The following is a 576,716-nucleotide window of genomic DNA, read 5'->3' as shown; positions in this document are numbered from 1 at the left end:
CTAAACTGGCTAGCTTCCTGACCCCAAGTTATGTAACATACCCATCGTATTACCCACTCTATAGCATTCTAACCAATCACCCAATGCCACCCTTCAGGCGGGAGTTTTGTCTTAAAACTATAAAGATTGGCTACTAGCCCACAAAAGCAGTGGCTCTCCCTTGAGCTGGCCCACTGTTGTAACAACTCTGATAAACTCTATTCTCCATTCATTCTGCTTCTGGAAATTCTTTTCCAACCCACACACAGACCACGACATCCCTGAGTAGCTGAGAGGGGATGGGAGCTGTGCAAAAGTGGAAATGCTCTTCATAGACGGAGCACAGACAGCTCATCCAGGGAGGAAGGCAGGTGGAGTGTGTGGACACAGATGCAATTAGCTGGGTAGATATGGTGATGGAAACATGTAGAAATCCTCTTCTAATTGCTTCTATTAGTGAGACAGGCAGCAAGCTGAGAGTAAGGATTACAGTAGAGGCTTGAGATGAGAGAAATAGATATGAAATAGCTCACTCAGGGAGCAGGAGCATAAATGAACTAGGAAAATGTAATGAGATTGCCAAGCAGCAAGAGAGGCCCACCTGAGGTTAGTGGCCATAAATTGGAAGGGGCTCCAGTCTGCAGGATCACAAACTTAACCAGCCATGCTCAGCTGAACAGACACAGAATCAGGAGACACTTGGATTTAAACAGGGTTTTGTCAAGAGAATATGATGAAGGGAGAAAAAGAAAGGAAATTAAGAGTATATATTGTTGTTCAGTCACTCAGTCATGTCCAACTCTGTGACCCGCCCTGACTGCAGCATGCCAGGCTTCCCTGTCCTTCACCATCTCCTGGAGCTTGCTCAAACTCATGTCCATTGAGTCAGTGATGCCATCCAACCGTCTCGTCCTCTGCTGTCCCCTTCTCCTGCCTTCAATCTTCTCCAGCATCAGGATCAAGAGTATATATCAAGAGTATACATAAGGGAGTTGATAAAATTTTGACCATGGAGTCCAAAGTATGGTAAGGTGGCAGGTGAGGACATGAAGAGGCTATGAGAGAGGGTGAGAAGTGGGATGATTGATGGACTGTTGATGCTAGTGATGCTGGAGAAGTCATGTGTCTGGGATACTTAGAGGTAAACTACAGAGAGAGAACTTCAGAGTGGTTTGCTTAAAACTGGCATGTAGATGCAGCAGAGTCATTGGTAATGGTGAGGTCTAGGCATGGCCGGGAAGTGGAGGCTGAAACAGGGTGTAGGGCAAGATCATTGGAGGAGGGGATTCCCTGGTGGGGTTAGGACTCCACACTCTCACTGTCGAGGGCCTGGGTTCAATCCCTGGTGGGGAACAAAGATCCCACAAGGCACAAGGTGCAACCAAAAACAAACTCACTGGAGGAGAAGAAGCCAATGAACTGAGAGGTCAGAGTACTAGAATAGTTATTTCTGCAGATATTGAAAACCTCCAAGATTACAGTGAGTGGTTCTAGTCCTCTTAACAAGCATGATATTGAACATGGGAGGCTGGGTTAGAAGATGTCTGTCACAGGAGAAATACAGGTTACAATCTGAATGAAATTCAAATCCAGGGTTTTCAGGAAGAAGATAAGGAGAATGACCTGGCCATGGCAAGAAGAATCAGGAGGAGATGGAATCCATCTCCAAGCTCCATGGTATGAATGGTAAGACAAAGAAAGCAACCTCCTAGTGAGAGGGAGGCAGAGAGGCCAGTTATGAGAGCAGGTTGATAAAGGGAAACACCAGAGAAGAGGCTGGAGAGACAAGGTTGATGACTACCCTTGAGTTCCAGAGGGCTGAGTAAAGCAGATGATTTGTGTCCTTTCTGTTCATTTGGTTCTACCAGAAAAGCATATCCCATTTGGGATAAGAACATGTTTTCTAATCCCAGAGCCCTCCAATTCTTTCAGCTACTGTGTGACTTGAAAATTTGAGGAGCTGGGTCAGGGAGATGAGGTCAGAGAAAGGCGTGCACAGAGCCTTACAGGCATCAGAGTCCTGGGGACAGAGGGGTGAGCAGGGAGACTGAGATAGCTAACTCCAGGGTGATTCATTCCGCTGGTCACCAGGCAGTGAGAGGCTAATGCTGTGACAGTTGTGGGGCAGGGAGTGGAAGGGAGTCTGCAGGGCTCTGGGGATCCTATTTCCCTTTTGCCTACAGAGGTGGAGACCACCAGGAGGGGAGGTCTCACCTGCCGTGTGTGGATCTCATCACTCATTGGGTAGGGAAGTTACAGATGATTTAAGTGTCCTTCTTTTTGTTCATTTGATTCTACCATAGAAGCATATCCCATTTGTGATTAGAACATTTTTTTCTAATCCCAGAACCCTCTAATTCTTTGAATTGGTCATTTTCTAAAAACATAGATCATCTCCACTTATTCACAATATTGTGAATCAACTATACTTCCATTTAAAACCTGAGAACAGAAGATTAAAGTATTTCCTACACATACCATTAGAGGTACATGTTCTACAATTCACATAGCAGAGGCTCTCCCACACATATATAAATCTACATTCCAGAATCATTACCAATTGGCCTAGAATCTAGACTTCCCCTGCTGTCACTAAAATATTTAACCCTTAGGAATGATACTGCTCTAACTCACTTCTAGTGTTCTGTTTCTCTGCATTAACTCGTCAAAATCAAGACAATCCTGAAGAGAATCAGAGCAAACAACCAAGAGGAAGCAACTGTTTTAATTAAATCAACCTTAGGAAGGAGACTGTGCCAAGTCTCCCAGGTACCTATTTCAGGATGCTGGAACGAATTCATTTGTGAGAAACCAACAAAAGTCGATCCAAATTATTTTTAAAGCATTATGAGGTAGATTATTATGAATACCAGGAGAAGCTACTCACACAGACCCAGCCCCTGATAAAGTCTAAGACAGAACATTTCCTTCTCCGCTAACGACAGGAAGGTACACTGCGTTGTCCTGTCCTCTTGTGAATTCCTTCCCAACAAGAGAGCCCCATCAACACTCCCATAAAATCTGTTCCTGTATAACCAACAGACTATTCGACTCTCCAAATTGCAAAAAGGACTTCTAAATGGGTCCTTTAAGAATAATATGTGTTTCCTGAAAAAAGAAATTGGAATGGCCGTTTGGAGTGTTGAAAGCCTGTATTTATTCAGGGAACAGGAACTTCTTTTGGAATTACTTTCCCCTGAAGTGTTCAATCTTGTTGCTATATTTTAAAAAGAGAGGGGGAGAGAGAGAGAACCGCCCCCTCCCCGCTCCCCCCCACCCCCGGCCAGTATTAACTGGCCTGTCCCAGCCCTGCACCATGACAGCAGCAAGGCCTCCCTTGGCCTGGACTGGGGAGCATTTCCAGCCATAGTCCCAGGCTGTGTGCCAGCTTTTACAAGACCAACTTTAGTCCAATTCCTTTCTGACCCAAAGTCCATTAACCTGGACCCCTTGTCAGGTCTGTTTGTGCCTTACATCTAGCTTTAAAGGAGAATGTTCTGGGTCAAGAGATGATTTCTAATATTTCCTTTTTTAAGTTGTCTAAAATTCACAGATGGATGTAATTAGACAGCAGGAAGATCACTGGGGACAGGATAACTGCCCATCTGTCTAATGAGACTTGGATGCTCAGCTTTACTGAACTGCAAATTCTAGTCCCCATCCAGTTGGCCAGAGGTTATTTCCACAATATGTTTCTATTTTCTTCTTCAGTTACATTTAAAACTGTGAAAGCAAGGGGGCCCCTAATCCTTCCTCAGGAGCAAAAGTGATGGGGATCTTACCAGGAAGACTTTTTTCTGGGCCCAGCTTAAGTTTTTGTTGGCTCAGCATTGACACATTTTTTCCTAAGTGTTTCCTCTTGGAGCTCTGTGGACTGTTGAGTTCAGCCCTGCTATTTGTGCTTCAGATGCTTGAAGAGAGTGTATATACCTACTCCTATCCCTATCTGGCTGCATTGTAACATACCTAACCATTTCATTGCTCTTTTTTGTATAGTATTTATTTGTTTGGCCGCTCCAGGTCTTAGTTTTGGGAGGTGGGATCCTCTATCTTCCTTGTGGCACGTGGAATCTTTAGTAGTAGCATGTGAACTCTTAGCTGCAACATGTGGAATTCAGTTCACTGACCAGGGATCGAACCTGGACCCCCTGCATTGGGAGCACGGAATTTTAGCCACTGGACCACAGAGGAAACCCCTGTTCAATTACTTAATCTCCCTGACCCCTACTCTGTCCCTGTATATAACAGGATAAATCTATCCTCAACTAATTGTGGCTTCTGAATTTCCTGTTATTTTTCAACAGTTCCCTAGCATTTGGTGAAGAGCAGTTGTATTGGCTTTCTATTGCTGTGCAAAAAATGACCATAGTATCTTAGTGTTTACCATTAACCATTTATTTCACTTACACATCTGTGAGTTGTCTGGACTCAGCAAGGCTGTGTAACTGGGATGGTTCATCTGGGTTGGCCCTGTTCCACGTCTTGTGTCTTCCTCTATGGCCAGAGGGCTAATTGAGCCATACAGCCTTGCTGGGTCCAGCTACCCACTCCAGTATTCTGGCCTGGAGAATGCCATGGACAGTATAGTTCATGGGGTCACAAAGAGTTGGACACGACTGAACAACTTTCACTTAATGGCCAGGGGGCTAACTGAGATGTGTTCTCCTCACAGCAATGACAGAATACAAAAAAGAGAATGGAAATACACAAGGCCTCCTTAAAAGAAGTTACACACCATCACTTTTACCCTTTTTTATTGATGAAATCAAATCATATGACCAAACACATAGTCAAGTGAGAGGGAAATATACTCCATCCCTTTAGCAGGGCAACTGCTGAGGGGATAGAGCGAATTAGCCCAGATGGCGTGTTCAGGCTCTCTCACCCCACGTTTTGTGAATAATGACTGTGTAACAGCTGAGATCTCTCGTAGTACTGTGCATGCACATCGTGGGACACTCGCTTGATCACAGGCTTCTTTGTGCTGGAGGGACATGTGAACTCCACCTAAAAAGTGGTAGTATTACTACTGCCTCACAGCTGTGTCCATTGGTTCAGCCACAAGAGGAGAGAAAACAGCACGAACACTGTGATGTCTGGGGCGTCAGCCAGGAGAGCATAAACATGTCTGCAGTTCCTATGGCTCCTCGAGTCTCCTTCCAGCTTCTTGTGCCTTGCCTACCCTGGGTTCAACGAACCACGTGGACAGCATCAACAGCGAGGTAACTGGCGCTGTGAAAAAGATCAGCAACACAACTGCAGAGCCACAAGTCTAATGGCATGGATACAGGAAAAGGAAAAAAAAGTCACAATGGCCAGTTCAGTCGCATCTGAGCCATAATACAAGCTTCAGTTTAAGATCTGGTATCTTTCATTGTTCCCTTTGAGTACTGCCAATTACCTGCACAGCATCGTTAATGCTCATCAGAGATCTTGAAGCCTCCAAGGACTTATAGAACCTCATTTACAAAGTGCCTGACAGAATGGACATGGAACTTGTTTAGGAGACAATCATTAAACCTCTCCAGAAAACTAAGATCATGGCATCCAGTCCCATCACTTCATGGCAAATAGATGGGGAGACAGAGCAAACAGTGGCTGACTTTATTTTTCCGGGCTCCAAAATCACTGCAGATGATGATTGCAGCCATGAAATTAAAAGACGCTTACTCCTTGGAAGGAAAGCTATGACCAACCTAGACAGTATATTGAAAAGCAGAGACATTACTTTGTCAACAAAGGTCCATCTAGTCAAGGCTATGGTTTTTCCAGTAGTCATGTATGGATGTGAGAGTTGGACTATAACGAAAGCTGAGCGCAGAAGAATTGATGCTTTTGAACTGTGGTGTTGGAGAAGACTCTTGAGAGTCCCTTGGACTGCAAGGAGATCCAACCAGGCCATCCTAAAGGACATCAGTCCTGGGTGTTCATTGGAAGGACTGATGTTGAAGTTGAAACTCCAATACTTTGGCCACCTCATGCAAAGCGCTGACTCATTTGAAAAGACTCTAATGCTGGGAAAGATTGAAGGCAGGAGGAGAAGGGGATGAGAGAGGATGAGATGGTTAGATGGCATCCCCGACTCAATGGACATGGGTCTGGGTGAACTCCGGGAGTTGGTGATGGACAGGGAGGCCTGGTTCACGGGCTTCGCAAAGATTCAGACATGACTGAGTGACTGAACTGAACTGATTAAACCTCTCCAGAGCCAGATCATGGTTCTGGATCCCATCACTGGGGCACTGAAGAGCAATAAGAGTCATTCCAAACTCAGGTGATGAAACAATAACAATAATGATAGAGCTTACCTACAAGGAAGTGGAATGGGGCAAGAACGGGAGGGAGAATTTCATGGCAAATCAATTGATACTTTCAGGTTCTTTGAATAAAGTGAATGTTAAAGCTACTCATAAAATTAATTTAAAGAGAAATAAATAAATAGAGGGCCATCTAGGGTGGAAGTTGGGATGGTTTTTGTTGATCATCTACTATGTTCTAAGCCATTTATATACAGCCTTTCATTGATAGCATCACCACAAGGTTGCCAGGTATTATTGTTACCACTTTCAAAGGAGGAAACTGGTTCTAAAAGATCAAGGAACTTGCCACTGAATTTTTAGTCTGAATCAAAAATATTTTTAAACTGAAAACATTAGTTTCAAACCCATATTGGTCCTAATCCCAATCATCTATATTCTATTCAGTGAAAGAAAATGAAAGTGTTAGTCACTTAGTCAAGTCCAACTCTTTGCGATCCCATGGACTGTAGCCTGCCAGGCTCCTCTGTCCATAAGATCTGGACAGGCAAGAACACGGGAGTGGGTTGCCATGCCCTCCTCCAAGGGATCTTCCCGACCCAGGGGTTGAACCTACAGAACAGCCTGGTGGGCTACAGTCCACAGGGTCGCAAAGAGTCGGACACGACTGAGCGATTTCATTCACTCACTCTGGCATTGCAGGCAGATTCTTTACCGTTTGAGCCATGAGGGAACCCCATGGTTTAAGAATTTTCTTATTGCTTTTAATATCTATAGTCAGACAAAGAGACAAACTCACCATATAATTATCTGAGGAGAAAAAAAATCTGCAAGAGAGGTAGTTATATGAAAAAACCAAAGTGCAGAACAGGTTATATACTATACTATCTTTTGGTGTTTAAAAAAGGCAGTGGGGCAAGGTTAAGTATGGAAGAAAATAAAAGTCTGTATTTGTCAATGTATTTGCTAGTTTATGCATGAGAAAACTCTAGAACAACACCTAAGAGACCAAAGATAGAGGTTACTTACAAGGAAATGAAATAGGGGCAAGAATGGGAGGGAGAGTTTCAAGGCAAATACTTTCTGATTCTTTGAATAAGGCAAATGTTAAAACTACTCATAAAATTACTTTAAAGATAAATAAATAAATAATGTGCCAAGCTAGGGTGAAAGTTGGGACAGAAAGATGAAATAAGGCTTTGAGAAGTTTTCATTACAATCCTCCATCAAAAGGGCACAGAGGCTTCCCAGGTGGCACAGTGGTCAAGAATCCGCCTGCCAATGCAGGACAAGCAAGAGATGCAGTTTCTGGGTTGGGAAGATCCCTTGGAGAAGGAAAGAGCAACTCCAAGGACAGAGAAGACTGGCAGGCTACATCCATGGGGTTGCAGAGAGTCAGACATGATTCAGCACAAGAGAAAAAATGTTTTTTTGTTTTTTTTTTAGAAAAGTGCAGCAGATTAGAAGGGCATTTAGAAATTCAAATGGCCCTCCATTCACTGTCAGACCATCATTTCAACAGGAAAATGTATGGCATAGACAATCCCATCTAGAACAGGCCTATGAAGATAGTGACCTAGAGTTTTTAAAAGGAGATTCTGTATCATCCCTCTGTACTCCATGTTGACCAGTCCTGGCTGTAGCTATCCCCAAATTGAAAAGCCATTTAACCCAAAGCCTTGAATCCCCCTGAGTTGTACTGTGGCAGTCTCAGTTCTCTTTCTTCCTCCTGTAGAATTCTTTTTCCTGATCTTCTTGTTTGAATTTTCTTTTTATCATTTATCAGTTTCTTATAGCTCTTTGTTACAAATTCATTCGAATTACATCTCTTGAAAAAGTGACTCTTAGCATTTACAGATTGTTGTTAAACATATATTTAGTGTGAAGTTGGCTACAAAGTGGACATTTCTCATGCAGTATAACTTGTGTATGTAAATGAGTGTTTTTGTTTCAAAGCAGTGACTTCAAGACCTGCCTCTTGAGAAACCTGTATGCAGGTCAGGAAGCAACAGTTAGAACTGGACATGGAACAACAGACTGGTTCCAAATAGGAAAAGGAGTACATCAAGGCTGCATATTGTCACCCTGCTTATTTAACTTATATGCAGAGTACATCATGAGAAACGCTGGGCTGGAAGAAGCACAAGCTTGAATCAAGATTGCCAGGAGAAATATCAATAACCTCAGATATGCAGATGACACCACCCTTATGGCAGAAAGTGAAGAAGAACTAAAGAACCTCTTGATGAAAGTGAAAAAGGAGAGTGAAAAAGTTGGCTTATAGCTCAACATTCAGAAAACTAAGATCTTGGTATCCGGTCCCATCACCTCATGGCAAATAGATGGGGAAACAGTGGAAACAGTGTCAGACTTTATTTTTTTGGGCTCCAAAGTCACTGCAGATGGTGACTGCAGTCATGAAATTAAAAGACGCTTACTCCTTGGAAGGAAAGCTATGACCAATCTAGACAGCATATTAAAAGGCAGAGACATTACTTTGTCAACAAAGGTCCACCTAATCAAGGCTATGGTTTTTCCAGTAGTCATGTATGGATGTGAGAGTTGGACTACAAAGAAAGCTGAGTGCAGAAGAATTGATGATGCTTTTGAACTGTGGTGTTGGAGAAGACTCTTGAGAGTCCCTTGGACTGCAAGGAGATCCAACTAGGCCATCCTAAAGGAGATCAGTCCTGGGTGTTCATTGGAAGGACTGATGTTGAAGTTGAAACCCCAATACTTTGGCCACCTCATGTGAAGAGCTGACTCATTTTGAAAAGACCCTGATGTTGGGAAAGATTGAAGGCAGGAGGAGAAGGGGATGAGAGAGGATGAGATGGTTAGATGGCATTACCAATTCAATGGACATGAGTTTGGGTAAACTCCGGGAGTTGGTGATGGACAGGGAAGCCTGGCGTGCTGCGGTTCATGGGGTCACAAAGAGTCAGACACAACTGAGCGACTGAACTAACTGAGTCACTTCAGGAGGATATGCCCACAAGAATTTAAGAGGTTACACTCATATAACTCTGTTTTCCTTTGCCATCAAGTAAGGAACAGGATGATACTTACTCTCACCAAGTCCACCCCTTAAAACTTAGACCTGTGACAACCTTTCTGGAATCCTCAGGTGTTCATTCTTTATAATTCCATACTTCCCAATCATAGCAGAGTATATTTTCCAAAAATGGCTGTAACAGCAACTTCCATCCACATATTCTTCTTCAATAACATTGACTTTTTTTCCATCAAGAAAGGGTCTATATTCCTTCTCCCTCAATTTGAGAAGGCTTGTGACTAGAGTAGAAGAAACATTATGTGACTCACAGAGCTAAATCTTTAAAATGTTACAGTTACTTCCTGGTTCCCTTTAGAACTCACTCTTGGAGCACAAGAGTGAATTCATAGGAAGCCCAAGCAGACACAGGGAAAGGCCATGTATAGGTGGTCTGGCTGACAATCCCAGCTAAGATCCCAGGCAACATCCAGATCAAGTACCAGACACATGGGTGAATGAGTCTTCTGATGATTCTAGTCCTCAGCCATCAATTCACCCTCAGTCTTCAAGATGTTCCAATTGACATTTACTGTCCCAGTTCCAAATTTTCATGAAACTGACGTGAGAGATCTATGCCTGCTCAGAATTCTTAACCCATATAACAACATGTTTGCTGTTTTACACCACTCAGTTTAGGATGGTACATAGTGTGGCAATAGTATCCAAAATAGATTTTGATACCTGGAAGTAGGGCACACAAAATAAAACCTAAAACATATAGCACTGACTTTGAGACTGGTTGGTTGGTGAAAAGCTGTAAGGTTTAAAGGAGGTTATTTGTGAGGGATTAAAGGAAACTTTTTAAAAATGCTATCGGAAACTGGAAGATAGGGGACCCTTCTTATTTAGAGACAGAAAGTTTAGCAACATTGTCACTGTAGTAAGTGGAAAATGGGATATATATCTAACAAACTCAGTGAACTAGGTTAGGAGAATTCTATGCAGAATATTCTTTTAATTTTTCTTTTCTATTGGAGTATAGTTGATTAACAATGTTGCCAGTTTCAGGTATACAGCAAAGTGATTAAGTTACACATTACACATATTTATTCTTTTTCAAATTATTTTCCCCTTTAGATTATTACAGAGTATTAAGCAGAGTTCCCTGTGTTATACAGTAGGTCTTCGTTAGTTATCTATTTTAAATATAGCTACATGTATGAACCCAAATTCCCAATCTATCCCTACCCTGCACCCTTCCCTCTGATAACCAAAAGTTCATTCTCTAACTCTGTGAGTCTATTTCTGTTTTGTAAATAAGTTCATTTGTATCATTTCTTTAGATTCTGCATATAAGCAGTATCACATGATATATTTTTCTCTCTCTGAACTGCTTCATTTAGTATGATAATCTCCAGATCCATCTATGTTGCTGCGAATGGCATTACTTCATCCTTTTTAATGGCTGAACACCTGGAGTAACAGGCAAATTTGGTCTTGGAGGACGGAATGAAGCAGGGCAAAGGTTAATAGAGTTTTGCCAAGAGAACGCACTGGTCATAGCAAACACCCCCTTCCAAAAACACAAGAGAAGACTCTACACATGGACATCACCAGATGGTCAACACTGAAATCAGATTGATTATATTCTTTGCAGTCAAAGATGGAGACGCTCTATACAGTCAGCAAAAACAAGACCAGGAGCTGACTGTGGCTCAGATCATGAACTCCTTATTGCCAAATTCAGACTTAAATTGAAGAAAGTAGGTAAAACCACTAGACTATTCAGGTATGACCTAAATCAAATCCCTTATGACTATACAGTGGAAGTGAGAAATGGATTTAAGGGACTAGATCTGATAGACAGAGTGCCTGGTGAACTATGGACGGAAGTTCGTGACATTGTACAGGAGACAGGGATCAAGACCATCCCCATGGAAAAGAAATGCAAAAAGGCAAAATGGTTGTCTGAGGAGGTCTTACAAATAGCTGTGAAAAGAAGAGAAGCGAAAAGCAAAGGAGAAAGGGAAAAATACTCCCATTTGAATGCAGAGTTCCAAAGCATAGCAAGGAGAGATAAGAAAGACTTCCTCAGTGATCAATGCAAAGAAATAGAGGAAAACAACAGAATGGGAAAGACTAGAGGTCTCTTAAAGAAAATTAGAGATACCAAGAGAACATTTCATGCAAAGATGGGTTCGATAAAGGGCAGAAATGGTATGGACCTAACAGAAGCAGAAGATATTAAGAAGAGGTGGCAAGAATACACAGAAGAACTGTACAAAAAAGATCATGACCCAGATAATCACGATGGTGTGATCACTCACCTAGAGCCAGACATCCTGGAATGTGAAGTCAAGCGGGCCTTAGAAAGCATCACTATGAACAAGCTAGTGGAGGTGATGGAATTCCAGTTGAGCTATTTCAAATCCAAAAAGATGACGCTGTGAAAGTGCTGCACTCAATATGCCAGCAAATTTGGAAAACTCAGCAGTGGCCACAAGACTGGAAAAGGTCAGTTTTCATTTCAATCCCAAAGAAAGGCAATGCCAAAGAATGCTCAAACTACCACACAATTGCACTCATCTCACACGCTAGTAAAGTAATGCTCAAAATTCTCCAAGCCAGGCTTCAGCAATACATGAACCATGAACTTCCAGATGTTCAAGCTGGTTTTAGAAAAGGCAGTGGAACCAGAGATCAAACTGCCAACATCCGCTGGATCATCAAAAAGCAACAGAGTTCCAGAAAAACGCCAATTTCTGCTTTATTGACTACACCAAAGCCTTTGACTATGTGGATCACAATAAACTGTGGAAAATTCTGAAAGAGATGGGAATACCAGACCACCTGACCTGCCTCTTGAGAAACCTGTATGCAGGTCAGGAAGCAACAGTTACAACTGGACATGGAACAACAGACTGGTTCCAAATAGGAAAAGGAGTACGTCAAGGCTGTATATTGTCACCCTGCTTATTTAACTTATATGCAGAGTACATCATGAGAAACGCTGGGCTGGAAGAAGCAAAAGCTGGAATCAAGATTGCTGGGAGAAATATCAATAACCTCAGATATGCAGATGACACCACCCTTATGCAGAAAGTGAAGAGGAACTAAAGAGCCTCTTGAAGAAACTGAAAGAGGAGAGTGAAAAAGTTGGCTTAAAGCTCTACATTCAGAAAACTAAGATCATGGCATCTGGTCCCATCACCTCATGGGAAATAGATGGGGAGACAGTGGAAACAGTGTCAGACTTTATTTTTGTGGGCTCCAAAATCACTGCAGATGGTGATTGCAGCCATGAAATTAAAAGACGCTTACTCCTTGGAAGGAAAGTTATGACCAACCTAGATAGCATATTAAAAAAGCAGAGACATTACTTTGCCAACAAAGGTCCATCTGGTCAAGGCTATGGTTTTTCCAGTGGTCATGTATGGATGTGAGAGTTGGACTGTGAAGAAAGCTGACCACCGAAAAATTGATGCTTTTGAACTATGGTGTTGGAGAAGACTCTTGAGGGTCCCTTGGACTGCAAGGAGATCCAACCAGTCCATCCTAAAGGAGATCAGTCCTGGGTGTTCACTGGAAGGACTGATGCTGAAGCTGAAACTCCAATACTTTGGTCACCTCATGCGAAGAGTTGACTCATTGGAAGAGACCCTGATGCTGAGAGGGATTGGGTGCAGGAGGAGAATGGGACAACAGATGAGATGACTGGATGGCATCACCAACTTGATGGACCTGAGTTTGAGTAAACTCCAGGAGTTTGTGATGGACAGGGAGGCCTGGCGTGCTGCGATTCATGGGGTTGCAAAGAGTCAGACACTACTAAGCGACTGAACTGAAATGAATATTCCATTGTACATATGTACCACATCTTCTTTATCCATTCATCTGTCAATGAACATTTAGGTTGCCTCATGTCTTGGCTATTGTTAACAGTGCTGCAATGAACATTGGGGTGCATGTATCCTTTTGAACCATGGTTTTCTCTGGATATGTGCTCCAAAAGTGGGACTGCTAGATCATGTGATAACTCTATTTTAGTTTATTTAGGAACTTCCATTCTGTTCTTCATAGTGGCTATACCAATTTTCATTCTCACCAACAGTGTAGGAGGGTTCCGTTTTCTCCACACCCTCTCCAGATTTTATTATTTGTAGAGTTTTTGGTGATGGCCATGCCAACTGGTGTGAGGTGATATATCATTGTAGTTTTGATCTGTATTTCTCTGATAATTAGCAATATTAGCATCTTATCATGTCCCTGTTGGCCAACATTGTATGTCTTCTTTGGAAAAATGTGTATTTAGGGCTTCTGCCCATTTTTCTGATTGGATTGGTCATTTTTTTAATATCAATCTGCAGAAGCTGTTTGTAAATTTTGGAGATTAATCCCTTGTCAGTTGCATCATTTGCAAATATTTTCTCCCACTCTGTGGGTTTCCTTTTCATTTGGTTTATGGTTTCCTTTGTTGTGCAAAAGCTTTTGAGTTTAATTAGCTCCCATTTATTTTCATTTTTATTTCCATTACTTTAGGAAACCAATCCAAAAAGATATTTCTGCAATTTCTGTTATCTAGGCAGAATAATGAAAATGACATTTGGATTCTTCTGGCTTTCAATAACAAAATGTGAGAAAATAAGAATGAAATGCTAAATATAAAGGACCAAGGATTTACTAGGTTCAAACAGAAACCATTTCTCATTCCCAGCCTCTCCAACAGCAACCAGTTCTTAAATTAAGAAAAGATCTCAGGCCAAAGATCAAATCTGGGGTGGAGTTCAATTTAAAAGACTCTAAGATCCTTTACTCAAACTTCATAGAACATTTCAAATAGGTAACAGGCCTTTAAAGGATCTTAAAGACATACTTCACAGATTCTCCCTGTTAAACAATATGGTTCCCAAGAACCATAAGAACATGGTCCCACAGTAGTGCCGAGGGAGCCTGAGAGAGGAGGGTGCTTATCTCAAAGAGTTTTATAAGTATGGTTTTTGTTTAATGGAAATAATAGAGACACAGGAAACTCGCAAAATCATTTAATGAATTATATCAGATTTTATGTAAAAGGACAGAAACAAGAGGCCTTTGATTCTTTGACCTACTAATTGTGTTAAATTAGAAAAACTACTCAGTGATAAGCACCAGCAATTTCTTATAGAAAAGGAAGGATAACACAGAGGGTGGAACCAAGAGAACAATTTCCAAGCAGTAGGACTAAGCCCTGACCAAGGAACTGACAGTATATACTAGGTTAATTTCAAAGTAGCTAAGGACCAGTAACTGCTGTGTGCCACTCATTTTCCCCTTCTCAAATAAGAGTGGTATAATAGCTACATAATACCTTGTCCCACCAATGTATACTGGTTGGGAGGAGGAGGGTGGATAACTTGTCTCTGGCCTTCAGAGAAATCCACCAGAGGTGCTGCATGAAAAGAGCTTCATCCACACTGGATCTGATTTAAATAATGAGATCCTGGACTTCAAGCTGATGCCACACTGGGATGAGACTTGGGATTCTTGGAGAAGGGGATGCGTAGATTTTACAAGGGGGAGAACTGTGAACTGCTGTGGCCAGAGAGAGGGTGGATGGTGGCAGATATATTTCCCAATCCCACATATTCTTACCATTCAACTTTGACACGCCTCCCATTGAGAATGGTGGTTAGGTTCACGCTCCTTAACTATGAGGTGGGAGTGGAGCTTATAAATGACACCGTGTGACTTCCAAAGCTAGGTTGTTAAAGGCTGTGCAGCTGCAGCCTGGTTCCCTTTGGGACGGTTCCTCTTGAAATCAAGACACCATGCTGTGAGGAAATTCAAGCAGCCACTTGAAGAGGCCACATGTGGGTGTTTTGGCTGACAGCTCCAGCTGAGGTCCCAGTGGAACAGCCAACGTCAACCATGGGACATGTGAGTAAGTTGGCTTCCAGCCCCGAGCTGTTGAGTTTTCCCAACCTTTCCATCTGCCCACTTGAGGCCCAGACACCATGGAGCAGAGGCGAGCTACTACTGCTGTGCCCTTTTACGGACTCATGACTCACAGAAATCCATAAGCATTAATAAAATGGTTGTTGTTTTGTCACTCAGATTGAAACAGTATGTTACACAGTAATAAAACCAGAGTATCTATGAAGTCACTGCCAAGTGCAGTATCAAACCTTAAACTCGGGGAGGTACGCTTATTTCAGAACCAGGATCATCCTTTGCCAGCTGTGTAACTGTGGGCAAGTCCCCGAGATAATTATTACTGCCTCATGGGTTGACTGTAAGAGTTTAATGGGATAACACACATAAAGGACAAGGTAAAGTATGTGACACCTACTAACACTCACTGTCTGTCTGTCACCTGTGATAACTCTTCACCCATGCCTTTATCACTGCACTTACTGTTGAAATTATCTACTCTTTTTCTTTCTTTCCGAGTAGGCCACAAGCTCCATGACACTAGAAACTATTTTTTTCTTCAAAAGAGTTTAGTGCCTAACTCAGGTTGCTTAGTAGACTACTTTAAATCTCAAACAATAGAATGTGTCCAAAAGTGGTATTTGTAAGTGGTATTACCAAAGTGTACCATTTAATTATATCTGATTAAATTCTGTTTCAATTCATAGCCACAGAGCACTTAATGTGCAGTCAAGTGTTTTCACACGTATTGTCCTAAATCGTCTTCTTAACATTATCAAGTCTTATTTTCATTTTATAAGAGAAGAAACTGAAATCGAGTTAAGGGCTCGCTCGGCCTGACCACTGGGAGTCTGGGCTCAGCCATGATGACTTCACCCCCCTCGCCGGCGTTACCTCAGGCTCGTCAGCGGACACAGCTGACCCCTCAGGATCCCACCCTTCCAGTTTCCCCTTCATGGACAAATTTCCATCTCTGGAGATGGTCAAAAATCAGAAAAAAAAGATTACACAAATAAATTAAGAGGATATCTACTTTTTTTTCCCTCCAAAACCAGACATGACAACATAGTAATGACAGGTTTTCTTGCAAGTTCTAGAAACTCTTCCAAAATAAAAGAACAATGTTTTTAGAAATTTTGGATTAAATACCCAAAGGTGAAGAGACACTTTTTTCAATGTACTCCTTTATGGTTTAACCTCATATTTTCATTCTTCTAAGTGTTCCCTGTAACTATTATACATGGTCTAAAGGGAATAGGAAGGTTTAGAAAGATACTTTATAATCTTTCACAGAGGAAGGTGGAAGGCCCTGAGGAAAAGACAAGGAAAAGAGTTTCAACTTGTTGACTCATTTCATATTCAATGAATGGCCTTGTTACTCCCTTAAGTGGTAGATCCATCAAGAAGAGGATATTCAAAATATATTCTAAATGGTACTTTATGGAGGAGAGAGGAGAGGAAGACTTCAAACAATTTCAGCAAGATTTTTTTCACATTGCTCCCATCTTGAAAACTATTTATATAAAAGAAAGCCTAAATACTTTTCAGTACTTTGAAAAAATATTATGACTAAGTATGAAAAGGGTAAGTTTCAAACTTCAAAAAAAGCAATCCCTTCTCTCAGATAAAGTGAACTTCACAAGAAAATTTCTACTCTTAAAGTCTTAGCCTGCTGATGATTTTGAAAGGTCAGAAATGAAATTAAATAGAATTTATTCATTATTCTTTGGCTTGGTAAACAAATATTTAGAGCACGGCTGCTAATGGTAGTTGCTTGGAATGCAAAGTTGAGTCCTGGAAATATCATCCCTGCCCTCAGAGCTCTTACAGTCTAAGAGAAAAGGTAAACATTGCAGTAACTGCCAACTGGGATAAGTGCTATGAAGGAAAACTGGAGGTGCTAACGGACCATAAAGGAGGAGAATACTCTGAGCCATGGAAGGATCCGGAAGGCTTCTAGAAAGGGTGACATTTGAACTCAGACCAGGATGGTGTATTAGTTTCCAGTGGCTGCTATAACAAAACTCCACAAACCAGGTGCCTTAAAATGACAGAAGTTGTGGAAACATCACAGTTACAGAAACTAAAACTCTGAAATGAAGGTGTCAGCAGAGCCCGATGCCTCTGAGACTCTTCCTGGCTCCTGGCGGTGGCCATCAGTCTTTGGCGTACCTTGACTTGAAGCTGCATCACTCTAGTAGATGCCTTTATTGTCACATGGTTTTCTCCCTGTGTGTCTCTCAAGACCTTCTTTTATGGACACCTGCATATTGGACCAAGGGCCCACCCTACTGTGGTAAGACCCCATCTTAACTAGTTCATCTACAATGACCCTATTGCCAAATAAGATCACATTCTGAGGGACTGGAGACCAGAACTTCAACATACCTATTTTGGGGACACAATTCAACGCATCACAGATGGTTAGGAGCTAACCAGAAGATGATAAGTGAGCCAGAGGGAAGGGCCTATTAAATGTCCTATGGCAGGAAGGAGGGTGATATTGCCGAAACAGAAAGAAGGCAAGATGACATTACCCCACAGTTACACTTCTTTTTGACTTATCCATGTGTGATGATCTTTTCTCCTGACGGCTCATCAAAACTGTAATGATGGTTACCTTGATCAGAATCCAAAGTGTAAGATATAAACCTGACATTTCTCTATGTTTCTGAGATCCTCATGAGAAAAAAATCCCTAAGGATGGAGCACAGAGGTTTTCTGGATAATATTTCTCTCAGCAGCATTGACTGAAACATAATTTAAAATAGTTTTCCTTTTATAACATCAGGTCCTGGGGGATTTCATGTGTAGCTTGAAGTCTCCGAATAAATGACTAAACCAAGTCTCATTAAACACAAAATTAAGATAAAAAAAAAACCACCTTGATGGTGTCTTTCATGGTACAAAATAAGCTAGTTCCCAGAAGGCTGTATCTAAATGAACAGCCACCCTTATTTTTAAGACCAACCCACATCCTGATTCTGTGGTCATTCACTTCTTTGAATCCAGATCAACTCCAAAACCAAGTGTAAGACCACAAATCAAGATGCAATGCCTAGTTAGGCGATTCCTGTAAACCCATCATCTGCTTACAGCATTTGAAGTTGCAACAGATCCCCAAGGATGGAGAAATTAGATAGTTTATGCTGGACTAATGAAGAGGGCTGGAGTATCAAAGAAGTAGTGGGCCACAGAGTACCTAAGAGCTGGATCCAATTCTGGACTATTGTCCCGGAGGGAGTGGGTGGATACATATGTGTGTAAGCATCTATTCTCCAGATCACAGTTGACTTTGGAACAGGTTCTTCTAAGAAGTTACACTGGACACTGAGAACATCATGTATTCTCAGGTCGGCTTTTCCTGGAATATTCAACACAAGTAGTTTGAACTCCATCCTGTAACATATTTGTCTCCCATTCACAAACTTGATTCAACTTCCAGGAGCTCAGGCACAAAAGGAGCCTTAAGGCTTGTTATTGACATGAAATCTAAAACTGATTTCCTCCCGACTGTGCCAGGTATTGTTTGACTGAGATCACAGGACCTGACTCTTTGTAACTCAACCCCCCTTTCTTTAACTGGGCATAATCTGTGCCCTGTGTAGTAGTGTTAGTCACTCAGTCATGTCCGACTCTTTGTGATCCCACGGACTGTAGCCTGCCAGGCTCCTCTGTCCATGGGATTCTCCAGGCAAGAATACTGGAGTGGACTGCGGTTACTTTCTCCAGAGGATCTTCCTGACCCCAGGGATCGAATCTGGGTCTCCTGTATTGCAGGCAGATTCTTTACTGTTTGAGCTATAGGGAAGACCCTCCTGTGTACTTCAGGGTTATTGAAAGGACGGAACAGGGTTATTCAAAGTTACTTATGGGAAAGCGTTTTGAAAACGCCATGCACACGTTAAGGTCTGGTGATCGGTTCCATTCCCTTCAAGCATCTCTCTGAAATCAGTTCCTCCCTTCCTCCCGGTCAGCCTTGGCCTCCTTTGGTTGCCTCCCCCACCCCCCGCCCACACACACACACACACACACACACACACGCACACACACACTGGGTCAGAAGAGGACGAGCATCCCCGTGGGTCCCCATGGCCTTCTTCCTGCTCCCACATCTGTTCTCTTCCACCATCAGGTGTCTCACCCACAGCTGCACGTCTTAGCCCAGTGGCTGTCAACATTACAATTACTAAGATAATTTTTTGAATTACCAGTGCCTGGACCCCGGCCCAAAAGCTTGGATTTAATTGGTCTGGGCTATCGGTAATTTACTAGAGCACTCCTAGTGATTCTAATGGACAGTCCTGATATTTTTTTTTAAATTACTGATTTAGAGGCTCGCAAACAAAAATCACAATAAATATTTATTGGGCAAGTCCCACGTGCCAGGTACTGTGATAGTGCATCATCTCATTCAGTCCTCACAACTGCCCTCTGAAATAGGTGCTTTTCCTCTCCTCTTCCCAGAGAGAAACGAGCTCGCACAGCTTACCTGCCTCACTCTCTGACACGCAGCTACTCCATGGGGGACTGCATTCAGACTCCATTCTGACTACACCAGAACCCAGGCAAGGTTGATCACCAGGGCACCAAAGAAGCCACAGAGTTAGTAAATGAGCTCGGAGGAACCCTGAAAAATCTGACCTTAATTAGGGAAAGAGAGGAGGTGAAGAAATTTGTCATACCAAATGAACTTAAAACGCAAAGGCTTTCTGACACAACATTGTTAGAGCATTCTCCTTTCTCACATTTCAAATGTACAGTTGACCCTGGAATATATTAAAGCTGGGGGTTTCATTTAATTTTCTATTGCATTCCATAAAGCGGTATCTCACTCTCAGATTTCATAGTCCAAAGGAAAGCATAAATGATGAGGTTTGTGGGAAGGAAAGGGCCTGGGGACCACCAGATCTTCCTCAGTTAAGGGAGATATCCCTTTCCTTCTCTCTCCCCTACCTCCCCACAAGCTACAGTAATCCGTAATAAGCTTAGACCATCCATAAGCTGTAGAATCTCCTTTTTCTGTTATGGTTGGAACAAAGCCCATTCTCATTAAAAAATAGTGAGGTTCTGTGGCTTTCCAACTGTCCTCACAGAGCACTGAAGAGTGCTGAGGACCCTCCCAGGTGGGGGTATGGGGGAGAGGCAGTAACTTAGAGGAGAAGAAGTAAGACTGACCTGGAGATGGGGGAGGCTCTCCATCACTGCTTTACCAGAGCAACTCAACTTCTTTTTCTTTAACCTAGTAAACTTCACATAAGCTTGGGCTTGAAGAACCGACTGTCACTCTGTTGAAAAGAAAGTTTGGAAACCACTACACTAGTTAAGTTCCATGACCCAGACCCTACCTGAATTACCAATGTTGGAAATAATTGCTTTACAACGAAGCGTGTGAGTGTACTAAGTCGCTTCAGTCATGTCTGACTCTGCGACCCCATGGACTGTCGCCCACCAGGCTCCTCTGTCCATGGGATTCTCCAGGCAAGAATACTGGAGTGGGTTGCCATGCCCTCCTCCAGGGGGTCTTCCCAACCCAGGGATCGAACCCAAGTCTCTTACATCTTCTGCATTGGCAGGTGGGTTCTCTACCACCAGCATCACCTGGGAAGCCCACAACAATGTTGCCATTTCCTTCTCCAGGGGATCTTCCCAACCCAGTGACCAAACCATGCATTGCAGGCAGATTCTTCATAGTCTGAGCCACCAGAGAAGCCGAAGGAAGAACTGATGCTAAAGCTGAAACTCCAATACTCTGGCCACCTGATGTGAAGAGCCAATTCATTGGAAAAGACCCTGATGCTCAGAAGGATTGAGGGCAGGAGGAGAAGGGGGCGACAGAGGATGAGATGGTTGGATGGCACCACCGACTCAATGGATCTGAGCTTGAGCAAACTCCGGGGAGATGATGAAGGACAGGGAAGCCTGGCGTACTGCAGTCCATGGGGTCACAAAGAGTCAGACACAACTTGAGCAACTGAAAAACAACAATATATGTATTCTTTTTTATTCTTTTCCATGATAGTTTATCACAAGATCAAAGTCACTCTTGATAGAAGTTGAGAGGACCTCCATGGTGAGAGGATGGGGAAGCTTCATCCTTTCTCTGGGTTCAGGAGCCTCAGGCAACCTTCCTGTCCTCTGAAAACGTAGCAGCAGCAAATGCCCACTCAGGGGCAGCGGCTGAGGCAGCTACTTTGGAGCAGGCTGTGCACACCATTTTGCCAAATGGCATTGCGTAATTTTTTCCCCAATGTTCAAAGTGGAACTGTTAGTAGTAGTTTTTAAATAACACTTATACCATTTTCTGATTATGAAAGTAATATTTTCAAAGGTAATTGACTTCAGACTGTTTCTGCTTACTGCTCACATCTCCGAGGCCAAGAATGACAAAATCTGCCTTCTTATTAAAAATGGGGAGTGGGGGTAGGAAAAATTATAGGGAGAAAAACAAAGTACTATTTCAAAGAACTAACCTGAAGCCATAAAACAAATTTCTTTGTGTACATGGATGAAATTAAGCTGTGCGGATGCCACAGATATTTTCACTTCAGTAAAAACTTCCAAAAAACGTTCTTTTTATGGCTGCATGCTGCAGCATACCATATAGGCACACTGGCCTTTGTTCGATCATTCTCTTATTGCTGACCTTTAAGACGATTTCCACTTTGAGCTGTGATAGATAACATTGTGATGAACATCTTTGAGCATAATAAATTGGGGCCTGCACAGAAGGCTGTCCCCCCGCGTAAGTCACAGGAAGTAGAAACAGGAGAGTTTTTACACTGTGTTTTAACGAGATGCCCCTTCCTCGTCTCCTCCTTCACCAGTCCATGTTCTTTTATTCTTTGTGATCTTTCTTTACTTGGTGCCTTTAGCAATTTCTAGATATGCCTCTGGGCTTCTGTCCTATTTTCTTTTCAAAGATTCTTCGGGGGATTCTATTTTCATTCAGCTGCTTCAGGTATCCTGGTCATGAGATTTGAGCTCTTAATCAGGGACAGTGCCCTCAGAGCTGATGCAATCTCTTACCATCTTACATCCTATTATACCTTGGAAGCTATTCCCCAGGATCTTTCAGTACATAACTCAGATCTTACTTACATTCTCCTCTGCTTCTAATACTCCTGCGTTTTCCAAGCATATATTAAAATGGGTTGGAAACAGGCTTAATAACACAAAGCTGCACTTTCTGAACTCTCTTTCCCTGGGAAATCCCTTATGCTTGGAAAGTATGGCTTTGTATAATTCTTTAAAATCAGTGTTTCACTGGGGAACGTGGCAAAGTTGTTGAAATTTGCACTCATTTGCCTCCAAGTTGTAGTTCAACACCTTTCTATATTCCGCTCTTGAGCAAAACAGGCCCAGCGATTATACCAGCCATCTCCCTATGGCTAAATTAAATGAAGCCAAATTTTAAAGTCTTTGGAAACACAAAGAGGTTTCAAATATATCCAAGTGTCTTCATTTCTTGATGATTTCACACTTTATTTTGGCACTTTCAGGCTCTGAAAGAAATCAGTTTGGGGGTTGTCTGTCTGTTTCAAAACTCTGATTTGAAGGTTGGCATCCTTTGGAAAACTCCGGGGAGCATGGCATCCCCCAATACCGCCCAACTGCCAACATTCCCACCACCGGCTTTCCCAAACCATTACACCTTCTGACAAAGCATGGGGCTTACTAACACCCACGTCAGGGACGGTGGTCGGCGTGGACCCCAGTGAAGCACCACGGCCTGGCATTCTCGTGGAGACAGTTCTGGACAAAATCGATGCTTCTCTGCTTTGCCATGGAAACCGAATAGAGTCCTCCCTATGCATAAACATATCTGATAAGATTACACAGAGCATCCCACTAGGGGAAACCACAGTGATTTAAAATGCAGCGTTTCTCCTCCTGCTAAAAACTCTATAGCATCCATTTTAATGAGAAAAGGAACCTGACCTGGGCTGAATGTTACCCAAATGCACTTGGATGACCATGACAGTTGTTAAAATATTAAAATGCTTCAGTATCAAATGGTAGATAGACATCTTTCCATCATGCCCCACCCCCTCCCAACATCAGGCTCCTCCCTGGGGGACTCCCCACCTCCTCAGGATCCAGCACTTAAAAGGTTAACATCCTCTGGCACAGATTAAGGGACTCCAGCACCTTAATCCAGCCCCACTGAGCCAGGGTCTATTCCAACTGATAACCTACTTCAGTAGTAATAAATATTCTGAATATTATTCTCGAACTATAATATGTCAGTCAACCTCAAAGATCATGGAATATACATTCACTATCATTTTAAGAAAATGTTATTTCATTCTCACCTTCAATTATTCAACAAATGTCTATTAGGCACCTGCTCTGTCATGAGCAGAGCACAATCCTGCCTCCAGAAAACTCACAATCTAGTGACAAAAACATCTAACAATAAATAACTTCAAAAAATAACTTCAATACTGTGTAATAAATGCTACACATTTATAATAATACAGCATTATTACACAGTATTCTTTATTACCTTATACATTTATTATACAGTATTCTTCTACAGATGAAGAAGATGAAACTTCATGGGGGCAGAGGCAATTGTTTTCCTGGGAAGAGCATCAAGCAAACTAAACAGCCCACAGGAGCGCCTAGAAGCCAGAGGAGCAAGCCTGGTCAGGGAGCTACGACTAGTTCACTGGGGATAGATGGAGGGAAGTGATGAGGCCAGGAGCTGTACAGTTAACCCAAAAATGATTTGCTTCTACATCTGACAACTGCATTTCAGTTCAGTTCAGTTCAGTCGCTCAGTCCTGTCAGACTCTTTGCGACCGCATGAATTGCAGCACGCCAGGCCTCCCTGTCCATCACAAACTCCCAGAATTTACTCAAACCCATGTCCATTGAGTCGGTGATGCCATTCAGCCATCTCATCCTCTGTCATCCCCTTCTCCTCCTGCCCCCAATCCCTCCCAGCATCAGGGTCTTTTCCAATGAGTCAACTCTTTGCATGAGGTGACCAAAGTATTGGAGTTTCAGCTTCAGCATCAGTCCTTCCAATGAACACCCAGGACTTATCTCCTTTAGGATGGACTGGTTGGATCTCCTTGCAGTCCAAGGGACTCTCAAGAGTCTTCTCCAACACCACAGTTCAAAAGCATCAATTTTTCAGCGCTCAGCTTTCTTCACAGTCCAACTCTCACATCCATACATAACCACTGAAAAAACCATAGCCTTGACTAGACGGACCTTTGTTGGCAAAGTAATGTCTCTGCTTTTTAATATGCTATCTAGCTTGGTCATAACTTTCCTTCCAAGGAGTAAGCGTCTTTTAATTTCATGGCTGCAGTCACCATCTGCAGTGATTTTGGAGCCCAAAAAAATAAAGTCTGACACTGTTTCCACTGTCTCCTCATCTATTTGCCATGAAGTGATGGGACCAGATGCCATGATGTTGGTTTTCTGAATGTTGAGCTTTAAGCTGAGAATAAACTGTAGTTGAGTCCTAAGTCATGTCTGACTCTTGTGACCCCATGGACTGTAGCCCGCCTGACTCCTCTGCCTATGGGAATTTTCAGGCAAGAATATTGGAATGGGTTTCTATTTCCTTCGGGGGATCTTCCTGACCCAGGGATCAAACCCATGTGGATTCAATCACAAGTGGATTCTTTACCACTGAGCCACCAGGCAATCTCCGTAGTTGGAGATGCTCTTTCCTGGGCATCTCAGAGAACTTGGGTCTCAAGTTATAGTCAAACTTGCCAAGGTTCTACTATTTCATTCTCAAGATGGCTCTGGAAGTCCACCAAGATCCCCCTGCATAGAAAAGCCATCAACTACAAACAAGAAGAGGCATAGGAAAGAGTTACAAGTTGGCTCCTGGTGGAGACAGGGCCGTCGTCATGCCTCTTCCAGACTGATGATGGCCCCCACAAGGTGCCTGACACTCAGCAAATGACTGTTGAAGGGATAAATAAATGAATGAGTGGGGAATAACTTACAAGGGCAGTTTGGGAGATTGAGCTCTCACTAAGTGCCCCATAAGTGCCTGACCAATACTTTGGCCACCTGATGTGACGAGCTGACTCATTTGAAAAGACCCTGATGCTGGGAAAGATTAAGGGTAGAAGGAGAAGGGGACGACAGAGGATGAGATGGTTGGACGGCATCACCGACTCAATGGACATGGGTTTGGGTAGACTCCGGGAGTTGGTGATGGACATGGAGGCCTGGCGTGATGCGGTTCATGGAGTCACAAAGAGTCAGACACAACTGAATGACTGAACTGAACTGAACTGAAGTGATCATGGCAATTCAATAGTACTGCTTCCTGGTAAGACTGATGCTTTTAATACACTTTTTAACAGGAAAAAATCAACATCTTGTTAATTGTCTCCATCTCAAAACTGTTTTCACTCAGTTTTTCAAAGCCTGAACCTCATGATGAATTTTGAAGTCTGAGGGAGAGGGATTCACGAGAGCTTGGTTACCATTTCACCCTCTCCCTCGCCTACTACTTCTTGCCTCCCAGCCCACCTTGCCTCTCTTTCCTCCTTACACCTAAGTGGCTGATCTTCTAGGGTTACCAACTTGTACCAGTTTTCCCTGGACTTTTGTGGGTCTGGCACTGAAAATCCCACATCCCCAGACACTCTTTCCCCCCAACTCAGGCCCATGAAACAGTGTGTCATCCTTTTGATGAAGAGCTTCTTTTTAGACTGGAGACATTCTGAAGACAATAGAACGCTTTAGTCACTTGGGTGGCAGAGAATTGTGAGCCAGAGAGCACTTCCAAAGCCTTGATCCAAATCCAGAAAGAGGAGCATGAATTTGCCAGGTGAACAAGGTAGGGAAGGTCATTCTGGGAAGGACCAGCAGAGGCCTGGGGGTGATTCCATCTGAGTGAAACAGAGGTGCAAAGAGCAGCAGGAGGACAGAAGGGAGGAAGTGGAGAGATTGCTAATTCTGGAGCCAGATTTTTTAGTAACAAAACAGCAGGTAACACACATATTCAGATGCAAGTCATAGTTGCCAAAAAGAAACCCTCTTGACTGCCAGTTTAGATTAGCTGTACTCTTGCTTTCATCCATTGCTGTGAATAATCAAGAATTTGCAGAACTTCCCACTACTCCCAAAGGAGAGTGTGGTACGGATCCAGTCCCACATGTTATACTCATCCCGTTAGTTCCTACTGTTAATGTGAATAAATAAGAAATCTGATATGACTAAACACCACCCCAGGCTGCGTGATGTAGCAAAAGGCTAATTTATTTTTGACCTACTACTTATGTGTGAACATCTGACTCAGAGCCTCTTGCCTTCTCTCCAGAGACTCAAGCAGCTAAGTTGATGAAACACCTGAATACTATGCAGCAGAACTTGGATTCATTTCTTCTCTCTTCTAGCTCTTTGCTCTAAACATCTGTTTTCCCCTGCAGAGGCCTGGATTCATCAGCAGAACAATAACACAGCAATCCTATGTATAACTGTATTCTTGACAATGAAACTTCAATGCCTGCAGACTGTTCTCCTACTCTCTACTCTCTATGACTTCTTAATTACCCTGAAAATCTAGTCACTGACACTAATGTTTCTGTATGTTACCACAGTCCACCAAAATAACCACCAGTCATCTGTACCATATTGATTTGTGCTGACTTTGCTGGAGTGGGTACCTTTGTTGCCAACCAAACATCCATTCTCTTTTCTTCCTTCCTAACAGAGCCATAATTTTGCTCAGGTGTAACACAGCCAAGTGCCTCAGAGGAAGGTGATTCCCACCAAAGTCAATCCCACCAAGGATAATGCCACTGTTTTTGGAGTGACTGGATCAGGTACAGGCTAATAACCCAGGGACGGCCAGTGAGATCCAAGAAAAAGCCTGCTAAGACTCCTCCCTCGTTCTCCATAAAGAGCCACTGGAGGGCTCTGTGGGTTGTCTTTTTTTAATGGCTGCCTGAAATTGTTGCAGCTGTCTTGCTAATTAGCCTAAAGATGCAGCCAGCACTGAGGATGGCAGAACAGAGACCCAAAGAATCACACTCCAGATCGTGAGCTTCAGGCCAGTGCTCTTATCTTAAAATACTCTACTCCTAGACTCTTTCTGTGCGGCGGGGCGGGGCGGGTGGGGGGGGGGGTTGTCTTGGAGATATGAGGTAAAGGTCCTAGACTTATTTCTTGGAACTAATTCAAACTAAAACATGTGAAAGGAAATACTATCATTAATAAAGACAAAAAGAAAATAGGAGCTTAAAGAGAAAAAGTAAAGACCTCTGAGAGCTCTTCTTTCCTGTTTACAGAAGCATTCTGTCGCCTGAGATGTAATATATGAAAAACCCCTGAGATGAAAGCAGAAGTCAACTGTACAGGAAAGATGGGTAACACACAGGACAGAGAGTGACAAGATCACCAAGATCCAGAGAGTGACATCTGACCGAATGGTAGAATTGTAGAAACAAGGATTCTGGACCAAAATTAACTATACATTGATGATGGATATTAAATGCCATGAGATTGTAAATCAACTAGACTTTAATTTCTTAATGTAAGAAAAAATAAAAATAATCAAGGAAAAAAGCGAAAAGTGAAAGCAATGAAATATCCTTTGTGTGTGATATTGTTAGTTCATGGTCAATAAGACAAGTCTTTCAGCTACTTTTTCATTTTGGTGAAGGATTAGCATTGAGCCAGCCACACCAAATTATCCAATGCTTCTTTGAAGACAGGTGGCCAAGGTGAAATGTGAAAATTCCTGAATATCTGGAAGCTTCAGCTTCCTTACTTGTAATTAGAGATAATACATAATCCGAAGGTTTGTGGAGAGGATAAAGTAAGATGGTACATATGAAGCCCAGAGCAAGTGTTCTGTATACTGTAAAATCCCAATTTTTAAGTTCCTTTTCTCTTCTCCTCCCACCCCTAACTTGACTGAAACGATCATTGTTCCCTTGGAGTACTAGTGAGTAATTAGAGCCATAATTGTAGAGAACTATTTGATTTGGGGCAGCCATTCCCCACAGATGGCTGCAGGCAGAACTGAAAGTCAGCTCAAGCTTCCCCAGCTCCTCAGAATCAAATGCTCCCCAAAGGACTCCCCATGGATAGCCTAAGAAAGAGCTTATCTCGTACAATTATACTAGAGCATAATCATTTGTCTCTACGAATTTCTTCACCACTCAATTAGAAGTTGTTAGGAAGAACCCAGAGCCTAGAACAGAACCTGAGCATAAAAGATGCTCAGTAAGGAAGGGAGGCATGGAAAGAAGGGAGGAGGCAGGAAAGGGAAGAAGGCGGGTGGAGGCAACAACCAATCGAATGATGACGTTTGCCTTCTAGACCAGGGCTGTCTGCTGTGAGTGCAATGCCAGCCCTGAAAGTGAGCTACATTTGTAACTTGATATTTTCTGGTAGCCACATGAAAAATGTAAGAAGAAACTGATGAGATAAATTTTAATAAGACATTTTACTTAGTGCAATATATCTAATACACTACCATGTCAGCATGTAATCAATATAAAAAATAATCATGGGATTCTCAACTTTTTGTATTGTCTTTAAGGTCTAGTGTGTATTTTTTTTTTTTTTTTTGAGATTCAAAATTGAATGATGTCTATTTTATTGAGCTTAGGGTCAGGCAGATTCATGACAAACCTTCATATATGTATAAGGACATTCTCATTTTAACAATGTTTTTAAGTAGAAAAACTCTATAAACAAACATTCTTCAAAAGGGGCATCCATATAATGAAATCTTGGAGCTCCAAAGAGATAATGAATTAGAGCTGGATGTGTAATATGGAAAAATAACCAAGTTAAAGAAAATCAAATTATAAAACCATAATTTAAAATAACAGAGGACAGCAAGAGGCATATATATAGAAAGAAAGAAGTATATAAAATAAATGATAACATTTCTGAAAGACTATACAAAAACACAAGTAACTGTATTTCCCTGGGATGTGGGAGTAGAGTCACAGGAAGGAGACACATTTTTCCACTTTACACCCCTTTGTATATTGCATAATTTTTAAACATCATAAACATGTATATTTTGGTAACATATAAAAAACCCTTAAAGTCTTTAAAAAACCTGATTGTACCCACAGCATTCTATGAAACACTGGGTAACATTAATTCACAATCCTTTCCTGCCTTTTACTTAATGGTTATTTAGTCAAAATTAGAAGGCTTCTGGGTTGTTTGCTTTCTCTGTTCCTCAAGATTGAGGGAAAAAGGTGAGAATTCAAGTTTTAAATCTCACTGGTTAAACCGCAATTTGGATAATATCTATTGAAGATTCCAGAGAACCAATTAAGAAATTAACCAATGAACATCTGAATCACCAATTAAAATATTTTATCTAGGATCACTTTTCCTGGTTACAAAAGCCTGAATCTTTAAACTCCATAGTCCTGTGAGTTCAACAACCGTAGATTTCAAAAATATAGTTAAGTATGTTGAATTTTCCTCCATTGGCATAAAATAAGCAAAATACATAGAGGCTATCAAGTTTGAAAGGAAATACATTTTTGGCAAGAGTCTTCACCAGAAAATAGCATCATAAATTCAAATCCTACAGAACTGACTCCAAAATCAGAACAGTTAAGAGCTGGCATAAGAGCCCTTTTATGTCTACTCAGGATTTGCCAATTCAAAGGCCTTAAAACGTTTTTGAATGTTTGAGGCTCAGAAAATTGAGAGTAGTAGGCTAGTGGCCACCTTGAGAGTACGAACACCCTTCAAACTACACAAAATTCAAGTTTTTAAAACACTGTGGTGGTCAAACAAAACACAACTGCAGAGAGAATTCAGAGTATATGCCATAAATCTGCAACCTCTACATTAGAACAATAATTGGACTTTTTAAACCAGGGTTTTCACAACACTTGGGTCTTTCCAGATTAAATACTTCAGTGCCCACTACACTTCTACAAGTAATTACTATGTTTAGTTGTTCAGTCGTGTCCAACTCTTTGTGACCCCATGGACTGTAGATGGCCAGGATCCTCTATCCACGGGATTCTCTAGGCAAGAATGCTGGAGTGGGTTGCCACACCCTTCTCCAAGGGATCTTCCCAACCCAGGGATCAAACCCAGGTCTCCCAAGTTGTGGGCAGATTGCAGATTCTTTACCGTCTGAGCCACCAGGGAAGCCCTAAGTAAACTAGTGTTCAAATGCTTACTGAATTAACAACACAAAAGGCTCTTCAAATACTACATACAGTCACCTAATAACCAATAAATTTAATGAACTGGGTTGTGAAATTACCCATCAAGTGCCCTGCTGGAGCTGGCCTGCAAAGTGAGACCGGTGTGTCTAACTCCAAGTTTAATTCAATTAACATCAGACTGGTAACTGAAATCAGCCATGGTGAGAGTATTAATATCACATATATCAGTAAACACTACAGAAAGTGAAAGTGAAAGTGAAGTCGCTCAGTCATGTCCGACTCTTTGCGACCCCATGGACTGTAGCCCACCAGGCTCCTCTGTCCATGGGATTCTCCAGGCAAGAATACTGGAGTGGGCTGTCATTTCCTTCTCCAGGGTAGTGTGTATTTTACACTTACTGAACATCTCAATTCAGACTAGACACATTTCAAGTGTTCGCTAGACACGTGTGGCTAGAGGCCTCCATATTGAAAGTGCAGCTCCAGACTCTACTCACCTTCTCTGCATGCTTTTCCCATTTCAGAAGCCCTGCCTCCGCTGCAGTTCAGTCCCACCCACTCCCCTTCAATATATCACTCCAGTCGATAACATCCCTAATTCACTCTGACTTATGACATGTATTCACCCCAAATCCCAGATTCCTGACCTAAAATTTGTATTTAATCTGGTACTCTTGGATATTAAAGTGGCCAACAGTGCCAAGTGACAGCCTGAGTGTTAATAGATTGTGGGACAGAAGACTTTTTCTTCCCACAAAGGATCTATATACATCCTATATTGGGAAAAGAAATGGGAACACGAGTTTTTGCTAGCCCACTCTATGAAGGTACCTAATCAGGTCCCAGGGTACACCCGAAGATGTGGGTAAAATAGAGCACAGACACTCATTTGCCTTCATATCCCCAGTTCCAAGCATGGTGTCTGGCATATAAAGAGGGCAATAAATATTGGCATTAAATGTGATTGATATTAGTTGAGAATAATAAGTGAGAGTTCAATCAGAGCTACTTTGGGAATTCATGGAGTGTGACTAACAGATTTCTTAGGATTTAAGTGAAAGAGTCAGTCTTTTATTAGAAAGCAGGAAATACAAAAATGACATAGTGGGAAAGAAATAAGATGGCAGAAATCCCTTAAAGTCCATGAATCAGAAAGCAAAGGGCATATGTTTAACACTCAGGGATTGTGGAAATGGACATTTATGTATTCATTCAACAAATATTTCTTAAGCCAGCCTCTGTGCTAGGCATGGCCACACAAATGTGAACAAAACATTAGCCCTGCCCTAAGGGAGTTCTAGACTAGAGAAGAGACAGATATGGAAATAAATCTGATGTTCCTACCTTCCTACCCTGTGATGTGATGAAAGGTATGCTAGAAAGGAAATATTTACAAAAATGGAATGGGGTCAAAGAGGAAGGAGTGACTATTTAGGGAGTTCTAGGATAGCTTTATAAAGGAAGAGAAAATAGACCTTGAAGGATGAGTAGTTGACTGCCGAGCAAATTTAACATATACAAAGGCACAGAGGCAGGAAAGTACATGCAACGTCCTACAACTGAGAGTAATTCAGTGTAACTGGAGCAGAGTATTGGGTACAAAGTAGAGAGAGGTTAAAGTTGATGTTGAAAATGCAGACTGAGCCCAAATCACAAAGGATCTTACATCCTCTGCAAAGGGATTTGGACTTTAGTCTAAAAGCAGTGTGGACTCACAGACACAGATAACAGACATGTAGCTGCCAAGGGCAGTGGGAGGAGGGAAGGATTGAGAGTTTAGGATTAGGGGATATAAACTAGTATACATAGGGAATAAACAAGGTCCTACTATATAGCACTTGCTCCTTGGAAGGAAAGCTATGACAAAACTAGACAACACATTAAAAAGCAAAGACATCACTTTGCTGATAAAGGTCTGTATAATCAAAGCTATGGTTTTTCCAGTAGTCATGTATGGATGTGAAAGCTGGACCATAAAGAAGACTGAGCACTGAAGAACTGGTGCTTTTGAATTGTGGTGCTGGAGCAGACTCTTGAGAGTTCCTTGGACTGCAAGGAGATCAATCCAGTCAATCCTAAAAGAAATCAACCCTGAGTACTCATTGAAAGGACTGTTGCTGAGGCCAAAGCCCCAACAGTTTGGCCATCCGATGTGAAGAGCCAACTCACTGGAAAAGACCCCAATGCTGAGAAAGACTGAAAGCAAAAGGAGAAGTGGGTGACAGAGGATGAGATGGTTAGATAGCATCACTGACTCAATGGACATGAATTTGAGCAAACTCCAGGAGATAGTCAAGGACAGCAGAGCCTGGCATGTTTCAGTTCATGAGGTCACAAAGAGTCAGACACATCTTAAGAGACTAAACAACAATGATTGGCTAGAACAGGGAACTATATTCAATATCCTGTGATTAAACCTAATGGAAAAGAATATGAAAAAAGAATATATGTATAACTGAGTCATCACTTTGCTATACAGCAGAAATTAACACAACATTGTAAATCAACTATACTTCAACAACATTCAAAAAATAAATAAAAGCAATGTGGAACCAGTCAAAGTTTTAATATGGCACATGATGGATAGAATTTCCCTGCCCACCTGAAGTTAGAAATGCCCACCATTTCTAACAAATGATCATATGACTTGTTTTGGCCAGTGAAACGCAAATAGGAGTGCTGGGTGTCACTTTTGCATGGATGTTTAAGAGTCAGTGCATGCTTTACCGCATTCTCTTTTATCTCCAGCCAGTGACCAGCAATCTTAAGATACTGGCTTTTCTGTCAGACTCAGTTCCTGAGTGATTACAATGAATGACAGTGGACTTATAGCAAGAGTAAGAAATAAACCTTTGTTGTCTTAGCCACTTCGATTTACAGGTTGTTTATTACTGCAGCAAAACTTCAGGAAGCAAAACTTCCTGACTGATAAGGCAATGGAATAACATGATCAGATAGATATTTTTAAAAGGCAATTGATGGCAACATGGAGAATGAAGTAGAGGTAGGAGAGGAGGTTAATTAAAGGCAAGGAAACCAACAGGGAAATACTGCAATAATCTAGTAAAGAAATGATAATGGCCTAAAAGTAGAACAATAATAGTGCCAATAAAGAAGATGAGCTATACTTAGGAAATATTTAAAGAGCAAAATCAACAAGAATTCAGTGATTAATAAAATGTGGTTTATAAATATTTTAGTCATTTGTTTCTTTACAACAAATTCCTCCAAAGTGTATCAGCTTAAAATAATGATAAATATATCACCTCACAGTTTTCTGTGGGTCAGGAGGCTCAAGAAGAGCTTAGCTGATGGTTCTGGCTCAAGATCTCTCAGGTTGCACTCAAGATGTTGTCTAGGGCTGCATCATCTCAAGGTCTGATTGGGGTTAGAGGATCCATGACCAAGATGGTTCACTCATAAGACTGACAACCTGATGCTCACTGTTGACAGGAGGCTCCAGTTCTTTCCTATAAGGACCTCCCCATAGAGCTGCTTGGGTATCTTTCTGACATGGCCACTGGCTTCCTCCAGAGCAAGTGGCCTAAAAGACAATGAAATGAGGCAGCACTTTCACTGATAACATAACCTGGGAAGTCACACACCATCACTTCTAATGTATTCTTTGGTCAGACAAACCAACCATGACACATTGTTGAAGGGGACCATAAAAAGATTCAAATAGCAGAAGGTGAGGATAATTGGAGGCCATCTTGGAGCCTGACTACTACAATGAACAAGAGGGAAGTTAACAAAAAGAGCTGACTCTGAGAATTCTGGCTTGAATGATTCAACAATGGAAGTAAGCATGAGACAGAACACAAGAGAAAAAAATTAGTTTCTAAGAGGAGGGAGGAGATATAGTTCGTTTTTAGATCTGCCATGTGGAAGACATACAGAGATGACTAATCATCATTTGAAAATAGGAAGTTCCTAAGAGAGGTCAGAGTTGAGGATTTAGGAATCAATATTATCTAAGTGGTGAAGGAAGCCAAGGCAGAAAATAATATGATCCAGGAAGGATGTGCAGAAAGAAAAGGGAAAAAATAAAACCAGGAAAAGAAACATATGGAGAGAGACCTTCATTCAAGGAAGAGAGGGGAAGAGGAAAAGCCAGCAATAACAATGACACGGGAAAGAATCAAGGAAGGAGACAGAGAATGAGGGCTATCTGGACATGAAAGACAATAAAGGAGGCAGTTCAGTGAAAGTTTCAGCAGCAATGCCAAGTGGCGTGCATAAAGCAGTCAGTAATATGAGCAAGCCCACTGGACCTCACAGTTAAGTAGACTGGCCATGTAGTAAACAGTCTTAGTAGAGGTGGGTTTGGGGGCTTGCCTAAATGCATTTTTTCACCCTTGAGATTAAACATTTCCTCTTGTGCAATGGAGGTAGCTTCCCTCATAACAGGTCCACAGTGTAATATCATGAGTGCAGAACAACCACAACTCACCCATTATATAACTAGAAGGTACATTCATGAAAAACTCTCTTTATCATGGATGCATCATGCTCCATCCATGGGTAATGGAGAACGAATGAATGGGTCAAAGCACTGTCTCTTTTGCCCAGATAACCATGCCTTCAGGAAAAGCTTAGGACATTGATAATCTTAGGGCAACCAGGAAGCTGTCTAGAGTTAAAGGATAGAAATACCAGAAATCAGAATCACAGGATGAAAATGATACAAGAGATCATCTTAATGAATTTTTCATTTTAAAGATAAAATAAGACCCAAGAAGATTAAGTTACATGCTTACAGTCACATGTTTTTTTCTTTCTTTTTCCTACAGCTAGGTCCAGGCATCCAGACATTCTGTCCAGTGCCCTTTTAATTCAATCCCATTTCTTCACATTCATGTGCACACACTCACACACACATCTACAACTCTGACATCAGGAGAAAATGATGTTCAGAAGTCTAACAGGCATCTCCAATTTAACACAGCTAAAACAAATTTTGACTTTGTTCCTCCAAATGTGTCTCTCCCTGCCTCCCCGATAACTGTACAATGTACACCCACCCACACCCTGGAAATCTCCCTAGATGTCTCTCTCACACCCTCACAACCCACACCTCATTTGTTAGCAAGTCCCACTGGCTCTACCTTCAGAAAATTCCCAGAAAAAGACCAGCTCCCACCACCCTGGTCTGAGCACCTTGATTTCTCTCCTGAGCTGCTGCAGTGGCCACCTGGCCGTGCTCCATGCTTTGAATCTTCTCTGTCATGGTCGCAGCAGCCTGAGAAATTCTTATTCTTCAAACTATAAGCCATGTCAAGTCATGCCTCTTCTCAAAACCCTCCAAGGGCTTCCCATCTCACTCAGAATAGAATCCAAACGCTTTCCCATGCTCTGTAGGCCCCCACATAGGCTGCAACCTCATTTCCTAGAACTCTCAGACGCATTCATTTCACTCTAGCCACACTGGCCTTTTGGCTGCTCTTCAAACACCTTGAATTCACTCCTAGCTTAGAGTCTTCACAAGCACCCTTCCCTCTGCCTGAATGTCCTTCCCAGAGATTTTCCCACAATTAACTCCCTCACTTCATTTAAGTCTCTGCTAAAATACTACCTCTTCAGAGAAGCCTTCCCTGGCCACTTTATCGATATGAAATAGAGAACCCTGCACAGACACAGAAAGCAAACTTAAGGTTATCCGAGGAGAAAGAGGGTGGGGGAGGAATAAATTAAGAGTTTGGGATTCACAGATATAAACTACTATACACAAAAGAGATAAATAACAAGGTCCTACTGTATAGCACAAGGAAAACTATATTCAACATCCTATAGCAAACCATAATGGAAAAGAATATGAAAAAATATATATATATATATACAACTGAAATTAGAAACTAGACAGAAATTAACACAACATTGTAAATCAACTATACTTCAATCAAAAATAAAGTAAAATAGAGATTCCTGCCTCCCCAACATTCTCCATCCTTTTATTATGTTGCTCTGCTTCATAGCATGACCAACACCTGACACTGTTTTACACTTTTATTTATTACTGCTCTTTTCCTGGTGGAATTTAAGCTCTATGGAGGCATTTTATTTACTAAAAAGTCCTCAATACCTTAAAAACATCTGGCCCATGGTTGTTGTCCAGTTGCTAAGTTGTGTCCGACTCTTTGCAACTCCATGAACCAGGCTTCCCTGTCCTTCACTATCTCCCTGAGTCTGCTCAAACTCATGTCCACTGAGTCGATGATGCCATCCAATTATCTCATTTTCTAATCACCCCCTTCTCCTCCTGCCTTCAATCTTTCCCAACATCAGGGTCTTTTCCAATGAGCTGGCTGTTTGTGTCAGGTGGCCAAAATATTGGAACTTCATAGTAGGTACCCCCAAAATATTTGTTGAGTAAATCAATTAGGATTGAATCCTAAGATCTAGAAATACTCAAATAGCAATATTATTTTTAGCCAATAGAAACTTAATCCAGGGAGGGACTTAGCAGAAAGTGGAAGCAGATATGTCATGGGCATTGCTACATTCGACACAGTTGCCTTGGGTTTTGAAGACAATGCATCACAGCAGCCCTGAAATCTTTGTCTAGGATCAAATTCCAGCCCACTAATATGCTCAGGAGCCAGTGACCCTGAAAAGACAGGAGGTGATATAGAAAAACCAAAACTCATTAACAGCTTGAAATTAATAGCTCTGGGCCTGTATTTTCAGTATTTACTGAGCCTCCATCACTCCTAGACATCCTGATGGGAAATTACAGAAATAAACTCAGTCACAAAGCAATAAAGGGCACTGCTATAAGGGATTCAAATCCTCTCACTCATTTATTCATCTTTTCCATCCACCCAGCACTTTCTTTGAGTAGATACTATGTGCCAGATACTGCTAAGCTAAAATCTTTTCTGAAATAAATAATGTTTGCTACTGTTTTTGTTCCAGTGATCATGCTTATTTCATCCCTGTCACCATCATCTTCATCATTATTTCTGCCATGCTGGAAGCATGTGAAGGTCACCATTGGAACCCAAGGAAAGTTATCTAGATGTCTGCTGACTCATGGTTCCTACGAGGGGGGAGAAATGATGACATAGATCAAGCAGTCTCACCTATACCTCCCAGAAAGTCATTTTATTCTGAGAATTGATCTTTCTATCTTGGATCATAAAACCTAAGTTACCTGAGTTATAGGGGTGAAGGGGAATAATTGGGCTAATTTCAGAGAGGAAACTCCATTCCCCTGTTGCTGTTGCTGTTCAGTCACTCAGTCGTGTCCACCTCATTGCAATCCCATGGACTGCATGCCTCGCTTCCCTGTCCTTCACCATCTTCTGGAGCCTTCTTTGTGGTCCAACTCTCACATCCATACATGACTCCTGGAAAAACGATAGCTTTGACTAGATGGACCTTTGTAGGCAAAATAATGTCTCTGCTTTTTAATAGACTGTCTAGGTTTGTCATAGCTTTTCTTCCAAGGAGCAAGCATCTTTTATTTCATGGCTGCAGTTACCATCCACAGTGATTCTGGAGCCCAGGAAAATAGTCTTTCACTGTTTCCACTGTTTCCCCATCTATTTGCCATGAAGTGATGGGACCAGATGCCATGATATTAATTTTTTGAATGTTGGGTTTTAAGTCAGCTTTTTCACTCTCCTCTTTCCCTTTCATCAAGAGTTTCTTTAGTTCCTCTTCACTTTCTGCCATAAGGGTGGTATCATCTGCATATCTGAAGTTATTTCTATTTCTCCCAGCAATCTTGATTCCAGCTCGTGCTTTATCAAGCCCAGCATTTCACATGATGTACACTTCATATAAGTTAAATAAGCAGGGTGACAATATACAGCCTTGACATACTCCTTTCCCAATTTGGAACCAGTCCACTGTTCCATGTCTGGTTCTAACTGTGGTTTCTTGATCTGCACACAGGTTTCCCAGGAGGCAGGAAAGGTGGTCTAGTATTCCCATCTCTTTAAGAATTTTCCACAGTTTGTTGTAATCCACACAGTCAAAGGCTTTAGTGTAGTCAATGAAGTAGAAGTAGATATTTTTCTGGAATTCTCTTGTTTTTTCTATGATTCAATGAATGTTGGCAATTTGATCTCTGATTCCTCTGCCTTTTCTAAATCCAGCTTGTACATCTGGAAGTTCTCAGTTCACAAACTGTTGAAGCCTAGCTTGGAGAATTTTGAGCATGACCTAGCTAGCATGTGAAGTGAGTGCAAGTGTGAGGTACACTGAACATTCTCTGGCGTTGCCCTTCGTTGGAATTGGAATGAAAACTGCCCCTACTTTGGCAATACTTTCCCAGTTTTAATTTAATCCTCAGAATCAATAATAATCTTTGTTAGGATGACAATAGATAAATGAATGGCTGCAGTACCTGAAATTTTTGTTTTCCTTCTGAGAGTTTGAGCTGGGTGGGTACCATAATCTTAGCTTTTCACATCATATTTTCAAATATATCACGATACAATAGAAACTATTTAAGAAATAAAAAGATGCCAGCCAACTGTTGACATTTAGAAATAGTCCATGATGACACTGGAGAAATGAAATGTTTCAATTCTGCAACATTTTTCAAAGACCTTCAGTCAGGCCTAATGCCTTCAGAAATAAATGAAGGGGAAAGATGAATTGCTGTGCTAAAATTCTGGCAAAGAAACAACTGAAAGCTAACTTTGAACCCATCAAACACATCTGCCTCTGTCTGATCCTCACCAAGAACTCTGTAAATTTCCTTCAAATTCTATTCTGACTTCCTTCCAAATATCCATAGGACTTCCCTTCACTCCCAGGGGGATTTGTTGTCAGTAAGCACTCCAAACATGATGCATTTATTTCCTTGGGCTGCTGTCACAAAATACCATTACCACAAACCAGGTGGCTTAAACAAATGGAAATTTATTCTCTCACAGTTCTAAAGACCAGAAGTCTGGGATGAGGGTGTTAACAGGGCCATGATCTCTTTGAAGACTCCAAGGAAAAATTTTTTCTTGCCTCTCCCAGCTTCTGGTGGTAGCAAGCATCCCTGGCTTGTATATGCATCACTCCAAGTTCTGCCTGGTCATCACAGGGTCTTCCCCCTTCTGTGGGTCTCTGTGACCAAATTTCCTTTTTCTTACAAGTCTTTGGGTCTAGGGGCTCATTCTAATCCAGTGTGGTCTCATTTTGACTTGATTACATCTGCAAAGACACTATTTCCAAATAAGATCATATTCACATCCAAAGCATTAGAACCTCAAAATATCATTTCGAAGGACACAATTCAGCCCACCAAAATGCCCAAACTTTGGGTCTTCTACTCTGAGAAAATCCCACCATTGGCCTTCCCTCTTTCCTTCCTTTCAAAAGATGAAGTCAGAGTCCTACATTCAAAAGATTTAGACCTACCTAGTAGGAAGATTCAGTGTACACATAAATCACAAAACAAGGCAGAAGGTGGTAATTGCCATGAGAGTCATAAACACAGTGACACAAAAATACAGAGAAAAGAAATCAATTCCTGCTGGGGAGAATCAAGCAAGACATTTGAGCTTGACCTTGAAGACTATATTACATTTGGATTTTCAGAGATTAGTAAAAAAATCTCCAGTTGAGCTGGTTGAGCAAAGGTACAGAGGCAAGAAAGCATGGCATGTTGATATGTTTCTCAGTGTCAAGAATCCCTCCTGTGTCATTGCTACAAATACATTTCATAAGTGTTCAAAGAAAAGAGATTAAAAGGAAAAGCACCAAAAAGCAAACTAACAGGAATCGTCTCCAGGAGGTGAAATTTTCCTTTGTGGTTTTATATTTTTTCTAATTTTCTTCAATGCTTTATGCCTTTTTCTCTTTTTTTGCCACACTTTGTGGCATGCCAGGATCCTAGTTCCCTGACCAAGGATCCATTCAAACCTGTGCCCCCGGCAATGGAAGTATGGAATCCCAACCACTGGACCCTCAGGGAATTCCCTGCATTTTTTAAAATATCATGTATATTTTTATTTTTTTAAATTTATTTGATTGGGCTGGGTCTTTGCTGGCGCATGCAAGATCTTTAGTTGTGGCATGTGGGATCTAATTCCCTGATCAGGGATCTGAACCCAGGCGCCCTGCACTGGGAGAGTGGCATCTCTCTCTCCTGCATTATTTTTAATTAGCAAAACAATACTTTTCTTTTTTTTTCATGAAAGATTTTCAAATAACCTCACACAATCGTCTCCAAAACGGAGAACAAATTCAATCTTTCCTGATACAGAATTACTACTGCGTGACTTTGATCGTGTCACTTGTGACAGGGAGGAAGAAAACCACCAGAAGATGAGATTTGATGGATCAGCCGGCCGCTGCAGACACCGGCATTTCATCCCGTTACTGACCAACTAGGTGGGGGAAACGCGGGTTTTCCTTTAGATGAGCAGTGCCTGCCCTCTGCTGGTGATTCAAAAGTTAGTCACCAAGAGCGAGAGTTTTTCTTCCCAATTTCCTAAAGTGAAGAGACAAGAAATATAAAGTTATCCATCCTGACTGGAAGGGGCTTCCCTGATAGCTCAGGTGGTAAAGAATCGGCCCGCAATGCAGGAGACCTGGGTTCGATCCTGCGTTGGGAAGATCCCCTGGAGACGAGAAAAGCTACCCACTCCAGTATTCTGACCTGAAGAATTCCATGGGGTCCCAAAACAGTAGGCCATGACTGAGGGACTTTCACTTTCTGATTGGATTCCTCTGTCTGGGTTCTGAATTACTTAAGCGGAGGACAGAAAAGCCTGTTGGTTACCAATTTCCTTCTTGGGCCAGTAGCACTGCCTGTCTTCGGGGCTGGGACTTCAAAACGTCGCTTCCCCAAGGGAGAGGCGTTTGTTCAGTTGGCGGCAAGGCGGGTGCTTCTGTTTGCAGGCGGCTAGGAAAGTAGGGGTGGGCGGCGGCTGCCGCGAGCTCAGTGAGGCCTGGCCCGGCGTGGAGGCCCCGGAGGGCCGGGAGCCTGAGGCCGGGGCCTCGCGTGCAGGCGCTGCCCGGCTGGGCCGTGAGCCGGCAGCCCTGCACAGAGAGGCCTCCCTGATGCCAGCTGGGGCCCTGCGGGGCCGAGCGGAGGCCGCGCCAGGGCCGCGCGGAGGCCTCCCGGAGGCCTCGCGGAGGCGACGGCGGCAGCGCCGGACGCCCCGGAGGAAGAGCGCTACGCACCATCCTCCTACGCCTCTGACGCAGAATTTGATGCTGCGGTTGGATATCCGGCCGATATTATCATGGACGATGATTTCCAGAGATTACAGAGGCATTTCATGGACAAGTACTACCAGGATTAGAAGACATGGAAGACCCTAACAAATGTTTCTGTGGTAGAAAAGGATATAGAAGAACGGGTGTGGTGCGGGTTCCCGGATTTAACATGGCGGCTTCAAAGCGCCATGGAGGATGAAGTGATATTTTCCACAAGGTGCTCACCATGATGGACTCTCTGGCTTTTAAAGAGATATTTCTGGACTGTCGAGCCGGAAAAAAGAAGATCAGGGACTGGACTTCAGCTGCAGTTTTGCGGTGACTTCATTGTGTAAATCATCTTCTATGCACCTTCCCAGAACAATCTGCCACCCTAGGTCCCACCTCCAGGTAATGGGACATCACCAGCCCAATAGACTCGAGAGGCTTTGGATAATGATGTCAGAAAAATGCATCTCGGAAAGACTGACTCTGTTGTGCAACTCTTCATTAATGTTAAGTATTGATGGGTCAGAAGAAAATTACCTGGCGTTCTTGGGACGTGCGCATATCTTCAGTAACCCTTGTACTCCTCCCCAAGTGGACACCTCTCAGGGGCTTCTGAGTCTGACTTCTGCAGCAAGCCCAAGTCCAGCATTCCACTTGGGAGCCCTTCCCCAGCCTACATGTTGGTTTGTCCTTGGGCCTTGTGGAACAAAGAAGGGTCAGCTAATGAGCACACACAGACCAGCTGCACACCTTTATAAATGAAGGTTTGCTGAAACAGACACATCCACAACACTGAAACTTCTAGGTGGCATGGGGGTGGGGTAGGTGTGGTGGTGGTGCTCCAAGGAGCTCCAGTCCTTTATGTATCAGCACAGAAAGAATTCAGCAAGAGGAAAAGTGATAGATAAAAAGTGATTTATTAGAATAGGATCCTTGTGAGGTTTACAAGCAGGTGGGCAAGAGGGTGCCAGGCCAAGAACTTAGTGGGGCAGTTTTATAATCAAAGAAAAAGTAAGGAGGACAGGAAAGACCACCTTCGTCCTCATTCTTGAGTAGACGTCACATTTCTATCATCAGCTCCTTCTCCAGGTTGGACAGGGCAAAGTTTTTGTCCCTACATGGTCAAGCCAGGACTGTCATGGCTCTATGGAAAAATTATTTCAGATCTCAGGACAATGAGGATCTTTCATGTTGAAATAGCACCTTTCCATAAATTATTGTTTTTTATATGTGCAGACCATGTTTCAGGGGTCATTAACTTACTGTGTTCACTGGGCAGGATGTGGGTCTCATGCCACCATTGTTTTACTGTTAGAGGGTATGTCCACGCTTCTGCTGCCTAGGTTTTGTTGCTAAGCAAGCCTGCTTAATTTTGTAGTTAAGAAAATTTGCTTTCTTTTGGGGGAGTGGATTTTTTTAATTATTTATTTTTAATTGAAGGATAATTGCTAAACAGTATTGTGCTGGTTTCTACCAAACATCAGCATGAATCAGCCATAGGTCTACCTATGTCCCCTCCCACTTGAACATCCCTCCCACCACCCCCTTCATCCCACTCCCCCTAGGTTGTCACGGAGGCCCAGCTTGAGGTCCCAGAGTGATACAGCAAATGCCCATTGGCTCTCTATTTTACACACGGTGATATATATTTCCGTGTTACTGTCTCCATACATCCCACCCTCTCTTTCCTCCCCTTCCCTCACCCCAGCTGTGTCCATAAGTCTGTTCTCAATGTCTGTGTCTCCATTGCTGCTCTACAAATAGGTTCATCAGTACCATCTTTCTAGATTCCATACATAGGCGTTAGTGTACAATATTTGTTTTTCTCTGACTTACTTCACTTTGTATTATAGGCTTTCGGTTCATCTACCTCATTAGGACTGACTCAAAATCCTTTCCTTTTTATGGCTGAGTAATATTCCATTGTATATATGTACCACAGCTTATTTAATCCATTCATCTGTTGATGGACATCTAGGTTGCTTCCATGTCCTAGCTATTGTAGAGCTGAAATGAGCATGGGGTACATGTGTCTTTTTCAATTTTGCAAACCTGCTTTCTTGAGGAATCATTAACTTTCAGGGTTCTCTCATACGTCTTTCTTTACTTACAGTCCCCTAATTGGATTAACTATTTATGTCCCTCTGCTCTGTCCCTATCAACATCATTTGTGTGATGTCGGCAGCTTTCGTACTGCACAAGCAGAGTTTGGTCTGCTCTAAGTATGTGACACAGGCTATATGACTCTCAAAGCCTAAAATATCTCCTAAAATGCCTGTAAAGAAAGCTCCCCAATCCATGGGTGTAAGGATAGCTGGAGGGGTTATGGTAGGGAAATGTGTGAAGGGAGATAAATAAAATTCAGCAGGAAATTGCTGAATCAGACACCTGAAAAGAATAGCAAAATGGCAGTGTGTAAGTTAGCACTTGGCTCAGCTGCATATAACAGAAAACCCAATCTTAGACTCTACCAAAATAAAGGTGTCATTGCTCTTACGTAAAAGTAAGCAAGAGGTTGACAGTCCAAGGTTAGTTTGGCAGCTCTATGATCATCAAGGACCTAGGTTCCTGTTGTCTTTCTGTTTCCATCATCTTTAGCAAGAGGTTTTCTTCCTCCAGGTTGTCTCATGGCCCAACATGGCTCCTAGAGCTCCAGTAATTCTATCTGTGTTCCCAACAAAGAAAGGATAGGGCAAAAGAATCTACCTACCTTCTACCTAAGTCAACTCTCTTTAAGAAAATGACGGGGCTTTCCCACTCTGCATTTCATTTCCAACTCACTGGCCACGTCACGCTATAAGAAAAAGGGACATGTGATCTCCCACAACACCATGTTCATGAATCCTTCATATTTTTTCCCACTGAATCCTAGAAGGGAGTATTAGATATTAACAGGTACACTAAGATGCTCACATAAGAAATAGATACATATCCTTGCTTATCTTACTATATTAATATTTGTTCATCTCTCAAATATTTGTTGAGACTCTAGTGTGTACCAGACACTGTGCTTGCCCCTGAAATGTTTTCTTTTTCTTTCTTTTGTTTTTTGAATATGTCAGTATTCTTTTTTGTTATTTCAGAAAATGGAAGGATAGAAGGAAATTTTCAGGAATCATCTGAACCAATATATTATTCCATGATTAACACATGTGAGTTCTTTTTTCTTTATGTGTAATTGTTACCAAGTGGTACATGTCTTTAGACAGTATGTCCAAATTCTATGGGTTAAAGTGGTTTTGTGTTATGGTTAATGTAAAGGAAACTTGTCTTATAAAAGCACTTGTTCACTGTAACTATTTTTCTGATGTTTCTCTCTCCCCACTAGACTATCTACTATTTAAGAACTTCTTTGCGTTTGCTAACTGCAGGTGCTTAACTAAGGTTTGATGAGGGAATGAAAGAATGATCGTCCAGCCTTCGGGCTGAGGATCTTCTGCCTATATAATTGAACTTGGTGACTATTTCCTATTCTCCTGAGACAGACGACAGAGATGCAGATAAGACTTACATATGTGCAAAACTTTACAGTTTTCCAAGTACTCTCACATACATTAAAAATCATTTTAAGTTTGCCTGCTATGTTGTTTCAATCATGTCCTACTCTTTGCAACCCCATGGACTGTAGCCCGCCAGGCTCCTCTGCCCATAGGATTCTCCAGGCAAGAGTACTGGAGTGGGTTGCCATGCCCTTCTCGAGGGAACCTTCCCGACCCAAGGATCAAACCCTCATCTCTTAAGTCTCCTGCAAACAGGAGGCAAGCAGGTTCTTTACCACTAGTTCCACCTGGGAAGTCATTTTAAATTTAAATGAATCCAAAAACTACAACTTGACCACAGGAATGGTAGCAGGTTTTCCTTTTACACTAACTGTCATTAGGAGAAGTTGTTTCCTTCCTTCCAGTTGGTCTACTAAATTGATCTTTACATGCAGAATTTGAAGGTGTCCATTTCAAGTGCTAGAAGAAGCATCACTACCTTCTTCAACTGAAGAAAAATCAAGTAGCAAATTTAAACAGCATCAAAGCCAATCCAGGTTTAGACTTAGTAAAAAAGTTTCTAACATAAAATATGTGAAGCAATGGAATGCTTTCCTAAAAGAGGTACAGAGTCACCATAAAAACCGTGGTTCCAAAATTACTCTCATCCCGTAGTTTTGCTATGGAGAAACCCGAAGCAAAATATTTGACCACTAGAGGGTGCTCTACCAAAACTCAGAGAACTCCCTGTGAAAGACCTACGAGGGGCTAGGCGCAAAGCTTTCATGGTTGTTTTCCCAACCAATTGTTGGTAAACTGTCCTCCGTGGAAAAGCACTGTATCTTCGGGTCTCGATTCCCAGATCAGGACACCATTTCTTAGCGGCAGAGAGTCACGTGGGATCAACGTTATCCCAAACTGGAGTTCTGTACCAGCTATAACCCTTTTGTTCTAGTGACACCGGCCTTATTGTTGCATCTGCTCATGAATATAGAAATTTACATACGGTTAATTTATGTTTTCCACTCCTCTTAAGTACATTGATCATGAATAAATCAGAACAATATGAGAACAGATGAGGCTGTTACATTTAATTTAGCAATTACTATTTAAGATTAAAGGAACTGTTTATCATTTAGAAACACCAGGATTAATCCTTTTAATTACCATCTGGATTTCTTGCAAATTATTTGATTTGTTTAATCCTTGTTTACTTCCATTCAAAAGCCCTCCGATTTCACTAATTTGGCACACCAGATTTTCAGCTAATCGCCTTTAGCGGAAAACAAAACAAAATATAAGGAACTTAGCACTGGAACCATTCTGGTGGTTGAGAAAGGATGGGGGATAGGAGAGACCTACCTTCCAATCTCCATAAGCCACCTGTGGGATACTGGGCAAATCACTTCCTGCCTCTAAACCTCATTCTTTTCCCTCATAAAATGAGAGAGGGCTGAACTAGAACGGAGGACTTTTCTTTTTAAGTGAACTCTTTTCGTCTGTAATGGAAGGGGAGTATTCTATCAATGTCCTGACTCTAGGGAGATGGGAAATGGGTTCCATTTGGACTCACCAAAGTACAGGGGCTTCTCCCTTCCACACCGCACCACCTCTCCAGGCCTCCAGAAGCATATCCCCCACCACGTATGTGGCACAGGTGTTTCAACTTGAGTTGTCCACACTAAGTCAAAGTCATGGGGCCCAAGGGTGCTCAGTTAGATGTTTCCAAAGATAAATAGTGGCTTAAGGGAAGCATTTATTTCTCTCCTGCAGAAAGGAAACTGAGTAGCAAGTACCCAGCTCTAAAGTAGTTGCCCCCTCTACATCTCTGCTCTGTCATCCAGCAAAGTATCACAACATATCTGTAGCATCTCTGAGTATCATGTCTCCATGTCAGGCAGAAAAAGAAGGGAAAGGAGAGGGCACATAGCCCATGCCAGCTGAGTCTGTCCATTTTTATTAGGAAAGCAATAGCGTTCCTGGAAGCCTCATCCAGCTGAAGATGGAAGACTTTCATTCACATCTCATTGTCCAGAACTATCTGCATGACCTTGAAGGAAGCCTGGGAATTTTTTGATGGGCGCATTGCCCCCCTTAACCAAACTGGAGATAGATCAGCAAGGAAAAAGAGGTGAATGGAAACTGAAAAAGCTGCTAGCTGCATATGCCACAGGGATGAGAAGGTATTGGGACGCAGATGGAGGTCCTCATGCTAGTTATTAGATGACATGTACATGTCTGTCTAAAAGGAAGTTCTTGGGAATTCCCTGGTGGTCCAGTGGTTGGGACTCCATGTTTTCACTGCCAAAGGCCTGGGTTCAATCCCTGGTTGGGGAACTAGGGTCTCTCGAGCTACGCAGCACAGCCTTTTTTAATTAAAAGGGAGTCCTCACCAGACACCAAGAAATCCATTATCAAAACTCCTCCTTGTGGGGGATGTAGCACTCACTCCAGTGGAGACTTGACTTCTTTGGGACCCAACACAGGGAGCCATTCATCAATGGCTCATAAGCCAGGGGAGCCTGGCAGTCACTAGAAGCTGACTGACTCTGCATCTGTCAGAGTCTAGTACCTCACTCAGGCCCCACAGACCTCCCCACTATTCACAACCCTGCTTACTCCCCTTCCAGTTCTGAGTCCTTCCTCAGGCAGGAGTCTTTGCCTTTCCTCATTTCCCAAATTTCTATTCTATGCACAGGAACCTGCCCTTTTAGAAGCCCAGGCCTTTGAAATTTACAACCAAAGAATGCTTTCTTTTCTTTGTCCCTCTGTTTTCTCCGAATCATCTTCTCCTAAGGCAATGAACACAGAAAGTACGCTCACCAAATGGGTCAAGGAGCCAGAAACAAAAAAATACAACTTAGATTTTAAAATATTGTCCCTCGTTCATGTGAAATCTCACCCAGAAAGCCAAAATATAAGAAAGATAAAAACTAGCCCACGAATGGGAGAAGGCAAGGGTGGGATGATCTGAGAGAACAGCATCAAAACATGTATACTATCAAGGATGAAACAGATCGCCAGTCCAGGTTGGATGCATGAGACAAGTGCTCGGGGCTGGTGCACTGGGATGACCCAGAGGGATGGGATGGGGAGGGACGTGGGAGGGGGGTTCAGGATGGGGAACACATGTGGATCCATGGCTCATTCATGTCAATGTATGGCAAAAACCACTACAATATTGTAAAGTAATTAGCCTCCAACTAATAAAAATAATTGGGAAAAAAATAAATAAAATTCAGGTTGTGTCATAAAAAAAAAAAACTAACCCACGTGGTTAAGGGGTGGATGGGAGATGGGAGGGCCCCAGGGCCCTCCCCATGAGACCTAAGAGAAGTCAGCCAAGGAAAGTTTGAAAATTCACCAAACTGAAAAATCTCTATGATCTCCTCCAGCCTGAAAGTTCTATGATTCAAAGTTAAAGAGCAAACATATAGTCTATTTTCCCAAAACTTGAAAATAGTCCCACATAATGAGTGTGACAAATGAAATAAAGGATGATTAATGCAGGCATGTTCCCAGTCTTTCCTTAATCCTGACCCTACTCTTTGGCTTCTTGTGGGATTTACAGCTGAAGGACAGGGTGATGGTGAAGGACAGGGAAGCCTGGTGCGCTGCAGTCCATGGTGTCACAAAGAGTCGGACACGACTGAACAACTGAACAACAATAACAGCAAAGGGTTTTGTGCTGAGGAATCAGCATGGAAAAATGAGAAACAAGAAGAGACACTCCATCAAAAAGTTAAACACAGAAGTAATACATGTTGTTGATGTTTAACAGAAAACAACAAAATTCTGTAAAGCAATTACCCTTCAACTAAAAAATAGATTTTTTTTAAAAGCCAAAAAAAAAAAGAGTATGTCACCCAACAATTGTACTCCTAGATATAGACACAAAACAATTGAAAACAGATACTCAAACAAACCTTGTACATTCATGTTCATAGCACCACCCTTCACAATAGCTGAAGGTTAAAAACAACCTAAATGCCCATCAACAGATGAATGGATAAATAGATTGCAGTACACAGATACATACCATGGGATGTTATTCAGCCATCAAAAAGATACAATGCAGATACATGCTGGGTGAATCACAAAAACATGATGCCAGCAGAAAGGTAAACGAGACACAAGAGGTCACGTATTGTAAGATTTCACTTGTGTGAAATATCCAGAATAGGTGACTCCATAGAGACAGAAAGCAAGTTGGGGAATGCCAGGGGGCTGGGGCAGGGGAGAGTGGGGAGTGGCTGCCTCATGGTACCCGGTTTGGGAGGATGAAATATTTCAGAGGTAGAAGTGCCATAATGAGTCCCACACTCATGATGTGAGTCCCTGGGTTGGGTCTCAAAGGAGTCAAGTCTCCCACAGACTTTCAGAGGTAGTGGTTGCACAATATTATAAATGTATTTATTAAATACCACTTAATTCACCTTAAAATGGTTAATTTTATGTTTTGTGAATTTCATCTCTTTTATTTTTTTTTTTTTAAAGTCAGTTGAAGAAAAATCATAAGACAGAGTATCAGGGAACAATGGCAGGAAGAGGGTTTGAGAGCAGCTGCTGAGGAAGGAACAACCATGAGTGTGGGGGTGGCGGACAGTGGAAAGTTGCTGGCCGTTTTATGTCCCTTCCTCATCCCTGAAGTCCAGGTGAAGGACTCTAGTACTGTTACAGTCAAGAGCACAGTTCTGGAACCAGACTGCTCGGCTTTAAATCCCAGTCCTGTCATAGACCAGCTGTGACCTTGGGCAACGTCCTTAGCCTCTCCATACCTCAGTTTCCTCATCTGTAACTTGGAAATAATGATAACACTTAGTTCATAGGATAAATGAATTAATCTCTACAAAGCATTTAGAAGAGTGTGCAGGTTTCCCTACTGAAACCTTCTTCCTTGGCTTCCAAGACCATGGAAACTCCTAGTTTCCTCCTTAAGTCTTGGGAGGTCCTTCTACTTCTTTCTTAAAGATTGCTCTTTCCTGCTTGTACTTGGAATGTGAACCTTCTCCTAAGTCTCACCTTGGCTGTTTTCTCATTTGCTCACTTGGGAGTGCTCTCTCTCCTTCTTACACCTGGGGAATCTCCTGGCTATTAATTACATGCAAGCTAAAATATCCATCTGTATATATATTATTTCCAAACTCCAACTGCCAACTGGACATTCTCTATTTTAATGTGCAAGAGACCCAAAACAGCACATCCCAGTCTGAAATTCTCTGTTCGATATCCTTCTTTATATTTTTTATCAAGGTTTTAGAACATCACCACTGACAAAGAATCTCTTTTAGACTAAACTCCTCAGGACTTTCAGAACTCTCTTCTCCATGGCTGACTTTTGGGCTTTCAAATTTGTCTCTCTATTATTCAATTTTAAGTAAGAATCCTGTTAAGTCACTTTAACCAGAATCTCCCATCCTGAATATCTGATCAGGTTTCTCATCCTCTACCAGGCCCCACGTGATGGCTAATCACATTGGTCTGCCTTCAGCAAGAAACCTGTTAGGTTGTTTACCCAGAATCCTCCCTTACCCTGGTATTTCTTCTCAGTATTTTTCCATCCACTGGTCCCCACTCTGCTCTTTGACTATAAATTCCCACTTTTCTTTGTATTATTGGGAATGAGTCAGTCTTTCTCACCTACTACAAAACCCCACTGTAATAGCCCCCCTTGAATAAAGTCTAACTTACCACTACTTTAAAAAAAAAAAAAAGAAGAGTGTGGGCCATCACAAAACTACAGTGAAGTTACCTTGTATTCTTTGTTATTTTGGTCTCATAGATCTTCCTCTCCGACCAACCCATTCAAGAAATGAGTGTATCAGTTGTGCTCTATAAATCTTATATCAATGTGGACCTAGTCTATGATTTTTTAATGCAGATGAAGAGACAATTGTAAATAACACTACCTCCCAAAAAAAAGTGCTTAGTTTCCTAGGGCTGGTGTAACAGGGTACCACAATATAGGTGGCTTAGAACAGCAGAAATGTATTCTATCACAGTTCTGAAGGCTAGAAGTCAGATAACATGGTGTCAGCAAGGCCTTGTTCCCTCCAAAACCTCTAAAGATGGATCCTTCCTGGCTTCTTCCAGCTTCTGGTAGCCCTAGGCATTCCTTGGCGTGTGGCTGTAAAACTCCAGTCTCTGCCTCCATCATCACAGGTCATCTTCCTGGGTGTTTTCATATCATCTTCCCTCTATGCATGTCTGGGTCCAAATTTTTCTCTTCTTATAAGGACACCAGTCATATTAGATTGGGGACCCACCCCACTGCAGTATGAGTTCATCTTAATTTAACCAATTACATCTATAAAGTGCTATGCTGTGCTTAGTCGCTTAGTCATGTCTGATTCTTTGCAACCCCATGGATTGTAGCCTGCCAGGCTCCTCTGTCCATGGGAATTCTCCAGGCAAGAATACTGGAGTGGGTTGCCATGCCCTCCTCCAGGGGAATCTTCCCAACCCAGAGATCAAACCCAGGTATCCTGCATTTCAGGCAGATTCTTTACCATCTGAGCCACCAGGGAAGCCCCACATCTGTAAAGAACCTATTCCAAATAAGGTCATTCTGAGGTTCTGGGGTTGGAACTTCAACATACATCTTAGGGGTACACAACTGAACCCATAATACCCCCTCAGTTGCTACAGTTCTCTTAATGTGTTCATCAACTCCACTGCCGCCGGTCTGTGGTCCATTCCAGGCAGCCAGCTGCTGGAATAGTCCTGAGGGAGCAACAGGCCTTCCTTCTGCGGACACATCTCTCATGGGATGCAGGCGTACTGCACTGTAACAATTGGTTACAACAGGTACATGCACTGTAACCATTGTTCACACTTGGCTCCTCATCCACTGTGAACTCCCTAAGGGTAGGGGCCATATCATATTTGACTCTGAAGAGTGAGAAATACTGGGAGAGAACCTAGTACTCAGTGCAGCACTCAGTGGATCCTTCAACAGGAAGAAGGTGAAGGAGGAAAGTAAAACTCGGATGTCTGCCAGCGCAGTGGCCCCCACCTGTGAGTAACACCAGGCCCTCAGCGCTCCTCTTCTGTCTGTTCCACCTCTTGTTTCTCTCCCATGGGCCCTGTCTTTGCTTTCATCAAGGTTTTGCTCTGGATTGCCAATAGCCATGCTGACCACAGGCTGGAGTAGCTCCCTGCAGCTCCCGCATGAAATGAACTCCTCTTATCACTACAGCCAAGTCTTTGATGGCCTTAGAGTCACAGCTCTCTTCCTTACAAGACCAGGACTAGAGGACACAAGCCCTGATTACCTGTAGCTCAGCCCAATACCTACATAAATAACAGTAGCTTCACCTTATTGAGAACTTACTATATGCAATTCTATTCTGTTCTGTTCTCACATGGATCAGCTCATTGACACCTCACAATAAAACAATGTGGTGGAAACTGTTGTTACCTCAACTTTATAGATGAGGAAACTGAGACTTAGGGAAGCTAATAACTTGGCCAGGGTCACAGCTCATGAGAATGGGAACCAGGATTTGAATCCAGACAACCTAACTAATGTTAAGACAAAAATATCCAAAACTTGGAAAAGACGGCTGCCCATCTTTTCAGAGTCATGCTAGAACATTACAGAGCCACTCCAAAATTATCCTAGTGTCTAGGGGGTTGGTTTACCCTAATCACTGATTCTCTACTCTTGATTAAGATATTCTGCAACTTCATAAAAGCAAATGTTAACTGGGGGTGATTCAACTGATTCTTGACCTATACCAGTACAAGTGAGTTTTTCTCTAGTGGAAAAGATAACTCCAGCTGTTACAGTTGTATTGTTCTCTAGGAGATTAGCCTGTTTTGTACCTAATTTAGCAGTCTCAGTCCAGCATTCTTTCTTTCAGGGACTATAAATACTTCTGTTTCAACTACAACAGGTAGTTGAAACCAGGTCCACCATCCTTCTAGTTCCCTCATTAATGAGTTAATTAAATGTGTGGCACATTCACTCTATATTTGTATGAGAATTATATTTTTAACATTTTACTTGGCACACCAAAGCCCACATGCTTAACTACTATACTAGAATGAATGAATGATTGAATGAGTGATTGAAATTAAATATATGTTAATTATGTTTAAGAAGGGAATACAGGGGAGTTAGAGAGAGATGATTTCGAATTTGGGATTCACAAATGCAAACTATTATATAGAGGATGGATAAACAATAAGGTTCTACTGTATAGCATAGGATATTCAATATCCTGTGATAAACCATAACAGAAAAAACTATGAAAAAGAATGTGTATATTTATGTATAACAATCACTTTGCTGTATAGTAGAAATTAACAGAATACTACAAATCAACTCTATTTCAATAAAGTAAATTTTAAAAGAAGGGAGTGCAAACCACAATTGGAACCCATCAGTCCCTGAAAGGGCAGTGAGTAAAGTGGTGAAAAAGAGAATTACATATAATCTATTAGAATACATTATATATTTAAAATATATATGCCACAAAATATCTAGTACATCCCCACAAAAGACTGAGTATAAATGCAGAACAACAGAAACTGCTTCAGGGAAATCCGGTTGGTTTATTTGGGAATTTGGCGGAAGCAAGACAGACCTTTCCCCCTGGAGAATGAACTGTGTGTCTCTCAAAGGGTGTATTAGAAAACGAAATTCAGCTGAGTAAATTTTAAAGATCTTATTGACTTTATTCAACAATTAATGAATCAGACAGCATTGCACCTAGCAGATAGAGAGGAGCTCCAAGGAGCTGTACAAAATGAAGGACTTTTATAACCAGAAGGGAGCAGGAATAAGAAAGTTATGCCAGGCAAAAAAGCAGGTGGATTATTGGAAGGTCACTTTCCTTTAGGGGATGGTAGAGAGCATCAGGAGGATTACCTAACTAATGCTGATCAAGCCATTCCTGATTGACTAGTTTAAGATTCCATTTCTGGGAAAGCCGAAACTGTAATTAAGTCAAATTTCAGTTTGATAATGTGGGGCTTAGCATAAGCAACTCCCTGTGGGGCCCTGCAGCTTGTTTTTAACCAGTATAACCTCCTGGGGATTCTTAAAAAGGAAAATAATTAACACCTTTACCAACGACCTGGTTCAGCAGAAACCAAACATCCTAATTCAAGATGGCTAATAGAAGTTAACAAATGAAATAACAATGATATTGTAAGCATGATATTGTTGCTTGGAATACAGAAGCTGCTTAATAAATATTAAATGAGTTCAAAAATTGACCCCAATGCCGAAAAATCACTTCTGCAGAAAACAGAGCCAAGTTGAACCAATTCAGTCAAAGACATCTTTCAGAGCTATTAAAGTTGCTTCCTTTATTTGGGGAAAGATTATGACACACCTACTTACTTCCAACTCACTGCTAATAACTCGCTAATGGTGCTAACGGAGTTCTTAATGATACGGGAAAGACTGTGAATGACCTATTTACCAAGTGTTCAGAAACACAGGCATACGTTAAAAACCCATTGTGTTTCTGTTTCTTCTGCATCTCATTTCTGGGGTGGTTGCAGACATTTGTGGTTTCTATTTATAAAGAGAAGGATACCAGCGGCACAGCACAGAAGGGAAACTGCAGGCAGAATTAAGAAATGACCTTGTAAAATGTTAGCAGGCTTCCTGAAACATGTCCCCTCGTTAGGCAACATACTTACTGATTCATTCAAGGCGCTGTTAAGCCGAAGGAATATAACAATAAGCAAAATACACAAATTGCTTTGTCATCTTGGAGTTTATATGCTGGTGGGGGGAAACAGACATGAAAAAAATAAAAAAAGAAATGCCCATGATGATAGATGGTGACAAGTGTTGTGGAGAAAAGGAATAGAGGGACAGCACAGAGGGATTTCCAAGTGAGGGTTGGGGGGCTTGCTACTTAAGAATAGAATGGAAGCTATAAGCAAGGTGAAAAGCCAGCTTTCAGAATGGAGGAAATAATAGCAAACAAAACAACTGACAAAGACTTAATCTCCAATATACAACAGCAGCTCATGCAACTCAGTACCAGAAAAACAAACAACCCAGTCAAAAGGTGGGCCAAAGAACTAAACAGACATTTCTCCAAAGAAGTCATGCAGATGGCTAATAAACACGTGAAAAGATGCTCAACATCACTCATTATGAAAGAAATGCACATCAAAACCACAATGAGGTATCATCTCATGCTGGTCAGAATGGCCGTCATTCAAAAAGTCTACAAACAATAAATGCTGGATAAGATGTGGAAAAAAGGGAACCTTCTTACACTGTTGGTAGGAATGCAAACTGGTACAGTTTGGAGACTGTACCAGTTTACAGAATGAAGCTGGAACAGTGTAGAGATTCCTTAAAAAACTGGGAATAGAACTGCCATACCACCCAGCAACCCCACTGCTGGGTATATACACTGAGGAAACCAGAATTGAAAGAGACACATGCATCCCATGTTCATCACAGCACTATTTACAATAGCTAGAATATGGAAGAAACCTAGATGTCCATCATCAGACAAATGGATAAGGAAGCTGTGGTATATATACACAATGGAATACTACTCAGCTATAAAAAAGGAACACATTTGAGTCCGTTCTAACCAGGTGGATGAGGCTGGAGCCTATGATACAGAGTGAAGTAAGTCAGAAAGAGAAACACAAATACTGTATATTAAGGCATACACATGGAATTTAGAAAGATAATACTGACAATCCTACACGCAAGGCAGCAAAAGAGACACAGATGTAAAGAACAGACTTTTGGGAGAAGGTGAGGGTGGGATGATTCCAGAGAATAGCATTGAAACATGTATATTACCATATGTGAAGTAGATGACCAGTGCAGGTTATATGCATAAAGCAGAGCACCCAAAGCCGGTGCCCTGGGACCACCCAGAGGGATGGGGTGGGGAAGGATATGGGAGTGGGGGTTCGGGAAGGGGGGTCAACATGAGTACCTGTGGCTGATTCATGTCAGTGTATGGCAAAAACCATGACACTATTGCAAAGTAATTACCCTTGAATTAAAATAAATTAACTAATTAAAGAAAAAAATAGAATGGTCAAGGATAGCCTCAGTGAGTAAAGACTTTTAAAGAGATGTGAGAACGCAAACAATAGGATTCAATTACACATACACATGCGTCTATTCTTTTTCACATTCAATGCTCCGATATACATTAAAAAAATACATTTTTCAAAAAGAAAACTTCACATTCCTAGCGAAAGATAAAACAATATAGATATTTGAGGAAAGGGCATTCCAGCAAGAGGGAGCAGCAAGGGCAAGGTCCTGAGGCAGGAGCGTGCCTCTTTTGTTTGAGAGATAGACATTTCATGGGAGACAATACAAAAGAACTCTTTTGATTTGGGGGAAAAAAAAATTCCACAGGGGAAGTGGAGTGAGGGAGGGAACAGAGCAGAAAAAGGAGGGGGGTGGGAGGACAGTTGGGGTGGGGGGAGGACTCTTATGAGTGATTGATGTCTCACCAGGATCGCCCTGGCAGCTGGATTGAGAGCAGGCTGGAGAGGCGTCAGGGCCGGAGCAGGAAGAGGAGTGGAGAGCCGTTGCCCCACAGAATGGAAGCCACTCTTCCCGACAGCCTTCCCCTGCAGATGTGCCCAGCCTGCTGTCATAATGTCAGCTGGTAATCCCTGCTCGGTGAGAAAATCAAAAAAAGAGAGAAAACGGGCTGGACATGAGGGCTCTCATTTCCGAGGAAATGAGAAATAAATAAATAAAATTGCAATTTGTGTCTTTGACGGGGAAATTGAGTGGACTCAAGTCTCCTTAGGAAGAAAAAAAAAAAAGCTTATGTTAGTAAGTTAAAAATAACAGTGTGATACGGAGTGTGCTGGAATAATTAGCTTGGAAAAGGGGTTGCCCCAGTGATCTCATTACATTTCCCCAGATGACTTTTCCAAGCAGGGGCAGGTGAGTAATAGGAAACCACTGGATGGTCAGGCCCAATGGTCTAGTTTTAAAAAGCTATAATTTAAGGTGGAAGTAAATGGCAGAGTCCCCAAACATCAAGAGTAGATGATAGTTAAAGAAAACGACATGCACTCGGGCCCTATGAATGGCTCTCTTGGGATGTGCTATCATGCTGTCCTTTGCTGCAAGTCAAGCCCATGAGGCGCTGGTATCCTTGGATGCCTGAGGAATGCACATGGGTGAAGGTTCCTGCCTGTTTAAATCGTCCAGCGCCCATTCAGCTTAGATGCAGAAGGTTTGTAGAGCTTTTTCCTACACACTGCACTTATGGAAACAAGAGCCACTGCTTGAAGGTTAATGTTTTGCTGCAGGTCAGTGCTTTTTTCACCCTGCCTGCTGACTTGCGTGAACTGAAACAAAAACCAATTACTCTTCAAGATCAAAATCTTCAGTTGCCTCAGGAGCAGTTTTAATTTAGTTTTAGAATTTCCGACCAGCTTTCTCCCTCGCCTCCTGGTGTCAGATGCAGCCAAATTAAAAACATTGCCAAGTAATGGAAAGTTACTTAAATCTTTCTCTTCTGACTGTTTTCTCTTTACAACCACTATGATCATTTTCCGGCTGGCCACAGACACATTTCTTTTAAAATGGAATGCCGCTTGGCTCATTTTGAGCTTTTTTTTTCTCACCCCCTTTATATTGACCTCTATTCCTTTATCTCATTCCCTTGGAAGCCTGAACCTCAGTTCTATAAATACATTAAAAATAAAAACTGATCCCATTTGGAGCAAGGTCATATCATTGAATTTATTCTCAGATCACATCATGACAAACAATTCCGGTTTGCTCTATAATATGCTTAGAATGCAAGTGTGACCAGGCTTCAACCTCTTGACATCTGTACTGGTCAAAGGGGAGCCCTCACATTATACTGTTCCCTCCCCAACCCAGCTGACCACCCCCCATGCTGGCCCTGCCTGTGCTCCAGGATTGACTGTCTTGCCATCTCTCAGCTGGTGGACTGGGTGCCACCCACTCAGCAGCAACAAGCAGTTGTTGTTCAGCTGCTAAGTTGTGTCCAACTCTTTGCAACCCCATGGACCGCAGCACACCAGGCTTCCCTGTCCTTCATTATCACCCGGAGTTTGCTCAAACTCGTGTCCACTGAGTCAATGATGCCAGTCAACCCTCTCATCCTCTGTCACCCGTTTCTCCTCCTGCCCCCAATCTTTCCCAATATCAGGGTCTTTCCCAATGAGTCCTCTCTTCACATCAGGCGGCCAAAATATTGGAGCTTCAGCTTCAGCATCAGTCCTTCCGATGAATATTCAGGGTTGATTTCCTTTAGGATTGACTGGTTTGATCTCCTTGCTGTCCAAGGGATTCTCAAGAGCCTTCTCCAGCACCACAGCTCAAAAGCATCAGTTCTTCAGCACTCAGCCTTCTTTATGGTCCAACTCTCACGTCCATACATGACTACCGGAAAAACCATGGCTTTGACTAGATGAACCTTTGTTGGCAAAGTGATGTCTCTACTTTTTAATACAAGCAGTTACTAAACAGGAAGCTGTTCCCTGCCTGTAACTCCATCTAACTCAGCATCTCAGAAACTACCCCCTGCAGAAACGTGGTCTCCAACCTCAACCAACATCTCAGTATATTTCCCAAGGATTCCTCTACATGTGTCTACTCATTAAGTCATTTAATGTCACCTACTATGTGCAAGGCATTGAACCAAACATAGGACAGTTCCATCTTCTGTTCCTTCCTTGGCTATTTCTAACCTACATAGTTCTCCTGGAAGCCCCAGCCCCAACAACCTTCCTCATTCCTCTTGGAAGTGACCTAGCTGATTCCAGAGAAGGGCTCCCTTAATTTCCTATCCCATCTTGACATCTACATGCATCTCAGCACCTCACCTATCTTTCCCTCCTTGCTTCCCACCTCAATGGAAAAGGTATGATCTGGCTTCCATTAGTTTCCATTTCCTTAGTGGTCTGACTGCACCAACTTTTCTCTCTCTTTTCTACTTTCAATCTCATCCCGCTAGTGGTTCTTTTCCAACAATATTTTTACATCTTCAGGTCTATCTCAAATTAAAAATTCACCAAAAAAGTGGATTTTGCCTCTACATCCTTCTCTAGCATTCAACCTATCTCTGTCTCTCTGTAGCCAAGCTTTCAGAGGAATCTACACATTCAGTCCCTACTTCTTAATCTCAGTGACAGCATTAACATAACTGGTTCCCAAATGTGAATCTATGTCCTGGGTTCCTCCATATGTGATCAAGGACTTGCTGGATATACCACCATTTAGATGGCCCAAGGCACCTCAAACCACAGAAGCCTGAAAACAACCTCATCAACTAGCCTGGACTACAAGGGTTTAGATCCACCTCCACCATTTACTGGCAGAGTGACTTTGGCTAAGTTATTGAACCATTTGTCTTTCAATTTCCCCCTGCGTGAGCATCAAGACCTATGAAGAATCTGAGATGGTACCCCACTTGCAAACTAGCAAGTTAGCCTGCCATGCTTTCATAGATGCTGGTAGAATATATGAAACTCCTGGGTCAGAAATAAATGACAGTTTATTACTAACAACAACTGTAGTAGCCAGAGTATCAGCATGGTTTATACTGGTTCTTTGAGCCCCAGTTCTGGCAGGGAGAGGCAAAAATCTGCACGTGCCATGTGCTTACAGGAGAGGAACCTTGAATTTAGGGAAATTGCTCTTTGCTCCAAAAGAAGACAGTATGTCTCCCAAGGCTGCTTGTTACATTTTCAGTAAAATGTGGGTAATGTTACAGTAGCTACACTGACAGGTTGTTGTAATAAATGTGTTTTTTTAAAATGCCTTTAAAATAGAGCTAAGTACATATAAAACCCCATAAGTTTTTTATGTAACCTAGGGGTTCTCCTGGTAGCTCAGATGGTAAAGAATCTGCCTGCAATGTGAGAGACCTGGGTTCAATCCCTGGGTTGGGAAGATCCCCTGGAGAAGGGAATGGTTACCCACTTCATTATTCTTGCCTGGTGGATTCCATGAACAGAAGAGCTGAGCAGGCTGCCGTCCATGGGTCACGAAGAGTAGAACACAACTGAACGACTAAGCGCACATGCACACATTATTCCATAACCCTATTTCCCAGCAGCTCCCTGGTCGAAGGTGTATGTTACTTATCTCTATGTACCAAGTCAATGTCCAGCACAATTTGTTGTATGTGTATACAACAGTGGCATGTCTGCTAAATAATTGGTTGTCAAATTTCTAAAGATTTTGAAATACCCACGTGCACTATTTTACATTCCAGGCTATGCTCAATGCTGTAATGGTAGAAATCTTAAATACTGACTCATCTTGGGCTTCACAAATAAATTACAATGCTGATTATGAGAGCTGTCAAGTTGACATGAGTTGTGTGGGGGAAAAAAATCACTTAATACCCTGCTTTTCAGAAGATTTCATAATGTCTAAAAGCATGTTTTAAATATCTGTTCCATGAAAAGGATTATTATCCCTTTAAACAAGTTACAGGTTAATAGGGGCAGTTTCAGACAAAAACGTCGCCTTTGCCCTTACAGTTCATTTGACCGATAGCACAGTATGTCTCTGATGACCCACAACCAAAAGTCAGTGACTCCGTACTTTAACATGAAACTTATCTAGTAAATAAAGATTAGGGAGTACATTCTTTGTGCCAAGCACTCTCCCAAGCAGTAGGGTTATCTCAGGCAGAGGAAAGGGCCAGTACCCTTCCTGCCCTGGAGGATTCACATTCAGAAGGGAGGTTAAGCATCAAAAGCTCAAATACAAAACCATCGGGGGAGTTGAATGGAACACCAACAAATAGCATCTCCTTTTCCTGCCCAGGTTCTGAACCAACCAAGAAACTGAAGGATCCACATGTGGAGATAAAAACATCACACTTAAAACTGACAGGGCTAAACGGAGAACCCAGCTTTAGATGAAGGCGCCTCGGTGTCCCTGGAGAGTCATCCACTCAAGTCACAGAAGATGCTGGACCACCAAAGGCAGCTGGGGATCACGTGTTCCCTGCAGGCAGGCAGGTCCCAAAAGGGAAGGTGGCAGAAGGGCCGTCTCTGCTGCTCACGGTGCACGTCCCCCTCAAGCTCACGCCTCAGTCAACCCACTTCCCTTGCTAGGGATTGTTACAACACACCCCCAAGAGCACTTCCTGCCTCCCTTCCCTACTTCTATTTTTTACCAACATTCGTCATCGCCATCTGCTATAGAATGCACTTTTTAAATTTTGGTTATTATCCATCCCTTCCTTATTCCCTACTAGAATGTAAGCTCCAGAAGCTGTGGTACGCATATACAATGGAATATTACTCAGCCATAAAAAGGAATAAAATTGGGTCATTTGCAGAGATGTGGATGAACCTAAAGAGTATCATAGGAAATGAAGTAAAGTCAGAAAGGAAAAAATGAATATTGTATATTAACACATATATGTGGAATCTAGAAAAATGGTATAGATGATCTTGATTGAAAAGCAGAAAGAGAGACACAGACATAAAGAGCCAATGTATGGACACCAAGGGGGGCGGGTGGATGAATTGGGAGATTAGAACTGGCATATATACACTATTGATACTATCTATAAGACAGATAACTAATGAGAACCTCCTGTATAGCTCAGGGATCTCTAGTAAATGCTCTGTGGTGAGCTAAATGGGAAGGAAATCCAAAAAAGAAGGGATATATGTAAACGTACAGCTGATTCACTCTGCCGTACAGCAGGAATTAACACAATATTATAAAGTAACTGTACTCAAATAAAAGTTGACTTAAAAAAAAAAAAGAGCAAAACCTTTGACCTTTTTTTTTCACTGAAGTCTCCTGGCACATACATAAGCACTCAGTAAAATTCTATTAAATGACTGAATAAATGATTGAACAAAGGAATGAACTGAAGAAATGGGTATCTTACCAACTATAGCAGTTGAGGGGGATTCACACTCACCAGCGAACGGGGTCCATCCTGAGAATGGCCCAGGGGAAGCAGATGCCTACTGGTCTGACTCTGGCACAGAAGTGCAGCGGGGGCCCCTTCCGAGAGCCACATTCTCTGGAGGCTTTCAGAGGGAGGGCTCCAGCCTGTTCACAAGTGACCCCAAGTCCTGAGCCTCAAGAGTCTTCACATGCAGAAGACTGTACACGAACACCAGTGGTTTGCTGAGGGCAAGGCCCAGGGCCTGCCGGCCCGCCCGCTGGGTATCCGACAACACGGACAAAAGGCTCGTTGAGTGGCAATCCCCAAAAGTAGATTGTTTTGCCAAAAATTTTACTTTCATTTTACATTTGAGGGATTTGCTAACAAAAGAAACCACTCGTTACACAAAACAATTTCAATTTTTTTATAGATTACTTGACTTAATTTCAACATACAGAGTCATTAAGAGAAAAGAAACAATAGAGAAAAGTAACAGCACATGTATCACCAAATTGGAAATCACCAAATTTCCCAGTTGGGAAAGGGTCCCAAGCGGTGTACCCATCCCACCAGTGAGACTTCAAATTGCAGTTTGGGGGGTTCCCCACTTAAAATCCCAGGTTGAAAACTGATAGCATCATCAGTTTGTGTGCAAAAATGCAACTCTGGTTTTACTTAAACCTTTTTACAGTGCTGTTTGTTTCTCCTTGTGAGTCATAGGATTTCATTAGACCCCAGGGAGTTGGCCAGGCCCTCAGGGCTCAAAAATTCCAAGACCCACTGCCTTTCTCCTCTAATGCGTCGCCTGAGTTGTTGTGCTTGTGGGCAGGCACGGAATCCAGGCAGCGTCCAGGTAGATCAGAAGCAGGTCAGAGTCCTGCTCTCCTGCCTCTGAATCCTAAGCAAGACTTCCTCCATTTTAATTTCCCTAACATAGATGGAGCCGAGAAATGTTACAATTCTCATTTATGGAGAGAAAACTTAACTGGTTTAGAATCATATAGTCATAGGATGTTAAAAAAGTGGGAAGAGCTTATAGATTGGGGGATTTTACCATTTTGGGGTTCCAGAGCTCTATGTCTGGTAAACCATATTAACCCTTTCTGAGGCAAATGCTTTCAAGTGTGTATTTAAAAAAAAAAAAAAAACAGAATTACAAGGAAACCTATTACATTAAAATATAGCTACCAAAATATTTTTAAACCCTGGTGATAATTGTACAACTGTGTGGATGTAATTAATGCCACTGAATTATACATTTTAAAAATGGTTAAAGTGGGAGATTATGTATTTTTACAATAATAAAATATTTACAGCTTGTAATAGAATAATATATATTAAAAACCAAGACCTAGTCACAAGTCTCATAACTACTGTCAGTCTAAAACGGAAGAGAATAGATATTTGGAGACACCTCCCAGGTGGCGCTAGTGATAAAGAACCCGCCTGCCAATGCATGAGACATAAGAGACATGGGTTAGATCCCTGGAGAAGGATATGGCAACCCACTCCAGTATTCACGCCTGGAGAATCCCCATGGACAGAGGACCACGTGGGTTACAGTCCATAGTGTTGCAAAGAGTCAGACACCACTGAAGCTACTTTGCCCACACAACTACCACCAGAATGAAATGAAAATATATGATTTCTATACTCAATATTACATAGGAACCTATAAGGGAAAAGCATCTGAAAAAGAATTTTATATAACTGAATCACTGTGTGGTAAACCTGAAACTTGTACAATATTGTAAATCAACTGTATTTCAATAAAAAATTTTAGAAAAAAAAATCTGTGGTTTCTATTGATAAGACAGTCTCAAATACTGCTAAGAAAACTGTGATTTGTGGTCTGTATTTGTAATTTAAGGAAATACTGAATTTCAATTAGTAGCCAGTGAAGAAAGAGAGGTAATTATGATCTCCCATTACAGAACATCTCGCTCTGCCTGTTCCTTTTGGAGATGGGAGGTCTCAGATAGGTGGATATCTGAGAAGTCTGAGATGAGAGGTCTAAGAAAGTCTCACCCCCAGGCCCCTGACTCCCACACAGAGCACACAAGGTCAGAGGAAACTCAGAGCCAGATAAGGATCTCAAGTACTCGAATGTGTCATTTTACTTGTCTAGGAATGAGTCAAGTAAATGGGAATTCAGCTAGCTCCATCTCCTCTAAGGACCATCTGCCCTCAACAAATGCTCTGCATATTGATTCTACTATTGAGACCTAGTACATATTTTTAGGGGTTACACTGCTGACTCAGATGGGAAAGAATCTGCTTGCAATTCGGGAGACCAGGGTTCTATCCCTAAGTGGAGAAGATCCCCTGGAAAAGAGAATGACTACCCACTCCAGTATTCTTGCCTGGAGAATCCCATGGACAGAGGAGCCTGGCGGACTACAGTCTGCCAAGGGTCACAAAAGAGTGACAAAAGGGGGTTCACAAAAGAGTCAGACATGACTCAGTGACTCACATACACACGTTTTTAATATCTGCATTTGAGATTAAAATCTGTAAAATGAGACCAGTAACTACTTAACACACTGGGTTGTTAGGATCATGTGAAATAATACATTTAAACCTCGGTCACAGCACTTGGCAAGTTGTTTAAGATAAATAAATAATGCTTATTAAAATATCTCATGGTTCCTTAACCCCCAGTTCTTTTTTAATGTCCACAGGTAATCTGTCAATGCAGTGCGAGAGTTAAATGTCTTGGGATTCTGTAAAAAATGACTGGTTAAATTTAGAGATCACGTTTTCTGTCTTTCCAGACCTACTTTAACATCCAGACTGCTGTCACCAGCCTCCACAGCCTCGCTCCTCTGCAGAGCGAGCTGCCACAAACTCTTAAAAGCCCACCTTTGGAGTCTCTCCAGGCCTTCCGTGTCTGGGGAGACAAAGAACACCTGTGCAGGTAGGCGACCTGTGCAGGTAGGCGTGGCCTCTCTGCCCCCAGCCAAGGAGGACACGCTTCAAAGACATTTTCTAACTTCCTGATTCTTCAGGCCTGAGCATAAGTGTCGGGCAAAGTAAACATAAGTCTATCCTTCAAAATATTTGGTGTGAATATTTAGTGAATTAAGCTGAAAATTCTGCTGAATTCACAGGGGGGAAAAAAAACACGACTACTCTAAATGAAGGCTCTCTGATAATTTTCTGTGAAGGGGAGAAACAGTAGATCCTGGAAAGCATGGCTGGGTGGGGGCTATGGGAAACACGAGGAGGCGGAAAGGGACCCCAGGATTCAGGCAATGGGTGGAGTCTTTGTGGGAACTTGGGGTCTCGACGTCTTTGTGGCAGCCACTAGGCAGGGGGTCCCATGCCCAGTTCTTTTCACACTCTGCTCTTTCCCCCTCAATGCGACCTCTCGTGTTCTGTCCCTCCTCCTCTATTCTGTTCCCTCCCCAGGATCACCTACACAAGCTGCAGGGCCCAGTACAAAATGAAAATGTGAGGTCCCTTGTTCAAAAATCATTAAAAAAATAGTTTAGGATGGCCAAAGGAAAACTTAAAGTAAACCTTCTGTGTGCGCTGGGGGCCTGTGCCACAAGGGGGGTCACACACCCACACAGCCAGCCCTGTCCCCACTTCTCTGCTGGGGTCTCATTCTCCCAGCTTCCTCTCCACGGTGACCCCCCCGGCCCCACCCCACTCAGATGTTAGGACCATAGACTCCCACACCCTTCAGGCTGCAAAAGACCCCAGAGGCCAGCCCCTTCACTTACAGCCCAGGAGACCAAGGGGTTGGCCAAGGGGCAACCACGAGGACATGCCGGGCAGACCACGGCCCCGGCTCTCCCCACTCACTCACCTGGCTGCCCGCTTCTCCCACCACCCGTCTTCTAACTACACTCCTCCAGGGGTTCCCTTTGTCTCTCAGGCCCCTGACTACTGAAAGCAGTAAAGGGAAAAGAAGAGAGAGAACAAAGCTCAGAACAGCCCCAAATAATCAGCAAATCAAAATACTGAAACTATTTCCCCTTAAGGTGGGATCAAGTGATGCATAGCCTAGGAGACACAACCTGGTAAAAATGGGGAGGGAAAAAAAGAGAAAAAAAAAAAAACCAATCTGATTTCAGCTCTTACAAAACTTGCTTGGTCAACCAGTATTTGCCAAGAATTATTGCAGGTGTTAAAAGTAAAGAAGGCAAAGTTCCTGATCTCAAGAGCCCCGGGAGGCAGTCAGATCACTAAGCTATAACCCCTCCTCAATAAAGAACTTGAAAAAAAAGCAGGTTATTAAGCTCTGTACATCTATTACACTAATTTTGTTTTTTAAAATATTAAAATTTACTTAAATGGTCCCTTAGGAGTGATTTTGTTGACTGATGAAGTTATTCATCTTATATTTCTTATAATTCAATGTAGTTTTCATGCTTTATTATATTTAGAATATATATTATACATTTATAAGACAAAAAAAAACTAATGCTTTTACCTTTGACAGTGTATAGAATTTCTAATACTCTATTCCCAAATGAAGTGATTTTAAATATGAATAAACATAATCATCACAACAGTATTTATCATAATGAAAAATTGAGGATGTTTTACTCAACATCTGCCCCCGGAGAGCTCTTGAACGACCTCCGAATGTTGCTACTACAATTTAGAGATGGTGCCACGAGGTGGCAACAGTGAGTCTCTGACGTGTGAGTCTGGCTTCAAGGCTAGCTTGCAAAGCCTTCAAAGCCCAATGTTGGTGGAACGCTCATTGAAATTCTTTCTCAAAATGAAATCACAGTGTTACTCCCCAAAAGCAATTAACCTAGAAATCCCACTTGTAGGAATACATTATTAAAATAATGGAATAAATGAATACAGATGCATGTATACAATAGCAAAAGTGAAACTGCCTAAATTGTCCACTTGTGGAAGATTGAGTACATACATTGTGACACTTATTAATGATGAAGTTCTGTACTGACAGAGGAGGTCTATTAAATGTAGTTTTTAATTGAAAAGAAAGCAGACTATCCAATGCTGATAAGAAAGATAATTTGCTATAAGGATCAAAAGCCTCTAGCGTCAGAGGCTCGACGATCAAATACCAACTATTAGCTGTGTGTCTGAGCACATTTCTTAACCTGTCTGAGCATCATTTACAAAATAGGAATGATATTACTACCTCACCAGGTTGTTGTGAGGATTAAATGCAGTGTTACAAGGAAAACCCAACAAGAGCATCTAGCAAATACTAAGCTCTCAGCAGGTCTTAACGACCACTGTGATAGCAACTGTCAGTGTGGTACTATTGTTCTTTTTTTTTAAATTATTATTTTGTTTCTGGCTGTGCTGGATCTTCCTTGCGACACACAGGCTTCTCTTGTTGTGGCACTCGGGCTTAGTTGCTCCACGGTATGTGTGATCTTAATTCCCTGACCAGGTATCTAACCTATTTCCCCTGCATCAAAAGGTGGATTCTTAACCACTGGACCACCAGGAAAGTCCCACCATTGTTTTTTTAAATATCAAAAATATCTATAGATGGACACATGCCTTTTCCAGGAGGATACATATCAAAATTTTACATTGATCATATTGACAATATTGGGGTGGTGAGATTACAGGTGATATTTTAATTAAAGCGCCTAGTAATTTGGAGGAAAAATCCCGATGATGGCTCTATATGCTAAAATATATGGAGATCTAGAACTATATCTTCCACTCTGGTTTCCAGGAAAAAAAAAAAATTCAATTTCTTATTTAATAACAACAAAAAAAATCACAGTTTTAAAAACAAAGTCTACAAATAATTTTCCCTTTTACTTTCTTTTTAAATTTGATTCCACCTCTCACCATGCCAGAGCTTGCTTTGAATGTTTCTCTATATCCACCCTTAATTCCAACTTATGATCTTCCCCAGCCCAGGTTAGTCCACAGCCGGGGTCAGCTCTGTTTTCTCTCCGGCCTGGCTTGGCTGGTTTTCCCCCACCCCCGCTACAGCCCACCAGTCCTCCAGGTGCACTAAAAAGGGTTCCTTCCGTTCTATTCCTACTTCCTCTTCCTCCCACTGGCCCCAGATCATTTCTGGTTAGAGAAAACTGCATTCTGCTCTTAGGTTCCCTCCAGTCACACTGTTTCTCGGGGGCTTTTTTTTTTTTTTTTCTGTTTTTTGTTTGTTTTAAACACCATTTCCTATTTCGTTCCTTTGAGCGACGGAGGGTGAGATGGTTGGATGGCATCACTAACTCAACGGACATGAGTTTGTGCAAACTCAGAGAGATAGTAAAGGACAGGGAAGCTTGGCGTGCTGCAGTTTACGGGGTCGCAAAGAGTTGGACATGACTGAGCGATCGAACAACAAGATAAAAAGAAGAGCTCCTCTCCTCTTCCACCGGCCACCCTTCCCTCAAAACCCCTTCTTCCTTTTTGTCTGTTTGTCTGTATTCTTCGTTCCAGTGAAGAAACATTCCTCAGCTCCCTCCCCTCGGGTTTTCTCTTTACAATCTTGCCAGCTCCTCCAGAAACAAAGATTAAGGTGTCAAAATCCTGGCATGCATAGGGAATGTTTTGCTTAGAGAATTAACAGCCAATTAAACTGTTTTTCATTACTGTAATTCATGGCATTAGCTTTAACTGCACCTGACTCAATTGCCAACATAAACTTGCTACTGGTTATGAGTTATCTCAATTAGCTTTTCTACCTATGCTCTCATTCTCAATACTAAGAACAAATGAATGGCCTTCAAATAGTAACCTCTACATTTGCACCTTCGGAAGTAGAAGTCAGTGAATTCTCAGCAAAACTGAAGTTGGCTCCCTCTGCTGATGTTGAGAATATGATATAGATACTGGTTCTGGCATAAGGCAATTTTTTGCATTGCCTTAGTGATTAGAGTCCCATGGACGGAGGAACCTGATGGGCTACAGTCCATGGGGTTGCAAAGAGTCGGACACAACTGAGCGACTTCACTTTCACTTCTCACTTTCATGCACTGGAGAAGGAAATGACAACCCACTCCAGTGTTCTTGCCTGGAGAATCCCAGGGTCGGGGGAGCCTGGTGGGCTGCCGTCTATGGGATCACACAGAGTTGGACACGACTGAAGTGACTTAGCAGCAGCAGCAGCAGTGACTAAAATGATGGAAGTAACTATTTGTACAATTTTTTTAAGTGAAGCCACCAAATTTAATTCATATAAGTGTATATTGCAGGTAAGATAATGGTACAATTTTGTAAGGATAAAATACAGTAAATGAAAATAACTTCTACTCACACAAAGAACTCAAAACTTGACACAACTTTTATGTTTAATAAGAGTTGTTCATATAACTTCATTGATAAAAATCCTAGAATGTAAACCATTAATAATAATAACTTCTGATTTTATTCTAAATCAACCTTAGCAATTTAGATTTTAAAGTAATTTAGTTTTTATAGTATTTCATGTTTAACTCAAAAATTTCTTTTTAATCAAAACAAAGATCACTCTGAGGATTTATTCATTTATCAAACATTAACTTGGAACTTACGGCTAGCATAGTGTGTGGAGCAAAGTCGGGGAGGGGTGGACTACAAACACCAGAGACGGTTTCCACTTGCAAGGAGTTTGTCATCTAATTGGCAAAACACACACATAAAGTAACTCATGGGAAATTTTTGAGAGCAACAAAATAATAAAGTGTAACAATATTTGTAGTTTACTTGTTTTTTAAGACTTTGAGGTGCCAGATAAAGTTCAAGACCCCCAGTTAAAATTTTAATTTTATAAATAACAAAGAATTCTTAGTGTAAACATGTCCCATGTTAAAAGGAAGGGGGAAAAAGTATTCATCATTTATCAGAAATTCAAGTTAACTGGGCATCCTGTTTTATTATTTTCTAAATCTGACAACTCTGCATTTGAGGTTATGTGGGGAACAGAAAGGATCCTAACAGAGTGGAGTAGGTCAGACAAGCTTCCTGGAGAATGTGAGCTTTAAGCCAACTGCTGATGAAAGCAGCGGATGGAAACAGAAGACATTCCAAGTGTGGAGAGCAAGAGTCCATGGCATTGAAATTGAGATGAGCAAGTAATTCCTGCTTAGGATGACAACCAGATTAGCTTAGCAGGAGGAAGATTTTCAGGAGGACAAGAGAGTTGAAAACTGCTGATGTAAGTTCAGTTCAGTTCAGTCACTCAGTCGTGTCTGACTCTTTGCAACCCCATGAATCACAGCACACCAGGCCTCCCTGTCCATCACCAACTCCCAGAGCTCTCTCAAACGCATGTCCATTGAGTCAGTGATGCCATCCAACCATCTCATCCTCTGCCGTCCCCTTCTCCTCCTGCCTTCAATCTTTCCCAGCATCAGGGTCTTTTTCAAGGAGTCAGTTCTTCTCATCAGGAGGCCAAAGTATTGAAGCTTCAGCTTCAGCATCAGTTCTTCCAATGAATATTCTGTACTGATTTACTTTACGATGGACTGGTCCATCTCCTTGGTCCAAGGGACTCTCAAGAGTCTTCTCCATCACCACAGTTCAAAAGTGTCAATTATTTGGCACTCAGCTTTCTTTATGGTCCAACTGTCACATCCATACATGACTGTGGAAAAACCATAACTTTGACTAGATGGACCTTTATTGGCAAAATAATGTCTCTGCTTTTTAATATGCTGTCTAGGTTTGTCATAGCTTTTCTTCCAAGGAGCAAGCGTCTTTTAATTTCATGGCTGCAGTCACCATCTGCAGTGATTTTGGAGCCCAAGAAAATAAAGTCTGTCACTGTTTCCATTGTTTCCCAGTCTATTTTCCATGAAGTGATGGGACTGGATACCATGATCTTAGTTTTTTTTTAGCTGATGTAAGTAATCACACTTAACTTGATTTCTTTCTATGGAGTTTGTTTAAAGGACAATATTCCTACTTTCCAATCAATTAGACTTTTTTAAAAAATGATTTTTGTCTATAAGCCAAAGCCACAGATTTCAATGGCTTAGATGCAGAAGATTTAAATTGTATAGGTATTTATCGCCACTGGTTATTTACGTGGGCATTGCAACCTGAGTTTTGTTGTTACACATCTTAAAGATCAAAAATGTGTTTGAAATGTACAATATGTCCAGTCAAAATATATATTTGTTTGTTTTCTTACTTATTGATTTATTTTCCCAGTGGCTCTAATGACAGGGTCCTGATAGCTGAGTCTTTGCTGGTTGGGGAGAGGGATCAAGTGTGTTAGAGGGAGGAGGGAGTGAGCTTTGCATAGTAAAAAGAGCGGGGAGCTTGGATCCTGCAGAGTGCTCCTATTGGGGTATAGAAAGTACCAAGGAGAAGAGGATACTGAAGGGAACAATGAAACAAACCCTCTTTTTCTTCTGCCTTCAAATCTGCATTTCCTATATCTAGCAGCGCTGTTTCTAGACGGCTATCACAAGCTCTGGGATACACTGTTAAGTGAAAAATAGTATGCTAGACCTATAGGAGAACACAGTATAAAAATATACGTGCTTCTATTTTTAAAATATAAATGATTACATTTAAAAGCAACAAAAAGATAATCATAAAATAAAAATAATAATACCTACTATGAGAAAAGTAGGAAATGAGGTAGAAAAGAAAAAAATGCAACCTAGACTTCTTTATATGTATCTTGTTTCGAAGTGTGAACTGTCAGTGTCTGAGCTGTTGTGTCTATAACTTGGGAATAAGCAAATGAGTAATTATGTGATGTTCAAATTCTCTCATACCCAGCGTTATTGAAAACTGGGATTCTTGGCATAGACAGAAAAAAAGAAAATAAAAGAATTAGAATAGATTAAGTAAAAATCCTACAGTCATGATTTGAATATAAAGTATCAGTATGAACAAATAACACATTTTTTCTTTAAAACAAAAACTATATTTCCTAGCTCTGTCTGATGAAAGTTCTGGAAACAAGGACTCAAAAAGGTAGAAATAAGCACCCTAGTGCTCCAGTTGTGAACTTGAAATACTATTTCCACTAAAAGAAATAAGGGCTCATTAGAAAGGACTGGTTCTTCCCAGGTGGCTCAGTGATAAAGAATCCACCTGCAATGCAGAAGTCACAGGAGATGCAGGTTCGGTCCCTGTGCTGGGAACATCCCCTGGAGAAGGGAATGGCAATCCACTCTAGTATTCTTGCCTGGAGAATCCCACAGACAGAGGAGTCTGGCAGACTACAGTCCATGAGGTCTCAAACAGTCGGACATGACTGAAGCCACTTAGCATGCATGCAAGCACGCAAAAAGGACTAATTCTAAGGACAGAGAAATAAAAGGTGAGCTTGGAACATCTCATCAGACAATGGAGAAGTTGTCAATGACTACAGAGTCATGTCAATGGGCTCAGGCATCAATTTGACCAAAGATGGAACCATTGAGCATTAATATGAATAATAATGGGAAAGAACTTAAATATATCAAATATGTTGATTTCATGAGTTTGTAAAGATAGTAGTGCAAAATAAAATGTATTGGTCACTGTTGAAGGATACTAGTGAACTGGCTTATCATTCTGAACACTGATAAAGAGAATCAAATGTTTATCCTGACTTTCCTATGTAAACTCTACTACTTTGTAGCCAAATAGTATTCCAACTAAGAAAGGAAGAATGAATGACATTGGTGGTTAGATATCATTGGTGGTTAGAATATATTTAAACCAGACGTCAGGTACCTCCAGATAGAGGGACCATGTGGTCTATGAAGGGGTCCCGCCGAAAACTCCAACCTGAATCTAATAAAGCTTCAAAAATCTAATTACCACTGAGCCTCCCAGGCTGCACAGGTAGCAATGCAATGAATCAGCCCCTCTCTCTAGCAGACTGGCACCAGCCCAAAGCCCTCTGAGCCCTGCAGAAAGCCATGCAGGGACCCAGGACTGCCTCCAGCAAGCTAGGAGCAGTCCTGTGTACCCCTCAACTGGAACTGGGCCTACACTGCCAACCTTGCAGGGATACTACCCTTCCCTCCAGTGGGCCCACAGCTACTGGACAAGGTGCAACCCTGCAGCCAATTGGGGGCCAGCCTTACCAGTGCACCCATGGTAGTTGGTCCCACCACAGTAGAAAGGTGCATACAACTCACATAGAGGGCACCCCCAGAACATATAAGCTCTGATGATTAGAGAGGAACGTGCTCCTGGGCCCACAAGACTTCTACTACATAAGGCCACATCTCCAAGATTGGGACATGTAACTAAATGTAACACATAGAAATAACACAGGAAGTTGGGGGAAATGAGGCAGAGGAATATGTTCCAAACAAAGAAAAAGTGAAAGTGAAAGTCGCTCAGTCATGTCTGACTCTTTGTGACCACAAGCACTATAGTCCACGGAATTCTCCAGGCCAGAATACTGGCATGGGTAGCCATTCCCTTCTCCAGGGGATCTTCCCAGCCCAGGGATTGAACCAAGATCTCCCATATTCCAGCTGAGCCACCAAACATAGAAACATATGGAAGCCCTCCAAACATAGAAACAAGACAAAACCTCAGAAGAAGTGTAGTGGAGATATGCAACTTATCCAATAAAGATTTCAAGGTAATGATCATAAAGATGCTCACTGAACTTAGGAGAAGAATGGATGAATACAATAAGACTTTCAACAAAGAGTTAGAAAATAAAAAGAAGAAACAAACAGAGCTAAAGAATACAATAACTGAAATTAAAACTACTCTACAAGCAATCAATAGTAGATTATATAATACAGAGGAAAGGAGCAGCAATCTGGAAGATAGAGTAGTGGAAATCACCCAAGCTGAACAAAAAAAAAAAAAAAAAAGAAAGAAAGAAAGAAAAAACAATTTTTAAAACACAAAGATAGCTTGAGACCTCTAAGAGAAGAAAAACACAAAGATAGCTTGAGACCTCTAAGAGAATATCAAATGTACTAACTTTCATATTATAGTAGGCCTAGAAGGAAACAAGAAAAAGACAGAGAACATATCTGAAGAAATAATAGCTGAAAATTCCCTGACCTGGGAAAGAAAATTGACATTTAAATTCAGGAAGCACAGGTAGTCAGAAACAAGATGAACCCAACAAGATCCACATCAAGACACACTGTAATTAAAATGTCACAACTTAAATATAAAAAGAGAATTTTAAAAGTAGCAACAGAAAAGCAGATAGTTCTGTACAAGGGAACACCCATAAGATTCTTAGCTGACTTTTCAGTAGAAAATTTGCAGGCCAAAAGGGAGTAGAATAAAACTGAAAGGAATAAAACCTACAACCCAGAATACTCTATCTGGAAAACTTACCATTCAGATTTGAAGAAGAGATACAGGGTTTTGCAGAAAAGCAAAAGCTAAAAGAGTTCACCACCACTAAGCCAAGTTTATAAGAAATGTTAAAGAGATTTCTCTAAGCAGAAAAGCCCAGAACCAGAAATATGAAAATCATGAAAAGTCACTAGTGGGACATCCCTGGTGGGACTTCCCTTGTGGTCCAGTGGTTAAAACTCTACACTCCCAATGCAGGGGGCCCAGGTTCAATTCCTGGTCAGGGAACTAGATTCCACATGACTCAACTAAGAGTCTGCATGCCGCAACTGAGACCCCCCAGCAGAGCCAGTTAAATAAATACATAAATAAATAATTTTCTAAAAGTCACTGGTAAAGACAAACATACAGTAAAGGTAGAGGATCAACCACCTAAAAGCTAGAAGGAAGCTTAAAGACAAAGTAGTAAACTCATCCATGGTAAGTAGTTAATGGATACACAAAATGATACAAAATATGATGTCACAAAGAGTAAACATGTGTTGGTGGGAGTAAAAAGGTATGGTGGTTAGAATGTATTTAAACTTAATTATCAACTTAAAATAATGATGTGTTTACCTCATGGGAATCACAAACCAAAAACTTATAAACACATTCAGACAGAAAATCAGTAGAAAAGTACTAACATTAAACAACACATTAGATCAGATGGACTTAACAGATATATAAAGAATATCCAATGCCAAAACAGCAGACTGCACTCTTCAAGTATACATGAAGCATTCTCCAGGATAGATTACATGCTAGGCCACAAAAAAGTCTCAATAAATTTAATAAGACTAAAATCATATCAACCATCTTTTCCAACTTCTGGTATGAAACTAGAAGTCAACTGTAAGAAAAAAAAAACTGCGAAAAAACAAATACATGAGTCTAAATAATATGTTATAAACAACCCATGGGTCACTGAAGAAATCAAAGAGAAAATCCAAAAGTACCTGGAGACAAAAGAACATGGAAACACAATGATCAATAATCTATGACATGCAGCAAAAGCAGTTCTAAGAAGGAAGTTTATAGCAATACAATTCTACCTCAGGAAATAAGAAAAATCTCAAATAAATAGTTTAACCTTATACCTAAAGGAGCTAGAAAAAGAAGAACACAGAAAACCCAGTTACAAGGAAAGAAATCATAAAAATAAGAGTAGAAATTGATTAAATAAGTACTAAAATAAACACAGAAAAGATGAATAAAACTAACAGCTGGTTGTTTGAAAAGATAAAGTTGATAAATCTTTAGCCATTCTCATCAAGAAGAAAAGATAGAGGGCCCATATAAATAAGATCAGAAATAAAAGAGAGGGCTTTCATGGTGGCTCAGTGTTAAAGAATCTGCCTGCCAATTCAGGAGACATGAGTTCAATTCCTGATCTGGAAAGATCCCACATGCCATGAAGCAGCTAACATCCCACATGCCATGAAGCAGCTAACATCCCACATGCCAGGAAGCAGCTAACATCCCACACGCCAGGAAGCAGCTAAGACCCCACATGCCATGAAGCAGTTAAGACCCCACAGGCCATGAAACAGCTAAGACCCCACAGGCCATGAAGCAGCTAAGACCCCACAGGCCATGAAGCAGCTAAGACCCCACAGGCCATGAAGCAGCTAAGACCCCTCAGGCCATGAAGCAGCTAAGACCCCACAGGCCATGAAGCAGCTAAGATCCCACAGGCCATGAAGCAGCTAAGCAATGTGCTTAGTTGCACCACAACTATAGAGCCTGTGCTCTAGAGCCCAGGAGCTGCAACTGTTGAGCCTATGAGCCACAACCATTGAAGCCTGTGTGCCCTAGAGACTGTGCTCCACAATAAGACAAGCCACTGCAGTAAGAAGCCCACGCACCTCAACTGGGGAGTAGCCCCATCCAATGCAATGAGAGAAAAGCCCGCACAGCAGCAAAGACCCAGCATGGCCAAAAATAAATAAATAAATAAATTTTAAAACCAGAATTGAAACAGGTTACAGCTGACACCACAGAAATACAAAGAATCATGAGAGATTACTACAAACAATTATACACCAATAAAAATGGACAACCCAAAAGAAATGGGTAAATTCCTAGAAACATACGATCTTCTAAGAATGAATCAGGAATAAATAGAAAATATGAATAGACCAATTACCAATAATTAAACTGAATCAGTAATTTTTTAAAAGTCTAACAAAAAATCTAGGACCAGATAGTTTCACAGCTGGATTATACAAAACATATAAGAAGAGTTAACATTTACCCTTCTGAAGATACTCCAAAAAAATTAAAGAAGGAAAAAAAAAATTAAAGAAGGAACCATTCTGAACTCATTAGCCAAGGCCAGCATTACTCTGATACCAAAACCAGACAAAGATACCATATACAAGATACCATACATATATACCATAGAAATTATAGGTCAATACTGCAGATAAACATAAATGCAAAAATCCTCAGCTAAATATTAGCAAATCAAATTCAACAATACATTAAAAGGGTCATACACCATGATCAAGTGGGATTTATCCCAGAAATGCAAAGTTGATTGAATACACATAAGCCAATCAACAGTATACACCACATTAACAAAATGAAGAATAAAATTCATATGATCATCTGAACAGATGCAAAAACTATAAAACTCCTAGAAGGAAACATAGGTAGTTCACCTTTTAATGTCTTAGCAATGCTTTTTTCGATATGTCTTCTCAGGCAGAGGAAACAACAAAAAATAATCAAACCACACTACATCAAACTTTTTCACTGTGAAGAAAACTGTCAACAAAGCAAAAACACAGCTGGAGAAGATATTGCATATTACATATCCAATAAGGGGTTATTATCCAAAATAGACAACGAACTCATACAACTCAACATCAAAAAAACAAACAACCTGATTTAAAAATGGGTAGAAGACTTGACTAGACATTTTTCCAAAGAGGACATGCAGATTGCCAACGGGCACACAAAAAGATGTTTAACATCACTCATCAAGAGAGAAATGCAAAAATGAAAAACCACAATGAAATATCATCTCTCACCTGTCACAACGTGTATGTGCTAAGTCGCTTCAGTTGTGTCCAACTCTGTGCGACCCTATGAACTGTAACCCACCAGGTTCCTCTGTCCAAAGGATTCTCCAGGCAAGTTACTGGAGTAGGTTGCCATGCCATCCCCTCACCCAGGGACCGAACCCATGTCTCTTACATCTTCTGCATTGGCAGATGGGTTCTTTACCACTAGTGCCACCTGTCAGAATGGCTATTATCAAAAAGACAACTAATAACAAGCGTTGTCAAAGATATGGAGAAAAGGGTGTCTTTGCACACTGTTACTGCTGCTGCTGCTAAGTCGCTTCAGTCGTGTCCAACTCTGTTAATGGGACAGTAAATCAGCACAGTCACTATGTAAACCAATATGGAGTTTCCTCAAAAATTAAAAATAAAACTGCCACATGATCCAGCAAATTAAATTCTGGATATTTACTCAAAGCAAACCAAAACATATTCAAAAATATTTATGCACTCTGTTTATTGTAACATTGTTTATAATAGCCACAATATGGAAGCAACCTAAGTATTTGTTAATAGAAAAACAGATAAAGAATATTATTATTACTTTACAGAAAGTTATTTTAAATAAAGATTATTACTTTATATATTTGTATATAATAATAATATGCAATATTATTATTCAGTCATTTAAAAATGAAATCTTGCTATTTGTGACAACGTGAAAAGATTAGAGGGTATTGTGCTAAAAGTGAAATAAGTCAGACAGAGAATGACAAATACCATATGATCTCACTTATATGTGAAATCTAACAAACAAAGATTTGCAGCAATGTGGATGAACCTAGAGATTATCATACTAGCAAAATAAGTCAAAAAGAGGAAGACAAACATATGATATCACTTATATATGAAATCTAAAATATAATACAAATGAACTTGTTTACAAAGTGGAAACAGACTCACAGACTTAGAAAACAAATTTATGGTTACCAAAATGGAAAGAGGAGGAGAGATAAATTAGGAGTTTTGGATTAGCAGATACAGATTACTATATAAAAACTAGATAAACAACAAGATCCCAATGTATAGCACAGGGAACTATATCCAATAACCTGCAAAAACCATAATGGAAAAGAAAATGAATATATATTCATATATTATATACATATATAATTGCCATACAGAAACTAACACAAATTGTAAATCAACCATGTGTTTTTATTGTTTAGTTGCTAAGTTGTGTCCAACTCCTGCCACCCCATGGACTGTAGCCCACCAGCCTCCTCTGGCCATGGATGTCCCAAGACAGAATACTGGAGTGGGTTGCCATTTCCTTCTCCAGGGGATATTCCCAACCCAGTAAATGAACCCACATCTCCTGCATTGGCTGGTGGATTCTTTACCACTAAGCCACCCAGGAAGCCCTTCAATTAAAATTTTTTAAATTAAAAAACTATTATTATACAAAAAATAAAATAAATTTTAATTAAAAACAGAGAAAATAAATACAGAGAACAAACAGGTGGTTTCCACAGGGGAGGAGGTGGGAGTGGGGAGCAATAGGTAAAAGGGATTACAAGGCACAAGCTCTCAGTTATAAAATAAATAAGCCATGGGGACATAATATACAGCATAAGGAATATGGCCAATAATATTGTAATAACATTGTTTGTATGAGGACAGATGGCTACCAGACCTATTGTGGTGATCATTTCATAATGTACGCCAGTGTCAAATCACTACACTTGAAACTAACATAATATGGAATATCAGCTATATTTCAATTCAGAAAAAAAGAAAAAAAATGGTCTAACAACCAGTTAACAAGAACCATAGGAGAAAAAGGAACAGGCTACACACTATGGGTGAGCAATTAGCAAAGTTCAGATGACCAGTTTCTTCAGCAATTAAACTGCAAGGAGAAAAGCAAAGAGGAGATAAGGAAATCTGTGGGTTAAAAAGACTTAGGAGACATATTAACAATAACAGTGTGCAGACCTTAACAGGATCCAGATTCAAGCAAGTAAACTGGTTTTTTTTTTTAATTATGACTTCAGATTAGAAATTTGAGCAGCGGATTGACAGCTGATGACATTAAAATTCTTAGTAATCTTATTAATTTAATGGAGTCAATCCTAAAGGAAATCAGTCCTGAATATTCATTGGAAGGATTGATGCTGAAGCTGAAGCTCCAATACTTTGGCCACCTGATGTGATAATTGACTCATTGGAAAAGACCCTGTTGCTGGGAAAGATCGAAGGCAGGAGGAGAAGGGGACGACAGAGGATGAGTTCGTTGGATGGCATCACCAACTCGATGGAGTTTGAGCTAGCACTGGGAGTTGGTGATGAACAGGGAAGCCTGGTGTGCTGCAGTCCATGGGGTCACAAAGAGTCGGACATCACTGAGTGACTGAACTGATTAAAAGTTTATAGTTAATTAATTTAATCAATATTAATATTATTATGACTTTATTTTACACAGAAAATAGATTTTCTATTTTATCAATTTTTCCACTGAACAGAATGTGTCACTATTTTATATGCTATAGAATAATAAATGTTGAATTGCTAAAAGAAAAAACTGTAGCTGCAAATCAAGCCCATCATCACTTTATGAGATTACTGATGACATTTAAAAACATGAGGCTTCTCTTTATCCTTGAGAAACATATATTAAAATATTTAGGAGTAAAAAAACATGAAATCTGAAATCTGCTTCAAATGAAAGCTGAGGAAAGGAATGGGAAATAAGAAGAAATCATATTGGCCACGAAATAATCATCATTGAAACTCGGAAATGAGTACATGGGGGTACGTCATACTTTTCTCTCTACTTTTACACTTTTATGTTTCAAATTTTATTTAATGAAACATTTGTAAACTTTATACTACCCACTAATAAACAGCTACAATCTATTGAACACTTAACATGAATTTTTTCACTTGATGTTGACAACAACTTTGTGAGTTAGGTACTATTACCATCATCTTTATTTTAGCGATAAGGAAACTGAGGCTTAGAGAGGGTCATTAACATTTTGAAGGTCCCACAGCCAGAACAAAGATTCAGTTCACCCTATTAACCACCCTCCTATAGTGGATTTTCTAAAGACTGCATAATGCTGCTAAGTCGTGTGTCTAGTTTTGCATGAAATGAGAACACAAGTAGTCCTTGGGGAAAGCAGGCATCTGGGTTTCAGTCATTTAAAAAAATTTTAAATCTCCAAAATACATAACAAAAATAATCGGGTAAACAATAGCGTGTCCAACCCGTGCCAAAGAGAATGTATCACTACCGCTATTCACAATAAAAAGCCTATTTAAGCCAACACATTATCCCTCCCAAAAGTATTACTGAGCCTTTCAGGGAAGGAAAAAGCAGGCATAATACTCGTAGACAGGCAAAAGGACATATGGTCCTTAAGGGAATATGAATTTGAATAGAAAAATTTAAACAATGGAGAACGGTCTGCTTCTTAGATCCCCTGATGTATGAAGTTTGGTTCATTTCCAATAGCAATCAGAAGATGCTGGCAGAGGCCCAGCTGGCCCGCTTGCGAGACCATCTGGAAGAAAGAGGAGTGTCGGCCACACACTGGTCAGGCTGTCAAGAGCACTGATTGTTTGTCCATTTTTACACTACCTGTGGAACTACTATTAAGGTTAAAGAGGAGTGACATCAACTTCAAATCATCCACCACTTCAAAATAATTAAAGAGTCTCGTCGAGATATTAAGGGAGGCTTTTCAGAAACAGAAGGAATCGAGCTTAGAATGATTTATTACCAAGTTTTTAAAAATTAGTCTGGAGTTTATCCCTGGTCTAATTTAGGGCCAATATTATCTTCTTCCCTGAATGTAACTCAAGAAAGCTATCTTTATGATTCTGTTCATATCTAACCACCCAGACATTATGCCCCTGACTTGAATATATAGCTTTGAGGTTGAAAACTGTTATCTGTCCTCAACATTCTGTTCTGGGAGGAAATAACTTTTTACACTGCAAGAAACCAGCCTAATTCTTTATTCTAAGAAACAAAGATACAATTTTCACAAGGATTTCTCAGACACCAGAGATAAAATACTTAATCATAAAAAGGTGATTTGTAAATCCTGTTAGATTCATGGAGAGAGCATGTGAGATATAGATTTCCAATTGTCCTTTCCCCATTGCGAAAGATATACAACCAGGGTTGCTTTATCACAGTTTTACTGAATTTCAAGTCTGTCACATTGTAATAAAAGGTAAAAAATTAAGACAGTAAATTCAGAATCAATCAGTGTCTAATTCAAATTCAAATAGTCTTTGTAAAAACCTTAATGAATTCCCTGGCGGGCCAGTGACTAGGACTCCACACCTTCACTGCCTAGGGTGTGCATTCAAACCCTGGTTGGGGAACTAAGATCCCGTAAGCTGTGTGGCATGGCCAGAAACAATAATAATAATAATTTTTAAATAATAAAATTAAATTAAAAAACCCACATAGATTCTCTAATAGTTCCCAAAGGGGTTAAAAAAGAAAGAACAATAAAAACTGAGAAAATATACAGTCGCATAAATGTAGGTAAATTAGGATACCTAAAATTATCGTAGTATATTTTCTACTTTATCAGTGTTTTCCACCAAAGAGAGTATGTCAATATTTTATATGCAACTGGAGGAATAATAGACATTGAATCGTTATTGTTAAAAGAAAAGAACTATAACAGCAAATCAAGTTCACCATCACTCTATGAGATTACTGATAATGTAGGTGCTGTCTTCTTTATTTTCAATTTTTAAAAGCACTTATTTATCACTCACATAACTCTCTTTCATACCATAAGAAATGCAGATTACGTACATTTCATATAGCAATGCAGGTTACATATTTATTCATTCACTTAAAAAATATAGCAATAAACTTGACAAGCCACCATATTATATGCCAAGCGCTGTGCTAGACCCAGGGAATACAACTATGAATAAGGTGGTCCCTGTCTACCTGAAGCTCTAGGAGAGAGAAACTACTCAATAGACAATTAGACAGTAATAGACATTAGGAACTAATGTAATTACAATTCTGACGACCCCCAGAAAGGAAAGTATAGGGTGCTTTGAGAGAGTGTAAAAGTGGAACCTAAATGTGAACATTTATTTTACCAGAAAACTCACCAAGATACTTAGTATTGAGAGAATATCCTTGTTGCCTCCCAAATTTTCCAACCCACCCTGCAAGCCTGCAATTAGACAGAGTCATGAGATTGGCTCTGACCAGTGGCCTGGGAGGAGAAATATGTCACTTCCAGGAGGAAGTATATGAGACAGCGTCCCCTTCCAGCTCTTCCCCGCCCCACCCCACCCCGGCATGAAGGTCATGGAGGTCACATGTTGAGATAAAGTTTCACAAGATATGAGCAGCCTGGAGTTGCAGATCACGGCAGAGGACAAGGTACCCTGGAAAGTCACCAATTTTATCAAACTTCCTTTGTAAAGTCATTGTGCAAAGCTGCTGAGATTTTGAGGTTCATTCATTACTACGATAAAACTATTCTTCCTTGGCCATATCCTGATAGAAATTATGCTTAAAAAAATCAACAAAACAATAAATCAAGCCCTGATTTGTAGCATTTGCAGATTTTGTGGTCTAAATTTCCAAGAAAGAGCCATCCCCAATTTCAAGCTACCAATGTGACGTCCAGGTACATGGAAAACAGACTTGAGTTGAAAAGAGATGCCCTAGTAGTGCACTGTTATCTAATTCTTCACCACAGGGACATAACACACATAAATAAGCTTGAGAGTATAAATAATGGCATACTGTAGTATAATAAGTAGGACGCAAGGAACTTTGAATATTTATTATTTTTGTTTTAATACAATTTAGTTATACATAAGTTTTTAATAATTAACTGTGTTTAACAACTCAAAAAATTCTTAAAATATACATTATTTTTCATATTCTTTTCCATTATGGGTTATTACAGTTTGTTGAAGTCCCTTTACCAGCAGAAAAATCCTTTTATTCAAAAGTTGAAGTTAAATGACTAAAAGTGTCCTTAAAAAACACAGTGATGGAAATGGTACATAGTAGGGATAGGCATACAGTCTGTCAACAAACAGTAAGAATAACATAGGAGATCCTTTCTTAACTGACAACCTGAAGAGAACATGAAGGCTTCTGAAAGGGAGAAGAAAGTCTTCCACAAAAAGCTAAAGTTGGAAACCTTCACCAACTTACCTGGACAAACAGATGTTAATGGGGTACCTAGGTCTCTAGAGCCGTGCACCTTTACATTATGACTTGAGAACACAACATCTGTATGACTTGGGCCTTTATTTTTTTTTTTTAACATAATCCATCATAATAAAGGAATCTCAGAGATCCATGAAACACTAAAATAACTTACTTGCAGAAATTTTGACAAATTCCCATCCCACTAAGAATTGAGGTGCAGAGCTTTTTATTATTTTTTTCCTCACATTACATTGCAATTATCTGTGTTTATTTTTGCTTCACAGGAGAATGGATTCTATTTTATTTATGTTTCTATATGACCAGTATCAGCACAGGGCTTCCCTGGTGGTCCAGTGATTATGAATCCACCTGTTAGGGGATACAGGTTCGATCCCTGGCCCAGGAAGATTCCACATGCCGCGCAGTAACCAAGCCAGTGCACCACAACTACTGAATCCACTTGCCTAGAGTCTGTGCCCTACAACAAGAGAAGCCACTGCAATGAGAAGCCCACGCACCACAACAAAGAGCAGCCCTTGCTCACCACAACCAGAGAAAGCCCGCACACAGCAACAAAAACCCAGTACAGTCTAACTTAATAAATGACTATTAAAAGGAAAAAAAGGATCAGCACAGAAAAGGGACTGAAAAAGAGGATCAAGGAGTAAGTGGGGAAAAGTACATCACATGCTTTTTGTTTGAGATCTTCAGACCCTCACTCTAGCTTCACTCCCTTTCTGTAGCCCCAGGGATCATTCATTCTCCTACTGTTCTATTTGCAGGAATCTATCTCACTGGTAAACAACTCAGGACAAATGTTCCAAGAGGCCCCTCTGCCCCCACTTCCTCCATGCTTTAACACCTGCCCTTCACTAGACTCACTGTTTCCCAGTCACAGTTTTTTTTTAAAACAGCAGCTGTATCCTATTCAGCCATGTGCTGGGAAGTGTATAACAATCAGCTCTCAGGGCCGGGAAGTCAAAGAGAGCCCTGATTTGTAGCATTTACCAATTTCTGGTGTAAATTGGTGTAAATACATTCACCATGACTGATTTCTAGCTACAAGTGTGACTTCACTGAACACAGATTTGAGAAGAGATGTACATATAGTCACATATGGATGTGTGTTGGACTATAAGGAAAGCTTAGTGCCAAAGAATTGATGCTTTTGAACTGTGGTGTTGGAGAAGACTCTTGAGAGTCCCTTGGACTGCAAGGAGAGCCAATCAATCCATCCTAAAGGAAACCAGTCCTGAATATTCATTGGAAGGACTGATGCTGAAGCTGAAATTCCAATACTTTGGCCACCTCATGCAAAGAGTCAACTCATTGGAAAAGACCCTGATGCTGGGAGGGGTTGGGGGCAGAAGAAGGGGATGATGGAGGATAAGATGGTTGGATGGCATCACCGACTCAATGGACATGAGTTTGAGCAAGCACTGGGAGTTGGTGATAGACAGGGAGGCCTGGCGTGCTGCAGTCCATGGGGTCGCAGAGAGTCCGACTCAACTGAGTGGCTGAACTGAACTGTACATACAGTAATATGATCTCACAACCAACTTCAGCTCCCCGCTGATTTATGTCTCATCAACCAGTTGTACTTACCAATATGACCTTGGAGTTGAACAGAGCTGGAGTCTAGACCCAACGCTACCACTGGGTGACTTTGGATGCCTTATTTAACCTCTCTAAGCGTCCATTTCTTTATCCATAAACTAGAAATAAAAGCAGCTACTTTATAGTTCTTGAGTGTTAAAAATGAGATAAAACATGTGGTAAAGCACTGACCACAGTGACTAGCACTTCGTAGGTGCTTAAGAGATATCAGCTGCTATCATTATTTTTATTAATGTCCTACCCTTGAAGGGTCACCATTCAGTGTTTCCACGGATCATCGGGACACCACCTTTGCCGTCTGCACAGCCTGCCAGTTGTCACAGGCAACACCACCCTATCTGACCTACTGTACAAATATTTGCCTAAGCATTAGTATACTAAAATCCAGCTCTATTTTAGTATACCAAAATTTTTATTTTCAAACTGGTAGGAGATAGGTCTGAAATATCAAGAATGGAACTAATTTACTTCCATAACAGGAAGAAAGAGATGGAGCTTGCATTTTTCAAGTACCTACTTTGGCTCACAAGGCACTGTGCTAGGGATTTTGTTTGTTCCCTCGTTTAATCCTCACAAAACCCAGGGGATATTAAATCTTAGTCTCATTTCAATGGATGAGAAGACTTGGACTCAAAGGGATTAAGTAACTTGCCCGAGGTCACACAGTCAGTGGTACAGAGCCAGGATTCTTCTGGCAGATGCTGAAGCCACTCTTTGCCCTGTACCATAGTATTAACCTCTTCCAGGACACTCAAGTGGTGAGATGACAGGCTAAAGCCCTATGAGACTGCATCAGCTGCCACAGCTAACAAGTAGTAAATGGATTAGACATGTAAGAGTGCATTTAGCCTGCATGTAACAGAAACTCAATTACAGTGTCTTAAAGAAAGGCTCTTTCTCTCATGAAATGAGAAGTCCAAAAGGATGTAGCCTAGGCCTCATGCATTTATTCAAGGAGATCATCAAGACCTCTGCCTCCTTTAGCTTTCGGCTCAGTTTTCAGCATGTGGCTTTTCTCTTCGTGGTCATGTGAGGGCTACCGCATCTCCAGGTAGTACATCTACCTCCCAGAAAGGAAAAAGTAAGAAGACACAAATTTTCCAAGTGTGTTCTTTTTTTCATAGGGAAAATACTTTCCCAGAACCCTCACCTGTGGCCTGCTGTTTACATTTCATTGGCCAGAATTAGATCACGAGGCCACCCCTAGTTAGTTGCAAAGGATCCAGGGAATTTTGTCTTTTTAACTGGACACAGTAAGGATCTAACACAGCTGGGTTTCTGTTACAAAGGGAAAAGAAGAGAATGGATATCAGGAAAGAGAACAGACAGCTTGATCTCCAGTGATCCCTAGAGCAATCTTCAGTTTTTCAGGGTTGAAAGGAGAAAGAACAGCAGCATAATCTTTGAGATCATTAGTCTAGTCCAACTTCTTGCCTAATGAAGGAGTTACTTCTATAGCTTCTCTAATATATGGTCATCCAGCTTCACGATGTAGTAGACACAATGTAGTGGTGTTTGGATGCTTGACTATTACACAAGAGAGAATAGGACTTTAGGCCCTAGCAGTAAGCTGATAACAGAATTATGGTCAACAGTCCAACTAGACAGCAAAGGGGAGTATTAGAGTCAAGATGAGAAAGTGCAGGGGTCAGTGAGTTCCAATCATGCAGTAAAAGGATTTCCATCTTCCTAAATCAGCTGATGAAAAGTTGAAACAAATTCAAAAAGACTGAAAACTAAAAGATGCCTGAGGGACACATGATGAAAGGCATAGACTGGCCCCCACTGACACAGCAGACAAATCTACTGCGAGAGGAAGCTCAGCATGTGAACCTGTGGCTTGGGTAGAATTATCTTGGTTATGTAGCACCCAGATCCTGGCCTGATTATTTAACTCATTGTTATATCTAACTCTGTGGTTCTCAAAGCGTGGTCTGGGGCTGCATTCAGGAGGATTTAAGGTCAAAACTACCTTCATAATAAAACTAATAAGTTCTCGCCTTTCCTCTCTCATTCTCTTGTTAGTATACAGTGAAGCATTCCAGAAGATACATGACCTGGGATATCACTGCAGAAACAGATACGAGAATCCAACTTTCCTTAATTAAGGCAGACACTTAAAAGATTTACAAAAATGTAAAACAATGCCTTCTCACTATATTTCTTCTTCTCACTCTTCTCACTATATTTCTTTGGCATATCCCCATGTAGCACGTGGGACTGAACGCATGTCTCTTGAATTCCAAGTGCGGAGTCTTAGCCACTGGACCTCCAAAGAAGTCCCTCGAATTTTTTAAAGAATTTTTTGGACTTCCCTGGTGGTCCAGCAGTTAAGAATTCGCCTGCCAAGGTAGAGGACACAGGTTGGATCTCTGGTCCAAGAAGATTCCACAAGTAATGCAGCCTGTACACCCTCGAACCCATGATCTGCAACAAGAGAAGCCAATGAGAAACCTGTGCACCACAACCAGGGAGTAGCCCCCCTCACCACAACTAGAGAAAGCCCCTGTGCAGCAGCAAAGACTCAGCACAGCCAAAAATAAATATTTTTTAAAATCTGTTTTATGCTTTGGAAAAAATATTTTTCCCATAAAAACTGTGTTATTTACATTAACATGTAATGGGTTTATCATTGTTGCTTTTAAGTGAATCTATAACTTTTTAAAATTTCTCACATTTAATTTATATTATGGTGAATATTGATAGCAATAACCACATAAACAAAATCCCTTTGGGGTTCTCAATAAATTTTAAGAGTATAAGAAGGTCCTGACACCAAAAATTTGAGAACCACTGATATAATTTATAATACAGTGTGGGTGTTTGAGAACCAGAACCACAGCCCAAAGGAGGGGTTAAATATGCTCACTGGGTAAGTGATTTGAAAATACTAAGAAGGCATTGAATTTGAATGCCTTGAAATGAATGAATTGAAAAAAAAAATGTGAAGTAAACAAACCCATCGTTAATTCTTTTGTGTTAAGTTTAGGAATAAGTTTTATAAACATCAAGCAAATCTTGCTGTATTTGCATTTAAGGTCTTTGAAATGTTTAAGAGAATCTGACATATTACAGAAACTGACATATTAGCAGTATGAGTTACTGAAATTTTCCATCTGTCTTTTTTTACTTATTTTAGAAAGTGTAACAATTTGTTTACTTTTATAAACAGTATTTAAACACTTGAGATATACTACATTTAGAAGTCTGTATTTAATCTATTCAAGTTACTATAACAAAAATAGCATAAACTGGGTAGCTTATAAACAACGGACACTTATTTCTCAAAGATCTGTAGATCAGGAAGCTCAAGATCAAGGTGCCAGCAAATTAGGTGGTCCGGTGAGAGACCACTTCCTGGTTTGTAAATAGCCAACCTTTTGCTGAGTCCTTCCAGATAGAAGGGGCAAGGGGAGACTCTTGGCCCCCCCCCCCCCCATTTACAAGGGCACTAATCTCATTCATGAGGGTTCTGCTTTCATAACCTAATCACCCCTAAAAGCCAACCTCCAAATACCTTCACCTTGGGGGTGAGGATTTCAACATATGAATTACTTGGTGGGGGGAGAGGGGTAACAAATATTCAAGCCATATCATGCATATTAATTTAATGTGTATAGATTTACAAGAGTTGCTTAAATGCTTAGAAAGATTTTTGCTTGAAACCTAACAAGTAAATTGCCCTGCATTTGTACTATTTGAGATATTCAGATATGCAATAATCAATACCAGGACCACACTTCTTTTTTTCTCATTTTAACAAATCTGCAACCTGAGTGTGACTTAAAAGCAATGTGATAAGATAGTATTGGCAGTATTTTTCCTTTCATGAAACTACGTGAAATAATGGTGCTTCTCACAATCGATGGCATCTTAGATTTGATGCTATGAAATTAAACTTGTAATAGTACTTTGAAATGTCTCAGGAAACTCAGTAAACTAGTTTTATTTAGGAGAATTTAATCTGTTGAACTTGTAAATTAATGGAACATTGACTTAAAAAGCAAGAGAAAGCAATTTTTCTTGACTTTTACAAAAATTCACAAGATTTATTAATAACAAGTGGCTTCAGAAGCTTAAGAAAATCAAATTTTCCCAATTTACATTATTTAAATACAAGCAACTGTGGATAGTACTTTCCTGCATGATAGCAGCCTTAGGTATAAACTGAAAGGATGTCACAGAATGGCACACAGAATGAGGGGAAATTTTCCATTGAGATTTCTTCTCAGTATCCAGTTTAAAATATATTTTTCCATATATATACCTAAACCATTGCAAGCAATTTATCAACACCTTTCTCAGTGCTGAACTTTGAAGTTAATCTATAGGTTAATAGTGATCAGCTTTACACAAATTCATGAACTTTTTTCCATAACAAAAACGTTAAGTACAAGAGGCCCATCTGCACTGGACAGTCTACCGTGGTGCTTTCAGAGATAGCATTTTTCTCCTAAAAGACTTGTCATTGTAAGCACTGCTGAGACAGAGGAAGTTCATCTTATTAGAGGAAATACTCTGACTCTAATGGTATTACCTGAAAAAGCAATAAGTGTGCAAGTGAGAAAACATTGTGTTTAAAGCCCTCAACTTGCCCAGGGTGAATGTTATCCACCATTCAAGTGATCAAGCTTGAATCCTTCTCTGTTCCCATATCTAATCCGGAACCACAGTTTGGGTCTTCCTTCGATATAGAATGGAGCCTTTCACATGGTATGAAACTTTGAATCTTCTTTTCACATGTTACGACTGTATAATGATGGCATTGAGAATGGGGTGGGGCTCATATCTAACCCCTCCCACCTCACCCCCCACCCCCACCCCCTCCCATGCCAATTCTCACTGCCACAATTATACAGTCCAGCCTTTCTTCTTTCCCATGAAATGTGTCTAAATATGGAAACCTTTAGAACTTCAAAACCTAAATGTGAAAGGCAGGACTCTCTCTCTTGATTACTGCAGGATTTAATTTAAATAAAAAGCTAGTTTAGGACTTCCTTGGTGGTCCAGTGGTTGAGAATCCACCTGCCAATGCAGAGGACACAGGTTTGATCTCTGGTCCGGGAAGATTCCACACGCCAAGGGGCAACTAAGCCTGTGTGCCACAACTACTGAGCCCAAGCTCTAGAGACCTCAAGTCACAATTACTGAAGCCTGTGCACCTAGAGTCCACACTCCGCAACATGAGAAGCCACCACAATGAGAAGCCCATACGCCACAACTAGAGAGTAGCCTGCACTTGCTGCGACTAGAGAAAGCCTGCACACAGCATCAAAGATCCAGAGAAGCCAAAAATAAAAATTAAATTAAAAAAAAAAAAGCTATTTTTGCTTTTTTGAAGGTAGTATCTTTTGTCTTCAACAGATTGTTGAAGAACTGTTGCAGGAAGGGGGACCCTTTCCAGGGCTCTTGTCTAACACTCAGAAATGAATTCTCTGAGGAGACACACAAGCTGACCAAGCAAAAGACTTTATTGAGAAGGGGAACCTGGGAGGAGAACAAGAGGGTAAGAGAACCCAGGAGAACTGCTCGGCCACGTGGCTCGCAGTCTGGGGTTTTATGGAGATGGAATGAATTTCCAGGTTGTCTCTGGCCAATCACTCTGACTCAGCGTCCCTCCTGGTGGTGCACACATTGCTCAGCCAAGATGGACGCCAGAGAGAGGGATTGTGGGAGGTGGTAGGACACGTGGTGTCTCCTTTTGACCTTTCCAGGACTCTTCTGGTTGGTGGTGGCTTATTAGTTCTGTGTTCCCTACCAGGACCTCCTGTTGTAAAATAACTCACACAAATGGTTACCATGGTGCCTGGCCAGGGACTGCGGTTTCAGTCAATGTTTCCCCTAACAGAACTACTACAGAATATGCATGTGGAAATTCTAACTTAAGAATTCTGCAATTGTTTTTCAGTGCCTAATCTCTGGTCTCCTGCTTGAGTACCAGTCCTTCCAGTGTCCATCAGATGCCCCTCCTGAGGCCATCAGAGTAGACCCTGGGACTGCCCACACAGTTTTTCTTAGAATGACCAGCTCAGCCTCTAAGGCCAGCACCAGAAACTCCCAAGGCGGCCTTCACAGCCAATCAGCTGTTCCTTCTGGCTCTGTTTCAGTCTCAAACTGTGCTCTATTTAAAGGGCTGAAAGTTAAAACCGAGCCAAAGAAATAGCTAGGAGGTGACAACAGCTAAGCCCACAAGGCTTTAAATAGAATGAGACGCGGCATAAGGAGACGTCTCCCTGGAGTGTTCCTTCACAGTAAAAGGGACCTTTCATGAAAGTCGCTCCCTGTATACCACTCATGACTGCACTGGAGCCAAAGGCTGGGTTGCAGTCCAGTGAAGAAAAAGGTGGGTTAGTAGCGTTTCCATTTGACAGGAGACATCTCCGTCATTATAAACTAGGTAAAATACCATTTGGTATGAAGAAAAAAAGACATTTCACCAAACAAATGGGAGGCATGTATCTATTGGTCAATTATGATTTCATTTTACTCTAGGAATTGTTGAACTTCAGATAAGTGATTCTTCACCACAGGAAACTTGATTAATAGCTCCCAAAGAGTCCTTCAACGGCAGGGCTAGGCAGCTCCTAAATGTGTGAAATAAAGTGGAAAATAAGAGTTCACTGGCAAGTTTGGCCCCACCTAAAGATCTTAAAACTTTAAAATATGTAAAAACACTGAACCGTCCTTGACAAAACTAAAATACAGCTGTAAGCAATTCTGGCACATATACGCAGGCTTGTCTCACTGGCTCTCAGGTTAAGTAAAGCGATTATAAAAAGTCATCAAAGGTTTGGAAACACCCTTTTAAATACGAGGTTAAATTTTAGATAGCATGACTCCCTGATGTGAAAGATAAGGTGATACACCCCTGCTATTTCTACTGCCTACACTTTCCCTCATTCCACGTTTCAGTGCTTATAATATATTTTACTTTGCCGGTTATTAACCATCACATTGTGTTCTGTAATAGTGGTCCTTCTAGTTATTCAACCTTTGTTCTTTTTAAAAACAGATCCAGTGCCCATTTCTGGTTTTTGTTTTTTTTTTTACCAATTTTTAATTCTTGAGCTTCATTTGCTTCTTAGGCTGAATTTCAATGTCAAGTGGCTTTTCCTTTGTCTCTTTGTTCGAGGACTCCCAGGTTTTATATTTCTTACACACTAGATTCTAAACACTATTTTCCCCATGTTTTTCATGCTTGAGAAAACCTACCTGCTAACTTTATACCCAGTTGTTCAGCTAGGTCACACTCTCTTTTCCTCAGAAGTTTATAAATATTGTGGCATTGCAACATGCCCTTGGATATTGCTGAGAAGTCTAATGCAAGCTTAATTTTCATTATAGGTGACTTATTTTTTCTTCCTAAACAGCTAAAAATTTCTTTTCTTATCCTTGAATGTCGGGCTTCCCTGATAGCTCGTTGGTAAAGAATCTGCCTGCGATGCAGGAGACCTGGGTTCAATCCCTGGGTTGGGAATATCCCCTGGAGAAGGGATAGGCTACCCACTCCAGTGTTCTGGCCTGGAGAATTCCATGGACAGTTCATGAGCTGGACACGACTGAGCGACTTTCACTTTCATCTTTGAAAGTCAGTAAATAGCTTAACATATGTCCTGATGTTCTGAATGCTGTATCACTTTTTTCTAGCATACAATGTGCCCTCATACCTAAGAATTCAGTTTGTTCATTTCAGAGAAAGTTTATTTCTTAAGTATGTAGCTCCTTTTACTATTCCATCTGGTGTCTGTGTTGGATGGCCTCTGACCTCCATATTGCTTGTCTTTTACATATTTCAATCTTTGTCCTTTATTCTCTGCATTCGCAGATTATTGCAAGCATTTCCTCCACATCACTAATTTTATTTTCACTCACTGTCCATCCTGTTCTTTGCTCTTCCTAAATTATTTATTAACTGTATTATGGTGCTCTGCGGGGCCTGTTCCTTTAGTGCAGAAATTTCTGTGTTCATTTTGTTCAGTTCTTTTATTACCACATTTGAGGGCCTTAGTCTTATAAAACAATAGTATTATAAAGTTCCTCTATACCTTAAAGCACTCCCGGTAAGTCTTTTTGTTTGTTTAGAGAGGGTATATTTTTATTTAAAAACCCATTCTCCCCCTTAAGACTTCTGTCTTTTTATACCAGGTTCTGTTCTTTTTCTTCTCTTCATCTTTTCTTCCTTCTTTTTGCCTAATGAGTTTGCTTACTGGTCATTGCATTCCTTTTCATTTTGCACAGGACAGCTGTGTACTAAAGTCCTGTCTAGTCTGTTCTACTGTTTCCACCTTATTTAGGGCCAATCAGTCTGCCCCGTTTGGAGCTCATTTAATATGTGGAGTTGCTTTCAATCCAAGTGTCTCTAGCCTGAGGGCACAGTGGGAGATGAGTGAGCATCCGGGTCAGGAGAAGCCTTCTCCTGTGAAGTCCAGTTAAATATCTTGCACCAGTGTCCACCCCACACAGCTGTGGGTATATTTCTCTCATTCATTCAGCTCCCCACAGAAACCTGAAAATTCAGATGACATGAAGGCCTTTCTGAGGAGTAAGTAGGGTTGGCTACCCTTGAGGCATTTTCCTTTCCTTTTCTCGGGGCTACCTACAAACTCTCTAAGACTGCTTTTGTCCAGTCAGAAGGCATTAATAAAAATTACCAGGCTTCTCAATACTATTCCTGTAGGTGTGAAAAAAAGACCTACCCAAAACCTCTCACACTCTCCTTAGCCATCTTTTTTTGAAGCTTATTATGTAAAATTGTTCTCCTTCATTTGGATGCCATTCATTCATAAATTGTTGCCTTTTTTTTTTTTTTTTTTACTATTTCTGTTCATTAGATTTGGAGGAAGATTTTTTAATCTGGATTTATCTTACCATTGTATTCAGATGTCAGTTTACCCTATTTTCGGATCTTAAAAGCTTATGATAATGTATGAACAGAAAATATCCAGGGAAATATTGCTGATACTTAATTGTTAAAAAATAAAAACTTTCGATCAGTCTACTTATCGCTCTTGGTCAGACTATTTATATGCTCTAAACATTCTAAGACTGCAACTGTATGAGAGCAAAGAAGCACAGACTTCAGTTTCCAAGCCCTGGAGTCCCACAGGCCTGTGTTTAGAATCTCGACTCAGCCACTCACTGGCTGTGGAATGGTGAGAAAGTTATGTAAAGCCTGTTTATCATCCTAGTCTGGTGATAAAAAGGGGATGATAATAAGAACACCTACTTCATCAATTGCAAGGATTAAATAATTCACATTAAGTGCTTATCACAGTGCCTGGCACTGAACCATCTACTTTGTAAGTTCTATGTGAGCCTTCTCCTTTCCAGAGAAGAAAGGAGATGTAAACATATCATGTAGCCTATACAATAGGAATTTTTAAAATTGAAAGGAACCTTAAAGTTTATCTAAACCTCTGTTATAAAAAATGAATTAAGATCATGAGAAATTACATCAGAAATAATATTATATACCTATTCCCAAATACCCTGATTCATCTCTTGATCAATAGATATGAATGTTCTGAAGGTGCATTTCTCATTGTAAATTATTAACTAGATATCTCGCACACTAAAAACACAACAAAATCATTTTGGCAAGAACCGTGACAACAACCAAGGAACTCTGAATTTAGGTCCAGTGAGCTTTCTACTGATTGACAGCTTATCTTACATTATTAAAGGAACTACCTCTAATTCATAAAGGTTTATAAAAATATTTGCACATAAATAAATGTAGTTTTTTACTTATTTAGTTTGGGTAAAGAGACATATCATTAAAGTTCTACACTATTCACAAGATACAGGTCTGTCATAGAGACACACTAAGCTCATCCAAAGCTTGATCTTGGCCACACCCACTACAAAAGTTTTACCGAAATTCATAATTATCAAAATATACCTTTTTAAAGATTATGGTGTCAAAAATGCAGTGACATAACTAGCTAAAAGAAACTATGAATCCTTGGAGGAAAAATATTTAATATAGTAAACCACTACCATCATAATGTATGGTGTTTCCAGCCCAGACACTCTAAGCCTAAAAGAGGTCAGAGTGGGATAAGCCCTGGAGAAAGTTTCACTGGATGAAACTTGTGTGCCATTCCTACTTTGCTGAGGCATAGTCACCAGTAGTTGTCTTTATACAATGCAGTTCCCAGACCCTGCCCTCTTTAGCTTTGTTGTTATTGTTTAGTTACTAAGTCGTGTCCAACTCTATGCAATCCCGTGGACTGCAGCACGCCAGGCTCCTCTGTTTTCCACTATCTCCTGGAGTTTGCTCAAATTTATGTCCACTGAGTGAGTGATACTATCCGACCATCTCATCCTCTGCCACCCCATTCTCCTTTTGCCTTCCGTCTTTCCCAGCATCAGGGTCTTTTCCAATGAGTCCGCTCTTCACATCAGGCGGCCTAAGTACTGGAGCTTCAGCATCAGTCCTTTCAATGAACATTCAGGGTTGATTTCCTTTAGGACTGACTGGTTTGATCCCCTTGAAGTCCAAAAGACTCTCGAGAGTCTTCTCCAGCACCACAGTTTAAAAGCATCAACTCTTTGGTGTTCAGCCTTCTTTACAGTCTAATTCTCACATTCATACATGACTACTGGAAAAAATCACAGCTTGGACTATATGAACCTTTATCAATGAAGTGATGGCTCTGCTTTTTAATATGCCGTCTAGGTTTGTCATCGTTTTCCTTCCAAGGAGAATGTCTTTTAATTTGATGGCTGCAGTCAATGAACTGCACTCATTTCACATGCTAGTAAAGTAATGCTCAAAATCCTTCAAGCTAGGCTTCAACAGTATGTGAACCAAGAACTTACAGATGTACAAGCTGGTTTTAGAAAAGGCAGAGGAACCAGAGATCAAATTGTCAACATTTGTTGGATCACAGAAAAAGCAAGAGAACTCCAGAAAAACATCTACTTTTGCTTCATTGACTATGCTAAAGCCTTTGACTGTGTAGATCACAAGAAACTGTGGAAAACTCTTAAAGAGACGGGAATACCAGACCACCTTACCTGCCTCTGTGAAACCTGTATGCAGGTCTGAAGCAACAATGGAACAATGGACTGGTTCAAAATTGGGAAAGGAGTAGGTCAAGGCTGTATATTGTCACCCTGCTTATTTAACTTCTAGGCAGAGTACATCATGCGAAATGCTGGGCTGAATGAAGCACAAGCTGGAATCAAGATAGGCAGAAATATAAATAACTTCAGATATGCATATGACACCACCCTTATGGCAGAAATCAAAGAGTAACTAAAGGGTCTCTTGATGAAGGTGAAAGAGGAGAGTGCAAAGGCTGCTTAAAACTCAACATTCGAAAAAACAAATATCATGGCATCCAGTCCCATAATTTAATGGCAAATAGATGAAGAAACAATGGAAACAGTGACAGACTTTATTTTCTTGGACTTCAAAATCAGCGTGGATGGTGATTGTAGCTATGAAATTAAAAGATGCTTGCTCCTTGGAAGAAAAGCAATGACAAACATAGACAGGGTATTAAAAAGTAGAGACATTACTTTGCCTACAAAGGTCCATAGAGTCAAAGCTATGGTTTTTCCAGTAGTCATGTATGGATGTGAGAGCTGAACAATAAAAAAAAGCTGAGTGCTCAAGAAGTGATGTTTTCGAACTGTGGTGCTGGAGAATCTCTTGAGAGTCCCTTGGACTGCAAGATGAAAACAGTCAATCCTAAAGGAAACCAGTGCTGAATAGTCACTGGAAGGACTGATGCTGAACCTGAAGTTCCAATACTTTGGCCACCTGATTCAAAGAACTGACTCATTTGGAAAGACCTGATGCTGGGAAAGATTGAAGGCAGGAGGAGAAGGGGATGACAGAGAGTGAGATGGTTGGATGGCATCACCGACTCAATGGACGTGAGTTTGAGCGAGCTCTGGGAGTTAGTGATGGACAGGGAGGCCTGGCGTGGTGCAGCTCATGGGGTGTCAGAGAGTCAGACACAACTTAGCAACTGAACAAGTCACCACCTGCAGTGATTTTGGAGCCCAAGAAAATAAAATCTGTCACTGCTTCCACTTTTTCCCCTTCCATTTGCCATGAAGTGATAGGACCATCGAATGCCATGATCTTAGTTTTTAGAATGCTAAGTTGTTTTTTTTTTTAGAATGCTGAGTTTTAAGCCTGTTTTTTCACTTTCCTTTTTCACCCTCATCAAGAGGCTCTTTAGTTCCTCTTCGCTTTCTTCCATTAGAGTGGTATCATCTGCATATCTGAGGTTGTTGGTATTCCTCCCAGCAATCTTTATTTCAGTTTGTGATTCATCCAGCCCAGCATTTGCATGATATACTCTGCATAATTTAGCTTATCACCCTCAAAACAGCCAATGGTCATTCAGACTGTATTGTTGCCAAAATACTTATTCAAGCTTCTCTTACCCTCTGAGTGCCAACCAGGTAATGGGATAAACAGGTCAGTTATATAACTGGTTATGAGCTCAAGGATTAGACCAGTGGTACAATATCCCTTCCCCTCCCAGAAAACATATTCACAGACAATATCTTCACTGCTATGGCTTAACCTAAAGGAATGCCTTCAGTGGAAAAAAAAAAAAATTCATGCCACAGAAGCCAGAAGGAAGTTATGGCATCTCACAGCTGTCAGAGGTCCCTAAGGGCTGTCCTAGACTACTAAATGAAACGTGTTCTATGACTTGGAGGACTCCTCACAGAAGCCCAAGCATACAGCTACTTAGTCCTGGTCTGGTATCAAACATCTCAAGCCATCGTGACTCTGGGGCTTCAGGAGATAGCCAACACAGGTCACTCGCGGCATGTGGGATCCAGTTCCCTGGCCAGAGGTTGAACCCCAACTGCATTGGAACTATGGAGTCTTAGCCACTGGACCACCAGGGAAGACCCAGAAGATGTGTCTTTTTACCCTACTCCTTCTTCTCCCTTCTTAGTGCCTAGAGGTTAGGAATGGTGACATGCCATCTAGGACCAAGCAGATGAGGCTAATATTTTAGGGCCACAGGTTGAATTGCAGGATAGAAGGAGCCTACATAACAATATAATATGAGAAATTAATTAGACTATTAAATTCTGTATGATTCTATGTTGTTTAAACACCTGTCTTTGTTACAGCAGCTTATTCTGTACCCTAACTGAAACACTTTACAATTTCACTTGTTTAACATTTAGAATTTATGCTTTTACTTACTAATTGCTATTTCATTTTCTCTAGCTGTTGCAGAGCATTTCCATCAAGGAACAATAAAATACTCAAAGAAATACACACATTTCTGTACAAAGAGAGATGGCAACTTTGCTAAAATGGGTGGGTGTTAAAATCATGTGATAGCTCAGAATGATCATTTTTATCAGCTAATTATAAAAACTCAAGTTTGGGTTAAAACAAACCCTATTCTCAAGGTTACACACAGTGCTATCTACTTGTATAGAATATTAACATTTTCTGTTAAGAGAAAGTGCACCTGAATACTGAACTTGGTTCTTTTTGGAGCAATTAGGGCACAAGCTAGACGAAAACATTCCAGTCATTCAAGATAAATGATTTCCTGTTGCTAAATCCTCTTAGCAAATATAAACAAATTACTCTAAACCTGTATTTAACAATCTTTTAAGTTTGTTTTAAAGTTAGCTAAGGTAAGTTTGTTCAGAAGAGATAATGGACATGTTCAAAAAGTTTCTGATATGAAGAGAGTTTTATATAAATTTCAGAAAGTATATTGCTATGAGATGCAAATTTATCTCATAGGTAACTCAGGTAGAGAACTAAGTAAGAAAGAAAATTTTGAGAATTATAAAGACAAGGAAGCAGTCAGAAAAAAAAAAAGAGAAATAATTTTAAAATAAAGAGCACTAGTGCTAAAAGTTTTGTTTCACTGTGATGCCAATTAGACCATAATTTGTTTCTATTACTCTACCACAAATAAAACACAGTAAAAATAGAAGTAGTATTATTAGAAGAGGAGAAGAAATGTGTGTCTCTAGTCTTTCTAATTCTCTTTGGGCTACCAAAACTGGGTGGGAGAGGTAAGTCAGGTAAGTTAAATGTTGATGGATGAGAAAGAAATCACATAGCCTTCAGAGAAGTCATACAGAGCATTTGGAAGAAGCTACAAGGACTTTCAGTTTCACAAAATATAAATAAGTCTTAAGCAGGATCTCATCACAAAATGAGGATTCATGGTAATAAATTAACCTCTCTCAACTTCTCTTTTGCCACTAAAGGAATCATGATCACCATGTCACTCAAAAACAGAAAGTCAGTCATCCATGATCCTTCCCTCCCCTTTATCTCACATTCTGTCACATGTCACACTTCATCTCTTTCCACCACCACTGGATGTAGGCACTGGGTACCTCACATTCCAGATCACTGACAACAGCCTCCACCCCATCTTACTCTTCAGTCACCACATTTGCTAACTCATTAGTTAAACAAACATTTATACTAATAGTGCCTAGTGCAGTAAGTTGGAGAAGGAACTGGCAACCCACTCCAGTATCCTTGCCTGGAGAATCCCAGGGACGGCGGAGCCTGGTGGGCTGCCGTCTGTGGGGTCACACAGAGTCGGACACGACTGAAGCGACTTAGCAGCAGCAGCAGCAGCAGCGCAGTAAGTGCTAGGGATGCCACAGTACACAAGTCAGCCCCCTTGGTGCTTATGTTCTGGAAAGAGACACCAGCAAATCGATTTTATGGTGTTCTTGCCTTTAAAGACCCACAGAACAATCCCAGATCTTATCCTGTGTTATGGACTGAATTGTGTCCCCTTTAAAATTTCTACAGTGGAACCTAACCCCCAGTGTGACTGCATTTGGAGACACTGCCTTTAAGGAGGTAACTAGGGTTAAGTGAAGTTATAAGGGTGGAGTCTTGATCAGACAGAACTAGGGTCTTTATCAGAAGAGGAAGAAGGAATTCCCTGGCGGAACAGTGTTTAGGCCTCAATGTTCTCACTGCTGGGAGCCCCGGCTTTGATCTCTGGTTGGGGAACTAAGATCCTGCAAGCTGTGCAGTACAGCCAAAAAACAAACAAACAAAACAAAGAAGAGGAAGACTCACCAGAGATTTCTCTCTCCCCACACACACGCAGACAAAAGGCCATGTGAAGGGACAGCAAGAAGGCAGCTGTCTGCAGCCAAGGAGAGAGGCCTCAACAGAGACAGCCCTGAGGGCACATTAATGTTACACTTTCAGTCTCAAGATCTATGAGAAAATAAATTTCTGTTGTTTAGGCCATCCAGTTTCTGGTCCTCTGTTACAAGGCAGCCCAAGCTGACTAAGTCATTACTCTCATTCTCACCAAACAGGCCCTATTCTCTAACTACCAGGCTTCAGCTTCTGGGAAGTAAAATTCTCCACAGGTACTCACAAAATAACTCATCAGGAATAAGAGTCACAGCACAGACAAAACTTGTACCATACCCTGAGCAAAAACAAAACAACAAACAAACAAAAACTCATTGAGTCCAAGTGATTCATCAAACTTAGGACTTATTAGATATAGCTTACTAACTGCCAAGTTTACCTTTCCAATTACAGTATTAATTCTTTGGTCAGTTTTTGAGTATCTGAGGTTACTAATTTACATAAAAATTTTGGTCTTTGCCAGAGGGGACACCTGTGTCTTTCCTTTCTGCTCAGCCACCAAAATAGCTACTCATTTTTACAAACATTAGGTCTCAAATGAGGTTTGAGGAATTTTTTTTTCTCTCATCCAGCAGAGGTGACTCACCACATTTTAAAGAAGTTTTTCCTTTTAGTAATAAAGTTTTCACAAGTTCAAAAATACCTCTGAAAACTTAACAGAAACCTTCGCAGCCACTGGTTATGACATGAATCAGCATATCTTATAGTTTAGTGGTGGCATTATTCAGCAAAATAGGCCTAAATGAAACAGAACATTAAAGTAAATATTATAACTCTTAGGAAGCATTTCCCAGGGAGGCATTTTAAATTTATACTAAATTATATAATATATATATATATATACATGAAAATGATTATCCTCTTGTGAGAAATTTTTCTATTGGTCAATAGTAAGTTTTTTCCAGTTTTTGAAAGATGAATAAAACCTTTTAGGAAGAAGGAAGGAAAGAATACTCCAGAAGACAGAAGCTGGGTTCTCTGGGCAGATTCCTGCTATAACCCTGCCATGGGTGAAACCCAAATGTATACCATATAAAATAGTTTCCACTGCTTAAGATTTGGGCTTCCCAGTTGGTACACAGGTAAAGAATCCACCTGCCAAAGCAGGAGACACAGGTTTGATCCCCGGGTTAGGGAGATGCCCAGAGCAGGAAATGGCAACCCACTCCAGTATTCTTGCCTGGAAAAGTCCGTGGACAGAGGAGCCTGACAGGCTATGGGGTTGCAAAGAGTTGGACATGACTTAGCATACACACACTCTTCGGGTTTACCTGGTACAGAGACAATTAACAATCTTGTATGCTTCATAGTTTACATCTCACTTGCATCATTAGTCATTGTTCAGATTAAAATGTACCCGAAACTCAATGATTTCTCTGGGTACAAAGGCACAGATGTACCATTCTGTTTTGATTTTTGAAGTTGTTTATATGACGTGCTACACACTCCCCGTGAAGGTAAAGTTTCAAAAAAGCAAACAAAACAAAACCTTTATCTTATTTTGATTAAAACGATAGGGTATATTCACATGGGCTTCCCTAGTGGTTCAGATGATAAAGAATCCGCCTACAGGGTGGGAGATCTGGGTTTGATCCCTGAGTTGGGAAGATCCCCTGGAGGAGGACATGGCAACCCACTCCAGTATTCTTGCTTAGAGAATCCCCATGGACAGAGGAGCCTGGCACACTACAGTCCATGGGGTCACAAAGAGTCAGACACAACTGAGTGACTAAGCACATATAGTCACATAAAATATTCAAACAATTTAGAAGAGTATAAAGAAAATTTTTTTAAAAACCTCCAAAAACATCCTACTGCTGTATACTGCTGTACAGATTTGAGGGATTGTCTTTCCAGATGCCTCTCAATCCATGTATATACATACACATATTCTAAAATTGTAATGATCTGATACCCATGTTATTCTGTAACCTGATGTTTTCACTTAAGAGGTAGGCTTTTCATGTCAGTGAATAGTTGATATACATAGATATATGACATATTCTTTAATGGCTGAATAATATTCCTATCCTTATATATGTCACAACACATTCAAACAATCGCTTCCTTTGGTTGCTTCCAATTTTTTGAGGTTGTAAACTACAGTGTAACGACTAAGTGATTCCACTTTTGTGTATTTGTCTGATTATTTCTTGTGGACAATTTCTTAGCAATGGATTCTGCTGGATCAAAAAATCACTTGCCTTTTGAGTTTCGGATCTTTTAAATGTCTGTGTTACTAAACTGCCTTCAGAAAGCTGTGTGCCTATTTACTCTCACCAACACTGTATGAGAATGTATGTTCCCCCATAGCCCTGTAAACACTGACTTTTGCCCATCTTTTCCAACTTTAACACTATCGTAGCTATATTAGTTCTACTGCTGTGTAACAAATTACCACAAACTTAGCAACTTAAAATGCATGCACTAGCTCAGTTTCCAGATCCTCTAATGTCTCTTCAAGGCAGCAACCAAGGCATAAGCCAGGGCTGGGGTCTCATCTGCAGATCACTTGAGGAAAGACTTGCTTGCAAGCTCACTTACATGGTTGTTGGCAGGACTCAGTTCCTTTTTGATGGCTGGACTGAGGGCCACAGTTTGCAGCTGGCTGTTGCCCTCAGTTGCTTGCCATTTGTGCCTCTTCAACGCGGCAACCTGCCTCATCAGAGCCATGAAGGGAGAAGGTCGGCTTGCCAGATGGAAATCAGAATCTTTTGTAACTGAATCACAGAAATGACATTCGCTCAATGTTAAGGTAGCTTATTGGTTCTCAGAAGGAAATTACTTAAGGGGATGAGATTACCCAAATTCATAAATACCAGAAGGCAGAGATCATTGGGGACATCTTGGAAAATGCCAACCACAGTCCACCCTCTGGCCCCCAGTGACTCACGTCACTTTTACACGCAAAACACATTCATCCTCTTTTAAGGCCCTCAGTGTATTCATCCCATTAGAGCATCTGCTCGAATCCAGGATTTCATCATCTACATCAGGTCCAGGTACAGATGAAGCTCCTTAGGTGTAGTTTTGTTCATGATATCTCCTGGAGCACAATCTCTTTCAATTTGAGGGAACTGTGAAACTAAACACAAGTTTTCTTCTCCTCAGACATCCACCACACAACGGAGCTACCAGCAAAGGAAAAGAGCTATAGACATTTAGACATTCCCATTCAAACCAGGGGGAAATTAGAGGTACAAAGGCATCAGTTGTCCATAGCAATCCTGAAATACAGCTCAGAAATGTTGGAAGTCCCTGGATTAGTTTTCAAAGTTTAGAATAATTCTCCATGAGTCTTAACTCCACCCTCTGGACCCCTGATTTTATGCTCTGAGTCTCCATTTCTTTCTCAAGAAAAGTAGCGCAGTTTGCAATCGAGTAATTTTCTCAGCCTGCCTCTTGCCAGTAAAGTTTTGGAAGTTCCATGTGTTCTTTACGTTTTCTACTCTCTTTGTCCCTTTCAGTCCAAAATGGCAGGATTTGTGGTATATCATGTTCTCAAAAACTTTTTGAGTCTTCTGCAAATGTCACATGAATAAGTGTGAAAATAATTTCAATGAGTACTATGAAATTTCATGGTGCCATAAATATACGCAACATGAGGAGTGACCTGGTCAAGTGCTGGGCACAGCATCTAGGAGAAAATGATGTTTCACTTGAGATAGGAAGAGTAAGTGGAAATTAACTAGGAAAAGCAATCAATGAATTTCATGCACAGTGCAAAGGGTTTTTAAGAGTAGAAAGCATCAGTGATTAAGAAATGAGTGTGAACAAAGCAAGAAAACTAAGGGGTATCCCCAGCTCTCATCTCTCCCCTGGAGTCCACATCCATGTGTACCTACCTATTTGATAACTTATCTGGATAATTTGTACTCTCAAAATCAATGTGTATAAAACAAAGCTACTAATCTCGAATTGCCAAACTTAGCTCTTTCCCAATATTCCCCATTTCAATGAACGGCACCACCATCTATCCAATTGGAAGTGAGAAACCTAAGAGTCATTGTTAAGAATTTCTTCTTCTTCAAATCCCTCCACATAATCTTAAGGACTCTATCACTAGTTATAGAATAGTGGTCACCATAATCCAAGCATCCCATGCTCTCTCATGTCCCAAAGCCTTCACTTTTGCTGGTCCTCATGCTTGGAACTTCCTCTCCACTCTCTTCCTTCTCTTCATAGCAACAGCCTACTCAGACTCCTAGACTGAACCTAAATATATAGTATTTGAAAGTGTTCCACTGCTTCAAATACAGAAATAACCTTTCCCTTGTTGGTGATATCACTTTGTAAATCTTCATCAAACTGTTACAGACTAAGTTCTCCGTGAAGTAGACTTTTAGATGAACATATAAGGAAGCGCTCTTGGAACCAACACCAGGGGAAGAAGAAGGAAACGGGACTGAGAAGGGCAAGAACTGGGCTGAGACACAGTATCAACAATCCTCAGCCAAGCTCAAGGAGTACTGTGGGGCTGGGATGGTCTTTCAAAACTGACCCAGGGTGGGACAAGGCCAGGACTGTGCAGCCCCAGGCTGATGAGTCACTGGATGTAGGTTGTCCCTGAATGGGGACATGGCCTTTGCTGAGGAAGTTTTCCTCAGTCATTTCCCCAAAATCTGACACCTAAGAGATGGCCCCTGGTAATACTCCTGTTAGAGTAGGCAAGTGGCTAGGTATGAGCAGAGAAATGAGGGCAGGGGCCAGGTGGCAAGAAACTTTATTGCTTAAATAAACTTTCACTTTACTTTCTTAACCTTTCTTCTTCATCTTCAAATTCTCAATGAAGAAAGAACCTCAAATTCACTGGCAACATTCCCAGAGTTGTGGGAAAACTCTTTCATCACCAAAGCAGGACCTGGGAGGTACATCACAGCATCCAGTACAATCTTTGTGCTTAAATCAGTTTACTGTAGTGATACTCTCCTGCATTTAAGCCATTTAAGAAAGGATCCATCGTCCTCATTAGGCTCTGAGATTTTTGAGGACAGATAGCATGCATTTAAACCAAAGAGCTGGGATTCAATAAATGTCCAGTGAAGAAATGATTGAATAGGGGCTTCCCTGGGGACTCAGTGGTGAAGAGTCTCTCTGCCAATGTAGGAGACACGGGGTTCAATCTCTAGTATGGGAAGATCCCACACACCATGGAGCAACTGAGCCTGTGGGCTACAACTATTGAGGCTGTGCTCTGGAGCCTGGGAGCAGCAACTACTGAAGCCTGCAAGCCTAGAGCCCATGCCCCGCAACAAGAGAAGCTACCACAAAGAGAAGACTGCATACTGCAAATGGAGAGTAGCCCTCCCTCCCCAAAACTAGGGAAAAGCCTGAGCAGCAATGAAGACCTGGCACAGGCAAATAAATATTAAATTTTAAAAAAAAGATTGAATTAATGATCCTCGGAAACTGATTAACTAAAACCACAGGTGTCTAACTGATGAAACAGAGTGCCAATTTCTTCCTTTGCAGCAGTATTTTTCATTCATTCTTTCATTATCACCCTTCTAAGGTGATATCACCCTTCTAAAGGATATTCTTTCCTATGAAGTTTTAATGTCACATATATATTGCATATCTGTACCTGTAGTGTATTATATCTGTACACTAAAAAAATTTTTTTTTTGTCCCCAAAACCAATACTGAAAAATCCCTGTGTGAGCAATATTGCTCCATGGAAAATGTATGGTTTACACTAGTAAATATAATGTCAAAGCCGATCAGATTACTTAAGTCAGTGCATCTTATAGTAAAGATGCCTCATTACAAAATAAGTGGCATGCTGAACATGAAATCAGAGCAAAAGGGGTTAAAAGGCCTAAAGGGATACCTATAGATACGGTCCAGTATATCACTCCCCATTGTAAAATTACAGCAACTCCACAACTGTATAGTCACAGAAGCCTCCATTATTTTGCCTAGCTTCTATGCAAACTATAGCTTTTGTCATTTAATTTTTATCAGTTAAATTTAATTACAAAGTATCTCAGGTATACGAAAAGTAGAGATTAAAGAGCACTCTTACACCCATAACCTAATTTAAGAGATAAAAACACTACATATTCATTTGCAACCCTCTACACATAACTTGTTTATGTGTCCAACTCCTTGTGACCCCATGTGCTGTAGCCACCCGGCTTCTCTATGGAATTTTCCAGACAAGAATATTGGATTGGGTTGCCATTTCCTCCTCCAGGGGATCTTCTGGACCCAGGGACCAAACCTGAGTCTCTGGAATCTCCTGCATTGGCAAGTGGATTTCTTACCAACTGCGGGACCTGGGAAGCTTTACTGAAATGCAAAAGTTTGTCCCCACTCCAAATTCACATGTTGGAGCCCTAAGCCCAACATGACTGTTACTTGGAGATAAGGTTTTTAGGGAAGCAATTAAGGTTAAATGAAGTCATAAGGGTGGGGCCCTAATCTGACAGGATTAGTATCTTTATAAGAAGAGATGTCAGAGAGTTCACTGGCTCTCTCTCCACCATGTGAGGACACAGCAAGGAAGTGGCCATCTGGAAGCCAGGAAGAAAACCAGTCCCCTGATCTTGGACTTCCAGTCTCCAGAACTGTGAGAAAAGAAATCTCAGTTGTCTAAGCTACCTAGTTTACGGAATTTTGTTTTGGCAGTCTGAGCAAACAAAAACACACTAATCCCAAGAATTAATCACAGAGTATACAGAAAAAGAGGATCAAGAATAGGAATCAAGAACAGTTAAGGCTGGCTTCTACCAGGAACTCAGCCACTCTCTGTGATACACCCTTAACCCTCTGAAGCACTTTTCTTCTCTTCTGTGAAATGAGAGGCTCTAGGTAGAACTTCTTCAGGTCTCTTAAAGTTTCCAAACTAAGCTCTTTCCAGTGATAAGAGTCTGGAGAAGATGTGCAGAAATGGCACCTTGCAGGGGGAAAGAAAAGAAGGAAGAACAGGTCATCGGCCTTGGCCCTCAGATGGCTAAAGAAGAAAATGTATTTGGTGTGTGCCACACCTTTGCATCCTTCATCGACACTTTTGTCCATGTCACCAATCTTTCAGGCAAGGAAACCATCTGCCGTGTAACTGGTTGGATGAATGTGAAGGCTGACTGAGATGAGTCCTCTCCATATGCTGCCATGTTGGCTGCCTAGGATGTAGCCCAGAGATGTAAGGCACTGGGCATCACTGCCCTCCACATCAAACTCTGGGCCACAGGAGGAAATAGGAGCAAGACTCCTGGACCAGGAGCCCAGTCAGTGCTCAGAGCCCTTGCCCGCTCAGGGATGAAGATTGGGTGGATTGAGAATGTAACCCCCATCCCCTCTGACAGCACCCGCAAGAAGAGCGGTCTCCACCGTCACCATCTGTGAACAGGACTCCTCAAATTGTTGTTTTGTTAATAAATTGCCTTGATGTAAAAACAAAAACACTTTCAAACTAAAAGTGTTACATACTGTGGGCTATGGCTCAGGCAATGACAATGCCAGGATTCTATCCTCACAAAGCAGGAAGTTCTTATGGGTATTCACAAAGCTATTTAGTTACAAGCGTATTCATGACAGAATTGCATTTAATGGCAAAAAACAAGAACAGCAACAAAAAAACTTGTAAATAACCTATCCAACAATAAACGATGTTAAATAAACTATATAGTAGAGACAGATCATAGAATAAGTGAATATTTATTGTGCAAACCTGTTTAAAAAAATTAACATCAAGTATATACTGCTAACAAACCTTAAAATTATAGATTGGTAAAAACTTTGTTAAAAATACGAACAGTGAACATGGAGCCCGCCACTCCTGTATGCAGCTATTCCTTCCACGTGGGTCACTTCAAAAAACTGTAAACTGTTTTATTGAGGTATACTTGATATAAACTACAATATCTAAAGTACACATTTGGTAAGTTTTGACATATATAAACCCATAAAACCCATAGGCCCATAAAACCAGAATAATAAAGATAACATATCCATCACTCCCCAAAGTTTCCTGGTGCACCTTTGTAATCGCTCCCTCCCAACACTCCGTGCTCTCACAGTTTGCATTTTCTAGTTTTATATAAATGAAATCATACATTACATACTCTTTTTTGCCTGGCTTCTTTCACTCGGCATATTTGTGTTGAGATTCAGCTATGCCGCTTCATGTATTTATTTCTTCGTGGTATTTCATTGTGTGGGTCATTTTGACTCTGAATTAGCAGTCTTCATTTCCAATCCAGTTGCTTCAAGAAAAGAGGTTTCAGGAACGACATCTAATATTTCTTTTAACTTCACTATTTTCAAGGAATTAGGATGTTCCAGGCCAGGCTTGATATTTTCTCTTTTAGACACCGCTTGCTTTGCTTTGACTCTTTCAAAGCACTGCCTCATTTACATTTTACCTAAATTTCATTCTGCAGCAAGTTAATAAACCCAACATTGTGGGGCTGCTGGTATGTTCCTGGTGAGTTTTATCAGCTGGGTTCTATCAAGTGACATGAATGCTGATGTCACTAAAATGTCACTTTGCATTTGTCATTAAATGCAAAACAGTAAATAGTGTATGAATCCATTTTTGTTCTTAAAATACTTTAAAAGATGACACAAAGCTAAATGTGAAAAATTATTATTAATCTGTATTACCAAATACAGTAAACATTTTTTTTTTAAGGTCAAAGGGGAGTCACACACACAAAAAAAGAAAGCTGATAGGATTTTACATAATCGATATTTGCCAGACTGCCAAAGAACAGGGATATCCAACTACCATTATTGTATAATAGCTTAATTCATAAGCCCTCACATGTTCACCTAGAATGGGCCTCTTAGGAAAGATATCCCTCATGTCGCTGGAATCAAAACATAAATGTAAAATTGTAAACTTACTTTCATAAATATAAATGGAATTTGGAACCTTTTAGATAAAGCAGTTCCAATGACAGCTTCCAAGTTTTTGGCCTTGTAATTTACACTGTCTTTAATTACAGTCTTTAATTATAAGTCTGTATAAAGCTTGGCTAGAGTAACAGTTTATTATTTACCAAACTCCCTTTCACTCATTAATCACAATATGCATTACAACACAGTTGCAAAATAGGTCAAAATACTCCTGAATACATTTTTGGCATTCGGTACTTATTAATATTACTCCCCTTTCTATTCTTTGAGAAAGCCTGTATTTAGTTAAGACACTTGCTAAAAATGCTAATTATCATTTAACGATAACACATCAAGTTTTCTCATAGGGAAGTATAATGTCAAAACCCTAAGGCAGCCGTGAATATCATCTTTGTACTTTTAAGATCTGAAAATTCACTTCTTCCTAATGTTACCCAGATATGGTCAACGCAGCATACAAAAAAGAATTTTTGGAAATTCTCTGTGATCTTGCACAAAAGCTTAAAATAGAACGCAACGAGGGAACTACTTCATCTACATGTGAAACACAATCCAATACGCCTCACATTGTTAAAGTTAAAGTAAAAAGTCGCTCAGTCGTGTCAGACTCTTTACGACCCCATGGACTGTAGCCCACCTGGCTCCTCCATCCATGGAATTTTCTAGGCAAGAGTACGGGAGTGGGTTGCCATTTCCTTCTCCAGGGGATCTTCCCTACCCGGGGATCGAACGCGGTTCTCCAGGATTGCGGGCAGACGCTTTACCGTCTGAGCCTACTTCTTATTAAACTGCAATAGGAAAATAATACTGCCCACGTGCCTTCCAACCTTTTTGAGTTTTGGCGAATGACAGGAACGAAAGCCAAAAGCGAAGGAGCGAAAACTACGCCAAAGCGCCCTAGGTCAGGCAGGCAAACTGTAGCCACGCAACGTGGTAAGTTGAGACAAACCTAATTTGTGAACGAAACCTAGGCCCCGAAAGAAGAGTGCCCGGCTTCGGACTCAACTGAGCTCAACTCTGAAAGAGTCTAGCTGGACCCGTGATACAGTGAGTAGAAGCTGCTTCCACCCCAACACTACTCCCAGAAAAAGAACGGAGAAAAGCAGACAGCTACTAGGGCGACTTGGACCTACACCCCTTGACCTGGTTCCTCAGTCAGTTCAGTCGCTCAGTCGTGTCCGACTCTTTGCGACCCCATGAATCGCAGCACGCCAGGCCTCCCTGTCCATCACCAACTCCCGGAGTTTACTCAAATTTATGTCCATCCAGTCGGTGATGCCATCCAACCATCTCATCCTCTGTCGTCCCCTTCTCCTCCCGCCTTCAATCTTTCCCAGCATCAAGGTCTTTTCAAATGAGTCAGCTCTTCGCATTAGGTGGCCAAAGTACAGGAGTTTCAACTTCAACATCAGTCCTTCCAATGAACACCCAGGACTGATCTCCTTTAGGATGGAGTGGTTGGATCTCCTTGCAGTCCAAGGGACTCTCAAGAGTCTTCTCCAACACCACAGTTTAAAAGCATCAATTCTTCGGCGCTCAGTTTTCTTTATAGTCCAACTTTCACATCCTAGCTCTTCACCCTCTTGCACGCCCCGCCCCCCACCTCCCCGGCCCCGCCGCAGCCCCCAGGCTTCCCCAGGCTTCCTCAAGAGCCCCTCCCCTAGAACCCATTCAAAGCGCCACGTCTCCTAGCTCCTGGCCACCAGCCATCCCTCAGAGGCTTCCTTCAGTAAACCCCTCCCAACCTCCCGCCCAGAGTCACCGGTCCCCAGTGCTCGGCGCGCCTCCGGCACACGCCGAAAAACGTCCCCGCCGACCGCCTCAGCCACACGCTCCCTCCAACGGCTTCCGCCCCGCCTGGCCGCGCCCGCGCCCACGTGACACCCACGCCCCGCCCACCGCCGCCCACGTGACCCGCGGCCCCGCTCCGCCCCGCCCCCCCCCCCGTCGCCTCCCGCTGCGTGGATCGCGGCCGGAGCCGCCATTGTTCCGCCGAGGGAGGACAGCTGGGGCCCGGCACTGGCGCGGAGACGCCGCTTAGCGGCCGCCACTGGAGACACTCCCTCCCGCCGTCCCCCTCCTCTGGCGGCGGCGGAGTGAGGCTCTGACGAGGGGGGAACCAGGGGAGCGGCCCCCTGTCCTCCTGGCAGCGGCAGAGGCCGATACCCGGCTCCGGCGCGAGGGGCGGCCGCAATGCGCTCGGCCTGAGGCAGTCCGGCCTCGGCGCGTCCTCGCTTCCCTCGACTGTTCCACGGCGTCTCAGCGGCCCGGCGTCATCCTGTGAGTCCCCCCGGTCCCCCTGACGGGGAGGGAAGATGGCTACACGGAGCTGGCTGGACGAGCTGGCCCAGCAGGCCGAGGACGGCTCGGCCCGGCTGCAGGAAATGCTCTCGGTCGGCCTGGGTTTTCTGCGCACCGAACTGGGCCTCGACCTGGGGCTGGAGCCGAAGCGGTACCCGGGCTGGGTGATCCTGGTGGGCACGGGCGCGCTGGGGCTGCTGCTGCTCTTCCTGCTCGGATACGGCTGGGCCGCGGCTTGCGCCGGCGCCCGCAAGAAGCGGAGGAGCCCGCCCCGCAAGAGGGAGGAGGCGGCGGCCGCCGCGCCGGCCCCGGCCGCTGACGACCAAGGCGTGCTGAAGAATCTCAGGAGCGAGGAGCAAAAGAAAAAGAACCGGAAGAAATTGCAAGAGAAGCCCAAAGTGAGTAGGGGAGGAGCGGCGGGGGGGTGGGGAGCCCCCCGCCCCCGTCGAGCAATCGGGAGGCCAAACCCCAGCCGCCCCCGCCGGAATCCGGCAAAGGGGACCGAGGGAACATAGTCGAGAGCCGGGATGCAGCCTCCCAGGTGGAGGCGGCGATCGGTGGACACGTTTCTTGGGGAATGGTGGAAACTCAGGAAGTATAGGACCCCGCGGGGCAGATCGGTTTTGAGGAAGGAAGTTAGACTGTTTTGGGGGTACTTTTAAATAAAAGCTCCCCCGGAGGGCGAGGCAGTTTGGGGACCCTTGACCGCCCGAATGACATGCCAAGCCGCTGCACCTCCCCCCCCCCACCCCCCCCGGAGGCCTACTTGGGTTAGGCTGCCTGTGTTTGCGGAGGCCGGCGGGACCTTATGGTGGCGTTGGGAAGTTGTGGCAAGACTGCGCCTGGAATCCAAGAGCCTGCGTGCTTCAGGTCCCGCCGAGGTGGGAGGCAGTGGAGGAGATAACGGTGAATTAAAAACTCCGGGGCTTACTCGAGGATTAAAGGTACCCAGGTCTGGACGCGCTTCCATTTTAGTTAGGGCTCTAGAAGGGAAATGGTTGCCCACTCTGCTTCTGGTGCATGTGGCCCCTGGAGGCCGGAACAGGAGCCCGGCAAGAGGGAGTCTGTCTTCTAACGTCCCTTGGGGTACACGGCTTTCTGAGAGGGCGCCAAGGCAAGTTGAGCGGAGCGGTGTGGGAGGTTTTGAAATAGGGTAAAAAGGATGACAGAGCAGATTGGTGCCGGGCTGAGAAAAGTGATCAGGCGCCCATTTACCGGACCACGTGTGGAAAGGCAGAGCGCATCACGACCGTCTTATCCTGCTTTCGCCTTTTATTTCTGTAGCCTTGATTGCCATGTCCCCCATGAGTCTCTCATTAGAACTTTCATGGTTTTATTTTACTTCTTTAAAAATTGCGTATAGTTGACCAGAGTATGGAGGGTGTGCAAAATTGGAAACGACTCCTAACCTATTTTTATAGCCGCTGGTTTTAGCGCCTCACCTTTTCAGCACAGTAAGGTTCTGTGTGAGATGCCCTCTGGTTTTTGCTGGACAGTGACTGGTATGTACGTGAAAGTTAGTCGTGGAAACTAATATAGGAGACAGATTCAAAAATAATTCTAATATCTTGTGGACTGACAGGTGCTGTAGAGGTGTGAACAGTGTAAATGAGGTTTAGAGAGGGGGAGGGATTTGGAAGAATTTAGCAAAGTTATGGAGGCAGTCAGATGTGAATTCAAGCTAAAGTCATGAGAGTATGGTTGGTGACAGTACAAAGGATGACACTGTATTAGAGCTGTGACAAGCCACAATTACTGCATTATTAGGTCTAGATTAGACCTGCTGGTGAAGAGGATACAAGATATGTACGAGAACTAGAAAAGGATACAACTTTTGTTAGTATGACTACTGCCTTAGGTTAGGAGAAGAGAAAATAGAAGTGATTTGGAAACTATGTAATTATATTTAAAATTGTAGGGAGTATCAAAGTTTACTGGAAAGTAATGTTATGGTGGGAACCTGGCTCCAAGATAGGAAAGAAGGTGATCTTTTAAAAAATTACATTCATTCATAAGCCTAAGACCAGTGTGGATGAAACAGGTTGTGAAAATTTCAAAGCCCTGTTTGCGCCTCTCTAATTTCAGACAGACTTGGGTTAACAGACCGGTGCTGACAAGAGCCCATTCGAAGCGCATCACAATACTTAGATGACCCATCTGAAGAAGGAACACAGACAGGCTCCTGTGGAACTTGTGCTGTGAAAAATACTCATCAAACTTAGTGTTTGTGCTAGGGGGAATGAATAAATAAATACAGTATTAGCTTTGGAGAATAGAGAATGGGAAGGCTGAGAGTGACTGACTGTTAATTGCGTAAGAAAATATGTTTGCCTACCTAACAGTAAGGATGTGTTGGAGAAGTTTATCAACATTTACAAAACTGTGGCTTTCAAAAGTTTTTGACCACAACCTAGAGAAAACATTTTACAATACCCCCCTCCTTCACACTATTCTATTTTTCTTTAATGATATTTGTGACTTACTAAATTAGTTTCACATTTGATTTTAGGGGTGACCCACAGAAAAACGCTGCTTTACAGGGTTAAGAAATCCAAGCTTCCATTTAGTTAGTTATTAGTTGGTTAGTATTCATATGCTTCATCACTTTGCTAAGTTTCTGTTTGGGGAAAAGCAGGATGCGGCTTGCAAATTGAAGGCAGTAAAAAAGGAACACCATATTCATGTGTCTTATAGTGAAAGGGATACAAAAGCAAAAGCTCAGTTTTCCCCAGGGAACTTCTTATTCCAGCTGTGGAAAAAAGATATCAGAAACTTAACAGTGCAACCTTACTGAGACCCAGGTAGCCAGGAAAAACCTTTTGTGGAATTTGACTTTGAAAGTGGGGAGGAACTGGATATTGGGAAAGGCTGAAGAAATAGCAAAGGCTTGGGGGTGGAAGACTTAACTCTGTTGGCCTGGCAGGAATTGGAACTCTAAACTTGAGTGAGGCATTTAACCTTGTTTCCGTTAGCTTATCTTGTTTATAAATTGAAGATCTTACTTGAGGTAAAACACTGCAGCATTCCTCAGAGTGCTCACCCTGACTACTTGCAGTAGTTACTTTGAATGCTTGTTAAATTGTGTAGATTCTTGAGTCCAACTACAGATGTAAATTCAGAGTCTGTGGAGCTGGGTCCAGGGAATCTGCTTTTTTTAACAAGCTCCCTTGCCTATCTGGAAATCATTGACTGCAGTAGTGCCGTAAGATTCAAAGTGTAAGAGAGATTTCTAGGTCCAGTCATGTTAATCTTATAATTCATCTTTTATTACTACGTCATTCTGATAAACATTTTGAATATACTTCTGATTCAAGTGGATTCAGGGGTGTCAACTACAGTTTTTTTGAAAAAACATTCTGAATTTATTTTGGTCCCTTTTAAGTTTTCTCTTAAATCATTCCAGATTTCACAACTCAAATTTTCAGTTGTTTCTAGTTGCCTGTTTTTATGTATAGAGTAGATGTCATTTAGCTTTTTTAAATCTCTTCATAAGCTTTTTTTTTTTTTTAATTCTTGTATTGGTTTGCTTTTTATCCCCTAATACCTTGCCATAGGTTTTTGTGTTCATTCCCCTGTTAAAGGTGAAGGGGGTGACACTTTTCACTGGGCTTATCACTGTTTTCTTACATGTGTTTTTCTTGACACCTCGTTCATCGTGTGTATTAAGTAGACACTCAGTAAATATTTTTTTCTTGACTTAACCTGTATGGTGATTTAGATGGATGTAAATGGCAACCCACTCCAGTATTCTTGCCTGGGAAATCCCATGGACAGAGGAGTCTAGTGGGCTACAGTCCATGGGATCCCAAAGAGTCAGGACATGACTTAGCAACTAAACAACATCTCAGATAGCTGGTCTTTAGCAGTTATTGCTTTGTGTTTCACCTGGAAGCAGGTAACCAAGATCATCATCAAAGAAAATTCATTTTTCATAAAGATTTTCCATAGTACAAGTGTTAATATCTATAAGCTCAATAAATAGTGTTTTGTCTTGTTTGCTACTGTATGACCTTGCATAGTGGTTGGCACCTAACAAGTAGTTATTGAATGTATAATACAGTAAAATGTCCCGCCAAAGTATTTATGCAGCTTGATTCTGTTTTTTATGCCTAGAAACATCCATGTGAGCCACCTTTTTATTTTTACAGTGAAAAATGGCTGTGTTTGCCTCATCTGGCGTAAATTTTGTAAGGTCCATCTTTCTACAGCCAGTAAATCATTCTAAATAGTAAGCTGTCTTTTGTAGTAGTTACTTCTTTTCTAGTTTCACTTCCACTGCCCTACTTTCGGACTTTATTACCTTTTGCTTAGGCTGTCCTAACAGCATCCTAACTGGTTTTCCTGCTTTCAGTCCCTTTGTTGCCAATCCTTTCTACCCACTCATGCCAGTTAAATCTTTTAAAGTGTTGGGCACTCAGACATGTCTGACTCTTAGTGATCCTGTGGACTGTAGCCCACCAGGCTCTTTAGTCCATAGAATTCTCCAGGCAAGAATACTGGAGTGGGTAGCCATTCCCTTCTCCAGGGATTCTTTCCAACCCAAGGATCAAACCTGCATCACTTATGTCTCTTGCACTGGCAGGTGAATTCTTCACCACTAGCATCACCTAGGAAGCCCAACTCTAATCATGTGACTTTCAAGTTCACATCCTTTCAGTAATTCCCCAACACCTGTTGAATAAAATTCAGTGGCATGGCTCTCAAGCCTTTTCATGATCTAATCCCATCTTAGATTTTATCTGTTACCATTACCCATATGTGGAGAAGGAAATGGCAACCCACTCCAGTATTCTTGCCTGGAAAATTCCATGGACAGTGGAACTTGGCGGATTACAGTCCATGGGGTCACAAAGAGTTGGCCACAACTCAGCACATCAGCACATTACCCATGAGACATTCCCATTGGCCAGATGTCAGCATGTCTCTGTTCATACTGCCTTCTTCTGTTCATACGATTTCTTCTAAGAAGCCCCCTTCTTCTGTATCTCTGCCAATTTCTACCTATCCTTAAATGGCCCAGCTACATTGCTACCTCTACTATAAAGCTTTTGTCTAGCTCCCCAGCTAGAGTTAGTCTCTCTTTTATGTGTTTATATTTTTTATGAGAGCTAAAACAGAGCATTGCCTGGGAATGTGCTTGTAGAATGACTCAGACTTTTTTCATAACTCTCTGCATGTCCAAGAATGACAAGTATTGATTTGGGGGTTAGAAATACTTTTAGCTAGTAGGCGAATTTGTGGATATTGAATCTCCAAATAATGGCAATCAATTGTTCGTTTGTATCTATAACTGAACTAATGGGTTTCCCTGGGGTGGCTCACTGGTAAAGAATCCAACTACCAATGCAGGAGATGAAGGTTCAATCCTTGGGTTGGGAAGATCCCCTGGAGAAGGAAATGGCAACCTGCTCCAGTGCTCTTGCCTGGAAAACCCCATGGATAGAGGAGCCTGGTGGGTTGCGAAAGAGTTGCACGTGACTGACCGACTAAACAACAACGACTGGACTGTTTCTCCTACCTCCAGAACCTCATGTCTAGATGTATACTTGATTTCTTCAATAGGAAACCTGATGTTTATCTCAAAAACTTTAACATCTCCAAAACAGCACTCAATTCCCTGCCTTCTCCCAGTTGTCCCCATTTCTGTAAATGGTAAATGACTCTGCCTTTGCTTCAGTTATTCAGGCGAAAAATCTAAGAATCATTCTTGATTCTCCCCTTTTCCTTATATCTTCATCATCTTCACCTCATATCTAATCCTTCAGCAGGTACCATCACTTTTATCTCCAAAACAGATATCTAGTCCAGCCGCTCTCATTCTGTTTCCACCTTAGCTCACTTGTACAGCAACAGCTTCTGTCGACTGCCTGCAGTCATTTCTCAACACCCTAGTAAGGAGCCTTTTTAAAAGCAAATCGCCATCTTATCTAAAACCAACATTTTAGTAGTTTTTGCATTTAAAATCTAAACTTTTTTCCTGTATGGCTCAGCAGCTGCTTTTCTTTCTGAGCAAACCTGAGTTAGCTTCCTCTCATTTGCTACCTTCACTTACAGTAATTTCTTTGCACTTCTTCACGCTCTTTTGCAACCCAATGCTGCAAACTTGACCCACTGTTCTGATCAGCCTTTAGATCTAACTTTGAAACTCACCCTCCTACAAAATACTTTCCTAATCACTCTATTTGAAATAGGCATCCCTTTCTATTTTCTGTCTCAATCTTTTGTATGTGTTTCCTTTATTATAGTTTGTAAATTGTTTATTAACTTCTTCATTTACTTTTGCTCAGGGTTTTTTTTTTTCTCTCTTCTAGATGATAAGCCATGCTGTCAGATGGCAAACAGTGACTGGCATATTAGAGCCTTTGGTAACTATTTGTTAAATTAAATGCTGAATGATCTAAAATGATACCTTCCTGTTTAGCTGGATGGTCTAATCTGTTATTGAGCTAAATAGATTTGTATTTTAAGATACTCTCAATAGGATTATGTCTTTTATTCATAGGTAGTGGTTTTGCCATATTATCTCAGGTATTACTAAAGTTACATGTCATCTATAGGGTTTTCTTTTTCCCTTTAAGTTGCTAATGTTTTAAGCCTTGAATACTCATTTAATTTAAAAATCTTGAGTGATAGTAAAACAAATATCCCTGATTATACCCAAAAAAAAAAAAAAGAATCTTGAGATTCAGAGAGATGGACTTATTCAAGGTTATAAAGCAATGGCGTTTCAAAGGCAAAACAATATCCTGATTTCTAGCTTAAGAACTCACTGTTATTTCCATTATACTGCTCTGGTTTTGATAGCATGTTCCAGGATATTACACTGCATTCAGAGAACAAATCTAATTTTCTCAGTGAGTTACAACTTTATTGCTTTTAAATTTTACCTTTAAAAATCAGAAGTTTCTGCTGGAAATTATAATGACCTTTACAGCAGCTCCAGAGTTTTGGCTTCATTTGTTTGGTCATAGGACAGGACTTTTTCATCCTGTCATTTTCTTCTGCCAGAGGCGCTGTAGAGAATGCCTTTAATAGTTCTGACAGAAAAGACCTTTAACAGTTGTGTTCATCTCAGATACCAAGAGCAGCAGTAAACTCTCTGAGCACTTGCTTTTGTTGCAATTCCGCATTATTGGGTAATGTGCTATTTTTTGAGGTTGTGAAAGTCTTGAAAGCATTTTAAAGTTATTAGTATTATTCAAACAAAATCCAGAGATCTGTGTGAGGAGTGGGTGTTGCTTGACCACTTTTTTTGTTGTTTGGGTGGAGGGGAGTTGGTAGTTAATTTGTATTTGTTTGGTTTGGTTTGGTGTTTTTGGCTGCACCATGCAGCTTGTGGGATCTTAGTTCCCCAACCAGGGATTGAACCTGGGTCCTTGGCAGTGAAAGCACGGAGTCCTAACCCCTGGCTTGCTGGAGATTTCCCGACTAGTTTTTTGCTCTAGTTTCTCTCCAACTATGCTAGTAGTTTGGAGAGAAACTACTCTTAGATCCATCTCAGAAACTACTTTCTCAGATCCATCTCAGAAAGAACTACATGGATATGTGTCCACTGTGTCACCTGTAATCCTTATCTCAGTACCCATCTGATATAAAACCTTAAAAACCAATGCTGTATTTAGTGTTTCAAAAATTAGCATAACTTGGCCATGTGATTGGTATTGAGTATCATCTATAAAAGTAGCCCTGAGCATCCTTGATGTTTTAGAGTCAACAAAGAGATGTTTTAGAATCCCTGAGGAGGGTTTAGTTTTGGCTAGCTTTTCAGAAGGCACACGGATCTTTGTGTGCTCCTGTATTCAACTCTTTGCGACCCCATGGACTGTAGCCCGGCAGGCTCCTCTGTCCATGGGATTCTCCAGGCAAAAATACTGGAGTGGGTTGCCATTCTCTTCCAGGGGATCTTCCTGACGTAGGGACAGAACCACATCTCTTGCGTTTCCTGCATTGGTAGGCACATTCTTTACTTCTGTAACACCTGGGAAGCCCGTGCAAGGATCTTTATCCTAAAGGAAATATCTCAGGATATATAGCAAGATTTTTGCAAATTTGATTTATAGGCCACATTTATAAGATTATTCTCTTAGCTTTTAAGAGTTTAAAATTGAGGTTAAATTTAAAAGCAAGTTGATAAATTACTGTGAGTAAAGCTGTGTACTGTAATGTTTAGTTTATGTAGTTGATACGTGCACAGCATTTGACAGAAGCACACAGTTTGTGTTTTTAAGTAAATGACAAGAAATTGTTCTACCTTGAATAGAACTCTTCCTATTAGAACTGTTCCTAATAGAACAGCACTCTTCCTAACTAAAACTAAGAAACTGACCAAGACTAAATCTTCTCCACTAAATGAGATAATGCATGTGATTGGCACATGGCAAATGTTGTTGTTCAGTCGCTCAGTCATGTCCGACTCTTTGCGATCCCATGGACTGCAGCAGGCCAGGCTTCCCTGTCCATCACCATCTCCCGGAATTTGCTCAAAGTCATATCCATTGAATCGGTGATGCCATCCAGCCGTCTCATCCTCTGTCGTCCCCTTCTCCTCCTGCCTTCAATCTTTCCCAGCCTCAGGGTCTTTTCCAAGGAGTCAGTTCTTCACATCACGTGGCCAAAGAATTGGAGCTTTAGCTTCAGCATCAGTCCTTCCAATGAATATTCAGGATTTATTTCCTTTAGGATTGATTGGTTTGATCTCCTTGCAGTCCAGGGGACTCTCGAGAGTCTTCTCCAACACCACAGTTCAAAAGTATCAGTTCTTCTGCCCTTGACCTTCTTTATGGTTCAACTCTCACATCCATACATGACTACTGGAAAAACCATATCTTTGACTATACAGACCTTTGTCGGCAAAGTAATGTCTCTGCTTTTTAATATGCTGTCTAGGTTTGTCATAGCTTTTCTTCCAAGGAGCAAGCATCTTTTAATTTCATGGCTGCAGTCACCATCTGCAGTGATTTTGGAGCCCAAGAAAATAAAGTCTCTCACTATTTCCATTGTTTCCCCATCTATTTGCCATGAAGTGACGGGACATGGCAAATACTTGGAAGTTTCTAGGTCTGTCAGCTAAAGATGTTATCTGTTGAATTTCCATGATGTCTTGCTTTTTTTTTTTTTTTTTAATCATGGACATACTATGTAGACTTGTGCTTCCCAGTATGCAAAGTATAATTTCTTGCTAATCAAGTTGAGACTGCAGCGACGTAGTAACTTGTCCAGGGTGATAGACATTGGAGATTCAACCATGATTTCAGCTAGCCTTCAAAACACACACTGTTCTCCTTTTAGAGGCCAGGGATGGGGAGGTGGGGAGCCAGGGCAGAGTATACCTTTTGTCTGGTGTTTTTTCTGAGCTATACCTGTCTTCCTTTGGAGTCTAAGCTTTGTGAGGACAGGGATTGTGCCTCACTTGTCTTGTTTCAAGACTTTAAGAGCCCTGCTTATTACTCTACTGGGTTCATTTAATGGATATTGAGTGAATGAACATGAGTGAATATTGTGTAATCTTTTTTAGAATACAGACTATAAGCAGCTTTTTAAGAAAAAAGATAGTACGGCATGTCTCTTGAGCAAGCCGGGACTATTTCTAGCCTGTGAGAGGCTATATTTACTCATCATTTGTATTCTGTTAACTTCCCAAAAGAATTTGTGTCTGCAGCATTGGGCCCATTGGATACATGTACTGTTTCGTAAGGTTCTTGACCACCAGGACTTAACATTCATTTTGAGCTTGCTAATATGAAAAATGACTTGAATGCTGGAACATAGGATGAGGATATGGGCCTTCTTCATAGCTTTGGAGAGGAAAGGATACTGAAGGAAAGAAACTTTCTTGAACATGTAAAGAATGCTTTCACATGTTTTCTCATTTACTTTAACAAGAAACCTGTACAAGACAAGGTACATTTTTTCTTCATATTTGCAGATTTGCATATTTGCAGTTGAGGATTTGTTTAAAATCACGGTGATTAAATATAGAAGTTGGACCTTAATCCCAGGTTGTCCAGTCCAAACCCCATAGTCTTTCATATTTCACTTTTTTTTTTTTTTTGGTAGTTAGTAGACTACCCTTTTTGGAGAAGGCAGTGGCACCCCACTCCAGTACTCTTGCCTGGAAAATCCCATGGATGGAGGAGCCTAGTAGACTGCGGTCCATGGGGTCGCTAAGAGTCGGACATGAATGAGCGACTTCAGTTTCACACGTTGGAGAAGGAAATGGCAACCCACTCCAGTGTTCTTGCCTGGAGAATCCCAGGGACGGGGGAGCCTGGTGGGCTGCCATCTATGGGATCACACAGAGTCGGACACGACTGAAGTGAGTTAGCAGCAAGCGGCAGCAGGCTACCCTTTTAGTTTTGAAACTTAAGAAGTTTCCAAGTAATTTGAAGTCATGGTTTTTACATTTTATGACTAAAAATAAAAATTTACATATTTAAGTGAAAATAGTGTCAAATGTTAAACCTTATATATGCTTACTGTAGCTTTAGATTCTTTTTAAAAAATATTTATGAATGTATTTAGCTGCATCAGATCTTTGTTGGGTCATGTGGGATCTTTTGTTGCTGAGCATGGACTGTCTAGTTGTGGCCCAGGGGTTTGGTAGTTGTGGCACGCAGGCTCTCTAGTTACAGCACAAGGACTCAGTTGTTGAGTGGCACATTGGAGCTTACTTTCCTGACCAGGGGTTGATACCGAGTCCCCTGCATTATAAGACGGATTCTTAACCATTGGACCACCAGGGAAGTCCCAGCTATAGGTTCTTTTGAAATTTAGAATTGGTTTAACAAATATGTAAAGGTCACTCAAATGGAGTAGAAGTCTATTATTAAGCATATCTTCTTATTCTGACTCCCAGAGGGCAGATTTCTATCATATGTACATGTCCCTGAGGCCCTAGCCCAGTGCCTTGTACTGAAATACTTAGTATGTAAAGAATTGTATGAAATTAATAAATTGGAAACGAACGTGAAGAATTTTATTTCCTTGAAATCACAGTTATTAAATATAAAATCCTTCTCCCATGCTGTGTGGCCCCCTCCTCCCTTTTATTTTCCGGATTGTCAGCTGAGTGTTTTAATTCTGCATTATCACCCTCCCAAGACACACACATGTGCGCATGTGTGCACTTGCTCTTTTACGAATGTATTTTTAAGAAGGATCTGGGCTGGGAGTTGAGGAAATGTATTAATATTAAAGTTGACATGGCATTGTCTATAAGTTTATCCACATAAGAAATTTTATTTTTCTGTTACTGGTTGATTTTCAGCAAATTTGAAGGATATTTTGGACTGGTCTAATTTAAAGTATAGATTGCATGCTACATACAAAATTAACTTTGATTGGCCCTAGAGGGGAACACCTCAAAATTTTCCAGAGAATTTTAAACTGGGGCACAGAGAGAAGCTCATGTAATTCTAATCTGTAGAAGCGAAACTGCATATATTACGGCTCCATGACCAGAGAAAATACTTTCATGTAAAACTGAGCGTGGAAGTAACACTGGATTTGAAGTGTTAGTTTGTGATTAGTTCTTTTCATGTGAGCAAATCTACCTAATACATTTTCTTTTCTTTTTTTTTCCTAATACATTTTTATTTGTTGTTGTTTACTCGCTAAGTCGTGTCCGTCTCTTTTGTGACCCCATGAACTATAGCCCACCAGGCTCCTCTGTCCATGGAATTTCCCAGGCAAGAAGACTGGAGTGGATTGCCATTTCCTTCTCCAGGGAATCTTCCTGACACAGGATCAGACCTGTCTTCTGCATTGGCAGGTGGATTCTTTATCACTGAGCCACTAGGGAAACCTTGATGCTTCCATTTAGGGATTTACTAATTTAAATGTGGTTGATGCTTTTCTGGATTACTATAATGGTGTGGTCAGTCACCCAGAGCCAGACATTCTGGAGAGATAAGTAAAATGGGCATTAAGCACTACTGTTAATAAAGCTAGTGGATGTGACAGAATTCCAGCAGAACCCTAAAGGATGATGCCATCAAGGTGTTGCCTTCATTATGTCAACAAATCTGGAAGACCCAGCAGTGGCCGCAGGACCAGAAAAGGTCAATCCTCATCCCAATTCCAAAGAAGAGTAGTACTAAAGAATGTGCTAGCCATCAGACAATTAACACTCATCTCCCATGCTAGTAAGGTCAAGCTTAAAATCTTGCATACTAGGCTCAGCATTATGCCATCCAAGAACTTCCAGATGTCCAAGCTCGGTTTAGAAAAGGAAGACGAACCAGAGATCCAGTTGCCAACATTTGCTGGATCATAGAGAAAACAAAAGGGAATGCCAGAAAAACATCTACCTCTTCCAGAAAAACATTGACTACACTAAAACCTTTGACTGTGTTGATCATAATAAACTGTGAAAAGCTCTTAAAGAGATGGGAATACCAGACCATTTTACTTGTCTCCTGAGAAACCTTTATGTGGGTCAAGAAGCAACAGTTAGAACCCTGTATGGAACAACTGATTGGTTTAAGATTGAGAAAGGAGTATGACAGGGCTGTCTGCTGTCACCCTGTTTGTTTAACGTGTACGCTGAGCACATCATGAGAAATGCCGGGCTGGATGAGTTACAAGCTGGAATCAAGACAGGCGGGAGAAACATCAACAATCTCAGATATGCAGATGATACCACTCTAATGGCAGAAAGCAAAGAGGGACTAAAGAGCCTCTTGATGACGTTGAATGAGGAGAGTGAAAGAGCCGGTTTAAAACTAATTATTAAAAAAAAACTAAGAGCATGGCATCTGACCCCATTACTTCATGGCAGATAGAAGGGGAAAAGGTAGAAGTAGTGACAGAGTTCCTCTTCTTGGGCTCTAAAATCACTGTGAATGGTGACTGCGGCCATGAAATCAGAAGATGTTTGCTTCTTGGCAGGAAAGCTATGGCAAACCTAGACAGTGTGTTGAAAAGCAGAGACATTACTCTGCTGACAAAGGTCAGTCTAGTCAAGGCTGTAGTCTTCCCAGTGGTCACATACAGTTGTGATAGCTAGACCATAAAGAAAGCAGAGCACCAAAGAATTGATGTCCTGTGGTGCTGGCAGAGACTCCTGAGAGTCTCTTGGACAGCAGGAATATCAAACCAGTCAGTCTTAGGGGAAATCAACCCTGAATACTCATTGGAAGGACTGATGCTGAATTTGAAATTCCAGTATTTTGGTCATCTGATGTGAATAGCTAATTCATTGGAAAAGTCCCTGATGCTAGCAAAGATTGAGGGCAGAAGGAGAATAGGGTGTCCGAGAATGAGATCGCTGGATGGCATCATTGATACATTGGACATAAACTTGGGCAAACTTTGGGAGATGGTGAGGACAGAGAGGCCTGGCATGCTGCAGTCCATGGGGTCGCAGAGTCAAACACGACTGGGCAGCTGAACAACAACGCTCTTCCAGCCAGGACAAGGCCTTCTTGACCAGTGGTAGCAGAATAGGAGACCAGATTAGTGCTATTGGTGGTGGGTAGGAGAGGCCCAACCATGATGTGTATCCTTTCTTCCTGCTGTTGACTTTTTCTTTAGGATAGGAGGATTTTTATCAATATTTCATGATACCTGGCATTTGCAGGAAGTTGTTGATGACTTATGGAGTCCCAATAATTATGAGACCTATATAAAGCCCAAGAGATAGTGGGAAATTGGGAAATCTGCATAGACCAGAGGGAACAGCTGCAGTTCTAGCCACTACACAAGTCGATGTTGCAGAGAAGTATGGAAAATCAGCAGGGGTTGGAGCGTGGGACCACCTTTGGCTTGCTGATCATTGAAAGCATATGAAATGGAAACTGAGTGTTCCTGGTCAATGATTGAGGACTTCTGACTGTTCAAAAGGAAAGATGGTTTCATCTTTGATTTGGGAGGCTCTGTCAACATGTTTGCAGTTATCTCAAATGAATTTCTTTCAACTTTTCAATTTTTTTTTTGTTTGTTTTCACGCATTTATTGGGGCCATCAGCTCGGGGGCCGCTCCCTGTCAATGGAGGCGCTCACAGTCTCTTCAGCCACTCCAGGCTCGGGCCCTGGGGGTCCTGAGGGTGGCTGGGCACGTCGGGCATGTTCCTGTCGTCTCGGAGGAGCATTGGGTAGTTGTACAGTGTGGCCCAGTTGATCATGAGCGAGTACTTGGTGTAGGGGCTGAGTGTGGGCAGGATTACAGCGAGGCCTGCAATGGCGAAGGATGCCACTAGCACAGGTTCCTTGGCCCAGACATTCTTGAGGAAGGCTGCGACTCTCTCAGCCATCTTGGTCGCGGCGGCTCGGTGGTTTTTTAACATAGTTTTTAACCACTTAATTTCACTTTTTTACAGTTAGTATATAAATTGTTGTTATTGCTTAGTCCCTAAGTCATGTCCAGCTCTTCTTGCAACCCCATGGACTTGTAGCCTGCCAGGCTCCTCTGTCCATGGGATTTCTCCCAGGCAAGAATACTGGAGTGGGTTGCTATTTCCTTCTTCAGGAGATCTTCCCAACCCAGTGATTGGACCTGTCTCTTGCATTGGCAGGTGGGTTCTTTACCACTGAGTCACCAAGAAGGCCCAGTATATAAAATGACTCAATTTAGTCATTTACATGAGTAAAATGGAAGTATTTGTAAGTGACTATGATAGTTTCCTGAAAGGATTAGTTAAATGAAGCTTCATGGATATGAGGCTTGTGAGCTGCCAAGTAAAGAGATGGGGAACAGTGTGGACTGGAAGCTTACATAGAAAGGTGAGGATGACCCCAGAAGACCTGAAAAAGTAAGTTTGGCTAGAGAGAGGATAGTCTGAAACAAATGACATGTGAGAATTGACAGGTAAGGTGGTGATACTGGAAAGTATTGATAGAATTAAATAAGTTTTGTATTCTTGATGTGGATATGGCTGTAAGTCCAAATGCCTCTCTAGGGTTTCTGACCATTCTCTGTGCACTGTCTCCTCCACCCCACCTCATTCCTGCCACCCAATATACATAAACAGAAATGAGAAGGGATAGCATTAAAGTAGCAGAACAGCACAACAGAAAGAAAACCAAACCAAGGGTGAGGACACCTGGTTTCAGCATTAGCCGTCTGACTTTAGCAAGTTGCTCAAAACTCAGCAGATTAAATTTGGATTAACTAGGAATTTAATCAAGTAAAAGACAGCTTTTGTTTTGATTTTTCTGCTATAAATCTTGTCTCTTTTTCCAACTGCATATCCCTGATAATTTAGCACAAATGTAGGTAATGTCACATTAGAAAAACTTTGCATGTTCATATTGTTTTCTTGACTATAGCTCTGCTATAATAAGTAATTCATGGAAGTTTGTTCTGCAAGAACTGGAAATAAAGCAATTGAAACTAGTATATTGATTATTAACTTATTGTGTTGAATATGAGAAGAATGGGCAAGGGAAAAGACGTAATAAGATCCAGAAAGAAGAGATTAGAATACATGCTTTTCTTCAGGGTCCTGAATCTAAGTACATTTCTGGCGATGGGGCTCAGAAATGCTTAATTAAAAAAAAAAAAAAAACACTAGTGATTCTGATTAAAAGCTAGAATTGGTGTTCACAGACTTCATTCTACTCATGAAAATCTCTTGAGTGCTATCATTTTGTTTTAGAGATGTTGGGAAAGCTAAGATAGCCTTTTTAAACTGTGGCATTGGGTTAGTAAAGCTTCTAAATCCTAGAATAGTACAGCCATTAGATTGTAGGATTACAGGGGACATTAGAGATTATCTAATACAAAGAACAATGAACTATGGTCCATGGACCAAATATGGCCCTCCACCTATGTTTATAAAATTCTTCAGAACACAGGCACACTCATTCATTTATGTATCATCTCTGGCTGTTTTTGTGCTAGCAGAGTTTTGTGTTGTAACAGAGACTACACGGCTCATAAAGCCTAAAATATTTTGTTTGGCCGTTTACCAAAAACGTTCATGGACTTTTGAATAGATCAGACCTATCATTTTTACAGATGTAGAAATAATACTCAAAGATAATGAAATACTCCGAGTACACAGCCAGTTGGTGGTCAGAGTGCAAGTACAATTTAGTTCTTGCTTCCATTCCATTGTTTTTTGTTGGAGGTACTGATGTCTAGGTGAAATCAGTATAAATTTGTGGTACAAATTTTGCTTGTAAGTTCATTCTTTTTTACACTGCAAGTTCCTAGAAATGGTAGTCTGACAAGTCTTAGATGATACAGCTGTACAAAAGTCTTTCTAATTTGGGTTAGGGGGTGGAATTTGATCATTGATTCTATTCCTGAGTATAGATCTTCGGTTTGATCTGCCAGGCAGTTTGATAACAGAATCCATTTTTGTTGCTATGTAGCCAAATGGACGGACCATTGAAGTGGCTGAGGAAGAAGTTGTCCGAACTCCTCGAAGTGTAACAGCAAAGCAGCCAATAGAGACAGACAAGAAAAATGAAAAGGTAAGTTTGGGAGCCTATGAAATTATATGCAAGACTCTTAATAAAGACAGTGACATACAAAATGTTACATACAACCCCCCCCCCCCCCCATTTAAGGAAAGTGAAAAATGTGAGTTTATCGTAGTGGATGGATAGATAGTGAAGGTTTAAGTAAGTTGTGTTTTTGTTTTGTTTTGTTTTGTTTTAATTTTTTTTATTAAGTTGTGTATTTTTTAAGGAAGGATGTATCACTTTGTGTTTCTAAACATTGCTGTGGCATTTTTTTTTTTTTGCTGTGGCATTATTAAGTATTCATTCTGCTAAAGACAATTTATTCATGACTTGAACATCTTTTATATGAATAAGGTTCCAGATATGTTACATATTTCTTATGAGAAGACAAGATTGTGTTATCTTTGCTAACAGTAGACATCTGACATGAAAAGCTTGACAAAATTGTCCTGTTGTAATGTTAAAGTAGATTTCTTTTGTGATAGCAGCATAATCATTTGTTTACTAGATACAATTTGACTTTGTTTAACAAAGGAAAATGTTCTATACTCAGGTCATTATTAAAAGGTTTGGGTGTACACTGTTAAATTTTCAAATAAGACAGTGTATACCCCATAAATGGTACATTCCTGGGATTTTATTCATTTCCTAGTTGCCAGTGTTAGAACTGACCCATTTTTATTTGACTTAATTTAGCTTGTAAGTAGGCAAAATGTACAAGAAAGTTAACAGTGGTACCTGCTGCTGTGGGCAAGAGACTTCTTATTTAATTCCTTTTGGTATATTAAAAACTGCGTACATGACCAGTGGCACAACAACAACAGAGATAAACTTGTGTGCCAGCTTTTGCAAACTTCTTATAATATGAGGGCTACCATATTAGAAGCTGCTGTCTCCTCTAGGCACTCCCTTATTATTACCAAACTTCTTGAAAATTAAAAAAAAAAAAAAAAGAAACTGCACACACATGCACACCCCTTTTTTTTTTTTTAACCCTGTGCATACATAACTCCTTTTCAGGGGAAGCAAACAAAAAAACAGCCACAGGTAGATAAGTAGTTTCTAGAAACCAAGGTACTGCAGCTCCTGTCCCATAGAATCGTGGTATGAAGTAGTTGATAAAGTTTCTTAATGCTTGTAATTTCAAAGTAACACTGAAGAACTGGTGAGACCAATTCTGTCCCTGTAATCTGGTGAAATTGGTCTAGAGCCAAGATAACTGAAAGTAGGATAGCTTAAAATGGAGGATGGTTGTGGGAAAGAATTAAATATATGCCTGACTTGTCCTTTGGCAGTAAAATAAATAGAAAATTACTTGTATTAAATAAGCATACAGTTTAGGAATTGTGAATTTATACTGTGAATAGTTTGTATGTTTAATATAGGTATATAGGTTTATACTTCTTGCATCTAATGTTTCCTTATTCCTGGGCTTTCTCTCTACTAGTGAGCATTTCATATTTAACTCCAGCTTCTACTCCCTGAATTATCCTGAAAAATCTGTAGTTGGAATAATTTATCAGCTACCATCATATATAGATTTTATGTATCAGGATGTAAAACCACAGGATGATTTAAATCATTCTGAAATCTCTCATGTTAGAAAGTAATTGTAATAGTTGAGATCTATTAAGTATCTTAATGTGGCAGGCATTGTGCAAGATGAGGTAAATGTATTTACTCATATAGTAGGAACAACTTATTGAGCACTCACTGAGTGTACTTTTAAGACTTTCTAGAATATTTATACATGTTACTTTAATTATCCTTATAAGAACACTGAGGAGGTGGTATTATACCTATCTTAAAAATAAGAAACCTGAGGCTTAAGTTACCTAAGCTATTACAAGTATAGTTCACTTCTAACCCAGACCCATCTGACTCCAAAGTCTGTGCTTTTTACTGCTTTGTATTATTTCTAATCCTTTCAAACACTTCCAGGCAAATAGTATTAGCCCCATTTACAGATAAGGGCTCTGAAGTATAGAGGAGGTTTGTGACTTCTCTTAATTTCATGTATATTAATAGTTTCTGCACTAGGAATTGAACCCAGCTCATTCTGAAGCAAAAGCCCATGCACTTTGTGATCACTTGACAGAACCACCTCCTTTTAGTCACTGTTGCCTTTTCAGTATAAGGCTTCTACCTTTGGTTAGTTGCCTATTTGATTTGACTTTTTGCTGAATAATAAATGCTACAACCCATGGCTGGTGTTTCTTTTTTCCATCTTGCATGTTAAATTTATCCTTTTTAATTTGGTTCAGTCCAGCTCTCTTTTCAGTTAATTTTTTGTGCTGCGTGCTTTTATGTGTTTTAAATATGAGGTGTTTTTTTCAGACTTCTTATTGTCTTTTTTTATAAATAAACATTTTAGATCTATTATGTACCTTAATATATTTGTTTTTGTCTCAGACCCACAATTTGCCCATAAAGCAATTGGACTCTATGCAGTGATACCGAATACCTTGTCTTGTCACTTGTTTGTTGTTGTTGCTTAGTCACTGAGTCATGTCCAACTCTTTTGTAAACCCATGGACTGTAGCCTGCCCGGCGCCTCTGTCCATGGGACTTCCCAGCCAAGAATACTGGAGTGGGTTGACATTTTCTTCTCCAGGGGATCTTTCTGACCCAGGGTTCAAAGCTGCATCTCCTGCATTGGCAGGTGTCTTCTTTACCACTGAGCCACCAGGGAAGTCCATCACTTGAGTAAGCCTTATAGATAAAACTTTGTCTAAAAAGCAGTTAAGACGAGCTATAAATCTTGAGTGTATAAAGCAAGTTAAGCCACCGGGTTTTCATTTGGGTCGGTGCTTGACCCAAAAGTGCTGGGAGGTCAGTGCTTCATTGATGCTGGTCTCTAGTAGAATATACATTGGACCATTAGCCAGGCTGAATGTATTGTGCTACTAGATGCTGAAAGGGAATAAAGAAAAATGGAAGATGCACTTACCCTCAGAGAGATTACAGCCTTGTTAAGGAAAGGCAAACATAAGAGAAGGTATCAGTTAAGGCCTTGAATGCCAGGTATTCAGAGAAGAAAGATTATCCTATTTGGGTAGCCAGAAAAGATTGACTTAATTGGACTGTTGAGGATGGGGATGGTATTTCAGTAAGTAGAAGTGGGGGGCCAGTTTTTGCAGAGGAGAGAAACAAGTGAACACAGTCATTGTTCATTTGAAACGAAAGAATATATTTAGACATACTCAAGGGAAAGGCCAATCAAGTTTGACGGGTCAGGGTGGGGTGGGGTGTGATAAAAACTTAGATATGTTCAGCAGTATTTATAATGAACGAATCAGCATTGTATTTATGATTTTAAAGGTCTGAATTAAGATAGAAGTGTAAAGATGGTTAGTAAGAAAAACAACAAACGCAAAAATGTATATAACATTTGGTCACCATCAGGTTGTTGAGGACGAAGTCAGTGATTGTCCTACTGAAATACTCATTTTAAGTATTAACGGCTTCTTACATTTTGTGATGTACACAATGTACAAAGTATTTCCACATCTCTTAATCCTAATATACAACTCTGGGGAGGAGGGTATTATCGTTTTTGTTTTTTTTTTTAATACAGCTTATTGAAAAGAGTTTAATGAATTTCCCAGGATCACATAGTAGTAAGGAATTGTCTCTCAGTTTCTCTGAGATATCAGTTCTCAAAGTGTGGTCCCTAGACCCCTGGGCAGAGGTTTCAAGGACCTTTTTTGGGTCCTAGAAGACAAAACTGTTTTCCTAATAATTGAAACATTGTCTTTTTTACTCTAATACTTTCATTAATGGTCCGAAAGCAACAGGGAGCAAAACTATTGACTCTGTAGTACAAAAAAAGGCAGTGACACCAAACTAATAGTAGTTGAATTCTTTACTGTAGTCTGCTTACAGTTAAAAAAAACCTGTTCCGCTTAAAAAGTGTCCTTGATGACTCTATAAAAATGATTATTAATTTTATTAAATCTTGGCTTCTGAATACATGCCTTTTAATTATTCTGTATGATGAAATGGAAAGTATGCATAAAGTATGCTGTGTACTGAAAAACAGTGGTTGTCTTGAGGAAAAACACCAGTGCAACTGAGTTGCAGGCTGGACTAGCCACTTAGTTCTTGATACTCCATTTTTACCTGAGAGAACAAGCAGTAGACAGACCATGGCTATTTATTTATTTTATTTTTTTAGGCCATGGTCATTTAGACTTGGGTATTTGTAGACTTTTCTCAAAAATAGTCAGGATACTTCAAGGAAAACAACTGACAGTATTGTTGAAAAGTGCTTTGTTTCCAAGTGAAAATTAGAAATATGGAAAATGTCTACCACCATGAGCTTGACAACATCCTAGTAGTTAATGAGTTTATGATGAACTTGTTTGTTGTTGTTGTCAGTGGTGACATTAACAATTTTCCTTTTTTAAATATTGTGTATAATGCAATGCTTCTTAACCTTTTGAGAGATGTATGTGCTCTGCTTAGTGTAACTCAGCAAATCAGTATTTTCCAAATGCTCAAGGATTGCATGTTCTAAAATTAGGCAAGTATAAAAGATTCATTTAAGGTGCAAGATCAGTGGATTTAAATGTAGTATAGAAAGCTCATTGACAAAGTTCCAACTTCAACATTGCAACAGTTTTTAAGAAACTACATTTGACAAGTTTTGGTCAAATTTAATATTTTTTCCTTCTATCTGAACTGCTTTATGACTTCTCATTGTTCTTGTTCTACAATCTTGAACATCATCAAAGGCACTGTAGCTCAAGTCTTTTCCTGCTTCTTATCTTCTCTAAGCTCCAGACACATTGGTTTTCATTCTTTTTTGTTAAACAGCTTTATTTTGAGATATAACTTACCTCTTTCATGTGTACAATTTTAGTGTATTTACAGAGTTATACAGCTGTGACCACAATCTAATCTTTAAAACATTTTCCTTTTCCCAAGAAGAAAACGTGTGTCTGTTCAACAGTTGCTTCCTGTTTTCCCTGTCCTCCACTTGCAACTACTAATCTTTGGTGTACTCTCAAGAATATCACAATTACACAACATTGTAAAGCAATTATACTTAATTGCTTTACAAATATATTTTTTTTAATGCAAAAAAGTAACACTATTATCTGGAAAACTGCTCCTTCCAGTTTCATATCTGCATGTACATAGCTGTATTTTTTATATGCTTCAATCAGACAGTGTATCAAAGTAAATTAACACAAAAACATATATGCAAATCAGGGTTTTTTTTTAATGGAGCCAGATGCAAAAGATATTTGTACAATATGAAACATGACATTCTTCTCACTAAAATGTTTGTTTTGGAAAATAAGTTGTTTATATGGGTACAATTATATAGTACGTAGTTTATTATACTTTGAAATAAGTTAATACATATCTAAACAAATTCTTAGTTTAAATTTATAATGGTAGATATCAATAGATACAACCCACACGAAGGCTCTTCGATATTCTCAGCACATTTTAAGAGTATAAAAGATTATCCTATGACCAAGATGTGTGGTCTTCGGTTTAGAAGACCGAAGACAAAGTTATTCTGAGGCAGCATAGATTTTATACAGGCATAAACTGTAGCAGCTCTTAGCAAAATAGAGCAAAACCTGCATGCCCAGGGAACTTACATACATTTATTTTGTCTTCCATAATGCATCTTAGAAACTGTAGTTTCAAACCAGGGATTGTCAAACCAAGACCAACTGGTCGTATCAGGCTCTCTGCCTATTGTTGAAAGTTTTACTGGAACACAGACAGACTGACACATTTCTGTATTGTCTGTGGCTGCTTTTGCAATACAGCAGCAAAGGTGAGTGAGTGCAAAGAGGTCTTATAGTTTGCAAAGCCTAGAATATTTACTATCTGGTCTCTCTTTTTTTTTTTTTTAATTCCCTAAACCTCTGTTTTAAACTCTTAATATAGTCTTTTGGGTTCATTAAAATGTCTCCTTATCTGGAGTGCTTTAATATCATCTGATTCTCTAGGTCTTGGACTCTTTGATCTTCCAGGCTCCCTTGTACCACAGTCAATAGCTTTGTGATTTGGGTTCCACCCAAGGAATTAATTTTTAAGGCCTTCTTTAAGGTTAACCAAGAGAACCCTCATTTCTGCCTTTAGACTTTTCAGTCTGAATGCCTAACAAATAGTGGAACTGAGACTAGAACCAGGACTGCTGCCATAGCACATTGTTTTTCCATAATGCTATGGTTCTATCTGGCAGGAAATGGTAAGGGGTTCAAGAGTGAAACAGTGAATTTGTTTTTTAAAGTGCTTAGATTGAAGCGAGAATGGATCACCCAAGTGGAATTAGTTTAGGCTATTGTGCAGGATGAATCACAAGCTGGAATCAAGATTGCCAGGAGAAAATATCAGTAACCTGAGATATGCAGATGACACCACCCTTATGGCAGAAAGTGAAGAGGAACTAAAGAGCCTCTTAATAAAGGTGAAACCGGAGAGTGAAAAAGCTGCCTTAAAACTCAACATTCAGAAAACTAAGATCATGGCATCCGGTCCCATCACTTCATGGCAAATAGATGGGGAAACAATGGAAACAGTGACAGACTTTATTTTCTTGGGCTCCAAGATCACTGCAGACAGTGACTGAAGCCATGAAATTAAAAGACGCTTGCTCCTTGGAAGAAAAGCAATGACAAACCTAGACAGCATATTAAAAAGCAGAGACATTACTTTGCCAACAAAGGTCTGTATAGTCAGAGCTGTGGTTTTTCCAGTAGTCATGTAGGGATGTGAGAGCTGCACAATAAAAAAGCTGGTTGCTGAAGAATTGATGCTTTCAAACTGTGGTGCTGGAGAAGACTCCTGAGGGTCCCTTGGACTGCAGGAAGATCAAACCAGTCAATCCTAAAGGAAATCAGTCCTGAATATTCATTGGAAGGACTGATGCTGAAGCTCCAAAACTTTGGCCACCTGATGCAAAGAGCCAAGTCATTGGAAAAGACTCTGATGCTGGGGAAGATGGAAGTGTCAGGAGGAGAAAGGGGTGACAGAGGACTAGATGGGTGGATGGCATCATTTACTCAATGGACATGAGATTGAGCAAACTCCAGGATATAGTGAAGGACATGGAAGCCTGGTGTGCTACTGTCCATGGCGTCACAAAGAGTTGGACGCAACTGAAAGACTGAACAACAACAAAAAATTGGAAATGTGAGAACCAAATCTGGGAAAAGAGTTAAAGCCTCCATAAAAGAAGTTCTTAAGAAAGGTTTCTTATAAATTTTTAAGATTATAAGTTGATAACCATGCTGCTTATGCAATGTACCATAACTTATGAGCTAACACCAAATATATTTAAATAATTTAATGGCTTGGTTGGTGAATCAAGTATACAAATATAATAGCTCATATTTTATTTGAAGGGGCAGTGAAAGTTGGGTAAATAGGGCTATATGTAATTCAGTCTAGTTTTAGGCCCTTTCATTAATTAACCGAACATTAATGAAATACTTCTGTGTGCAAAATACAGTATTGTAGTCTCTAGCAATATAATGGTTGGTAAAACAGGATAAAGGGGTTAATAAAGAGTCACTGTTCTCATGAAGTTTAGTGGGGAAAAACAACTAGAAACAAGCAAGTATAAATGCTGTGAAAGAAAATAACCAGAAAGAGAAGAGTTAAAGTGCAAGTTGTGTGCACTTCCTGACACCTGCAACTCTACTCTTCCATTCAAAAAAATGTATCAGGATAGTAGTGAGTGGGGTGATCCTGAGTCTAGTTTAAATCACATCCACTCCCCAAAATGGGGGAAATCAGTTCCAAGCCTCTCTACTTTTAAAAAGATTTGTGACATTTTTCATAATCTCATCTTGATTTTGTGTCATCAAGTTACTAAGTTAAATTGAGAACTGCTAGTTTAGATAGAGAAATGGAATTTCATATGCCTTTTGGGCCTTTCATCCTTTGCTATTTAACCAGGCGCAGCTCGCCTGTATGTTTGAGACAAGTGAGGAAAATAGTGCCAAAATGTTGAGCAGTATAAAATTAGGGACTTGCCATATTTGTTTAGGCAGAATCCTGAAGCAGTGGTTTTCAGACTTTTCAAGTGGCAGTTGCTAAAACTTCCAAAATAAATTTCACTAACAACTTTTAATTTTGTCAAGCACTTTTTTTTTTCCCTTTTACTTTATTTTTGGCCTCGCCTTGTGGCATGCAGGATCTTAGTTCCCTGACCAAGGATTAAATGTGCACCCCCTGCACATGGAAGCATGGAGTCCTGACCATTGGACCACCAGGAAAGTCCCATCAAGTACTTTTTTTCTTCCTGATTTTTTAAAATTAATTTTTATTGGAGTATAGTTGCTTTACAGTGTTGCATTAGTCTCTTGCTGTATAGCAGAGTGAATCAGTTACATGTATACATGCATCCCCTCTTTTTTCATTTCCTTCCCATTTAGGTCACCATGAATAGTTGAGTAGGGTTCTCTGTGCTGAACAGTAGGTTCTCATTAGTTAATAGTAGTGCATATGTGTCAATCCCAGTTTCCCAATTTGTCCACTCCCCCACTTTGGTAACCATGTTTGTTCTCTACATCTGTGACTGTTTCTGTTCTGCCAATAAGTTCATCTCTGCCATTTTTCTAGATTCCACATGTAAATGATATTATACAAGTACAGTTTTAAAACCACTGTCACCATTGCAAAAAAGAAAGAAAATTTGATACAATAGAAGAAGAACAAAAATCTCAGAAAAAAGTTTTTGCCATGAGTTAATGAAAAACCTCATGTACCAGCCATTAGTCGGCAGACCAAAACACACTAGTATCCATTTCTAGCCTTTAGAAAATACTCAGAATTCCTCTTTTTTGTGCTGTATTAACTTTATCACTCCTAACGTTGCCAGCAGAGACTTCAGACAATTATAAAGTTGTAAATATTAAGTCAGTTTTCCCAAATTTTCAGGACCAGTTACTTTCCAAGTTAGAGAATAAATTGAATAAGGGTTACATTCAGAACCTGGCTACTTACCTTGTGTGTTAATAGCTAATTGCAAAATAAAATATCATTTCACTTAAAATTTGTTCAGTATTCTTATGATAGTTTTGATGCAATACAAATACCAGATTATACTCCCTAAGGTAATCTTTTTAGCATTAACTGGGCACTGTTCTGCCTTTCTTTACTCTTTGCAGTTCTTTAAAATACAATGTCTGTTAAGAGAGCAGTTAGCCATTGAAGTAGATTTGCTTTTGCTATCAGGGTATACTTTTTGCCCCTCTGATAAACAATAGCATTTATTTGGGTATTGTCTAATATTAGGAATGTCTATGTTAAGATGGAAAGATGAGCTTAGTTATGGAAGTATTTCTGTGTGTTTTATTTGATTCCCAGCTCATATTTAAGTTCTGTGAATTTAAGAGCAGATATGCGTCTTAGAACTACTTTAGCATGTGCTTTTAAAGACTGTGCTCTCCAAAAGTAGCTACTGGGATGAAGGAAGAAGATATTAGGCTCTCTATTTATACTTTTTTTTTTTTTTTTAATTAAGCTTTACTACATGTTTTATATATGGCTAGTCATTGGCACCTTTATTCGGATGTTAAAAGGTAGTAATTAATTAGGGGACAGGACAGTGGCAGGGATAAAGCAGATGAGGTGGAACTTGAGCCAAGTTAAGAAGAAATAGTGAACATTGTTTTAGGATTTGGCCATCGGCGGGGAGGAGGGTGCATGGTAAAGGGCACAGAGAAAGTCACCCTAAAGCACCCAGGCTGCTGCATTGTATTTAGAAAGAAATACATGATCAGTAGAGTTTGGGCAAAAGAGAGGAGTATTAGAGATGACAGTCCTGTTGGAACCAAATGATTACATGTATGTAAATAAAAGAGTATAAAGTTGAGATTAATTTGTGGAAGGCCTTATATGTCATATAAGGAAGGTAGACTTTATAGATGGTAGAAAATGGTAGGAATTTTGTAATGGGAATATAAATTAATTGGACTGGTATAAATAATGTTGGGAAGTGAGCAATGGCAGGGAAGCCCTTGAAGATAAGAATTTCTCATAATGTCTCATTTACATGTCTGTTTTTCCTATTAGATTATTATAGTACAGTTTCCACTAGTAGAAAGTTTTATTTAGCTATATATATTGAGCTCCTGATATAGTGTCTGACACATGGTAGGTATTTAATAAATCTTGATTTGCGTGAATACCATTCAAGAGAATCTAGTTTAATAATTCACCCAGCTCGATGGTGAAGCTTACAACAATGTTGGGGGGAGGGGGAACTATGGGTAACAGGCAGAATTTATGTTCTCAGTTTTCCTTCAACTGTTAGCTGTAGCGGAGCTGATCAGAAGTAAAAGATTGACCTTACCAGGATGGCTGAGTCAATTAGTGTGTGAACCTATGACTCTAAAGAGCATTTTATATGTTATTAAGTCTCATCTGAGTGAGAGGTTACTTTTAAAGTTAGTTTTAAAGATAATAGTGAAATCAAACAAGATGGAAGCCAAAGTCAAGATAATTTTCCTTGCTTTTCTACAGACCTTGTTTTAACAACAAATCATAGTATATTTCAATGTGAGTACAATTTCTGTCCTTTTTGTATAACTTCCCTCTTTTAGGGGTTCCCTGGTGGCTCAGCTGGTAAAGAATCCACCTGCAATGCAGGAGACCTGGGTTCCATCCCTGGGTTGGGAAGATCAAAGTTTATGTATAGTGCTTTGTAGTTAGTCTGCTTTCACATCTTATTTAATCCTTAAAAGAACCTTATGTGAAGTTAGTAGTAGATTTTGTCCCATATGACCATTGGGGAAAGGGGTTTAGAGTGATTCAGCCTCAAATCACATAGCTAATACTTGATTGAATTTATATTTGGCATTAAATGTAGAGAGGCAGAGAGGAAAGATTTGTGAGGGCAGGCTCTGGAGTCAGAACTGGATTTTAGTCTCAGTTTCAAAACTTAATAACCCTATATCTTAGGCAATTTATATATATCTCTTTATGGCCTCAGTTTCTTTATCCATAGGTTGGGGTTCTTACCTAGTTTTTGTAGGTATACACTGTCCAGTATGGTAGCCATTTGCCACATATGGCTATTTAACATTCATTATTTTCATACTGTCTTATTAACTTGTTGTCAGTTGCTAAGTCATATCTGACTCTTGTGGCCCCATGGACTGTAGCCCGCCAGGCTCCTCTGTCCATGGGATCCCCCAGGCAAGAATGCTGGCGTGGGTTGCCACTTCTCCAGGGGATCTTCCCAACCGGGGACCTAACCTGCATCGCTTACATTGGCAGGTGGATTCTATTCTGCTAAACCACCAGGGAAGCCCATCTTAATAGTTTTTAATATTGATTACATTTTGAAATGATACTGTTTTGGATAGTGTGTTGGGTGAAATATAAAAATTAGTGTTAAATATTTTTACTTTTTAATATATGCTAAAAATTTTTAATTATGTTTGTGGTTTGTATTATACTTCTGTTGGACAGTACTCCTATAAACCAAGAGGTAGCAAACTCTGGGCCACCACCCCCCCACAATTCAGCCAGATAAGCCTATTTTTATAAATAGAACTTCCTAGAACACAGCCACACCCATTTCATTCTGTGTGGTATGTGACTGCTTTTCATGCTACAGCAACAGGATTATTTTGTTGCTGCATATATAATAACCATACGGCCTGCAAAGCCTAAAATATTTACAGTGTGATCCTTTATAGAAAATGTTTGCTGGAAATTTCCTGTCAGTCCAGTGATTCAGACTCTGCACTTTCACTGCTGAGGGCGCAGGTTCAATTCCTGGCTGGAGAACTAAGATCCCACAAGCCATGCAGCCAGAGCAAAAAGAAAACTGCTGCTGACCTTTGCACTAGATTGTAATTGATAAATGCTTCATGTATTTTATCTTTGCTTAAGAGTGAATGTGAAAGACAGAAAGTAGATCAGTGGTGGGTCAGTGGACCAGAGGGGAAAAGATAGTGGAGAGTGTTAATGGATGCCAGGTTTCTTTTTGGGGAACAGTGAAAATGTTCTGGAGTTAGAGAACACTGATAGTTGTGCAACTTAGAAGATACCAGAAACCACCGAGTTGTGCACTTGAAAAGATGGTATCTCAAATTTTTTTCTTTAAGTGGATATGAGCCTGGTTTGGTAGATGTAATAAAGCAATACATTAAAAACATGTTCATGATGATGGGAACGTGTAAAGAAACATGCAAATCAACTGTGGAGAATATAAGAAAAAAATGTAATCGATTTTTATATATTCTGATGTCACTTGAAATTATTTGTCAATAGTTTCTTAGTAAGAAAAGCAATCAGCTATCATTTATTGCTTACGCAAACTGTCATTTACTGCTTACCCTATTCTTTTGCATTGTAAACTTGATAGTGTACAATAATACATACATAGCCAATCTCAGTAAATAAACAAGTGTAAATTAACAAGTATAAATAAAATCTGTATTTTATGAATAGTAATTCTCTTCTGGAAACACTTATCATGGCTTTGTGAAATTTTTAGCAGGCTTTTGAAAGGAGAAAATATTAGCAGAAGGGAATTGGAAGGCCATTCTAAAAATGTCCATATCTTGTATGCATGTAGGTGTTTTTCTTGAATGAATTACTATACATGAACCATATTCAAATCTTAGATATTTTCACACTGGTTTGAAACTGACAAAATATTAGCTGCTTTGTGTAATTGACTCATTAATTTGTTATACATAGAATATGCCAACAGTCTGTTTTTTGAAATCAAAAAACCAATAATCAGTACATCATTTTCTTTCTGACCACTCGCAGTAGTCTTTTGTTTTATTGTGCTGAACACCATGGTATAGTAGCTTATTTATGATTTAGGGTAGGATAGCATGATGTCTAAGAGCACAGATTTTGGAGCCAGATAGACCTATTTCCTAATCTGTTAACTTCATGTGACCCAGAACAGCCTTTTTAACATTGAACATCTCTAAATCTTTGTTTTCTCGTCTCTAAAATGGGAATAATACCGTCTCCAGTGATTTTTTTTTTTTTTTTTTTAAGGAATAAAGTGTAAAGTACTTAGCATATAGTAACCACTGAATAAATGATAACCTCGTACTGTTATTGCCATTAAATATGTTAAGTTTTTTAATCAAACATTTTTTTGGTTGTCAGCATCATACATTTCATTATGTATTTTACTGACTTCCTTTTCAAAAACATAATGAAATATTAAGTAACATTCTATTTTATTTTCAGTCAAAGAAAAATAAGAAGAAATCAAAGTCAGATGCTAAAGCAGTGCAAAACAGTTCACGCCATGATGGAAAGGAAGTTGATGAAGGTACTTGAGCAAGTGAAAGGACTGTAGGAAAATTTTTAATCTTTTTTTTTTTTCTAACCAAGGTGCATTATATAAAAGCTGCATTTGTTTTGCTTAATCTTGTATCTAGCTCTTCTGTTTAATAACTCTAGATTTTAATGTACACATCAGTGACATTGTTAGGAGACACTTTTTCCCCTAAATTATTTAAGGATCTAATAGTTCTCTCCTTAAAGGGAACTGCCTTGAAATTTAACGTCTAGCTCAATATCTTGAGCAATTTAAAAACCATTTATTTTGTCTTTGTTTCCTAGAAGTGTGGCTTGGGGTTTTCCCATTGTTCTTTTTTTTTTTTTTTTTTTTTTTTTTTTTTTTTTTTTTTTTTTTTTTTTTTTTCTTAAATATACAATCCCTAGAAGACCCTGTACAAAATTTTTAAGTAAACGATTTATTGTCCTCACCTAATAAACCCATTTTGTTAATAAGTATATATAACACTCTCCTACTAGTTCTCCCCAGCAAGATAAAAAAAGATATAACTTCTATCCATTTTTTTCTAAACCATAGATGACAGATCTGATCAAAATTGCCAGAATAAATAATGGCAATTAGCTGCCTGAAACAGCACAATTAGAATAAATTCACAGGATAAATGAATATAATCAGCACTCTTGGTTTTTAGTTTAATATCTAAATTTATCATGATGTTTCAGGTGCCCCACCCTATTTTCCCCCGAAAATGAGAACCTTTTTGTCTTCGCCCTACTGAATAACACTTTTCTTTCTGGGGCTACGTCAGGAGCCTGGGAAACTAAGATTAGTCACAGAGAGAAGCGGCAGCAGCGTAAGCGTGATAAGGTGCAGTCTGACTCTGGCTCATTGGATTCAACTGTCCCTGGGATAGAGAGTACCGCCACAGTCACCACCGAGCAACTTACAGCTGCATCATTTCCTGTTGGTTCCAAGAAGAATAAAGGTATATTAGTGGAACGTAAGAGTGATACATCAAATCCAATTCCTTTAATCAGATGTACAAAATATCATTACATCAAAATCTGGCTATTTTGAGCTGCTTACCTCATTGTGCTGATATACCCTTCTTCATGAGAGCATTGTGGACCACGTACTTGTTTACCTGATACCAGCAGTGTTACTTGTCACATACTGCCTAATGAATGACCGATTCAAGTTGCCTTTCTGCCTTGAGTCACATGAGAAAATGATTGTTGCTTTTTTCTCACGTGTATTGCTTTGACCCAACTCTCTTAACATCTCCATTTCTTATAGTGGACATTCATTAAATGAAATGAGTTGTCCCCATTCTACATGTTGGGTGCTTTCATTCCAAGATGAAACAAGCATGTTCTGGATAGTGTGGGTTCTATCTGAATTTCTTATCACCCCAACTCTTTGAGAATGCTATAGGTGTTTGATAAAGCTAAACTGGAACTGCAAAATTATTGAGCTACTGCTCTTCCCAAGTTTTCAGATGTTCAAACTATCCAATACTGATGGCCTCTTGGTAATTCTTACATTACTATCATTTTTACCCTGGAGACATCAGACTGCAGAGTGATGCTGTTCATCTTGCTTCAAAGCATTGACTTTTCTCCCTCTACCTTTTCATTAATTGCCAGCACTTCCCACTTGTTTTCAGACCTATGTCTTAGCCTTGATAGCTTTTACCTTTTTTTTTTTTATAGCTTTTACTTTTTTGCTTCATGGTTTGGTGGAATTTATTGCATTGATTTCTGCTTATCCATTTTCACTGTCACCTGTTAGCCATGCTAAGTGTGTGTGTTGGTGACCCTTTTTCACTGTTTTCCTGCATGCCTTCCTTGCTAGCACAGTCCTGTGTCATGCTGATTTTTTGATACATTGTGATCATTATGCTTTTTTGTGTCAGAGAAATAGCAGTAGCGTCTATGTTATGACGTTACGGTCTCACCTCTTGCCATATTTCCTAAATCCTGGTCCAGATATTGGCAAAATTGTTCTTAAGTTGATGTGTTTGCTTCCAGGATTCTTGAAAAGGCAGCTAGCTGCTATTGTTGGGAGGTGGCAAAGTTGAATCCAATTACAGAGCCCAGTTCTCCAATTCCTCCTTTAAAGAATCTTGATAACCATTGTAGAACAGGAGACTCTATATCTACTCGGGCAATTTTCCAGGTCCTTTATTGGCATTTTAGTTGACTAAGAATATGGTAACTAGAGAACTCAGTTCCTAAGAACATGTGAAATATGTTGTGAGTAAAACTCTTTTCCATTATAAGACTTTAGTACTTCAAGGAACAATTTATTGTAATTAGTAAAAAATTAATTTGTATGTTACTCCTAATTTTAATGTGCATAATAGCCTATTTAGTAGTAAATAAATTTTATTTTTATTTCAACCAGGTGATTCTCATCTAAATGTTCAAGTTAGCAACTTTAAGTCTGGAAAAGGAGATTCTACACTTCAGGGTGAGAGAAATTACGTGTAACTTAAACTGAAGGCCCATCTAAGTACTAATAGAAACATATATATGTCTCTTTCCTCACATGAATGACACCAAAAGAAAAAAAAAGGCTTAGAAATTATTTTAATTACTAAAGTAATTAAATTACTTTACTAAAGTAATTACTAAAGTTCAGAGATTTTGGACAATAGATCAACAGAAAAGTCACTCCCACTTGTAATAGTCTTTGGTATATTCTCGTTGTTCATCCCTCTCCCTTGTATGGAAAAACATTCTTTTAGTAATAGTTTATATGCAATTTTGATTCTTGCTTGCATTGTTTAAGCCAATAGAATCCCATGGACTTGGGTTTTATATAGGCATATATGGGATAAAAGACTTTATTCCTGTTTATTAAATGAGAAACCTTATACTTACCTGGCAGGGGAGATACCATGATCACGAAGGTGGTTTTCCCAGGGCGAGGCTTATCCATTGCACTCCGGATGTGCTGACCCCTGCGATTTCCCCAAATGTGGGAAACTCGACTGCATAATTTGTGGTAGTGGGGGACTGCGTTCGCGCTTTCCCCTGAAAAAAATAAATAAATAAATAAATGAGAAACCTTAATACCTTTAATCTTCTGAACTGCTTCCTGAACAATATCAAATCTCTCATAATAAATGGACTGTAGTCTAAAATTATACAGTACTTCACAAATAGAAAATATATTTTATTTACTAAGTTATGATAAAGATTGAATTAAGTAGAGAGTGGTATCTGTTACCTAAAAACTGAAGTGTTCGTAGTGAAACAAAAATTCAGAAATGAAGAAGCAACTTATTTCAGACTTGTTCTTAACACTTTCAGCCTCCTTTGTTCTCAGTCCTGGCTATTAGAAAACCACACATGTAAATAAAAAGAAACATGTACTTATATATACACACCTATGTATATTTGTGTGTGTGTGTGTATACACAGATCCATGCATTACACATATGTATGGATACCTGCATATAAATGTGTACACACAAACATACTGATGCCTGGACTTTACCCCTAGTAATTTCGATTTTGATTGATTTGGGCTGAGGTTTTAATGTCTTCAGTTCAGTCGCTCAGCAGTATCAGACTCTTTGTGACCCCGTGCACTGCAGCTTGCCAGGCTTCCCTGTCCATCACCAACTCACAGAGGTTACTGAAATTCAAACTCCAGTGTCTACATCTAAGAAATTTTTCATTTGATTTTAATGTGTAGCCAGGTTTTAGAATCACTGCCTTAGACATGATATATATGGATGAACATTTAAGGAAAGAGCATGTAACTAAGGAGAAGCCTTTGTGTTTTCAGTGGGTGAGTGTTCTGAGTATACCAGAATGTTTGTTTTCCTGTTTGCTCTGTTGTACTTTTGAGCAAGTCAGTCTGCTTTTAAAAACGTTATTACTGTGTGAATATACATATATAAGCTCAAATCTACTTGTATTTTTTTAAAGTCATTGATGGTGGTCATGTCACTTTTCAGATCCTTCATTTTATCTTTAAAGCTCGAACTGTTTAGAGGACAGTAGGGGGTGAATGAGTGATAAATGTAAGCCAAGCAATTATGGAAATTTGAAAATATCCAGTTTTAACAAGGAGTCATGTATCCATTTTTAATCTTTGTTTTCTCTTCTTTAAGTTTCTCCAGGATTGAATGAAAACCTCACTGTAAATGGAGGAGGCTGGAATGAAAAGTCTATGAAACTCTCCTCACAGATCAGTGCAGGTGAGGAGAAGTGGAACTCTGTTTCACCTGCTTCTGCAGGCAAGAGGAAAACCGAGCCATCTGCTTGGGGTCAAGACACTGGAGATGCTAATGCAAATGGAAAAGACTGGGGAAGGAGTTGGAATGACCGATCAATATTTTCTGGCATTGGTAAGAGCTGTTAGAAAATTTTAAGCTAGTTTAAAATGCTTATCTGGTACATTTAAAATTTTCCAAGAATGAAAAACAGATCCATTGGTAGAAAAATTAGTCAAACTATACAGAAAGAAAATGACTAACTCATCTCAGATCCTTCACATGGAGCAAACTGGAAACTAAATAAGTGAATAATAGCATTTATTATTTACTCTTAATGCTTTTATCACATTTGATTATCAGTGTAGCTAACTGGTATAATTGTGTATTTTTAGTTTTATAATTAGTGTAATGTGTGAGCAGAGTTCTTGATTAATTTCAACAGTATGCCTATTGAGTTTAAATAAAAGTAATAAATGGAGGTACAGTTTCTAGCATCAATTTTATATACTGTTTTACAGTCTACAAAATGACTGTTGGTAATTAATTTTTCCCCTGGATTCTAAAGATAAAGTCTATTAGTGAGAGCCTTATTTCTGCTGAGAGCCTTCAAGTTAAAAGCAACTTAATTTCAGGTTGTGTGTGTGATAGAAGAGATGCATATTTAATATGGAAAACTGCAAAAAGAAGGAAGAACCTACTCTTAATCACATCACCCAGTGACAACCTTTCCTTATGGTCTTTTTTTTCCCCTGTGTACAGTTTCAGTATTTTCTTTTTTTTCCCCCCATAATCCAAATCATGTATGCATTTTTGTTTTCCCCCTCCCTCACTTAATGTTGTACCTCAAACATTTTCTTTACTTTCTGTATTTCATTTAATGATCCTACAATGTTGTGTAAGCATAGCGTAGACTATCACTGTTCCCACATTATGACAGAAATAACTTTTCTTTTTTAAAAGAAATATAAATGATGTTGTACTGAATATATTTGTTGGGGGTTACTTCTTTAGGATGGATTCTTGAAAGTGATATTATTGGATTAAAGGAAATGTGGATGTTTACAATGCTCTACGACATGTTGTCAAAGTATTTTCTAGGAAAGTTCTAATTTATACTGTCAGCATCAGTATGAGTGTCATTTATCATATGTATATTACCAAGGTTGAGTATTCTTTTTTTAATCTTTTCTAATTTAATAAGAAAAAATACATAAATTATTTCTATTAACTTTTTTAAACCACTAATGAGGGTTGGATATTTTTCACAACTTTCTTGATCATTTCTATTTCTTTCATAAATTGTTTATTCATGTTCTTTGCCCATTTGTGTAATGGCCTCTTGTTTTTTGTGCTTTAATTTGTAATTCCTTGTGCATTAAACATATCTTTTCTGTTAAGCTTATAGCAGGTTTATTTTAGTTTAGGGGATTGATAATTACAGAATTTTTAGTGTTTAAATAGAAAAAACTATTTCTTCCTATATTATTTGCTTTTCCCATCACTTCCAACCTTAGAAAAACTTATGTTGAGAAACATCCCCAAGAAACAGACCTCAGATCATTTGCTAATATTGTTCTTAAGCTTGTTCTCTCTTCCCCTGCAATGTCCAAAAATTGTGTAGAAATATCAAAATTTGTTTTGTAAAAGACAGTCCCTAAATTCCTAGCCTCATTTCAGCAGTGATAAAAAAATAACTTTCTATGGTATAAAGCATCCTTTCTCACTTAATAAAAGAAATGGTCAATGTTTAATCAAGTAATCTGAAGAAGAACTATGACCTTTTGAGATATTTGTAATTTACTTATAAAAGCTATGTAGTATGAATCATAATTAGGACATAAATTAGATGGTAGTACTTGCTTAATGTTGCTGTAGATAAAATTAAACATCAGATTAGAGTTCCTGCCTAGATGGATTAGGACCTTTATTGAAATTGAAAGGAACTGTATTAAATGAGGGTTGCAGTTAGTTTCTGAGAAGAGGCAGATGTGACTGCCCTCATAGATGTATATGTTCCTTAAAATACTCATATGAAGTAGGAAATTGCTTTAAAAATGTTGAGAAGATATCATGGTATAATGGAATGAGCATGTTCCTAGTTCAGACAGACCTGTTTGGTACGAATCCCTATTTTTCCACATACTAGTTAGTTGTTAGGGAGATTAGGCTAATTATTGAAGCTCTGTGAACCTCCTATTTAAGCAGTTTAAAGGATTGTCTAGAATGAATATCAAGCACTCAGTTTCAGTGCCTGATCCAAGCTAGCAGTAGCTTCATGTGGCGCACGATCGGCGTGTCGCCATAGTAAAGAAAACATGGGCTTGGAAAGCTGGCTCAGGTTCCAGGCTGGCTCAGGTGTTTTCTGTCAGCAAGTCACTTAACTGCGCTGAAACTTTGCCTAGCAGCGTTGCCCTAAGGATTAGAGGTAGTTGGTGTCAAGAGCCCAGTACATAACAGACATTCAATAAACAGTCACTATTGTTGTACTAGGTGGTTCAGATTTCTCAGGGTATCTTTTAATATTATTATCATAGTTTTAAATCTGTACATGTCTTTCAAGTTTCATTGCAAATTGAAGGTTCCAAGTGACGTTCTTTATTTTAACAGCTGCTTGGTCTAGTGTGGATAGGGGAATGAATACCTCTGAACAGAATTCTGCTTCTTTTGCATCTCTCACACTTAACTCTGCTGTTTCTGGTATGTGAAAACAGTCTTTCATTTAGTTAACAAAGAATTTTCTGTTTAATTGTAGCACTTGTTCTTTGAAAAAATAATCAGAGTCAAGTACTGCTAGCCACATAAATTATAGATGAAACAATATAAAGTAGCAAAGGCCTTGAAACAGAGAGCGAAAGACCTAAACTCTTACCTGCTGGTGGCTTAGTTCCTTTTGTTGTATAGATAGGAAGATTGTGTGGCCTAACATAACTGAAAACTTGTTGACACACATGCAGACAAATGCAAATATTAATAGAAGGCCTTCCTTCAAAGCCGTGACACTTCTGTTACTAGTTTATTCCATTATTACTACCAAACTACCATCAATCCAGCCTCACTTACATAGATATGCCATTTATTAATAATAGTTCATGGACCCAGTGTGCTAACCATGTAGTTCCATAGCGTCTGGAGCCACTAGTCTAGAAGAGAGGTCAGCAAACTTTATCTGTAAAGGGCCCAATAATAAATATTTTAGGCTATGTGGGCCATTCTGCCTTTGTAGCAGGGAAGAAGCCAGAGGCAATGCATAAACCAGATGAGTGTGTTTGGGTGAAATTTTGTTCTCTTGACTTTCTTTCAACCATTTAAAAATATAAAAACTGTTCTTGGCTCCTGGGCCCGTACAAAAAGGGGGTAGCTAGATTTGGTTTATGAGTTGTGATTTGCCAACCCCTGGTCTTACAGGCTACATTGTAGTTCCAGAGGTACAAGTTAATTTTTTCCTTCATTTGGTGACTTTGTACAACACAGATGCTGTTCTCTCCATATATTCAGAGAAAGCTGCTAAAGAAATAGCAACAGTGTTACTATAGTCTTTCTAAACAACTAATGTGCTAATTATATATGAATTTTATAGAGTTGCTCTACTTGTTAAAGTTTATTTTTAAAATATGTAACCATTTTGAGTTTATGTCAAGCATGTTAGTGGTAAGCTAATAAGCTAATCTACAACCAGCTGAAAATCTGTGAGGATTTTTATGAGAGGAAGTGATTATGGCTAAATCTCTTATACAAACATATTCTTCTTAACCCTTTCTTTATATCTGTGGCTCTGAATCCAAAGTGAGTATCAGAGTCACCTAAGAAGGACTCCAAAACACATGCAAATTCTGATGCAGAAGGTCCATGGTATATAAATCCCTGATGGAGAACCACTCTTCACATTTCCATGCTAAAATGAGTTTATGGCAGTAGAGCCAAGGATTTTGACCTGGCATCTTTGAATGTGTATGCCCTGAAAACTGTATGCAGGATTTCGTGTAAGTCCTGGACAGTAGTCTAACCATAGCTTTCATCATACTGCTTAAGGGCTGTGTGACCCCCACTCACCACACTTATTTCCCACCTCCCAAAGAAATAAAGACAAAAAATTTAAAAGATAATTTTCTCTTCTCTTTAAGTGCACTTGAACTTAAGTTGGTCTCTAAACCGCCGGCACAGCTCTCTAAATTCTCTTCGGCTTCTTTCTGCCTCACTTCTCTAAGTATCATCTATTTCTTTTGTCTTTTTCCTTAGAAAGTTCTAGGAAACTCAGACATTTTGTAATTCTCTCCTTCAGGGTTCTAAGGATATAGGGATATTCTGAAACATCTAGGTTTTTTTTAACGCTTTATTACTTTTCATTAAGAAAAATAAAACTTTTTTGACTTGAAATTTGGAGATAGCCAATTTGAAGTATGTATTAATAAAAGATAAAATCTAATGGATTGGTACTAGGGAAAAAATAGATTTCTGATCAGTGAATTCAATCTAGTGATTATCATACTTAATCTAAAATTACCATCAATTCTACTTTTCTTTATCTTAACTCTTTTTCTAATGTCTGAATTTTTCCTTTTAGGAGAAATGAAAAATAATTAAATCTTCGTGTGCAAAGTATAGAACTATTGTTATGAAACATCATTAGAAATTTCCATTTTTAATTTTATTGCATTCGTTTTCATTTAAGGGTCTACTGCTGAGCCAGTTTCTCAGTCTACCACTTCTGATTATCAGTGGGATGTTAGCCGTAATCAACCCTATATCGATGATGAATGGTCTGGGTTAAGTATGTCCTTTTATCAGTTTGCTTTTGTTTTTGTTTTCAGAATTTTCTTTCTAGCACCCTGAATTCATGTTTATGTTTTTTAATTTTAATTCTAATTTTCCACCTTTTAGGTCATAGCGATATAACTTAATACCAAATGTATCCTACTTATAAACCGATTATTAAATACCTGTAGAATTTTAAAAAAGAAAATTAAATTCGGTTTTCATGATTGAGGCAATATTTAAACATGAAGTTTTCTTATAGTTGCACTGTAGTTTTTATAGTTTTTAAAATTGTTTGTTTTAAATAAATATTCTATTTATTTCCCTAGTTTTAATATACTAGAGTGAATAAAATATATAAGAATGGCTTTGAATTTGTGAGGTATGCAGGTTTTTATGTTGGTAGAAAACCGTTTTCTTAGTCTAATTTCCAGTAGAAGCATAAGAAAGTTAAAGGCAAGAATCACAAAAAAGAGGAAGGGGGGAAGAATATGATTTTTATGTTCAGAAAGCTCATACCATCTTCATTTAAAAAAAATGTTTTTTTTCCCCCCACAACCTCAAATCTTAGAATTTACAACCCTCTGAAGACAGGAGCTCTCTTTGACTTTTCTTTCCATCAGTACTTAGTGCAGCGCTTTATACAGGTGTTCAGTAGTGATGTTATAATAAAGGCAGACACCTGACCGTGCCAGGCGCTGATCTCAGTGGTTTAAGTCTTATGTATATTATTAGTTTGTTTAGTACAGTTCTATGAGGTGTAGGTATTATTTTTTCCCCACACTTTGCAGATGAAAAGACTGAAACACAGAAAAGTTATCTAATTTTCCCCAGCCACACAGTTAAGTTGGAGGAATGGCTATCAAACTTTGGTAGTCTGGCTCCAGAGTTCATGCTCTTAACCACTACATGTACAGCCTTGGTGATGATAGTAATCATAAAGGTAAGTTTGAAACACAGTCTGAAAATCAGTCTTAGACTGCTCTCTTAGATTAGTTGAAGCGTAATTCTTAGAGGTTGAGGGAGATGAGGTTGGAAAGGTAAATTACGAAGGACCATACTGTAAAAAGCCTTGAGTATTAGTCGCTCAGTCGTATCTAACCCGACTCTTTGTGACCCCCATGGACTGTCGCCTGCCAGCTCTTCTGTCCATAGAATTCTCCAGGCAAGAATACTGGAGTGGGCTCCCATTTCCTCCTCCAGGGAATCTTCCCCACCCAGGGATCGAACACAGATCTCCTGCATTGTAGGCAGATTCTTTACCATCTGCTGACTAAATATTAGGGAGGTAAGGGTGAGGATACTAGTTTAGAAGGTAAATCCTAGTTCTAATCCTGACTTTAAAAAGTAGCAATTCATATGTCTTGAATTTGGTCACTTATCTTGGAATCTAGATTAACTGACCTGTGAAATAGAGCAAATAGTCTCTCATACCTATTTCCATAGAGTGTTATGAGGTTTTAATGAGATACTGAATGAACATGAAAATTCTTTGAAAATTATAAAGTATCAGATAAATACAAAGTGTTATAAAGATGTGAAAGCAATTTTTAGAGGGGGAAAAAAGCCTTACCTGTACTTTGGGAAGAATGAACAGCTATGTGCAAAATAGACTTGAGGAATGATTATAGGACTAACAGGTAGTGATTGTAAGAAAATAGCACTGAGGTGTCTTGGGCAGCTGTGGGTTAAAGCTGAGAAAAACTGAGCAAGCAGGGCTCTAGGCTTCACTGCTTGGACACAACAGCTCTACTTTTTATCCTTGTATAAAAAAAATGGCTAATAAATATACTGAAATAAACATTCTTAAAGTAATAAGCGTTAAGAACACTTTCTTTGTTCGTTATGCTGTATTGGCAGTCTTTTAAGTCCTCAGTTACTCTTTAACCACATTTTCTCTGAATTTTATTTTTTGTGTTACCTTCTTTAATGTCCCTAATTTTGGTACTCAGTGAGTTTAGTCATTCCTTCTAAATTTATAGAATGCATGACGTATTTGAGATTACTAATCCCACAAAGTATATATATTATTTAACAGTGTGATTTGAGTAATATATTGACCCTCTGGTTTGAGGCATAGACATCATTATCTGGCAGAAAAGCACTTAATTTACCGAAGCACTTGAATATACAGTTAAGATGCTGGGACTTCCATGGTGGTCCAGTGGTTAAGACTCCACGTTCCCACTGCATGGGGCACAGGTTCGCTCCCTGGTCAGGGAACTAAGTTCCTGCCTTGCAGCCAAAATAGTTTAAAAAGTAAAATTAAGATGCTAAAGTACAGAAGGTAGCATTTTTTAAAGGCAGATGTTAATCTGTCAATTATCTTGACCATAAAGGAACAATGTCATAACCCCTATAAAAAGTCAGATTTTGAATAGAATTTTGTTTTTGTTGACACAGAGTGAAAGAAGTAATGGCCCCATAGTGAAGAGGTTAAGAGCATGAGCTTTGAGGACAGACTGCCTGAGTTTGAATCTTGGCCACCTTGTTTTTCTCTGCTTCAGTTTCATCATCTGTAAATAATATTTCTTCCCTCACAGACTTGTTGAGAGGATTAAATGACATAATACATATAAAGCCCTTAGAACACTGCCTGCTACATGGTAAATATTCAGTAAGTGTTGTGGTACTATTAATTGTCTTTTAGGAGCATAGTCGACTCAGTGAGGTTAACTTGTATTGTCTGTTTCAACACTGGAGAATGTCTTTCTAACATAGTTGTTTTGTTTTATTAAAGTTAATGCTGAATTAAGTTTTGACCAGAAACAACTGACAGCCACTTTATTACTGAAATAGAAAGGAAAACAGCTATGAGATGCTTAAACCTAAAACATGGTTTCACAAGCAAATTAAATAGAGAGCTATTTTGAAAAGACCATTTTGAAAAGACAGCTAATGTAGTTCTTTGGAAAGTTTAGCAAACTAATGGAAGAATTTTAAGAAATGAGAAATTATAATTAGAGAGAACTATGGCTTGAATGAAACTATACTACACAATTTCAAGGAAACTGTCTAGAAGTTTATTAGGCCCATGAACTGTAAGAATTATGCATTGAGAAGTTGCCTGGTGACAATTTTTAGGCTTAGGGGATTGACCTGTTGTTTTAGAGTAGTTTTATTTGGGGAATTCCCTGGTTAGGATTCTGTGTTTTTCTGCCGAGAGCCCAGGTTCAATCCCTGGTCGGGGAACTAAAATCCTACAAATGGGGCAGGGGTAGGAAGCAGTTTTATTTGATCTCCAGTTAATTTTAAAGGGTGGTCCAGTAGTTTCCACTGCAGGGGCCGCAGGTTCAGTACTTGGTTGGGGAACTAAGATCCCACATGCCACACAATGTAGCCACAAAAAACAGATAGGTATACCAACCTGAAATCAATAGACATGGAAAAATCACCATAAAGCTTTAATAAAGCCTGTAGAGATTTATGTTTCTGTTAATGTTCTGATAGAAGTTGAAGCATGGGCTACAGTTATTCCTCAAGCTTTATGGTTGTCTAAACCTTTAAAAAAAATAATAATTTTACCAAGTACTTTATTAGATTTTTACCCCTCACCACACCTGCACCACTGCTGTATTTATTAAGAGTTTATGTTGTTCTTATTTAGTCGTTAAGTTGTGTCTGACTCTTGCAACCCCATGGACCTGCCAGGCCCGTCTGTCCGTGGGATTTCCCAAGCAAGAATACTGGAATGGATTGCCATTTCCTTCTCCAGGGGGTCTCCCTGACCCAAAGATTGAACCCGTCTCCTACATTGGCAGGCGGATTCTTTATCACTGAGCCACCAAGGAAGTCCCATTTGCTTAAACTTTTTTTTTTTTCCCCCTTGACAAAGGGTTTTTTTCCTGATAAGAGGTCTTAAGAGACTTGGTTTATGAACACCAGTTTTCCAAATCTTACTTGTGAGGGTTAAGCAAAATCATTGACAACTTTGGCATTCAAATCTCCTAAAAATATTGTTAATGAATGCTTGGTGTAAGGTGAGCAGTTGGTTCCAGACATCTACTAGATCCATCTTTACTTATAAAAATGACACATACATTAAGACATAACCAAGTGTATCTTATTGGGAGATTTACAGGATTGTGAGAAATAAATTAATTGTATATGCCTAATAACTTTTAAACTGGCTTTCTATTATTAATGTCATCAATAATGTATAAAAGCAATAGATAGCATTTATTAAGCACTTACTGCATTGTCCTGAACTGCTTTACATGTATCTTATATAATCCTTTCAACAATCCTATGAAGTTGGTACATAGCCCGTTACGGTTAAGAAATTTGACCCAAATTACATGGTTATTAAGTAGTAGAGCAGTATTCAAATATAGGTCTGTTTGACTCTAAGACACCTTAGAGTCTTAACCTCTATGCTGTTACTGTGTGATTCCGGCTCTGCATACCTGCTTGTAGTAGGAAATACAGAAATATAGAAAGGAACTTCCTGGTTTGTAATATATTTCACACTTGTAGTCACTTGTCCATGCTTCTCCTATACTGGACCATAGATTCTTATGCTTTCAGTCTCTCCCCATCCTCTACTGGTTTAGTCCCTCTTCTCCCTTTTTGCGCTTCTCATGACAGAATCTCACTCTGTACTTAACTGTCTGTTGTACTGTGAGCTCCATGTGGGAAGGCCTTTTGTCATACTCATTTTTGTATCTCTGTTACCTGTCTAGCTCAAGTTCTAGTACTTAATAAGATGAAATTCCTGTAACTCCATTGTTGAGATGTATCTATTATTAATGTATTCCTTAATCTCTTCCTTATATAAATTTGGGATCATGGTGCACAGACAGTTTTGTCTGCCTTTTTTTTCCCTATGAGCATTTTCCCAGATCATTACATATTTTTCTAAAAGATAGACTTTTTAAAAGTCTTGATGAAGATGTATCATAGTTCCTCCCCTCTAAACAAAAATAATAGAATTCATGTGGAAAAATAAGAATAGTGAAGAAAATAAGAGAAATGCAGGCAGATTTGTTTTTGTAGATGTTAAAATGCATACAGAGTTACATTTTGTATTCCACTATCCCAGGAATAGATGAATGGAACAGAAATTCCAGAAACAGACTGAAGTATATAAGAATTTATTATTTGGGAAAAGTAGCATTTGGCATTATTTGGGCAGAAGTCAGGGTTTGTTTTTTGGTTTTGGGGTTTTTTTCCCCCAGTTAAGAATAATGTTAGGATGACTTGCTAACCATTTAGAAATAAAGTCTAACTTCTGTTATCTTGACAGTAAGTAGTCATGGGTGTATACATGGATGTGTATGAAAGTCTAGGTTAAAAATTTTTTCTTAAATTCTATCACCCTATCCTCGAAAAGATTGTTCTTGAGGATAGGGTGATAGAAACCCTAAAAACGACTCACATATTTGGAAAGATGTAAGTAGCATTGAATAATCTGAAAAAAGTGTAAGGTACAGGTTAAGTATTTTTAAAAATAGGAGAAGAGGAAGAGGTTAAATATTCTGCATGATTTGGTGAACTTGAAGAACCTAATCTTGAAAAGTTCGTAAGGAGGGGAAGAGCATGATTTTGGCACTTCTGTTAAAGACTCATTTTGTACCCTGGGGGGAAGAATCAGAAAACAAAAAAAAATGACCAAGTCCTTCTTATAGTTAGATATACACAATGAAAAGAAAGCAAATTCAGGAGACAGAGTTCCTTTGATAATAAAGGAAGTAGGAAGAATGGAATAAATGGTTAATTAATAAGTTTTCTGGAGTTTCTTAGTCATTCCATCTAGTCATGTAATGTGCCCAGCAGAAGTTGGGGAAAGGCTTTTACCATCATGTTACTGGGTTTTTTCCTAGCTCTTAAAATGTGGTTGGGAGGAAGAAGAGTAATAGTTTAAAATTACAGCTTAGTTCAACATAAAGAATTTGGGGTTTTGCATTTGGTTTTTGGCAGAAGTGACAGATAACCTGATTCACACTGTTAAATTTTAGATGGTCTGTCTTCTGCTGATCCCAGTTCTGATTGGAATGCACCAGCAGAAGAGTGGGGGAACTGGGTAGATGAAGAAAGAGCCTCACTTCTGAAGTCCCAGGAACCAATTCCTGATGATCAAAAAGTGAGTAAAAGGATTGGTGGGTATGTTTATTTCTCTGTGCATCCAACTGTATTGGAATTATTAAGGGTTACATTCTGTATTATAAATGTATCCAGGGGTAGAACTGCTTCAGAGAGGCATTCTAATCACACTAGCTTCAATCATCTTAGGGTCGCATGCCTTCTCTCTATTACTATTTCTTCTTTCCACAGATTACTGACGATTCTATGTGGAAAGCATTACTATATATTGATAAGAAAACAAACGCACAATTTCTGTCCTCTTACTAGAATTATTTACCAGCCTACCAACTCTTGGTGTGTTTAGATACAAGCAGATTGGATCTCAGTAAAAAATTAAGGAAAGTTTCATAGCAAGATAAGACTGAGAACATTATGAAAAAGGAGCCAAGGAAAGTAGCATGTTTGATGGGGAGGAATAATACACCTGTGGAATCGACTGGTGGTAGGATCAGTGGTTTACATGTCCGTCTTCCCCTTCTAGGCTTCATTCCTTAAGGAAGGGACTGTGAAGTCTCTGTTTTTGTAGCTCTAGCAACATGTTTGGCATTTGGTAAATAGATGAAACGAATGATGTAGATTGCCACAGTTTTATGGAATTCTGTAAGTAATGAGAACCTATGGACAGTCTTTAAACCAGGGATAAAAAATAAAATAAAATAAACCAGGGATAACCTGGTCATTGCTGGGGTTAGAAAAATTAGGCTAGATATTGCAGAAAATTGAGAAGACTGATTTTGGAGCCTATTTTGTACTATTTGGATTACATAAATCAGGGCAGGAGATAATGAACTAAGTTGATAGCTTTGAAAAAGAATGGAAGTGATATTTACAAGAGACACTAAGCTACTGATTGAACTTTTCTGCTGGTTAGTTTTTCTATTAAAAAAAAAGTCAAAGAGAAGATAATAGGGCCATTATTATTCAACAATGATTAAAATTACATCTGCTGTGGCTCAGATATTGTGCTAGTAGAGAAACAAAGTACAATTACTGCTTTCAAGGAGCACTACACTCCAGGTAGGGAGGAGAGGAAAGAGACCAGCACTCTGGAAGATAAAGGTCATGTTATAATGTATTAGGAATTATGAAAGCACTTTGGAGTTTTAGCAAAGGCATCCCAGCGGTAAGAGCATAATGGGGTCAGAGCAAAGAGGGGTCAGAAATGAGGCTGGAAAGGAAAGAAGAGGGAAGATTCTACAAGCCCTTGAATATCATGCAAAAAACCTTGGATTTTGTCCTATAAATAATGGGAGAGTCTTAAAGTGGTTTGTTTTGTTTTTGTGAGATTTGTTTGTTTGTTTTTGTGGGGGTGTTTTTGTTTTGGGGGGGGTGGTTGCTACTTTGGTAATCCCTGTAGATAAAGGAATGGAGGCGTATAAGAATAAAGGCAGGAATACCAGTTTAAACGTTGCTTTAGTAGACCTGTGCAGCAGTGGTAAGAATAGTATACAGAGTAGGGGAGAGGTTTGAAAAATAAATTGAAGCAAAATCAACAGAACATATGGTTAGAATTGATTGGAGAAAGAATCATCAAAAATGACTTCCAGAACACTTAGGTAACTGGGATGGTGAAAGTGGTATTCCCAACAGAGAAAACAAAAGCTGGTTAACTGAGGGGAAAGGTGGTTGGTTCAGTTTGGGAATGTGTTAGATGCGGGGTGTTTTGTAGATAGGCCTAAGAAAAGTTGTGGTACACGGGCTTAGTTGTTCAGTGCCATGTGGGATCATCCCAGACCAAGGATCAAACCCATGTTCCCTGCATTATGAGGTGGATTCTTAACCAGTGGACCACCAGGGAGGCCGATAATGTCAATTTTTTCATGAGTTAAAAGATGTTAATTTCAGCCTTTTTCCCATGAGCAAAAATAATGTTCTACCATGAGGAATCACATTTCTCTTATGGATGGATTATAAATTGGCTGAAAAGCAGACGGACTGGAGTCCTTGTGACCTGAATATCCTTCAGAGGATGCATCTTTTCATATGATATTTTCATCATTATGAGCCTGTGGTTAAAACCTCTGTGGAAGTTTCTCCACAGCTAGGAACCGACTTGGACTGAATGTCTCTGAACCAAGATTCTAATTTGCTATTTTTGTCATGCACAGTATTATTTTTAATGACATTCCTTCTCACATTTTTTTTAATTAAGGCTTTTGTTTTGAGGTAATTTTAGAGTCACATGTACTTAGAAGAAATAATACAGAGAAAAAACACCTGTACCCTTTACCCAGGGGCCCCCAATGATAACATCTTGCAGAACTTTAGGACAATATCACAACCAGGACCTTGACACTAATACAGTCAAGACAAAGAACATTTCTAGGGCTTCCCTGGTGGCTCAGTGGTGCGGAATCCGCCTGCCAATGCAGGAGACGGGTTGCATCCCTGGTCTGGGAGGATCCCACATGCTGCGGAGCAAGAGAGCCTGAGAACTGCAGCAACTGAAGCCTACATGCTGCGACTCAAGAGTAGCCCCCGCCCGTCACAACTAGAGAGAAGCCCACACAGCAAAGAAGACCCAGCAGAGCCCCCAAAATAAATACAAATAAAAATTTTTTAAAGATGCAGAACCTTTCCAGTCACTTTGTGAAATACCTGTTTATATCTTTTGCATGTTTTTCATCTGGATTGTTTACTGTTGAATTTTGAGTGTTCTTCATATATTCTGGATACAAGTCCTTTGTTGGATATATGATTTACAGATACTTTCTCTTCCTCTGTACCTTGTCGTTGTCTTAACAGAGTCAAATTCAACTTTAATGCAAATAGCTCTGTGTTTAAATAAAATGAATGACCTATGAAATGAACTTTTAAAAACCAATGTTTGCACAGCTCTAATTGATCATGTAGTGAATAATGAAAGATGTAAGAAAAAGGGGTTTATCATAAACAAATAGAAGAGTGAAGAAGAGTTTTGTTATTTTTTGTGTGACTTAAGATCAGTTTTATTATTACTAATTGTAGAATTTGGGAGAAAAAGACTAAACCTAATAAATTATTTCCTAAATTATGAATAAAGAAAACTTCATTGATTCATTTCAGTACTTTTCCTTTAACATCAGGTTTCAGATGATGATAAAGAAAAGGGAGAGGGAGCTCTTCCAACAGGAAAATCTAAAAAGAAAAAAAAGAAAAAGAAGAAGCAAGGTGAAGATAATGCTCTTGCACAGGTAAAATATCAAAACAACAGACATCCTTCATTAAGCACCTACTACTGACTTATGAAAGGATCATTTGCAGATGCTAAGAAAATGTAGAGATATAAATACAGGATGTGAGACATCAGATTTACTTAGTGTTTGAAAAGTCATAGAATGTTTTAAAGGTTTTATATATCATACTGTAATAAAAAGATTATTGCTCTAAAGAAAATCATATCAAAGATGTAAACCAAAAGCAACTAACTAAAATTCTAAATTAGTGCACTTGGGTTTATATTATGGTGAAATGAAACAGAGGTTACGGTATTTCATACTCAGAAATTCTTTGAGCAGTGGAATTTAGCAGATTAGAAATTTTTTTCCCCCATTTTTATTTTATTTTATTTTTTTTTTACTTTACAACATTGTATTGGTTTTGCCATACATTGACTTGAATCCACCATGGGTGTACATGTGTAAAAATATGGAATGCTTCACGAATTTGCATGTCATCCTTGCACAGGGGCCATGCTAATCTTCTCTGTATCGTTCTAATTTTAGTATATGTGCTGCCGAAGCGAGCACCAGATTAGAATTTTAATACAGTTATAAAAACCATGTGCACAACAAGGGATATCTTGCACTTAACTCTGAGTTTGCTGGCTGTTGCACTTGGTATCCTTTCCTGCTATTTTTGGCTTTTAACAGAAACTTTTCCTTTTCTTTTGTCTTTTCCTATCTGGGAAAATATTTCTAGATTTTAATATAGATGAAAACAAAGATTAATTTCAGGTGTACTAGATGACTAGAAATATGCATGACTTTGTTTTTGAAAGCATTATCACTGTTACATTGCAGCTTATGAAAATCTTGTTTCTCACCTGTAACTTTGTGGCTAATTGTTTTCATTCCTTTAAATGTAGGAGATAGCCAAAATATTTAGAGAACAGGCTACATAATAATTTTCCTACTTAATTAAATTGTGAAAGTTCCTTTGGTGGTGCTCTTTTTCTTATTATTATTACTGCACTGGGTCTTGGTTGCTTCGCACAGACTAATGGGGCAGTTGGGGGCGGCTCTTCATCATGGTACGCAGCTTCTCACTGTGGCGGCTTGTAGGGCACATGCTCTGGGTGCACTGGCTCAGTAGTTGTGGCACATGGGCTTAGTTGCTCCGTGGTGTGTGGAAACTGCCCGGACCAGGGATTGAACCCATGTCCCCTTTATTGGCAGATGGATTCTTATCCACTGTACCACCAGGGAAGTACAGTTTTTTTCAATACAGTGAATAAGTACATAATCACTTAAATTCACTTAAATATATTTAAGTGTATTTAATTCACTTATATACAGTGAATAAGTCGATCTGTATTCATATCTCAGTTCTGCCATTTACTATTCTTTTGTTGTTGTATTTTGCACAAGTTGCTTAACTGCATAGGTTGCTTTTGAGAATTAAATGAGATCTGTGAAGTTCTGTAAAATACATAGCACATGGTAGCCTATGCATAAGTGATTACATTTTGGATTTTTTTTCTTTCTTACCGTTTACAATGATGTCATATTTAACATATTCTTATTCATAACTTCTTTCACATACCTAAGCATGTTATGTATTTTTGAAAGTCTATAAAGGCCTAAGAATGGAAATGTTTAAACTTAAACTTGGAAAGGACCTTAGAATCTACACAAATTTTATTTTTCAGTTGAGAAAACTAGTTTGAGGAAATCAAAAATTTGTCCTTGATATTTTATGACATGCCTATTTTATGGCAAGCTTATTTTATCTAGAAAATGCACTTGTGTATATATATTTCATGCCTTGAAGAAGTCATTAAGTGAAATACTATTTCTAAAGTCTCAAAGTATCAACTAATTCACCGTGTAATTTTTTCTAAAAGGAAAAAGTACTAGTTTTTTTGTTTGGTTTAGTAAATTAAATGATTCCCATTTGAGGTTGTGAGTGTGTTGTTTTTTAGTTTACAGAAGCTTTAAATCCCTGAAGAAAACAGGAATGATGAACATACCAGAGATTTCTAAATAATAATAAATAATTTTTGAATAATAATTATTTGAATAATCTTTGAATAATTATTTTTATGCTCTTTTAAGCTATTTGGGCAGTTTCTGAAATAAAATTATCTTCTTGAGAAATATCTTTTGGACATTGGCATTCTACACCAAGTATGTTTTAATTCATAGAATTCTTTATACCATCTGATGCACTGCTTTTCTCTGCAGGACACAGAGGAATTAGAAACAGACGTTAGAGAAGAGCTCCCAGTGAACGCCTCTAAAGTCCGTCCAAAGCAGGACAAAGCTTTTTCTCTGAAGACCATGAGCACTAGTGATCCAGCTGATGCACTAATCAAAAATAGCCAGGTAACGTTTTGCTATCCAAGAAATAAAATTTTGATGACTGGAGAATTGTATTAATACTAATATTTTATTGAAACACCGTGCTAAACATTTTTAATATACCAGATTGCCCTCATAGCAACCCCAAAAGAAAAGGTATGAATGACGTTAGAGAAGTTGAATAAGTTGGCCCAAGTCCCACAACTGTCAGAAGCAAAACGAGAGAAAGCCACTAGACTGTTTCTTTTTCTTGTTAAATATCTAGGTATACAAGGGACATAGACAGATGGCTTACAGAAAATGTGAGTAGTTGCACTTTTCCAAAAGCATGCACATAATATATTATGACTATGGTCCAATCTCTAAAATATAGCATTTTTTTTTATGTAGTGACAATATCTTGAAATGTGTGCCATCTGTGGAAAATTTTGATATGTCAGAAGGGACCATTTTATAAAAGGTCTAGACCAGTGACACAAAGCCCATAGCGCTTTAAAAGTCTGATTTCTAATTTGGTAAGTTGTATCGTTTAGAAATATATTAAATATTAATAACTATGAAATTGTGCATGGTTCTCATTCAAAACATGTATTGAGAATCTCCCACACTATTTAAAGTTCTGGAGATATATCAGAGAACAAAGCAGGGGAAAAAAATCCCCTGCTTTTATGGCACTTACATATTTAATGAAACAGCTTTAATATTAAGACTGCAAAGGGTCATGTGACATTTTGATAAGTCATTTTCAGAAGTCACCTTGTAAAGGATATTTGAGTCCTTCTGTGATTTAATATAGAGAAGTGAGAGGATGGAGGGTGGGAAGAGATTTAAAAATGGGTACTAAAATTTTGGAATAAACACAAGGAGCATTAATAAAACTGAAGCAAGCGTTGTAAATACAGCTTCAGATACCTGAAATGGAAGGAGCCCTAGTAGTTATCTAAGCACGCACATCTTCCTCTTTGTTTCCTTTCTCCTTTTGCTTTTTTGCATTCATGGAGCCTGGAAGAACAAGGGGCAAGAGAAGTATGACTTACCCTTGTTTCTGTATTCAAAGTCATCATCACAGGTAGAGCTTAGGGTGAGATGATCTCTGCCTCACCTCTTCCAGCCTCACTCCACAAGTCCTTTACCTGTCCCGAACATGCATTAGCAGTTCAGCCTCATTCCAGCAGATCAGTTAGTTGACCGCTCTGCTCCCAGGTTGGAGAGGAGAAGCAAGACTCAAGTTTGGCCCTAAGCTTTATAATTTCACTACCAGACTCAATGAAACTCTGAAGATTTGGACCTGAGTTTTACTAGTTGCTTTAATAGATTAGGACTAGTAGCTATAGTCTGCTTTATCTGAGGCCATGTTTTTCCTTGGGGAGAAAACTGAAGCTGCTGCTGCTGCTGCTTGAGATATCCCTACCTCATGAAAAGGAGGAAAGGAGATGTCACTTCTGGTAGTTCAGAAATTTGCTATTTTTGCCTTTACAAGAAAAGGTTTTGAAGAGGTGAGAGTTTGTGGGAAATGGACGGAACCATTGAATACCAGTACATGAAAAAGTCCTGTTATTTGTAATGAAAAAGACAAATGTAAAAGTTAATGAAAATTGAATTATTCGCTCCTCTTTGAGATGCAGTAGACATCTTGTAATTTTACACATTTAATCATTTTTATCTCAACCTGTATTTGTGGATACTGTAGTTAAAGATTTATTTGGTTATATGTCACTAGAGGGCAGGCATGAGTTATAGTGCTTCTGCTGGTAAATGATTTATTCACCATCTTTATATTCCAGCTGAGCAGCCTCTTGTTATTACTATGACATTTGATTTTTTTTTATTAAAACCTAAGATAATTTTATTTCAAAATAGCCTATCAAGACTCTTCCACCTGCTATTTCTACCGAGCCATCTGTTATTTTATCAAAAAATGATTCTGACAAAAGCTCTTCCCAAGTGCCACCGATGCTACAAGAAACAGATAAATCCAAGTCAAATGCTAAGCAAAACAGCGTGCCTCCTTCACAGAGTGAGTCATCCTCATTTTGGTTCTTTTGGGGTTCTCTGTACTGTTCATAGGTGTCACTGTCTCAGAAGTCTAAAGGATCACTCAGTTCAGTCCAGTCACTCAGTCCTGTGACTCTGTGCGACCCCATGAGAGGATTACTGGAGCAGACCTTTGCTCCTTTGCAAAGCCTAGATTCCGTGGAACCTTGCAGAGCTCAGTGGTGAGGACCAGGCAGCTAAAGTCACTTCAGGCCAGAGTCGGTGGCTAAGGACATACACGGGGAGCCCTGGGTACCTGCCCCTGCTCTGCGGGCCCCTCGCTTTTTCTGTGCACAAGTTCTTAAAACTGTGCCCCCTTCCGCCCCACCCCTTTTTCTGCCTTCAGCTACCTTTAGTTTCCAGTTTATCCACTTTCACTCTTATTACTTAGATTGAGTCTTGTAAGTGATGGTTCTTCTAGGTCAAAATGATGAACATCCTTATGGTTAAACCAAATAATACATTGGAATTGAGGAAAAGAGGAAGGCAACCAGAGAATAACCTAAAAACCTTTAACTAGAACTTGAAAATGTGCACATAAAATCTGAGGCATTATTAGTGGATTTCAAAGCATGGTTTTAGTGATATTGCTTTTATACTTTTGAAACAGAACAGTATTTACTATCCTCCTGACGTCTCTTTCTCTCTCCCTTTCTCTCTCTCTTTTTTTCCCTTTTTTTTTCCCTTTTAGCCAAGTCTGAAACTAGTTGGGAATCTCCCAAACAAATAAAAAAGAAGAAAAAAGCCAGACGGGAAACGTGAATTTTTTTCTTCCTGAATTGGACATGTGTTTGCAAACACTGTCTTGAAGATTATGCTGTTTATGCAATAATTTGTGAACATGTACAGAGTTTTATATAAATTTAAACCAGTTTTTAAAACAAAACTGTGAACACAACCACCGTAAAAATGGAATCAAAGGAAAGTTAATTTATGAAATTAAGAGGTCAGCAGAACATACTACAGTGCTGGAAGACACTTGGGGAAGGTCAATCTAACAAGAACGATCTTAAGATTCTCATCCTGGTTTTACAGCAGTGCCCTGTTTACAACAGATTGTGCCCTATCTCATCTGCAGCTAAAGAATAAAGGATTCTGATTAGAGAGAAGGCTGCCTACAAATTAGTAGGCAGCTTCTTGGATCTTATGCACGGAACTTAAACCATTTGAATCTGTTTTATGCTTAAAGTGCTTTGATCAAATGCATAATCTGCCATATCTTTACATATTTGTTGGTAGCAATTTGTATTAAAGAAATCACAAGTGCAAATAAAAAGTCATTTATTATTTAACTAAACTGTCATGGTTTAGTTTACAATTTTTAAAATATTCTTAAAACATTCAAAATGCTGTTGACACTTGTATGGCTTATGAAGTTATTTTTGATAGTCTTACTTTACTTGAACTGTTCAAACTACAGTATATTTTAAGTTAAGAAAGGTAAACTCTATGTATTTGTTTTATACTTTAAAGGTTGAGACTCACAAATAATGCTCTTGTGTATGATTTGAAAACTTTCAGGCAAAATCCAACTTATATTTTTTTCCTTTCCCTAGCAATTACTTTTTTCCAGCATCAATTCTTCTTCGTTACTAATACTTTTTTGACTTTACAAGTGAAATCTTTCACAAACTAGTTACACAGACAGAACTTTGAGTATATGATGGAGAATGAAAAACTAGAGTCAGACAGCTTTAATTGACATTGTCAAGACCTCCAGTTATCAGGAATACATTTTTTTACTGCCTTAACCTGTAGTGCGTAGAATATGCATCAATTTCTTGAAGGGGATTCGTGTTTTTATAAGAATTTTCATGTAATTATTGCAATCGTGATCAAATAAGGAACGTTTCCTGCTTGAAACTGTATTGATTTAAATGATGTGTGAGACGTTTCACCATTTTCAGGCACTGTGTAATTCTATTGTAATAAACTGGCAGGTATCTTTGTAACTATAAATAGTGCATGCTCAGCCATGTACACTGTAAATAGCCTTTACCAAACGTGTTTGACAAGGACCATAATTAACATCACTTAGTGAATTGTGATAAAGAAAAAAAGCCATGACTTATTTGATGTGATTGGCTTAATTGTTTTTCTGTGGCGCCAAGAATGAAACTGTTTAACAGCTGTAACCAATGGTACTGATCTATCCATCCAATTTTGTCTCTTCTATTTGATTGTGGTTTGATAGTATTGCATTGTTACACCGGAAAGCTAAAGAAACAAAATGGTTTTAGTTTTGCTGAAGACTGGCCTTATTAATGGACAGCTTTCCCAACAAGCGATTATTAACTTTTATCAGGTGTTAACATCTGTTTCAGGAACACGGCAGTATGTTTACATGTCAGAAGTTTTGTTTAATTCTATGATATTTCTAAATTGATTTGTTTAAATAAATTCAGCAAATGGATAGCATTGTTTTTATTTGCTTCAGTATCGGGGTAAATAAGCTAAAGTGCCAGGAGTGAATTTCTTGAAATGACTGTATTAGCTTTGTATAGCTGCTTCCTAAAGAGATCCAAGGATTCAATTCCTGCGTTGCAGCACTTTGTAAAGGTATCAGCAAAGGATAATTGAATAGGAAGTCTGTAATTTTAGAATGTGCCAAAAGATCTATGCTCAAAAAATTTAATTGAACTCTCTCAACTCTACCTCACCATTTCTTTATCTTAGAATTATTTTGGCTATGTCGAATGTCAGACGTTATATTTCTCCAGCTTAGTATCTCTCATTGAACCACCGATGCTGGGTGTTACAAACACCTTCTTTTGAGGGGAGATGGGTGCAGAGACAGAGAAGTGCCCTTCTAAATTTGGGTGGATCCGAGATGGAAATGCCCATCCCTTCTCTCTGGCTCAAGAACTAGGGCATGGCTTTTATATTTCAAGAGATGGCAGCTATGAGTGTTAAAATTACTATCAGTTCATTCTCTTACACATGCATGAGGTGCAGACTGTTGCACAGTTAAAATATCATTCATTGTTCATCGCTCTTCACTTGTTCCATAAATGTTTATGACATGAAAGCAGTTTCTGGCATCTGAACCAGAGGAATTGTTTTCCAGCATCAACTCAAAAGACTAAAATCTAGGGAGGGGGGAAGAGAGGAGAATTGTCCTTTGGAGGCTTGGATTAAACGCTCCCCCAGCCACTAGTAGGGAGATAAATGACCCCATTAAAACTTTCATCAGGCCTGAAGGGGATCCTTGTTCTGATTAACAAACAAAGCCTCCTAAATAAAACTTGGCCTTCATCCTGACCTTTCTCCGCAGACTTAGTGAAAACCCTTCCCGTCCTGGAGCAGGGAGTAATGGGTTAGGACTTCCCCAGACTGGAATCCTACCTCTCTGTACCCTACATTGAGCAAAACAAAAGTTGAGAGAGTCCAAAAAACAAGTACTGAAATAAAATGTCATTAATGTAATTGACCGTGTTTCCTTTGTGCATGCATTTTATTGGATGGGGAGTGGGAATAAGTCATCTGAATCTAATGGTATTATTTCATAGACTAATCCAGTTTGTACTTGGGTTAAAGATACTGAAGGGCAATATTTAACTACAGAGTTTAGTTTTTCTTAAAAACAATCCTCTATTAATATAGTGTGAAATGTCTTTCAAATTTTAGAATTTAGGCTTAAGATGTCTAATAGATGTCTTAAGACTTTCCTATAAACTCATTGCACAAACTGGAATTACCTTCCAACAGACTTAGGGAATGCAAATATGTTATTTGTAAAATGCATTGAGTATTGTAAATAAAACAAGCCATTTTTGTTTTGTTTAAATTGCTCGTTACAGTTCTCTTACTGGAGGGGACTTCGCATCCTAAGCTAGTCTAAAAGGCTTCTTGATGTTAATGTTTCTAAACTCTAGGTTCTATATGTTTCAAATGTTCCTGATGCTCTGAAACCACAGGTGCACTTGGAGGTTTTAACCACTGGAAAAGGCAGAAGTGTTTAGAGTGAAGCATCTCTTGAGCTGTCCCTGTTTGTGACGCAGCATTGTCTGTGGGAAACAGCTTCCATCATCTTAGCAGTAGATGTAACTCACCAGGGGCAGTGTATCACTCGTATCAACCCTTTTAAGGAAATTAGACTCAAATTTGGCATCATTATTTTAGAAGTTTGTTTCTCTTTCATGTCCGTCTGAGAAAGCAGTCCAGAGCTGCCCTGACCCTCGGCGGGGCCAGGCGCCCAGGGTCCGTCCTCCCGTGCTGCTCTCCCGCCTTCTCAGCATGCAGCATCCTTGTCACAACTGCAGACAGCTGCACCAGTTAGAAACCCCCTCTCAGCCTTTCTGCCCCCTTCTCTGAAGAGCTCTTCTTAGCAAGTTATTCACACCACACAGGCTTATCCACGCAGTCACCTGATCCTGCTAGCTTCAAAGGGGTGTGGGAAATATTAAGTCTCTATCCTGGGCTCTCACGGGCCAAATTAACATTCAGGTTTCATGACAGAGGAAGCAGCGGAGAGCGGGCTATCAGGAACAGGGTTGACATACATCGTGTATATTATGCAGCCAAGCATCACTTTCAAGGTCAGGTTAGCTTTTCCCATTGAGCAGAAATTTAAAATCTCTTGGATGCTAACTTAAATGTAATAGATTCTGAAAAATTTCTGCCACTCAATGCTTTAAATTCTAGAGACCTAGAGGCTTGAAGAAACTTACTAGCCTGCTATCACATGTTGACTGCAAGTATAGATTATAACAATTTTCAGGGAAGTTACCCTGGTGTATAATCTTTTAAAAATTAAAAGGCATTATTACTACTCAAAATACTTTAATAAAAGATTTCTAATCCTAGCATCAAGACAGGTATATGAGGTGCTTGTAAAATGTTTGCTACCTACCTAATAATAATTAACAATACTGAGGTTCATGAACAGGCTAATCTGAAGAAAAATTTAAGCAGATTCAAGGTCATCCCCATGATAATGGCATTCTTATTTGTATGTGTGCTTTCCTTTTTTATTTATTGTATCAAAGCCTTCAAAATGAATATATGTAACATGTACATAAATTATAAAGCATAATAAAAAGAACACCTCTGAAACCACCATTCTGCTTAAGATATAGAACGTTACCAGTAGGGGGTGTTGGGGGTGAGCTGGATCTTTGGTAACAGGATCAAGCAGCGGGGGTGGGGGGTGTTGGAGGGGGACTGCAGAGGCATGGACGAAAATAGCTGCTCTCATATACCCAGGGTTGGCACAGGTCCTTTTCGGTGCCAGAACTGACTAGGGGTCCCAGGTAACACACATCACCAGGTCTCGGAAGGCTGCCTTGACAGCCTCACTGGTGCATGGACATCTGGTGGGAAATTGTTGGGATGAATATGCAAAGGTACACAGTGAATCAACGTGGGCAGAGAGTGCCCTCGGAGTTGTGCGATGCACACTTTACATGGCAGCCTTTCCACACGGAAGGATAGCGAGGCTCTGCTAGAAGGTGCTCCCCCAGGATCATAAGAGCCGTGTGTGTCCTGCTTAGGGCAAGGGCATCTTGTGAAGTGTGCCAGGGGCTACAGACTTGCTGACAAACACCACAGGGCTTTGTGGGCAGATCAACCAGAGCTCTGAGCTCCTTAAGACACTAGAATTATGAATAATTTCTTTTCTAAACTGTCTTCCATAATTTTAAAATATATTGCTGGGAATAGTTGGAGCTATTCCCACTTCTCATCAAAACTGAAGTGACCACGATAATGAACAATGGCGGAAAACCTGTCTTAGCACTGAAACTAGGAAAGGGGCATCTGATGCCAGAAACTGGGAGGCATCTGTGTTATTAGCAGTCAAACTCCAGAAAATTTTCAAAAGAATTAAACAGATGCAATAGCAGGAAATCTAACCATTTAATCCCAAAGCAGAAAAAGTGCATGATCATGACAGTTAAGCTGAAAAAGTGTTAAATCTAACAGCTATTCCAAAATTAAATTTCAAAAACTTAAAGTAGGTGAAATACTTATGTCAGATTCATTAAAGTCAAACCAAGGCAGGTTTACTCACTTGCTAGTCAACATTGTCTTACGTATTAGCAGTTAACAAAAATTTAAAATTGGTACAACATCAAAGAAGAAAGAAATCATTTTTTCCTGATTGCATACCTAGAAAACCCCAGAGGTGGTAATAAAAAGCTTATGAGCACTAGAAAGAGGATACATTAAAGTGGCTGATAAGCAAAAACAGAATATTCTATACTAGAGTAAGTACCTGCAAAAGGAAATGGAAAACAAAAAAATTACATAACCACTAAAGCTACCAAATATTTAAATGTGGACAATCTTTTGTCCACAATTTGTTTTAAGTTTTTAGTGAATTTGTTAGCGATGTTGCTTCTGTTTCATGTTTTGTTTTTGGCCATAAGGCACATGAGAACTTAGCTTCCTGACCAGGGATTGAACCTGCTGCACCCCCTCCATTTGAAGGCAGGAGTCTTAACCACTAGACTCCCTTTTATTTATTTTTTGGCTTCACCCTGCGCTTGCAGGACCTTAGTTCTCTGAGCATACTCAGGCCCTGGCAATGAAAGTACTAAGTCCTAACCACTGGACTGCCAGGGAATTTCCGTAACTACCATATCTAAAATTAAATGTTTCAAAAAAGATACAAGGTCAAATGAAAACTGCAGTCTTTTCGAAGGTCAGAATAACAATCTAACAAATGAAAAACTGTCCTTCTTTATCTGGAAAGCAAAAATATAAATATTTAAGTTAAATTCAACTCCAGTTAGACTGCAACAGATTCTTAAGTACTTCAAAGACTATGAAAACAATGTGAAAAAAAAGGAAGTGAGAAAAAGTAGTGGGCGGCCACAGGAGAGGGCCAGGGGACCCTGCTCATGAATACCAGTTATGAGAATAAACTTTAAAATGCCTTGCATCCATCAGGGTTCTTAGCCGTAAAACCCAGAGCCGCCTCTGGCTAGTTTATGCTGAAAAAGAATCTGGAAGCACAAGAGATGTAGATTCCCTTACCACCAGGAATAACACCTCGCCTCTTCCAAGGGCTGCTCGAACAAAAATAGCCCACCCACCAGCTCCTCCGAGGATGCTCAGGACTGACTCTGGACTCCACAGGGGCTGCTCCTACGCTGCTGGAGGCCACGCCACGTGTGTCCGCAACTGGGTTCTGCCCAGGCCTTCTCTTCCCTCCCTCCTCTCGTAGAGCTGGGCAGAGGCAAGTTCCCATCCGTGTGTGTCAATCAGCAAGGGATACTGGAGAATGAACTTGGGCAATGTGAGGAACTCCAGACATACGAATGTTCAAAATTTATTGAGCACTACACCAATGCAATTCAGTAAGTTGTCAGTAAGAGGATAGGTCGGAAGAACAGGATGGGGAATCCAGAAATACATTCCTATTATTCATGGGAATTTTGTTTACAGTTTAGGTGGTGGTTTCGTTTCAGTGGTAAAATGTTGATTTCTTTAATAGGTAGCACAGCAAAACAAAGAAAATAATACTGGATCGCATCATGCCTTATACATGAAGATAAACCCCAGTTGGATATAAGACCGAAAAAAAATTTTTTTAACCTTAAATGACAATATAGGAAACTAACTACATGTATAACTCAGGAGTGGAGGAGATACTCTTTTTTTTTTTTTTCTTATAAAGGAAATTTTTTTTCCAGTTTCGTTAAGATAAATAATTAACATTTATTGCTTTATATGAGAAGATGTTCTTAACCAAGAACTAGAAACCTAAAAACTATGAAAGAAAAGATACACATATTCAACTGCACACAATTTTTTTAAAACCTTCAAATGCTTTATTTTGAAGTAATTACAGACTCACAGGAAGTTGCAAAAATAGTCCAGAGCAGTCCTGTGTCCCCTCACCCAATTCCCCCCCAGTTGCAATCTCTTACAAAAATATGGAACTAGGGAAAAAAAAGAACTATGGAGCAGAGAAATGCAAACAGGGACCAGGTGGCAGGAAATCAAGAATCTCTGTAAACAGCAGGAGGACTTGGGCAAACAAAGAAAAGCAGGAACCCCCAGACTGACAGGAAATCACACAGTTTGGGTGATAAGGTTCCCAGAAGCAGACAAAGAAAGGTGGGGAAAGGCAGAATCTCCTGCAGCCCAAGGTAACCGCTTGCTCATTATGCTCTCATTACAATAAAATTAGCCTTGCAGATAAGAAGTATCCATCTTGCACTGATTCCATGACACTTCTGATCTAAGCTAAATAAGGGCAAAAATCCGTCAGGAGAAACCAAGCGAGGCCCCGTGGGGCTCTCAGGCACAGAGGCTGTTTTTTTTCCCCCATTTCTGGTAGGCAAGACTCCAGCCCCCATGACCTTCCCTGAATTCCAAAGGGCAGATTCCAACAGTTGTTAATTATGGGAGGGGCAGCCAAGAAACCACCAGAAGCAAGAGTAAAAGAGTAAAAGAAGCTCAGCAAGACTTCCCTGGTGGTTCAGATGGTCAAGAATCTGCCTGCAATGCGGGAGACCTGGGTTCGATCCCTGGGTCGGGAAGATCCCCTGGAGAAGGGAATGGCAACCCACTCCAGTATTCTGGCCTGGAGAGTCCCACGGACAGAGAAGCCTGGCAGGCTACAGTCCATGGGGTCACCAACAGTTGGGCACGACTGCGCGACTAACACACAGAAGTTCATTGAGATTAGGAGACGGGGACTCCCCTGGTGGGCCAGTGGTTCGGGAGGACTCTGCCCTCCCAACACAGGGGCATGGGTTCGTTCTTTGGGAAGTTCTGTATGCTGCTGCTTCTCGTTGACTCACTAAGTCGTGTCTGACTCTTCTGTGACCCCAAGGACTGTAGCCCACCCGACTACTTTCTCCACGTATGGTGCTTAGCACAGCAACCCACCCCCACCCCCACCTCAAAAAAAATATTAGGAGACCAACCACTTGAGATTAAGGGAGTGCAATCCTGCACCCTTGAACCATTGTGATAAAACCTGTCACCAAACTTCCCTGGGAAGTTTGGGACACATCATTTTTTTGAGGCAGGAGTCTATGGTGTCTGCCTTTGCCTGGCAACGTAAATAGAGCTATCCTTTCCTACTTCACCCAAAACTCTGTCTCTAAGATTTGACTTGGCACCAGTGTACAGAGAGGCTGAGCTTTCCACATCACTCCCCTTGGGAAGATGGAGCCGGGATGAAAATCAGGGAATACTGCCCTCAAACCCCTCGTTTCCCAGTGAATATTCCACTTCTTCATTCGTATGCTCCTCATCACCGGTTTTCCAAAGAAACCCAGGGCAGCAGCTCCTCACCTCTCTGCCTGCGCTCCCTCCGATAGACTATTCTTGCTTTCATAGATTCTCACTTTACTTTCTTAACCTCCCTGCTTCATCTCCGAATTCTTTCCAAGACAAGGCAAGAATCTTAAATTCACCAAGAACCATACGACACCCAAAACAGGAAATAGATCCTGTTGGTGCGATCAACAGATTTTGTTCAGATTTTACCCGCTTTTCCTTCAGTATGTATATTTGTGCAGTTTATGCAATTTTAATGCATGTGGATTCATGTAATCACCACCATGATCCCAATACAGAACAGTTCCTGACCACAAAGGAACTCCCTTGTGCTTCCTATTGTCAGGGGAAACACACTCACTGAAACCGCCCTCCCTGGCCAGGCACCATGGTAACCATTTGTGTGAGTTATTTTACAACAGGAGGCCCTGGTAAGGAACACAGAACTAATAAGCCACCACCAACCCAAATCACTGCAGATGGTGACTGCAGCCATGAAATTAAAAGATGCTTACTTCTTAGAAGGAAAGTTATGACCAACCTAGACAGCATATTAAAAAGCAGAGACATTACTTTGCCAACAAATGTCCGTCTGGTCAAGACTATGGTTTTTCCAGTGATCATGTAGGGATGTGAGAGTTGGACTGTGAAGAAAGCTGAGTGCCAAAAAACTGATGCTTTTGAACTATGGTGTTGGAGAAGACTCTTGAGAGTCCCTTGGACTGCAAGGAGATCCAGCCAGTCCATCCTAAAGGAGATCAGTCCTGGGTGTTCATTGGAAGGACTGATGCTGAAGCTGAAACTCCAATCCTTTGGCCACCTCATGCAAAGAGTTGACTCATTGGAAAAGACCCTGATGCTGGGAGGGATTGGGGGCAGGAGCAGAAGGGGACAACAGAGGATGAGATGGCTGGATGGCATCACCAACTCGATGGGCATGGGTTTAGGTAAACTCGGGGAGTTGGTGATGGACAGGGAGGCCTGGCATGCTGTGATTCATGGGGTCACAAAGAGTCGGACACGACTGAGCAACTAAACTGAACTGAACTGAACTGAACCAGAAGAGTCCGGGAAAGGTAAAAAGGAGACACCACGTGTCCTACCACCTCCCACAATCCCTCTCGCTGTCGTCCATCTTGGCTGAGCAACGTGTGCGCCACCAGGAGGGACCCTGAGTCAGAATGATTGGCCAGAGACAACCTGGAAACTCATTCCATCTCCATAAAACCCAAGTCTTCGAGCCATGTGGCTAATGAGTCCTCCTGGATTCCCTTACCTTTCTGCTCTCTGCCCAGGTGCCCCTCCCCAATAAAGTCTTTTGCTTTATCAGCTCATGTATCTCCTCAGACAATTCATTTCCAAGTGTTAGACAAGAGCCCACTCTCAGGCCCTGAGAGGGGTCCCCCTTCCTGCAACATTATTTATAGTCAAACACTCCCACTCCCACCCTCATCCCTATCCCCTCACAATCACTAACACGTCCTTGTTATCCTGAGAATGTCATACAATTGGAATCATTCAGCATGCCACCCGTTGGGGATTGGCCTTTTCATTCAGTATAATGCCCTTGGACCCATCAAGTCCTGAGGTACCAGGGCGGTCCTCCAGGAATCTTGCTCTCAGCCTGAAGTTACCACCCTCCATCTGGGTGGGGCCTTAGTCCCTGCAGAAAAATTCAAAGGCGTTGTTTTGTATAGTCTTTGGAGGGAAAACCAGGACCCTGCCCCGAGGCTGCGCTGTTGTTTATCGACAGCTCCTCCTTTCCCTCTGCATCTCCTCCCTTCCCGGATGAGCAACTGTCCATCTGCCCTTTGGAACTCAAGGAAGGTCAGGGAGGCTAAATAAATGGCCCAGGTTAGTCCAAAAGGGAAAAATCCCAACCAAGGCTGTGCCACAGGCAAAGCCCCAGGCAACAGGGAAGGATCTCCAGTGTCATCAGTCCTGAGCCTGTTACCTCACCACCAGCCAATCAAGAAAACCACACACCCTGCAGTTCTCACCCCAGATTTTGCCTACAAAAGCTTTCCCCCCAAAATCACTGGGGAGTTCAGGGGTTTTGAACCTGAGCCATCCACTTTCCTTGCTTGGCCCGATAATAAACCTTTCTCTGCTCCAAACTCTGACATTTTTGTTTGGCCTCACTATGTGTCAGGCACACGAACCTATGTTCTATAACAGATTCAAAATGTTTACTCCCCAAAATAGTAAAGGCTTTCATTGTACAGGTGGGCATAGTGAAGTTTGAGATGACAAAGGGCCCTTATAACAGATTTTCCTGAAAGCTGCAGAGCCAGACAAAAATTGCTCAGAATCCTGGTCTACTCAACGGGCTGCCAGATGTACTGTGTGTGTGTACCTTCCAGATGGCAAAGACTATACTCTCAAAAAACACAAAACACGAAGACCAGGTGGGACAATTACATCTCAGAGGCACAGGGTGAGGGGGAGGGATAAATTAGGAGTTTGGGATTAGCAGATATCCATTTCTAGATACAAAATAGGTAAACAAGGACCTACTGTTAAAGCACAGGAAACTATACTTGATACCTTGTAAGAATCTATAATGAAGAAGAATCTGGAAAAGAATATACACATTTATAACTGAATCACTTTGCCATATACCTGAAAGTAACACAACATTGTAAAGGAGCTACAATTTTTTTTTTAATTTTCATTCAAAAAATATTGTAGGGTTTCCCTGGTGGCTTAGTGGTAAAGAGTCCACCCGCCAATGCAGGAGACATGGGTTTGATCCCTGGTCTGGGAAGATCCCACATGCCATGGAGCAACTGAACCCGTATACCGCAACTACGGAATATGTGCTCTGGAGCCCAGGAGCTGCGACTGCTGATTCCACCTGCAACAAGTACTGAAGCCCAAGAGCCTGAGAGCCTGTGCTCTGCAACCGCGGAAGCCCAAGCTCCACAACTAGAGAAGAGCCCGCACAGCAACTGCGACGAAAACCCAGCACCGCCAAAGTTAAGTAATCGATTAATTAAAAAAATAGTTTTAAAGGCCCAGAGGGAGAACTGCAAATTCCTCCTAGAAGGATTTTTGTTCCTTTAAGGTCAGAATTTTGCAAAGTTGTTTTATCAACCAGCTTTCCCTAATGAGATACTAAAAAACCAGTTTGGAAATGTCAAAAAGAGCCCCATCTTGGCCATTTTTAGGGTACAATTTCCCTAGTTTCCTACTGTGTGTGTGAAACTCACCCAGTCGTGTCCAACTTTTTGCGATCCCATGGACTATATAGTCCATGGAGTTCTCCAGGCCAGAATACTGGAGTGGGTAGCCTTTCCCTTCTCCAGAGAATCTTCCCAACCCAGGGATCAAACCCAGGTCTCCCGCATTGCAGGTGGATTCTTTACCAGCTGAGCCACAAGGGAAGTACCATATTAAATACTCACAAGTATAAATTATATACCTGGCTATGGTATCAGTTGGAGGTTGGCTTTCTGATGCCCCTTGCTCAGGAAAGACGTTTGGCTGGCTTCCTACCTAATCACCCAGTCCAAAACCATCTGTCTTTCAGCTAAGCAAATCCCAGTGTCTTTCCACTGGGGGCACTTTTCCCTGGTGTCCTTTAATTCAGGTATCTCCAGTATCTTTCAACCAAATAAACCCTCCTCAGTGTCTCTCAAGGGAGGAATCAGGTATCTTTTAATCCATCACTGAATAAAACTTAAGACTGTCTGCCTGTAATTGGGAGAGCCAAGACCCGGAAGTGACTCACCCAGGTTTGTCTAGACCCAGCGAGGAGGTGGGAGGACATACATGACCCTGGCAGGTGTTAAGGCAGTGTTGTAGCCACGCTTTCTGGGAAACAAACTCACTCAGAAGGACAGTGCAGATAGTTGAGTGCAGTTTATTACACCGGCAGGCCCAAGGCAGAGTCTCCTCTTAGCCAAAGACCCCGACCAGCATTTGTGAAAATCCCTTATACCCAATGTGTACGTGTCCGAACCCACCACCCCAAATTCCTTGAGACTTACATAAACTAAGGAAGGGTAAATACAATCCCAATAACCCCATCACTCATGTGCCATGTGCTCAGTTAAACAATTAGCCAATAATCAATAAGCACAAGGTTATACTCTGACAGGTACAGAAAAATTTATGGCCTGTCTGGAGGAAGGAGTGATTAGTGTATGTGTTCTCTTAGGTGATGAGTAACCTGGATATGATCTTCAAGTTTCCCCTGTCCGGAGGGGGTCTTATCCTTCTGTTGTCGTTTCCATAGACAATAAGCACAGAGTTCAGAGTCCATTGGAGAGGTGGCCGAGCACGATCAGCATGAACAGGCCTAAAGTGGAGTCCAGGCCCTATGAATTCCTTCTTCAGCAGGAGATAGATGGGCTCCAGGCTAGACATCTACAGCCAGTCATTGATAGTTTACACGTCCAGATAGAAATAAAAACAGGCACAGGACAAATTGCTGGACTTTGCCTCTGATGGAGACTTTAAGATAATAGTAATGGCAAGGGCAGAGAGGAGCTGAGCTCTGCCCAGATAAGAGATAAAGAAACCACATATTACTCACGCTTGAGGTCAAGAAGACCTTCCCGACTATGCATTTGCAGAAAGCCTCCTCGGAGGTCAGAAAGGGAGGAGGCCCCACCCTATAATATGTGATGTCAACCTACCGATAGGCCTCTTCGCTGGAAATCCATCTTGGCTAAGAAGAGATGTGCACGCACAGAGGGCTGTGTGCTCACACAGGGAAGGATCTGAGATAAACCAAACGCAGAATCAAAGCCAGACAGAGCAAGATGATTGGCCAAGAGGGAACCCAAAAGCAATGCCCTGTAAAACTGATATAAACTACCACAAGGATTTGGCTCTCTGAGTCCACCCATGTCTGTATCCACACATACTCCTAATAAACACTTTACTTGTTTCACTCCTTCCTGCCTCCCTGCTTTTTGTTTTGTTTATTTCATTTATTTTTTGGTTTCACTGGGCCTTCGCTGCCACAAGCAAGCTTTCTCTAACTGGGGTGAGCAGGGTCTGCTCTTCGTTGCAGTGCGTGGCCCTCTCATTGCGGTGGCTTCTCTAGTTGCGGAGCACAGGCTCCGGGCGCGCGGGCCGTGGCCGCAGCACGCGGGCGCGGTGATTGTGCATGCAGGCTCTGGTAGCTATGGCACAGTGGTCGCAGTTGCTCCCAGTGTGTGGAATCTTCCCAGACCAGGGTTCAAACCTGTGTCCCCCACATTTGGCAGGTGGATTCGTATCCACTGTGCCACCAGGGAAGTCTCTTTCCATCTCTTTGTGGAAATTTACTTCTATGAAGCTGACCGGCCAGGACCTTGTCACTAACCACTGGCCCTTGTGGTCTAGGGGCTAGGATTCAGCCTTCTCACTGCTCTGGCCTGACTTCAGTCTCTGGCTGGGAACCAAAATCCTGCTTCAAGCTGCTTCAGGCCAAGGAGACCTGAGATCAGCACTAAGGCTCCAGATCCTCATAACGTTCAGGTAGAGGAGAGATGTCTCCTCTGGGTTCCTTCATGATCGCCAAAACCTTTGGCTGAGAGGAAATCCACACAAGGTAAAAGTTGTGAGTTAAGTGTTATTCTAGGAACTTCCTGAGTGCCTGGAAGACAGCCACTCAGGTAGCTCTGAAGAACTGCTCCCAAGAAGTAAAGGAGAAGTCACAATACACATGAACTTTGTTGCAAAAACATGTAGTCAAAAATGTAAAGATTAACTGCTGATTACAAAGACCAGGCATCTCATTGATTTTGGAGCTTTTCTAGGGGGGGGAAGATGCAAGAATCTGGGGTTGTTGAAATTTTTCCCTAGATAGGCATCTTCACTGTGTAGGAGCCGATATATGATATATACAAAGCACAGAATGCTTCCTGTTTTTCTCCTTCCTGCTTTCCCCTCAGGGTGCACTGGTGGTGGGCAACTGCGGTGGCTAATGTCTCCATCCTTACAGAAATGGAATGGCATGCAACATCCCCCCTCCCCCACTATCCAAATACTAAAGAGAATATGGATGAATTCCTGTATAATGTGGGTGAATAAAAAGGCTTGTTTGGGACTTCCCTGGTGGTCCAGTGGCTAAGACTCCATGCTCCCAGTGCAGGGGACCTGGGTTCAATCCCTGGTCAGGGAACTAGATCCCACATGCCACAACTAAAGAGTTTGTATGCCGCAAGTAAAGACCTGGTGCAAATAAATAAATAAATAAATAAATAAACAAAAAAACAACAACAACAAAAAAAAAAGGCTTGTTTGACTCAAAAAAGTCAGGTGTAATGGAAAACCATTGATAAAAACTCAACTGTTACAAAAATAACACTCATGGCAAAAACAAGAGCCTCAATAAGCAATGTAGAAGGGCAAATGACACATTCAGTGCTGATCAAAGATATAGAAAATGGAAGTATTTCTGGTAAATTTCTCTGGAGCAGGATCTTTCTGATATGATGCTAGCTGATTATCACTGTAATTAGAGTAACCAGCTTCCCCTGGAGTAGCTTAAACTAACACACGTATTTATATCACACTGTCCATGCTGAGGCATTTTAAATAAATTACAAATAGCACCACATGAGCAAATCCATAAACTCATGATACTTATAAGCAAGATGTTTAAGATATGAAGTATAAAAAGTCATTTTGAGAAATTGCAGAATGGGACCAAGACAAAGGTACCTAGCCTTGTCATAAAGGAGGCATGTTGTGTGTCCTCTGAGGCAGGACACAGAGAGAATGGCTGAAGATGCACCTGATAGGGACTCGAAACTCAAAAACAGGGCAACCCTACTGCTTTGCAGGGCTGTAGTGCAAACTCAGAGCATCGGGAAGTCTCTTTCAGACCCTAAGGGGCAGCCGAGACATTACAGAGGAGCAGGTGGAGAAGACAACGGTGCTGAGGAGGTACTGAGAGCATCTCTGACTCCAAGCAAATAACTTGGCTGCTGAGTGCCACGACCGACCCCCCGCCCTCTGGCCCCATGTGCCTACCATTGCCTCCCACAGGCCAGCTTTAACGTCTGAAGGAGGAATCTGAAACCACCACAGATGGCGATTATTAGCAGAACACAGGGCCTTCTCAAACCCCACCCTGTCCGCTTGAAACCGTGCAACTCGGACGGGACGTGAACCCTTAGGCCAGAACATGAACCTGGCCAGAACCCGGAATGGGGCTCGAACCCGCTTTTAACTGAGGTCAAACACCTGGTCTCAGGACTTAATGAAACTCAGGTTCTTGATGTCTCATCACAGAAAGAATTCAGCAAGAGACAAACAGATAGATAAAAGGTGGATTCACTTAGAGAGAACCAGACCCTGCAGGCAGGGTGGGCCAAGTCAGAAGGTGGACGGTTCCCAAAATACAGTATGGTTAGTTTATAGTTCAGTCACGTCTGACTCTTTGCGACCCCATGGACTGCAGGACACCAGGCTTCCCTTTCCATCACCAACTCCCAGAGCTTGCTCAAACTCATGTCCATTGAGTCGGTGATGCCATTCAACCAACTTATCCTCTGTTGTCCCTTTCTCCTCCTGCTTTCAATCTTTCCCAGCCTCAGGGTCTTTTCCAGTGAGTCAGTTCTTTGCATCAGGTAGTCAAAGTACTGGCGCTTCAGTTTCAGCATCAGTCCTTCCAATGAATATTCAGGACTGATTTCCCTTAGGATGGACTGGTTGGATCTCCTTGCAGTCCAAGGGACTCTCAAGAGTCTTCTCCAACTCCACAGTTCAAAATCACCAATTCTTCTGCGCTCAGCAGTTTTTTGTTTTTGTTTTTTTTTTTTCGCTCAGCAGTTTTTATGGTCCAACACTTACATCCATACGTGACTACTGGAAAAACGATAGCTTTGACTAGACGGACCTTTGTCGGCAAAGTCATGTCTCTGCTTTTTAATATGCTGTCTAGGTTGGTCATAGCTTTTTTCCCCAAGGAGCAAACATCTTTTCATTTCATTTCAGTCATCATCTGCAGTGATTTTGGAGCCCAGGAAAATAAAGTCTGTCACTGTTTCCATTGTTTCCCCATCTATTTGCCATGAAGACCAGATGCCATGATCTTAGTTTTTTGAATGTTGAGTTTTAAGCCAGCTTTTTCATGCTCCTCTTTCACTTTCATCAAGAGGCTCTTCAGTTCCTCTTCGCTTTCTTCCATAAAGATGGTGTCATCTGCATATCTGAGGTTATTGATACTACTTCTGTGGTTAATTTCAGATGTTCAAGCTGGATTTAGAAAAGGCAGAGGAGCCAGAGATCAAATTGCCAACATCCGCTGGATCATCGAAAAAGCAAGAGAGTTCCAAAAAAACATCTACTTCTGCTTTATTGACCATGCCAAAGCCTTTGACTGTGTGGATCACAACAAACTGTGGAAAATTCTGAAAGAGATGGGAATACAGATCACCTTACCTGCCTCCTGAGAAATCTGTATGCAGGTCAAGAAACAACAGGTAGAACTGGACATGGAACAACAGACTGGTTCAAAACCGGGAAAGAAGTACATCAAGGCTGTATATTGTCACCTGCTTCTTTAACTTCTATGCGGAGTACATCATGAGAAATGCTGGACTGGATGAAGCACAAACTGGAATCAAGATTGCCAAGAGAAATATCAATAACTTCAGATATGCAGATGACACCACCATTATGACAGAAAGCTAAGAACTAAACAGCCTCCTGATGAAAGTGAAAGATCCCAGGTGCCACAGCTAAGACCCAGGGCAGTCACATACTTGCATACATGCATATATACATTTTAATAAATCTGTAAGTAAATAAAAAATAGAGTACCTTTCCCCAGCTACCTATAGTTGAATTCCAACCAAGCAGAGCCCTATAGAGACTTCTCAATGGAAGAAATATCCTATATTCATACTACCAAATACGGAAGCCTCTAGCTATGTGGTTCATTGAAAGCCCTTAAAATATGGCAAGTGCAACTGAAGGGCCAAATGTATAATTCAATTTGTTATAGTGTATTTCATTCTCAAGAGCCATATAGGCAATCACTTCAAGATCAGTTTAAGTCTCTTGGAATCCTCCCCTGATCTCCTCAGTCCTTACTCATTCATAACTTTTACACACAAACACACACACACAGAGGTTGCCTCCTCCTTCCCACATGGCCCTGGCCCGCATCTGTACTTGGATCCATTACACTCGGTGTCACTGCTGACCCATCTTCCTCTGCAGATGCCTACACTTTTTGAGACCTTTTCTGTCCATCACGTTTCTGGGCCCCCACGGTACCAGGCACACAGTTAGGAATTGGAGAGCCATTTGCTAGACGATTTTGAAGTGTGACAAGAATAACTGTTAACGTCTCAACATAGAAATTGCTTATGTGCACATCTGTAGTCTGGACCTGCAGCAGTATAGAGCCCAGTTCTGAGCTTAAGGAATACGAAAGGAGATTAAATGATCATTTTTAGAATTTATTGAGAATTTATCTAGGCTACTTTCACTTTATGTGCTGCTCCTACCCTCGTATTGACTTACAGAAGTTACTGACACCAAATTGCTTCCTCAGTAACACAAGTGATTTATAACTTTCCTTAGGCCTACGGTTCTATTTTGCAATGTATGGCATTCCTTAGTAGAAACTGATGGAAACGTTTTGTGCTATGTGATAGTCTTTTGAATTGAAAGAATTGCTTGCTCTGCAATATTTTAAATTTTATAAGCAAAGCATTTAATTCAATTAAGCTTTTCTTTTTTTTTTAGATAATGGTAGATTCATGTGCAGTTGTAAGAAATAATATAGACCCCTTCACCAGTTTCCCTCAAAGGCAATATCTTGCAAAACTCTAGTACAATGTGGCAAACAGGAAATTGGTATCATCTACCACTTTATTCAGATTTCCTCAGTTTTAGGTGTCCTTCTGTGTGTGTATTTAACATTATGCAATTTAACCACTCAGAGATTCCTGTGAAAGTGAAAGTCACTCAGTCCTGTACAACTGTTTGTGACCCCACGGACTGTGGCCTGCCAGGCTCCTCTGTCCATGGAATTCATCAGGCCAGAATACTGGAGTGGGTAGCCTATCCCTTCTCCAGCAGATCTTCCTGACCCAGGAATAAAACTGGGGTCTCCTGCATTGCAGGGGGATTCTTTACCACCTGAGCTATAAGGGAAGCCCTGGAGATTTGTGTAATCAGCCCAGATTAAGCTACACAACAGTCCCATCTCACAAGTTTCCTCTTCTACCGTCACACACACTTTCTCCAGCCCCACCCCTGTCCCTAATCCATGGCAACACATACTCTGACCCTTATCTCTACGATTTTGTCATCTCAAGAATGTAACATAAATGGAATCATACTGCATATACCTTTGGGACTGGCTTTTTCACTCAGCATAATTCCCTTCTGAGACACCAAAACTATTGTATCAATAGTTTCCTCCTGTTGTTGTTGTATAGCATCATATGGCATGTATGTACACAATTTATTTAACCATCCATCCGTTGAGGACATTTGGATTGTTTCTAGATTTGCATTATTATGAACAAAGCTGCAGTAAGCATTAGTATACATATTTTAGTGTGTACACAAGTTTCCGTCCATCTATGATAAATGCTCAGGAGTGAAATTATTGTTTTGTCTGATGACTGTTTGCTTTATTTTGTTAGAAACTGCTGAACTGTTTTCCAGAGTGGCCATATAACATTCCCTGAAAACAAACCTTTTAAAATAAGAGTCATTTTGAAAATAAGTTCAAATCCTGTTGAACATCAGGTACTTTGGTAAAATAAATTTGCTTTAGACCCAGGTAAGTTCTGGTCTCTGAAATAGATCCTGCTGCTGCATAATAGACCAGAAAATGCACTTGGGGATCGTTGATTTGGTTTGTTATCAATCACCTAAAGCTTGATCATGTCAGAAATAACTGAACTGAATAGAAAGTTCTGAATAGTCATCTCCTCTGCACCTGAGTGCTGAAGAATCGATGCTTTTGAACTGTGGTGTTACAGAAGACTCTTGAGAGTCCCTTGGACTGCAAGGAGATCCAACCACTCCATCCTAAAGGAAATCAGTCCTGAATGTTCATTGGAAGGACTGATGCTGAAGCTGAAACTCCAACATTTTGGCCACCTGATGTGAAGAACCGATTTATTTGAAAAGACCTTGATGCTGGGAAAGATTGAAGGCAGGAGGAGAAGGGGACGACAGAGGATGAGATGGTTGGATGGCATCACCAACTCGATGGACATGAGTTTGAGTGAGCTCCAGGAGATGGCGATGGACAGGGAATCCTGGCATGCTGTAGTCCATGGGGTCGCAAAGAGTTGCAAACGACTGAGCAACTAAACTGCCTGACTGAGGCACTCATTTTACAACATGTTTTCTGCTAGTCACAAGGATCTGATGTTACCATGAAGGGATTTAGTGCTTTCCTAGATATGAAGAGATGCAAGGATTGGTCTTATGAAATTTGTTCCTGTAAGTGTCCAACTATCTAAAGACCTGTCCCACGGACTCCCTGGGGCACAGAGGGCCTCACGCCACCCTGAGCTCTCTCACGGGGTGCTGAGGTTCCACGGCTGCGGCAGCACAGGGCTCAGTCTCCACAGAGGCAGATGGCAAATGCCCTTGTTGTTCAGTCCCTGGCAATGCTCTTGAAAGTCACTCAGTTGCGTCTGACTCTCTGTGACCCCACGGATTATACAGTACATGGAATTGTCTAGACCAGAATACTGGGGTGGGTACCCTTTCCCTTCTCCAGGGGATCTTCCCAATCCAGGAATCGAACCCAAGTCTCCCACATTGTAGGCGGATTCTTTACCAGCAGAGTCACAAGGGAAGCCCGATTGGCAAGTGCCAATTTACAGTTGACAGGACAAAGGGCTGGAGAATATTACAACTCAGATACCTTGAAGTCATCAACAGTATAAACAGTGATCAGTTCAGGGTAAAAAGCCCTCTTGGAAAGTGTATACATACTCTGTCTTTTATCATCATAAATTTTATTTTCCATAAGTTTTCTCTCTGAGAGCTTGAACTCTAATGATTAAACATTATATAGTTTTTGACATAGATGCTGTGTAAGGCAGTAAACAGCCAGCCATAATGTAGATATGGAGTCCAAAAGGTTTCATCACATAAATCACATTCAAAAAACTAAGATCATGGCATCTGGCTCCATCACTTCACAGCAAATAAATGGGGAAAAAAAGGAAACAGTGGCAGATTTTATTTTGGGGGGCTCCAAAATCACTGTGGATGGTAGACTGCACCATGAAATTAAAAGACACTTGCTCCTTAGAAGAAAAGCTAGTGTATTAAAAAGCAGAGACATCACTTTGCTGACAAAGGTCCATACAGTCAAAACTAGGGTTTTTCTGGTAGTCATGTATAGATGTAAGAGTTGGACCATAAAGAAGCCTGAGCACGGAGAAAATAATGCTTTCGAACTGTGGTGCTGAGTTTTGAGAGTCCCTTGGACAGTAAGGAGATCAAACTAGTCAATCCTATAGGAAATCAACCTGAATATTCATTGGAAGGACTGATGCTGAAGCTGAAACTCTAATACTTTGGCTACCTGATGGAAAGAACTGACTCATTGGAAAAGACCCTGATGCTGGGAAAGATTGAAGGCAGGAGGATAAGGGGATGACAGAAGAGGAGATGGTTGGATGGCATTACTGACTCGATGGACATGAGCTTGAAAAAATTGGGGAGATAGTGGAGGACAGATAGCTGCAGTCCACGGGGTCACAAAGGATTAGAGATAACTTAGCGACTGAACAACAAATCACATAAAATATAAAGTATTTTTGTAAAATAATGAAAAATACTATTTTTTTTTTCCAGCCAGTCTATATTGTCTCACAAGGCATAAAAGGAAAGACAAAGGAACTGTATCATATCTGGGCAAACCTTGGTCTGTGTAGGTTTTGGATTAGCATCACTGCGGTTCTTTTCCAGCCTTCCCCACAAGAAGGAAATAATCCCCCTTCACTGTTCCCTCTCTCCACGTGAGAGAGGGGCTGGGCAGAGGACGGAAGCAATCTAACTAGATCTCAGTTCCTTTTATCTCAGGGTTTCTCAGGTCTGGGCTTTCCTTGTTTGTTTGTTGTAGGAAATTGTGTTTACTCATTGCATGTTTGTAAAAGGAAATTGAATTTTCTACCCTTTAACCCACTCTGTGTGCCTTCACCAATCTCTTTAAAATTGACTTGACTGGTAGAAAAACTATACAGATCTTTTTGGAATTAGGAAATATGCATCAGATTTCCTCCACGTATCAATTTTGAAACATGGAAAAATTAAGAGTGATTTTAACAGAAAGGTGTGTAAAACAGTTTAGAATTTGAACTTAACAACACATCACGCATTTGATTATCACCTCAACAAAGAACCATCAGCAAAATACACTTGCTGATGGTAGGATGGATTATGAATTGATTCCATGTGCATGAGTCTCATATCTTGTACCCAATCATAGCTATCACATATGGAACATCTTTTCTGTAGTAGGTGCTTTATGCTTCTAATCTCGTGAATGTGTGCTAAGTCACTTCAGTCATGTCTGACTCTTTGCAACCCAGTAGACTATAGCCCACCGGGATCCTCTGTCCGTGGGATTTTCCAGGCAAGAATCCTGGAGTGGGTTGCAATGCCCTCCTCCAGGGGATCTTCCCAACCCAGGTATCGAACACGCATCTCTTACGTCTCCTGCGTTGGTAAGCATGTTCTTTACCATTAGCACCACCTGGAAGCCCTGTTTGTTATCTCAGATGCTCACTAAAGCTAACTTAAGGAACTTTAAGGGTGTGTGTGCTCAGTCACTCAGCTGTGTCTGACTCTTTGCGACCTCGTGGACTGTAACCCGCCAGGCTCCTCTGTGCATGGAATTTCCCAAGCAAGAATCCTAGACTGGTTGCCATTTCCTTCTCCAGGGGATCTTCCCGACCCAGGAATCGAACCTGCAACTCCTGCATTGGCAGGCGGATTCTTTACCACTGTGCCACCCAGGAAGCCCAAAAGAAACTTTAAGTAACAGTCCCAAATTCCAGAGATGTTGTGCAGTTAGGATGGTTCAAGGAAGAGAACCAGTATCTCAATCATCTTGCTAAATCAGTATTTCCCAAGCCACTGTTGTGTGAACACTGTCTGGGAGTTACTAGTTGAGTTTCAAAATTTGTCTCAGAGTCAAAGTTGAGGAATTCCTGTATACTGTCTCCTCACTTAGGAGTCTGTCTTTCATATCAGCATATTCAAGTTTCAGAAAAACCCTACATTTAAACAAGTGTTTGGGACTTCCCTGGTGGACCAGTGGCTAAGACTCTATGTTCCCAATACAGGGGGATCTGGGCTTGATCCGTGGTCGGGAAACTAGGTCCTACATGCCGCAATTAAGAGTTCAGACTGCAACCCAGTGAAGTCAAACAAATTAATTTTTTTAAAGTGTGTAATTCTGTTTCACTGAGTAGCTCACAAATATGTTTGAACTTGAAATTCTTGTTTTTTTTTTTTTTTTAAGGAATGCTTGTCACATCTTGGAAACTTACTGTGATTGATGTTGAGTTGACTTTTACTGAAGAAGAGACTACTGAGGCCTACAGCTGAGGACCAAGGGGCATTAAGCACCATGTGTTCAAAAAGGACTGCCGTCACCATGGCCCCATCCTGGTCCCCACCCTTTCATGGTGTCAGTCACCACGCCCCCCCAAGAAGACTATGGAGGGGAGTTAGGAAGGGTCACAAGGCAGAACGCTGCTGTTCCAGAGCCGGCTTTCCCTGCCGCCTCTGTGAGGTGGACGGGACAGGGCCCTCACCACCACTCTGACCAAATGAAGAGGGGTTCCCAGAGAAATTCTGAAGATTCGACTCCCTGTGCTGCACATGGATGTCGTTGGCACAGACCAGTCAGTCACGGCAGAGAAGACTGCTCATCAGAGCGCTCCAGAGAAACGGAACCAGCAAAGTGTGTGTGTGTGTGTGTGTCTGTGTGTGTCTGTGTGTGTGTGTAATAGTGTGGGTGGGCTTCATCCCATCAGTTGACAGCCTTAGGGAGCATCATATATGTATGTGCATATATGTGTCTATATATATATGTATTTATAATTTTTATAAAAAATTAAGACTTCTTTATATATATATATATATATATATATATATATATATTTTAAGACTTCATTTTTAGAGATGTTTTAGGTTTACAGCAAAATTGAACAGAAAATACAGAGATTTCCCATACACTCCCTGCCTCCCCGCTCCGCGGGCTTCTCTGGTGGCTCAGCTGATAAAGAATTTGCCTGCAATTCGGGGGACCTGGGTTCGATCCCTGGGTTGGGAAGATCCCCTGGAGAAGGGAATGGCTACCCATTCCAGTATTCTGGCCCGAGGAATCCCATGGACTGTATAGTCTATGGGGTTGCAAAGAATCAGACACAACTGAGCAACTTTCACTTTCCCCACTCCACATGCACAGACTCCTCCATTATCAACATCTCCCATTAGAGCAACACATTTGCTGGGGGGAGGACAAGGGATGCCTCTTTATTACCCAAAGTCCACAGTTTCCCTTGGGGTTCACTCTGATATTACACATTATATGGGTTTGGAGACATGGCAAACCATTATGGCATTATACAGAGTATTCTCACTGCCCAAAAAATCCTCTGTGCTCTGCCTAGTCATCCCTCAGCTGCAAACTCTGGCAACTACTGATCTTTTTTTACTGTCCCCGTAGTTTTGCCTTTTCCAGACATCATAGAGTTAAAATCATATGTAGGTAGCCTTTTCCAAATGTCTTCTTTCGATTAATAATATACAGAAGTTCCTCCATATCTCTTCATGGCTCCACACCTCATTTCTGAGAAAGAGATTTATTTTATTTTATTTTTTTTATTTTGTATATTTTATTGCTAACCTGTAACCAAACCCTTCTCCCAGCTGTGTAACCTTCTCTCGGTATTCAAGCACATTGTTGCTGCTGCTGCTGCTGCTGCTAAGTCGCTTCAGTCGTGTCCGACTCTGTGCGACCCCATAGATGGCAGCCCACCAGACTCCGTCATCCCTGGGATTCTCCAGGCAAGAACACTGGAGTGGGTTGCCATTTCCTTCTCCAATGCATGAAAGTGAAAAGTGAAAGTGAAGTCACTCAGTCATGTCCGACTCTTAGCGACCCCGTGGACTCCAGCCTACCAGGCTCCTCCGCCCATGGGATTTTCCAGGCAAGAGTACTGGAGTGAAGAGATTTATTTTAAAGAATTGGCTCATGCAATTGTGGAAAGTGGCAAGTCTGAAACTGGCAGGGCAGGCTGACAATCGTGCAGAAGTCAATGTTGCAGTCTTGACAAAGACAGAGTACAAGCAGTCTACAAGCAGAGTTCTTCTAGTGGAGACCTCAGTCTTAGCTCTTAGGACCTTCAAATAATTGCATGAAGCCCATCCACATTATGGAAGGTAATTTGCTTTACTCACACTGGACTGATTTTGGAGGGCAGCTGGGTAGCATATGGGACTTTAGTTCCCAGGGCTCAAACTTTAGCCCCCTGTATCGGAAGCACGAAGTCTTAATCACTGGACCACCGGCGAAGTCCCAAAGTGCAGTGATTTCAATGTTAATCACATCTAAAAGTTGCCTTCACAGCAACATTTAGACTTGTGTTTGACCAAATAACTGGCATCATGACCTAGGTGACTCTTAAAATTAACCATCACGACCCCTAGGAGAGGATAAGCAATCAGGAAAAAAACTCAGAACCTGTCTCTCCCATCTAGCTACCCTAACACATTGGAGAAACTGGAACAGAGAAGAGGAGGGAATCCCCGAGATAGAGCACAAGCTCCTTCCTCCACTGCAGCTGGCAAAAAAAAGACGACAGCGCAGAGCAGTTCCATCTACCTCCACATCCCTAAGCCATAAACCTGGTGAGTACCTGGAGGTAGGGAGAGGAAGTGGGGGGAACAAACGGTAAAGTTTAACAGGAGCTATAAACAGGACTGGACTATTGTTACTAGAAGTGACTGGAAAGTGATGAAATCTTCTAGAAATGTTTCTATGGGACAGGAAAGAAAGATTCAACAGAAAATGGATGAAGGAAGGCATGAATGGAACAAAAGAAATCATTTTGTGTTTAGACCCTACTGCTCTGACACTCGTTAATAAAAAGGATGGTATCCGACTTCCCCGGTGGCCCAGTGGTTAAGAATCTGTCTGCTAATGCAGGGGACATGGGTTTGATCCCTGGTCGAGGAAGATTCCACATGCAGAGGAGCAACGAAGCCCGTGTGCCACAGCTACTGAGCCCTCACACTCCGGAGTGTGCTCCACAACAAGAGATGCCACCACAGTGAGAAGCCCGCCCACTGCAGCTAGAGAGTAAGCCCCACACACTGCAACTAGAAAGCCCACATAGCAACAAAGACCCAGCACAGCCAAAAACAGATAAATAATATATATTTTTTAAATGGTGGCATCTTATTTTAGAGACTCAGTTTCATGTTTGTACCCCATTTGCACTGACACCACTAGACTAGTAATACATTGGCTAATAGACTCCCAAGTTAAGACACATGCTTTAATTCACTTTTGTTACCATTACCATTGTCACGCAAGTGTATGTTCCTCGTGGGTTCTTTGTCTCATCACAACAAAAATTTGGAGTGACCGACATTAAAGCCCCTTGGCGGGTCACAGCTCTCGGAGGACAGACCGTGTTATAGCTCTCAGGTCTCGAACGGACCGTGTTATAGCTCTTAAATAAATCAGTGTTACAGCTCAGTGTTACAGCTCTATTTATTTAGTTAATAGCAGGAAAATCCATCTTTGAGGCGTGAGGGCACGTTGATCCAGAGACTCGAAGAGAAGATCGCCCCATCGCGTGGGGGAGAGGGAGCAAAAGGAGAGAAGAGGGCTTTGGCTCCTCTTTTTATATGTTTCTCTGTCCCTGGACCTGTCTTATGTAAATTGGCTTAGGCAGGAGCGTTGTTTGTTTTACCTGAGGTTCTCACTCCGGTCCTCGGACCTTCCTTTGTTCTATTTTCGCGGGCTTTCCCTTCCAGGTCTTTTAGCCACCGCCATTTTGGACTCTTTTTCCCTATTCTAACTACCTAACACCATAATAAAGGCAAGTGAGCAGAAAAAAAAAAAACATTTTTAATATATATATGATTAAAAATTTTAAAAATATTCTTTTTTATGGCTGAGTACTATTCCATTGTATGTATGTACCACGACTTCTTTATCCATTCGTCTAGGACATGTAGGTTGCTTTTGTGTCCTAGCTATTGTAAATAATGCTGCAATGAACATTGGGATACATGTGTCTTTTTCAGTTATGGTTTTCTCCAGGTATATGCCCAGTAGTGGGATCGTTGGGTCATAGGGAGGTTCAGGAGGGAGGGGACATATGTGTATCTATGGCTGATTCATGTTGATGTATGACAGAAACCAACACAATATTCTAAAGCAATTATCCTCCAATTAAAAATAAACAGATTTTTTTTAATAGAAAAATGTTATTTTTATTTCAATAACTAGTGGGAGGTAAATTTATTTTCTCAGACATCAGGCTTAGGAAAAATGTCTTTGAAGAATCTGTACAGAGAGGTGATGGTGGCTGGGGGTTTCATGCACACGAGACCTTAGACTTGAGGCCCTGGAACCAGGAGAGAAAATACTGTGGGATGTTGTGGGGCTCCACTCTAAAATCCTATTCTGTATAAATTTCTACAATATCCAAAGTCCAAAGGAAAACAGTACAGGGTGTTACAAAGATACATTCCAGGAAAGAGAATTAGAATTTATAATCCAGCCCTTATTATCCATCCAATTGCTCATTTCTTTAGGGCTATAAAACTTAAAAGGGAAGAATGACCGAGTAACATTTTAAAGAGGAAATTGGGATGATAATGAGGACATTTAAAATATCCCACTTTGTCCTTCTTGTTTCAATCAGCAGCTCGGTTGAGATTTATTGAATACTTACTGTAAAAAGCATAGAATTAAAGTCTGAAGGAAAGAGGAAGGTGAGCCCAGCAACGCTTAGATCTGCTGCCAGGAATTTATTCTAAACATAGTACTGAATAAACAGCCATGTCTGTTTAGCTCACTGCTGTATCTCTGGCATCTAGAACTAGTAATTAGCTTGATTTAGGTGCTCGAATTTTTTTTCAGTGACTAGATAAATAAATGGATCCATGGCAAAAGAGTTGCCCATTTTATACAGAAGGTGTGCCGAAGCTGATGATGCAGACAGGAGTTGCCTCTGTTTCTAACTCAATAGTCAACTGCTCCACTTGCCTTTTGCAGTGCTAAGCACCTCAGTGTTCTAGGCACTGTGTTAGGCGTAGGGATACTTCAGTCAACAAGGAGCTCTCTCAAATCAATCCCTCACTTTACAACTTGCTCTTAAAGAGGCAACATGCAAGTAAGCAGGTAACAGAGGGACAAGTGGATAAAAGCCAGCAAAAGAGGACTGTACAGGGCCAGGAGAGCACACCTCACCACAAGGGAACCTGATTTATTGGGGACAGTGCCGCACCCTCCTCGCCTCCTCTGGAGATGGTTGTGGGGAGCAAACTACTTTGTGCCCTGCAGTGTTATGTAGGCCAAGGAAGCCTACCTGAAGGGATTTGACTTACTCTGTGGTTTTGTTAGGAGAAACACTGACGGAATCTACCCACCATGGCCAGGGACCATAGTAACTGTTTGCATGAATTATTTTACGACAGGAGGTCCTGGTAAGGAACATGGAACTAACAAGCCACCACCTGGAGAAGGAAATGGCAACCCACTCCAGTACTCTTGCCTGGAAAAGACCATGGACGGAGGAGCCTGGCGGGCTGCAGTCCACGGGGTTACGTGGCTGGGCATGTGTGCACGAGGGTGGAGGGAGACGGGTTGGTAGCAATAAACTGGTAGAACTAAAAAAAAAAAATTTAACGAGCCACCACCACGTGGAAAAATTGGGGGAGGTTAAAAGGAGATGGTGTTGGGGCTAGTGTGAGGAAAGTAGGAGAGACTCCATCTTGAAGCCTGTCATCCATCTTAAAGACAGGATGTGAACTGGGCCGGAACCCTGCCCAAGAGTGAGGAAACCGTTGCTAGGGGAAACCAGGTCTCCTGGAGACTCCCCTCCCTACAGATGACAAACGGAGATTGTGGTTGAGGTCAGGCTGCCCCTGTTAGATTAACCATGGAGACATACCCCCTTGATGTATAATCATTATTCCCCACCTTTTAACCTTAATTGTTTGTTCTCCTAGAACCTATTTGTTGTAAAACTCAATCATATACACGAAAGAGGTTGCTAACATGTAACCAGTCATGTAGTGGGGGTATAAAACTCAGCCTCTCAGAAACATCAGGGTCCTTGTTGGGAACTGATTCCCCTTGGACCCGCTGGTGTAATAAACTGTACTCCACTGTCTTGAGTGTCCTCTCAGATGTGTTCTGTGACTCTGGATTCCACAACAATGGCAGTCCATATGTCCTACCAACCTCCCAGACTCCTCCTCGCTGGCATCCATCTTGGCTGAGAGAAAAAAACTAAGGTCATGGCATCCGGTCCCATCACTTTATTGCAAATAGATGGGGAAACAATGGAAACAGTGACAGACTTTATTTTCTTGGGCTCCAAAATCATTGTAGATGGTGGCTGCAGCCATGAAATTAAAAGACACTTGCTCCTTGGAAGAAAAGCTATGACAAACCTAGACAGTGTATTAAAAAGCAGAGATATTACTTTGCCAACAAAGGCTCATCTGGTCAAGTTATGTTTTTTTCAGTAGTCATGTATGGATGGGAAAGTTGGACCATAAAAAAGGCTGAGGGCAGAAGAATTGATGTTTTTGAACTGTGGTGTTGGAGAAGACTGTTGAGAGTCCTTTGGACTGCACGGAGATCCAACCAGTCCATCCTAAAGGAAATCAGTCCTGAAAACTCATTGGAAAAGACCCTGATTCTGGGAAAGATTGAAGGCAGGAGAAGGGGATGACAGAGGATGAGATGGTTGAATGGCATCACCAACTCAATGGACAGGAGTTTGAGTAAACTCCAGGAGTTGGTGATGGGCAGGGAGACCTGGCATGCTGCAGTCCATGGGGTCGCAAAGACTTGGACACGACTGAGCGACTGAACTGAACTGAACTGAACTGAACTGACCTGGGGCTCAGTCACAAGACAGCAAGGTGGCTCCGTTGTAGAAAGACATAAGGAACGGAGCTCATACTTGCAAGTACCTAACTAAAATAAATAAATAAAGAGAAAATAAATCTCACCCTAAATATAGAAGAGACTCTTCAATGGGTATGCAGATTCTTTACTGACTGAGCTATGAGGGAAGCCCACTTTAGGTAGTATAGTAATATTAAATCTTGTTTTAATCACATACATGTCTATTTTACTTGTTCCATTCTAAATAACCATCCAAAAATTTTTTTTAATTCATTGTGGTAACTCCTTTTTTAAAAAGAAAAAAAAAGGTTTACCTGATTAAAATAATAGCTATTCATTGTGAACAATTGTTTTGTTGGTACCTATAAAGCAAAGGAGAAGGAAATGGCAACCCACTCCAGTTTTCTTGCCTGGAGAATCCCATGGACATAGGAGCCTGGTGGGCTGCAGTCCGGGGGGTCGTGGAGAGTTGGACATGACTGAAGTAACTTTAGCATAGCATAAAGCAAAAGTCAAATTAACCTAAGAGCTTATTTGAATGAGAAAAACTGGTTTGGGAAGCTTCACTGAAGCCTTCTCAATGGGCCTTACAGATGCTAAAAAGAGCAATTAAGAATACCAACAAAAAATTGGAAAAAAAGAAAAAAGGTCTATTATTTCCCACCAGATTCCCTGGAGCACAGATTGCCTCACTCCAGCCTGAACCCCCTCAGGGCTTGTTGAAGGTCAGCAACGCAGGGTCTCCAGAGGTACAGGGCAGATGCCTTTGTTGCTGTCGCTGTCGATGCTCTGGGTAAGTGCCAATTTGTTGCTGACAAGTTATCTGGGGCCAGTCGGGCTAAGGGCCTGACTTCCTCGTCTCTACCCAACTCGGGATCCCAGAACCTTTTATATAAAAGTAGGTAAAATAGACATGGAACAAAAAGCAAAGGCCTTCTAAACTCTCCCCTAAGACCAAAGCTTGTTGATTGGATCATTATGAAAGCTAACGATACAAAATTTGCTGGAATCTAGATTAAGGTATATAAATTGATACATTTAAATGGGCTTTATGTTAGGTGGTGACAGTTCTTATTTACTTACATTTTGGGATAAACACCCCTGGTGGCTTAGCTGGTAAAGAATCCCCCAGCAATGCGGGAGACCTGGGTTCGATCCCTGGTTTGGAAAGATCCCCTGGAGAAGGGAAAAGCTATCCATTCCAGTATTCTGGCCTGGAGAATTCAGTCCATGGGGTAACAAAGAGTCGGACACAACTAAGCAACTTTCACTTTCACTGGGATAAACAAGGCATATAGATTACCACTATGGAAATATTAACTAAATGTATCCAGGAAACCAACAGTCATCTGATTCATACAAAATAAGTAAACTGGAAACTTAACATGTAAGAGCTAATAAATACAAAAAATTATGATTTTTGCCTTGGCTTAATTTATAAACTCAGAAAATTTGTACGTGATAAATGCCTCGTACAAACCTTTGAATATGTGACAAATTAAAACTCTAAAGTTAGAAAACAGAACTTTGTAAACGCATTTCAGTTTGATAAAAATCTTGCCACTGGTTTTAGTTACTTTAGGTGATAAAACCATTCTTTGAAAAACTCAACTGAAAAAAAAAAGAGAAAAACTAAACTGCCTTTGTCTTGCAAATGTATAAAGCAGAATGTGAATACAGACCACTAGGACCTAGACTAAGCCCAATTAAGAAGGCTAGACCTGAAAAACCAAGAAAAAAAAAACAGTGGCTGTTTTAAAGCAACTGCTTAAAAGGTTCCCACGGGCAAACTTTATAGATAGTAAGCCTTAATCATCTGAGCTAGCAACTTTAAGGTATTCCAACTGTTTGTCAGCTAGTAAGTTTATATTAATATTGTAATACCTAGTTCATATCTAAGCTTTTAATAAAGACATGAGATCTCTAGCTTGTTTATGTCTGTGTACACATTATATATATGAGATATCTCTACTTCTAAAAGGTATTTTTAGCACTGGAGTTACAAAGAGCTCTATATAATTTTAATAAAAAGCGATTACATTTAAAGAAAACTGGCCAAGATGACTTTCAGGGTCTCATGAACTGGGAAATATTCAATATTAAGTTGATCAATTCAGTTCAGTTCAGTTCAATTCAGTCGCTCAGCCGTGTCCAACTCTGCGACCCCATGGACTAAAACCTACCAGGCTCCTCTGTCCATAGGATTCTCCAGGCAAGAATACTGGAGTGGGTTGCCATTTCCTTCTCCAGGGGATCTTCCCGACCCAGGGATCAAAACAGGGTCTCCCGCATTGCAGGCAGAAGGGAAAGATTTAAGTTTACTTACCTCTTAAATGAACTCACCAGACTTCCCTGGTGGCTCAGATGGTTAAGTGTCTGCCTACAATGCAGAGTAGAGTTATATGCAGAGTAGATGATGAGAAACGCTCGGCTGGATGAAGCACAAACTGGAATCAAGATTAACGGGAGAAATATCAATAACCTTCAAGGAGGAAACAGAACAGGCTCCATTGAAAGCAGGACTCCATCTTGGGCCGGACTGTGGACTTTCAGCTCTATGCCCAGTATCTATGGAAACAACGTGCCGACTGGAAAACCAGACCCCCAGGATGGAAGAGCCCCAGTGCTCATACCTAGACTCTCTGCCACCTAAAAGAATACCCTAATTATCTGTATAACCGAAAAGAATCATAAATTCTATTATGCTTATTGCGGTATGACCACAGGCCTATTGATAATTGTCCGCTGTTAACTACCTAGGCTTAAGGCAGATGAATCACGGGTGAACTTTGATTGTATCTTTCCTTTGGTCAGACTAGTTTCAGAGAATTTGGGGAGGTGGGTTTAAGCACATACACTTAGAGTATATAAGGTTTTCACAAAAACTGGTCAGGGTCCTTGGCTAAGAGGAGACTCTGCCTTGGGCCTGCCAGTGTAATAAACTGCACTCCACTATCTGCACTGTCCTTCTGAGTGAGTTTGTTTCCCGGAAGGCGTGGCTACAACACTATCAGTTCTTCCTGTTGGGAAGTGGTGTGAGGTGGCAGAGGTGAAGCTTCAATTGTCTGGGCCCCATGACTGTGACAAAGGTCCCCCTGGATGATGGCATATCCTGCCACGAAGGGTGGGGATTTTTGAGAACTGCCATCAATGAACCAGTGTGGGGTGTCTGGGTCTAGGATGGGCTGATCTGTTAAACGTTGGAAGGGGTTTTGGATAAGACCTACTGTTAGGCTGCAGCTATGTAGGAGGGGGTCTGTTGTAGAGGACGTGGGTAATAAACTGGTGGGGTTAAGAGAAGAGCAGGGGGAGAATGAGAGCTAAGGGTTGAGGAGAAAGGCATGTAGGACCTGTACCCTGGAAGGGAGAAGGGAGAGGAATGACTGATGTGATAATAAGTTTCGGAAGGTGTGTGGAGAACAGACTGTTAAAGGGGCATGCCTAGAGAGTTTATTTCTTTCGGGTACAAGGGCTTCGATAGCCATGGCCTGAATGCAGGGAGGCCACCCCTTGGTCACCACATCCAGCTGTTTTGATAGATAGGCTATGGGAGCCCAGGTGTCTCCAGCCCGCTGACATAGAAGTCCCAGGGCCTGTCCTTGGTTGGAATGTGCAAAGAGAAAGAATGGTCTGGTGTGATCTGGCAGGTGGAGAGTTGGCACTCGGGGGAGGCTCTGGGTGAGCTGGCGAATAGGATTGGCCAGCGAGGAGGGGTTAAAGAGGGGCTCATCCAGACATCCTTTAGTTGCCTCATAGAGTGACTTTGCAATGAGGGAGAAGTTAGGGATCCAGATATGGAAAAAGATTAGGAGGCCAAGGATAGACAGGACTTCCCTTTTTGTTTTTGGAAGTTAATTAAGGCCTGGATTCTATCTGGGGGAATAATTCTTTGTTGGTGGGATATGGAGAGCCCCAGGTAGGTGATGTTTATCTGTACTACTTGGGCCTCAGATTGGGACACTCGATAACCCCAGGGTCCCAGGGCCCCAAGGAGTTTGTCAGTATGTTGGAGGCAGAGTTTTCGGGTTGGGCTACAAAGGAGGAGGTCATCTACATGTTGGAGGAGATGACTAGGGGCTAGGTCGAGTGTCTGTGGGTCCTTTTGTACTGTTAAGTCACTTCAGTCGTGTCCGACTGTGCGACTCCATCCCTGGGATTCTCCAGGCAAGAACACTGGAGTGGGTTGCCATTTCCTTCTCCAATGCATAAAAGTGAAAAGTGAAAGTGAAGTCGCTCAGTCATGTCCGACTCTTCGCGACCCCATGGACTGCAGCCTACCAGGCTCCTCCACCCATGGGATTTTCCAGGCAAGAGTACTGGAGTGGGGTGCCATTGCCTTCTCCAAGGTCCTTTTGTAAAGCCTGTCCAAAAAAGTGGGGGCTGTCTCTGAATCCCTGGGGGAGAACTGTCCATGCTAGTTGTTGGGAAACATGAGTCTCGGGGTCTTGCCAGGTGAAGGTGAAAAGGGATTGGGAGAGGGGCTGGAGGGGGATGGTGAAAAAGGCATCTTTGAGATCTAATACCATGAAGTGGGTTGCAGTCGGGGGTATGGTAGACAACAGGGTGTAAGGGTTAGGGACTACTGGGAATGTCGGCGTGACGGCCTTGTTGATTTTTTGCAGATCCTGGACCAGGCTCCAAGAGTTTGGTCCCTTCCTTACTGCCAGAATACGGGTGTTGTGTGGTGAATGGGTAGGAATTAAGATGGAGGCTTGAAGGAGATGGTCTATGATAGGCTTAAGTCCCTTGTGGGCCTCCGGGGTGAGAGAGTACTGTTGTTGGATGATTATAGTCCAGGGGTCTTTTAGGGTAATGTGGACTGGGAGATGATGCTTGGCTATGGATGGGTGATCAGTGTCCCAGACTTGGGAGTCTAAGGCGGGTAGATCCAAGGGAAGGTCAGGGGTGAGGGATAGGGACTGTCCAGGTGCCATCTGCATGCAGAATATAGAGACTGTATGGAGGAGGGGTATGGTAATAAAGACCCCCAAATTGGATAACAAATCTCTCCCTAGGAGTGTCATCGGGTACTGAGGCATTATGAGGAATGAGGGTATGAGGGTCAATTTTCCAAATTGAGTGAGTAATGGAGGGCTGATTTTTGTCCTTAAGGGAACTCCAGAGACCCCCTTGATTGTGAGTTCTGAGTCTTGAGTTGGGCCAGAGTAGGAAGTTAAGAGAGAGAAAGCGGCTCCAGTGTCTACTATCAGTTCAGTTCAGTTCAGTTCAGTTGCTCAGTCGTGTCCAACTGTTTGCGACCCCATGAACCGCAGCACACCAGGCCTCCCTGTCCATCACCAACTCCCGGAGTTTACTCAAATTCATGTCCATTGTGTCGGTGATGCCATCCAACCATCTCATCCTCTGTCGTCCCCTTCTCCTCCTGCACTCAATCTTTCCCAGCATCAGGGTCTTTTCAAATGAGTCAGCTCTCCGCATCAGGTGTCCAAAGTACTGGAGTTTCAGCTTCAACATCAGTCCCTCCAATGAACACCCAGGACTGATCTCCTTTAGGATGGACTGGTTGGATCTCCTTGCAGTCCAAGGGACTCTCAAGAGTCTTCTCCAACACCACAGTTCAAAAGCATCAATTCTTCTGCGCTCAGCTTTCTTTATAGCCCAACTCTCACATCCATACATGTCTACTATAAAGGAGGTCTTTTCCCCAGCCACTACCCCGTATACCCTAAGTTCCGAACTCATGTCCGGGATATGGGCCGGGGGCCTGGAACCCAGGGCCTGTCATTGGAACAACTCTCATAGGGTTGGGCTGGGGTTCTGGGGAGAAGTGGGGATCTCCCCAGGGGCACCAGGGCATCCCTGTGGACATTCCACTCTCCAGGTCTGGGAGGTGGGGACCTCCCCACGGGTGCCAGGGCGTCCCTACGGACAGTCCATCTTCCAGTGTCCCCACTGACCACAGGTTGGGCACGCTTTTGTGGGGGCCCGTGGGTTCAGGCATGCCTTTGCCCAGTGTCCTGACTGGTTGCATTGGAAGCAGGATCAAGGGGGCTTCTTAAGCCCCAGTCTGGCATGACTTGGGCCAGGCTGATCTCTTCCCTTAATTGCTGTCACCAAAAAGGCATATTTAGCTTTTCTTTCATGATCTTTTTCTCTCTTAGCTTCCTCCTCTCAATTATTGAACACCTTGAAGGTTATTTCTAGGTCTCTTTGTGGCGGGGTGGGGGTGGGGGGGCGGTCTCAGGGCCCTTCTCTAGTTGTCGAAGCTTTCGTCAGAGGTGGACTGGCTGATGAATTGAACATGGAGGTGGAGTAACCCAGCAAGGATGGTGATATCTAGGTTGGTATACTTCTGGACTAACTCTGTGAGGCATGCCAAGAATAAGGCTGGACTTTCTTCCACCTCTTGGGTGATTTCTCTGACTTTATCATAATTGACATGGATATGAGTATTTTTCTGCATTCCTTCTAGAAGGCAGATAATCACATGAATGAGTCTCCTGATACCTGGGTCACCAGGTTGGGATGTCCAGTGGGGATCTAACTGAGGCACCGCCTCATCTGCAACTGGGCTATCCCAGTCTTGGTTATGTAAGGGATCGGCATGGGCTTTCGCTGCTTGCCAGATATGGTCTTTTCATCTGGGGTGAGAGTGGCATTTAGGATATAATATACGTCACTCCACGTGAGGTTATAGGCCTGGGAGAGTCTCAGGAATTCTTTTCTGTATATGGTAGGATTTTCAGAAAGTGATCCTAACTTTTCTTCTCTCTGGCTCATGTCTGACAATGAAAATGGCACGTGGACTCGGGTGGGGCCCTCTGGTCCTGCCACCTCTCTCAGGGGAAACCTGTGTTGGGGACATGACCATGTGGCAGGGGGAGAGAAGGAGGGGATGGGGAGTCGGGGAGATGGGGTAGCGGGGTAGGGGGAGAGGGGGAGTCAGGAGAGGTTTCGGAGCCTGTAGGTGAGTTGGATGAGGGGGGAAGGAGAGGCTTGGCAGGGTGGCAGGTAGGGAGGGGGCTCGTCCTTGGGGTCGAACTCCAAGGGTGCAGAAGGTCGTGATCAGAGGTTAGTTGAAGAAGAAGAGTCCCTTGGCTTGAGAGGCAAGGTGCTTAGAAGCACCTCGTGGGTGGAGCAGGCCTGGCATAGGGAGGGCCTGCTCCGAAGGGCCCAAAAGGCTTAGGCATATGGGACCTCCGACCGCTTGCCATTCCATTTAAGGAAGTCGGTGAGACTTTGAAGAATCGTAGTGTGAAATGTGCTGAATTCAGGCCAGTGGTCTTGATTGTCCAGTTGGTATTGAGGCCAGATCTGTATACAGAGTTGTTTTAAGCAGTTAGCTTTGACTTCAGTGAGTAAGAGCGGTTTGAGATTTTTGAGAACACAGGCCAGAGGGGAATCTTTTGGGACAGATTGGCCAGATCCCATAATTGAAAGGCAAGCAGAGGCTCCTGTTGGGAGTTCAAGTCACTTGTAGTCACAATAGGAGTTATGAGAAGAGAGCTCTGTGTCAAGGTGGAGCATCCCCCACCATCGCTTACAGAGTGGCCTTAGGTCGGGGGTCCCAGAGACCCGGAGAGGACTGGGTTCTAGAGCGCCTCTAGAACACGGTTCATATCTTACTTTAATCTAGGGGCTGGCTTGAGTGGAGTGTTGCATGTAGAGCTGTCGAATGGCAAGTTCTCTGTTCCGGAGGTCGTCAAAGAGAGAGAGAGAGAGAAAGGGAATAGAGCCAGAGGCCTGGGGGCACATAAAGCGACAATAAAGTCTTAGGACAAGGCTTGCACTGCTCATAAACGCACTAGGCATCCCCGAAGGGAACTTATGAGCCCTGGCAAAAAGTGAGTTCGGTGGGTGCTCCATTCCCAGATTCCGGGAAAAGGGAAAACAATGAGAGGGAGAGAGAGAGACCAGTGCCTCGCCTTCTCCTGGGTTTCGGCACCAAGAATGTAAGGTATACTTCAGGCTGAGGCAGAAAAGTAGGAGAGATGACCTCAAGGGAGGTAGGTTACCTTTATTCAGGCAAGGAGGGGTGACGGTCGGCCTAACGACCAGGCTGAGGGCAAGAGGGATCCAGGAGGCTTCATATTTAAAGGGAGGTTTGTGGAAGCGATAAGGGAAACGTTAGTCAGGCGGGATGTTTTGGGTAATCTTTAGTTGAGATGGCATTTGTAGTTGAACAGGTGGGTGGTTTTGGGCAGGAGATGATAAGTCCCCTGGGCAGGGGTGATAAGTCCCAGGTAGATGCATTGTTTTCTTTTCTAGGCCCAAGGACTTCTTCAGCAACCAGGATATTAGTCTACTAAATTCTGAGGTCTTGCTGATGAGAAAAGCCATCTTACAATATTGTATGGCCCATGTTATGTGTATATCCTTAGAGCATCTCAAGGGGGTACCTGTGTTATAATTCAATATTTTGAATATTGTGAATATTGTGTTTATGTACCAGATGAATCCTCTAATGGGTAATGTTTTAGGAAAATGGTTTGGTTCTGAAAGCTCATGGATTAAATCCCTATTTGTAACTTTAATCACGTTATTAGCTGTATTACTTACAATCTGTTTATTTTATAAGAATGTTGTCTTTTGTATTACATAATGTATAACCAGGCCTCCAGCCAAATTAATGATAAGTAAACATCTTAAGGAAATAGATCACATTTATAATGTAGAATAATTGTAATAGCATGGTTTTAAGTACAGGAAGAGGCAACAAGGGAAATATCTCCTGGATCCTATTAGGTTAGAAGATAGAGGATCCAGAGAATCTTTTATTATTTATCAATGGGCCTAATCCAGAAATTAAGACCTGGAGCAATTTATCAATAAAGACCATCACCTGATCTGGGATGAGTCTCTCAGAGCCATGGGACCAAAAAAAAAAAGTGGTCATGAACTGTCTCCCAAATATGGTCGAATTTATTACCAAGGGGAGGGACGGTGAAATGAAAAGTATCTCCTGCCATGTTAAACAAGAAGTCACAGCCGTCAGTGATTTCTGATGTGAATGAGGGTTGCCACCCAGCAGATGCTGCCGCACCCAACAGTGGCCCGCAGAGGAGCTGGAGGAATGCAAGAAGCAAGTCGAACAATGAAACAGGATTGGCCCCAGATAGCTTAGGTGCATATGAAAGGAAAGAATTTAGTGAGCCCAGAGGCTTGCCTCTTCCCAGACCTAGAATGCTAAATTATTTAACTCGATACCTGATCTTTCCTGTTTAGACTGCCTGTTCCCTTTGTTGCAAACTTGTGTATAGCCTGAATTCCACCCCCCGCACCCCCTACCCCTGCCTCCTTGGAGCAGTTTCTTAGAGCTATTGAGATGCTGTCTCCCAGGCTCAGAGTCCTAAATATTCCCGCTAAATAAAATAACTCTCTACTTTCAGTTCAGTTCAGTTCAGTCACTCTGAACTCTGAACAGTTCAGTTCAGTCATGTCCACCTCTTTGCAGCCCCATAGATTGCAGCACGCCAGGCTTCCCTGTCCTTCGCCTACTCCCAGAGCTTATTCAAACTCCTGTCCATTGTCTTGGTGATGCCATTCAACCATCTCATCCTCTGTCATTCCCTTCTCCTCCTGACTTCAGTCTTTCCCAACATCAGGGTCTTTTCCAATGAGTCAGTTCTTCGCACCAGGTGGGCAAAGTATTGGAGTTTCAGCTTCTGCATCAGTCCTCCCAATGAACATTCAGGTCTGGTTTCCTTTTAAGATTGACTGGTTTGATCTCCTCGGAATCCAAGGGACTCTCAAGAGTCTTCTCCAACACCACAGTTAAAAAACTTCAATTTTTGAGCACTCAGCTTTCTTTATAGTCCAACTCTCCCATCCGTGCGTGACTGCTGGAAAAACCATAGCTTTGACTAGACAGACTTTTGTTGGCAAAGTAATATCTCTGCTTTTTTTTTTTATGTCTCTGCTTTTTAATATGCTATTGCCTAGATTGGTCATGGCTTTTCTTCCAAGGAACACGCGTCTTTTAATTTCATGGCTACAGCCACCATCTGCAGTGATTTCGGAGCCCCCCAAAATAAAGTATCTCACTGTTTCCATTGTTTCCCTATCTGTTTGCCGTGAAGTGATGGGACTGGATGTCATGATCTTAGTTTTTTCCAGGCTGTGACTATAATTTTTAGTTGACACCTGTTAAGTCACAGTAGACAGGCCTCTGTAATGAGTAGCCAAAAATCCTCCTAAGGATAAAGTCACTGAACTCACATAGGGTAAATCAAAGAAGACCGGACTGAGGAGGTAACATCAAAAGCAAGACATTGGCAGACAAATCAAAAAGGTGGGGAAGAGGGTTCAGTTAGGGGTCCAGTGTGAGTGAAGGCCTGGGGAGGAGAGGTGGGCCTTGTGCGGGGAGTACGGAAGCCAGTGTGTGGCTGAGCCCACAATGCAGCTCACTGGAGCCAGGAGAGTGGGGCGGGGGTGAGGGTAACAATGAGCGAGGAAGCCAGGGAGACAGCAGGGGCAGAACCATTAGGACCTTGGATGCCTGGTTAAGGGGCTTCGCTTTAATGATTCTAGGAGGTCATCAAGGGTTTCCAGCATGGAAGTGACAGGGCCAGATTTGCTGATCTTTCTAGTTGTTTTATGGAAAACAGGTCAAGGGGGAAACTAGCGGAATGCAAGGAAACCAGATAGGAGGCTGCTCAGGGGAACCAAATTATCCCTGCTTGCCCAGAACTTTCCCAATTTTTTTTGTTTTTTAATTATTTTATTTTTGACTGCATCACATCGTAGTTGTGAGCACACGGACTCTTCACTGCAGTTTGTGGGGTTCTCTCTAGTTGTGGTGCTCAGTAGGTCCGTGGCATGTGGGATCTTAGTTCCCCACCAGGGATCAAACCTGCATCCTCTGCATTGGGAGGTGGATTCTTAAGCCATGGACCACTGGGGAAGTCCCATGAAATTTTCCAGTTTTAACATTGGGAGTTCGGCATTCCAGAAACCTCCCTCTCCGCCCGTACATGGGGTCAACAGGGATAGCTGGTCACACCAAGGCTGCTGCATGACCCCAGAAGAGAACTATGGTGGTAGGGATGAGCATGAAGGGAAGGCTTCAGGTTACTGCAGAATGAGATGAACGCCACCTGTCTGCTCTTGGTGAGACAGAACTCCTGCACTCAGAAATCACACCTCACTCAGCCATCAAAAAGCAAAAAATAATGCCATGTGCAACAGCCTGGATGGATTTAGAGATTATCATACTAAGTGAAGTAAGTCAGACAGAGAAAGACAAATACCATATGATATCATTTACGTGTGGAATCTAAAAATGAAACGAATTTGTTTACCAAACAGACTCACATAGAAAACAAACTTATGGTTACTAAAGGGGAGGTGGGGGATAAATTAGCTTAGGAATAATAGATACACACTACTATATATAAGGGGCTTCCCTGGTGGCTCAGAGGTTAAAGCATCTGTCTACAATGCGGGAGACCTGGGTTCGATCTCTGGGTCAGGAAGATCCCCTGGAGAAGGAAATGGCAATCCACTCCAGTATTCTGCCTGGAGAATCCCATGGACAGAGGAGCCTGGTGGGCTACAGTCCATGGGGCCGCAAAGAGTCGGACACGACTGAGCGACTTCATTTCACTTCACTATATATAAAATGGATAAACAAAAAAGTTCTACTGTAAAACACAGGTGACCATATTCGACATCTTGCAATAACCTATAATGGAAAATAACTAAATCACTTTGTTGTACACCTGAACTTAATACAACATTGTAAATCATCTATACTTCAATTTAGAAAAACACACACGCACTAGAGAACCCTTTGTGAGCAGAAGACTGGGTATGGCTTCTACAAGGCCACCAAGGTCCAAGAGGCGAGCAAATCACAATGGTCAAGGTGTGAAGCAATTCCTTTTCTCAAAGAATAACATTTTGCTCTAGATGCAAGCAATCTTATTCTGAGTCTCTTACTCTTGCCTTCTTGTTACAGTTATCCTCATTTGATGGTTATCCTCATTCAACCTGTTCACAGCCAGGACATTGAGAGCTGAATGATGCACAGAGGAATTCTGACCTTTGGTCTCACACCACAATAAGGGAACATGTTATAAATAAGATCAATGTGGATACCCAGGCTTCCAAACACTTAGGAATTCTGTATGACTTCAGCTGTCATCTCTCCAGCTCTCATTTCACTTTGTAACCCCCCCCCCTTTTTTTTTCTGTAACCCTCCCCTTGACATGTCTGGACTTCTTGAGGAAAGTCATATCAAGATAACAGTGTTTAATTACTATTTATATCACAAGCTTTATGCATTCTCTGAAATCCAAAAGAAAAGTAACTGCAATAATCGACCTGAGAATTATAGCATAAGGGGAAAAATGGCATAAGGTCACAGAATCAAGAAGGTTTTGCTGTGTCGCAAAATGTTTTATGGGGAGAACAATGCTCTGCTGTCACGTAACCAAGTCTATTACTCGTAGCGCAGAAGAAATGTTTGAAATAAGATAGAGTAAAAAAAAAAAAAAAGAGTAAGACTTCATGATAAACTGTTTTGGAACTGTATTGATAGAAATGGAATGTTATTTATTTAATATTTATTTATTTTGACTGTGCTGGGTCTTCATTGCTTCATGGGTTTTATTCTAGTTGCAGGGAGCAAGGGCTCCTCTCTAGTTGCTCAGCCTTCTCATGACAGTGGTTTCTCTTGTGGAGTACGGGCTCCAGGATGTGTGGGCTCAGTAGTTGGAGTTCCCAGGCCCTAGAGCACTGGCTCAATAGTTGTAACGTTGGGGGTTAGTTTCTCCTCTGTAAGGTGGGATCGTCCCGAACTAGGGATCGAACCCATGTGTCCATCATTGGCAAGTGAATTCTTTAGCACTGAGCTACCTGGGAAGCCCCTGATAATTCCCTGTTAATTGTCTCAGCAACACCTAACCAACAGAGCTCTTCCAAGTGTTAGCATTTGAAATCACAAAGCGAAATGCATGAATCACCAAGTATTTATCTAAAATCTACTATGATCCACTGGCAGGCATTTCTAACTTAAAATTGTGAGGGGAGGGGTGGTCACAGAAGAGAAAAAGTGGAGGCTTGTATGGGGGGTGTTTATGGGCAGGGCCTAGGAAAAACTATACATCACTTCCACCCACATTCCATGGCCCAAACTCAGGCATAAAACCTTACTTAACCACAATTTTACTATGAGGAAACCTGGAAAATACTGTCTACACACGTGTGCAGAGGGCAAGGACTGGGTTTGGTGAATTCCACTCCATCTCATCCAGGACAGCACATGGTACACACTCAATAACTGTTAAATGTGTCTGGTCTGAGGTTTCAGAACCAAGTCCAACAGCTGGAATTTCAGCTTCTACTCTCTTCCCCAGCTCTCTCCTACACGCCCTACCCAGCCCGCTCTGCTTCCCATCTACCTGTCTGTATGTATACTGCTCATGTGTTTAAACAATTAGAGGAAAGAGCCCAGTGACAAAGTTCTCTTTTTTAAATTTATTTTTAATTTACTTATTTTGGGCCGCTCTCAGTCTTTGCTGCTACACTCAGGCTTTTTCTAGCTACTGTCTAGTTCTGGTGCACAGGCTTCTCATTGCAGGGGCTTCTCTTATTGTGGAGTACCAGCTTTAGGGGAAGGGCTCAGGAGTTGTGGCGCACAGGCTTAGTTGCCCTGAGACAACTAAGTGGAATCTTCTTTTTTTTTTAAGTAGAATCTTCTATGTGGAGTTTTCCCGGACCAGAAGTGAAACCTGTGTCCCCTGCATTAGCGGTCAGATTCTTAACCACTAGACCACCAGGGAAGTCCTCAATGAGAAACTTCTACATCAGGAAAACCAATTAGACAAAACTACAGGCTGTGTGTGTGTGTCTGTGTGTGTGTGTGTGCTCTGTCATGTCTGATTCTTTGCAACCCCATGGACAGTAGCCCGCCAAGCTTCTGCATCCATGGAAATTTCCAGACAACAATACTGGAGTGGGTTGCCATTTCTCCCCTATCCAAAGATGGAACCTGCGTCTCTTGTGTTTCCCACATTGGCAGGCAGTTTCTTTAATACTGTGCCACCTGGGAAGTCCTGTAGAGTTGGGTGCTAATCCTGTAATGAAGGCAAGATACAGAAGGTAGAGTAGGTTGCAGTCTGAGCTCTGCAAAGGGCTTGTGTGAGGAGGCAGGGAGGAAGCAAAGGCCCGAGCGAGCAAAGCTGGAAGGTGAGAAAAACACACTCAACTGAGGTCTTCTCTGTCTCGAAAGAAATAAAGTCTAGCTTGGGACTCCTATTTTCATTGTCAAACTAGAGTAGATTTAAGCTAGGATGAACATTTGTCAATCTGGAGGATATAAAACTAGCTTAGTGAGTGATTTTGGGAGGAAAGCAATCCTTATGTGTTAGTTTCATGGGTAGGGGAGTGAAGTCTAGGGTCAAGACAGTGGAGGCTAGACTCTCACCTCTGACACGGCCCACACTGTGTCTATGGAGCGTGTCTCTCCCTTGGCCGCTCACACCATCTGAGACTGCGTTCTGTCTATGCAATGTCTATTTCTTCTAAATAAATCGACTTCTTAAATGATCAAAAAAAGACAGTTAGGGGTTAATTCCTGGGATTCCCTCCTGGCTCAGAGGGTAAAGAGTCTGCCTGCAATGTGGAAGACATGAGTTAGATCCCTGGGTTGGGAAGATCCCCTGAAGAAGAAAATGGCAACCCACTCCAGTATTCTTGTCTGGAAAATCCCATGGACAGAGGACCCTGGTGGGCTACAGGGCTACAGTCCATAGGGTCAGAAAGAGTCGGACACGACTGACTGACTTCACTTTCACTTTGAGCTGGAGCAAGTAACCCAGTCTCTGCCTTGGTTTCTTCAGTGAGAAATTGAGCTAATCACATCAGGTTGTTGTGAGGATTAACTGAGGTATATTCACAGAAAGTAGCTAGCACTGTACCTGGAATACAGTAAGTTCTGGATGTACTGGCCATTATTATCATTATTTTTTTTTTTTAACAACAGGAAAAAAATAAAATTCACAGGGAACAGGTAGGTGGTTGCCAGAGTTGGGGGAGAGGGTAAGGGTGAAATGGGTGAAGGGGGTCAAAGGTACAATCTTCTAGTTATAAAGTCACTGGGATGTAATATACAACATGGTGACTATAGTTAACACTGTATTGCATACTTGAAAGTTGCTAAGAGGGTTGATTTTTTTTTTTTTTTCCTGTTTGCACTGTAGATATTCCCAGCAAAGTGAAAGTGAAGTCGCTCAGTCGTGTCTGACCCTTTGTGACTCCATGGACTGTAGCCCGCCAGGCTTCTCCATCCATGGGATTCTCCAGGCAAGAATACTGGAGTGGGTTGCCATTTCCTTCTCCATATCATTATCATTATTAACCAGAAGAATCTTGTGTCATAGGGCCAGAAAACCAGTGGCCTCCTTCTCCTCCCTCCTTACGCCACTCCACACTATTTCCCCTCTGCCTTCTTGTAAAAAGCCCCTATTCCTTGAGGTCCATGCCATCCACTAAGCCCTTGACCCAGCCTCACCACAGTCATGTACCCAGGGCTGTGCTGGGGTGCCCTCGGTCAGGCTGAACACAGCCCCACGCCAGGGCGCCTGGCTCTTCCAGTGGACAGCGGGCTGGATTTCAGCCCCAGGTGGGCAGAGCACGCCCACCCAGGTACAGGGCATCCTGCCTCTACCAAGCTCCAGGTCTCTGGCCCCGGCTCACAGTGTCTCCCTCTAGCCCGTTTGCCATCACAGTAGGTGAACTCCCACCCCTGGGGACCACTCGGCCAAGTCCCTGCCTCTCAGTCCCTTGGGCCCCTTAGGGCCCTTCCGCCCCACACCTCTGCGACCATCATCAAAGCTGCTTCTCCGTGAGTGATCTCTCACCCGCGTCTCCCCACCCCCAGCTGCCCACAGACCCTCAGACCTTCCACCTTCCCGCAGTCTCCAGTCATCCTCCTGGACGCTTTTTCCTTCTGGTTGATGGCTGAAGCGCGTCCCTGAGCCCCTGTCCTTCCACAGCTTCCCGGCCCAGCACCACCCTCTAGGTGTCACGTCCCTCCCCCTCCCACGTGCGCCGATGAGCAGACCGGCCACCCGCAGAGACCCGACCGGCCATCTTGGGGGGCGCCTCAGTCCCACCTGAGAGAAGACACATCTACATACGGATGCCTTGCTTCTGGAGATCTCGGGGGTTTTAGTGGAATTTTAGTGGTTTTCTTCCAGAGGAAGAGGGAGCTATTCTTCTCAGATCCCTGCGATCCTCTAGTCAAGGAAACTCTCCTGCTGGGGACGAGGGCCACAAGGCAGCCCAGTTAGGAGGGAAGAGCCCCCTGACTCCGGAGAGAGTCCAGTCCTGCTTTGTTCCCTCTGGACAAATGGGGTTTGGAAGCGCTGGCAGCCCCGCCCTGGGGCTGCCGCAAGTGAGGCTTATCTGAGCCGCTTGGTGACCTGTGGGCGTCACTGGAGCAAGAGGAGGAATGTGGGAATGGAGGGATGTGAGAAGCCTGAAGCGGACAGGCCAGCGGTCAACACTGAGAGGCTCCTCCTTCCCTCAGGTCGATGGGCGGGGACTTGAGGTGGGAGGTCCCAGTAGAAGCAAAGGCAGGAGCCTGGACGAGGGCTACCAATGTGAGTCAGGGCCTGGCGACTTTCAGAGTTGGGTACGACTTTCCCTGACGTCCCCTGACTGGTTCCCACGCTCAAGGAAGGGGGAGCGCCTGTGTCTTAATCCACTTAGGTCCCAGGGATATGGTGCCAAGCGGTTGCCAATAAATGCTGTGGAAATGGACTGCAAGTCCTCCAAAGGGCCCCCACACCATTCACATGAGGAGAAAGTCCTAGGGGCCCAATCTCAGCCCAACCTAAGCGTCATATTGGAATTTTTGATGCTAGAGTTGAGGGTTTCTCCCATGTTTCCTGAGTTCATCTGATGTCTGTGCAGAACATTAGGGAACTCTCCTCCTGTTCTTCTCACCTCTGTCCCCAAACCTAAAAGAAACAGGATCGGGATGGGGAATACGTGTAAATCCATGGCTGATTCATATCAATGTATGACAAAACCCACTGAAATGTTGTGAAGTAATTAGCCTCCAACTAAAAAAATAAATAAATAAAATAAAAAAATAAAAAAAAATAAAAGAAACAGGAAATGTTCTTAACTACTCATCCAAATAACAACGTGGACTGCTAACTAGGTATTTGAAAGTGGAGGTGTTTTTCTTCTCAAACACTGTAAAACAAATATTTGCTGAAATTCTCAATTTCTGAAATATTTAGGGATAACCTCCAATCTTGTACATGAAGTATCAAATCTTCAGAGATCACAAGGAAGAATGTATTGATGTTACTTTTTCTTTCTTTTTTTTTCAAAAGGAGGGAAGTGGCAAGGGAAATGTTACCAAAAACAATTCCAAGAAAAATGTAAAGTTAAGTGAACTGTAAAATAAAAACTGTCTCACAGTGAGCATTTTTATTAGAATAATAAAGACTTAATGAAAAGACAGAAAAAAGCTGAGTTAAATGAGAAAGATATTTGAAGTAAAAAATGGCATATTTCTTTTCTTTAAATCCTTTGGTCAATTTAAAAAAGTATATAAATTGACAGGGATTCAAAGGGGGCATTTGCAGCAGATAAACATAAGACATTTTGAGGAGTACCATGAACTCATTTAATTCATTAAAATGTGTATTTATCATATTTTCATTAACTCACAAAACATCCTTTTCTCTCTGTAAAGAAGATGATGTTAAACTAATTGGAATAGGTGATATCAAAGTAAGAGTCCTTCAGAAAGTTTTGCTTTAATGATTATCTAAGCAGTAACAAATCTGTCTAATATTGTTTTAAAATAATTTCCTATCTCCTAATTACAGCATGGTTCACTTGTTGTTGTTTTTTTTTCTAATTTTTAGTCACACTTCGAAGCTTGCAGGATCTTAGTTCCCCAACCAAGGATCAAACCCATGCTCTTGTCTGTGAGAGTCCTGACCACTGGATTGCCAGGGAATTCCCTCTTTGGTTGCTGTTTTTTAAAATGAACTTTGCTTCTTAGAACAATTTAGATGTACAGAAAAACTATGACTATAATACAGAGGGTTTCTGGATACTCCACACTGTTTCCCCTGTTACTAACATCTTACATTAATCTGGTATATTTGTCACAATTAATGAACCAACACTGGTACATTATCATTAACAAAAGTACACATTTTATTCAGATGTTTCCTTAGTTTTCCTCTTCCAAGATCTCATCCAAGAACTGCGTTGTATTTAATGTAATCTCCTTAGGCTTCTCTTAGTTGTGACAGTTTCTCCTTTTCCTTGTTTTTGATGACCTTGACAATTTTGAGGAGTACTGGTGACGTATTTTGTAGAAAGTTTCTCAATTGGGATTTGTTGACGATTTTCTCATTATCAGACCAGGGTTATGGGTTAAGGGGATAAAGACCATAGAGGTAAAGTGTTCCTTCTCAAAATATCATATCAAGGGTAGATACAGACCAAAGGTAGGTACAGAGAAGACTTATTACTGTTGACCTTGACCTTGACCTTGATCATCTGGCTGGGATAGTGTTGGTCAGGTTTCTCCAGGTCACTTTCTATACTGTGCTCTTTGGAAGGCAGTCACTTTGTGCAGCCCACATGTATGTTCAATGTCAATCTCCTTGTGAGTGAAGCAGGCACATAAATTATTTGAAATTTTCTGTACCAGGGGACTTATCTCTTCTCCCTCATTTATTTACTTATTCAGTCATTTATTTACATCTGTATGGACTCACAGATATTAATGCAGTTCATTTTTAAGGTGTAATTTTTTTCCCCATGGGGAAAATAAGACAGGCTGCCAAACATTTCCATAAACAAAGCACCCTCAGCCTTTTCTCAAGCACATCTCGAGAATGTGTTAAACCCTCTGCATAGCAAAGGACTTGGCATAGGTAAGGAGGAGTTGCTTGATGTAATCTAAAATGGCTGACTCACTAAATGAAAATATCCTTGTGAAAATTTCCCTGGTATGTGCTTAATCTAAATCCCTCATTTCAAGAAAATGAAATGTAAATGCATTCTTTGTTTCTAAGTATTATACAAGTCACAGCAAAATAGAAACAAATCAATGTAAAAATGAAGACCTGATTATCTCCTTAGTGTATAAAAACAAAAATAAAAGACATCCATAAAGGCAAAATGGCGTGTGATAAAATTCCTAGCAAGATAAATAGATGATAAGTAGAAAAAAGAAAGAAACCCACATCACCACCACCAATGCCCAGGAATGATTTGGTCAGAGAGACAGGGAGGAGAAGCAAAGCAATGAGCTGCCTATCCCACAACCTTCCTGGGCCCCCAGAATCCTGAGACCCTAGAAACTCATTTTCACTGCAAGTCTTTCCAAGTTCTAATGTTTCCGAAAGAGCGTGTGTGTGTGTGTGTGTGTGTGTGTGTCGCGGGAAGGGGGGTAGGGTGGGGAAGCTGGCTGCTCGCCCCTCAGAAGCCAATAAACAGGCCAGATGGGTAGAAAGGAAGGTTTGCTTTATTTCACATGCAGGGAACTTGAGCTGTAGGGTGGCAGGTATCTAGTCAAAGGCCACCTACCCCCGCCTCTGCCCGCCCCGCCCACCCTTCCCCAATAAGCAGGGGGCAAGAGTTTTTATAGACAGAGTTGTGGGGAGGGATTACATGCAGAAATAGCACAGTGATCTCTGATATTATCTTCAGATTGGCCATCAGTGATCTGACCAGCATCATCTTGGTTGTTTTAGGTACAGTTAATCTTCAGTTCCAGGGTCATTTGTTCCTATTTCTTTGAGGTCCATTCTCGGAATTGCAGCAGCTCATATCTTGCGTACAGTCCGGTCATCGTGTAGTTAACTTCTCCACCTGGTGTTTTAGTATCTATAACACAGCTCACAGGATATGGCTCAGAATATTATCTAGAGCCCTTGAGAAAGAACTAAAGGTCCTTGACTATGCTTAATGACTACATTATTATTATTTAGTCTCCTTTGACTGTTTTTCTTTGTTTCATCATTTCTCACTTCTCTGGTTAAACTTATTCTTTGACTAAAGTTTCCCACAGGCAAAAGGCAGCAGAGGACAAGGTGGAGGTGGGGGACCACACAAGGACCACCCAGTCCTGTTCTGTTTCACTAAGACCACTCAGCCTTCCAGTGAAGCTCCTGGTTGTCAAGTGACCCCAGCAGGTAACACTGTCTTCGTGCAATTACCACTGACCATGGGCCTGGGCACAGTCATTGCACCTCTCCTGACTTACCACAGTCTTCAGGCTCCTCTGGAAGACCAGTTTTTCTTCAGCTTTTACATATTTATTTGGTTGTGCTGGGTCTTAATTGCAGCATGTGGGACCTTTTTTTAGTTGACATATGTGAACTCTTAGTTGCGGCATGTAAGATTTAGTTCCCTGACCAGGGTTCAAACCTGGGCCCCCCTGCACTGGGAACTTGGAGTCTTAGCCACTGGACCATCAGGGAAGCTCCCAAGACCAGCTCTTTCCACATGACTGCCCACTCCATTTTTCACTCCACTGCCTCTGACACCTCAGGATTGCTCGTCAAAGTCAAAGTGTTAGCCTCTCAGTCGTGTCCAACTCCTTGTGATCCTAAGTACTATAGTCAGCAAGGCCCCTCTGTCCATGAGGTTTCCTAGGCAAGAATACTGGAGTGGGTTGCCATTCCCTTCTCCAGGAGATCATCCTGACCCAGGGATCCAACCTGGGTCTCCCACATTGCAGGCAGATTTTTTACTGCCTAAACCACCAGGGCCCTCCTAAAGCTGCTCTGTATATTCTGCACTGACAGCCAGTCCTCCCAGTCTCTCTTCCTTACTATTCTTGGAAGGTAATGTTATGCGGAGACAAAGTTCTGGCATGGACACAGATATCTGTGTGACTCTGGGCAAGTTGCTTCACCTCTCAGTTTCTCAAGCAAAACATGAAGACACTGGGCCAAGTCAGTCCCAAATTCTTTCACTCTGAAATGTCATGATCCTGTTAAATCCTTAAAAGCCAGGATAACTGGATAACTTATTTCCCCCTCCGTTCCCTCTCTGATGAGGGCATTTTTAATGATTATCTGATATTATCAGATATAATAAGTTGTGTTTTATTTTTTTAAAGTATGCTTCTCAATTTTGCCATCAAAAAAGGATATTTTCTTCAAAGTGGGATTTTCATTTTGATGGTCTCTAGCTTTTTAAAATAACTAATTTACTGAGTTGGAGGTTTTTTAAAGGAGGGAAATAGGATCAGGGAGGGAGGGGTGTACAGGAAGCTTGAATCTATATCCATAATATCATATTTCTTTAGGAAAAACAGGAGGCACAGACAGCAAAATCTTAGAATGTGATGAAGCCTGAGATACAAAAATTGTTCATTATATGCTTGTGAATAGCTCTCACTTTCCTCTAATCGTTTTCTTAAGTATAGAAACTTGACTTCTCGTATCCTTTTTTCTTTTGTTGGCCTTTCGATTATTGGTATTTGAAAATCGATAGCCAGTCAATTAAGGTAGGACCAAGAGAGATCTAGATTCTTCTTTTCCTTTGCAGCTCTTATTCGGTTCCAATTCTTCTAGGAAGCCTTTCAGTTTGCCTCAGTCTCCTGTTAACTTTCAGCCAATTGCCTGGTGACTTTGCTGGAAGGTGCCATTCTGGGCTCTTAATTCACTTGTGCAACACCCACATTTTCATCCATGGCACGCTGATAACCTGTATTATCACAACGGGCGAGGTCACTGTGCTCACAAACAGCCCCACAAGTCAGTTCTTGCCCACACTGCATGTCTACGGTGGATTGCCTGTGGCTGTAATCCATGTCATCTTCACCCTGGGACTGCTGGTGGAGCAGTCTTAACCTGTCACGTTGCCTGTTTCCTGGTTATTGTTTGGTTGCTCAGTTGTGTCCAACTCATTTTACGACCCTGTAGACTGTAGCCCACCAGTGTCCTCTGTCCGTGGGATTTCTTAGGCAAGAATACTGAAGTGGGTTGCCATTTCTTCTTCCAGGGGGATCAAGTCAGGGGGACCCTGACTTGGCAGGCAGATTCTTTACCACTGAGCCAACCAGGGAAGCCCCTGTTTCCAGGTTAAGGGGGAATAACCTGGTAACCATCATCTAAGTCTGAAAACTCCCACCAACCTGACTTCTAACCATAGTTTATTGGCCAAAGCAAGTCACATGGGGACTCCTGAGTTTAGAGGGCAGGGGTATCTAAGTTTCCTGGTGGGAGGGGCACCATGGCAAGGGAACCAGACTGTTGGGTGTACAGGTCAGTAACACAATCCACCATCCCTTAGCAAACATTTCTTCTACTGAATTTGAACTTTCATCTCTCAGTTGGCACACTTCCTGTGATCTCACCTGCTGATGCTGCCAGTTTTAGCAGTGTTGCCCTCTTAAGGAACTCTTTGTACAAGCATTTAAATATTTCATTGCATTTTAGCCCTTATTAATTTATAACCATGGATGGAAAATGGAAAATTAAAGTGCTGATATGAGTCATAAGGAACACAGGTCTCATAACTTTAAACACTGGAGAGGAATCCTTGGGTATGCCAGAGCTGTGGATCTCTCAATCAGGGACCAGAGGGTCCCTGGTCAACGTGGGCTAGTTGGCTCTTCTCATTTGTGAAGGAAACTAATTAAGAAACTTATAAAGAGCTAGGACAATATCATCAAAGCTCACGTTGTAATTAGAAAGATTCTTAACTCTCTGGTAAGAGAAACTACCACATCAGCTTTTGAACATGCTAGTTTCATATGTGTATTTTCAGGAACAACTGCCTGTGTCGGCTGGTGGTTTTATTTAGTGCTTTACACATGTGCTGTGTTTCCTCAGGTTGTGAATCCCTGAGGATGGGATCTCAGGGGCAGCATGGAGAGCTGAACGTACTCAAGTTCTGCAGTGAGACCACCCTGGGTCCAGATCCTGGCACTGAACATCTGGCAGTAAGACACAGGACAAGCGGCTTAAAGCTTTGGACCCTCCATTGTCTCATCTGAAAAAATGGGGGTTTTAATACTTAACTCATAGTTTGTTGTGAACTTTCCTAATACATGTAAAATACTAGCAGCTGCTACATAATGTTAATGCTGTCTAAATCTACCATTTACTATGCTTACTGAGTGCCAGGCATGGGACATGCTTTACTCTGTAATAACCTCTCAACAACCATAAAGATAGGATTATCATTCACATTTTGTAAAAATCAGAAAGATTAAGTGATTCTTCCAAAGACACAATCGTTGGCAAATTATGTCTTGAACTCATGCCCTTTTATTACAGAATTCTATAAACTGAATAATGCGAGATTAACTGATCTTCCTACTTCAGAACCTAAGGCATTGCCAGATCCTGCTTCTCTAGATCATGAAAGAAGATAAATTACTTGATAACAATTCAGGGTTAGATGTCTCATTGCTCTCAATTTGTTCGGTTCCCCTCTGCTGCTCTTTTGTGTGTGTAGTAAAATATACATAAACATAAGATTTAGCCTTTTAACCCTTTTTCTGGTACAGTTCAGTGGGATTAAATACATTCACAGTGTTGTTGTAGAACTGTTATGACTGTTTGCAGAATTTTTTGTCATTCCAAAAAGACATTCTGTACCCGTGAAACACAAGCTCTCCCCCTCCTTCTAACCTCTGGTAACCTCTATTTTACTCTCCATCTCTAAGAATGTGTGCCTACTCTTGATACCTCATCGAAGTGGAATCACACCGTATTTGTCCTCTTAAGACTGGTTTATTTCACTTAGCCTAACATTTTTCCAGGTACCTCCTTGCTGTAGCAGGTATCAGAGTATCATTCCTTAAAAAAAAAAAAAGTCTATTATGGGAAAAATCACACAACAACATCTACTATCTTAACCTTTTTTTAAAAAAAATTCTGTTTATTTATTTGGCTGCGTCCAGTCTTGATTGCAGCATGCAGACTCTGGGGCCAGTGGGCTTAGTTGCTCTGCCACATGTGGGCTCTTAGTTCCCCAACCAGGGATTGAACCCGTGTTCCCTGCATTGGAAGGTGGATTCTTAACCTCTGGACCACGGGGAAGTCCCTATCTTCGCCATTTTTAAAATTTTTATTTACTTATTTATTTTTGGCTGCACTAGGTCTTTGTTGATGCGTGTGGGCTTACTCTAGCTGTGATGAGCAGGGGCTACTCTTATCTGCGGTGCGTGGGCTCCTCCTTGCAGTGGCTTCTCTCGTGGAGCTCGGGCCCTAGGGCTCGTGGACTTCAGTAGTTGTGGTTCACAGGCTTAACTGCCACAGCATGTGGGGTCTTCTCAGACCAGGGATCGAACCCGTGTTCCCCGCATTGGCAGATGGATTCTTAATCTCTGGACCACCAGGCAAGTCCTGCCATAACCATTTTTAAATGTAGAGTTTAGCAGTGTTAAGTATAGTCACATTATTATGAAACAGAACTTTTTCATCTTGCAAAGCATGAACTTGTACCCATGAAAAACATCCCCTCCTTATCCTTCTCCCCTCAACCACCGTTCTATGTTACGTTTCTATGAATTTGACCACGTTGGATTCCTCGAGTCAGTGGAAGCAGACAGGATCTGTCTTTTTGCGATTGGCCTGTTTTGCTCGGTGTAAGGTTTTCAAGGTCCGCCTGTACTGTAGCGTGTGACACGGTTTCCTGACTTTTTAAGGCTGAATAATATTCCCTTATGTATCTATGTATCTCATATTGTGTTTATCCATTCATATGGACACTTGGGTTGCTTCCCCATTTTTTGTGAATAATGCTGCAGTGAACACAGACCAAACACCTGCTGTTTTGGTAAGCAGGAAAGTATGTCTCCCAGACTCCTTGTCAGCTGGTTTCTGGGAGTTCAGCCAATGGAAAGCTCTGGCAGGAGCCTGGAGGAGGGGAGGAGGGGAGAGGCCAAGGCAGTCCTGCTCGCTCTCTGCTTCAGGAGGCGTTTCCACCAGCAGCAGCCTTGTCTACAGAGATCTGCGCCACCCATGCAGCTCCGCCCTTCCCACCACGGTCACTGGTCTAGCCGGGTGGAGATGGGAGTGCCTTTCCTATTTTTGCCAACTTCTGGGTTGCCTCAGTGTCCCCTGTCTGCCTTCTCATCCGGGTGCAACCATGGTGTAAGATTTAAGTTTTCTTTCACTGGTGGGACATAACACAGTGACACGCAGACAGAAGGAAGGCAGAACTCTGTGACTGAAGGCTCCACAGTAGAGAAGACATCTAGACAGGACCAGCCGGGGACAGGGTGACGGCAGGTTGGACAGTAGCTTCTGTATGGCAAGCGGGGCGGGGTTCGCAAGGTTTTGAGGGCTTCCTGGGGACTGGGTATTTTGAATAACTGCCCACCCAAGGGAAAAAGCACCACGCTGGGTGTTGGGTATCTGGGGCCTCTGGCCTTGGGTAAGTGCATATTGTAACACAGGCATGTTAGAACCTGATAAGGCAAGCAGTTTGGGTGGGGGCTTAACAAACTGCCTGCAAAGTGGAACTGAGCGTTTGCAGCCATGTCTTCAAAAGTGGGTCAAGATGGCACTGGCGAAGTATGTTATGATAGGAACCAGTTCCCTGCAGTACATTCCCTTTGTGTAGAATGTCTAGTTTGGCTTCCCTTTTCCTGACTGAACTCTGATGGGTACAACTATATTTGGTGGCATTCCAAATCTTTAAACGTTGATGAACTGAAGAGTATGCCATGCTAACACCACTACTCATCAAAGTTGTTGTTGTGTTGTTGTGTTGTTAGCCGCAGTATCTACCACTGATGACTCCCTCTGCCCCTCTTGTCTCTTTCTTTACTCTATGAGGTTCTCGGAGGCGGAGGTTGGGTCTTAGGCTGTCTCTCTTACAACCCCCAGTCCAGAACCTGAGCAAACCCCGAATGTGTGCTTTAATAAATACATGATTCATTACATGGATCTCAGAGCGTATCAGTCACGCTTTTTGACTTCCGCCTTGGCTGCAGTTCAGGGCTGGAGCCAGCTCCACGCTCTGACCTTCACAGTCCTGACCCCCGACTGGGACAAGATCCAGATTCTTTAATGAATCATCTGGCATCCTACTTATTTGCTTCCACACACTCCTATAAAATTGGCATTGATCACAGCCTCCATGAAGCAATTCTTTGTTATTTGACAGAAACAAGAGACAGCTTTCACTTTTTTTTTTTTTAACTGTTGTTTAGTTTGTGTTTAATTTCTGAGAGAAATATGGGGCCTGTCCCTAGGGCCAGCTTCACGGGCCTGCAACCTGGGCAGTACTACAGGGTCCCACCACTTCAAAGGGCCATGCTTGGGTTAATGTTCCACTGTTGTCATCTTCAAATTCCTAACAACCTTTAAACCAGAGGCCTCACAGTTTCAGTCTGCACCTGACCCACAAGTCAAGGTAGTAGTTCCTGCTTATCTCATTTGTATGTCCCTTAGGCTCAGGCATCAATTTTCCAAGTAAAACAGGTTTAATATTTACAAAAACCTCAGTGGTTCAGAAGCTCCCTCAGGAAAAATAATCTGAGGAGCATGGCATGAGAAGCTTTTCATCTTCTGTTACGTCCCCTAGCTACACTGACACCCATAGAACTTCCTTAGCCCCGTCACTCTCTCATCTGCCCCTTTTCCTTCCAAATGTTAAGTCCCAGCTTTTGTACTACTTCCTATTTCTAACCTTGGGGCTCACCAGCCCCTAGACCCTTGGGTATCCTGCTCCCATCCTGCCCCCATCCTGCCCAAGTTGTCCTCTGTCTCTCTCCTTGGTCAACCCCAACTTATCCTACAATTTGGAATTTAGCTGACACCAGCTCTGGGAAGTCCTCCCTGACCTTTCCAAGCTGAGATCTGAGGTTCTCATAGCACCCTGTGCTAAAGATATCTAAGCACTTATCTTGCTGTTTTGTTTTCTATTTACTTCACTGTCTCCCTCATTAAATGATGAGCTCCTTATAGAGACCATTTCTTGTTCTGAGATGGTGGCCCGGCTCAGTTCCAAGGAGATACTTAATAAGTTCTCGCTCATCAAATGAGTGAATGGGTGAATGGTGTTACACCTAGGAAAGAAGTACTTTCAAGATTGAAGAAGACATTCCAGAGTGCCCTCTGGCATAGGCATATGGACCCCCTTTCCAACGCATCTAGGGAAGGCGCTGAGCCCCCTTTTACATTTCCAGGAGTTAGGTGGTAGCTCTTGGAATTTCTCAGCTTTTTTATTCTTAAATTTTATTTGTTTATTTTTGTCTCCTCTGGGTCTTAGTTGCGGCAAGCAGCGGCTACTCTCCCGTTGTGCTGTGCGGGCTTCTCATCGCAGTGGCTTCTCTTGTTGCAGAGCATGGGCTCTAGGGCTCTCGGGCTTCAGTAGTTGCGGCACGTGGGCTCACTGGTTGCAACTCCCAGGCTTTGGAGGACAGGCTCAGTAGTTGTGGCCCATGGGCTTAATTGCTATAAGATGTGGGATTTTCCCACACCAGGGATCAGACCCGTGTCTCCTGTATTGGCAGGTGGATTCTTTACCACTGAGCCACCAGGGAAGCCTTGAATTTCTCAGCTTTGAGAGGGCTCCTGAGGTCGCTCCTGGGACAGCTGCTTGCTGAGGTCATGGAGGTAGTACAAGTGAGACCTTCCCTCCCCCAGAGGACTGTCTGGCTCTATACAACTCCCAGATCAAGTGTCTCTTGCAAACTATTACAGAGGATGGATAAACAAGGTCCTGACGCATAGCACAGGGAATTACATTCAGTATCCTGTGATGAATCATAATGGAAAAGAATAAGAAAAAGAGGGAATCCCTGGAGGTCCAAGGATTAGGACTCAGAGAGTCCACTGCCGTGGGTCTGGGTTCAATCTCTGGTTGGAGAACTAAGATCCCACAGGCTACACCACACAGTCAAAACAGTAATAACAATATGAAAAATATAAATATATATATATATATGTGTGTGTGTGTGTGTGTGTGTAACTGACTCACTTTTCTGTACAGCAGAAACTAACCCAATACTGTAAATCAACTATGCTTCAACAAAATTAATTTTTTTTTTAAATGTCTCTTGCTTCACCTTTTCTGGTCTGCATTCTATTCACCCTTTACAAGGCCTGACTGTCCCTCTGCTTTCCCAATGCATTTTGTTTGCGCCTGTAAGGATACTTGGCACACATTCTGAATAGCATCACAGTGACTTGTGCACCAGGCTAAACAATAAACTTTGGGAGCAGGAGCAGAATGTTCTGTTTGTAACCTTTATGTCTTACGCAGTCACCACTCAGAGTAACGCTAGGTAATTTGGATCTCAAATAGATAGATTGAGATGTAGTTTGTCCTAGAAAAGAAGAAATTTGACAAAAGAAAGAGAGTGGCATTATCTGACAGAAAGAAAAAACTCCCCCTTCTCATTGGAAAATACCTGAACTTGGAAGAAGTGGGGCAGGGAAGGATCTAGGGAGAGAAAAACTGGAGATGACAAGGGAAAGGACCTGGTGACGAAGAGGTTGCAAGTTCTGATGTCCAAGAGGTAAGAAGGGCTTAAAATCTGGAAATGAAGGCAGGTGGCTCACTGGTAAAGAATCTGCCTGCCAATGCAGGAGAGGCAGGAGACCTGGGTTCGATCCCTGGGTGGGGAAGATTCCCTGGAGGAAGAAAAGGCAACCCACTCCAGTATGCTGGCCTGGAGAATTCCACGGACAGAGGAGTCTGGCAGGCTACAGTCTGTGGGACCGCAGAGCTGGACACGACTGAGCAAACACAGTGAAGGCACCACGGGGACAGTGAGGGATGGAGAGGAGGGATGACGGGTGAATGGCAGGTCAACCTGACCAAGGCCGTGGAGGCTGCTGTCCTTCACCCTCGCAGAAAAGAAGCAAGCATGTCTCCGGAAGCTGAGGCTTCTGGTAAAACAGAGCAGGGTCCTGTGGCTCCCCACCCTCTACTCCCATGTCCTCAGCCTACCATTTGTCTGTGGAAAAACTTTAGTCAAAAAATAAGTTTAATCAGAGAAGTGAGAAAATGCAGAAAAAAAGGAAAACAGTCAAACTAGACAAAACAATAATAGTTTAGTCGCTAAGCAAAGTCAAGGACCTTTTGGTTCCTCCTCAAGGGCTACAGATAATACTCTGAGCCATATCCGGGGAGCTGTCTTATAGAGACTGAAACCCCCACCAGGCAGACGAAGTTAACTACGTGATGACCAGGCTGTAGCCATGACATAAGCTGTCACAATTCCGAGAACTGGCCTCAACGAAACGGGAACAAACCGACCCTGGGACTGAAGACTAACGGTACTTAAAACAACAAGATAACTCTGGGCAGATCTCTGCGTAACCAATCCCCCCTCACGTCCACGCTGCCACCCCCATTGCAGGCATCCGAAATAAAGCAAGCTTTCGTTTCTACTCACCTTGCCTCTTTATTGGCTTTTGAGCAGAGCACTTTTGGTTACACTAGGGATGAAATCAAGGTGACTTGTCTAAATAGCCCTGTATGACTGCAATCAGTGTTCCAGTTACATCTGCTACTGTTTGAAAAACAAGTGACCGAGCTGTGACCAATTACCTTGGGAAACCACTGTTCCTCTTTTTGTGGCCAATTCCATATTCTCTTGCATCCAAATAAATACAATTCCAAAGGCACTGACATAAAGCATTTGTTTCTTTGTTTTAATTTTATTTGCATTTATTTTTTGCTGCATTCCATAAATTTTTGATTCTTCGGTTTCTTCTGGGATACCTTTTTCTTCTGTGCAACCTCCTCTTCTGGTTTAGGAACAAGGTGATCTTCCTCAGTACGGATCACCTCAATGGGGTAGGGAGAGCTCATGGATGGGTTGATCTGACCATGAGCTCTGTAGGTCCTATGCCACATCTTCGGGGCTTTGTTCACCTGGAAGTGCTCAATGACCAGAGAATCTACATCTCATCCTTAAGTTCAACATTACCCTCTGCATTTTTGAGCAAGGGCAGGAGAAATCTCAGCACTCTTTTTGGGCCACCAACCCTGCGTCCAGCACCACTCTTTGGCCTGTGCACATCTACCAGCTCCACCATACCAACAGAATGGACACATTGCTTCTTTAAAGTGACATCCTTCAGATTATTGGTGGCTTTTCAGATATGCATACCCTTAATAGCAGGGGTGGGGGGGTGGGGGGTGGTTCACAAGTGTTCTTAAAGTGGACGTGAAGATTTGCATGATTTTGTGGGGTTTCAGGATCAATTTTTAGAGGTCACTTCAGGCTGCTTACCGGAAAAGCTTAAGTGTTCTACTGTTGTTGTTTTTAATTTTTGATGGTGCAGCTCGGCTTGCAGGATTTTAGGCCCCCTACAAGAGATGGAAAATTTGAACTTGATGGTGAAAGTGCAGAGTCCTAATCACTGGACCACCAAGGAATTCCTTGACATCAAGTTTTATTTAATAAACTTCATTTGCAGATGTATGGTTTCTCTCTCCCTGGCTCATTTCTCCAGCTAAGAGTCCTCTACTCTCTCTCCTCTTATCAAAAGCAATTTGGCTAGGGTCTGTAAATTTGAATATTTGAAGATTAAGCTCTCAGAAGTACAAAATTCCTTTGAATCAATGAGTCGCTTGCTTAATGAACATGAAATTCCGGTGGGGAGGGCAAAGCAGGAGATAACTATGGGAATGTGCTGGGAGTCAATTTGGAATGCAGCACTCCCCATTCTTATTCTTTATTTCTGTTTCTTCTCAGAGCACTAATGCTTGTCCTAGCGCTGGTTAAAAGTGGCTTTGAGCATCATTAAATATTAATGGAAGATTGCAGAGAGAAAAGTATCTCTAATGTGAAAGAAAACAGGAATTTGAAGTGAAAAACAAAGCCCCAACTGAAATCTCTTGTTTGGTACCTCTGATTAAATCCCACAATTACCTTCTTGTTGTTCAGTAGCCTTGTCCTGTCTGACTCTTGGTGACCCCATGGACACTTGCTCCCCTGTCCTTCACAATCTCCCAGAGTATGCTCAAACTCATGTTCTTGGAGTTGGTGATGCCATCCAACCATCTCATCCTCTGTTGCCCCCTTCTCCTCCTGCCCTCAATCTTTCCCAGCATCAGGGTCTTTTCCAATGAGTCCGCTGGTCGCATCAGGTGGCCAAAGCATTGGAGCTTCAGCTTCAGCATCAGTCCTTCCAATGAATATTCAGGGTTGATTTCCATTATGATTGACTGGGTTAATCTCCTTGCTCTCCAAGGGACTCTTAAGAGTCTTGTCCAGTACCACAATTCGAAAGCATCAATTACTGCCGTATCAATAAACAAGGATGTCACAGTCATCAGCTATTGCAGCCCTCCAAAGTGAGCTGGTGAGCCCTGAGGGAACTCAGGATGAATGCCTGCCATCTAGTAGCCATCAGACTACAGCTACTCCCTACAGTGAGTCCAGAGGAACTCAGGATGTGAAAAAATACAAGAAATTGGCCCCAGATATCTGAGGTACATATCAAAAGAATAATTTCAGTGAGCTCAGACTCTCCCATCTTCCCATATATATAGAAATGTACCTTAACTTGGGATATCTAATTTTCTTTAATTTACAAAAAATTTTTGATGTTCAGACTACCTGCCTTTTGTTGCAAAATTACTATGTAGCCTGGCTCGTCCTCTTTGCCTCCTAGCAGCAAGTCACTCAAGGTTACTTGAGATGGTGTTTTCCAGGCTTGAAGTCCTAAAAATTCCCATTGAGTGAAATATAACTCTCAACTTTTAGGTTGTATTTTTTAAGTCAACATAACTAAAAATAAATAAATAAATAACCCTTCCCTGAAAGCCACAGGGGAGTTGAGGCCTTTTGAACATGAGCTGCTTATACTCTTTCCTTACTGCCTGCAATAAATCCTGTTAAAGCACCCTCACCACAACCCACTATCAGTATATTGGCTTTACTGTGCAGCAAGTGAGCTGACCCAAAATTTGGTCCAATAACATCATTGCCAACATTTATTAGATCATCGAAAAAGCAGGAGAGGGACTTCCCTGGTGGTCAAGTGGCTAAGACTCTTTGCTCCCAGTGCAGGGGGCCTGGGTTCAATCCCTAGTAAGGGAACTAGATCCCACATGACACAACTAAGATCCCATATGCCAAAACTAAGACCCAGCTGAGCCAAAAAAAAAAAAGCTTTAAAAACGAAAGAAAAAGCAAGGGAATTCCCCAAAAACATCTACTTCTGTTTCATTGATTATGCTAAAGCCTTTGTGTGGATCACAACAAACTGGAAAATTCTTAAAGACATGGGAATACCAGACACCTTACCTGACTGCTGAGAAACCTGTATGCAGGTCAGGAAGCAATAGTTGGAACTGGACACGAAACAATGGACTGGCTCCAAATTGGGAAAGGAGTGCCTCAAGGCTGTATATTGTCATCCTGCTTATTTAACTTATACGCAGAGTACATCATGTAAAATGCCTGGCTGGATGAATCACAAGCTAGAATCAAGATTGGGGAATTATCAACAACCTCGCATATACAGATGATACCACACTACTGGCAGAAAGCAAAGAAGAACTAAAGAGCCTCTTGATGAAAGTGAAAGACAAGCGTGAAAAAGCGAGCTTTAAACTCAGCATTCAAAAAATGAAGATCATGGCATTCCATTCCATCATTTCATGGTAAATAGAAGGGAAAAAAGTAGAAACAGTGACAGATTTTATTTTCTTGGACTCCAGTATCATTGCGGACAGTGACTGCAGCCATGAAATTCAAAGACACTTGCTCCTTGGAAGGAAAGCTATGACAAAGCTAAACAGCATATTAAAAAGCAGAGACATCACTTTGCTGACAAAGGTTCATATAGTCAAAACTATGGTTTTTCCAGTAGTCATGTACAGATGAGAGAGTTGGACCATAAAGAAGGCTGAGTACGGAAGAATTGATGCTCTTGCATTGTGGTGCTGGAGAAGCCTCTAGAGAGTCCCTTGGACTGCAAGGAGATCAAACAAGTCAATCCTAAAGGAGATCAGTCCTGAATATTCATTGGAAGGACTGATGTTGAAGCTTCAATACTGTGGCCTCCTGATGTGAAGAACCAACTCATTGGAAAAGACCCTGATCCTGGGAAAGATTGAGGGCAGGAGGAGAAGGGGAGGACAGAGGATGAGATGGTTGGATGGTGTCACTGGCTCGATGGACATGAGTTTGAGCGAGCTCTGGGAGATAGTGAAGGATGGGAAGCCTGGCGTGCTGCAGTCCGTGGGGTCAAAAAGAGTGAGACACAACCGAGCGACTGAGCAACAAACAACCTGCATTTACAGTTTTTGCCTCTGTGAGAAATTCAATTTTCACTTGGGGGCAAATATCCAGGGAAAAATAGCTTCTAGCCTCTATCAACCCCCCCCCCTCCCCCCGGCCACCGATCTGATGGCTAAGATTCCTGGTTTCCATTCAAGCTACCCAGGTTCAACTTCTTGTTAGGTGATTAAGATCTCACTTCAAGCCACCACTCATTGCTGCCTTGCCAAGATTACTACTATAACCATATATCTTTTATTTTTAACTTTTTATTTTTTATTGGAATATAGCCAATTAACAATGTTATGATAGTTTCAGGTGCATATCAGATGGACCCAGCCCTATATATATATATATATACATCTCCATTCTCCCCCAAACACCGCTCCTGTTCAGTCTGCCCTATATCATTGAGCAGAGTTCTTTCTGTTATACAGTAGGTCCTTGTTGGTTATCTATTTTATATACACCAGCGTGTACATGTTGGTCTCATGGAAGCATTTTTAAAGGTGACATTTGGGGTAAGAACCGCAGTGGGTGTGACCTTCTTCTGATTGGTTGGTGGTGAGGTTAGAGGGTGATGTTTCTTTTTTTGTGTGTGTGTGATAAAGTTTTATTAAAGTATAAAGGAGATTTCTGACATAGGCATCAGAAGGGGGCAAAAGAGTACCCCTTTGCTAGTGTTAACAATGGAGTTATATACTCTACAATGAATCCAAAGAATGTCTGGAGGTTGTAAAGACCTCACCAGACCTACTCCCATAATTTACATTTTAAGATAACAGAGTTGGCTAGAAGGTTTAATCCAAAGATTGTCCTCAGGCAGGATACATCCTTGTAAAGACCAGACCTACTCCCATAATTTATGTTTTAAGATAACAGAATTAGCCAGAGGGTTTAATCCAAAGACTGTCCTCAGGCAGGATACATTATTGTTATATAATCCTAAGGAATGTAGAGGAAAAAAAGTAAAAAAGTTTGTCCTTTCTTCCTCCTTGAATATCCCAGACCTCTCTCTCCTTGGGGACCCCTAGACTTCTTATCAACCTGCCTAGGAAATGACTCTCATTTCCCCCTTTTCTTTTAGGAGAATTATGTTGCCTAGGGAAAAGGGGCGTCGTTCTCATTCCATAACTGCTTCCGAGCTGACAAGGGGCAGTTGTCCCTAAATTGGTGAGGCAACATATTCTCCTAATCCTCATAGTGAGGATGTCTGATCCAGGGGCTCCAAGTAATAGTTGGAGGAGGCTGTGGCACTCATAGGAGCTCGGACAACTATTTGTAAACTAAAAGCTTTTAGACGGTTAGAAAACCCCATTATACAGTTACAGACGTAAGGCAAAATAGTCATTAAACCAAGTTAAAATCAAAATGAAAAGTCACATTATGTCCATAGTTACATCAGTCCATCTTAAGGTTGTTAGATGTCATCAGTTTAAGAAGAGGCATCACATACGATTGTTGAAGGTATTTGCAGACTTGGAGAAAGTCCTTTCCTTGAAGTGGAGATGTCCACCATGGGACGCCTTTCACTGATGAAGAGGGGAGTGCTCCGCAGACCCAGCAGTTAGACCGATTATGGAATGCAGCATAGGAGTGAGCCCAGGACAGGAAGGCATTGTCTTGAGGATCAAACGGCAGACTCAGGATTTCTGGAGTCAGCAGAAGTAGGCTCACATAGATTGTCAGGCCCATCTTGTCCAGAAGTATCCCGGAAGAGCCCCCAAGATGAAAGGTTGTTGCTGAACGATAAGACGCGGGATTCTTGGACTCCAGAGAAGATGAATTCAATCCGGGGCCAGAGACAAGGCTGGATCGCTCAGAGCTTGTGTAATAAAGTTTTATTAAAGTATAAAGGAGATAGAGAAAGCTTCCAACATAGGCATCAGAAGGGGGCAAAAGAGTACCCCCGAGGGTGATGTTTCAAGAGTGTTAATCATCTGGGGTCTTCATCATTGTTCACCAGAGGCAGGGCGGTGTGTCTTAGTTTCTGCATAACAACTCAAAGGTATGTGTCAGATTGTTGTGTTCCTAGAGGAGGAAGTGGGATTCTGCCTGAACACTGGACTATTATGACTTTTCTTGCTGAGCTGCTTTTCCTTTGTTTCTGCATTCCCTCACTTCTCTAGTCGGCAAGCACTCCTGCCTGCTCTTTGAAGCTCAGGGAAGGCTTAGGAGACTAAAACTCTTTTCTACAAACAAGAAACAGGAGCGGTGGAGAGGCTTTTGTATCCAGGGGGCCTCGCAGGGTCCTCCTCGGCTTTGGTGTTCATTATTATTTCTTACTAGGGCTCGTGGTTGACATCTCTGGGGGTGACTCTAGAGTTCCTTGAGATCCAGGTTTACACTACACAATAAGAATGTGACAACTTTACAGCCTCGTAAAACTATTCTTGCACTTAAGCAGCCTTATCTCATATTCCTCCTCCTTTCTATATAATCTTTCTTCAAGAAATATAGATCCAACCAGTCTTTCTCTTTTTCCAAATCCAAAATGAAACATTGACACGTGCTCTATAATAATCTTAACTTGTCTGAGATGATTGGCTTACACAGCGATTAGCGGCTAACGTAGAACAAGGATTCTTCTGAGGTAAGAGATAGATGGGTTGGACACCTGGTGTTTGTCAAGTGGAGTAAAATTCAAGTTTTTTTCTCACCCAGACACTCCATGAACAAGTGTTAGTCGCTTAGTCAGGTCTGACTCTTTGCAACCCCGTGGACCCCATAGCCTGCCAGGTTCTTCCATCCTTATGATTTTCCAGATAAGAATACTGCAGTGGGTTGCCATTTCCTTCTCTGAGAACAAAGCTAGAGGCAAAATCTGAGCTCTTCTAAAGTAAAGAGATAAGGTGCCCAATCCTGAGGTCAAGGAAGACTTCCCTGTCTGCACAAGGGCAGGAAATCTTGAGGGTCAAAATGGGAAAGAGTCCAACCTCATAGTAAGTGTGGGCATGTACCCACAGGCCTCTACGGTCGGATCCATCTTAGCATGTGCATGCCTCTTGGGAATGGTCCAAGGAGCAGTCAGATGTGAAAAAAGAAACAAGATAATTGACCAAAGGTAAACAATGACCCAGACTTCCCAGGTGGTTCAGTGGTCAAGAATCCACCTGCCAATGCAGGAAACAGAAGAGGCGCCGATTTGATCCCTGGGTTGGGAAGATCTCAGGAGAAGGAAATGGCAACCCACTCTACTATTCTTGCCTGGGAATTCCCATGGACAGAGGAGCCGGGCAGGGTACAGTCATTGGGGTCACCAAAGAGTTGGACATGATTTAATGACTAAACAACAACAAAACAAAGACCCAGAAGCACTGTCCTATATGTGATTTAAATCACCTCTTTATTGGCCCCTCCTCACTCAGGACATCCACATTCCTCTCCAGGTGTGTGTCTCTGCCTAGTCTGACGTAGCGTGGTCCTTGTCATTCAGGATGGCCACACTCAAACTCTTTGAGTATGTATTTCTCTCTTGCTTTGGACTTGCTTTCCTCCTCCTTAGAAAGGATGCCATACCCTTTCTCCCTGGTGTGTATCTCTGCTCTGCCTCCGACTTAAATAGATAAACTTTTTCTACTATGTGTTCTCCCATAAGTTGTGCTGCGTCTGTAATAATAAACTTTGTAACTGTTTTTAGTTTTGGCCTCCTGGAAACTTTCTTGCTTTCAAACTTGGAAAGGAGTGAGGGCCACTTTGCTTCTAGCCTCTAGTCCCTGGTGGTCTGGTGGCTAGGTTTCCTGGTTTTCATTCAGGCTGCCCAGATTCAGTTCCTGGAGAGGAAACTAAGATCTCTCTTCAGGATCACTCTCTCTCCGAGATCACTTCCAGACCAAACACTAGATGGGAAGAAATAACCGCAAAATGGAGTCCTAAAAGTATCTCTTAACTCTCTGTGTTGAGTCTCACAGATGCGACCCAAAAAACTGGGTTCACCTCTTGGTGGGTGTGGAGCCAAAACAAGAACAGTGAGAAGAAAGGATTTATTACTTGCACCAAGTAAGGAGAACACTGGGGATCTTCCCCAAAGCAGTGCCTAAGAGCAAAGCTGGGGAAGTCTTAAGCTAAGGCTACAGGCATATTCATGAAGGGGCTTGGGTGATCACAGAGTCCAAACTTGAGTTGACTGAAGTCATGAGGGCCTAAAAAGGTCGACAACATCGTCCCTTAGAGCAGTGGTCCCCAACATTTTTGGCACCAAGGACCAGTTTCAAGGAAGGCAACTGCTCACCTCCTGCTGTGTGGTCCCGTTTCTAACGAGGGGTGGGGGCGTTGGGGACTCCTGCCTTAGAGGATGGTTGCACACTGGAAGGGGTTTAAATTCTGCAAAACAGTTCAAGAAAGTGCGCCAGGTTAATGGTTACCACTGAAACACACCTGGGAGTCTTCACACCTGATTTGTTATCTTTGCTATTGTTACTTCTCTTGCCCCTTAACAGTTTTTTCTTACGTTCCCTTAAGACCTTTCTTGCTGAGGCCTGTTCAAGGACAAGCACTGGGGTCAGTCTTAGATCACAAAATGGCTTAGGCCAAAAAAGGCTTCTCTTATGCCAAGAAAGCCATGCCTGGTTCTCTTTTTTTTCCCAGGACTCCTTACCTTACCTTCTCACACCTTGCGGCAGTACTTGGTTTGATGACTGTTTCTTTAGAGCTGCAGTCACGATTTAAAAACGCTACCTGAAGCACAGAAGGTACACATCCTATTTTCTGGGAAAAGATTAGTAGCACAGTGATTGAGCTGGGAAGCAGAGACAGACTGCTCTGGGAGGCTTCAGCAGCGGTTCAAAGGACTGCAGTTGGCCGGAATCACCCCTACCGTTTCCCTCCTCCAGCCAGTCTGCAAGATAACTACCGGGATGGCACCGAACCTACAGAATATCTGCAAGATACAAGTGGAAGGAGAAAAAAAAAAAAACCCCACCACCAACTAGACTGTAAAAGAATCTCGAACTGGTGGTGGAGTTACACGGATGACCAATCGAAAGAGGGGAAGGCCCGGAACTCCACCGGGGCCGACTCGGGGACGACCCGGGGTGAGGGTTGATTGATTTCCGTCCCCCGGGGCGGGCGGCGCCTGCCGCCGGCCGGAGCCCGCGGTGACGTCACAGGGCCCCCGGCGCCCGTCACGTGGTCCGCGGCCGCCCAGCCCCGCCCCTGCCCCTCTCCCCGGTCCCGCCCCCTTTCCCCGCAGCCCTCGGAGCGCAGGGTCCGGCCGAGGTTCCAGCTGCGAGCTCTTCGCGGGGAGAGGCGCCGGGCCCGGGGCCGGTGGGCGGCGGACGCGGGCCGGGAAGAGGGAGCGAGGGTAGCCGGGGAGGGGGGCCGGAGACAGCCGCGCGGGGAGCAGGACCGACGGCCGAAGCTCCTGCGAACTTGGGCGCAGAGTTGCGCCACTGCGCCCGCGGCCCGAGCAATGAAGATGGTGGCCCCTTGGACGCGGTTCTACTCCAACAGCTGCTGCCTGTGCTGCCATGTCCGCACCGGCACCATCCTTCTCGGCGTCTGGTACCTGGTGAGCGCGACCCGCCTGGGCGAACCCCCTCCCCGGGGTGGGGGGCGCGCACCTGCCCGGGAGGAGCGCGGGCGCCCCGGGAGCCCGCCTCACTTTTCACACCCCCTCGTGGGTACCGGCTGCGGCCCTCGGGGTTGGGCGAAGCCGGCGTTAATCCGCCTAAAGTTATATTATTAGAAACTTAATTCTCTGGGCCGGCGGCTCGACGATGCAACCCCCTCCCGCCCCCCCCACCCCCGGCTCAGCCAACCTGTGGCGGGGGCTGCGGTCAGGGCCCGGTGTTCGGGGTGTGGAGGGTTTCGGGGGACGGTTCGCGCGGGCTGGGGTCGCGCTGAACAAGGGGGCGCCCGAAACCCTCCGCCGGGAGCCGGCTAGGGCTCCGGAGCTGCGCGGTTTCCGGCGAAAGTGCGCTTTGGTGGTCTGCGAACTCCCTCCCGGCACCCCGATCCTTGCCTGCGGAGCACGTGTCCGCCTTTCCTTTCTTCTCCGCGTTCACTGGGCTTTGTGCTTTCGACGGGTCGCAAGAGCCGTCGAGGCGGTGAGCCGACACCTCTTGCTGCGCACCCACCCCCCCGCGTGCCCGCTCTCCCTGCCCGCAGGTGCCCGCGGTTTTGCTGCCCCGTCTCCCGCGCGCTTTCGCATCCCGAGTGGGAATGGCTGGGGGTGGGGGTGCCCTACGCACACGTCTGTTGTAAAGCCCTTACCCTAGGAGGGGCTTACCTTGTGCTTCACTGCGTTTCATTCGGCCCTGGACAGCCATTTTGCACCCACTTACCTCCTCCACAAACCCCCGATTTGCAGGTGATCCCTACCTTCTTAGCCGACCCCGAAGACCCATCTGGTCTGTTAGTTTGTTTCTAGGTTGGAGCTTTTTATTTGTCTGGGGAGCAGTGATTATCAGGCGCTAGTGAGGCAACCTGATGGAGTGGTGCCCTGTACCAGCTCCAGGTTGATTGGTGCCCCCCCCCCCCCCCGCCCCGCCAAGACTGCACCAGCACCCGAGTCGGGCTCCGCTGCATCGTCGTTTCTGTTCCATCATGATGGAAAGTTAAGCCCGAGCCTCTTGGCGCTGAATGCCTCTGCACCAAGAAGAAACACCTTAGACGTGGTAGAAAGATGGCATATAGAACTTTCTAGTGGTGGTACATTCTGATCTTAGTCATCAGTGTTTTGGTGGGTTCATAATTCAGTGTTTGGGTATAACACGGACGTAAGTTGAATTGTGAACTCGTCTGTGGTGCCATTGTAAGCAAAACACCCCTGTCCCCCCATATGGTGTTCTCTGTGCTATTTATAGTTGCAAGTTTCCTTTAGTCAGTGCCTATCACAGGCCACACAATAGAAATCTTTGGCCTTAAAAGCTTTCAGACAGATCTTTAGTATATGTGGGTTCTTACTGTGCGGCTTGAATGCAGAGAGAACATCTGGGTATTGGCTCTACCCTGGTTTTACTGAAAGAGAAAAAAAAAAACAACGGAAATTTAAATTTACAGGAAAGAATAGTGGGTGGTCTTGAAATAGTGCTTTTATTGATGATCAAGACAATTTTATCCACATGTCTTGTGTCCTCCTTGAAGATGTTGAAATCTGCAGGCTTGCAAGTACATCTATGAATGTAATTTGCAAAATCTAGGGCACTGCATTAGGCAAATGGACTATGTGATCTACAGGAAAGATAAATCTACTTGAGCCCTGTTGTTGGCGGTAATCCAGTAGGACACATTGGTGTGATAAAAGGAGAGGACTCTGCAGGCTTTGTCCACGGCTTGAGCGTGCTCTTTGGGGAAAGGAGTTATTGATATGCAGGTTTTAGCATTTGGAAAGATGGCTTTCTGAAAAATAATTAGAAAGCTTTTCAGCAGATGTGAATAAGCAAGCCACTTTGGGGCTTCCCAGGTGGCGCTAGTGGTAAAGGACCCGCCTTCCAATGCAGGAGAGGAGAGAAACAGGTTCGGTCCCTGGATGGGAAAGATCCCCTGGCGGCAGAAAGGGCAAATCACTCCAGTAATTCTTGCCTGGGAAATACCCTGGCCGAGAAGCTTGGTGGGCTACAGTCCACCAGGGTCGCCGATTGTTGGATACGACTGAAACGACTTAGCGCACACACAATGTATGGGAAATCTGCTACTGGTCATCTTTATAATTGCTTTCCTCAAAACAATTTAAATTTTTCTTAAACTAGTGAGTTTCCCTCATCCTTTTACATATAATTTGGTTATCCAAAACTGATTTACACGTACATTTTTAAGATGAAGGAGCTAAAGAACAAGACATCTCTTTCTCTTACCACCAGTCATCTGGATGGAATGAGGTCACTATCAAAAAAAGGTAGAGTTTTCAGGAGAAAAAAGGGTAGGAGTATACATAGATATTCAAAAAAGAGTCAGCTGGAAAGGAAAGGTAAAGTGAACCTTTTTTATGCATTTTCTAGCTGTTTTCTACTGTGACCATTTACTAGGCTCCTGTGTGCTAGGTACTATACTATTTGTGCTCAGCCGCTTCAGTCTTGCCCAGCTCTTTGCGACCCCATGGACCATAGCCTGCCAGGCTCCTTTGTCCATGGAATTCTCCAGGCAGGATTACTGGAGTGGATTGCCATTTCCCCCTCTCCAGGGGTTCTTTCCGACCCGGGGATGGAACCTGGGTCTCCCGCATTGCCTGCGGATTCTTTTACCACTGAGCCCCCCGGGAAGCCCACTATACTATTGATAGCAATCCTTTTTTTGGCCATACACCGGCACTTCCCTGACAAGGGGTCAAACTCCGCTCTCCACAGTGAAATCGTGGAGTCCTCATCACTGGGTCTCCAGGGAATTCCCTAGAGTCCTTGATTAAAGAAACCAGCGTGAACTACGTAAGGACTATGAGTTGAGTTTATTCAGTGTCTTACTCTATATAAAATAGCCCAGGGGAACAACTTCTCAGACGGCTCTGAGAAACTGTTGTGAAGATGTGAGGGAGGAGCCAGGATATATGAATTTTTTGCTGTGAGAAAATCTGTAGTCGAAGTCCTAAGATGAGTGTTAATCATAGAACAGGCAAATCAGGTTAATGATTTTATGTATCATTTTGTAAGTATGGGAAGATGCAAGAATCTGGGAAAGCCGAAATTTCTCAGTTATAGATCTGCATTATCTTGGGGCAGGTGTCCAAGGCACAGACCACTTCCTGTCTGTCTCTAGCCTGAATTCCCCTCAGTCCTAGAGTCCTGGGTGACTGCAGTGGCTAACGGCTTGTTCCTGGTAGAACTGGAATGACAGGCAACATTTTTCTCTACAATGCTTTGCATAAGCTTAGTTTTTACATATTCCTGGTTGATTTTTTTTTTTTAATTCCCATTTTATAGAGGAAAAACCAAAGCGAAGAGGTTAAGTGATTTGCAGCTTGTGGTCTGAGTGATGTTTTGGTTTGTGCTGTTTCCACAGTTTTACCTTTTAAAAGTTGTTTTTGCCTTGAAATGATAAAGGTTTCCTTCAATCTAGTTTTAAAAAAGAAAGCATATTGATTTCAGGTATTTGATATTTGTATTAGCGATGGCTTTTCATTTACTTTCTTTTATTTTTTTCCCTTTAAAAATTGAGGCATACTTTACATATGGTGAAAATCACAGGTATTAAGTGTACAGTTCATTGACATGACCAATGTTTGCACCTTTGTAACCCACACCCTTAGAGAACATTCCCAGAAAGTTCCCTCATGCCGCTTCCCTCGTGTCTATCCCCTCCATAGACACCCCACCTCATAGGTGTTTTGCCTATTCATATAAATGGAATTATACTGTAGGTGTTTTTTTGTGTTGGGTTTCTTTAATTTAGCATAATGAATTTTACATTCATTCATGGTCTTGGAGTGCGTCAATATTTGTGCCTTATTATTGCTGAATATTGCTTTGTTGTAAGAATATACCACAATCTGTTTATCCATTTGCCAGATGATGGACATTTTGGGGCTCTTACGGATAAATCTGCTCTGAACAGTCTTTAAAAAAAAGACTATGTGGACATCTGTTTTTATTTCTCTTGAATAAATACCTCGCAGTGGGGTTTCTGGTCATTGTGTGTTTTAACTTGATAAGACACTGACAGGCATTTTCCAAACTGCCATTTTTACACCCCAGTCAACAGGGTATAAAGTTCACTGGGTGCGTAGTGGTAGCTATTGGTGACTTGAGTTTGAATTCCCCTGTGTGATTGATGACCTGAAACAGTTTATCTTTGCTTCTTGGCTAGCTATGTATCCTCCTTTGTGTTGATTGCACATTTTTTTAAAAACTGAGTTTTATCTTTTTTTTTTAAATTCTACAGATTTGTGAGAACTCTATATTTTGGATACCAGTCCTTTATTAAATAAATTCTTTGTGAATATTTTCTTTCAGCGTGGCTTGCCCACTGATTTTCTTAATAGTCTATTTTGATGAACTGGAGTTTTTAATTTCAGTTAAGTTCCATTCACCTTTTTTCTTTTATGGTTAGTACTTTCTGTTAGTACTTTCTTTGCCTACCCTGAAATTGTAAAGATACTCTCTTACATTTTCTTTGGAAGCTTTATGGCCTCAGCTTTTATGTTTACATCTGGTTTAGTTCTGAGTTTTGTGTAGAGCTTTTGTGTTTTGTGTACTGCGATGTGAGGTGGAGGCTTATGTTTACTTAGAAAGGCAGTTTAATCATTAAACCTAAGAAAATAGTTGATTTCTCCCATAACCGTTAATAGCTACAAACGTTTTTTAGAAAAACAAGTAAGGTGCATTATCTATCCTCACCGAATGAGGACTGATTTGTCTTGGTTTCCGGAGGGATCACGATTTGAAAGGAGTACTCCACGCAGAATGCTTGCTCTGTGGGCTTCTAGGATTTCCTCTCTTCAACAAAACCTAATAATCTAAGCCTGAATCCGTTAACTTCCCTAAATTTGCCCACACTCAGATTTGCCCACACTAGTCTCCTTCGACTCCTGTCTCAGATTCCTCAGGTAGCTGCCTCTGTCCCCCCTTGCCATCTGGATTTCTTCCTTTATTCCATCTCCATGTTATATTGATTTTTTTTTCCAACCTCCTGAGTGCCTTATTCTGTCCTGTTCTAATTCTTGCTACCACTTCTCTCGTTTAGGCTCTCATTAGCTCTCACTTAACTGTTATAGTCGAATCATAACTGGTCTCTCTGCTTCTAGCCTTGCCATCAGTAATCCATTTTTTTTTTCAGTCTATTGCATATGCAATTTCCAGAGGTATTTTTCTCAAACACAAATACGAGCTTGTCATCCTACTCCTAAAAAATGTGGGCTCACTGTCTCTGGGAGATGTGTGTTTCTTGACACGTGTGTTTCTCATCTGCTGAAGTCGGCTTACACAGTTAAACAATGCGGTGGATTTCACCGAATCCCTTTCCCTCCTCTTTCCCAGGCCTCAGGTTACCTTCTTTTAGGATACAAATGGTTGCTATATATGCCAGCTAGTAATTAAGCTGTGAGTCCTGAGATTCATACAGATTTGATAAATTTATCTGTACAGTCCTGAATCAAACAGGCCACGGTTATGTGACTAGAATATACTGATGAATTTAGGTCTGGGATATGCTTCCCTTGAGCTATTGGTTAGGAGGGATGTGGGGGGGGCGGTGGGATTAATTTAAAATATCAGTGTGAGGACAGAGGGTTGAGACATCCGGAGGCTGTTACTGGGAGGAGGAAGAAAGAATGTTTGGAGAGCAGTAATAAACAAAAATAAATCCCTGCTGTATTCCTTATGCTAAAGGCCACATTTTTTTAATACTTTTTATTTTGTAGCGGGGTATAGCTGATAAGCAAAAAATGGGACAGTTCAGGTGGACAGCCAAGGGACTCAGCCATACAGATACATGTATCCATTCTCCCCCAAGCTCCCCTGCCATTCAAGCTGACACATAACATTGAGCAGATTTCCCTGTGCCCTACAGTAAATCCTTGTTGGCTATCCATTTTAAATATAGCCGTGTGTGCGTGCCCGTCCCAAACTCCCTAACTCTTCCTTCCCCCAGTCCTTCCCCCCAGCAACCATAAGTTCCTTCTCTAAGTTTCTTTCTGTTTGGTAAGTAAGTTACAAAACCTTTCTTTCTAGATTCCACATAAAAGGAATGTTATGATATTTCTCCTTTTCTGTCTTAGCTTCACCCAGTGTGACAATCTCTGGGGCCATCCGTGTTGCTGCAAATGGCATTATTTCATTCTTTTTACTGTAAAACCTGCATTTCTTACGGTTTATATTTTGCCATCAGGACTTGCGTTGCGCCTAACACCCTCAAGCATACTTTTTCCGTTGTAATTTCTTGCATTTTATCAGATGATTTTCTTAGTATGTTTTATTTTTTTTATTTTTATTTTTTAATTAATTAATTAATTTATTTTTTCGGTGGGTTTTGTCATACATTGACACGAACCAGCAATAGATTTACATGTATTCCCCATCCCGATCCCCCCTCCCACCTCCCTCTCCACCCGATTCCTCTGGGTCTTCCCAGTGCACCAGGCCCAAGCACTTGTCTCATGCATCCCACCTGGGCTGGTGATCTGTTTCACCATAGATAATATACATGCTGTTCTTTCGCAACATCCCACCCTCATCTTCTCCCACAGAGTTCAAAAGTCTGTTCTGTACTTCTGTGTTCTTAGTATGTTTTGAAAAGTGGTGCTGACAGTTGGAAGAATCTGTCATTGACACCTCGGATGGGTCCCTGTTTGTGCATACCATCCGTTTTACCATTCTCTAAGTGTATTTTAGGTTAGTCTTCAGCAAATACATACTGAATGCCTCTTTGTGCCAGACACTATTCTTTGGGGAGTTGGCCATATATCAGATTATAAAGGATGAAAGAGCTCAGAGTAGCTGGTCTCATTGGCTTTATGACCTGGCCTGTCAAATAACCAACTAGTTCACTTTGAAAGTCACAGCTTGCTTGTGTACCCAAGCCTGGTGGGTTCTTTTTGTATCCTTAGAAGTCCTGGTGCAATAACTATTGATTTCTGTCTGGATAGTAATACTGGACAGTAAAGCTGACATCTTGCATTTGTAGAGTGATTGATACTTGGTTTTCAGTGGACTTTCACATTTGTTCCTGTTTACACCTCAAAGCAACCCTGGGGTCAGGCTTGAAAGGTGATGATATGCTCCTTTTAGATGAATAGTTTCTTTCCAGCTGTCAGATTCTGTAACTTGGTCCATAAGTTCAGGGCAAAATAGGGACTAACTTGTAATATGTCGGTAATTCTTATTACCTAGTGTTTTCCTGACTATATTAGATTGTAAAAGACTGAAATTCTAAAGTAAGATTTATGGATTTTATTCTGTAGATAGTGAGAGGCACTGAAGAATTATGAACAGGGGTGAGGGGGTGAAAGCAGTTTTTAAGGAGGATGGAAAGGGCTAGCTGTTTTAGATGGCCAGGTGACAAGGCAGGGTGCGGACAGCCTTCCAGATGGGAGATGCTGCTACGTCAGGTCTTCCCACCAGAAGTTTCTCATTTGCTGATGATGCGAATTATATGAATGGGAACTCTCATTGGCTAGTTAATGATACAAGACTGTCTTGCCATCCTGCCTCTCTTCATCTGAATACTGGCATCGAACAGATTTGGGACAGAAATGGATACTGGGTTTTCGAGAGATGTCTAATGAGTCCCTTAAAAAAAAATACAGGCCTCCCCACCCACAAATAAAAAGGATCGAGGGAAGTTTTATGAAATATTGTCTGGTGAAGATATCAGTGGTGTTTACTACCTTTTTAAAAAAGCTTCAAAAAATTACTGCTATTTATTATTTATGGCTGGACTGGGTCTCTGCTGCTGCCCGTGGGCTTTCTCTAGCTGTGGTCCGTGGCTTCTCGCTGCAGTGGCTTCTGTAGTCGTGGAGCCCAGGTTCCAGGGTGCGCCGGCTTCAGTAGCCGCAATGCGCTGGCTCAGGAGCTGTGGCTCAGAGCCGTAGATGTCCGTCAGCCCGTGGGTTCTTCCCCGGACCAGGGATCGAACCTGTGTCCCATGATGGATGTTCATCCTGAACATTTTAGAGGCAAGCCGACCAAGAAATAAAGTGTTTGTTAATATCACTTTCTCTGGGTCCCACTATAGATACATTTAACGTAACGTTAAAAAGTCCTGAATATTTATTGGAAGGACCGATGCTGAAGCTGAAACTCCATACTTTGGCCACCCGATGCAAAGAACCAACTCTTTTGAAAAGAGCCTGCTGCTGGGAAAGAGTGAAGGCAGGAGGAGAAGGGGACGACAGAGGATGAGATGGTTGGATGGCATCACTGACTCAATGGACATGGGTTTGGGTGGACTCCGGGAGTTGGTGATGGACAGGGAGGCCTGGCGTGCTGCGGTTCATGGGTCGCAGAGTTGGACATGACTGAGCGACTGAATGAACGTAACAAAGTGGTTAGCATGAGTTTGGCACCAAGATGTGGATTCTGTGAAACACTCATATCCCAGTAGCCCAAAACGAGACAAAGGACTTAGCTGCATGGTAGGCAGGGAGATGGTATCTTCAGCTGGGAATTTACATATCCAGTACCCCTGTTACTGTGAAGGAAGAGGAAAATAGATTCCAGGGGCATCTACCAATCTGACATGACACCAAACAATAGCCTTATTGCTGCAATCCTGTTGCCTGTTGGGCAGCTGGTACTAATTATTGGAGGCTTTAATTCCAGTATACAAACCAGTACTTCCTGGGCTTTCCTGGTGGCTCAGATGGTCAAGAATCTGCCTGCAGTGTTGGAGACCTGGGTTCGATTAGTAGATTGGGAAGTTCCCTTGAAGATGGAAATGGCAATCTGCTCTAGTATTCTTGCCTGGAGAATTCCATGGACAGAGGAGTCAGGTGGGCTACAGTCCAGTTAATAATTCTAACAATAAATAATTGCAAATAATCGTTAAAAAGTATCACAGAGCAATTTAAGCAAATCATAAAATGGTTGCAACTACCGATAAAACCAAGTAGTATGCAAATGCAAATATATCTTTCCTAAGGTCTGCTGCATCAGTGGAGTTTTTAATTGCTTGTTAAAAATTTGTTTAAAGATAAAATGAGGGCACATGATAGCATTTTCAATATGAAAGCACCTGTAGTCATCTGATGCAGCTAGCTAGTGGGTCAGGAAACCATTACTGTGCTTAAGGATAAGGGTTTCCCACCTCAAAGAAAGTGAAAGTGAAGTCGCTCAGCCGTGTCTGACTCTTTGTGACCCCATGAACTGTAGCCCTCCAGTCTCTTCCGTTCCTGGAATTTTCCAGGCAAGAGTACTGGAGTGGGTTGCCATTTCCTTTTTCTCATCTCAAAATAATTGTAGAAAATATAAGCCTAGAAGGAGTGTTGATGTGTATTTGGTTATTTTCTTCCCTTCATTCCATGTGTTAGGAACTGTGTGAGCTGCTGGCAATACAATATGATTCAAAATAGGCCCCGTCCTTGCCAACATGGAATCTAGGGTCTAGCAAGAGGAAATTGCCGATAATGAATGTGTATTAATTAGTAATCACAAACATTGGAACATTATTGTGTTAAGCAGTTTTTGCCTATCTGCTGTTTTTTTATTTCTATGGCTGTAGTGGTTCATTCAAGAAGTTTAATATATGTACTTACCAAAAGTCTAGACTTAATATCTTTGCCTTTCTTTTGAACAGTATACATCCTTTAATCATTTCTTGTATTTTAGTGTCTTTTCTTTTTAAAGCTTCACCAAGACACTGACCTGTACAATCAGTCTTTGCTTAGAGTTAGCCACATATTTACACATCTATCATTTTCTCTTTTTGCAGTTACTATAATTTTTATTCAAAAAATGGACATTCTAAACCCCAAATGTGGAAAGTACATGACCCATCATTTTCTTGACCAGCTGTTCAGGATCACTATCCTTCTGTCTGATGTACATATTTAAACATTTTCTTTAGTGAGGATCTGTTTTATTTATTTATTTTGCTGTGCCAAGTCTTAGTTGTGGCTTGTGAGTCCTCAGTTGAGGCATGTGGGACCTAGTTCCCTGAGCAAGGGATTGAACCCAGGCCCCCTGCATTGGGAGTACGGAGTCTTAGCCACTGGACTGCCAGGGAGGTCCCAGTGAGGACATGTTGATGGCAAACTTATTCTTTGAAAATATCTTTATTTGGCTCAAATTTGAAAGAGATCTCAGTCCTCGTGTCTGTGCTTAGTCGTTCAGTTGTGTCCGACTCTTTGTGACCCTTGGGACTGTAGCCCGCCAGGCTCCTCTGTCCATGGGATTTTTCAGGCAAGAATACTGGAGTGGGGTCGCCCTTTCCTGCTCCAGGGGAATCTTCTCGACCCAGGGGTCAAAACGCAGTCTCCTGGGTCTCCTGCTTTGCAGACTTGATTCTTTACCCTCTGAGCCATCGGGGAAGCAATCCTTGGTTGACGGTTGCTGTCTCTTAGCACGTTTGAGCTCTCCACCACTGTCTCTGTGGAGTTATGCTCTGCTGCTAAGAGGTCAGCTGTCAGTCTTGTTGACATTTACTTTTTTTTTTCTTCCTTTATACAAAATTACTTATTTCGCTATGTAGGGTCTCAGTTGTGGTGTGTGGGATCTTCATTGCTGCTCGCAGGGTTTGTTGCAGAGTGAGGACTTTTCTCTAGTTGTGCGGGCTCTATAGTTGCAGCACGCTTGGGCTTAGTGGTCCCACCACACAGGGGGAATCTTAGTTCCCTGACTAGGGGTTGAACCTGTGTTCCCTGCGTTGGTAGGCAGATTCTTAACCACTGGACCACCAGGGAAGTCCCTTGCTTGACCTTTACTTCTGATTCTCTAGGTCTGGGGTTGGTCCTGTGGTTATACATTAGTAACACATGTGGGATGATGCTGAAACTTCATTTTGCTGACAACACTTTTTTTTCCTCTCTCTTTTTTTTTTTTTTTTTTTACTGTAGTATAGTTGATTTATAACATTGTATTCATTTCTGCTGTATAGCAAAGTGACTCAGTGATACAGACCACATTTTTGATGGCAGTGGTTTGTGGACTCATACATTTCTGATGCTAATTTTCTTTTCTTGGAATCATGCATCTGTAGTCAAAACTTGACTGTTTTTATTCCTTCAAACAAGTTTTATTTTATTTTTTTTACTCCCCACTCCCTCAAACAAGTTTTAATAGCAGAAAGATCATAGCGCCTCTATGAAAATGTTCAAAAGATTGGGGGTGGGCAGAGATAAGTGGGAGATTGGGATTGACATATACATACTACTATTTATAAAATAAGATAATAAGGACCTACTGTAGAGCATAGGGAACTCTACTCGGTACTCTGTAATGACCTGTATGGGAAAACAATTTTGAAAGAATGGGTAGATACACACACATGTATAACACTCACTTTGCTGCCTGTATAGCAGAAAGTAACATAACATTATAGATCGGCTATACTCCAGTAAAAATTTCTTAAAAAGTTTTAGTAAGATTTCAGTAGGTGCTTTCTTTGATTCTTTTGTTATTTACCTGTGAATATTTCTTTGCCTTATTTTTTTTTCTCCTTCACAGCTCTTTAGAAACTAAAAGGGTTTCTTAGATAATCTGTTTGCTCTAAAATAAGTATGTAAACAGGAATAGAATCTTAAAAGATACTTATTTATATTAGTGACAGTTAATAATTTACTGGATAATCTTTTCGTTAGTTTACTTTGAGAAATAGCTTAGAATGGTGATCTTGAGAAGCTGTTTTGAAGTAATCTAACTAGTATTCACTTTGCTGTGTATGTAACAGTTATAGATCGGCTATACTCCAGCAAAAATTTCTTAAAAAGTTTTAGTAAGATTTCAGTAGGTGCTTTCTTTGATTCTTTTGTTATTTACCTGTGAATATTTCTTTGCCTTATTTTTTTTTCTCCTTCACAGCTCTTTAGAAACTAAAAGGGTTTCTTAGATAATCTGTTTGCTCTAAAATAAGTATGTAAACAGGAATAGAATCTTAAAAGATACTTATTTATATTAGTGACAGTTAATAACTTACTGGATAATCTTTTCGTTAGTTTACTTTGAGAAATAGCTTAGAATGGTGATCTTGAGAAGCTGTTTTGAAGTAATCTAACACTGTTTTCTTTTAACTAAAAGTAACAGTGTTAGATATTAATATCACCTTCAAGAATGTTTCATTACCTAGATTCATAGTAATGAATATTTATGGTATGCATATGCATGTTATGTACAGAAAGGAGAAAAGCATTATTTAACAGTTCAGCATTATGATTACAAAGCATTTCTTTGTCTATGAGTAGTTAGACTGTATCACTGGATTTTATTTTAATTTGACAATTAATTTTTTAAGAACTTAGCTATCAAGTTATACATTAGCAGCTTTTTATTCTAAATTTCAAACTATGTGTACAAACTAGAAGTGTTTTTTGGTCTTTAATTTCAAGTTTTGGATTTCTTTTTTTTTTTTTAAGTTTTGGATTTCTTTTTAGGTGATTTAAATGTATTGCTATTTTGTAAGAAAAAGTTTAACTCTAAAGTACAAATAGCAACACTGTTCTTGAATGGAATGCAAAATTTTTATTCCAGTGGTTATCTGTTATTGCCTCTTCCTTTCACTAGTGAAGACGTTCTGTTTTATGAGTTTCAGCTTTGTCTTTGGTAAATAGCTGTGGGAATAAAGTATTTTATGTATTGAAGCTAAGCAGGGAATAATAATCACTTTAAATAGTCTTTCAAAGTATGTTTCTTTTTTTCTTTTTAATGATAATCCAAGTTGTTGGAATAGGATGGTTGCAAATAGGGACTGACAGATCTAATATATTGAGCATCTCAGAACACAAAGAGAACCAGGTTTGCTGCCCTAAAAAAAAAAAATTAAATTAGCCATTTTTGCACTTTATGTTTTCTCCTCTTTTCCAGATGCTGGCCTTCTAAACCTTCTGGTGCTTGATCCTTCTTTATGCACATTATAAAGTAGGCTCTGGCTTGGCTTATCTCTTTATATTCAGAGATCCAGAAAGTTCTTTAGGGCACAAAGGGGAACACACTTCTTCCTGTCCGCACCTGCCTCCCAGGTCTCCAAGTAGCTCTTTGGACAGCCTTCTTTCTGGCTTCTGCATGAGGGCTAGCCTTTGCCTTCTGTCCACTGTCCAGACATCTTTCTTATCATTCCGAGAGAACATAGTGGTGACAGAATCCGACCAAGTCCATTCGGCGAAATGGGAGTTGCAAGTCTGTCTCCCTCTGCTTGCCAGCCTCAGCTCACAGGAGAGCGGCAGTCTGGAACACTCCCTTGAAAAGAATTCCGAGCCTGCTGCCAGTGGATTGGTTAACAGAGTCGCCAGGGCTTGTGAACCGGGTGTGGTGGCTTCTTGGGTGGATCCTGGGTTACTGGAAAGAGCATGTATGGCATTTGCAATCAAAGGACCCTTGACTGAGTCTCAGCTGAAAAGGTCACAACTCCCTGCAGGTTTCCCATGAATCCTGAGAGTCCTCGTGTGCGGAGTGGTTGTAGCAATGATCACACCACTTAAGGCAGGCAAAACTGCTTCCGTGATAGGTAGAACGTGTAGTGGTGGTGGTTTCTTGATTTAACTCATCACCCATGAGGAAGGTATATGGAAAGGATGGCACTAGGCTGCAAAGTGAATCAGAAGGACCACATTGAATCTGGGGGGCGGTGGTGGGGAGGAGGGAGAATCTGTTTAATACAATTTTAAAATTCACCTATTGAAATGAGGCCCTAAGGAAAGATACAATGTCAACTTGACTGCTTAAACTTTCTCCTGCGCACACACTGTATAAACCAGAGGATTTATAGCTTCTGTATGAAAACACTGGCTTTACTTACAATCCAACTCAAAGGACTACCAAAGGCTGCTCATTTTTACATTTTTGTTTCCTTGAATTTTCTCTTAACATTTAGTTCTCAGTCACCTAGCCTGATTGCCTGAAATTATTTATTTGTGCTGTAATGGTTGTCTCTCGAGATCAAGTCTCTTACTTTCTGGTGTTTAGAAGGTCCTCTTCCTACTGAGGCTTTTAGTTGCCTCCCTCCTCTCCCCAGCCACAAGTGTAGCAGAATCCCTTTTTACTCTAACTGGAACAGCCAGTTTATTTGTCCTCCCCACTAGACAGCAGACTAGCTTGAGGGGGGATTAATATGTATTGATGTTAGCTTAGGGCTTGGCATATATTTGTTGCCTAATAGCTAATTTTTGAACGGTTCAGTAGATGAGTTAATGGTACAAATGAGTTTATTCTACATTTTATTTGGTTGCTGAGGTTTGTTTATCACCTGGACTACTAGGATTTTATGGTGAATTAAATTTACCCCAGCATGTATTTACCACAGTTGTTTGAGTTGAAATAGTTAAGTATCAGAAATTTATTTCACTATCAGAACAGGACCATGTAGACAGGGTCTTAGTTGAATAAAAAGCACATTTGTATCAGAATTCTAAAATTTAAGTAAATTTCAATTAAAAGGTCCAAACTTGGGACTTTCTGGTGGTCCAGTGGATAAGAATCCACCTGCCAATGCAGGAGACATGGGTTCGATCCCTGGTCTGGGAGGATTCTACATGCCTCAGAGCAACTAAGCCCATGAGCCACAATTACTCTTTTTTTTCCCCACAATTACTTTTTTTAAGTCAAACTTAATTTCAGTTTTCCTATCGAAATTGCACTCAAGTGAAAGGCACATCTGCCATTGATAGTTTTTAGAAAAATATTTCCAAATATTGCTGCAAAAAAATTAGGCAGCTGTCCAAAAACAGTACTATCAGATTATAATTCATATTTTTAAAATTTTAGCCATTTTACTGTGGACATTGCACACATAGAAAAAGTGCACAGAATATAAACACCTTGGTTATCAACTGAGCAAACATTTGGTGTATCTACCACCCAACTGTAACTTCTTTAAAAGGTTACCCTAGAGGTGACAACATATGTCCTTGACTTTTTTTTTTTGTCCTTGACTTTTAAAGATTCTCACATTAATTGGTACAGTTCTCTCCCTGGACAATACGAGGACCTACGGTCAGTTCAGTTCCAATTATTCCCTCTTGATCTATATGCTGTTGTTATGTACTGTTTATATTTTGTACTCAGTCATTATTGTTATTATTTGTTATTAGTATTCACAATTGGCAACATAAGTATGAGTTTTACTCTTAATTTTTTGGTCCGTCTTCAGCCTTCCATCTGGTTTCATTCTTCCTTTGTCCAAAGAATACCATTTAATGCTTTCTTTACTGCTCAGCTGCTGCTGATGGGTTCCTTTGGTTTTGTCTGACGGTATCTTAGTTTTGTTTTCATCCTTGAAAGATTGTTGTTGTTTTTAAGCTCATAAGGTGGTCCTTTCCTCCCTAACATTTTGGAGATGTAACTCCATTGTCTTCTAGATGCTTTTGTTTTTATTACAGCCAGCTCTCTGAATATGTTCTTCTATTTTATCCAGCTCATTTTTTTTTTTTTGGTAACCCTCTTAATGGGTTAAACCTATCCACTAAGTTCTTTATTTGGCTACTGTATTTTTCATTCTAGAGTTTCTATTCTTTAAAAAAAAATCTCTCATATCTCCCCTTTATTGTGATTCAAGTTCCCTGACAAAATTCTCACTTTTAAAAAATTTTTGATCTCTTTGAATATTATAAGTGTAGACACTTCACATGGGGAGCCCATTAACTTCAGTATCTAGAGCAGCACCTATGGTCTGTTTCTGTTGTCTGTTGTTTCTGCTCATCCTTATTGTTAGCATTCTTGTCTTCTCCTGTCTCTTATATTTTGAACATTGTATTTCAAAAACTGAAGAAGTTATTCGAAGTGTGGGATGGCATTTTTTCTCCTCTAAGGATTTTGATAGATTCTTACAGGCAACTGGCAGTCCTCTCCATCCAGTCTCAGATTCCAGTGAGTCAAAGCTGGGCGCTGTCCCTGCCCTGTCCCCATGAATGAAGACTTGTCTCTCAGGTGCATCTTCCTGCAGCCCCTTCCCCATCTGAAGCCCGGGGGTTTCTGCCTTCCAGCCCCCGCAGCACCACCTCTATTCCAGGTTTTAACTCTCTGGCCCACCAAGGCTGTCAAGGTGCCCTCAGGGTCTTTGCTCTCCTCTCTCTTTTCTGGAATCAACAAATTGCCCTCAGGAGTATTTCTGCCTTCTCCTGAATCTTGGCTTCAGATCAAGTTAGTTCCTCACTGCCTTGCTAGCTAATACCTTCTCACAGATGGTTGTTTTTGTTTAAATTTTCTAGTTGTCATCAGTGAGGAGATTACATAGTTCACCATTGCTTTCCTCATAGCTCAGTTTGTAAAGAATCTGCCAGCAGTGCAGGAGACCCAGTTTCATTTCGATCCCTGGGTCAGGAAGATCCCCTGGAGAAGGAAATGGCAGCCCGCTCCAGTATTCTTGCCTGGAGAATCCCATGTGTCCTTGGGGTCACAAGAGTCAGACACCATTACTGAAAGTGGCAGATCTCTTAATTGTTCTTGTTTTTTTTTTAACTCTTTTTTCTCCTCTGATATACCTGTTTCCAGGTGGGGTTTTTTTTTTGTTGTTGTTGTGCTCCATGACTTTGTGGGATGTTAGTTCCCCCACCACCTATTGAACTTAGGCTCCCAGCAGTGAAAGCCCAGAATCCTAACTCCTGGGCTGCCAGGGAATCCCCTCTTTTCAGGTTTTAACTTGAATGCCTGGCCGGATTTGCTTGTTATTGGCCATCTTCTTACCAGTAGTAGTTTCTTTTTAGAGAATGAGATGTAATACTAATATTTTAAAATATGTTTTCTATTAAGAACATTTTTGAAGCTTGAAATATTTTTTCCCAATCATAAAAGCAACTATGCTCTTGTTAGATACTCTGAAGGATACAAAAAAACGTACAATCATAATGAAAGGTAAAAGGCAACAGCAAAACTACCACATAGTTTATAACATTGTGTGTTTTTAGTCTGTGATTTTTGCCTGTGAACATAAATAATAAATTGGAATAAATTTTGCACTATGGTTATCGATTAACATAGTGTGAACATTTTCTTGTCATTAATATTTTTTAATACAACTTTTAATGCTTATGTAGCAGTCTCTTATTTGGTTGTAATCTTATTTAGTCATTCTAATTCTGTTTAAAATTTTCATCACTGTAAGTCTGCAGTGATCATTTTTGGACACAATATTCTGTGCAGAGTTCTGATTGTTGTGTAATGATCATTCAGTGAGTTTGAATGTTCTTAAGTCTCTTTTATTGAGGCTTTTGAAAAGTGATAATTGCATTCTACATTTTCAGTTGTTTAGATTCAAGCTACAAGTCTCACTGTTCATTTAGGATCTGGTATGATTTAAGGGTGAAGAGCACTCTGGATCCCCAGAGAACATACAAGGGTCTGACACCACTTAAGTAATTGGACAGACGTTGAATTTATTTGCATGTGGAAGTAATCATTGTCAAGAACAAGGGAAAAAAATATGTGACACCACAGGAACACTTGGTAGATAGAACAGGAACAGTTTGTACATGACCTCCCAAAACAGACAGAGAAAGCTCAAAGGTTGGTGAACATGAACCCAACAGGAACGTAGATAATCCCTCTCTTTCTTTTACATTTTGATTAGCTACGGTCATTACATAATGTGCTCCTGGCAAATCCTAAAGTCCTTACTGTCTTCTTGGTTCTCATTTGGTGGTGACATTTCATTCTTGGTCAGAATGGATGACGGGGTGATTTCTGTGTTCTCTTTTTTGGGAAGTGCTTCTTTCTGATGTTCTTGGGGGCTTTGACTTGTATTTGACCTTTTCCATCTGACCACCAATATCTGCCGTGGCTAGTTCTGCACACACACCCCTGTCTCCCCTTCACACGGACCTAGGTCCTCATGGGTCACCCTGTCAGCCTCCTGTGTTCACATCCTACGTGGTGTCTCAGATTCCCATCCAACACCTGAGGTTTCATATAATAACCCAGTAAACGTGTGGCAACACACAGACCTTCTATTACGAAGGTTTCACCCGGGGATTAAAAGGGCGCAGTGGTGAGTCTTTGGTGATGTGTAATGACCTTGCCATTACTTCTTAGTATTATCTGTCTCCTGGACCTGGGACCCGCTCGGGAGCAAGAACACACCTGAGCAGGAGCCAGAACTCAGACATCGGGTACTCATTCAGAGACTGACCAGGGAGAGGGCAGCAGCACTCAGGACTGCAAGTCAGGCCGTCAAGAAGTGGGTCAGGCAGATACACCCAGAGGTGGGGCCTGAGGACCAAAGACTGAATAAAAAGGCTTCCAGGCCATGTGGCTGAGCTACCACGATAAGTTGGACAGCCTACAAGTACTGTGGGCTTCCCAGGTGGCGCAGTGGCAAAGAATCCGCCTGCCAATGCAGGAGACGTGGGCTTAATCCCAGGGCTGGGAAGATCCCCTGGAGGAGGAAATGGCAACCCCCTCCAGTATTCTTGCCTGGAGAATCCCATGGACAGAGGAGCCTGGCGGGCTACCGTCCGTGGGGTCACGAGAGTTGGACACGACTGAGCCATGCACATATATGCAAGTGCTTTTCCCACCTAAAATCAACTTTCTCATAGTCCTTATTTCTGATAATGACTAGATTTTGTCACCCAGGCTTGGAATTTCAGGGTCTCTCTTTTTGCTTCTTTTTTATCTTTGCAGCTTGTCAATTCCTATGTCTCTAGTAATTTCCCCTCCACATGGAAAGGCCTTGGCTCTTCCACACACAGGACCTAGGACAGAAGTCACTTAACCTCCCAAACCGACGCCTAAGATGACAGACGTGACAGGGCTGTCATGAGAACCGGGGTGACGTGGATCAGACCCTCACCACTGCTCAGCCAGACTGTTGAGGGCCTTCCTGGTTGCTTTCCGGCCACCAGTTTAGCCCCCGCATCCGCTCCCAGCTCCATCTTGCTCACAGCAGCTCAGATCACGTCATATCCCGCCTCAAAAACCTTTAAAGTTGCCTCATGAACTGTTTGGACAGAGCCCCACATTCTTCGCTTGGTTTGAGGACCCGCCAACCCCCTGCCTGCCTTTCTGGTCTCAGCCCCTCGCGCTTCCTTTGTCTACTGTGTTCTAACCAAATCCAGCTGCTTGCTGGTCTCAGCACAAGCCCCTGTTCCAGCGGCCTCACTCACACTTTAAATTGTTCTCTCTTTTCTTTTTTTGGCCTCACCACATGGCTTGCAGGGTCTTAGTTCCCTAACCAGGGATTGAACCCAGGCCCTAGCAGTGAAAGCACCGAGTCCTAACCACTGGGACTGCCGGAGAATTTCCAAAATTGTTCTCTTGGGTCCCAGAACCTTCTCGCTTTTCCAGCCCCTGTCCTGATGCTCCCGTGTCCGCTGTACCTCCCCGTGACCCCGGTCTCAGCCGCAAGCTTCTGCAGTAACTTGCTCTGATTTTCCATTATTCTTTCTCTGAAGTCTTGTCGTGCTTCCTCTTTTTTGCTTTGTGTTATTCGGGTGCATGATTTATTTACCCTCCTGAATCCTGGAAGGTTCTTCCTGAGTGAGCACTTAGCAAAGCGTCTGCTCAATTTTACTAATTGTTGGAGGCAATTAGTGAAAGTATTATGATCAGTAAACCACGTCAAGGGGATAATAACAAGCTGATCAAGAGTTGACAGGCAAAAAAAAAAAAGAGTTGACAGGCCCACTGGAACCGAAAGGACAGGGATGCAGCTGCATAGCCCTGTCTGGAAGATTGGAACCAGATAATTTTCTGATGCCAGCCAAGAGCCTTTATGTGGTTCTTGTTGAGGTCTGTAGATGTAAGGCAACTAATTTTAAGTCACTGTTATATGCCAGCCACTCTTCTAGGTGTTTTTCCTAGTATACTCCTTTGAACCTCAGATTATTCTCCATTGGCTTTTGTTTTTTTTCTGACTGCTCCTCGAGGCATGAGGCATGTGGGATCTGGGATCTTAGTTTACGGAACAGGGATCAAACCCAAGCCCCCTCATTAAAAGTGTGGAGTCTTAACGTCTAGACCACCAGGGAAGTCCCTCCACTGGCTTCTTGTTATACTTAGAATAAAACCCAGACTCTGAAACTAGACCTACATGATCCCTAAATCTGGCCTGTATTTTCTGACCAGACTCACTGCACCGCCTCCTCACCTTTCCATTTTTTTCCCCTCCTTACTCCACTCCTTCCTACATTAAAGCTTCACCCATGAATCCCAGATTTATGTGTGTTTTTTCAGACCCAGTGTGGTAGCAGAAGTAAGTGCGTTGCCTTTTATGTTTTACTTTTTGAAACACATTCTGATCTTATTTCAGTCCGTAATCTTATCCAAAGATAATAATGAAGAGAGGATAAAATTTCAAGAAAACTTGATGATTTCGCAGAGCTCTTTGCTAAATCATCTGCCAGTTGTGGGACTAAATCTAAATCATACTTTCCTTTAAGCTTTAGATATGTTCTGAAAGGCTTTCTTCAACTAGAGTTTCGCTAATCATACTCTCTTTAAAATCTGCTGTGAAATTTCTTGGTTCTTTGGAGAGAAACAAGAAACTGGCAGTTCTAATAGCCACTGTGGGGAGGCTGACTGTAGGAATAGGAGAGAGACTTAATGTTCGCTGTATACCTTTTTGTACGTAAATTTTAACCACATGCTTGTGGTATATGTTTAAATGAGTATTATATATATGTTCCTGAAAATTACCACTCATTATTATAACTCCTTGAAAAAGCAATCTGACCACGTTAGACAGTTTGGAAAATAAAGGAAGAAAAAAGGTTATTCCAAATTCTACAACAATCCTAAGACAACCACTTGGGGTTGCCATTTCAAATTGGATTCTAGAATGGGTATTTTGTAAAATGAATAACCTAATTCTGCATTTAAACCTCTTCTGTATCTTGGTATTTCCAAATATGATTTTTAATAGTGAATGTGTGTGTAGTGTATGTTTGTGCGTGTGCTGAGTCATGTCTGTCTCTTTGCAACCCCATGGACTGTAGCCTGCCAGACTCCTCTGTCCGTGAAATTTCTCCAGGCAAGAATACCGGAGTGGGTTGCCATTTCTTTCTCCAGGGGATCTTCCCGACCCAGGGATTGAACCCTCATCTCTTGCATCTCCTGCGTTGGCAGTCAGATTCTTTACCAACTTTTAGTGCTGCTTAGGAAACCCAATTTTTACAGGAGGAAATGCCTTTAGTTATTGTTGTTAGTAGAAGAATTTTCTTTATGCATGAAGGTTATTCCTCTTTTTCTCTGTTTTGACCAGTGTGAAACACAGAGCTCTATCACAAGTTTCTCAGTTTAGAAAAAAGGAGAAATGACCCATCCCTGCTGGAGCCTCAACCTAAGCTCTAAAACCTGCCCCACGTCCAGCCCCATCAGTGTTGGTCCGGTGTATGCAGCGGGGCAGTTGGGAAGAGAAGGCTAGAAATGCTGCAGTGAAATGGGCAAAATCTCACAGTTGGTGGGATGTAAGGAATAAGGAGGATGGGAAGCCCAAAGATAATCAAGGTTTGAGTAAAAAGAAGAGAATTTAAGATGCTAGGTTTTCAAATTGAAATTCTTGGATCTCAGTCCCAGTGTATTTGCCTGATCTTCAGCAGCATTCTTTTAACCCCTAAGCATCAGTTTTCTCATTTACAAAACAGATAATTTAGCACCTACTTCAATTAGGTTACTGGAGGACTAAGGAGAGAAACTCCACATAAAGCACCTAGCATAGTGCCTGAATGTTTTCCACTTCCAATTACTAATGGCAGTTCTGCATTTTAATATTATATATTTTTATTTTTTTTCTGTCTGTGCTGGATCTTCATTGCTGCACGCGGGCTCTCTAGTTGCGGCGAGCATGGGCTACTGTCTTATTTGTGAATCGTAGGCTCTAGGGCACAGAGTCTTGGTTGCTCTGAGGCATACGAGATCTTCCCGGACTAGGGGTCGAACCCTTGTCTCCTGCGTTGGCAGGTGGATTCTTAACCTTGGACCACCAGGGAAGTCCATGATTCTGTTTTTAAAGATAGAGAATGGAAAAGGAGGATGAGAGGTGAGCAATGTTAAGGAAGCTGATTTCTGCTTAAGACAGGTTGGGTTTGAAGTACCCGAGGGAAATGTATTCAGCAGTTTCTGGAAAACAGAAATAGGGGCCTGGGATAGACTGGCCTGTGCCACTGCGGGAGTTAAGGATCTTCCACGAAATAGCTTTGCATTCATTCTTTGCCACCCTTCCCTGGATGGGCTCATAACTCTTGTTGTCTGAACCCGTGGGCAATGTTTGGTCACTTGAACAAACTTGAGGTTGCTTGAAAAAAGTGCGTGACTAGCTGGAGAGTTTTTTCCAGCCACTGGCTTCAGGGCTTCTGTGTGTTTCTGCAATGCTCCAGGGTTCCCGGCCAAGGGGACAGTGAGCTGAAACCAGCTGTCGCCTGCACACCAGGCCACGTGCCCTTGGCTGCATGAATGGACTGGCCATGTCTCTGCCTTGGGAATGTTTTTCTGTTCCCTCTGAGGTTGGGGCTTTGTGTTGAAAGTCCAGCAGCTGTTGACGTTCAACTCCACGTGGTCCCTCTAATTTTCTGTTGTAAGGGCCATATACTGGGGTTCGTTAAGGTTTTTTTCTTTTCTTCTTGCAGATCCTCAATGCCGTGGTACTGCTGATTCTGTTGAGCGCCCTGGCTGATCCAGATCATTACCACTTTTCAAGTTCTGAACTCGGGGGTGACTTTGAGTTCATGGATGATGCCAGTAAGTACATCAGACAATTGTAGATATTTTGGTATCTTCAAGGGCAGGGAATCCGGCTGCCAGTTCTTCCTGTTAAATTATAAATATTGATTCATGGGTCCATTTGAACTGATGCTTCACTCTTCCTGTCGTTACAAATCAGGACGACAAATATTTATGTGCTGGGTGTGTTCTGTCTGCCTCTAAGGGCAGGAGTCTCAATCAGGTCTCTTGTCTTTCTTTTTTTCCCTTCTTACGTTAACTTTCCTGTTTTTTAAAATTTTGCTTTGTGTGAATCTTTTTACACCCTGGGCCTTCTGGCTCTTTGAGGGGGAGAGGGAGTCAGGAAGGAAGTTTCATATCTTATTGTGTCTTTATCTCAGTATTTACCTTTCCTTCAGAAAGTGATCTTTCTCCATTCTAGAAAGGCTTCTGATGGTTATTTTGTTGCTTTTTCCAGATAAATAGAAATGCACACAGGGATGTGGATGTGGGGTGTGCAGACAGGAGGCTAGGTACCCCCTCGCACCCCCACCTCCCCACACACATCCCAAGATCAGGGAAGCCCGAATGTTTTATAACCACAGTCATGCTGTGTCCATGCTGACTGAGAGGAAGAGTGCTGTGCATAGTCCCGGACAAAAGGTCATGCAAGTTTATTTTCCCTGGCCTTGCAGAACTTTAAATGCATTAAAAAAATGTGTCTGGAACAAAGTGAGTAAGGTGGAGAATGGCTGAAGGTGCAGTTAAGAGATGGACTGACTAAGAGCCTTCAGCAGACATGGTGAGACTTGTGAAATTTATTCTCAGTGAGAAAGTCGTTTTAGTATTTCGTGGTTATGAACTGATGTGTGTTTTCAGAAGATCCTTTTGTTGCTGAGTAGAGGTGCATTAGGGGGCTGGGTGTGTGAGTACAGGGGCCCGGACACTGGTTTGGGGGTGTTTCTCTGCAATCCAGGCTACCCTGGGGATGGGGAAAGAAGGTCGGTTTGAAGATGGGATTGACAACTTACTGCTATGGGCAGTGAGAGAAAGGGAGGAATCAAAAATGACTCCTACTTTCCATCTTGAGTATGTGACCTGCATCTTTTCAGGAGTGGGAGAGTTTGGAAATGGGAACACACCTTGCAGGAAACTTGACTGATTAAATAAATCATTATTTATTTATTTTGACTTATTTAACACATCTATTGTAAGCATTCCAAAATGAGCAAGTTTGTCCATCTCAAGCACTGGCCTAACTTCATTTCCTTCCTAGATGACTTTTAGAAGCCTAGTAAACCAGTTCATTACCTTGGATTAGACCTACTGATTTCATGAAAGCATTGGCCAAGAAAACTCAACTGATTTTATTGGCTTAGCACAGTTGTTTGGAGTGTGGCTCTGAAGCCAGACCATACTTTGAAACCTGACCCTGCTGTGTGTGAAATGGGCTAACATTGGGCTAGTTACTGACGTTTGTGTGACTTAGTTTCCCCCTCTGAATATAGGGATGATTGTAGTATCTGCCTCCTCAGATTGTTCTGGTTGCTGAGTTAGTGTATGAAAAATGCCTCAAATGGGATCTGGGCCATAATAAGCGCTCAATATATTTCACTGGTTTATAGGCTGTTCTTTACTTAGATATAGCAAAGTGGAGAGATTAAAAGGGTAGTTGGGTATGTGAATCTATTACCCAGATGTCTGGGAAGGGGTAAATTTGAGGACGTAAGTTTCAAAAAGACATTTATGTTAGGGAGATAGTAAAGAGAAAAAAGTGCAGGATTGGGTCATGTAGGAGCCCTGATATTAGAAATCAGGGGGAGCAGCCTGAGAAGGGCTGGAAGTGAAGTAAAGGGGAAACCAGGAGATACTTTATAGCCATCCTCTCCCACCTCCGAGCTTCAGAGTAGAGACCAAGGAGTCAGGGCGTTAAATTATCCTGGGGGCGGGACCTGTCAGACAGACGTGACTTCTGCTGTAGCAATTGCTCATTCTCTCTATTCTGGACAATCCTGTTACTCTGGTGAATTCCCCCAGAAAGGATAATGAGTTCCATTAATATTAAATTAATATCTCTCTGCCTTCCTTCCCTTGAGTTAAAAGGCCATGCAAGCTATAAATGTAATATTTGATTGACATTTAGAAGTAATTTATCTTTCACTATTTCCAGTAGTAGGATTCCTTTTCTAGTATATGTGCTGCCGAAGCAAGCACTAGGATTCCTTTTCTAAGTAATTGAGGTTAGAAGAAGAAACTTTAAATGATACTGCTACGGTTGTATCTGAATCAAGTAGTAACACTGCCTGCCTTGTTCTAATTGCCCAAGATTAAGCTGAGTAGTGACTGCCTAACAGTATTGGCTTAATTTAGCTGACTTCAAAGGCTTGCTGGTACTCAAAGCTTTATAACAGTAATTACTTTGTAATAACCTGGATACTAGTTCCAGTGCATTTGCAGTTTCATATCTTTGAAAGAAATGGTTTATAATTACTTCTAGGACAATCTAGTGATCTTTTACATCACATGGTTGAAAAGATACAGAAGGATAAATGTTCGTTCACTTGAGTGACTCTTTTTCTTAACTGCTTTCCTCTTATATTTCCTTTTTCATATGTTTTGATCTCTTTTTAAAAAGAAGTTTGTTGGGGACTTCCTGGCGGCTCAGTGATAAGGAACCCACCTGCCAATGCAGGAGACGTGGGTTCGATCCCTGAACTGGCAAGATCTCATATGCTGTGGATCAACTTAGCCTGTGCGCCGGAGCTGCTGAGCCTTGCTCTGCAACGAGAGAGGCCGTGGCAGTGGGACGCACACACTGCCGCCGGAGGGTAGCCGCTGGCCCACCTCCGCTAGCGCAGAGCCCGAGCCGCAGCAGAGACTCGGCACAGCCACAAGTAGAGGAATAAGTAAAGTTATTTTAAAAAAATGTTTGTAGGTCCAAGGTCATCGTGGCTGACAACCCTTTCTATATTTAACATACACGAGTATAGAACTAAATAGTCCTTGAAATGGGTACGGTCAATTGCTCTGAATTGTGCTTGAAAATTATGGTATGCAGAATAGCAATTTAACATTGTTGCCTTTTGGAATGGCGGTAGCCATCTCAAGATTTTATCCAGGACAGAACAGGAGTGTATCTCACAAGATGGTGAGATCCCCATGATTTACGTTGAAATGGAGGATATAGGAGAATCCACTGTGATAAAGGAAAGAAAATCAAGATTTCTCTTTTTAAAAACAGCTAGCTCTTGAACATCTGTATTTTTACATGGTTTACATACAAAAACTTGTAATACATTTACAACTTATAAACATTTATATGGTTAAAAAAAGTCTTTCTAGGAAAGACTTTCTTCTAGGAAAGACTAGAAAACTGTCATAGATTTAAAGAAACAGGAGATCCAGCTACGTGCAGTATCAGACCCTGGATTAGATTCTGGAACAGAAAAAGGACATTAGGGAGGAAGCAGAAGCAGGTAAAATTCAGATAAACAGATTTCATGGTTTTATTTGTGAAATATTAGTGGACTGGCAAGAAACTGTAACAGGAGGTTTCAGAGCCAAACATAATGCCAAGTAGCAGATTATCCCAGTCAATTTCTGATTCATTTTGCAGCAAAGTTATCTTTCAAGCCAAACTTAACTTGAGTGTGTGTGTTAATTGCTCAGTCATGTCCGACTTTTTGTGACCCCACAAGCCCTCCAGGCTTCTCTGTCTCTGGGAGTCTCCCAGGCAAGAATACTGGTGTGGATGGCCATTCCCTTCTCCAGAGGATCTTCCCAACCCAGGGATCAAACATGGATCTCCTGCATCGCAGGCAGATTCTTTACCATTTGAGCTACAGGGAAGTCCAAAACTTATTCATTGGGCAGATAATATGTGACCATTAAAATAATAAGAAATTTGTTTCTGGGAAGGAAATGACCATTTGAATAATAAGAATTTGTTTACGATATATAGATATCTGTTTTAAGATAACGTTTGTTGAAGAAAGGGTGGTCTTTAAATTGTTCTGTGTGAAATCAAGAAAGAGAAAAACAGATACTTCACAAAGGAAGGTATTCATATGACTAAGAAACATGAAAATAGTCTTCACATTACTGGGTATAAAAGAGCTGGAAATTACAAGCCCAGTAGTGACTCATGACGCCCCTTCAGAGTGGCAGCCTGGACAAAACTGACAGTACCCCGATGGCTGTGGAGCCACCGAAATTCTCAAGCCACAGCTGGGAGTGTGATCTACCACTTGGGAAAACTAAAGCTAGATGTGCACCCACCCCATGACCCAGCAGTTTCATCCCTCGGTATGCAGCCTGCGGAAACGAATGCTTGTGTCCCTCATAAGCCATGTATAAAGATGGCCATAGGCTTTTTGTTCATAATAACCCAAAACTGGAAGCAATCCACTTGTTCTCAGTGGTAGAATGGACCGAAGTGAAGTGATCATAGGTAAAACCATCCAAACCAAATGGGTGCTGAGGGTTCATTATACCACTTTCTATATACTGTGTGTGTTTGCTAAGAAATAGAAGGAAGAAAAAGGTCAGCTGGGGCCTTTCCTGTGGCTCTTGGCACCACATTGGAAAAGGCTCAGGTTGCCTACTTGCTCTCTATTAACACACCCCCAAACCAGCTGGGCACTCAGTCCACTGGTGCACAACATCCCCATGTTTTGAGGAAATAGACACACAAATGCCGCAGCAGAGGCAGTGGAGCCATAGGAGCCATCCTGGCCCTTTAGTTTTATCCATCTACCCTCCTTCCCTTCCATCCTTTATCTTTTTATCCTTTAAATCATGTGGCTCAAAAGGCTGTGTATTCTACACTTTGTTAGCCATCTTATTTTTCTAAAAAGGTAATTCAGTGAATATTTATTTTCAAGATCTTTTTACAGAGATGTAGGTCTAAGAAGACCACTAGGGGTGGTGACGTAATTTGCTTGATCAAGGCCAGATGTTAACTGTCCCTAGATATGAAGGAGCCTTGACCTCTTTCTAGGGAGCACAGAGCTATCTTTGGTTCAGGGCCAACCCGAGGCCGCCTCACAGCAGGGGGCAGCCTCTTATTCTCTCTGATGCCAAAGGGTAATGCAGGCCCGTTGATGATGGCCCATAGGAGTCTGCCTGCTGGGAGCAGAGAACTGGATGAGGACTTTGCTTTCGTATGTGTGCGTGTGTGCAGGGGGCGAGGGGGAGCTTTGTATTTTGCTCTCAGTAGCTCATATTATCGCTATGAATACATCTGAAAAGAGTTCTCTTCTAGGCTTAATTGTGAAAATATACCTCAAATATTGTTTCCAGAAGCCAAAAATGTGGCCAAAAATTAGAGAAAAGTGAGCCATAAGAATGCAGGTAAGAATACAAGTGTAAATCAGGTAGTTATCTACCTAGCTACCAGTTTTATGGAAAGAAAACAAATCCAAGAAACATAAAGGGAGAGTAGAATAAGAACTAGGTTAACTTTAACAAAGGCATTTCTGGAAACTCCTTTTCTGTTTTCAGTGATTGGCTAAGTATCAGAAATGTTTTCTAACTATGCCTTTTGTGGCCTGTGGTGTAGCTTTTCTTCTGAACCTTTTCAAATGAGAACTGCATCATTAAGCCAAGAATTTAATGTAGGAAACAACTTTCGGGCAGTGTGATCTGACTGGTTGGTGTACCGTGCACAGAATGAGTGAAGGATATTTCTGACACTGACCCGTAGTTTACTGGTTGTAAAAATCCCTATTAGAACCAGTTCCTCATTTGCCTGTTGACATAATTACAAAAAGAGTGAATTTTAATTCTTCAGAGTAACTCTTGTATTTGCCACGGTAATGCTACACCCTTGTTTCAGAGGAGTTGACTTCTCTAGATTGCTAGGAGATACAAGATATATTAGCCCGTTTTATCTTATCTGCTCTGTGTTTTTATTTGACTTACACTTTGATCCTACCTAAGCTGTTTCATATGCTTGTGATTTATTCATTCTGTTCAGTGTGGTTGGTGTAGTTACTTATATGAATAGAATTTTGAAAATTTCCTTATCTCAAATTAACATTTTTCTGTTATCTCATTGTGAGTGGTGATAGGATACCACCTAGGTGGTATAGGATAATTTTATTTATGCCTTTTAAATTTCTCCTGAGTTTTATATTTTTGAGAAAGAGGGAAATTAAAAGAATTTTTTAATGATTATGTGAGATTTAGTTCTGGAGTGGTTTTCTTTTTAGACAGAATAGGACATAAAAATACTCAAGATTTTAATTTTTCTATATTAACATTGATATGTCTAATATTAACATAAGAGGTAACATATAAATTGTATTATAACCTATTATAACCTTATATAAATTATGTTAATATAAAGGTCATTGATATTATTTTTTTTAATAAAGCCTTGAGTTTGCTTGTTTATCTATCTCTCTCTCTTTTAAGATCTATGAGGGAGTCAAAGAGTGTCCCACAGTGGGTTGGCTTTTATAAAATTAATTTTTCTCACTATAGAAGATACTTGTACAGAATTTTAAAACCATCGAAGGAAGACTAACAAAATAGTGAACTTCTGCCTGAGTTCAAGTTTTGAGAGATTGCCACAGGTTCTAACAGGCTTTGCATGTAATAAAGGATGTCCAGCTCCTCTTAGGGTGGCTCTGTGGAATCCCAGGACTCTGACCTCCACCACTGTATTTGCTCTATGTCCTTCACAGCTGGGTAGTGCGGAAGAGCATTGCTTCTGGAGGTAGCTTTTCTTGGCTAGAGTATCTCATCCACCACTTGCTAGCTGGGCAGTCTTGGGCAGGTTACTTGCCCTGCAAGAAGACTATGAGGCTTACGTGAAATGCCCTATTGGTACCTCTTCCCACATAACAGGGGAAGGTGAGGTCATTTAGCATTAAAGTTATAAAGTAAATTATAAATACATGTGTATCCTAAAGGAAATCATACTCCCTAAGTACTGACGAGCATTCATCATCTCTTTTTTTAGTTAATCAGTTTATTTATCTGGCTGTGTTGGGTCTCCGAGGCTGCCTGCAGGCTCTCTCCCGTTGCAGAGAGCGAGGCCTGTTGTGGTGTGCGGGCTTGTCACCGCGGTGGCCGCCCTTGTTGCAGAGCATGGGCTCCAGGGCGCGTGGCCTCAGTAGTTGTGGCGCAGGGGCTTAGTCGCTCCATGGCATGTGGAATCTTCTGGAACCAGGGATCGAACCTGTGTCCCCTGCGTTGGTAGGCGGATTCTTAACCACTGGACCACCAGGGAAGTCCCGTCATCTTTTGATTCTCTTATAAAATTTTTTTTTTGAGAATCAAATTTTTACTCTATTAATAATAAAAGTCATCAGCTTTATTATAAATTTATTGCATTAAATCTGGGTCTGTGTTGGTCACTCAGTCGAGTCCAACTCTTTGCAACCCCATGGACTATAGCCCGCCAGGCTCCTCTGTCCATGGAATTCTCCAGGCAAGAATCCTGGCATGGGTTGCCATTCTCTTCTCCAGGGGATCTTCCCGACCCAGGGATTGAACCTGGGTCTCCCACATTGCAGATTCTTTATACCATGTGAGCCACCAGAGAAACCCTATGTATCTGTTTTTTTGGGGTTTTTTTTTTTTTTTTACTTTTTTGGCTGGGCCTTGGTGCGTGTGGGATCTAGTTTCCTAATGAGGGAATGAACCTGCCCCCACCCTGAGTTGGGAGTGCAGAGTCCGCTGGACTGCCAGGGAAGTCCCGATTTATCTGCATTCTCTCACAGAAAGTACTTTGACCTTGTACTTCTGTTTGTAAACCTCCCACTTGAAATAACCTCTCATCTCTGAAGCTGAGGGTACAGAGCAGGTGGTTCTAAAACTAGAATGCTTTGCTTTGGAGAAATACCTGTAGGAAGTGGCAGCCTAAATTGGTTCATTTGGTTAGTATTTAAAGCTTAAGGAGATACAGAATAGTAGAGTCAGAGATTTGAAATCATAAGAGCAGGATTAGTCATAGTTAACCTTTTGATGCAGATGCCATCTCAGCAAGTTACGTAACCTCGGAGCCCTGGTTTCATAATCTCTTCATTGGGCACAGTAACATCTACCTTAGAGTTAGGAAGACTCAGTGAGAAAGCTGTGAAAATGCCTTGGAAACTGACAGCACTATACAGATAACTTTACTGCGAGGGTTTTTTGTATTCTCTTAGCCTGATGATAACCCTACATGCTACCTTCACAAATCCAGCCTTATTGTACTTCTTATCAGAATCTCTTAAAAAATACGGTGACACGACCTCTTGAGGAAGTCTTCAGTTTGTGCCTACTGGGATATAGGCTTTATAGAGTTGCACTGTGGAGCAGAAATACAGTGCAAGCACATAAGTCATTTTGAATTTCTTAGTAGCCTCATTTAAAAAGGTAACTCAAATAGGTGATTGCCTTTAATAATATATTTAACTCGGAATATCCCTAATATTACTGCAGCTTGTCATCAGGATAAAAATGATCAATGAGATAGTTTAATTTTTTTATACTAAGGCCTTGAGATCTGGAGGACATGTCAGTCTTAAAACACATCTCATTTTAGACTGACTGCAGTCCAAGGGCTCAGTGCCCACGTGTGGCATGTCACCTTCTCCACGCAGTAGTGAACGAGACATAGAAACTCATTTTCAGGAAGGTTCCTCTAGCAGAGGAAGTCAGACAGTCCATAAGCACCAAATATAAGTAAGACAATAGTGATGTGTTCTATTAAGAAAATACAGCAATCATGTGGGCACGACTGGGAGGCCACATTAGCCAGGATGACCAGGGAGGGTCTCCTGGAGGTGTTGAGCCAAGACCTGAATGATTAAAACGGCAAAAGCTGGTCAGGTGAAAATATGACAGACATTACAGGGCAAGTGTGAGGCCCGGAAGTGGGATGATTCTGCTGTGTTCAGTGAACTCAGTGAAACGGCTGGATTAGGGTGAGCAGAACAACGTGGGAGGAGATGAGAGGTCGGCAGCTTCTAGACTAAACACAGACATGCCGGCCTTGATAAGAAATTGAGATTTTTAAGTGAGATAGGAAGCCTGTGGAAAGTTTTAATAGGGGTCCGAGACACGTGAGATTATGAAGTACAAGTTAGATACCTATTTGTTAAAAGAATACCTCAGTTTTTATATATATAATTCAGTGGCCCAGAAGACCAAACTGTTTAATATATAGATATGTTTATATATATATTTAATATAGATATAGATATAGTTAATATCTGTTAAATACACATATATATGATATCTATTAAATATGTTAAATAGATTTAATATATCTATTAAATATATCTATAAATAGAGTCGAACACCACTGAGCAACCGACACAGGTATTTTATATAGACATATAAATATGATTTAAGGAGAACATCTTTCAGGCACTTTGCTTCCATTACCATCTTCTCAAATTCCAAAGGAATGCTGGTGATATACTTAGTATAAAGTTCTTGTCTATAATTGGTTTATAAACAAAATGCCTTTGAAGAATGACTAAAAAATGTTAAACAGTGGAGCTACAACTGATTTTCTTTCTTAAAAAACTTTTGGCAGACATGTGCATTGCCATTGCGATTTCTGTTCTCATGATCCTCATCTGTGCCATGGCTACGTACGGAGCGTACAAGGTAAGCAGCTTGGAAACAAGGTCCTGGGCCTTTTCCTCCATCTCTTACACGTGTAATCTGTGCTGCTGTCTGTAAGAAGTAAGTTATGATTGTTCCCAGTTTCCTGTAGGAATCTTTGGAATTTTAAATCTCTTGTTAATGTTACATGGAAAACCAGTGTTACGGTCTCAGAAACGTTCACTGGAGACTTGTGGTGGATTGCTTTTGTGTGGTTTACCAAGTCGCCATCATGACCCGCTTTAATGTATTTCTGCTTCTCCATTTCCCTTCATATTAAGATTTCTCTGAATTAAAATAGTGTTTTGTAATGCCAAGCGTATTAACACTCTCTTCTCTCTTCTGTTCAGCAACACGCGGCCTGGATCATCCCATTCTTCTGCTACCAGATCTTCGATTTTGCCCTGAACACCTTGGTTGCGGTCACCATCCTTGTTTATCCAAACTCCATCCAGGAATACATACGACAGCTGGTACGTGACCTTCAAAATTGTGATGTCTCTTCATGACATTGAAGAGACATCCCTATCTTTGGTCAAGATACGGATATAAAGGAAGTAGAGAAAAACATACACATAATAATTTGTGAATTTTTAACTTGCATCTGAGATTAGAGATCTTTGAATAAAGGTTTTGAATTTCTTAGAATGCTTTTTGGGAAAACTTAACTCCCTGAGGTAGATCAGTGGTGATGATGGTGTTGGAGGTTCCTATCTAATTTACAAGCTGCTTACTAATTGTCTAATCTTTGTAAAATGCAATTTGTTCAGTTATCAGCAGAGGGTAGCTTTTTGCCTCTGCTGTGTATGGAAAGTGGGAAACTTGATATACACTGGTTCTCACACTTATTTGACTGTAGAACCCCTTTCTTCCTCCAGCTTTTTTATTTTGTCCCTCAGCCTCCCTCCCCACCCCACCCCCCCCTTCCTCCAGCTTCTTTTGCGGTTTGGTTTTCTATTAAATATCCTTTGTGACCTTATGAGTGAATATGGGTGGCTTGCTATTAAGGAGCTCTTGGAGGGTGTGAGGTTAGGATACATCCATGACTTCACGCCTTTAAATCGTTGTGTTTGAATTATGAATGTTTATGAAAATTTAATTTCTTCAAAATCAAAGAATGTTTTAAATGGAGAGAATGTTCAGTCTTTGGAGGTTGTAGTAGTAGTTTCTGAGCATGGGAGAAGAAGCAGGTTGTTTCCTGGGATGAAGACACAGACTGGGGGTTTGATGTGGTAACAGAGGTCAAGAAGGTCAGTGGAAAGAGAGACGTGGAGGGGATGGAGGCAGGCTGGAAGTGTGGCAACAGGAGTTCCTGACCTTTCAGGGGCCTGCCCGGATCACGTATGAAAAGCCTCTAGAGTTTTGTCCCTTTGAAGTATCAGGTGATCATTGCTGTAGGAGATAGCTTCTTTTTGCTTCTTAGAAAACAGGTCTATGTTTTCATAGAGTGTAGTGTCAAGGAAATTTTGTTGTTTTCCCATGAGCTAACTTAACGTATCATTTCTTGTAATAATAGCTAAATGTTTCTGCGTGAGGAGTTTATACGTGACCAGCAGGTTGTAAAACTACCTCTGTCTTTAAGGACTTGGGCTTGACTTTGTAATGATAATCTGGCACTGAGCTCCTAATGTCACCCGGGAATTGTGGAGGAAACAGGGTCGCCACGTAGCCTGTCATGTGAGGGGTTGGTAAAGGGTATTGTGCAGTAGAGGCGAGTCACGACTATAGTCCTGACTGCTGTGAGGTTTATAAGGAGGAGGAAGGCTGACGTGTAGGCAGACATTTAGAGCACTCGTGATGCTACCTAGATAGACTTCCTGTCACACGCGCATCGTTCAGTCACTCTGTGCCCACTTGTAAAATGATCATGTTAGTGACGCTGGCAGTGATGCTAGTATCAGTTTAAAAAATCGCTATCTACTTCTTGTTTGTTAGTATAAACCAAATTATACAAGTAGGTATCTTCTGAATGTCCTACTTGAAGATCCGTCTGGGCGGAAGGAGCGAGGCCTTCAGGTTATCACAGTGCCTGAGCGGCAGACGGCAGTGAAAGCGGACGTCAGACTGGCCCTGATACTGCGGCTCTTGTTGACAAGTTGAGATATAGTGAGTCTGGGGAGACTTGTCTGAAAAGGCTGATGGAGAGAAGTCCCAGTGCCTGCTCATGTGAAGCCTTGTAAAACACAGATAAATAAGCTGTGCGTGTGTTTTTAATAGATCTTAACTGGATATAGAAACCACGTTCACTTTTCTGGCATAAAGAGTGTAAAAGATCTTTGTGGAAAGGGTCTCGCCCACTTTAATCCCTGTTTGCCCCCCGGCCCCCCCACCCAGTGTTTCTGGAAACAGTAAGATTTCATGTTGGTCTTGTAAGTAACATCCATTTGTTTTCTTCTTAACCCTTTGAGATCAGTACTACAGACAGCCCTTTCAGGTTCCAAGAGGCAAGGGCCTGTTTGATGAGCTGATCACAAGGAATGACTTAGATTTTATTTCTTAGGTATTTTGCCACAATGGAAGGGGACTCTGAAAACCATTGGGTGAGGGTCATCCTGGAGAGGGTCAGCCACATGAGTCACAGGTTTTCTCCTTTGTCAAGTCTCGTATTACTGCTAAAGTGGGATCCAAACACATAGTATTGGGTGATGGGGAGAGAGGAAGGGTGACCACACACGGAGATGCCTTCGACATACATTGTCTAAGCCGATTACCATGAGAGCGTTGATCTGTGCTGAGCACATGGTTTATGGTGATGTCCTGTCATTCCCAGGTATATATAGTAGCAGATTTCAATCCTCTTAAAAGGGTTTCCTTTGCCCTGGTAGTTAATCAGTTTGGTCAGATGGTAGGACTTCTTTTTTTTTTTTAATTCAAGTATAGTTGATTTATAATGGTAATTTACAGTGTTAATTTCTGTGTACAGCGAAGTAATTGTTACACATAGATATACATTCTTGTTACTAAAAAAAATTTTTTTATTGACGTATACTTGATTTACAATGTGCCAATCTGCTATTCAGCACAGTGACTCAGTTATACACATACAGAGTTCTTTTTTTAAATATTCTTTTCCACTATAGGAAAAGAATATTTTCCTATATCCAGTATCACAAAAGAATAGTTCCCTATTAACAGTATCACAGGATATTGAATATAGTTCCCTGTGCTATACAGTAGGACCTTGTCTATCCATTCTGTATATAATAGTTTTGATTTTTTTTAAATGCTGTGAAAGTGAAGTTGCTCAGTTGTGTCTGACTCTTTGCGACCCCATGGACTGTAGCCTACCAGGCTCCTCCATCCTTGGGATTTTCCAGGCAAGAATACTGGAGTGGGTTGCCATTCCACCAGTGACCCCACCAGTTCCACCAGTTGGTCCCACCAATGCTATAAATACCTATTAATACAAGATTCTGCTCTTTGAGAAGTAGCATCAGCAAAAATGCTCTATATAAAGAAGGCAGTATTTTACTTTTTATTTTTAAAAGTTATTTATTTTTTATTGTGCTGGATCTTCCTTGCTACGCTCGATAATTAATGAGATTTGCCAATAAGACTCTTCTCTTTTGCAGCCTCCTGATTTTCCTTACAAAGATGATATCATGTCAGTGAATCCTACCTGTTTGGTCCTCATTATTCTTCTGTTTATCAGCATTATCTTGGCTTTTAAGGTAAGCATGAAAATTTTACTTATGGTCTAAATATTATTGAATGTATTTGTGAATGCCACAGAAGTTAGCAGATTTCTGTCTATTTATTATCTTGCTTTAGATTTCTGAACTGCTTTCTGAATTCCTAACAGTTTTGTTCCTTCTCTTATCTGTATGACAGAAATAAACACTAACCAACCTTAACACAGGCCAACTCAAGGTTATTCTAAAATCTGTTTGGATGTGAATAAATTAATGTTGTGCATTTATGCAGTATGTATTATGTACCGTAGCATCCATTACTGTGTCTCAGTACACATCCCTTTGTAATTTGATTTTTTAAAAAATATTTTTCTCCATATTTAACTTTAAAAAAATTTTTTTAGCTGAAGGGTAATTGCTTTACAGGATTTTGTGGTTTTCGGTCATTTGTTTTTTAAAACGTAATAAACTTTGAACATTATTCTGTAACAATGTATTGGGTAAACCTAGCAGTTTTATAAATTAGTTGTTTTTGGACATTGAGATAGTTTCTACTTTTTTACTTCTAAATAGTACTGCAATGAATATATTAAATGTGTCTTTTGTATACTTACACATTTATTTCCTCAAGATATATTTCTTGAAATTAGAAGGATGTGCATAATTTGAAGGTTTTCTGTAGGTTGTCAGATTGGCCTCCCCTAAAGTTGAATGACTTAACACTCCGTTCAGCCACATTTCCCTCACCTTCAGCAACTGAGTGCCCTCTAACTTTCTCGTCTTTGTAAATCTGGTAATAAAAACATCATAATCATTGGAACTTGTGCGCTCCTAAGTAGAAAATTCTCAGGTTAGACTTTGAACTTCTAATTCTGAGTATCTTTCATTGTCTTTATTTAGGCATAAAGTTACCCGTTTCTTTAAAAATCAAGCCTCAATGAGCTTGCATAAGCTGTGTTTCGGGAGAAGAGTCATAGCAGTTTGTTGAAGAGGAGTAGAAAGAAAATGATTCATTGAAAGTCACTTAGGTCTGCATTTTCTCTCCATAAAGCACACTCTGCAGTTTTTGATATTGCACATATGGTTTAGTGGTGAGGATTGGGTGAGTTTTATAGACGGATGTTGAGGCTTACCACCCCTGCAGCTCCTGCCCCCACACCCCAAATTCCTGACTGCTCAGTCAGCCCCAGACCACCCCTGGCACAGGCTTCGGACTGTCAGATCCCACCCCTTGAGCTTTGTCACTGAAGGCTAGATTCCTCTTGAGCTTCTGCCCGATTGAAGCCCTTCAGCCATGCCTTCCTATAGACTCTGTGTCTATTAATTCCAGATTTTCTCATTTTTACCTGCAAGAAGGTTAATCTGACCAAGCTACCCTGTGCCATTGCCCAGAAACTGCTCTTTAAAAATGCATTTTAATTGTGTAGCCATTTACATTTTTATTGGAAATGCTTACTTGAGATTTTGAGTCAGAGGACCTAGACTTAGCTTCAGTCACTGCTGTATCTAGTTGTGTGACCAGGGCCTCGGTTTCTTCCTTCACTTCACAGCAGTAGTAGCTACAAAAACATTCTGTAGGGTGACAGTGACGTCAAATGAGCCAACGGTAGGAAGGCGCGTCACTCGTTTACCCATCCGGTAAAGCCCCCGTGTGCCAGGCCACGTCTTGGGTGCTGCTGTAGGTGTCCTGCTGTTATCAGTTGCAAATCATAATGATCTAATCAAAGGCTTCGTACAGATATGTTCACAGCACCGTCTCCAACCTGTGAGTAATGTGTTATACGTAATAATTATAATACATAATAACTATGTATTTATCTGTTCTCTACTAACCAGATTGCGTTTCCTTGAGAACACAGATCCTACCTTCATTTTTCTCTCCCTTGTGGAGACTCAGTAATTGTTAAAATGTGTCAAATGTGAATACATGTACGTTTTGTGCTTTCACACATCGGTTTGCCTCTCACAACCTGAATTCACTGTTAAACTCCTCAGTAAGTTTTATTGCTAGTGGTCCTGGGAGCCCAAACAGGACTTGTGTCAGTTTAACTTTGTCCTTGGTTGGCAAGTAACAACGCTTACCACCTAGCTCTCCAAATACACGACGGGTGTACTTAATCCTGTCAGTGCAAGTTCATTTGGAAAATAGACCAAATATTTCTTTTTCTTTTAACATTTTAATTTTTTTGTTAACTCTTGGCTGTGCCGGGTCTTCTTGCTTTGCCCAGGCTTTCTCTAGTTATGGTGAGCAGGGGCTCCTCTTCGCTGCCATGCACGTTCTTATCATTGCGGTGGCTTCCCTTGTTGTTGCGAGCACAGGTTCTCAGCACAGGCTTCAGCAGTCACAGCTGGCGGGCTCAGTAGCTGCAGCCTGTGGGCTGTAAATCATGGGCCCAGTGGTTGTGGTCCCCGGGCTTACTTGATCTGCGACATGTGAAATCTTGCCAGACCAGGGATCAAGCCTGTGTCCCCTGCATTGGCGGGCAGATTCTTATTCACTGTGCCCCAAATATTTAATTCTTTAATCGAGATTACAGAAGTGTCAAATGGAAGTAAGTTTACTAAAGTAAGTTATCGGGGTTTTAGAGACATCAGGCCAAGTTTTTCTCCTGTGGGAGTGTGTTCCAAGTGTTGCAAGGGGCTCTCAAGAGTGCAGACTGGACGTGTGAGGCCCCGGACACCGGGTACTTCCTCCCCAGGTTTAACCTTCAGTTGGAGGTTCATCATTTTGGAGGCCTCATGTCAGAAAGAGTTCTTGCCTTACAAAGAACCTTCTGTTCAATGCTGAAATAGTGGACATCTTCTTGCACAGGACACAACAGAAAATGTTCAGGCATTCCTTTTTTATTTGTATTAAAATTCTCACTGAGTCTAGGGTTTTTGTTTGTTTTTGTTTTATGGAGAAGTAAGAACATTGTTGGGTTAACTGAAAATCCCGTGTAAATCGAACATACTGTGTACAACGTTCAAGGAAAATACCCTTTCCGTCTCTTTCCCATTGTTCTCTGGTTTCAGATTATTGCCATTCAGAAGACATTTTACTAAAATAGCATTACACAATAAATAACATTTTCATCTTTACATTATCACAGAAAGTTTAACTGTAGGAAATAATAACCAAGTACAAATGCAGCTTCAGACAGCTTTCTGAGTACACAACAGAACCTTTACTTTACTCTGCTGAAAAGTGTTGACACATACCCCATTTGTCTTTAAATGTCTTCTTCTTTGTAAAGCAACTTTATTGAGATACAATTCACATATCATGTTCTCATATATATATATTGTATATATCTCATAAAGTTCTCCCATTTAAATGTACAATCCAGTGGTTTTCAATATATTCACAGAGTTGTATAAACACAGCTCAGTGGTTAAACAGTGTAATTTTAGAACATTGCTACCACTTGATGTTTTCCCTCACCCCCCATCCCCTGCTCCTGGTAACCACTAATCTGCTTTGTGTCTCTGTGGGTTTGCCTAGTCTGGACATTTCATGTAAATGGAATCATACAATACATGATCCTTTGTGACTGGCTTCTTTGACCTTTCCAAGGTTCATCCATGCCGTAGCGTGTCGTGTATCAGAAGTTTCTCTCTTGCTGAATAATATTCCATTGTTTAAACATCATACAATGGAATATTTTGTTTGTCCAGTCTTGACACATACTTGGATTGTTTTGCTCTTGATATTATGGATAATACAAGCTTTTGTGTGGACATAAGGTCTTCATTTCTCTGGGGTATATACCTCAGAGTGGACTCTCCAGGTCATGTGGTAACTGTTAAACTTTTGAGAAACTTCCAGGCTGTTTTCCACATGGCACCATTTTACATTCACAACAGCAATGTAGGAAGGCTCCATTTTCTCCATATCTTTAAACGTCTTTTAATCAAAGAATTTCAAAGCTAGAAAAAGGGCCTTTAAAATCATTTCATTTTAATCTAATTACACATGATGGGAATGAAAGTGTAAAGAGTTCATATTTTAAACATTTCCCATGAGCTCATGCTTTATTTCTAGTATGTCTTTATTCTGAACCTGAATTTTAATTATCCTCTTTGGATATTTCATTATGAAAATGGAAATGTTTTAGTGGATTTTATTGACCATGAAGCAGATTGACATGCTGTGAACCTCTTTTTTTTAAAGTTGACTTGTATAATAAAATTATATATAATGATGCAGAGTAAAACTCCCAATGATCCAGAGTTAAAATGTGGTGAGACTTGGCTAATGAATTGGTGATTCTATAACTCTGAGGGGCAATAAATATTTGTAGAGGATGCTCCTTTCACTCCTTTTTCCTGGAAATTTTCTCCTGCTTTCAGCCTACTCCTCCCCATCACCTTCTGCGTGGTGTGATAGAATAAGGCTGCAGTGTCCCCTTCGGCCAGAAAGTTACTGTACCCAGAGTTTGTAATTTTAAAGGCTTTTTGGCTTAGTAGAGTTAATGTGTGTTTAAAGTTTATGTAAATAAACACTTTGCAATATGGCTTTATCTGTGGCGATATATTCAATTATCTGAAGTTTGAAAATTAAGGTCCTAATAATGACTACTTTTTTGCAGGGTTACCTGATTAGCTGTGTTTGGAACTGCTACCGATATATCAATGGCAGGAACTCCTCTGATGTCCTGGTTTATGTTACCAGCAACGACACTACGGTAGGTGTGATGTCACTTCACATGGAGATCTCCACACGTCCACTGTATGATGGCTTCTATGCGTTTCTAGTGTTTGCTGCTTTTTTCACTGTTGTTGAGACATATTCATGAGCTGCTTAGTCATCAAAGGATTCATAGTTGAATGAAATGTGTTTTGTTTTCCTTACAGGATATTAAAATCTAGATGTCTCAGCTTTTGATTCATTTAAAAATGATTACAAATAGATAATATGTGCCTCTCCACATTTGTGTATCTTAAACTTGCATTATTAAACCATGGTAGATAGTTCTAGATATCAATTCTGTATGACTATATACCTTCTCCTTTGACATGTGAAAATAAACTTTAAAATGTGATGGTATAGGTAGAACAAATAGCAGAGCTTACTGCATTTTAAAGTCTTAGGCTGTACCAACTGAGTTAGCCAGGTGATGGGGTTTACTGTGTTTTTAAAACTTGTCCTGCATATGTAAGCTGTAGTGAAAGAATTGAGATGATCTGTTGTTCATACTTAAATATTTTAAACCTATTAAGTGTGATTTTGGGCAACACATCTTCACTGGAAGTCTTCAAAAAATCATTTGTCCTTGGTGCAAATGATCTTGCCTATCTTGTGTTAAAAGTACAAGCTCTCTAGGTCCTACCCTCCTGTGTCCCCATCATTGTGCCTGATGCAGTGATCGGTACAGGTGTGGGATGCTGAGGGGAAGGATGGTGATGGGTGACGTGAACAGCTGGGATGGGTCCTGGGATGGGTCCAGGAGGATAGGATTGGAGGCGACAGAATGGACAGAACAGATGAAAGGATAAATAGAAATGGTGAGATGGTTCTAAACTAGAATGGGATTTTATTTTTGGTTTTGTCTTTTAAATTGTGGTCACTTGCTTACTCTGGCCTCACTGATACAATTTAGCCTTTTCCTGACTTGACTTCGTCGTGCATAAAATGGGGATAAAACAAACTTCAGACTTTATACTAAATAGACAGGTGCTAGCTGGTAGCACTGAGATGTATGTGGGATTTCTGCAAGAAAGAGTATTTTATGTGAATAGTTTTCCTACGTCCTCAGTTAGCAGGTGTCGACTTGAGTCAGAAACGCATGAGCAGCGGTTTAAGAAGAGGCTTCACTGTGATTAGATGCATTAGCCCAGTGTGCCCTTTGGGACACCTGCAAAGTCGTGTGCACTGATCACAGGAAAACATGTTCTGCCTACTAAACCTTTGACCTTTAGAGAATTCCTTTTGGGTCAGTACGTCTCTAAAAAAACAACTTCACAGTTACTGTAACTGTTTTTTTAACTTTTTATTTTATATTGGAGTGTAACTTGTGATAGTTTCAGGTGGATAACAAAGAGACTCAGCGGTGCACATACACACATCCATTTTTCCCCAAACATGCTTCCCATCCAGTCTGCCACATAACACAGCTACTTATAGAATGTTTTCCTTCTCTCTCAGTTTCTTGGGTATTAGTTACCAATCAATATCTTTCTAGTTTTCATTTAAAAACACATCTCAGAATACATTTATTCTCCTGTTGAACTAGTAAAAAAGTTTGAAATTTGGGGATTTGAGGAACCAGGAAAGTTGCTAAACAAGCAAGATATTATCAGAGCCTCATCCTAAATATTATGGATGTATGGGACTTATAATATCTCCATTTTTGAAAAGTATTTCAGAGAAGATAATGCCCATATTGCACGTGTGTGTTTGGATATACCTTTGGTGGTTTTTCATAGCTTTTTGAAGGGTTTTGTGTGTGAATGATCTTCCCGACCCAGGGATTGAACCTTTGAGCCACCAGGGAAGCCTATGTATATATATACATACATACATACATATAGGTTTTGCATATTTTTCATAGAAGCAAAGCGGAAGGGCTACATAGATAGATATGTGTTGTATAGATATACCTCAGATCAAAGGATATTCTGAAATTTGTAAAAATTGGGGTGCCTAGAGAATTTAAGAATCATGAATGAGTCCCTAAAATGCATCCAACCAGTTTTGTAGAGGACGCTTTTATTTTCTGTTCTTTGAGATTCAGAATTAGGTATGAATTAACAGGTGTGTTTTATTTAGGCTTACGTGCTCTTTAAAATAGTTGTACTTAAAAAAAAATTGTTGAGACATCCCAGCTCTTCTAATAGAAGGCCTTTCTTCAGAAAGATTTCCAGTTTGGCAGTAGTTAATAGTAGCTAGGATTTGGGACCATGGACTGGGGCCAGCTGTGATTGTTTCCTGGTATGTTGACAGAAGGTCCTAGGGAATTGCTCGATGGTGGTTATTAGTCATTATCTTAGGCATTCTTTATCAACTTGCCATTTTTAAGATAAGGAAACTGATGATGTGTTTTTACTTTTCTCAACGTTCCCAGTGAACCTCCCCCCAACTCCCCCCCTTTTTTTAAATGAATGGTATTCCTGGGAAAGGGAGATTTATCATTTCTCATAGCTTGCGTGGATAACGCAAGATAGGGATAGATCACCATCTAAAGTCTCAGTTTTCTGGCAGTGTTTTTAAGGATTTATTTTTTTAAATAATGGTATTGTGAATATTATTCTAAAGAGTCCTTATTATATCTAAAGTAATAATTCCTTAATATCATAAAATGTCCAATATGTATTTAGATTTTCAGTTGCTTCATGTTAATTTTCCTGGCAGTTTATTTGCAACAGGATCTGTGGGTCAATATATATTTTAAGACTTTATACTTTTTTTTTTAAAGAAACAACTTTGACCCACAAACTAGACTTAACAGAGTGCGTACCTCTAATATAGTTCTCTGTATTTTCAGTAAATTAGTAGTTGGATCTAAGGACTTCCTGTATTTTTATTTCCATATTCCTTTTTTCCTTTTTTGCAAGACTATATTTGATACATTTGTTCTTTCATCAGGAGGCAGATAACATTTAGTTGATTCTATCTGAGATGTCAGTAGCCATTGATATTGATTCATTAGGAATTGAAATATGATGACATTCTATTAGTTTTCATTTATTAATCATCTGGAATATTCCTATGAAGAAAACTTTCCCTGACTTTCTCTTTAATTACCCAGTGGTACATGGGACAGTGATAAATTTATATGGTTTTATTCTCTTTATCAGTTTTCAAACAGGTTGTTCCATCATTTTCTAGTAATTTTTTTTTTTTTAAGTAATAATGATCTAATGAAAATAGGCCTCTTATATTAGAGCTGGGGATGTTCCTATTTTGATTAATTTTACCAGTAAGCCTAAATAGTAAAATTTACCTACTATTCCATATTTCAGACTTTCTAAATGGAAAAGCAAAATTGTTTTCTAAATAGCTAGTACATTACCATCCTTATTAATGCTCAAATTATGGCATCTTTCCCGATTAGAGCCTCTTCAGGTTGATGCGTTTCTATAATTCAGGTGGTCTGATTGCTTCCTTGCTGTCTCTTGATATTGTTCTAGGCTTGCCTTGTCCATATCCTGTCCCAGACCTGAAATCTGGCTATTTCTGTAAGGAAACCTGCTTCCTTTCAGTTAAGATCATAATCTGCATTTTTAGGACTGGAGAATAGATTTTTAAAGAGGGCTCTACATATTTAAAGATTGTTTTAACTAGTACTAAAGGAATTCTAGTTTGCATTTAAGGAAGCAGCAGCAAATATACTGGAGCCTCCCTCTGGACCCTAAATAGGGATTTGAATGATGTAGTTCTGCTCTTTCCCCTGGTCTCCTAGCTTTATTAAGATCCTCATAGTGTGTAATAATGTATGTTTCCCCTTTGCCCATGTCTTTATTGGGAATCCACATGGACATAATAACACATTGTGTCTTTCATTTCCTATCAAGTGTTAAGCCAGATGGCTTTTCTCCCAGGCTGAAGAGTCTCGATGACCTCTGTGGAAAGATAACTGCGGCTCTGGTTGGTAGAAAATAAATATGCTTCTGTTTCCTTCTCTAAAACAGTACACATATTATTCGCCAAATACCTACTTCTCCAGATACTACTCAGGGAGAATAGAGTCATTAGATTATGGAGATTATTATTTATTATAATATGGAGATTATTCTCAGGGTTAATCACTCTAGTTTCTTAACTAAACCAAAGCAAAAATCTTCAAGAGGAACACCTGAAGATAGAGAGGTCACAAGCACTATTAGTTCATGATGCCTCTTGGGGTCTTGGTTTTTTTTTTTTTCCCCCCCATGATGCTCTTCCAGTGTATATGTGCTTGGTCATGTCTGACTCTTTGTGACCCCATGGCCTATATACCTCATCAGGCTTCTCTGTCCATGGAATTTTCCAGGCAAGAATACTAGAGCGGGTTGCCGTTTCCTACTCCGTGATACTCTTAGGCCAAAAGAAATACCTCGCTGTTGATTTTATTAAGTAGTCAGGTCCAGACTACTTTTGAATATTAGTTAGGGTAGGACCTAACGGGCTTTGTAGTGTTTTACTTGAATATTTAAAATATCTCTTTGAGTCACTTGCCATACAGGATTAGGCACCCTAAGGAGATGCAGCCTTCTCTTTAGAATGGTGTAGAAGTCACGTTCTGGATACATACTACATAATACCACATTCACTCTCCTGCCTTCATCAAAATCAAGCCTTAAGAGGAAGAGCATATTAAAATACTAAACCTGTGGATTATAGAAATAGATTTCTTTCACATTAAAGTTTATGCAAATTGAGTTGTTAAAACCTTTTAATCGGCTAATGCCAGTGAAAACTTGAGTCACTCCAGCATTCTTGCCTGGGAAAATCCCATGGACAGAGGAGCCTGGTGGGCTATAGTCCATGCGGTCCCAAAGAGGCAGACATGACTGAGCACAGACACACAGCCAGGCCGGCTCTGAAGATCTCTTCCAGTCCTGGGTATTTGAGATTCATGTCCATTGAACATAACCTCACACAAGAGCCCCTTGACCACTGTCATCTGCCTGTGTGAACCAGAGGGTCTTGGAGGGAGTTGGGGGGAAGAACGTTCTTCAATAACAGGACTGCTATGGGTTAGAAACTTCAGCCTGTGAATTACTGGCTCTGAAGCTTGTGACCTGCTGAGTACTAAATATAAGAGAGACATCTTATTTGTAGTATCTCCATTTTAGGTATCTTCTTTTCCCTTGTCATTAAGTAGTTAGTGTGATCTAAGCTTTTTATTTTTAATTTTAAAATTGTGAGAGGTTGAGATAGACTTGGCAACGTCTCAGAGAAGCAGAGAGAACATTCAGGAGACCATTTCCATGGTCAGGATCAGGGCGATGGTGAAGATGAGGCAGTTGTGACACAGGGCGGTAGCAAAGGGCGTGAAGAGGAGGGGAGATTGGACAGGGCCGTCAGAGGCCGCAGCGATCGCCGATAATGAGGGAACGTGGAACAAGCGTGAATGCCCAGGACGCCGCTTGCTGTGACTAACTAGAAAGGTCAAATGCCTCACCTGAAGGGTAGGGGCTGCCTCTGGGACTGAGAGTTAACGGGCCAGCCCTCGTCTCCTCAGGGGTGTTCGCACAAGCGGCATCCAGCCGAGCGCTGGGGAACCCCAGGGAGGACCCCGCTTCTCTGCCTCTGTCCTGTCTCCCGCTCTTGTACTGTGTGTGGGTCTCTCCCCGGACACTTAGGTCACGGCTGCTGTCTGCCAGGCCCTGGGCCGAGTGCTTTACGTATATGAACTTGGTCTCATAAGAGTCCTTGAAGTTGACCCCTGGGTACCAAAGAGGAAACTGAGGCACCAAGTGGGTAACTTCCCGAGAGGACACGGCTGTGAGAGCCTGGGGCGCGGGGGGCGGTGCTCACCCCCTCCTCAGCCCTGCTGCAGTCCGTTCTCCACCCCGCGGTCCTCCTGGACCGTCTCCGGTGCCGGCTGCGGCCACGGCCCATGTTCTTCCCTAACGGGGTAGGGGGTGGGCGGACAGAGAGGAGAGAAGCAGGAAAGCAAGTCATTTAGATGATTCTTCTCAAGGAAAAGTCACAAACTTTCAGAGCAGGGGGACTTTTTTGTTTCGCTTATTTTTGCTCCCAGGTGAAGGAATGGGAGGGAGGGTGGCTTAAAGAAAGAGGTGGAAGGAAAGTTAAAAATAAACTAGGTAACACCAAGGCAGCTGCTTGTTTGTTTAGATACATGTATATGTATATGTGTATACATATATTTTCCTTATATATATTCTAGGAATATATATATTCTTTTTCAGATTTTTCCCCCATTTAGGTTATTAGGTGATACTGAGCTGAGTTCCCCGTGCGAACAGGAGGTTCTTGGAGTTCCCTTGTGCTGAATAGCCCCGCCTTCTGTCACTCGGCTTCATATGTGCACGTGGCTTCAGATAGATTTCTCTGTTGGTTCTTATAGAAAAACATCATGGATTGAATTCCCACTGAGATTTTCCCTGGAAAGCATTTTCCCTGCTTTAATGTATTCCATGCTTCAATCAGACAGTGCTTGACATTATTTCAGCTCATATTTCTTTCCTTCCTTCAGTAAAATACAGCATTTAAAAAAAAATCCTAATCTGTTGAAAGTTATCTCTGACCCATATAACTTTACAGTTACTTCATCCAGAGAATATCTGGAGCAGTCAAATCAACACATTGATATTTTGACACCTAAAGCTTCTGAAAGAAGAGTTCAAATAATTCAGTTTCCATTGTGATCCTGGATAAAAAATGTTAATCAGTTGCTGAGTTGTAACCTTCTTATAATAGCGAGTGAAGAAAAGTATAGAGTAGCTTTGCAGTGATCCAAGAATGAAATCACCTTCTCCTTTGTGTTTTACTTTAATACACACTCAGAACTTGATTGCATATTTTATCCCATATGTCCAAAATAGGGTTCATGTTGACTTTATTCTAGGGACAAAGACATTGAATTTTATCTTTTAACATCCTGAGAAATTTTCTGGGAATGTATGTTAAGGAAGTCAAAGTAAATATATATATATGTTTAAGATGTCCTGTAGCATTGTTTTCATAAATTATTTACTCTCCTTTTTGGCTGTGCGGGGTCTTCATTGGTGTGAGGACTTTTCTCTAGTTGCGGCTAGCGGGGGTCACTCGTTGCGGTGCGTGGGCTTCTCACTGTGGCGGTTCTCTTGTCACAGAGCACAGGCTCTAGGGCTGCCGTGGTTGCAGCACGTGGCTCGGTAGTTGTGCCGTTTGCATTGAGGCATGTGGGATCTTCCCAGATCAAGGATCGAACCTGCGTCTCCCGCATTGGCAGGTGGATTCTTTACTACTGAGCCACCAGGAACCCCTGGCATTGGTTTTTAATAGCAAAAGTATCTAATCTCATTGTCTACTAATTGGGAACTGGTTTGATTTAATAAAGGCATGTTCATTTGATAAGATGTCCTTACGCCCATAAAAATCATGAGCAGTGTAAACAGCAGAAGAAAGGCTTTTGATGGTTTTTGAAAGCAGAATATAGAAGTTTGTGCTCCAGCTATGAAAAAGCAAAGTTTGTAGACAACAGATTAGATTCCAGTAGAATTAAGCAGTTGATTTCTTGAGTGGTAGAAAGCACAGTGGAAGACATTTCTCCCTTCCCGTTGATTCCAGGGATGGATGGAAGAAGTGTGTGGTGAAGGAGACCAGGTAAAGGGGGATCTGAAGTTTGAAGCAGTGCTTCCAGTCCAGGGGGGCCTGGTAGCTGCTGAGCAAGGCAGCGGAGCCCAGCCTGGCGGGCAGCCCGTGGAAGACAGGGTCGAGTCCCCTCCTGCGGAGGTGGGCGCAGTAGGTGGCATGGCACCTTCAGGCCTGGGCGCCAGGGAGCGGCTGGAACCTGTGGTTGGGTTTCTGCGGTGACAGCTTACAGAGTGTTCCCTCGCCCGCCTCAACCGTCAGGTGTTTTCATTTTAGATAAAAAATACAGTTCTTTAGATATTTATCTTGATCAAGGTATATGTATATATATTTAGATGTCATTATTTGAGATGCATTTATTTGAACATGAGATCCTTAATTGCATTTTAACTTTCTCTTTGGGCTACTATATCGTTTTGGTGTTTTCCTGCCCAAGTATCTCACCAGGGAGGACTTTTGACCGAATTCAAAAGATTTGAGGTATGAATTCTATATAAGTATAATCTGAAAGAATTTGAGTAGCTTCTCTGCTGAGAATTAAGGGAAATAGTAATTTTCTCCTGTAGTATCAATTTGTAATGGTTTTTTGTGAATTGACAAAATTGGCATGGCTTGTGGGATCTTAATTTCCCAACTAGGAATTGAACCTAGGCCCACCAGGAAACTCCTGGTATAGTCAGGAGTTTCTCCTTCTGGAGTCAGGGGTGGCAGCATGGGTGGTCCTCACTAGACTCCAAATTTGTTTATGTTCTTCCTGACTCCTGATGAATTCATTGAGTACAAGATGCCATTGGCTATATATTGCATCATTATTTTGGGTGCCTCTTATTGTAAAGTGCTGTGAGTTACAAGCCACAGGCTAAATTCAGGTGCTAAAATGTATAAAAATGTGTACCTTTGAATCAAAAATATATGGTTATGTTTATGTCTTAAATATACGTGTGTGTATGTGTGTGTGTATTACAGGTGGGAGTGTTTAGAAAGTTTGGAAACAGCTATTTTAGATGTCTTCGATAAAGTCAGACTTTGTTTTGTGATAATCCTGTCTGAAATGCCCAAATGGCTCTTTTAGTTAATCATGGAGAGTCACGATTCACCTATCCCTCCTTTTGTTTTTGGCTTGAATAAAAGGGCAAATGTGGTGGTGATGTAAATGGTGCCTGTCTTTTTTTTTTTTTAACTTTTTATTTTGTATTGGGGCATAGCCAATTAACAATAATGTCATGGTAGTGTTACGTGAACAGTGAAGGGTCTTAGCCACACACAGACACGTGTCCATTCTCTCCTAAACTCCCCCCATCCAAGCTGCCACATAAATGGCTGCCTGTTTTAAACCAGGTACATTGTAGACTATTAGGGGTGTAATAAATGGTGAAGACATAAATAAGTATTTTGACTACTCAGGATTAACTTAAATGGACCTTTGTTAGATTCTAATGCCTCTAAATGATGCGAGTGATTTGGGGTTGTGTACTTTCACATCTCACATTATCACATTTTCTAAGGTCAGAATTTTTTCTATAAAAATTTTTTTGTCTATTAAAAAAACTTTTCTGTAAAAGCCAGACAATAAACGTTTTTGGCTTTGCGGGCCGTGTGGTCTCCTGTCATGACTATTCAGCCCTGCTGTGGTAGTGTGAAGGTAGGTGTAGACAAGCACGTGTAGCTGTGTTCCAATAAAACTGTGTTTATGGGCTCAAAAAAATTGAGTTTTCTACAATTTTAACGTATCACGAAATGTTTTTCTTTTTTTTTTTTAAAAAAAAAATGAGCTCTCAGGCCATGCAAAAAACAGATGGCAGGCCAGATTTGGCCCACATTGTTCACAGACCCATGCCTCCTTGGCAGTTTGAGCTCAGTTTTCTAGGTCTTTGCAGGACAGCTATTTGAACCATCCTGGGGAATTTAAGGCCTGGATAGAGGTTTCCTCTCCTGCAAGTGGGGTGGCAAAGAGCGACACCTAATCTTTTGGTTCTCTTTTAAGGATGTCTATCCTAAGAAAGTTTTAATTCTCACATATTTATTATTTTGCCAACAGGTCTAAATCAAGCTTATATTTAACAAACTATAGTCAAAAGCGAATAATTTACTTCAGTGCTTGGTACACAGTATGACCAACATTTGTCGATGAGTGAACAATATTTAATAAACCATTTGGCTTGCTCTCTCTATCTCAGTTGAAGGACGTAGCTTAGATTATGTGACCAACATCAGGTCCTTGCCCACGTCCCCAGCTGTCCAGTGGTCATCTCCAGAGAGAGGTCACGTGGCAGGGCTCACTCCGTTTCTTCCATTCTGCTGCTTTTCTCTAGTGAGTGATAGCAGTGTCCACTTAATCACCCAAGCCTGTAACTAAGGTGCGTGCTCAGTCGTGTCCAGCTGTGTGTGTGTGTGTGTGTCCCCGTCCGTCCAACTCTTTGCAACCCCTTGAACTATAGCTCCCCAGGCTCCTCTGTCCATGGAATTCTTCCAGGCAAGAACACCGGAGTGGGTTCTCACTTCCTGGGCTTCCCAGGTGGTGCTAGTGGTAAAGAAGCTACCTGCCAACGCAGGAGACACAAGAGACGAAGGTTCGGTTCCTGGGTCGGGAAGATCCCCTGGAGAAGGGAAATGGCAACACTCCAGTATTCTTGCCTGGGAAATCCCGTGGACAGAGGAGCCTGGCGGGCTACAGTCCTTGGGGTTGCAAAGAGTCAGACATGACTTGACCACACACACCATTTGCTACTCCAGTGGATCTTCCCAACCCCGGGATCAAACCCGTGTTTCCTGTGTCTCCTGCACTGGCAGGTGGACGCATTACCGCTGAGCTTCCTGGGAGCCCTCTATAACTCAAGAGTCATCTTTAAATTTGTTAGGGTTAGGGTTTTAGCCTCCAGTCCTGAAGTCTACTTTCTCTTAAGTTTTTTTTTTTTTTCCTCTCTCTCTGTTGCTGTCAAATTGATCTGAAATGTAAATCTGGTTTTGTCATCCCCAGATTTAAGTCTTCAGGGTTTCTGTTGTTTATTACTGTAGCGTTTCCCAACTGTGATGTCATTCCCACTTTGCTATGTAACAGTCATTTGTAACTAGTGGGGTTATATTTTAAATCTGAGTTTGCTAGTGGTTTGCTTTTTTTTTTTGTCCTTTGAATAAATAAGAACAGATTTTAACATTATCTCTACAACAACATCAATCTCCGCTCTACAGTCTTAAATTGTAATATTTTCTTGAAGCCAGAGGAGGGAGTGGAGTCATAACTTCATCCTGCCAAGTTCATCTTACGTATGAATCAGCTATGAGGGGCTGTTAACTGATGTGTTACCAACAGCTGTAAGTCTCATGAGCTGTGGTGCTCTCATGAACACCATGCCCCTTGCCTCCTTCCCCCCAAAGGAGGCAAAGAAACAGAAGGATAAGGAAGTTTCCATTTACAGTGGTGTCTTCCTTATTTGTCCACACTTTGGTGAGAGCAAAGGGCAGTTGGTTTTGTACAAGCTCACCTATGTATGCCCATGGGCGCCTCTCACTCGTGGCATCACCAAAGCTCCCATCCCCTCCTGGTGGGGAGGACTGTGAGTTTATCAAGAAGGCAGTTCCACTTCCCGGCCTTGCTGACAAATCCGGCTGGGGTCTTGCCTGTTGTTCCAAGGCTCAGCCATTGTAATCTCAAGCACCCAGGTCTTCAGCTAAAGCACACCATCTACACCTTTGCCGGCGTTTCTCAGTCTTTGGGGGACAGTTCACATATGCACTCCCTAGCTCCTCGGTGGGCGTTCTCCAGCCTTCAGTCCTCGTCTGCCTCCCAGCAGCGGGCACAGCACCTGCCCTCTGGTGGCTGCTCGGCCGTCCTGGGGTGAGGGGCGAACGAATGGACGTGGTGTTCCAGCCGCAGGCACTTCTGATTTTAGAACCGTGACTAAATGAGAGGTGCCCACCCCTCTGCAGACATGGGAGCCTGTAGGGAAAACGGCGTCCATCTTGTCTTCTTTCTCATCGTTCAGTTCCTTTTGTTAAGTTTGGTAAAGGAGGGAGGGGTAAGGCTAGGGGTGGGGGGCTGGAAGATCAGCTGTGGGGGAGGTGATGCCACGTCCACTCCCAGCTTTTGAGGTCAAAGGAATCATGATCTCAAAGGCCTTTTCCAGAGGAGTTACTCATGGTTCCTCTGCTGGGCAGTAGGACGTATCCTTCATAGTCAAGAATGGAGATGCTGTCAGGATTCTTCAGAGAGAGAGAGCAAGTCAGAGTTAGGTGGAATCGGTGGGTGGTTCAGTGACCTTGCCCTGAGGCTTTTATCCAGCCATTGGCTTGCTTCAGAGCAGCTCACGTGTTACCCTGCCGCACTTTCTGCAGCCCCCAGAGCTGAGGCGGGGAGAGGAGCTCCTATTGTGACGTGAAGCAGCTTGTGAGGAGAATGTTTATTGGTGTCCCTTTCTTAAGGAAGGGGTGTGATTGAACCTAGTTAGACAGAATAACACTGTGTTGACTATCCTGCAGTTTTTGGCGAATGCTTGCATTTACTGAGCGCCCAAGTGCTCAGCCTGTGTGTGAGGTGTGTTGCCTTCCTGACGTCCTTACAACCGTCTTTTGAGGAGTGTCAGTTGTGGTTTCCATTTTATAAGCATGGAAGCCAAAGTTCAGGTAGATTTTACTAACTTTCTCGGGACCCCAGGGTTTATACCTCACAGAGCTGGAATTTAAACCCAGGTCTAATTTCAGAGTTTGAGTTTCACTCAACCACCACCACCACCACCAGTTGCCTCTAGAATTTGATCACAGCCATGTAGCTGAAATGCAATGAAAGAACTCATATCTGGACACACCTCTGTCTAACAACCTGTGCTGACAAAGGGCATGGAAATGTAAGACTCCTTTTAGAAACTTTTTGGAGGGGAGAGCAGTAAACATACAAGACAGTTAATACTACAAGAGAGGATATAATTTAGTTGATAAGCTGCTTATGTAAGTGTTTCAGAAGAGTGGTCTTGTCTTTGAGTTCAGAGTGCTGTACTATAGTTCCTGCCATTTCTAGTGTTACTCTTATGACTTCATATTATCTATAAAGAACATGGAAATACCTAACTGATGTTTTACTTTTAAAAACTAATTCATTTGTCTGATCCTAGGTGGCACTAGTGGTAAAGAATCCACTTATCAGTGCAGGAGACATAAGATACGAGTGTTCGATCCCTGGGTCAAGAAGATCCCCTGGAGCAGGAAATGTCAACCCACTCCAGTCTTTTTGCCAGGAGAATCTCATGGGCAGAGGAGCCTGGCGGGCTCCATGGGATCGCAAAGAGTCAGACATTACTGAACGTCTGAGTACACACACAGTTGCATAGCATAATTCAGAGGAGAAGAGTAATTGCGGCTAGAATATTTCAGATCTCTGGAAGTGATTTTAACCTGAACCTGGGGTTATTTGGGCTTTCTGTGGAATGACAAGAAGGGAAACATATGTGAGAGAAATCATAGGGAAAAGGAGTCTGATTGGTATTGAACTTGCCATGCTGGGAGTCATAAAAATAAATTAGACAGGACAGAGCCAGAACGTGGGCTGCTAGTGGCCTGGGCCTGAGTGGCGTGAAGAGGGTGTATTAAATGAGGAAGTCCTTTGTTTCCCAGGGCTCATGTCTGTTTCCTGGGGGCCCCTCATGACATCCTAGTTCTCTAGTTTCTGTTGGTGTTCGGGGCACCCTAGATGAGCTTGGGTCTCACAAGACTGGAGGAGAATCTCACACAGGCCAGGGGCCCTCCTGACCAGTGCTCTGTGGAAACACATTTCACTGGGCAGGGAACCCCAACTGCACTGTGCTCCCTGGCTGCTTTGTTAGTGTCTTCTCTGCACGTGTTCCATGCCCACCACCCTTCCTGGCTTGGACGGATCATCTCTGGCAAGTTGGGGTCCTTTTCTGGGTCCCTGCAGAAACTCAGAGCGAATGTGTAACTTACCCACTGGCCAGGAAGCGAGAGGGATGCGGTGGCCCTGAGCCTGCCCCCTAACCTCAGGTTTGCAAGGACTTTTTTCCTTGATTGACTTCTTTCCTTCAAGACTGCTATGCTTATCCTTTTATTTTTAAAATATTTTTAACACAGTATAACATGTGCATAGCTAAAAATCAAGGTAGTGCAAGGTTTATTTCTCAATGGTCTGCTGCCATTTTCCTGCCCATTCCCCACTTTTCCAGTCCAGAAGTAAACATTGGCAACTTCTGGTATTTACCTCCATATTTCATCTACATTACTGATTTTTCAAGGATCAATTTGAGATTCCTTTTGACTTATTGAACAGGATTTAAGTTTTATTCTCCCTGTATTCTCCACTGCCTTCATCTGCCTAATACAGTCACATCAAGATTTTTGTTGTTACATCTCCAGTTAGTGTTTTCCTTGATTTTAAGAAAATATTGCTCAGTGCAGAGCTCTGTCATGTACATCCCTGTTCTTGTACAGTTTTTTTTTCCCAAGCAAAAATTGCTTTGTTTTTTCAGCTGCCGAGTTTTTAACCTTTTACCTTGCCGTGATCTATCAGATCTATCCACTACATAGTACTATTTCCCAAATGTCTGACTCTGTGAGATAATCGATCAGTTCTTTTTTTTTTTTAAACTAAGGCTTCTCCTGCTCCAAGGTGGATGAGGTGCCACAGGCCCTCATCCTGAGCCTTGATTTCTTCTTAAACTATTTCACCCTTATTAGGATGTAGAACCAGCAGACCGACTGCCAGTGCAGTTTGCCTTATGCCTTGCACCCCCCTCCGCTACAGTCTGGGACCCCAGGATCTTGGATGGCTCTTTGAGAATCTGATGAGAGCTCTGAGCACTCTGCCCAGGATAATAAATGCACACATATAAAATTTGGCACATAGTTTTGTGAATGTCAAAAGATAATTTATATAACATTACCTACACTGTAATCCTATCAACCATAGAGTTCCGAATAAGCCTTCAGAACCTTAACTCTGACATTACAGTGAAACTACATTTACTGTTTCCCCTCTACATAATTCTTTACTCTTAAGCATTTTATCATTTCTTAGTGTTTGATGGAGTGAGTGAGTTTTCCAAATTTTAATGACTTGCAGACGTACGGCCGGTTGGAACCACTTTTATTCCAGGGTGTTCATTTTGCAACCTTTGTTAATCTGTTTCTCCCTCCAACTGTTCTGTATGTTGACGTAGCTGAGGATGAAGATCCCCTTATAATACTCTCCATATTTGTTGAGTTGAATCAAAATGAATGATGAGCTACTCTCCTGGTAGTGCATGTCCCCTAGCATGACCGCTCCCAATGAAAGAAGGTACTGTATATAGATAGATGCTAATCTTCCTACGGAGCAGATGCCCTGCTGGGGTCATTGACAAGAGGGATTTTCCATCTGTGTGAAAGGGAGTTTCACCATCACTCACTCACTCTGTAGTTGAGATCCTAATAAGACAAACTCCTGGGGTCTGTGCTTAGACTAGAGCTTGGTTGTATTGAATATTGCTTGAAGTGAAGCGGTGCATGGCTGAGATATATAATGCATTTCTGCATATATATATATATATATATGCATATATATAATGCATATTGTGTTTATTGATTTGTTGTTCAGTTGCTCAGTTGTGTCCAACTCTTTGCAACTTCATGGACTGCAGCACACCCGGCTTCCCTGTCCTTCCCTATTTCCCAGAGCTTGCTCAAATTCATGTCCCAGTTGAGTCAGTGATGCCATCCAACCATCTCATTCTCTGTCATCCCCTTCTCCTCCTGTTCCTTCAATCTTTGCCAGGATCAGGGTCTTTTCCAAATGTGTCGGGTCTTTTCCAAATGTGTCAGCTCTTCACATCAGGTAGCCAGAGTATTGGAGCCTCAGCTTCAGCACCAGTCCTTCCAGTGAATATTCAGGGTTGATTTCCTTCAGGTTTGATCTCCTTGCAGTCGGACTCTTGAGTCTTCTCCAGCACCACAGTTAAAAGGCATCAATTCTTTGGTGGTCAGCCGTCTTTATGGTTCAACTCTCACATCCATACATGACTATCGGGAAATCCATAGCTCTGATTATACTGACCTTTGTCAGCAAAGTGATGTCTCTGCTTTTTAATATGCTGTCTAGGTTTGTCACAGCTTTCCTTCCAAGAAGCAACCGTCTTTTAATTTCATGGCTGCAGTCACTTTCCAGATTGATTTTGGAGCCCAAGAAAATAATGTCGGTCACTGTTAACATTGTTTCCCCATCTAGTAGCCATGAAGTGAATGCCATGTTAGCTTTTTGATTGTTGAGTTTTAAACTGGCTTTTCACCTTCTTCAAAAGGCTGTTAGTTCCTCTTCACTTTCTGCCTTAAGGGTGGTTTCATCTGCATATCTGAGCTTATTGTTATTTCTCTTGGCAGTCTTGATTCTAACTTGTGCTTCATCCCCCTGGGCATTTCACTTGATGTACTCTGCATATAAGTTAAACAAGCAGGGTGACAGTACACAGCCTTGACAGACACCTTTGCCAATTTTTGAACTCATTGAGTAGCTGCTGTTTATTAGACAGCAAGGTAGGGCATGATGTATATTTTTAATCTTCAGAGATTATTTTTTGGTCATTCAGTGTGAATGATCAAATTTTTAAAAATAAAAAACAGGGCTTAACTAAATGTCAAACAATGTCAAAATAATTCTATTTTAATATTATTCTTCTAATAATGTCAAAATAATTACGTTTCTGTTAAGTTTTGTGTTGTAGGGCATCTTAATTGGCATTTTCTGTCTTAATCGATCCTGCAGTTATTTCCTCAGATTCCCAAGCTGCTTCATTGATTTTACTTGAAAAGGACAATCGCCAGTGTTTTCAGTAAGTTTTAACATACTGTAAGAGAAGCAGTATGGCAATCCTTATTTCACCAAGTAGTCCTTGAAATCATCATTAAAACTAACGTCATATAGCTTAAACAAAGACGACACTATCCCTCCAGAATTTAAAACCAACTCCATTTGGAGAACTGTGCATTGAAAGTAATTCAGGAGTATGAAGTGCTCTGTGAAGAGTATTTTCTGGTCTGTATTTAGTACGTGGGCACGAGGAGGCGAAGACAAGTGTGAGGGTGTCAGTATCTTCACCAGGCATCTTGAGTTTGGATATAGGGTCCAAGGCAACAGAATTTTTGAGAGAGAAAGCCCATGAGGATGTTAATGATACGAATGAGACTTGTAAATGAGTTTGAAAGTAAATAGCAAGAAACAGTGACATACGGCCAAACCTAATGTGAAAATAAGTTTTTGGCAAGCAGAAGACAAATTTGCAGCACTTTCTCTTCTTCAAGACGGTTTTGTGTTTAATCATCCGTGAACATTTTGGAAACTTTGAGTGTTGCATTTGGCTCCTGGCGGGGGGAAAAAAAATAAATTGGCTGTGATGGCTGATTTCACTTCTTTTTGAGTAGCCACACTGTGTTTTATGGTAATTCCTCCAAGGAAAGTGACAGATAGGAAGCAGCTGATTGCTCAGTGAGATGGTACAGCGTAAAGCTGACACCGAGTCTTACAAAATCGAATGTTTCTATTGCTCACACACATGCTGGAGGCCGAGTCCTCAGGTCAGACATGCAGTTGCAGAGAGCCGGGCTGTCGCTTTAGAGTAGAATATACGCTCTGCTCCAGCTGAGACTGGCAGGCTTCCTAGTGGACATGCTGCTGCCAGAGACCGGGAATGCTCCTCGAGGGGGACACGGGTCCCCTCCATGCTCTGACCTTGGCCTGTCTCTCCCGCCCCTTCTGCACCACCCTGAGCATTACATCATAGCCGCTGGGTTCCCAGGAAGCGCTCTGCTCCCAGCCCATTCCCTGCACCTGTGCCCCCGCCTCCCTGCCTGCCGGGCAGCCCTCTTCACCCGCAGCCTGGTCCTGCTCGTCCTCCCGAGGAGCTTCCCTGCCCTCCAGCCTGCCTCAAGCTGTCCCTGTCTGTTTTTGGACATCTTGTCCACACCCGCGGGCGTCAGTCTCGCTCATTAGCGTGATGCGCCCATCGCTGCCCTCCCCAGGCGGTGGGCTGAAACACAAAACACAGGTCTTAGTAAAGTTACAAAGTCACAGGCGTTTGGCTTCATAGTCATCTTAAGTGGGTCATATAGGGCTACAGAGGAGAGGTACGAAATTTCCATTTTTCAACTAACATGGAAAAGGTGCAAATCCACTTCCATAAATTAAATAAGGTCCTCATTTTGCACCCTTTCATGATGCTGTTAAGGGCAAGCAGAATCTTGTGGCCGGGGCCACTTCAAAGATCAGTTCCTCCAGTTCTCTAGAACGAATGTTCGTCCACAGACAGCGAGGTGTGTTCACGTGTGTGTGTCGGGGGGGGGCATGACCCAGCACCCTCTGTGTCCTCAGTCAGCGTTGGCTTGTTGGATGCAGGGCGCACGGGGTCCTTTTGTGGGGGCACACGGGGACGCTTCCTGGCCTCGGACGGGCGCGTGTACTGAGTGCATCCTGAGCGCTCTTCCCTTCCAGCGCCTCCAGCAGCAGCCGAACCCTGGCCCTGAGTCTAACTGGGCAACGCCCGGGAGGAAGGACTCACAGCTGCGGCTTCGCCACCACTTCCGGAATGGTTCTCAGACCCGTTTGACATTCTTGTGGGTGCTGAGCCAGTTACCCGCCTCCTGCTGTGTTACCCGTGACCCGCTTCCCACGGTGCGGCTCTCAAGTCCATCTCCTCCCCCCTCCCATTAGTCCAGGGGGAGCTGGCCCGGTGACGTCACCCCTTCGCCCGCCACCTTGCTCTCCAGCCTCCCCGGTAGGGGGCGCCAGAGGAGGAAGGCGTTTTCCGTCCCAGTTTGTGTGTGCCCCGCAGCGTTCAGATCTTACTGTCCGTGGCCCCCGGGGCAGCGGCAGGGGCACCCCGTCTCCCTGACCGCCCTCCAGCACGCACGTCGTCTCGGGCAGTTTCCAGGGCCAGCGGCACCTCCCCGTCCCCGTGAACAGCGCCTCTGCGGCCGGCTCCCAGCGCCGGGTCAGGTGGTTCGCTCGCTTGGCCTGGTTCTGCCCAGGAAGCCTCTCTACCATCCAGTGGGTTCCGCCACACCGCCTCCAACAGTGATTCCCCAGCCTTTGGGGGAGACCCCTTTCCACGTTTGCTCCTCCCGTGAGCTCCCTCAGTCAGCGCTCATAGCTGTCAGCGTTCTCCTTTTTAGCTCCTCAGTGAGTTCTCCACACCTCCTGTTCATACCGTAATTCTTTGTTAAACTTTTCTCTGTTCACACCACGGGGTGGTTTCTGTCTCCTGAGGGGACCCTAACCCTGCAGAGGCCCCCTACCAGTGTCCCAGCTCCACCCCGCCCCCCACCAACCATACGCGAGAGACTCCAAGGGCCAGCCTGCAGGACGGTGCACCCAGGTATTCCGCCGACGACGTCCGTGTGCCTACTGGCCGACAGGCCCTGGGTTAAGGAAGACAAGGACTGCGGCCCCGCACTTGTTGAAACACTAGGAAAGGAGAAAACCAAATAGTGAAGTGTGTTGAGTGTGTGTGTGTGTGTGTGTGTGTGTGTGTGTGTGGTGGGGGGGAAGTGGGAGTAGTGTAGACAAAAAGAGAATCTTGAGAAGAGAATTTTAGTGTCCTCTAGGAGCCAAGGGGATAGATACAAGGCATGGCAATTCATGGAATTGATAGACATTTACCACTTTAAGTCATGTCCATAATAGAATAGAAGAGCTTTCCTTACCAGCTTCCCCCCTCAGCTGGTTAAGAATCCGCCTGCAGTGTGGAAGACCTGGGTTTGATCCTTGGGTTGGGAAGATCCGCTGGAGAAAGGAAAGGCTACCCACTCCAGTATTCTGGCCTGGAGAATTCCATGGACTCTAGGTCACAAAGAGTCAGACACTACTGAGCGACTTTCACTTTCATAATAGAAAAAGTATTAATAACAAAATGTGGGGTTTTTTTGGTTCCACTTCATTTGTGAATATTCTTTCTCTTTCCACAAAGACCTGGAGCTGGTTAGGGTGTCTCAAGGCATCTCATCTCTGAATTCCTAAGGGCAGAAACCATCACATAGTAAGTGTACAATAAATGTTAGCTGACTAAATAGAGGCCAGCCACATGGAGTTGATGTTCTCTGTTTTGTAAATACTCTGCAGAGTCAAAGTCAGCCATTGTCTTCTTATGTTGACAGTTCATAAACGGTTATGTGCAGTTATTTTTGTCCTTGAAATGTGAACAGAAAGGTTGTTCTTGAGCTTAGGATTTTTGTGCCTTCCTCTCCAGCCATTTATAGATACCTTCAGCCTGGTCAGGTGTGTATCACAGCATGTGAGGTGTCTTTTAGACCTCTAATTCTCAGGGATCCCTGTGGTGCAGATATAGAAACGGAGGTTGGCTCGCTTACCCGTGGCGATACTGATAGGATGTGGCTGAGTCTCTGCTTGGAGTCCAGGTTGATACCGAAGCTCTTGTGTTTCCCGCTTCACTGCCCAGGTCTCACCACCCGCGGCCCTGTGGTCAGTCAGGCGCCTGCCCTATTTGTGTGAACACATATACATGTCACCCCAGAGCCTTTGTTCCTTTCAGAGCCACTCCCACCTGCTTCCTTGTCCTAGAAACACAGCCCTCTGGCCCCCTCAGGCACTGTGACATCCAGGTACAAGTGGACAAGGATTGGAAAACTCAAGAGAAGGCCAGAAATCTCTCTCCTTTACTTTATGGATTCAAAAATCTCTCCTCCCCCCAAAATCCAGCCACTTGCTGAACAGTTGATACGGGTACACGTCATGGAGAAACTTGAGCTAAAATAAAGCCCAGGGGAGCAGGTGTGCACCCTTAACCTCTGACCCGCATCTTCTCTTTTCCCCAGGTGCTGTTACCCCCGTACGATGACGCCACTGTGAACGGCGCCACAAAGGAGCCGCCGCCCCCGTACGTGTCTGCCTGAGCCTGGAAGTCGGCCGAGCAAGAGCGACAGCCAGACTTTTCATTCATCAGAGCAATAGTTCTTTAATTTTTCTTCTGAGATGAGCTCTCTGAGCTTATTTGTCGCAGAAATGCTACAGTTTAAAATTTTAGATGTTAAGTTGAAACTCTGTAGTTTAAAACCTATGCTTTAGCTGGAGCACCATGATAGAGTAACTGTAGAAATTCTCTCGGGCGGGGGTGGGGGGGTGGGGGGTGGGGTGGGCTCCCCTAGTCTTCCCTCGGCATCAGAACTACCCGACAACCTGGATGAATCTTTTGTCCACGGCATCTGTTGTACCTGCTGAGCCCCAGAGTCGAAGACTTTTCCGACGCTTTTCTCTTCACTCCCTGTTTCTCTTTTGAACATGTATAATCAAGTCAAAGTTAGTGCTTTTCCTCGGCCATTCCAATTTATAGAAGAAACCCTTAGGAGGACAGGAATGTTATTTGTGTAAGGAGTCCATATAAATACATAAATAAAACAAGAATTTCCTTAGACATTTACTTTATGATTTAAATTCGGTGACAGTTTTTGAGTTTGCTGGTCAAGGATTTTGATCGTGGGCCAAACTGAGACCCTCTGATAATCCATGGCAAGGCGGACAGTCAGTGGCCACCCTGGTGGCTGCTCTTGTCCGCATGTGTCTGGGGTCACAGTGTGGCGTGTGGGGGGAACTGATGGATTTGGTCCTTCGTGGTGTCAAGTCTCTCTCTGCTCCCCTTTTCCCATCTCCGCTCAGAAACCCCTCTTGCTCCGTGTTCTGCCCTCGCCTGCCTCGGGGGGCACACCCACCACCAGCCTTTGTCAGGTGGAGTTACTGATATATATTTACCTGACAATATGAAAGAAGGTTTTCTTCTCTCCCTACAAGGTACAACCTGCTACTGTGAACTTCTGAGTATGCCTTGTGATCTTTTAAAAGTCTTCTGAAAAATGGGAGGCGGGGGCTGGAGGGGGGGTTGCTTTCCTTGTGAAATACCCTTGTCTTGACTACCTGAATTTCCAGAGATTTTTATATATCTACACGTTCAAAAGTCACAGCTCTTCATTTTGTTCATTATTGGATGTGCTTGTAAATAAATGAAGGCGTTTGCAATTAAAGTGAGATTTTTCCCACATTTAAGAAGACCGCCTTTGACTCTGGTGACTGCCTGGAAACACTTCTTGCCCATTTGGGACTGTGTTAGACACATATGACTTGGCCCTAGGAGGAGGCTCTGTGGCTTGTCTCACACGTAGGTGTTTTTTTATCTTCATGCTGATAAAATCAGAGCATCTTGGGCCAAGAGAAATGGAGAGGAACAGACATGAACTTGCAGCATTCCTAACCCTGCCTCTGCCAAGCTCTGCCAGCTCAGCTGCTTCAAATCTGATTGCTTTCTGTCCGCAGTGCAGTTGTAACAAGCTGTTCAGATTCTCCTGTGTTCCAAGGGAGGTTAAAATAGGAGGGATTTTGGCTTGTTTCCGGATAGGTGTTTCAGATAATTTGGAAATGTAAGAAAAAAATAAGAGGTGAAGCCTGGGTGGTTTTTATCCCTGAGAATCAGCCTCAGTCATTTCTTCTGGTGCATCATGTTAGTATTCCATATACACCCAACCTCAGAAATTCTGTTCCTTGAAGCCTTGTACCCAGAAGATTCCCACCAAGTTAAACACATGCAGGGCTGTTACGGATGGAAAAGGCCTATCAGGTCGTTTCCCTGGTCCCTTGGAAGGCACGTGGGAAGTCACAGTCATCTGCGTGTTACTCCCTGTGATTTTCTGGCACTTTGCTTAAGCATGTTTTGCACTATGAAAAATGGCATGTGATCAAGTGGAGAAAAGTGATGGTTTTGAGACTCCCTTCGCAGGGTCCTCAGGGGGGATCTCGTTCACGTGACACTCGGCGCCACCGACCACAGGATGTCATGTGATACTCGGAGACCCCACAGGTGCTGATGCCGCTGGGCCTTCCTGACGTGACAACGCAAGCTGACCCCCAACGCTGCCCCCATCCTTACCTCTGCAAAGTAAGGAGTTGTCTTCCTGTCTCCACTGTGGAGAGGTGGTGATGCTTGGATTAAAGTGACCCTCCAGAGCATACTCAGCAGTCCGCTGTGTCCCTGTCTCATTGCTAATGCAGATACATAACCTCTTTTAAGTGTATTTGAAGCCCCACTTTAATATCTAGCTCTGTTCTTTTTTGTTGTCTACAGAGAACAAGAACAGGCATTACCTCAGTTGCTCTTGTGCTTATATACTTTCTGGTCACCTGACGAGAACCGATGAGAGATCTTTGGGTTTTTTCATCTTGAAACCCCCAAACCCCGTTTTAAGGTCATGGATGTTCAGCCCAGCACCAGCAGGTGTGCAAATGGGCCCACTGACAAGCAGCCTGTGGGAGTGGTGGGGGGCAGCCTGTGGGAGGGGTTGGAGTCTGCTGGACAGAGAAGAGAAAAACACATCTTTGGGCTTAGATGGGGTCTGCCCACACTAGAAATCCAGCTTCCATTGAACGAGCCAGTCGGGTTTCCAGAATGTCGCGCCACATGAAAGGGCATGTTGACTAACTGCTCCCCTTTCTGTACCTTCTTCCTACATAAACACATGAGCAGCATCTCCCCCAAATTCCTTGTCCCTGCCCCCCACCCTATCCTGTTGCCCTGCAGAATGCCAGACAGGTTCTCCCCACCCTTCTTTCTACCCCCTATTTTTTTAAACTCTAATGGTCCCCAAATTGGTTTAGTTTGACTGCTTAGCTGAACCACACCTCATTGCATTTGTCTTTTCACCTTCAGTTCATTAATCAACAGTACTCAGTCTCAAGAGACCGTTTTTAGAGACAAAGCATTCAAGTTTTCTCCGTGGAGGGGATGTATTATATGTGAAATAGTCATCATTGGAGGAAAAAAATCCTGCTATACAAATGGATCTTTTATAAAAACACTATTTCCACTTGAAAAGATATTGTTAGCTTTTGCAGCCAATCTGGAAAACAACCTAAATATTGTGACTGTTTATATTGCCGCTGGTCCCATACACAAAATTCTGTGTTCTGGCGGGGAGAGGGCAGGTGAGGTGTAATGCCAAAGGACAGCCAGTGTAAAGTGAGACATTTCAATACCAGAAGTAGCACCCACTTCTGTGTAAAATGGGTTTTGGGCAGCTCACATGCATTTCTAAAAGGGAAGGAGAAAGGAGGCATTGCATAGATGTCTCCACACCCATGAAATTCACTTAAAGTGTTTTGCCTGCGGGCCAAGTTTTCTGCCAAATGACTGGTGTGTGAAAGCCAGCCAGGTCTGCAGCCTTCTGCCGAGAAGCCCATGCATGCCTGCTGCTGAGTCGTGTACAGAGACAGAAGAGAAACTGTCGCCTGGCCAACCCTGGAGAAGTGACATCAAAGCAAAAGTCTTCGCTCTCTACCCTCATCGATACAACCCTAATTAGAGGAAGCTGCTGCTTCAGAATGAAGAGTTTGACTCAAAACAGCATGATGGACTAAAGTTTTATTTATTTTATCCCATCTAAAACCTACTTTTTTTTTTAAACACATGCTTTTAAAAAAACCATTAGCAGGCTGATTCATGTTGAGGTTTGACAGAAGACAACAAAATTCTGTTAAGCAATTATCCTTCAATTAAAAAAAAATTTTTAAAGCAGTTAACAAACGACAAAACAAGTTTTGCTTACTAAGTAAAATTTATTATCATGGACTCTTCTTCAGCTGAGCAAGGTGTTGGTCAAGTTGTCCAAGGTATATTGTTGCAGTAGAATAAGTTTGGAGAGGAATTGTGTGACAGTGGGTAGGTTGGGCGTAATTAGCCAGCACTGGGGGCCTCATTTCTCTTAGAAGAGCCTGGCTGTGAGTGCACCATCGGATTGTCTGCTAGTCATGGTTCAGTGCTCTGGCATATCGAGTCCTGCTGTGAAAAAAGATATCAACAACAGGTGCCAGATTCCTGGGACCCTAAGTTTGGGGCCTCCAATCTAGACCTTCTAAGGAGCTGATGAGGCTCCTGTCTGTGGTCTCCACCTGAGAAACCCCCAGCTCTGGGAAGACTGGGAACACTGGGTCTGCTCTCTGTGTGACTCACCAGCACAGAGGGCAGTGTGTCTTGTGTGTGGGGGGGACACCCTCCAATCCATCGTGGGGGCCTTCGTGTGATGTCACATTTCCCCCAGTATTCATTGTAGCTAAACGTATCTTTAGTTCACTATTTTACTTTAAACAAGATATTTCTTTAGTTCTTTTAAACGTTTGTTTAGTTGCTAAGTCATGTCCAACTCTTTGCAACCTCATGGACTGCAGCATGCCAGGCTTCCCTGTCCTTCACTATCTCCCAGAGTTTGCTCAAACTCCTGTCCATTGAGTCAGGGATGCCAACCAACCATCTTGTCCTCTGTCGTCCCCTTCTCCTTTTGCCTTTAATCTTCCCCAGCGTCAAGGTTTTTCCGATGAGTCAGGTCTTCAGGTCATGTGGCCAAAGTATTGGAGCTTTGGCTTCAGCATCCAGTCCTTCCAATGAATATTCAGGGTTGACTTCCTTTAAGATTGACTGGTTTGATTTCCTTGCTGTCCAAGTGACTCTCAAGAGTCTTCTCCAGCACCACTGTTAAAAAACAATTCTTCAGTGCTCAGCCTTTATGATCCAACTCTAACATCCATACATGACCACTGGAAAAACCATAGCTTTGACTGTACGGACCTTCGTCAGCAAAGTGACGTCTCTGTTTTTTAATACAACACTGTCTAGGTTTGTCATAGCTTTTTCCCAAGAAGCAAGTATCTTTTGTTGCTGCAGTCATGTTAGGTCTCATAAATTAAATCTTTCTTTCCTGCATATTAGTGTTAGTCTCTCAGTCATGTCCGACTCTTTTCGACCCGGTGGACTATAGCCCACCAGGCTCCTTTGTCCTTGGGATTCTCCACGCAAGAGTGAATTGCCATTTCCTGCTCTAGAGGATCTTCCCAACCCAGGGGTCAAACCTGGGTCTTCTGCATTCCTGCATATAGTCCCCTGCAATAAATAATAATGGCAGCTCTAACCGTGCTTTTATCAACACTCCCAGTCTTCTCTTGATGACCTCATGACATTAAATACTCACTGTACCTGAGATGAAGCATTGTTTCCTCTTCCCCCAGATCTGCTCATGTTGACCCCTGTATCTGCTAGTGGTCTCCCGATCATTCCTGTCACCCCAACTTGAGATCACGGGGCCTCTTTGTCCCTTTCTCTCTAATCAGCCCCCAGACCTGTGGCTTCTACCTTATTATCTGGCAGAATGACGTTTACTATTCCCTGCACATTTCTATGTGCCAGTCACTGCTGCTGCTCAGCACTTTACACATAACTCTTAATCCCCATCTTACAGATGAAGAAACAGACTCTTAAAGTAAAATAACTGGTCCCAAGTTTCTACAGTACACGGCAGAGCCAGGATTTTGTTGCCAGTTGAGTCCATCTAAGCATCTGTTTCATATCTTTGAGACATCAAGAATCTCAGAATTCTGTACCTAACCTCTCAGTTCTTAACTAACAAGTTTGATTTCTACTAACTGGAATGAAGGCATTGCAAGAAGGAAGGCAAGTCATGTAAAGCCATATGAAGTTTGTAAACTTGGTGTGGATTTTTTTTACTAGAGGTTTGTATTACACAAGTAAAGCTGTCACTTTTCTATTTAATCAGGCTTAAGCATGTTCTGCGAATATCAGCTTTTAATTCTTATAAGGAAAGTATTCAGCTAGGAAGAAAGATCAACTGAGGTGGGCCTTTTGGAGTGGTTAATTGTTTTAAGTGAGCGATTTTCCTTTGAGAAAATTAGACACTACTTTAAAATGCATTTTTTAATCTTTTTTTTTTTTTTTTTGGCCGCGCTGGGTCTTTGTTGCTATGCACAGGCTTTCTCTAGTTGTGGTGCTTTGGCTTCACATTGTGGTGGCCCCTCTTTGTTGCAGAGTACGGGCTTTAGGGGTGCAGTCTTCAGTAGTTGTGTCTTTCTGGTTTAGTATGTGGAGTCTTTCTGGACCAGGGATCTAGACCATTGGCAGGTCAATTTTTGTTTTTTTTAATTGAAGGATAATTGCTTTACAGAATTTTGTTGTTTTCTGTCAAACCTCAACCTGAATCAGTCATCGCTATACACATACCCCTCCCTTTTGAGCTTCTCTCCCATCTCCCTCCCCTCCCCACCCCTGTAGGCTGATACAGAGCCCCTGCTTGAGTTTCCTGAGCCGTACAGCAAATTCCTGTTGGCGATCTATTAATATGGAACGCATCACGAATTTGCGTGTCATCCTTGCGCAGGGGCCATGCTAATCTCCTCTGTATCGTTCCAATTTTAGTCTATGTGCTGCCAAAGCCAGCACTGGCAGGTGAATTCTTAACCCCTGGACCACCAGGGAAGTTCCTGGACTGATTCATCTTTTAAGAAGGCTATGTGCTATAAGGTTCCAAGCATAAGTGAGTAGATTAGTGATGTAATGTGTTTACATTATCTTGGAGGAATAACTGGGGCCTTGAGACCCAACTCTCTTCCCTTCCCTGCCTGCCCTAGAAAGCCTATCCCACAGGGTCTGTTTCCACATTTACCAAACAGAGGCAGAATACAGCCCTCTCCCATGAAGCTGTAGGCTTTCTTCCACTCTGTGAGGTTAATACACTAAATCATCTGTGTCCCTGAGAGCCAGCTCCCTTGAACATCTTAGGAGTGAATCCAGGTCTGACTCTGACATCAGTAAACTTGCGCATTTAAAAATAAAATTACATGAGGGAATTTCCTGGCGGTCCAGTGGTTAGGATTCTGCACTTCCAGTTCAGTGGCCCAGCTCAAGGAAGATCCCACAAGGCGCAAATAAACAAAATTGCATAAGAAATATATTGCAAGAAAAAATAGAAAATAAAACCAATAATTTATCTTTTGGGCCTCATCTTGAATGTCACTGCCTTCTGGAAGCCTTCTGTGACCCTCTAGTCTGGGAGGGATTCATTTTCTGTTCTGCCATAGCATTACATAGGCTTCCCTGATAGCTCAGTTGGTAAAGAAACCACGTGCAATGCAGGAGACCCTGCTTCAGTTCCTGGGTTGGGAAGACCCACTGGAGAAGGGTAAGCTACCCACTCCAGTATTCTTGGGTTTCCCTGGTGACTCAGCTGGTAAAGAATCGCCTGCAATGAGGGAGACCTGGGTTCTATCCCTGGATATGGAAGATTCCCTGGAGAAGGGAAAGGCTACCCACTCCAGTATTCTGGCCTGGAGAATTCCATGGACTGTAGTCCATGGGGTCGCAAAGAGTCGGACATGACTGAGGGACTTTCACTTTCATGGCATAACATACCATAGCATCCCAGTCAAGGCACACCTTGCATTCTGGTTCCTTTCGCCTTTCTCATCTGTCCTCTCCAAGTAGATTAGAAACTCAGAGGCTGTGTCCATGTTCCTTAGTGTTCTGTCCCCAGCGCCTGGCATTTGTTTTGGCAGATAGAAGAAGCTCAAATATAGCCACTAGACTAAGAGAAGAAGCATAGGAGAGGAATTAAAACCATCTGTAACCCCCACCCGCGGTGACTGTGACAAATTCTTAACAATTGTGGTACTCAAGCTAAACAGAGACTACTTTTTCCAGAAAAGACCACTGGGGGCATAAAAAGACCTCATTCCTGTAGACGGTAGGAGGGAACAAAGGGAAGTCTCTCCACAGACCCTACCAGTGTGTTTACTGTGGGTTGGGGTGGGGGTGGTGTCTCAACCTCTAGAAGTGGTAAAGGTGGTGGGCAAAACCCAGCAATACAGAAATAGAAGGACTGATCTCTGAAGAAAGATTAAAGGACAGCTGAGATGAGGGGATGGATGACACCCTGCTGCAGTTCGCATTCAAAGGGAAATGGCATTCTTAGCTCAATGCTTGTGATGAGTTCTTTTGTGTGAGTTTAATGCAGGAGGGCTCTGAATGAAAAATTAAATCACTAGATGTGTGGCTCCCTTGAACTTGCTCTTTTCCCTTTCCTAGTAGATCAGTGTATTGTTAAAACAACCAGTAACCAAGTCTGAGACCCTCTGGAACTCTGAGGACTTGGGGACATAAGGGAAAATTCTGAACAGCCAACTTGCAACTCAAGTTCAGCTGATACATTCTACTTCCTGGGCATTTCAGATTTAAATAAAACCCCCGAAAGCCTATCTGTGATAGAGCGTGTTTGTCTTTCAGCCTTTACAAGAGTAATCTCAAGATTCCATCAGGAAAGCCTTGTGCATTTCCCTGTGGCGGGGACCACAAACACTAACCCAGAAGTCCCCTCCAGCTGGCAAGTCCTGCGGTGGAAAGCAGTAATCAGAGGAGTGCAAACTCCAGGACCGGTGTGTGAGAACACAGGAATAGGAGCTGAGGAGCGGGGCAAGAAGCCCTTCCTGCCCACGTGCAACAGACTTGCTTCCAGGAAGGAGAGCATTCCGAGAGGGACATGCAAATGTGGAAGAGGAGCAGTCTGTTTCAAAAAGAGATGAAAGCGTGTTTACGTGAGGACTCAGAATTAAAACCTACCCTCTTCCCATGAACCCAAACTTTATTAAGATGCAATTCACATGCCATAGAATTGCACAACTTAATGGTTTCTTAATATTATCCAGTCATTGCAACCGTCACTACAATCAATTTTAGAGCATTCCCATTACCCTTCAAAGAAACTTCTCATGTACAAAGAGTCACTCCCCCTTCTTCCCCCAAACTCACCTCAAGGCAACCACTAATTTACTTTCTGTCTTGATGGATTTCCCTGGTCTGGACATGGAATCATACAGCGTGCAGTTTTGGGTGATCTAACTCTCACTTAGCTATGCTGTTTTCTAGATGTATCCATTGTTGTAGCACATATCAGCATTTCAGTCCTGTTTATTGCCAAATAATATTCCATTTTAGTTATCCATTCATCAGTTGCTGCACATGAAGTTTGTTCTCACTTTTTGGCTATTATGAATAATGCTGCTATGAACATTTGTGTACAAGATTTTGTATAGACATATGCTTTTATTTCTCTCTTCTACATACCTGGGAGTAGAATTGCTGGATCTTATAGTAACTATATGCTTAAGTTTTTTGAGAAGCTGCCAAATTGTTTCCCGCAGCGGTTGTTCCATTTTTTGTTTTTACCAGCAATGTTACTAGGGTACCAGTTTGTCCACATCCTTGCCAACACTTCTTTTTGCTCATCTTTTTTTTATTACAGTCATCCTAGTGGGTGTGAAGTGATGTCTTGTAGTTTGATTTTTCGCTTTTGTTTTTTGACTGCACTGCGTGGCATTTGAGATCTAAGTTCCCAGGCCAGGGATTGAACCTGTGCCCCCTGCAGTGGAAGCGCAGAGTCTTCACCACTGGATCATTAGAGATATCCTTTGTTTCTTTCTTTCTTTCTTTTAATTAGAGTATAATTGCTTTACAGGGTTGTGTTAATTTCTGCTGTACAACGAGGTAAATCAGCTACGTGTATACATATACCCTCCCTCGGCGTCCCTCCCACCCCTCTAGGTCATTCCAGAGCGCTGAGTTGAGCTCCCTGTGCTATATAGAGGCTTCCCACTAGCTGTCTGTTTTACACATGGTAGGGTATATATGTCAGTCCTAATCTCCCAATCTGTCCTCCCCCTCCTCCCCCTCTTGCATCCATATGTTTGTTCTCTATGTCCACATCTGCAAATAGGTTCATCTGCATCATTTTTCTAGATTTCATATGTATGCATTAATATACAATATTTGTTTTTCTGACTTAATTCACTCTGTATGACAGACTCTAAGTCTATCTACATCACTACAAATGACCCAATTTCATTCCTTTTTATGGCTAAGTAATATTCTATTGTATATATGTACCACATCTTTTTTACTCATTCATCTGTTGATAGACATTTAGGTTGCTTCCATGTCCTGGCTATTGTAAATAATACTTCAATGAACATTAGGGTACATGTGTGTTTTGGGGTTATGCTTTTTTCAGGGTATATGCCAGGTAGTGGGATTGCTGGGTTATATGGTAGTTCTATTTTTAGTTTTTTAAGGAATCTCCACACTGTTCTCCATAGTGGCTGTATCCATTTACATTCCCACCAACAGTGGAAGAGGGTTCTTTTCTCTCCACACCCTCTCAGCATTTCTTGATTGTGGATTTTTTGATGATGGCCATTCTGACAGATGAAAACAAGTCTAGGGGCTTCTCTGGCAATCCAGTGGTTCCTTGGTGGCTCAGCTGGTACAGAATCCACCTGCAATGCTGGAGACCTAGGTTCGATCCCTGGGTTGGGAAGATCCCCTGGAGAAGGGAATGGCTACCTACTCCAGTATTCTGGCCTGGAGAATTCCATGGACTATTCCATGGGGTCTCAAAGAGTCGGACACGACTAAGTGACTTTCACTTTCACTTTCATTCTGACTAGTGTGAGGTGACACTTCATTGTAGTTTTGGTTTGTATTTCTCTAGTAATTAATGATGTTGAGCATCTTTTCATGTGCTTTTTGGCCATCTGTATGTCATCTTTGGAGAAATGTCTATTTAGGTCTTTCACCCATTTTTTGATTGGTTTTTTTTTTTTGATAGTCTCTTGTGGTTTTGATTTGCATTTCTGTGATGGCAAATATTGTTAAGCAACTTTTCACTTGCTTATTGGTTATCTGAATATCTTCTTTATAGAAATGTTTATTCAGAAACCTTGTCCATCTATTAATTTATTGAATTTAATTTAGAGTCCTTTGTATATTCTATACACAAGTCTCTTATCAGTCTATGATTAACAAAAAATTTCCCTCATTCTTTTAAAAAAAATTTCCCCCAGTCTTTTTTTGACACTGTCCATTAGGCACAAAAATTTTTAATTCTGATCAACACCAATTTAACTATTTTCCTTTTGTCATTTGTGCTTTCAAAGTCATACCCAAGAAACCATTGCCTAATACAAGGTCATGAGGATTTACTTCAGTATTTTCTTCTACGAGGTTAATAACTTTAGCTCTTACATCTTTGATCCATTTTGAATTAATTTTTATATGTGGTATGAGGTCAGGGTCCAAGTTAATTCTTATCCATGTGTCTACCCAGTTGTTCCAGCACCAACTGAAATTCTTTACCCCATTAAATGGTCTTGGCACCTTTGCTGAAAATCAATGAACTGTGAATGTGAAGGCTTATTTTTAAACTCTCAATTCTAGTTCAGTTGATTTTATGTCTATTTTATGCAAGTACTACATTATTTTGATTACTGCAGCTTTGTAGTAAGTTTTGAAATTAGGAGTTGTGGATGCTCCTACTTTGTTCTTTTTCAAGATTATTTTGGCTACTCTGGGTCCCTTGAATTTCCATATGAACTTTAGCATCAACTCATTAATTTCTGTAAAGAAGCCAGCTGGAATTTTGATAAGGATTGTGTTGATCCATAGATCAGTTAAGGGAGTAGTCCATCTAAACAATATCAAACCTTTCAATCTATGAATATGGGATATCTTCCCATTTGTTTAATATCCTTTCATTTCTTTCAACACTGTTTTGTAATTTTCAGAGTATAGGTTTTGTACTGCTTTTGTTAAATCCTTTTCTAAGTGACTTATTCTTTTTGATGCTATTTTCCATGGAATTGTTTTAATTTCATTTTCAGATTGTATAGAAATATAATTGATTTTTGTCTATTGATCTTGTATCCTGCAACCTTGCTGAACTATTTCCTTAGATCTAATACTTTTTTAGTAGATTCTTTAGGATTTCTACCTACCAGATTGGGCTTCCCTGGTGGCTCAGTAGTAAAGAATCCACCCACCAATGCAGGAGACACAGGTTCAGTTCCTGGGTTGGGAGGAGCCCCTGGAGAGGAAATGGCAACCCACTCCAGTATTCTTGCCTGGAGAATCCCATGGACAGAGGAGCCTGGTGGGCTACAGTTCATGGGGTCACAAGAGTCGGACACAACTGAGCGACTAAACCACCACCACCACCTACAGATCATGTCTTCTGCAAATATAGTCTTACTTTTTTCTTTCCAAGCTGGGTACCTTTTATTGCATTCTCTTGCCTTGGCTAGAACATCTAGTCCAGTGCTGAACAGAAGTGGTGAGAGAGCATGTCCTTGTCTTTTTCCTGATCCCAGAGGAAAAGCTTTCAGTATGTTAGCTGTGGATTTTTTGCATATGTGCTTTACTAGATTGAAGAAGTCTCCTTATACTTCTAGTTTGTTGAGTGTTTCTATCATGAAGGAGTGTTGAATTCTATGTTGAAGGAGATCTGTATCTACTGAGATCATGTGGTTTTGGTCTTTTATTCTGTTGACGTGGTGTAGTACACTGACTGATTTTCAGAACTTTTTCTGACATATTCTCTGCTCCCTGGCTAGTCTGGAGTTAGTGGTGAAGCAGTGTTGGTCCGTGCCCTCTCATTAGGCCCGGCCAGGATGCTGAGCTGTCTTAGAACTTTTGCTTTAACTAAAAGAAAATTTCAGTTCTTTCACACTTTGGTTATTGCATCTTCTTTTCAACATCTTTTTGTTCACAGATAGTGTTCATGTAGCCAGTAATGTTCTGGCACTTTCTGTACTTGGGAATTGCTTTGTCAATTCTTGCTTTAAATGAGACAAGACATTTCCATTGCTTCTTTTCAGAGTGTGCTCTACCAACAAAAAAATTGTTCGCTTTATTGCATTACATCTTATTTTTCTCCATCTTATGATTTATTGTGGCTCTCAGGAGTTCATTGCCTTATTCCTTATTCTTTCCACTGGACCATCTGTAGTGTTTCCCCTTCTATTTGGACTCTGCTAATAACTGTGTCCCATTTATTTTCTCCAGCAAGACAGAACGTAGAAAAGTTCTGACTATGGATATTTTTGTTATTCTTGAGTTTATTGAGCTCTGCCAGCATGCTGGAGGATTTTATAGGACAGTTGCACATACTCATTGCCCAAGTCTCCTGCAGTCTGATTTAACACCAGGCAACCAACACAGACAGAGACTCAGCAATGGCAAAAGGTGAGAAGGCGGTTAGCTGAGTGTCACAGGCACAAGGCTATTGGCTTCTAATAGCAGACTGCTTTGTGCCAATTCCTGGGCTTCAGGAGGAAAGAGGCAACAATCTGTGTCACTGAGTGATGTGCATGCACAGCAGGTCCATCCTCCACTTCAAAAGTGGAAACTAGTCTCCAGGGAGACGGGCAACGTTTCAGCCTTGTCAATATCCAAGAACACAAGTCAGATTTCCACTCTGTCTCGCCCAAGTTTTAAGGCTCCCCAGTCCATCTTCCTATTTCATTTTTGATAAGCATCCTTATCAGCCCGATTTCACAAGAAACTACTCTAAACTCCAGGTTAAAGCTGCAGCAGCCCAGTCTCTTCCACAGCACGGCCTAGGGAGGATGTGTAAACAAGCTAAAGAGGGCCTGGTCCCTGCCCTCCGGAGCCCCCGGTCCAAGTTCAAGGTCACAGCAACACATTGAAGTCCACTTTCCAAGGTGGGATGATATGTTTATTTAGAAATCATTTCACTTGGGGTGATGGTGCCATCAGCCAGCCTGTCCTCAAGGGGACCCTCTGACACGGAACCTGCTGTCCACATTGAGGGGCATCTGGAAGGAAGCCCCCCACCCCCGCCCCCCGCCTCAGGGGTGAGGGTGCCTCACCCAAGGCTGGAGTGGAAACCCAGCCACTGCGCCTGCAGTGCTCTGCTCTCTCCCTTCTCTCCTGCTCTGACCAGTTGGCAGGTGGCCCAAAGGAGGGAAGGCTCCTTTCCCAGGTGAAATGTCCTGCCTTCTACTTGAGCGGGATGGGGACGAGCTCCAACAGTTTACATGGGACTCACACATCAAGCCCCTTCGTGGATCAAAGCTTTGTCATGGCAAAGGGGCTTGCATAACTCAATGAAGCTATGAGCCATGCCATGCAGGACCACCCAAGACGGATGTGTCATAGTGGAGAGTTCTGACAAAACGTCGTCCATTGGAGGAGGGATTGGCAAAGCACTCCAGCATTCTTCCCTGGAAGATTGCATGGACAGAGGAGCCTGGCATGCTCCAGTCCATGGGGTCGCAAAGAGTTCGACACGACTGAGCACACACACCCATCAACAGTCTCCTAGAGAAACACAGGGAGAGTGAGGTGACATTGCAGTTCTGGGTTCCTCTTCTTGTTCTGCAGAGCTTGCCTGGTATGGCCCTATCTTGTCAACAAAAGCAATGTTTCTCTTATCAAGGAAAAGAAAAATCAGTACAAGATTTATTTTAGGCTGCGAGTTCTGTGAGCCAACCTGTCTGGTCTTTGTTTTGCTCATGTGCTGGTCCTCTTCTGTTTGATAGTCTCATTTTAATCTGCCCTCTAGGAAGGATTCTAACACAACACAAAACAAAAAGTTCTACTGTTTGCAAGGAACAAATGAAACAGGCAAAGTCTGTAGTTGAGGCTCTTCATGAGTGTGAGGTCTGGGTCAAACAGCTGCCCTCCCACCCACATCCTTACTCCACAATAGACCCCCCTGCTGGAGACAGAAGTGAGTTGAACCCAGTATAGCCATCAAGGGTAAAATCCTTTCGAGAGTTACAGATTCTAACTAATTCAAGAGTCCCGAGATCCTACACACCCCTGTTCTTGTCTGCTTGTGTGAGTGCCCAGGTAAGAACTGGGACCATAGCCCCATACTTTTTATGAATAAGGCTCTCTACACTAAGCCAGTAGCAGAGCCTCTGGTAGAAAAGGCAAGTTTGGACTTTGCCTAGCAGCCTTTATTATTGTCAAATTGCATTCACCCCCAAAGGTAACTGGGAAATGAACACCATTGTTTTATTCTGATGATATTTCAGGATACTGAACTCACTTTTGCTTCTCCTTTTTTTTTTTCTTTTTCTGGCAGACCTGAAGATCATTTCACAAGGTAGAACAGCTCACTGACCTATTTGACTCGGCCCCAGGCATACTTTGTACAGAGACTCATTCTGGGGAATTCTGATAGAACTCCCTGGGGCAAAACATCCATCTTAGTTGGCATACACCAGAATCACAGAAGTCTGTTACTAAATTATAATTCGTTAACATTTGGAAGGATTTCGGAATTGCTATTGTTTCCCTGGTAAATTACTGGATCATACTGGTGTCTTGGAATAAGGCAATGCATTTAAACTGTAAGTTTCCATAAACTGTAACTCAACTTCCCCAGCTCCTAAGGGATTTTCACTGGCTCAAACTCAGGAAGAATTTTCATTTGTGGGATCCAAGACTTCAGAGACCAAACATTTCCTGAAGGCTTTCCTCTGCTTTCCGACCTCCACCTACCTCCTCCCAAAGACATACAAAGAAACTATTTCTGATCAGTGCAGGCAGCCAAGAGTGCCCAGTGTGCCTAAGGTACGGGGTAAGGGAACAGGAATCCAGTATTCTTTCTTGGCTTCATGACACCACTGAGCTGCCTTGATGGCTTGAGTATGTTGACCCCTTGCCTTATGGCTAGAATTTTAATTACCCATCTGGAGTTTTCCTGAAGAATCGCTTTTGTACATGTTTTTTTATTCATATTCCAGAAACCAGATCATCAAATAAGAAACCAAATCATCAAATAAGAGTGATGGTTCGGTGTCAGGCAGCTAAGAGTACTTAAATGATCAGACTCTGGCACCCGACATTTTGAAACTCGTTAATTCCACTGCCTCTGCCCCATGGCTTGTTAAAGCCTGAGCTGAGTGGCTGGGTTAATGGTTTGGGGTTATGATTTTGGCGTGATTATTAGAAGATGCCCTAGCCTGCTGGCTTCCATGGTGACTCAGACAGTGAAGACTCTGCCCGCAAGTTGGGAGACCCAGGTTCGATCCCTGGGCTGGGAAGATGCCCTGGAGAAGGAAAATAGCAACCCACTCCAGTATGCTTGCCTAGAGAATTCCATGGACAGAGGAGCCTGACAGGCTACAGTCCACGGGGTCGTAAAGAGTCAGACACGACTGAACAACTAACACACTAGTCTGTTGTACAGACCCCCACTCACCCCAGCTGGCCAGAAGCAGAGAGAGCTGGCAGACTGGCAGAGCCAGGCCCCTTCCCTGCCACTGACCAGCCCTGTCTCCTGCATCCCTCCAAAATCCCCCCAGGGACCTCTAAGGTCATGTTCCCCTCACTTTACCAAACTGCAAACATCTTTGCCTATAATTTCAAAAGTCTGGCCTGGACCAGACCTTCTCTGCTCCTTCAGGGTGTGAACCCTGTTTCCCTTCCCTCCTGGCATCCTGACTCCCCTCCCCACCCTGGGGCCTGGTCTCTGGCCAGTGGACGCTCTGCTAATATGAACTGGCAGCGGTGCTCTGGGCACTGCCAAGACAGCTCCTGGCACTTGTCACTAATTACCCCAATTCTGGCCACTTTCTTCATCATCATCGACGAGCGACCGATCATGCCCCTCGGTTCAGGACACGGGACCCTGTCACGCCTGCCTTCCTCCAGGAGATGCTCTCCATCGCACCCCACCCCCTCGCCCCCCGCCAAGTCCCCGGAGCTCCTGGTTGTTCTCGAGCCTGCGGCCCCCGACCCCGGGAGTCTGCTCCCCGCCTGGGCTCGCGCAGAGCAAGGTAGCAGCAGGCAGGACGCGCGGCCAGGGCGCCGGGTTCCCGGGGCTGCCTTCGGGGTGGGGCGGTCCTCGCGCCGCTCCGTCTCCTCGCCCGCCCCGTCCCCAAAGAGGACATCCCTCCTCCCGCCGGCCCGCTCCCCACCCTCCGCGGCGCCGCCTCCCCCGCCCGCCCGCGCTGGCCCCGAGCCGCCCCGGCAGCCAGCGAGCGAGGGGAGCGCTCTGGGATGGGACTTGGAGGAAGCGGCCAAGGAGGAGACAGCGGCAGCGCCTCGGGCTTCTTCCCCGGCTCCCACGAGCGGTCTCCCCGAGGAGAGCCGTGGCTCTCGGAGCGGCGACGAGGCCGGCGAGGAAGACCCGGGCGGCTGCGCCCCTGTCTCGCTTCCCAGGCGCTGGCGGCGGCGGCTGCAGGTGAGCGAGGCGCGCTCTCCCCGGGGCCCCCGCCTGGCCCCGCGGCCCCGAGGCGCGGACCGACCGACCGACCCTTACCGACCGACAGACGGACAGATAGGCAGGGCTTGGGCACCCACGCATGCGGGCGCTGCCCCCAGGCTGGCGCCCCGGCCTCCGCCGCTCCGCTCGGCCCCCGCCGCCCGGCGCCCCCAGACCACCACCTCTCGCCCCAGGCCCGTGGTTCCCGACCCCTCGGGGCAGACCTAGAGAGGGACGGCGGAGCTGCGGGACCCCCGGCTGGGGTCAGTCGGGCCGCCGGGGCCGGGGGAGCTCCACGCGCTCTCCCGGCGCCGCCGGCGCACCGCGCGGCAGCCACCCCGCGGGGTCCCGTGGGGGCGCTGTGCCCCGCCGCGGGGACGCCCGGCCCCGGGCTCCGCCGACCCCCGGGAAAGGCAGACTTGTGGAGCGCGGATCCGCGGTGATTCCCGTTCGGCTGGCGAAAGGATCGATACCGACTCCCCGCCTCGGCGGGCTTGGTCTTTTCATGCTCGTGCCATCTGCATTTTGTTCTTGGTTCTCTATGGAGCTAAAGCTCCAGCTCCCTTACGTGGTGGGGAAAGGAGAGAAAGGTGAGGGCATTTTGTGGTCGTTGCCAGAAACCCCCAGGATAGTACGGAGGAGGAGAGAAAAAGTGAGGGAAACCCCCCACCCCTCCCGTTAAGGTCTCCGGGACTGGACTCACAGGAAGATCGCTCCTCCGGAACACACTCCCGGCCCTGAGCAAACCCAACTGACCGAGTTCCAGATCGTCATAAATCAGGGAGCTGGGCCGTGTCTGCACCAAGTGCATTTAATTGGCTTCCAGCAGCGGGACAGCCAAGAGGCCGCAAGAGGCTGCAGGGGGTGGGGGTGGGGGTCTGGTCAAGACCAGAGCCTCTGGGTTGGCCTGCTGAGGTTCAGACCCTGACTGTGAGCGGAAGCTTACAGGTTGGTAACCTTGGAGTTACCCAACTACTCTATGCCTCACTTTCTTCATCTGTCTAATGGGATGATCGATCCCTACAGGGCGGTGAGGATTAAATTCGAGTGCTTACAACCTTTCCAGGCATCTTAAGCCTAGTTCCATGACCTGACTCTCCAGAAGAGCAAGGCATTTCTTTCTAGGGACACAGTCACCTCCTCTGCAACTCAGGAAGCTAGGCTCTGAGTGGATACCTGAGGCCGGCAGATGATCCGCATGTATTTAACTGGAGTTTTGCACTCAGGAGCACCCCTGCATAGTTCTCCCTGCCTGCTTCTAACAGGACAGCCTCAGAAAATCATATTGCTGTTCCAAGATGGGTTTATGGTCTGGAAAGTTTCCTTTCAAACCCAGAAGCTTGATTCCTTGGAATTCCCTGTTGAGACTGCAGATAGTTATCTGTGGTTCTTCACCTCTGTTTTCCCATCTGCCCCAACTTTTTTTTTGTTGCTGCCAATAGAATTCAGGCAGGCCGCTCTTCTCTACGAATCGAGGGTCCCTGGCTCTAGAGTCCAGTGCCCCTGGAGGCACTGTGGCCGGAGCTCAGTGACCAGAGGTGCAGAGTCCACCTCGGAGCACCCTCAGATGGCGGCCATGCCCTGAGCTCCACCGTCACCACGTGTCTCTGTTCATCAAGAGGTAGTTGAAATGAGGCTGAACACTTAAAGAAGAGGGAATCGAAGATTGCTTCTTCTTCTTGTTTTAAAAATTTATTTATTTTTGGCTGTGCTGGGTCTTTGTAGCTGCAAGGGCTTTTCTCTAGTTGGGGAGAGCAGGGGCCACTCTCTAGCTGTGGTGCACGAACTTCTCATTGTTGGCTTCTCTTGTTGTGGAGCGCGGGCTCTAGGCATTCGGGCTTCAGTAGCTGCAGCTCCCCGGCTCTGGGGCCCAGGCTCAGTAGTTGTGGCCCATGGGCTTCGTTGCTCCGCGGCATGTGGGATCTTCCCAGATCAGGGATCAAACCCGCGCCCGCGCCGCCTGCATTGGCAGGCAGATTCGTTACCACTGAGCCACCAGGGAAGCCCTGAAGATTGCTTCTTGAAAGATAGAGAAGGAAGAAGAGGATCACTGAAGGTTCTAGAAGGAAATCCCCCATTTTTCCTAGAATCAGCTCCAGGGGGGGCCTGTGAGAAGGCAAGGGGTGAGGAGGGGTGGGAATGAAGGAGGGGCAGAGACAGGCAGTGAGGGAGCACCAGGGTCAACGCTGGCCTGCAGGGGCGCTGGGTGTGAGACTGGGCGGGCAGTGAGGGGCGTACGCTGGGACTCAGGGCTGAGTCGCTATTTGAGAGCAGCCAAGTGTACCGGAGTCTCTGATGCTTTCTCTGGGACAGGACTAGTGGCCTCTGGTTTTTAGCATGTGCATTTGAGAGAGTCCTTTCCTGGGACTGTCTGTTTTTAGGGAAGCTCTGGAGGGCTCCTTTGTTTGTAACATGTGGGAATAAGTCAGGAGGGTCAGAAAAAGAGGGGATGGAAGTGCCAACGAGCTATCCTCGCTGTTGCTAGTAAACAGGCCAGAGAGGCCCTTCCAAAGGACCAGTTGCCACTTGGAGCTCCAGCCGTGAGGTCATCTTTGAACCTGCCATGTGGCTTGGCAGACAGCCACCACTGCTTTACCCGCCAGGACCCTGAAGGGGATTCAGAGAGAGAGAAGGGCAGGTCTGCACTCCATTCCAGAGGCCTTGGTTGTTGGTGGTAATGATGCAGACAGTGATGAGAAGTTGTGGGGTTATGACCTTGATCTTGGCACCTGAGGGACCGAGGTTCTGATCTCAGGCCTGCCACTCATTACTTGCAAGGATTGCGAAAAGTTACTGAGACTCCCTGCCTCAGTTTCCTCATCTGTAAATGGGAATAGGACTGTTGGGAGAATTAAATTAGTTAACACACGTAAAAATGCTTAGTGTAACACCTAGCTCAGAGTCAGTGCTCAGTATTAATTACCTATAATTATTGTTACCTGAGCCTCAGTTATGTCATCCATCAAATGGGATGATGCCATCTGTGTCACAGTGTTGTCATAAGGGTTAAATGAGTTAATTAACTGTGAATTAATCTGCCAGTGTCGTATGTAATAATGCTCAGAGTGAACTAGTTGAAAATAAGATTTATACTAAACTATCTGCATGTAAAAGCAGTGGTTGAGCAGTTGAGCTGGCTTACATTTTTCAAAAGTTCGTTTAAGAGTCTTGTCAGAGAAAACTTTACCCCTGGGGGCTGTGGCTCACTCCCCACTGGAATACCCCACCGCTATTTTAGGTCACGGGACTAGTTTTTTTTTTATCACTGCTGTAACATGTTACTACAAACTTAGTGCTTAGAGCAACACAGGTTTATTGTCCTTCAGTTCTGCAGGTCAGAAGTCTGAAATGGGTCTCACTGGGCTAACATCAAGGTGTCGGCGAGACTGTGTTCCTTCTGGAGGCTCCGGAGGAAATCTGTTCTCTTGCCTTTTCTGGCTTCTGAAAGCTGCCTGTGTTTCTTGGCTCCTGGACTTTGGTTCCATCTTCGAAGCATAGCAGCTTCCAGTTCTCCCCTTCCTTCCCCCTTCTCTCCCCCTCCTCTCCCTCGAACTTCTCTCTCTTATAAAGACCCTTGTGCTTACTTGGGGCCGACTTGGATAATCCAGGCTACTTTTTCCATCTCAATATCCTTAGTTAAATCACATCTACAAAATCCCTTTTGCCACAAAAGGCAAAAACATATTCACAGATTCTGGGATGATTAGGTCATAGACATCTTTGGGGGCATTATTCTAATAAACAGTTACTATCAGAGAAAATGATGTTGATCAAAGGATTTTATCTCATTTCTGTTTAGGGCTTGTCCCGGCACCTTCCCAGTTAGGTGGGTTTGTTTTCACTTGTCTAAAAGGTGAGATGCTCAAGACCACAGGGGTCAAGGTAAGGGTCAAATCTTTTGCGAGCCCTGGGTTTCTTCACACGCAATTCTCGAGTTGCTGCTTTTAGTTTCTCCCTTTCCGTGACAAACCTTAACACTGGCCCCTCAGAATGGTCTCCTTTTCTCCATCAACAGTGTTTTCTGATTTTTCTAATTCCTCTTCTTCTCCATTTCAGTGAAACATAAAGAATGCCCCCATCCCCCAAGATCTCCTCTGAGAATATCACCACCTTTCTGAGATTCCCTAGACAATGTCTGTATTAGTTTTCCATTGATGCTGCAGTAACTTACCACCGGCTCAGTGACATAAAACAAGTTTATGCAACCTATATGTCCACTGACAGATGAATGGGTAAAGAAGATGTGGTATATCTAGCTGAATCACTCAGCTATAAAAAAGAATGAAATAATGTCAATTTCAGCATCATGGATGGACCTAGAGATTATCATACTAAGTGAAGTAAGCCAGACAGAGGACAAATATCATATGATATCACTTATATGTGGAATCTCAAAACATGATACAAATGATACAAAACAAAAATAGATAAACTTAAATCTTAAAACTTAAATCTTAAATAGATAAACTTAAAACAGGAAATAAACTTATGGTTACCAAAGGGGATAGTGGGTGAGTGGGGAGAGGTAAATTAGGCATAACACACACACTACTAAATACAAACTAGGTGAACACCAAGGATCTACTGTATAGCACAGAGATCAATACTCAATATTTCATAATAACATATAATGGAAAAAATCTGAGAGTATATATACATATATATGTATGTGTGTGTGTAAACATACATGTATGTATAACTGAGTCACTTTGCTATGCACTTGAAACTACCACAACATTGTAAACTAACTATATTTCAATTTAAAAAAGTTTCTTATCTTCTGTTTCTGGAAGCCACAAGTCTGAAATAGTTCTTACTGGGTGTTATCGTTTCTTCTGGAGGCTTTAGGGAAGGATCCATTTCCTTGCTTTTTCCAGCTTCTAGAATCCCTCCTCATTGCTGGGCTTACTGCCTCTTGCCATCTTCAAAGCCAGCAATGTCAGGCTGAGTGCTGCTCATGCTGCTTCCCTCTTACGTTTTTGAGGACCTTGACAACTACATTGGGCTCACCTGGATAATTCAGGGTACTCTCCCCGTTTTTTTTTTCCTTCTATTTTTTTTAATTGAGATATAATTGATATACAGCAGCTCCCCATTTTTAAAGTCAGCTGATTAGCAACCATAATTCCCCTTTGCTGTGTAATGTAATATATCCACAAATTCTGGGAATTAGGACATGGACATCTTTGGAGGGACATTATTTTGCACATCCCAGGGCTTAAGAAGGAGTTCCAGGTCAGGACCACCAGTATAGCCTTATTCTTTTTTTTTTTTTTTTTTAGCCTTATTCTTATTAACACCCCTTCCAGTGTGCACAATAGCCCATTCAAGAGAGAACACCCATTAAACTTCCTCCAAAATCTCTGCTGCAGCTCACATCTCTCCCTGAATCCCTTTGTCCATGGAATGATCTGGGAGCAAGGGGGGCAGGACTAGTACTACACATACTTCATTTATCAAGTAAACTTATAATCAAAAGCACATAGAAAATGATGCAAAAAAAAACCCCGTAAGGGAACAGTTTAATGGATCTTTTGCAAAATGAACACTCTCATGTGACTACCTCTCAGAATGGCACCCCAGAAGCCCCCCTTGCACCCCCAATTATCATCTCCCCCAAAGGTAACTGCTATTCTAACTTAGCATTACCTGTTTTTTAAGTAAACATTTTACAGAAGCACACATATAAGAAGGTGCACTAATCAGGGACGTAGCTGGATTATTTTTCATTAATTGAGTAATCATAATTTCATTAATGAGTAAGCACTGAGTAATCCACAGAACATTTCTAGCACTCCACAATCGGCCCTCAGCTCCTCTGCTTTAAGGACACTTCTCTGAAGTTGTACACGCAGCGTTGACTTCTATCCCCCCCAACTCACGTATAGTCACCTGATAGGGAAGAAGGGGAGAGCATTTGGTCTTAATTCCTACACATGTCCACTGAATAAGGGAGAATTCTGTTACTAAAGAAGGAGGGGAAATATTGGAGGACAACTAGCAATGTCTGCCAAGACCTTTGTAGTCTCTCCAGTGTGAATAAGGGCCAGGTCTAGGGCTGTGACCGTGGTATGGATGGAAAGGGGAGAAGGCATGAGAGACATCACATGGTAGATTGTGGTGCTTGCTTGCCTGGAAGGGAGAAAAGATATGCTAGGAATGCCCCATATACCAAAATATGAGGTGAGGATATTTTCCCCCAGAAAATGATTCCTCGGAAAAGTGGAATTTGCTCTATATTTGAGTCCTTGCAGAAATTCTCAAAGTAGGGGGAGCTCTGTCAAATATGTTGAACATATCTGGGATGGAACGTTGGCTTGAAATGTCCTTAATCAATGTACTAATTTTAGATACACATAGAAGTCAACTGACCAAAACAGTAAAAGAAAATTCAATTCAAATTTAGTCATTATTCTTCTGGACACAATTTCACAATTACAAGTGTTGGATGACACTGGATACAATACCTTAAGAGCAACGCGATGAATAAGTTGCAGAGATGGTGAATTTATGTTTCCAGGACATTAAAGAACCCAACTGTCTTCATGTTACATAAGTGGGGACTGGTGGCCTGAGATAAAATTTCCAGTGACAGCATCATATATAGATTCAGAAAGTACTGTATCTCACACAACTTAAACAGAAGCGAACGTGGCAGAAGACTCAAAAAACATCTTTAGTGTTGATGAAATATTGATGTTGGAAAGGCAAGCATTTGAAAACTGTTTTATGAAGTGAGAAAAAACACTGTTTCATGAAAAACACTTTTTTTATGAAATATTTTTAATGAATAAAGCATTATTGCTAAACTAATCCATATTTTGCAATTTAAAATGTTTTGAATATGCATGTATGATGAAATGGATACTTCAATTATTATAACTAGATATTTGATATTTCATCAATACTGTTTAAAAATTATGTGTTCAACATGGCCAAGAAGTCTGGGGGAGAGGCTCTTCCCATCACAGGGCAGAGCCCTTGGGGTCGTCCCCATCCTGGCAAACAGCGTACATTGATGAAGACTTGCTTGGCTTGTCAAGATGCTGGGTGCAGAACTAGGGCCAATTTGATTCAACATTTATTGATCTTTCGCTGATCAATAAATGTGTTTATTCAGCATTTACCTATTTTCTAAAAGTTCATTTACAAAATTCAGCACCTGGGATACAGAGATGACAAGCTGTGGTTTCATGGAACCGCTCAGAGCCTAGCCAGGGAGGCAGATTTGGAAGCAAGAAAAAGAAATCCAGGGCCAGAGCGGACAGCCAACCCATTGCTAGGAGGGTGTAGGAATGTCAATCCTTCCTGGAAAAATCAGAGAACATTCCAGAGAGTGGCTGAATGTCTGAGTTGAAACTTGAGGAATGAATGTGGTTTTGTTTCGTTTTTTTTTTTTAAGCTGTGCCGCATAGCATGCGGGATCTTAGTTCCCCTACCAGGGACCGAACCAAGGGCCCTGGCAGGGGAAAGCATGGAGCCTTAAACACTGGTCCTCCCAGGCAGTTTTGATGACTGTGTAGAGGTAGACCGGACCGAGGGACCAGCGTGAATGAAGGTACCCAGCTAGGACAGGAATCTGAGTTCTTCTGGCAGCGGTCAAAGGGCTGGGGTGCGTGTGGGCTGCCGTGGTTGGAGGACAGCCGGTGGGCCTTGAGCGTGGATGGTAAGCTGTGAGGCTGCAGCTGGAAGCCCAGCAGGCTACGGGCAGGACCCCAGGCGGTAAGAGCAGTTCCAAAGCTTCTGGAGGAGTCTGGGTGAGAAATCGAGAACCTCGAGTATTGCTGCAGTGGCAGGACCTGCTGGGAGGTCTGGAGCGGGGAGCCGGCAGACGCGAGAAAGCGTCCACCCGTGGATGTGATGGTGACTCGAGGAAGACATGGGAGCTGAGGCCAAGTCTCCTGTTACCCTTGACCGTGGAGTTACCCTTCCATGAAAGGACTCGAGTCTGGGCCTGGAAAGGCCTGACTGGCAAGCAGGCTTAGACCACGGGGCGAAAATCACAGTCCACATCAGGTCAACATCTCAGCATCTAATACTGAGTGCGTCCTGAGCATCACGACCTTGAGTCCGTCCCAGCAGAAGCTGGGCTCCACTCACCGGCCCTGCGGGAGCTGGGGATTCCGGTCTGAGGCGGGGGACCGGCAGGAAGGCTGCAGGGGCCGTCCGGTGTGAGAGAGTCCCGGTGGACACAGTAGCGGTTGGCGTGGACCCGAGGTATGTCAACGGAGCAGCCGCCTGTGAGAGACAAAACTACTGTATCTGATGTCTAAGGACTTTCTGCACAGAGGAGGGGACTCAAAATCTCTTTTTTTTTTAGCAAGTAGGCTGGCTGCCTGAGAGATGGCGGGGTAGAATCTGGGCTTTGTCACTTAACTAGCTCTGAGGCCCTTGGGGGAGCATCTTTCCCTCTGTGGCTCTTGGTGTCCTACCCAAAGAATTGGGAACTAGAATGGTTGTGGGACCATATGAGATAATAATACACAAAGTGCTCTGCTCATTTCTGAGCCCGTAGTAGGCACTTGGAAAATGCTAGAGCCTCAGCCCCTTTCTCATCCAGGGGCAGGGTTTACGGCCTGGGAGGGTGTCAGGTCCAGCCTTCCTCGGGAGAGCAGCGTTGTCCTGGCCTGTGATCTGGTTTAGGCTGGGGAACATGGCTTCCAGGTCACGCCTCTCATTTTATAGCTGACTTGTTAAAGCCCAGAACGTTAAATCACCTAACTGAGGTCACAAGGCGTGTTGAGACAGAGCCAGGCCTCTCCTCTCAAGGCCCCTGGCATGCAGTGTTGGCTCCCGTGAGATTCTAGGCGCCTGTCAATTGACTTGGAACAGTGATGCTTAGAAGTTATAGCTAAGACGGTCAGAACAATCTCCTCTCTCTCTCTCCTCCACCCTCTTGGTAAAGCTAAATGAAAAGACTCATTGTCTCCTGGAGAGGAGAAAAATTGCTAGAACAAAAGTCAAAACTGTTGTTTTTTTTTTTTTTTTTAATATTCTTTCCATGCCCCCAAATGCTTCATGGAATCTGTTTTGATTGAATTAACCTCTATTTCTCAGTACAACAATTCTTCTCATATGCCCATCTATGAAAGGAACTGTTTCTCAAACGTCATTCCATTTTCTGGTGAGAACTGGCTCTGGCTTCTGTTCTTCAAATGCTAGCAGTTATAAATGCCACACTGAGAAACAATGATTAATGTGGGCTACATGTACTGACTTATTTTTTCTTGTTTCACTGCCATTGAATTGTTTAAAAAGGTCTATCTTGTCAGATATTAATACTGCCATACTGGTTTTATGTTGACTTGTATACAGTATCCTTTCCCCTATTTCTTTAGATTTTTTTTTAACAGCTTTTTTGAAGTTGAACTTAAACAATAAAATTCTCCCCTTTGGGATCTTCCCTGGTGATCCAGTGGTTAAGAATCTGCCTTGCAATGCAGGGGACACAGGTGCGATCCCTGGTCAGGGAACTAAGACCCCACATGCCATGGGGCAACAAACACCTGATGAAGCCAAAAATAAATATTTAAAAAAAAAATCTTCAGTTTTAAGTGTATAATTTGATGGACTCTGACAAATGTATAGAGCCATGTAACCTCTATCACAATCATGGTGAATACTTATGTCACCCCCCAAATTTCCCTCCTGCCTCTGTGTTGTTCAGTCGCTCAATTGTGTCCGACTCTTTGTGATCCCATGGATTGCAGCATGCCAGGCTTCCCTGTCCATCACCAACTCCTGGAGTTTGCTCAAACTCATGTCCATTGAATCAGTGATGCCATCCAACCATCTCATCTTCTGTTGTCCCCTTCTCCTCCTGCCTTCAGTCTTTCCCAGAATCAGGGTCTTTTCCAACGAGTCAGCTTTTCACGTCAAGTGGCCAAAGTATTGGAGCTTCAGCTTCAGCATCAGTTGTTCTAATGAATATTCAGGATTGATTTCCTTTAGGATGGACTGGTTGGATCTCCTTGCAGTCCAAAGGACTCTCAAGACTCTTCTCCAACACCACAGCTCAAAAGCATCAATTCTTCAGCACCCAGCCTTCTTTAAGGTCCAACTCTCACATTCATACATGACTACTGGAAGAATCATACCTTTGACTAGACGGACCTTGTTGGCAAAGTAATGCCTCTGCTTTTTAATATGCTGTCTAGGTTTGTCATAGCTTTTCTTCCAAGGAGCAAGCATCTTTTAATTTCATGGATTCAGTCACCATCTGCAGTGATTTTGGAGCCCAAGAAAATAGTCTCTCACTGTTTCCATTGTTTCCCCATCTATTTGCCATGAAGTGATGGGACCAGATGCTATGATCTTCATTTTTGAATGTTGTTTTAAGCCAGCTTTTTCATTCTCCTCTTTCATCTTCATCAAGAAGCTATTAAGTTCCTCTTCTCTTTCGTCATAACGGTGGTGTCATCTGCATATCTGAGGTTATTGATCTTTCTCCTGGCATTCTTGATTCCAGCTCGTGTTTCATCCAGTCCTGCACTTCGTATGTCCTCTGCGTGTAAGTTAAATAAGCAGGGTGACAATATACAGCCTTGATGTGCTCCTTTCCCAATTTTGAACCAGTCCATTTTTCCATGTCTGGTTCTAACTGTTGCTTCTTGACCTGCAAAATTTCTCAGGAGGCAGGTAAGGTGTTCTGGTATTCCCATCTCTTTAAGAATTTCCAACAGTTTGTTGTGATCCACACAGTCAAAGCCTTTAGCGTAGTCAATGAAGCAGAAGTAGATGTAGCTGACCTTCCTTTTCCATCCAATCCCCTGAGATCAAATCAGAACCATTGATCTTCTTTCTGTCATGGAGTGTTGCCCTTTATTGGATGTCACATAAATGGAATTGTTCTGTGTGTATTCTTTTTGTGTCTGGCTACTTTCACTTAGCCTAATTAGTTTGAGATTCATCCATTAATTGCTAACTATTAGTCCATTTTATGGATGTACCACAATTTATTTATCTGTTCATTAGTATATGGACATTTGTGTTCCCAGTTTTTAGCTTTCACAAAGAAAGCTTCTATGAGCATCTGAGTATGTCTTTGTGTAGATGTGTTTTTATATCTTTTGGGTAAATATGTAGGTTTCTGGATGGCCCGGTTTGCCCAGGGCTGAGTTTTCTGGGATGAAAGGCTTTCAGTGCTAAAACACAGGCAATTCTAGGCAAACCAGGCCAGTTGGTCACCTTGTCTTGTCTCATTTGGGAAATGTATGTTGAACTGTATGAGCAACTGCTGTATTGTTTCCCTAAAGGACTGTGTCATTTTGCATTCTTACCAGCAACATATTAGAATTCCAGTTTTTTACATTTGTGTCAATGCTTGGTTATATCAGTCTTTTTAATTTTAGATATTCTGGTGAATTTGTCATGGAATGTCATTATGATTTTTTTTTTTAATGTTTATTTATTTATTTTGGCTGTGTGGAATGTTAGTTTTAGCTTGAGGGATCTTTGGTCTTCATTGTGGCACTCAGGATCTTTAGTTGTGGAATTTGAGATCTAGTTTCCTGAGCAGAGATCGAACCCAGGCCCCCTGCATTGAGAGTGCAGAGTCTTAGCCACTGGACCACTGAGGAAGTCCCTGTCATTGTGATTATTAATTTGCATTTTTCTAATGACTGAGAATGTTGAACATTTTCTCATATATTTATTTATTTCCTGAATGTCTTCTTTGGTGATGTGAGTGTTCAAATATTTTGCACATTTTCAAGTGGGTTGTTTGTGTTGTTATAGGGATTTATGTCTGGAATATAAATGATATATAGATATATAGACATATAAGGATATATGTCTTGGAAATCTTTTCTACCAGACTGTGACTTGCATTTTGAAAAAGGAATTTTAAAAATTTATTTTATTGAAGCATAGTTGATTTACAACATTGTGGTAATTTCTGCTCTACACAAAGTGACTCAGTTATACAAACGTTCTTTTTTATATTTTTTCCATTATAGTTTATCACAGGATATTGACTATAGTTCCCTGTGCTATACAGTAGGACCTTGTTGTTTACCCAGTCTATATACAGTAGTTCGCATCTGCTAATCCTAAACTCCTCCACTCCTCTCCCCACTGGCAACCACAAGTGTGTTCTCTCTTCTGTGGGTCTGTTTGTTTCGTCGATACGTTCCCTATGTCATACCTTAAATTCCACATATAAGTGGTATCATATGATATCTGTCTTTCTCTTTCTGACTTCACCTTAGTATGATAATTTCTAGGTCCATCTGTGTTGCTGTAAGTGGCATTATTTCATTCTATAGAAAGAAAGTTTTAAATACTTTAAGATCCTAACTTGTATTTTTAAATTAGGGATTTGTGTGTCATTGTTTTATTACAGTAGTCATAAGTCAGCATCAAAGTTAATAGAAGGTACTTTAAATGGCTCAATATGACACAATTAACAATGTGTACTTCATATTAATTGGTTTGATTGCATAAAGATAATAACAATAGCTGTCATTTTTTGGACACTTCCTATATACCAGGCAGTATTCTATGTGCTGGATTTTTTTAACTTATTTAGTTTTAATTGGAAGATAATTGCCTTGCAATATTGTGTTGGTTTCTGCCACGTATCAACACGAGTCTGCCATAGGTATACATATGTCCCCTTCCTCTTGAACCTCGCTCCCACCTGCCACCTCATTCTATGTGCTTTATATATTTGAGCTTATTTAATTCATACAACAACCAGGTCTCCTTATTATCCCCAATTTAAAGATGAGGAAACTGTGGCAGAGAGAGGTAAAGTAACTTGCTCGGGGTTAGACAACTAGAAATGTTTAGTTGTGTTTATTCTTTTTTTAAAAAAATTTATTTATTTATGGCTGCACTGGGTCTTAGTTGCTGCTCGCGGGCTTTCTCTAGTTGTGGCGCGCTTTCTCCAGTTGCACCCTTTGTTTCTGGCACACGGGCTTCTCATTGCCCTGGGTGGTGGCTTCTTTTGTTGCAGAGCGCAGGCTCTAGGGTGCTTGGGCTTCAGTAGTTGCTCAACTTTCAGGCTTAGTTGTCCCTCGGTAAGTGGAATCTTCCCACGTCAGGGATCGAACCTGTGTCTCCTGAATTGGCAGGCAGATTCTTAACCACTGGACCACCAGGGAAGTCCAGTCCTGTTTATTCTCAACTCCCTATCCCTCAGTATCTCCAGGGCCTTTTGGTAAGCAGTGGTGACTCGAAAATGCAAACACCTCTTGAAATCCACAGTAAACCCAAGCCACAGGAAATGGTGTTTGTTCTTTGAAAATGATAATTATCACCACAACATGTTCTAAATGTTTGGATTTAATTGCAGATGTGTCGGGATGGACATGGACCCTTGAGAGCATGTTGTATATATTTTGAAAGAAACAAACGTGGACTTTGCACATATGGGAAGAGGAGATCATCACTAAAATAATAAATTACATATAAATGATGTAATACACTTAGAACTGATAAAACCAAGGAAACTTGAAATAAACAGTAGGTTTAGGATCAGAGAAAGAGGGAAAATCTTTTAAGTTTTCTTCCTTTTCTAAAAAGGAATCTCACAGGTTAGGCTATGAAAAGGGACCAGTTAGTAAAGAGCTTTATTTTGTTTAGAAGGGGTGGGCAGTAGTTATCCATAATGAACTAGCAATATTCTGGAGCTTCACCCCTTTATTACCTGCATGTGAAAGTAACTAAAAGTGAAGTCGCTCAGTCGTGTCCGACTCTTTGCGACCCCATGGACTGTAGCCTACCACGCTCCTCCATCCATGGGATTTTCCAGGCAAGAGTACTACCTTAGGTAAATTATTTAACTTCTTTACTTACTTTAAGAATTAAATGGCTTAATACATTTAAAGCACTTGGCTCAATGCCTGGCACATAGTAAGCACTGAATAAACATCTGCTATTTTTAATGGAGTCTTAAGGCAGAGTGAAAAGTGAGCTAGTGCAACACAGCAAGTGTGAAAAACTGTGGTCTTTGAAGGTCGACAGGCCCAGGTTCATCTCCAGGTCAATTCCCAAAAGCAGTTTGCTGAACAAACAGTTCATTGAATTATTAAAGTTGTTTGTTTTTTTTTTTCCCACGTTTTGGGAAGTGATCCCTGCCCTTGTCCTGTCCTGGTCCCACCTCTGACGGTGAAACAGCTATGGCCTTTCATGAATTGGCTTCTGGGGACTTGGCTTGCAGCTAGCCAAGTTTTCTGTTAATTGGTGAATTGGTAAATTAGCCGCTTACCCTGGGTTTGAATCCCTTCTTTGCTATGAGGCTCGGTGGCCTTGGTCAAGTTACTAAAGTTCTCTGAGCCTCAGTTTCCTCATCTCTAAAAAGCAGAAACAGTAATTCTGATTGCTGCAAGATAGGTATGAGGATTAGATGAAATCAACTGGGTGAAAAGGCCAAGCACAAGATGAGATCTTAGTAAAGAAACTTTACAGGCAGATGATCTTCCTTAAATGTTGTTCTTCCTTAAATATTCCCTCCTCCCCACTAATTTGTGTAAATTAATAAATTGCTTATGACATTCATCGTGACGACTGAAACTGGAAGAAAAACAATTTAAACCTAGTCCCAGGACATTGTGAGGGTTTGCCAGGCAGAAGAGTCCATATCATTCACCACATGGCAAGTGCCTTTCCCATCCCACGTGAGGCATTGAGACTGGCCAGCCTGGGAAAGCCTGGATCTGATCACGTCACTTCCCTGCTCAGAATCTTTCCTCCAGAGCCTTTAACAGCAGTTACTCTGCAGGACCAGCACAGAAAACGGTTCAAGTCTGGTCAAGAGTGTGCTACTCCGATTGAAACTGTCTTGCCTCAGTGGATATCTGAAACTCAACTCAGGGCTAAAATTCTTTCTGCATCTGAGAGCTTCTTGCTCAACATTGCTCTGGATCCTGTTCTTCTCTGCTCTCCTAACACTTTTGCTTGCTTGCTTGCTGTCCCCACCTCCCCACGTGAGCCAGACACTACCCTGAATGCATCAGTTACATGGGTGAAGTCACTCAATTAGCTAATATTATCCCATATTCCCACATGGCATGGGGAGGTTAAGTAGCTTGCCCAAGGTCACACACAGCAAGTGTCAGAGCCAGAATCCAGAGCCCGGCAGTCTGGTGCCAGAGTTCAAGCCTTTAACCACTGAACCACGCTCCCTCTTAATAGACGCATGTGGGAGGCAGGGAGGCTGGGAGGCTAAGTCATGTTAACTTATGCAGCTGTATGTGAATTCCTTGGGAAACATACAGATTAATTCCTGCCATCCGCCGTTATTAGACTAAGAAAATATCGTTACTTGGACTCCTCGGGTGGCGTTTTCCCTTTTTCAAATCCAGGATATAGAATGTGACTACGAATAATTGAAAATAAACTTGATTGAAAAGAAACTTCAGGGTAGATTTTTTTTTTCCCCCAAGTTTTCTGTTCAGTCTTATCGTGACCAAAGTGGCGAAAAATTCCAACTATGCACGCCCTGCTCAGGCCATTCAAGAGCCTACCAGTGGGGTCTGAGGGTCACACACACAAATGGCATTTTAAGTACCAGCGGCACGTCTGACTGGGGAAAGGCAGGGGGCGGGAGGGTGTGTGGGTCTACTGCTCCTCGGGCTCAGGGAGACCCGGAAACCTCACCCAGCCCTCTTCTCCTGTTGTTTGTCACAGCCTAGCCCCTCTTCCTCTTCTTGAAGATGGAAAAGATGCTGGTGGGCTGCTTTCTGCTGCTCTTCGGACCGACCCTCCTCCTCCCTGCTGAGGCCAGGGAGCGGCGGCCTCCTCCCAGGTCCATCTCCAGAGGGAGACACGCTCGGACCCACCCTCAGACGGCCCTCCTGGGTGAGTGACGGGTGGGTGGGGGGCTCCGCCCCAGAAACAGGCCGAGGTGGTCCAGGGCGGGCCTCCAATGGAGGCGGGGCCTGGCCTGGGTGCCCGCTTTGGGTGTGCTGGGGGAGAGGGCATCTCATTGGCGGGGAGAGGGCATCTCATTGGCGGGGAGTCGTCCTGAGTTGAGGATGTGGTTGTACGTTGGTTTTCAAGTGAAATGAAAACCTCTTCTATTGCAAAACTTTCCATTTAATCTGAAGCTCCTGACTTTTTTCCAGTAAGCAAGGGCGTGGGTTTTCATCTGAAAAGGTCCTGGTTGGACTTACCCGGACAAGGGTGTTGTGAGAATGTTTTCTTGGGTCTGTCTGCGGATCTGTGTTGATGATGCTTCCCTACCTGGCACCTTGGGAAGAAGAGCAGGTTTGTGGAAGGTGGAAGCTGGCACGAAAGAGAGATGGAATCAGGAGATTAGAAATATAAGATGTCAGAGGTCTGTGTTTCTCTTCCAGTGAACGTGTTTCCTTCAGGTGAAGCTTTTTCTTTCTCCAAGAGAAAGGAAAGATCCTGAAAACACGTAGGATATAGAGGAATGGGCCTGGTTCTGAACATGGGCTCTGGAAGGCCGAGGATGCAGGGGTCACAGGAAGGCTGGTCAGTGGCAAGACGGTGTTTTAGGCATAGACCTGGCTTCATAGACCTGGCCCTGATGCTGACCAAGTGGGTACACTTAGGCCACGTAACCTCTCTGAGGTTCAGTCTCCTCATCCATAAAATGGGAATTCTAACGCTGATCTTTGTGAGAAGAAGGCATGGTAATGAATATATGTGAATTATAGGTACACAGTGAATGAAAGCTTTCCCACAACCATCATTCCATGAAGTTGTTCTCCAAAACTGTGGGTTTTTTTGTTTTTTTTTGCTACATGGACAGAGGATGAGATGGTTGGATGGCATCACCGACTCAATGGACATGAGTTTGGGTAGGCTCCGGGAGTTGGTGATGGACAGGGAGGCCTGGCGTGCTGCAGCTCATGGGGTGGCAAAGAGTTGGACATGACTGAGTGACTGAACTGAACTGATGCAGGATCTTAGTTCCCCAACCAGAGATCTAATTCGTGCCCATGTAGTGAAATAAGGAGTCTTAACCACTGGACCTCCAGAGAAGTCCCTCCAGAACTGTGTTTCATATTTGTATCTTGTTGGCCAGCCCCTAAAATCTGACCCCCTCTGAAGGAGACTGAGAGAACTATCACGTGTCTGGTTGCCTCAGCATCTGAAATGACAAGAGACCAGAGGAACCAGAAGCTCTGTTCTGAGAGATCAGAATCTTTACGGTGCTTTAAGTGATGACCCCAAGGATGCTGGGCCCTTCATGTCTTTAGTCTCCTGAGAATCTGTTTCCATAGTGACATGAACATATGATTTCTGCATATGTGGAAAGGACTTGGCGATGTTTAGTATACTGATTAATGGACTTTTTAAAAATGTTTCAAGATGATAAACATATGTCATCATAAGATAAACATATCTGTCTATCATCTATCTATCTATAAAGAGAGATGGCAGAGGTGTGTGGGTGTGTGAGAGGGAGAGAGAGAGAGCTAAAAATGCCTGATTCCTAGATCAACAGCAGTGATTATACAGTTGGGTTTCTAATGGGGCTGTTTTTGGAATGAGCCACCCCATACTTAGCCAGAAGAGCATACATGTGCCTCTTGGTATTAGCTATCTCTGCCCCGACTCCCTGCCTTTCTCTCTTCCCCCCACACATACTTTCTGATACACACACATGCACATAGACACACACACTCACACACTCTCACCTTCCCCCCACACACAGACACTGGGCCTCCCCTAGTGGTCAGCATTCACTGCTCTCTCCTTTGACTTGAGCTCTGGCTCTGAAAGAGAAACCTCCTGGTCTTCGCAGGTAAGAGATCCTGTTTTGCTAAGGGCATCAACCCCAAGTCTATCATCCTCCCCCTCTGCTTTTCTGATTTTGCAGGAGAATGTGTCAGGGACAAAGAGGGGGTAGGATATGGTACACCTCTGCCCCCCAAGGAATGGCGTGTCCACTCCCTGATGTGTGGGAGGGCAGCTTGACTTGGGAACGTGGGGAGTGAGTGTGAACCATGAAACTGAAGGTAAACACCACCGTTCTGGCCTGGATTCTCTAGTGCCACCTGCTTTCGGTTTACCTTTGACAGCGAACAAAGATGGAGAAGTCGTGCTCCTTGTAGTCCTTGCCCTCACTGCTTTTTTGATGGCTGGATTGGTGATACCCACTGTATGGTGTATCCCACCAATTACTTGCTTGTATGACTTTCTCTGAATGTTTAACAGAGTAGAAGCAGAATTATTTCATAGGCTAAATTTTCATTTGAATTTTCTGATTAAAAAAAAATTTATATTTGTGTGTAAATTCAAGTGAGAGGCCGGGTAACAACTTGAGTCTATTAAAAAAATAATGCAGGTATTTTTCTGCCTTCCTATAGATGTTTGCATGTCACTCAAGTGGTAGTCCGTGATGTGTGTCCAGGAGGGCTTGCCTTCTACTTCATTCATTTATCTGGAATTTCTGCTCTGTGCCAGACATGAGGGGGTTAAAGTGCAACCAAGAAGTACACATGCAGTGGGGAAGACATGTGTGAAAAGGTCATTAACTTGATGGAATCTGTGTGCAAAAGTAGAGGCGTAGCTAAGTTATAGCTCTACTCTGCCTGCTGTTGGCTCAGTTTAAGAAAGTGGTTCTCAAACTTTTGGATCTCAGGACCTTCGTACACTCACAAATTACTGAGGATCCCAAAGAGCTTTTGTTTTTGTGGGTTAAATCTACTGAGGTTTACTGGAGCAGAAATTGAAATGGAGGGACTTCGTTGGTGGTTCAGTGGTTAAGAATCCACCTGTTGGGCTTCCCTGGCGGCTCAGCAGTAAAGAATATGCCTGCCAGTGCATCAAGGCAGGAGACTTGGGTTCAGTCCCCGGGTCAGAAAGATCCCCTGGAGAAGGAAATGGCAAACCATTCTAGTATTCTTGCCTGGAAAATTCCATGGACAGAGGAGCCTGGTGGGCTCCAGTCCATGAGGTCTTGCAAAAGAATCAGACATGACTTAGAGACTGGCATGGATGCATGGGTGAGTATTCAGTTGTGTCCAACTCTTTGCAACAACAACAAAAAAGAATCCACCTGCCAATGCAGGGGATAGAGGTTCAATCCCTGGTCTCGGAAGATTCCACATGTCGAGGAGCAACAGGTGCTGTAACTACTGAGCCTGAACTCTAGAGCCCGGTAACCACAACTAGTGGGCCAACACTCTGCAACAAGAGAAGCCACCACAGTGAGAAGCCCACACACTGCAGTGAAGACCCAGTGCAGCCAAAAATAATAAATAAAATTTAAAGGCAAAATTGAAAAGGAAAACTATAAAAATATTAATTAATTTTAAAATAACAGTAATAAAGACACAGGGCTTCCCTCGTGGCTCAGCTGGTAAAGAATCCACCTGCAATGTGGGAGACCTGGGTTTGACCCCTGAGTTAGGAAGGTCCCCTGGAGAAGGGAAAGGCTACCCATTCCAGTATTCTGGCCTGGAGAATTCCATGGACTATATATAGTCCATGGGGTCACAAAGAGTCGGACATGACTGAGTGACTTTCACTTCACTTCAGTAAACACAAAACCTGATGCATGATGCAAATTAAAATATTTGTATAATAATATTTTCAAAATAAAAATATTATGAGAAGAATGGAGGATTTCACATTTTTGCAACTCTGCTTAATGTCTAGCTTAATTAAAGACACCTGGATTCTCATTTCTCATCCATTCAGTCTGTTATGAAATACTTTTTGGGTTGTGTTACTTGAAGAAAATATGGCCTCACACAGATATGTAGTCAGACAAAGGAGGAACTTAATTGTAATAGCCATTTATATGAGTATGGGTATTCTTTGACACGACACCAGAACTAGACAAATAATAGTTTCTTCAAGATTAATAGTAGTGTGGACTCTAAAACCACCTCAGGATACATTTTGAACTATATACACACGTAAGAGAGAGTATAAAAGGCAAACATTAGTGTTGTTACAAAAATAGTTTTGATTTCATGGACCCTCAGGTGGGGGTCCCCAAACCCCACTTTGAAAATGGCTGGTTTAGGGGAGCATTCCCAGGGAAAGTTGGGACCACGTGAAGCTGGGAGATGAGCTGCCAGGAAAGCCGTGAGGATGGAGCATGGAGGTGGGGGCTGGTGAGGCCATCAGGACTGCCATGTCTGTAAGGCACGTGGTCTGAGCTGGAGACAAGCCCAGAGGAGGTGGGAACCAGGTAACTTAGGACCTTGGGGGCTCCAATGAAAAGTCTGGGCTTCGTGCTGCAGAGGTGGGAGCCCTGGAAGACGTGAAACTGGCAACAGTGGTGATCACTGCTGATTCCCTTTCCACCCACTGTGCCACCTGGGCAGCCTAAGCCGGGTGTGCTGTGTGTGTGAGTGTCCGCCTCTTTGCGACCCCATGGACTGTGGCCCACCAGGCGCCTCTGTCCACGGGATTCTCCAGGCAAGAATACTGGAGTGGGTTGCCATTCCATTCTCCAGGGGATCTTCCCAACCCAGGAATCGAATCTGGGTCTCCCACATGGCAGGCAGACCCTTTACCGTCTGAGCCACCAGGGAAACCCAGGGTTTCCTGGGCTATACGCAAAGCCTAAGCTCATGGAAGCTGTTAGATTCTTCCCTCTGCACCTCTCCTGCCTCGGTGGCACCTGTCCCCTCCCAGACTCCTTCCTAAGTTCCCTTCAGGGTGGTGCTAACTGGAAGTCATGTTGCTCCCCACTCCTAATTGCCGCCTGCTCTGCATCTGCACACTTTTCTCTTTATTATGTCACAGTCATATGGGGATGGAGCTGTCACCAGGGCCACCAGTGGGGGCATATCAGCCTTTTTGGAAACCTTAGCCCTCCTTGCCCAAGTCCCACTGTATTGGTGAAGCCCCTCACTCTTGGAATGACAGTACATGCAAACCGTCCGTGCGCGTCCACCTGCTGGCTCCCCTGTTTTGTTTGTCTTTTACGAGGTCCTGTTGACATGTGCTGTCTTTTCTAAATTCACCAAGCTCGCTCATTTTATTTCCACTATCTAACCTTGAAAGCTTTTCCTTTCCCTGCAATAGACTCCCCTTTCGGATCAATGGCGCCCGCAAAGAATTCATGCTTGTGATTGAAATGAGCACGTTGTGACAACAGGACAGTAGATTCAAGAAGTGGGAGGTGGTGCCCCAGAGTGTGTTGGAGCGGGGATGGTGGGAGCTGACTTCCCATCCCCTCAACTCTGCTAGGAAAAATTCCAGAGGTGTTCAGGGGGTAAAGGTCATGAAATTTAATAACATTTCTTCCAAACAGTTAATTCACTACTTAAAAATAAGCTAATGAAGACAATCGAAGAACTCACAGTATACAGCTCCAGATTCTGTTCCTGGGAAGGCGTAGTACGTTACTAGGCATTTATTTCCAATTTTGCATACGTCTCTGATTAAACCTGATCTCAGAACATCAGAAAAAATGAAATGTTTCAAACAAGGAGCTGAAGCCTAAATTAGCAATGTGACCGAAGGAACTGGCTGGCCTAGGGAATTAAGTGTAAGAATGCCCTACCCTGTGTTGCCAATGGAGGTTCTTGCCTGGGCTGATAATTATTAACATTTTCAAGCATTGGCTGCCAGTAAATGAATTTCCACATCCTGAAACAATCCCCTTAATTGACATTTGTTGGCACCCTCAGTGAGGGAAGAAAAGTAGATGCCAGAAGCTATCTGAACTTTTGGCTTCTGGAAGGACAAGACCCATTGACGCCACCAGTCTTAACATGCCCTGAAGCCACTCTGTCACGGATACAACTTTTGTCTCCTTCCTTGAACTTTCTGGGGCTTTGTTCACCCTCTTCTACGTGGAGTATTTTTACTTTGTTGTTGTTGTTCAGTCACTCAGTTGTATCTGACTCTTTGTGACCCCGTGGACTGCAGCACACCAGGCTTCCCTGTCCTTCACTATCTCCTGGAGTTTGCTCAAACTCATGTCCGTTGAGTCGGTGATGCCATCCAATCATCTCATCCTCTGTCGTCCCCTTCTCCTCCTGCCTTCAATCTTTCCCATCATCAGTGCCTTTTCTAATGAGTCAGCTCTTTTCTTTGGGTAAGGCTTATTATCACCCTTGGAGAAGGAAATGGCAACCCATTCCAGTACTCTTGCCTGGAAAATCCCGTGGATGGAGGAGCCTGGTAGGCTAGAGGGCATGGGGTCGCAAAGAATAGGACACAACTGAGTGACTTCACTTTCACTTTCACTATTGTCAGGCAAGGGCAGACTAAATGCCACCTCCTCCCCCTGCCAGCCAGGCAGGACCCTCCCATCCCGGGATGGGCCACAAGCACTCAGATCCTCTGCCAAGGTGTCAACTCACTTTGCTTTATATTCTGAGGGGTAATAATGGCACATACCAAGGATTCCTATTCTGGTTATTTTTGTACTTGCCCTGTTTTTAGCATCAGATTGTAAACCCTTGAAGGAAGGCACCGTTTTTTATGTCTCATGACACCTCTGGAGGTACGATCACTTAGTGAGACCTTGCTGTGAGGAGGGACAGGCCCGCCCACTGGATCTATGTAAAAAAGACAAAACACTGCAAGGTGGTGATAGGTTTATCTCATTTTCAGATGAGGAAGCCCAGGAGAAGAGAAGTAAAGCGATTTGGTAAATTTGTTAAGGCTTCTGAAAGTTAAAGTCGCTCAGTCGTGTCCAACTCCTTGTGACCCCGTAGACTGTAGCCCGCCAGGCTCTCTGTCCATGGGCTTCTCCAGGCCAGAAAAGTGGAGTGGGTAGCCGTTCCCTTCGTCAGGGGATCTTCCCAACCCAGGCCTGGAACCCAGGTCTCCTGCATTGCAGGCAGATTCTTTACCGTCTGAGCCACCAGGGAAGCCCAAGATACCACAGTGGGTAGCCATTCCCTTCTCCAGCGGATCTTCCTGACTCAGGAATCGAACCGGGTCTCCTGCATTGGCAGGTGGATTCTTTACCAGCTGAGCTACACACTTCTGAAAACCCAGAATGAAAAGTTGTCCTTCCCAGCCCCACCCTACTCCGCAAGAGGACTCGTGGCTGAGGAGTTGTGTGTTTGAGCAAAGAAATACTCGAGCTTGCTTGACCAGGAGTTTTGAGCAGACCACGAGATGCCCATCAGTCTTTGGAGGTGTTGCTGCTACTGCAGGTCACACCGGGGTCGCTGACCTCAAGCCCCCTCTTTGGTCCCGCCCACAGCGGAAGCTCTGCGGTTGTTGGACCACGGAGAGGATGAGGCATACAGATGGCTGATTTCATCCTCCTGTCCATGGTTGCAGTCTCTTAGCACGTGACTCCGAGAAAGCTGCTTTTTCCTCTCCAGTGTATTCACCTATAAAGGGAGGTGACTGGAGTCAGGGATCTTTCATGTCTCATCTGGGGCGTGGTGACATCACCTATTCCCGCCTTCTCGTCCCTTCTCTGGCTCCCGGTAGTGAACCTCCTCTCTCCGCCATCCCCGATGCGATCTTTGGCTTTCTTTCCTTCTCTCCGGATGAGAGGGAGAAGTTTTAAGATAGAAGGGATGGGGCAGTAGAATCAGGCAGGGGGTTGGTAGCAGGTAGGGTGCGCAGTAAGATCCGGGAAACTGAACACTGGTCCTCATGCCTAATTGTCTCTCAGAAGCTCTGAAAGACTCATTGCACACAGACCGCTGGCTGGTTCCCAGGACCAGAGTGTTTGATTCAGTAGGCCTGGGTTGGGGCTTGAGAAGTTGCCATTTCTGAAGACTTCAGTTTGAGAATCTTTGCAGAGGAGAAATCTAGGAGTTGGGGTGGGGATGGGCAGGAGGAAAGGATCTTAGTAAGAGATGCTAAGCATGAACCAGAGAGACAGTGCAGGATGAATAACATTTGCTGAGAAAATTGCAGCTGCAGCGTATAAGCGAACTGTCAGCTGGGTCGACTCTTTCTGCGGCTTTGAATAGGCTGCTCGCATTTTCCTACCCAGGGGGAGTTAGCAAACGTGGGGAGCCTCAAGCCTCTTACAGCACAGTGATTAGCACACATCTAAAGAAGCCAGTGTCTGGCGTGTGTCTTTATCATCAGAACTGGTTATAAAAATGAAGGTTGATGCATAGAGCTGATCAAATTGTTTTTAAGTATAGCAAAGACTTAAAAAAAGAATAACCCCTTTGAAGTGAGATCACACCCTTTGTCAATCTCCCGCTGTGCATCCTCTGGGACAGAGCCAGGGCCCAATTATGGACGTGATGGAGGGACTGTCGTGGCGCTGCTCAGTCCGGACGCAGAAAGCACATCTCCTCTCCTCGCTGTCAGCCTGTTTTATGTATAAAGCAACATCTCTTTTATCATTCAGTCATTATAAACTATATGAAGTGAATTCTTCATTCCTATCTTGTGATTAATACCGAGAAGCTCCAAAAAGAATAGTATCTGACTTAAGCCACAGACTTAAAACCTTTCCTAGTCAACGAATACATAACTTGACTTTCTTCTACAGAGTCTCTCACCTTCTCTTCTCTAGTAAACTCTGTCCCCTTCCTTTTCTGTAACTCTGTTTTATCTCTTCTTCTCCATTCCCATCCCTCCCTCATTCCCTTCTTCAGTTCCAGGATGTTTGATCCTCAGCTTGCCCATGTGTTTGGCACCTGCATTGTGTATGTGTGGGTGTCCTTTCAGTAGGTGACATAGCCACTTTTTCTTTTCTCCTCTTTGATGGCTGCTGCTCTTGGGGGCAAGGCATATAGCCTTACCCTTCCAGAGACAATCATGTCCCAGGTTTCCCTACCAGATGATAATAATAACAACATTAATGATGGCTGCCCCTTTTGGGAGAGCATCTACTATGTGCTAGGCAGTTCACCCTTCCCTCTACGTGGTGTTAATATTATTATCCCCATTTTACAGATGAAGAAACTGAGGCTTAGAGACGTTAAATGTTTTGCTCTAGGTCATGCCACCACTGAGCAGCAGAGGTGGGGTTGGAGAAGCCAACGTAACATTTCCTTTGGCTCAGATTCTTTTCTGCAACCCTCCTCCTGTGTTTCAGCCAACCGAATTGGACTCATCTTTCGAGTGTTCATGGAAGCGGCCCTAATTTCTCAGTTGGGGTTTGTTAATACTGCCTCAACAACACACCCCTGCAGCAGGCTCTCTGCCCGAGCTTGTCAGCCTGGACAGTGATTGCCAGCATTGTTGTCTGCATTGTATCAGCGATGCTAATAATGTGTGAGGTACCCAACAGACACTCAGTGAACACCAAGAGAAGGAGCAAATGAACCAGTGAGCAAAGAGGAGAAGTCTCCAGAGAGGAGCCACTGGACTGGGGAATGTTCCTGAAGCCAAGGCATGTGGGAAAAAGTTGAAAGACCTGAGGATGTTTAGTTTGAAAAAAAAAAAAGAAGATGAAGGGCTCTGAAGGCTGTGTTGTGGCAGAGCTTAGACTTGTTATTAAGATCATAAGACCTTAAAGAGGAAATGAAGACCCAATTACCTGAGTTTTTAAGGAAACAGATTTTTCTTCCATGTGAAACTTTGTCACCACCAGATTAGCACAGGGAATGAATTGCCTCCTCAGGCTTCAGGGATATCAAAGGCCTTATGTGTAGGGGGTTACATAAACATCTCATCTGTAAACTGCCACATTCCAGGATTCTAGGGAGGTGCCTGCAGAATTAAGAAATGAACCCAAAGATAAGGACTTTCTCCTCTATTAAAAAAAAAAGCTAACTATTTGCTTTCCAAGAAAAATCTGCCTTAGGAACCTTTGAAATAATGTTTTTTAAGCAAGGGAGAAACTAGGACTTTTTTAGTGACTGACAACGTATAATTTGTCAAATTCCTGGGTTTCTTTTCTGACAATGTTAAGTGAATGAATGAAAGAATGATTACAGGTAAATTGCCTTAGCTTTTTTGGTTAATTTGGTGTAGAGCTTGCAGTCAACAAAAATCACTAAGCCTTTATTACAGGTGCTTAGTATCACATAGCAGACTTTTTTTTTTAACTTAAGTGGAATACTTTACAATTTTTTGTATTAAATTTTACTTTCTTTGTTTAGGTTCATCATTCTCAATGAATACGCTTTTCCTCCTTAGTAAGTTCGAATCATTTCCAAATTTGATGAAATATATTCTGTATCTTTTTCCAAGTCCCTACTGAAAATATGAAAAGATATTGATATTTTATATTCTTTTGAAATTATTATAAAGAATTATCAATGATCATCTTTACTTAAAAAATTGATGTCTAAATATTTAATGACTCTTGGATACTGAAAATACAAGGAGAGCTAGTTCCAAAATTGCCTGAATAAGCAACCCATAAACATTTCATGTATTCTTGAGAGGAAATATTAGAGAGACTTGAGTTGTATATTAATTTCTAGAGCTGCCATAACAATGTGGCACAGACTTGAACGACAGAAATTTATTTTCTCATGACTCCGGAGGCAGAAGTCCCAGATCAAGGATTGGATTCTTGGTGATGTTACTGAATGCAAATTCATTTATTGCAAGAGCGAACAAGGAGACCAGGTAGCTTATGCCCAAGAAACACTTGAACTCCCTGAAGGGTTTCAGCAAAGTGCTTTTAAAGGCCAGGTGAGGAAGGGCATCCCAGAGTCTGTGATCAGCTCATGCGTAATTCTTTTATTGGTTAATGGTAAAGTAGCAGCATGGTTAACAGTATCAATCCTTAGGTGCCAGGAGGTCTGGGGGCTGCTTGCTCATGATGATCAGATAGTTAGTTTCTTCCATTTGGTGGTTTTTAGCATCTGAAAAACTCAGGAAATATGCATGAGATCCTATTCTCTGGGTACTTCAGAGAGGAGCTGGGGAAAATGGGGGAAGGGTCTGTCTCTGTGGAGTCCTGCTTGGTTAAGTGAGGCCTCTCCTCTGGGTTTGCAGACGACTGCCAGCTCCCTGTGAACTCACGTGGGCTTCCCTCTGTCCCCGTCTGTGTCCACATTGCCTCTTCTTATAAGGACACTAGTCACACTGGATTAGAGTTGGCCCTAATGGTCTCATATAACCTTTGTCACCTATTGAAAGACCTCATCTCCAGATACAGTCATATTCAGAGATACTAGACTTCGACTTACAAATTTCCCAGTTTGTGGAAGACAGTGTGTCTTCTCTGACATGTTCCTAAGTGGCCTCTCTTCCCTTTCTGATTCGCCTCACCTTCCCATTTCAGGGTGATATAACTGTTCCTGACATGTTCAAAGACTCCAGCGGTGTGGTACTTATTAGTTTACCATCGTGCGTTCCTGAGTCTTGAAAGCAGGTCGGACAAGCCCGATGGGTTGGGCAGCCAACATCTTTGGGCTGCAGATGGGAAACCAGTGCCATCTGGCCAGGATGTGAAACCAGGTCCAAGTGAGATCTTTCAAAAGCCAGGAATTAAAACCACTAACTCAGAAAAGCTTCCTTTCAGTATATCCAGAGAAGGCTGATTTATAGGGAAGGATGAAAGGAGGGTAGTGTGTGTATTTTGGCTCCTCGGAGGATGGTGAGGCCGGGAGAGGAGGAGGAGGGAGACGTTTTCGTAAGCCCGCAGCCAGCCAATGAGTAAGAACATCAAAGAGGAAGCAGGACGGCCAGACACACAAAGAGCTGATGCAGGGGGCAGGGCTGGGGGAGAAACCGGAGGGATCTGACCACCTGGGCTGGGAGCCAGGAGGGGCCTTTGGAAAGGCACGATGCAGTATGTGCAGTGAGCAACATTTGGCCATGAGAAACCCTGGGAGGATGAGCTCCAGAGGCCTTTCAAGTCAGGCTGGACCATGAAGTAAACTGCAGAGGAATCCGGTCCAAAGGGCTCAGATCTGGCCAAACCTATGAGAGGCTGCTTTCCATCTCCAGCTCTTCATTCCCCAGCCCTGACCCCGGGCCTTCTCCCAGTCTACTCCATCCATTCATTGAATAAATATGTTCTGAGAGCCCCCACCTTCCAAGCACTGCACTAAGCCTGGTGCAAAATGAAGAATTCCTACATCTTTGGGACGTGTTAATGGGACAGCCAGGGAGGTGCCCCCTCCTCCTTGGGGTCCCGTTCGCCAGTGTCCTGAGGCCGTCCTGGCTGGTTGTCCCAACCACTGAAGGTAGCCGGCTCCTTCACTCCCCTCTTCCAATCCAACTTGAATTTGTCTCCCCTCTTCTAATCAAACCTGACTTTGTCGCCAAATCGAAGAGGAATAGGCAGACCATCCATTTTACCAGCTGTTTTTCCTATACCACAATAATTTAGTTCTAATACATGATCTTCATTTAATAATTTGCCTTGTTTTTATCATTTATCATTCATTCAAGGAACATACATCAAGTATCCTGGCAAGGCACTGTTTAGATGCCAGTGATACTGCAGGGTCAGGCATGGTCATAGCTGTCTCACTCATGCTTTAGGGTTTGGTACAATTTCCTCAGTTTTCAGGCAGCATGGGTCTTTTGGGGGAAATAGGATCAGTGAGAGAAGATGCCCTCAAGAGCTAGTAAAACTTAATCATAAAACCATCTGGGCTTGATGCCCTCTGTAGAGAGGATGCATTTGACAACTCACTCAATTTTCTTGAAGAGTCATTAATCTGTTCAGGTTTTCTATTTCTTCTTGAGTCTATTTGATAATTGGTATTTTCCTTAAAAATGGTCCGGTTTGTCTGTATTTTTGAATCTGCTGGCATACAGTAGTTCACAACACTGTATTTTAACACAGGGCGTGCATTCTATTCTGTGATTTTCTTTTTTTTTTGGCTGCGATGGGTCTTTGTTGTGGTTCTTGGGCTCTGCATTGCAGCATGTGGGGCTTTCTCTAGTTGCATTGAATGGGCCTAGCTGTCTCGCGGCATATGGGAATCCCAGTTCTTCACCCAGGGATCGAGCCCATGTCCCTTGCATGGGCATTCAGATTCTTAACCATGGACCCCAGGGAAGTTCCAGGACATGCTATTCTTTAACAAAGAGTGCCCAGCATTTTTTCCCCCATAGTCCACAGAGCTCTGAGCAAAAATTCTGAAGGATCGCTGAGCCCCGGGGGACAGTTGTGCAGATGATAGGGAAGGTGTCTTCATGTACTCAGGTTTCCCTGATACTGTGTGGCATTTACACAAGAGCTTTACAGTTTTACAGAGCTCCTAATGAGCGACTCACACACACACACACAATGCTTTCCTTACTTCCTTTTCCTCACAAAGCCCTTGAGAGATAGATTTTGTAATAATCCCCAGCTACAGATAAGAAAGCAACCCAATCAGAGATGTTAATTTATCTGTGATATTCAGATAAAGCCAGAAATCACTCCTAGATCACACCATTTTAATCAGAAGATAGTTTAGAGATCATCTCGTTAAAAAGTTTCTAACCTGGGCTCCATGGGTCTCCAAAGATCTCTTGGATAGACTTCAGTGGGTCCATAATCTGGATGGGAAAAAAAATAACATCCTTTTCCACTGACCTCTAACTGCGATGTAGCATTTCCTTCTATTATAATTGTAAACCACAAACCACTGGAGCAGCAGCAGTGCTGTCTCAGCGACAGAGATCACGGATCTGTTCACGGCACGTCACAGTCGTCAGAGATAATTCAAAGTAGTGCTTACACTCCTCACTACTTCAGACTTAGCTCATTAGGAACTCACCTTTCTACCTTGTTACTTAATGTTATTTTTAAAAGTCCATCTGTTACTCTATCCCCAGGTGTTTCTTTTCTTTTTCATATCTTGAGTCACTGTAGTTCAAATAATTGACCTCCTTTTTCATCCTTGGCATTTAAAAAATTTTTATTTGTTGTGCTAATATACACATAACATAAAATTAGCCATTTGAGTCATTTTATTTTTTTAGTAAAATGAAGTTTATTTAAACAATATTTTAAAAATAAGGAATGCTTCACGAATTTGCGTGTCATCCTTGCACAGGGGCCGTGCTAATCTTCTCTGTACCATTCCAATTTTAGTATATGTGCTGCCGAAGCGAGCGCCATTTGAGTCATTTTAAAGTGTACAGTTCAGTGGCATTAAGTACATTTACATTGTTTTGCAACCATCATCACTGTCTGTTTCCAGAACATTTTGAACATTTTCATTATTCCCAAACAGGAATTTTCTGTCCATTAAGAAATAACCCCCATCCCTCCCTCTCCATCCCTCAAGAGTTTCTTTTCTACTTTCTGTCTCTTTGTTGCCTATTCTAGATATATTGTGTAAGTAGAATGTGGTCATATTTGTTCTTTTGTCTGACTTTTCACTTAATGTAATGTTTTTAAGGTTCATGCATGTTGTAGCATGCATCAGAACTTCATTGTTTTATGGCTGAGGAACCTTCCAGTATGTGTATATACCGCATTTTGGTTATGCTTTCACCTGTTGATGGACACTTGTGCTGTTTCCACCTTTTGGCTCCTTGAATAATGTTGCTATGAACATTGGCATACAGGTACCTGTTTGAGTCTCTGCTTTCCTTTTGGTGGGGGGGGATATGTACCAAGGATGGACTTGCTGGGAAACATGGTCATTCTGTGTTTAACTTTTCTGAAGAAATGCCAGACTGTACCAGTGGTACACTTTGCACCATTTTGCATTCCCAGCAGTGCACCAAGGTTCCAAATATTTTCACATCCTCACCAATACTTGTTATTCTCCTTTTTTTTCTTTTTCCCTAATAGCCATCCTAGTGAGTGTTGCATTTCATTTTGGACTTTTAACAGCTGTGTTCTGAGAAAGCATCATGGGCTTCACTAGGCTGCCATGGAAGTCCCGGGTACAAATAAGGGTTAAGTGAGGGAGCCGGAGTCCAGAAATACTGTTCCTTGTTCAAGGTGAAGTAATTGACCAGCAGCAGCCTTGGGCTTCACACCAAGTTGTCTAGGGCTCAGGGGAGCACTTTCCCCTCCTAACACATGGGCTGTTCTCATGTAGACATTTGCCTCAGCCAGTGGTCAGACTGAGTCAGGGCTGGAACAAAGCCATCAACCAGCCAATCCCTGAAGCTGAGGCCAGCCCCAGACGCAGACGAGACGGACATAATCCCTGTCTGCAAACCACTGCGACATAAAACTGCCACACGCAACCACGGCAGCTATATCTTTATTTGTTCAACAAACATTGAGTGCCTTGTGTGAAATCAAACACCATGTTCAGTTGGAGTGTCTCGGAGGCACCCAAGGGGACATCCCTTGGAGAGGCTCAAGTGATAGTTTCATTTCCGGGTTACAGTTCAAGAGGGAAAAACAATCCTGCCTGCGTTTCCTTTCAATACAGAATGGTGTCCTGACCTGTCGTTTCCTGACCAGGAGCCTCTAGTTCTGCAGAGACAGCCTAAGATGGCTTCAGTCTCATGGCCCCATTTTCTTACTGACCTTCCAATCAGCCGTGGCTCCTGAACCTTTCCACACCTGCCACCACACTTGTCAGCGTGGTTTTACAAATAACCATAGCTAAGCTCAGTTGGTAAAGGATCTGCCTGCAATGCAGGAGAGCTGGGTTCACTCCCTGGGTTGGCAACTGGGTTCGATCCCTGGGTTGGGAAGAGCCCCTGGAGAAGGAAATGGCAACCCACTCCAGTATTCTTGCCTGGAGAGTCCTATGGACAGAGGATGCTGGTGGGCTACAGTTCATGGGGTCATAAAGAGTCGAACGTGTCTGAAGAGACTAAACCACCATCAACTTTTAATAAGTGTGAATTCTAGCTTTCCACCATGTGACCATGGGTAAGTAAGCGGAACCATTCTAACCCCAGCTGTCTCGTCTGTGAAACGGGGATGATAATCACACCTCCCTCAGAGTGGGAGTGAGGATGGCATGAGATCCTGCAGATAAAGGGCTTTGCACAAAGCCTGGCATGGAGTTAGCTTTCAATACATGCTTATTGCTGCTATTGTCACATTTTAAAGTTTATTTTTAAAAAACATTTTGTACATTGCAAAGTGGTGTTAACAGCTCCCACTCTACTGTGAGATCTTTAAAACTAGGAGCTAGGTCTTTTCATCTCTGGCTTTAAAGCATCTGGTATATTAACCTCACAATAAATATGTACTGAAGAAATGAACAAGAGATGACATTTATTAATATTATTAGTACTGTTACCTTCATTTGAGCATCTACTGATTTAAATATAAAATAGCAATTTTTTTCTTTTTCAATCTTAAATCAGATATTGATTTTAGAGAAGAATGTCTAAAAAACTGGTTACATGAGCATTTCAGAAAATATGCTTAATTAGCAAAACAGTTTAATAAAATTTTATTCTTAAAATATCAGAAGGTATACCATGAAATTCATTCATTCATACATAGAACACATTTCTGTTGAGTACCCCACAGCAAGACTGGTGTCAGTAGTGAAGTCTCTGTCATGTTGATATATGGCAGAAACCAACACAGTATGGTAAAGCAGTTATCCTCCAATTAAAAATAAATAAAGTGGAAACTTACATTACCATATGTAAAATAGATAGCCAATGGGAATTTTCTGTATGGCTCAGGAAACTCAAACAAGGGTTCTGTATCAACCTAGACGGGTGGGATGGGGAGGGAGGTTCAAAAGGGAGGGGATATACGTATACCTGTGGCTGATTCATGTTGAGGTTTGACAGAAAGCAACAAAATTCTGTAAAGCAATTATCCTTCAATTAAAAAATAAATTAATTTTAAAAATAAATAAAAAATTTAAAAAGTAGTGAAATGTCTGGATATTAGTTAGGGTGCAATTGGCATATACTAACAGTGTTTTTATTAAAAGATATTTGAATATCTTACAAAAAGTCTGGAGGTCAGTGATTCCCGGTTCGTGGCAGTGGCTCAGCTTTATCATTGAGACCAGGGTTCTTTTCAACTTTAAGCTGCCTCATCCCGGGATATTGACTTTCCTTTCTTAGGCCTCAGCCTCTATAGTCACAAGATGGCTGCTACAGCTCCAAACATCACATCCTTCCATGCTCATGGTCAAGGCAGGAAGAGAATGGGGTGGAGGAAAGAAGATTTTTTCATCCCTTTACGTACTCCTTTTATCAGAGACCAAAATCTTCAGTACCCTTTCCTTTCCTCCCCACTAGCCAAAACTGGATTGCCTGCCTATCTAACTACCTCATCTGGAGGCTGGAATAACCGTGTCTGTAAGGAATCATTCCTGGCAGGGGATGGGATCACTCCTCACAGAAATCATGGTCAGTTCTTTGTTCCTTGGACTCTTAGCAAGGGAGCAGGAAGGGATTGGGAGAGAAATGAAGTTTAAGACAGCATCTGCTAGTGTGATCCAATCTACTGTGTTAAGCCATTTTCTTGAAGGTGGCAAGGAGACCGCTTCTGAATCTAGGATATTCCAGACTCACCTGGAGCGTTTAGAACAGCAATGCCAGTGTAGTGTCGCTCAGGGAAGTAACATGTGGGCCTTGGTGGGTCATTGTTAGGACTTGGGTTTTCTCTGAGAGATGGGGACTAAAGCAGTGACATGATTTCACTTTTGTTTAAAGTATCGCTCTGGCTATTGGATTGAGTACAGTCTGCATAGGGACAAAGGCAAATGCCATTTAGGAAGCGAACACCATCATCCAGGCGAGGGATGTTGGTGGAGGCGATCACCTCTGGAGTGTAATGAAGAACTAAGAAATACTTCATTTGTGGCAAGTTTCCCCAAACCCTCTTAAATGGTAGCAGTTGCTGGGAATTTATGGGTACAGCCCACAGAGTACCTACAGTTACAAGGAGGGAACATAAATGGAACGTAAACGTAAATGTAACATAATGTCATGCGGGCTGCCCCCTTCTGTAGCTGTGTGTACATTTGTTGTTCCCTGTAGATCAATTATGAAGAGTATGAATTCTAGATTCCTGGATTCAAACCCAGGTTCTACTACTTACTAACTGTGTGACCTCAGGCAAATTACTCTAACCTCTCTGAGCCTGTTTTCCCCTGTTAAATGGGGATAACAGGTTGCTGTGTGAAGTAAGGGGTTAGTACATGTAGCATTGTATTGATATATAATGGTTGCCAATTAATATTAGCTATCATTATATATATGTATCTAGTCACTTTTGTAAAAGTCAAGGTATATCTCTATTTAATTTATTATTCTTAAAACCATAGCATGCAAGAGCTGGAAAGGAACTGAGAAATTACTTAGTCCAACCCTAGAGATCAAAGTAATTAGCCACCCTCCCTCCAGAAAATAAGAAGGTTTTGTGGCCACTGTCATCTAGCAGGTGGCAGAGTGGAGACCAGAACATGGGTCTCTGGGCTTCCAGTCCACAGAAATGCTTTCATTGCCTCGCCAGGTTGCTTCCATGCAGCCCTCAACACAGTACCAGGTAGAAATAATAATAATAACAGAAATAATTATTTGACTTTCACTTCATGCCAGGCACCATCGTAAGCACTTTACACATGCTCACTTATTTAATCTTCATGATACCCCTCTGAGATAGGTACAATCACTGTCTCTGTCTTGCAGAAGAGGAAACTGAAGGTTAGAGAAAGCAAGGAAGGACCTTGATCAGGATGGAAAATGTGCGTGGTGTGGGCCGACAAGGAGTCAGAAGGCTGCTCCAGCATTACCCCACATGGTCTTCTCCGTTTGTAAAATAAGGAGATTGAACCCAGTCTTTCAAGTCCCTTTTCAGCTTTAGAATTTGCATGTCCTCAGTGCTTTGTGATGATTAATTCTCCAAGAAATACCGTTTCAGTTCATTAAATTTGCTGTCTTATTAACTCCTCTTCATCTTAATTATCAGCTGCAAGAAAGAACTATTTGTGAAACTGCCTAGAAACCAAAGTCACCCAGTCTGTGAGGGATTCCTGAAATGTTATTTTGGGTTTCCATGGCAACCCTAACATTGGGCGGATAGCTTAACGGAGTCAACTGCAGCAGCTGGAGCCCAGCATTCGCTGGAGCACCGAGTGATGAGGAAACAAGTCGCTGGCTCAGTAGATTTCCTTTTGTGTCGACTGCCTCCGTGTACTTAGGGAGTGGAAACCTAAGCCAAGCTAAGTAAGAACGGAGGAAGTGGAGCGTCGTCTCAGAGTGGAGAGAGAAGACAAGTTTCCAAATGAAATAGTGATGAGAACAATTCAGGTGCCTGAGGAAGTCATTGTAGAGAGGTGGGGTAGGCATACAGAGGCTTTGCAGAGAGGAGGCATACAGAGGCTTCAGGGGAGGGAAGAGAGTTAGCCCCACTTCTGCAAAGCTTGAATGGACTGGGCCTTCAGGTGAGCTTCGAGAAGAGGACTGAGCATGTCCTGTTGTGTTTTTTTGTTCCAATATTTTTGGAGTTTTTATCAGGTACCCACTGTGGATGAAGGAGGCATCAAGAAGGCAGATATACTGAGGAGCTGAGGGGACAGCCGGGGCCAGTGCAGGAAGCAAAGCTCTCTTGGTATATTAAGCAGAAAGGGATTTCACACAGAGAATTAGGTGCCTGTGTAATTTTGGAAAGGTTAGAAGAGTGGAAGTTCAGGGTCATTACCTAAGAACCGTTGCTGGAATTGGGATGTTGTTGCTGCAGTAACTGCATCTGTGAAGCTGCTGGGCTGACACTAGAACACGGAGTCTGTGTTCCTACAGCCTTACTTGCCAGCAGAAACAGGCTCCACCTTCCTTCCTCCTTTATGAGTGCCATCTAGTTGATGTTACCTAATTCTCACCCAGAACCCTAGCTGCAAGGGAGTCAGGGAAATGTGTTCCCTGTGATTTTAGCTTCTGCAGTATAGAGGACTCATAAAAAGAGGTGGGAGTTCATGCTGAGTGCCAATTGTCATTCAAGCAATAGTTATTTCCTTGAAACATTGAATTAACTAGGGAAAGAAATAGAGGAAGAGGAGTTGGACACCCAACAGGGATGAGTTGGAAGGGCCCAACTGCTGACCTAAGTGTTCTGCTCCACCAGCTGAAAGGTCTTCAGCAGACTCAATCCAGGATTAGGTAACAAAGGGGCAGAAACTCAACTCCTAAAGACAAAGGAGTCGTCCTTAACATACAGATGGCTAACAAACTCATGAAAAGATGCTCAACATCGCTCATTATTAGAGAAATGCAAATCAGAACTACAATGAGACGTCACCTCACACCAGTCAGAATGGCCATTATCAAAAAGTCTACAAACAATAAATGCTGGAGAGGGTGTGAAGAAAAGGGAACACTCTTGCACTGTTGATGGGAATGTAAATTGGTACAGCCACTATGGAAGATGGTATAGAGATTCCTTAAAAAACTAGGAATAAAATCACCTCAGGATCCAGCAATCCCACTCCTAGGCATATACCCTAAGGAAACCAAAATTGAAAAAGACACATGTATCTCATTGTTCATTTCTGCACTATTTACAATAGCTAGAACATGGAAGCAACTTGGATGTCCATTGACAGATGAATGGATAAAGAAGTTGTGGTACATATACATAATAGAATATTACTCAGCTACAAAAAGGAATGTCTTTGTTCTAATGAGGTGGATGAACCTAGAACTATTATACAGAGTGAAGTAAGTCCGAAAGAGGAAGATAAATATTGTATTCTAACACGTATATACGGAATCTAGAAAAATGGTACTGAAAAGTTTATTTACAGGGCAACAGTGGAGAAACAGATATAGAGAATAGACATATGGACATGGGGAGAGGGGAGGAGAGGGTGAGATGTATGGAAAGAGTAACATGGAAACTCACATTACCACATGTAAAATAGACAGCCAACAGGAATTTGCTGTATGGCTCAGGAAACTCAAACAGGGGCTCTGTATCAACCTACAGGGGTGGGATGGGGCGGGAGATGGGAGAGAGGTTCAAAAGGGAGGGGGTATGTGTATACCTATGGCTGACTCATGTTGAGGTTTGACAGAAAACAACAAAATTCTGTAAAGCAAGTATCCTTCAATTAAAAAAAATTAATTAATTAAAAAAGAAAAAGACAAAGGAGTTGTCTTTAAATTCTCCCTAGTGCTTTCTCTATAGTATATACATAGGGGGCATCTATTTACACCTGAGACCTGGCTGGGAACTCTGGCAGGAGGGCCTTTGGGTTAGCTAGGAATGGAAAAGACTGAAGCCTGGGCTGAGTCAGAAGCCCTTAGAATGTGCCCTAAGAGAGGACGGACACGTTTGGAAGCCTTCTGTGTCTCCTTAATGGAGCCCAGACTTCTCGGCAGCGGGCACGTGTGCTCCTCCCAGTCACTGCTGTCCATCTTTAAGATGCACCCAGGGCACCCCGCCTGCATTACTCTTGCACACGGTGCCCTACTTGTTCTGGCTCCCAGGCCTTTGCTCATGCCGACCCTTGGCCTGAAACGCCCGCCCTAACTCTGCCTGACCAGCACCTGCTCAGCCTTTGATAATGGAATAAGATTGTAAGATATAATATAGTACCCATCAGCTTCTTTAGGAATCTTCCCACCCACCCTCTTGGGATCATGCTCTCCTCCAGGCTCCAACTGCACATGCTTTTTGTGAATCTTATGAAGCTGTCTTCTCTACAAGGTCGTAAACATCTCCCAGGCTGAGATTCGTTCTCGTGCTGTGTCCCTAGCACCTAGCACAGAGAGGAGGGTTCTACAGTGTATGCATAACTCAAGTAAACAGAAATGATGAAAGGAATTTTTCCTTGGCCGGTACACCCCTGCCTCTGTGTGCCTGCACCCCTCTCCTTCCAGGGAAGAACTACAAGCCTGTATTCAGCGCGGCCCCTTCCTGTGGCCCTCATCCCTCCCAGCCCGACCCGGTTTTGTTACTCACGTGTCTTTGCTCTGCGCCCGACTTCCATCTGGACTCTCAGAAAGCCGATGAGGCCATAGCTCAATGTATTAAGTTAAAATGCTCCTATGGGCCGAATGCCAGTTTTAAAAGCCGCCTACGATCTTTTTTCACTTTGAAGAGAGGCAAGATCACCTGTTTCCCTGTACTTTCTGCTCTGTCTTGTATTGGGAGATGGGCACTGTGTGTGTGTAAATAACAGTTTTAAGAGATGAGTCCTTTCTCAGTTTGAGAAAGGAGGAAACCTGGTGAGAAGGGTTTTGCTAGAGAATACCAAATCAATTCTGTATCTATTCAGTCAGCTCAAGGAATTTTAAAACTGTTGTCTATTTCAAGACTTCTTTATACCTCTTTTCTAAATTAGAAGAAAGCCTGTATTTGTAAGACACTCTGAGAGGAGATGTGAGGAGTGGTGTTTTTTGTTTTTGTTTTTGTTTTTTAGCACAACTTGAGCAAACTACTTTACCTTGCAAGGAAATTCAATTCATTGGAAATTGTTTTTTCTCCAGGGCTAAACTGGGGCAGCTTTCTTTCTGGCTCCCTTGCAAAGAAAATTGTCCAGGGTTCTGGAAACCACAGTTGTTGAACTTCATACGATGTCTCTTTTCTTTCAGCTCATGTAACAGTTACAAGAGGAGACTGGTGTGATGTGGCATGTTTTTTCTTTCTTCGTTTTTTTTCTTTTCCATTTCACTGGCTTGTTGGTGCACACTCCCCGAGGGCTTTAGAAAGCTGTGTTCCTAAAGGAATTTATGACAGTCTGCAGGGAGAATAGAAATTTGAGCTGGTGTCAGCCTAGGATCCCTCAGGGCACTGCTGGTCCATGTTTCTGGTTTATGGAGCACCATTGCTAGCCAAAGATGCAGGCTCATCCACCAGAACCTTCTTTTAAACAAAAACAAACGCATCATGACATTGGCAAGTATATTTTACATAAAAACTTCCCAGTGTGGATCTCTACAGGGACAGAATCCATCCTGCAGGGACTCTTCTTGGTTTGGGTTAAAGTGTACACAGATCAAATCTGGCAATAAGTTTCACTATGTGCCTGTGAACTTTGCTGCTGTTTATAGGTGTTGGAAAGAAGGTGATGGAATGAAAGTTGACATTCAGACCATATCTCAGTGCTTGAGAGAAACACGTGAATGGTATCAACTGGTTTTCAAAGCAGGTCTGCGTGGGCAGAAGACCACAGAAATCACCTCCGAGGATGTACACTGTTCCTTTTATCCTCAGTAATGGGCCAAGATGTAGAAATGTATTTGCTCTGTGTCTTTGCTGGATTCATGCCTCCGTGTTCATAAGTACAGTCTCTACTGACTGTTCTTTGTGGTTGAAGGTTCAGCTGTTCTGGCTAAGCACATGTTATGCTTACCGAATAATAATTCATTTTCCCTGCCTCATTCTGCAGTTATCTGTATGTGTGTGCCCCTGACTCCCTGGGCTGTGTCCCTGTAAGGCCAGGGACCGCATCATCTAAGTGTCAACAACTGCACAGCACCAGCATTGTACAGACAGACCTTGTTTTATTGTGCTTTGCTTTATTGTGCTTCACAGATACTGTGTTTTTTTGACAACCCTGCATCAGACAAGGGGTCTAACCTCCGTCTCTTATGTGAAGAGGACTTTGCACTTAGGGGAGTATGTCTTGAGTTGAGCTTTAGCTCCTGAGTCTCATTCAAGTCTTTGTCACCGGCCCTCCCATATATTTAGTCCAGTTCTGTCGCTCAGTTGTGTCCGACTCTTTGCGACCCCATTGACTGCAGCACACCAGGCTTCCCTGTCCATCACCAACTCTTGGAGCTTGCTCAAACTCATGTCCATTGAGTCGGTGATGCCATCCAACCATCTCATCCTCTGTTGTCCCCTTCTCCTCCTGCCTTCAATCTTTCCCAATATCAGGGTCTTTTCCAGTGAGTCAGTTCTCCGAATCAGGTGGCCAAAGTATTGGAACTTTAACTGCAGCATCAGTCCTTCCAATGAATATTCAGGATTGATTTCCTTTAGGATTGACTGGTTTGATCTCCTTGTGGTCCAAGGGATTCTCAAGAGTCTTCTCCAACACCACAGTTCAAAAGCATCAGTTCTTAAGTGTTCAGTTTTCTTTATAGTCCAACTTTCACATCCATACATGGCTACTGGAAAAACCATAACTTTGACTAGACAGACCTTTGTCAGCAAAGTAATGTCTCTGCTTTTTAATATGTTGTCTAGGTTTGTCATAGCTTTTCTTCCCAGGAGCAAGCGTCTTTTAATTTCATGGCTGCAGCCACCATCTGCAGTGATTTTGGAGCCCAAGAAAATAAAGTCTGTCACTGTTTCCATTGTTTCCCCATCTATTTGCCATGAGTGATAGGATCCGATGCCATGATCTTAGTAATGGTAAAGAATCCGGCTGCAATAAAGGAGACCTGGGTTTAATCCCTGGGTCAGGAAGATCCCCTGGAGAAGAGAATGGCTACCCACTCCAGTATTCTTGCCTGAAGAATCCCATGGACAGAGGACCCTGGCAGGTTACAGTCCATGTGGTTGCAGAGTCAAACACTTTCACTATCAATGTGTTAACTGGTGATTGGGAGGGTAACTTCAGTAGGCTCTTCTCTGGGCCATTTTTCTGTTCAGAAGAGACACTTCATGCTAGGTCACCTGCTGAGAAACAGTGGCTAAAAATACAGGCACTGGAATCAGACTGGCTAGGGTGTGAAATCTCTTATCCCCACCATTCATTCTCCTCATGCCAGCAGACTTGTCATTTAGCCTTTCTAAGACTCAGCACCCTCAACTGTAAGTTAGAGGTAATAATGGTGCCTATTTTGCTTTTACTGAGTCTAATCAAAAGCCAGGAGACAACTGACCTGATCTGACAATGGATCAGAACCCATGAGAGGTAGGAGGGGGGTTCAGGATGGGGGAAACACATGTGCACCCATGATTGATCCATGTCGATGTATGGCAAATATCTCCACAATATTGTAAAGTAATTGTCCTCCAATTTAAATAAATAAATTAAGGGGAAAAAAAGGAACCTACGAGAGAATACAGGATGTAAGGTTTCTATATTTACCAGGTTGCTCCTGCCTTGGAGAGGGAGGAGGGTGCTGGGGCATAGGAAGGGGTCTCTTCTGGATTCTTGCTCCCTGGTCTCTCTGATGGTCTTTCAGGCTCATATGCCCCTTGGGGTAGAGTCTTATTCACTGCACCTAAGAATCACCAGGAACAATTGTCTAAGTGCAGATTCCTGGGCCTCAGCCTCAAAGACTCTAATTCACTGGGTCTAGGGTGCTGCCCAGGATTCAGCATTTTAAATAAGCACCCCCAGGTGCTTCTGATATGATCAGGACAGGTCCCCACTGTGGACTGTGTTTATTGTACCTGCTCTGACCGGCTGCCACAGCCCACTGCGTGGAAGAGAGTCTATAACTTCTGTTTTTGCTCTCTCATACCTCCCTCCACATAGGCACATTGACAAAAAGAAGCCAGGACCAACTGAGCATCTATGTGCGTTGCACTCTGCTGGGTACCAGGGATTCATAGAAGACGCTGCATGTGGCCAGGGTCTCCATACATGAGATGCTGGGAGGAGAATGCTTAAGACGTAGGTGACCACAGGGCCAAGTCTTAAGTTGAGGAGGTACTTGAAGGAGGATGGTGTCTAAGGAACTACTGAGTTGGCCAAAAAAGTTTGTTTGAGTTTTCTATACTGTCTTATGGCAAAGCCTGAACAGACTTTTTTGGCCAGCCCAGTACAGACCATTAGATATTGCTGGGGGTTAAGGTATAGGGCAAGGCGAGGTGGGCGGGTCTAGGAGGCTCAAGAGTTTATTAGTTCACTCTCCCATGATCTTGCTGTCAGTGACCCTTAGGAGGGTGGCTGTTGGAGAAATTGCTTTGAGGAGGCAGCATCCTGGGCTGGTTTATACTGAGAACTCACAACTGCCAAACTGAGCTACTGTGACTGATGAAACTCACCAAAATATTTATTCAGAGGAAAATTCTGCTATAAAGAGGGGAAGAGTAAGGTCCATTTGTTGGGAGAGTCTCTCTTATCTCCCAGGTCAGGAAAGCCATTGCTGAGATGATGGGGCCTTAAGGTCTGGAGAGGGATCTAATGGGAGTGAGTGGAGAAAATGGCTGGCTGGGCAAATTGGTTTCGTTTTTGTAAGCCCCCCGGCCCCCCACTCCAGGCACTGGGTGGTGGGAAGGGGATGAGGGGTGTTGTGCTGAGGCTAGAATGGATTAGTGCAAGGGGAGGGGGCTGGGATTCTTGGGGTCCATGTGCGAGGCTTGGGGTTTGCTTACCTGGCTGGAGATTTTATCATGAGACTGGCTGTCAATCCGGTTGTCTCCTTTCTGTGGTTTATACCGTTGATTTTTTGAACTTTATGTTCAGGGTTTGACATTTATACCACTTAGATTTCCTCCTGTTAGTTTTGACTCATTATTCCAACCCTCAGAAATCCTTTCTGGCCCTGACTCTGTTATTCAGCTTTTTACCGATTCCTTCCAACATTGTGTGTAGTGGTGTACAGAGAACCACAAATGCCCCCAGAATTTGGAAAACGGTGTGGAAAATGTTACCAAGTGGGGAATGATTTGCTAATGAGTCTACGATATGTCTTCAATCCCATTAAGAAGTCCAGGGTGTCTCCCTAATATAATGTAATCAACTTTTCAGATCACTCCTTAGGGGTTCTTTAGGGAGATGTGAGTGGAGCGTGATTGATTTGGAGAAAGCCATGGCTCATCAACTGCATTGTAAAACGGCTGGCGTGAGGTAACTCAGCAGCTGCTGACTGACTAATAAGGGAATAAGGGAAGGGAAGAGTTGAAATATAGTCCTTCCATTTCAGCCTTTCAGCCTTGGCCAAGGACTACCGTGCCCCAGTCAAGTGCCCTAAGTACAGGGCAGTTGCAAGCTAAGTCTCACTGGGAGCAAAAATCAAAGGTGCTCCAAACTGCCTCTGAAATATCCATAAAATCACCTGTAAACCTCAGGGCTGGTCACAGTTTGCAGGCTCATGGGGACAGAACACATGAGGTAGCCACAGGGGCCACACCTCAGGCGTCCGTGAGCAGGCGCTCATTGAGTATAATGGTGGGTGTTACAAGGAAGTCTTTTCTCTCAGTCTGTTTGTCTGTCTTTGTTAAGCCCATCTAGTTCAATATACACAGACTAAATGCTTATGGGATGCAATTTCCTGAATTCCGATGTGCTATTTTATATTCTTACAATGGAGAATACATACCACTTGTACAGTCTGAGGAGACCGTTTCTTAGGACATTTCTATTTCCTTTGCCCTGACCCCATGCCTACAGCAGTCCTCCATCCCAAGTGTGTCTTTATCTAGAAGTTTCTGTGCACACCGTCTGCATAGCCACCCTTTTTATTTCTCATTGAAAAGTAGTAGGTTAGCACTAATTATCAATAATGTCTCAAAAGTACAGTTAGCTAACTTACTTTTATTCAGCTTCTTAGAAGTGAATAAAATTGAGCACTTCAGCCATTGTTGCAGAGGCCCCCAGACTCTGTAACCAGGTTGGCAAAATGATTCCATTATTTGCAGGGCAGTGTCCACGGTATCCTGAGGCCGAGTCCAGGCTGAGTGGGAGAGGACAGGGATTGATTAGTAATGTCTGCCAGGGACAAGGGCGGAAAAGGGGGCCTTGCTGAGCCTGCCTTAGAGCCTGGGTGCCCACCACACCAAAGATGGCCAGTCACACTCTCCCCCTCACTCTGAGCACTCTGTTTATCTTTTCCGGCTGCCCCTTTTATTCACTTCTATTATTATTTGTCTCTATGCCTGCTGTTCACAGTTGGGAGTCTTCCCTTCATTCTGTTCCCAGAGCCTGACACACGATAGGTCCTCACTAAATATTTGTTCAAAGATGGGCTCTACTTAAGTGTTCTACCTCACTGGTCTGGATGTGTGGAATCTGCATTTCTTCCCCACTGTGTGTGTGTGTGTATGTGTGTGTGCTCAGTCGTGTCCGACTCTGTGTGACCCCGCAGACTGTAGCCCACCAGGCTCCTCTGTCCATGGGATCATCCCAGCAAGAATACTAGAGTGGGTTGCCATTTCCTTCTCCGGGGAATCTTCCTGATCCAGGGACTCAACCTGCCTCTCCTGCATTGGCAGGTGAATTCTTTACCTCTGAGCCACCAGGGAAGCCCCTTCTTTCTCACTGGAGTCAATTAATTGCCTTGTTGAGATCCAAACTATAAATTTCCTCTGATTCTCCTGATCTATCCCATCTAGGAATAAAAACATAAATTGTAAATTTTTTTCCCCTTCTCAGTCTCCTTCTGGTTCATAATCATCAAGTTCTTCCTCCCCCTCAGGCCCCCACCCCCACTTTCTCTAATCATAAAACTGCTTTTCTCCCTTTGAAACTCTTGGTGAGCTAGTTTTTCCTCTGTCCCTTTGTGACCTTTGAATCATGTTTCATGGTGTTTCTGGTTACTCTTGGGAATTAAAGCCCTAATAATAAGAAGAGCTTTAGCTCTTGGCTCACTGCCACTGTCTCCAACATTACTCTTATAATGTTGATTTCAATATCTTGAAATCACTCTTGGTGATTTCAATATCTACATGAATGCTCCTTTCTTTGCGGGATCGTTCCTGGAGTATTCTTGTCCTCCACCATATCTCAGCCAGTGACCTCTCTTATCATACTCCTGACCCTGTGATTACAATAACTGCAGTTCCTTCATAATCTCAATTTAAACCTCCTCTTTCCCCTCAGCTCGCCCCTTCTAGGATTCCAACTTCAACAGTCCTTTGACCTTATCTAGATTTTCAATCCATTGACCCCGCTGCTTTTTCTCTGCCCTTCACCCCTTCCTATCTTCTGCTTCATATTCCCGCAGCTTAATTTCATGGGAAACCTTAGAGTTGCTCTGTCACCTACCTTCGTTGCTTTCCTGATCCATCAACTCTTGGCTGCATGACAACCCTGGTTATATCAACTTCCTCCTGCTTTCCTCCTATACCCATGTAGCTGAGTGTAGCCAGAGCAGAGCACACAGCCATGCTATCAGTATCCCTTCAGTTTCATGCTCACTACCCTCAAGTTGGCCTTTAATGCCACCTGAAAATCCTATTCCGGTGCCCTTGTCCATTCACTCTTGCGCTGTCCTAGAAATGACTCCATTTTCCCCCTTGTATCATTCCTTTTTTAAAGTTCTTTTTTTAAAAAAAAATATGTATTTATTTTGGCTGCGTCAGATCTCAGTTGCAGCTCTCGGGATCTTCACTGCATCATGCAGCATTTTTCGTTGTGGTGTACACACTGTCTATTTACGGCTTGGCCTTCAGTAGCTGTAGCATGTGGGCTTAGTTGCTGCTCTATGGCATCTTGGAGCCAGCTCTGACCAGGGATTGAACCTGAGTCCCCTGCATTGCAAGGCAGACTCTCCACCACTGGATCACCAGGGAAGTCCCCACAGTTCTTTTTTCAAGTGCCCATACACCACTTACTTGTGGGAACTTTGCTGGGAATTGTTAGGAAGCATCACATTTTCTGAACTCTGTCTCCCTTCTCCACCCCCCGCCTTGGGCATTTGCCTGTGGTCCAGGTCATGTTTCTCCTGTTCCCCACAGCCCATCAAAGGCCAGTGACCTTGACGTTCTGTCTCCCCCAGGGCCCTGCTTCTCCTGATCTCACAGGAGGCACTGTCAAGCGCAGGAGAATACGAACAACTAGCAGCCTCATTTACTGAGCTGCTGCTCTTCAGGGAGGCAAGCATCTGTTTTCATCATTTTATTAAATTAAAAAAAATTACAAATAGGCGTTTAGCAGGGGAAGAAGCACTTGGCAGGAGGCAGGCAAGTTCGGGCCATAGCTTCAGGCCCTGATTCCAGGGAAGGAAAGAACTGACCTCAGAGAGCCAGTGCTGTTCTGGTGCATCTTGAGTGTGCTGGGAAGGGCAGGTCTAAAAGGACAGAAGCCTTTCTGAGCATTGCTTGGTGGTTAAGAGCATGGGCTATGGAGCTGGGTTCAGATCCTGGCCCCTCTACTTTCTAAGTATGAGACCCTATTCTAGGCATCTAACCTTTCTAGACTCGCTGTTCTCATATGTAAAATGGGAATAGTACCTACCTGTTAAGTTGGGTGTGAAGAATAAATAAGTCACTCCGTGTAAAAGTACTCAGAACAAGTCAAGTACTTTTAGGTAACCAATAATCAGTAGCTATAAATTGTTATTATATTCTCTTTTGAGTCTCACGATAGCCCTGTGAGGTATTATTATCCTCATTTCATAGAAGAAGAGGCTGAGGGCCAGAAAAGGTGACGGGGAGGCTATAGACCACATGCATGGTAAGTGGCATTGGCTGGGCTTGCCCTGAGGTCACAGGGCAAGCCTGTGTTTGCTTGTTTCACTAAGCATTTGTGACCTTTGAATCATGTTCCATAGTGTTTCTGGTCACTCTTGGGAATTAAAGAAACCCCTCTGGTTAGTCCGAGTAACAAGAACAGTTTTAGCTCTTGGCTCATGGCCACTTTCTCCAGCATGAGAGAAATGTTGCTGTTTCACGGAGCCCCGTTCCGTGTCTGGATGAAATTATTTTACCCTCATCATGGAGATTCACATACCTTCCTTCTCCAAACATGCCCTGACCTCTCTGGGCAGATGGTACCACATATTTGCTGTAGAATTACATGGCTATAATTGAATTTAGCCGCAGCAAGGGAGACCGATTTGCAACAAATCTACAATCCTGAGAGGAAGGAGATGGTTCCAAGGCTGCACATTGTAATCCTGCTGGGGTGGGAATTCAGCTTAAGATTGTTCTGGCTCAAGTTCACCTTCTCTGCCGGGGGAGGGGAGAGACACTCGTTTGCCCTACTCGTTTGAGTAGGCTGTGGAGTCGAGCTGACAGAACTGGAAGTACTGTTCACAAGGCTCAGACCATCACTTTTTGGTTCGGGGGATGGTGTTTTGTGATGTGCGCAGATGCCCTCTTCCAACTGCTGCGGAAAAGTCTACAGTGAAAGGTGAGATGGAAGATGGTGTGTCTTCTCTGGGGCTAATTAGACAGGGGATGCTGTTTATCAGAACTGATATGTGAGAGGAACACACACAGAGGAGATGTTTCTGGACACATCTCTCAGCAGTTCCCGGGTGGAGAAACTGTGAAGGCAAATATTTCAGAATGTCCTCGAGTATTTACAAAGCTCGTATTACAATGCCAGCGCTATCGAGACTTTTCCCAGGCGCCTGCCATGAAGTGGGGAGAAGGCTCTGGGATGGTTCCAGGTCTGACCCTAGTGAGCCCTGGGGCCTTGTGGAGGTGGAGTCACCTCTCTGAGCCTCAGTTTTCCCTTCTGTAAAGTGAATAACTTGGACTCTGTTTAGATCTTTCCAGCTCTAAGACTTTATTAGTCTGTGAGTTCCTGGACCAAAAGTTCGAAAGTGGCTGTGTTCCCTCCTAAAGTGGCAAAGATTTGAGTCCTGGACTCAGCTGGACCTAGACCTGAGGAGAAGGGGGTGACAGTGGATGAGATGGTTGGATGGCATCACTGACTCAATGGACATGCATTTGAGTAAGCTCCAGGAGTTGGTGATGGACAGGGAAGCCTGGCGTGCTGTAGTCCATGGGGTCACAAAGAGTCGGACAGGACTGAGTGACTGAACTGAGACCTTCTCTAGCACTTTTGGACTCTGATTTGAATTCACCTCCTTGAACTGCTGGTTCTGACTCAGTCCCTTCCACCTGAAGCCTTGCTCCATAACCCGGAATTCTGCTTAATTCTACAAACATTGACTCAAGACTTAAACTGTATCCCCACTGCACGGCTGCAGAGATGACCAGTTTCCCACATCGGGTAATCCACAGTAAGATATGAGGTCAAGACTTACCAGAACTTCCTTTCTCCAGAAAACTCTCTAGGTCCTACATTCGTGGTTTCGCAGAGTGTGGTCCTTGGACCAGTCACATCGACTTCACACAGGAACTTGTTAGAAATCCTTATTTTTAGGTGTCAGCTTAGACCTACAGAATCAGAAACTCTGGAAGTGAGGCCCACCAACCTTAGTTTTTAACAAATCCTTCAGGGAATTAGGAGACACCTCGAGTCTGAGGACCACTGAACTGGCCCTTTCCAGGACAGGCTGCAAAAGCTATGTCTCTGAGCTCTCGAGGGACCTGAGGAGATGTCCTGGAGAAAGTTGGTCACTCCGGCTGCCAGAACTCGTTGTTTTCAAATCTCAGTCACAGCTCCCTGGAGTTTCCCTCCAACACCGTTTCGAACCTCTGAGGTGGTTTTATAAATGCCAGACATTGTGGAAAACTCCCCATTTGTTTTGATGGGAAGGAATCCAGCGGAGCACATCATTCCCTGTGCAACTTCCAGACTCCCCTTTAAATTGATTGTGATGCTTTCTGGGATGCTGACACGGGGACCAAGACCCACAGGAAGAATCCCAGCCCCGGGGGGACCCATGCTTCTAGAGGAAGAGCGTTCTTAGGGAGCTAGTCTGCCGTCTCCATGCCACCCTCCCTTCCAAGGAGCCTTTCACTAATATCCTCCCGCATGGCCGGGTCCAGGCTGGTTCCAGTCCTCCTGAGCAGGTGGAGACCGCTGGGTCCCGTTCTCCCTGCAGTCAGTTCAGACTGAAGTCGGTGGAGCCGGGGGTGGGTGTCCAGCCTCAGTCCTGGTAGGTCTGTCCATGTGTTGCCCTGACCCAGCGCCACATGCTAGACCACAGACACTTTGCATGGAAATTAGAGGACGGCACCCCCTCCAGGGGCCTCCCAAGTGGACGCAGCCCCTGGGGCTCAGGACTGGGCTGGATTTCAGGCCCTCCCACTTCCTCGGGCAGGTACACAGCTGTCCGCGGCCACCCTGCCCCTCCCCAGCCGGAGCCTGGCACAGGGGGGCTGAGGAAGGAGAGGGGTAGGGGGCGGTGTGGGTGGAGCAGAGCCTGCCTGTGAAGCTCCCACGTATTGGCGGGTGGTGGGGGGTGTCCCACCTGCTGGGCCCAAGACTCAGCTCTTTACCCGCAGCTAACCCTCAAAGCCTCAGTGAGGTGTTGTCCTCCACAGAGTTTTTCTGTTCCTAAATTATAAGAGATTTTCAAACTTCTCAACACCTTCATGCTCTCATCTATCCAACAGATATGGTTCCCTTGCTCTTCAGAGCTTGTTCTGGAAACCACAGGAGACCATAGTGATGAAAACTGTCTGGAGTCAAGATATTAAAATGTCAGGATCGATATCAATCTTATCCCTGGGTCCTCAAAGGCAGTTTCTGGAGGCTCTGGTTTGAGAAACTCACCTTAAATGCACCCAGCCCCCACTGTTATATGTGGGTGCCACAGAAGGTTGGCTTTCTGCCATGATACTGGTCTGAGGGATGGGGGTATGCGCTTCTGCCCCTAAAATTGTTAGGCGTGTAAGGCTGCAATGCACGAGGTATGTATGAGCAAGCACTCGGGAGAGGCAGGGCCTGGCAGGCTGGCCTGGACAGGGTGACCTCACTGGCCTTTCCCGCTTGTCATTTCAGTGACTGGGCTCACTGCTTCATTTTTGGCTTTCTCCCTCTTTCTTGCAGCTGCGCTGATTGGGATTTAGGGCAGGCATTTGAGATCCCTCTTCTAATCCCTGTCAAATTGGGATTTACCAGCGGGAAGTCTGGGAAAGGGAGGGAGGAAGGGGAGAGAGGCTGGAGGCCATCGCTTAGAACATCGGAGAAATTCCAGGAGGAACGCCCAGCCTCCACCTCTACCCTCTGGGGCAGGAGGCCTTTCATCTCATTCTCTTTCCAGAATGGCTTCTTGCTTCAGCACTGGAGGAGTAAGATGGCAATTGTGCTGGTAACAGAGAGACTGACACTTGCCTTTTTTCCAGTTTAACTGTGTCCTTTGTTGAAATGTTTTCTTGGCCAGGTACCATCTCATTTCCACTGCTGCCCCCACCTGCCAGCCCCCCACCCCTGGTTGAGATTATTTCCTTCTCAACCAGATTAGTGCAACAGTGGTCTGGATTGTCCACACTGCACACCCCTACCCGAGTCAACTGACCTTTTTTCTTTCTTTCTTTTTTTTTTTTTTTTTTAAAAACTGAGGTATAGTTGATGTACAATATTATATAAGTTACAGGTGTGCAACATAGTGATTCACAGGTTTTAAAGATTAGCCTCCATTTATAGTCACGATAAAGTATTGGGGAATTCCCTGGCAGTCCAGCAGTTGGAACTCTACGCTTTCATGGCCGAGAGCACAGGTTTAATCCCTGGTCGGGGAACTAGGATTCTGAAAGTTTCATTGTGGGGCAGAAATAAATAAAATAAAGCATCAACTATATTCCCTCCATTGTATGATATATCCTTGTAGCTTATTTTATACATGGTAGTTTGTACCTCTTAATCCCTAACTGGTGTATTACCCTACCCTTTCCCTCTCCCCACTGGTAACCCCTAGTTTGTTCTCTATAGAGAACTGTTTCTTTTTTGTTTATTCACTAGTTTTATTTTTTAGATTTCACATATAAATGATAGCAGTTTGTCTTTCTCTGTCAGACTTATTTCACTTAGCATAATACCCTCGAGGTTCATTCATGTTGTCACAGATGGCAAAATTTCATTCTTTTTTATGACTGAGTAATATTTCTTTGATTATATATAGCACGTCTTCTTTATCCATTCATCTGTTCATGGACACTTAGGTTGCTTCCTTATCTTGGCAGTTAGAAATAATGCTGCTATGAACACTGGAGTGCCTATATCTTTTTGAATTAGTGTTTTTGGTTTTTTTTTTTCAGATAAATATGTGGGAGTAGAATTGCTGGGTCATATGGTAGTTCTATTCTTAGTTTTTTGAGGAACCTCCATATTATTTTCCACAGTGCCTGCACCAATTTACATTCCCACCAACCATGTATGAGTGTTCCTTTGTCCATATCCTCTCCACAAACTTCTGCCCCAGTCAGTTGACCTTTTATTACATAACTTCCCTACAGAAGAGATAAGTTACATAATATAATGCTAATCATATTATGACTTCCCTGGTAGCTCAGACGGTAAAGTGTCTGCCTACAACGCGGGAGACCCGGGTTCAATCCCTGGGTCGGGAAGATCCTCTGGAGAAGGAAATGGCAACCCACTCCAGTATTCTTGCCTGGAAAATCCCATGGATGGAGGAGCGTGGTAGGCTACAGTCCATGGGATCGCAAAGAGCTGGACACGACTGAGTGACGTCACACTTTCACTTTCAATCATATTATACCCATCGGCTGTGGTATCAGTACAAGTTTCAATCTGAATTTAAAGTCTTTTTTTGTAACTGGCTTCAAGCTACCCCTCCAACTTCATTCTTGTCCATAACTCTTAGCCGTGCCTTCAACACTCATTCTGTTTTCTGCTGTATTCATGCCATCTCGGGCTTTTGTTCATGGGTTCATCTCTACGTGTTCCTTCTCACGGTCTAGACACTATACATCTGTAAAGCCAGCTTGTGTCCCATCTCCTTGACCCCAACCCACTAATATTCCTGTTCTCTGAACACCTAGCATCAGCACCACACTGTTTCATACTAGTTATTCTTAACTTTTTCCATTAGTTAAGTCTCCCCAGGTAGACTGTAAACTCCTTGACATGGGTCCCCACCCTAAGCATCTTCTGTACTTCCCGCAGTATCCAGCCAAGCTAATGTGCTGTGCAGTAAATAAAAAAGTAATTTTGATGCTGCTCAGATGTTTGCCCACCTAAAAACTACATTGATAACTTTCTAGAAACTGAAGTTCACTTCTTTTGTAAAAAGAAATAGTATCTTGTTTGCTGCCAATATTCATGACCACCCAGTCATGCACATATACATCCTTACATCCTTCCTGAGTGAAGAGAAAAGATGAAGATTTGAAAGGTGACCCCTGGCCCTAGGATTTCCAACCTGCATTGGGTCCTTAACAATCTTATTTTATTTATTTTAATTGAAGTATATTTGATTTGTGATATCATGTTAGTTTCAGGTATATAGCTCAGCAATTCAGTTATGCAGATATATATAACTTCTTCAGTTTCTCTTTCCTGATAAGTTATTACAAAATATTGAAAATAGTTCCCTGTGCTACACAGGAGGTCCTTGTTGGCTATCTGTTGATAATTTATTGTTGTCGTTGTTCAGTTGCTCAGTCGTGTCCAGCTCTTTGCAGGTCAATTGGACTGCAGCACGCCAGGCTTCCTTGTCCTTCCCCATTTCCCAGAGCTTGGTCAAACTCATGTCCATCGAGTCAGTGATGTCATCCAACCATCTCATCCTCTGTCGTCCCCTTCTTCTCCTGCCTTCAATCTTTCCCAGCATCAGGGCCTTTTCTGATGAGTTAGCTCTTCGCATCAGGTGGCCAAAGTATTGGGAGTTTCAGCTGCAGGATCAGTCCTTCCGATGAATATTCAGGACTGATTTCCTTTAGGATGGACTGGTTTGGTCTCCTTGATAACTTATATATAGTCGGATATTTATGCTTAATACTCTTATGATATGTTTGCCCTCCCCTTTTTCCCCAGGAAGCACATGTGAGAACAAGCGAGCGGACGTGGTCTTTATCATCGACAGCTCGCGCAGTGTCAACACCCAGGACTATGCAAAGGTCAAGGAGTTCATCGTGGACATCTTGCAGTTCTTGGACATTGGCCCTGACGTCACCCGTGTGGGCCTGCTCCAGTATGGCAGCACGGTCAAGAATGAGTTCTCCCTCAAGACCTTCAAGAGGAAGTCCGAGGTGGAGCGTGCCGTCAAGAGGATGCGGCATCTGTCCACGGGCACCATGACAGGGCTGGCCATCCAGTACGCCCTGAACATCGCCTTCTCGGAAGCAGAGGGGGCCCGGCCCCTGAGGGAGAACGTGCCTCGGGTCATAATGATCGTGACCGATGGGAGGCCCCAGGACTCGGTGGCCGAGGTGGCTGCAAAGGCCCGGGACACAGGCATCCTGATCTTTGCCATCGGTGTGGGCCAGGTGGACTTCAACACGCTGAAGGCCATCGGAAGCGAGCCCCATGAGGACCATGTCTTTCTGGTGGCCAACTTCAGCCAGATTGAGACGCTGACCTCAGTGTTCCAGAAGAAGTTGTGCAGTAAGTCCTGTTCCTCTGTGGCTCTGCTGGGGGTGTCATTGGGATGAGGTCATCCACCTTCCCGTGTTCATTCTGTGCTACCTGGTCCCAGGTGCTGTGCTGGCAAGGGGTCTTTAGCAAAGGTCGAGGTAAGACACAGTATTCTCTTGGGGCTCACACTCTGGTCAAGGATGCTCATTAAGGATGCAGTTACATAAATAAGTAAGTACCTGCAGTTGTAAGTGTAACGGGGGAAGAATTCAGGGCAGGACCTGACCTAGGCCAGGGGCCCAGGGAGATTTCCCTGGGGAAGGGACATTTACACTCAAGCTGCATAATGAGTCAGAGTAGGGAGGGGATGTTTTCCTCCAGCACCTTGGATTGGCCTGGCATTACCTAGGTTGGAATTCATGAGTTGCAGTAAGCATGAAAATGGGAAAAATGTAACTTCTCCTTGGATGGTGTGGAATACCAGGCATTTTTGCCCTACAGTGGTGCTAGCCGTGGATGTTTTCTCAACCCAGAGAGAAGCCTAGTCAGGGGCGGGGGACAAGATGTGCTCCTGGTGCCTCCTCTCTTGATAGGATGGCAGGTGCTCCCAACTTCTTCTGCAAGGTCGTGCCTCCCCAAGACCTTGAGCTGCCTTATTCTGCGTTAGGGGTCTTCTCCCCCATCTTGCTTTCCAACCCTACTCTCCCTTCCTTGCCAGACTCCTCCCAGTAGCCTCTAAGCTGAGCTCCTGTTTCAGCTCTGCCAGAAGGTCAGCTTGTCCTCTTCTTGTCCTCCAGAAGGGCAGGGGCCCAGGGTGCCAAGGCAGGCTCTACACTAGTCCCCGGAAGTGGGACGAGCTTCCTGACCTGGTAAAACAGTGTTCGGTCCTGCCTTGCCCACCCCCAGTGGCCTCTGTCCCCTCCCACTGCCTTGCTTCTTTGATGGGAAAACAAAAGCAAGTGTCTATTCTGAGATGACTAGTATTTCCCTGGAGTCTGAGTGGAGATTGACCTTATGGACCAGACTCAGCTCTGACTCCCCAGGAGCGGGAACCTTTGGACCACGTCTCAGAATGTGAAAAAGTCCCTCCATCACCTCTCCCCCCCCCACTCCATCGAAGCCTCAGGAAGGAAGAACAGTGTGCTTCTGATGTGTCTTTAAAGTTCTCTACTGAAAACTGACTTCAAAAAGCAGAGAGCCCATTGATTTTTTACTCCAAAATCAAAAGGTTTACTTGAAAAATCAATGCCATGAAGGAAAAAGAACCTTTTGCTCTGCAATGTCACTTGGAAAATATTCAGAAGTGCCATTTCCCTGGCGCCGCAGAGGGTCTGGGCCGCTACGGCATGCCGTGGCCTGAGTCACCTGGAAAACTTCACCCAGTAGAATGCGCTGCAAACATTTTTAAGGTTTATGACTTTAAATGACTTCTGCAGAATTTATGCTCCCCCTTTCCTGGAAATATTAAAAAAAAAAAAGAAAGAAAGAAAGAAATTGGTCCTGTAACAATTTTGACGGGTTTATTCATTTGTCTTGGAATAATGTTAATGGAGGAGTTCTTTTCTAAGCGCTCTGAATTGAGCAGCAAAGGGGAAGGTAATATGACGAGGGTGTGTTTGTGAACTTGCTCGTAGAAGAATCTTCTCTCTGCTTTTTGACCAGGCAGCAAAACTAAAAGACAGTTTGGCTACCCACCTCATTTCTGTAAGAGCTCTAAGAGAACATCAGTATTATGCCATTTTTTCATTCGCCAGGGCCCAGAAACTGAATCCCTCTTCCCACCCTGCAGAAAGCCGGCTCCTGAACCTCTGCATTGCAGGGCTCTGCTGAGCAGATCTGTCAACTGTCTTGAAAGGTTAAGGGGCCCCCAGAGCCTCTTTGTCAACTGTGCAGTAAAGATCACAATAACTAACATTTATAAAGCTCTTTCTCTTGTGTTTTCACACTTGATCCTCACAAAAATCTGGGGAGGCGGCACGGTACTATCCCTCCCTTTTATAGGACTGTAAACTTGTTAAGTGGATTCCCTAAGAACAAGCAGCCAAGAGATGGGCGTTCTGCTTCCAAGCCTCTTACTCTTTTCACCCTTCTTTGCATTGGGAAGTAGACATTTCTCCTTTAAGGTAAACTGTTTTCTGCGAGCAGCCTCTGCAGTCCAGCCATGCTAGGTCAACCAGCTCTGAGGTCGACATTCACCCTGGAGTTGGATGGGATGCCTTCGCAGGAGTGGGCGGGGGGGCACTGTCTCGGTGAGCACCCCCCCCACCCACCCCGCCAACTGTGCAGATGCGGAGCACATCTGTAAAATGGGGATTTTACCTGTGGAGTGTAGATGCGTGAACAGATGGCATTATAAACTGTAGAGTCCTATTGAGTGGGCACCGTGTTGTGTGTGATTACAGTCAAACCCACAGAGGACCAGCAGGGTGGGCAGATGGCCTCGGCTTTGACCTGCCCTCCAATCCTCAGACAACAGCGATGAGTGTCTTCCGTGTTGCCGACGGCAGTTCTTTGGGGTTTCAGAAATCTCCTTTGCTCCTTAAACATTTATTGAACCACACTCTGATAGTATGCTGCTGCTGCTGCTGCCGCTAAGTCGCTTCAGTCATGTCCAACTCTGTGTGACCCCATAGACGGCAGCCTACCAGGCCCCTCTGTCCCTGGGATTCTCCAGGCAAGAACAGTGGAGTGGGTTGCCATTTCCTAATACTGGAATGGGATGCCGTTTCCTTCTCCCTCTGATAGTATGAAAGTGAAAGTGAAGTCACTCAGTCTGACTCTTTGCAACCCCATGGACTGTAGCATACCAGGCTCCTCCCTCCATGGGATTCTCCAAGCAAGAATAGTGTAGTGGGCTGCCATTTCCTTCTCCAGGGGATCTTCCCGACTCAGGGATCGAACCCGGGTCCCCTGCATTGCAGGCAGACGCTTTAACCTCTGAGCCGCCAGGGAAGCCCTCTGATAGTATAATAACAGCTAATTTTGTCCTGGGCTAGGTACTTTCCATACATTATTTGACTGAATACTTAAAACAGCCCTGTGAAGCAGGTACTATTATTACCCCGTTTTACAGAAGTAGAAACTGAGGCTTAGAAAGGATAAGCAGTTTCAAGTGGCAGAGTTGGAGTCTCTCTGGTTCCAGAGCACTTACCTTCCACCTGCCAGGCCCGAGGGTTTCAGGCTGGTGGGAAAATGCTCCTATCACAGATAAACAGGATGTGTGCTGTGTGAAGTGTACACTGAAGAGACCTTGGGAAGTCACCTGGCACCGGGGGACCTCTGATCACAGAATGCCTGGTTCTGCCTAGGGAGTCCAGGAGAACTTTAAAGGGGAGATAATAATGATGGTAGCTTTTATTCTCACAACAAACCTGTGAAGTAGGTGCTCCCGTAATTCTCACTTTACAGAAGAATAAGCAGAGACCCAGAGAAGTTCAGTAACTTGGCCAAGGTCACACAGCATTCAATGGTAGAGCCGAGGTATAAACCCAGGCATTCTGGCTCAGAACCTACATCTTAACCACGATGTGCTACATAGATGTGAAAGATGAATGTCAGTTTATTGGATAGAATGTGTAGGAAGGGTGATTGCAAGGAAAAGAATGATATTTTTAATAGTTTTTTTTCTCTTTCATTTAAAAACAAAAATAAACAAACAAAAAAATGAGTCCAGAGTCTCTGTTAATTTCATGACTTCTAAGGAGACACAACCCACAACTTGAGAAGTGCTAAATGAGAGGCTAGGCAGGGACATAGAGGTCAAAATAGAGGTAGCGAAGAGATTTCAGAGGGAAGATGGGCTAAGGCTGGTGTGCTTTGGGCGGAAGTGAAAAGCGCGGCTGGATCTGTGGATTGGGAAAGACAAGGTGTCTCCATGTATGATGAAAGCAGACGCTTTTATTGTACAGTTAGAAGGTCTGACCTTGACTGGGAGTCCTGGCTCTGGCGCTCACTGGTGTGGACATGAACTCGGGCACAGCGGTAGCCTTGTACCCACTGGCAGTGAATCCCTATAGCAGCCACAGCTGAGGGCGGGCGCTGCAGGGGCCTCCTGAGGTTGCATTCTCAGGCTGCCAAGAGAAACTTAGAGGCCCGGTGCCCTGTGAATGAGGCCCTGTCTGCAAGGTGACCAAAACCTACCCGTGCTGAGGTCCAACGTTTTTGCCACCCAGTGAGAGAGGACACTGAATTTAAAGGCTGAAAAATGCATGTCTATCCTGAGTCTTCTGACGACTTGTAACCTGGGTAGGGCTGTCTGTTTTCTTTCTTTCTTTCTTTTGGCCGCACCAAGCCACTTGCAAGATCCTAGTTCCCTGACCCGGGATTGCAGCTGGGCCCTCAGCAGTGAAAGCACAGAGTCCTAACCACTGGGAATTCCCAGGGCCGCTTTTAACTAACCTCTTGATATCGGCTTTATCAGCTTAGCCTGGTATTTAAAGCCTGGAGATGGGTCGTTCCTACCCCAAGAGCCCCACCTTACCTAGGCACAATGGAAGGCCCTAATTGTGTTCCTGGGCTTCTCTGGTGGTGCAGTGGGAAAGAATCCGCCTGCCAGTGCAGGAGACGCCAGAGATGCAGTTTTGATCCCTTGGTCGGGAAGCTCCCTCAGAGTAGAAAATGGCAACTCACTCCAGTAGTCTTACCTGGAAAATTCCATGGACAGAGGAGCCTGGTGGACTACAGTCCATGGGATCGCAAAGAGCACTCACTCACTCAATAGTGTTCCTAAGACACATCTCCCGTCAACTCGCCTGGATAAAGCCCGCACTTCTGCAGCCCTTCAAGGCCCTGTCACTCAGCGGGAGGCCAGATCGACTTCCACAGGCCTTGACTTTCCATAGCCAGTAACAGTTCAAGACCCCCAGTCAGCCCACCCCTCCTTCAATTTTTCCTTTGGTCAATCACACATCCATTAATAAGCATTTATGAGTGTTCAGACTTCCTAGTTAAAAAAATCCAAAATCCAGTCCTGCCAAAGACTTAGCCTGCTCATTAGTGATTCTTTCTCCTGAACATAAAGCCTTGTCCCAGCTTCAACCTACAAGGCCTTCGAGGGCTGAGACCCCTGCAGGCCACTCTAGGAGGCAGGGCAATCCCCCTGTTTTCAGTCACGTCACGAAGGCCTGTCCCCCGGGAGAGGAAGGTGCTAGGGTCAGATGCTCGTAGGATCACTGATTCCTCACCTATAAAATTTTAAAGATGGAAAATGTTTTTACAACCATAGTAAAAATGTTTGCGATTCTTTTGGTTGAAAGTAACAGAAGTTCAACTTGAGCTAGCTTTAGAAGAGAGGGGATTGTGTTATATTACTCATGGAAATAAGAAGTGTAGTGAATGACAGTCCAGCTTTGCTTCCATCTCCACTCTCCGCTTCCCTTTGGATTTATCTGATTTCTTGGGCAGACAGCATGTACCCTGTCAGCCCTCAGATATGCTTGCCTTTGCTGTAAGCCCCCCTTTCCTCAATTCTTGTGCCTAAGTGCCAAGAAAAGACTCCAGTCGTCAAACCCTGTACACCCAACAGTGGCCAGGAGCGGGACTGCCTCACACCAACACATAGTTCCCCCTGTCATCACACATTTAGAATGAGAAGGAAGGACAGCTTCTAGAAAATAGAAGTGCCTGTACTGAAGGCCCCTAGACACCAGACATGCCTTTATTCTACAGGTGAAGAAATAAGTCAGAAAGAATTCCCCAGCTTACCTGAACGTCCCTCACTTGTTCTAGGCAGAGGGAGACTGGAGCAGAGGTCTTCTGGCTTCTAATCCAGTGCTCTTTCCATTACACCAAATTCCTGGTTCCAATTTCTTTTATAGTACATAGCCAAAACAAGCCTTAGTAACAAGCTGTCACTCCAAACCTTATGCAGTAGTTCTTTTAATTTCCCTATTCGACAAGTGAAGAAAGTGGAGCTCAGGGAAATTAAGGAATTCACACAAGGTCCTGGTGAAGCTCGGCTTTAATCTGTTCCCAGAGGTCGTCCGCTATGCTGTCTGCAGCTGAGCAGTTATTTTCTCTGCCTCACGTCTCCTGTCTAAATCCTGTCAGGGTCTCTGTGAGAAGTCTGGCAGCGGGCTCATCACTTGGGCCTCGCACCAGTGGGTAACAGCTGTGTTGCTGGTTGCCTAGACTTCAGATTTTCTTCATTGCGGAGGAGAATCATGACATGCTGAGAGTTGCACAAGAACCACCTCTATGTCCGTGGGTAATTTGACGCCAGCAGCCTGGAAAAGAAGAGAGCTTTCCAGTGGTGCAAAGCAAATGCAAATTAAAAACAGGATAATGATTTTTCCCTGTCAAAACTTAATGTTTGCTAATCCTGAGTGCTAAAGTTTGGAGGAAGTGGGAATCATTACTCTCATGCATTGCTGGTATGAGCTACCTTACAAGGCAATTAGGTGCTATCTATTTAAAGCAGGACCTAGTCCTAGAGAAATAGTTGCACATGTGCTCAAGGAGATGTGTTTGGGAATGCTCGTCACAGTGTTGGGAAAGTGAAAATGTGGACTGGTTGGGGAAGTGGCTAAATAAAATGAGGCATAGTCATATGACCAATGGATAAAGCAATTAAAAGAAATAAACCAGACCTAATGTACTTGACCACCTGCTTCCCAGGTGGCGCTAGTGGTAAAGAACCTGCCTGTCAATGCAGGAGACGCAGGTTCTATCCCTGGGTTGGGAAGATCCCCTGGAGAAGGAAATGGTGTCCCACTCCAATATCCTTGCCTGGGAAATGCCATGGAATGGGGGAGCCTGGAGGGCTACAGTCCATGGGGTCACAAAGAGTCGGACATGACTGAAGGCGACTTAGCAGCAATGTACTTGATCAAATCTAAGATGTAGAGTTGATTCTCATTATTCTTGGTAATGATGTTCTATAAAGTCCTGGTGAATACTGAATTACTAAGTATGAACCACTGCTCCTAGAGGAAATACAGGGTTAGGTTCCTCTGAGCCTCTGGTCCAGCATTGTTGTCAACTGATCAATATATTATCTTGTTTTATGTGTGTTTCTGTTTAGAAACATCTTAAGGACTTCCCTTGTGGCTCAGCTGGTAAAGAATCCGACTGCAATGCAGGAGACCTGGGTTTAATCCCTGGGGTTGGGAAGATCCCCTGGAGAAGGGAAAGGCTACCCACTCCAGTATTCTGGCCTGGAGAATTCCATGGACTGTATAGTACATGGGGTCGAAAAGAGTCGGACACGACTGAGTGACTTTCACTTATTTATATATTGTGGATTCATTAACATTGAACTCACAGCCAACAGCACTATCACTCATGCCTGGATGAAATTTATTAAACACACATTTTCTCTGAAAGGTACTTCACAGCCTTCTCGTACTTAGGAACATCAGACATACTTCACTTCAGCAAACACCAGCACTTCAGGACTACGCTTGGGGCCATCCCAAACAGCAAAATCACCGACAAAAACACAAAAGGTGTGGCACCTAATAGACCTTGAAAAGGACACTTGTTCACAGCCTGAGAGCAGAAAACAGGAGTGCAGGGTATCTCCTGCTCAGCTGCAGGTGGGAATGAGTGCATCAGGCAACTTAAATTTTTCATTGCTCCGCACATGTCTTTGAATGACGATGAAAACCCTGTGAATACTGATTTTAGGGTTACAAATAAATTCTTGCAAGTAGGCAAATTTGCAAATATGGAATCCATGAATAATTAGGATCAACTGTCTGTGTCCTCACATTTGAACATCTCCGGAAACTGGATGGATCTTAGATTCCATGAAAGAGAGTATATATCAGTAGAGATAGAATCTGTTATTAATGTTGAATGAAAAGCCAAGTTGAAGACGAATATATATAGGATGAACCCAAGCATGTAAAATAAAAGTCCACCACACTTCTCCTTTACTACTTACAGTTAATGTATATCAAACATTCCCCTGGGCAGTATTTTAAGCACTTTATCATCTTAATTACTTTAACCCTTCTGTTTCAGTTTTCAGTTCAGTCACTCAGTCGTGTCCAACTCTTTGTGACCCCATGAACTGCAGCACGCCAGGCCTCCCTGTCCATCACCAACTCCCGGAGTTTACTCAAACTCATGACCATTGAGTCGGTGATGCCATCTAGCTATCTCATTCTCTGTCGTCCCCTTCTCCTCCTACCCCCAGTCCCTCCCAGCATCAGGGTCTTTTCCAATGAGTCAACTCTTCGCATGAGGTGACCAAAGTATTGGAGTTTCTGTTTAAGCATCAGTCCTTCCAATGAACACCCAGGACTGATCTCCTTTAGGATGGACTGGTTGGATCTCCTTGCAGTTCAAGGGACTCTCAAGAGTCTTCTCCAACACCACAGTTCACAAGCATTAATATTTTGGCGCTCAGCTTTCTTCACAGTCCAACTCTCACATCCATACATGACCACTGGAAAAACCATAGCCTTGACTAGATGGACCTTTGTTAGCAGAGTAATGTCTCTGCTTTTTAATATGCTATCTAGGTTGGTCATAACTTTCCTTCCAAGGAGTGAGCATCTTTTAATTTCATGGCTGCAATCACCATCTGCAGTGATTTTGGAGCCCCCAGAAATAAAGTCTGACACTGTTTCCACTGTTTCCCCATCTATTTGCCATGAAGTGATGGGACCAGATGCCATGATCTTAGTTTTCTGAATGTTGAGCTTTAAGCCAACTTTTTCACTCTCCTCTTTCACTTTCATCAAGAGGTTTTTTAGTTCCTCTTCACTTCCTGCCATAAGGGTGGTGTCATCTGCATATCTGAGGTTATTGATATTTCTCCCAGCAATCTTGATTCCAGCTTGTGCTTCTTCCAGCCCAGCGTTTCTCATGATCTACTCTGCATATAAGTTAAATAAGCAGGGTGACAATATACAGCCTTGATGTACTCCTTTTCCTATTTGGAACCAGTCTGTTGTTCCATGTCCAGTTCTAACTGTTGCTTCCTGACCTGCATAGAGGTTTCTCAAGAGGCAGGTCAGGTGGTCTGGTATTCCCATCTCTTTCAGAATTTTCCACAGTTTATTGTGATCCACACAGTCAAAGGCTTTGGCATAGTCAATAAATCAGAAATAGATATTTTTCTGTAACTCTCTTGCTTTTTCAATGACCCAGCAGATGTTGGCAATTCGATCTCTGGTTCCTCTCCTTTTCTAAATCCAGCTTGAACATCTTGAAGTTCACGTATTGCTGAAGCCTGGCTTGGAGAATTTTGAGCATTACTTTACTAGCGTGTGAGATGAGTGCAATTGTGTGGTAGTTTGAGCATTCTTTGGGATTGCCTTTCTTAGGGATTGGAATGAAAACTGACCTTTTCCAGTCCTGTGGCCAGTGCTGAGTTTTCCAAATTTGCTGGCATATTGAGTGCAGCACTTTCACAGCATCATCTTTCAGGTTTTGAAATAGCTCAACTGGAATTCCATCACCTCCACTAGCTTTGTTCGTAGCAATACTTTCTAAGGCTCACTTGACTTCACATTCCAGGATGTCTAGCTCTAGGTGAGTGATCACACCATCAAGGCCCTTATGATGTTAATACTATTTTTATTCCCATATAATATTTAAAAAGTTAAGAAAATTGCTCATGGTCACAAAAACAGATATTTCAGGACTTTTGTAGTGGTCCAGTGGTTAAGACTTCGCACTCCCAATGCAGGGGGCTTGGGTTCCATCCTGGTCAGGAAACCAGATCCCACAGGCACAGCTAAGAGTTCACATGCCATGCGAGATCCCATGTGCCACAACTAAGACCCAGCACAGCCAAAATAAATTAAAAAATAAACAAAAAAATCCCCAGGTATTTCTTTCACACTGAAGTAAAAATGACTGATTTTAATCTAGAAGCTTTCCTAACGTTATTTATGGGCTTCCCAGGTGGTACTAGTGGTAAAGAACCCACCTGCCAATGCAGGAGACATGAGAGACACTGATTCAGTCTCTGGGTCGGGGAGATCCCCTGGAGGAGGGCATGGCTCCCCACTCCAGTATTCTTGCCTGAAGAATCCCATGGACAGAGGAGCCTGGTGGGCTATAGTCCATAGGGTCACAAAGAGTCAGACATGACTAAAGTGACTAGCATGCACTCACAGTGTTATTTATATCTTAGGAATTAAAATACAGACAATTGTAAACTCAGAACAATCACAATCATCCTAAATTGTATTGTTATGAAATAAAAAAGTTTTACCTTCATTTACTGCCCACCATGTTTCTTACTTTGAGTAAAGGGACATATACTTAGGATATGACATCGATTTCATCAGAAGCTGAGTTTTCCAACACAGGGTTAAGGAGACTGTTCTTAGCTTTTGAAAGCCTCTTCTGTTTTAGCTTTATAAAAATCAGTTTCTACACATGGACATCCTTTTTGTTTATGAGAACATTTGCATAGCTTGTACTCTGTTTATACTGATGCTTGTAATTTTAAATATGTTCAGGTTGAATTATATGAAGCCAAGTAATAAATTTAAGATGTAAAAAACAATAAGAATTTTTGTGAGCTCTGGACAGACTTATGCAAGAATCGATGAATCTGAAAGCTGAGGTACTTCAGAAACTAAATGTGGAAATATTTTTAAATTGAGACATAAAGATTATGGAAACATACGAATGCATTTTTTTACTCCAAAATTTTTATAACACTTTTGCCTATTAAAAAATTACATTATTCTTGGAATTGATGAGCCTGAGACTCTGGTAATCTTTATTACATCCTTATTTAACTAATAACTTTTCCTCCAAGTCCATTTCTGCCTATGAAAAATCCACACACTAACCAAAGCCCCTTCTGGTATCAGTAAACCCTCTGCTCACCAATTGGATTTTATTAATTGAACTGTGAAATTTCTGTTTTTATAGGTCACTTTTGACCTATTTTTAGTTGTTGTTGTATTCTTTAGTTGCTAAGTTGTGTCCGACTCTTTTGCAACTCCATAGACTGTAGCCTGCTAGGCTTCTCTGTCCATGGGATTTCCCAGGCAAGAGTACTGGAGTGGGTTGCCATTTCCTTCTTTAGGGGATCTTCCCGACCCAGGAATCAAACCTGGGTCTCCTGCATTGGCAGGCGGATTCTTTACCCCTGAGCCAGTTGGGAATCCCCTGTTTTTAGTTGGAGATCAACAATTTCCTATGACTCAGCCTAACTTCATTTTCCTTTGACCCTCCATGGCCCTCTGTCTATACATATTTTTTTTATTGGAGCATAATTGCTTTACAGTGTTTTGCTAGTTTCTGCTGTACAAAGAAGTGAATCAGCCACATGCCACGTGCTAAGTCGCTTCAGTCATGTCCAACTCTTTGCAACCCTATAGACTGTAGGCTGCCAGGCTCCTCTGTCCATGGGATTCTCCAGGAAAGAATACTGAGTGGGTTGCCATGCCCTCAGGGGATTTTCCCAACCCAGGGATCGAACCTGCATCTCTTACCTCTCCTGCTTTGGCAGGCAGGTGCTTTTCCACCAGTACTGCCTGGGAAGCCCCATATGTTTACATATATCCCCTCCCTTTTGGCCCTCTCTCTGAACCCCTTCCCAACCTACCCATCAAGGTCATCACAGAGCACAGAGCTGAGCTTCCTGTGCTTTATAGCAGGTCCCCACTAGCTATCTGTTTTACACATGGTGGTGTATATATGCAATCCCAATCTCTTAATTTATTGACAATGGCATTTATGTAGAACTGTCTTGTCCAACCAAAGGCTGTAACCCCGCCTTGAGGGCAGGGCCTGCAGCTTGTTCCTCTTTGGGTCGTGCTTGCCCCTTCACGGTGTGGCTTCTGGATGACTGTTTGCCGGAGGATGAAGTTAGAGAAGGCATCGTTGTTGCTCTAACGTCCCACGTCTTCCCTTTCAGCGGTCCACATGTGCAGCATCCTGGAACATAACTGCGCCCACTTCTGCATCAACACTCCGGGCTCGTACGTCTGCAGGTGCAAGCAAGGCTACATCCTCAACTCGGATGAGAAGACCTGCAGAAGTAAGATTGCTTTGCCGATGTGTCTGTTCTGTCCTCCTCAGCTTTCTCACTCTCTCTTCTTTTATCTAGGCCCATTTAATTCACCTGTGACCCCCACTCAGCCAAGTCATTTCCCTAAAGAACAGAAACAAGCTTGTCTAAACCACATATTTTGTGTTGCCCTGCCCCCCACTCTGCCTTCACAGCACTAAGGCCAGAGCTGGGCACACAGTAGGCCATCAGGGAGAGTTTGGAAGATCGCTCCTTCTCAGAAATAGCTTCCTTGGATTCTTGAACTGCTGTCCTTGACTTCTAAGCTGTTCTTTAGGGGGGAACCACTAAAGGGCTTTTTCATCCATGGTTGTTATGAACTGTGCCCTTGTTTCCTAAAGGTGTATGGGGTCTGGCTGCTCACCACCCAAAAAGCCAATAAACAGTCCAGGTTGGTGGAAAAGGGAAGTTTGCTTTATTTCAAATGCTGGCAACTGGGGGTGAGGGGCATGCTGGCAACATCTGTCCAAAGGCCAGCCCCACCAGGGGCAACCAGTGGGGCAAGAGCTTTTATAGATAGAAGGAGAGGGCTACATGCAGAAACAGCACAGTCGGCTCTGACAGTCATCTTCAAATTGGTCATGGGTGGTAGCGTCATCGTGGTCGTTTTACGTACAGGTAATCTTCAGTTCCAGGGTCCATTTGTTCCCATTTCTTTGAGGCCAGTTCTTGGAATTGTGGCAGCTTATGTCATGGGTACAGTCTGATCATCATTCAGTTAACTTCTTCACCCTGGTGTGTTAGTATTTATAAAACAGCTCACAGGATATGGCTCAAAATATTATCTGTAGTCCTTGAGAAGGAACTAAAGGTCCTTGACTATACTTAATGACTATATTATTATTATTTGGTCTCCTTTGACTGTTTTCCTTTGTTTCTGTATTTCTCATTTCCCTGATTAAACTTATTCATTGACCAAAGTTTTCTACAGATAAAAGGCAAGCAGAGGACATGGGGCGGTGGAGGGAGGGGGCAAAGACCATGGGGTCCTGCTCTGTTTCACCCTGAGGAGTTGTTTCTGTATTTTTTTCATCTTCCTTGAAGCATGGATTTAGATTGAGCTATTAATATTGGCTGGGAATGATTATTTAAGTTCTGTTTTAGAAGAGTACAAGAATCTAATTGGTCTGGTGAGGGACGCTTTATAGGTCTCCTAAATAAAAAAGGGCAAACAGATATAAAGTGTTAATAGAATTCACATTCTCTTTTTTTGGCCAAGCCCCCGTACTGGACAATATACTGACATTAGAGCCGCATGAGGTAATCCACCCCTTAGAGGAGAGAATTACGCATACGTTGAGTGTTGTGCCTATACTTTTTTTTTTCAAGTTATAAATAAAGACACTAATAGCCTAGAAAACAACAAGACTTCCTTAGGACATGAGGAAGACCAGCCCACGTGGAGGCAAATAAAACTCAGCAAATCTGACATGTAGGTCATGTAATGCATAATTGTGATTATACTGCATGGCAAGTAATTAAGCCCTAATGGAAAGCAGTTTGCACAAATGGCTGTAATTAGTATCGCGTTTACGGAGCCAAACCACATTTTCCTTTTGTCTTCTCACTTTTCAGCGGGTTGAGAGTGGTTGGCTCAGTGCCTCCCTGCCCCCCAAGATTAGGGAACATCTGAACATCTGCTGGACTCCTCCGGTTGGTGGTCTGTAGAAGCTCAAAGCCCCCAGACTCTGTGAGGCCCCCCTGGGGGAGGGGTCCCTGTATTCTCCAGCCCCTCCCAGAACCGAGGATCCCAGGTTGTTTGTTGAGTGGAGCCTGAATCATCCTGGTCTCCCGCTTGAACCCCTGACCCTTCTTTGGTTTCCACAATGAAAATCACTCGTACTATATGCTCATGGGTTTAATAGAATTTACTGGAGGACTGGGGCAGCTCAGGCAGGGACATCTCACACCGCTCAGCAAACAAGCTAAACATTCCAGACATGCCCCATCTTCTCCGGGAGCCTCCCCCACCCCGGCAGGGTTTCTCTGCAGAGCACTCAGCCTCCCTCCACCTCGCTGACTCCAGTCCTGCGCTTCCCTTCTTTCAGTTCAGTTCAGTCATTCAGTCGTGTCCAACTCTTTGCGACCCCATGGACTGCAGCACGCCAGGCCTCCCTGTCAGTCACCAACTCCTGGAGTTACTCAAACTCATGTCCATTGAGTCGGTGATGCCATCCAGCCACCTCATCCTCTGTCATCCCCCGTCTCCTCCTGCCTTCAATCTTTCCCAGCATCAGGGTCTTTTCCAATGAGTCGGTTCTTGGCATCAGGTGGCCAAAGTATTGGAGGGTCAGGTTCAGCATCAGTCCTTCCAATGAATATTCAGGACTGATTTCCTTTAGGATGGACTGGTTGGATCTCCTTGCAGTCCAAGGGATTCTCAAGAAATTCTTCTCTTTGTCTTCTGCTCCCGTGATCCACTGGGATGCTGGCATCTGCCAGTGTCTGTTTTCCCTGCTCTGGCTTAGTCAATCCAGAGGAATCTTGAGATCAGCAAGTGAAACATAAAAAGTTCTCCCCCTGATGTCATGAGCAGGCCTTCCACACACACCAGGTTTGCCAGCCCCACTGCCTGGTCCCACTTCAAGTTCTGAGGCCCCAAGCTCTCCCGGGTCTAGGGCCTGGGTTCTCTCCGGTTCTGGGGCTGCGGGTGCATCACAGGGCATGATGCAGAAACTGTCTGGGCTTCTGACAGACTGTTCGGGTGGAAGGGCAGGGAGGCCTGAGCCCAGGCCTGAGCCCAGGCGGTGATTCTCAAGCTTCAGTAACGGGGGAAGAGACATCCAGGAAGCTGACCCCTGCCCCCGCCCACCTTCCGCCCCCGGAGATTGACAGTCAGCAGGTCTGGGTGAGACCTTGGCATCTGCATTTGCTATGAACTTCTCCCATCCAAGTACTAACCAGGCCCGACCCTGCTTAGCTTCCGAGATCAGACGAGATCGGGCGCGTTCAGGGTGATGTGGCCGTCGACTGTTGTGAACTTCTTATCTAGGTTGCTGCTGCCATGGTTTGAGATTCCCTGGCTTCAGCCAGCCAAGGCGGTTGGGAGGGAAGGGAGCAGGGTAGGAGGGGAGCAGGGCTCAGCTGTCCCAACTGACTCCGCCCCCGTCCCAACTGACTCCGCCCTCCTGTCCCAGCTGACCCCGCCCCTCATCCCAGCTGACCCCGCCCTCCGGTCACCTGGAAGCAGAGGAACTACCTTTATTGTCAGCGCCAGACTTACCTTAATACACCCAGTCAAAAAGAGCATTTCTCTCTCTCCCAGAAAAAGATCATAATAACGGCTCTTGTTTGCACACCTGAAATTGTACACCAGGGGCCTTGTGGAAAGATCAAGGCCTTCAGAGTCCGCGGACCCGAGTTTCAACCCTGACATTCTAGCTGTATGTCACCCTGAGCTGGTGATTTAAACTCCTTGACTCAGCTCCCTCACCCATAAGATGGGAAGGATGATGACAAACCATCAGTTGATCCTTGTCAGCCCCTGAGTTTGGTCTGGTGGACAGTTCAAAGTTGTGCCGAGGGGAGTCTGGGCCAGACCCTGACCTGTTTCTGGGCTGCTCTCTGCCATCATGGAGAGGAACTCCCCGGGCCTGGAGAGGAATAAGACACAGCCCTTGAGCCTTTAAGATTTGCCAGGCCTTGGGAGGTCCTGGCAGTCCAGTGGTGAAGACTCTGCACTTCCACTTCAGTGGGCATGGGTTCGATCCCTGGTCAGGGAACTAAGATCCTGCAAGCTATGCAGCATGAAAAAAGCCAGAAAAACCTTCTAGAAATGAAATAGTGCCTAAAACATCAATATTCCTTCTCTCTTGAACATACATTCTTGCATAGCAGTCAAATAAATGACCAAGATAACTGCAGCCCAAAGTGATCGCAGCCCCTGCTTAGCTTAGTATGCTACACACAAGGTCAGGACTAACTATAATCACTTACTAAGTGTTTATACCATGTGCCAGGAGCTCTCCTGAGTGTTTTATATTTGTTATCTCATTAATTCTGACATCAAGCTCTTAAAGTAGGTTTAGCATTTCATTTTACAGATAAGGAAAATTAAGGTGCCAGAAAGGTTAGACAGTTTACTCGAGGTCATAGGGCCAGTAATGAGACCAAGCCAGAACCCAAATCCCGTTACGTGTGACTGCATGGTCCTGGCTTTTACCCACCATTTGACGCTTGCCAGCATCACTTGTCCCATGACCCTTGAGGTGGCAGGCAGTCCTGCAGCCAGAAACGCTCCTCCAAGCCCAAGAGGACAGGCAGGTTCAAAGTGCTCACTGATCTCAGAGGAGACTCAGAACCAGTTCACCAGGTCTGACATTCAAATGATTGTCATTCCCCCAAGTTCACTACTAACTCCTGTGATTCTATCATGTACAGGATGATTGTGAGAGGCGATGGCCTTCAAACACGCACATACACACACGCTATAGCTGCCATTTTCTAGTCATACCCTGCCTGTGTGGAGAGAGGAGGTGGACATTGCTGAGTCATAGGTTCTTCAAGTGGAAACAGACCTTGTCTATCAGACTATTAGCGTCCTTTCCCCCTTAGCCCAGGAATTCTGTTTCTCCCTGGCGTCCCAGAGTGATGGTGCATATCCGTCCATCATCACCCATCTGGAACACAGATCATTACAAAGCACCCATATCCCACCTCCAAGGTAGCTTGGGTCAGTGGTTGAGCTGAAATCCTACTCTTTATAATTCCCACCTTTGATCCTATTTCTGAAGGATCATATGCTGAAGTACATGGCCAACTGAAGCCATATACTAAAAAATTTATTTCCTTTTCCAGCTAAAAAGAGAAGCCCTTTGATTACTGAAGAGTGTAATCCACCTCCCCCTCATTTAATTTTCTCTTTTTCAGGGGAAGCATGAACACATCTTTAGATGACCTGGATTTGGGTCTCTTCATTGTCCAAACAACCCTCTTTTGGACACCAGTTAGTCAGTGTCTCAAAATGTGCCCCTTCATTTAAAGACCAGATCAAGTACATTAAATAATTTTACATTTAACATTTTGCCCATACCATATGAGCTGTTTGGAATGTACTGGAGGCAACACTGTAAGATTCTTCGGTCCTCCAAAAAGTCTTTCCCATCCAAAACCATAAGATATACATAAAAGCATTACCAAGAGCACAGCCCATATGGGCTCAATAGAAGTTTATGTTCTTCTCTTTCCCCATTTAAAAATGTGAGGGGGAGTTGGCATCCTCGTGAAGTGCGTCAGTCTTCATATATCTCTTTTCCTCCACCATTCCCCTACCCTTGAATTCTTTTCCCACTAACAAGAAAAAACTTTATCTTGTTTAGTTTTAAAAAATAAGGAATTTTCCCTTTTTTTGTCTCCCTTCTGACATATTTAATCTGTCTGGAAGAATAATGAAAATGCAACACTTAGAAAACTTCACTTGGCAAGAAAATGTAAACTTTCTTGTCCAGCTTTCTCATCTTTTCTCAAGAAACATGTCAAATGCATTTTACAGTTTTATTGTTCAGATATGTTCCTGAGATTATTTTCCCAAGTTATATAAGCAATTTAATAGCTTTTATATTACAGTTTAATCAAAGGACATGATCCCTTTGATGTGACAGAGAAACAGCCACATTATTAAAAAGGGAAAATAAAGCAATAACCAACATTCCTCATGAATGTGAATGCAAAAATTCTTAAAAACTTCTCAAATAGAATCTGTATATATAATATAATCAAGACCAAGTAGGATTTATCACAAATGTTGGTTAACATTCAAGGTTATCATTCAAAAATCAATAAATAAGGCTTCCCTGGTTGCTAAGTAGTAAAAAATCTGCCTGTCGGTGCAGGAGACATGGGTTCCATCCCTGATCTGTGCCACAGAGCAACTAAGCCTGTGTGCCACAACTATTGATCCTGTGCCCTAGAGCCCAAGAGGTGCAACTATGGAGCCCACATACTGAAACTACTGAAGCCTGCGTGCCCTAGCGCCCGTGTTCTGCAACAAGAGAAGCCACCGCAACGAGAAGCGCAAGCACTGCAACTAGAGAGTAGTCCCGCTCACCACAATTAGAGAAAAGCCTGTGCAGCAACAAAGACCCAGTATAGCCAAAAACAAAGTTTTTTAAAAAATCAATTAATATATGATTGATACTCTACATAAACATTTGTAAGCATGCCACCAGAAAACTGCTAGAACTCATTAACAAATTTGGTAAAGTTTCAGGATACAAAATCAATATACAGAAATCTGTTGCATTTCTATACACTAACAACAAAATATCAGAAAGAGAAATTAAGGAAAAAGCCCATTTACCATTGCATCAAAAAGAATAAAATACCTAGGAATAAACCTAGTTAAGGAGGTAAAAGACCTGTACTTGGAAACTGTAAGACACTGATTAAAGAAATTGAAGGTAGGACGTTCTTTAGCAGTCTAGTGGTTAAGACTTTGCACCTCACTGCAGAGGGTGCAGGTTCAGTCTCTTGTTAGGGAAGTGGGATCCCACGTGCATGTGTCACAGCCAAAAAAATAAAGTTGACGATGACACACATAGTTGGAAAGATATACTATGTTCTTGTATTGGAAGAATTAATGTTAAAATAACCATACTATTCAAGGCAATCTACAGATTTAATGCAATTCCTATTAAAATACCAATGGCATTTTTAAAATAGAACTAAAACAAATAATTTTAAAATTTGTATAGAAACACAAAAGACCATCAATAGTCAAACAATCTTGAAAAAGAAGAAAAGAACTAGAGGAATTATACTCCCTGGTTTAAGACTATGTTACAAAGCTATAGGAATTAGAACAGTATGTAATGTCTCTCTTTGTCTCATACACACACACACAGATACACCACACAGACTGATGGAACAGAATAGATAGCCCAGAAATAAACCCATGTACTTATGGTCAGTTAATCTATGAAAGAGGAGATGAGAATATACAGTGGAGAAAAAGGGTCTCTTCTAAGTGGTGCTGGGAAAACTGGACATCTACATGTAAAAGAATGAAATTAAAACATTCTATAACACAGCATACAAAAATAAATGCAAAATGGATTAAAGACCTAAATGTTAGATCAGAACCACAAAACTCCTAGAGGAAAACATAGGCAGAACATAAAGCATAGCAATTTTTTTTTTTTTATTTTGGATCTGTCTCCTAAAGAAAATAAAAGCAAAAATAAACAAATGGGATCTAATTCAACTTATAAGTTTTGTACAGATAAAGAAAAGACAAAACAAAAAGACAACCTTCAGAATGGGAGTAAATATTTGCAAATGATATGACTGATAAGGGGTTACTATCTAAAATATATAAACAGCTCATGCAACTCAACATCAAAACAAACAAACAACCCAACTGAAAAAAAAAATGGGCAGAAGACCTGAATAGATATTTTTCCAGAAAGGACACCCAGATGGCAAACAGGCACATGAAAAGATGCCCAGCATTGCTAATCATCAGGGAAATGTAAGTCAAATTCACATTGAGATATCATCTCATATCTGTCAGAATGTCTATCATCAAAAAAGAAAAAGAAAAAAAAAAAAAAAGAAAGAAAAAGAAAAAAAAAACCCACAAATAACAAACGTTGGCGAGGATGTGGGGGAAAAAGAATCCTCACACACTGTTAGTGTAGCCACTGTGGAAAACAGTATAGAGGGTTCTCAAAAAACTAAAAGCAGAACTATATATGATCCAGCAATTCCACTCCTGGGTATATATTTGAAAGAAACAAAAATACTAATTCAAAAAGATATATGCATTCTGTTTTTCATAGCAGTATTATTTACAGTTGCCAAGATATGGAAGCAACCTAAATGTCCATCAGCAGATGAATGAATAAAGAAAATGGGGTATACATATACAGTGGAATACTACTCAGCCATAAAAAGGATTAAATCTTACCATTTGCCACAACATGAATGGACCTGGAGGCTTTTATGCTAAGTGAAATAAGCCAGACAGAGATAGACAAATACTGGATGATACCACTGGATGATGCAACAAACTAGTGAATATAATAAGAAAAGGAACAGACTCACAGGTATAAAGAACACATTAGTGGTTACCCATGGGGTGAGGGAAAGGGGAGGGGTAAATGGGGATAGGAGATTAAGGGATACAAACTATCGTGTATAAAATAAACTGCAAGGATATATTGCACAACACAGGGAATATAACCAATATTTTATAACTTTAAAAATTGTGAATCACTATATTGTATACTTGTACATATTGACTATACTTACACAATATTGACTATACTTCAATAAAAATTAATATAATTTAATTTACCATATTAATAGCCTAAAAAATTGTAAAATCATAAGATCATTTCAATAGATGTCCAAAAATCACTGGACAATACCCAATGTTCATTCATGATTAAAAAAAACTCTCAATAAACTAGAAAGAAAAGGGAAATTCCTCAATCTGATAAACAGCATATATGAAAAGACCTAGAGTTAATATCTTGGAAAATATCATGATGCTGGAAAAGATTGAGGGCAGGAGGAGAACGGGGCAACAGAGGATGAGATGGTTGGATGGCATCGTCGACTCAATGGACATGAGTTTGAGCAAACTCCAGGAGACAGTGAAGGATAGGGAAGCCTGGCGTGCTACAGTCCATGCGGTCACAAAGAGTCAGACATGACTGAGGGACTGAACAACAAGAGTTAACGTCATACCCAAGAGTAAAAGATTAAGTGCTTTCCTTTTAAGATAAGGAACAAGAAAGTATGTCCATTGCCATACTTCCATTCAATGTTGGACTGGATGTTTTAACTGATATAATAATGAAATAAAAAGAAATTAGAAATTAATACAGATTGGAAAGGAAAAAGTAAAACTGTTTTTACAGACTATGTGACTGCATATGTAGAAAAGCTGATAGAATCTTCAAAAATCTCTAAAATTAATGAATGAATTCAGCAAGGTTGCAAGATAAAAAGTCAATATACAAAATTATTTGATTGTATTTTTTTAATTTATTTGTTTTAATTGGAGGTTAATTACTTTACAATATTGTAGTGAGTTTTGCCACACATTGACATGAATCAGCCATGGGTGTACATGTGTTCCCCATCCTGAACCCCCCTTCCCACCTCCCTCCCCATCCCATCCCTTAGGGTCATCCCAGTGCACCAGCCCTGAGCACCCTGTCTCATGCATCGAACCTGGACTGACAATCTGTTTCACATGTGATAACATACATGTTTCAATGCTATTCTCTCATTATTATATACTGCAACAAAAGCCTGAAATAGACATTTAAAAAGTTTTACACTGGTATAAGAAATACAGAAATTAGAGATTAATTAGAAAAACATGACATGATCTATACATTGACAAATACAAATGATGTCTGCAGTAATTAAAGAAGACCTAAAGAAATGGAAAGATCAGCAAATCATCAAATAGAAGACTTACTATTGCTTAGATGTCAATCCTTTCTAAAATGATCTATAGATTCAAAGCAATCCCTATCAAAATCCTAGCAGATATTTTTGAGTAGAAACTGATGACCTGATTCTAAAATATAGATGAAAATTTTAAAAAACCAATTGAATAGTCAAATACAATAAATTCTTATTACTCACAATAACACTGAACTAGTGATTACTGGATTATGGTTCCTAGAGGAAATATAGGGTTAGTTTCCTGCAAGCCTCTGACCACAATATTTCACAAATCAATACAGAACCTTATTTTATGGGTGTTTCTGTTTAAAGACACCTTATCGAGTATATATTGTTGATTTATTAATATTGAACTTACAGCCAACAGCACTGTTTGTTACTCACGCCTGAATGAAGCTCATCTAACATCTTTCCTCCCTAAGGCACATCATGGCCTTCTTGCCTTAGGAACACCAGATAGCACTTCAACACTACTCGTAGGGGCCATTTTAAACATTGAAGTCACCAATAGACAGCACAAAAATACTAAAATTATGACTTTAAATAGAACACAAAAAAGATATTTGTCTATAGCGTGAGTGCCAGAACAAGAAGGCAGAGCACTGTTTGTTTGACTCTCACTAGGAAAGTGCCGTGGCTCAATTTTTCACCACTCTGCACAGATCCATGCATGGCCATGAAAATGCTCAAGTATTGATTCTAGGTTCCAAGTACATTTTATAAAGTAGGCAAATTGGCAAGTATGGAATCTGCAAGTAATGAGAATCAAGTAAAACTTCGAGAAAAATAAAGTTGGAGGGGTCAAATTATCTTAAGGCTGACTATAAAGCAATTGTAATCAAAGCAGTGTGGACATCACTGGCATGTAACAGTGGACATCACTGGCACAGAATATAGTCCAGAAATAGACCCACACATTTATGGTGAAATAATTTTTGGCAAACATACCAAGGCAATTCACAGGAAAAGAATAATGTCATCAACTAATAGTGTTACAACAATTAGATTGCCATGGGTAAAAAAATGGACCTTGACCTTACCTCATACCATTTACAAAAATTTATTTAAAACTGATTTCAAATGTTAATATAAAGGAGAAACATATAAATGTCTAGATTAAAATGTAGGGAAAAAATTGATGACCCTGGGTTTGGCAAGGATTTTTTAAATAGGGCACAGAACACAAAAGAGAAACTCAATAAATTGAACATTATCAAAATTAAAATATTTGCTCTGCAAAATACAGTGCTACTAAACTGAAAAGGCAAATCACAGACTGAAATTAAATATATCCAACAAAGGACCTTAGAATTTATAAAGAATTCTTATAACTCTATAATAAGAAAATAAACAGCCCAGTCAAAATGGGCAAAAGATTTGAATAGACACTAAACCAAAGAAGATTTATAAAGAAGAGATGCTCAACCTTATTACTCACTAAGAAAATACAAATTAAAGCTATAACAAGATACCTCCACTCTACTTTCACTAGATTGAATACATTTTAAAATATTGACCATGTCAAGTAATGGCAGAGTTGGGAACAGAATTATCATTTTTTCCTGGTAGGAAGATAAAATGGTTCAATCACTTTGGGAAGACAGATTAGAAGTTTCTTACAAAATTGAATATGTACTTAACCATGATATCGAACCATTCCACTTTTACGTATTTACTCAAAAGAAATTAAAGTTTATGTTCAAACCAAGGTTTGAGCACAAATGTTTACTTGTAATAAGCTAAAACTGGAAACAACTCAAATCAAATCAAAACAACTCAAATCATCAACAGGTGAACTGGTAACAAATTGTGAGATATGCATACAATGTTAATACTACTGGGCAATGAAAAGAATGAACTACTGACACATGTTGGAGAAGGAAATGGCACTCCAGTATTCTTGCCTGGAAAATTCCATGGACAGAGGAGCTTGGCAGGCTACAGTCCATGGGGTTGCCACAAAGAGTCAGACACAACTGAGCGAATGAGCACAGCCCATTGACACATGCAGCAGGCTGGATGAATGTCAAAATAGCCCTGCTGAATGAAAGAAACAAGAGCAGAAAACCAGTACATATTAAAGGATTCCATTTATATGAAATTTTAGAAAATGGTAACTACTCTGTGTGATAGAAATCAGCAGATGAGTGGCTGCCTGGGGCCAGGGGGAGGGATGGGGCAGGTGGAGGGGTTATCCACGGCAACTAGGAAACTGGGGATCTGGAGGTGATGGGTATGTTATCTTGATTATGGTGATGATATGTTGCTATGTGAAATTTATCAGATTGTATACATTAAATATGTGTAGTTTATGGTATAGTTTATATACACACACACATACACACAGAGCAATGTGGTTTTGGAAGGTAAGTGGTACTGAGACGGAAGACTGCAAGAGAAGAGATCAGAGAGTCATGGAACAATCAGAGGTTGGGGAGGAAGGGTTTTTCCAGCAAGTCGAAGAAGAGGAGAGAACTGCAGGGCTTGTGGTCTTTGGAGGATGCTAACTAGAACAGACTGCTTGTTTGGAAGAGCATGTTTGGGGTATTAGTGGGGGATGAGAAAAGGAATTTAAGCTGGAACAAATTATGGGGTGATTTGATTTCTCAAGCTGACTTCCAGCTGCGGTCTTTGGTGGATAGAGGGGCTGAACACAGGGTGTCAGGGGGAAAACCACGTTTTAGGACATTGACCCTGGCAGTAATACATAATACAGTATTAGATTTAGGTAGAGAATGGGTGCAGAAATACCATCGACCTATCCCCTCACTCATTCATTTGTTCATTCAGTACTTATTCATTCCCCTCTAGGGGCCAGGCACTCTGGTGGGGTGTGGGAGAGGAATACGTGTGTCTCTCATATGTTGGAGATCCAAGGAACACTCAGATATTGGCTTCCCTGGTGCCCTGCGCGTGCGGAGCAGAAGGCGGACGATGCAATCAGTTTACAATTCAAATCAGTTCAATCAATTCAGCACTTATGTATGCCCGTGGAATTAATTAGATCATAGCAATAATCCCCACCCAGGGGAAGAGTTTATGACCTAAGATGGGGAATGGCGGGTGAGGGGTGTTTGATAACTTTAGTTATCAGAGAGGAAACCTGGTTTTGCCGGGGAAAGCAAGAGCGAGTCTGGGCAAGAGCCCACACACGTGGTTGGGTGCAGCTGGAGATGGGGGTGAGAGTTCAAGGAAAATGCCTGGCTGGATACGCTTGGGGTGGTCACTGGCCCTGAAAATGCATGGAATCTTGGAGGGAGAGAGGGAGTGCGGAAAGAGGAGGTCAGGGTCTCAGCTTTGGGGCAGCCCACAGAGCGCAGAACAAGTGCGAGAAGGAGCAGACTGCGCACGCGCACACGAGCCGGCGGCTTTGTGGGGGCGGGGCGGGGGCTTGCTGGGAATGTAAATTCCCACGCGGTACCTATCCCAGACCTACGGAATCAGGGACTCCAGGGGTGTGGCCCAGGAGGATGTGTTTTAACAAGCCCTCCTGGGAATTCTGATCTTAAACTCGAGTTTGAAAACCACTGACCCAGCTGTTTTAAGCTAGATCACTCCCTGAGAGATGGCTGCTCCGTAGGGAGTTCATAATGAGAACGGGATGCTGTGATTGACAGCCGTTTAGAAATTGTAAAGCGCTCAGCAAGACTAGGGCCTTATTCGTTCACGCTTATTTCTGACTTCGATCAACCTCATTCGGTCAGATACACTTATGTTTTCAGGCTTTGTTTTGGGGCTTCTCCTCTTTTTTCCCCTCTCAAACGGAAACTAAAATCTCAGTTCGTGAATAGGATAACTGATTGAAAAAGCATGAAGCTTGGGGGGAGGAGGGATGCGAGCAAGGCACAGCTGGAGTTTGCCCGAAAGGACAGGTTTGTTTTTGTGGGTGACATTGGCTTGCTTTTGTTTCTTCCAGCGTGGAAGCACAAGGCTGATGACTCACATTAACTGCTGAAAGTCTTTAAATTCAAACTGCAGCTGTCAAAATACGATTAGGGCTTTCAGACATAATGAAAGAAGGGGGATAGTCCCTAAAAATGCAGGCTTAGTTTTCTCAGGCTTTTGCAGAGTCCCAGCTCCAAGTGAGCTTTCGGGTTGGAGCAGGCAGAGATCCCATTTTTTCCCAGCAGAGAGAAATAGCAACTCTAATAATACATTTCTCTTCTCTCTCGCTGTGATAAATAATTTCTGATTTCTCCATCTCAGGCTCAATAGAAGCATGTGTGCATGCTAAGTCGCTTCACTCGTGTCTGACTCTGTGTGACCCAAGAGACTGTAGCCTGCCAGGCTCTTCTGACCATGGGCTTCTCCAGGCAAGAATACTGCAGGGGTTGCCATGCCCTCCTCCAGGGGATCTTCCCAACCCAGAGATTGAACCCTTGTCTCTTACATCTCCTGCATTTGCAGGCAGGTTCTTTACCATGAAAGTGGAGTGTGTCTTTAAAGGTGTTCATTTTGCTTTAACTCTGAAGGAGAGATTAGACTGTCACTGGTGTCAATAGCATGCCATGTGGCTTGTCTAAAATTCTGAAAAGTCAGTAAAAACCCTTTGATTTCATCTAGGATGATGTCAGCCGCAACCGGCACAGTCTTTGTCCCATGCTCCTTTCTTGTCCAGGGTAACCAGATGAAAGTTTTCCAAGTTCTCCGGGCTGAGGCACTGTGCCAGGCTTTCAAGATCACACATGGAGGAAGGCCCTTAAATCTAGAATGCCTGTGAGCCTCAGGGGAAACACCACGGATGGATGTGAGCACAGCCCTGGGACTCTTAGTTATCAAATCCTCCCTGATTTATTTCATCGGGGAGACCGAGCAGATGCAGTTTACATCCCTCCTGAAACTCTCCAGGAAGAGAAGCAAGCAGATTTTGCTGACTGTCAGCCATGTACTAACACATGTCTTCTAGCAAGGCATTGTTTGAATTTGTTGAGATCTTTTGCTGTAAAATTCAAAATTGCCTACTTTGCTGTATCAGATCAAGTCAGCCTAGAACGCACAAACCAAAACTTAGCCACAGATACACTGATGTTGTTTAAAGTGATCTGAATCTAGTGTCCACATGTGGGGGGTTTCACAGGCACCCAATAAAGTGATACTGTATTAGAATTGTGATATAGGCAAAATCTGGTTGGTGTCATCTCTTCTCCATGCTTAGCTAGACCTGTACTACTAAGACATTTGGCACTAGTGGTAAATAACCCGCCCACTAGTGCAGGAGATGCAAGAGATGCAGGTTCGATCCCTGGATCGGGATGATTCCCCTAGCATAGGAAATGGCAACCTACTCCAGTAATCTTGCCTGGGAAACCCCATGGTCAGAGGAGCCCAGGGTCTGCAGTCCATGGAGCTATAAAGAGCTGGACATGACCAAGTACAAGAAAAAAGGAAGCTTGTATTTGCTGAGTACCTACTATCTCTTAGGCACTTTATCATATATATTATCTCATTTAACCCTGCAATAAGATGTTTTCTCTACTTAATTATTTAACCTCTATGAAAAGTCAGTCTCACAGAAATCACTTATGTGAAGTCACACAGGTTACCTCGCTGAAGCCAGGTCTGACTCCAAAGGCAATATTCTTTTCATTCTATCTGATCGCCTCCCTTGTACCCTATGTAAAGAAACATGGGACTTCCCTGGTGGTCCAGTGGCTAAGACTCTGCACTCCCAATGCAGGGGGCCCAGGTTTGATCCTGGTTGAGGGAACTAGATCCCCCATGCCACAACTAAAGACCTGGTGCAGTCAAATAAATAAAGATTTTCTTAAAAAAAGAAGAAGAAACATAACTGCCTCTTATCTCCTTCTCCAAGATTCAGTCCTCCTGACCCCTGTTTTTTCATATTACCTCCCTCAGGTCATGGTATATAGTAATCTTTTCTGTGAGATGGCCTTCTGACCACACTATGTAAAACAGAAGCTCCTTTCACTCCATACTCCAACTGCTCTGTCCTGCTTTTGTTCCACAGTACTTCTAAGATCTAAGTAATATATGGTTTAAGCTGTTTATGTTACATCTGGCCGCTGTCCATGGTATGCTAGTAAATGTTTAACAACCAGATCTCCAAGGGGAAAATACCCAATTTGTAATGTTCACCAATTCCTGTGGTGTCAATACTGCCACCATGGCTGATTTCACGCTACCCACTTGGCCTTGCTGAATGCAGAGTTGGGAAGAGGTAGGCACGGTCTGTCAATGTGAGTCAGCAGGAGCCGGCTTTCCACTCGAATATCAACTCCATGGCAAGAGGGATCGATTGATTTTTTTAAATCGAGGGATCGATTGTTTCATTCACTGTTGTTTTCCCAGCATTTTGAACAATTTGATGAATGATTGAATTTAGTCATTCAAATATATTTTAAAAAATCGACCACAGGCCAAACACCAGGCAAGTTATTTGAGCTGGAGGGCTGAACAGGACAAGCACTGGCTTCACAGGGCAGGGGAAGTAGATGTTAAAGTATCAATTGCAAATTAAGTGTTATGTTGTAACTGTGGTAAGGGAAACTATGACAGGGAACTTGACCTCTAACAGGGAGTGGTCAGATAAGAGCCCTCCACCCCTGAGTACTCCAGGCTGGCTACTGTCAAGTCCGTTCAACACACATCCACCAAGCACCTGCTGTGTGAAGCATGTGGTATCACAGGTACCCTGAGAACCACCAAGACTTACCCTGTGCCCCTCAGAGCCTACAGCCTGGGTAAGAATGATGTTGGAGGAAAGCCTGACAACCCCATGTTTCAGGTGTTGGGTCCATTCATCCATTCACAAGCACTTGATGAGCGCCTGTCGTGTGCCAGGCAGTGTGGTAGGCATCAGGGATGTAGGAGACAGCAAGACAGCTGTTTCCTTAGCTGTGAGGATTCCAGTGTCTGCAGCTGTGGCTGGCTCCCTGATGTCATTGTCCTCTGCTGGGAGAGGAATATCTCTTGCCGGGGACAAGGAGAAGAGTTTTGTTCCCATCTCACTCATCTTCCCAGGACCCAGGACCCCATACCTAGTAGAGGAGATATTGTAGGACTCTAGGACCTCCCTGTTGGGAGGCAGCGGGGAAGGGACTCTGTCACTGTTTGTTCAGCAGATGAACACTTATGGGGCACCATCTCCATGCACTAGGACACTGGGGAAGCAAACTGAGTCATACCAGCTCACATTCCCGTGTGGCCGTCAGACTTGTGATCAGGTCCTTCTAATACTGTGGGATAAATACTGTGACTAAGTTTTGGTTTGTGAGTTCAAAGTGCCTACTGTGGGATAATACTGTGGGATAAATGCTTAAGTGTTCTAGCGGAGCCATGTGTAGAGAGCTCGAGGAGCCCAGAGGAAGGAAACTTGAAGCCCCGCCAACCGGAGAAGGCTTCCTGCAGGAGGTGACATCAGATTGAAGTCAGTAGTCATGAGTGGGAGTCATGGGGTAGAGAAGGCTTGAAAGGGTAATGGGAACTCTGAATTTAGTGCTTTTCCCACCCCCCACAGTTTTATCATCCTTCACTGAAATCCTCTCAGGCTGTGAGAAAAAGAAGTGCTGTTTTTCTAAAGAATAAAGAATCATCCAAAAACATCTGTATTTGTTTCCAATGAAAGCGCCCACTGCCAGAAAAACAACAAAGTTGTTTTGTCAGAACCTAGTCTGTATTTATTCCTTTGTCTTTGTTTAATTAAGTTAATCCCTCAATGGTTTCCTTTGGGACAGGACAGATCCACTAGTGGCCATAAATCCCCAACGTTCTAAAAACAGTATGAAAGGCCCGAGGCCAACTGGCAGGCCTGCTGTTTGTGGGATGTTCTTCTGGAATGCAAGCCATGATCCTCCTGTTCCTACCACACTCTGCACCCTCACGTAGCGTCCAGGGTCTTTCAGACACTTGGAGAGAGGTCCAAGGACAGCAAAAGAAGGAAAAAAAAAAATCAAGATTTGTTTAAAAGAAGAATGTGAGCCTGGAGACAGTTGATGAAGGCTGACGCTTGTGTCTTTCCCCGGATGAATATGAGGACTTTTTACCTGGGAGTTTCAATGACTCTCAACCTGGCTGCACACTGGGGTTGCCTGGGAGCTTCAGGAACACTGTTGCCTGCACTCCGGCCCCTGCTATCTGACTCAAGGTGGTGAGCTGGGCATCAGGATTTTCCAAAGGCCCCCAGATGGTTCTGGTGGACCGCCGAGGTGGTGCACTGCTGCTCTGATGGACGGGACCCTGCAGGGCTTCACGGACCCTTCACCCTTCACGTGAAGCAGGGCTTCACGGCTATCCCTTCCTGGAAGGAAGGAGCACCTCATGACCTCTCTACCTACCCTGTGGGGGGATGTCCTGGGGGAGAAATGGTTATTGCTTCAAGATCTTGGTTCACTGCTTTTATACAATCCACATTTTTCAACCTATTTCACTTGGGATTGGGAACTGGGTGCAGAGGGATAGATGTAGTTCAGGCTACTATGTCTGTGTGCTAAGTCGCTTCAGTCGTGTCTGACTCTTTGCAACCCTATGAACCATAGCCCATCAGGCTCCTCTGTCCATGGGGTTCGCCAGACAAGAATACTAGAGTTGCCATTTCCTTCTCCAGGGGATCTTCCCCTCCCAGGGATCAAACCTGGGTCTCTTTCATCTTCTGCATTGGCAGGGTTTACTGCTTTTCAAATGCTTCTTTCAAAGGGGTTCTCTTGTAACACTGATTTTTTTTTCATTATTATAAAAGCTCTTGGTATAACCTCTTGTTAGAAAATTCAAAAACAGGTAATTATAAATAACAGAAAAAAAGGACACTCTCTCCTCTCCTTGGTAAACACTGTTGTTAGGCAGGGTTCCTACCGGACACAGAGAAGAGGCATCGCAACTGTGGGAGCTGAGAAGGGGGACCCGGGTGGAGAAGTCCCCACCCCACCTTCAGAGATGGGATTGGGACTTGGAGGGTGGCTGTCCCAGTGTACTGGGCTGTCATTGTCCCGCCATCAGGAGTTTCTGCAGGGACGCTCCCCTCCTGATTAGGGAGCCTGGCGAGGGAGACACAGTAAATACGTCAGCACGTAAATGCCTATGTAATTAACATGGTGATACATGCCAGGAAGGGCTTCCCAGGTGGTTCAGTGATGAAGAATCCACCTGCCGATGCAGGAGCCATGGGTTCCAACCGTGGGTCAGGAAGATCCGCTGGAGTAGGAAATAGCATCCCACTCCAGTATTCTTGCCTGGAAAATTCCACAGACAGAGGAACCTGGCGGGCTGCAGTCCATGGGGTCGCAAAGAGCCGGACACGACCGAGTGACTAAGCACGCATGCACACACACGCCAGGAGGGAAAAGTCATAAGTGCACAGACAAGCGCTGACAGCCGGTGGGCGTGGCCAACAGCTCTGACGGACAGCGGAAGGTTCTCAGGGCAAGAAGTTGACTTTCCCATCCGCACACACGCAAACCAAAGCGACTTTGGCATGGAATTCAGAAAACTACCACTTTGTTCCCAAAGAAGTGGCTTTCATTTATCCGTACACTAAATCCTTTCGATTTCCCAGTTCTAAAATAGACTGTGATGCCACCAAACTTACTCTTCCACAGCACAAGTCAGGGGAAACGGCCCATCTCCCTTCCTGAGACGTTCACCTTGAGTGGTCCCCAGTGGTTGGTCCCCCTCAGTGGTCCCCTGATGAGCACGGTTGACACCAGGCAGGCTGCTCCCAGGTCCTCTGCCTTCCCAGGTCATTTGTTCCTTCCGACACGCGCTCCTGCTGCTTCCCTTGGAATTCCCAGAATGGGGGTCAGCTCCCTTGTCTGTCCTGCTTATTCCTCCACTTCTGCACGGTTACTGTCCCCTCAGCTCCCGGTGGATCCTCTTCCTTTCCTTCGTGTCTCTTGCTTGCCTGCCAGCCTCTTCTGATTGATCCAGCTTGGGCTGGCCGTAATCCATCCCCGTTCTGAACTCCCATTGTATTGGCAGCACCTCTCTTGTGGATTTCTAGCATGTTCTATTTTGTATTTTAGTTATTTAGGGTGCATCTGATAGCTACTCTGGCTTTCCCAATCCTCAAACGGGGCTAGTTTTTCCCACATGAATGACTTTTGCATTCACTGTTCTTTCAGTCAGAAACGCTCACACATATATGTATGTTGGTGGTGGTTGTTTAGTCACTAAGTTGTGTCTGACTCTTGCGACCCCATGGATTGTAGTCCACCAGGATCCTCTGTCCGTGGGATTTCCCAGGCAAGAATACTGGAATAGGTTCCCAATTCCTTCTCCAAGGGATCTTCCTGACCCAGGGATCAAACCAGTGTCTCCTGCAATCCAGGCAGTCTCCTGCATTGCAAGTGGATTCTTTATTGCTGAGCCACAAGGGAAGCCTATACATATATATATATATATATTAGTTTAGTTTCAGGTATGCAATATAGTGATTCAGTATTTTACATTTCCACTGTATATGTTATGCAACAATCACCACAGTAAGTCCAGTTATGATTTGTCACCATACTAAGTTGTTACAATATTGCCTATTATATTCCCTATGTGTATATTACGTCCCAGTGGCTTATTTATTTTATAGCTGGAAATGTGTACCTCTTAATCCCCTTCACTGATGCATATCCCCAACCTGCACCTTCTGGCAACCACCAGTTTGTTCTCTATATCCATGAATCTGTTTCTGTTTTGTTATGTTAGTTCATTTGTTTTTTAGAGTCCACATATGAGTGAGATCATACAGTATTTGTCTTTCTCTGTCTGATTTATTTCACTTAGCATAATACCCTCAGGGTTCATCCATGTTGTTATAAATGGCAAAATTTCATTCTTTTCTATGGCTGAGTAACGTTTCATTGACTATGTGTAGCACATCTTTATCCATTCATCTGTTGATGGGCACTTAGGTTGCGGCCATATCTTGGCTATTGTAAATAATGCTGCAATGAACATAGGGGTGCATATATCTTTTTGAATTAGTGTTTTTGTTTTCTTTGGATAAGTTCCACTTCTGGGTTTTATCAGAAATGTTCTTCCTAGAACTTCACCTTCCTAACCCTCAGAATACAAGCTGCGTGGTGGCAGGAGCCCCTTTGTTTGGTTCACACTACACCCCCAGTGCCTGGGGCAGAGTAGGTGCTTTGTTGATTCAATAAGTGAAAAGTATCTGATGATTCTGATTTTTCTTGTATCTCTGGCTTAGGCTTGTAATTAACTGTAACTTTTGTCATTCTTCAATTATTCACTATGATTTTTGCATGTGCTGAAGTTTCTCCTGATTATTGTTATTTTCCCTATATTTGGATCCATGGGAAATATCAGTTGGATTTCCCAATTAAAAATATAAGATAGAAGTAAGATAGGTAAACAGAGGAATTTGCATCTATAATTTTTTCATCTACTTCATTGATTTGGGAGTGAAAATAATTCTTTTAGCATTTTAAAACCAGAATCCTTCTTTGTGGACCTAAATGTTTTTTAATCTTATGATGTAGCTTTTATTTTTTTTTAAATTAATGCATTTCATAGAGGTGATAAATATGTCAGCTTTTATCTTTTATCAATTTGATATTTTATATTTATCTAAAAGTGTAATAAACTATAAAACTCAAAGACCTAGGAGGTTACATTAAAGCGTAGTCATTGGATTCAGGGATTAATCAAACTTTCTAGTGAATTAAGTTTTTACCATAGCTGTCACAGTGATAACTTTTAACAAGAGGAAAAACATTCAAACCCTTTAATGCTCTCTGATTTTCTCGAACTTTTATGGTAAAGTCACTGGAAGAGCTAGTTATGAAACCAAGTCATTATCCTTGCTGAGAAATATTGTCATCACGTCAGCCAGTTTCTTCAAAGGAGAGACTGAGTCGATGAAGGATTAAAAATGCCTTTAAACCTTTCATCCTCTGATATATTCTTAGTTCTTTGGCAGTAAATGCACTACTGTGAATGTATTCTTACATTGCATTTGAATAAAGAGCCAGAGCTCAGCACCTTGTGGACACATAATAAATATTTGACTAGAATAACATTGTTAATCACCACAGAGGAGCCTGGTGGGCTTCAATCCATGGGGTCACAAAGAGTCAGAAGTGACTGCATGACTTTCTCTTCACTTCACTTCATACCATACATTAATTTCTCCCTATCTTTGTTATTTCTACCTAAATTCTTCTGGCTTCCCGTTTTCCTCCTTTATTACTGGGATGCATAAGTAGAGCACAAAGAGGATTTTCAAACATCCTTCTGATAGAGAAATGGAATGAAGGAAAGTATGTCCAAAGAGACCAATGCAGACTTGAGAATAAGGAACTCTTCCAGACCTGCCATGTTTTTGGTGGAGTGGCAGGTCTTTTCACTGTGCTCTCTCCCAGCTTCTGCAAAATGTCAAAGACAGCGCCAGATGATCTTGCTGAGACTGTGTACCATAGGTGTGTACATTGGTGAGACTGATTACAAAGCCTTTAGGTTCTCAGAGAATACGAATGGTACTTGATGTGGACAAGCACAAAGGCCTGCTCATGATAACTTCGGTCCTCAAGAACCATCCGTCACTCTCTTTGACGTGAGAAAAATACAGGTTGATGTTAATTTAAAATTTTCTAATGTATTTAATAGAGAAGAAAAATTCCAACTTTGAAAAATATGCTTTTATATACGCATAGGTTCCTGTGTGTGCTCAGTCGCATCTGACTCTTTGTGACCTTGTGGACTGTAACCCACCAGGCTCCTCTATCCATGGGATTTTCCAGGCAAGAATACTGGAGTGGTTCCTACTCCACTTCCTATTCCAGGGGATTTTCCCAAGCCACGGATCGAACCCCCGTCTCTTGCATCTGCTGCCTTGGCTGGCGGATTCTTTACTACCGCACTACCTGGGAAGCCCTTACATACATAACTCACCCAACTATTAACAGAGGTGGTCTCTGCATGGTAGGACTCCAGGTGGGGAGATTACAGTTGAATTTTCTTTTCTATTTTTTTTCTGTTTTCCAAAGTTTCCACCATGATCTTACGTGGCTTTCGGTTAAGAGTTATTTTGCCAAGTGCTGCAGAGTTGCTCATTGATGGCCCCGTGCCAAGAGTCACCTCCTTCTGAGCCAAGTTCTAATGATGCGCTTTGCCCCAGTCCAGGATCTGTGTGCGGCGGACGACCACGGCTGCGAGCAGCTCTGCGTGAACCTGCTGGGCTCCTTTGTCTGCCAGTGCTACGGTGGCTACACCCTGGCCGCGGACGGGAAACGGTGTGAGGGTGAGTGTCCCGTCCCGTTTGGCCTGATGCGGAAACACTAGGAGAGAAGTGAGAGGGGAGTCCCGTCTCCGGCTGCTCGCCTTTGAGTTTCAACCAAGTGCTCCAAGTTCTCTGCCCTAGTTGTTAGCCACCATTTGCATTTTAAAGACTTCGTTTGTGGCTGAGGCTGGCATTTTCCCATTCTGGATCCTCACCAAAAGGCATATTTATGATAATCTATGTTAATAGATAGATCCATTACTGCCTCCCTTGGCAAGGACTGGGCAGATTTGCATTCAGTTTGGAGCGGGTGTCTGGGCTCGTCTGCCTTCAGTAGAGCTCAGGTGTTATACTCGAGGTCAGTTGGTGATGGGAGAGGTTGCTGAGTGGCACTTCAAAGAGGTGGGCAGCCTTCCTTCTAAGCGTGGATCTGCAGTTCAGTGACGGCCCCAGGGACCACCAGCTGTGAGAGGCCAGCTGTGGGTAATAGGAGTAGCAATCTTAGTCGCTCAGGCGTGCCCGACTCTGACCCCATGGACTGTAGCCCGCCAGGCTCCTCTGTCCATGGGATTCTCCAGGCAAGAATACTGGAGTGAATTGCCAAGCCCCTTCTCCAGAGGATCTTACTGGGATCAAACCCAGGGCTTGCACCCGGGTCTCCTACATTGCAGGCAGATTCTTTACCATTTGAGCTATAGGGAAGACCAGAAAACAAACAGCAGCCTCAAACCGTGGCCCCCGCCAAGAAGTCTCAAGGGCAATGCTGGTAACCACAGGCAGCACAGTCAGCTGAGTGGCTTCCTACTCAGGTGACTCCACATTGCGGGGGCCAGTGAGAAGGGGGGCGACATCTCATTTCTTCAGTGACAGGTAATGGTTTTCCTCTGCACCTGGAGGGCAGACCAGTGAATCCCTAATATGCATCTGGCACCTCCCAGCTTGTCTGCAAAGCCCTTTAAACTCGCACAGACTCATTCATCTTTCCACCAGCAAACATTGCCTGGCATAGTAGGTGTTCAACAAGCTGAGCAGGGTACTTACGAGGCAGACAATCCATAAGGAAAGGAAGGAAAAGTGCTTGATTGACATCAGACCTGGAGCCTTCCTTTCTAAGTCTAAGTCCTCCATTTCTTGTTCCCTATTTCCTTGTTTTCAGAGGACCTGTTCTGTCTTGCTTCCCACAAACAGTAAATGATAATTTGTTTTTGCACATAGAACTTTCTGGCACTCTGTGCTTCATAGCTGGGGATGTGGAAGGAAAAAGCAACAAAACAAAAGTATAGGTGGGGAAAAATGTATAGGTGGTGGCCTGTTCTTTGCAGGTGATGAGAATAAAATGGGTTTGTTCGCTTGCTTTTACACACTGATGGAAATGAAAACCACCCACATCAGAACCCCACAGTGGATTTGTTCTCCTAAGCCTCAGAGTTTTTTTCCCCTTATCTGTCTGTGGTGACCATGATAGGTAGCAGGGTACCACATCCATTAACACTGGCAAAACAAGAAGTCAATCTGGAAACACCAGCTCTTTTTCTTTTTTTTTGCTACATTAATTTTTACTATGCAAGTATCTATTTTCATTGAGGAAGTTAGACGAGAAAATCACCATTAATAGCTTGTCGTATTTTCTGCTAGACCTTTCCCCACAGAAATATCTACTTGTAGACATGTTGTTAATGCTTACAAAATGAGTCATACTCTCTATTTTGTTTCACATATTTTTCCCTGTGTGCTTAGTCACTTAGTCGTGTCTGACTCTTTGCAACCCCATGGACTGTAGCCCACCACACTCCTCTGTCCATGCGATTCTCCAGGCAAGAATACTGGGGTGGTTACCATTTCCTCCTCCAGGGGATCTTCCCGACCCAGGGATTGAACCCAGGTCTCCTGCATGGCAGGTGGATTTCTTTACCCACTGAGCCATCGGGGAAGCCTGATTTTTCCCTTACCAGTTGTTAAATGGGTAGAAACTTTGGGTGCTGTTGGGTCAGAAGGAAATTCCACCGTTGGAAGTACGGCCAGTAGACGAGCTTCAGGAAACAGGGCTTTGGCATCTGGGAACTTAGGGTGAGGGAAGGAGCAGGGCAGGCCCAGAGCTTGTGTGCGTGACTAGGGCCAGGGGCAGTAGGGGCCAGGGCTGGGGCAGGGGACCTGCCTTGGCCCTTGAGAACTGGAAGGCAGTGAGAAGCTCAGTTCTTTGGATGTTGCCAAATAATTGTCTGAGAGTCCTCTGCAGTAGAGAGCCTTTGAGTCTCTAAGGCTTTTGCTGAGACTTCTGAAGTTTGACATTTACGGAAGAACAACAAGCATCAGAGGTGAAGCTGGGGTTGCCTGGGAGCTGTCGTGGGCCGTGTCTGCTAGAACGCACTTTGCTCTCACTGCCGCCGTCAGCACGTAAGAATATCTGCCTTCCTCGGAGCCGGGGTCAAGCCGAAGAAGGGGAGAACGGGAGAGACTATACGTGACCCCAGCCTCATCCATCAGATGTTATCCTCATCCTCGTCAACCAAATATTTGACCCGTTAGAAGCTGAGTGTGCAATGATTGAGTGGCCGTGGACCTCTGTTGCCAGTTACTTTGGTTAGGAGACTGAAGACAATTCCAAAGTGTCGATTGCTGCTCCGTGAGGCTGTGCTGAGTACGGAGCAAATGATGGAGATGTTAATAACAGAGGCTCCAGAAGGTCAGAGAGGAGGGAATCCTCATGGCCAGCGTGGGGAGGATCTGGGTGAGGAAGGAAGGGTAGTGACTGGACAGATGTCCAAGGCGAGGGGAGACATGAAGGGCAGCGATAGTACAGAGGAGGCCATGCTCTCAAAGCTTGAGGACTGAGACCACGTGTGTGTGTGTGTGTGTGGTGGGGGAGGGAAGCAGACAGAGATCTAGTAGATAAGAGAGAGACTGTCACAGCGAGAACACCAGATTAAAGGCTATAACCGGAAGACACCAGTATGAAGGGACTTGTCAAAGATGGCAAGCCGGGTATTATTGCAGCAGGAAATTCAGAGGAGAAGCAGTGGCTGCTAGCGACCCTGGAAGCATTCCTTTAGCCCCTGCTCTGGGTGGTCTGGATGCAGATGGGCAGAGAATGATATGACTGTGGGGACCACAATCCCAGTTCATCCAGAGGGATCCCAGTTTATGGCTGATGGCTCAGTTCCCAGTAGCACTCTCTCTCACTTTCAAGGGGATTCCATTCTGAATGAGAGATTATAAGGTCACCCTAGTTAAGGCCAGCCTGACTCAAACAGCTGAAAAGACTAGCTCTGCTGAAGTGGAGAATTCCTGCAGGTGTGAAGTAGGAGATGAAGTTGAAGACATCATGTGGAACCAGCATGTTCAGGGCTTTGAACACCAGACTGAAGAGTCTGAACTTTATCTCTGATAAAGAGTTTCTGGTTGGGACTGATAAAGGCAAAGCCTCATTTTAGGAAACTCAGTCTCATGATGCAGGGCAGGATGGATTCCAGGAGGAAGACAGAAGGCTGGAAAGACCGATTAGGAGACTATGATAGTCCTCTGGTGGCGGGTGACCAGGGCCAGATTTGAGTAGCAACTGTAGAAATGCAGAGAGAAGGGTTTGAGAAATGAAAGGAGGTGCAGGAATGAAAGAAGGTATGATGAATAAAGAAGAGGAGGAAAAGTCACAATCGAATCCCGGGTTTGAGCTGCCATGATTCTGAGAGTGAGGGTGAGAGTGATGAAAGAGTGATGGAAACAGATTTTTTTTTAATGTTTTCATTTCGGGCTGTGTCAGGTCTGAGACGCTGCATGCGGGCTCTTTGTTGCATGGACTCTAGTTGTGGCATACGGGCTCAGCAGTTGCCCCGAGGCATATGGGATCTTAGTTCTCCATCCAGGGATCAAACTCAATCCCCGACTTTCGAAGGCAGATTTTTAACCCCTGGACCACCAGGGGAGTCCTGGGAACAGATTTCTTAGAGAAGATAATGAGGGTACGGTGGGTTTCAAGCTGAGGTGGTCCACCTGCAAGCACACGAGGAGAGGGAACAGAGGCATCACCAACGCCAGGAGGAGAGGGTGGGACCAGTGGAGCAGGCAGGAGGCAGCACAGCCGTTTCCTTCTGAATTTCCATTTCCAGCGTTCACTTCTGTGTTTGTTTTGAAAGTGTCTGGACCTTCAACACAGTAAGACCTGGGCTCAAATCCTAGTTCTGCTACTTGCTAGTCATCTATCATTTTATTTCCAAGCCTTGGTTTTTCTCATCTGTAACACAGAGTAATAATACCTACATCATAGAGTTGGTGGAATTAAATAAGATAATGAGTACAATTCCTGATACACTTGGGCAATTGTTGTGGTTATTGTTATTACAACACATGTGATCACCATCATTGTTTCCTGGATGCCATGAAGTGTGGAGTTAGGAGAGAGTGAAGCCTGAGCCTTGGGCTCAGTCGTGTGCAGGGAGCAGGAAGGGGACGTGGGGACAGGGAGGATATCTGCGAAGAAACCGCCTAAGGTGGGGATGGAGGAGTTGGGGCGAGTTGGGCGGGAGAACCAGAAGTCATGGACTAGGATGCAAAAGAGAATTTCTAGGCCAGGTCAATATTAGTGTCATGCCCCAGCGAGGCCAAATGGAACAGAACTTAGAGAAAAAGCCACCGAGTTGAGTCACTGATAATTCATCTCAGCTGACATTTCCAGACTCTCTGCCAGGCACTCTGCTAGGCATTAGGGACACAAAAATGACCAGGAGGCCGTTGCTAATGATCAAGAGGGGTGAGGTAAAGGGCAGATTTCAAGGGGGGAGCGGCAAGAGGGTGAGAAAGTGGGGACAGCAAATCTAACCTCATTTGAGGAGGTTTGGTAGAAATTCACCATGACCCGCTACTGGTGAATGGACCCCATGGGAGTACTTTGACTCATCCCAGAATTATGACTGTGACTGCATGAAAAGTCAGTTCTGAGCCAGGCTCAGGACCTTTTCGCCAACATTTCCACACTTTCTGAGTTAGTGGAACCTTAACTTCAAGTGCTAGAGTTCCATTTTTTTCTAACTGCTCATTTAACTCTGGATAGAACTGAAATTGTTTCAACATTCAGGTGATCAAGGGTGGGTTACTCACTAAAGAAAGTCCTCATTTTGCTTTAGTGGAATCTTGGTATTTGTAACCCAGCAGCTTCCACTAAAGCTGTGTTAATTTCCATCCAAAACTGTACATTTTTCAAAGACCCTTAGGCTTCTATAAAGCAGTTTAAGGGCAGAGTCTGTACATTTTTATGAAAAATTTCCTGGTCCTTTACATTTTTCATTTATGCCTGGTTCTAGAGTGATTTTGGCTAGCAAATTGCCTTAATTAAGCTCTGTCTTTGAGGGTAAATTTTTTGCTGTACTTGCTCTTCTGGTGTTTACTTACTGCCTTGTCTTTTGGGGTAACTTGGGTCCTGTTTTTCATTTTACCTGCCCAAGCAGATTGTAAACCCTTGGGGTGAAGAGGGTGCAGAAGCCAATTCCTTTGATTTTCATCTTTCACAGAGTAGACTTGCAAAATGTTTTTCTTGAATCATTAACTAAGATTGACTAATCACAATCTCAAGCATTCGTTTTTCTAAAAAAAGCTTTTCCCCTTGATTAGTTTCTAAATTACAAAATCAAATTTTTTTATTAAAAAAATTCAAAGTACATACAGGTGTGAAAGTGAAAGTTGCTCAGTAGTGTTCAACTCTGCTGACCCCGTGGACTGTATTCTCCCCATGGAATTCTCCAGGCTAGAATACTGGAATGGGTAGCCTTTCCCTTCTCCAGGGGATGTTCCCAACCCAGGAATTGAATCCAGGTCTCCTGCACTGCAGGCAGATTGCTTACCAGCTGAGCTACTAGGGAAGCCCAAGAATACTGGAGTGGGTAGCCTATCCCTTCTCTAGGGGATCTTCCCGACCCAGGAATCAAACCGGGGTCTCCTGCATTGCAGGCGGATTCTTTACCAACTGATCTATGAGGAAAGCTCACATATAAAGCCCAGATTTATATGAAATCAAAACCTGAAAGACATTCCTTCTTAATTTCACTCCATGGAGATAATCACCACTGAAAGTTTGGCCTCTCCTTCCTGCCTTTCTTCAAAGATGTCTTACTATCTTATGATGCTCTTTGCTCGTCATTACATCCAGGGTTTAGCACGATGCTTGACACACAGTCATTGCTCAGTAAATGGTCGTGGAACAACTGAGTGGTATTAAGGTATCTCTTTACTCCCAATTCAAACCTTATTTTATTAGGCAGGCAATGTGATAAAAATATAATTTATACTTCTTGGGGGCAGGAGGAAAAGGGGACGACAGAGGATGAGATGGCTGGATGGCATCACCGACTTGATGGGCATGAGTTTGAGTAAACTCCGGGAGTTGGTGATGGACAGGGAGGCCTGGCGTGCTGTGATTCATGGGGTCGCAAAGAGTCGAACACGACTGAGTGACTGAACTGAACTGCACTGAATGTTACTAAATTCCAGGACCTCGGGATTTGCCTGGTGGCCCAGGGGTTAAGACTTTGTGCTCTAAATGCCAGGGACCAGGGTTCAATTCCTGGTGGGGGAACTGAGATCCCACATGCTGCACAATGCAGCCAAAGAAATAAAAAAATTAAAAAAAAAAAAAAAAAGAATGTTACTAAATTCCAGGACCTGTGTGAAACATTTTATATATAACTGAGACCATCCTTTGAAGTAGGTGCTGTGGTCATGCATATTTTATAGGTCTCTTCACCTGTCTGTTTCAGAGACTTCATCTGTAAATTGAGGAGAACAATACCTACCTCCGAGGGTTGTTGTGAGGGTGAGATGAGTTAATACATGGAAAGCCTCACTACTCTGTAGAGACCTATATAGGAAAAGAATCTAAAAAAAGAGTGGATATGTGTATAACTGATTCACTTTGCTGTACACTCAAAACTAACACAACGTTTTAAGTCAACTGTACTCCAATTAAAAATTTTATGTATATGGCAAGCACTTGGAACTGTACTATACATGGGTAACTGATACACATTAGTTGAATCTGAATTTCTGCATCTTTTATGAATTTTTATCTTTTCATGAATGCTTGAGTGTAATAATGCATCAAACTTGTTGTATGTTTGAAAAATCACATTGAGATCCATACCCCAAATGATGGTGGCATGTAGCACTGGTATTTAGCATGCTGCTACTGCTGCCTTCAAAACTCTCCTTCTGTATTCTTCTATGCCAGTCACCTTCAATGAGAAGGGAATGCTAAGTCGCTTCAGTCGTGTCTGACTCTATGCAACCCCATGGACTGTAGCTCACCAGGCTTTTCTATCCATGGGATTCTCCAGGCAAGAATACTGGAGTGGGTTACCATGCCCTCCTCCAGGAGGGAATCTTCCCAACCCAGGGATGGAACCTGCGTCTCTTTAATCTTCTGCACTGGCAGGCAGGTTCTTTACCACTAGCGCCCCCTGATGGTTGATATTTACTTTGGTGACAAGGGATGGGAGGATCAATCTTTATATTGAAAGTCAAATTTTTACTTCATCAACTTACTCCCCATGCTTAAAGCTTGATTTCCCATGAATGCAAAGATTTCTCTATGCCTTAGTTTGCGAGGGCTGCCGTAACAAACTACCACAGAATGAGTGGCAATAGTAGTTTATTTTCCCAGTTCTGGAGGTTAGAAGTGCAAAGTCCTCGTGTCAGCAGGGTTGATTTCTTTTGAGGTCTCTCTCCTTGGCTTGCCGCTTCTGTATGTGGTCTTATTTCAGTGCCCAGGCATCCTTGGTGCCTCTATGCGTGTGTCTAAATTTCCATTTCTCCTGAGGACACCAGTCAGATTGGATTAGCACCCACCTTAATGGCTGCATTTTAACTTAATTACCTCTTTAAAGGTCCTTTCTCCAGATGCAGTCACTGACTGACCAACTGGGGATTAGGACTTCAACAAATGAATTTAGGATGGGACATTCAGCCCAGAACACTTCCCTGTTGTCATCAAAATCAATAGGAAACTTTCTCTGAGTTTTAAACTCCTACATATAGGAATCCAGTCATGCCCTGGGAAAGAGGTTTGTGAAGCTGACTGTGCGTGTATCTTATATATACTCAGCAAGTAAATTGGTTCTACAATTTCTCTAAATGACATACTCGGTTTTTCTTACTCTGTCATCAACAAGCTAACAAACCCAAATGCTACTCTTTAAAATATCCTGTTTCTAGTAAGGCCATCCTCTTTGCAGACTAATCCCTGCTGAGGAGACCTTGGAATTCAACTAGATTATAAATCAGAGACTGTCAATCTTAGGCTTTATTACCTGGCACCAAGTATGGTTTATCCTTGGAAACAGCTCACATGTGAAGCAGAGATTGAACACAGCAAGCCTGGCTTCCAACCCCGAGATCTTAGCACTGTGTGATCCAGGGGGGGCAAAGAGCTGCATACAGTCAGAGACTTACTCTTTCCGGTTGTTTCAGGCAAAACGACCAAGGAAGGATTTTGTTGAAGTCAGAGAGGACTTGGAACAACAGAGGATCTCTTGAGTTACACACACCAGTCACCTCCATACATCCACCCCCTAAACTTGGCGTCTCTTTTTATAAGTACAGTTTTGCAACTAAGGAAGTTGTGCAAAGAACCTGAAACATGCAGTGAAGGATGACAGAGTTGAATGGACTGGAACTCTCTCAACCTTAGGAAGTTTTTAGGTTCATGTGGGCTCCTCCACGTCTCACAGTGGCCTCATCTGCTGTCCTCAGAGGCCTGGCAGAGAGCCAGTACAGTTCAGTTCAGTCACTCAGTCGTGTCCGACTCTTTGCGACCCCATGAACCGCAGCATGCCATGCCTCGCTGTCCGTCACCAACTCCCAGAGTTCACCCAAACTCATGTCCATCAAGTCGGTGATGCCATCCAGCCATCTCATCCTCTGTTGTCCCCTTCTCCCCCTGCCCCCAATCCCTCCCAGCATCAGAGTCTTTTTCAATGAGTCAACTCTTCGCATGAGGTGGCCAAAGTATTGGAGTTTCAGCTTCAACATCAGTTCTTCCAATGAACACCCAGGACTGATCTCCTAAGGATGGACTGGTTGGATCTCCTTGCAGTCCCAGGGACTCTCAAGAGTCTTCACCAACACCACAGTTCAAAAGCATCAATTTTTTGGCGCTCAGCTTTCTTCACAGTCGAACTCTCACATCCATACATGACCACTGGAAAAACCATAGCCTTGACTAGGCGGACCTTTGTTGACAAAGTAATGTCTCTACTTTTTAATATGCTGTCTAGGTTGGTCATAACTTTCCTTCCAAGGAGTAAGCGTTTTTTAATTTCATGGCTGCAATCACCATCTGCAATGATTTTGGAGCCCAGAAAAATAAAGTCTGACAGTAGGTGGCCCTCAAATCAAAGTGGGATTTTGACACCTTTAGGTTTTGCGGGCCAGTATCTTGGGACCCAGGAATGCTTGAGTCCTGCCTTGCCAGTCTCTCCTCTCCCCTTCGGTTCCCCTAGAGGGCTGTGCACACGAAAAACAAAACCAGCAGGAAGATCAGAGTCCAGGAGAAAGCTTCTTGTCCTGTGAGATCAGCTGGTTGATTAGAAATGTCATTCAAAAAGCAGAATCATGAAAAGTGCATATCCAAACCTACCTGAAGTGTTTTACATTTTCTTCAGAACACATAAATATGCTTTTAGTAAAAACTTCTTTTGCTTACACTTCCCAAAATTACTGATTTTAAGTTCATTTAAAAAATATGGTTTCAAAACATCTTTCTTGCATAAACATACCCATAATATGTTGTCTATGGTTTTCAACTTTGAATTCTTTAAATTGGAGCAAGAATTTGAAGACTTCTGTAAAGCAGTCTAAGGGCAGAATCTGTAAAACTTTTATGAAGTTTTCCCTAGTCCTTTACATGTTTCATCTATGCCTGGTTCTAGAGCAATTTTAGTTAGCAGGTTGTATTTAAGTGCCAAAAGCTTTCCAACTGGTTTTTATTTTTTAAAAATTCGATCTGTTTTAGTGCTTACTTATATACTTAGTTTTTATAGTATTTCAATTAATTACAAAAAGGTGTACAAATCGTACATAGAGGTTTGGAAATAAAAATAACTTTGATTCATTTTAACAGTGATTTTAAAATTTTCACATGCATCACTGTCATCTAGAGAACTTACTAAAGCATATATTCCTGGGCCCCATACACAGTTTCTGATTTAGTATGTCTGGAGTGGGGCCTAAGAATTTGCATTCCTAACAAGTTCTCAGCAGTGGCCACGGAACTCGAAAAAGTCAGTTTTCATTCCAATCCCAAAGAAAGGCAATGCCAAAGAATGTTCAAATTATCATACAATTGCACTCATTTCATATGCTAGCAAGATTATGCTCAAAATCCTTCAAGCCAGGCTTCAGCAGTACATGAACTGAGAACTTCCAGATGTACAAGTTGGATTTAGAAAAGGCAGAGGAACCAGAGATCAAATTGCCAACATCCGCTGGATCATAGAAAAAGCAAAGGAATTCCAAATATTTCTTCCACTTCATTGACTATGCTAAAGTCTTTGCGTGGAACACAGCAAACTGTGGAATATTCTTAAAGAGATGGCAATACCAGACCATCTTAGCTGTCTCCTGAGAAACCTATATGCAGGACAAGAATCAACAGTTGGAACTAGACATGGAAAAACAGACTGGTTCAAATTGGGAAAGGACTATGTCAAGGCTGTATATTGTCACTTGCTTATTTAACTTAAATGCAGAGTACATCATGCGAAATGCCAGGCTGGATGACTCACAAGCTGGAATCAAGATTGCTGGGAGAAATATCGACAACCTCAGATATGCAGATGATACCACTTTAGAAAGGCAGAAAGTTAAGAGGAACTAAAGAGTGTCTCGATGAAGGTGAAAGAGGAGAGTGGAAAAGCTGGCTTAAAACTCATTCAAAAAAACTAAGATCATGGCACTTGATCCCATGTGCCGTGAAGTCCCATCACTTCACGGCAGATGGATGGACAAAAAGTAGAAACAGTGACAGATTTTATTTTCTTGGGCTCCAAAATCACTGTGGATGGTGACTGCATCCATGAAATTAAAAGATGCTTGCTCCTTGGAAGAAAAGCTATGACAAACCTAGACAGCATATTAAAAAGCAGAGGTATCACTTTGCCACCAAAAATCCATATAGTCAAAGCTATGGTTTTTCTGGTAGATATATACGGATGTGAGAATTGGACCATAAAGAAGGCTGAGTGCCGAAGAATTGATCTTTTAGCACTGTGATGCTGAAGACTCTTGAGAGTCCCTTGGACTGCAAGGAGATCCAACCAGTCAATCATAAAGGAAATCAACCCTGATTATTCTTTGGAAGGACTGATGCTGAAGCTGAAGCTCCAATACTTTGGCCACCTGATGCAAAGAGCCAACTCTTTGGAAAAGACCCTGATGCTGGGAAAGACTGAGGGCAGGAGGAGAAGGGGACGACAGAGGCTGAGATGGTTGGATGGCATCGCTAACTCAACAGATATGAGTTTGAGTAAGCTCTGGGAGATGGTGAAGGACAGGGAAGCCTGGCATGTTGCAGTCCATGGGGTTGCAAGGAGTAGGACATGACTTAGGGACTGAACAACAACAAGTTCTCAAGGGAGGATTGTTGCAGCTGGGTCACCACCACATTTCGAGAACTGAATAAGCATGCAGCGAGTCAATAGGGAAAGTACACAGGTGCTCTGGGACATGTGTTCCTCCGAGGCTGCCACATAAGCATGCAGCTCAGCCAACGAGAGATGTGCACAGGTATTTGGCAGCACAGCTGTTCCAACAGCCTTGAGCATTTAGCATGTTCTGGGCATCAGGTCCCATATTTTTCAGAGGGAATGAAAAGCAATGATCGATCAGAAGTTGGTTACATGGCAGTCAATTAAAAGAGCTTCTCCTGTGCAACTTTATTAACACCCGAGTCAACATTGGATATCCTATTCTAGAACATTCTGGGGGAAAAAAAGATGAGATTGGAGTATGTGGCTTAGACTTCAGGCCCAAGCAAAGCCTCTGGTCTCTCCCCAGTCTGATATGGGACCAGCACACCCAAGTGTCTCTCTGAGGGACAAAGACGGCTGGGCTCAGAAATTCCAGAGAGAGGTAGTGTCTGAGTTTTAGGCTTTTAGGTACAGTGACCGGCCCACTCATCACTGTGGTACTGTCAGTCGCCTGGAACATGGAAGTCAGATAGATCAGCAGCTCTTTCTGTGGAAGGGACACTGTTGCTGGCAAAATCTTGGCTTTCTCTGCCCACTGAAGCCAAATAAAAAATTACAGAGACAGAATTTGGAGGAAATAGGAAGGTGGATTTAAGCTAGTGGAGAGGGGAACACAGTAGGCTGATGCCTCAAAAACTGTGCCCCTCCTCCATGAAGAGTCTAGAGCCTTATATAAGATGAGGGCTTGCAGCCAGGAGTCAGCGATGAGGAACTAAGGTGATAGGATCTTGATTTCTTCCTCTCGTATTGTTTCAAAGACTGGCCCCGTGTCAGTAACCCAGTGATTGAGTCTGGCAGTTCGATGGCTCTGCAGCCTTCTTTCTGATGTATAACTACAAGGGAAGGGTGTTGTAAGGGTAAACACCAGATTCAGGATGTATTTAGCTTAGAATCAAAGGAAAATAAGTGTGAAGTGTGTAATTCCTGCAGAATTAGGGGGCAGAAAAGCAAACTTAGTTACAGACATGCAGAGTTAGGAGCAGTTAAAGTTTAAAAAAAAAACAAACAAGGAATGTTCAGGCAGGCTCGCTGCTCTCTTTATCTTCTTTGTTCTCAGGAAAGGGAAAGAAAAAAACCTCATTCCTCTTTTTTTTTCCTTTTCACTGCAGCAGCACTAACAAATGGGTAACCTGAAGTGGGCCCAGCTAGCTGACAGCAGACAGCTGTATCCAGGGTTGGGAGATTTTCAAGACAGCAGCTGGGGCTCAGGGTGAGGAGGTTGGACGTGGGGAGTTGTTGCTTTTCAGTCACCCAGTCGTGTCCAACTCTTTGCAACCCCATGGACTGCAGCGCGCCAGGCCTCCCTGTCCCTCACCATCTCCTGGAGTTTGCCAAGTTCATATTCCTTGCATTGATGATGCCGTCCAGCCATCTCATCCTCTGATGCCCTCTTCTCCTCCTGTCCTCAATCTTTCCCAGCATTAGGGACTTTTCCAATGAGTCGTCTGTTCACATCAGATGACCAAAATACTGGAGCTTCAACTTCAGCCTCAGTCCTTCCAGTGAATATTCAGGGTTGATCTTCCTTAAAATTGACTGGTTTGATCTCCAAGGGACTTTCAGGAGTCTCCTCCAGCACCACAGTTTGAAGACATCAGTTCTTTGGCGCTCTGCCTTCTTTACGGTCCAGCTCTCACAACCGTATGTGACCACTGGGAAGACCATAGCCTTAACTATACTGACCTTTGTTGGCAGAGTAATGTCTCTACTTTTCAACACACTGTCTAGTTTTGTCATCACTTTCCTGCCAAGAAGCAATCATCTTCTGATTTCATGGCTGCACTCACCATCTGCAGTGACTTTGGAGCCCAAGAAGAGGAAATCTATCACTACTCCCACCTTTTCCCCTTCTATCTGCCATGCTGTAATGGGGCCGGATGCCATGATCTTAGTTGGTTTTTTTAAATATTTAGTCTTAAGCCGCCTCTTTCACTCTGCTCCTTCACCCTCATTAAGAGGCATTTTAGTTCCTCTTTCCTTTCTGCCATTAGAGTGGTATCATCGCATATATGAGGTTGTTGATGTTTCTCCCGCTGGTCTTGATTCTAGCTTGTAACTCATCCAGCTCGGCATTTCTCATGATGTGCTCAGCGTATACGTTAAACAAACAGGGTGACAGCAGACAGCCCTGTCATACTCCTTTCTCAATCCTGAACCAGTCAGTTGTTCCATACAGGGTTCTTGACCGCATACAGGTTTCTCAGGAGACAGGTAAGATGCTCTGGTTTTCCCATCTCTCTAAGAGCTTTCCACAGTTTGTCATGGCCCCCACAGTCAAAGGCTTTAGCATAGTTGATGAAACAAAGATAGATGTTTTTCTGAAATTCCCTTGCTTTCTCTATAATCCAGTGAATGTTGGCAATTTGATCTCTGGTTCGTCTTCCTTTTCTAAACCCAGCTTGGACATCTGGAAGTTCTTGGTTCGCATAATGCTGAAGCCTAGCATGCAAGATTTTAAGCGTGACCTGACTAGCATGGGAGATGAGTGCAATTACACGCTAACAAGTGGGTGACCCGAAGTGGGCCCAGCGGACAGCAGACAACCGTGTCCAGGGTTGGGAGATTTTCAAGACAGCAGTTCAGGCTCAGGGTGAGGAGGCTGGAGGTGGGGAGTGTCTCCTGCTGATACCGGCTAGTGTGGGCTACAGCAGGGCCCGTCCTGTGGCGTGCAGCCTGGGGCACGTGCCAGGACTTGGTGTCCTTGACCTCTGTGCCCTGAGTGTCCCCAGCTATTCATTTAATGATAACATTAGTTCTTGAAAGCTGATACGTTAACTTTTAGAAAGATCTGGTGCTAGCTCAGTATTTATGTTGTGACTCAACTCCAGCAACTGGCTGACATCCATGACATTCAGATCCTGAGACTGAATGCACTGTTCCCACCAAAATGGCTTGTGTGTTAAAACCACAAGTATCAGGCCTTATTAGAACTCTTTAGGGAGGGATATTAGAAAAAACACCTTAACAGAAACTTAATGAAGCCTGGGAGCAAAAGAATAAACACAACACACATTATTAGCCTTTAAAAATCTTTAGCTTTTCCCTTTGTGCCTTTTGATTACTGTGTTTGTATGTCATTATGTTCTCAATGCCTGGTTTTGCTTTTTAAAACTGTACATGTGCATTAATTTGCAGATTCGATTTCCTTGTTATTATTTATAAATTTTTTGGTATTCGGATAGCCTAAATCGTTATTTAGAGGGAAACATTTTTAAGGAAAAAAAAAATCCATAATCCTACCACCTTAACACAGGAAGCAAAGCATTTTTATTTTTAATTTTCAGGTTTTGCCTAGAGCTCTATTGAAAGTGGATATAATCACTGTAAATATGCAATTTTCAAATCTACTTTGTTCACCAGACTTTGTTTTCCTATTTACAGTTACGTTATGCTACCTACTACCCCAAATGGGACTCCTGAGTATTCCCTACAAAACCCACCCCACTTGCACCTTCCGCATCCCTGAGTCAGCCTGAATCCCTCTCTTTTTCCCTTCATCTCTAATCTGAAAGGAATCTGACTGGCCCCACTTTCAACCTGGTGTACTGTCCCCCAGGGTTGCCATAACAGAGAACCACAAACCGATGACTGGTAACGGCAGAACTGCATTGTCTCCTCGCTCTGGGAGGTAGTAGTCTGACAAGGCGCTGGCAGGGCCATGACCCTCTGAAACCCTTGAGGGAGAATCCTTCCTTGCTTCTGGTGGTGGCTGTTGGTCCTCGGCACTCCTGAGCTACCGCTGCTTGCTCTCGTATGTCTTCACATGGCATTCTGCTCTTCCTATAAGGACACCAGTCACACTGAATTTGGAGAAGGAAAAGGCTACCCACTCCAGTGTTCTGGTCTGGAGAATTCCATGGACTGTATAGCCCACGGGGTCGCAAAGAGTTGGACTCGACTGAGCGACTTTCACTCATTCACCCTGGATTAGGCCCCAGACAGATGACCTCATCTTAACTTGATTGTATTTGCAGACACACCAGTTTCCAAATAAGATCACATTCACAGGTACCCGGGCTCAGGACTTCACCATAACTTTGTGCAGGGGGTGGGGACACACAGTCCCCAAGAAACGCCCAGAACGCCATGCCCTTCTCTCTTCCCCACCTCCTTCCCACCCTGTGCCAGTTAAGTCTCCCTCACCCTTTCCTCCCTGGGATTATTACAGTAACCTCCTAACTGGTTTTCTTTCTCTGTTTTTCCTTCTGGCTGTGCTGGGTCTTTGTTGCGGTCTGCGGGCTTAGTTGGCCTTCGTTGGGATCCGGGACTTCCCAGGTGGTGCTAGTGGTAAAGAACCTGCCTACCAATGCAGAAGATTTAAGAGATGTGGGTTCAACCCTTGAGTCGGGAAGATTCCCCTGGAGGAGGGCACGGCAACCCACTCCAGTATTCTTGCCTGGAGAATCCCCATGGACAGAGGAGCCTGGCAGACTGCAGTCCATAGGGTCACAAAAAGTCAGACACGACTGAAGTGACTTAGCACGCACACACATGTTCCTCCCCCTAGAGAGGAACCTGCATCCGCTGCACTAGAAGGTGAATTCTTAACCACCGGACCACCAGGGAAATCTCCTAGCTGGTGTTCTAGTCATATCTGATGCTATGGTCTCTTCTCGATTCCTTTGTTCATAACCCTCCGCCTGGGGGATTTACTCCCTACTCACTCAGAGTAAAAGCTGAAGTCCTGGCAATGGCCCTACGGTCCCTCCTGACCTGCAGTCTTTCTGTCTCCCACCCCTCTCTGCTCCAGTGACTCTGGCCTCCTCACTGATCCTCCAGCTCACAGGCATATTCCCGTCTCTGGGCCTTTGCACCTGCTGACGTTCCCTTTGCCCGGGGTGCTCCCTCCCAGTTAGCGCTCCCTCCCAGTTATCCTCCTAGCTCTGCCAACTCCCGCCTTCCTGGTAAGCCTTTCCTCACCACTGCTGTTAGATCACACCCTTTTTCTCACCCCCGACAGTCTCTTTTCCTTTTCACCATTTTCAGTTTAGTTCAGTTCAGTCGCTCAGTTGTGTCCGACTCTTTGTGACCCCATGGACTGCAGAGTGCCAGACCTCCTGTCCATCACCAACTCCCGGAGTTTACTCAAACTCATGTCCATCGAGTCAGTGATGCCATCCAACCATCTCATCCTCTGTCGTCCCCTTCTCCTCCTGCCTTCAATCTTTCCTGGCATCAGGGTCTTTTCAAATGAGTCAGCTCTTTGCATCAGGTGGCCAAAGCATTGGAGTTTCAGCTTCACCATCAGTCCTTCCAATGAATATTCAGGACTGATTTCCTTTATGATGGACTGGTTGGGTCTCCTTGCAGTCCGAGGGACTCTCAAGAGTCTTCTCCAAACCACAGTTCTTCGGCGCTCAGCTTTCTTTATAGTCCAACTCTCACATCCATACATGACCACTGGAAAAACCATAGCCTTGACTAGATGAACCTTTGTTGGCAAAGTAATGTCTCTGCTTTTTAATATGCTGTCTAGGTTGGTCATAACTTTCCTTCCAAGGAGTAAGCTGTCTTTTAAATTTTTTACTCTTCTCCAAAACACTCTCTACCTTCTCAGAGACTGTGTTTTTTACTTACTTACTTTCTTTTTTATCTACCACCAGCATCCAAATGTAAGCTTCTCAAGGACTGGAGTTTTCATGTGTTCTGTTATTTGTTCCATCTTTAGTACCTAAAATAGGGCGGGGCGCAGAGTAGGTGCTCAGTGAATATTTGTAGGATTAATGAGAAAAAAGGCCGGTGTATTTTCTCATAAACTACTAAAGTACTTTTCCTTTTTAAGTGTTCATCTTTTATTTTCCAGAATTTTTTGGTCACTTGTGAATGATATTGCTATAAATAGCTTATTCCATATAGTTAATTTGCTCTTTTTTTCAGTTATGTTTTGGGGTCACAGTTCCAGAGTGAATATTGTCAAATGTCCTTCCGGAAGAGTTTTTATGGATTTATAATGCCACCCACTATAAATAAGTCTGACTCTGTTTCCCTGCTGCCTTGCCACCACTGGATTTTATCTTGTCTTTACTTTTGCAGTTTACTAATTTTGCCTTGTGAGTGTTTTGATTTGCATTTCTTTAACTTTTAAATACATTTGTTAGGAAATTCCCTGGCAGTCCAGTGGTTAGGACTCCATGCTTTCAATTGTTCTTATGTTCTTTAGTACCTTCTGGTATGAATTGTCTGATCCTGACTCCTGATTTTTTTCTCAAGAGGGAAGTTTTAGTTTCATATTTATTCATCCATCCTCTTTTGGGGGCAATGGTATTAATCCTTGCTTATATTTGTTGTAGGTATGCTTCCAATCTACTACACCCTTTACCTCTGTTTATGTTTCTACTTAACCTCTGTGTTTTCATCTTTACAGCTGTGGACTATTGTGCCTCAGAAAACCACGGATGTGAACATGAGTGTGTAAATGCCGACGGCTCCTACCTTTGCCGGTGCCCTAAAGGATTTGCTCTTAACCCAGATAAGAAAACATGCGCAAGTAAGTTACACGCACATTTTTTGATTGCTATAGGCACCCCAGCTGTGGAAATCTTCTAAGCAAAGAGTAGCATAGGATTATGTGCTGGAGTTGGGGGACCTCACACCTTCTGCTCCTGTTCCTCCTCTGTCAAGCCTTTCTTAACTTGTCTTAAGACCACAGCCCACTCAAGCTCAATGTCACCCTTCCCAGCATCTGACAATGGTATGTATCTGTTATCAGAGGCCACGTGTGGGAGCGCTCCTCCGGCATTTGCAGAGGATGCTGGTGATCAGATCGGCTTACTTCATGCTGGCTCAGCCTGGCTGCGCCCACCAGTATTAACAGGCCTTAAGAAATTCTTTCACTGAGGTTATGTGGCTTGTGGGCTTCAGCTCTGACTTCGCACAAGTAAAGGAAAATCTCCGAGCCAGAAGGAGTTGACTGTGGTTGCCCCTGGGTGGGGGAGGGGTAGGTGGAGGGCATTTTGCAGTGAAACTCTCAGTCTTTGTTTAAGCTACTTAGTTCTATTTGATTCTAACTATACACATCCACACGGCTTCCCCATGGCTCAGTGGTAGAGAATCTGCCTGCAATGCAGGAGACACAGGCTCAATCCCTGGGTCGGGAATATCCCCTGGAGAAGGGCTTGGCAACCCACTCCACTATTCTTGCCTGGAGAATCCCCATGGACAGAGGAGCCTGGTGGGCTACAATCCATGGGATCGCAGCGTCAGAGACAACTGAAGTGACTTAGCATGCAAACATATACATCCACATCACAATTAATTTGACCTCCCCAAATCTGACCAATTTATAAACTGAGGGTTGGTGCTCATTTTGCCAAAAGATTCCAATAGCATTCTTTTGAATGGGAAGCTATGTCAGAACACTCAAGGGATCGTATATGAATAATTATCATGCTCTAGAAAAGTTCACTTGAGAGAAGCTTGTTTTTAAAGTACTAGGACCCAGCATTTTAAAAAAGTGAAGTTGAACAGCAATTTAGAATGTCACCTCTGAAGCATACATCAATTGGAAAACAGAATTTCAATTCATAAAAAGGTCATGTACCCGCAACCTTTCTAAACGCATCTATTATGTAAAGCAGGGATGTGCCTGCCTAGTTTTGAAAGGCATCCCCCAAACTCCTGGAACATCACCTTGCTCTTCAGTCCCGGTGCTTGTCACGTACCCAGTCGCTCAGTTGTGTCCGACTCTTTTGCAACCCCGTGGACTGTAGCCTGCCAGGCTCCTCTGTTCACGGGATTTTCCAGGCAAGAATACTGGAGTGGGTTGCCATTTCCTTCTCCAAGGGCTCTTCCCGAGCCTGCGAGACGTCTCCCATGTCTCCTGCGTTGGCAGGTGGATTCTTTACCACTGAGCCACCTGGGAAGACTGGTGGTTCTTCAATCGCTACATCTCAAACAAACATCAGAGCTGGCATCAGGGGTGGAGGATGGAACTACAAGGGACAAAGGAAGTCAAAGCATGAATTTCTGGAGCCCAAACCACATGCCAGTAGCAATGAAGAAGCCCAGGTCCTTCCTAGAGAAGATATCTTGGCTGAGTCTTGAAGGCAGAGCCATCCTTCACCAGGTGAAGAAGAGTGAGGTGGAGGTGGCTGGGAGGAGGTAAGATGTGCAAAAATGTCAGCCAGACAAGACTCGGTGCCATGCCTGGCACCTGACTGGCCTACAGTTGCTTACTGAAAGAATCAGTAACTGTATGAATGGACTGGACTGTCCCTAGTCTCCCTTCCTTTCTGAATGGTCTGTGCTATGAGCCAGCCGCCTGGGCCAAGGTAGCATTCAGGGAGTTGTGGTTGCTGGGCTGATGAGTCAGTTCTGTCCATCAAAGTGGAGGCCGTTGGCACCAAGGGGACTTCCAACCCCAGATCATCTGTTTTTGCTGGGTGATCTTGGGCAAGTCCTTGATGCCTCAGTTGCCTCAACTGTTATAGGGGAGATATTACCGCCAATTTCATAGTGTTGTCTTGAAGACTAAATGAGAGAATTCATCTAAACCATTTAGCTCGTGGCCTGGTGCCAAGCAATTCTTTTAAGGGATGGCACTGGCTTCAAAGACTTTAAATCAGGACTTACTGAGCATGTACCTGAATATTCATTGGAAGGACTGATGCTGAAGCTGAAACTCCGATACTTTGGCCACCTGATGCAAAGAATCGACTCATTGAAAAAGACCCTGATGCTGGGAAAGATTGAAGGCAGAAGGAGAAGGGGATGACAGAGGATGAGATGGTTGGATAGCATCACCGACTCGATGGACATGAGTTTGAGCCAGCTCTGGGAGTTGGTGATGGACAGGGAGGCCTGGTGTGCTGCAGTCCATGGGGTGGCAAAGAGTCGGACACGACTGAGCGACTGAACTGAACTGAGCTTATACCACATGCCTGGGCTGAGTTTAATAGGGCATAAAAAATTCAAAATTCAAGACTTCCACTGGAGGTTGGTTGGGAACACAAGCCAGGCGGAGCAGCTCATTCACCGGCAAGGTGTTACATGACTGAAAGCTCCCGGGGTGACGCAGACAAGACTCTTGGCAGGAGTTAAGGGAAGGAGGAGGCCAGTTGGAATAGAAGAGGTGGGGACGCTGCTGCCACCCGGGGATGAGGCCCGGAGGAAGGCATGGATGCCATCCAGTCTCCTTCCTGCCCTTACAGAACGCCTTCCTGGGCCAGGCACATCTGACCTCACCCCAGGCCCTGGTCCCAGAGCCTCATCATCAGCATGTCCCGTAGCCCAGAATCTCCCAGGATGTGGAGAATGACAGGCCCCAGGGGAGCAGAAACCAGGAGGCCCTAGGAGTGGACAGCACAGTGCAGGGGGCCTGGGAGAGGCGTCCAGCTGAAAGTCAGGGGTGGAGGGAAGGGGTGCCAGGGACTGTCCGGCTGGGAGGTCTCACCAGCTAGGCGCGGAGGCCGGCAGCTCAGCTGTCTCTCGGTCTTGTTGGAGTCAAGACCCAGAGGTGGACCACCCACGTGTGTGGGCCGAGAAGAGTAGCTAGGCAGTCAGCCTCTGGGAGACGTGTCCCCTAGGAGGGTCCCCTTCTTGCAGTGCTTGGGGCAGGGCAGGGAGCCCTACCTGGGGAGGGGATTGGCACGAGTGCAGAGACCCCCGGAGGAATCCGGGGGTCCGGGGGCTGTGAGCGTGGGTGACAGGCATACAGTTGTAAGAACCGAGACACTTGGGAATGTCCTAGATGTGTGACAAAAACAGGGACACAAGCTGAGAAACGGGAACGGTTAAGAGGACAGACACGCAGGATGGAGGCAGGAGCTCAGATATCAAGGCGGGGGTCCTGTTAGTAATTAATGAGGTATGGCGTTGGTGTTCAGCCAAGCCAGAGCCTGGCCGCTGCTGTGATGTTGAGAGATTTAAAACAATCTCTTTCCATTCCTCATTAACTTGCAAAAAACGAAATAAAAAAAAACTTAGTTCTTTAATTTTGAGTCTCTTTTTTTAATCAGAAATATATTTGAAAGCTAATCCAATTAGTAAGTGTGCAATTATTGTCTAAAAAAGGTAGACTAGTCAATCTAATAATATACCAAGCATGATTAATTTATGATGAAGCCAGAATGTACATAATAGAGCTTTATGTTCCTGAACAAATCATATAATTAAAATATGTAAGTAGCATTCAAAAAAGCACCTCCTTTTATATCAGTTCCTTACCCTAAAGCATCCCATACAAATCTATCTGACTATTTTCTAGACAGGAGAAGGCTGTAAATATGCAGGTGCCATCAATTTGCAAAATATTGGCGAGACTTTTTTTTTATTATGGTAAAATATACATAATATGAGATTTACTGTTGTAACCATTTTTAAGTGTGCAGTTCAATGGCATCAAATGCATTCATGTTGTTGTACAACCATCACCACCATCGGCTCCAGAACTTTTCATCTCCCTAAACTGAAACTCTGTGTCTGTTAAAGAGTAATTTGCCCCTCCTCCACTTTCCCCACCCCTACCCCTGACAATCACTTTTTAAAAAAAATTTATGTGTTTAAAATACATAAATATTTATGTAGAAGACCCTGTGCTGGGTCTTCGTTGCTGCGTGGACTTTTCTCTAGTTGCGCAGAGCGGGAGTTCCTCTCCACTTGCGGTAGGAGGTTTTCTCGTTGTGGCGGCTTCTCTCATTGCGGAGCAGCGACTCTAGGCTTGCAGGCTTCGGTAGTCGTGGCTCCCAGGCTCTAAGGGCACAGCCTCAATAGTGTGGCCCACGGGCTCAGTTGCTCCATGCCATGTGGGATCTTCCTGGGAGTCTGGCAGAGTACAGTCCATGGGATCACAAAGAATCGGATGCGACTGAGCACACAGGCACATCATACACTAGATGAAATAGAAGAGATCAGTCTTTGAGTTTCCTGGACAGCTTTTCATTAACCTGCTGAGCCCCAGTATCTTCCTACCGTCCGCAATGTGCCACTTCCTACAGTCCACAACGTGAGACCTGTGTGCACGAATCAAAGACTCTTGGTTGGTAAAAATAGAGTTGCCGTATGATCTAGCAATCCCACTCCTGGGCATATATCCAAACACAACTACAATTTAAAAAGATACTTGCACCCCTATGTTCACAGTAGTACTATTCACAATGGCCCAGATGTGGAAACAATCTAACTGTCCACCAACAGATGAATGGATAAAGAAGGCGTGGTGCATATATATGATGGAATATTTCTCAGCCATAAGAAAGCATGAAATAATACCACTTACAGCAAGATGGATGGACCTAGAGATTATCATACTAAGTGAAGTAAGCCAGAAATGGAAAGATATTTACCATATGATAGCAGTTATATGTGGAATCTGAAATATGACACAAAGGACCTTATCTACAGAAACAGACTCACAGATATAGAGAATAGACATGGTTGCCAAGGGGGAGGGAGGGTTGGGGAGGGGTGTGTTGTGAGCCTGTGACTAGCAGATGCAAACTATTATATATAGAATGGATAAACAGCAAAGTTCTTGTGTATAGCACAGGGAACTCTATTTAATATCCTGTGTTAAACTATAATGGAAAAGAAAATAAATGATTTTTTTTTTAAAAAGACCCAATTGGAAGAGGCCTTCAGGTTCAACCTACTTCTAGCCCAACCACCCATCCCACAATATCCTCACCATGTCATCATCCAGCCTCCACTTGAATAGCCCTAGTGACAGGACACTCACTACACCCCCTGCAGTGTGTTCCACTTTGTATAGCTCTGACTCTTAGAAAGTGAGTCCTCACACAGAGCTGATCACCACTTTCTTGCACTTTGAGACCAACAGATCAAATTAAGCGTCTCACATTTTCTTGGTCACTAAGAATGAGTCATAGAAGAATAATTTTATTTCATTTAGTAGACTAGCCAGGCTTAGAAAATGTGGGAGCCACTATCTAGACTCTAATAGACAGTTTATCGGTTTCCTAAAGAGATCCCTGTGCCCTGTAGACCAGATGGAGAAATGTGTGCTGGATGAAAGAATCATTGGTTGAGTTTGTAACTGGCTGAATGTCTCAACTGAGATCCTCCTGGGGGGATGTGTTTAAACAGCCTGGCAGGAAGAAGCATCAAGGAGGGTCCATGAGCTCTTTCACTCTTAGTGACTCCTTGTTAGTTCTTAGCAGGCAATGTTTACACATCTGAACTTTCAGAAAACACTCCATTAAGAGTAATATCAATAACCATTTGTTTATTCAACAAATATCTATTGGTCACCTACTAAATCCCAGATACTTTTGTAGACACTGGGTATACAGTGGTGAATAAAACAGACCAAGGACCTCCTGTCCTTATGGAGCACACATTCTATTGGAGCTGAGTGACAGAGGATTACAGATCTCAACAAGAAAGTCCCATCTGGTCAAAGACTTGAAGGCGGTGAGAGAAGGGGGAGACTTTTGAAGCAGAGGAAACACAGCACTGGTGCAAAGATCCTGAGGCAGAAACAGATGTCTGGTAGTGTTCAGGAACAGCAAGGAAGTTCCATGTGACTAGAATAGAGTGAGAGATGGTGAGGTAGGTGGTGTGGTCCATGGAGCAGATAGCTTGCCCTCTTCACAGTTATCCATTTGCTTCCCATCTCCCCAAATTCCTGCTTTACCTGGAAGCTCATAGTCACTTCCCAAACAAACTGGCTTTGCTTGCCTGTATCTTGAATGTCCGGTATAGACATCAGAAGCAATACATATTGTTCCCAGATGTTCTCTGACAATTTTCTTCTCCAAACACTGAGCACCTCCCACACTGTTCTTTTTTCTATTTTACTTCTGCCATTATCCATAGTAACTAATTCACGATTATATATGTATATATTTATTTTTAACCTTTTTCTAGTTGCAAAAGTAATATAGACTCATTGTAGAAAACTGAATAGTATAGAAATGAAAGTGCATGGAATGAAATGACTATAATCTTGTCACCCACCAGTAACCATTGTTTAATACTGATTTGCTACACTTCTCTTGGTCTTTCTTTTTAATGCATATGTATATATCTGTATAGAGTTGAGATCATACAGTGTAACACAAAGGGCTTCCCTGGTGCTCAGATGATAAAGAATCTGCCCACAATGCAGGAGACCTGGGTTCGGCCCCTGGGTTGGGAAGATAACCTGGAGGAGAGTATGGCAACCCGCTCGAGTATTCTTGCCTGGAGAATCCCCATGGACAGAAGGACCTGGCGGGCTGCAGTCCATGGGGTTGCAAAGAGTCAGACATGACTGAGCGGCTAAGCACATTATGACGTAAAATCATGAGCATTTTCCTGTGTCATTTAAACTTTATAAAAACATTTTAATGTCTGTATATCATATGTATATATCACAGTTTACTCAGCACTTTTTAAACTATTCAAATTGTATTGTGATAAATGTTCTTGACTATAAATCTTTGCATTTCTGATCATTTTCTTAGGAACAAAGCATGAAAGGAAATGTATTGAGTCAAAGGCTATTAACACTTTTAAGGCTTTTGATGTATATTACAAAATCATTTTCTAAAACCTTTGTACCAATTTCTATGCTATGCCATAAAATTGCCTGTAAAAGAGTCAACATTCAAAAAATGAAGATCATGGTATCTGGTCCCATCACTTCATGACAAATAGATGGGGAAACAATGGAAACAGTGACAGACTTTATTTTTTTGGGCTCCAAAATCACTGCAGATGGTGACTGCAGCCATGAAATTAAAAGACACTTGCTCCTTAGAAGAAAAGCTATGAAAAAAAAAAAAAAGAAGAAGAAAAGCTATGACAAACCTAGATAGCATATTATAAAGCAGAGACATTACTTTGCTGACAAAGGTCCATCTAATCAAAGCTATGGTTTTTCCAGTAGTCATGTATGGATGTGAGAGTTGGACCATAAAGAAAGCTGAGTGCCAAAGAATTGATGCTTTTGAACTATGGTGTTGGAGAAGACTCTTGAGAGTACCTTGGACTGCAAAGAGATCAAACCAGTCAATCCTAAAGGAAATCAGTCCTGAATATTTATTGGAAGGACTGATGCTGAAGCTGAAACTCCAATACTTTGGCCACCTGATGTGAAGAACTGACTCATTAGAAAAGACACTGATGCTGGGAAAGATTGAAGGCAGGAGGAGAAGGGGATGACAGAGGATGAGATGGTTGGATGGCATCACCGACTCGATGGGCATGAGTTTGAGCGAGCTTCGGGAGTTGGTGATGGACAGGGAAGCCTGGTGTGCTGCAGTCCATGGAGTTGCAAAGAGTTGGACACGACGGAATGACTGAACTGAACTGAAAATTTTTTTGCCGACTTACTAGGAGAAAATTTTTTCTCATTGCTTTATTTATTATGTCTTTAGTTATTATTTTTTCATAAAATTATGTATGTCCAACTTATTTGTTGGTGTCATTTGATTAATGAACAATCTGTTCTATTCTAAGAAATTATAAGTGACTCCTATTTAGCTCCATGAGGAAAAGGACTGTGCCTTTTTGCCCCCTGCTGATTCCAGTGCCTGACCTATGGTAGACGTTCAGAGAATATTTATTAAATAAATAAGTGAATGAATTAATGAATAGTGAGGTTGACACTTTTTCACATAATTAATTGATGTGCAAAAGAAAGGAAATAAATATCTGAGCTGAAATTAAAGAAATAGATGATGGGTAACCAACAGGGAAAACTAGTAAAATCAGAAAGTGGTTTTTTGAGATTTAGTAAAATTGATGAATCAGTTGCCAGACTGATCAGGGGGAGAAAAGAGAGAAGACACAAATTTCCCGCATCAGGAATGAGAGAGTGGACATCACTATGCATCCTATAAACATTGAAAGGATAATAAGAGAAATTAATGAAAAAATTTATGCCAGTAACTTCAGACAAATTCCTTGAAAGACCCAAACTACTCATTTTTTTCTTTTCCATTATGATTTATTATAGGATACTGAATATAGTTCCCTGTGCTATACAATAGGACCTGTTGTTTATCCTTTCTATAGACAATAGCTTATATCTGCTAATCCCAAACTTCCGATGTAATCCTCCCTACACTCCTTCTCCCTTGGCAACCACAGGTCTGTTCTCTATGTCTGTGAGTCTTTTTGTTTCATAGATAAGTTCCCTGTGTCATACTTAAAATTCCACATATAAAGTGATACATGGTTTTTGTCTTTCTCTTTCTGGCTTCACTTAGTATGATAATCTGTGGATCCATCTGTGTAACTGCAAATGGCATTATTTCATTCTTTTTTATGGCCAAGTAATATTCCATTGTGTGTATATATACCGTATCTTAATTCATTCATCTGTCAATGGACATGTAGATTGTTTCCATGTCTTGGTTATTGTAAACAGTGCTGCTATGAATTTAGGAGTGCATGTATCTCTTTGAAATATAGTTTCATTTGGATATGTGTCCAGGAGTGGGATTGCTGGATCCTACGGCAACTTTATTTTCAGTTTTTTGAGGAAACCTCATATTGTTCTCCATAGTGGCCCATCAATTTACATTCTCACCAACAGTGTAAGAGGATTCCCTTTTCTCCACACCCTCTCCAGCATCTGCTATTTGTAGACTTTTTAACAGTGGCCATTCAGGCCAGTGTGAGCTGGTACCGCATTGTAGTTTTGATTTCCATTTGTCTAATAATTAATGATGTTGGTCATCTGTATGTCTTCTTTGGAGAAATGTCTATTTGCATGTATCCATGCTAAGTCACTTCAGTAGTGTCTGACTGTTGTCCATGAGATTCTCCAGTCAAGAATACTGGAGTGGTTGCCGTGCCCTCCTCCAGAGAATCTTTCCAACCTAGGGATCAAAGCTGCATCTCTTACACCTCCTACATTGGCAGGCAAGTTCTTTACCACTAGCACCACCCAGGAAGCCCCTGATGTCTATTTAGGTCTTCTGCCAATTTTTTGATTGGGTTGTTTGTTTTTTGTTATTGAGTTGTGTGAGCTGTTTGTATATTTTGGAAATTAAGCCCTTGTTGGTCGCACCATTTGCAAATATTTTTTTCTCCCAGTCCATAGGTTGTCTTTTAATTTTGTTTATGATTCCTTTGCTGTACAAAAGTTTATAAGTTTGATTAGGTCCCATTTGTTCATATTTGCTTTCATTTCTGTTGCCTTGGGAGATTGACATTGATATGATTTATGTCAGAGAATGTTTTGCCTATGTTGTCTTCTAGAAATTTTATGGTGTCTTGTCTTGTATTTAAGTCTTTAAACTATTTTTGAGTTTATTATTGTGTATCATGTAAAGATATGTTCTAACTTTATTGATTTACGTGTGGCTGTCCAACTTTCCCAACACTACTTGCTGAAGAGACTGTTTTTTCCCCATTGTATAATTCTTACCTCTTTTGTCCATAGGTATACGTGTTTATTTCTGAGCTATCTATTCTGTTCCATTGACCCATATGTCTGTTTTTGTGCTAATACCATGCTGATTTTTTTTTAATATTTTATTTTAATTAATTTATTTATTTGGCTATTCTGGGTCTTAGTTGCAGCACATGGGATCTTCAGTCTTTGTTGCAGTGTATGGGATCTTTAGTTGTAGCATACAGGATCTTTAGTTGCAGCATGTGATCTTTAGTTGTAGCATATGGGATCTAGTTGCCTGACCAGAGATTGAACCCAGTCCCCTTGCATTGGGAATGCAGAGTCTTAACCACTTGACCACCAGGAGAGTTCCCCATGCTGATTACGGTAGCTTCATAGTTATTTTCTGAAGTCTTATGTCTTCTGCTTTGTTCTTTTTCCTCAGGATTGCTTAGGAATCTTTATGCTTTCATATTAATTTTAGGTTTATTTGTTCTAGTTCTGTGAAAAATATCATGAGTAATTTGGTGGGGATCATATTAAATCTGTAAATTGCTTTTAGTAGTATGGCTATCTTAACAATATTAATTCTTCTAATCCAGTAGAAATGGGATATTTTTTAATTTATTTAAATCATCTTCAGTTTCCTTTAACAATGTTTTATAGTTCTCAGCATATAAATCTTCCACCTCCTTGGTCAGGTTTAGTTTAAGTATTTTACCTTTTTTGGATGTAATTCCTTTTTTAAAAGGAATTGCCTTTTTCCTTTCCCTTTCTGACATTTCATTGTTACTGTAAAGAAATAAAACCAGTTTCTGTATGTTAATCTTGTATCCTACTACCTTGCTGAATTTGTTTATCAGTTCTGTTAGTTTTCGTGTGGATTTTTTTGGTTTTTAAATATATAGTATTATGTTATCTGCATATAATGACAATTTTGCCTCTTCCCTTTCAATTTGGATACTTTTTATTTCTTTTTCTATTATGGTTGCTGTGGCTAGGACTTCCAGTACTATGTTCAACAGAAGTGGTGAGAATGGGCATCCTTGTCTAGTTCCAGATATTAGTGGGAAGGCTTTCAGCTTTTCACCGTTGAGTATTATGTCAGCTGTGGGTTTGTCATAAATAGCCTCTATAATCACTTTGGTAAGAGTTTTTAATCGTGAATGAATGTTGAATTTCATCAAATGCTTTTTCTGCATCTGTTGAGATGATCATCTGATTTTTTACTTTTCTTTTGCTGAAGTGGTGTATCATATTGATTGATTTGTGTGTGCTGAGCCATCCTTGTGACTCTGAGATGAATCCAACTTGGTCGTGGAGTATAATCTTTTTTACATGTTGTTGGATTCACAAACTTCTAAAATGAACTCAAGAAGAAATAGATCATCTGAATAAGCCTCTCTCTAGTAAAAGAAATTGAATTTGTACTTACAAACCTTCCCACAAAGAAAATTCCAGGGCTAGCTGACTTAACTGGTAAGTTCTACCAATTTATACCATTTGAGGAAAAACTAATGTCAGTTTTATACAAATTCTTCCAGAAAATGGGAGAGAAAGGAGCATCCTTCAACTTATTCTATAAGGCCTGCATGATACCAAACACAGAAAGGGACATTATAAGAAAAGAAAATGACACAAATATCCTTCATGAAATACATGCAAAAGATCTTTATTTTTAGCAATCAAATTCTGCAATATAAATAAAAGCAAAAATAAACAAATGGGACCTAATTAAACTTAAAAGCTTTTGCACAACGAAGGAAACTATAAACAAGGTGAAAAGACAGCCTTCAGAATGGGAGAAAATAATAGCAAACGAAGCAACTGACAAAGAATTAATCTCAAAAATATACAAGCAACTCCTGCAGCTCAATTCCAGAAAAATAAGCGACCCAATCAAAAAATGGGCCTAAGAACTAAACAGACATTTCTCCAAAGAAGACATACAGATGGCTAACAAACACATGAAAAGATGCTCAACATCACTCATTATCAGAGAAATGCAAATCAAAACCACAATGAGGTACCATCTCACGCCGGTCAGAATGGCTGCTATCAAAAAGTCTACAAAAAATAAATGCTGAAGAGGGTGTGGAGAAAAAGGAACCCTCTTACACTGTTGGTGGGAATGCAAACTAGTATAGCCACTATGGAGAACAGTGTGGAGATTCCTTTAAAAACTGGAAATAGAACTCCCGTACGACCCAGCAATCCCACTGCTGGGTATACACACCGAGTAAACCAGAACTGAAAAAGACATATGTACCCCAATGTTCATCGCAGCACTATTTACAATAGCCAGGACATGGAAGCAACCTAGATGTCCATCAGCAGACAAATGGATAAGAAAGCTGTGGTACACATAGTCAATGGAATATTACTCAGCTATTAAAAAGAATACATTTGAATCAGTTCTAATGAGATGGATGAAACTAGAGCCTATTATACAGAGCAAAGTAAGTCAGAAAGAAAAACACCAATACAGTATATTAACGCAAATATATGGAATTTAGAAATGATGGTAACAATGACCCTATATGCAAGACAGCAAAAGAGACACAGATGTAAAAAACAGACTTTTGAACTCTGTGGGAGAAGGTGAGGGTGGGATGATTTCAGAGAATAACATTGAAACATGTATATTATCATATGTGAAATAGATTATCAGTCCAGGTTCGATGCATGAGGCAGGGTGCTCAGGGCTGGTGCACTGGGATAACCCTGAGGGATGGGATGGGGAGGGAGGTGGGAGGGAGGGTCAGGATGGGGAACACATGTACATCCATGGCTGATTCATGTCAATGTATGGCAAAAACCACCATAATATTTTGTTTGTTTGTTTGTTTGTTTTTTTTCCCCCCACCCCCGCACCATAATATTGTAAAGTAATTAGCCTCCAATTAAAATAAATTTTAAAAAATTTCCACAATATATGAAAAGGATAATACTTCCTGAGATTTATCCCAGGAATTCAAGGATGATTTAACATTCAAAGTTTGATTAATGAAATTTAAAACAGTAACATACAAAAAGCAGGAACCGTATGATCCAATTCAGTACATACAGAAAGAGCACTGGACAAGACCTGACACTCATTTATGATTAAAAAAAAAAAAACTCTCAGCAGACTAGGATTGAAGAGAACTGCCTCAGTCTGATAAAGTGCATCAGTGAAAAAATTATCCGCTAACATCGTGCTGACTGATGAAAGACTGAATGCTTTCCTTATTAGATGAGTAAAACAGGACACCCACTCTCACCACTTCTATTTAGCACAGCCTGTAAGGTTCTGAGGGGCTTCCCTTGTGGCTCAGCTGGTAAAGAATCCGCCTGTAATGCAGGAGACCTGGGTTGGGTCCCTGGGTTGGGAAGATCCCCTGGAGAAGGGAAAGGCTACCCTTGCCAGTATTCTGGCCTGGAGAATTCCACGGATGGGGTCGCAAAGAGTTGGACTCGACTGAGCGACTAATGTTCTAACCATTGTAATAAGGAAGTAAAAAAGAAAGGAAGAAATGAAATCTAAATTGGAAAATAAGAGTTAAAACCATCTTGATTATGGTAACTGTAAGTATAGCACTTTCCTGAGTTCTATTGAGAGGAACTAGTTGTGGGAAACCCCAGGATTGTAGGTGGCTGTGCAGAAGTGAAGGTCGGCTGGGCACCCCCCCCTTAAAACTGGTGTCTGAGGTCAGGGCAGTCTTGTTGGGGACCTTACACTTTACCTTGTGAGACTGGATGTTAACTATAGGTAGTGTTAGAACTGAATTAAATTACAGGGCTCTAAATTGGTGTTGGAGAATTGCCTACAGAACACAAATTGAAGCAAATGAGCCTAACTGTAAATCAGGTTGTTGGCATAATCACCAAGAGAATTATTTTAAGTGATGGGCATGGAATTCATTGACATTACACTCCAAGTGGCAGATGTCCAAAAAACAAAAGAGCTTTAACTGTTGCCAGGAGTCCTAGTATTAATAGAATTGTTATTCTTACTTTGAAATTATACAGATACACATATAAATATATGACACGATAAGTATATATAATGTTAATGTCACTTTGTACCTATATTTTCAGTATAAGGGAAGATAAACACAAATGTAAAAGCAAATGTTTTTACTTTTTTAAAAAAGTTTATTGAAGTATAGTTGATTTACAATATTATGTTTAATTTCTGCTATACAGCAAGTGATTCAGCTATATGTATATATGCCCTTCATATTCTTTTCCATTATGGTTTATCACAGGATATTGAATATAGTCCCCTGTGCTCTGCACTTGTTGTTTATCCATCCTATACATACTAGTTTGCATTTACTAATCCAAAACTCCCAATCCTTCCCTCCCCACCACCCCTCTCCCTTGGCAACCACAAGCCTGTTCTCTACGTCTGCGAGTATTTTCTGTTTCATAGATATGTTCATTTGTGTTGTGTTTTAGATTCCACGTATAAGTGATATCCTGTGGTATTTGTCTTTCTCTTTCCGACTTACTTCACTTAAGTGCTATACTTACAGCACTTAATTAATTAATTAATTACTTCAGTAATCTCTAGGTTCATCCATGTTGCTGCCAATGGCATTATTTCATTCATTTTTATGACTGAATAATATTCCATTATTTATATACATATACACACCATCCCTTCTTTAGCCATTCACCTGTCAATGGGCGTTTAGGTTGCTTTCATTCCATTTTAATTTAAATGGCCACAATAGACAACATGGTTTCCAGATTAAAGGAGGCTAAGCATACATGAAATTAAATATAATCCCTGACCCTTTACTGTATTCTATACTAGAGGGTAAAAAATACTATAAAGAATATTATTAGATCAACTGAGAAGACTAAAATATGGATGGTAGATTAAATAAAAGTCTTGTATAAAGTCTTGTATAAATGTAAATTTATGCAGTTATGGCTACACTGTCGTTTTATCACTGGCAAATAGATGGGGAAACAGTGGAAACAGTGGCTGACCTTATTTTTCTGGGCTCCAAAATCACTGCAGATGGTGATTGCAGCCATGAAATTAAAAGACACTTACTCCTTGGAAAGAAAGTTATGATCAACCTAGATAGCATATTGAAAAGCAGAGACATTACTTTGTCAACAAAGGTCCATCTGGTCAAGGCTATGATTTTTCCAGTAGTCATGTATGGATGTGAGAGTTGGACTATAAAGAAAGCTGAGCACCGAAGAATTGATGCTTTTGAACTGTGGTGTTGGAGAAGACTCTTGAAGAGTCCCTTGGACTGCAAGGAGATCCAACCAGTCCATTCTAAAGGAGATCAGTCCTGGGTGTTCACTGGTAGGACTGATGTTGAAGCTGAAACTCCAATGCTTTGGCCACCTGATGCAAAGAGCTAACTCATTTGAAAAGACCCTGGTGCTGGGAAAGATTGAGGGCAGGAGGAGAAGGGACCGACAAAGGGTGAGATGGTTAGATGGCATCACCGACACAATGGACGTGGGTTTGGGTGGACTCCAGGAGTTGGTGATGGACAGGGAGGCCTAGTGTACTATGGTTTATGGGGTCGCAAAGAGTCGGACACAACTGAGTGACTGAACTGAACTGATACCTACTCTTAGGAGGTACAAGCTGTGTTTAGGAGCCTGGCGGGCTACAGTCCACAGGGTCGCAAAGAGTTGGGCACGACTGAGCAACTAAACAACAAATGTATAGCTTACTCTGAAATAATTTAGAGAGATGAATGAACAAATGATAAAGCAATTGGGGTAAATATGAACAATAGATGAGTCTGGATAGAGAGTCTATAGGTGCTTCTTTTACCTGTCTGCTTGTATTTTTATGTTTGTAACTTCTGTAAATTTAAAATCATTTCCAAATAAGAATGTTTTTAAAAAAATACTTTATAGGTGATTGTGGTATTGCAGTTATGTTTAAAGAGTTCCAGTCTTTTAAGGATACATTATGAAATATTTATGGACAAAATGATATAACATCTGGGGTTTAGTTTCAAGTTATATGGCATCTTAGCATGGGATATGGGAGTATACAGGAAACAAGGTTTGCTGTAGATTAATTCTCTTGAAGCCAAATGATATGCAAGTGGATTTATTATACTATTCTGTTCTTTTTTTTTATATTTAAATTTTTCCATGACTTTAAATTGGGAAGAATTGGCATCTTCTCAATATTTTTCCTTTTGAGAATACTATGCACTTTTCTCTTACTCATTTTGTTTCCTTTGGTATAGGCTGGGAAAACTCACTTATACCAAATGCTTCATTATGAAAATGATATATGTAGTTCATATGTTCCTTGAAACAATGAAAACCGTCATCGAAACAAAAAGACTTCTCTTAAGACCCCATCAGTGGCCACTTATTTCAAGCAATTTTAGACAATGCATTCAAGTTTCAGACCCATCAGTAGAAGAGTCCCATTCCATATCTACAAAATACTTATACAGTAATATCTCATTATTAAAAATTCCATGTGGCCTTTTTTTTTCTATTTTGGTTTAAATTAATGCTTACCTGGGCTTCACTGGTGGCTCAGTGGTAAAGAATCTGCCTGCCTGGGTTTGATCCCTAGGTCAGAAAGATCCCCTGGAGGAGGATATGGCAACCCACTACAGTATTCTTGCCTGGATAATCCCATGGACAGAGGACCTGGTGGACTATAGTCCATGAGGTCACCAAAGAGTCGGACACGACTTAGTGACTAAACAACAACACTGTATACCTAGAGATGTGAAATCTTGATATGATTTAAGGGCAGATGAGGCTCGGAGAAGGCAATGGCACCCCACTCCAGTACTCTTGCCTAGAAAATCCCATGGACAGAGGAGCCTGGTAGGCTGCAGTCCATGAGGTCGCCAAGTGTTGGACACGACTGAGCAACTTCACTTTCACGTTTCACTTTCATGCATTGGAGAAGGAAATGGCAACCCACTCCAGTGTTCTTGCCTGGAGAATCCCAGGGACTGGGGAGCCTGGTGGGCTGCCGTCTATGGGGTCGCACAGAGTCGGACGCGACTGAAGTGACTTAGCAGCAGCAGCAGCAGCAGATGAGACCAATAATAACAGGGAGGTGTTTTGCCTCAAAGGGTGCCTTTCACTTTCAGGCCTTGTTTTTTCCAGGATTTGATTTCGTATACTGCTTGGCTAAGTGTTTCAATCAGCTAAGTGGTTTGAAGTCATTGCTTTAGTTGCATGCCTTCTGTAAAACATTCAGCCAGGCTCCCTCTTCCCAGCCTTCAAGACAACAAACAATGCTTACGTTTTGGTGGCTCTGACATGAACCAGGACAAGGAAAGCCTCTTCACAAGGCATAAACATCTTGTAATATGTCAAGAAAGTCCTCTTTCTGGGAGGCCATATCCCTAAACACAGAAATAGCTTCACTGAGAGATCCCTCGATGGCCTGAGTGTTTTGAGTGTTTGAAGTCACAGGAATGTATCTGTTTAGGGAAAGTTAAGACTGTGAGTCCTTTGGTTTTCCTATGCTAGATTTCCAGTTTGGTTCATCATTATGATTTTTCTTTCTTTGCAGAGATAGACTACTGTGCCTCACCTAACCATGGATGCCAGCACGAGTGTGTTAACACAGATGATTCCTATGCTTGCCGCTGCCTGAAAGGCTTTACCCTGAATCCAGATCAGAAAACCTGCAGAAGTAAGTTGCACTGCATGTGGAAGAGGGGCTTGTTCCACAGATGGCTCCGTTGGTTTTCCGTTTTCTGGCAAATCTCCAGCAGGTGTACTTGTTCTCAGCATTTGTGCTCGCTGACATCATTCTGCCCCTTATTTTACCTTTTGTCTCACCTGATCCTGTGATGGGGGTGATTTTTAGCCAGTGCATAGACTGGGTTTGCCCACTGGTTTCCTTTAGTGAAGTCAAGGCGCCAGCTGAAGCTCTCGCCTATCTGAAATGAGGACGCATGCCGCCACCTCCTTACCCTCACAACATGTATTTGGGACTTTGAGAAAGAAAAGGCTGGATCCAGAGTTGGAGGGAAAAGGAGCTGGTTTCTTCCAATCCTACCTGATGAGACACTTTTTAAATTTAATGTTTACTTTTATTTATTTGAATGTGCCAGGTCTTAGCTGCAGCACGCCGGATTTTTTATCTTTGTTGTAGCATGCGGGATCTTTAGCTGTGGCATGTGGCATCTAGTACCCTTAGCCGGAATGGAACCCGGGCTCCCTGCATTGGGAGCTCAGAGTCTTAGCCACTGGACCACCAGGGAAGTCTCAAGATGAGACCCTTGAGGGCCGCTAAGAAGGGGGACATTGCATCTTTCCTTGGTATAAAGGAAGAAAAAAATAGGAGACTCTGGGGCATCCTCACAGCATTGGAGAGGTGCCTAGTGTCAGCAGGGTGATATTAAGGATGTGCTGAGTGGCTCAGATGGTGTCCTCTGGCACCTCAGAGGGCTTGACGGGGTGTTTAGAGCATGAACCTCCAATGGGATATCTTTAAGTGACCTGTCCCTGAGAGACCCCCTGGAATGGAAGGTCTACAAGGACAGCATTCTTCTCTTTTTCTCTCTCGTGAATCCTCAACACCTTAAGTATTCAGCACGTGCTGGTGTGACACAATATTTAGTGAATGAATGAAAGAGTATATGAATCTCTGAAATTTATCATCCTGGAGAAATGGCAACTATCATCTGAATTAACCTTGTTAGAAAGGTGGCCTTTGTAAGGCACACAAGTTGTGATTTTTTTCAAAAAGCATTCCCAAAGTTAGCCCACACATATGCACACTGAACTGTCTCCATTCTCCTGACTGTTGACTCACAGAACTCTCTGGAACTCCCACTGAGGGACATATCCCTCATCCACTTCTTCCTAGTGTGGGTGCAGCAGTATTCTGCACCACAGGACTGGATTTTCAAAAGGCTGACCACACATCGTTTTTTGAAAAGCACCGTGGGCTACTGAAGTGAATCCACAAGCCGCAGCCTGCCCACAGCACATGTTGACTCACGTGCTCACTCTACTATGTGTGAGACCTTGCAGGGTGGTTAAAGGTAGCAGAGCCCATATTTTGAAACTGAGCCTCTCTTACAAAGGAGAATTCCCACCACCTTGCCTGGATGCAAACTCTGGCGATGTTCAAGCATCAGATGGGAATTTTAACTGAGAGGTTCAGAATGTGAAAACAATTAGATAGACTATTTTCCATCAGACCACACATGCATGCGGTCCGTGGGAGAGGTCAGCCCGGCCGCTCCTCTCTGAGCTATGTATACCTTTTTCTCGGGGCGAGCGTGTCAGTGGCTGGCTACCTCCGGGGAAAAATCACTCACCAGTGGGACTTAGTTGTGGACCTAGACCTCTTCCATGGGGGAAAATTAGATCTGCTGCAACTCAGTCACTGGAGTCGCAGGCTTCACTGTGTGTTGCTAGTGGAGGGAGGAGGAAGTGAGCTGGGCACGTGGCCATTGGTGGAGGGGAACTGGCTTGAAGCTCTGCATCACTTACGGTCATCTGAGATTCCCTTGCCCTCTGCCCCGCCCTCCACATCCTGCCTGGAGAGGCACTTGGAATAAGAGAAGGGTCCAAGGCAGTGCTTGCATTGCATCGTTATCAAGGGAGGAGAGAGGCCAAGAACAGAAGGATAAATGGAGAGGAAGTAACCATTTGGAAACAGTGTGACCACCACAAATTAGCCTGGAGACAGGCCTGTCTCCAGCCCAGAGTCCTTAACACTCATGCATATATATTCAGGGATAGCTCCATTTCCTCTTCAGCCAGGTGCCCTAGTTTTTCATCCAAGAAAAATGGAATTTGTTTCTTAAAACCCAATGTCCTCATCAGCCCTTCTCCCAACATCCTGCCTCATCGTTACTTTTTCCATTGTCTTTGCTGCAAACCCAGCCCTCCGCTGCCGAGATCCCTCTGAGAGCCACCCCTGCCCTGATGTGTGCATGCCGGCGATTATGGCAGACAGCTGCTAACGGAAAGCGAGCGCTCAGTGCCTCTCTGGAGCATTTCGTGGGATCAGGAAGCAGAGAAATGGGGTTTAAAATCTGGGCTTGGTTGTTAGGAGCCTGAAGATCTTCCGAGCGTTAAAGATCTCGAGCTCAGAGTACAGCCATTTACGTTTAATGGGCGGTTGATGGATGTGGGCTGTTTGCAAATCTAATAAATCTATCTTTCAAAGGAATTTGATAGCATCCAATTAAACCGGGTTGGGGGTGGGGGTGGGGTCAGAATTCAAGGCACAATCCTACTGAAGAAAACACTCTTGGCCTGGATTTGTTCTTTCTCCTCATCCAGGCATAATTTCTTTTTCTGGAAAGTGCTGTCATCGACTTAAAGCATAAATTACTGAGGCAGAGATGCAGAACATAGAGCCCAGGACTGACTGTCTAGGCGGGGACCTCAGGGTGGAGTCAGAGGTGGGTGGGGCTCCAGGATTGCTCATGCTGGCACCGAGGCTGGTGCTTCCCCCACTGGAGGCATCACACTCTAAACAGCAGGGTAAGGGGTGCACAGGTTGAACTGAGTAAGGGGGGCCAGTCTTGGCAGTATCACCCACCCTGGCCCTGTGACCTTGGAAAGACTGCTTTGCTTCTCCGAACCTCCATTTCCTAAAGTGAAGGAACATGACTTTCTGCTTGAACATTTAGTAGCCTGTCCCATCTTTCTAAAACTGACTCTCTGTGCCACTCCGTTGGCATGACGGCCTGCAGTGACCTACCTCTGATCTTTCGTGTTTTTATGTCTTACCTTCTCAGTGAGGCCTCCAGCTCCTTTTTGAGCTGGCACTCACACACGCCGTTTAGTTGGCCTTCTGACAGCCCAGCCGTCTCATCTCGCAGGGTTACTGGACACTCTGGGCTTTGCCAGATAAACCCACACCCAAGCCCGGCCCACGTGTAGCTCATCACAGTTAATGAGCAGACTGGACCAGAGGTGGGGGGTGTTGCATAGTGGGTACCCAGTGAATACTGAGTGAAGGAATAAGTAACTTACATACATGTGAAAAACTGTGATTCAAGCATGTGAAGCAGACAGAGCTCTACAGGTCAACCTCTGCGGCAAGGAACCATCGTAGAAGAGGCATTTTGGAGTTGCTGTTTGCCAGATAGCTGAGTGCTGACCTTTTAAAGAATCGTCATGTTTTTAAATTATTTATTTATTAATTTTTGACTGTGCTGTGTCTTTTTTTGCTCGGGGGCAGGGGGGTGCCTTTCTCTGGTTGTGGCCAGCCGGGGCTTCCTCTAGTTGTGGTGCTTGAGCTTCCCATTGCGGTGGCTTCTCTTGTTGCGGAGCGTGGGCTCTAGAGCTTGCGGGCTTTGGTGGTTGTGGCTCATGGTGGGCTCAGCAGTTAAGGCTCCCAGGCTCCAGAGCGCAGGCTCAGTAGCTGTGGTCCACGGGCTTAGTTGCTCCACGGCACGTGGGATCCTTGCGGACCAAGAATCGAATCCATGTCCCCTGCCTTGGCAGGGGGACGGACTCTTTACCACTGATTTACCAGGGAAGCCCCAAGAATCTTCGTGTTTTTTAATTTAATTAGGGTATGTTAAATCTTTCTTAAAGATAGTGTTGGCCCTTTAAAAGTTGCGGTAAAACATACAGAACAAGGGGCTTCCTGGGCGACTCAGTGATAAAGAATCTGGCTGCAATGCAAGAGATGTGGGTTCGATCCCTAAGTCGGGAAGATCCCCTGGAGGAGGGCGTGGCAACTCAACTCCAGTATCTTGCCTGGAGAATCCCATGGACAGAGCAGCTGGGCTGGCTACAATCCACAGGGTCACAAAGAGTTGGACACAACTGAAGTGACTGCCTACAGAACAAAATTTACCACTGTAACCATTTTTTTTTTTTCACTGTAACCATTTTTAAGTGCACAGTTTGGGCTTCCCTGATAGCTCAGTTGGTAAAGGATCTGTCTGCAATGCAGGAGACCCCAGTTCGATTCCTGGGTCGGCAAGATCCTCTGGCGAAGGGATAGGCTACCCACTCCAGTATTCTTGGGCTTCCCTTGTGGCTCAGCGGTAAAGAATCTGCCTGCAATGCACGAGACCTGGGTTGGAACCCTGGGTTGGGAAGATCCCCTGGAGAAGGGAACAGCTACCCACTCCAGTATTCTGGCCTGGAGAATGCCATGGACTGTATAGTCCATGGGGTTGCAAAGAGTCGGACACAACTGAGCAACTTTCACTTCACTTCACTTCACTTCAGTGGCTTTAAGTACATTTTTGTTGTTAGCAACCATTCTCACCATCCAGCTCCAGAACTTTATCTCCCCAAACTGAAACTCTGCACTGATTAAACAGTAACTCCCCATTCCTTTCTCCCCCAGTCCTGGCAACCACCATTCTATTTTCCATCTCTATGACTGCCTACTCTAGGTACCTCATATAAGTGGAATCTTACAAGATTTGTCCTTCTGAGACTGGCTTGTTTTCACTTACCATAAGGCTCATTCCATGTCAGAATTTCCTTCCTTTTTGAGGCTGAATAATATTCCACATTCTGTATTTGCCACATTTTGCTGATCCATTCAGTATACACCTGGGTTGCTTCCACCTTTGGGTCATTATGAATAAAGATGCTGTGAACATCGATATGTTCAAGGCCCTGCTTTCTGTTCTTTTGGGTTTAAACCCAGAAGAGGAGTTGCTGGATCGCATGTAATTCTATATTTAATTTTTTTGAGGAACCTCCATACTGTTTTCCATAGTGGCTGAAGGCTGGCTTTTTAGAACAGCACTTACTGAAGATAATTGTACTTTTCTCTGATGATGTAAAAGAGAGATTCCTGCAGGTCCTACACCTCGTGGCCCAGTCTGTGGGGCCCTTTGTGTTCTGTGTCTCTTTACTTGGCTCCTGGTCTCTTTGCCTGTGGTCGATGTTTTATTGCTAGGTCTATTTTTCTTCACTGAATCTCGTTCCTTGTTTTCTGACACTCACTTCTGTTTCACAAGGTGAGGCTGTTGATGAATTGAGAAACTGCACACAGCTAACAATAGTCTGCCTCTCCTCGGGCAGAAGGGATGAAGTACAGACAGCGTGCTCAGGGCCCGCGGCTCGTGGAGGCAGCTCTTCTCTTAGGCCAGTCCCCTGCAGGGCCTGGGAGTTCTCTCCATGGGCTCAGACTGCAGCCACTTCTTCTCTGTGGGCATGGAAAGTTCTGTCCATCAGTCCTGTGGGAGGGCACATCATGGACCCTTTACGGGATGGTCTGAGGTCCTTTGAGTATGGGTTCCATTTCATTTCTTTTCATACATCTTTGTCTTCTCAGGAAGAGACGTCTTTCCTAGGGGCCCCAATAAATTCTTCTGTCTCGTTGGCGAGAACTAGGCATCTTCCCACCTCTAGACCAATTCCTGGCAAAGGAGAAGATACTTGCCAGGCTGGCTTACACCACTCATGACTCATGCCTTGGGGGGTCAGGGTTCTGGTTTCAGGAAGACAGGGTAATGCTTGTTGGCAAGGCAACCAACAGTGTCTGCCACATTCCCGGGAAAAAGAACAATGCAGCTAAATGGCTCCAGGTCAGCCCTGAGGTTGGTGGTGACCAGTCTCACAGAGGCCCTCCGCAAAGCTCATTTTATTTCCCTTTATAGTTCTTCGTCTCTTCCATTACCGTCTCTGTCTGTGGGGGTGGGGGTGGGGGTGACCCAGCATGTGGCTTTAGCATTTCCTACCAGAAAATGAAACTGCGAATTGACTGCTGTTGGTGATGCTGCCAATGTCTGCCGGCAGAAATGCAGCTTGGATGGGGGTGACTAGGACAGAGCTGTGACAACCTGGGCCAGCATCAGAGATGCGTCTTCTCCAGTTTCTTGATTACGGATGGTGTCACACTGTCACCCAGAACCCGGTGGACTTTGGAGCCTTCTTAATGTAACTGCCTTTTCCTGCCTCTCCTAAATCGCTGGGTATCTTGTTGTTTATTCTGCCTCGCACCATCCCATGTCATTTTCAGATGTCACCGCTGGCAGTGACATGCTTTGAGCCCTAGTAATCAGGTTAACTGGAAGAAGAGACTGAATTTTCCCAGTGTTTCCATCATTCTTGGGAGGAGATGGGCTGGGAACTGTGGTGCTCAACCCATTTCACCAGTGTTTTGGCCATCTATTGAGGAAGAGACCTAGGCTGGAGAACGCAGAGGGCTATACCCCCCAGGTGCCAGGTTCTCCCAAACAAGCTTGTGGAGAACAGGAGCGGCTGTCTGTGTCCCTTGGAGCACCTTCCTTACTGAATGTTTACTGAGGTGGGGGGGGCCCAGCCTCAGCCCTGGGAGAAGCCCCAAGCCTGAAGGAGTGCTGGCCCTTTCTCCCCTCAGGGATCAACTACTGTGCGCTGAACAAGCCGGGCTGTGAGCACGAATGCATCAACACGGAGGAGGGCTACTACTGCCGCTGCCGCCGGGGCTACAGCCTGGACCCCAACGGCAAGACCTGCAGCCGTGAGTGTACCCGGGTCAGGGGCTCATGGGAGGGCCAGGTTCACACACAGGCCCCGGGGGCTCACTAGCAGTCAGTCACTTCTGAAGCTCCTGGGTTTCCTATGGGCCTGACGGTCCAGCAGCCTTAACTTTCCTGGCCTCAGTTTCATCATCTGTAAAATGGGGCTACTCATGCTGCCTCCTTCAGAGACTGGATTGTGAAGAGTGAAAGAATCAGCACATAGAAAACACTTAGAAAAGCGCTGCTAGACACATAATAAAAGTCCAGTAAATATTAGCTAGGCTTCCCTGGTGGCTCAGATGGTGAAGACTATGCCTGCAGTGCAGGAGACCTAGTTTCAATCCCTGGGTCAGGAAGATTCCCTGGAGAAAGGAATGACTACCCACTCCAGTATTCTTGCCTGGAGAATTCCATGGACAGAGGAGTCTGGCAGGCTACAGTCCACGGGGTCGCAAAGAGTTGGACATGACTGAGCAACTAAGACACACACACATATTAGCTAATATTATTCTTTGCTCTTGAGAGCCTTGATTAAGTTAGACCAGCCTGATTTCATCCAAACTCTGCCTCATACTAGACAAGGGACCCCAGGTAAGGTATTAAAGTTCTGCAAGCTTTGACCTTCCCATCCGTTTAAAAAAGTGAAGATGATAACAGTGTTGATTTCCTGGAGTTGTTAAGGGAAATCCTGAGGACTATTTCAGCCTCTCAGCACAGTGCTTGACACAGGAAAACATACAATTAAAAATAAGAGCTCTTTGCTGTCACAGAGCCTGGGACAGGAACCAGAAAAGAGACAGACCTCAGAAGGCCCTTGGGCCACTGCAGACCTGATCTGAGGGTGGAGCTGAGAAACATGGGACTTTTTATGAAGCATTGTCTTCATTTTCTTGTGTAAGAGGCGCAACACAACTCGGTCCGGTGATGTCAACGTGGAAACTTGCAGGATGTGCCAGCTGGATGGTTCCATGTCTTTTTAACAAGGCACAGTCTCCACTGGTCCAAGCCAGCGGGGGTGGGGCGCGTGACACAGCGGGGGGACGCCCTGACCCCTGAGGTTGCCGGAGAGGGGCTCGGTGACATGGCTGGCACAGAAGGGGCCCTCTGTGTGGCTTTCCACCCAGCGAGCTGCACATCTGCTCCAGCTTTGGGGACAGAGATAGATTGTGAGTGAGAACAGTACAGCTGTTCAGTATGTGGACCTTCCCCTGCCTGGAGGGAAAGTTTCACAGATGAAGTATTCGGTGCAGAGCAGCCCTCGGGAAACCTCGTGCCCCTTTCGGTCTTCAGAAGGAACAGAGTCCTCCATCGAGCTTTCGAAGTATCAGTCTCGGAAGTCAAAGCATTTTTGAACCAGAGAGTTGGCACTGCGCTGCACTTGCCTCTGGAAGTCTCTGAGTCCTTGTGAGAAGCCAGTGGTGAGCAAGGGTCCTTCCGCTCGACGAGGAGACGCCCTGGTGAAGATGGATCTGTGTACAGTCTGTCTGCCTTCTCTTCCAGGAGCGTGGGGCCGGCCAGCTGACAGCTCCGCAGGCATCCCAGGGCAGGCTAGGTGGGACCTGGAGGAGCCCACGTAGAGCCCCAGGGGCCGTGACCTGCCTCTGCCTCCCTGCACGTCTCGGGGCAGAAGAGATTGGGCCGTCTTCTCTTTCTGGAATCTAGTAAGGAGGACCATCTAGTCAGCTTCAAGAAAGTATAAACCAAGCCATTTCTTCCTAGGAGTCCCCAGAGAGAGCCTGGTAATCCTATTCCCCATGGGGGCTCAGGGAGCCCACAGACCATCACGACAGGAAGCCCTTATGAGGGGCTTGCTCTGTGCAGGCACGGCCGGGATCACTTCCCAAGTACTCACTCACTTTATCTGCACCAGATCCCAGTGAGGCATCAACATTCTTACCCCCATTTAAAGACAGGGAAACAAGTGCAAGGGGATTAAGTTACGTTTCCCAGGGTCACGTGACGGATAAATGGTGACCTGAGATGTGAACACAAGCCTCTGGCTCTTGAGATCTTGCGAGTGTTTGCAGTAGGCACAGCCATGGGTGGAATGTTCCAGAAGGCACAGTCCCAGGCCCTGTGGGAGTCACAGAGGCCCACCCCACGGCCCTGCACAAGGCGTCCAGTGTCTCTCCACTCTCCGGGTGTGCGTTTTCTCCATCAAGGAAATCTGGGAGGCAGCCTGCAGGGCTGTCCTGTGGGAATGAGTTCACCGCAGCTGTGTGTGTGTTATCCTAGCTGGGCCAGCTGGGCCTGACTCGGGTGCCAGGGCTGGCCACACACGCAAGGCCTTGGCGTTGGTTTGTTTTCAGAATCTGGATGTCCCGGTTATGGGGGATAACAGCGCGTTTTCTCTTTCAGATACAAAGGAACTATACAATTATTTCTTCCCCAGCCATATACTTAGTAATGATGGGCATTCAGGAAGTGATTATGTATGCCAGCTACTGTTCTGAGGGCTTTAGGTGAATCAACTCCTCTCACCACGTTCTTGGAAAAAAGCGAGCCTCAACCCCATTTCTCAAGTCATGAGATGGTGGCAGAGAGGCCAAATGACCACCCAGCAAGCATCTCACAGCTGGGAAGCTGGTGGGGTGAGGTGGGATTTGAGCCCAAAGAGTGTGGTGTGGAGCCCCCCACATCCTGAGACACTGCTCTGTCACCTGCAGGGAGCGGGTGGGGTCCGCGGCTCCACCTTCCCGAGCCTGGTTCTCCTCTCTGTGCCATGGGGAGGGCACCTTCTCTCAGCGGAGCCCTGGGGATTGCAGGTGATGCGTGCCCAGACCTGGCGCAGGTGCAGAGGACTAATGTCATTACCGCCTTGGCCGGAGTCATATGCACCTTACTCCTCAAAGAAATAGGAAATAAAACAAGCCAGGCCAGTGGCACAGGGCGGAAGGAAACCTCCCACGGCACTGTTTTGGGCATCAGCGGAGTGAAACTGCCAGGCAGCGGCTCCCCAGGGGAGGTGGTTTTGTTCTCTGATGCCCTCCTGGCTTACTTCAGGGGGTTTTCCTGTGTGGTCGCTGCAGGGGTGGATCACTGCGCCGAGCAGGACCACGGCTGTGAGCAGCTGTGTCTCAACACGGAGGACTCGTTCGTGTGCCAGTGCTCGGAAGGCTTCCTCATCAACGACGACCTCAAGACCTGCTCGCGTGAGTGCCCTTCGTGCTTCTCTTACAGGGAAGAGCTTTGCCGCCGGCGTGGAGAACGTGACGGCCGTAGGGGACGCCGGGCCCCGCCCTGCCCTCTGCTCGTTGCTCCGGGGGAGATGGCGGGGCTGTCCCCTGGGGACCGCGCGCCTTCCCGGGGCAGGAGGAGGAGGGTTAGGGAGGTGCGCGGGACCGTGATCTGATTCCCTGGCTGTGGGGTTTTGCAGGAGTGGATTACTGCTTGCTGAGCCACCACGGTTGCGAGTACTCCTGCGTCAACACGGACAGATCCTTCGTCTGCGAGTGTCCCGAGGGACACGTGCTCCGCGCTGACGGCAAGACCTGTGCACGTGAGTGTGGCGACGTCGGACGAGGGGGACCCGGCACGGGCGGTCGTGGGCGGGGGGCGCCGAGGACAGTGACCACGGGCGGGCCTGCGCCCCCGGGGTTCGTGGGTGAAAGTGTGCGAAGGCCCCTCCCAGCGATATCAGCCCCGGTGGCTGCTGCTTCCCTGTCCCAGGACGGACGGCTTTTGCCTCTTCCTGTCTGGCCCGCCGTCATTTCGGAGCCATTAGGAGTTATAGTGAAGTAGATGCCTTCCTGTCTGTGGACTTCCGGCTGCGCTCCGCGCCGAGCACGTGTTTTCTCTGGGCCGCAACCTCAGCGGAATCCTCACCTTCAGACTAAGTGAAAAGCCTAAGGTGACCAGCTGTTACGCCGTGGGTTCAGACTACGGATTCTTCTGACTGCAAAGTCAGTTCTGCGAGAAGGGGAGGCTCCTGAGAACCCCATCCCCTCCCCCAGTCCGGATAATCTGACAGCAGATGGCAGGGGCGAGGTTGGCAGTGATGTTTCCTGGGTACATATTTCCTGGCAGCTGGTCCCAATTCCTGTCTCCATTACTTTTTTTAAAAAAAGCTTCCAGATGTCCTCGTCTTCACTCAAGGATGCTGTGTTTTCTGCCCTGCAGTCCTGTGTCGGAGTGGACCAAGATAAAGACTTAAAAATAGCCATTTTGAGAGAAGGGGTCAGAAGTGGAGGAACAGGATTGCCATGTACCTTGCGAGTCCTGCTAGTCTTTCCAGTTATAGGGCCAGGTTCCCTGACCACTGATACAACTGTGGTCACAACCTAACGTGTCCACCTGTCTATGTCACCTGTTCACTTGGGCAGGTGCGCTGCTTGCATGGCTGGGTGTGCCTCTCTAACTCCGCCGCCTGTGAGAAAAGGTTTCCCCCATTTGGGATGGAGTCTTGAGTTTTATGGCTTGCTTGTGGCTGCCTGCCCAGCTGTCCTGGCCAGCACGGCCAGCACAGGGAGGGGCTGGACATCAGGGTGCAGAAAGAGAGTGGGTGTGTCGAATTGCATGTACATTTGACTGCATGCCAAAGCCAGAAGCCTGCTTTTTAACTGGTTTATTTTAATTCTCATCATCTTAGATTATCCATGCATTTCTTTGACCCTCCGCATTACTGTGATAACCAAGAACTGACTATAAGATAATCACAGGACGTCTAAGAAATTTTCAGGACCCTTCCAAACAGATGCTACCCCTCCTCCTTACAATCTCGTGTCCTGCTCCCTCCTTCCAGCCACATCTGTTATGGCCACTGACACTTTCAAATGTCCATTTTCTCATTTATAGGGCTTGTAACTAATGATACAGTGATATCATCCATTTGAGTAAATGTGCAACAGTGCCATTAGAAGTGAATTTTGATATGTATTTGTTTATTATATATGGTGTGTCTACATGAGATGATCAGATGAATTAGAAATATCCTATCCTCAGGCAATGGTTGGAGTAGGAAATGGTGAAAGAAAGTGAAGTCACTCAGTTGTGTCCCGACTCTTGGCAACCCCATGGACTGTAGCTTACCAGGCTCCTCCGTCCATGGGATTTTCTAGGCAGGAGTACTGGAGTGGGTTGCCATTTCCTTCTCCAGGGGATCTTCCCAACCCAGGGATCAAACCCGGGTCTCCCGCACTATAGGCAGACACTTTACGTCTGAGTAACCAGGGAAGTCAGGGCCCCCTGATAGCTCAGCTGGTGAAGGAATTGGTAACCCACTCTGACCCTCTTGCCTGGGAAATCCCATGGACAGTGGAGCCTGGAGGGCTGTAGTCCATGGGGTTGCAGAGTCGGACATGACTGAGCACATACACAGGCAATGGTGGTATTTGTAAGAGATGCATTTTACCCACCATCTGACACATATCTGTTGAGCTTGTCCCCTATTTGAAGCCTCTGTCTGCCCTGGGTCGATTCAGTCTAGCTGCCCTGTTCTGTAATAATGGGCTGTGTTTTCAGTGTGGCCATAGTAAACTGGGGTTGGGAATGTGTCTTTCCTAGCTCTGTCCCAGATCACTAAGAGCCTGACACCATGACTGTGTCTTTTTCATAAATCATGCTGGGCTGTGGGTGGGGAGCCTGCTGGGGTTCAGCCAGGCCTGCTCAGCAGATAAGGGTGTCCTTGGCCCTTCATAAAGGCAGCCTCCACTTACCGCCTTGATAGCAGGTGGCCTGAAGAATACTCCGCTCACTTTCCGGAAGGTTCTCTGAAGCATGGAGAACAGGTGCAGTTTCCCAGGGCCCTGGAAGGAATGGACACTGTTATTCTCACACCCCTGCAGGCACCTTGGGCTCTCTGGCCTCTGGAGTGACGCCCATCCTCCCTTCTTCTCGGTCCCCTGACCCCCAAGCTGCGATCACCCCTTGGAGGGTTGTTCCACAACCCTTGAGGGGGCGAGGTGGGGAGGGAAATCAGGGGGTCTCTTCTGCAAGCCGCAGCTGAGAGGACTCCTCCCGTCTCTACCACCCGGAAATCTCTGAAATAAACCTAGTGCAAGCGCATCTCAGCATCAGGAAAGACTCTCTAGTCTAGATGTGCCTGGAGCACACAGCCCACAGGCCTGCGAGCTTCTGGAGGTTAGAGACCCGGTCTTACTCAGAGACTGAGTTCCAGGCCTTGCCCACAGGAAATGCTCCATAAAGTTCAACGAATGTTGAGTGAACGGGCACACACCACCTGTGTTTTCATCCTGTGGCACCTGGCACAGAGTCCATCTTCTGTTCCAGAACCTTCAGGGGACCTTGACTTGGCAGGTGGCAGAGAACACCTTCCTCCACCTCCTGAGCCCCACCCAGGTCTTCTTCCCTGTTCCCTCCAGTTCTTCAAAGGAGTCAGCTCCCATCTTCTCTGAGCAGGGCCTGAACCTCCAGCCCAGCCTGTCTCCACTTAGGACAACCTCCATATCCCACCTCCTTTGGCAGAAACCAACCCAGGGCCAGCATCACCTCCAGGGGGAACTTCCTGCCCTCCTGGCCTGCTGGGAGCAGCTCCGCTCCACCCGTTGCAGTGAGACCCCGTCAGGACCTCTCCCTGTGGCTGTCTGTGCACAGACCTAGAATCAGCATGGCAGAGTAGAAAGAACCCTGAACTAAGAGCCCAAAGATTGGGTTTAAATCTTGGGAGGGAACTGACCTCTCTGGATCTGACTGCATGCATTCTAAGTTGCTAAAGTCGTGTCTGACTCTGTGACCCTCTGGACCATAGCCCGCCAGGCTCCTCTGTCCATGGGATTTTCCAAGCGAGAATACTGCAGTGGATTGCCATGCCCTCCTCCAGGGGATCTTCCTGACCCAGGGACCGAACCCACACTTCTTAGGTCTCTTGCCTGCATCTAACTATTCATCTGTAAACTGGGAATGATCTTTATGCCTCTCTCTCAGGGTCACTATGTGGCACAGGGAGAGATGTTCACTGAAGTGCTTGGGGAACTTGTAAATTGCCATAAACTCGAAGTTACTCTTGTTGAAATCTTACTTCCCACTGTTAGACGGCCCCACACTAGGAGAGGGCTGAGGCAGCATCCTGCTTTGCTGCCTGGAGATCCACTCCTGGCAGGCCTGGCCTACCCTCCTTGCGGAGACTTCCTAGGAGGAGTCAGACTCAAGAGCTCAGGCACTACCTTCTTGTAGCAAGTGGGTGGTGCTAAGGCAGATCTGAGTGACAAGCATTGAGCACTGGGAATTTCAGCTTGGGATACTCCTACCCTGGCCACCAGAGGTGGGTGTGCAAAGGCTTTTTCCTACTTGCTGCCTCCCAGACTGACTTTGAAGGACTGAAGCAACCCTGAGCAAGACAAGAGCAGTGTGTTATTATATTTAAGCAGCCATCAAAAAATACTGTGTGCTTTGTGACTTAAACAGCAGAAAAGTAATTATCTTGCAGTTCTGGAGGCTGGAAATCCAAGATCAAGGTGCCAGTATGGTCAGGCTCTGCTGAGAACCCTCCTCTAGGCTTGCAGATGTCTGCCTTCCTGCTGTGTCCTCCCATCACACACACACACACAGAATAAACTCTCTTGTAGTCTCTTTTTAGAAGGGCACTAATCCCATCATGGGAGTCCCACTGTCATAACCTCATCTAACCCTAATGACCTCCCAAAGGTTCCACCTCCAAATACCAGCACATTGAGGGTATTTAAGGAATTTAAGGACACAATTCAGTCCATCACAGAGATTGGAGAGAAAAGACCACTTTACTCTTTACCCTCATGTATTCACATTAGGGGTTGAAAGGAACAGAAGGAAACTTAGAGATCTTTTCTTTCTTTTGTGGCATGGGGAGAAAACTGATGCCCCCCCCAAGCTGACCCTGGGGATCAACGACAGAGTCAGAGTTAAAACTGGGGTCCCCTGACTTCAGAATCTCTTACCTGGGGTGACCTCTAAAAATACGTCTCAGTTGAGCTGCTTCTGGTTTGTCTGAGAAAAAAAAAAAAAAAAAAACCCTACACAGAGTTAGCAAACGAATGGCTACTGCTAGATTTATTATTTTTAAAAATGCCAGCAAATGGTGTAATTCTGTCTCTCAGCCTTGGTCACCCTCTTGGCAGGCGGCCACTGTGGCTTTCTCCCTCTGGGGCTGGGGTTGGTTTTAATAACCTCCTACGTGGAGCCCCAGACACAGGATTGCTGTCTGTCATCGCCACAGAGGTGCGAGTCCTCGGAACACATTACCCCATGATTGCTGTACCACAGCCTGGGCGTGAGTCACCAGATGTGGAATCCAGATGTGAGGAACAGACTGTATCCGTGTGTGGGGCTGTGGGACTCAGGCCCTAAAACCTGTGCTACGCCCTGAAGCGTCTGCTCATCGTGATCTTCATGATAAGGCTTTAATTAATATATAGACCTGCCTTCTTACATGTTTTTTTCTTTTTTAAAAAAGAGGATCCTTCTCTAAATGTTTTATTCATGCATCCTGAGCTCTCTCCTAACTCCTTGCATCCACGTCACACAAGTGATGGTTCCCAGTCTGTCCTCACTCTCGTCCCTGGATTCGCATCTAGGTACTTCTGGCTCACTGATGCTCAGTCTCCACAAGTACCTCCTGTGGGCCTGTGTTGTGCTGGTCGTATTATGCTGACCCTGGGCCTCCGTGGGGTTGATGCAGGTTCAGTTTCCGCCCTGACAGAGTTTAAAATTTCTCAGGGAAGAAAGATATGAAGGATGGATCTTCCATTCTGTGTGATGAGAGTCATGATGTGGGAAGGAGAGGTGTCACAGGGCATCTGGCAGGGGGACCCTCACCTGGTCCAGAGGAAGTCTCCTGAGAAAGAGGTGTTTGATCTGACTTTTGGAGACTGATGGAGGGAGCTATGCAGAGATGGGGGGTGTTATGGACTGAATATTTGTGTCCTCCCAAATTCATATGTTGCAAGTCTAACTGTGGAAGGTGATGGTGTTAGGAGGCGAGGCTGTTAGGAGGTGATTAGGTCATGAGGATGGAGCCCATATGAATGAGATCCCTGCCCCCAGAGCTCTCCAGTCCCTTCCGCCATGTAAGGACACAAGAAGTCTGTGGCCTGGAAGAGGGCTCTTGCCCAACCATGCTGGCACCCTGACCTCAGACTTCCAGCCTCCAGAACTGTGAGCAATACATTTCTGTTGTTATAAGCTATTCAGTCTGAAGTGTTTTGTTAGAGCAGTCCCAAAGGACTAAAACAGAGGGGGTGGTCTTCCCAGGCACAGGAAATAGAACATGCCAGCCAGGGTCCAGAGAGTGAACTGAAAGAAGCTGAGGGTACTGAGTACTAAGTACCAAATACTGAGTAGTAAGTACCAAGTGCTGAATTGAGAGGGAGACTGGAGAGATGTGAGCCTGGAGGAGCCACTGAGACAGACCACTGCAGCATTTAGAGTTACATTATGCTATTTGGAGGTTCAGCTTCCCTTGAGAAAACTGTTTTAGTTTGCCTTCTGAGAATTTATCAGCCTATCTTAGCAGCCTCTGCTGAGCCTGCTGGGCAAGGATGACACCTGGACCAGGGACCACGGAGGTGACAGACCTGTGATCTAATCACACCTCTGCCCCCAGCACTGCTGAGACTAATCATCTCTGCAGGGTCAGGGGCCTTGGGCAAGTCACACCCACTCTGTGTCCTTCAGTTTCTGTGACTTTAAAAGAAGGTGTTGGACCAGTTCATCCCCAAGGTCCCTTCCAGCCCGAGAACGAGGGCAGAGGCTGGCAGAGTAAGTGCTCCATAAACACTCACTGAATGAACGAACTCTTGTCGGAGTGCCTACCATTCTCCCCAGGCTGAAGGCCCTCCGTATTCGTGAGTCAGGGATGGTGGCTCTCTTTGCCTGTTAGGTAACCGCTGACATGCTTTCCTAGCAGAGAGTACCTTTAGCTCCGGGGAGACGCTGACTCCAAGCTGGTTTCCTGACTTGGTGACTGAAAGGCAGCTGAAAGCCTGTGGTCAGGGAGTTAGCTACAGCACAACTTTGGCCTTCTCGAATTTACCATGTGTGGTTCTTTAATTATGAGTGACAGGAATGTCCCTAGTGTGCAAAAACTGGACGTTTTGCTGAACAAATGCGAATTGCACTCTGCAAGGCTGGAAGGAAGGAGAGAAGGGGGAACCCAGCTGACCGCCACCATCCACACGGCGTGGGTTCTCATTTAAAACTCTCGTGACCCTTGGTTTGCAGAGTAGAAAGCTGAGGAAATGTTTCCTTTTACTCAGCAGGCGTTTGCTAAGGACCTGCTGTGGGGGCCAGGCATTAAGTTAGGAGCTGGGAGATGCAGGAGAGGAGGGCAGGTGCAGCCCGTGGTCCCCTTGGAGGTCAGAGCCCGTGTGAGCGTCGTCCAGTGAGGAGGCGGGCATAGGTCCAGAGCAACCAGTAACTGTTTGGTGATAGCTGTGATGCTGGGCTTTCCTATAGCTCAGGCGGTAAAGAATCTCCCTGCAGTGCAGGAGACCTGGGTTTGATTCCCTGGGTCAGGAAGATCCCCTGGAGAAGGGAATGGCAACCCACTCAAGTATGCTTGTCTGGAGAATCCCATGGATAGAGGAGCCTGGCGGGCTACGGTCCACAGGGTCGCAAAGAGTCGGACACGACTGAGTGACTAATACTACTACTACTAACTGTGACGTTACCAGAGGGGGCAGGTGCCTGGGGCTGTGAGGCTCTGTGCAGGGAGGTCCCAGAAGACATCTAGAGGAGGTGGAGGCAGCAGACGATCGGCTGGGCAGAGCCCTGTAGGGGAAGGGCTTCTGGCTTGGTGGGCTTCCCTGGCGGCTCAGCTACTAAAGAATCCCTCTGCAATGCAGGAGACCCCAGTTGGATTCCTGGGTCAGGAAGATCCACTGGAGAAGGGATAGGCTACCCACTCCAGTATTCTTGGGCTTCCCTAGTGTCTCAGCTGGTAAAGAATCCACCTGCAACGCGGGAGACCTGGGTTCGATCCCTAGGTTGGGAAGAACCACTGGAGAAGGGAATGGCTACCCACTCCAGTATTCTGGAGAATTCCATGGACTGTGTAGTCTATGGAGGTTGCAAAGAGTCAGACACGACTGAGCCACTTTTACTTTCTGGCTTGGTCCTGAGGTGCTGAAAGAAAGTACTCAGAGCTGGGGGGAGTGTGGCTGAGATGAGGCAGCGGGCAGGTCCTGTGAACCTCACCAACAATTCTGTGTCCTAGCCAGACTCTCAGGAAGCACTAAAGGGTGTCAGGCAGACGGAGGGAGGGATGTCTGTACGCATGCTTTAGAAGAGGAACTGGATGGGGTGAAGTAGGTTTGTGGAGACCTAGTTAGTAGATGGAATAACAGCCCAGGAGGAAGACAATGGCAGGTGGTTCATGATGGTGGAGGAGCAGCATCACCTCTCTGGACACTTGAGAAGGTCTGTCCCACACTGGCATCTCACCTCTGGCAGTTTGTTGGTGTCATCCGTGGGGCTTTTAAAACATCCGAAAGTCCAGGCAGCACCCCGGACCTCCCGAAATAGAGATTATCTTACATTGATTGATGCAACCTCCTTGTAGGACAATTTGAAAAATATTTATCCGGGGGTAAATGTTCCTACCCTTTAGTGAGGCAATCCTACTTCTAGATGTTTGGGGCATGCTTTCCCATTGTATGCAGAACTACAGGCAGACAAATGTCCCCTGCAGTAACATTGGTAATAGCAAAGCCTAGGAACCACCTCAGTGCCCTTACAGTAAGAAACTGGTTAAATGAATCACGGTGCTGCCTTTAAAAAATAATCACATAGGGTGTCAAAGGTGAGAGAAGAGTACTTTTCTAAGATTTTTTTTGTCTGTTTAAATTTGACTTTATTTTTAGAATGGGTAAAAGGTATACATAGTTTAAAAATCAAAACAATACGAAAAGACATGCATTGAGGAGTTTGGCTCCTACTCTTGCCCCCCCTTCCATCCCCCTGCCTCCCTGCAGTTCCCATCGGTAACTGGTGGTGGGCAGCCTCCATCCAGGGCGGCCCCTCCTGGATTCACACACGTGTATTCACTCCCTCCTTCACCGTCCGCTGCGTGACCGACAGCATAGGAAATAACAGTGGTGTGTCCCTTCTCCAGTGAAGTTATCAGAAACGCTGTGGCTGCTTTCTGGGAGCTCGCTCTGGCTTCTTGAAGTCATGTCGGCGTCTCTCTAAGGGAAGCCGTGTTGGGAGCAGCCCTGTGGAGAGGCCCACACGCTGAGGAACTGAAGCCTTTGGCCAACCGCCAGGGAGGAACTGAGGCCAATGCACACACCAGTGAGCTCAGAAGCAGATCCGCCAGCTCCAGTGGAGCCTTGGGATCAATGCAGCCCCCAGGGGACCAGCTCGACTGCAGCCTCACGAGAGACTCTGAGCCAGAACCTCCCCACTGAGCCACTGCTGGCTTCCAGACCCTCAGAAACTGTGTGACATCACACATGTTGCCTTAAGCTGCTAAGTGTTGGCACAGCTTGTTTCACAGCAATGGATAGCTAACATTCCATTTTATTTCCATTCCATTTGTGTTTCTTCAGGGGCTTCCCTGGTCGCTCAGCTGGTAAAAATCTGCCTGCGATGCGGGAACCCTGGGTTCGACCCCTGGGTTGGGAAGATACCCTGGAGAAGGGAACGGCTACCCACTCCAGTATTCTGGCCTGGAGAATTCCATGGACTATACAGTCCATGGGGTCACAAAGGATTGGACACGACTGAGCGATTTTCACTTTCACTTTTCTTTATGTGAATAAAAGCCAATACAAATATCTGTTTATGTTTTTCCCCTTTCCTTAGGCACACACAAATGGCGCACTATGTACCACATTCTATGCCTTTTTTCCTTCACTTAATGATATTTATTGGAGATTTCTTCAAACCATTACATAGACAACTTACTTATCTTATTTACAGCTGCGACTGCAGCCATGAAATTAAAAGACGCTCACTCCTTGGAAGGAAAGTTATGACCAACCTAGACAGCCTGTTGAAAAGCAGAGACATTACTTTGCCAACAAAGGTCCGTATGGTCAAGGCTATGGTTTTTCCAGTGGTCATGTATGGATGTGAGAGTTGGACTGTGAAGAAAGCTGAGTGCCGAAAAATTGATGCTTCTGAACTGTGGTGTTGGAGAAGACTCTTGAGAGTCCCTTGGACTGCAAGGAGATCCAACCAGTCCATCCTAAAGGAGATCAGTCCTAGGTGTTCATTGGAAGGACTGATGCTGAAGCTGAAACTCCAATACTTTGGCCACCTCATGTGAAGAGTTGACTCATTGGAAAAGACCCTGATGCTGGGAGGGATTGGGGGCAGGGGGAGAAGGGGACAACAGAGGATGAGATGGCTGGATGGCATCACTGACTCGATGGGCATGAGTTTGAGTAAAGTCTGGGAGCTGGTGATGGACAGGGAGGCCGGGCGTGCTGCGATTCATGGGGTTGCAAAGAGTCGGACAGGACTGAGCGACTGAACTGAACTGAACTGAACTGAGTGTCTCATTGGGGTTTCCCTGGTAGCTCAGCTGGTAAAGAATCTGCCTGCAATGCAGGAGACCCTGGTTCAGTTCCTGGGTTGGGAAGATCCCCTGGAGGAGGGCATGGCAACCCACTCCAGTATTCTTGGCTGGAGAATCCCCATGGACAGAGGAGCCTGGCGGGCTGCAGTCCACGGGGTCACAAAGAGTTGAACACGACTGAGCGCCTAAGAACAGCATCTCACTGTGCAGAATATTTATTCAGCTTGTCTCCTGAGTAGTCGTGGACATCTGGGTTGTCTCCCACTTTTCATTATTACAAGCGATGCTGCTGTGAATGACTTGAAAGTATATCTCTCCATATGGTGCCAGGGTATCTGCAGGAGAGGATCCCAGAAGTAAAGCTGCCAGGTCAAAGGTACATTTTGTACTTTAGGTAGATACTGCCAGATGGCCCCTCCAAAGGGGATGTCTCCCCTTAGTATGTTTGAATTTTGAATCATGGGCCCGTTTTGCCTTTCAAATAATCTCTGCAGGTGACTGATGTTCCCCTGAGATTGAGAACCATCCCTCTATTCTCTTGATCAGATGCCCCAAGTGGGTAAGGGAAAAGGTTAAAAACCCAAATTCTCTACATGCTTTTAAAGCATGCACACAACAAAATTTCCAAACAGCTATTAGTACAAAAGCCCAGGAGAGCTCAGAGGCTGGGCTGGGAGCTCCCACGATCGTCTGCAGCCAGCAGTGAGGATGCCCCCTGAGAACAGTGCTTTCAGGCTCAGCGGGCTCCCCATAGAGGAAAGCAGAGCCCCTCTGCCAAGTACAGACTTGTCCGGCAAGAGCCTGGGGGGCCAATGACCTTTCAGGATCCCTGTGGAAAGACTCAATCACTCTTCAAAACTGCAGCCTGAGATGAAGCTACAGGGACAAGACAGGGCATGGGGGATGCTCCAGAAAGAAGGGGCATGCTCAGGAGGGCCTGTCTGCATTATGGCTTGACAAGGCTGGCCTGAAAGAGTTATAGGTATTGTATTACATTGGAAAATGGAGTATTCTTAATATAAATTCATGGTGAGGAAAAAAAAAAAACGCTCACCTCCACAGCCAGGCGGCTGTCTGTATTATGGATCACTCAATTGTATTTCCACTCAACACTACGTGAGGGATTACCCCAAGCCATCGAGAAATGTTCTGCATCAATAATGAGTCTAGATTGTGCCCAGAGAAGTAAGTCATGTTCTGAGCAAAGAGCAAGGGCCAGCTCTGCTTTGACTCTCGTCTGCAGTTATAATTTTAGTTGATACAACGCTTTCCCACTGTTCAAGATTTTGGCGGCCCTTCTGCCCAAACGAAGACAAAATTCCCTTCATGTTTGGAAGCTTACTTTAGAGTATAGCAACGCAGTGTAGCGGGGGAAAACATGGGATTTATTATCCGAAGATTACATTTTTAATCTGATGCTGTCACATATTAGCAACTGATGTTGGCAAGCCATTAATCTTCCCAAAGCATAGTTTCCCTGGCTGGTAAATGAGAATAACAACAGCTGCTTTAATTAACCCATAGGGTCGTTCTCAAGACTCCCCTCCAAGAAAAATACTGCAAAAATGCCTTAGAAAAAAGCGTATGGTCTGTGCCTGGCTCTATAAGTAATTATGCTCTTTGGAGCATTCATTTTATCACTTCACAGCCACTGTAGAAATTCTGCTCCATCTGAAATGATGGCATTGACTCTCAGAATTATGTTTGGTTCTTAGAAAAAGTCCCTTTCCGTCTGTCCTCAGTATCAGGCTTTAACACATCAGCCTGGTTTTTACAGCCTGCTGTCACAGAAGCCGCCCCAGCCCCATGGATGGTGGGGCCATTCTTCAGTTGCTCAGTCCTGTGACCTCAGGGTCACCTATGACTCTTCAGTCATATCCATGTGAAGATGGACTCTTTATATTAACCCATCAGCAAAGCTTGCAGGCTCTGCCTTCAAAGTCCAGCCACAGTCTGACCCTCTCGCCCGCCTGTCTGGGGCACCAGGGTCAGTGCAGTGACTCTCTTCCCACTCTCCCTGCTCCAGCCTTACCCATGGCCTGTTCTGTGCAGTGGTCCTTTAAGAAAAAAGTCAGTTCGCATGACTCCACTGCTCAGAACCCTCCGGTGACCCCTTCTGACTTAGATGCAACCACTGCGTGTGACTCCCACGAGGTCTGTCCTGGTTCATCGCCTGCCCGGTCCCCTGATCTCCTTGCCTTTCCTGAAACCTGCCGCACCCGCTCCTGCCACTGTTTGCGGATGCTGTACTTCCTCGGGTGTCATTCTTTCCAAACACCACATCCCCTCGTCTCTTTCTCCAGGGCTCCGCTCACTGTCGCCTTCTCTGACATGGCGAGGAAAATGATAAGCCCTCCGCACGCCCCAGATCAGCAGGCCCTCCCCATCCCCCCCATCCTGCTTTTCTCTGTACACTTTCTCCTGACATATCCATTTGTCTATCTGTCTTGCCCCTCTTTCCTTCCGCCCCTGCCACCACATGTAAGCCTCACAAAAGCAGAAACTTGGTTTTACTCATTGTTACGTCCCCAGAGACTGGAAGAGTGCCTGACTCAGAGAGAAGGGACTAATGAATTATTCCACGGATCAGTGAACAAATGAATGAATGAATGGATGGATGGACGGATGACCGAAGTAGGACACATACGTGAATACATAAGCGGATATGCAGATAATCATGGTTATCTGATAATCTGACATTATGATTACATGATAATCAATGATGTGGAACTTATTTTCTAATATTTATAGGCCATTTCTATCTCTCCTTTTGTAACTTGTCTTTCCGTGTCTTTTGTTCATTTTTCCTACAGAGATGATAGTATTATTTTATTTTATATTTTATTTTATTTTTATATTTTAAATATTTTATATTTTTATATTTTAAATATTTTATATTTTTATATATTAAGACATTTTGCTCATAGACATGCTTTCTATTTTGAAATGTGCCCTGTAGGATAAAGTACTGCTTTCATTTAAGGTGTCTGAAATATCTTAAAAGATTAAAGAAGTCACTAATGTATGAATCATTTCCTTCTTCTGTTTTTCTGTTTCCACTTGGATTCTCAGAACTGGACGCTTGTGCTTTGGGCAAGCACGGTTGTGAACATTCATGTGTAAGCAGTGGAGACTCTTTCGTGTGCCGATGCTTTGAAGGGTATATACTCCGTGAAGATGGGAAGACCTGCAGAAGTAAGTTCTTATTGGAGTGGGTTCCCATTATTATGTCTGATCTCTGCCTGAATCCACCGGCCTGATCTCTGTGTAAATCAGTTACTCTCAAAAACTGTTGCCACAAGACCAGTAAATGTAATGTGGGATCCTAGATCAGGAAAAAACCGACATCAGGTTGAAAACTAAGAAAATGTAAATTAATTATGGGCTTTGTTTGATATTACTGTATCAGTATCGGTCCATTCATCATAACAAGCGTATCACACTAACATCAGATGTTAATACTAGTGGAATCTGGGTATGCGGTTTACAGGGAATCTGTGTACTATATTCTCAATTTTCCGTAGATCTAGAACTGTCCAAAAAAAAAAAAAGAAAGCTTATTAAAAAGAAAACAAACAAATGGACAAGTGACACAAGTCAAAGCCAGAGCCACAACTGAAGGTGACGTGCCCTGTGACGGGAAACAAGAGGCTGGCGATGTGCTCTCCTGGAAGGATGTCCAGGCTGAAATCCGATTCTCTCAGCTTTTAGCGCTGCCATTAGTTAGCTAGGCAAGCTGCTTAACTTCTCTGAGCCTCTGCTTCTTTATCTTTAACAATATTGTTGCTACTGTTTCTGGTGGCACAAATCCCTCTTAGAGACCACCTTTTGATGAGGCCATTCCCACATCTCAGAAAGCAAGGTCTTTTCCATAGGGCCAAGACACATCTCCGTCAAGTCAAAGGGGAGTGGGTAACGCCGAGCAAATGATTCCCACCCTTGTCAGTCATTTTCTCAAGCTTCTCAAAGTACTTTACAAAGAGAAACTCCTATTGATGCATTTGAAGAAAAGATGGGTACCTGAAAGTATTACTCTCATTTTTCATAAAGGAAAGGTAAGCTTGCAAGAGGTTAAGTGATTCTCCAAAGTCACATTGTCAGGGAAATGCCTAAAACGAGATTTCAGCGTCACTAATCCAGATTGAGGTTTAATCTCCTAAGTAATCATGCCAGCGCCCGCGGAAGGCCCGTGATGGATTGCGTTTTTACGAGACACTGATGTAATGTAGGTGCTGGTGGAGGGCGGTGGCTGTGACAGTGAGGAAGCTCGGAGGGTGAACCCGAAGCAAAGCCGCCGAGCTCAGATGGCCATGGAGTCCAGGGGCTGAGAAGGATGGATCCTCCCAGGTGAAGCCCAGGGAAAACTGACATTGGTGACATTTTTAACTTTGCTGTCCTCAGGGAAAGATGTCTGCCAAGCAGTGGACCACGGCTGTGAGCATGCTTGTGTGAGCACTGGGGAGTCGTATGTCTGCAAGTGCATGGAGGGATTCCGGCTGGCCGAGGACGGGAGACGTTGCAGAAGTAAGTCACTTTGACTCAGGACAGTTAGAGAGCTTCATTTGACGTTGGAAGTTTTCCGTTATAGTCAGCGTCACTATTGTAAGTTCCTGCCTTGGATGCTCTGAAACTGTTGTGCTCGTGATCAGTCCACTGGACCCGCAGCGCTTCAGGAATTTCTCAGCCAGGGTCCTGAGCTGTCAGGCTCTTCGCTGCTTTCACTTTCTCCCAGTTGTAGCCCCTTTCCACAGGAGTTGTGTGGATGCCCAGAGCCTCGCAGAGTGCCTGGCTAGTCATTGGAAGGGATTAGAATCTGGGTCAGCAATCGCAGTGAGGGTCAAAGCATAGTTGTAATGCTTTTGCTTCTTGGAAAACCTTGTAAATAAGGGCAGAAAGTGAGAGAAGGGATGAAGGGGTTTTTTTTTTTTTTTTGGGGGGGGGGTCTGGTTTATCCATTAACATTTACTTCTGTGGGTCACTCAGAACAGATTATGAGAGTTTTCTTAGAAGGTATATTGCTCAGGGTTCTCCAGAGAACCAATGAAATGTATGTTTGTGTGTGTGTACATACATGTGTGTGTGTGGATAGATGATACATCAATAGATAAGGAATCTGCCGGACCAATAAAATGTATGTTTGTGTGTGTGTACATACATGTGTATGTGTGGATAGATGATAGATCAATAGATAAAGAATCTTCGGGGCAGGTTGGTGACCCAGGGAAGAGCTGATATTGCAGCTCTAATCTGAAGGCAGTTTGGAAACAGAATTCCCTCTTCTTTGGGGGAATTCAGTCTGTTTTTCTCTAAAGGTCTTCAAAATAGGGCCCACCCATATTATGGAGGATAATCTGATTTACTCAAAGGCTCGTGATTTAAATATTAGCTCATCTAAAGAAGTACCTTCATAGCAACATTTAGACCAGTGTTTTATGCAACAACCAGGAGCCATAACCTAGCCAAGGTGACGCATAAAATGAACCATCACAGCCCTGAGAGGGAGAGAGCGGGACACGTGAGCTCAGTGAAGTGGACCATAGACGAGCATGGGGTCAGGATATTTCCACCCACCGTGAGATTCTGAGGTGTTAACCCCTACTTTGGGGGGGTCTTGACATGGTCTACTTGTTTTTGTGATATTCTGCTCCAGTGGGCAGGATGGCCCTTCTTTAGTTTAAAAAAGAAAAAAACTCATCTGTTGTGGAGGTTGATTTGGGGGAATTTCATCACAGATTCCTGAGATAACTTGCGGCTTCCACAGGTCAACACAGAGGGGCAAAGGAGAACTCACTCCTCATTATGCCTCCAGGAGGAGGGGCTTTTCTGCCTGTAGCAGGAAGTTCTATTTGCAAGACCGATTCCTGGGATGCCCGTGGGTCCATGGCCTGACTCTGCGGGGCGCCCTTCGCAAGGCTGTGTTTTGCCTTCATGCTGAGGTGTCCTGCGGGGACCACGGCTACAGTTCCGCCCATTATGTCCGCCTGAGCCGTTCATTCATGCTTCTGTTTTTGTAAGCATGGAACACACGTGTGTATCATTTCTACACTCAACACGCTTTTTTGCTCAATAGGGTGAGGTTATACAACTTGTACAACAGTAGGTTGAGGTTGTACAATTGTACACAAGGCTCAACTTCTTCCTCTGAAATTTGACTGCTAAATCAAATCCTCCCATTCCTCCTTCCAGAGGGATCTGTAGTCACTGATTCCAGTTTTGTAGGTAGCTTCTCGTCTTAGGGAGCTAATGACATAAAGGAACCAGAGAACAGGAGGCTTTCATACCGTGGAGGAGGACCACTCAGGACACTTCCTGACTCAGCCGTGTTGAGGGGCTGTGTGACCTTGGGCCACACTGTCAAACCTTGTTTCTTCATGTATCCATTGGGGTAACTATCCCTGCCTTCCTCTCTCCACAGGATGCTGTGAGGATTAAAGAGCTGTCACTACCCTGAAGAGTCTGAAGTGCCTCACACATGAGAACTCTACATTAGACAATTGAAACTGGGATGTCTATGGGGAAAAATCAGTAGGGTGGGAAAATCAAACCTCAAAGTACATTGAACAATTCTAAAAATTATTAAGAAATCCAGGACACCTGATCACTCAGCTTACCATTCAGTTTCATGGAAACGAGAGATTTCTTAGACGAGATTTCCTTTACCATGCCCTCTCCTGAGTATTAGACTGAAAGGGGGGATGTTATAGAGGAGGTTTGAATGGAGTTTTTAATGGTTTATTTCCATGATCTGTCCTGACATGACTGTTCAATCCCGCTCATTTCTACACTGATGGGGTTGCTTCACTTCCTATATTCCCCTCAGGGAAGGATGTCTGCAAATCGACCCACCATGGCTGTGAACACATTTGTGTTAACCGTGGCAACTCGTACATCTGCAAATGCTCAAAGGGATTTATTCTAGCTGAGGATGGAAGACGGTGCAAAAGTAAGTGATCTGAACTGGGTTTTTTTGCTTTAATTTGGTTTGGGAGCAATTGTTTTTTTGGAGTATTTGCAGGAAGTAAATCCCTCACCTCTGCTTCTACCATAGATATAAATGTGTATGCATAGACAAAGAATGGGGAAGAGAGCTTAACTGCATCTGTGAAAACACTTTTGGTTTCAGTTGACAGTAAGTTCACTGTCAGCTAAGAGGCTAGTGATCGTAGCTGAATATCAGGAATGAGGGAGGTAAAATTTGTGCTTTTAAACTTAAAAAATAATATCTCTAAAGTGGCAGAAAAAGCCTTGAGTTATTTTATAATCTCAGAGTAGAGAACTTTCTAAACATGACCTGAAACATAAAAAAAAAAAGGAATATGTATAATGAGAGATTAAAGCTACAGTACATTTTTTACCTTTTAGTTATCAGAGTTCAGTAAGTTTGATGATTCCTTACGTTGGCAAAGGTATGTTGTAATAGGCAATTGTAAATTTATCACTAGGTGTCTGAATTGGTACAACGTCTAGGAGGGCAGTTTGGCAAATATTTTAAAGGCAGTTCCTGCTCCGTCCTGGTGTCTGAGTGATTCCCTGGCCCAGCAAAGGGGCCACGTTTCCAGAGCTCTGAAGACAGAGGGTAACACCCCAAAGTATGGCCTCATTTCCACTCTAGCCTCATTGGCCGAGCAGCTGCCAAGAACAAAGGCCGCAGCTCCCAATACCTGGCAAACAAATGCGGGATTGCCTCAGGAACTGATTGCTTCTCTTAGGTAACCCCCGCCCCCAGGGTATTTGGGGAGGAGCTTTGAGAACAAGTTGGGGAGTGGCTGTCCTTCTATGAGACTGGAGAGATTCCACAAAAGAATCTGGATGTCATGGAGGAGACAGTGGTTCAGGCAGAGGAAGCAGCTGATGAGATTCCTAGAAAGCTGGAGAAACAGGAAAAGAAACACTTGAAGACGGAAAAGACTGGCTGCCATTGCCATGGCATCATCAGAAAAAAGCAGTGTGAGGAGTGTGAGGAGACAAGTGAAAGACCCAAAGAAAAGCCAAAGCCCCAGAAAGCTCCTCAGGAGGATGGAATGGAAGACCCATCTGTCTCCTTCTCCAAACCCGAGAAAAAGAAACCTTTTTCCAAGAAGCAGCTGGTTAGTAGTGATCTTGAAGAGACAGCCAGCAGTGGAAGTCTTTCCAAGTGGAAGAAATCTTCCCTCAAAGAGGAACCAGTTAGTGACCCAAAAAAGTCAGGTAACAAGAGGGTCCCCAGGAAAAAAGAGGAAAAATTATTTTCTAAGGGGAAGCCACTCCGTAGTGAACCTGAAGATGCTGCTGCCAGCAAGAGCAGTGACTCCAAGTGAAAGAAAAAGCTCTGAAAGCTATCCCAGGAAACACAGAATGGACATTTCCCTAGTGGGGTGTAACTTGCAGAGTTATTTCCCTAGTGGGCCATAACTTGCAGAGTTATTTCCCAACCATCCCCTAGAGCCCAATAAAAATAAAAACAAACTCACAAGAAAATAAATAAAGGAAGGCAGTTCCAGTTCTAGGAGTTTATGCCGCAGAGAAGTGCATGTGTTCACAGAACCACATATGAAGGAATATTTTGTGCAGTGTTATTTGTAGAGCAAAAATGGGAAATAAGTGCCTATTTGTAAGATACTGATTAAGTAAATTATGGTGCAGCTATACATTAGAATACTATACAGCTGGTAAAAGGAATGAAGCAAAACTTCCCTGGTGGTCCAATGGGTAAGAATCCACCTGCCAATGCAGGGTCCACAGGTTCAATCCCTGGTCCAGCAGGCTTCTACATGCTGCAGGGCAACCAAGCCTGTGCATCACAACTGCTGAGCCCACTTGCTGCAACTACTGAGGCCCATGCTCCTAGAGCCTGTGCTCAGCAATAAGAGAAGCCACTGAAGTGAGAAGCCCAGAGCACCGAAACAAAGAATAGCTCCAGCTAGCCTCAACAAAGGCCCAGCACAGCCGAGAATAAATAAATAAATATATAAAAAAGGAATGAAGCAGCTCTAAATATATCCTCAAGATATTTTAAGTGAAAAAAGCATGGTGTCGAGTGGTTTTTATAGTGCTACCATTGATGTATTTTGCAAAAGGCTCCCTCTAACATACTCTCTCAAGATAGACATCGCTATAGAGGTAGACATAGATAGAGAGACATAGATAGAGACATAGATAGAGAGATATAGATATAGATAACCTTTGTAGTGTTTGAACTTTGTTCCATGTGCATGTAATTTTTTTTTTTTTAATAAAAGTTAAAGGATAGAGACAAAATCTAGAAAGCATCATGGTGAGGAAGTTCAGTATGATGTCAAGTGAAAAATAAAGGAAAAAACTGGGGATCTATGTAGAAAAAAAAGACTCGAGGTATCTTTCAAATACCAAAGTGACAGTCACCTCATTCATTATTTATAGGACATCCCCCAAGCCCTGGGGAAAGAAAGGACATTGGAGAAAAGCCACAACTTGGTACAAGGACAAAGACACCTTGTCTCAGAGAAACTGTGTGATTAATTAGTTAAGATCATGAGCTTTGATCTTACGGATTTTCGTGGATTTGAACCCACTATTCCTACATTTGCGTGACCTTGGAGAAATTATTTAAGTTCTCTGGGGTCTCAGTTTCTTTCTATAATATTAGGATAACACTTTGCAGAATCATCATAAGAAATACATGACACTGTGTGTTTACAGGTGTTTAGCTCAATGCTGGCACCTCCTCAGTGCCTGACAAATGATAGCTACTGTCATCCTCACCGCAGAGCTGTGAAAAGATGGGGCTTTGGTGGTAAGGCGGTGAGTTCCTTATCAGAAGAGGTGTTCAGGCCCTGGCTGAATGAATGGCTATAGAGATGCAGTAAAGATATGAGCAACAGGGGGGCTGGACCAGTGACCTTTAAAGGTCTTGTCCAAACCCGAATTTCTGAAACTCTGTGAAAATTAAGTTCAGAAAGCAAATCACAGCTCTGTTCCAGTCTCACTGACTTAACCACCAAAAGAAAACATCCAAGGAAAGCTGAGTGACCTTCCTGTAAATAGGTAGCCAGCAAGCCGGGCTGTCACTAAAGTGAAAACACGGCACCTCCCGCCCTGGTGCTGTTCCACTCCATCTAGGATTCTTGTCTCCTGCTGGAGTCGTCTGCTCCGCTCCCTGCAGGGAGGCTGCAGGTGTTCGTTTTATTCTCTAAGAAAATAATATATGAGGGAAAAGAGAAAATAGATTCACCGCTGAAAAATTATTCCACTACTTCTGAAATCTGCTAGAGAGCCAGGTGCACACTGCCTGAGATTCAGGCTATGAATGTAAATGAAGTTCTGAATTGGCCATTTCCTCTTTCTCTAACAAGAGGTCAATAGGTTGAGTAATGAGGACAAGCGCTTAAGTGGGGAAAGAAAGGAACCCAACTCTTACAACATATATACTCAATTATTTTAGCGTGTTAGTCGAGCCAAGAACAGAAATAGTTTTGCATGTGTGTGTCTTTACTTCCTACTATTGCTGTGCTTCACTTTCAAGTATTAGACAGCTGCCTTGAAATGTAAAAGAGAATGTTATATTGCATACTGTAGACTGTTTGAAATGAGATCATCCATTTGGGATCTGTAAATTTTTCTTATGCAGCCCTAAATAACAAAAAATCTCTCTATACCCAGCTTCCTAACATATTTGCATAAAGCTTTTACTGTCAGCCATCTGAGGTGCCTGGAAAACGTCCATGTAGGTAAGGAATTCACAGTGATAATTCATTTTAAACTTTAAACGGTCAATGATGGGGCCCTGGTGGTCCAGTGGTTGGGACTCCTGCTGTCACTGCCAAGGGCCTGGGTTTGGTCACTGGTCAGCTAGGTAGGATCCCATAGGCTGTGCAACGGGGCCCAAAAATAAAAAAAAATGGTAAAGAGGGTACTTAGCAGTTGTACTACCAAATGGACACCACCCCCTTCGTGTATTTTGTCAACAAGCATTTATTGAACAACTATTGTGTGCCAGGTATCGGAAGTAGAGAAACTGATGAGAAATGGCCCCTGCTGAGCAGGAGCTGGTGGCCTGGAGGCGGGAGCTGACCCTCCGTTAGCCGGCCGCTGCCCAGGGTGGAGCGCTGCGCGGAACACACGGGGCTGTGAACAGCGTGGGGAGGGGCTGTGTCTCGGCCACTCGCAGCCCCGCCTCGCTGACTGCCTCACACAAGCAGGAGCTCAATAAACAACTCTTGTTGACCAGATTAGTAGTGTGAGGGCTACACAGAGAGTAACGAACACAAGCTGGGTTACGAGGACATCTCCCTAGGAGATCGAGGTGACTGAGCTGAACTGGAAGAATCTCCAAGTCCGTTGTGTGTCGGATGCCAGCCCTGGGGTGATGTCACCCTCCTGGAGTAAGCTTTTTGGAATCTTTTGGGGGTGCTATCAGACTCTGCAGGGTACTCTACACACAGTCCCTCTGAGGCCCGACTGCTGGTGATCCGGGGTACATTGTGGGTCTGGTTTCCAATTTGTATATCTGCCATGTGTTTTTGCTTGTGGAAAATACTATTTTTAACAATTTGACAAGCCACACATACAGGCAACTGTGAACATTATGGTTGGTTGTGACTCTTCCGACACTTTCTGCCTATCCTGTGTTACTATCTAAAGAATAAAGGTAGCTCTCCAAAATAGCTATGCCTCCAGTGGAAGAGTAATTTTCTTCTCCTCTTGTGCATAATGATTTTTTTTAAATCATTTAACCATTACAACTTTCCTTTTATTCCTGTAGGATGCACTGAAGGCCCAGTTGACTTGGTTTTTGTGATCGATGGGTCCAAGAGCCTTGGAGAAGATAATTTTGAGATTGTGAAGCAGTTTGTCACTGGAATTATAGATTCCTTGGCGATTTCTCCCAAAGCTGCTCGAGTAGGGCTGCTCCAGTATTCCACGCTGGTCCGCACAGAGTTCACCCTGAGAAACTTCAGCTCGGCCAAAGACATGAAAAAAGCCGTGGCCCACATGAAATACATGGGCAAGGGCTCTATGACCGGGCTGGCCCTGAAACATATGTTTGAGAGAAGTTTTACCCAGGTAGAAGGGGCCCGGCCTCTCTCCACACGGGTGCCCAGAGTGGCCATCGTCTTCACGGATGGACGGGCTCAGGACGACGTCTCCGAGTGGGCCAGTAAAGCCCAGGCCAATGGTAATATGGGATGGGGGCGTGTTTTACACCACTCAGGGTTCAGGTTTCGTAAACTCGCGTGGTGTTCACATTGGGGTCCGGGGGCGCATGGGAGTGAGATTGCTTGAGGGGACAGAGTGGCTTCCTGTCACCCCAGTTACACACCTTTACTAAACTGCCACCTAGTGGCCTTAAAGGGACCCACAGGAGTTAAAGGACGCGGGGAGGAGGCCAAAGTCTTGTGCACACAGGTCACACCTGAGCAGTAGTCTCCTGTGATGCTTTACCAGCCAGGCTGTGACCTCCAGAGCAGACTCAATCCTACATGTGCTGTTTAACCAGAAAAATAAACAATGCTTCCCAGACACTGGTCTGGTTGTTTTAGAATCACCTGAAGAACTGGGTAAAAATAGATTCCTAGTAGGAGGAGCTCTTACCAATAGTTTTTTTTAATTTTTAAAATTTTTATTGGAGTAATATACCTTTTTTTTTTTTTTAAAGCAACGCTACCAGTGAACATACTGGGAGTGCAGTAGCCTTAAGATAGTGAATAGTCTTGTGTTTGCAGGAGGCAAAAGTGAGCTTTTGAGAAAATAAAAATGTCAGACGAGATCATAGACTCTTAAACTCTGTTGCTCAGTAAAGCTTAGCCTCTTTGAGGTTTGTCTGACTCCACGTATAATGCAGGGCGGACTTGAGGTTGCTTTAGATGTTTGACTATGTTGCTTTTGAGGTTTGACTACAGATGTCAAATGTGGCAGAGGAATATGGCTCTTGGCAAAAGAAATCCCAAAGCTAGGATGGTTGGTAGACAGCTTGAGGGGCAGTGTCTGGACTCCTTGGGAAGATGGGAAGACCTGAGGGTTGTGAAGCAGTTTGCTTCAATGCTGCTTTCTTTAAGAACCTGTCGAGAGCACATTGCTTCAGCAGTTCCTATGAGGGGGAAAGTGTATGCACCAATGTTATGGACTCGGTGCCTCAGTCAGGCCTGGAATATACCACTTGTGTGATTAATCCTTGCTGAGTGAATGAACAAAGGATCAAAGTGCTGAAGTGCCACTGGCGAGCTCCGTTCCTCCTCACAGAAAGGCTGGTTCACATCAACCTTCAGTCACCCTCTTTGTGAAGGGGGCCATTTTACTGATATTGCTTATTTCACTCTTTATTTTTTCTAAGCCCCCAAAGCGCAGGAGTCCCAAAAAGTGTCCTGCCTGAATCAGCTGGGCAGATTGTAAAACTGGCTGCTCACACCTGGTTTCCCTGCTTCTGGACTAGCTTAGCTGAGCTCATGTCAAACCCACCAACCCCTCTAGCCTGCATTCTTAGAATGTACTGGGGCAACACCTTGTCTCCAAAGACAGTGGTTAGTCCTTTTATTTATCTCATGGAAGCCAACCTACCTTACTCTCTCCCCCACTCAAATTTCCACAAATCCTCCAAAGGGGGTGGTGGGAGAAACAGATATGTTCTTGAATCAACAAGACTTACCTGAAGTGACTTCCTCTGATTAATTTAATTACTCCTATGTATAATGAACACAATCTTAAAATAGTAGTTATCCTTTTTAGGAGACTGTGTGTAAAGTCACCTGGCTCTCAAACAAATATGCTGAACTTGGCTGTTGACCTTACATAGACTTTAGGATGAGGCACAATTCTTGCCTTTTGACTTAAAGAACCATTTTTATGTCTATTAAAAAAAAAAATCTAGTTTAATGATTTAGCCAGAGTAAGATATCTGCTGAGAAATGTTGAAAATCAAGCAGAACTTAAGTTCTTATTAATGTTTAATTTTCAAATGAAGAGAATACTGGAGAAGGGAATCTAATGATTAATTTTGTTTATAAAAACTTTTGGAACAATCTCATATGCCTGTTGAAATCTAAAGTTGTTACTTGTGTTTTGTTTTTTTTTTTACATCGGGAATTTCCAGTGGTCTGCAGATTCTCCTTTTCAGCTTAGCATCTTCTTACAAGGCTTTATCCTCCCAAGAGGGGTGGGCAGAATAGTTTCATTTGGCTGCAGGTCACTTAAGGTTGCTATCACATAAGTTACTATCTTTGACAAACAGAAACTAGGTTACAAGGTCATAAACTGACCCATTTCTTAGAATTCTCCCAGAAGAGATTCTTATTTAGTAAGCCATGAGATAGTGTTCTTTTTCACTTTATCCACAGGACTAATTCAGGGAAAGTTGAAGATGCGCTAATGAGCTTGTCCAGAGCTGAGCAGGTTGGTGGTGTAGTTCCCCAGCCTCTCAGTGCCTCACCTTCCTCTCCTGGATCACTGTCTTTTGCTCACAAGGCCAAAATAAAACTGGTGGAAAAGAAAGGGAGCTGACGTGGATGCCCCACATCACACCGATTATTAATATCTAGCTGGCTCCGAGTGCAGAACACACAGCTTCCAGATGCTGGGAATACAACTCTCACTACTGTGTTTTGTTTTTTTTAAGTTGGCTTACAACGTGTATTAGTTTCAAGTGTATAGCAAAGTGATTCAGATCATACAGACATATTTTATATATATGTGTGTATATATAAAACAGACAATAAGGTCCTACTATGTGCAGTATCTTCAGACTCTTCTCCATTATACAAGATATTGACCGTAGTTCCCTGTGCTATACAGTAGGACCTCATCGTCTGTTTTATATATAGTATATATATATATATATATATATTATATATAGTATATATATATATAGTAGTGTATATCCGTTATATACCCAAGCTCCTGTGTTACCCCTTCCCCTTTGGTAACCCTACATTTGTTTTCTGTGCCTGTGTAACTACCCTGTTCTTCATTTGCTTTGCACCTTAGGTATAACTATGTATGCTGTTGGGGTAGGGAAAGCCATTGAGGAAGAACTACAAGAGATCGCCTCTGAGCCCACAGAAAAGCATCTCTTCTATGCGGAAGACTTCAGCACAATGGGCGAGATAAGTGCTAAACTGCAGAAGGGCATATGTGAAGGTACTGCAAGTGACGCCTAGGGGAGACCTTAGCAGACACAGCAGCGTGAACCCTTGGGTGGGAAATTCTCAATCCGTTCCTTCAAAGTGCTCAGAAAAGTGCCTCCCTCGTGGGCAGGGCCAGTGCTGTCTGGGAACAGTAAGCACAAAAAGCAGAATAGGGGAGAGAGAAGACAATAATAGCTCACATTGAAAATTAAAGTATTAGTCACTCAGTCGTGCCCGCCTCTCTGAGACCCCATGGACTGCAGCACGCCAGGCTTCCTTGTCCTTCACTATCTCCCGGAGCTTGCTCAAACTCATGTCCATTGAGTTGGTGATGCCATCCAACCATCTCATCCTCTGTCGTCCCCTTCTCCTCCCACCTTCATCTTTCCCAGGATCAGGGTCTTTTCCAATGAGTCGGCTCTTTGCAGCAGGTGGCCAAAGTATTGGAACTTCAGCCTCAGCATCAGTCCTTCCAGTGAATATTCAGGATTATTTCCTTTAGGGTTGACTGGTTTGATCTTGCTGTCCAAGGGACTCTCAAGATACTATACTTATTAGCTATTATTAATAGCTAATAATAACACTAATAAATTGCTTGAGCATTTGCTCTGTGCTGAGCGGTGTAGTCAGTGTTTTAACACATGGCATACTTAATCCTCACAAAAACCCTATGGAGATGATCATGTAACTACAACCAAACATTATATAAATCAGGAAAGCTGATGCACAATTTCAGGATACACCTGTAATTAGAGTGGGAAGGGATGGTAGTCCTTCCAAGCCCACTGATAAAAATTTTAAAAACGCCTCCTGCATGGACTGCTTCAGTTCACAGAACATCAGACTGCCCTTTGGAACTTAGATGTTCTTGTGTATAGGAGCCCCTGGTGCTTTTCTCCGGTTCACCGTTGTGCCGGTGTGCTTACATAGAGCAGTTCTCCCAGGTTTGTCTGACTCCATGTATAATGCAGGGGGACCGGAAAAACAGTTCTGCCCATTTTTCCTTTTATTCCTGTCCCAGGTTCCGTGGCCAGTAAAATCCCGGTCAAAGTGATGTGTCTTATTCCTCCCCAGGAAAGAGCACTGGGATGAAGGGGGCCAGGAAGGGAAGGAAGCCCTCTCGGATTTCTAATGCAACTTGATGTTTAGCCTCTGAGCTCTTTCATTTAAGTGGAGCTGCTGCCAATGCAACTTAATAACTGGACAAACTTTTTTCCCACTCTACTTTCTAGACATAACATTTAGGGGGACATTTTTAAGTAAGAAGATGCATTTAAGGGGTCCATGCTTCTCTTACTAGAGAGAACACCTCTGGAAGGTCTTGGGTTATTGGGGGTAACCACCTGCTTTTCTGAATTGGTGGTGTTACTGAATCAAACTTGAAAATCCTGGGTGGTGGCAGGCAGGTAAACAGTTGGTCTGGGACCACTTTCCTAAGAACACATGCACCCATGTAGACAACTGTCACTCTTCTGGTCATCTTTTACCTCTCAGCTCTGGAAGACTCTGATGGAAGACAGGACTCTCCAGCAGGGGAACTGCCAAAGAGGGTCCACCAGCCAACAGGTATATTTTTTAAAAGCAATATTTTTAGAATCTTTGGTGGCTGCTTCCACCATGGTTTCCCCTCAGACAAATGAAGTGTAAGTAAGAAACATTTGAATTACATTAACTATGGCTTTCCCCTCTCCATCACATAGGAAACATTTTACTCTACCCTTTTTTTAGCCATAGTTGCTAAGAGCCTCTCTGCTGATGGTCTTGCTGCCATAGTATGTCCTAAAGTAAAGCTATGTACCTCATTCTAGGAATAATAAGTACCCTACCCTGACAGCTGATGGCTGTTTTTTATAACCACAACCATGTTAAACAGGTTTGACTTCAGTTTTCTTTCTCTCTACAGAATCTGAGCCAGTCACCATAAATATCCGAGACCTACTTTCCTGTTCTAATTTTGCAGTGCAACACAGATATCTGTTTGAAGAAGACAATCTTGCACGGTCTACACAGAAAGTTTTCCATTCGACAAAATCCTCAGGTAATTCCAAGTAAAATATTACTATAAGGTAGCTGGCTATCAGCCTCTCAACTTGCCAACAAACTCAGCTTAAGGGAGGACAGGAAAGGAGCAAGTAGGCGGTAGGTGGGGTGGGGAATAGAAGAACTAAAGAAAAGAGAACTAAAAAAATAAACTAGAAGAAACTGCAGTAGCCTTCCCTCAGTTCACAATAAAGGCCACTTCAGCAGTGGACGCATATACAGCTCTTTCCTGATATCTACTGGGTCTAGCTGCATGGAGAAAGTTGAACATTGCTTTCATTGTGGTTTCCTCCATGTGCTGATTCAGTCCTATCACCATGTGTCTGGGAAGTCTGGTGGGTTATGGAGGTGAACACTTTCCATCTGGTCTCTTAGGAAGTCCTTTGGAAGAAAAACAGGATCAATGCAAATGTGAAAACCTTATAATGTTCCAGAACCTTGCAAATGAAGAAGTAAGAAAATTAACGCAGCGCTATATCCTTTTCTAATGTTATGCCTCTGTATGAAATGCAAAGAACACTATCAAAACCTCAAACATTTCTATATATGGGTATATATCAAATGAAGTCACTTCTATAAAGTCAAGAATAGTGAACTCCAGGAAAGGCTATTTCTTAAGCAGTCTGACAGGTGCTTGAAAGCCAAGGGCAAGCCAAACTGCTGGCACGGGTCAAGCTATCTGTGGTTGGTTCTAGGAGGTTGAGCAGTAAGGCCAGTTAGCCAGTCAGTATGCAGAGTAAAGAAAAAACATGTTTACTTAATTCCCTCTCTGCTGGGAGGAAATGAAAGATAAATCTGAAGTGCATCAGAGATACAGTACTTGTAGGCAAAGAATGCTGTAGAATGAAGAGGTTTCAAATTCTACCTAAATTCCAAAGCTCTCCTTTGGCCCCAAGCCACCCTGCAGCCACATTTGGTCAGTATATAGTTTCTAGAGGACTGGAGTTGGGATTTTTTCATTTGGCAGCAGAGAGATTTTATATCAGCACTCTAAGATGAGACATTCTACAGAGGGAACAGCAGGATCCAATGATTCATTAAAATAGTATTACAAATAAAAGGAATGCTTTGGGATGATGGAGAAATGAGATTCAGTGCTTTTATGCACTGAACACTCTGCCAACTAGTCTGAACTTAAAACTGTAGTAAGCTTACTAAAACTGCCTGATATCTAGCTGAACACATATCAACTAGACTAAAGGGAAATGGTTTAATTCTGAACTATTTCTGTGCCAGTGGTTTATAAAGAACAGCATATAGCCATTTTCTTCCTGAAAACTGGAAATATGCTTCATAAAGGAAAGCAAAATAATCTGACCGTGGTTAATCTAGATGATGAATCCAGGCTCTCATTCTGCCATGCAGGGGGCAGGTGGAGGGCACTAAGAAGCTTCAAGAAGGAAGACAAATGTTTATTCTAATGCTGCTCTTATTGTTTAGTTGCTAAGTTGTGTCCAACTCCTTGCGACCCCATGGACTGTAGCCTGCTAGGCTCCTCTGTCCACGGGATTTCCCAGGCAAGAATACTGGAGTGGGTTGCCATCTCCTTCTCCAGGGCATCTTCCCGACTCAGGGATTGAACTCCTGTCTCCTGCACGGGCAGGTGGATTCTTTACCGCAGTGCCACCAGGGACGCCCTAATGAGCCTCTGGCCTGCCTTTTCCCAGCCCGCCTCAGGGTTTATTTCACAAGGTAGTAATGAAGTTACATGCGTCAGACGTCCTCAAGGCTGCTACCCTATGGTCTCATCTGGCCTCATGGGTGAAAACTCCCCATCTTCTTCTCTTCTGATGTCGTATCTTACTTTCCAAGACCTAATCCTTTTTTTTTTTTCCTCCTCTCCTCATTCCCAGCATCATCAGTTCAGCTCCCAGAGGCGTGCTATGGTAAATTAATTTATAAGCAACAGGGGAGTGAGCAGAACTAAAATTTTTAAAAAGAAAAATTTGAATTATCTGGATTTAATGTTAAAGAAAAAAAAGTATTTAACCCAACACAGATCTATAGTCTTAATAGTATGTACTAATGGGTTACTATAAACTTTTAAGTCAGAATTACAGAAATGGAAAAAACAAAAGCCCTGTACTTTGCAGGACACAAATTCTTTTGTAGATAAATCAAGTTGTATTTGAATGTAAATAGGCCATTCAGATTCCTCTTCCTTAATTTGAGATTTACTAGAAGAAATGACACAGAGAATGGAAGCCCTGGAAAATCGCCTGCGATACAGATGAAGATTCAAAATGCTCTATGTATTTGTACATCATTGTATCAAGGATTACAGTGAAAACAGTTCAGAGCCCCCAAAGCTCAGGCTATCATTAATTCTGTAAGGTTGTAAAGTAAAACAACAAGAGTTGAGAAAGCTGGTTTGCTATAGAAAAGGCAGAAAGTACACACTAACTTGTATAAATTCATTGAGAAAAGAAAAAACAACCTATCAGAATCCTAAAATGAGTTTTATCAAGTGAGAAGAAATAAGCTATGCAAGATACTCTGTAACATACTGTGGACACAATTTGCTTTGGTCTTGTTCTGCCTTAGTGTTATAATATCATTTGACAACATAATAAAATCTGCAGTCTTACAGACTTAACTTCCATAGAACACTGGCCATGGGAAAGCTATTTTTTTTTTTATCAGACTTTACCTTGATATATGTATATGGATGTATGCATAAAATCATAGAACATATGTACTTGTATAAGAAGTTAGATTTTTTATACAATATTAAAATTCACTTCAGAGAACAGTATTCTGTGTAAAATTCTTAAATGCAAGATATTGTATACATGAGAAATGGCTGAGATACATATGAAAAAAAATGTTGAATCTCACTGATAATCAGGAAAACGCAGGTTAAAGCAATCAACTTGGCAAAAGTTAGTGTCTGACTACAGTGTTGATAAGGCTGAGGAAACATGGGCCTCTCACACACTGCTAGTGAGAACACAGATGGGCCGTCCCTGGAGAATAATCAGTCCCCACCTAGTGAAACTGAAAATGCAGCCCTACCCTGTACTCTAGCAACTGCACTTACAGGTATCTAACTAGATGATTTTAGCACATACATAGGAGGAGGCCTGTATGAGAATGTTACTAGAGTTTGCAAAAGTAACAAATTACAAATAACCTAATCACCACCAGAGCGGGAACAGATAAATTGTGGTATGATCCATACCTCAGAAATACTATGCAACATTTAAAAGAAAGTACTCAATCTACATGTACATGGTAAAACTTGAAAACAAAGATAAATTTTCAAAGCCAATGGGAGGACTTCCCTGGTGCTCCAGTGGTGAAGAATCTGACTGCCAATGCAGGGGACATGGGTTCAACCCCTGGTCCGGGAAGATCCCACATTCCTTGGAACAACTATGCAAAATGTGCCACAACTACTGAGCCTGTGCTCCAGAGCCACAGAGCCACCAACTACGGGGCCCACAGGCAGCAACTACTTAAGCCCAAGCGCCAAGAGCCTGTGCCCCGCAACAAGAGAAGCCACTGCAGAGAAGCCCGAGCACTGAAACTACAGAAAGCCCATCCCCAGCAACGAAGACCCAGCACAGCCAAAAAACAACCATAATGATAAATAAATTAAAAAACAAAAATCCTCCCAAAGGGCAGTGTAGGAAGACCATCTCCTAGGCTTCAATCTTATCTGGAAACCATCTAATTTTCTTTCCAAGAATAAAAGTATAAAAGTTGTGATTCAAAGTATTAAACCTTCAGTTTACATTTATATTTGAGTCTTTCATGTGATCCTGAAAACGGGTTTTCATCCAAAGTGTGGATCTGGGTTGGCACTACCTTTTGAGATCTAATCCTAGTTTAGCCGGTACTTCTGGCTGTCTCCAGTCTACTTTGCGTTGAGTCCTGGCTCCCTCTAGTGGCTCTAGACGGCGTGCACACAAACACACTTGGCCGCTCCCCCTGCCCACCCCCACATACGCTTTAGCTGTTTAGGACATTTCATTTGTACTGTTTTCAACTTTCTGCAACTTGGGAAGGAAGGTGCCTTCGTGGCAGACAAAACCTCCAAATAATCTGTCAAGTTCACACAGTAACCCAAGATATTTAACTTGAGAACTGTCTAAAATTTAAAATAGTTTCTGGCCTTCCCTAGCGGTACAGTTAAGAATCTGCCTGCCAGTGCAGGGGACACCGGCTCGATCCCTGGACCAGGAAGATTCCAGATGCTGTGGAGCAAGTGAAGCCTGTGCACCACAACTACTGAAGCCCGTGTGCTAGAGCCTGTGTTCCACAAGAGAAGCCACTGCAATGCAGCAAGAAAGATTGGCCAACATTCACTGCAACTAGAGAAAGCCCACACACAGCAATGAAAACCTAGTGTGACCAGAAAGAAAAAAAAGTTCTCCATTTCTCGTTTGCTCTCTGTATATCTCAGGTATAAAGGTTTTGCTTTCCACGTTCACTCTTTGTGTGACCATCCCTCATCTAATAGTAGTAACTCAGGGCTCCAATCAAGACAGTGGAGTATAAGGACGTGGAAAGCATATCCTCCCACAAATACATCAAAATCACACTGACGTACGCAACAGTTCTCACAGAAGACCTACTAAACACTAGCAGAAGACCTCAACCACCTGAAAGGAAAAGACCTCCACATAACCCTGGGTGGGACGAAAGAAAAAGAAAAGAAAAAGCAGGATGGAATCTGCACCCCTGGGAAGGAGCTGGAAAGGAGTCGCCAGGACAGAAAGGGAGCTTCAGAGGTGAGTGTCACAACCGGTGTGTGACAGAGGAACGGAGACAGAGCTGCCGTCTGTGCCGCCTGCCTGCACTCCCCGGCCGAGACGCATGTCTGCGGGCACAGCTGGGGCTGGGTGCTGAAAGGGGTTTAGGGCACAGAGCTGGGGCGAGGGCTGGGGCTTAGCTGCCCGGAGACAGCCAGAGAAGCCAAGTGCCGTTGTTAGGTGGGGGGTGAGGGCCCGCCGTAGCAGCCTCTTTAGGCTCCGGGATCAGGTGCCTGGGGTTGCCCAACTTAGGAGGCAGAGCTCAGGTCTCTCCCTGTGGCTGTGCCAGACGCAGACTGACCCCGCACTGCCAGCTTTGTAAACCCAGCGCTGCAGGATCGCTGTTCAGTCACCCAGTTGTGTCTGACTCTACACCTACGCTGCCTGCTTTGTAAACTCAGCGCTGCGCGACATCCAAGTGGAGAACCGGTGCTTCCGTGGCTGAGATGGATCTGCTCTTGGCAGCTGTGGGCTTCCTGAGTGCGTCCTTGTGGGGGCTAGGCCGGGACAAGGTCTGGGCTGCCTCTGTCGCTCCCAGACGGTCTAGGTGCATGACTGCCGCGCTCCTGGGCCCTGACTAGAGTGGATCTGTGCAGGTGGCCTTGTGGACCACAGACCACTCTCCCAGTGGACAGTTCTGGCAGAGGAATACTCAAGGGCTCTTCTCCCGGTGCAAGTGCTCCAACTCTGCCTACCTCACACCACAGCTCAGATACGCGACTCAGAAATGATCTGGGGGCCTCTACTCCAATAACCAGGAACAGACTGTCCCCAACAGGGCTATGGCAACCACAGAGCAAAGAGGAGGCCCCACTCAACATCGACTACAGACTCTGGTCATCACATCAGTCACACCAAAGGGATATTAAGGCCAAGAAACACCGAGGAGAGGCAGCAGGTGTTCATACTAAACACAGGCTTCACATCAAAAATATTAAATCCATGCAGACTACACAGGGACATGCCCACACATCCCTCCAAGACCACAGTAAATAACTGCTTCTCCTAAACTCAGTAAGAGAAATAGAAGTAAAATGAAGCAGGACCACTCGCAGTTAAAAAATCAAGAGAACTCCCCTGAAAGAACAATGAAACAGATCTCTTCAGTCTGACAGACACCCAAGTTCAAAAAGGAGATAATGAAAATACTGAAGGAATTAGGAAAGTCTATGGACAGAAATGCAGATACTGTAAAAAAAGAACTACAAACTATAAAGAGGAGCCAAGGAAAATCAGAACACTCATTTGCCAAGATGAAAGCTAAACTAAAAGGCAATGAAGAGCAGATGGAATACTGCAGAACAAATAAGTGACCTGGAAGATAGCACAGAAATCACCCAATTGACCAGCAGACAAAAATCCAGATTGGAGAAAAAAAAAAAGTGAAAGCATTAAGAGACCCGATCAGTTCAGTTCAGTCGTTCAGTCATGTCCGACTCTTTGCAACACCAAGAACCGCAGCACACCAGGCCTCCCCGTCCATCACCAACTCCCGGACTTAACTCAAACCCATGTCCATTCAGTCGGTGATGCCACCCAACCATCTCATCCTTTCGTCCCCTTCTCCTCTTGCCCTCAATCTTTCCCAGCATCAGGGTCTTTTCTAATGAGTCAGCTCTCTGCATCAGGTGGCCAAAGTATTGGAGTTTCAGCTTCAACATCAGTCCTACCAATGAGACCGGTAGGATAATATAAAACTGTGCCAACCTACACATATATAGGAATTCCAGAAGGAAAATGAAGCAAAAAGGTTTAAAAAAAAAAAAAGTATTCTAAGAAATTATGGACGAAAACTTCCCTAACCTAAAGAAAGAAACAGATATCCAGGTACAGGAAGCACAGAGTCCTTCAAGTATTTTTTCTGACCACAATGACATGAAACTAGAAATCAACAGCAGAAAAAGAAATGAGAAAAAAAATGGTTACAGGGAGACTAAAACAACATGCCATTAAAAAACCAATGAGTCAAAGATGAAATCAAAGAAACTAAAAAATACCTTGAGACAAGTGACAATGAAAACACACCCATACAAAATTTATAGAACACAGCAAAGGCAGTTGTTAGAGGGAAGTTCACAGTGATACAGGCCTTCCTCAAAAAAATGAGAAAAATCTCAATCTTACCTATCACCTAAAAGAACTCGAAAAAGAACAGAATCTAAAGACAGCAGAAGGAAAAAAATAAAGATCAGAGAGGAGACAAATAAGATTTTTTATTTTATTAAATCCAAGTTATGAATAAGAAAGAATTCCATTCACTTGATATAGCTGAATATTCTAAAGAAACTGTCTGCCCCGTATCTGTCCGTTACGATTTCTCTCAATTCGTCCCGGTCATCAAAAGGCAGTGTGTTATTCTAGGGAGGTATAGTGACAATTGGAGCAGTACTTCAGCCCAATTTGTGTATCAGCCTCCCAGAAGATTTTAAAAATTGAAAAAAAATCAATAAAGCCAACAGCTGGTTTATTCAAAGGGTGCTCAGTTGCATCCAACTCTGTGGTCCCATGGACTGTAGCCTGCCGGTTTCCCATCCATGGAATTTCCCAGGCAAGAGTACTGGAGTGGGTTGCCATTTGCTTCTCCAGCGGATCCTCCAAACCCTGGGATCGAACCCAGGTCTCCCACACTGCAGGCAGCTTCCTCACCACTGCGCCACCTGGGAAGCCCTTGAAAGGGTAAACATGGACAAATCTCTAATCATGCTCACCAAGAAAAGAGAAAACCCAAGTAATCAAGAGGAAGAGGACTTCCCTGCTGGTACAGTGGTTAAGAATCCACCTGTCAATGCAGGGGATATGAGTTCGATCCTTGGACAGGGGAGATATCACAAGCCAGAGCAACTATGCCTGTGTGCCACAACTGCTGAAGCCAATGGGAATAGAGCCTGTGCTCCACAACAAAAGTCGCTGCAATGAGAAGGCCGCGAACCACAACTAGAGTAGCCCTTGCTCTCCTGCAACTAGACAAAGTCAGTGCATGGTGACAAAGATCCAGTGTAAGCAAAAACAAAAATAAAACAAAGGAAGAAATGAAAAAGAAATAACAACTGATGTTGCAATGGAACAGAATACAGAGCCCAAAATTAAACCTACTTACCTATAATCAATTGGCTCAGACAGTAAAGAATCCACTTGCAACGTTGGAGACCTGGGTTTGATTCCTGGGTCAGGAAGATCCCCTGGAATAGCTACCCACTGCAGTATTCTCACTTGGAGAATTCCATGGACAGCAAAGCCCGGTGGGCTAGTCCATGCGATCACAAAGAGACAAGACTAAGATACCAACATGCTGACTTTAAGTTCAGTGAATACTCGACTTTTTGGATCGTGTATTGAAGGCATTCACATCTGTGTCTCATTCCTCTACCACCAAAAACTGCCTTCACAAGTTGACAGACTCTAAAGTCCAAAAGACATTTCTAACACTTCTGCAAACTTAGAACCCAACACATGTCCTGAGTATACCCCACCAGCAATAATCAACTCTAAAAATCTGAGTCACCATTTCCCCCAATTCCTTTTAGTGTTTCAAAGGGTATTACATGTGAGAAAAGGGGTTACACAGGACATACTTGGGAGATGTAGTATGTGGTATCCCCCCAGTCTGAACACCAAACCTACTTCACAGTACATCTTTTAGGACTGAAAATATATAAACACTTTGCGAAACTGTTAAATACTGAAGATCTGGGAATATACTGAAGTTGTCCCAAGAACATTTTTTCTACAAAGGCTTCCCAGTGACAGACTTTTATTTTCTTGGACTCTAAAATTATTGCAGATGGTGACTGAAGCAACGACAATTAAAAGACACTTGATCCTTGGAAGAAAATCTATGAACAACCTTGACAGTATATCAAAAAGCAGAGACATTACTTTGCCAACAAAGGTCCGTCTAGTCAAAGATATAGTTTTTCCAATAGTCATGTATGGATATAAGAATTGGACCATTTAGAAAGCTGAGGGCTGAGGAGATGATGCTTTTGAACTGCGGTGTTGGAGAAGACTCTTGAGAGTCCCTTGGACTGCAAAAGGAGATCAAACCAGTCAATCCTAAAGGAAACCAGTCCTGAATATTTACTGGAAGGACTGATGCTGAAACTCCAATACTGTGGCCACCTGATGTGAAGAACTGGCTCATTGGAAAAGACCCTGATGCTGGGAAAGACTGAAGGTAGGAGAAGGCGATGACAGAGAATAAGATGGTTGGATGCCATCACCAACTCGATGGACATGAGTTTGAGCAAGATCTGGGAGTTGGTGATAGACAGGGAAGCCTGGTGTGCTGCGGTCCACGGGGTCACAAGAGTCGGATACAACTGAGCAACTGAACTGAACTGTACTACTATAAACCCTTAAGACCTTGCTTCAATAGAACTTCTCTCACCCTGTGAAAATCTGGAGGTGGAAGGAACATATTTCACTTAATCCTCTTTGCTACTCAGATTCAGTGGATTTAAAGTGGACTGTAAAACTGCAGTTCTGGTTAGATTCTGGGTATTGACCCTTGTTGCCTCTGACATACTCAACAAAATGGCAACAATACCAGAGACTTCTCTGGTGATCCAGTGGTGAGGATTTCTCTTGCAATGCAAGGGACACAGATTTGATCCCTGGTCGTGGAACTAAGATCGGACAAGCTGTAATTAAGTCTGTGTGCATACTGCCACCAAGACCCAAGGCAGCCCAATAAACATTTTTAAAAAATGACAGCCATATCCTGGGACTGAAATTATGAAAACTAAATTTTAAAAATCTAGTACTGGAAAGGAACTCAGTGCACTCCCTTTACAAAAACAGGGAAAGTGAAACTGGGATATCTGGCTCTTAACCCACAAGTTTTGCCACTGTATCTTGATGCCCCATCTTCACTAATCTAGCTTCAGGCAAGTATACTGGGACAAGAAGAAATAAAAATAAATAAATAACTGCAATGAATACAGTGTTTTTAAAACAAGCCCTGGCCAGTTTTATTAAAGGAAAATTGTACATGATTTACTTTTCACCAGTCTGTTCTGGCATGCTTCTAATAATATCAGAATCACCTAAAAAACAAAACACAGTAATTTTTACAACTCATTTAATGGCAACTGGTATTCATCAAACTAGCAATGGTTATTTTCAAAAATTATCACACTAGCTGTGCTACCATTTCTCAAGGTTGATCAGATACCTAGAGTCACAGACAATTCCCACACAAGATACGTCATGTATATCAGACTTGGTTTATCACCAGCATTTATAAAACCAGACCTAGGCAAAGAACTAGGTCTGGGGACACATGCAGGGTCTTAATATAGCGAATGTTTAGCCTGCCCTGATTATTACAAAATCAGAACAGCGAGAATATTCGCAGTAGCTTCATGAATTAGAAATTCTTAAGTTCAAAACATGACGTGTGTTTGTAGGCCCTTTTTTTCCCCTCAACCTAATTTTATCCACCTATTCTCAGGCAGCCAGTATCCAGGCAGAAAGGATTCCTTTCTTCTACTGTTTCACCTGATTATTCTCCCCCGTTATAATTTCACCTTATACCAAGGCCCTAAGACATAATTTCTTAGGTGCGGTATGAAATTAAACTCATGATCTCAAAGTAAAAAGAAATTTCATTTATAACAAAGATAATTATGTACTGACATTCACTACTAATTCTCCATGACATAAGCCTGCAGGATATCCCTTGCTATATACAAATTCTCAGTATCTGAACTTAGGAACCAAAGACATTTGTATAGTAAGAAATCATTGTATTACATCATAAAGAAAAAAAAGACTTATTTTATGACTGAAAAAGCATACCTGGATCAATGATAGCCAGTGTGCATACTCTGTAGTATTTTCCACATGCTGTGCCCAATTCAATATTATTGCCACTGTAGTGATGGACACCAGTTTTGGCCAACATGGCGTAATACTCTATTTCAGATTTCCTTTGGGGGGAAAAAAAAAGGCAAATAAATACCATACCAACTGACACAGATTAAATGTTACTTCTCTCATTAGTTCCAATGTTGGTAAAGCCTTCAAACAGTAAGCCACTTATTATTCTTAAAAATATCATATTCATTATCCAACCCAACCATCCTTTGGATCCTCTACAGTATATGTCTGTGCTCATGGAAGAAGAGGGTACAGAATAAAATCATCATTTGCTTAGCATTTACTATCTGCCAGACACTTTACATAATTCCCATGACAATGTCTAAGCCATTTCTAACACCCTCTGGTGCTTGAGTCCTAGATGGAGAGTGATAGAACAGGTATACCTCCTCAGATACTGCAGATTCCTTCCAGACCATTGCAATAAATCAAATATTGCAATAAAGCTAGCCACAGGAATTTTTAAATTTCCAAGTGTATATAAAAGTTGTTTAACCTATATGTAGCCTGTAAGTGTTCAACAGCATTATGTCTAAAAAAAAAAAAACCCAATGTACATACATAAAATATTTTGTTGCAAAAATAAATAAATAAATAACCCAACCATTAACCATCACCTGAACGTTGAGGGAATTGTAGTAGTAACATCAAAGAACACAAATCATCATAACAAAGAAAAAGTCGGCACCTACAGACTTATACAATGTAAGGTTGCCACAAATCGTCAATTTATATAAAAAACAAAGAGCAACTATGAAGTGAAGAAAAGCTAAATGCAATAAAACAAAAACCATAGGCTTGCACTTGCCCAAAGTTAATGTTTTTGTGACCACTAAGTAGGTAGAGAGCCATCAAGGAACTTGTTAAAAACGCATCAGGCCCCAATCCAGATCCTTAAATCTGAACTTGCATTTAAACCAAATCATTTGCGATTGTATGTACATTCATGCTGAAAGGCACTGCTCTAATAGGTAAGTGGGAATTGTTTGGAGTAAGACCAAAGGTTTGGGATGGGATGGAAGAGAGCTCTCCAGGCTTAGCCCATTAGGTACAGACACCCTGTATGAAATGCTGTGAGGTTATGCATTACCACAGAAAATCAACAAGCACAGGGGACTGAAAATATGGCTGATACTCTGCATGGTCCAACTTGAACTTACGTACAGTACCTCATAAGTTCAGTTTCAAAACAGTGAATCAGGCAAAAACTGGGTGAACTGGGAGGGTGCAGATCCACAGGCCAGCCTGAACTGTTCTGATCTTAGCTTCTCTATACTACAAGTAGTTCATAAAATGAAGTCCTTTTTAAAACACCTCAGTTAGAAGAACAAGCAAAAAAAGGCAGGACATAAGGAAAAGCAACTTACGTTTCTGCGCTACCCTCAAACTTTGCCCTTCTTTGGTTTCTGCCACACATTTCTCCCAAAGAGAACCTCATAGGAGGAAATACTATGAAGGGGGAGAAAAATCAAGAGCCAAACACAAGAGAAACCCTTAAATTATCCTGCAAATGTGCCCCTCCCTGTGATACAAATTCTACTTGACACCCAGTTCATGCTACCCAGATTGCAAGCTCACACTCCTGGATATTCGCTCACGACGAATTTACAGTGGAGGACACACACCCTCAGGTTCTTTCAATTACCTCAAGGCTGGGCAGTTGTTGGCGAGGATGACCAGTTTCGCTTTGCCTTGTCTGATCATTTTCAGAGTCTGTTTGTACCCCAGCACGTACTTTCCACTTTTCATAACCAGCTGGAGCCTAGAGTTGATGGACTCCAGTGACTTTTTCTACAAAGCAAACATTTAATACGAACTTGAAGGCCTTGTTTGTAACCTCTCAAAACTGGATTCAGGGACTTCCCTGGTGGTCCAGTGGTTAAGTCTCCCGCGCTTCCAAGCAGGGAGCACGGGTTCCATCCCTAGAAAGGGAACGAAGATCTCGCAAGCCACGGCCAAAAAAAAAAAAAAACTGGATCCAGCTTCCTGGAACCGGAGCCCCTTAATAAAACCTCCGAAGTAGAGGGTTCCAGGGCACTGAGAAGGTCTCTCAGATTCTTTCTGGAAGCCTCCTAGGCCAGCGGGAACGCTGTACGCCCAGAGTGCTCAGAACTGCCCGCCCCGGCCAAGACTCATCTCTCCACGTGAAATAAGGCTTCCGGCCCCGGCCTGCTTCACTCACCGTCTTCTTTGCGGCCACCATCTTCCTGCTTTAGATGCGGGACGCCCCCAACCTAGAACACAGAGGACAGGACAGGAAGTTTACGATCCGAAGTTCCAAACCGGCAACTCCCTGGGCTCCGCGCGCTGCCAAAACCTCGGCCCGGAGAAGCCCACTCACCAAGAGCAGCCGCCAAGATGGCCGGGGAGCGAGAAAGGAAAGAGTTCCCACAATGCCAAGCTATTCACGGCGGGGCCGTGTGCCGTCACGCTGCGACCGGAAGCGGAAGCAAATGTCCAGCGGAAGGGGCGGGAGAAGAAGAGGCGGGCCGGTACTGGTTACTATGGCGGCTCAGTGGTGTCCGGCTTTTTGCGACTGTAGCCCGCCTGGCTCCTCTGTGGGGAGTCTCCAGGCGAGAATACTGGCGTGAGTTGCCATTTCCTTCTGCAGGGGATCTTCTGACTCAGAGAACGAACCCAGATCTGCATTACAGGCAGAATTTTTATTTTTATTTATTTATTTATTTATTTATTTTTTTACCGCCGGAGCCACCAGGTTTTGCAGCCGAGTGGTGTGAAATTTCACCTTGCTGTGTTCTGCTGCTCTAAAGCGGCGCGCTGCGGAACTCAGGAAAGTGGAACAGGACGGGAGTTGGAGAAGCCGAGTGAGAGTGAAGCGGGAGGGGCGCTGAGAAGAGGCGGCGTCTGGACCTCGGCCTCAGTGCCACAGAGCGCACTTCTGCTCGAAGCCCCGGCTCTTAGGAGACTCGGGGAGGACCCAGGTGCGCCTCAGCTCCCAGGACTACGCTATGCTGCTGGCTCCCTAACTCACCTCTTCTGTAGCGATGTTAGTGTGAACGTCTAAGCCGGAGCGAGCGATAAAACAGGTCTAATTAAAAATCTTTTTGTTGTGAACGTTGGATATTGATTGAAAAAAAAAAAGTCCAGTGACGAATCATTCAGAATATTAGGCACAGAAAGTCTCTCACCACTACACACGAAGGCAAAAAAAAAAAAAAAGGTAAAAATCAGGCCAATAAGTAAGCTTTCATCATATGTCAACTTTTAGGAATCTCGTACAGAGGCAATCATTCGTGCCCAAAGACATGAGAATAGGGATGTTTATTTCAGCATTAGTTTGCAAAACAGAAATGGAAACATCAAATGTTCATCATTCTTAACCAATATATGTGTTTGCATATGCAGAAAAGTCATGTCTTGGGACTTCCCTGGTAGTCCACCCTGCCGTGCAGGGGACACCGGTTGGATCCCTGCTGGTAGGGGAACTGGGATCCCACCTGCCATAGGGCAAGTAAGCCCAGGCACCACAACTAGAGGGCCTGCCCAGGGAAAGGAAGACCCAGTCTAGGACAACAGAATAAATAAATGAAATAATCTATTAAAAAAAAAAAAAGAAAAGAAAATTCAAGTCTTGGGAATTCCCTGGTGGTCCAGTACTTAGGACTGTATGCTTCCACTGCAGGGGGCATGGGTTTCATCCCTAGTCGGAGGACTAAGAGTCCACACGCTGAAGAGCCAAAAAAAGAAAAATTCAGGTCTGGAAAGTTAATCATTGAAACACATATTTGGATGAGAGATGAGTAGGTGGTGAGAAAAGAACATTTAATTGTACTTTATATGTTTTAGCACTGTTTGAATTATTTAAGCATTCACTGTTATGTAGAGAGCTCATTTTTAATAAAATAGTGGTTGATTTAAACAAATCTTGTTAAATTTCAGTTATTTCTTAAAGCAGTAATTTTCAAAGTATGGCTTTCAGATCACCAGATTCAGAACCACCTTGAATTCTGACTCCTGGGCTCTTGAATTCTGACGCCCAGGTGTGTAAAGAAATCCTGGGATGTGGGGCCTGGAAATCTGAGCTTAATAAGCAACCTCTATGATTTTTTTTTAATGTATTTATTTGGCTGCATTGGGTCTTAGTTGTGGCACATGGTATCTTTTGTTGGGATGCCTGAACTCTAGTTGTGGCTCGGGGTTAGTTGCTCCGGGATGTTAGTTCCCCGACCAGGGCTGTGTGCAGTGGACATTAGTTCTCTTCCTCAGTCCCACTCCTGTCTCCCCAACCTCCCCGCCACAACCACTCACACACACCTAAAGTCATCCATGGCATTGCAAAACCCAAACACTAGTGGAAGAAAGACTTGCCATGCAAGAATGACTGTTAAATCCTTTGGCTTGTGAAGATTTAGTAACTATTTCCACACTTGTATTTATTAGAGCTGGAGTCGGCAAGCTTTTTCTGTAAAGAGCCAAATAATAAAGATTTTAGACTCGGGCTGTATGGTCTCTGTGGCAACTACTCAACTCTGCTGACACAGCACCAGAGCAGTCAGAGACAATATGTAAATGGATGAGCACGGCTGTGTTCCAATAAAACCTGCAGGCCATGGTTTGTTGACCCCTGTGTTGGAAGATTAGTATTACTTTTATTTAAAACAGCTACTTTAAGTCATCCCTTCTCTAAAGAGATAAATGAAGTATTTATGGTGCCTCCTGCAGTGGAAGCCCAGAGTCTTAACCACTAGACCACCAGGGAAGTCCCTGCAACTTTCAAATTGTTAAATAAATGTAAATAAAATCCTTAAATAAATGGAGTAAATGCAGCAAGTGAAAGTCACTCAGTCGTGTCTGACTCTTTGTGACCCCACGGACTATACAGTCCATGGAATTCTCCAGGCCAGAATACTGGAGTGGATAGCCTTTCCCTTTTCCAGGGGATCTTCCTAACCCAGGGATCCAACCCAGGTCTCCCGTATTGCGGGTGGATTCTTTACCAGCTGAGCCACAAGGTAAGCCCAAATGCAGCAAAGAGGGTTAGTTGAAGATAAATGAGTATTTGTTGCACTATTCAACTTTTTGTGAGTTTGAAAATCTTCATACCAAAAAGTGAAAATCCAGTGTGTCTTTTACACTTACATCACATCTCATTTAAAAAAAAATTTTTTTTGAAGTTGCTCAGTCGTGTCCGACTCTGCAACCCCGTGGACTATAACCCACCAGGCTCCTCCGCCCATGGGATTCTCCAGGCAAGAATACTGGAGTGGGTTGCCATTAACGACATTTAAGTATTCAGGAATAATTTTCAGATTACTATATAGTAATAGATATAGATTACTATAGATATAATAATAGATATAGATTACTATATCTGAATAATATTCAGATTACTATATAGATGGGCTTCCCAGGTGGCGCTACTGGTAAAGAACTCTCCCGCCAGCGCAGGTAGATGTAAGAGACGTGGGTTCCATGCCTGGGTCCGGAAGATCCCCTGGAGGAACATGGCAATCCACTCCAATATTCTTGCCTGGAGAATCCCATGGACAGAGGAGCCTTCGGGCTACAGTCCATGGGGTCGCAAAGAGTCGAACACAACTGAAGTGCAGCACGCATGCGTGTGTCTTTAATTTTTTTTTTTGAAGGATAATTGCTTTACAAAATTTTGTTTTCTGTCAAACCTCAACATGAATCAGCTACAGGTATACATATACCCCCTCCCTTTTGAGCTTCTCTCCCCTCTCCCGCCCCATCCCACCCCTGTAGGTTGATACAGAGCCCCTGTTTGAGTTTCCTGAGCCATACAGCAAATTCCTGTTGGCTGTCTATTTTACATGTGGTAATGTGAGTTTCCATGTTACTCTTTCCATACATCTCACCCTCTCCTCCCCTCTCCCCATGTCTATTCTCTATGTCTGTTTCTCCACTGTTGCCCTGTAAATAAATTCTTCAGTACCATTTTTCTAGATTCTGTATATATGTGTTAGAATATGATATTTATCTTTCTCTTTCTGACTTACTTCACTCTGTATAATAGGTTCTAGGTTCATCCACCTCATTAGAACTGACTCAAAGTCTTTCCTTTTATGGCTGAGTAATATTCCATTGTATATATGTACCATGAGTTTATCTATTCATCTGTCGATGGATATCTAGATTGCTTCCATGTTCTAGCTATTGTAAATAGTGCTGCAATGAACAATGGGATGCATGTGTCTTTTTCAATTTTGGTTTCCTCAGGGTATATGCCTAGGAGTGGGATTGCTGGGTCATATGATGGGTTTATTCCTAGTTTTTTAAGGAATCTCTGAACCGTCTTCCATAGTGGCTCTATCAACTTACATTCCCACCAACAGTGCAAGAGCATTCCCTTTTCTCTATACCCTCTCCAACATTTATTGTTTGTAGATTTTTTGATGCTGGCTATTGTGACTTGTGTGAGGTGATATCTCATTGTAGTTTTTGATTTTCACTTCTCTAATGCATGCATGCATCTTGCAAAGAGTTTTGAGCATGGTCACTGAAGCACCATGGTCAGAAGTTTGATAGCTCCACTGCATTGCCAAAGAAACCATGTGTTCAATTGAAATATGGCTGACTAATAAAAAGGAATGAGGGCTTCCCGGGTGATCCAGTGGTTAAGATCTGCCTTGCACTGCAGGAAATGGGTTGGAGGTATACAGGTATTCATCAAACTATTCAACCATTTGTGAGTTTGAAAATCTTCATACCCCAAAGTCGAGGAATGTGTATGTTTCAAGAAAGGACTTTATGGACTTCCCTGGTGGCACAGTGGACAGAAATCTACTTGCCAATGCAGGGGACATGGGTTCAATCCCTGGACTGGGAAGAATCCACGTGCTTCGGAGCAACTAAGCCCATGTGTTCACAACTACTGAAGCCCACATGCCTACAGCCTGTGCTCCATAATCCACAAGAGAAGTCACTGACATGAGAAGCCCTCACATAGCAACTAGAGAAAATCCATGAGAAAAAGCAACGAAGACCTGGTACAACCAAACATCAATAAATAAAAATAAATTGAAAAAATAATAAAAGACTTTGCCATCCAGACTTTATTTTTCCTGGATGCTAGTCTGAAGCATTTCAGAGTGATTTAGGAGGAATACCAATAGGTCAACGCGACAGGACAGGCTCTCTAGTTCTCCTTCACCAACATCGCTGCTCCAAGGTTCTGACAATTCTCCAGGCACCTGCATTATTGTGCTTCTGGTTTTTACTTGGTGTGAGAATGAAAAGTGACAGCCTGCATTCCCTATTAGAGCAAATACTAACAAGTTCATCTGATATTCATTGGTTCAGTACACTGGCCCATCCTCTTATTGTGAAGCAGTTAAACCTATCATGTTCATTACCATCAACTATTACTTATTCAGTGTCCAGATTAGGAAGGGGCTGGTTAGTTACTTGGAATTCTACTTATCTAGTTCAACCTTCATATTCTTCAGTCACCATGGATGTTAAAAATGCTCAGAAATATAGCAGAGAGAGGGAGGGACAGTGAATCCAAGTGAAAAGACCCTGTAAACTCAGTGAATGTTGATGGCCTTTCAACTAACTAAACACATATACACTGATACATGAATTCTGAACCTACAGGGGACAAGAAGGAATGAGTGCTTACATATTCCTCTCTACCCTTTCTACCTCCACAATAATGAAGAATTCAAAGTATTTCTTCTATACCCATTCCCATTCAGACTGGGAATACGCCAGACTGCACTGGATTAAAACTAGACCAGAGAAACACTTTCTCCTATTTTCTTAAAAATCATTTGTCCATTTCTCAAAAAGCATATGTTTTTTATACTCTTGGATACAAAGAAGTCAGAGCACTTTATTCACTATTTTACTGCAGAGGAGTGACACTTTTGGAAAGTAGATTGGTGTCTATAAAGGTTGGTTTCTTGCTTTATATTTCTTAGAGTTAGTTTTTGAAATTTTAGTAGAAATGAAATTCCTGTCTAAATGTTCACAAAAGAATGACACTTCACATTTTTAATAATTTGAAAAGTCTGCCATTTGGGACCTCCCTGGGAGGATCCAGTGGTTAAAATTCCATGATTACATTGCTGGAGAACTAAGATCCCTGGTTAGGGGACTAAGATCCCATATGCTGAATTGCTCAGTCAAAAAAAATTTTTTTTCTTAGATTTAAAAAAGAAAGAAAAGTCTGCCATGTACTGTTATCCTTAATAAAGCTGTAATGTATAGGCTAAGACATCAATTTTTTTTTTTTTTTTGCTTTTAACTAGAACTTAATTCTGTAACACCACATCAGGCTAATCAGAAAATGTCACTGATTACTTAACAGAGAAAAAGAGAACAAATGCAATTTTGTGACAACACCAAAACATGAGTATGTCTAGGAAAAATGGTAAAAGGAGTCCTTGAAGGTAAGAAGATTCATGAACTATACCTCCAAGATATAACACCTTTAAAATCACAGTATCAGTTATGATTCGGTATTATCAAGAAAAGACTAAAGGAATAAGAATGAGTGTGGTCTGTGAGAGGGAAGATAGTAGGCATTCTATCTCAGACTAGATACTTATTTGTAAGCAATAAAAACAAGTTAGCTCAGTTAAGCAGAAATGTGTTTTGTAGTCTACCAAATGAACAAGACCCCATCTACATATACTGGTTATGCGGAAGCAACACTATTTATCAGTCATTAATTCAGAGCAAACCACAGGAAAACACCCCTTCAAAAGTGCTTTGTCTTGACTATGCCATAACTGAGTGCCATCCCATCATTCTATAGGTTTGCCTTCTTCTGGATGATGAGATATAATGAAAGACCAGTAAATCACATAGAAATTAACCTATTACTTGTCTCATGGTAAAGTGAGTTTTTGATAAGATATGGTACTAAATATTGTCTTGATGGATGTGTGATGTCTTGATACCATCCCCTAAATTGATGATGCAATTAGAGGCATGATGAGCAGGAAATGCAAACCTAATCCAGTATCTATTACAATAATGGTTCTCCACTGTCCCCAAAGAGGTCTAATCACTCTTCCATGAAGAAGATCTTAAAAAGGAAGCACACCATTTCAGAGGCTTACAGTTGGTCACTCTTGCTGCTTCTGAATTAGGCACTCAGTCAGGTAAACCAGGTTAAGTGGTTTCAGCCCATACATGGTTTCTATCCCTGTCATTTTATCCCTGAGCCCACTGAGCAGGCTTTGGGATGGCTCATGAGAAAGACTTCCTAACATACACAGGGCACCGGGTGGCTCACATTATTGCTCACTTGATTATAAAATGCTTCCTCTGAAGGAAATGGCGTGACTAACAAATTATCTCTGAGGAAAAGCAAGATACCCAAGTCCACTCCTAAAAAAATACTTAATAAGCTCAGCAAGCCCTGGTTACTCCAATACTTTGGCCACCTGATGTGAAGAGCCGACTCATTTGAAAAGACCTTGATGCTGGGAAAGATTGAAGGCAGGAGAAGGGGCCGACAGAGGATGAGATGGTCGGATAGTATCTCCAACTCAATGGACATGAGTTTGGGTAAACTCCGGGAGTTGGTGATAGACAGGGAGGCCTGGCGTGCTGCAGTCTATGGGGTGGCAAAGAGTCGGACACAACTGAGCGACTGAACTGAACTGAAACCCTGGCTTAGCATGAAAGCATTAATATTCAAGTTATGTATTTATGGTTAGCTAATCTGTGAGTTATTGCATCTCTCTCTCTCTCTTTTACTTTGGCTGCAGGGCATATGGGATGTTAGTTCCCTAACCAGGGACTGAGCTCACACCCCTTGCAGTGTAAGTTTGGAGACTTAACTAGTGGACCAGCAGGGAAGTCTCCTGCACCTCTTTTTGTGACAGTGGAGTTTTGAAAATTTTCATTATCTAAATAAAATTAAATGTGACTTAAAAAAAAAAAGAATCATCTGAAGTGGGATGAATCATCTGGTCAGCTATGAGCTGACTTGCACCCTTATGCCAAAGTCCTATTTCAACCTAACCCCCACTGTGACTCAATCTGGAGTTAGGGTCTTTAGGAGTTAATTAAGGTTAAATGGGGTCATAAGGTTGGGACCCTAATCTGATCTAACTTAATGAGAAGAGAAAGATCTATCCCCTAACCCCTCTTATGAAGACACAGTGAGAAGATTGCAATCCACAAGATGGAAAGAAAGCGAATAGGCCAGTTATCTTGGTCTTAGACTTCCTAGGTTCCAGAAATGTGAGAAATAAGCATTTGTTTAAACCACCCAGTTTATGGTATTTTGTTATGGCAGCCCAATCTAGTACAGGGCCTTCTGAAAACATTTATATAGCACACAAATATTTCCTAAATCTAGGCCTATTCCACATTCCTCTCCCCTAAACTTCCTGGTACCAATCCTGTAATCATGCTCTTTCCAAGTTTTTGACTTGGAATCCAGCCAAATCATTAGCCATTTTCAAAATACTTCTCTTTCCTTGGGGCACAGTAACCCCAGACAGAAGGTAAGGAGAAGAACCACAGTCCATATTTGTAATGTTGTGAAATGTATTTCCTCATAGATACCCAGTCTCTTCTTCCCTTGAAGGGAGTTGTGAACTGATGGTTCGCATCAGTGGCCAAGGCATCAATGAGGCTTGCACTGCAGAAGGGAGACAGAAATGAAGATGGAGAAAGAGAAAAGAGAGAAGGGACCAGGAGGGGGAGGAGAAGGGAAGATGGGAATGAAGGGAGGGAGGAGGGAAAAACCTCTAAACATACACTAAAGACCATAGCTGTGTACCCCATGACCCATATAGGGAAACACAAGACATTTCAGGCAATCTGAGCATCAAATAAGTAAAGATGATGTTATGGGCTGAATCATGGTTCATATGTTTAAGCCCTAACTCTCCTATATCTTGTAATGTGGCTGTATTTGGAGCTACTGTCTTTAAAGAGGTAATTAAAGCAAAATGATGTCAGTTCAATATGACTAGTATCCTTACAAGATTATTATAAGAAACACAGATTATAAGACACAGAAACAAATGGTTGGAAGACCATGTGAAGGCACTGCCATCTACCAGCCAAGGACACAGGCCTTCAGAAGAAACCAACCCTGCTGATACCTTTAATTCAGACTTCCAGTCTCAGAACTGGGAGGAAATAGATTTCTGTTGTTTAAGGCACACAATCTGATACTTTGTTAAGGCAGCCATAGCAAATTAACACAGATGGTAACATAGCTCATTGAATAATGTAAAAATAAATGAGTATTTATTGCTATAAATAAATGAATAATTAGTGGAGGGAAAGGGAAAATGCTTCCTTAGAGTAGCATAATGAGAAATTAGGAAATTACAAAATTCACCATTTAATAATCATAGTAGTAATTGATCCAAGCAAGACTATTAATGCATGCTAAAAGTAGCAGATAAAAGTTTGATGAGATAAAAGTGAAGTTGCTCAGTCATGTCTGACTCTTAGCGACACCATGGACTGTAGCCTATTAGGCTTCTCCATCTATGGGATTTTCCAGGCAAGAATACTGGAGTGGGGTGCCATTTCCTTCTCCAGGGGATCTTCCCGACCCAGGGGATCAAACCCGGGTCTCCCGCATTGCAGGCAGACGCTTTACCCTCTGAGCCACCAGGGAAGCCCCCCCATACATTACTAAGGGTAACATAGTGACTTTTCAGTGGAGAAACCTGGCAGACACTACCTTAACTAACTGATCAAAGTTAACATCACCAATAATAGGGCACATTGATATTATGGGCTAGTTGACATAATCCACAGACAACATAACAGTATTCCAGTCAAAACTGCATAAACCGAAAACAATCATGAGGAAACATCAGACAAACTGGAACTGAGACACCTACAAAATAAATGGCTTGTTTTCTGGAAAAAAAAAATCAAGGTCATGATAGACAAAGACTGAAAAACTAGTTTGCTTTAGTTCGTTTGAAGCAAACTAAAAAGGGTCGCGACAACCAAACGCAAGGTGTGGTGACGGACAGGGGACAGGGAACCCGGCGTGCCGCAGGCCACGGGGTGGCAAGGAGTCCGACAGGACTGAGCGACTGAACAGCAAAGTCCTGGGTGGGACACTTGACCACAGTTGATCAGAGAAAGCGGATTAAATAGTATCTTCTCAACGTTCAACTTCTTCGTGGTAACAGCCCTGACGTTATGTAAGAAGCCTGTCATCACAAATCCAGTCACCAATCAATAGCCACTGGCCACCATCGCCTCCTCCCCTCCCCAGCTATTTAGGGATGACTCAGACGTGAGCCCTCCCAAGCCCTTCGCCCCTTCTCCCAAAACTCAGCATCTTTGTCCCTACTTCCGAGGCAACTTTCCTCTCTGCCTTTACCACCTTCTCCACCTTCGGTCTAGCTGGCTCCTTTCTTGTCTCTGTCCTCTCCTACGTCCCCGCTGTCCCCTCCCCGGCACCTTCTCCCCACCAGCGGCTCGCTTCCCTCTCCAGGTGCGCGCCCTCACCCAGCGGTGCGCGCCCCCACCCAGCGGTGCGCGCCCTCCAACGCAGCGGTGCGCGCCTCCCACCCAGCGGTGCGCGCCCCCCAACACAGCGGAGCGCGCCCCCCCGCCAGCGGTGCGCGCCCCCACCCCGCGCTCCGCTGCGCGCTTGCGCCCTGCAAGCGCCGGAGCCGGCCGCTCGGAGTTGAAGGAACTTGTTCATCGTGAGCGTTTCGCGCGGGGTCCCGGCTCAGGGTCCCCAGCCCGGGCGGTGGCCGCGCTCGCCCTCCGGGCGCCCTCCTGCCCGCGATGGGCTGCTCCAGCAGCGCCCTCAACAAGGCCGGCGACGGCAACAGGCTTCGCAGCGGTGAGCAGGGGACCCGGCCCCACCGCCACCCCGCCCGCGCCCTGGGGCTTGGGTGGCTTCGCTTCCCTGGGGTCCGACGGGTGTGACTTGTGCCCACCCCGCCGGGCAGGGGGTGGCTCCTCCCTAAGGATGCGAGTGAGACGCGGAGAGGCGCTGCCGCGGCCCATGGTGCAGCCGTCCCGGTGCAATCCGCCGCCCACGGTGCCTCACGCGGGAGGGAGCCCAGGCGTGGGGAGACCCCGCTGCCCGTGGCCTTAAGTTGGCCTTAAGTCCCTAAGGCCGCCAGCCACAGCGCTCTGTTAAACAGATGCAGAATTTCCTGTCCTTCAGTGTACGAGATTTCAGATTACTGTGCAGATGGGCATTTACTCAGCGCACAGGTTCCTGAATTTTTAAAGAGGTCAGATGCACTGTCCTCTATCCTTGACTTAAGTATTTCTTGACGAATACGCGTGTGATGAAAAGTGGTCCTCACTGAAACTTCCATAGAAATGCACCACACGCTTCTACTGTCTCTATACAATAGCCAGGTGCTTGGCTAGGTGCTCAAGATGCAAAAAACCCTACTCCTGGGGTCTGGGATGGGGGTGGGGAGGAAGACGGACATCAAACAAGTTGAACAGATGATTGCCATAGTTTCTGACAGTGATAAGTGCTGTGAAAAGAATGAAAGATGAATGAACCAGAGAATGGCTGGGTTTTATAGCAGCCTCACTTCTTAGATTTTGAGTGGCTGGAGCTTTGAACAAAGCTCTGAAGGTTAAGCACATTCCTTCAAGTTAATTTACAGTCTTCTTCAAAGCTAATTTTCTGAGAAATTCTATACTCTGGTTAATTCCTTTTCACAAGTTTTCTTTTAGCACCTTGTGTTATTCCAATAACATGTCTTTCTGATTTTGTAGCAGGGAGCGCTCAGTCTTTTCAAGAATGCCTTTTCAAAGCTCAGACACTGTGTCTAGTTAGAAATAGGCCGTGTTACAGTCATTTTTGTGGTGTGTGATAATTTATTTTTAATTTCACAGACAACAGAAAGCAATAGCAATGTGGAAGTAGGCCAAATATTTAAAACCCTGTGTAAAAGTGATTCCAAACCCCTGGTGAACTGACAACAATGTGAAGAGATGGAAAAAATCCATTTCTAATGCTTGCTAACCTTTCTCCTAAAAATGATGAATGCTTCTGTCCCCAAAACCTGCTTTCTGGAGGCCAGGGCAGGGAATAATGTCTTTGATGTTTTATGAAATCAGATGGGTTCTGTTTTTTTGCATTCTGTTCCATGATCAGCCCTTATTGGTTTCAGCATGAAAAACTGATGCTTCAGGAAGATACACTGTATTACTTTGGTTTCTCTTATCCCCCAGCCATGCCCCCAGATATCCTAGGAATTTAAAAGGCAGAGCACTAAATCATCATTGTAGATTTTTTAACTGATAAAAACTTGTAGGGAATGTTACTCTTGGGGAGGGGCAAAATGTTCAGTGACTGGAAGGGTTTTTTAATCCTCTTAGAAAATAATGAATAACCTTGTTTTAATAAACATTTTATCACCAATATAAATAACTATCCACATGAGTCACACTGTTTCATTTTTTTTATTCATGCTTTCATTGCACTTCTAAGTTTTCACGGATGTTGTTCTGAAAGAAATGTTAAAACAATTGACAACCAGCTTTTGTGCATAGAAAATTAATTAATAAATTGCTTGATGCACGTATTGAATCAATCAACAGGTGTATTTTGCATCTGATCCTCAGACAGTATTCCTTTGTAATTGGATACTATTGTATGTTCATCAACTTTTCAACTCCATGGAGTTGGAGGCCCCATAAATAATTCATTCCTGTTTCTGTAGCTCAAAACTTCTTTAAATTCTGTATACAACCCGAAGCCTGTGCGTATATGCTTTTAGATTAAAACAGTCCAAGTTTATTAAATGTCTGGCACATGCGTTTATTCACTGTACCCCCAGTGCTTAAGAATGCTTAGCACATGATTGTTGAATGATTACATTTAATCCTTATAGCAATGCTTTGACTAAGTTTTATGATTGTTCCCATTTTACAGAGAAGAGTAATTTGCCCAACTTGTGGGGCTCCTTGAGAGTCAGAGCTGAGCTTTGAACTCAGGTGCTCTCATTCCATAATTTGACTTATTATCTGTTCTTTTCCTCCTTAAATCTGTTTGTGACAACTTGATTTAAACCTCTTTTTGTCTCACGTTATTCTGGATCCCCATTAGGTGTATGGTCATTCACTGTGCAAACAACAAAAGAAACACATGAAAGTATAATCGAGTTTCTACTATGTAAATTTAATATTATAATAGAGTTTATTATAATCCCTAAATGAAATATGTAATAAATATAATATTCACCTAGTATACTAGCATGAGTAAAATATTTATTTATCCTTAAATAAGAATCAGTGAAATATGAAGTTATATTTGCTTCCAGGTTTAAAGTAGGAATATTTGGAGGACATGTAGCCTTAGAGGTATTTTCAGCAGCTACATTGATATAGAGAAGTTTCCAGTGGCCTCCCATAGAGATACAGATAATCTTCATATCATAAGAGATTCTTTTAAAATTCATAATTTTATGAGTTAAAGCTGGGTGGGTGTGTTAGTCTCTCAGTCACGTCCGACTCCTTGCGACCCCATGGACTCTAGCCCACCAGGCTCCTCTGTCCATGGAATTCGCCAGGCAAGAATACTGGAGTGGGTAGCCATTGCCTTCTCCAGGGGGATCTTCCTGACCCAGGGTTTGAACCTGGGTCTCCTACATTGCAGGACATTCTTTTTTTTTTTAGGACATTCTTTACTGTCCCAGCCATTAGGGAAGCCACCGTGAGTTAAAGCTAAAACATCAAATCGGCTGCAGACTGGATCTGTGTTTGGATGGTTCTCCTTAACAATTTTCTGTAACTGGTTTAAGAACTATTATATATAAGGTAGTATTAACCTGGAAGCAAAAGAATCATTAAATAATGGGTTGGACTAGGTTACCTCCGAGATCTCTTACAGCTCGAAAATTCTGTAACACTAAAATATGGAGGCACGTATTTTCTGGGCTCCAATGAATCAGATAGTTACTGCTGGTTAGGTAGCTGTTAGGCTGAATAGGAATAACCCATTCTGTTGATCACATGGAGATGTTTGCTGTGATGCGTGAGACACCGAATCCCCCTGAGCTGCTTTTCATCACCCCCAAAGAAGACTCACTAGGAAAAGAGATGGTTGGGGGTGGGGAGGGGACGGGGTTGGAGGGGCAGTGTGGAGACTGGCTCTGATGTAAATAATTACCCAGTGCTACTCAAAGTGCAGAACACTACTACTACTTACGTGGTAGTCATCACACGTAGACTTTTACTGAATGCCCTGAAATGGGTGAGGAAAGAGGCTTTTCTTTCCGAAAGGACAACTAGACAGATTGAGTTTGGAATTTCTTGTGTTCATGGAAGCATGTTCACATATTAGAACAATTTTGTTCTCTTCAGTGCCCCCGGAGCTGATGAATCTGAACACAAAGATTTTGATGACTTCACAGGCGTTAATAGAACTCAAAAGTTTCCAGGCCTTTGGCATAGAACCTTCCTCCCCATGCCAGCCCCCTGCTTCTCAGTGTGGTTACTGTCCCACTCTTTCCTGATAAAAATGCCACCCATTTCTTGCAGACTTCTTCCAGAGGTTTTATAGCTTAAACACCAATGCTGCTGCTGCTGCTGCTAAGTCGCTTCAGTTGTGTCCAACTCTGTGTGACCCCATAGACGGCAGCCCACCAGGCTCCTCTATCCTTGGGATTCTCCAGGCAAGAATACTGGAGTGGGTTGCCATTTCCTTCTCTAATGCATGCATGCATGCTAAGTCGCTTCAGTCAAGTCTGACTCTGTGCAACCCTGTGGACAGCAGCCCACCAGACTCCTCTGTCCACAGGATTCTCTAGGCAAGAGTACTGGAGTGGGTTGCCATTTCCTTCTCCAAAACAGCAATGTGGACAGAGTAAATAGATGGTAATTATTGACAAATTCATTGCTAGTTTCACGTGTACATTTCCACTGACAGCTGTAATCGTGTGTTTGTTCTTCTCTGAACTCTCACTAGCTGCTTGGAGTCCACTGCCTAGATAATAAATAGGATGAGGCTTGAATTTCAGTTATGTGAATTGACCTTTGTGTAGCAGAAATACCTTTAGTTATCAACCAATATTTTCACACAGTGATATTTCAGTCCTGAATACTTCTCCTTTGTAATTGAAGAACAAAACTCATTAACGTTAAAGTATTAGAGACTTTTCTTGCATACGAGTATTATATAAATTGGATTTCTTTGGTTCAAGTGCAGAGTCTCTGGACCAAGTCTTGTATGTCTTTGTGTTGCCTCTAGAGCTTAACATAGCATGCTTGGTAAGTCATTGGTTGGGCCTGATTACATACAGCTAATTGTAATGGAATATTCATAAAACTGAAAACATTTGAAAAATGCACACAGTGAAAAGTCCACCTCCCGCCCCAGCCTCACCATCTGCTCAGTACAATCACATCTATGGATAAAAATTTTTATTAGGGTTTTTTAAATATATTCTTCCGAAGTTTCTTTATACATTACAAATATTATTTCTCTCTGCCATCTTTATTCATAAAATGTGGTGTATAATACCCACTATTCTTCACTTAATTTCTTCCACCTAAAAGTATGGAGCTCTTTCTATAATCTCTCTGTAATATAGAGAACTTCTTTCTCCTTTTTTACCCTTGGTTAAGAATCCACTGTGTAATTTGTTTAACCAAACCCCCAGTGAGGGACATTTGATTTGTTTCCAGCAAATGAGGCTGCAGTGAATTCCTTTACACATACATCATTTTGAAAGTGCACACGCATAACTGTAAGACCATTTCCCAAAATTGGCATTACTGGGTCAAAGGGCATGCACATTTATAATTTTGAGAGCTAACTACCTAAATGTCTTCATAAGGGTTGTACCAAATGACACTCTCATCACCAACACATCTTTTTCTAAAATTGAAGGCTTTTGACATTTAGTACAGTTGCATCAAAACATGGGCATGGAGCAGAAATCAGGACACGAGGTAGGAGCACCCACTTGGTTCCAGATGCTTTAGCCTGTATTCTCATGTAATCCTCATAAGAACCTCAGTTTCACCAAATTCGGCTACAAAATTGCAGTCTAGCGAGGATAAGTAACTTGCCCAAGGTCTCAGAGCTAGTGAATGATGGATCTTGTTCTTTTCACAAACTCCAGTCCCATCTGGGTCCAGTCCCGGTTCTGCTAGAACTCATCATGTGGCCGTCAACATAGAAGTCATGCAGTCCACATCTGCTGGATGCCTGGATGGACTGACAGAGATGGGGACTCAGGGAGATGAGAGTGCTACTGAGAAAAGCAGAGGGAGGGAAGTCATCAAGACCCGCAGAATAACAGACTGGAAGGTAACGTTGGTCCAGCTGGACTTGAGAAGACAGGGTCAGATTGTGAAGGGACTCCTAGGTCATGTAGAAAAAGACCAACACAGCAAAACAAAGCTTTCTTGTGTTCTCTGAAATCATGATTCTGCAGGGTTGCCACATGTGCCAGTTCACGTGTATAGTTTCACTTTTGTGTTAATGTTTTACAACAAGTTTAAAATAAAAACCTAGTACTTGAAAGGCTCACCAAAACTGATAAATAAAACATTGAACTTGGCCAGGATTTGAATCCCAGTGTATATAAATGTAGGTAGCCCAGGTATTGATTTTGTTTTTTTAAAGCGAAATATCCGAATGTAACTCTCCAATTGAGTGTTAATGTCAGGAAAGTACCATGAGGCTTCAGAAGCTTCCTTACTTCCCCAGAGCTGTTACTGTTCACACTGCTTAAACCCTTCCTTGGGAATTGCCCTCTGGCCCTAGATTTGATTCTTTTGTGTATATTCTGGGGTGTCAGAGCTGTATCTTTTAAGGATGAAGATTGGAAGGAAAGCCCCCCCCCAAACCTAAATAAAAAAACCTCACATCATTTTAAATAGCTAAAATGCCATGGGCATTACACTTTATGAAAGTGGGTGAAATAAGCCAGGTAATGCTAGCGTGCTCAGAAACAAGGGTGGGCATGGGAGATGGAGAAAAGGGCAGTCAGTGCCATGGGGTCAGGTTCAGCTGACACCATTTTCTTCCCCATGGAAGGGGTCATCCATGGAGCCCCACGGGGCTCTAGGGTCCTCGGGGTGACCGGGCTGGACTGATGAGGTGCTGACTGTATGCTGACAACCCGGGAGGTATGACCCTCTTTTCTTAGATGTCACACTCAACCGTCCTTGCAGCCTCTCCTCCAGCTTGGTTTTTCAAATAAGACAAAAGGCCCCGCCTGAGGCCTGATAACACGCTCTTTATTCATACCAAATACTTATTGACTTCCAAATCTGTATGATTTTACTTGCTTTGAGACCATCAGATTGTATTAGGTCTGTTTAGATAAGTTCAGTTGAGTCGCTCAGTCGTGTCCAACACTTTGCGACCCCATGAACTGCGGCACGCCAGGCCTCCCTGTCCATCACCAACCCCCGGAGTTTACTCAAACTCATGTCCATTGAGTCAGTGATGCCGTCCAACTATCTCATCCACTGTCGACCCCTTCTCCTCATGCCTTCAATCTTTCCCAGCATCAGAGTCTTTTCACATGAGTCAGTTCTTCGCATCAGGTGGCCAAAGTATTGGAGTTTCAGCTTCAGCATCAGTCCTTCCAATGAATATTCAGGGCTGATTTCCTTTAGAATGGACTGGTTGGATCTCCTTGCAGTCTAAGGGACTCTCAAGAGTCTTCTCCAACACCACAGTTCAAAAGCATCAATTCTTCAGCGCTCAGCTTTCTTTGTAGTCCAACTGACACATCCATACATGACTATTTGGATAAAAGACATGTCCAAATGAACATTAAGTAGGAAAGTCAAGATATAAAAAGATGTAAGAGGCATCATGCCACGTCTGCCCTATCTATCTACTTTCCGGGTCACCAGAAGTCAAATTTCATTCACATACTATTTACTCTGTGGCCATGCCAGTATAATTCAGAGTGGACATCAGAATAGCACCAGTTATCATCATCTAAGACAGATAAGTACAAAATGAACTTGACTTCGTAGGCTAAGGATTGAAATGACTCCCTGTCAAGAAGCTGCTCAACAAGCCTCTTCTGTGCCCAGAGCTGTCTGCCTCGGCCAGCTCCTCTGTGGCTGCTCCAGGTCCCCCCATGCCAGGCGCCTGGGAGGCCAGTGATAGACCTGCCTCCCGTCCACTGAAAGAGAGGCTATCTGCTTCCTTCCCTTACAGGCATAAGGATGTACCATCAAATCAAGTATTTATTTTTTTTGTCTATCAATTAATTTTCTGCTCCCTTCACCAGGACACTCATTTCAAGGACATGCTTTTACAAGCCTGTGATGTATTTGTCTTCATACTCAGTGAAAAAGCCCTTTCTGCTCTCCCCAACAAGCAGCTTTTCTTTCAAACGTAGTCCTAAAGGGCCCTGCAGGATGAGAGAGTTCCATTCGTTGCAGATCACCTTGCTTCCTCTACCTTCTCAGCCTCGCCTGGCTAGGGCTGCTCTGGTCTGTCTTTGGTGATTGAAATATATATTTGCCCCTGTGTTGTGTGTGTGAGCGCTTCCCAGCCTGTGAGCCTGGGATCCAGGGTGCCAGCCTCGCTCCCAGGCTCTCGGGCCGCAGGGCGGGGTCCAGATGGCCCGAACCTCTCAGTGTAGCCTCCTCCACTCCTCTGAGTGCGGCACAAACACCATATTCCGTGTGTGCCGTGACATCAAAGAGGTGGGAAGCCCTGGGCTAGGCGTTCCAACTGCCCTGTCAATTTGACTGGTAGTTTTTCTTCCCGAGAGAGAGCACCTGCCTTCGCCCTCCCAGTGAGGACCTGTTGTGAGGACCCCAGTCGCTCTCCTCGCTTCCTTCTCTCTGTCATTGGTAATGATAAGGAACTTTCCCCCCCTACTTATTCTTACCTTTTTCATTTCCCTCAAACTGATAGGAACCACATAATTTTCTTTTGGCTAATTTCCTTTTCCTTTGTTTACCCTGGAGTAGCCCCTACAGACTAGATAGTTATGAGAGGCTGTGATCACCTTTGGGGGCTTCCCTGAGAGCTCAGTTGGTAAAGAATCCACCTGCAATGCAGGAGACCCTGGTTTGATTCCTAGGTGGGGAAGATCTCCTGGAGAAGGGATAGGGTACCCACTCCAGTATTCTTGGGCTTCCCTGGTGGCTCAGCTGGTAAAGAATCCGCCTGCATTGTGGGAGACCTGGGTTCGATCCCTGGGTAGGGAAGATCCCCTGGAGATGGGAAAGGCTACCCACTCCAGTATTCTGATCTGAATTCCATGGACTATACCCATGGGGTCACAAAGAGTAGGATATGACTGAGCGACGTGTGTGTGTGTGTGTGTGTGTGTGTGTGTGTGAGAAAGAGGTTTAGAGTGGAGGGCACACGTGAGAGAGAAAATTTCAGCATGCTAAGAGTATAGAGTTCCAATTTAAAATGTGGGTCTGAAGTGAGACTGGGTTCAAATCTGGTTCAGGGGGTCATTTATTTGTTGTATGACACTGGGCCACTCAACCTGTTTATGCCTCAGTGATGTCATCTGTAAAATGGGATTAACAGTTAGTTCCTATTTCCTCATTTGTTCTGAGGAATAAATGAGTTAATATGTATAATATACCTGGAATATAGTCTAAGTATTGCCTATAGCATGGGTTGGCAAAGTGGCCTGTTGGCCAAACCAGCCCACCACCTGTTCTTATTTTAATACCTATGTTTAAAAATTTATTTAGCTGCACCAGGTCTTGGTTGCAGCATGTGGGAGCTAGTTCCCGGACCAGGGATCAAAACTAGGCCCCCTGCATTGGGAGTGCAGAGTCTTAGCCACTGGACCAAGAGGGAAGTTCCCCCACCACCTTTTTTTGTAAATAAAGTTTTTTTGGAACACAGACATGCCCATTCATTTACACATCGTCTAAGGCTGCTTTCTCACTGTGATGACAGATGACTGAGTTGGGTAGTTGCAATAATGATGCTTGTGGCTCAGTGGTAAAGAATCTGCCTGCGGTGCAGGAGCTGCTGGAGCCTTGGGTTTGATCCCTGAGAGGGGAGGATCCCCTGGAGGAAGGCATGGCAGCCCACTCCAGTATTCTTGCCTGGAGAATCCCATGGACAGAGGAGCCTGTTGGACTACAGTCCATAGGGTCTCAAAGAGTTGAACACAACTGAAGTGACTTAGCACACACACATGCAAATAATGACCCCATGCCTGGCAAAGTTGAAAATATTTGCTCTTTGTTCCTTTATAGAAAAAAAGTTCTGACCCCTGGCTTGGAATATTGTCTAATAAGTCCTTAGTAAAGATGATCTCTCATTATATCAATTTTAGTAAATCTCAATTTTCCTTTATTGCTTTTCCTAGATGACAATTGATTTTTTTCCCCCTCAAGATCAAGTTATAGATCTCTAAATTTTTTGAGTTCCTGACCTTTTTTTCCTTTCTGATAAATTTCTTAAAGGAATGTGTCAAAAATATTGTTAATAATAGCATTAATGGTACCAAAATATTCAAAAATCATAAAAATGGTTATGCAAATGGCCGAAGTTTTATGAAACAGTTTTTCTAAGGCTTCTAGAGCTTATTTTACTTGCTTTTGTATTTTGCTACTGCAATTTTTAAAAAATAGACAATTTTAGAATAGTTTTAGATTTACAGGAAAATTACAAAGATAGTATAGAAAGTTCCACATCTACTTCACCCTATTATTATCATCTTACAGTAGTAGGGTGGCTTTGTCACAAACAATGAACCAAGCTTGATACATTATTATCAACCAAAGTCTATACTTTATTTGAGCTTTCCTGGTGGTTCTGATGTTAAGGAATCTGCCTGCAATGCAGGAGACCCGAGTTTAATCCTTGGGTTGAGAAGATCCCTGGAGAAGGGAATGGCTACCCACTCCAGTATTCTTGCCTGAAAAATACCATGGACAGAGGAGCTTGGTGGGCTACAGTCAGTGAGGTCTCAAAGAGTCGTACATGACTGAGTGAATAAGCATGCATACATACTTTTAGATTTCCTTAGTCTTTCTCTCATGTCCTATTTCTGTTCTAGGTTCCATCCCCTGCATTGCATTTGGTTGTCATGGTCATGTCTCCTTATACTACTCTTTTTTTATTTTTTCCATTTATTTTTATTAGTTGGAGGCTAATTACTTTACAATATTGTATCCTTACACTCCTCTTGACTGTGACATTTTCTCAGGCGTTTTGATGACCTTGACAATTTTGAGGAGGTTTGGTCAGCTTCTTTTAGATTGTCCCTCAGTTGATACTTGTCTGATGTTTTTCTTATCATAAACTGGGATTATGGGTTTGGGGGAGGAAAAGAGCAGAGGTACAGGACCCTCTCATCACATCATATCAAGGGTATGTGTTCTCAACATGACTAACCACTGCTTCCTAAATTTCTCTGATGCTCTTTTTGGGGACTCTGAGCCTTGAAGAGGTGGAGAGTAGATGTTTGTTTTATACTCAAATCTTATTGAAATCTTCCAGTTTAATTATTTCTATGATTCTTGTTTCAACCTGCTTCTTCCTAGGTCCAAGCATCTTTAATGCTCTGTTTAAAAAGAGAAGCTCATTCAATTCAGGTTTCAAGTGTCTGGTCCAGAAGCTTCAAAGTACCTAGGCCGGGGAGAGGAAGACTTCTGCTCTTTTACAAGTGACTCTTCATTCTGGGAAACAAAGCCCCTCAGTTCCCTTAATATGATCATTACTGACCATGGCAGCAAAGTCATCTGAATAGCACGTGGATCCCTAACCCGAGATCTCTAATCCAAGAGACTAGTAGCAGCAGTCAGTTGAAGGCCTGGGCTCACAGTCCTGCTTGGTCTGCCCCTGCTCTTTCTAGAACTGGACACTCTAAGGGTGTGCTAACCACCCAGACTTGAGGTCCAGATGTCTGAGGTAATTGACTGCTCTGTTGCAAAATTTAAGCATTCCATCCCAGCCAGGACTCACTAACTGAATACTTCCTTCCTGAGCGCAGGCCCCTGCTCTTGGCCACTGATGCCTTTGTACATCACAGGTAGACACCCTGATGGAGTCAGACATGGACTCAGTGGCCGAGCTGGGAGAATGGCCACCACTGTGAGCGTCAGTGGAGCCCCTTGGTCACTGCCCTTAGAGGGCAAGGCATAGCAAGTGTAAACCTTCATTTCAGATGAGAAATTAGAAGACCTCTTTGTCCTGACCTAGCTGAGATGGAGGCTTAGCAAACCCACCCAGTTCTGTGGTGTGAGGAAGCTTGAGAAAAGTCTTGCTCCCTGGTGTGGAGCTCACTTAGACCAGCTCTGGCCCTTGCTTCACTGCTGATTTAACATACTCATCTCATCTCTTGTGCTGCCCATGACATGCTAGCGTGAGGACAGAGACCAGGCCCGATGTCTGAAGATGGGCAGCAGTGCCAGTGGATCTGGGGTAGGGTCTCTGGGTCAGCACTAAAACAAAACCCCAGAACCTCCCAGGAAATACTGATGGTACAGGTTCTGGGGCCATGGTTTGCCTGAAAGCATGTAAATCTTCAAGGTAGAATCCCACTTCCTTGGGCTTACATCTGAGACTCTGCTGCCTCTAACTGGGTGCCCTTCCTAGATAAAGGTTCTTAGTCTTTAGGTGTCGTATTTCCTCTGCTCTATAATGGAGATAATAATGACTTACTCTGTGGAGTTGTTGAGAAGGTTGAATGAGATGATCCCTATAAAACTCTAGGCACAGTGCCTCAGTAAATGTTAGCCACTGTGGTTCCTAGCGAAGCATCATGGGTGTGACCCGTTTCGGTTGTCAAGGGTCACGCTGTGTGAATATCAGAGAGATAATCTTCACTTTATCTCTCTTCTTCCTTGTTCATTGAGATGTCTTTGATTTTGTAGACTGCATTTCTGCCCAAACATTGGATCCCCATGTGCCGGTAATGACCGTCAATCAATGAAACTTGCCTTTTTGAATACAACTACTGTTGATATTTTTTAATGTGATGTTTAATGCAATACCTTATTTGAAATCAGAGTTTATCTTATAGGAGTCTAGAGGAAATCAAAGACAATGAAACTGGAAAGTCGTACCTGAAGGAGGTGACTATTCGTCATGGCTTGAGGACTGGCTCTGCAGCTCTTAAATGTCTGCCTCTCCCCTAGGCGGAAACCCCATCTCCATGTGTACTTATCAGATATTCCAGTAGTATCTTTCCAACTGCATGTTCTTGTCTCTCTGTACTTAAATTTCAAAATGAGATTTACCTTCAGACTTTAATGCATTTACCTTGTGATGTCAAAACTAATTTTTCATATGTCAATTTAGGTAGTACTACTAAAAAATGAAGAGTGGTTTGTCTGACTTTTATTTGCCCTCTGTAGGGTTTTTTGGCTAATGGTTTCATACTCCAGTTACATGGGATGTTGCGTTAGTTAACCTCTCTTCAAAATGAGTGCATTTTAAAATTTATTTATTTATTTATTGTCTGTGCTAGATCTTAGTTGTGGCACACAGGATCTTCAATCTTCATTGCCGCATGCAGGATCTTTAGTTACGGCATGTGGGATCTTTAGTTACGGCATGTGGGATCTTTAGTTTCTGCATGTAAACTCTTAGTTGTGGCATGTGGGATCTAGTTCCCTGACCAGGGATGGAATCTCGGCCCCCTGCAGTGGGAGCACTGAGTCTTAGCCACTGGCCCACCAGGGAAGTCCCAAAATGAATGCCTCTTTAAATATCTGTTGACTGATAGAACACACCCTTGGGGATTAGCATTTGTGCCATGACACACAGGGTCAGTATCTTTACATACTTTGATGAGGGAAAAGAGCAGAAACATGTAGTATAGCCCCACTGTTAGCTCCACAAGAATTTGTTGGATGGATGGATAAATGATGGAGTGGAATCAAGGAGAAAGCAAAGAAAGAACATGAGAAGTCAAGTTGGACTCTTCCTTTAGAGTGGATTCATGCTGCATCCCTGGTTCCCAAAACTCAGAAGCTACCAGAACCTAGAAATGGTGGCAGCAAGGGAAAATAAGAGGATCTCCCTGTTCACTGATTCTCTGGAAAACTCAGCAGACCATCCAGTGAGATCTTTGGGATGGTTGATACCTTCTAGCAATGGAATAGGAAATACTGACCTCAAGTTTTTCTCCTTGCTGGGTAGAAACTTCATTTTTGATTAGAGAAATGAACGGAGTAGAAAAGCTTCCACCATAATGTGAATTTCAGGTATGTTAGCTCTGGTTCTAATCCCTTCTGTAATGTTGCCTAGTATTTAATTTCTTTGTGTGCCTATCACAACGGAGCTTGCAACAAGGGTTCTGTTAGTTCAGCTGTCACAACAAATTTGTGCATGGATCAACTTACAACAGAATCAAGAGAGATAATGAGCACCAAAGAATTACGCCCAGAGCAGTGTATGATTTGATAAAATGTAGGGTTCAGAAAACAGACATATCCTTAAACAACTTTGGATGTGGAAACAATGCATCTGTCCACAATATTTATTACATAATAATACAGATCAGGCATAGAATGTCTCCTGCTTGTGAACAAAAGATGTAGAACCTTCTACCTCCAGGAGGTATATTAGGGATTCACAAAACCATGTGGACGGAGCATGGAGATCCTTACATAAGAGATTGTGCCCAGGTACCAAGTTGTGCTTAATAAGGGAATGGATATTATTTGAATTTCCCTGCAGACAGGGAGGTCTAGGATGACAAGGACCAGGTCTTCCTTGTTAACTGCTGTAGCCCTTGTGCATAGCCCAGGGCTGGCATATAGTAGGCACTTCAATAAATGAAATCAAAGCCAGCAAACAGAATGAAGCATATTTATTTATATAGCTCAGTTGGTAAAGAATCCACCTACAATGCAGGAGACTCCGGTTCGATTCCTGGGTCGGGAAGATCCGCTGGAGAAGGGATAGGCTACCCACTCTAGTATTCTTGGGCTTCCCTTGTGGCTCAGCTGGTAAAGAATCCACCTGCAATGTGGGAGACCTGGGTTTGATCCCTGGGTTGGGAAGATCCCCTGGAGAAGGGAAAGGCTACCCACTCCAGTATTCTGGCCTGGAGAATTCCATGGACTGTATGTATAGTCCATGGGGTCTCAAAGAGTCGGACACGACTGAGCGACTAAGCACACACACATTTATATAAAAGCTAACATTGGCCTTTATTGATACCAGTCAAGTCCAGTCAAATCACGGCTGACTCGAATACTACTCCATTATCTGTCAACAATCTGATTTAAAACTTACCATGGTAGCAACAGTATTTTATAGGTCAACAGTGACAGCTTTATAGTGTTTAGGGGACTGTTTATCCGGGCTCTTTAATGTTGCAGTTCATTCTTTCTGTTGCAAAATTATCTTTAATTGATTGACAGGGCCATCAGTAGCTCACAGATGACCTTTATGAAATTAGAATAAGCTGCCCTTCCCACCCCTGAGGTCTGCACCCTTGCCAGTGCACACAACTGGGGTTCAGGCCTCCCTTGCCCCTTCAGCAGGACACCCCCATGCAGTGAGAAACCTGCAGAGCCATTGGCTTTATCCCCTGTTTACTGAGTACCTTCTTATGTCTCATACCACGTTGGGTAATGACACATATAACCCCTCAGAATTATCAATTATCCTGGCAATCCTGAAAGGCAAAGATCATGTAAGGAAACTGAGACCCGGAGAGTTTGAATTGCATGGTTAAGTAAATGATGGGTGAGGGTCACACTCAACAGCAGAACAGTCTGGAACGCCCGGCTCCAGCTGAAGAGGAAGGAGGACGAACAGATCCAAAACGTGTCCTTTGTCAGCAGCTGGGGATAAAAACCTTCCCAAGGATAAGAAAGGAAGTGCGGTGGTCACCGTTGTCTTTTTTGTGGTGTTCTCTGAGAGATGGTTTGAAACAAGCATTTGTTTTCCAGCCCTTTTCACTTATTTACTCTGATCTTCCATCCTTTCTGAATGGGCTCAGAGAAAGGTAGTAGGATTAGGATGCATGTAATGACCTTCCTTTTCTTTGTGTCCGCCGGGACCTCTTCCTTGCTGGGGCTGCCGAGTGAAGTGTAATGCTCACGATGGCTGACTTGACTGATGCTCAGGGGGTGCAGTCACTGTGCTGGTGGCTTTCCAGGTGTTAACTCGTGTAATCCTCACGACAGTTCAGCCACCCCTGTTCCCACTCTACAGATGGTGAAACTGAGGCACAAAGAGGCTGAGCAAAGCTAGTAAGTGGAAGAACCAGGATTCAGACCCAGTACATTAAGAGGTGTCATTTTCAGGGTTATAAGATATCTGTCCTCCCTTTAGAGCAGCTTATGCTCGTCTATCACGTAGGAAAAAGAACTATTGAGTGATTAGTGAGAGGTCATTACCTCCAAAATACATTTATATCAAAATTCAGGGTACAGTTAATCAACAGGAATCACCAAATGAGGTGTCACTACACTTTCAGCATTTTCTCTAGTTTTTGGTGGTCATTTTGAAAATGTTTTAGCTTTGGGGGGCTACCCCCCAAAGTATTAGAGACAGTGGCTTCTTTTGTAATATTTCTCAGCTTGGTTGACTATTTTCAGATGGCAATATAAGAATATTATATGTCAAGGACATTTTCCTACTTCAGGTCTGCCAGTAAGATTAGGAAAAGTACATAAGAATGAAAATTCATACTGTGACCATGGGCATAAATGTTCTAATTATGGAAGAAATTGATAGATCCCTTGGACACTTAAGACACCATTTGTGGATAAATAAGTTTTCACAAAGCATTTGTTCTTTTGGGAAAAAAAACCTTGGCTTGCTTATCCTGATAGCCCAAGTTCATGGCCATTGAATCAGTGATGCCCTCCAACATCCCATCCTCTTCTCCTTTTGCCTTCAGTCTTGCCCCGCATCAGGGTCTTTTCCAGTGGGTCGGCTGTTCGGTGCTGTTCAATGGACATGAATTTGGGTAAACTCTGGGAGATAGTGAGGGACAGGGAAGCCTGGTGTGCTGCCGTCCATGGTGTCACAAAGAATAACATGACTTAGCGACTGAACAACAACAAACCTGATAGCACAATATATGTTTCAAAACATGAAGTTGAGTGGCTATGATTTGGGTGTGTCAACACATTTTTTCCCCACAGCTTTCTGCTCTAGAAAAATGATGACATTAGAGTGCACCCACAGCTGGCACTGCTGGTTGAAAGTCATTTGTCTCATTTAACTGACAGTGCTGATCACTGTAATAACTGTTTTCCCAGAAAATATAATTTGGAAGACATTTGTGATTAGTATAATAATACATTTCCTTGTCAGTTCCCTAAGGCAACCATCACCTAAACATCCTTTGTGTGGCATCTAAATGAACTGTCTTGTCACAACGAATTTCTTTATAGACCTGAGAAACCCCTTTTGTTAAGTTGCCTTCTGTGCTGTTAATTTGAAGGCTCCATGCATGATGAGGCCAGAACAGGGGGAGTGAAGGATAGCCCTCCTCCCAGCTTTGTCCCATGGACCCCAGGCCCACAGCCTGTGCCCTGCGTCTCACAAAATCCTTCCTAGACTGTGCTTCTCCAGCTTCATGTCTAATCCTCTCAATGGGGGGATCCACACACATTATCAGAGGTAGGCTGGGAGACTGTTTGATGTGAGTAGATGTATTAAAAAAAGAAACAACTGGCAGTGAGTTGAACTCATGAGAATACATAAACTAAGGAAGTAAAGAACCATGACAGTTACTAACTCAGGGAAAAACAAAAAATTGAGTAGCTGACTACCTGGCTCAGTTCTTCATTGCAGACATACTTATTATATGTACATATAACTGAATATCTATCTAATCTAAATTACAACATGATTACTATTTTAAATCAATAGTAATGTGCAATTTCTGAATTGAAATGTAATGAGAGAGGGTGAAGGGTGATGGAGGTGGGGGAAAAAATGTGTTTTTCATCGTGGGAATTAATTGAAATAGCCTAACTAAAAAACAAAGGAGTAGCAATTCTCTTAGAAATATAGGTGGGGGGGGGGGGAGAATCTCTCTAAAAACAGCTAAAAGAATGAAAATATTTAACCCTAGAGAAGGGGAAATGGGAGAGGAGACTTGAGTCTTAGTTGTATATCTTAACTTACATTAGATAAGCAGATAACTCTTTAAACTATGTACCTGTATAACTTAGGTCAGGGGTAACCTAGGAAAGAAAAGAGGAAAAAATATTTTGGGGGGAAAAAAGGATAGAAGAGAAAATATATCATCTAGAGGCCCATCTTAAAATGCTGGTTTATTTTCTTCAAATATCTCCCTTTCTGTTTTTCTTCAGTTTCTGCCTTCCAATGATCAACACTGTTGTAATAGTACTATATATAAAGTTGATAGCTAACTTACTGAACATTTAATTGCAAAACAGACCTTGTGTTAGTACACATTTTCTGTGCATTATTTTATCTGATAAACCAACTGGAAGTGCTGATTTTTAAGCTTATTATATAATCATTATCTTATTTTAGCATATGGTCGGCATAACGACCCTTTTCATTACACAATAATATTCCATCCAATAGATTATTGATCTTTCTCCTAAATTATTAGATTTTTAAATTGTTTCCCCAATTTTGCTATTCGAAATAATACTGGGCTGATACATTTTCCCCAAAGCATATTCCCAATACTTTTGTTTTTAGGACGAATTTCCAGAAGCAGGATCACTGGGTCACAGGGTGTAAGCATGTTGCCATGCTGCTTTTTTAGACTGTTCAGAGAACATTTCTGCCTTCATTGTTTAATGTCATATGATGCCTCATGCAACTATGACACAGGTGGGAGAAACAGATGCAATGCCATTTTACAGACATTATTACTGGGAACCAAGTTCCCAAGGTTACACAATTGGAGGAAGAGCCAGAAATGCAGGGGAAAAAATGCATTCTACCCAGCTCTCTCTTGAGCTCTCTCCCAAATTGGGCCCTGCTACTTTCTGTCCCAGACATCTCAGTCTTTACATAGTAAGGCTTCTCTGGCATGGGGCCTTTTCCATTCACTGAGGGCCATTCTGCTTTCAGTTCAGTTCAGTTCAGTCACCCAATTGTATCCGACTCTTTGCAACCCCATGGAGTGCAGCACACCAGGCTTCCCTGTCCATCACCAACTCCTGGAGCCTACTCAAACTCATGTCCATTGCGTCGGTGATGCCATCCAACTATCTCATCCTCTGTCATCCCCTTCTCCTACCACCTTCAATCTTTCCCAGCATCAGGGTATTTTCCAATGAGTTGGTTCTTCACATCAGGTGGCCAAAGTATTGGAGTTTTAGCTTCAGCATCAGTCCTTCCAATGAGTATTCAAGACTGATTTCCTTTAGGATTGACTGGTTGGATCTCCTTGCAGTCCAAGGGACTCTCAAGAGTCTTTTCCAACACCACAGTTCAAAAGCATCAATTCTTCAGTGCTCAGTTTTCTTAATAGTCCAACTCTCACATCCATACATGACTACTGGAAAAACCATAGCTTTGACTAGACAGACCTTTGTTGGCAAAGTAATGTCTCTGCTTTTTAATATTCTGTCTTGGTTGGTCCTTCTGCTTTAAGGGGAAGATAAGACCTCTCTAGCAGCCCAAGGGCCACTACTTAGGCTGTGAAATCTACTCAGCCTAAGAAGGAGAAAGGGCAGGACAGAGAAAAGAGCATGAGGAAACAAAATGTACTAACCTGGAATATGGGGCAGGAGCCACGAGCAGGTGCACAAGGAACAAACAGGGAAAAAGAATGTGATTTTGAAGGATTTCATGTTTAAGACGAGGTATTTGAGCTGAAAACACTAGAGAGACTTGACTTGTGGTGTGTTAGGGGCATGGTATGGCCTCTCTGTATTCGAGTCTACCCGGGACTTTCTTGAACTGTTAAACCTGCTTCTTGATAGCAATACACTGTCTCAGGATAGAAACTGAATAATAATTTGTATTTTTTTGTTTCAAATGAATAATAAAAAGTAACTTCAAATATCTATTTTTCAGCCACAGAAGAAAGTGAGTCCTGCTTTGTCCAGCCCAAACCACGTGCACAGGGAAGAGAATCTACTTTGTGTGGCAAAGTACAAAAGGAAAGCCTTCCTCCATTAGAGAAGCTCAAGATCTCAGCCGCATCCACAGCTAATGGTGTTCAGTTCCTCCCTGAACAGCCTCTGGCAAAGGAGGCTGCAGACCCACCAGGAGCCACAGAGGAAACTCAGCCTCTGGAGGGACTGAAGGGGTCTGAGCCACCTCAGCCAGGTGGCAAAGATGGTGCTCCAGGAGCAGGAGGAAAGGAGGAGGATGTGGAAGCAGCGACAGAGGCTCCGCCTTTGAAAGGAAGTGCTGAGACTGAACCTTTAGGAGCGGAAGCCAAAGGTCAGCCTTTGATAACAGCGGGAGAAAGGGACTCTGTGCAAGGTACTGAGGATCCACAAGCTGCTGGAGAGATGACGCCTCTAGGAATAGCTGAGAGAGTTCCTCTGGAAGCAGCCAGAGAGCCAGGATCTCAAGAAGCTGGGGGAAACGGTGAACAGTCCCAACTCCCAGAGACAGTTACCAAGGAGACAGAATCTCCGGAGATATTGGAAGGCAGTCAGCCTGTGGAAACAGCTCAGACGCAGCAACTTCAAGAAACAGTGGGAGAAGATGAGCAGTCCCAACTTGTAGAAACAGTTCCCAAGGAGAATGCATCTCTGCAAGTATCGGACGGAAGTCAGTCTGTGGGAGCTGACGAAAAAAACCAACTTCAGGAGACGCTGGGGAAAGATGAGCAGTCTCAGCTTCGAGAAACGATGCCCAGAGAGCATGGCGGACTGGAAGTGTCGGACGGAAGTCAGTCTGTGGGAGCTGAGGAAGAGAAGCAACTTCAGGAAACGCTGGGGAAAGATGAGCAATCCCAGCTTCGAGAGACGATTCCCAGAGAGCATGGTGGACCGGAAGTGTCGGACGCAAGTCAGTCTGTGGCGACAGCTGTAAAGGCTGATTCACTCTATAAAACTCCCGAAGGTCCTGGGAACATGCAGAAGATCCAACCTGAAAGAACAGTTGGAAGCATGGAACAGCCCGCAGGAATTCTAGAGACAGGGGCGAAGGTGGAAATGGCCAGGAAAATTCACACTGACGAAGAGGACCAACACATTGAAGGTAAAAGTCATGCTGTCAGATCAGGTTGTTTAGACGTGCTCCATAGGAGATCATCTCTGGGGGGGTGGGGGAGGCTGACACACAGCTCCCCCACCCCGGAGTCTCTCAGTGGTTGAAGTTCCCGTTACCCAAACTAAAAAGGCTTCCAGGCTTGAACAACAGGCACTTGCCTTTCCAGCAAAAGTTTTCTAAAGGATAGTCTTTAGAAAAGTATCTAGATTTTTAACCTAGTTTCATCGTTAAATGAAATGGGATATTGAAGGGATGTTAAAATTTCTGAATTTTTCCAAGTTCACTCTTCATCAGGCCCCATGTATGGTATGAGGATCCAAAGTAAAGATGGTCAGTGGAGGAACTGACTTTTTTAAATATATAATTTTATTTATGTATTTATTTTTGGTTGCACCGGGTCTTTGTTGTGTGCGGGCTTTCTCTAGTTGCAGCCAAGTGGAGGCTACTCTCTATACTTGCAGTGCACAGGCTTCTCTCACTGTAGTGGCTTCCCTTGTTGTGGGGCACAGACTCTAGGTGAGCTGGCTTCAGTGGTTATGGCTCGTGGGCTTAGTTGCTCCATGGCATGTGGTATCTTCCCAGATCAGGGATCAAACCGGTGTCCCTGTATTGCAAGGGTCCTAACCACTGGATCATCAGGGAAGCCCAGGAACTGACTTTTTAATGAAAGAACACACAAATAATGCCTCTTAGAGTGTCATTTTCATCGTTGTAATTTTATCCTTAGAAATTACTGTCAAACTCCCCCTGTCCTCCTTCTCTTTTTATCTTTATGAGAAGACTAGAGAAATGTACTATGTCTTAGCAAATGGTATTTTTAAAACATGTACCTTACCTGTATAAAGAAAATGGAATCTCTACCGTTCTTTATTGGAGTTACAATTTAACAATTCTTCTGGGGCAGGATTTACATTTTGGTAAATTTTAACTTCACCTTACAGTAGAATTAACTGAAACATTCATCTATTTCTTAATTCTTTCCCTTGTTAATGCAGCAGTTTTTGAGAGTCTAATCATTTGCTTGGTGCCCAGTGCAGGAGTAAGGGATAGTCCCTGTTCTCAAGGGGCTCACAGTCTAGTGGGGGAGAAGGCAGAATTTAAACAAAATACCACAATCTATTGAGGTAAGTGCTTTAATGAAGGTGTATTAAAGTGCTCTGGGAATCAGAAGGCAGAAGCAAGTAAAAGCACATATTTGTTACATAACCTTGGCACACTCAAGTCTTTGGGGCCTAGGATGATGACAGTGGGTGAATTGAAGGGCACATGTAATGTTGTGGGGAGCCCCAGGGACCTTGGTGAACAGGAGCACAATCCTATCAAAAGAGGCAGCTGCTTCTTGGCTCTATTCAAAGCATAGGGGCCAGTGTTGCCCGAACTGACTTCTTAGGGAAACATTTGTATGTGCAATACCCGGACTTTTAATGTTTCAGCTCTTTGAAAGTTTGATGACTGTTTTCTTTGAATACCAGAATGACCAAACAAGACAGGTTGCTGGGCACCCCTAGACCATATTTTGAACTTTCTATTTGTAATATGTTCTGCCATCACTTACTGGGTAATTCTGCATCCTGATTTTATATAAGAGAGTGCCAAGACTCAGAAACATTAAGTGACATCAGCCCTCTGAGGACCTGAGAGACCCAGGGTGATGGCCTTTCTTGACATTCCCAGAGAAACCTACTGTTTAGACTTAAAGAGTAAGGGCTGCCCTTGTTGGAAACCAAGTTTGGGGCACTTGGTTGTTAATGCTAAATAAGTATCTCTTAACATCCCCTTTGGTTAATTTTCCAGGTGAGACAGGAGAAACGGTTGAAACAGAGATGGAGAGTGAGAAAGTCAGTGAAGAGGCTGAAACAAAAGAAGAAACAGGAGAAGCCGTGGATCTTTCAGCAGCCACACAGATAGGTATGGATGGAAGGGTGAAGGGACACAGCATGTTATAACAGAGAAGACAGAAAACTGCAGTGAAGTTGTGGTTACAGATGGTATATCTTTCAAAATCGACATGTTTTATACAAGGAAAATGTGGTATCATGTTCTTGATTACATTGTTCCATAGAACTGCTAAGCTGTAAATGGTTTTCTTAGCTACTTAGAATTCAGAACTACAGTAGCCAGAGCCAGTACTGACTAGAGTATATATTCATTTAAGAGTGTGAGGGCATTTTCTTCATTGTGGCAATGGGTCCATTCAGTGTAGAAAAGTGAGACCCTAAAAGAAAACATACACCTTTAAGTACAGGTGGCTGGAGAAAGGAGTTAAGTGAATTTTAGGCAGCTCATGATAATGAAATCACACAGAATTAGGATGGAAGAAGAATGATCAATAACAATGGGGCAAATTACACCTAGTATTTCTTTCCTATCACAGAATTGAAAGCTAGTCGGAACCTGGCAAAGTGTGTCATTTAATTACCTTCTTACCTTAAGTCTATCTACTACCAAGGATCCTTAATGATCATGGTGTATGAAAAAAGGTAACAAAATTCTTGTAAAAGGAATACAGACTCTGGTGCTGTTATAAAATTAGGCATTTTTCACAATGAAAGGCTACACCTTTTTAATGTGCCATTTTGAATCATCTAGTGATTTTATATGTATGTGAGGTGTTTCAATTGCTGTTATTCCTTTAACTGACATTAAAGGTATTTTAAATTGACTTTTAAATGTATTTCAGAGGCAACAAACAGCAAGAATTAAAAACTAGATTTGTTGCCTATTTGGAGTCTATTCCTTGGGCTCTATTTTTTTTTTAAAGGGTACTTTGATTTAATATTAGGCTTTAGAGGTGGGAAAGAGCTAAAAAAATCAAGATTTTAAAACCATTTATAATATTTCATTAATGTTAAAATGATATATCATAGAAAGTCACCTTTCAAGAATTCCTCCAAAGTTGCCAAGGGATTTTGGTAAATTACTATCTGTGATTATATGTGAATAAGAATAATGATAGCAATCTTTTTCACCAGTGAGTGCCTTGTGCTTATACCAGGATAGAATTATATTCTGGACACATTTGGTATCTTTATCTTATTTGTAAATATATAGTTTAAGGATAACTTCTCAGATGAATTAACTAGACTCTTTTACTTTAGCTTCTGTATTAAACTATGAAGATGATGTAATTAATTTTAAGAACATAGAATAGAGGGAAGAATTATCTTTACTCTGATTTTAATGTTTTTATGTTCCTGACTTTAAAGAGTTGAATTGAGGTAGGTAACAAGAGGAGTTACTTGAGTAGATGACCTCATCCTGTCTGCAAAATAAAGAAGCTGGATTGTGATTTTATTGAGAAGAAGGACTATTTTATGTGTCTTTGAATTCATGCGTTTTACTCTTTTAATGGAAAAGATGGGTGCTTTCATGAAAATGATGGGTGCTTGATAAGTATTTGTCAAATCAATAAGTGAATAACAAGTACCAAGGGTTCCCATTTATACTTACTTCATTAAAAAAAATATTTAAAATATGGATTTGTGTGATTCTAATGTTTTCATTCCAAAGCTGGTCAAGCTTAGTAATAATGCCTTTAATGCCTTTAATGTGGTTACTAAGACATTTTTAGAAATTGTTCTTATTCTTTTAGATAATATTAATACATTTAAAAAAACCTAGAAAGAAAATTGAAATGTTCCATAATATTTGAATATTCCAAAATTAAAATATTCCATCTAAATAATCTAATTAATTTTTTTAAACAAAATTAAAGTAATAATTGCCTGTAGTAAAATTCAAATAATACAGAAAGGTATGAAAAGTTGTTCCCCCCATGTCCTTTAGTCCTTCTATGAAAAGATAATAAAGCTTCTTGCCTCTGATTCTTCCATAAGAAAGTAATGTATATGCCAGGCTATATGGATATGCTAAAACAGAAGTGTGTGTGTACACATCTACATTTTAAAATGCAAATGAGAATTTATTTAGCCCTTATATTATGAAAAAGTGCGTATAAAACCACAAAGTCATCCTTTCCCATGCTAAAGTTTTCTTTCTTTTGCCTAAAACTGATATATCATAGCAAAGTACACTCTGATTCTTAGTCCCCAGACTTTGAGAGAAGTTTATTAATTTTGCTTCCAGATTCAAAATGCAGAAGCTGGATTAAGACTTGAGCTATTTAAAATGAATTAATAGAAAAACTACCATCAGAAAAAAAAAAAGAAAAACTACCATCAGGGCTGGATTTTCTTGCTATTTTTGTTTTTTAAGTTTTTATTGAATTTGTTACAACATTGCTTCTGTTTTATGTTTTGGTTTTTTGGCTGAAAGGCATGTAGGGTCTTACTTCCCTGACCAGGGATTGAACCCACACCCCCTGCATTGAAAGGTGAGGCTTAACCACTGGGCTGCCAGGAAGTCCCCAGGACTGAATTTTCTAATTCCAGGATGATGTATAGCCACTTTGTAGCCGAGTGTGTGTTCTGTTTAGATGATTGCAGACTTTTCCATATGTAACTGGGAAGGAAATGGTGAACAAATGATTTGTCAGCTGGCATCCACATTTGGACTGCAAGGAGATCAAACCAGTCAATCCTAAAGAAATCAACCCTGAATATTCATTGGAAGGACTGATGCTGAAGCTGAAGCTCCAATACTTTGGCCACCTGATGCGAAGAACTGACTCACTGCAAAAGACCCTGATGCTGGTCTGAAGGCAGGAGAAGAGGAAGACAGAGGATGACATGGTTGGATGGCATCACCAACTAGATGGACATGGGTTTGAGCACATTCTGGAAGCTGGTGATAGACCTGGAAGCCTGGCGTGCTGCAGTCCACAAGGTCGCAAAGAGTCGGACACAATTGAGTGACTGAACTGAACTGATCCCCATTAGGGGGCAAACGTTGGCATTTATCGACAGGGGGTGCCAGTTACCAATCTAGGAATTCCCAATCCAGACTCCAGACTCTTGGTCAGAGGTACTCTGTATCATCTCCTGGGGGACCCACAGGATAGGACTGTGAGACCAACCTGTGACCTCACTGCTTTTTCCATTCAAACTTTGAAGAAAGAATCTTAACATAGCTAACAGCCTTGAGCAATCAAAACACCCACATCATTTATTTTTTAATTTTTTGGCCATGCAGAATGGCTTGTGGTATCTTAGTTCTCTGACTGGGGATCGAACCTGGGCCCTTGGCAGTGAAAGCACGGAGTCCTAACCACTGGACTGCCAGGGAATTCCCGCACATCATTCTTTTTGTTTTTTCTATTCTTTTCTTCACACATCATTCTTAACAGATGCTTTATTCCACACTTGGCCTTGAGTCAAGAATGGCTTTTAAAGGAAAAAAAGTTTTTTTTCCACACTGAAGTAATCAAAGAGTGTTGGATGGTCATAGTCAAATAATATGTGCTCTTTTGGCAAATACAATAGATGGTCAGAGTGTCTAACATTACAAGCATCTCATCATTATAAAGCTAATTTGGTGACCCAATTCTGAATTGTTTCACAATGTCAACATTGTGAACATCATAAAGCTGTTTCATGTAGCCCATGTGCCTCTATTGGGTAAAAGGAGAGTGATCCTCTAATAGCAAGGCAGGGCTGTGTCTGAAAAGTTGAAAGCCTTTGCTCAGAAAGTGTCATTTCATCTAAAATTTTGTCAGCTCCTCTTGTCCCCAGAGCTTATAAAGTTAAGGAGTGAGACTGGCTGTAATCTCAAGGTTTTAATTGAATGAACAGAATCAGTATAATCTCAGAGAGCCGTTGACAGATACGGAATTTCTCTTTTCAGTTCTTGTTACTTCCAGCAAAAGTTAAGGAATTCCCTGGCAGTACTAACCCACATGAAATCAAATTGGAGACTTTCAGCTTTACTTCAGAAACACCACCCAGCAAATGTATTGGGCAATAGCTGAGATATTGCAAGCTAACAATCATATCATTATTTCTGCACCTACTGAAAGAAGTCTGCAGACGTCAAAGCCAGGCTTTAATAACTGTTGAAGGTTGAAGAGGGGCCAGTGTGTATTATGTTTGTCTAAATTACCCTTTCAGTTTAATAGTGTGCAACTGATGTGAGTAAACACACAACTCTATCCATTACTAGGACAGAGATCTGCCTGCCTCACCGGTTTCCAGAAAGAGTTCTGAGAAACCAGTTAGGGACCATGATTTTGAAGTCTGTCTCATTTTTTTCTTTTTCCCTGGGGAGGGGGTGAAGTTAAAAAGGATAGTTTTGTTACTTTGCCAGGCATAAGAGGAAACAGATGGGCTCCTGCCTGGGTGTCCCCCACCCTGGAGGATTTGATGAGGGATTTTGTAACAATGTTCAAAGGCAGGGTCTGTGACAAGTCTCTGGTGTGTGCAGGGCTGGCACTCCCTTAATCTTGTCTCAGGTGGCTGACCTCCTAATCTTTTACATTTTTTTTCCTTGTAAAATATAGATTGTTGTCGTTTAGTCGCTTAGTTGTGTCTGACTCTTTTGTGACCCCATGGACTGCAGCCTGCCAGGCTCCTCTGTCCATGGGATTTCTCAGGCAAGGATACTAGAGTGGGGGACTTCCCTGGTGATCAGGTGGTTGGGAATCTGCCTGCCAGTGCAGGGGACACTGGTTCAACCCCTGGTCCGGAAAGATTCCAGTGCAGCAGAGCCACTAAGCCTGTGTATGCCACAGCTACTGAGCCTGCCCTCTAAAGCCCGTGTTCTGCAACAAGAGAAACCACCGCAGTGAGAAGGCCGAGCACTGAAGCTAGAGTAGCCCCGACTTGTTGCAATTAGAGAAAGTTCGAGCACGGCAATGAAGACCCACTGCAGCCAAAAATAAATAAATAAAATTTAATAAATAAATAAAATAAAGAATACTGGAATGGGTTGCCACTTCCTTCTCCAGGGGATCTTCCCCACCCAGGGGTCAAACCTACACCTGCATTGCAGGCAGTTTCTTTACCACTGAGCCACCAGGGAAACCCAAAATGTAGTTCTCAAATTTTTCTTAACAAAATAGAAGTAACTATCAAGATATAATAATTCATACTATCATATAAATTTATGAAAAAAATAACACATATATTGAATCAGAGTATGTGATCCTGATTCCAAATACTTAAAAAAAAAATTCTTCAGTGACAGAAGAGGAGGCTGTCCACTGCAGCTGTCCAGCTGTCCAGGGGCTTTGGGCTGGGAGGGTGTTTCAGCCCAGCACCTCACCAGGAAGTCATAAGGTTCAAAGGTGAACTCATGGCAATTCAGTGTGGGGACTAACTAAAAGTTTATTTTCAACTGTAGTTATTTAGTGGATCACTATGGATTTGCTTCAAGTTTTCTGGATATCAGAGCTTTGTTAAAGTTTTTTTTTGGAGGGGTAAAAACACTGCTTTTATCTAAGTACTTGTGACACAGTGACTGCTTTGGTAATAATCACAGGAAAGAATTCCTTTATCATTAAAATTTTTTTCTTAGTAAAAAATGGATACATGTTCGTATTAGAAACTTCAGAAAATATAAGCTTTAAAAGGAGGAAATCTAAACATTACACATAATTCAGTCAAAAATCATGTTGATGTATCTGAGGAATTATTATCTTTTTTAGTGTTGCAATAGCAAACTAGCCAAAGCACAACTATTAACAGAACTTTATGTCTACTGAACCACTGAGCATAGTACTTCTGAATTTTCCTCATTGGAATCTATTGGAGATAGTAGGTTACAGAGACTGTTCCAATAATACTTGCTATATTAGTAAATATTTATTAGTGTTATAGAGAGAGCAATTATGCCCAGGCATATTAGCACTTAGCTGGCTACAATTTATGAGAACTAATTTTTTGAAATCTTAGAAAGAAACACTGAAACTAAGGTTTTTATTTGAAGTTATTTTTTAATGCTTTCTAATTGTTGGCCAAATGTTAGCAAAAAGATTGTTAAGCCCTTTAGAGCAGGGAAAGTACTTTACAGAGCTTAGTACAAATTTCACATTCTGAATACTTGTTGATGCTATTTATTATTAAATGCTCTTTATTCTTATATAATCATGATAATTTCCTCAGAACTGAGTATAATTGGCTATAGGGAAAATACAGCCAGAATTTTTATAAAATTGTTTTGTACTGCTGGTTCAATATTAACAATTTTGATGGAATGTTACTAGAAATAAAAGTGTTGGAAAGTTTCTCTATGTGAATTTTTGTTATAGAAACATATTACTTTTGACTTGTGTCCTTGAGAAAGAAAAACATTTTTAAAATCACACATTCCATCAAAGGTAAGGAGTGTAACAGGGAAATATGGGTGACTCTTTAGACATCTTGTGATCATTTGTTTAATTACACACTTCAAAGAGATTGCTGTGTAGGTTTGAAAGGCTAACAATGCAGTATGTTCCTTTTCACATTGAACACTATCATAATTTTCCTTAAGTGTGGGAAGAAGACTCAAAATCCCAACCCAGCCACTAACAAATCAATCAACTTGGATACTAGCATTTTATTTCCAGTTTTCTCATTGCAGAGTTAGAATCTGAAGTCATGACTTATCTATAAGGATGCCCCTTGGACCCTTATTGGTCAATTTTATTTGATTTCCTGCCTACAGTGATTGGTTTAGGAATTAGTCCTTATCCTGGGCTGGACCAATCAGAAGCTTCTCAGACTTTCCTGCCTGCCTTTCTGCTGGGGTTGGTACCTTGGTGGTCTCTACACTGAGCCAGCAGCATCTTCCCCTTGAGACAGATGGAGCCGGGAGATTTTTGGAACACACATATCTAAAGTCAGCTGTACTCTGGATTTCTCTGTTACATGATCCTATGAATTCCTCTTTTTTTCCTTTTTATACACGTTTGAGTTGGGTTTCTGTCACATACGAAGTCTTAATATTAAAAGCAGAAAGAAATGTCTTATACATAAGTTGGAGAAAATATTAAATACAAGAGCAGAAATTAATGCTAAAGATAAGAATAAACAAAAAATGATTCTTTAAATAGATTAATAAAATGGGTAAACTTCTGGACAAGGCTGATTTTAAAAATAGCACAAATAAACTATTAGATGAAAAGAAGGCATTGAATACAGATGCAAGAGATTAAAAGGTGAAATTTAGATGAAGTGTGCAAATTCTATAACAAGGTAAAGGACCAAAACTGACTGAAGACTAGAAAATCTGAATGTTCCTGTTACCATTAAAGAAATTGAATCAGTAGTTTAAAATTTTTCCCAAAGAAAATATCAAGCTCCAGCAGTTTTATAGGTAAACTCCATCACACATTCAAGGATATTTACAATGAACTCTTACGTAAAAGAAGAAAGCCAGTTTCACGGATGAACATAACTGTAAAGATCCTAGACAAAATACCTCATTCTGAATTTGAGTGTATGAAATATGTTATAAATATGTATGTTGAACAAGGTGAATTTATCTAGGAATGAGAGTTGGTTCTATACTATAAAAAACTCATTACTATGGGTGTATTTTACCATTATTAGCAAACTGAGAAAAATATGATGATCTCACTGTAGTTGTTTCTAAGTTGTGTCTGACTCTTGTGACGTCATGGACTGTAGCCCACCAAGCTACTCTGTCCTAGGCAAGAATACTGGTGGTGGTTGTTCAGTCGCTCAGTCGTGTCCAACTCTGCGACCCCATGGACTGCAGCATGCCAAGCTTCCCTGTCCTTCACTATTTCCCAGAGTTTGCGCAAATTCATATCCACTGAGCCACTGATGTCATCTAACAATCTCGTCCTCTGTTGTCCTCTTCCCCTCCTGCCTTCAATCTTTCCCAGCATCAGGGTCTTTTCCAGAGTTGGCTCTTTGCATCAGGTGGCCAAAGTATTGGAGTTTCAGGTTCATTATCAATCCTTGAATGACTATTCCTGGTTGATTTCTTTTAGGATTGACTGGTTTCATCTCTAGTCTTCTCCAGCACCACAGTTTGAAAGCATCAATTCTTCGGGCTCAGCCTTCTTTATAGTCCAACTCTCACATCTGTACATGACTACCGTACATGACTACTACCATAGCTTTGACTATACAAACCTTTGTCGGCAAAGTGATGTTTCTGCTTTTTAATATGCCGTCTAAATTTGTCATGGCTTTCCTTCCAAGGAGCAAGCGTCTTTTAATTTCCTGGCTGCAGTCACCGTCCACAGTGATTTTGGAGCCCAAGAGAACAAAGTCTGTCATGGTTTCCACTTTTTCCCCTTTTATTTGTCATGAAGTGATGGGACTAGAGGCCATGATCTTAAGTTTTTTTTTCTTCTTAATGTTGAATAGTCCTTACGACATTACTTTGAGAAGGTGCAATTATTATCTTTCAGGAAACTGAGACTTAAAAGAGGTTAAATAATTAGCTGAAGGTCATAGAGCTAATAAGTGGTAGATCCGGGCCTTGAAGCCTGCTGGAATTACTCCAAAGTCTGTGGTCTTAAAACTGCTCTTCAGAAGTGCTTCTAACATTATCTTTTGGTGACCAAACTTTACAAATTAGCAAGACATTTCTAAAACAACTTGAAACAAATAGGTATATGTAAAATGTTACATGTGTAAGTAAGAATGTTACAGCACACTGATATGGTAATTTTGTAAACATGGAATTGTTTGGACAATGGTTAAACTCACCTAAGGTATATCTACACAAAAGAAGTCTGCAACAGCTTTAAAAATGAGGTAGATAAAAAAAAAAAAAAAAAATGAGGTAGATCAATATGTATCTATATGGAAAACCTTCAAGACAAGAAGAAAGCAATCTGTAGAATAATATATACAGCAAAGCTCCATTTATATAAATAAGTCAAAACCAAACTAGATGATCAAGTATGTAATGGATAGAAAACTATCTGCTGGTACACTCACTCAGAATCCTCAGCAGTGGTTGTCTTTGGGGAGGTGAGTGAAATAGACAGTGAGTGAAGGGAACTTTGACTTCTTAAATCTATAAAATTCTGTGTTGGAATTTATTCTACAACAAGAAGGTATTCATGTAGTAGTTTCTATGTGAAAAGACTTCAAAGAACAAACATAAAATGGTTATACAGAGCCTTTACAACAGTGTAAAAATGTAAAGTCAGAAGTAAACTTTGAGAAAAAATATTTGAGAGTTTAAACTTCATAGTTTCTTCAGCTTTATTTAAGTAATGTAATTTAATATCTAAATTAAACTGTTAAAAAAATTAGTGAATGGAATAACACCAAGGAAAATCTGCATGCTATTTTATTTCCACTAGAAAAATATTATCTATATAAAATTTGGTCCAGTTTCTTCTCCTTTATCTCTGCCATTCAAATTTAAATGCTTTAATTTTATTCCAGTAAAAATCACATATCTGACATAATAAAATACTTCACATCATTAAATTAATAGGGTTTAGTTGAATTAGGTGTGCTCTTTCTTATTTCTCAGGAATAGTAGCTCATCTTTCCTACATGTTATTTCCTTCTACTTTTATTCTTCTGAGTTAAACTAAGTAAGGCATGTCTGTTTTCCCACATCCAGCAATACAAGTGTTATAGAAGTGTAATTTATAACATTAGTAACTAGATTCATCATTAATCTTCAATTCATGTTCAGTTCTCCTTATTATATGGTATTTCCATAATATCTCCAGATACTTCAACCTTACCCTTTCCAACAAAGATTAAGCCATTAGTTTAAACATACTATTAAATTTCCAAACTAAATAACACTTGGCCCACTTAGAGGGATGCTGTCGTGAGAGGTCCTTGCACAGCTATTGCTTCGATCTCAACACGGCCTCCCTGTTGGGAAAATAACAGATTAAGAGGGCACCATAGTACCTACTGAAAACATATGCATTTTTAACATTAAACTTTTCAAAGAAGGAAAGGAGGGGGCACACTCACCAAGAATCACTAAGAAGAGGCTAGGCCACTGTGCTCAGCATGTTCATTTATGTTAGCTCATGTGACTCCCCTAGCAGCTCTGTTATCAGAGTCCTCTCAGTGCAGAGGATGAGACACTGAGGCTTAGAGAGGTTGTTTAACCCATCCCAGAACACAAAGCCAAGTGGCAGAGGTTCAGACCCATGTCTTCTGCCAAGTTCAGAGCTCCTTCTATCTCATTCTGTATCTTAATAAATACTGATCACTCCAAGTAACAGTCAAAGCAACAAAAATACCATTCACAGAGGCTAAATTTCTTTGGTGGAAAATTTCCAGTAGAAGTCCATGAGAACTGCTTTTTTATAAGTAGAAATATCGTACTGCTAAGGGGGCATAGGAAGTGCTTCTAGTTCAATTAGAAAACCAAAGTAAGAACGGTGAGAAATCTATGAGCCATTGTTTTTCAGATGATTTTTTCTAATGGAAAGTCTAGTGTTTTTTGTTGTGGGCCAAGCCATGAAGCTTGTGGGATCTTAGTTCCCCAACCAATGATCAAACCCAGGCCCTCAGAAGTGAAAGCACGGAGTCCCAACCACTGGACTGCCGGGGCATTTCCTAAATTTTTTATTATATGATAGAAAATTAAAATTTTAACTGTAGAACTCACAGACCTGGCTCAATTTATAGTCATTAAGTAACAGCAAAACAATACAGCTGCTGTTTTACTTCTCATAAGTAAAATGATTCTGTTGTATTCACATTCATGTGTGGCCTTGATTTAAAAAAAAAAAGATTTATTTATTATATTTAGCTGTGCTGAGTCTTCACTGATGCAAGGGCTATTCTCTAGTAGTGACGTGTATGGGCTGCTCTCTAGTTGCGGTGTACGGGCTTCTCATGGCGGTGGTTTCTCTTGTGCAGCACAGTATCTAGGCACGCAGGCTCAGTAGTTTTGGCACACGGGCATAGCTGCCCCGTGGCATGTAGGATCTTCCCAGACCAGCGACTGAACACATGTGCCCTGCACTGGCCAGTGGACTCTTACCATTAGGTCACCAGGGAAGCTTGTGGCCTTGATCTTTAATTTTCTTAATTTTTAAGACAAATGTGTACTTACTTTGGGCAAAGCAGCAACCTGGTAAGCAGCTCTCGCAGGAAAACTACTCTGAAAATCTAATTTAAAAGAATTTCATTTTAGTTTTTTCAGATACTATACTGTAATTCAACACTGCAGGATCAAGAATCTGGTAAGTGATCCAGATCTATGTTAGTTCTTAGATACAAGCAACATTGGAAAAAAGAAGCTCATGTTCATATTTGTTTGACAAAATACTTTGCCATGAGTCCCATGATACTTAATATTCTTAAAAATATCTTAGCTTTCTGGGAAAAAAATGAAAATATATACTCTGCAGAATCTGTTCTAACATGCGTGCTTACATGCTGTATTAACTCATTTAAAATTCCAACCTTACAAGATGTTATCCACATTTAGGATATGAGGAAACCAAGGCACAGAAATATTAACTAACCAGTTAATGGTTCTGAGGGAGGACAGATCGTGGCTGGACCTCATCACAGCAATAATAAATGCAGTCATGTGTTGAAAAATGATTAGGAGAGTACAGAAAACCTGAGGAGGATGTAATAAAATTAAGCTTAAGGAAAAAGGATTTGTCTGGTTGCAGTATGTTTTTCTAGGGAATGCAATAGAAATGTCTTGGATCTTTTTCATGGGGATACACTTCATGTTTCTAATCAGCTATTCATTCTTTTAGGACAGGATCTATGACCATTTCTTTAACCTCGCCCAACATTCTTAATATATTGCTATTGTTTAGTTGCTAAGTTGTGACCCCATGGACTGTAGCTCACCAGGCTCCTCTGTCCATGGGATTTCCCAGGCAAGAATACTGGAGTGGGCTGCCATTTCCTTCTCTAGAGGATCTTCCCGGCCCAGAGATCAAACCCACCTCTCCTGCATTTGTAGGTGGATTCTTTACCACTGAGCCACCAGGAAAGCCCTTCTTAATTTATAATGGACACTTATTAAGGTTAATATATACCTTTTTAAAATGTTTATTTATTTGGCTCTGTTGGGTTTATAGTTGCCCTTCAGCATGTGGAATCTTCTGGGACCAGGGATTGAACTCGCATCCCCTGCACTGCAACCCCTGCACTGCAACGTGGGTTCTTTACTGCTGGGCCATCAGGGGAGTCCAATAGATACACTTCTTTTTAAAATGGAAAACAGTAACAAAGCCAGATAACTTACATTGCTTGTAGACATCGTTGACAGTACTGAAGTCATTTATGTCAGCCAGCAAAACAGTTGCTTTTACCACTAGGAGATATATACATTGTCATTAGGCTTGTTTAGTTATTTGGTCTGATCCAAAACATTACTTAGAAAAATGGTAGTGATGAAATAAAATTCACATTTTAAGGTAAGACAAGAAAAATGTTAACATAAAATTTCTTTTCTCTGCCTATTTAGTCCTCCTGCCTCCCCTCTAGTGTGCACTGGGTGTCTTCATAGAGCATTAGCCAGACCACTTCAACAACAGAAATACTTGTTCAACCATAAAGTTCAGTTCTTCTTGTGCTGGTGCCAGCCATGCAACTCCCTAGAACATAACTTACTTAAGAGTTTATTCATGTCACTAGCTATATTACCTGTGTTTTATTTTGCAAGATTATTGTTTCTTGCATTATCAAATGTGACTGAGTCTCCAATAAAAATAACTAGATGACTTGAAATTATTGACCTAAAATACAGTTCTTCAAGATCGATGATTATAATAGTTGTACTCTAGATATGGGAAGCAGCAAGAAGAGAGAATCGTTTCCTGGCTTCTGGCTACTATTAACAGAGCTTTAGTCCACTAACAGCACACTGAGTGACATATCAACGAAGTCTTCGCCCGACCTGGCAATGAGCATTTTTAGCCCTGTGGGACAAACTGGTCATGAAATACCTCCCAAACTTTGAAATTAAGATCAAAAGGGAGCATCCAGTTCTACAAGAATCAAGTCATTAGCCACTGTAGTCGCTGACCTAAAAACATCCTAAAAGGAATTCAGGAAGATCAGGATAAGGCACTTCGTGCTTTAGGGAAATTAGCAGAACCGGCCCCCAGATAGATATTTTCAGGAGAAAATGTTATGAATCTAGTTTTATATATGTTCCCATACCTAGCACTAAAACCATTAACTTAGCTATCTGTTCCTCATGAATAGCACTAACCTTCTGCCAAGATGTGTGCCAAGTCATATATACGCTGGCCTCTCCCCTTACCTCTTCAGAATAGTCCTCAGAGCTTTCTGCAAGACTGTCTGCCAGGTATCATCCTCAGGTTGGGTCAAATAAAATGTTCCATTTTTTTCTTAGATTGACTACTGATTAATTTTTTACTGATATTGTGTATATGGCTCTAGATCGACTACTGATTAATTTTTCATTGGTATCGTGTCTATGGGACTGAAATTCAGCCAGCTTCAAACAACAAAAGATATGGCAGGACAAATTATCAGATGCCATGTGTTCTTTAAAAAGACCAAAAAATTATCAAACAGAAATGTGAAGTAATTTGAAGTTGCTCACCATTTGTGAAGTCACAGCCTGCTGCTTTCAGAATCTCACCGATGTTTTTAAGAGCCTGTGAACCAAGGCAAGAAAGCCCTTAGGCACTAATGCTACATGGAAGATTTAACTCAATTCAGTTAACCATCTTTTACTAATACTTCCTATGTTGCAGAGAAATCTTCCTTTTCTAGGAAATTCACTCTTCATAAGCCACCTCTATACAAGCAAACTGCCTCTTGGCTTTCTTTGATGGAATGAGTCTTTCTGAAATATAGTGAGAATTTGTCTCTTTTTGTGAGGAGAAAGACTGAAGTCTCTTCCTCAATGCTAGAATTGTGAAATTCTCAACCAATGTCAACTAAGACAAAACAGAAGTAACTACTGGGGCTCCTAATTCTGTATCACTTTCAGGAAAAGTATGAGCTAGTAAGCATTAAAACCTGTTTTCTTTGAAGCAATATTTTTAAAGAGGTTCTTTCCTTTTTCTTAAAAAACAATTATTAGTAAATTTTGTGTGCGTTTAACACTTTGGTCTTTGGAAAAACATTAGTTTTTCACTCTGTCCTTAATTTATTGTTTTTCCGATTCAGTCTTCCACTTTGACTGGTCACATTATCATAGTTTATGATTTTAAAAAATTTAATCTTCTAAATGGGTTATACATGGATATGGCAAAAAATTCAAAAGCTACAAAAAACACACACAGTGAAAAGATGTCTTTCACCCTTACTCCCCCTCCCGAGTTTCCTTCAACAAAGGCAGCCACTAGAAAACTGTTTCTAGTTTCTTGTATATCCTTCCAGAGACAGCCAATACCTATACCAGCATAACTGTATATATCCTTAGACAGACAGACACAGGCAGAGACAAACACACACACATGGTAGCTTATTGTGCAAGATGTTCTGTATCTTGGTTTTATTATATAACAATTCATCTGGAAGATATTTCCATATTAATTTAGCTGTACAGATCTAGCAGGATTTCTTTAGCTAGTTCCTTATGATGTACATTTTAGGTTATTTTCTACCTTTGGACATCACAAATGACTCAGTGAATGTACTAAATGATAATTTAATTCTATTTATTGGATTAGAATTACACCCCCATCCTTATTAATATTTTAGGAAATATACTGCATACTGCATGTAACCTTTGATATTTCTCTCTTTCTAACAAACACTGATTTTTACTTCTGTGGTGGTGGATTATTTTTGCAGGTCATTGGCTCTAAAAAAATTTCCTAACTCATGTGGAAGTGGCAAGATGTTTTCACAATTCACAGTTGCTTTCACAATTTCCCTCCCATTTCACTGAAATATAACAGATAAAACATTGCATTAGTTTTAGGTAAATAACATGATGATTTAATACATATATGTATTGTGAAATGATTACCACAGTAAATTTAGTTAATACCCAATAAGTCACCTTGGCAAGTAAAATCTTTTTTTTTTTAGGTTGTTAAATGATTCATCAAATTTCCAACTTTCTATTGACGTAAAACTGTCTTAAGTCAACCAATAACTTAAAAAGCATCTATCTGATAATCTCTATAAACCAAATCAGCCAAATGGATTCTTAATATTTCTCAATATGATGAAAAAGAAGTATAAAAGGGAACTTCAAATGTGGAAAATGACTCACTTGTTTAGCCTCTTCTGCCACCCCTCCTGGCACAAGCTGTCCACTTGCAGGGTCCATGCCTAGCTGTCCTGAAATGTAAATGGTCCTGTCGACTAACACAGCCTGACTGCAAAGAACAGAAATCCAATAGATGTAAAATATAAAATTTAAAACTCAATGCTAAGAGATTTCTTTGCTAAGATACAAAAAGTACAAAATATAAAATAAAAAATTGGTAACTGGAATCTTTTGCTTACTGAAAGACATTTTTAAGAAAATGGAAACCCAAGTCACAAATTGGGAGAAAATATTTGTGAAACACTTATTTAACAATGGATTTGTATTCAGAATATATAAAGAACTCTTATATAATTCAATAATATAAAGACAAACAACCCAGCAAAATATTGGGCAAATGATCTGAACAAACACCTCATAAAAGAAGACATACGAAGAGTGAAGGAGTAATGCAAACGAAAGCCACTCTACATTACACACAGTAAGACATGACTGATTATAAGTATGGATGAGGATGTGGAGAAAATGGGACCCTCATACTTTGTTGGTGGTTATGCAAAATAGTACACACACTTTGGAAAGTAGTTGGGAGTTTCTTAAACACTAAACAGGGAATTCTCTGGGTCCAGTAGTTAGGACTTGGCACTTTCCCTCCAGTGGCTGGGTTCAATTCCTGGTCAGGGAACTAAGATCCCATAACCAACAAAAGAAAGCACAGCCAAGCACTCAAGAAAATAAGTAATTAGACAAGGTTAATCATTGCTGAAGGGTCAAGAAGGATACACAGTTTACTTTAACTGATCATTTTTGTAGTGAGGAAACTAAGTATCAGAATTAGTAACAAAATCACAGGGAAGAGCATAAGCTACACTGAGACCTGAAAGAGAGCCAAACAAATCAACTTTAAAGGCAATTAATTCTCAGATAAAAAGTCCCACCATTGTTTCTAAACATAAAACCTACCATTTTAACCATTTTTTTTCCATTTTAGCCATTTTAAGTACACATTTCAATGGCATTAAATGCTTAAAAAAATTTTTATAAAGAAACCTTAACTTCACTTTAAATTTAGAAGTAAAATCTGTTTTACCCCATTTCACGGTTATTCAGAAAATATTCTCATTTCTAATGTCCTAGTTCCCTACATTTTGTTCTCCAGCACGCTCCCAACTTTCCCCTTTTATTTCATGACGTCTCCCCTCACATCTTTTTTCCTTTATAACTTTAAATACAACTGGTAATTTTATAACACAATTGGTATTGAGTCTCTCGGTGCGTCGCCTGCTATGGTTCAGTCCCAGTGGGCACAGTGAACCCCGAGGTCCGCAGCAGCTCTGACTCGGACTAGCTCAAGCCCCAAACCCCCACCCCACACGCCCCGTGTCCCCGCTCCGGGGTCGCGACCCCAGACGCCTCGAGTCCTTCTCGGCTCCCACAGCCCTCCTGTACCTGTAGGGACCAATGGCCGCGGGGGCCTTCGCGGTGCTGATCACCCTTCTGACCAAAGACGACATGGCTAACCCTTTTCCCTTGCTCCCCTCGGAAAAAACTACGCAGAACACAGCTCTCGCTTGCGCCTAATCTGACTGACCAGCCGGGGCCAGAATCTCTGCTTTAAAGCGTCGCCGGGGGCTCGCTCGGCATTCTGGGAGTTGTAGTCTCCGTGCGACTCCGGGCCTCCTCTGGGAGTTGTAGTCTCCGTGCGACTCCGAGCCACGTGGAGGCCGCGGTCACACTGGCGCATGCGCCCTCCAGTTCGCTCTCCGCGCCGGGTGCGTAGGTGACTGTGGCAGAACCTTGTCATCCGGACTCGGGGGAGAGTCCCGGTTTCCTCTCACCGGGCGTCTGGCAGGTAGGTCGTGAGGGGCTGGCGTCCTCCAGGGTTCGCGAATGTGGGAGAGAGTGTGTGGCCGCCCCCTGCGGGTCCCCAGTATTGACCGGGCTCCTCTCAGGTTCTCTCTCTCACACCCAGCTATAACCTACTCTTCTTCCCTTGCTGCCAGCTTTGGGGCCCCTTCTTCCCGCTTAGCACCTCCTACTTTTACCAGAAAACTGGGGTCACGTCTTGGTGGGTGTCAAGCCAAAAAAAAAAAAAAAACGAAACAAAAAGACCCAATGAAGCCAAAGATCAGAAGGAAGGATTTATTCCTTGCTTCAAGTGAGGAGAATACCGGGGATCTTTCCCAAAGCAGTGTCTCCCCAACAGAAATCCGGGGCCTTTTAAGCTAAAGTAAGTTAAGTCTCTTGAGTCGTGTCCGACTCTTTTGCGACGCCTTGGACTGTAGTCTGCCAGGCTCCTTCCGTCCGTGGGGATTTTCCAGGCAAGAATACTGGAGTGGGTTGCCATTTCCTTCTCCAGGTTTTAAGCTAGGGATACATGCATATTCATGAAGGGGCTCCAGCGGAAGGCAATTCAGCATAGACTTGTGGCAAAGGTCAACAGAGTTCTAGTTTTAGTGGAAGCCACGGGTTCGGGGGAGGGGGTCGTAAGAAAGGTCAGCAGCATCATCCCAGTTGATCTGATGATTGAGTGCCCAAGCGGGTTCAAATTTTGCAAAACAGCTGGAGAATATGCTTCAGGCTAATCTTGGTCAAGGAAATAGAAATGGGAGTTTACAACTGATTTTTATTATTGCTTCTTCTCCTGCCTGATAACAGTTGTTTTTTAGGTCCCTTTCAGATGCTCAGTCAGTGTCCGACCCTCTTTGAGACCCCACGGACTGTAGCCCACCAGGCTCCTTTGTCCATGGGATTTCCTAGGCAAAAATACTGAATGGGCTGCCGGGGATCTTCCCGAACCAGGGATGATCTTCCCGACCCAGGGATGGAACCCTGGTCTCCCTCATTGTAGGCAGATGCTTTACCGTCCAAGCTACCAGGGAAGCCCCTTTCCTGCTCCAGGGGATCTTAAGATCGTTTTTTTTAGGTCCATTAAGATCATTATTACTGAGCCATGCTGTTCAGGGACAAGCATTGTGGCCAGGCTTAGATCACAAAATGGCTTAGGCAAGAGATGGCTTCTCTAATGCCAAGAAAGCTTTGTCTGGTTGTTTTTCTGGGGAACTCCTACTTTATCTGTTTACACTTCAGCCCTGTGATCTTGAGCCCACTCTGTCTGTCGTTTCTCTGCCTTGCCCCACCAGGCTCTCCTAGGACTGGGCTTGCACTCTCTAAAGGAATAAGATGGGTCATTTGGAGGATCTTGAGGAGACTTGGCACTGTTCACCTCCCCCCTGCCCTCCCCCCATGCTTCCTCCTCTGGAGAGCCCCTTGAGATTTACAGGATGTCTCTGCAGAAGCCTAGTGACTGGCGTCTGATTTCAAGTAGGAGATTATTGATCTTGGTGCAGCAAATGGCCCCAGAGCTGTTCTCTTGGCAGATATTCAGTCATGCAGTATCAGAAGCAGTGGTACTTGGCTAAATATTTTTTACTGTTAAAATATGCATTATAGGCACGTTTCACTTCTTTTATGCATGCACATGTATATTGAGCCCCTGCTTTGTGCAAGACACTCTGCTAGGTCCTGGAGATGCGGCAGTGAAAAAGACTGGCAAAAATCCCTGTCCTCCCCTGCTTCTGAAACATAAGAGAATCCTCATTTTCCACCTCTTTTTTGTTCTACATACTGTGGGGTTTTGGCTTTCCAGCTCTGACTCGAGAACCTTCAGAGCTTTTTCACGGTTTAGAGTTTTGGCCTCCAAGCCTTGCCTACTCAGTTTTGTCCTCTCCTACTGTCTCTTTCCACTCTCGTTATCTAGAGTCCTCACTCCTGAAGTCACAAAGCAGATTCTTGAATACTTTCTTCCCTAAGTTCTGACACAGTTCAGTCACTTAGTCGTGTCCGACTCTTTGTGCCCTGTGAACCGCAGCATGCCAGGCCTCCCTGTCCATCACCAACTCCGAGTCCACCCAAATCCATGTCCATTGAGTCGGTGATGCCATCCAACCATCTCATCCTCTGTCGTCCCCTTCTCCTCCTGCCCTCAATCTTTCCCAACATCAGGGTCTTTTCAGATGAGTCAGCTCTTTGCATGAGGTGGCCAAAGTATTGTAGTTTCAGTTTCAACATCAGTTCTTCCAAGGAACACCCAGGACTGATCTCCTTTAGGATGAACTGGTTGGATCTCCTTGCAGTCCAAGGGACTCTCAAGAGTCTTCTCCAACACCACAGTTCAAAAGCATCAATTCTTCGGTGCTCAGCTTTCTTTATAGTCCAACTCTCACCTCCATACATGACCACTGGAAAAACCATAGCCTTGACTAGACGGACCATAGCCTTGATTAGACAGACCTTTGTTGGCAAAGTAATGTCTCTGCTTTTTAATATGCTGTCTAGGTTGGTGATAACTTTGCTTCCAAGGAGTAAGTATCTTTTAGTTTCATTGCTGCAGTCACCATCTGCAGTGATTTTGGAGCACGGAAAATAAAATCAGCCACTGTTTCCACTGTTTCCCCATCTATTTGCCATGAAGTGATGGGACCATGATCTTAGTTTTCTGAATGTTGAGCTTTAAGCCAACTTTTTCACTCTCTTTCACTTTCATCAAGAGGCTCTTTAGTTCTTCTTTGCTTTCTGCCATAAGGGTGGTGTCATCTGCATATCTGAGGTTATTGATATTTCTCCCGGCAATCTTGATTCCAGCTTGTGCTTCCTCCAGCCCAGTGTTTCTCATGATGTACTCTGCATATAAGTTAAATAAGCAGGGTGACAATATACAGGCTTGACGTACTCCTTTTCCTATTTGGAACCAGTCCGTTGTTCCATGTCCAGTTCTAACTGTTTCTTCCTGACCTGCATACCGATTTCTCAAGAGGCAGATCAGGTGACTAATGAAATCTTATTTTCTCATTGACTTTTCCTGTAGATTCACACTTTTTCTTTCCCTTATCCTGTTTCCTATTGTGCTGTACTGCAAAATTTAGTCTTTTAAAAAAAAATTTTTTTTTTTTTTCCTGTTCATTTTAGACCCCTGTGTTGTGTGTTAGTTGCTGCTCAGGCTTTTCTCTAGTTGCAGCAAGTAGGGACTTGTTTCATTGCGGTGCACAGGTGTCTCACCACAGTGGCTTCTTGTGTTGCAGAGCATGGGCTCTCGGGCGCGCAGTCTCGGTAGTTGCAGCTCCAGGGCTCTGGGGCACAGGCTCATTAGTTGTGCAGGGGCTTAGCTGCTCCTTGGGATGTGGGATCTTCCTGGATCAGGGATCAAACCCAAGTCTCTTGCATTGGCAGGAGGATTCTTTACCACTGAGCCACCAGGGAAACCCTTTCATCTTTTACTGTATGTGGTCTTGTTCTCTAACTGTTTTTGTTTTAAGAATAGTGAATAGCTCCAGACCGGCTGGTTTGAGTCCCTGCACAATCACAAGCTTAGTTTTACCTCTCTGTGCCTCAGTTTTTTCCATTTATGACATGAGAATATTGTTAGTACTTCCCTCACAGGGTTGTAAGAATAGATGAGTAAGGCATGGGGAATAGGGCCTGACACACGAATTTCTCAATAAATACTGGTGCTTAAGGTGAGTAATTCTTTAAGGAAAGATGCCGCACCCATGTGCTACTTTGGTATATACCCAACCCAAAGCTATTAAGCACATATAGGTACCCCCAAGCTTATTAAATTTGATTAAACTGGATAATTAGGAGGTGTTTTTAATTTACAAAACACTTCACCATATGATTCTTTAAATAGGCACTCTCTTGAAGCATTACAGATAATTAAACTTGAGTGGTATTGGAGAAGACTCTTGAGAGACCTGTAGACTACAAGGAGATCAAACCAGTCAATCCTAAAAGAAGTCAGTTCTGAATATTCACTGGAAGGACTGATGCTGAAGCTGAAACTCCAATACTTTGGCCACCTGATGTGAAGAACTGACTCATTGGAAAAGACCCTGATGCTGGGAAAGATTGAAGTCAGGAGGAAAAGGGGATGACAGAGGATGAGATGGTTGGATAACAACACCGACTTGATGGACATTAGTTTGAGCAAGCTCTGAAAATCGGTGATGGACAGGGAAGCCTGGCATGCTGCAGTCCATGGGGTTGCAAAGAGTCAGACACGACTGAGCAACTGAACTGTGGTAAACTGGAAATATTAATATTTCTTGTGAAATAGCATGCCTGTATTCCTTACGCAGATTTTATTAAATCTGAGTCACCAGTTTTTTAGATTAAAAGAAATCAGAGATCACCTGTTTAATTCCCTGGTTTTCAGACCAGATTCTACTTTACCAAGGGTTGTGTCTGATCAGCCAGGGGATAATATGCTGGATGGGAAAACATGACATGTCCAATTTATGTGAATATTTGAGAGAAAATACTTTTATAAAGCCTGGCACATACTTATTAGTGCTCATAAAGTTTTGACTAAAATAGCTATGAAAACAAACAAAAACTGTGACTGTTAGGAATAGATGTAAAATTCACATAATGTTAAAGGTAAGAGTTAAAATTCCTGCTGGAAGCTATTTTAAACTAAATCCTCAGACTTCATAAGGATGTATTCTATATTCATCCTCTTCTGGCATCCGAACTGTTTGAGAATCCTTGCTAATTCAGTCTGCTTATTTTCTACTCTCAAACCTAAGCTCAGAGATATGATTTCTGATTCCTAAATTTGGTATCCCAGCCAGGGCTCCCAGGTAGTGGTGTGTTTTGCTGGGGAAGTTCTGATTCAGGTGGACTAAACTATTTTGTAGGGTAATTTTGAATGATTCTTAGTACAGTCTGATCTGAATTAAGACCTTTACTAATCAACGAGTTCTGCAGAGCTCCGTTTACTTACTACATACTTTTTAGGTTTGGAAAATATTTTAGAGTGTAGATCAAGTTGTTTTCCATGTAAGTGAAAACAGAGTGGAGTGAGAAAGTGAAATGAGATACATTTCTGTTACTTCATTTTTTATTTAAGAGTTACCATAAACTGAGCCCTTAGTTTATGCAGAGCCCCATGCATTGTCTTGGGTACATTACCCTACAACCATTTGTGGATTATTCTCATTTATAGAAAGGGAGACTGAAGCTCAAAAAGAGATAATAATTTTCCTAAGATTATATGGCTAGAAAGTGTTAAGGAAGATATCTGAATCCAGGTCTGTCTCATTTGAAGTAAAGGCTCTTAAACACTCTGCCACATAGATTACTCTTAATTTTGTATGAAGTATTGAATTGGAAAGAAGATAAGTGAATTTAACTCAGTGGCATTCATCGGATGTGGTGCAAATCCTGATGTGAATTTTGAAAGTCTGTGCAGGTGGTCAGCATAGTGATTGGGGTAACACTGCTGCCATTTACTAGACAGGGGCCAGGGATGTTAGCCGTCCTGCAGTGTACGGTACCTGACTCTGCTTTGCGTAAAGGAGTGGCTGCATGGATTTAATATGCACTGAATTTTCCAGGAATACAATAAAAAGGCAAGATTGAACTTTAAAAATAAAATTTGTACTTTACCAAAGAGTGTTTATGAATTTAGAGAACCATGTCGCCAGTGGCATTACTACCCTGTCTTAACAGATATACACCTGTATCTCTTTGCCTTTGTAGCTGTTGCGGGCATGTAATTCTATGTATAGGTATGAGTAAAGGCTAGTGTTAAAACATTTAAATGCTTGGAGAATAGCTTGGTTGTGGCTGCACTGAGCTTCCCAGCCTCCTAGTGTCTCCTTCCTGCAGGACCCTTCCCTCCCTACAGTCAGCAAGCAAAGAGTTAATGACTGTTGTGTGGGGGCTTCTAGGATCCCACTTCAGCTCTGCAGATTGGGCCCATGCCTCTGTTGGCACCTGGATCTGTGATTATCCCCCTGGGTTAAACATACCTCTATTTCATAACGTCATATAGTTATGTGAAATACTTACATACAGAAAATAGATATTGTTTTAATTACTTTTGGGCTTCCCTTGTGGCTTAGCTGGTAAAGAATCCGCCTGCAATGCGGGAGACCTGGGTTTGATCCCTGGGTTGGGAAGATCCTGTGGAGAAGGGAAAGGCTACCCACTCCAGTATTCTGGCCTGGAGAATTCCATGAACTGTATGGTCCTTGGGGTCACAAAGAGTCGGACACGACTGAGTGACTTTCACTTCACTAATTACTTTTAGTTCTCCCTTGCATCACAACGGGAGCTTTCCTGGTGGCTCAGATGATAAAGCGTCTGCCTGCAATGTGGGAGACCCAGCTTCAATTCCTGGTTTGGGAAGATCTCCTGGAGAAGGAAATGGCAACCCACTCCAGTATTCTTGTCTGGAGAATCCCACGGATGGAGGAGCCTGGTAGGCTACAGTCCATGGGGTCGCAAAGAGTTGGACATGACTGAGCAACTTCGCTTTCACTTTGTACATCACAATGAGGGCACATATTATAGGACTTGTTTTGATAAAAGTTATGTGTGTAGTAGGTTACATAATTAATGAATTTCATTTAAAAATAGAAGACAGGTGTTTCAAGCTCTTCAGTAAAAGAAAGGGGGCGTTGAGTTTGAGAGCTGAGAACCGCTGTGGAATCAAGCTCCACTAGGTTTTTGTCCCTTTGTCCTTTAAATTGAAATCTTTTGCTGTCCTAAATTAAAGGTACAGCTGGCCTCATCTCAGTAGTAGAAATGAAAATGTTAGTAATTTATGTTCCATTTTTGGTGAGGGTATCATCTTGGAATAGTGTATTTTGTTTTTCATTGATTCACATGGCTCTTGTTTCACTTAATTTTGATAAACTGTTTTAGCTAATTAAATTTTTTTACAAGGTCATAGGGATCTTATCTTCATTTTTCATCCTGCCAACAAACTTTATGCAGTGTCAACCCTGGTACATGATTCAGTTATTTGACAGTACAACACGGTTATTTTTTTCTGTTGAATGAAGAGTTTTTGGTGTTAATACTAGTCCCTCTGGTTATAAATGCCTGCTGTTGATCAGTATCAGTAACTTTTTTTTAGGTTTTTTTTTTTTTTTTTAATGTAGACCATTTTTAAAGTCTTTATTGAATTTGTTACACTGTTGCTTCTGTTTTTATGTTTCCGTCTTTTGGCCAGGTGGTATCTTAGCTCCCCGACCAGGATCGAACCTGCGCCTCTTCCACCGGAAGGCCAAGTCTTAACTACTGGGTCACCAAGGAAGTGCCCTATGATAACATTTTAGTGTCATTAACCTGTCTATAATAAATGGAGATGTATTATATTGAAGATTCAAATTCTAAATCACATGAACATTTATTCATTAAATTTATTTTTATTTTTGAAATTTATTTCAAAATTTATTACTTTCTTTCCAGAAATGTCTAATGCAAAAGAAAGAAAACATGCAAAGAAAATGAGAAACCAGCCCACCAATGTGACTTTATCCTCTGGCTTTGTGGCTGACAGTGGTGTAAAGCACCATAATGGAGGTGGAAAACCTTTCCAGTCTCAAAAAGGTAAGATACACATGGTACTCTCTACAGACACTTCCCTGTGGATCAGATTGCTTTTGTCAGTTCCTTTGGTAATCATAATCTAAATGATGGAGGAGCTAGATTAAAAATAGATACAATTGACCCTTATTATTTGCAAGCTTTGTATTTGCAAATTCTCCTAGGTGCTAAATTTGTAACCCCAAAGTTAATCCTCATGGCACTTTGGTGGTCATGCCAAGAGTGGGAAAATTTTTGATTCACCTGATGCGGGTATTTCCAGTGGAGTTCCCAGTGCAGTCCTGTTTGACCTTCCTACCAGAGGAAGGAGGCTGATGGGGCAGGGCTGTGTGGCGGGGCTGTGTAGTGTAAGAAACCCCAGCTGTCATAGGGGTTTGGATGCCGATTGTGCGGCCGCCCCAGGCAGGTCACTTAACACTTCTGAACCTCATTTTCTCTTTGGAAAAGAAAGGAAAGACTGAGTTGTTCTCACGATTTAAGACCGTAATCTCTGAGATATATGTAACACACATACACGCATGCTCCTTCCTTTAGGAGCAAGGGCTCAGTGTTCACTCGTTCACTGTTGGCTGTGACTTTCTAGAACATAGCGGCTGGGAATAATGAACTGGCTGTACGTATTTTAGAGCTGATGCATTTTATCTGTACCTTAACAGTTTATTAAATAACACTGGTATGTTTCTTAAAAGAAATACAGTGCCTTTCTCATGTCTGCATTTAACTTTTGTACTGACTTTAGAAATCTTATAAGGTGATGTGAAGGGGATAGCTGTTTATTAGTCAACACAGGAAATAGAAAATAGATTGAGATGCAACACTGACGCCCAACAGGCCAGGTGAGAAGCCTTAACACGTCGTATCTCATTTATATCTCACAATGACAGACTTTGCAACATGTTTCATGATTATAGGGGCTTAATAATTGTCACCACAATGGAAATAAGCAAGAATGCAGTGAAAGTCTCCACTGATCTTTCTGTGTTCACAGAGAGGGATTTGATGATATCTTGAAGTCAGAATGGTTTGAATGCCCAGGCATATGTATAGAAATTGCCTTTATTTCTTTCTTAGCATAGCGGCTATCCATTGGAGTGTGCCAGAGCATTAAGATGAAAGAATAAATATGCACAATCAGGTGAACTGTAGTATTTAAGGGAACTTGGGTGTAAAATTCACATTGTACTATTTATATGGAGAAAATTCCCTTGTATCTGTTGTATCCAAGTGTCACAGGGACATGGTTAGCTAGCATGCCGCCTCCTAGCTGTGTGACCTTGGGCAAGTCAATTCACCTCCCCACCTGGGATCCCTCCTCTTGCGGGGGAGGACAGGAATAGCCACCTTACAGGGGGGTTACAGGACTAAAATCCCGATCAGTGTTGTCGCCCAACACTCTCATCCTTATCTCTGATAAAAGTGACCTGTTTCTTCTTGTTTTCTTTTTGAAAACATACTAGAGTCTCATCCTGGAACTTCCCGACAGCGGCAGACCAGAACGACCCACCGTCCGCTGGCTGAGTCTGATGCGAAAGAGCAGCCTTCCTCGAGGGTAACCTTTAGAAAAAAGGGAGGATGGAAAGCGGGTCCCGAGGGCACTTCTCAGGAGATTCCCAAGTATATAACTGGTAGGTGTCTGTACGGAGGCCAAGAGTGGTTGGGCTGTGAGCTCTGTTTCTCCTGCAGCCAGATTTCTAGTGCTCTCTGGTGGCTCAGTTAGTAAAGAATCTGCCTGCAATGCAGGAGACCCCTGGGTTCGATTCCTGTGTCTGGAAGATCTGCTGGAGAAGGGAGAGGCTACCCACTCCAGTATTCTTGGGCTTCCCTGGTGGCTCAGCTGGTAAAGAATCTGCCCGCAATGCGAGAGACCTGGGTTGGGAAGATCCCCTGGAGGACAGACAGGGTACCCACTCCAGTATCCTGGCCTGGAGACTTCCAGGGACCGTGTAGTCCATGGGGTCTCAGACTCGGACACGACTGAGCGACTTTCACTTCAGGTGTGTCTCACCTGCAGCCTGGACTCACTGCCTGGGCCTGCTTGCTCTCCCCCCTCTCTCTCACCACCTTCTTAGAGGTCCTGATTTGTCTTTTTTGTCTTAAAGTTGTCTTTGGCACCACCCCATCCTTGTTAAAAAATATAAAATGCCATCCATACCCTTCAGCACACATCTCCAAAGATAAAACCAAATTCAGCGCAGTCTGAGGGCAGTCAAGGCCTGTGAGGTCCTGTCTCCAGGCCCTTTGTTGCCTGGTTTCCTGAGGCCCCCTCGTTCACCCTCATCCCCACTACCTCATAACTCTGTATTCTTATGGTCTTTATGCCTTCTTGGAGGATTTCACTTAAGTGTCTCCAGCACTTTGTTTATTCTTTAGGAAAAAAAAAAAGTCTATTTTTCAATAAAGAAAACTAAAAATAATTATGGTTATATATTTGTAAAAAAAGCAGAAACTATTAAGGAAGAAAACCCTTGGAATCAAAACTTAGATTTTGTTTTTTCTTTGTTTTCTTGTGGGATTATTACACTTAAGAATGGTTGTGATTATATTGCATGTAGCCCTCTGTTTTAAAAAAGAAAACCTTTTAAGCTTATTTTTTTAAACTCTTTTTCTGATTAGGAAAGTAGAACTGAATCCTTGCAGAAAACTTGAAAAATATAAGTTGAAGGACAGTTTCACAATCATGTAACACAGAAATAACTACTGTTGGTGTTAATCTATTAGGGGGTTAGCACAGTAGATGAATTGTAAGCTCATGTACTTAAAATCTATTTTCTTCCTGAAATCTGCCAAGAAAAGTATTGATTCAAGATGAGTTTTTAATGGCATTGCTATTTCCTTTGACAGCTTCTACTTTTGCTCAAGCCCGAGCTGCTGAAATCAGTGCCATGTTGAAAGCAGTGACCCAGAAATCTTCTAATTCGCTGGTTTTCCAGACTCTGCCACGGCACATGAGACGAAGAGCCATGAGCCACAATGTCAAACGCCTTCCTCGGCGGTTACGGGAGATTGCCCAGAAAGAGGTACGAGAGTCCTTTAGTGTAAATGTTTGGGTTAGTAGTTCTTTAAAGAAATTGAGAAGTATTAGCCTAGTAGAATTGGAGACGGAAATGGCAACCCACTCCACTGTTCTTGCCAGGACTCTCTCACCACCTTCTTAGAGGTCCTGATTTGTCTTCTTTGTTTTAAAGTTGTCTTTGGCACCACCCCATCCTTGTTAAAAATATAAACTGCCATCCATACCCTTCAGGGTATCCATGCTCCCCAAGAACGGGGGAGCCTGGTAGGCTGCCGTCTGTGGGGTCGCACAGAGTCGGACACAACTGAAGCGACTTAGCAGCAGCAGCCTAATAGAATTTATTAAAATGAAAACTAAGAAATAACATACTCATTTTGCATATTTTTTGGTTTTTCATTATCTTTCCCCCGTTAACCCCATACCCCCAAAATTAGCATGCTGCTGGATATTATAGCTACTTTTAAATATAGCATTTGAAACCTCTCTCTCTTTATGATGTTAAACAGTTGGTGTTCCCCAGTCAGATTTAAAATAAATTTTGACCTTCTTACCAGGTAAGTAATTTAGCTCTGCACTTTGGAGTGTGACCAGTCTAGAGCTAGAAGTTTAAAAGATTGCCTTTTGTCTTTTTTAAAATTGAAAACTTGTACTTGGATTTAATTTTTGTTCAAGTCCTGGGTTTTTTTTGGCTTTACCAAAATTCTTGGTTTGGTCATTCTGTGATTGTCCAAACACCCTTTGTCTTCATTAATTGATTCAAAATTTCTTTATCAAGTGACTTCTAGGCACTGGCATGACGCTGGTGGTGGGGTTAGAGTCCATTAAGGTAAAATCCTTATTCTTAAGGGGCCCACAAACTAATGGAGAAGAGTTTTTCCCACAGAAGTTTAGCTTAGCTATGGAAGAGAGGAAGAGTGAAAACTAAACAGGAATTTTGTACTTTCTAGATTTAATGGGAAGTCTGTTTCTTTATGATAGCATTTAGCATTTGTCTTTCAGTACTTAAGTGATATGAGTTGTGTAGGTTTTTCCCACTTTTATATTTTTGGTCTTTGGTTTTGGGTTTAATTATGATCTTCGAGGTTAAAAAAACCATAGAAAGAAAACAACAAAGAGCTAGCATTTGATTTATTCTTTCTTGCTGTCTGATATTGATAGCCACACATCAGTTTGACTTACTATGTTGAACATTTTGTAAATATTCTAATCTTCCCAGGCCCCAAAGTTTGCCCAGTTCATGAGTGATAGAACTGAGCTTCCTTCCTAGGTTTGCCTTTTCCTAAAATCTTCATTCTTTCTGCGACCTCCTCTACTTTCATTGGAAAAGATCACCAAGTTAAAAAATTAAACTAGTGGAGTCCGTAAGGTATTTCACTTCACCTAAAATCAGCTCTTTGAATTCCTAACACTTAACTTTGTTTTGAGATGGTCACAAACCGGGATCTGCCTGTCTTCTTGAAACTATAGGCAGAGAAAGCGGTTCATCAGAAAAAAGAACACTCAAAAAATAAGTGCCATAAAGCTCGACGATGTCACATAAACCGCATACTGGAATTTAACCGGAGACAGAAGAAGAACAAATGGCTGGAAACGCACATCTGGCACGCGAAGCGGTTTCACATGGTCAAGAGGTGGGGCTACTGCCTGGGGGAGAGGCCGACAGTCAAGAGCCACAGAGCCTGCTACCGGGCCATGACGAGCCGCTGCCTCCTCCAGGTACGCTCTCTGAAGCCAGCTGCCACTTGGCGCGCTCCCCTCTGTTTCTATTTAGGCTCTTCCCAACCCTTTTAGAAGAGTTCGTGGTAGGCCAAAGCCCTACCTAAGATTATATATTTTAAAAATAATTACTGGGTGAGAACCATTTTGCTAGATGCTGGAGTTGAAGCTGCCTAAAGTTTTGGAGGAGACTGACAATCAGATAATTAGCCTGATATTCAGTTGTAAGGGAAAACTGTGCAATACTAGGAGTATTCATAATGAGAACAGGAGTGCTTCCCTATGCAAGTGCTGTTTGAGCCGAACTCTAAGGGATAAGAAATTGCCAGAGTGGGGAAGGTAGAAGGCAGCCAGCTAGGGAAGGATTGAAATAAACTCAGCGTGACAAAGATGAAGAGAGTGAGAGCGGGGCCAACATTAGGGCGAGATTAGTTCTGGAGAAATAAGTCGAAACCAGAGCCCACGGGGGCTTGGTCATGCGCCAGGTTTATTCAGCATTGATTCATTTAGCAGTCATTCGCCACCATAGATATTTGAGAAACATCTCTGCTGGGAAGTGTGTTTTAAAGCCTTTGAGAGGACAGTTGATTTTAGAGCTGCATAATGGTCTTTGTCTGTCTTGGCTGTCCTAGCTCCTCCACCCCAGCTGCCTGCCCCACTCCCCCCAACTCCGCATGAAATTGCTTCCTCTTTTTTTCAGTACATGTCTAGCAATCTTTTCTTTGCAGAGGGCCTTTCAATGGCAGGATGGCCTTGGCCAACTTTAGAAAGCTGTTAGTATTAGCATCCTCTGATTCCTCTTGAGAGCAATATAGCAGAATAATCAATACAAGAACCTGAAAAAAAATTGTGGTAAAAAAGACATAACATCAGATTTGCCATTTTATTTTTAAGTCTGCACTTCCGTGGTACTTATTACTTAGGTCTTAAGTATATTCACATTGTTGTGTGACTCATTATCATCCATCTCTGGGACTTGTTTGTCTCCTCAAGCTGAAAGTCCCCATTCCTGTCTCGCCCCGGTCTCTCAGCTACCATTCTACTTTTCATCTTTGTGAGTTTGACCCCTCTTGGTGGCTCACATGAGTAGAATTATATAATACTTGTATTTTTGACACTGGCTTATTTCCGTTAGCATGATGTCTTCAAGGTTCATCCATGTTGTATCATGTGTCAGAATTTCCCTCATTTTTAAGGCTGAATGATATTCCATTGTATTTTGTACCACATTGTGTTTATCCATTCATCTATCAAAGCTGATCCACTTTTGGGTGGTTTCTACTTCTTGGCTATTGTAAATAATGCTGCTGTGAACATGGGTGTACAAACATCCCTTCAGTTCTTTGCTTTCAGTTCTTTTGAGTACATACCCAAGAGTGAAACTGCTGGCTCATGAAGTTCTTGGTTTAAATTTTTGAGGAACCATCATACTGTTTTCCATAGAGGCTGTACCATTTTACATGCCCATCAGCAGTTTCTCCACATCCTCACCAACACTTGGTGTTTTCTTTTTTCTTTTTTGATAATTGCCTTCCTAATGGGTATAAAGTAAATACAGGAACCTCTTAAGAGCCTTTGATTTGAAGACTCAGCAGCAGAAATCATGGATTAGAGTCAAATTCTTCATTTTACATTGCGGGACTGGGATGCAGAGTGATCAACTGACTTGCCCAGGGCCACACAGCTTGTTGGTGACCTACCTAGCTCTTGGAAGCTGACTCCCGTGGCCCATGCTTTCTCCTCTACCATCACTCAGATTTTAAGGCAGACATAGTTACTTCTCATTTGGGGCAGAATTTTTGCTGTTATCCCATACTTTCTTTACATCAGCCCTAAGTAATAAAAATGATAGCTAGTAATAAATATTTTTGAATACTTAATGTCTGTTTTAGTACTTTGCATATGTTTGCTCGCTTAATCCTTACAACAACAGTATTGGGTAAGTGTTTACTATTATTTCCATTTTACAAATGAGGAAGCTGAGGTACAGAGAAGTTGGGCAGTTTACCCACAGCCTTACACCTAATGAGTGGTGAAGCTGGGATTTGAACCCAGGTAGTCTGGATCCTGGAGAAGGCGATGGCACCCCACTCCAGTACTCTTGCCTGGAAAATCCTGTGGATGGAGGAGCCTGGTAGGCTGCAGTCCATCGGGTCGCTACGAGTCGGACACGACTGAGTGACTTCACTTTCACTTTTCACTTTCACACATTAGAGAAGGAAATGGCAACCCACTCCAGTGCTCTTGCCTGGAGAATCCCAGGGACGGGGGAGCCTGGTGGGCTGCCGTCTATGGGGTCGCACAGAGTCGGACACGACTGAAGTAACTTAGCAGTCTGGCTCCAGAGTTCCATGCTCTTAACCATCATTCTCTGTTGTCAGCCAGTTGAACACACTCTAGTGGGGTTCATCTGCCACTGACAGCTGGGAGTGGATCACTGTTGCTGGAAGATTTCTGTCAGCACAGATGAACATGAGTTTGTGGGAGCCTTTGCTGTACTTTGCATTTTAGTTTCTGTGTGTACTGGATTTGCTTACAGGAGCTGTGGCAGAGGGGTTAGCTCGGGGGTCAGTGAGCCTGACTCGAATGCCAGCTTCTCCCCTTTCTGATGACATGACTGCTCAAGTAGCAGTCTGTCTCAGTGTCTTCACCTGGCAAATAAGTTAATGCTGGCATCTGATCGCAGGTGTTGGGAAGATTAAATGACAGTCCAGTACAGGGTTAACCCTGCTCTGACACTCAGTAACCTTTCAGTAACTATTAACCATTATTATGTCTTTAACATAATTGATTTTATTAGCTCAGTCTGAGCTCTCTTCATCCTATTTAAATTGATAAGACTTTATTCTCATTACTTACATTTTTCCTTGTACATTGCTTAGTCAAAGTTGGATATCGTGGTTAATACTGAGCAGGGGATGGGAATTCCCTGGTGGTCCAGTGGCTAAGACTCCATGCTCCCAATGCAGGGGGCCTGATTTTGATCCCTGGTCAGGAAACTAGATCCTTCATGTCAACAGCTAAGATCCAGAGCAGCCAAATAAATAATATTAAACAAACAAAAGAGAGAGACTGAGCAGGGGAGAAATGTGGGGTAAATTGCCTCATGTGTCTTTAGGCTCAGTGTTGAATAATCCTAAAGTCCTAAATTAGCTAACCAAAGTGAGCATCCTTAACATAATTTTGCTGAATTTATTACAGTCTTGCTTATTCTACTTAGATTTTTCACTTTAGGTGATTTTGGGGCGGGATAATCCTTAAAGGCAGTAGTTTTTACAAATCACTTGGAACTTATCTGTGAATATAGGAAAAAACACATATTTCCTTTCTGAAAAGTAGGACACTGCCACTTACATTTTAAATGGAAATTCAAGTATTTAATAGTATCTCCCTCTTTTTATAGGATTTATCCTACTACTGTTGTTTGGAGTTGAAGGGCAAAGAGGAAGAAATACTGAAAGCACTTTCTTCAATGTGTAGCATAGACACAGGTAAACTTGTTTCAAAGCTGAGTCCTGTTTAAGTCTGTATATTTATTCATTTCATGAACAAGTGTCTGCTTAAATATTTTGGAATTTAAGCAGGCTTTACAGAGATAGTTCTTCCTGACAAGAATGTTCATGTAAGGAAAGCTTGGGGTAGCTTTTAAATCATTTCTAACATTGCTGAGTATAAAGTGAGAAAACCATTATTCTGGTGTAGTAAATCTAGGTAGGAAGAAACTCAAAATTCATTAAATCATTTTCTCAATAAATTTATTTGAGAACTTATCATGTGCCAGGATTTGATCTAAGCAACGACCAAAACTAAAATCTCATCTGTCGTGAAGATAGACAGTAAATAATCTTGGAATTTTGTTTTTGTTTATGTCAGGATTGACTTTTGCTGCAGTCCACTGTTTGTCTGGAAAGTGCCAAGGGAGCGTCATGCTTTACAGGGCAAATAAATATCCCCTAGAAATGCTGGGTCCTGTGACATTTATGTGGAAGGCCCGGGGGGCGCCTGGTGACACTGCTGAGAGCAGGCAGCTGTGGATCTGGCTTCACCCAGCTCTGAAACAGGTATAATCCGTGACATTATTTCTCATCACTCAGTCGCTGGGTCCTTGACTGCTGTTAGAAATCAGTGCTACAGAAATTTAAATTGTGTGAAAGTTTGACTGATTGCTTGGTATTGGAATATAGGGAGGATAGTTATGTTAATATTAATAAGTGAAGCAAATCTTGACCTGACTTTTGGTAAGCCCTGAGTAGAAGTAGAGATGAAACCAGTCTTATACAAATGGCTTGAAATGGTGCATAGAACTAACGCTTCCATCATTCTGAATTGGTTCATTGCATTCATGTGCTTGTTAGAGCCAGTTTGATGATGAGAATCTGTTTTGAGTAATTCTGATGATTTTTTAATACTGCATTTAGCTTAGCTTCCCTCTTTTAGCATACTCATTGCTTTCATACAGTGGACTGTAAATTTTCTCCAAATTCGTCTTTAAACTAGTTTTTAAAAAAAATTGGTCAGAGTAGTCACGTTGTTTTCATTAATTTTGGACTTTTAGGAGTTCTTTTTTTTGTTTTATGTGTCAGACACTACTCAGAGGAATCAAAAAAGCTTTTTGACAATTTTAAATTTAGCTTCATTTTTGTGAGATAAGCATATAAATTTTTACAGGTAGAAAAAATAAACTAAACCAACTTAAACTTGTATTTAAATTCGGAGTTTAAAATGTCTGAACGTGTCCTTAGGGTATCTTAGAGGAGGTAAAAGCAGTGTGCCAGTGTATGGAACCTACCGAGGCAACTGTCTGGATCCCAGATCCCCTTCTGACACCGTCTCAAGAGAAAAGCCAGATTGACCTGCCTGAAGAAAAAATCGGCAAGAAAAGAAAACGGAAAGATGATGGGGAAAACACTCAACCAGTTAAAAAAGTCATTGGTGATGGAACTAGAGATCCACTTCAGCCATATTCTTGGCTCTCCCCAAGCACAGGCATCGTGATCCGGTATGGGCTGAACCTCCTCTGAACCTACTGAATGTTTTCAGTGAAGGCGGGCTCTGTTTTTGTCAGTGAGACAGACATTATATGCAGTATAAAGCCCTTCTCTTTCTTTCAGTGATTTGACGATGGAGATGAACAGATTCCGGCTGATCGGTCCTCTTTCTCACTGCATCTTAACTGAGGCGCTCAAAGCTGCTTCCGTCCACACCGTAAGAGTAAACCTGATTGCATTGCTTTGTTCTGGTCAGGTCCTTCTTAGCAAATTTGTGAAACCTAATGTTTAATTCGGCAGCATTTGGGGCCATAGCTTATACATGTTTGTTTGCCTGTTTATGCTTATTATCAGAGATTTTTATCTTTCATTTCTCCTAGAATAGCAAATCTAAGTGAATATAGCAAGTAAGCTGATTGGTTCTTATTTAAATACAGACTGCTCCTGCAGCTTCTGAATTTTGTAAAGGGTCTTAACTTCTGCTCCACAGGTAAGTAGGTAACAGGGAGCCACCCCTAAAATCCCTGAAAGTATGTGCCAGGTTTCTTTGTTTGTATTTGTGTGATGCATCTCTGGGGTTCATTCTCAGGATGGTCTAGCAGGTTGAGAGCAATGTGTCAAATGAACCTCTGTTCAGTAGAACTTTTTGCAAGGATGCTGTTTCTTTGTGCTGTCCAGTATAGGAGCCACCAGCCACAGGTAGCTACTGAGTGGCTAGTGTGACTGAGGAAGTGAATTGGTACTTGTACTCATTTTAATTATTAATAGGTAAATTCAAAGCTGTCTGTGTCAAGTGGCCGCCATGTTGATTGCGCAGGTCTGGAGAGTAGAGAGTAGATGAGGCATCAAACTCAAATGTGAACACTTTGGGTTCAGATTTGGTTCGTTTTCCTGTGTCAGTGCCTCTCAGCGTCCATGCCTCTCGCTGATTGGACATGTCTGATACAGTGATAGACCCTATCAGAGTTTGAGCTGCTGGAAGACAGATACTTTAAAAACCAAAGGTGACCTCTGTCTCTTCACTGTTTCCTCACTAGTCTCTGTCATCTCTGGCCTGGGTCCTGAAGCAGCTTCTCAACTTTCTTTCATTGTTCCCATTTTTGGCTCCTTTCTCCACACAGGAGGCAGAGTGATATTTTAGCAATTTTTTGTTTTTTTCCAAAGGAAAGTGAAGTGTAATTTTCTTCTTTTTTTTTTTTTATTAATTCATTAATTATTTTTTGCTGCACTGGGTCTTTGTTGCTGTGCGGGCTTTTTCTCTTGTTGCAGTGAGCAGGGACTACTCTCTAGTTGCGGTGCACAGACTTCTTACGGTGGCTTCTCTTCTTGTGGAGCACGCAGGCTTCAATGGTTGTGGTGCACAGGCTTAGTGGCCCCAGGGCATGTGGGATCTTCCCAGACCAGGGATCGAACCCATGTCCCCTACATTGGCAAGCAGACATCTTAACCACTAGACCACCAGGGTAGCCCCATTTTAGCAATTTATGCTCATCAAGCTACTTCCTGATTCAAAGCTTTTGGATAGCTTCTCATTGTTTGTGAGAAAAAAAAAATCCAAAGCCCTTAATTTGACTGGTAATCTTGTGCCTCCATGCCTGTCTGGCCTTATCTCTTCTCATGTTCGGCACTTCAGCCACACTGGCTTCTTCCAGTGGCTCCTGGTTCTAGAACGTGTCAGATCTCATGTCCCTTTGAGACTGTCTGAATTTTCTGTCTCTACCCCTCTTCTTGGCTGAGTCTAAAGGTTTCAACATCTGTATCACTTTCCTCTAGAATTCTTTCCTGATCTCCAAGTTCAATTAAATCCTTGCTGCTGTTTTCATTCCATCTTGCACCATTCCTCAGTTTTTACGTCTAGATTTGTTCACATGTCTTTGCGATGTCCGTGTCTCAAGACTCTGAGCTTCATGCTGGCAGGCTCGGGGCAGTCCTCTTCTTGACTCTGTGCCCCAGGCTCAGCGCAGTGCCTGGCGCTGACTAGGCATTCCACGCTGGCTAGTAAGTTGCAGAGGGAGGATTCGAACCTGCCAAGTTTGGTTCCAGGGTCTGTACTTTGAATCACGTGCTACCTGAGTGTCTGTGAGGTAAGGGGCTCAATGTATTAATATTATAGGTTAGACTCTGTAAGGGAACATCCCCCTTCAGCAAACTATGGTATGAGTCACAGCTGTGACGTTCTCTTCCCGGGCATGCATGTGGTACTTGAAGTGCTGTTTGAAACCTCAGTTCCTAGTTCTGTTCAGAAAAAAAGGCAAGTAAAATAGATTATTTCTTGAAATTTCTAGAAATACTATAGTAGTAATATCTTCCTTTGCTAAAGACTTCTTCAAAAGGGGTTTTGTTTTGGTTTTTCTTCAGTGAGGAAAATTGTATTGCTTAGTCTGGCGATGAGGTTGGTAGTGTTGGGAGAAGAGCAAGGAGCAAGGTCTCTCGTGTTGGCACTGTGCTCCGGAGACCACAGGCGTGTGGTACGTTAGTCAGGTAGTCTCTCAGAAAACGCAGATATTCTTCTTAGTGCAGAACTCTTGAGAGAAGCATAGTCCTACGTCCTTGTCTTTGGTTAGAAGAGTTGTTAATCTGATGTGACAGTTTCCCTGGTTCCTCTCCAAAAACATTCATTCTAAGAAACGAGGATGAAAGGATGGAGGCCAGTAGCACAAACGTTTTAACCAAAATTATTAAGCCTGATCCATTGTGTGTCTGGTGAACAGGAGTTGTTGTTTTCTAGGAGGGAGAGGACACAGAGAAGACACCTCACCGTTGGTGGATTGAAAGCTGCAAGAATCCTGATAGTGTTTCCCTTCATCACAGACAAGCAGCCATTTTTGACTTGCTGGGAGGTATACGGGGGAACGGGGCTTCCCAGGTGGCGCTAGTGGTAAAGAACCCGCCTGCCAGTGCAGGAGCCGTAAGAGATGCGGGTTTGATCCCTGGTTGGGAAGATCCCCTGGAGGAGGGCACAGCCACCCATTGCAGTACTCTTGCCTGGAGAATCCCCATGGACAGAGGAGCCTGGCGGGCTGCGGTCCACAGGGTCACAAAGAATCGGACATGACTGGAGTAACTTAGCACTCAGCATGCATACGGGGGAACACGGGAGGAAGATGGGGAAGATGGGAGGGGTGGGAACTGGGTTAAAAGAGCATCTTGCAGCTGAGCTACCTAAATATAGTGGTGCTTTTCACTTTGAAACCGTTAAAATACAGCAAGAAGCACAAATGGGATGTTAGTATTTTAAATAAATAACTGGTATTCTGCTACTATACGTAAATGCATATACCAGCTACTAAACTGAAGTCTTTTTACCCACACATGATTGCATTTGTATATAAAGCTCCTGTAGTTATTGATAGGGATATCCGTGTTCGTGTTGTAAAATGACCTGTTATGTTAACTTAATGTTTTTGGTAAAGCGTCACTCTTTATGAATGTTAATTTATTCTCTGAAAGTATCATTGAGAAGATAAAAGGGAATGTGTGTCTTTATAAAATCAGCCCAAGATGAAAATTTCATTAGAAACATTTGAAAATGAAAGCAAAATATGTATGTATTTGTGAATAACTTCCTGTTTGCATTTTGTTTTGTTGCTAAAGGAATAACATCACCAGCAGAAATTCCAGCAGGTACTATTCTGGGACTGACGGTTGGTGATCCACGAATAAATCTGCCTCAAAAGAGGTCCAAAGTTTTGCCCAATCCAGAAAAATGCCAAGGTAAAGTTCCTGAGACAACCCTGGTTTTCCTTAACAACTGTTCTGACTAGTCAGTCCCATTAGAAGAATTCCATCAGTGACAACTTCTGCAGTAACTTTATCTGTAGAAAATTTCAGGCCATCTTTTCACTTGCCTACCTTTTCAAGGTGATCATGATAAAAGGAAATGGTGTATCAGGAAGTATCTTTAGCTGTAAACGTGTATCCTGATCCTTATGTTCATTTTTTCCCCTGAGTTCTCTATTTTCAATATCTAGTAAAAACCTGCCTCTGCAAACGGGGTTCTCTGAAAATGCCTGGCTTTTCAGAATTTTAATTGTGAGGAAGGGACCCGCACCCGCAGCTGGTCTTGTGCTCTTTGGAAGCCTCTGTCTGACCATACAGATGACCCAGGTTCGAATCCTGGCAAGGCCATCCCAGGTGCTGAAGGGTAAGAGGTCTCGGCTTAGAGTCAGTAGCGTGGCCTTTGGGGGTTTCTTAGGGGACGTGGTTGGGGGTGGGTGGGGGCTGGCTAAAATCTTAGTCTGATCTGCACAATTGTGATAATGCCTCACTGTGTTTACTGTCATTTAAGCCCAGTTAATTGGAAGAATAATTAAAATCAGTCTGTCAGTTTTGGGAGAAAAGATACTGACTGGTGTGTGTAGTAACAACTTGAGATTTGTTTTTTTTTTTACCTTCACAAGTAGGTAGATAGCTTATTAAGGGGGCAGTACAGTACTCTGCCATAACCTTAACATGAAAGGTGGATTGGATGAAAGAGGAATTTAAGATAGATAGGTAAGTTAGTTAATTAGAAAGTCTAACACTTTAATCAATGAATTGTTGGCTCTTTCTTTTCTTTTTTAATAGCAGTATGGTTGGGTACAACCGTAGAAGTTAGAGCATCTACTACACTGATAGTTGTTGACTGTCAGAACAATCTCAAAACCACAGTTAAACTCTGCTTAGTCTGTCTTGCTGCCTCAAATCCTTTTTTGGAATAATTTTTAAAAATTCCTATTGGGGTGTAGATTTACAATGTTTTATTAGTTTCAGGTGTACAACAAAGTGAATTTGTTATTCATATACGTTCAGTTCAGTTCAGTCGCTCAGTTGTGTCCTACTCTTTGTGACCCCATGGACTGCAGCTGGCCACATACATACACATATATCCCTTGTTTTTAAGATTCTTTTCCCATATAGGCCATTACAGAGGATTGCGTAGAGTACCCTTCGCTCTACAGTAGGTCCATGTTAGTTATCTATTTTATATTCAGTAATGTGTATATGCGTCAATCCCGGTCTCCCAATTTATTCCTCCCCTCTTTCCCCCCAGCCCCATAACCATAAATTTATTTTCTACATTTGTAACTACTTCTGTTTTGTAGATAAGTTCTTTTGTGGCCTTTTTTTTGAGATTCCACATATAAGCTATATCATATAATATTTGTCTTTCTCTGTCTTACTTCGGTCAGTATGACTGTACCTAGGTCGATCCATGTTGTCATAAATGGCATTATTTTGTTCTTTTTGATGGCTGAGTAATAGTCCCTTTATATTTGTACCAAATCTTTATCCATTCCTCTGTTGATGGACATTTAGATTGCTTCCATGTCTTAGGTATTGTAAACAGTGCTGCAGTAACATTGGGGTGCATGTATCTGTTTGAATTATGATTTTCTTTGGGTGTATGCTCAGGAATGGGATTGTTGGATCATACTGTAGCTCTATTTTTAGTTTTTTAAGGAATCTTCATACTGTTCTCCATAGTGTCTGTAGCAGTTTTGGGAAAAGGCAGTTATGTATTAAATTCTTTCTAAGGCTTTCATTGTTCATTTGCTAAGTTGTGTTCAACTCTGCAGCCCCATGGGCTGCAGTACGCCAGGCTTCCCAGTCCTTCACTATCTCCTAGAGTTTGCTCAAACTCAAGTCCATTAAGTTGATGATACCATCCAATCATCTTATTCTCTGCCACCCACTTCTGCTCCTGCCTTCAATCTTTCCCAGCATCAGGATCTTTTCCAATGAGTTGGCTCTTCACATCAGGTGGCCAAAGTATTGGAGGTTCAGCTTCAGCATCAGTCCTTCCAAGGAATATTCAGGACTGATCTCCTTTAGGATGGACTAGTTTGATCTCCTTGCTGTCCAAGGGACTCTCAGGAATCTTCTCCAGCACCACAGTTCAAAAGCATCAGTTCTTTGGCGCTCAGCCTTCTTTATGGTTCAACTCTCACATCCATATATGACTACTGGAAAAACCATAGCTTGACTATACAAACCTTTATCAGCAAAGTGATGTCTCTGTTTTTGAACATGCTGTCTAGGTTTGTCATAGCTTTTTTCCCAAGGAGCAAGCATCTTTTAACTTCATGGCTGCAGTCACTGTCTACAGTGATTTTGGAGCCCAAGAAAATAAAATCTATCACTGTTTTCAGTTTTTCCCCTTCTATTTGCCATGAAGTGATGAGACTGGATGCTGTGATCTTTAGTTTATTTATTTTTTTTTTTGATCTTTAGTTTATTGAATGTCGAGTTTCAAGCCAGCTTTTTCACTCTCTTCTTTGACCCTCATCAAGGGGCTCTTTAGTTCCTCTTCACTTTCTGCCATTAGAGTGGTATAATCTTAGTATAAATCAGTTCAGAGAAAATTAAAGTCTATCTTGAAAAAACTTTACAAAATGATAACCAAGATAAGCCTAGTTAACCATCTGTCATCATACAGATTTATTTCAATATCATTGGCTATATCCTCTGTCCTGTACATTGCATCCCCATGACTTATTTATTTTATAAATGGAAGTTCGTGTCTTTTAATCTCTCTCAACTATTTCATTCATCCCTCCACAAGTCTCCCCTCTGGCAACCACCAGTTTGTTCTCCGTATCTATGACTCTGTTTCTGTCTTAGGTTTTGTTTTTTAGATTCCACATACTAGCGATATCATTTGGTATTTGGCTTTCTCTGTCTGGCTTAGCATAATATCCTCCAAGTCCATTCATGTTGTTGGAAATGGCAAAATCTCATCCTTTTTCATGGCTGAGTAGAATTCCATTGTATATGTACCACATATTCTTTAACTGTTCATCTGTTGATGGACCCTTAGGTAGCTTCCATACCTTGGCTATTGTAAATAATTGATGCAGTGAGCATAGGGGGTGCACATATCTTTTCAATTGAGTGTTTTTATTTTCTTTGAAAACGTACTGCAAAACAGAGTTGCTGGATTGTGTGATAGTTTGATTTTTCGTTTTTTGGGGGAGCCTCCATTCTGTTTTACACAGTGGCTGCACCAGTTGACATTCCTACCAACAGAGTATGAGGATTCCCTTCTCTTCACATCCTTGCCAGATCGGTGTCCCCAGGAGGACGCCCAGTTGCCTCCTGACTTTCTGGGAAACTTTAAAATCAGCAAGTAAAGGCTCTTTTCAGACTGCTTCCTCTGTACTGGTTCTTGGAGCATGTAGATTTTGTGCGCACCCTTTCAGAGTGGGGTCTGTGTTTCCTGTAATCCTCCAGCTGTCCTGTAGTCAATCCCAGCTGGCCTTCAAAGCCAGATGTTCTGTGAGCTCATCCTCTCCATACAGCTCCCCCAGGCTGGGGAACTTGATGTGGAGCTTGGGCCCTTCGCTCTTTTGGGAAAACTCTGCAATTGTGATTCTCCTCCTGTGTTCTGTGGGTCACCTACCCTGCCCGCCTAGCCCAGGGAGTGTGTGGCTTGACTTTACCAGGTCTCTACCTCTCCTCTCCAGTTCCTTCTTTATTTTCTTTACCTGTAGGAAGTCTTTCCTGCTAGTCTTCAAGATGTTCTCATACATGGTTGCTCTGTAAACAGTTGTGATCGTCCTGTGCCCACATGAGGAAGTGAGTTCAGGGTCTTCTGAACCGTCTTGACCACCAATCTCACAATCTCAGCACATCACAACTGCAGAGTCACTTCCAACTTTTTTTTTCTTTTTCAGCCATCAGACCCATGTGGGTATGTTCTATTGAGTGATCTTTTGTGTTGGCATTTTAGGACCTTAACCTAAACCCATTAATTGTCTGATTTTTGTTTTTTTCTTTTTTTTCTTCTAATTCTTCAGTCCAACAAAACAAAATCTGAAAGATATTTTTCCCCCTAGTGTTGAAATAGTTGCATATAGGATATCTCTTCTATCAGTATGCATGTTCATAACTGAAACAATTCCTCCCCCTTTCCCACTGGAGTATTTTGGCCGGTGTGACTCGTTTAAAGGGATGAAACAACGTAGTTCACAGAAAATATATTCATTTGAAAGGAATGAGAGCAATACGTTTTACAGAAAGGGAATTCACTCAGTTCAATAAAAATAGGGTTGTTAGAGACTTGAGATAAAAGGACAGAAAAAAAGGACAGTATCTGTTAGCTCAGGACTTTTGGGTCAGGGATGATATAAAGAGCTCTGAAGCCTGTAGTTAAAATATAACTTGTGCAATCAGAGAGTATGATCAAGAAGTGGTTCTTCGCCTCTGCAGTGATGCCTAGAATTTGATTATCTTCCCTGTGGAATCAGGCAGTTATTTCGAGGAAATTTAATGTAATATTTGCATCTTATACACTAAAAATAAATGTCAAGTAAGTTTAGGAGCCTGCACTGTTTCACAGATCATGAAACCAACTGTAAGAGTAACAGTTTCTATTCAAGTAAATAAATTCTCTAGAGAAGTAAATGCCTGTAGAATATTTTCCTCTAACAGAAAGTCCTCTAGCATCATTTAGAATTTGACCCTTAAATTAAAGAATGTGGTTTAAGGCTGTTTCTTTTCCCTCTTAGATAATGAGAAAGTTAGACAGCTGCTTCTGGAGGGTGTGCCTGCGGAGTGCTCGCATAGCTTTCTCTGGAACCAAGATATCTCTAAGAGTGTCACAGAGAATAAAATCTCGGATCAGGTAACTAATGGTAAAGTCATGAAAACAGGTTGAAATTCATCACTTTAGAGACCATGAAAGTTATTTCATACTTTATAGATGCCCATAGACTTCCTTTTATTTTTAGACTTTTGATCCCTTACTTAATGATATAAACAATGATTTTTCTGTTTTAGAGAAGAATAATCTCTAGAAAAGATGAATACAGAGACTTTTTCTTGAAAATGATAGTCTTGTGGTTTAAATATGTTTTTCATTCATTATGTTTTTCCCCTTAAATGTTCTCAGTCTGTAATCTCACAATGACTGAGCTCCTGCCAGCACCAGGTATTGTATTCAGTGATGGGGCGAATGCCTAGGATACAGTTGAAGAAGTACAGAGTATGAAGGAAGCCCAAAGAATGGGTACTGAGCCCGGACTAGGGAAATTAGGGAAAGCTTCCCAGATGGAGGAGCCGGTATTTGAGCTAACTCTTAGGTGGATGGTCAGAATTAACCAGACTTCTTGGGGTCAGGAGCCAGGAGTCAAGGCTACATTGGAGAAACGATTGTCCAAGTTGAGGGGAAGGGCAAGGGCCCAGACCAAAAACAGGGTGACCTGTTCAGGAATCTCCAAGCAGATCAGTATCTTAGAGTTAAGGGTGAGGCAGGAGACGGAACTGAAGAGATTAAAATGCAGGTCCAGTGTAAAAGACCTTGAGGCATCTTTGCATTTGGACTGAAGATGTAGGGGCCATTGAAGATTTTAAACTTGGCCATGACATGATTAGATTTCACTCTGGCAGTGTTGTGGAGACTAGGGATGGGGAAGAGGGGGCCTGAGGAGCTGGAGAGAGGACACATGGTTGGATGGCCTTAAAAGAGATCCTTAAAATAGTCCAGATGGCATGGTGGGGGCCTGAAGTGTGTCTGTGCAGCTGGAGTGGAGGGGCTGGGGAGTAAAACCGACAAGACTCAGTGGTTGATTGGAAGATGGGACGTGAGAAAGAAGGCTTGTGGGTTAGCTTCCAGGGGTCTAGCTTGGATTTAAGAGCTCAGCTGAAAGAGAGCCAGAGCCAGGTCTGACTTGTCACTCTTGTCTTCCCAGGTGCTAGCAAAGTGCCTGGTGTATCACAAGTGCTCAGGAAATATTTGAATGAACGAGTAAATGAATGAACAGTAAATATTTGAAAGGATGATGAATGAGTGAATGAGCTGTGAGGATTGTGCGTCCTGCTGGCTGGGGCACAGTGGAAGAGAGGGACACAGCGGGGCAGATGAGCTCGATCTCCGATAAACTGGGTTTGAGAAGCCTTGAGCTGTCCCAGGAGCAGATGTCCAGGAGACAGGTGTCTGTCTCAGGAGGAAACACTGGGGCTATAGACATAGATACTTTGGAATCACTAAGGATTAAAAAAAGGAGACCCAAGACTTGGTCCTGCATGCAGGGCGTTCCTGAGTTAAGCTCTGTCGCTGATGGAGATGGTCTCTGCTGTGGTCTTCTCAGTCGAGTGGCAGGCCTCTCATACCTGCTCATCTCCTTTGACAGCTGGCAAGAAAAATCTGAAAGGATGTTGTTACTCACTCCCTCCAGTCCACCTGACAGATAATTTGTAGCATCTTCTGTTTTAGGACCTGATGAGAAATTTTCTCAAAGAGCTGGAGTATTATCCAACTTGCTTCCCTTGAGAAATTGTTAATTATTCATACCTCCTTTACTCCATGACCTCCAATCTTAACCAAAGTAAATGTAAGAGTGTTAAAATATAAGATTAATCCTGATATAAGAAACAAGCAGAATGAGTTTATGTTGTTTTAGAACGTTAATCATCTAGTATATTCTAGACCAAATTTAAGACAATGTGGCATTTTCTACCAAAGCAATTCTATGGAGGAAAACCATCCCGGGAGGAGTACTCTGTACTCACATTTATTTATTGAGAATGCTTTCTTCCTAAAAGAGTGTTTAACTTTCTACAGCTGCTTATAGGGAGACCCAGTAGGATCTCCCAGAAGACTAGAGTTGTTTGTCTTGAATTATTTTCTTCCACTTCAGGATTTAAACCGGAAGAGGAGTGAATTGCTGGTGCCCGGGTCACAACTTTTTTTAGGTCCCCATGAATCCAAGGTTCCTATACTTTTGATTCAACAACCAGGAAAAGTGACGGGTGATGACCAGCGAGGCTGGGGAAGTGGCTGGGATGTCCTGCTCCCAAAGGGCTGGGGCATGGCGTTCTGGATTCCATTTGTAAGTGACTCTTTTGATACTGACTAACAGTTACAACATTCAAGATACATTCTTAGGGAATGCCAAGTGATGAAAATGTTGCTGACTTAATGCAGGGCCTAGAAATTGAGTGCTAGTTTTCTGCCCTTTGAGCTATAACCTTGGATACGAGATAATTTCATAAAGTCCCTGGAGCCAGGTTCATTAGTAAGAGTTGTGCTTACATTTGGTGAACTTCCGAGGTTTTAAAAGTGGCCTGATTGTTGAATACTAGTGGCAACAAACGAGGTTTTTTGTTTTTGTTTTTACTTGAAATTTGTTATAGTTTAAAAGCAAAATATTTAATTTTTATAGATGTGTAGAGTACAATTGTTTTTGTGTTGATCCATATATTCCTCTTTATTAACTGCAGCTAAAAATTTTTTTTAAACTCTAATGTGTGTTTGAGTTTTCCTGGTTAGTTTAAATAATTACTTAGAGAACATAAAGGACATGTATTACTGTTAGATTCATGCAGGCAATTAATTTTAGTCCTTATGCATAGTGTAAAAGATATTTAATCATTTAGGAGCGGGGTTATTTTTAAAGATAACTTTAAACTTATGAACTGTTTCAAATATACAGAAAGTGACACTTGTGTACTGTCCAGCTTAAGAAATAAGCCATTAAAGGGTCATTGGAAGCACTCTGTATCCCTCTCCAATCCCATTTCCTTCTCTCCTTCCAAAGGAATCACTGGCCCTATTGGTGTTTGTTGCTATCATGCATGTTTTTATAGTTTTATTAATTGTGTGTGTATGTATCCCAAACTAAAATAGCTAAATTTGTAACATGGAAACTTACATTACCATATGTAAAATAGATCGCCAACAGGAATTTGCTGTATGGCTAAGAAACTCAAACAGGGGTCTGTATCAACCTAGAGGGGTGGGATGAGGGAGATGGGAGGGAAGTTCAAAAGGGAGGGGGTATATGTATACCTGTGGCTGATTCAGGTTGAGTTTGACAGAAAGCAACAAAATTCTGTAAAGCAATTATCCTTTAATAAAAAAATAGATTAAAAAAATAGCTAAATTTGACATGTTTTTACTTGCTCTGTTCACTCAACATTGAGATTTTTTTTTTTTCCCGTGATGATTGATGAAGCTCTAAGTCATTCATTTTTACTGTTGTATGGTAACTCATTGTAGAGTTAATTCCTCAGTGTATTTATCCATTCTCTTTTTGATGGGTATTTAGGTTTCCCACTTTCCCCATACAAAGAATTCAGCAGTTTCCCTGTAAGTTGGTATGATGACAGAATCTTCCTGGCCTTTCTTCTAGATCTATCGAGGTGCAAGAGTCGGAGGGTTAAAAGAAACCTCAGTACATTCTCAGTATAAAAGGTCGCCTAATGTCCCAGACGATTTCCCAGACTGCCCTGCTGGGGTTCTCTTTGCTGAAGAGCAAGCGAAACACCTTCTTGAGAAGTACAAGAGGTAAGAAGCTGGCTGCTCGAGTTTTCTGTCTTAAAGGGAAGACACGCTGCCCAGCAGTGTTTTTCCTGGCCTCAGGGACTTCTTGACTGTGTCACGTGGAGTTTGTAGACTTGTCAGCATTCCCGAGACATGATTGAAGAGGACATTACTTAGTTAGTAGATGGCCCTATCGCTGGATTTTATTGTCCGTGCAGGTTACAAACCCTTCTCTTGGTTATTTGATTCAGTGACGATGGTGTACTCCTGAACTGTGGACCTGAGTTCCGGGCGCTTGTTAACAGATTCCCACTACTGAGCCCTGCCCCTCAAAATGGATATTGTATGTTTTTTTTTTTTTTTTTGTAATGGTTATAAATGGAGTATATATTTATGAAATTTTGAAGAAAGTATGGAAACATATAAAAATACTTTATAAACTAGTGTATTCCTTTTATCCAGAGAGATAAGCACTGTTTTTGCATTTTAGTATCTATCCATCTAGACTGTTTTCTTTTCTTTTTCCATTGGAAGAGTGGCCAGTGAGAGGCTGTATTTCCTTTATACTCTGGAAAGGAAACCCTGGGCATGTGTATTTCCTGCTGAAATCCAGTAGGCTCCTGGAAGCACAGAAACCCTCTTGTTTGTTGTGGCATCTGCTATGTCCAGCCAGTGCCCAGTGGGCCCGAATACTTGCATCTGTTGACTGATGAATGGGTGAATAATTGAATGTTGTGTTTCCTTGACTCTGAGCTCCACGGTCGTGCATTCCTGTGCATGTCTGCAGCCACAGAGACGGGCCCTGCCTGACTTTCCAGGTTTGAAGGGTGGACAGATGAGCTGTGGTTTGAATGATGGATGAATAAGTGGACGAGTGAGCGGCAAGAGGTTCCTGGATTCTGGCTCACAGGCCCTTTTGAGGGCAGCCGTCCTGTGCCTCCCATAGTATGCAGGGGCTTCTCTGTGCTTGTTAAGTAGTAATTGACAGAAATACTTATTTTTCTATGTATATAATAAATTTTTAAAAAATTTAATCAATTTTTAAATTACTGGTTTATTTGGCTGCACTAGGTCTTAGCTGCGGCAGGCAGGATCTCTGATCTTACTGGCAGCGTGCAGGAACTTTAGTTGCAGCATGTGGGATCTAGTTCCCTGACCAGGGATTGAACCTGGGCCTCCTGCGTTGGGAGCGTGGAATCTTAGTCACTGGACCACCAGGGAAGTGGGAATTTTTTTTTTAAGCATTATATGACACACTATTTTGAAACCTGCTTTTTTTCATTTAACGGTATGTTATGGAAAATTTTCCTACATCAATAAATACGACTCTACACTAAGTGTTAGCAAACTTATCCTGTAAGGGGCCAGATGATAGCTATTTCTGGCTTTCTGGGCCTTGTCTCCATGGGAACTGCTCAGCTCTGCAGGCATGGTGCAAAAGCCGCCACAGAGGATGTGTAAACGAGTGGGCCTGGCTGTGTTCCAGGCTCACCCTGTGGATTTCCTATCATTTTCATGAGCCATAAGATATTAATCTCTTGTGTTTTCTCAGCCATTTAAGAGTGTAAATCCATTCCTAGCTCATGGGTCATACCTGGCCCCTGGCAGTGGGCCAGGTTTGTCTGGCGAGTCAGTTTACCAATGCAGTGTGGCTATTCTGTGATTTATCAGTGGCCCTTTATGTTCTTCCTGCTTTTTTTGCTCTGTGCTTCTGTGAACAGCTTTCCCTATGCGTCTCTACATATTTGTCCAATTTATTCATTTAACACATGTGAATTTAGAACCTGCCGTGTGTCGAAAACTTTTCTGGGCCCTGAGGCTACAGCAGCGGTCAGGGCAGGCAAAGTCAGTTCTGCCCTTGTGGAGCTTACTCTTTGTGGAAGTGCGTGTTTCCAGGCTGGTGGGAGGGATCCAGGAGAGGTGAGGAGGCTAACTTGCAAGACCAAAGCCCTCAAGCAGGGAAGAGGGGGTGGCATCGGGGCACCAGGGGAAGGGGTGGTGTTCCATAGGATCAGGCTCAGCGCTCTCATTTTAACAGGCTGGAAGCCTGACTCTGAAACGCTACAGATTTAGGTAGGCTAGACTCTGCAGAGAGGTTGGATAGTAATCTGCTAACCGTGCCTGTCTTCTCAGTTAAAAATAGGCAAGGAAATATCATCTAGGAATAAGGGAGAGAGAGGCTATCAGAGATTTAAGAAGTGAGGAGTTGATGTAAACGGTGTTCTTGGACAGTGGAAGATGGACTCACCGGGAGAAACCTAGGGGATTTGTAAGAAATGTAAGAGCCCACTTGAGTTTTGTGTTAGTGAGACCCTTCAGGACTGTTGCATGCTCTTCCCCAGCCATGTTCTGCCAGTCTGGTGCTGGAGTGGGGAAGGAGGAGGGTTGCATGTAACCAGGATGGGCTTTGCCGGGGGAAGGAGTTGAGGGTATGTGTAAAGGGAGCCTGTGTGAGCTATGGAGGAGGGCACGGCAACCCACTCCAGTGTGCTTGCCTGGAGAATCTCCTGGACAGAGGAGCCTGGTGGGATTGCAAAGAGTCGGACACGACTGAAGCAACTTAGCAGGCGGGCTCTGAACTGTGGAATCTAGGCTTATAAGGAGAGAGATGTGAGGATGGTGGGGGGCAGTGACGAAGTGGGAGAGTAACCATGCGGTAAGTCCCCTACGTGTGAACCTCCAAGTTGCGAATTTCAAAGATGTGAGCGTGTGTTCCATCAGCATCAGGTTTGAGAGAGGGCAGCTTGCCCTCTGTCTCCTATTGTGTTTTCACCATTTGTTATCTCTTTTTTGTAAATTGTCCATCTCTCTTTTTAAAGGTGTTTGGGTGAGGCCGGTTCCCTGGGAGAGTTTTTCACCAGGTGCCCCTCTCAGAGGCCAGAGCACCTGTGGTTCCATCTCCAGGATATAGGCTCACACTGAACCCCTGGTCATTTGCATTTGGGGTCTTAGGGTGCAGCACATAGTGAGAAGCAAAGGCAGGAAGGACAGTCTGGGCCTGTCCCCGAGGAGACCGTCAGTCTGAAGACACAGGCTCTCACAGAGTGCCCCCGCCCAGAAGGGCCCACAGCCAGGCCGCTGTCTACCTCTTGGGGTCATTAGGTACCAGAGCAGACCCTGGTTCCCACTCATCTGTGGTTTTCTGAAGGCTCTCCCTCACTTACCTGTTGCTGGAAAGGTCAACTGGGGTCATTCATATGGAGGGCAGTTTGGAAATAATCATCAAAATTGCAAGTGCTCATAATACTCGCTGCCTCAGCACTTCCACTCCCGGGACTTGATCCTGTGAACATACTTGTCCTTGAGCAGCATGTTCAAGGTTGTTCATGGCAGCAGCGTTTGTAGAAGCAAAAGCTTGAAAATAACCAAAAAGCCCTGCAGGAGATAATGCCCTGTCTGTCTAGATAACTGAGGCCATAATCACCCAGGGGGATGAGCCTCGCGCAGAAGAGTGAGGGTGTCTAGATGTGCTCATAAAAGGTGATCTCCTAGATATTTTGTTAAATGAGTAAGGTTAAGCAAAGAGCACATGATCTGTTTGCTACCGTTTATGCAAGATGGGTAAAAACAGAAAGAAATATCCACATTATTTGCTTGTATGTTCATAGAATGTCTGGAGAAGGATATATAAGGAACTGATGATGATAGTGACTCTGTGGAGGATAGTGGGGTTACCAGAGGTCAAGGGTGAGAGAAACTTCACCATCCCCCATCTTGCACCTTGGAAACTGCAAACCCTGTTGAGGGTGCAGGGGCGTCACTGCACGGCTCCAGGAGCACACCTTACCTGCAGTCGTTCAGGAGGGGTGCCCATGGGGCAACTTTGTGGGTGCATTACCTATTACAGTAAAAACCAAACAATTAAAAAAAAAAGCTCAGCCAGGAGAATTGGTTATTATCATTTTTAAAAAAACCATATTTCTTTGAAAACTTTTTTGTATGTTATTTATTTATTTATTTATTTTGGGGTTTATTGATTAGTTTATTTTTGGGTGTGCCGGGCTTTCTCCAGCTGTGGCGAGTGGGCGCTGCTGCTCGCTGTGGTGTGCGGGCTTCTCACTGAGGTGGCCTCTCTGGTTTCAGAGCACGGGCTCTCGTTATATAATCTTCTGGGACCAGGGACCAAACCCATGTCCCCCGCATTGGCAGGTGGCTTCTTAATCACTGGACCACCCTGCAGGTTTGTTTTTTAAATAGATGGAGTTCAGTGGCCATGGTTCTTTTGATTGTCCATCCTAAACCGTTCAAAATTGGTTTTCCTCTTTGATTCCCATTAGACGTCCTCCTGCAAAACGGCCCAACTACGTTAAGCTTGGCACCCTGGCACCTTTTTACTGTCCCTGGGAGCAGTTAACTCGAGACTGGGAGTCAAGAGTCCAGGCTCAAGAGGAACCGCCTGCAGCTTCCTCTCCAAGTGGTGGGGAGAGCAGAGATGGGGTGCCTTGTGTTCCCGGGCCTGGAAGGACTGCTCAGCTGTCTGAGAACCAGGGCACACCCCTGCGTGACTCCAGTGAGCCTGAGGGAGTCATGGACACGGATTGTCCAGCCGGGGTGGAACCCGACGGGGCGGCCAGCCAGAGTGCCGCTAGCAGCCGCCTTTGCGTTCTTAGGTAAGTGCCCAAGACTCCAGATGCCTTTTTTGGATTGTCTGTTTTTTGATACTGACCCAGGCTCCAGGGTGTAGAAGTTATCATGGTGCCTTTACACAAAGGCCAAGTGAATTTACAGACCTCCTAGCAGGAAAAGTCAGTGGATCCTCGAGGGCCCAGGGGAAAGCCTAAAATCACACACACTTGATTTGGGGCATGATGCAGCTGAAATGATTTAAAAAATCACCTCAGTAGACCTAAACCAAGGCCATTTATGACCTATTTCATTTAGTCTTTGCTCACAAAGCAGTACCCTCACGGTTATGATCTTAAGTAATGAAGAACCCCTGCAAGCATCCTTTAAATTGCTGAATTAGATTCCTTCTCATTGGTTTTGAATGACCTGCGTTTGTGGCCGATGAGGTGGTTCATTCATTCATTGTGATACTGTTGTAGCGCAGAGGGGACTGTGTGGAAGGTGTGCTCGTGGTATTGCTGAAAGCTATTCGATCTGCTTATCATTTACCCTTTGTTCTGTGCTCTGATTTTAAAAGCGTGCCACCCCTTTGCTTTATACTTATTTTTCTGTATAATACCTTATAATTTCCTATCTTTCCTTCTGACTTTTCATACAAGTGTCCCTTAGGCTTTCTTTTTCCATCAAAATTATCAGTTACTTTTTAACCCTCCCACTGTGAATATAGCCATAGATTCCACCCCACCATCTTATTTTTCTCTGCCTTCAGCTTTTAAGCTTTAGTCCTTCAGTCTCAAAATAGTAGACACCTGAAAGAGATTGTTACAAAAATGTAAAAATGGGTGGTTTTAATTTTTTAAAAGTTGAAGCTTTGATCCTTTTCCCACATTGAGTATTAAACAAAAAAGAAAAGCAAATGAACTCTAGCAATGCCCAGTCTCCTGATTGCTTATGTTCTCTATGAACAAAATATCTTCACAAGGCTTGTCTCCCCCTTCACGTAGGAGTAGAAGATTACTGAGGCAGCTGTCAGCCTGGTGTGGGCCCAGGTCTGGGGGCGGTCGGGCGACCCAGCGAGCCGGCAGAGGGCAGCAAGGACTGACTGGAGAGGCCTGCCTGGCCGTGCTGGACGGCTTCCCCAGGGCCCTGGTGTGGGTCAGGCTGGCCCTGCTGGGGAAGGGCAGCCCCGGCCCGCACACCCTGATCTGCGTCCCAGACAAGGAGGATCTCCTGCAGCTCGGCCACGATCGGCTGTATTGTGGGCCCCAGGAGCCCAAGCACAGCGACCCATTCAAGAGCCAGATCCGGGAACAGAAGGAGAAGAAGAAGCTGAAGAAGAGGCCGAACCGAGGGTGTGCCGCATCTGAGGGCCTGGCAGAGGGGGACCCTGCGGCCGGGCCCCAGCCCCTGACCCTGGGCTTGTGGTCAGGCCCCCTCCCGGTTGTGACTTCTCACTGCTCCAGAGCTCTCCTTGGCTTTGTCACCCAGGGAGATTTTTCCATGGCCGTCGGCTATGGGGAAGCCCTGGGGTTTGTTAGCCTGACGGGCTTGCTGGACATGCTGTCCAGGCAGCCAGGGCCGGAGAGGGGCCTCGTGTTGCTGAGGCCGCCTGCCTCCCTGCAGTATCGGTTTGCGAGAATCACAATTGAGGTGTGAACGTGGGTTCACATCACGGCACAGAGAAGACCTGTGTTTGCCAAGTCTCACAGCCAACCAGAGAGTTGTTCCCCCTCCCCCTGCCCTGCCTTCTGTTTCAAGACATCACGCGAAATTCCTTGGAAACGAGAATAAAGAAACTTACGTATTTATGCAAATGGGTAAAATGTTTACATCATTCCAGTAATCTCATTGATTTCCATCTTTCCCCATCCTCGCTGTGATACTTTAAAATCATTTGACATATAGAGCCAAAAGCTTTTGTATTTTGCTTTCTCAGCCTGTGTAATTCTTGCTGAAAATAATTAGAAACTCTGGTTGTCTTCTTGCGTCCTTTTTTCTTTTTTTGATCAGAAACCAAGGGCTGTCAAGTCTATTTGAAAATTCTTGTAGTCATGTGATAAGCGATGACAACAGTTGTTTAATGATTTGATTGTTACCAAGGAGGAAAAGAGGGCTTCCTGGGTAGCTCACATGGTGAAGACTCTGCCTGCAATGCGGGAGACCTGAGTTCCATCCCTGGGTGGGGAAGATCCCCTGGAGGAGGGCATGGCCGCCCACTCAGTGTTCTTGCTTGGAGAATCCAATGGACAGAGGAGCCAGGCGGGCTACGTGGGGTTGTAAGAGTTGGACACGACTGAGCGACTTTCATTTTCAAAGAGGAGACTAGAAATGTCTGGTCTCTGTACTTGACCGGTGGGTCCCCCGTGGACCACATTGAGTTCTGTGCTGTAATCAGCATTCCCGCCTCTTCACACCGGAAAGAAGGACATCGTGGAAAATGTCTTGTTGCTTCGGCAGTTTGGTTTACGGCAAAAGTGTTGAGATGGAATTAGAGGGGGGATCTATGGTTTCGTGACCCTTCATCTTCTGTGTTGTTGACCAGCACATGTTTCCAGGAGTTACTTAATTTTCCTGTGCTTTTTGCTTTTGCAAAGACTGTTTCAAAGCCATAGAGGAGCATTTCTCAAAAACATGTTCTATGAAATATATGACCTAAGAAAAAGAGTCCAAGGACTGGGTGATTTTGGAAACTCTGGGTTAAATACAGTTAAGTATTTTTTTAAAAGGAATTCTAGAACCTTCCATATGATAGGTACATTGTGGTTCTCTAAGAAGTGGATAATAGTTCATTCAGTTCAGTTCGGTTCAGTCGCTCAGTCTTGTCTGACTTTTTGTGACCCCATGAATTGCAGCACACCAGGCCTCCTTGTCCATCACCAACTCCCGGAGTTTACTCAAACTTATGCCCATCGAGTCGGTGATACCATCCAGCCTCTGTCGTCCCCTCCTCCTCCTGCCCCCAATCCCTCCCAGCATCCAGGGTCTTTTCCAATAAGTCAACTCTTCGCATGAGATGGCCAAAGTACTGGAGTTTCAGCTTCAGCATCAGTCCTTCCAATGAACACCCAGGACTGATCTCCTTTAGGATGGACTGGTTGGATCTCCTTGCAGTCCAAGGGACTCTCAGTTCAAAAGCATCCATTTTTCAGAGCTCAGCTTTCTTCACAGTCCAACTCTCACACCCATACGTGACCACTGGAAAAACCATAGCCTTGACCAGACGGACCTTTGTTGGCAAAGTAATGTCTCTGCTTTTTAATATGCTATCTAGGTTTGTCATAACTTTCCATAGTATCTTCTAATTCCAGAGCTTAAGTGAGATTATTATTAATTTTTATTTAAATATACACTTTTTTTAACTTGTAAAATTTTTTGACTGTGCCACCATCATACAAGATCTTAGTTCCCCTACCAGGGATTGAACCTATGTCCTGGGAAGCCCAGAGAGTTAACCACTGGACTTGCAGGGAATTTCCTACAGTTAGGTATTATTAACATAAGTGCCTTATGTTTTTGCAGTAGTGTTTGCCAGTGACTGTCTTTGGGAGTGATGCGTTGGGGAGAGAGTCAGCATTACTGTAGCCGATGATGAAACATCTGTCGTTTCCCCTCTCACCCTGCCTCTGAATGTATTTGTGCCCCATCCAAATGAGACTGGAAAAAACAGTATAGCTTAGTGGTGGCTGCAAGCAGAATACATTAAAATATCGCCAGATACTCGGTCATTAGTATTTCTTGAGCTGTTCCTCATTTGTTTTCGAGGCTCCAAGCCACTTCATCTGTGGCTTCGCTTGCTTGATGTCTAAGCGAGCTGTGTCACCGAGTCTCACTCTACAGCACCTCTCGTGGGCCCTGCTGCCCTGCCCTCATCACAAGGGACAGTTACTTGCTCTGCTTGGTGGTGGCAAAGAACTATGCGCTGAAAGGATAGACTAGCATTTCCCAAAATATATTCCTGGGAGCACTGGTCCCTGGAGATGTTTCCTGGGGAAAAAGTGTTTCATGGCTACATAAATTTAGGGAAAGACATGCTGTAGGGGCTTTCCAAGTGACACCACTGGTAAAGAGTCTGCCTCCCAATACAGAGGCTTAAGAGACTCTGTTCGATCCTGGGTTGGAAAGATCCCTTGGAGGAGGGCATGGCAACCCACTCCAGTATTCTTGCCTGAAAAGTCCTATGGGCCAAAGAGCCTGGAGTGCTGCAGTCCACGGGGTCGCAAAGAGTTAGACACGACTGAGTGACTAAGCATGCACGTTCACTTCTCAGCTTTGAGATGTGTGTCCGTAGTTTTCCTTTAAGGAAAGCATCGTCAGCAACGTATAATACATAAAAACCCATGCAATGTGTGTGCCCCTTAAGTGTATGTTGCCATTTCCTTACCTTGTTGTGTTTGACTCTTTGCGACCCCACGGACTGCAGCACTCCAGGCTTCCCTGTCCTTCACCATCTCCCGGAGTTTGCTCAAACTCATGTCCATTGAGCCGGTAATGCCATCCAAACCTTGCCTGGAACACAATCATGGGTTGGGCCCAAGCCTCAGCATTTCTTAGGAGCTCCCAGGCCATTTTGATATGTGACTTGGGTTGAGCCTTCAGCTTCAGGGAGTCTGGAGCCCCTGCTCTTTGAGAAAGCAACGCGTCTGTGGGCTGGGTAACCGGGCTGTGGAAACGGGGCACACCTAAAACCCAGTTCCCTTACCAAGCGTATGGTTAACCTCTCCCTGACTTTGTTCCCTTGCTCGTCTCTTCTGACTTCAGTCCCTTTCTCTTTCTTTTTTTGGCTACACTGGGTCTTTCATTCAGTATATAGGAATGTAGGATCTTCTCAGCCCAGGGACCGAACCCTTGTCCCCTGCATTGGAAGGCGGATTCTTAAAACACTGGGCCACCAGAGAAGTCCCCTCAATCCCTTTCTTGACCCTTCTGACCTCAGTCCTGAACACTAAGCAACTGGTCAGATGACTGAGGTTGTTATGACTGTAACTGCTGTGTTGATAACATAATGGATAACATCATTAACATACAAACTCTCAGGCTGTGTCTCCCGGGTCAAGATGAGCTCACAGGCCCTCTAGCCCTGGGCCACCTGGTTAGAGAATGTAAACCAGAAACATCCTGAGCCCTGAGACTGCAGTTGAGAAATGTCGCAGGACATGACTAATCCCAGCCTCTTTGTTCTTCCCCTTTGAAAACAGCCCTAACGCAGAGCCCGCGTGGGAGTGGGTGTAAGGCTTGACTTCCACCCCCTGGCTTGGCTGCCCTGCAAATAAGACTCTTACTTTGCAGCAAACTCCCACCGCCCCAGAGTTCAGCTTTCTGGGCCTCCCACACACCAGCCTTTGCCAAGTTAACCAAACCTTACAACTCTGGAGGCTGTAGCTGGCCCAGCACACAGGTCCGTCTGCATGTGAAACAACCAGGTGGGAGCTGAAACCGAGCAGAGTGGGGAGGCCTGGGGGCCCAGAGACGGGGCTTCTGCCTGGGGAGGAGGCTTCCTCTCAGGGAAGAAAACAGCCTGCTTGCTTGTATCAATATAACCTTCACTTGGGGGACTTCCCTGGGAGCTGGTAAAAAAAATCTGGTAAAAAATCTGCCTGCAGTGCAGGAAACCCCAGTTCAAATCCTGGGTTGGGAAGATCTCCTGGAGAAGGGACAGGCTACCTACTCCAATATTCTTGGGCTTCCCCGGTGGCTCAGCTGGTAAGGAATCTGCCTGCAACGCGGAAGACCTGGGTTTGATCCCTGGGTCGGGTGATCCCCTGGAGAAGGGAATAGCTACCTACCCCAGTATTCTGGCCTGGAGAATTCCATGGACAGGGGAGCCTGGCAGGCTAAGACTTGCAAAGAGTCCAACACGACTGAGTGACTTTCACTACCTGGGAGTCATTTTTCTTTGTTTTTTTCTTGGGGAGATCAGGTCAGCTGACCTCAGCCTTGGCTGAGCATTGAAATCACCCAGGGGCTTTCGAAATCCTGGTGCCCAGACCCACCAGCAGGCCTGCCAACTTCCTGAGTCGGGGGTGCGTTCTGACTTTGGGATTCTCAGAAGCTCCAGGTGACTTGCAGCCAGGGTTGAGACCCATGCTATAGACTTTAATGGGAGGTTCAGTGCAATTATCCCAGGACGCAGAAGCTTATCAGCTTGTCACTCAGGGTCAGAGCAGATACAGGTAGGCTGTCTTGAGCGGGGTATGCCCTTGTCCCTGATGTCCCTGGAAGGTGTCCTGCTGCACTGGAGCAAATGGCCAAGTTCACATGGTGGCGTTTCCTTTCTTCTTTTATTTTTTGGGGCTGTACTGGGTCTCCGATGAGGTGCACAGACTTCTCTTGTTGAGGCAAGGGGGCTTAGCTGACTCGGAGCATAAATCTTAAGTCCCCGACCAGGGATCTAACCGTGATCAAACTGGACCACCAGGGAAGTCCTTTTTTAAGAATTAAGATTCAACCAGGTACTGTTCTGGAAGAACCCACCCTCACCACCTGTGTGCTTCCACGGAGGGAAGCGTTTATACACTGGCACCACGCCTGGGTCCTCTCCCCAGCCTCGTCGCACCCCACTTCGTCCTCCTGACTTCACACTGAATACACTGACCTTAGGATCCTTGAGGATCCGGGCTTGCGGCGCCACCAGGCATGCGCTGCGCTTTGTCTCCTTGGGATGTTCTCACCCCTCCCCCACGCTCCCAGAACCCCGAACCCGCTCATCCCATCCCGCCAAGCTCGAGCGAATGTTTCTCAGGGAGGCCTCCTCCTGCCTGGGTGATCTTCTATCACGCAATGGATTTATTTTCCGATGACATCGCAATGTACAACGATGCATTTTGCTGTTTACTCGTTTGCGGTCTATGCCATTAGCCTGTGAGCCTCATGAAGGGGAGCCCAAGTCTTCTTCGCTAACTGTTGCACCTCAGATTCTAGCACAGTCTCTCATCCACATCTTGTATTTAATGTATTTTTATTGAATTGATGCCTGAATCAAAGAGGGTTCAGTTACGATAAATTTCATCTCCGGTGTATGTTGTAGTGAACGAATGAGCCACTAGGTGGTGCCAAGACCTCAGGAGAAAAAAGTCTGCTCTGGGAAAACACAACTAAAACACAATTCAGTCGTGTGCGTGCGTGTGTGCGTGTGTGTGTGTGTGGTGTGTGTGTTGTTGGACTGGGGGAGTTTATGAAGTGAAAGATCAATTAGTATTCCCTCATTTGGGGCAGACCCCCTATTCCCAAGATCCTAGTTTGAAAAGCTTCCGTGCTTTTGAAAGCGGGGACTAGAGACTGAACGGGGCTTCCCTGGTGGCTCAGCTGGCAAAGAATCCGCGTGCAATGCAGGAGATCCCGGTTCAATTCCTGGGTCGGGAAGATCCCCTGGAGAAGGGATAGGCTACCCACTCCAGTATTCTTGGCCTTCCCTGGTAGCTCAGATGGTAGAGAATCTACTCTCAATGCGGGAGACCTGGGTTCCATCCCTGGGTTGGGAAGATCCCCTGGAGAAGGGAAAGGCTGCCCACTCCAGTATTCTTCCCTGGAGAATCCCCATGGACAGAGGAGTGTGGCAGGCTGTAGTCCGTAGGGTCACAGAGAGTCGGACACAACTACGCGGCTAAGCACAACACAGCACAGAGAAGAAACAACTTTAAAGTCTCTCATCTACAAAATAAGTCCCACCCATATTATCCCCAGCAGGTTTGTCTGCTACCGTGAGCTGAATGCCTCCAACGACCGGGAGCTCATTACTTCACCCGGAGGTGCCATCTCTGCATTGGCCACATGCTGGTGGACTGCCCCCTAAGCCCCCATTTCAGCCTGTCTTCCCTCCTCTTTGCTTCTGTCACCTAATACTGGGAGTATGCATGTTAGCCGCTCAGTTGTGTCCAACTCTTTGTGATCCCATGGACTGTAGCTCTCCAGGCTCCTCTGTCCATGGAATTCTCTAGGCAAGAATACTGGAGTGGGTAGCCATTTCCTTCTCCAGGGGATAAACTCCCGACCCAGGGATTGAACCTAGGTCTCCTGCACTGCAGGCAGATTCTTTACCATCTGAGCCACCTAGGAAGTCAGCTATTACCCTTTTTGCTTTCTCTTCTCCAGGCTAAACTAGCCTCATTTCTTTCAGCTTCCTTGCTCTTGTTTGCCATATCTCACAGAGGACTTTATTTTTTGAATAAGACAAAGTTTGTTCTCAGAACACCCCGGCACAGCTGCGTGAGCCTCAGGCAGGGGTGCTGGCTTCAGAGAGCACCTCGAACGTTCTGGATCACTCTGGGCCCTCTCTGAAGCCTCCAGCCTTCTACTCCCTTGCCCTGCAGGACTTAGTTGCTACTGCGGGAGGCGTGTGTGAGTGTGGTTTCCCTCAAAAGCATAGCCTGGATGGCTTGCATGCAGGTAGTTTATTTTAGGAAGTGACCTAAGGGAACAGGAACACAGAGATGGGGAGCGGGGAAGGAGTGAGAGCCGATGGAAGCTTGAATTATTCAGCTGGTCACACGGTGGAGGGGGGCCAAGTGAGGGTGCCCCGCACTGCCCGCGGGAGGCCCAGGAGAGGGCAATTTCTTTACCAGCTCTCATTCCTCCTGGGCAGGGGCTGCCCCAGGGAGTCTTCATTTGCTTGCGCCTCCAGGTTTGCACAAGGGCTAGAAGGGCCAAGTGTGTGGGCATTCCAGGAAGGCCAGCGTGAGGCCGGGAGGCAGAAGAGGTGCAGAGAAGTCAGGGCGGCAACAAGTGCTGAACAGAAGCTGAGCCCAGGGGTAGAGCCCTCGGGACAGGGGACTCACTTGTGCCACTTTTGAGAAGCCCAGGTGTGTGTGTGTGCGTGTGTGTATGCGTGTGTGTGTGCGTGTGTGTGTGTGTATGTGCGCGCATGCATGCTTGTATGGGGGGCAGGTGGTGGGTGCTGGATGAGCTTTCTGGAATAAGTGAAGCTGATCTTGCCAAGCTTGCAGTCCAGCCCTGCCAGCTCTCAGCCGTTGGGAAGGGTGTCCCTGCAAACAGCCTTTCTCCTTTCTTGAGCCCCGCCTGGTGCGGGTCTGAATATTCTCCATTGTATGCCTGCAACCATCATTGGGCAACAAGTCCCAAGACTGTTGTCTGGTAAGAAAATCTCCCAGTGGAGGTGTTCTGCTGGCTCAAGGGCCACTCTCCTGTCATTTTTGCCCAACGAGCTTCCAGCCTCCCTCTGGTTCCTCCCTACCCACTTCATTTTTTCCCTCCTCACTCAGTGGTTCCCCACTCAGCCTCCCCCCATGCCTGCAGCTCAGTTTAGCTGGGACAGAGAAGAGGGCCAAAGTAGGTGGTTAAATAGTTCATCCCACTAGGGAATGGTAAGTAGACAACCAAATATGGGAGACCCTATAAGTGAATGATCACTCAAGAAAGCAGGCTTGCTTAGCAATGAAACATGCAACAGAAGCATGAAACAGGCACCAAAACAATGAAACAACGGTAAAATGAGACCCACGTCCTGCCCAGCGAGATCAGTAAGCCCAGGATTCCTACGAC

General features: G+C 42.8%; 8 protein-coding genes, 6 non-coding genes and 1 pseudogene across 29 annotated transcripts; 7 read left to right on the top strand and 8 right to left on the bottom strand.

Annotated features, from left to right (window-relative positions):
- Positions 1-106,879: 106,879 nt before the first annotated feature.
- On the top strand, positions 106,880-107,347 carry LOC122450955 (annotated as a pseudogene).
- A 3,464-nt stretch (positions 107,348-110,811) lies between these two features.
- Positions 110,812-168,494, top strand: MTDH (metadherin). Of its 4 annotated transcripts, none has more exons than XM_043483085.1 (13): positions 110,812-111,561; positions 127,481-127,582; positions 140,777-140,861; positions 141,640-141,816; positions 143,238-143,303; positions 144,958-145,044; positions 147,670-147,759; positions 149,732-149,830; positions 155,772-155,896; positions 158,964-159,071; positions 161,283-161,423; positions 163,260-163,416; positions 164,125-168,494. In XM_043483085.1, exons 1-13 carry the CDS (start codon positions 111,178-111,180, stop codon positions 164,193-164,195), a joined length of 1,692 nt encoding a protein of 563 aa, XP_043339020.1. In that variant the 5' UTR covers positions 110,812-111,177; the 3' UTR covers positions 164,196-168,494. The 4 variants fall into 4 exon arrangements, with proteins under 4 accessions (XP_043339020.1, XP_043339018.1, XP_043339022.1 ...); XM_043483083.1 differs by having other exon boundaries at positions 110,813-111,561; positions 144,958-145,194; XM_043483087.1 differs by lacking the exon at positions 147,670-147,759 and having other exon boundaries at positions 110,813-111,561.
- Positions 125,102-125,428, bottom strand: LOC122450819 (NADH dehydrogenase [ubiquinone] 1 alpha subcomplex subunit 3-like). Its single transcript, XM_043483088.1, has one exon. It carries the CDS (start codon positions 125,413-125,415, stop codon positions 125,161-125,163), a length of 255 nt encoding a protein of 84 aa, XP_043339023.1. The 5' UTR covers positions 125,416-125,428; the 3' UTR covers positions 125,102-125,160.
- On the top strand, positions 143,709-143,872 carry LOC122451553. Its single transcript, XR_006272451.1, has one exon. It is a non-coding gene; the product is annotated as a U1 spliceosomal RNA (small nuclear RNA).
- LOC122451578 lies at positions 159,520-159,626 on the bottom strand. Its single transcript, XR_006272472.1, has one exon. It is a non-coding gene; the product is annotated as a U6 spliceosomal RNA (small nuclear RNA).
- A 63,640-nt stretch (positions 168,495-232,134) lies between the features above and the next one.
- Positions 232,135-293,946, top strand: LAPTM4B (lysosomal protein transmembrane 4 beta). Of its 3 annotated transcripts, none has more exons than XM_043483301.1 (7): positions 232,135-232,452; positions 255,016-255,127; positions 264,624-264,697; positions 265,045-265,167; positions 268,267-268,365; positions 272,898-272,993; positions 293,351-293,946. In XM_043483301.1, the coding sequence occupies exons 1-7, from the start codon at positions 232,354-232,356 to the stop codon at positions 293,426-293,428; spliced, it is 681 nt and encodes a 226-aa protein (XP_043339236.1). In that variant the 5' UTR covers positions 232,135-232,353; the 3' UTR covers positions 293,429-293,946. The 3 variants fall into 3 exon arrangements, with proteins under 3 accessions (XP_043339236.1, XP_043339235.1, XP_043339234.1); XM_043483299.1 differs by lacking the exon at positions 293,351-293,946 and adding an exon at positions 280,989-281,027 and having other exon boundaries at positions 232,202-232,452; XM_043483300.1 differs by lacking the exon at positions 293,351-293,946 and having other exon boundaries at positions 272,898-273,119.
- A 5,746-nt stretch (positions 293,947-299,692) lies between these two features.
- Positions 299,693-299,799, bottom strand: LOC122451586. Its single transcript, XR_006272480.1, has one exon. It is a non-coding gene; the product is annotated as a U6 spliceosomal RNA (small nuclear RNA).
- Positions 299,800-310,262: 10,463 nt separating this feature from the next.
- MATN2 (matrilin 2) lies at positions 310,263-473,396 on the top strand. Of its 2 annotated transcripts, none has more exons than XM_043483212.1 (19): positions 310,263-310,402; positions 326,057-326,227; positions 362,524-363,093; positions 374,897-375,019; positions 397,554-397,676; positions 415,749-415,871; positions 433,195-433,317; positions 439,951-440,073; positions 443,104-443,226; positions 443,451-443,573; positions 456,600-456,722; positions 457,929-458,051; positions 460,348-460,470; positions 465,247-465,660; positions 468,462-468,614; positions 470,096-470,167; positions 470,562-470,639; positions 471,017-471,115; positions 472,820-473,396. In XM_043483212.1, the coding sequence occupies exons 2-19, from the start codon at positions 326,083-326,085 to the stop codon at positions 472,873-472,875; spliced, it is 2,817 nt and encodes a 938-aa protein (XP_043339147.1). In that variant the 5' UTR covers positions 310,263-310,402; positions 326,057-326,082; the 3' UTR covers positions 472,876-473,396. The 2 variants fall into 2 exon arrangements, with proteins under 2 accessions (XP_043339147.1, XP_043339146.1); XM_043483211.1 differs by having other exon boundaries at positions 470,505-470,639.
- Positions 340,156-340,262, bottom strand: LOC122451584. Its single transcript, XR_006272478.1, has one exon. It is a non-coding gene; the product is annotated as a U6 spliceosomal RNA (small nuclear RNA).
- A 4,286-nt stretch (positions 473,397-477,682) lies between the features above and the next one.
- On the bottom strand, positions 477,683-477,816 carry LOC122451541. The gene has a single exon (XR_006272439.1).
- A 2,527-nt stretch (positions 477,817-480,343) lies between these two features.
- On the bottom strand, positions 480,344-483,726 carry RPL30 (ribosomal protein L30). The gene is made up of 5 exons (XM_043483818.1): positions 483,620-483,726; positions 483,461-483,512; positions 482,924-483,069; positions 481,198-481,328; positions 480,344-480,443 (listed from the first exon to the last, which is right to left on the bottom strand). The coding sequence occupies exons 2-5, from the start codon at positions 483,479-483,481 to the stop codon at positions 480,394-480,396; spliced, it is 348 nt and encodes a 115-aa protein (XP_043339753.1). The 5' UTR covers positions 483,482-483,512; positions 483,620-483,726; the 3' UTR covers positions 480,344-480,393.
- Positions 480,623-480,754, bottom strand: LOC122451535. Its single transcript, XR_006272436.1, has one exon. It is a non-coding gene; the product is annotated as a small nucleolar RNA SNORA72 (small nucleolar RNA).
- Positions 483,727-493,496: 9,770 nt separating the features above from the next.
- On the top strand, positions 493,497-517,761 carry ERICH5 (glutamate rich 5). 3 transcript variants are annotated; one of them, XM_043483357.1, is made up of 4 exons: positions 493,497-494,056; positions 513,131-513,838; positions 513,959-514,270; positions 516,077-517,761. In XM_043483357.1, exons 1-4 carry the CDS (start codon positions 493,999-494,001, stop codon positions 516,226-516,228), a joined length of 1,230 nt encoding a protein of 409 aa, XP_043339292.1. In that variant the 5' UTR covers positions 493,497-493,998; the 3' UTR covers positions 516,229-517,761. The 3 variants fall into 3 exon arrangements, with proteins under 3 accessions (XP_043339292.1, XP_043339290.1, XP_043339289.1); XM_043483355.1 differs by having other exon boundaries at positions 513,131-513,892; positions 514,013-514,270; XM_043483354.1 differs by having other exon boundaries at positions 513,131-514,270.
- RIDA (reactive intermediate imine deaminase A homolog) lies at positions 514,101-532,966 on the bottom strand. Of its 7 annotated transcripts, none has more exons than XM_043483362.1 (6): positions 532,745-532,966; positions 531,299-531,404; positions 529,670-529,724; positions 528,341-528,409; positions 527,183-527,238; positions 516,369-516,497 (listed from the first exon to the last, which is right to left on the bottom strand). In XM_043483362.1, exons 1-6 carry the CDS (start codon positions 532,807-532,809, stop codon positions 516,477-516,479), a joined length of 372 nt encoding a protein of 123 aa, XP_043339297.1. In that variant the 5' UTR covers positions 532,810-532,966; the 3' UTR covers positions 516,369-516,476. The 7 variants fall into 7 exon arrangements, with proteins under 7 accessions (XP_043339299.1, XP_043339298.1, XP_043339297.1 ...); XM_043483360.1 differs by lacking the exon at positions 516,369-516,497 and adding an exon at positions 518,581-518,743; XM_043483358.1 differs by lacking the exon at positions 516,369-516,497 and adding an exon at positions 525,316-525,981.
- Positions 532,967-533,046: 80 nt separating this feature from the next.
- Positions 533,047-569,217, top strand: POP1 (POP1 homolog, ribonuclease P/MRP subunit). Of its 2 annotated transcripts, none has more exons than XM_043483352.1 (16): positions 533,047-533,147; positions 540,557-540,697; positions 542,152-542,319; positions 543,536-543,711; positions 545,175-545,423; positions 548,827-548,914; positions 549,297-549,484; positions 550,166-550,422; positions 550,535-550,628; positions 553,140-553,251; positions 554,006-554,125; positions 558,901-559,016; positions 561,031-561,222; positions 562,525-562,679; positions 566,933-567,265; positions 568,226-569,217. In XM_043483352.1, exons 2-16 carry the CDS (start codon positions 540,559-540,561, stop codon positions 568,875-568,877), a joined length of 3,039 nt encoding a protein of 1,012 aa, XP_043339287.1. In that variant the 5' UTR covers positions 533,047-533,147; positions 540,557-540,558; the 3' UTR covers positions 568,878-569,217. The 2 variants fall into 2 exon arrangements, with proteins under 2 accessions (XP_043339287.1, XP_043339288.1); XM_043483353.1 differs by lacking the exon at positions 533,047-533,147 and adding an exon at positions 537,331-537,375.
- The last annotated feature ends 7,499 nt before the right edge of the window (positions 569,218-576,716 follow it).

Source organism: Cervus canadensis, chromosome 12 (assembly GCF_019320065.1).
Source record: "Cervus canadensis isolate Bull #8, Minnesota chromosome 12, ASM1932006v1, whole genome shotgun sequence".
Taxonomy (NCBI): Eukaryota; Metazoa; Chordata; class Mammalia; order Artiodactyla; family Cervidae; genus Cervus; species Cervus canadensis.
This window is presented reverse-complemented; position numbering and strand designations above follow the sequence as displayed.

Bases quoted from the DNA above. Each gene is read 5' to 3' on its own strand.
- ERICH5 (XM_043483354.1), top strand. From the start codon at position 493,999: ATGGGCTGCTCCAGCAGCGCCCTCAACAAGGCCGGCGACGGCAACAGG. The intron at 494,057-513,130 runs GTGAGCAGGGGA...TCTATTTTTCAG, and splicing joins CGGCAACAGGCTTCGCAGCG to CCACAGAAGAAAGTGAGTCC. The intron at 514,271-516,076 runs GTAAAAGTCATG...TTAATTTTCCAG, and splicing joins AGAGGACCAACACATTGAAG to GTGAGACAGGAGAAACGGTT.
- LOC122450819 (XM_043483088.1), bottom strand. From the start codon at position 125,415: ATGGCTGAGAGAGTCGCAGCCTTCCTCAAGAATGTCTGGGCCAAGGAA.
- POP1 (XM_043483352.1), top strand. From the start codon at position 540,559: ATGTCTAATGCAAAAGAAAGAAAACATGCAAAGAAAATGAGAAACCAG. The intron at 542,320-543,535 runs GTAGGTGTCTGT...TTCCTTTGACAG, and splicing joins GATTCCCAAGTATATAACTG to CTTCTACTTTTGCTCAAGCC. The intron at 559,017-561,030 runs GTAACTAATGGT...CTTCCACTTCAG, and splicing joins AGAATAAAATCTCGGATCAG to GATTTAAACCGGAAGAGGAG.
- MATN2 (XM_043483211.1), top strand. From the start codon at position 326,083: ATGGAAAAGATGCTGGTGGGCTGCTTTCTGCTGCTCTTCGGACCGACC. The intron at 443,227-443,450 runs GTGAGTGCCCTT...GGGGTTTTGCAG, and splicing joins CGACCTCAAGACCTGCTCGC to GAGTGGATTACTGCTTGCTG. The intron at 443,574-456,599 runs GTGAGTGTGGCG...TTGGATTCTCAG, and splicing joins TGACGGCAAGACCTGTGCAC to AACTGGACGCTTGTGCTTTG.
- LAPTM4B (XM_043483300.1), top strand. From the start codon at position 232,354: ATGAAGATGGTGGCCCCTTGGACGCGGTTCTACTCCAACAGCTGCTGC. The intron at 255,128-264,623 runs GTAAGTACATCA...AACTTTTGGCAG, and splicing joins TGAGTTCATGGATGATGCCA to ACATGTGCATTGCCATTGCG. The intron at 265,168-268,266 runs GTACGTGACCTT...TCTCTTTTGCAG, and splicing joins AGGAATACATACGACAGCTG to CCTCCTGATTTTCCTTACAA.
- RPL30 (XM_043483818.1), bottom strand. From the start codon at position 483,481: ATGGTGGCCGCAAAGAAGACG. The intron at 481,329-482,923 runs GTAATTGAAAGA...TTCCCCCCAAAG, and splicing joins AACAACTGCCCAGCCTTGAG to GAAATCTGAAATAGAGTATT. The intron at 480,444-481,197 runs GTATGCTTTTTC...TTTGTTTTTTAG, and splicing joins ACTGGCTATCATTGATCCAG to GTGATTCTGATATTATTAGA.
- MTDH (XM_043483083.1), top strand. From the start codon at position 111,178: ATGGCTACACGGAGCTGGCTGGACGAGCTGGCCCAGCAGGCCGAGGAC. The intron at 140,862-141,639 runs GTACTTGAGCAA...GGGCTACGTCAG, and splicing joins TGGAAAGGAAGTTGATGAAG to GAGCCTGGGAAACTAAGATT. The intron at 149,831-155,771 runs GTATGTCCTTTT...GTTAAATTTTAG, and splicing joins TGATGAATGGTCTGGGTTAA to ATGGTCTGTCTTCTGCTGAT.
- RIDA (XM_043483358.1), bottom strand. From the start codon at position 532,809: ATGTCGTCTTTGGTCAGAAGGGTGATCAGCACCGCGAAGGCCCCCGCG. The intron at 529,725-531,298 runs GTGAGTCATTTT...CTTGGTTCACAG, and splicing joins TGGCAGAAGAGGCTAAACAA to GCTCTTAAAAACATCGGTGA. The intron at 528,410-529,669 runs GTGAGCAACTTC...TATATCTCCTAG, and splicing joins AGGCTGTGACTTCACAAATG to TGGTAAAAGCAACTGTTTTG.